The 481,993-nt window shown below is 51.7% G+C and overlaps 34 protein-coding genes, 6 long non-coding RNA genes and 2 other non-coding genes across 115 annotated transcripts; 21 read left to right on the top strand and 21 right to left on the bottom strand.

Annotated features, from left to right (window-relative positions):
• Positions 1 to 1,974: 1,974 nt before the first annotated feature.
• Positions 1,975 to 12,782, bottom strand: SLC12A9 (solute carrier family 12 member 9). The gene is made up of 13 exons (XM_031603504.2): positions 12,488 to 12,782; positions 10,629 to 10,763; positions 10,358 to 10,495; positions 9,917 to 10,216; positions 9,565 to 9,672; positions 9,365 to 9,476; positions 9,126 to 9,283; positions 8,630 to 8,712; positions 8,387 to 8,511; positions 6,791 to 6,983; positions 6,456 to 6,630; positions 5,534 to 5,680; positions 1,975 to 5,026 (listed from the first exon to the last, which is right to left on the bottom strand). Exons 1-13 carry the CDS (start codon positions 12,675 to 12,677, stop codon positions 4,194 to 4,196), a joined length of 2,697 nt encoding a protein of 898 aa, XP_031459364.2. The 5' UTR covers positions 12,678 to 12,782; the 3' UTR covers positions 1,975 to 4,193.
• Positions 12,783 to 14,209: 1,427 nt separating this feature from the next.
• Positions 14,210 to 19,912, top strand: PRSS56 (serine protease 56). 4 transcript variants are annotated; one of them, XM_090147464.1, is made up of 16 exons: positions 14,210 to 14,665; positions 14,982 to 15,143; positions 15,540 to 15,737; positions 16,411 to 16,458; positions 16,672 to 16,861; positions 16,948 to 17,056; positions 17,135 to 17,294; positions 17,420 to 17,562; positions 17,654 to 17,813; positions 17,888 to 18,076; positions 18,162 to 18,495; positions 18,697 to 18,847; positions 18,971 to 19,121; positions 19,259 to 19,336; positions 19,492 to 19,604; positions 19,680 to 19,912. In XM_090147464.1, the coding sequence occupies exons 1-16, from the start codon at positions 14,524 to 14,526 to the stop codon at positions 19,851 to 19,853; spliced, it is 2,502 nt and encodes an 833-aa protein (XP_090003590.1). In that variant the 5' UTR covers positions 14,210 to 14,523; the 3' UTR covers positions 19,854 to 19,912. The 4 variants fall into 4 exon arrangements, with proteins under 4 accessions (XP_090003590.1, XP_090003588.1, XP_090003587.1 ...); XM_090147462.1 differs by lacking the exon at positions 14,210 to 14,665 and having other exon boundaries at positions 14,843 to 15,143; positions 16,948 to 17,294; positions 18,162 to 18,323; positions 18,441 to 18,495; XM_090147461.1 differs by lacking the exon at positions 14,210 to 14,665 and having other exon boundaries at positions 14,843 to 15,143; positions 16,948 to 17,294.
• Positions 19,906 to 23,773, top strand: CHRND (cholinergic receptor nicotinic delta subunit). Of its 4 annotated transcripts, none has more exons than XM_090147466.1 (12): positions 19,906 to 20,584; positions 21,012 to 21,137; positions 21,259 to 21,303; positions 21,467 to 21,576; positions 21,694 to 21,849; positions 21,952 to 22,067; positions 22,159 to 22,359; positions 22,607 to 22,718; positions 22,828 to 22,942; positions 23,078 to 23,279; positions 23,365 to 23,477; positions 23,563 to 23,773. In XM_090147466.1, the coding sequence occupies exons 1-12, from the start codon at positions 20,315 to 20,317 to the stop codon at positions 23,743 to 23,745; spliced, it is 1,749 nt and encodes a 582-aa protein (XP_090003592.1). In that variant the 5' UTR covers positions 19,906 to 20,314; the 3' UTR covers positions 23,746 to 23,773. The 4 variants fall into 4 exon arrangements, with proteins under 4 accessions (XP_090003592.1, XP_090003591.1, XP_031459365.1 ...); XM_031603505.2 differs by having other exon boundaries at positions 20,458 to 20,584; positions 20,992 to 21,137; XM_090147465.1 differs by having other exon boundaries at positions 23,365 to 23,773.
• Positions 23,774 to 24,454: 681 nt separating this feature from the next.
• Positions 24,455 to 28,781, top strand: CHRNG (cholinergic receptor nicotinic gamma subunit). Its single transcript, XM_031603506.2, has 12 exons — positions 24,455 to 24,550; positions 24,847 to 24,986; positions 25,106 to 25,150; positions 25,300 to 25,409; positions 25,496 to 25,651; positions 25,988 to 26,085; positions 26,782 to 26,985; positions 27,263 to 27,377; positions 27,661 to 27,775; positions 28,002 to 28,206; positions 28,277 to 28,410; positions 28,490 to 28,781. The coding sequence occupies exons 1-12, from the start codon at positions 24,505 to 24,507 to the stop codon at positions 28,655 to 28,657; spliced, it is 1,536 nt and encodes a 511-aa protein (XP_031459366.2). The 5' UTR covers positions 24,455 to 24,504; the 3' UTR covers positions 28,658 to 28,781.
• On the bottom strand, positions 26,448 to 27,325 carry LOC149916632 (uncharacterized). The gene is made up of 3 exons (XR_016469690.1): positions 27,248 to 27,325; positions 26,883 to 26,972; positions 26,448 to 26,770 (listed from the first exon to the last, which is right to left on the bottom strand). It is a non-coding gene; the product is annotated as an uncharacterized LOC149916632 (long non-coding RNA).
• LOC149916633 (uncharacterized) lies at positions 27,717 to 28,318 on the bottom strand. The gene is made up of 3 exons (XR_016469691.1): positions 28,247 to 28,318; positions 27,966 to 28,097; positions 27,717 to 27,793 (listed from the first exon to the last, which is right to left on the bottom strand). It is a non-coding gene; the product is annotated as an uncharacterized LOC149916633 (long non-coding RNA).
• Positions 28,782 to 32,103: 3,322 nt separating the features above from the next.
• EIF4E2 (eukaryotic translation initiation factor 4E family member 2) lies at positions 32,104 to 50,520 on the bottom strand. Of its 3 annotated transcripts, none has more exons than XM_031603511.2 (8): positions 50,367 to 50,520; positions 49,713 to 49,827; positions 48,354 to 48,488; positions 46,402 to 46,506; positions 43,409 to 43,561; positions 43,180 to 43,316; positions 35,122 to 35,199; positions 32,104 to 32,589 (listed from the first exon to the last, which is right to left on the bottom strand). In XM_031603511.2, the coding sequence occupies exons 1-7, from the start codon at positions 50,384 to 50,386 to the stop codon at positions 35,154 to 35,156; spliced, it is 711 nt and encodes a 236-aa protein (XP_031459371.1). In that variant the 5' UTR covers positions 50,387 to 50,520; the 3' UTR covers positions 32,104 to 32,589; positions 35,122 to 35,153. The 3 variants fall into 3 exon arrangements, with proteins under 3 accessions (XP_031459371.1, XP_031459367.1, XP_031459368.1); XM_031603507.2 differs by lacking the exon at positions 50,367 to 50,520 and adding an exon at positions 50,108 to 50,321; XM_031603508.2 differs by lacking the exons at positions 35,122 to 35,199; positions 50,367 to 50,520 and adding an exon at positions 50,108 to 50,321.
• A 12,129-nt stretch (positions 50,521 to 62,649) lies between these two features.
• On the bottom strand, positions 62,650 to 71,575 carry LOC116235522 (cytochrome P450 2J2-like). Of its 2 annotated transcripts, none has more exons than XM_031603738.1 (9): positions 71,397 to 71,575; positions 70,085 to 70,247; positions 69,357 to 69,506; positions 68,344 to 68,504; positions 67,487 to 67,663; positions 66,296 to 66,437; positions 64,609 to 64,796; positions 64,106 to 64,247; positions 62,650 to 62,992 (listed from the first exon to the last, which is right to left on the bottom strand). In XM_031603738.1, exons 1-9 carry the CDS (start codon positions 71,565 to 71,567, stop codon positions 62,814 to 62,816), a joined length of 1,473 nt encoding a protein of 490 aa, XP_031459598.1. In that variant the 5' UTR covers positions 71,568 to 71,575; the 3' UTR covers positions 62,650 to 62,813. The 2 variants fall into 2 exon arrangements, with proteins under 2 accessions (XP_031459598.1, XP_090003055.1); XM_090146929.1 differs by having other exon boundaries at positions 66,296 to 66,448; positions 67,474 to 67,663.
• Positions 71,576 to 80,954: 9,379 nt separating this feature from the next.
• On the bottom strand, positions 80,955 to 89,599 carry LOC116235523 (cytochrome P450 2J6-like). 2 transcript variants are annotated; one of them, XM_031603739.2, is made up of 9 exons: positions 89,429 to 89,599; positions 88,547 to 88,709; positions 87,844 to 87,993; positions 86,644 to 86,804; positions 85,452 to 85,628; positions 84,422 to 84,563; positions 82,882 to 83,069; positions 82,082 to 82,223; positions 80,955 to 81,291 (listed from the first exon to the last, which is right to left on the bottom strand). In XM_031603739.2, exons 1-9 carry the CDS (start codon positions 89,597 to 89,599, stop codon positions 81,113 to 81,115), a joined length of 1,473 nt encoding a protein of 490 aa, XP_031459599.1. In that variant the 3' UTR covers positions 80,955 to 81,112. The 2 variants fall into 2 exon arrangements, with proteins under 2 accessions (XP_031459599.1, XP_090003056.1); XM_090146930.1 differs by having other exon boundaries at positions 84,422 to 84,580; positions 85,445 to 85,628.
• Positions 89,600 to 93,609: 4,010 nt separating this feature from the next.
• Positions 93,610 to 99,189, bottom strand: LOC116235525 (cytochrome P450 2J6-like). Its single transcript, XM_031603741.1, has 9 exons — positions 99,018 to 99,189; positions 98,512 to 98,674; positions 98,048 to 98,197; positions 97,457 to 97,617; positions 96,607 to 96,777; positions 95,924 to 96,065; positions 94,807 to 94,994; positions 94,306 to 94,447; positions 93,610 to 93,969 (listed from the first exon to the last, which is right to left on the bottom strand). Exons 1-9 carry the CDS (start codon positions 99,186 to 99,188, stop codon positions 93,791 to 93,793), a joined length of 1,467 nt encoding a protein of 488 aa, XP_031459601.1. The 5' UTR covers position 99,189; the 3' UTR covers positions 93,610 to 93,790.
• A 3,213-nt stretch (positions 99,190 to 102,402) lies between these two features.
• Positions 102,403 to 107,909, bottom strand: LOC116235524 (cytochrome P450 2J2-like). The gene is made up of 9 exons (XM_031603740.2): positions 107,745 to 107,909; positions 106,920 to 107,082; positions 105,929 to 106,078; positions 105,585 to 105,745; positions 104,778 to 104,954; positions 104,415 to 104,556; positions 103,683 to 103,870; positions 102,839 to 102,980; positions 102,403 to 102,684 (listed from the first exon to the last, which is right to left on the bottom strand). The coding sequence occupies exons 1-9, from the start codon at positions 107,907 to 107,909 to the stop codon at positions 102,506 to 102,508; spliced, it is 1,467 nt and encodes a 488-aa protein (XP_031459600.1). The 3' UTR covers positions 102,403 to 102,505.
• A 4,259-nt stretch (positions 107,910 to 112,168) lies between these two features.
• Positions 112,169 to 118,111, top strand: LOC116235511 (cytochrome P450 2J6-like). The gene is made up of 9 exons (XM_090147475.1): positions 112,169 to 112,478; positions 113,226 to 113,388; positions 113,519 to 113,668; positions 115,211 to 115,371; positions 115,538 to 115,711; positions 115,920 to 116,085; positions 116,616 to 116,803; positions 117,130 to 117,271; positions 117,494 to 118,111. The coding sequence occupies exons 1-9, from the start codon at positions 112,308 to 112,310 to the stop codon at positions 117,670 to 117,672; spliced, it is 1,494 nt and encodes a 497-aa protein (XP_090003601.1). The 5' UTR covers positions 112,169 to 112,307; the 3' UTR covers positions 117,673 to 118,111.
• A 652-nt stretch (positions 118,112 to 118,763) lies between these two features.
• On the bottom strand, positions 118,764 to 134,089 carry CAPN10 (calpain 10). Of its 4 annotated transcripts, none has more exons than XM_031603514.2 (14): positions 130,906 to 134,089; positions 130,739 to 130,806; positions 130,448 to 130,653; positions 128,522 to 128,653; positions 128,081 to 128,277; positions 127,230 to 127,447; positions 126,570 to 126,711; positions 125,956 to 126,122; positions 125,115 to 125,398; positions 124,454 to 124,656; positions 122,520 to 122,775; positions 122,008 to 122,207; positions 121,428 to 121,473; positions 118,764 to 119,661 (listed from the first exon to the last, which is right to left on the bottom strand). In XM_031603514.2, the coding sequence occupies exons 3-14, from the start codon at positions 130,589 to 130,591 to the stop codon at positions 119,632 to 119,634; spliced, it is 2,019 nt and encodes a 672-aa protein (XP_031459374.1). In that variant the 5' UTR covers positions 130,592 to 130,653; positions 130,739 to 130,806; positions 130,906 to 134,089; the 3' UTR covers positions 118,764 to 119,631. The 4 variants fall into 4 exon arrangements, with proteins under 4 accessions (XP_031459374.1, XP_031459373.1, XP_031459375.1 ...); XM_031603513.2 differs by having other exon boundaries at positions 130,730 to 130,806; XM_031603515.2 differs by lacking the exon at positions 130,739 to 130,806.
• A 115-nt stretch (positions 134,090 to 134,204) lies between these two features.
• RNPEPL1 (arginyl aminopeptidase like 1) lies at positions 134,205 to 148,074 on the bottom strand. Of its 3 annotated transcripts, none has more exons than XM_031603512.2 (11): positions 147,205 to 148,073; positions 143,298 to 143,438; positions 142,934 to 143,082; positions 142,659 to 142,775; positions 141,499 to 141,734; positions 139,699 to 139,812; positions 138,903 to 139,015; positions 138,540 to 138,648; positions 137,536 to 137,763; positions 137,219 to 137,361; positions 134,205 to 136,555 (listed from the first exon to the last, which is right to left on the bottom strand). In XM_031603512.2, the coding sequence occupies exons 1-11, from the start codon at positions 147,925 to 147,927 to the stop codon at positions 136,283 to 136,285; spliced, it is 2,346 nt and encodes a 781-aa protein (XP_031459372.1). In that variant the 5' UTR covers positions 147,928 to 148,073; the 3' UTR covers positions 134,205 to 136,282. The 3 variants fall into 3 exon arrangements, 2 of the variants coding, with proteins under 2 accessions (XP_031459372.1, XP_090003597.1); XR_016469692.1 differs by having other exon boundaries at positions 136,426 to 136,555; positions 137,107 to 137,361; positions 147,205 to 148,074; XM_090147471.1 differs by lacking the exon at positions 134,205 to 136,555 and adding an exon at positions 136,608 to 136,681 and having other exon boundaries at positions 147,205 to 148,074.
• A 192-nt stretch (positions 148,075 to 148,266) lies between these two features.
• ABCC5 (ATP binding cassette subfamily C member 5) lies at positions 148,267 to 188,725 on the bottom strand. Of its 5 annotated transcripts, none has more exons than XM_031603517.2 (31): positions 188,595 to 188,725; positions 187,659 to 187,833; positions 176,024 to 176,181; positions 175,512 to 175,667; positions 175,026 to 175,173; positions 170,240 to 170,473; positions 169,954 to 170,127; positions 169,328 to 169,475; positions 168,811 to 168,959; positions 168,070 to 168,177; positions 165,981 to 166,331; positions 164,523 to 164,594; positions 164,279 to 164,403; positions 163,595 to 163,667; positions 162,889 to 163,092; positions 162,515 to 162,658; positions 161,031 to 161,133; positions 160,180 to 160,364; positions 158,998 to 159,144; positions 158,493 to 158,622; positions 157,874 to 158,027; positions 157,613 to 157,741; positions 156,680 to 156,866; positions 156,164 to 156,253; positions 154,566 to 154,755; positions 153,793 to 153,952; positions 153,311 to 153,389; positions 152,744 to 152,857; positions 152,293 to 152,457; positions 151,500 to 151,583; positions 148,267 to 149,516 (listed from the first exon to the last, which is right to left on the bottom strand). In XM_031603517.2, exons 2-31 carry the CDS (start codon positions 187,785 to 187,787, stop codon positions 149,463 to 149,465), a joined length of 4,344 nt encoding a protein of 1,447 aa, XP_031459377.1. In that variant the 5' UTR covers positions 187,788 to 187,833; positions 188,595 to 188,725; the 3' UTR covers positions 148,267 to 149,462. The 5 variants fall into 5 exon arrangements, with proteins under 5 accessions (XP_031459377.1, XP_031459378.1, XP_090003594.1 ...); XM_031603518.2 differs by having other exon boundaries at positions 188,541 to 188,705; XM_090147468.1 differs by lacking the exon at positions 188,595 to 188,725 and adding an exon at positions 188,161 to 188,335.
• Positions 188,726 to 193,401: 4,676 nt separating this feature from the next.
• EIF2B5 (eukaryotic translation initiation factor 2B subunit epsilon) lies at positions 193,402 to 212,819 on the top strand. 3 transcript variants are annotated; one of them, XM_090147472.1, is made up of 19 exons: positions 193,402 to 193,876; positions 194,429 to 194,566; positions 195,043 to 195,427; positions 197,796 to 198,369; positions 199,333 to 199,457; positions 200,138 to 200,323; positions 200,416 to 200,593; positions 201,640 to 201,720; positions 202,444 to 202,521; positions 202,596 to 202,908; positions 203,550 to 203,695; positions 203,983 to 204,121; positions 204,586 to 204,684; positions 205,317 to 205,424; positions 205,630 to 205,720; positions 206,490 to 206,613; positions 208,780 to 208,905; positions 210,330 to 210,440; positions 211,390 to 212,819. In XM_090147472.1, exons 4-19 carry the CDS (start codon positions 198,088 to 198,090, stop codon positions 211,453 to 211,455), a joined length of 2,253 nt encoding a protein of 750 aa, XP_090003598.1. In that variant the 5' UTR covers positions 193,402 to 193,876; positions 194,429 to 194,566; positions 195,043 to 195,427; positions 197,796 to 198,087; the 3' UTR covers positions 211,456 to 212,819. The 3 variants fall into 3 exon arrangements, with proteins under 3 accessions (XP_090003598.1, XP_090003599.1, XP_090003600.1); XM_090147473.1 differs by having other exon boundaries at positions 195,043 to 195,160; XM_090147474.1 differs by having other exon boundaries at positions 193,855 to 193,876; positions 194,433 to 194,566.
• Positions 212,820 to 214,132: 1,313 nt separating this feature from the next.
• On the top strand, positions 214,133 to 240,058 carry DVL3 (dishevelled segment polarity protein 3). Of its 2 annotated transcripts, XM_031603526.2 has the most exons (16): positions 214,133 to 214,353; positions 229,493 to 229,562; positions 232,745 to 232,866; positions 233,267 to 233,373; positions 233,924 to 234,059; positions 234,332 to 234,425; positions 234,838 to 234,907; positions 235,192 to 235,331; positions 235,529 to 235,605; positions 236,056 to 236,123; positions 236,486 to 236,536; positions 236,655 to 236,804; positions 237,619 to 237,750; positions 237,991 to 238,158; positions 238,955 to 239,167; positions 239,448 to 240,058. In XM_031603526.2, exons 1-16 carry the CDS (start codon positions 214,187 to 214,189, stop codon positions 239,870 to 239,872), a joined length of 2,190 nt encoding a protein of 729 aa, XP_031459386.1. In that variant the 5' UTR covers positions 214,133 to 214,186; the 3' UTR covers positions 239,873 to 240,058. The 2 variants fall into 2 exon arrangements, with proteins under 2 accessions (XP_031459386.1, XP_031459387.1); XM_031603527.2 differs by lacking the exon at positions 236,486 to 236,536 and having other exon boundaries at positions 214,134 to 214,353.
• Positions 240,059 to 241,875: 1,817 nt separating this feature from the next.
• AP2M1 (adaptor related protein complex 2 subunit mu 1) lies at positions 241,876 to 264,448 on the top strand. 2 transcript variants are annotated; one of them, XM_031603532.2, is made up of 12 exons: positions 241,883 to 241,978; positions 247,759 to 247,835; positions 250,448 to 250,560; positions 255,449 to 255,714; positions 255,859 to 255,941; positions 259,087 to 259,222; positions 259,311 to 259,452; positions 261,883 to 262,002; positions 262,320 to 262,455; positions 262,648 to 262,745; positions 262,897 to 263,008; positions 263,334 to 264,448. In XM_031603532.2, the coding sequence occupies exons 3-12, from the start codon at positions 250,487 to 250,489 to the stop codon at positions 263,466 to 263,468; spliced, it is 1,302 nt and encodes a 433-aa protein (XP_031459392.1). In that variant the 5' UTR covers positions 241,883 to 241,978; positions 247,759 to 247,835; positions 250,448 to 250,486; the 3' UTR covers positions 263,469 to 264,448. The 2 variants fall into 2 exon arrangements, with proteins under 2 accessions (XP_090003602.1, XP_031459392.1); XM_090147476.1 differs by lacking the exon at positions 247,759 to 247,835 and having other exon boundaries at positions 241,876 to 241,978.
• A 641-nt stretch (positions 264,449 to 265,089) lies between these two features.
• ABCF3 (ATP binding cassette subfamily F member 3) lies at positions 265,090 to 272,954 on the top strand. The gene is made up of 21 exons (XM_031603528.2): positions 265,090 to 265,246; positions 265,367 to 265,514; positions 265,590 to 265,669; positions 265,973 to 266,025; positions 267,578 to 267,675; positions 267,779 to 267,901; positions 268,117 to 268,383; positions 268,533 to 268,613; positions 269,134 to 269,193; positions 269,287 to 269,343; positions 269,544 to 269,566; positions 269,845 to 269,900; positions 270,035 to 270,235; positions 270,423 to 270,499; positions 270,752 to 270,796; positions 270,897 to 271,029; positions 271,306 to 271,394; positions 271,530 to 271,621; positions 271,795 to 271,927; positions 272,162 to 272,249; positions 272,371 to 272,954. Exons 1-21 carry the CDS (start codon positions 265,174 to 265,176, stop codon positions 272,527 to 272,529), a joined length of 2,136 nt encoding a protein of 711 aa, XP_031459388.2. The 5' UTR covers positions 265,090 to 265,173; the 3' UTR covers positions 272,530 to 272,954.
• A 157-nt stretch (positions 272,955 to 273,111) lies between these two features.
• Positions 273,112 to 277,607, top strand: LOC116235394 (PHD finger protein 13-like). The gene is made up of 5 exons (XM_031603533.2): positions 273,112 to 273,315; positions 274,449 to 274,541; positions 274,686 to 275,289; positions 275,563 to 275,601; positions 275,729 to 277,607. Exons 1-5 carry the CDS (start codon positions 273,235 to 273,237, stop codon positions 275,953 to 275,955), a joined length of 1,044 nt encoding a protein of 347 aa, XP_031459393.2. The 5' UTR covers positions 273,112 to 273,234; the 3' UTR covers positions 275,956 to 277,607.
• Positions 277,608 to 277,747: 140 nt separating this feature from the next.
• Positions 277,748 to 279,637, bottom strand: LOC149916634 (uncharacterized). Its single transcript, XM_090147477.1, has one exon. The coding sequence runs from the start codon at positions 279,526 to 279,528 to the stop codon at positions 278,407 to 278,409; it is 1,122 nt and encodes a 373-aa protein (XP_090003603.1). The 5' UTR covers positions 279,529 to 279,637; the 3' UTR covers positions 277,748 to 278,406.
• A 297-nt stretch (positions 279,638 to 279,934) lies between these two features.
• On the top strand, positions 279,935 to 289,551 carry VWA5B2 (von Willebrand factor A domain containing 5B2). Of its 4 annotated transcripts, none has more exons than XM_031603536.2 (22): positions 279,935 to 280,622; positions 282,155 to 282,343; positions 282,454 to 282,615; positions 282,865 to 283,096; positions 283,201 to 283,355; positions 283,597 to 283,728; positions 283,807 to 283,931; positions 284,057 to 284,233; positions 284,304 to 284,414; positions 284,521 to 284,726; positions 284,803 to 284,917; positions 284,985 to 285,170; positions 285,264 to 285,402; positions 285,481 to 285,764; positions 286,934 to 287,159; positions 287,241 to 287,582; positions 287,648 to 287,785; positions 287,860 to 287,940; positions 288,175 to 288,252; positions 288,330 to 288,399; positions 288,607 to 288,715; positions 288,913 to 289,551. In XM_031603536.2, exons 2-22 carry the CDS (start codon positions 282,205 to 282,207, stop codon positions 289,510 to 289,512), a joined length of 3,807 nt encoding a protein of 1,268 aa, XP_031459396.1. In that variant the 5' UTR covers positions 279,935 to 280,622; positions 282,155 to 282,204; the 3' UTR covers positions 289,513 to 289,551. The 4 variants fall into 4 exon arrangements, with proteins under 4 accessions (XP_031459396.1, XP_090003604.1, XP_031459394.2 ...); XM_090147478.1 differs by having other exon boundaries at positions 282,182 to 282,343; XM_031603534.2 differs by having other exon boundaries at positions 279,935 to 282,343.
• Positions 289,552 to 289,696: 145 nt separating this feature from the next.
• On the bottom strand, positions 289,697 to 292,121 carry ALG3 (ALG3 alpha-1,3- mannosyltransferase). Of its 4 annotated transcripts, none has more exons than XM_090147482.1 (9): positions 291,986 to 292,121; positions 291,811 to 291,910; positions 291,595 to 291,742; positions 291,356 to 291,516; positions 291,100 to 291,278; positions 290,746 to 290,951; positions 290,529 to 290,609; positions 290,255 to 290,398; positions 289,697 to 290,164 (listed from the first exon to the last, which is right to left on the bottom strand). In XM_090147482.1, the coding sequence occupies exons 1-9, from the start codon at positions 292,110 to 292,112 to the stop codon at positions 289,772 to 289,774; spliced, it is 1,539 nt and encodes a 512-aa protein (XP_090003608.1). In that variant the 5' UTR covers positions 292,113 to 292,121; the 3' UTR covers positions 289,697 to 289,771. The 4 variants fall into 4 exon arrangements, with proteins under 4 accessions (XP_090003608.1, XP_090003609.1, XP_090003611.1 ...); XM_090147483.1 differs by having other exon boundaries at positions 289,701 to 290,164; positions 290,529 to 290,606; XM_090147485.1 differs by having other exon boundaries at positions 289,788 to 290,164; positions 290,529 to 290,606; positions 291,158 to 291,278.
• Positions 292,122 to 292,174: 53 nt separating this feature from the next.
• Positions 292,175 to 296,239, top strand: EEF1AKMT4 (EEF1A lysine methyltransferase 4). 2 transcript variants are annotated; one of them, XR_004168332.2, is made up of 4 exons: positions 292,175 to 292,465; positions 293,652 to 293,935; positions 295,333 to 295,918; positions 296,144 to 296,239. XR_004168332.2 is itself a non-coding variant. In XM_031603543.2 (3 exons), the coding sequence occupies exons 1-3, from the start codon at positions 292,291 to 292,293 to the stop codon at positions 295,618 to 295,620; spliced, it is 747 nt and encodes a 248-aa protein (XP_031459403.2). In that variant the 5' UTR covers positions 292,175 to 292,290; the 3' UTR covers positions 295,621 to 296,112. The 2 variants fall into 2 exon arrangements, 1 of the variants encoding a protein (XP_031459403.2); XM_031603543.2 differs by lacking the exon at positions 296,144 to 296,239 and having other exon boundaries at positions 295,333 to 296,112.
• Positions 296,101 to 299,409, bottom strand: CAMK2N2 (calcium/calmodulin dependent protein kinase II inhibitor 2). Its single transcript, XM_031603550.2, has 2 exons — positions 299,155 to 299,409; positions 296,101 to 297,662 (listed from the first exon to the last, which is right to left on the bottom strand). Exons 1-2 carry the CDS (start codon positions 299,321 to 299,323, stop codon positions 297,592 to 297,594), a joined length of 240 nt encoding a protein of 79 aa, XP_031459410.1. The 5' UTR covers positions 299,324 to 299,409; the 3' UTR covers positions 296,101 to 297,591.
• Positions 296,465 to 305,304, top strand: LOC149916635 (uncharacterized). The gene is made up of 2 exons (XR_016469694.1): positions 296,465 to 297,400; positions 304,504 to 305,304. It is a non-coding gene; the product is annotated as an uncharacterized LOC149916635 (long non-coding RNA).
• Positions 302,350 to 304,597, bottom strand: LOC116235401 (mitochondrial ubiquitin ligase activator of nfkb 1-A-like). The gene is made up of 4 exons (XM_090147486.1): positions 304,465 to 304,597; positions 304,167 to 304,254; positions 303,965 to 304,085; positions 302,350 to 303,788 (listed from the first exon to the last, which is right to left on the bottom strand). The coding sequence occupies exons 1-4, from the start codon at positions 304,579 to 304,581 to the stop codon at positions 303,107 to 303,109; spliced, it is 1,008 nt and encodes a 335-aa protein (XP_090003612.1). The 5' UTR covers positions 304,582 to 304,597; the 3' UTR covers positions 302,350 to 303,106.
• Positions 305,166 to 312,198, bottom strand: ECE2 (endothelin converting enzyme 2). 5 transcript variants are annotated; one of them, XM_031603546.2, is made up of 19 exons: positions 312,040 to 312,197; positions 310,651 to 310,737; positions 310,172 to 310,316; positions 309,822 to 310,037; positions 309,623 to 309,747; positions 309,398 to 309,544; positions 309,258 to 309,323; positions 308,917 to 309,105; positions 308,508 to 308,650; positions 308,305 to 308,419; positions 307,946 to 308,056; positions 307,671 to 307,769; positions 307,516 to 307,593; positions 307,313 to 307,416; positions 306,843 to 306,953; positions 306,659 to 306,726; positions 305,936 to 306,126; positions 305,766 to 305,861; positions 305,167 to 305,673 (listed from the first exon to the last, which is right to left on the bottom strand). In XM_031603546.2, the coding sequence occupies exons 1-19, from the start codon at positions 312,079 to 312,081 to the stop codon at positions 305,497 to 305,499; spliced, it is 2,310 nt and encodes a 769-aa protein (XP_031459406.2). In that variant the 5' UTR covers positions 312,082 to 312,197; the 3' UTR covers positions 305,167 to 305,496. The 5 variants fall into 5 exon arrangements, 4 of the variants coding, with proteins under 4 accessions (XP_031459407.2, XP_031459406.2, XP_090003605.1 ...); XM_090147479.1 differs by having other exon boundaries at positions 310,651 to 310,707; positions 312,040 to 312,167; XM_090147480.1 differs by lacking the exon at positions 312,040 to 312,197 and adding an exon at positions 310,788 to 310,964 and having other exon boundaries at positions 305,171 to 305,673; positions 310,651 to 310,707.
• Positions 311,037 to 318,635, top strand: PSMD2 (proteasome 26S subunit ubiquitin receptor, non-ATPase 2). 2 transcript variants are annotated; one of them, XM_031603545.2, is made up of 21 exons: positions 311,037 to 311,174; positions 313,398 to 313,454; positions 313,690 to 313,854; positions 313,990 to 314,111; positions 314,221 to 314,445; positions 314,541 to 314,699; positions 314,942 to 315,086; positions 315,296 to 315,356; positions 315,517 to 315,663; positions 315,797 to 315,903; positions 316,055 to 316,182; positions 316,259 to 316,346; positions 316,471 to 316,633; positions 316,712 to 316,813; positions 316,900 to 317,045; positions 317,221 to 317,304; positions 317,467 to 317,635; positions 317,719 to 317,813; positions 317,921 to 318,047; positions 318,125 to 318,243; positions 318,330 to 318,635. In XM_031603545.2, exons 1-21 carry the CDS (start codon positions 311,040 to 311,042, stop codon positions 318,510 to 318,512), a joined length of 2,727 nt encoding a protein of 908 aa, XP_031459405.2. In that variant the 5' UTR covers positions 311,037 to 311,039; the 3' UTR covers positions 318,513 to 318,635. The 2 variants fall into 2 exon arrangements, with proteins under 2 accessions (XP_031459405.2, XP_031459404.1); XM_031603544.2 differs by lacking the exon at positions 311,037 to 311,174 and adding an exon at positions 312,975 to 313,152.
• Positions 318,636 to 319,331: 696 nt separating this feature from the next.
• EIF4G1 (eukaryotic translation initiation factor 4 gamma 1) lies at positions 319,332 to 336,732 on the top strand. 10 transcript variants are annotated; one of them, XM_090147488.1, is made up of 35 exons: positions 319,332 to 319,429; positions 320,505 to 320,565; positions 321,490 to 321,598; positions 321,709 to 321,795; positions 322,081 to 322,113; positions 323,000 to 323,020; positions 323,653 to 323,826; positions 324,136 to 324,235; positions 325,965 to 326,077; positions 326,943 to 327,035; positions 327,114 to 327,180; positions 327,536 to 328,453; positions 329,436 to 329,524; positions 329,725 to 329,911; positions 330,231 to 330,364; positions 330,601 to 330,738; positions 330,951 to 331,124; positions 331,219 to 331,416; positions 331,683 to 331,829; positions 331,919 to 332,155; positions 332,231 to 332,335; positions 332,704 to 332,857; positions 332,949 to 333,049; positions 333,133 to 333,235; positions 333,354 to 333,456; positions 334,094 to 334,350; positions 334,443 to 334,558; positions 334,707 to 334,879; positions 335,010 to 335,135; positions 335,218 to 335,299; positions 335,487 to 335,585; positions 335,678 to 335,812; positions 335,892 to 335,973; positions 336,044 to 336,184; positions 336,303 to 336,732. In XM_090147488.1, the coding sequence occupies exons 3-35, from the start codon at positions 321,524 to 321,526 to the stop codon at positions 336,482 to 336,484; spliced, it is 4,944 nt and encodes a 1,647-aa protein (XP_090003614.1). In that variant the 5' UTR covers positions 319,332 to 319,429; positions 320,505 to 320,565; positions 321,490 to 321,523; the 3' UTR covers positions 336,485 to 336,732. The 10 variants fall into 10 exon arrangements, with proteins under 10 accessions (XP_090003614.1, XP_090003617.1, XP_090003618.1 ...); XM_090147491.1 differs by having other exon boundaries at positions 333,366 to 333,456; XM_090147492.1 differs by having other exon boundaries at positions 330,619 to 330,738.
• LOC116235555 (small nucleolar RNA SNORD66) lies at positions 329,569 to 329,645 on the top strand. The gene has a single exon (XR_004168392.1). It is a non-coding gene; the product is annotated as a small nucleolar RNA SNORD66 (small nucleolar RNA).
• Positions 330,789 to 330,861, top strand: LOC116235548 (small nucleolar RNA SNORD66). Its single transcript, XR_004168385.1, has one exon. It is a non-coding gene; the product is annotated as a small nucleolar RNA SNORD66 (small nucleolar RNA).
• Positions 336,733 to 338,458: 1,726 nt separating the features above from the next.
• On the top strand, positions 338,459 to 343,505 carry FAM131A (family with sequence similarity 131 member A). Its single transcript, XM_031603560.2, has 6 exons — positions 338,459 to 338,834; positions 340,233 to 340,363; positions 340,787 to 340,880; positions 340,965 to 341,147; positions 341,684 to 341,812; positions 341,936 to 343,505. The coding sequence occupies exons 1-6, from the start codon at positions 338,804 to 338,806 to the stop codon at positions 342,388 to 342,390; spliced, it is 1,023 nt and encodes a 340-aa protein (XP_031459420.2). The 5' UTR covers positions 338,459 to 338,803; the 3' UTR covers positions 342,391 to 343,505.
• Positions 343,506 to 343,679: 174 nt separating this feature from the next.
• On the top strand, positions 343,680 to 344,956 carry LOC116235518 (heat shock protein beta-7-like). Its single transcript, XM_031603734.2, has 3 exons — positions 343,680 to 343,863; positions 344,396 to 344,547; positions 344,660 to 344,956. The coding sequence occupies exons 1-3, from the start codon at positions 343,737 to 343,739 to the stop codon at positions 344,870 to 344,872; spliced, it is 492 nt and encodes a 163-aa protein (XP_031459594.2). The 5' UTR covers positions 343,680 to 343,736; the 3' UTR covers positions 344,873 to 344,956.
• CLCN2 (chloride voltage-gated channel 2) lies at positions 344,957 to 355,986 on the bottom strand. 4 transcript variants are annotated; one of them, XM_031603742.2, is made up of 24 exons: positions 355,507 to 355,986; positions 351,593 to 351,749; positions 351,145 to 351,276; positions 350,937 to 351,065; positions 350,499 to 350,632; positions 350,340 to 350,417; positions 350,189 to 350,267; positions 349,516 to 349,641; positions 349,355 to 349,439; positions 349,172 to 349,273; positions 348,985 to 349,069; positions 348,751 to 348,906; positions 348,395 to 348,464; positions 348,171 to 348,281; positions 347,755 to 347,968; positions 347,553 to 347,686; positions 347,310 to 347,467; positions 347,134 to 347,239; positions 346,993 to 347,066; positions 346,320 to 346,370; positions 345,904 to 345,942; positions 345,723 to 345,827; positions 345,564 to 345,650; positions 344,957 to 345,490 (listed from the first exon to the last, which is right to left on the bottom strand). In XM_031603742.2, the coding sequence occupies exons 1-24, from the start codon at positions 355,681 to 355,683 to the stop codon at positions 345,299 to 345,301; spliced, it is 2,781 nt and encodes a 926-aa protein (XP_031459602.2). In that variant the 5' UTR covers positions 355,684 to 355,986; the 3' UTR covers positions 344,957 to 345,298. The 4 variants fall into 4 exon arrangements, with proteins under 4 accessions (XP_031459602.2, XP_090003630.1, XP_090003632.1 ...); XM_090147505.1 differs by lacking the exon at positions 355,507 to 355,986 and adding an exon at positions 354,974 to 355,117 and having other exon boundaries at positions 344,961 to 345,490; XM_090147504.1 differs by lacking the exon at positions 346,320 to 346,370.
• A 619-nt stretch (positions 355,987 to 356,605) lies between these two features.
• Positions 356,606 to 365,267, bottom strand: CHRD (chordin). Of its 9 annotated transcripts, none has more exons than XM_090147498.1 (24): positions 364,762 to 365,267; positions 363,974 to 364,198; positions 363,059 to 363,326; positions 362,638 to 362,741; positions 362,035 to 362,161; positions 361,762 to 361,908; positions 361,573 to 361,690; positions 360,921 to 361,017; positions 360,698 to 360,839; positions 360,479 to 360,589; positions 360,091 to 360,197; positions 359,874 to 360,021; positions 359,682 to 359,788; positions 359,482 to 359,598; positions 359,240 to 359,396; positions 358,913 to 359,154; positions 358,712 to 358,825; positions 358,333 to 358,533; positions 358,159 to 358,252; positions 357,976 to 358,032; positions 357,798 to 357,901; positions 357,389 to 357,727; positions 357,173 to 357,266; positions 356,606 to 357,051 (listed from the first exon to the last, which is right to left on the bottom strand). In XM_090147498.1, the coding sequence occupies exons 1-24, from the start codon at positions 365,116 to 365,118 to the stop codon at positions 356,993 to 356,995; spliced, it is 3,636 nt and encodes a 1,211-aa protein (XP_090003624.1). In that variant the 5' UTR covers positions 365,119 to 365,267; the 3' UTR covers positions 356,606 to 356,992. The 9 variants fall into 9 exon arrangements, with proteins under 9 accessions (XP_090003624.1, XP_090003623.1, XP_090003622.1 ...); XM_090147497.1 differs by having other exon boundaries at positions 360,479 to 360,619; positions 362,035 to 362,158; positions 364,762 to 365,265; XM_090147496.1 differs by having other exon boundaries at positions 360,479 to 360,619; positions 364,762 to 365,263.
• Positions 365,268 to 367,603: 2,336 nt separating this feature from the next.
• THPO (thrombopoietin) lies at positions 367,604 to 371,050 on the top strand. 10 transcript variants are annotated; one of them, XM_090147516.1, is made up of 5 exons: positions 367,614 to 368,102; positions 368,559 to 369,944; positions 370,050 to 370,136; positions 370,374 to 370,538; positions 370,635 to 371,050. In XM_090147516.1, the coding sequence occupies exons 2-5, from the start codon at positions 369,567 to 369,569 to the stop codon at positions 370,773 to 370,775; spliced, it is 771 nt and encodes a 256-aa protein (XP_090003642.1). In that variant the 5' UTR covers positions 367,614 to 368,102; positions 368,559 to 369,566; the 3' UTR covers positions 370,776 to 371,050. The 10 variants fall into 10 exon arrangements, with proteins under 10 accessions (XP_090003635.1, XP_090003634.1, XP_090003639.1 ...); XM_090147517.1 differs by lacking the exon at positions 367,614 to 368,102 and having other exon boundaries at positions 368,955 to 368,994; positions 369,817 to 369,944; XM_090147513.1 differs by having other exon boundaries at positions 367,606 to 368,102; positions 368,559 to 368,994; positions 369,817 to 370,538.
• Positions 371,051 to 371,468: 418 nt separating this feature from the next.
• POLR2H (RNA polymerase II, I and III subunit H) lies at positions 371,469 to 373,418 on the bottom strand. 2 transcript variants are annotated; one of them, XM_031603570.2, is made up of 5 exons: positions 373,260 to 373,415; positions 373,033 to 373,116; positions 372,329 to 372,422; positions 372,101 to 372,184; positions 371,469 to 371,982 (listed from the first exon to the last, which is right to left on the bottom strand). In XM_031603570.2, exons 1-5 carry the CDS (start codon positions 373,330 to 373,332, stop codon positions 371,865 to 371,867), a joined length of 453 nt encoding a protein of 150 aa, XP_031459430.1. In that variant the 5' UTR covers positions 373,333 to 373,415; the 3' UTR covers positions 371,469 to 371,864. The 2 variants fall into 2 exon arrangements, with proteins under 2 accessions (XP_031459430.1, XP_031459431.1); XM_031603571.2 differs by lacking the exons at positions 372,101 to 372,184; positions 372,329 to 372,422 and having other exon boundaries at positions 373,260 to 373,418.
• Positions 373,419 to 386,895: 13,477 nt separating this feature from the next.
• EPHB3 (EPH receptor B3) lies at positions 386,896 to 409,009 on the bottom strand. 2 transcript variants are annotated; one of them, XM_031603573.2, is made up of 16 exons: positions 408,915 to 409,009; positions 398,403 to 398,467; positions 397,462 to 398,134; positions 392,120 to 392,275; positions 391,697 to 392,032; positions 390,910 to 391,034; positions 390,629 to 390,797; positions 390,429 to 390,534; positions 390,133 to 390,185; positions 389,856 to 389,978; positions 389,527 to 389,774; positions 389,110 to 389,325; positions 388,864 to 389,013; positions 388,581 to 388,774; positions 388,283 to 388,438; positions 386,896 to 388,049 (listed from the first exon to the last, which is right to left on the bottom strand). In XM_031603573.2, exons 2-16 carry the CDS (start codon positions 398,457 to 398,459, stop codon positions 387,941 to 387,943), a joined length of 2,871 nt encoding a protein of 956 aa, XP_031459433.1. In that variant the 5' UTR covers positions 398,460 to 398,467; positions 408,915 to 409,009; the 3' UTR covers positions 386,896 to 387,940. The 2 variants fall into 2 exon arrangements, with proteins under 2 accessions (XP_031459433.1, XP_031459432.1); XM_031603572.2 differs by having other exon boundaries at positions 390,133 to 390,230.
• Positions 409,010 to 411,677: 2,668 nt separating this feature from the next.
• Positions 411,678 to 413,588, top strand: LOC116235527 (uncharacterized). The gene is made up of 3 exons (XR_016469470.1): positions 411,678 to 411,881; positions 411,990 to 412,230; positions 413,067 to 413,588. It is a non-coding gene; the product is annotated as an uncharacterized LOC116235527 (long non-coding RNA).
• An 11,657-nt stretch (positions 413,589 to 425,245) lies between these two features.
• LOC116235412 (uncharacterized) lies at positions 425,246 to 437,675 on the bottom strand. Its single transcript, XR_004168338.2, has 3 exons — positions 437,572 to 437,675; positions 431,077 to 431,146; positions 425,246 to 425,524 (listed from the first exon to the last, which is right to left on the bottom strand). It is a non-coding gene; the product is annotated as an uncharacterized LOC116235412 (long non-coding RNA).
• A 19-nt stretch (positions 437,676 to 437,694) lies between these two features.
• On the top strand, positions 437,695 to 449,109 carry LOC116235411 (uncharacterized). 8 transcript variants are annotated; one of them, XR_016469696.1, is made up of 7 exons: positions 437,704 to 437,889; positions 438,739 to 438,858; positions 439,111 to 439,493; positions 442,494 to 442,661; positions 443,859 to 443,975; positions 444,739 to 444,879; positions 447,713 to 449,109. It is a non-coding gene; the product is annotated as an uncharacterized LOC116235411 (long non-coding RNA). The 8 variants fall into 8 exon arrangements; XR_016469699.1 differs by lacking the exons at positions 443,859 to 443,975; positions 444,739 to 444,879; positions 447,713 to 449,109 and adding an exon at positions 443,146 to 443,843 and having other exon boundaries at positions 437,711 to 437,889; XR_016469701.1 differs by lacking the exons at positions 442,494 to 442,661; positions 443,859 to 443,975; positions 444,739 to 444,879; positions 447,713 to 449,109 and adding an exon at positions 441,088 to 441,613 and having other exon boundaries at positions 437,695 to 437,889; positions 439,111 to 440,981.
• Positions 449,110 to 481,993: the final 32,884 nt, after the last annotated feature.

Consider the following 481,993-nt stretch of genomic DNA (forward strand, 5'->3'; position numbering starts at 1 on the left):
GCACAGGCAGGGGGGGTATGCTCACTCAGACACACGCACACACACACGCGAAGGTCCGGGAATATTAAACTGCATTGCAGATAAATCCCCAACATAAATATCGTGAGCTGCTCTGCCACTGGGGGGGGGGCAGCAGAGAGATTTATGGCCCATCCATTGCATGGCCCAAACAGCATCTGCAGACCCCCAACCCCACTCAACCATCCTTCTGGGTACTATGATACCCCCATCCCACACAGTTCTGGGTGCTTTGGGTGAGCAGTGGGTCTTCCAGTGCTGGGGTGGGTGCTGTGCCATGCGGTTAGGGGACACTGCTTGGCATGGTGGCTCGGCCATGGGACACACTCATGCACACTCACACCACCTCTCGGTGACGCTTTCCCTGGCCACATACCATGCCACACACCATGCTCCATGGATTCCATCAGATGCCTCCAACTGGGCATCACCAATCCCAACAGGGCACAGGAGCATCTGAACCTGGCACCCAGACCCATGGGTGGGCATGGGATGCCCAGCCCCACTGCTCACCAGGGGAGGATGAAGGGTCCCAGACCCGCTTGGCACCTTGGTGGGAGCATGACAGATGCATGCAGGAAAAGGGGGGGCTGATGTTATTAACAGCTGTGGGTATTGCTCCAACAGGGCCGTAAAAATTAAAGGCGTGTGGATATAAAAGAATGGATAAATCTGAGCTGGCCGCAGAGCACTGCGGCGTCCCCTGGGGGTGGCAGCTCAGAAAATGGGGTACAGCAAGCATGGGGTGGGCACTGCATGTATATAAATCCTGGGGATCAGGCAGCACCCATCCCTGCTGCAAAGTGTGACGCTCCAGCAAAAAACGCCGTGGGCAGTGCCAACCTGTGGAGCTGGTGCTGCAGAGCAATAGGCTGCTCCTAAAGCAGGGCTGAAGGAAAAAGGGGTTGCATTGGCTGCTGATGGGCATGGGGTGCCCACAGCCCACACACTCGGCCTGGTCCTAAGAATGGTAGCAGTGCCCCTGTGCCTTGCACCCTGGTTTGGCCCAACCTGGTGGGACTGGGAGTCCTGCAGCCCCCAGCTCTGACTCCCCCTCCCCACCAGCCCCCACGGGCCACCCCGCCAGCATCCTCATTTTCCCTGAGATTAGCTGCGGCGCGGGAGCCCCTGCGCACCGCCAGCAGGTGACAAATAAGATTTTTCCACTCTCCCGAGCACCCGGCATGGGTCTGTCATTGAAAATGCAAAGCAGCACAGTGCCAACCTCCGTCGCTCGCCCTCCCCTCTGCCCATCCCTCAGGGCCCACATGGTTGAAGCCACCGCTGCTGCTGCTGGGACCCCAAAATGCCATTCATTCTCAGCTGGGCGTGAGTGTGTGCCCTCATGACTGGTGCAGCAAGGTCCTTGAGGGGTCTTAGGAAGGGGATTGTTTGGAGGCGTCAGTTCGGGTGGGTGTTTAATCCCTTGGGTGGGAGAGTGACACGTGGGGGTGGCTGCTGGGTGTCTCTGTCAGCTGGGTCATTGCACCCTGACAGTGGTGGCAGGCTCTCATAAGTGATAGCAGCATGAGGGTTTGCCCCCCATAAGAAGCATGTGGCCCTCGGGGTGAGCATTGCCCCACATACCTATCCAAGTGACCCCTGTCCCAGCTCTGACTGGAGGACAATGGCAATGGACCCTCACCCCAGAGCTGAGCACATCTACCCAACGCTCATTACCCAAACCCCTCCATCTCAAAAACCCGTTTCCCTCCCCCAGACCCTTCTGTGCCCCCAGGCCCAGCCCTGGTCCCCATTATCCCACACCTCCCAGGTAGAACAAAGCCCCGCAGCCCCATCCCTGCGTCCCCCCCTCCGCTATTGTTACAGGGTTGCCTCTGCCTCTGTTTGTGAAATTAATTCGGAGGTGGAGAGGGAGAATTATGTAAAGTGTGGTTATTCTGGAGCGGCGGGGGAAGCGCGGCTGATGGCAAAGTGCCTTTTTGTGTGTTTAATATGCATTTTTTTTCCAGCGGTGCATTTTCAGGCGGGTAATTTGCTGTCTTTTCAGACCCCGATCAGTATCATTTCTCCAGCAATGACAGCTTTTATTTGCTCTGAAATGAATGCTGCGAAATTTCCAAGAAATAGCCGAGGCCCCGTTGCCTGCCCACCCCCACGGGCACCCCACAGCCACAGCCCCATCCAGTGCCAGCACCGTGCACACGCGTGTGCACACCCTATGTATGTGCTCACACATCCATGTGCACACCAATGCACATGCCTATACCATCACTTCTAGCCCCCCCCCCCTAGCTGCAGACATGGCTCCCATTGTGCAGTGGGGGGGTCCTGATAAGGGTCCCTCTGTGCATCCCCCCTCACTCGGCACAGCGCAGCTATTGGGGAAACTGAGGCACGGATGGGCGCTTTCACCCAACCCTTGCCATGGGGCAGCTGGGTGTCCCCCACCCCAGTGCTTGGTAGTGTCCTCATGGCCCAGTCAGCACTTGGGGAGCACCCAGGGTGAGCCAAGGGCTGCTGGTGCCAAGAGGGCGTTGGGACTGGGAACAGCCCTGGGCACCAGGAACATGGGCACGGGCAGCTGTGGGGATACAGAGGGTGCGTGTGTGAGGAGGGAGGAAAGGATGCTGTTTGTGTAGGTGTGCATTGAGTGGGCGTTGTGCTGGTTTTGCAGCAAGCTGCGTGTGCTGCGTGTGTGTGTGTGTGCACGTCTCGGTGTGTGCACGTGTGCGTCAGCCCCCCGGCCACATCCTGGTGCATGTGCAAGGTGTGCAGGGTCACACGTGGCCATGAGATGCACCCACGTGCCATGCTGGATATAGGGGTGCGTGCTCCCAGCACGTGTACACTGTCCCACAGGTGATGAACGCTGTTAGTGTTGTGTGGATAAGGCATAAACCCCAAACGCTGCACCCTAATACAAAGCCCACTGGGGGTCCCCACCTCCTTGGTGCCAGGGCCTGGCATGGCCAAGGTTAACTCTGCCAGAGCCCGGCGGCGTGGCACAGCGAAGCTTTAATTTAATGAAGTGTGAGGCTTTTTTATGGGCTTTTAATTACGTGGTGATAATTAACATTATAGGCTGCCGGGTCCCGCTGGTGCCCGGCTGCCCTGTGCCAGCTCCTGACTGTAAATAAATGCAGTGGGCAGCCAGAGCCGTGTGGTGCCCATGCTGAGAGACCAACCTCCCACCTCCAGCAGCAGAGCCAGCCCTAAGTCCTGCTGGGGGGAGGGGGGGCACAACCCCCTGCAAGAAGTGGGGAGCAATGCAGCCCCTCACTCTTGCCCCAGTGAGCACCCAGGTATACGGGGTTTTCCAGCCCTCAGGCTGATGGCACCTTGGTAGTGATGGGAGTGGGAGGCAGAGGCTGTGCTGTTAACCCCCCCCCACATGCACACACACACAGCCCCTGGCCCCAAGCAGCCTCCACACCCATTTGGGCTAATAGGAAGCAATTCATCAGGCAGCACCCGGGCACGCTGCCCACCTGCCAGGCACCCAATAGATTTATTGCCATCACCCAGGCAATTTCCTGCCCTCCCCCAGTCAATACAGTTGGGTAAGGGGATGGAAGGGGGAGCATCGTGAGGAGTTGGGGGTCAGGGCAATGCCACTCTGCCACTGCTCCCTGTAGGCATGGGGCTATAATGCCCCACATGGGCAACCCCTCATTTCCCCCTCTCTGGGGGCAGCAGGACCCTCACCCCACAGGGTCACACATGCACGAAGAGCTGCCTCCTCCTTCCCCAGCCTGAAGCAGGGAACTCAGTTGCACGGGCTCCCATCCCCCACCCCCTTCCCATTTAATTTTCCCTAATGAAAGGCACGGAGGATGGCAGGGAGCCGGGGCACCAAGGTCGAGGCTGCCTTTAATCAATCCCCACTGCTGGCTGGGTGCCCGGAGGAACCTGCAGAGGAGAGCACGGGGGAGAGGGCTGCAGGCAAAGGGCTCCCAGTAGCAAAATGGGACCCCCCCGAGGACCCCAGAGAAAAGGCACAGTGAATGCATTACGTGCCCGGATCCCGCCAGGGCAGCTTTAAATGCTGTGCCTCCCCCCAAAAACCAAAACCCCCTACTCTCCTCCTAGCACAGCCCCTAGAACAAGGCCTGCAAATAGGAATCACGGCCAGGGCCAGCTCCCCGCAAGCCGTACCCAGCCCGGAGCTGTAAGGCACTGACTGGAGGAGGGCTGGGGACACGGGGACAATCCTACAGCTGGGTGCTGGTGACAGCGCTCACCCCGTGCACCAGCACAGTAGGGCCAAGGTCGCGGGTGAGCAGCTCCAGCTGCCGCAGGTACAGGGGGTACAGCCCGGTGTCAGCCGGAGGCCGTGGCAGATAGAGGAAGCGGACAGCAGGTGCCGGGCCCTGCTCCAGCACCATCTTGTTGGCAGCACAGACGTACTCATCCGACACTTGGGTGGTGTTGGGTGGGAAGTTCACCGCTCCCTCTTCCTCCTCAGCGGGCGCCGGGCCGCCTGGGGGTCCCCGTGGGGCCTGCCAGTGCAGGCGGACCACCCCATCCCACGGCACCAGCTGGATCTGGGCCTGGATGCGCAGGTCCTTGAGGAGCTGGCGCAGCTTGTCCTCCTGCGCGTGGGGCATGGCGCCCGCCTCCACGCAAAGGAAGAGGCGCAGACGGGCCCGGCGCCAGGCCCGCGCCATGTTGAGCACGCAGGCCATCTGCAGCAGGAAGAGGCTGCACGTGTCGGCGTAGCGGGCGCTGTCGGGCCGCAGCAGGTTAACGGGCCAAACGTGGATGGAAGGCGGAGGGCTGGCGGCCCGGCGCAGCTCCCACACCTTGTCCAGGCTCTCCAGGTCTCGGACCAGCAGGACGTTGCGGAGCATCTTCAGGGCATCAGCCACGATGCCTACGTACTCACGTGGAGACAGCAGCTTGGGGGTGGCGGCAGCCCGCAGTGGGGGGAAGCCCAGGGGCAGCTCCTCGCGGGTGCTGGTGAAGGCAGGGTGCTGGGCCAGGCTGTCCTGTGGTGCTGCGTCGTCATAGAAGCCCAGCACCAGCGTGTTGGGGCGCATGCCGCCTGAGGAAAGACCATGAAGGTCTGGGGTAGGAGCAAAGCCACACCAGCCACACAGGCAGCCCCAAGCCCCAGCGAGGCTTTGACATTGCTCATCCAGGTACCACCATAGCCCACAGCAGTTATTTTCAACCTCCCTTTGGTTTACCCATCCAGTTGCCTTCAAACCCGCAGCATGACCCATCCTAGATGCCTCTAAGACCCAGTTTGGCTTTGGTACTGCCCATCCAAGTGCCTCCAAACCCTTCAGCATGACCCAGCCTAGATACCTCCGTGACCCAACTTAACTTTGGCATCACCAAGTGTGTTAAAAACACTTGGTGTGGACATCACCCACCCATGTTTTCAAGACCCAGCTTGGCTTTTGCACTGCATGCACACAGGTGCCTCCAAGCCCCAACCCAGCTTTGGGGGGGGGGGGGGGGGTTTGTCTCCACACCCATCAGCACCGCTCACTCTGCAGGGATGGTAGGGTAGGCCCCCATCAATGCCCAGACCAGTGACACTCACCAAGGCCAGAGGTGAAGAGGAGCTGCCGGACACCGTGCCGCACCGAGGGTGCGAGGGTGAGGCTGATGAAGGCCTTGACATTCAGCTTGTCCACCAAGCTCAGCCATGAGTCCTGCTGGGGCTGCAGCGGGTCTGAGGGCAGTGTGTCTGGATGGGAGGACAAAGACAGCATGAATCATGGGGTTCCCCATACTGAGGGTCTCCCTGATGTTCCCACAGCTCCCCAGCATGGCACCGAGCACTCCTAGCACCATTTTCCTCCTGAGCAGCCCCATCACCTCAGCACACATGAGCATAAGGAAGGCATAAGCAGGTGCTTCCATCCAGAGATAAGAAATTATACATAAATATATAAAAAATACTTAGCCCCATCCCCCTCCCCAATTTCAGGCCATTAGTCACCAAGGCAACCAAGGAGGGGGGAGGGGAGGAGCAGAGCCCATGCATCCGCTGGGGGCGGGGATGGCCACGGCAGGGTGAGTGCGTGTGCGAAGGAACACGTGCAAATGAATGAGGAAACACATCTGAACCATGTGGATGGACACAGGAGCACAGGTGTGCAAGGCTGTGCCAAAAGTGCACAAAATGCCCATGCTTGCTGGGTGTGCATAAGACCAGTGGAGTTGGGGTGGCACATGCCATGTTTACGTGCCTGTGCCAACATGCAGGAGCTCCGTGTAGATGTGCAAAGATGTGAGTAGGATACACATGTGCACACAAATTATGGGACAGAGATAAGTCACCTACATCCCTTACATTATGCCAAGCTGTGGGTATGTCCAAAATGCTGTTTTCTCCCTCCCTGGGTCCAACATGCCCAGCTGGGAAGTGGTGCCACCCCAGCCACGAAGCAATGCTGCGGGCCACAGCCATCACAGAAAGGGACAGAGGCCACCAGTGCTGGGACAGGGCAGATCCTCACCCAAGTCTTGTAGCTCCACGTGGCCCAGGACATAAAGGCCACTCTTTTTGAGGTCGTTGACAAAGTCAATGAGGCGGGCGCTGCCCCGCGGATTCTGTACCATCAGCAGCATCTGCGGGCGCCAGAACTTGACGTGGTCCTTCCGCACATCCAGCATCAGCAGATACTTCCGCACCTGGGTGGAGGGAGGGAGGCAGGTAAGGATTCCTTCAACGTGCCATCCCACGGGGACGCCAGCCCTGAGGACACGCAGTTGGGACAGGACTGCCGCAGGGGTGCCAGCCCCAGGGATGTCAGCTCTCCAGCCCACAATGGGTGAGAAGAATAGGACTCACCTGGTGGAAGATGAGAGCCTGGCTGATATAGCCCCAGGTGCTGCTGGGTGAGAGGTAGTGGAGGGCAAGGAGGAGGATGAGGAGGAAGCCCAGGCTTGCCGAGGCCGACACGGGGCTGATGAGGAACATCATGACACAGCAGCCAGCGATGCCCAGCAGACACGTGTGCCAGGTGAAGTAGCGAAATGTGGGCCTGGAGCAGGAAGAAAAGGACATTAAATTATTCAGTGTGGCTTAGGACTCCTTGCAGCAGGGAGGTCAGCTCAAATGTAGCTTGGCCTGTGGTTTTGTGCCACTCGCTTCATGTCAGGCATGTAAACTGGCTATGGGCAACCCACATCAGGCACAGGCAATTTGGCATTACCTCTGTCCTCATCAGTGACACCATATAGCCCCTGGCACTCAGCTGTACTCAGCTGACCCAGGAAAACCCCAATGAGAGGCAACAGTTAAGTGCCAGGCTGTCAAGGGGATCGTGAACTAATTACACTGGGGATAACCACGGCCCACATCAGGGCTGAGCATAGAAATGGCAATTTCCATCCCCATCAGCCCCTTTCAAGGCTTGAGGGAAGGACAGCCTGGAAATGACACCCAGGAAAAGCCACTCCAGACAACCATCTCCCCCTGTGACAGGTTTGGTGACACAAAGAGTAGTGGCACAGGAGGGGGACAGGGCACTCCTCTGTTGTAAGGCATATACTTCGTAAATGGAAGGGAGATGGCACCACGCAGGGTACTGGGCAGACCCACACTGCCTGCCCCTGGCAAACAGGGATGACCTGAGGCAGCAGGGATGGCCTGAGGGTGGGCAGAGCTGGGGGGCACACAGCAGCACCAACAAATGAATATAGCACCCACTCATCCCAGCACAGGGAGGCGGAGGCGGGAAGGCGAGATGCTGTTATTTTCTCTAATTGTTGTTTTTGCTGAAAGGTAATTAAAATCCTTTTCCGCTGCGCTTGATGGGAGACCTCAGTGAGGGAGGGGGGAGCACTGAAGCGTGGGATGGGCAAGGGACCCTTTGCCACCCAGCTCCACAGCCTCCCCACAGGCACCAGTCCATGCCAGTCTGTGCCCCACATCCTCACAGGCACAGGGAGGGGGAACGTGGGCCGAGCTGGGAGGCAGCTGTACCCAACCAGGTCCCCCAACCACCCTGCCTTGCTCCCCCCAGCTTAGGGCAGCCCCACACCCACCACTCCATGCTGCAGCTGCCTGTCACACACTGTCCTTCCTGGAAGATCTTCTCCTCCCCCCTTAGGTAGGATCCCCCCCTCCTCCCCCTTTCCTTGTTAGTTTAATTAGCACTAATGGAAAGTGGGCTCCATCACTGCTTGGCGAGCTGCCCGGGGGATGCCGGGCGGCACAGCCTATAAATTACCTCTGGAAAGTCTACAGAGAGGGGACCCAATGGTGCTGCATTTATCTGTGCCCACTCAGTAGCACAGTGCCACGGTAAGGGAATTGTCCCCTTCTACTTCCTGAGGGGTCTCTGCCTCCCTAATGCTCAAGATGGTCTCCTCTGTGCCCTGTAGGCAGATGGATGGACAGACAAGTGGGTGGACAGCCCATCATAGAGCAGGCAGCAGGTACCTGAAGTTGGGGGCCGATGCCCACTCCAGTGCCAGGCAGGCCAGGTTGACAGTGGCATAAACCAGAAGAAAGAAGGTAGTGACAACCCCTGCAATGGTGTTGAGCTTCCCAGAGAAGAGCACCAGCTGCAGGGAGAGCACACAGGTCACAGCGTGTAAACAAATCAGGGAAGTCCCATAAAGGGGCACACAACATGGGCACAAAGCCCAGGGACTGGAACAGGAGCATCACCAGCAAACTCACCTGCACCACCAGCCAGGAGAGGATGACTGCCATGACAGGGTTCCCGCTTGCAGATGTCTTCTTGGCAAGCGCCAGCGCCCGGCCTGCAGGCAGAGCAGGCAGGTTGGACAGGCACAAGGCAGGAGGCAGCCCAAAGGCCATCAACTAGTTTGGCAATGAGCCCTGCCCCCATCTTGAGTGCTGGGGTTGAGGCAAGTGCCAGGGCACAGTGGGGACACAAGTGCTGGCATCCCTACAGGCAAACTGGTGTGCAGGCATGTCCCTAGCTTGGCAGAACCACGGTATGCTCTACAGACCCCAGATCATCTGCAGGGGCATTGCCAACTCCAGGGTGGAGTGGCTATTGTTGGGTAGAACAGAAAAGGAGCCTTGACAGCCCAAGCCCACACTGATTCACAGAGCATCATCACCCCAATCACAAGGGGAGCTCATTTTGTGGGAACAGCCCCTGCACCATTTGGGTTCTGGCTGATGCCAGCACACTCCAAGCACTCACCAAAGAGATCATCCCGTGCCAGAGCATAGAGGATGCGGGATGCCCCGATGAGGTTGCTCATGGCTGCAGAGAGCGTGGCAGCATAGATGCCCACCGTCACCAGAGGTGGGAAGATACTGATGTCACGCAGGAAGCCATAATCTTTCTGCAGGAGGGTCCTGGAGAGGAACACACACACGGTGGCACTCACCTTGGCTCATGTCTACACCAATAATCCCAGAAAGGAGCGGTGGCTGTACCTGTTGCAGGTGGCACACATGAGGAAAGCCAGCAGGTTGTAGACGAGGTAGGTGAAGAGCACAGCAGAGATGGTGCCCCGCGGGATGGAGTAGCTCGGGCGCTTCAGGTCCCCTGCGGGCAGAACAGCAGTGTAACCAGCCTGTAGGTGCAGCACTCCCTGCACCATTCAGCTCCATCCCAGTGCCGCCCTGCTCCCTACCTGACATATTGGAGCCTGCCATGATGCCGGTGCAGCCATTGAACATCACTGCGAAAACAGTGCTGAAACTCATCATCTGCCCTGTGGTGTAGTCCACTCCGTACCCACCTGCAGGACACAGGGGCACAGGCTGTGACGGGCTGCTTGGGGTGGCACAGATCTGCCACGTGCCCTCTCCTTAACACCCCTGTCCCCAAAGGAAGACCACCACGGGACAAACCACCCCACGAGCCCACAAGCTCCCTACACCCTCCATTGAGCCCATGCTAATGCAGAGGCAGGTGTCGCCCCTCCCCATCCCAGCAGATATAGGACCATGATGGGGACCATGGGAAGCCCTCAGCGTCCTCACCGCCCAGGTTTTCTCGCAGAGTGGCGAGTGAGAAGCCCGTGAAGCTGCCGTTCTCAGTCTCCGAGCTGTTGAGGTGCGGCATGCGGATGGGCACACCGAGGGGCCGCGTGGCGAAGAAGCTGACGAGGATGGTGCCCAGCACACCTGCCACGATGAGGAAGATGAGGAAGGTGGCTTTGGCATAGATGGAGGCACCCACCAGGCACACGACGAGGCACAGGGCCAGCAGGATGGTGCCGTAGAGCAGCTCATACCAATAGCTCTGGGGGAGGACATGGATGCCTGAACCCACTTCCTGTCCTGGGCAGAGACACACGGGGATCAGTAGGGCTCAGTGCAGGCACCAGGGGTTGGCCAAGCCATGCCAGGCACAGTGCTAGGCACGTGCTAGGGCTGCTTGGGGAAGGGATGCTTGACATCCCCTGCTATGGGGTAACTTACCTGGCGGGATCCCGAAGCTGTCCACCACCGCCTCCACCAGCCCCAGCACATAGAGGGCACTGCCGCACACATTGGCCAGGAAAAACATGATCCCAATGCTGCCCCCAAACTCCGGGCCCAGGGCACGACTGATCATGTCTTGGTGGAGTCAAGGGAACGTGTCAGCAAAATGCCCAGCAGGCATGGATGCCCCATCACGCCCACAGCCCCATTGTGGCACCCAGGTGCCACTGAGCACCCCCCAGGATTTCCTGCACCCAGCAAAGGATACAATAGGCTCCTCCAGCATCCAGTGCACCGTTGGTGGCAATGGCACACACCGACAGCACCGTCATGCCAATGATGAAGTAGGCCACCGCAAACATGGCCAGAGCTTGGTACAAGCCAGCATGGCCCACCACGAACCCTGCCAAGGTCAACCTACAGTTAACTGGTCATGAACAACCCCACGGAGCTGTCCTATCCCCGTGCATGCCAGCCCAGCCACTGCCCCCAGCCTCAGGGCATCTTCCTGCTGTGCCCACAGAGCCACACACCCAGAGAGCAAATAAGCAGGGAGGGAGGAGACAGCAGGGTGGCCCACTGCAAACCAGGAAGCAAAAACAGTCCAGGGCAGGCATCCCTGTCAGCCAGGCACTAAGCCCAGCTCCAGCAGCCCCTTGGGGTTTAGTGGGACACTTGGACTCCCTCAAGTCCCTGCCCAGGGCACGGTCAGGCTGCAGACATTGAGAGGGACTGTGGGCAGGAAGGGGTTGCCCACAGCAGCAGTGGGAGATGCCCTATCTCAGCCACGAGATTGGCCACAGAGATGCCAAGGGGAGGGCTTGGGGAAGTGGGGGGAGAAGCAGGGAGCCCTCCTGAGTTTTCTCCCTCCATTCCAGTGTTAAAAGCTTGGAGTGGAGATAAGAAGTGACACGAGGACAAAGTGGGTGCAGCCAGGAGGGGCTGGGGGTCTTCAGGTCATGGAGACACAGAGGTATGTGCAGGAAAGGGGGAGGGTAGCTGCCTGGACCCCCCCAAAGCGGGACAGTTCCTCTTCCCGGCAGCTCCCCTCCCACCAGCCCCACACTTCCCCTATGCCCTCCCCATAGGTAACACCACCCCTGTGAGGGTCTGGGCTCAGTGTGGGGCTGAGAGTGCCTTAGAGGGCAAAGCTTGTGGGGTGGGAAGGGATGAGGGATGGGGCTGTGCCTCCCATCTCGCAGCTTGGAATATCCCATAGCCACAGGAAGGGGCTCAGAGCCCCCTCCAGGCCCTACGGCACGCAGTCAACTCCCGCCCAAGGTTTTCCGCAGGCAGAAAGCAAAAGAGGAAAAGCCTTCCCTGTTCCTGCTTGGGCCTCTGCCTGAGCTGGACCAGGGCATCCCAACACCGGGGTACCTCCAAAGGACTGCTGCCTGCCCCTGGTTGGGCCCAGCCTGCATGCCTCTCCAAGGTCCTCCATACTGCTCAGTACCAGGCTTATAGCTCAAACTGGGACCAGATTGGGAGTCAATCTGTGTCCTCACAACAGCGTGGGAGGGAGGCCCAACTCTGGGGCATGATAGAAGGGTGCAGCCCTGGGAACACCACAGGGAACACAGAGGGCACTGGGGTGCAGCACTGAGGGATGCTCAGAGCAGTGGGGTCCCAGTACTGTGGGGCGGGGGGACACAAAGACACTGGGATCTGACTTACGGAATGGATTTGGGGGGGCACAGGAATCCTGTCCCAGGGACAGGGGCCTTCAGACTAAGGGTGCTGGGTTCCTGCCCTGAAGGTACCACGAGAGCCCTGGGGCTGCAGACTGAAAGGGTATGTGGTTGGAGGGCATACAGCACTGGGACCCCAGACTGGGAGAGACCTGGATGGAGTACAGGAACTTCATCCTGGGGTTGGAGGATGTGGAAGGTGCTGGGAGCCCCTAAACGGGAGGGCGTGGGGGAGAGAACTGAGATTCCAGACTGGGATGCTCAGGGCAGGGCACTGGGAAGACACTGGGAGCAGAGTGGGGGAGCACAGGGCGGCACTGGGACCCAGAGCAGGAGGAGCAAAGGGTTCGCAGCCGGGGGAGCTGGGGGTGGGCTCTGAGGCTGCAGAGAGGGGATGCCCAAGGAGGACCCGGGACCGAGGAGTCCAGGCGATACTCACCGAGGCGCAGGAAGAGGACGACGCTGAACATGGAGAGCAGCGTGGGCACCACGACGCCCAGGAACGTGGGCAGCTTGCGGGGGGTGGCGGCGGCGGCGGCGGCCCGGCCGCGTTCCCGGCCCCGCTCGTCTTCGCCGGAGCCGCCGCACAGGCGGTACGTGAGCAGCGCGCTGCGCTCCGAGCTCGCCATGGCCCCTAACCTAACCCGGCCCGGCTACAGCAGGCCCGCAGCGGCCCCAAACGCGCCCGCTCCCCGGCCCGGGCCGCGCCGCCCCGCCCGCCGCCCCTGCACCGACCCCGCGCCCCGCCCCCTTCATGGCCACACCCCCCTTCTCGACCACGCCCACTCGACACCGCTTAAGCCACGCCCCCTGCCCACTCCATCGCAGGCCACGCCCCCGCCCCGCGCCAGGCTTTTGCTGGCGTTGCCCCAGCCCCAAATGTGACCCTCCAGCCCCAAATACCCCCCCTACAGCCACAGTCACCCCGAAGCTGCTCCCCTCAACCCGGACTCCACACCCTGGGCTTTCCCGTCGTCTCCCACCGCCTTGCCAGCCTACAAAGGACCCCCCATCGTTGCCACCCCCACATCCAGGTGGGCACCCCAGAGGACGTCCCGCGGTGTCCCCCCCCCGGCCAGGGCATGTCGCCAGGGTGGCGGCCGGGCTCGGCTGCCCACGCCAATTATCGGACAATTGGGGGCCTCGGGGGCAACGTCCCACCCGCTCTGGGGTCCCACTGCCACCGCCTGCGCCAATTAGGTTAATGGGGTTGGCACCGGCACCGAGGCTGGGCGGGGGGGGAGCACAGTGGTGCCGTGGGACCGGTGAGCAGCACCTCTGTGGGCACCAAATGCTGACCCCATTGCATGACCTCACATCACCCAGGGGCGAATGGGGACAATACGAGCATGGCCACGCAGGACGGGGGGTTGGGACGCTCCCAGTGGAGGGGTGACACTGTGTCCCCCCGGAGCGTGTCCCTGCGGTGTCCCCATGCCAGGCAGGCAGAGAGGGGGGCCGAGGTGGGAGCTTTCACGTGGGGCTGTCCCGGTGCCAGCGGTGCCCTCGCACGCCGCCAGTGCCGCTCCTTTGATGTGCCACTGAAGCGGCATTGTCAGCGCCCCGCTGGCACAATTAGGACCGGGGGTGAGGGGTGGGGAGTGGGAGGGGAGTGCAACACGGCTGTGGGCACGGGGGCACCCCTGTCCCTAATGGGGATGGGAATGGGTTGCGGGCAACCCTAAGTGGGCATGGGGACGTGGGCACCCCTTCTTCTAATTTGGATGGGGATGGGGGCACAGGGACGTGGACACCCCTTCCTCTAATGGGGACCGAGCGAGAGACGTGGGCAGAGATAGGGGTGTGGGTATTGCCAGACCCCAGTGGGTTTGGGGACACGGGCACCCCAAGTGGGTGATGTGGCCATGGGAACATGGGGAGGGTGGCAAAAGAGGTATCCAGAAAAAAGCTTGGGGCCACGGGCACTGGGGGGGAAGGGTCTGTCCGGCACCGTGGGCTGCGGGGACATAAAGCCACCCCCCGCCCTATGGGCCCCCCATCTCCTCATCTCGGTGCCCGCCGACCACCTTTGAAGCGCCCGCCACCGCCGCCACTGCAGTCGCGTTCCCACCCGCCCGCGGACCCCCCCGCCTCCTCCCCGCTCCCAGCTGCCCCTTCCCCGAGGCCCGGGGCCGAGTTCGGGGGGCACTGTTGGGGAGGAGGGAGGGTGGCGGGGCCGAGATTGGCGTGAAAATGATCAAGGGCCGCGGGCAGCGCCGGAGCGCAGCGCCCGTCTGATGCTGCCCGCCCAGAGGCCCCGTCGAACAAAGGCGGCATTGAGGCCCCGAGCTGCGTCCCCAAGCCCGGACCCCCCCTCTGGGCTGGCATCTTGGCGCGACATTAATGAACTCGCCTGTTTGTGCTCCCCTGGCCCCTCTCTCCTCCCACCACCCGGGGGGCACTGTATATATCCGCGCCTCCTCGCCCGCCTCGGGCACTTCAGGGCTCACACCCTAAAACCTTTGCCCGGCTGGGATGGAGCAAGGAGGGAAGAGGACGTGGGGTGCTGTCCCCGTGGTCCACCTGTCCTCCCCTGTGATGCTGCTGCTCCTACAGCTGGTTGGGGGTGCTCCCATGGGCCAGAGGCTGTACCCCATGCCAGCTAGCGTCTTGCAAGGTCAGTGCCAGCGGTGGGCACAGGGCATCATTTGGGCTGGGTTTTTAGGGGGGAGCTATAGGAGCTGGGATTCATTTATTTTATCTTTGGGGGTGGCACAAAGAGGATGCTCAGCTCCCCATCCCACCCATGCCACCTCCACCCACCCATGTGCCAACCTCATGGGGAGGTGACATCACCCCAAGCAATGCCAATGGGACTGCCAGAGCCTTTGCCCACCTAACGCCCATCATGGAGATACTGGGGCATCTCCAGGGGTGGTGGGCTGGGGGCTTTGTGGGTGGGGGTCACAGTGTTCTGAGTGAGCCCCCTGCAGCGCTGTCGAGCCGGGGGACGCTGGTGTTGGAAGCGGCACTGAGGAGCGCGCTGCTGGCACTGGAGCAGGCACTGGCTGAGCAACAGAAGCAACGGAGTGCCTGCGGGCTCTGTGCTCCCTGCCTCTTCCCTCCATGTGCCAACATCACCCAAAGCTGCCCACGTGAGTCTCATCTCCCCGCAGCCCTACCCCATTCCCTGTAGATCCTACCCAGACAATATCCCCATTAGTTGCCACCCCTAGAGGCTTTACCAAAACAGTGCCCTGTCTGCTAGAGACCCTGCTGAAACACTGCCCAGAGACCCTACCCAAGCAGATCCCCATCCTCTTGAGATCCTAACCAAACTGAAGCCCTACCCAAAACACTGCCAGACCCTTTCTTCCCACCCCAAATACTCCCCCAAAACATACCCTGAGACCCTACCCCACTCAGGAGACCCTCTCAAAACACAACAGCCCTACCGTGCCTCCTCCCCACCCACCCTGGCATGGCCCAGGCAGAGGTGGGCAGGGGGCAATAAGGATGTGAGGATGCCCACAACCTCACTGTCCCTGCAGCACCTGCCATGCCCCCTGCCATGCCCCCCAGCTGCCAGGCCCTGCTGGATGCCCAGGATCTGCCCGAGCTGCCCCAACGCCACTGGGCTCTGAGCCAGGCATGTGCCCCCTACCTGCGCCTGTGCCCCCCCCAGGGCACTCAGCCTGCCTGCACCCTGCTCAGTGCCCAGCGCTGCCAGCACCGCCTCCAGGAGTGCCGTGAGTGGGCACCTCCTGGAAAGGGGAGACCCTACAATAACAAATGAGGCATCAGATTGCCTGGAGGGGATATGGGGCAGTGAGGGTGTGATGGGATGGGAGGGGGAGGCTGGGGGGGGTGATGGAGTGAGAGGGGAGAGGGGTGTTGGAGGATGGAGCATTGTGTGGTGGAATGAGGGGAAGAAGAACTGGGGATGAGGGAGGAATGTGGAGTGAGATTTGAGGGCTGGAGGCATTGGGATGGGGAAATGGGAGTGGAGGCATTGAGGGGTGATTGGGAACATGAGTGGGATTAGGAGGAAAAGAACTGGGGATGAAGGAGGGATCTGGGGTCCAGATGAGAGTTGTGGGATGGAGGTTTTGGGAGGGATGGGGAAATGCGGATGGGGCATTGGAGATGATGTATGGGATGAGGTGGGATGAGAAATGGGGGTTCAGAAATGGGATGGAGCACTGGAAAGATCACAGAGGGATCGAAGTGGAATAGGGAGATACGGGGTGGAATTGAGAGATCGAGGGCACAGACAGACTGAGGGGTGGAGGATCTGGAATGAGACAGGACACTGGGGGTACAGACTGGGGACACAGAGCCATTGGGGACAACGAGGACATCGGGTGGCACTGAGGGCAGCGGGCACGTGGCCTCCACCCACCACACCAACTCATTCCACAGTGCTGGCGAAGGCAGCCCCGAATCCCAGCATAGCAGCAGAGATGCCAGGTGAGCCGGGGACAGCAGCCCCCGCCACCCCCACCGCCCCCAGCCCCACGCTGTGCCGGGGGGCAGAGGTTAGCGTCGGCAGCTGCCGGCCCGCAGGGTGCCCCCGGCCCACCGCCCGCTCGCCTCTGTGAGCACGATGAGGCGTGACAGCTTGTCCTACCCCTGCTGCCCCCTCCCTCCACGGCCACACTTCTCACAGCTTTATCCCCTCAGAGCGCTGCGGGGGCCGGGTGGACCCCTCCGCTAACAGCACAGCCCCAAGAGGACGCATCATGGGCGGCAGCGCGGCCCGGCGCGGGGCTTGGCCATGGCTGGTGTCGGTGCGGCTGCACGGGGAGCTGGTGTGCGGTGGGGTGTTGGTGAGCCACGCGTGGGCCCTCACTGCCGCCCACTGCTTCAACGGGTATGGTGTTGTGGTGTGGGGATGGGGGTGTGGGGCGGCACTGCTGTTCCCCCAGCCGAAATCGCTGCTCTGCATCCTTGTGCCAGGAACCAGAATGAGCTGGCGTGGACGGTGGTGGTGGGTGACCACGAACTGGGCAAGGCGGACCCCGGGGAGCGGGAGGTGCCTGTGCGACGCATCGTGCCTCACCCCAAGGTTGGTGGAGGTGGGCACTCCCAGGTCATTCCTATGCTCCCCATAACTCCTCACCTACACTCCCTTCACCTCCCTCAGTTCAACCCCAAGACGTTTCATGGGGACCTGGCGCTGCTGGAGCTGGCGGAGCCGCTGGCACCATCGGGCACCGTGAGCCCCGTGTGCCTGCCCAGTGGTACCACCGAGCCCAGCCCCGGCACCCCCTGCCACATTGCGGGGTGGGGGTCCCTGTATGAAGGTAGGTGCCACCCAGCACCCATGGGGTCTGTGCTTGGTGTTGAGCCACCAAGCCAAAGGAGCAAAAAGAAGAGGGTGTGGGCACCCCAAGCATGGGATACCCATAATGGGCACCTTGCCTGGCAGAGGGGCCATCGGCCGAGGTGGTGATGGAGGCACAGGTGCCCCTGCTCAGCCAGGAGACATGCCGGGCAGCTCTGGGCAGAGAGCTGCTCACCAGCGCCATGTTCTGTGCCGGGTATCTGTCTGGGGGCATCGATTCCTGCCAGGTAATGCCAACCCACAACATGGCAGTACCCTGGGCATGGGGTGAGCACACAGCCCTGTCTGCTTGGACTGATGTGCAGATGTCCCCCCCAGGGTGACTCGGGTGGTCCGCTGGTGTGCCAGGACCCCTCCTCGCACCGCTTTGTCCTCTATGGCATCACCTCTTGGGGTGATGGCTGTGGTGAGCGGGGCAAACCGGGTGTCTACACTCGCGTGGCTGCCTTTGCCGACTGGCTCAGCCTGCAGATGGACTGTGAGTGCCAGTGTGGGGCATGGGGTGAAACCCCAGGGGGCTCAGCATCTCACAGCAGCACTGTGCCCTCACAGCTGTTCCTGGCAGCCGGGAGCCAAGCTGCTTTGACCTGCTGGCCCTGTCCCAGCTGCCCCCTGAGCAGCAGCCCCTCGAGCACACCCGTCTCTGCTCCTTCTATGCGGGGTCCTGCCGGGCTGCCCCAGGCCGAGCCAGCTGCACCCACCTTGCCGATGAGACGTGCCGTGCCCGGATGAGGCGATGCGGTGAGATGAAGTGATGGCACGGGGCTGGGGGACTGAGCTGGGTTGGCATGGGGCTGGGGACACAGCTCTCTTGCTGAACCCACAGAGCTGCATTCCTATGCCCAGACCCTGGTGGGTCTCCTGCGCCGGGCTGGGGACTTCATCCGAAACCAGCTTGACTTCTCCTTCCTCACCCGCACTCTTCCCCAGCTCCTGGGCAAGATCTATGGTCATCTCTTCCCCGTCCGCATCCGTAGGGATGCCCCAGGTACCCACATGGGCTGTGGCTCCCTTTGGGGATGTGCCACCCCTGTGCTGATGGCTGGAGGACCAACACCCTGCCCTAGACTGCCCAACATTCTGTTCCTCCTGCTTGTCTCTGTAGACCAAGTGATGGTCGAGCACCCCACACCTGAGGGACCCCTGAGACCAACCCACAGGTAAAGGGGGATGTGCGGGCATCATGGGTTGCGGCAGAGGGGGGGTCAGGTTTTGAGGAGGTCAGCACTGATGTGGCTTCTTGCATTCATCAGCAGGGTCTTTCTCTTCCCAGGACCCACTAGGGGTGCATGCGAGGTGGCAGTGCCCAGGGGATGGGTGGCACCAGGCACCCACCTGAGCTCACCCTGCTGTGCTTGCAGGCAGCTGCCCACCTTCAGGGAGTTTTTTGGGACTATGGGGCCGCGGCTGCAGGACTGGGTGCAGGCTCTGAGGGCCACAGGGGAGGGCAGCACTCTGGCACCCACCCCAGAAGGGGAGCAGCTCCCTGAGGTGACATGGCTCTTCTTACAGGTACTTGGAGAGAAATGGGCTGAGAGGAGCACTACCTCTATGGTGGTGCCAGCAGGGACCATACCCCTGCAGCACCCCATGGGTGCCCCACTGTCTGCACTGTCCCCCTCCCCTTCCCTGTAGCAGGGTGAAGAGCTGGTGGAGGAGCTGGTGGGACAGGGCAGAGCCTTCCTCACTCAGCTCCAGGCAGAGATGGACCTTGACACACCATTGGAGGCCACGCAGGCACTCAGAGAGCCAACTGGAGAGCCAATTGGGAACCCTGTGCTGAACTGTGAGCCCTGGGGGGGAGGTTTGGTAGGGTATGGGGCTGATCAGGTATGGGACTGGTGGAGTGTGGGGGTATCCAGCACTGAGCTCCATGCCCAGGCAGTGCCCACTGAGAGTATCACCAATTACGTTTTCATGCAGGGACAGTGCACAGAGAGAAACGAGAGCTGGTGCCCACAATGCCGGGCCTGGAGGAAGAAGGGGAGGAGGCAGGCAGAGGTAAGCACCCTGCAGCACCTGTGCTATGTGATGCTATGGGGATGGTGACAAATCCAACCCCAGCATTGCTCACCAGCCTGAGGCTGGCTGCTGGGCATGGAGCCCCCACACAACCCCTGACACCCACCCTCCATCTCTCTCCTATTTCCCCCCAGTTGCAGCTTGCCCCGGCCTCAATGCTTCTGCACTGCGGGTTGGCGTGGTGCAGGAGCTCTACGCCTGGGTGCTGCAGGTGCCAGAGCCAGATCTGGCCATGACCTTTCAGGAGGTGCGAGCAGTGCTATTGGCAGCATGTAACTGTCTCCCCAGCTGTGGGGCTGACAGCGTTTTCCTCCTCCTGCAGATCCTGGTGGACCTGAGCTCCAAAAACACCAAGGGGCTGTACCGGGCACAGGTGCGGGCCACAGTGGGCGGCCGACCCACGGCTTTTGCTGGGCTGGTGGGGCTGGAGAGTGACTCACTGGCACGCAGCATGCCTGGCCTCGTGGCCTTGGCACTTGAGGCTCTGAAAACCTAGGGGTGCTGGCAGGGGATGAGGAATGACTCCTGTTCCCCATGGGCACCTCTTATTTATTTGTACAGAGAAAGGTTTATTTTTCAATAAAGAAAGGTTCTATTTTCTGGTAGCTGGTGAGGATGAAACAAGTGACGTGCCAAGCGGTGCCAGTGAGGTGGGCATCAGCAGGATGTGACGCCCCTGTGCATCTCCCCCCATCACTTCCCACCCCCAAGAAATGTCCCCCATCCTCAGGTCCTTCTCCTGGCATCGAGTTGGGGTTGGGTTCCCACTACCCACAGCACCCTTCACCCCAGAGTACAGCACCCTGTGCCACCCAAGTGGGGACCCTCACCAAAACTCACACCAGTGTCAGACCATATGTGCCATAGGCACTGATTAGGTGCCAACACCTCCACATCTCCCAGCAGCATCTGCTGAGCAGTGAAGGGACTGCTCCTCCAAGTGCTCAGGTGACGGAGATGGCACTGAGGGGTGGTGAGCCCAGCTGTTCCTGCCTGTCTCCCTTCTCTGGGCGTGGGGGTGCCGGAAGCAGGGGGGCCAGAGTGGGTATCCGGAGCCGGCAGCCTTCCCCCCAGCACCTGGCACCATCCATCTCTGCGGCCGGACATCCGCTCAGGCAGGCCAAGCAGGGAGGTGGTGAGGAGCTGGCACGGCACGAAGGCACCGCGGGCACCGCATGGGGGACATGGCAGTGCTGCTGGCCTTGTTTGGGGCACTGGTGCTGTCGGGTGAGCGGAGCCGTGGGGTTTGGGTACAAGGATGCTGGGGGTTCCTGTGTCACTGCAGTGAGGTTGGGGCTGGGGTGGTGGTGTCTGTGTCCCAGCTGAGCGCACGTGTATCCTTATGTGTCCTAGTCTATGTCCATGTGTGCACCTACCTCCGTGCCCAATGCCATGGCTTCTGCACTGGCATCTTCTACTAATTTGTCCCTACATGGCTCTATATTCATATGTTTGTATATCCCTGTGTTCCGTGTCCATGCATGCCTATGTGTTCCCATAAGCGTGCCATTCCTGTGCCCGTGCACCACATCTGGGTGCCCACCTCCCTGCCCTTGCATGGCATTGACATGCTGTGCACCCACACCCTCTGTCTGCCTCTGCCCACTCCCTCTGCCTGACCTCGAGCCCCCCAGGTGGGCTCTGCATTAACCAGGAGGAGCGGCTCATCCATTACCTCTTTGAGGAGAGAGGCTACAACAAGGAGGTGCGCCCCGTTGCCTCTGCCGATGAGGTTGTGGATGTCTACCTGGCCCTCACCCTCTCCAACCTCATCTCGCTGGTGAGCCCCAGTGGGCAGTACCTGGGGTCCTGTTGTACTCCAAGGGCTGCCTTGGGTTGAAGGTCTTGGTTTGGTCAGGGGGTATGGCCATGGCATCTCAGTGTCCTCCGTGTTATTGCAGAAAGAGGTGGACGAGACACTCACCACCAACGTATGGGTCGAACAAGTGAGTAAGGACAGGAGGGGTTGAGGGGACTGGGGCCATCACTGACAAACTCCTGCCCCGATCCCTCTTCCCTCTCAGTACTGTCATTCCCATGCCAAATCCATGGGCAAGGGGTGTTATTGGCCTGGTCATGGTGAGGTGACTCAGGGGTATCTCCCACCAGAGCTGGACTGATTACCGCCTGCAGTGGAACACATCTGAATTCGGGGGTGTCAACGTGCTCCGCCTGCTGCCAGAGATGCTGTGGCTGCCTGAGATAGTCCTGGAGAACAAGTGAGCAGAGCTTGGTTCACCTCCCCAATTTCCCTGGGCAAGCATCCTCAGCCAGAGCTGTGCTCAGTACCCAGGGTTCTCCCTTGCCTTGCCACCACTTCAGTTTCTCTCATGCAGCAATGACGGGCTCTTTGAAGTCGCCTACTACTGCAATGTGCTGGTCTACAACACTGGCTATGTCTACTGGCTGCCCCCCGCCATCTTCCGCAGTGCCTGCCCCATCAACGTCAACTTCTTCCCCTTTGATTGGCAGAATTGCTCCCTCAAATTCAGGTGTTGGGTCTGGCATGTTCCCAATTGTTGTGCCAGAGGATGGGGAGGAAGGACAAAGAGGTAGGCACAGATCCTCACCGCCTGTAACCTACCACATTTCAGCTCACTGGCATACAATGCACAGGAGATCAGCATGCACCTGAAGGAGGAGAGTGACCCAGAGACTGAAAAGTATTACCGGGTGGAGTGGATCATCATCGACCCCGAAGGCTTCACGGGTAGCGCTGGTGCTCCCTGCTGTGTCCTGGGTCAGTGGGACACCCTGTAAGGGGCTCAGGGTCCCCCATGCTGTCCCACGTGTCCCAACAGAAAATGGCGAATGGGAAATCATCCACCGCCCGGCTCGCAAGAACATCCACCCCAGCTACCCCACTGAGAGCAGCGAGCACCAGGACATCACCTTCTACCTCATCATCAAGCGCAAGCCACTCTTCTACGTCATCAACATCGTCACACCCTGTGTCCTCATTGCCTTCATGGCCATTCTTGTCTTCTACCTGCCTGCTGACAGTGAGTGGCACCTGCACTGGGCATGGGGACACCCATGTCCCACACCTATCGTGGAACATGTGGATACCCCAATGTCCAAAACAGCACTATGACAACCCTGTGCAGGACACCATCCAGCCACCCCTGAGCAGGGCATAGGATAACCCAAATGGGACCCTAGGCTACCCCTAGAGTATAAAGCTTTATCTGGAGCAGTACAGGGTGGGACACTGGGAGGGGACATGGGACGGCTCCCTCTGCTCTCCAGGTGGTGAGAAGATGACTCTGGTGATCTCGGTTCTCCTGGCCCAGTCTGTCTTCCTTCTGCTGATCTCCCAGCGCCTGCCTGCCACCTCCCACGCCATCCCCCTCATTGGCAAGTGAGTTTTGGGTACATCTCACAGTCCCAGGGTGGCACAGAATGGCTCTGCATCTCCCCAGACTCCTGCAACTATACCAGCCCCAGACCTGTGTCCCCCACCCCCACAGGTACCTTCTGTTCATCATGCTGCTGGTGACAGCCGTGGTGGTGATCTGCGTCGTGGTCCTCAACTTCCATTTCCGCACTCCCAGCACTCACATCATGTCCGATTGGGTCAAAGAGGTGAAGGGGTGATGGGCAAGGGAGGGCAGCCACTGTGCATCATGGCACCGGGGTGTCCAATCTGCGCCACCCCAGGCAGTTACATGCTTGGGTTGAGGACAGAAAGTGGGGACACGGTGGCATGTCCTATGCCAGGTGTTCCTGGAGATCCTGCCTCGCTTGCTGCACATGTCACACCCAGCTGAGAGCCCAGCAGGTGCCCCGTGCATCCGGCGCTGCAGCTCGGCTGGGTACATCGCCAAGGCAGAGGAGTACTACAGCGTCAAGTCCCGCAGCGAGCTCATGTTTGAGAAGCAGTCGGAGAGGCACGGGCTGTCCAGCCGTGTCACCCCTGCCCGTGAGCCTCAGCCCCCCTGTGGGAATTTGGGGACACGGGATGGGTGGCTGCTGTCCTTGGGAGCTCAGGGTCATCCCGTCCCCAGGCTTTGCACCAGCAGCCACAAGCGAGGAGCAGCTCTATGATCACCTGAAACCCACCCTAGATGAGGCCAATTTCATTGTCAAGCATATGCGGGAGAAAAACAGCTACAATGAGGTGGGGACGACGGGCACAGTGGGGAATGGTGGGGCAGAGTGGGATCCCTGGGCTCCCCATGCTCTGCTGCTGGCTCCCTCCCCAGGAGAAGGACAACTGGAACCGTGTGGCACGCACCCTGGACCGCCTCTGCCTGTTCCTCATCACCCCCATGCTGGTGGTGGGCACTCTCTGGATCTTCCTCATGGGCATCTACAACCACCCACCACCACTGCCCTTCTCTGGAGACCCCTTTGACTACCGGGAGGAGAACAAGCGCTACATATAGGGCAGCCCTGAGAGTGGGGGTGGGATCCTTTATGGCTAGGAGGTAGCCCCTCCACTCCTTCCTGCCTACCTTCTGCAGCTAGGAGAAATAAAGCTGAGTGCTTCACAATGTGGGGTGCAGAACTGGTGGTTAAATGGGACCCACAACCCCCATTCAGACCCACAAGTGTTGTCCCATCACTCAGTGCCCCACTGGCGCCCAGAGGGTGCCTCCTTCCCTGCACAGCTCCGGTTTCAAGGGACACAGCTGATGTCCCCACACCGGTGGGGGCCCAGGACAGCTGTCACATCCTCTCCGCTAAGCCAGGAATGCACTGACATGGGGCTGGATGGGACTCAAAGCCTTGGGATAAGCATTGCTCCCCAGACTGAGCTGGGGACTTCCCCACCCTGGGGACTACTAGTGGCCACTAAGGGGGACACAAAGCACCGTCTGGGGGGGTTGCAAGAGTGCACACATGGCTGCAGATTTCTACTACGGAGCTTCACACATCACTTCAGGGGGTATGGGGAAACTGAGGCATGGAGCTCCTTTGGTCCCTAACTCCAAATCCAGCTCTTCTTCCCAGCACATTGCCATCACCCCACCAGCACAGAAGGGGAGACGTGGGTTGTCACCCACCCCTCCCTTATCCCTCATTGCTGCTGAGAACAGCTGATGGGGTCAGGGACAGCTGTCCCATCCCAGTGGGCGCCAGGCCCAGAACGCTGGTGCGCAGGCGACTGAGCAGAGCCCCAGCCCTGCGCCTGCAGCTCCAACATGCGCTGCTCCGATCTCTTTCTCCTCACCCTCTGTGCCCTGCCAGGTAAGGTGTGCCCACCCCGGGGAGAGGGGCAGCTCCAGGGAGAGGGGAGGCTAAAGGGTCCCTGGTGTCCCCTTCCACCACCTTTTCCCTGGGGTTTTGTCGCCCGTGGGTGCACAGCATTGTGCACTGTCCCCATGGGGTGTCCCCATGTGCGCTGTCCCCATGCCCTGCTTGCACACCACAGAGGCTTTACGTGCAGCCCTTCCCCACACACGCCCCCCAGCCATATCAGTATTGCCCCAAGGGCAGCACTAAGCTTTCCGTCCCCTCCTGGGGTGTCCCCCCCCCCTCCCAAGGCATAAGCTGCAAGAATCAGGAGGAGAAGCTGCTCCAGGACCTGATGACCAACTACAACCGCCACCTACGCCCAGCGCTGCGTGGGGACCAGATCATTGACGTCACCCTCAAACTCACCCTCACCAACCTCATCTCCCTGGTGAGACCCCCTCGGCACTATGGATTTGGGGGTGCTGGGGTGATGCTGCTGGAGCTGGGTGGCCCCGGTGGGATGGGATGGTGGAGCTAAAGGTGCCTCCCCCCTTCCTTCCCTGTCAGAATGAGCGGGAAGAGACCCTCACCACCAATGTTTGGATCGAGATGGTGAGACCTCAGGCAGGACACCCCCTGATCACCCCTGCTGGCAATTTGTGGTGGGCTGGCACCACAACCTACACTTCTTGCTGTGGGTGCTCCTTTTGGGGCAGCCCCAGGGAGTACCATGACTCCTACATTTTGCTTCCCTTCTCCAGCAATGGTCTGACTATCGCCTGCGGTGGGACCCTGATAAATACGATGACATCCAGCAGCTGCGGGTGCCCTCCACCATGGTTTGGCTGCCTGACATTGTCTTGGAGAACAAGTGAGGCCACACTAGGGTACAGCAGGGACACTTTCCCACATGTGGTTGGCCTCACTTTGGGGCTGAACCTGCTCTTTTCCCCCCAGCATCGATGGGACGTTCGAGATCACACTCTACACCAATGTGCTGGTGTACCCAGATGGCAGCATCTACTGGCTGCCTCCCGCCATCTACCGCAGCTCCTGCTCCATCCACGTCACCTACTTCCCCTTTGACTGGCAGAACTGCACCATGGTCTTCCAGTGAGCACAGCTTGTGGTGTTGGGGGTGGCCCCATAGGGACAGATGTGAGATGTCCCACTTTGCTCCAGAGTGGGCATCTTTCAATGACTCCCAGAATGTGAGTGCCATTGACCTGGCACCTGGTTAACCACGGGTGACAAGAGACATGTTTGCCCAGTTAAACTCCCATACAGCAGGGACATGGGTGACTGGCATGACACAGTGTCACTTTCATAGAACTGCTTAGAAGAAAGTGGATCTCAAAGACTGTTGAGTACTAACACCTCTGCCGTGGGCGGGGTTGCCAACCTTCCCTGCTATTTTCCCACTGGTGCCATCCCTCTGCCCCTCCCCAGGTCCCAGACCTACAGCGCGAACGAAATCAACCTGCTGCTGACAGTGGAGGAAGGCCAGACAATAGAGTGGATCTTCATTGACCCTGAAGCCTTTACAGGTAACCCCATGACCCCCCAATAGCATCCCAAGGACAAACATTCCAAGGACAAGCACCCCACTCCATGATGCCCCACAGCCTGCAGCAATGCCGGTGACTGCTGAAATCAGGCAGTGTCAGGGGGCGGGGGCTGTTAGCAGCCCTTGCCATTACACGGGCACTTAAGTTATTAGTGGAAGAGGGAGCAGGGGGGGAGAGATTTGTTTTACCAGCCCCCCCGGCTCGCAGCACTCACCGCTTGGCAGTCCCTCCTGGAGAGCTGCTCCTGGCAGTTTGATTGATACTGGGAACGTATCTGTCACGGCCAAACGATGACGTTTTCCATCACATTTTAATTGCATATTGAAGGAACAAAATGCTTTTCGGGCAGCGAGATTTATTTTTTCATTACCGGCCCAAGCTGCGATCTTGATTGGGAAAAATCTATCGCTCCTGCAGACAGCGGGGGAAAACAACGTGCCTTAATAAAGCGTCTCGCTCGGCTTCCCCACGGCTGCCTGGTGGCAGGGAGATGGGGGACTCCGAGCCCCGCACATAACTCATCCCCAGAGGGCTGCAGGTATCCCCTCCAGTAGCTTCCAGGGGAACTTTGGAGCACCCCTCGGTGCTCAGCTCTCTATGGTGGCCATGGCCCTTTCCTCCCACCTGGTGCCACTTTGACGTGGGGACTCAAATGGTGGCATCGCTGCATGGCAGAGAATGGAGAATGGGCCATCAAGCACCGCCCTGCACGGAAGATCATCAACTCGGGGCGCTTCACCCCGGACGACATCCAGTACCAGCAGGTGATCTTTTACCTCATCATCCAACGCAAGCCGCTCTTCTACATCATCAACATCATCGTGCCCTGCGTCCTCATCTCTTCCATGGCTGTGCTGGTTTACTTTCTACCTGCCAAAGGTACTCTAGCTGGTGGGCACAAAGGTGCAGTAATAGGAACGTGGGTTAGTGGGCATGGTGGTGATGGGTCAACAGCTGAATTCAATGGTCTTTGTGCTCTTTTCCAGCCATAATGATTCTATTATATTTGGGATTTGAGGTGGATTTCTGGGCATCTTAGAGTTAAGCTCTCTTGTAGAACTTGGTTGGGTCAGCGCTGGGGCATGGCAGCCCCTTTGGAAAGCAGTGCCATGCCCACACCATTGCCCCCCGCCAACCTTACCCTTTGCTTTGTCAGCGGGGGGGCAGAAGTGCACCGTCTCCATCAACGTCCTTCTGGCCCAGACCGTCTTTCTCTTCCTCATTGCCCAGAAGGTGCCCGAGACCTCCCAGGCAGTGCCACTCATTGGGAAGTAAGTGATGCAAGGGGATGGGGAGCACCATGCCAGCAGGATCTCCAGGTGCCATGGGCAGGTGGAAACCACCTCCAGTCTGCCCATACTCTAGGTAGACAGGGGACAGGGAACCAGGGCTCACAGCCACATACCATCCCTCCATGTGCAGGGCTGGCATAGGGCTATCACATGCCTGTGTCCCACTGTTGATCCCCAGCTTCTTCTGGTATCAAAATGGACTTATCACAGCTTGTAACCCAGTGGTCGCACTGCCTGCTGAGGCTCCATGTTCCCTCCCCAGGTACCTGACCTTCCTCATGGTGGTGACAGTGGTGATCGTGGTGAATGCTGTCATCGTCCTCAACGTCTCACTGAGAACACCCAACACTCACTCCATGTCTCAGAGGGTGCGCCAGGTACCTGTCTCCATTCTCCTGCCCCATGGGAAATGGGGTCAGTATCTCTGGTCCCCCCTGCAGACTGGGTACCCCTAGATGTCCCCAGGGGACCACACAGTGCCACCAAGCTGCTGAACATTGGGGAGCAGTAGTTGCCCATGTGTACCCTAATGGGATGCTCCCCAATGGGGGGGGAACATAAACACACCTGGGCAACTTGGGTGGGTCGTGTCCATGTTCCCAGGTGTGGCTGCACCTCCTGCCCCACTACCTGGGCATGCACATGCCAGAGGAAGCCCCGGGGCCACCACCAGCCACCCGGCGACGCAGTTCCCTGGGGCTGATGGTGAAAGCCGATGAGTACATGCTATGGAAAGCCCGGACTGAGCTTCTCTTTGAGAAGCAGAAGGAGAGGGATGGACTGATGAAAACCGTGCTGGAAAAGATTGGTGAGCGAGTACCACCTGGGCAGGGATGTGGGGCACTCACCAATGCACTGAGTGATGCCGGGTCGTGCAGGACGTGGCCTGGAGAACAACTGTGCACAGGACTTCTGCCAGAGCCTGGAGGAGGCAAGCCCTGAGATCCGGGCGTGCGTTGAGGCCTGCAACCACATCGCCAACGCCACGCGGGAGCAGAACGACTTCAGCAGTGTGAGTTGGGGACACATGGCACCGAGGGGTTGGGGGCGGTGGGATGGGCCCTCATCATCACCTTGGTATGAGCCAACAGGAGAACGAGGAGTGGATCCTGGTGGGGAGAGTGATTGACCGCGTCTGCTTCTTCATCATGGCCTCGCTCTTTGTGTGTGGCACCATTGGCATCTTCCTCATGGCTCACTTCAACCAGGCGCCCGCTCTGCCCTTCCCTGGGGACCCCAAGACGTACCTGCCCCCATGACAGGTCCAAATGGCAGGGTCTGGGGGTCCCCAGACTTGGCTCCCAGTACCAAGAGTGGTGACGGGAGCATGGGGTGGCTGTGGTTGTGCTGAAAGCAGAAGTAAAGCCCGTGGTGGTTTCATGAGCTCCTGAACATTTTTGTACCCATTGGAGGTGTTACTCTCATTGGACAGCCCTGACACGACCCTGAGGATTGCACTTAGCTGGGGACAGGGACACTGCTACAGACCTTCAAGCCACACAGCACCTCATGGAGGCACTGAGGGGTGGGACAAGGGGGAACCAGAGCAGAGTTGGGCATCTGATGGGCCATGCACTGCAAGATGTACTAGCAGTGAGATTCACATTGCCTCCTGCAAATCCACAGCTTCAACACTGGGACAAATGCAGACCCTGGTATCCCCACAGCCATGGTGGCATTGGGGCAGCAATGGGGCCATAAGTGAGGACAGGCAATTCCTCATTCCACTTCTATTCTAGCCACAGCAATTCAACTGCTCCTGCTTCCTGGCAAGCTCCAGCAAGTGGCTTTGAGTGAAAAGAACAGAGCACCCAAATATTCTTTGGGGATGGTGCTGCTTGGCATCCACCATGTTACAAGCATCACCTCAGTGCCTCATCTCATATACTGAGCACAACCCTTTCCCTCTGCCCCCACGCGTCCCTCCCCTGCTCCTCCCTGACCCCTGGGACCTGCAGCTTTGTCCCTACTGGCAGGGGGGTGCGGGAGCCAGCTTGGGAATGCTGGCAGGCAATACATGTCGCCAGCAGACGCACAGCAATATGGCCTCATTTCGCCCCTGTGCCCCCATAGCCATACACATTGATGTCCCATCATCAGGCCCAGGGTGGCTAAAAGGATGGGAGAGCCCTGGCCAAACGCTCCCAGCCCTACGAGGGACAGGAGCTGATCTCAGTTCCCTAAGCTGTAGAACCAGCCACATCCCCAGCCCCTGGCCTTTCTCTCCCTAAGAAGGTGCAGCATTGATGAGCTCTGGTGGGGGAAACACTTTGCAGGTCACCCTGCCCAGAGCTTGCAGAGCATGTGCTGTAAAAGGGAAAGATCTCCTCCAGCCCAGCACCAACTCCAGGTGCATGTGCCCCATCAAGAAGCACTAATAAGAGCAACATCTCCCCCTGCCTACCAATACTCACCTTCTCCACCTCCAAAATTGGGGACTCCTTTCACCTCTTTTGAGTCAGGAAGCAGTTTTCCTCCTTGGTTCCAGATTGGAAACACCCCATAAGCTCCCACCATCATTCTCTGAACCCAAAGCCCAGCCATCAGCTGTACTCAGGCAGCCACAGTTCACAGCCTGGCACAGCCCAGCATCCCCTGCCCAGGGAAAGCAAAGACCTGGCAATGACTCCACAGCTTGAAGGAGTTCCAGGCACTGGTGGTTTACTCAAAGGCTGCTACACAGAGATCTGGGCAAGCTTAAGGGTGGACAAAGCCTTGAGGATGAGAGCAGGGAAGGTCATGACTCAGCACAGATCTGGGGCTCCTACACAAGCTTGCTTCCTGAATGAAGATGTGAAACCTATGCTTGAGCACGACAGGTTCCTTCCCCTCCCAAACAAATTATGATCATCTTTTCACCATTCATACTAGCAGGACTCAGTTCACTCCTCAACTAACAGGAACCAGTGCTGGCTTCCTCCAGACCTCCACCAACCTCCACCACAGTGACAGCAGGAAGCAAAGAACAGCCCCAGGGAAGGGCTCTTCCGCATTTCCCTTGCAATGATTACTTAAGGGCGAGCACAGCAGGACTGCAGCGTTTTCAGATTTAATAGCAAGCCTGCACTCATCAGCACCAGCTTAGACACAGGGTATCAGAGGCAAGAAGTGGGCGAGTACATGAAATAGCAGAGGTGGACATGACGCACAGCTGGGCAAAACAACAGGACTAAAGCCCTAAGTGATGTCATCTGCAAGGAGCTAAATGCACTGTGGATGAAAGGAGCCTGCAGCTAGTATTTCAGCCTTGCCTTGCAAGGCTATTTTTGCTTAGATTGCTAAAATGTAATTACAACTAAATCCCCATAACAAATACCAGAGAGCAGCAGGAGAGAGCTGTATTTAAAAGGAATTTTAAGTAGCAACTGTAGTAGTACCTGATCACAGTGGGGAAAACAAACTGCGCCTGGGAAAGATCATTTGGTTGAAAGCTGGTGGAAAACGAGTGGCAAGAACAGAAATAGGGCTGTGTTAAGAAACACGAAGAGCAATGCCACCGTCAGGGAAATGGCCTCTCCCACCTGCCCAGCCAGATGCCAGGAGGTACAAGCTGCATGGCCGTGGGGAGGTGGCCGCAGGTGGCAGTTTGTCATTGCTGTCACTGCGTTGAATGCTTCCAGAGACCACTTGGGACTGAAACCCTCAATGCGGAAAACAAGCCCTTCAGAAGATTGAATTATTTCAGGCTGTCTTCTCTGCTGGTTCTGGCTGCTTTCAGTCTAGACTTCAATAATAACATGGAATTTGCAATTTGGAGACATGAGGCTGAAGGTCTCCCGGGCCCCAAGGCCAGAATTTGTCCCAGACACAGGTTGCTGGTTCTGCAGTCACTACTGAATAGGTCCCAGCAGCCCCTTCTCCTGGGGGATTGTGCAGAGAGCATAGGGCAGGAGGTGTGCCCCAGCTCTGGCCGCAGCCTCCCCCTCAGGCCCATGCAAAGGCTCTATTAAAAATGAAAGGCAATTGTGCGATTCCCTAAGGAAGAGGGGAAAGGCTAAAGCTGTTAATGAGTACAATTAGTGTTGTAGTCAAGCAGAATCAGAGGAAATAATTAGCTCCTATTGTTTCTGTGGCATCTGAATTGCAGGCATGCTGGCTTTCCAAGCAGCAACCCATCAGTCCAGCCTTACCCAGAGCACAGGAGACAGGGGGTCACAGCTTCCATGCAGCTCCAAGCAGCAGTCCAGGCCATCACCCTCTTTCACTACAGCCACTGGGGTCCATTTCGCAGATGGCTGGAGACTCACAAACAACAGCACACCCCAGCTCAGCTGCCTACAGAAGCATGTACAGCCCCACACTCATCCTCTCCTGATGGTTCTCCAGTGAGATGGCTGGAGTATAGCAATTAAATGACACCAAATACCATTTTGTCCTAGTTTAAAGGCAGCTTGCAGCCCTCTCCCCAGCATGGAAGGCTGAGTGCAAGGCACTGCTAACCAGGGAATATGAAGAAGCAGCAAAGACCAAGTAATCATCTCATTCTTCAAATGAACTATTGCACTACTGTGTGTCCACATAACTCCCCCAGTACAATGAAGTTTGACCACCACTGGCACTTGGAGTGCTTTGCTGCTGCAGAGCTAAGGGTCATGGAGCTGGGTAGCTCAGGGAAAGATGGAGCTATCAGAAACAGCTCTAGGGCCTCACCACAGACTAGAGAAGTACCATGTCACTATTTTAGACAAAGCAGAAGAAAAAAGACTGAAAGAAACAAAGAGACCCAATAATTTATTGGCAGAGCTGAAAGTGGGCATTTGAAAACCATGGGGCTGACTCTCAACTGGGAAGCTCCTCCCAGCTGCAGAGAGATTTATAATACTGGTATCCCTCAGCGAAAGGCTCTGACATCAAGGCAGAATCCCAGAGATCCTGCATGCCATGTACAGAAAGAGAGGAAAGTGCTGCAAGATGCGGCCCCAAGGGCACACTGCTAATCGAAAGGTTGGCCTCCCGCCCCGTTGCTAAAAAAGTTTGTGTATGACAAAATCAGCCTCTATGATCACCACTGCTGGAGGGCTTCAGATGGATCCTTCCTCCGAGGAGGAGTGCGAGAGTGGCCCATGAGTCCCTTCAGAGGTCAGAGGGCACTGGTGGAGACCTCTCAGTGCTGTCAACACGGAGAGAGGAGCTTAGTGCCAACTCTTGTTCTCACAATGTGATTTTTGTGTTTCGAAAGCTTGAATTATCCCTGGAAAACAGAGGAAAGAAAGAGGTTAAATATGTGCATTGTTCAGATCCCAACACCCATGATTCCACCCACTACGGCTATCAGTGTTGCCAACCCAGCCTGTCACCCAAATCAACACTTGTTAAATCTCCTTAGCAGATCTGCTTCCTAACTAGAGACCTTCCACCTGAGCCAACCTGCTGCTCCAGAACACAAGGAGATCTTGCTTCATCATCACTCATTGGGAAGTAAAAGGTATAACCTGCGGTCAAAGCACACAATAGGCACTGCAAACCTCCCTGACAGATTCTGGGATTTAAACTGCAAGATCTTTTCCTTCTCAAATATTTGTCCTCATGGACACGTCTCCAGGTCCAGTATATTTTGTCCCATTATCAATAAGTTCACTTTTTTAAGTTAGGAGAGACCAAAGAACTATTTAATCTGAAAATGACAGTTCCCCTAAATTTAAATTAGGAGAGTTTCCTCAGCAGCTTTTACTCACATGAATGCAGCCATGGGGCTACCAACAAGGGAGTGCTGGTCCACCACCTTCATTTGTATAGTCTTGCAGGACGCAGCAGCGATTGAAAATGGGGCAGATTACAGAAACCTGTTACTGCTTACTGCTAGCCTGTGAGCAGCAGCAATAGGCAAAGCATATTTACTCATCAATAGAAAGGTACTGGTTTGTTTTAGTTTGTTTCCTTTCTTATCCAAATGGAATTAAAGGAGATGATGATTATTTTGGGAGGATGGGTTCGGCCTTTCCCTAACCAGGGCAGGACAGTAAGATGCCCAAATCGAACACCCAAGGATGCCCGAGCACACACTGCACCAAAGTGGGATAGCTTTGTTGAAGAGTGAAGGCAGCTCACAGCTTCAGAAGCAAGGTGTTTTGCATGACTGTAAAACCCTGTTTAAAGCCTTGAGCTAAGTTTGTGCACTGCTAAGAGCCACGTGGCAGCCGTAACATCACAGTGCATGCTGGAACAGCTCCAGGAGGCAAGCTGGAGGAGCAGAAGGAAGTCAAAAATACTCTTCAGGAGAGTTAACCAAGTTATTCTGCTATTACTTGACAGCAAAAAAACATGCTGGAGGCTATCTGTAGAAGACTGGGGTTCACCTTTGTACTTGCAAACAAAGCAGGCTGTGCTGCCATCTGGGAACATGATTCAGAATTCATTAACTGGATTCCAGTTAATTTGCAATAGCAGTATGACTTTTCATCCCATAGTGTACTTTCACCTGTGCCATCTACCCCAGGAGGATGGCACACTCTGGTCAGCTCTTGAACAGTTTTTCCATCTTTTGTTTTCTCACCATTATCACAATGCCCCCATCCCTCTGCTCACCACTGCTCTCCCTGGTTAGCATAGGTAACTCAATATAGTGGAGAACTAAATCAAATCTGTCACTGTCTTCCTATCCACTTGGCACACGTACTGCCTTCTGAGACTGGTATTTAATGAAGCGAGCTGGTTTTCTCTTCTGGAAGGTCACCTGAATGTCCTCTAACAATAAAAATACTGCTAAGTGCTTGTGAAATATTTTGTAAACACTGATCCTCACAAAAGCCCAGATCTGTGAGGAAGGAAGACTTCAGAGCAAACTATGAAAGCACTGCTTGTCCAAAGCTGTGGAAGGTGGTTTGGGAGCAGTGGGACTCCTAGCAGCTCTCCAGAGCTCAGCTGTGTTGGAGCAGGTATATTCCATCACAATGGGGGATTCAGACAATAGATTTGCTTCTCTGAGTGGGTTCCTCTGCCCTGGCACTTGGCAACACAGCAACCCCACTTGGCTACAACCAAACACAGCCCTCACCACAAGGCCTCATGCAAGCCCTTTTTAGAGAAAGTGCCTGCTGTCAGGAAAGTGGGCCCTAGGGGGGAAAAAAACAATCACAACAGCACTGAGCTCACCTTGCCTATTTTCTCTGCACATGGCTGGTTGCCATTACCAGAAGTAGCAGGTGGTTTCATCCCTTGGGCCACAGCATTATTCTTATTTCTAAATACAGTAGCTACCGTGTCCTTCCTGAACAAGCTTTTATTGACAGACTAATTTATTCTGCCCCAGCCCACTGACAAGAGCAAAGGCATGTATGCCAAGCTCCAGGCACCTCTCTTAGCATCCATTGCATGGATGTGCTCAGCACTCATTTACCACTCCTATAGCTGCTAACAGACAACCCTAGGCAGTAGACCCAAGCTGAAGACGTACCTCTCAGCCTCCTAGGACCAGGTCTGGGGTACAACTGGCTTGCACAGTGGAAAGACACATTAACAACACAGCACACAGCATTGCAACAGAAAGTGCTGAGTGAATGCAGACCACTGTGAATATTGGAGTCTTTGGTCAAAAAAAAAACAAACACACCACACCACCACAACAAACAACCACACCTTTTTGACCTTTGGGAAAAAGCCAGCAGTGGAACGGGCCCACCACCAGGCCTACAAGGCAAGAGGAAAACATGCCAGACCGTGGGAAGAGGGTTGGAAGCTGAGAGGTATGCCATGAAGTCACATAGGAAGAAAGATGAGGCCCTACCCTGGGTGTGACAGAGGGGGGGGAGCGTTCGATCAGCGGCCACTGCTGTTCACCAGGCCATGAAACTCCTCCCAGGCCCTGGCAAGCCAGAGGGAAAAAAAAAAAAAAAATGAAACAAAAAACAAAAAAATAGCACTTCAGATCAAAGGCTTCTTAACTTTTAACAAGAGCAGAAACATTCAATGGCGTTTGAAAGGCACTCGTCTTCAGAGAGCAAGGCAATATTCTCTGATAGCCCTAGTGGATAGAAGCATCCTTAAAACCCAGCCAAACATCTGACAGCGCAAGGCAGCTTTAACGTTCTGCACAGACATGAAGCTTTCCCACTGGCTGCTGGCGATATAGCCACATTAATACCCAGAGACAGGTATGACCTTCCCAGTCACAAATGGAATATCCATTTCCTATCGCTAATAAAATAGCCAGTGTTTTGTATTTCTAGAGGATTATCACATTCCTTGGCAGGTTGAACTCAGCCAGTTACTGGCCTCGTGCTTCACCACATATCTGCAGTAATCCCTACAATAGGGTCTTCTTTTAATGCCGTATGGCTCAGTTAATAGGCCAGTCCTCAATCAGGCAGCAGAATCCAATTGTTTATAGAAAATCTCACTTCCTATTGTAAACCTGCACTGTTAATAACAGCCCAGTAAAAACACCAGAGCTATCTGAAATGAAAACGTTTTCAAACAAGTTGGAGGGACAGGCCTAACGCCGCATTCCCTGGTGGAGAATGTTACTGACGTACAAAGTTAGCAGACTGAAAAATTGCTGTCTGTTTTACAAAGGCACCATTCTGAAAGCCCCTCTCAGGGAAATAAAGAAACGATGCTGAGGTTAATGTGAGCATGACTACTATCTTCCAGGATCAGAGACATCAAAGGACCTCATCGTTTTTCATACGCAGCTGAACAGTGCTGGAGGCTACAGCACATGCCAAGCCATTCACCAACCCAAAGTTCCACAGAGCCAGAGGGACCCTAAAGGGAACCCAGGTCAGCCATAAACCCAGGCGGTCTTGCTGAGTTTAGCTGCTAAGTGCCAGCCACACCTCACATCTTGTTTCCTGCACTGCCTCATCAGGCCACTGCAACATGACAGGAGAGTACAGAGACAGAAATTCCACAGCAGTTAGCACCTGTGCCTAAAATGGACCCTCAGCCGGCTGCTACCTGTGCCTCACAGTCAAACTCCTCATTAGCATTTGCAAAAGCAGCTCAGCTGTCACATGCTCTTTCCAGCAAAGGCCCAAATAAACAGAGAATATACCAGCAGAGTGAATGTCATGGGTACTGTGAAAGACTACATCACAAGCACGCAGGCTTGCTGGGAACACAGCAAACAGGGCATGAGCAAAAAGCCTGTTACCATTATATCTACCTTGGAATTTGTGACACTACCTTCCTGTAAAGCAGGATGGCAAATCCCTCTTTGAAAGGGATCAGAATTCACCTTTTGAGCATCCCCAGGAGCACAAAAATCTTCCTGATCATGACTAAGGTGGACAAGTAACAGTCATCTACAGGAGTCCCAGAGCCACATCTAATCTCTGAGCTGACACTCAGACATCTTAAAGCAAAGAAAACATGAAGAGAAAAAGCAGACAGCAAAGGTGCTGTAAATGCTGCAAGGACAGCTCACCAGACAGCTGGGGTTCACTAGCACATCAGTCTTCCCTCAGCACTCAGTTGGGAAAGTGCAGGGCAGAATAAAGAGTAAGTTAGCACAAGGTCTTGCTAAGGCCTTGATGATTGCTGAGGTCAGATCTGCAATCCAGTTTGCCATACAGCTTTGTCAGAGACAAACCCACAGGTAGCTCATTCTAAACAAGGCACCAGCACAGGCCCCTAAATGGGTGCATTTCCCTCAAGTCTCCCCTGATAAAGCCAACACAGATGCCCTGAAAGGCCACAGAAAATTGCCTGTTACCCAGCCAGTGCACAGTGCACAGATGCTGCAGGTACTCTCCAGAAGAAAGTTGTGGGAAGACAAACTTTTGCAGCCACAATCCTCCCAACTACTGAATACAAACTGGAAAGCTACCCACATCTCCAGCCTCATTCCAGTCGCTACCTTCATATCCTCCTTCTAATCTCCCATTCTTTCTATTCCTACCACTTTTCTACTACCAATAATTACATCTCTCTTTCCTCTCCTCCTCAAACCCAAAACTTCTGTCCTCTCCGCAGAAGGGACACGAGGGCAGATTATCTGTCTACATAATCAATAATGTACTACCCTTTCAAACCAAGGAGTTCTCTGTTCCAACATCTCATAACATCATGCACATAGACCTTCAGCTGCCAAACCCTTCTCACACACAGAGAAAAGGATCTTCCAGCCAAGAATTTTTAAGCGAAGACCCTCATACATATTATACTGCTAATTAATCCAACTATCTGCTGACTTGACTGAAAAAATCCACCAAGATGTGTCTGCTCTAATGTACCTAAACTGTGCTAGCGGAGCAAACTGCTCTCCATTTCGTACTGAACGAGGCTGCCAGTTAATTTTGTCTGGCAGAATCTTTATGACCTGTGATGTGCCAAGGGCACAGTGCCAGAGAGTCTAAGAGGTTATTTTTATGTATAGACATTTTTAGTACCTTAGTGCTATACTGTCTGTGTGACGATCAGATACTCAGTGAATTGATCCCCAACACTTAGGTTATTCCCACTGAACAGATGGGAAATGGAAACATTAGCAGCTAAATAAAGCCAGCCAGAGCTGCTCCTCCACACTCATTCCTGACCCACAACTGCTGAAGTTTCCCACTCTCTCCCTCACTCCCAGGGTCAGGATGCAAGCAGAGCTCCCTTTCAAGTTGAAGGAAAAAAAAAAAATGCAAAAAAAAGGAGCCACCATCACAGACTTCAACAAAAACAGGAAGAACAGCCACAGCTGCTTCAAGGGAGTTTCCGAATCTAAATTGTGAAAGCAGCACTAGTTGTTTTCTCAAAATCCCAGCAGTTCCCCTTCAATATTTTTCTACGTAGACCTGCTTCCCTACCATCTCCTTCCCCAGTTAAAAAAAAAAAAAAAAGAGAGAGCTCCCAGTATATGCTGCTCTCACAGCACTCACCGAGGTCTGTCCCTTCCATTAGTCTGCATGCAACCTGCCAGCACGTCCACCACTCACTGCACACATGGTGCCCAGAGCAGCACTGACTCTTCCTGGTGCTCCCCACACTCTAGAAAAGTGCTTAAAGGATTTGTCCAAAGCCATCCAGGAACTCTGTGATAAGCCCACAGGCCAACAGCTTTAAAAAAAATAAATATCTAGGATATTCTTGTAGCTCGAAATAATCCTTTCATTTAACAGGCAGTATCTGCAGCTAAGGCCAGCGGGGAAGCCATCACAACTTTGAAATCAACATATCTGAACTGACCTCCCTGAAAAGAAACATGAAGTGGATTACGGCAGCTTCTTTGCTAAGAGACAGGCCACCAAGATATGGGAGCCTTTTACAGAGTCACAGATACTTCTGAAGAATTGACAAAGAACAAGGCAGTGAATCCATCACTTCAAAGCCCGAGTCTACGGAAGTGCTCTTAACTTGCAGCACCAAGAAAGGTTACTGGAATTGGAGAATGGAGTGATAAATGGATTAAGCCAGCACTGCAGAGCCTCCAGAGAAGAGGACAGCTATCAGATCTGGAACCTCACTGCTCTTTTCTGTCTTTTATTCCTGTTCTTTGACTTGATGGAATGAGGGTGAAGCAACACAGCCCTCTAGAGCTGCCAAGATCCAAGACAACCCATTACTCCATTGAAAGGCATCAGTGTGCATGGGACCCATTTGCAAACTGAGCAACTTTAGACAAGGTACAAGCGAAGACAAAGATGACACAAATAGGACAGCACCACTGAAGAGTATCAATTCCTAATGTTCCTGGAAATTAGCAAGCAAATGGAAACTAGTGCTACAAAAACACCAAGTTTACATAATAAGGAGACTTCTCACCAGCACACCATCACCATCTTACTGCTTCAGAGACACTCATCTGGCCACATTTACCACTTCTCTGAGGATTTGTTCTGTCACATTTCCCTAGAATTCAAGACTGCACTGCCCACTCCACCCCCACTTTCTTTCCTTTTTTCTCTCTCTTTTTTTTTTAATTTAATCTTTAAAACACAACCTTGTTCCCGCATTCTTCTTACACTGCATACCCTTATTCCCTCCCTAGGATTATCTGTTTGCTTCCTAACTAAAATATTGTCCAAGGCCATTTCCTCCAACTGCCTGCAGTGAAATGAACCCAGTGCCAGCCCTATTAAGATCAACTATTCTTCTCATTTACTCGAGCCATCCCATTAGTTATCAGTAGTGACTTTGAAAGGAACAGAGAGTTTTATACCCTGCTCAGCTCTCACTGCAGCAGGCACTTACAAATAACTGAAGCTTTGTTTTCAGAAAAAAAAAAAAAAAAGTAGCCTTGCTTTTGAGCTGACAGGACGATCCATAAAGTCACAAAGCAACCAAAATATTTCCAGACCACTCAGCTCAGTGGAAGCTCACAGTACGGCTGCACAGTGAATGGCTTGTCTTTCCTGTCACATGAAGTAATGCTGTTCGATTCACGTGGGCATCCTGGATGGTGCTGCAGGTGGGAGCTCTCAGCACAGGAGATGGTCATTGACCACACACACGGGTATCAGCAAAGAAAAGTAAGGCTGAAAACCCCAGACAGGGCAAGGAGATATGCTTTCCAAAAACAAAAGAAAAAAACCGCACAAGAAAACACACTATAAACCACAGAATATACATTCTAAAACAGCAAAAAAGATTTGTTTTTCCTTAATTCTAAACCACAGAGAGTGCCCATAACCCAATGTCAGTGCTAAACCATGTCACTTTCAAGGTTAAGAACACTGATGACAGGCGAGTGCACCTCTGGGAAGGAACAAAGAGAAGCAATCTCTCTCCAGCTACTGAAAGAAGGCAGCCCACAAAATGTAGTGTTCTCAGGTACTGAGCACTGTAACATCCAAGGTACTATAAATCCTCTGGAATTAAGAAGAGTCCAAGAGAATGATCTAGTTCTTCCAGTAAGATTGGTAATTAATACAGACTAGGCTGACCCTTCCACTTGCAGGGATTCAGGCAGCTTGTCAATATAGCAAGCAAGAGAAAGGACGAACATGTGAATACTGCAATGAAAGATCTGCTTATCTAGCTAAACGCACAAGCCCCACCACTCTGAGCAGAAGGGACAGAATGCAGAAGAGCTCCTTGGAATAACTGTGAAGCAACAGATACTTTTCAAAAGCAGCCTGGCAGTACCACCACCTTCTGAAACAAAGGAAGCTGCAGCCTCACTGACAACTCATGAAAAATGGTGTCTAAAAACAAGTTAATATGGAGTGCAATATCACAAAAGGAATATATAAAACCTGAAACACAGTGCTCAGCTTCCACAGCGAGGGGCACGCTACCAATTTCTACCAAAGTGTTCATTTACAGTGTGTCAAAAGCTAATCCAGGTCAATTCACTACCTAAAAGTCAAGGTTTTGAGAAACGCCTGTTCTTTTCTTGCTAAGCATGCTCCCTTTCCTAAAGCACAATCAATGCCAATCAAACCCTGCACACGAGCAGAGCTCTAGTGGAGAGATGCAGCCCATACAAATGAAAAATGCCACAAGCTCCCCTAGAAAGGCAGTCCTGACAAAGCCTACAGCATGGCTCTTCCATTAGAGCCTTTCATAAAACACAGCCAGAGTGTGAATACTGAGCGCTGGCTAGAAAGCCCTCTCGAGCCATAAATCACATGGCACATGCACAGCATAAGTGGAGTTTATTCATGACGGACAGTATTTCAACAGGGCTTGATAGATGGCCGAGGAAAAGGAGCCAGACTTTATGGAGGATAGAACTAGTTACACAAGAGATTCTTCATTAGTGAGAAATCCTTAATGATATGAAGCTTAGCCAAGCGGAGTCAGCCTGAAAGCTGGGGCTGTCCTGCTCTTCTCTGTCAACAAAGCAGGCACCATTGCCTCCCTGCAGCTTGCTGCCTGCAACTCCTCCGTGCTAGCACTGATACTGAGCAAGAAAAGCACAATAAGTCAGTCCACGCACCGCTACACAGAAACTCCAATGACAAGCAGCTCTGGTCTGAATTTACACCAGCACCATTAGAAGAAAATGTTGGACTGCACTAAAACCAGAGTGCTGCAGCTCAAGCGAGGCGATGGAAAAAAAGTCTCATGACACCCTACATGATGGAAGGTTAATTGCTCAGACCTACTCCACTAGGACACCAAACCAACTTCTGACCACCACTCCTACCCACAGAAAGGTACGTGGGAGACAAGCCAGCCTGGTCCTATTTAACAACTGCTCCCAACAGTAATCTGAACCACTAAATTTGATTCCTCAAACACCTGTTATTCTTGGACAAGCTCCTCTTGCACCATACATCAGAAGAATAAAATGAAACCTATGCTACACAGAAAAAGAGGGCAGCCAACACGGTCTGATAGACTACTGTAGGAAAATAAGACCATGACACCGGATGCACCATTACTCAAGGACTGATGCCTGCCTGAGCAAAACCAGACACGAACATTGCAGCACTATGACCTAGGAAGTGCTGATGGGGACAGCTTATAAAGGAAAGGCCACATCACTTCCTGTCTAAATTTGCTACACAAACAAATATCACAGCTGCAAAACAGGCTAGGGATACAGCTTTCCTTACACAGTCTGGGAGAACAGAACAATCTCCTTCCTTACATCACAAAGCCGCAGTACCAGCTTGCAGTCTTCTACTGCAGAACAGAAGCAAAATATCCTGGAAAATGTCCACATGAGCACTTTGCTACCTCATAATACAGGTAGAGAGCTGATAGTGCCCTCTCCTGGCAATAAGCACATGAGAAATGTTACTGGCAAAAATCACAAGATTTCAACATAAGTAGGAACTTTCAGAAACACCAAAGCTTACTGGAAAAAGATAGGGTTTAAGAACAATAATTTCCCTTTTCCTTCTCCTTCCCACACACACAGGCAGGAGGGCCATGTGGAGCACTAGATGCCTAAAGGCAGTTTAAACACTCATGTATTATTGCTAGTGACTCACACCCCAAATCAGATGCTACTAGTAGCTACATTTCTGCTAAAAGCAGGACTGAGCTCACCGAACTCTCTGCCAGCACACCAAAGAGATGGTGTTTATGTAGAAAGGGCAAGCCAGCACAATGAAAATAAGTCATGAAAGGTATTTGGACCCTGATTAAGGTTTGGATTAGAAAAAAGCTCACTATCTTATTAATTTGTTTCACTTCTTCCAAGTGTTAATTTAATCAATATGACCTAATTGGTGTATTGGTTCATAATATATGTCAGAAAATAAAAAAGTTAAGTGATTCACTATAACGAATACTTGCACATGCAATTCTCTGTCACACTATGGGAAATAAAAGTCACCCTGAATGGCCTGGTATGGTAAGCTATAATAGGTTTATTTAAAAATACAGTTGTCCTCTCTGTGTACCATGATCTTCTAGTCTTGTTAAAGAGCCTCTGTCACCAGGGCCTGGAAGACTTAATATACGGCGTTTATTATGATTAGAAATCATTTGTACAGCACTGTAAATTCACACAGCTCTTTCCCAAGAACATTTATAAGTCTAATGGCACTATAAATCCCTGTTAGCTTCCGCACTTTATTCCCTTGAATCTCTATTTATTCAAATGATCTCACATATTCCCCCCCCCCACTGCAATCTTGTCTCTGAATATATGAAGCCACAGTCCCACATTGGGCAGCCATCTCCCAAGTGACAGGCTGGGTGGATTGCTAACAAAGCCCAGGACTATACACTTAAAAAAGAATACTATTAGAACAGAACGAACCTAATAACAGCACAATAATGACACAGACATTTAGCTTTCAAAGCACACTGGCAACAATCGCTGCTGTTTGCCTTACTGTTCGCAGCGAACAGCCCTGATACACATGAGCAGTTCTCTCTGTTCTTGTGATCTGCATTAAATTGCTCGAGCACGCATGCAACCTGCAGCAGGCCCTCCCCCTGCCACCATACGTACTTGATGCTATCGGTGTGTGTTTTATATTCCATGATGGTGTTGGGAGGTAGGTTGAGCACTCTTCGTAACGTGTCGCGTATCCGGGCTGTCGTGGCCTGGTCGCTGGCTGTCTTGTTCCATATCGAGATAATGTCCTCCTGCAGAATAGCAAGTAAGGAAGGGGTAAGCAGATGGCATTTTCTGTAGCCCTGCCAAATGGAAGCATATGCCAGCTCTCAGAACAGCTTACCTGGAATCGGACAGAGACGACTGCCCCACAGATTTCTTCGCCCACCATAAACTGTTCTCCAAGCATGGCCAGAATGAGATTCTCCCAACATCGTGATGCTAAGCCCTTTCGCAGACGGATAATCCATTTACCACCATTTTTGTTGGCATCATCCTAGGAAGATTGCAAGAAATCAATTTGTTTTCTTCTAGTAATTTTTCTGCTTCCCACAAGACAGCAAAGCCATAGATGGTAGGAGATATTGATTGGGTTGAACACCGGGATATTTGGTGGTATTTCAAAGCAAAAGCATTTCACTGCTCCCCCATACAAGTGGAGAAAGAGGAATGCCACTTACTTTGAATACAAAGTAATTGAAACAATGACTCTCAACATTCCAGAGAACACTACACACTGAAGGCTTGAGCTCTAGTATTTTGACCCCACTAGTAAAGACTACAACAGTCTATCCATCTGCACACAGAATCAGAGGCAAGAACCCTAAAATTATTCCAAACTCTAGCGTAATTCTACCTTTGTTTAATCCCCTATATACGTAGCTCTCCTTGTTAAAGGAGGAAAAATCCCTTATCGCAGAACATGGAAGGCAGGGAAACAGTCTGAAATATTCACATTTAAAAGTAAGGGGAAAGTTGGAACACACTTTCCTTCAGCATTTCCAGGAATGAGCTCACGTAACAAGTTAACACAGTATGCCCGTTCTCTGAAAGCCACTGTCATTATCACAGATACAGATGAACTGTACTGAGCCAAGGAAACACACAAAAATCGGGAGAAAGGAAAGGAAAAATTTATGCTAAGTGCCTAACCTGTCACCTCAAAATTGCCATTCTGTATGTTGAACTGAAAACTGCTACAGACTGCCCTGCTTCACAGAACACACAACCACATCAAACAGCAGTTCTTCCTTTGTGCAGAATTCTCACTGTGGCATTCCCTTGTAGATGGAAACTCTTAAAGGGGAACAAACTCCAACCATAGCCCACAACTGAGAAGTAGGAATAAATCTAAGAGGAGGCGGCAGTTAGGAAGGGAATGAACAGGGATCAAGGACAGAAACAGAGAATGAAAGAGAGCTCGTAGAGAAGTGTATTACACAGAACATCCCTGGCCAAATAATTAGCAATCCCCTTTGCCAACCTAAGTTACACTTCAAAGATGCTAGGCAAGACAGCCCAATCCATCTTAACGGAACAAAATTAACTTTATTTTAGCTATAAAGCTAAAGGAAGCTATAAAGCTTCCTTAGAACTTAGAAAAACTAAGCATTTGTGTGCTCTCAGAGAATGCAAATGCCACTGAAGCAATCCTGAGCAAACAGGAAAATGCCAGCATAAGACCAGCATTCACCAGACCCCCAGTCTTTGTATAAGTGTTAGAACCCATACTGCAAGGGGAAGCTCTGGACAAACCTCAAAGCATGAGAGCAGCCATGTGCAAGATGAAGAATCCAAATCAGCAGAAGTTCTAGGAATGTGGTACATTCCCATGAAATGCAAAGTGCTTTCTGATTAAGCATCCTTGTTTTCCAAGTTGTGGACACCCCACTCTGAGAATTAAGTCGCCCAGACTTCAGCCTTTGGATGTTAGATTTAACTCTTCAAACATTCCACACTGCCTTACAGCAGTAAGAAAATAAATTGGTATAGCTCAAAACACCTTAAACATTGTTTAGGAAGGTTCAAGGCTAGAAAGAGAATGGTCATTGGGAAGCAGATGCTGTATTGTGTGTTTTACGGTTATTGTTAGTTTTCTTTCAGGTTAAACAAGCTTTGGTTCAGTCAAGCATTTCATTTCCCTTTACCAGAATAATAATGATCCGCAGCCCAGAAAATCACATGGGAACATTATGCTTACTGCTATGACTTTACCCAGAAAAGGCACAGATGGATACTGAAAAAGATCAGAACTACATATATGCATACACGCTCACAAAAATTACTGTAATTAAGCTTACTTTCAAAGAGGAAGGAACATAAAGCCCTAAAAAGAGTAGCAAAGAGAAGGGAAGCAACAAGGGTCTTCTTCCACAAATACAAGAAGGCAACGTGACCAGAAATAAAAGAAAAAGAGCCTCTCCAACCTCATCTTAAAATGGCTACAGTGAGATTTTCTATAGAAATTCTGCTATCATTAATTTGTGGACTCTCTGGTGGATACATTATCAGAGCAGCTGATAGAGAGCTGATAGAGAGCTGACTAGAAGTCCAAAGAGGGTTAAGCGTTTTATATAAATTGTATTTGCAGTAACTGGCTATAAAACACCTTGCTTAAAATAATTGCCAACCAGGGTCACATATAAATTTCTCAGGACCAAGCAGCATAATTAGGTACTGCAAAGCAACACATAAAATTCTCATATTGCAAATGGTATTGGTCATTGCTGGAAGCCAGCCAGGAACTGGAAGAATGATTTGTTGGGCAAAGATTTTTTTTTTCCTTCTTTATACAGATTTGGACAGAAATGACCACATGCAAACCAAGTGCCTCGTAAAGAAAAAAAGTGAACAAAGGGCTAAGTATTCTTTCCATTTCCTGTTCTGTTACAGCTGTAGGCTTTTAAGCACGTGCATCTCCTTGCTTATTTTCTTATTTCTTCCCTTACTGAGAGGTTCAGTACCTTTTAGAGGAAAGCTCCATGCTGCTGTCATAGGACAAAGCAATAATAAGGGATAAAAGTTAGTATGTAGTGAGCACAGAGCTTATCTGGGCTACCCTTTTTACTGAGCTGCAGGCAACAGTGCCCAGAGGTATCTTCTGGACGCACAGCAAGCACAGCTAGCAACTCCCTTCATATGTACTCTCCTCTGCCAGAAGATCATAGAGCCACCAGGTTACACAAAACAGAGTTTTGAGAACAAGTTTACAGCAAATTCAGAAGAAAAGGCTGAAACTAAGAGTGCCATTAAGCAACAAGAGTCTCTTCACCGCAGAAGGTTTCATCCATCATTCTCTGAGGAAGTATCAAGGCAGACATGAGAGTTCCAACTCACCTCCCACATGGGCTTGATGCCCTCTTTGAAAAGATGGAAGTCACTATGGCCTGTCAGGTCCCCAGGACGTACCATGTGACTGTAAAACCGCCAGAACTGCTCCACCTGCAATGACACAAACCACACAGTGAGGCTGTTCTCAAACTGTTCAGAGCCCTTTCTACAACAGCTAGCCAGACTCACCTTCCCTCTCCTCTGTTTTATTTCTTGTCACAAGGGTGTTTATTAGGATAGCAATAGGATCAGAGATTGGGTGCCTACTTCTCATTGGCTCTATCAGCAAGTGACCACCTGAAATATTCAACAAGTGCCTGCAAAAATTACTTGGTGTTTGTCCAAAGCAGTCTGTGCTAAGACAGCTTCTGCTCTAAAGAACAGTTGCCAGATTCTAATGCTCAAACTTTAAATTAGTGGACATATATCAAGTGCAACAGCTACAGGCAAGCCTCCCTGCACTACAAAAGAATTCATTCCTGCACCAACCACTGTTCTCAGCACTAATGGAGACTGCAGAAGCCTCCAAATCTGACATACTTTGGATTGATTTTTACTGTATCCAGATTGTAAGACAACATTCTGATGCTGTTTTAAAATCTTTAGACACCACTCAGAGCTTTTGTTTAAATCCCTCTTATTTCCCTTTACAGCCTGCTATGACATTCTGGCCACTAGAAAAATACCATTTTCCATCATGCCACCCCCTGTGTCTACTTCAGATAGCAGGGCCAGAACTTTTAATTCTTAAAAATAAAACATCTATTCTTTTAGATTCTCTGGATGAAAAAGATTTTAGAGAGGCTGGATATCTAAAAGAAGGCATTGGAATTGATTATACTAATTTCCACATTTTAAGAGGATTCTGTTCAGTAAGACCACAGCTATTAATCAGATCACCAGTGAAGCTGGAGGGGTTAGACACTATCCCAAGTACTTTATCAGAGACCTCGATGACCTGGTCAGCATTTGGAATTCTGCTTCAAACTCTGATCTCTGCCATCCAAACGGGAATTTACTTTTATAGCCACTATAATTATGAATCAAGGCTGAGATGGGGTCAGAAACAATCTACTTCTGCAAGATAATTTTTACACTGCATTTGGATGTTAAGTTCTCACAATGAGTACACCTGCCCTCTAGTGGTTAGCATTTAAAAGCTTTGAGTTACAGCTTTCTACTGAAAAGCAAAGGACAAATGTGAACCCAGGCTTCAGATCACAGTCCTTCCTAGAGCTTATTCTCCCTCCTTCTTTAACAGAATTTGGAACCAAATCTTCTGACCAACCTCCTTCCATCTTACCTGAATTCTAACATTTCAAGCCTACAATATCAATCAATTTTTCTTGCGTACCTCGAGATCTTAACAATGGTTTTACATTACCAGTACCACAAAACAACCCAACTCTGCCCTTCTAGTGCTTACTTCATTCTAGGGATAAACAACCACAAACAGCAAAAGGGTAAAGGAAGAGCAATTTGCCTTCCAACCAACTTCGCTGCAACATCCAACTGCACCTCAGTTATCACTTCCACAGCAACAGCAGATACCAGGCCAACAGCTACTTACACACCAAGCATACCAGATAAATGTTCTTGAAACACTCTTTGTGGTGGAAATACTGGGATATAGGGGGAAATAGCTGTACAATCATTGCTTCACAGCTCTTCCTTTCTTCTCTTGCTCACCTGTCGAGTTATGTTGCACCTAGCAGGTTACAGTTATAAGAGCTCTCACCATTCTTCTATTATTATTCAAGCTGTCTAGCACAGGGCAGAGGAGAACTGCTTGGGACATGCCATCTGCTGTAGGTAGTCCAAGAACTCACCTGTAAGTCCGCTGCTCTCAACAGCAGAAGCACAGCATGCACATGCATACACTCAATGCACAGAAAGTAAGCCAGCCACAGTGACTACATCATGCCCAAATGATACAAGCACAACAGGGATATACTCACTGAGGCAAAGGTGCCAATCTGTTTGATGTTCTGTTCATAACTCTGCGAGCTGGTAGGCCTCCCAGGCGTTCGTCTGGAGTACCAAAAAGTGTAATTATACTGCAAGGGATGCTCAGCTGGTCCCGGGACAACTGCCTGCAGAACAAAAACCTCTGCTTATCTCTAATATGCTCCTCTACAGCAAGAATGGAAAAAAATATATTCACAGCATCAGAAATCCACATGTTCCCATTCTAACAGAGTGTAAAAAAAACAACAAGCCTTAATTTTCACTGAAAAATGCCATTGCTGTTAGTTGTCTGACATGAACCATTAGGCTAACAGCATTTCATTTCATGGTCATTTCAAAGAGTACTGGAAATTTGCTGTGTGGGGATGGTTAAGGAAATAATAACTTAAGCTCTAAGAAGTGTCACACAAAAACAAGCTTCATAACAATCAAAAACAGCATTATTAAGTTTACCTTTTAACTCCATACTGCGACTGTATCAAAAGAAAATGACAAACTAAAAATGGCAATATCTTTTTTCAAATGAAGAAAAAAAGTAATTCTTCCCTACGAAGAATAATCATTTATACTAAAACATGACTCAAAAGCAATTACAACTCATTGATGACTGCAGCTCTCTTATGCAACTGATACCCCCAACACTCTGGGAGGATTATTCTTCTAATGAGTGTGAAAAGAGGTTAACAAGAACTTATTATCCAGGAGTCAAAACTGACATGACATAAGATAAGGGCTTTGGGGCTTTTTTCCACTTGATATTGCTGCAGGAGTAAAAAGAGCTTAAATCTCCATTCTCTTCTTGTCTGTGGTAAATTTACAATGATTGTATTACTTCAGACACAGTATAAGTGCGAGATTAAAAAAAAAAAAACCTACAAATAAGCATAGAATCATAGAAACATAGAATCATATCCACTTTCTCAACACAGGAACACTGCACTCACTGAGATCTCATCTTTAGAGTAATGTCAGTAATGGGACAAACACAGCTTGTAAGCCAGCTGAAGGCCACCACTCCTCTGTCAATCACTCCTTTCCCCACATCCTCTTCCAAATTTTGTTTTCAGGGGTCAGGGAAATAAAGCTTCATTTTTTTCTAATTTAAGCAAAAGCCTGGCTGCACTTAGATGCAATTGTGAAGGAAGCATTCACTGTCCAGATTGTGCACCTTCAAGAATTTCAGACTGAAACTTCAAAAACAGAGTAACACAGTTCTTCTGTCATCGTCCCACAGTAACAAAATATAATGTGACCACAGTCCTCCAAGGTATTTTCCTTATCCTTAAACAGAGGGCTCTAGTACTCTCACCTCACGCCCTGGTGAGGAAAAGCAGCCACCAGCACCTTACCTTCCTCTTGGTGGTACTCTGTGGTTTCTCTCGATCGTTCTTTTCCTTCTCACTGTCTTTCTGTGTGTTATTCTCCTCGTTCTGGTCATGGTCTCCACTATCATCATCTTTCAATCTGGTAACGAAAAAGAACAGTGGTAGTGAGCATTATTTCTTGGACTCTGATTAGCTTCAAACCAAGCAGCAGCAGCAGCCTCTATTTACACACTCCTCCTGCTAGCAGTGCCACCGGTGGTTAGAAATCTACACTTGACAGCACACACAGCCCCCTCAGGGGCACGCAAAAAAATGAATTCAAGCACTCTGTACCGGACCACAGACCCACTGCAAAAAAAAAACTCCACCGCGTGGACCCCCAGTCAGCAGCCACAGAGACCCCACTGCAGCTTTCTGACCCTTTCCCTGGCTCTCCACAGCCTGGGCCAGGCGCGGCAGCCATCACCCCCTGCACGCCTCAGGGCTCCCGGCCTGCCCCACTCCCTGCCGAGGGCAGGAAAAGCCGAGCGAGAACCGTAGCCAGAAGGCCGGCCCGTCCCACGGCGATGCCTCCCGCCAGGGCGCGGGGCCGGGCATGGGGAAGGGGGCTGTGCGCGGCCCCGTGACTCATCGCGGATGGAAGCCGCGGACAGGGCCTGGGCCACGCTGCCGACTCACGCGTCGAATTTGTTGTTCATCGTCGCTCGCTGCCGCCACCCCCGTCCACCTCAGCGACTTCCGCTTCGCCGAGTCCGCTCTCCAAAGCCTTCCGCCACTTCCTGCGGAGACGCGACGCCATGCTCCCCGCCCCGGCATCGTGGGGGCGGAGCGCGGCGGAAGTGGAAGAACGACACTTCCGGCCGCCATCTTGATCTCTTCGTTCAATTGTGTGGGGTGTGCCAGTGGCGTCTCGCAGCTCTTCTTGGGCCAGTTCTGCGGCACAGAAATGAGTATTCAAGAAGGCGGATTACGTAGACTTTCATTTAGGAGCGCACAGTGCCCAAGACAGCTTGCCCTGCAGGACGGGGGCAGCTGAGTCAACTACATTTTGCCTATTACAGTGCCACGAGCAAGGACAGTGACACGTACAAGTACAGACGCGTGCATTTCTCACCCTGTACTTCCAGACACCCCGCCATGTGGAGGAGAAGCCATCATAAAGCGCTAGTTGTGGCATCTGAGCCACGATCTGTGGTCACTTGGAACATGTTGGTGTCTGAATACAGGTTGTGGGTCATCCTTTGCCTGTAGATATGAGAGGTGGTGAGCTTTAAGAATCTTTTAATACTGTAACATTTCCAGCAAGTGGGATTTATCCATATGTGCAAATCCACATAATCCACACTGAGTTGGTGAAGTTGGAAAGACAGCAGCTGTGTAGCTCTACTAGAAAAATAATATTACTGACTGAGGAACGTAGTGTACAATCAGTTTTGTTCCAGTCTAGGGTGGAACAACATTACTATGTCTGTGTGACTGTCAATGAACACCAATAAGTACTTAGCAAAGTACTGGGCTTTTGAAGTGCAATTAAAATAAATAAATAACAGTCTCTCAGAAGAAAGAGGAAGAGGATGTGGGAAGACAACTAGAAAATATCTGAACTACAAACATTTTAAATATGCTGCAGCTGCACAAGAGACAAATACTCATTACCTTTAATTTCCTGAGCGAAGTATGCATCATTGAGAATCCATGACTCTCCTGGCGCCTGGCTCTTCTGGTGGTTCCTGGTCTCACCCTTAATAAGTGTTTGCAGATCCTGCAAGTGTGTTAGTGCCAACAGCAGACTCATTAACACAGGCTGAAGCACTTCGATGGTAGTGGGAAAGTTTCTCAGAGCTGCATGTGGAAATACAAGCGCAAGGAGCACTATGACATCTTGGCTTCATACCTTCATTTAGAGCCTGAATTGTCACAGCTGAGCTATGTCTAACCATGTCTATAACCCAGTTGTGTTACTTATCTGACTATAGGAAATAAATGCCCACAAAATTTTTTATTTTTTATTTTTATTTATTTTGGAGGCAAGACCTGTGAAGGATTACCATTAGTATACAGGTATTTCTCAGATAACTTGCTCTCCTGTACTGACTTTGAAATTTGTGGCATTTAAATACCATTAGATACAATTCTTCTTGTTTTCTAAGTGAAGCCTTGCCCAAAATGACATTTTCTATATTGATGCAAATAACAAAATCATAAACATTGCTTTTATTACCTTCCTGTGCTTGTTTTCCAATTGCTCAGCTGCCTTTTTCAGCATATCATTACTCACACAAGGAACTGCCTTCATTGTTAAAATAGAAATTATAGTTGCAATTAACACTAGCAGCCATTAGATGGTAATGTTTGCTCACCATTACGCTGGGTATTATGCTTGCCAAGTCTCACTCAGTGAGGCAGTTGAGACAAAGAATAGGCACTGCCTGGGGTATCTCATTTGATGTGGGTAGAGCATCATGAGTGGGCTTCAAAGTACTCCCATACTACTGATAGCTGCTAGAGTTTGGGTTCTTCATAATTCTGCACCCATAAATCAGAGACCAGTTTTGAACTCTTCAACCCTAGGTAGTTGAGAAAGACTTAATTGCAAGGAGGGAGGGAAGAAAATGTGGTGTTGTCTTGCACAAAGGATTAGGATTTCAGATAGCAACAGCATCAGTTAGAGCTTGTGACTGTATGGAGTAGGAGATAAGAATTTATGAACATCTGTTCCAGGGACAAATAAAGATGATATTTGCATGTGGTTTTTGATCTTCTAAATGTATACTTAATACCAAAACTTATGTAACTATATACGTACACGTATGTAACTGTTTACATGGAATATGTGATCTTTTTTTTTTCTAAGCAGTTGTAGCACTTTGTATGATGAACTCTCAAAAGATGAAGAGGCATCTTTCTGCATTAGTGATTTCCAGGGAACTGGTGAAGACTGTCTATAAAGCTGTGAAGAGTTTGACTAGGCACAGTTTCCACATGTGCACTGGCTTCTGCAATTTGCTCTCAGGAATCCACTGTCAATGTTGCATTGCTGAACCCACATCTCAGGAACATCTGTAGGCAGGGCTGCGTCACTTTGGAAGTAGGTGCAGGCCTCCTCCTTTGCAATTGTTGGAAACAAAGATGTTCCCAGGGATTGTGAAATATGCTGACCATACTGACAACTCATGCTAATACAATCAGGTGCCTGGTTGCTGTCACTTGATTTGGCCAATGGCTGCTTTCTGTAGGCGAGAGTAATTTGAAGAATGGCTTTCACAGCATTTGGAGGTCCATGCTTTTACCTTAATTAATAGCCCAAATAAGGTGGAAAGGAAAACAAAAAAACAAAAAAAAAAAACATAAGTGCTTGAATCCATGAATTGGATTCTATCTAGTACCCAAAGAACTGCAGAATCTATGTTTTTTTCTGTACATGCAGGAAAATAGGGAGCCTTGATGATGATGATCTCACACTGTAGTACATGAAATGTCACCTAACCACAGTTCTGTGCAGCCTCTTACTTATATAGACCAACACATTTAGATTCTAAACTATCCACTTCATTGTTTTACAACGTGTATCAGCTTTGATAATAACTGACACTTGCAATGCTCTTCCCAGATCAGCAGAATTCTGTGGAAAAGGAACTGTTGTCTCAGCCCAGCCTTTAAAATCTTAATACCACTGGTAACAAAGCTTTTCTTTGTCCTTTCCACTAAAAGCAATGTAATGCATTCCTATCCCCAACAGCAAAGATGGGCCTGGAGCAGGAACAGCTCCAGTGTGTGCAGTTTCTCTCACTTTGCTGCACCTGCAATGGCCAGGCCTCTGAAACCTTCCAGAGCCTCAGTGTGCCAAGACATAATCAGCTGATGGCAATATCACCAAAATAAGGACTACAGCAAAGATTCAACCGTCAAGCAAATAAGCTTTGTTGCCTCTCTTTAATGAGTTTTGCTTATTCTCCCTGTTTCCTTCCCTTCCCCCTTGTAGCTTGTACTGTAGTAACAGGCTTCCCCAGGCACTCTCATTGACTGGGTGATTGTCCAGTGAATTGCAGCATTTGCTACTATTACTACAATCCCTTTCCATTCAATGCTAAACCTTTCTAAAGTCCCACTAGGATACATGTAGTTTGAAGTTCTAATTAGGAAGCTCAGTGTTCAAACTGAAGCTGGGGAAGAGCAGAAAGATATTTTTGCCTTTGAGGCAAGTATATATTAGGAACAATTCATAAAACTATTTAAAAAAAAATCAGTATCTCCAAGAATGTTTCATGGTGAGTTTAGAAGTCCATTGTCCACAGAATACCAGTGAAGGGGAGAGGTGTTGATCTTGGAGGCCATCTGGATGTTTAAAAATGTCAGAGAAAACCAGACAAAATGACAACACCCACAAAAATTCGACTTCCAGAAAACATTGCTGTTCTCATCTCCCTCCTCACCCAGCTGTGACCTGCTATCCCCACAGCCCTTTTCTCCCAGATCTGCTCCCTCAGCCCAGTTGGAGCACTTGGACAGCACAGGCAAGTGAACCACGTCTAGTTCCAAGCAAACACAGATGGACTGCAAGAGAATGCATTCTTTGGACAATGCACAGAGTGAGCAGGAAGAATGGAAAAAGTACCACAGTAAGGATAAGACTGATATCCTGCTCTGGACATTAGCTTAGACTTTAGAAAACTAGTTTAGTTCCCTGCTGAGCTACATACAAATCTCGTGTAATTCTGGGCAAGCTGCTTCATGTAGTTTCATTTTACAATCAATCTGCAATCTACCTAGAAGCAAGATGCCTTGAAAACAAATGGTCCCATCCCCATGTTTCTCTTTCACCAGGGTTGCATCTTGTGACCAGAGAGCCATAAAGTGGGTGACTTCATCCAGCTGATCTAAGGGAAAGCCTTTCATTATTGGTTGCAGGAATAGGTTTCTGCTAGTTCAGCAGTCTAAACACGCTCACCTCCTGGCTGCTGTCTCACTACTGCAGCAGAAGCAGAGTGAGAACACAGTCAAGGACAAAGTTAGCAGAACCACCCCTTTTGGCACACTTCTGTTGATGGTTTTAGCTGCAGCATGAATCTTTATTGGAATTCCTTACTCCTCACAGTCCCTCCTACTTGAATTTGTCTTATGAACACATTCTCAGTTAAATGCTCCGGTGACCAGAAACAGAGAACTACTCTGAACAAAAATTATATTAAGCACTCTGGTGACAGTTTCTCAGTAATGCACTGAAACATTCTCAGCTAATTGCCTAGTAAGACTTTCTCACTTAACTGCCCAGTAGCATAAGGATGGATGTAAGTTTGGTCAGTATCTCCATGATGGGTGGGAGTCATGGCTCGACCTTTGGGCACCAACGCTGTCATGCATTCCTAGCTCACTTTCTGCAGACACACCTTCAAATGGGAAATTAAAACTCCATCCTTTCTGTAGATTTAACCACTGACAAGCAACACCGTCCTGTGATCAACAGGAAGTTTTCTCTTGTGGGCTGTCCCTCACTAGCACCCACATGGGGCACTTTAGTCATGGATGGGAAAAATCCCTCCTCTTTTATAAGAGATGCATCTTTTTCCAATAATACTCAATAAAATAGACCACGCAGCAGTAGAGAAGGAGCTCTTAGGACAGCTTTTGGAAGCAGCATTTATGTCACTTTGACTGTATCTGAATGAAGTGAGAGTGTCTTCTCACAGTCCTGTTATGTGCCACCTTTCTTGGCCTTCCTTCTGACTCTCAGAGAATGGAAAAAAGAGTGAATACTTTGTGCAAGGGTACAGCGCAACAAGATGAAGCTAAGAAGCCTGGTTGCATCTGTGATTCTCAGCAAACCAAAGATGTGTTTGTCTACTCGCCAAGGGTACAAATTTCCATGTGGATGCAGTTTTACAAATGTTTACCTTTGCACTTCATTCGTAATATCTTTGTGCTGACCTTGGTGTGCTCTTTGAGAAAGCACCATCCAGATGGTTTTACATGGAACTCGTCACTTTCTCCTTTTCTCTTGGCTGAGACAAAATCTGGAGCAGTGCCCACTGCAAAGTAGCCAGTGTAGTTCATGTTGTTGCTGCCAAAAAGAGATTGTGGAGAACCCAAACCAGATTGTCTTCATCAAATCACAGAGGTGAGGTCTGAAAGATCTAACCTGAAAGACTGCAAAATAAAGAACCCTTTGAGTCTCTTGAATTTCTTGACCACTGGCAGGCTGTCTGTAGAGACTTTTGCTACAGTGCCATACAGTCAGCTGGGATCTAATTGCTGCTGTAGCTGGCTTGCAGCCTTTTCTGCTTTCATGTTTTGTCCTGTTGCTCATTCCTGGATTCTTTGTATTTTCTATTGATCATATTCCATTTGTGCTGTTCATATTTTTAATTTTCTTTCCCCTGTAGGATTCTTTTGTATTAGGCTTTTTACATCTGCAGGATACAATCTTCAAGCAGTTTCTTCATTGGTTCTCCTGCAAATAGCTGCATACAACCAAAGGTACTTACAGGAGACTGGGAAATAGTACCCAAATTAAGCACATCATTTACTCTTTCTCTGAATCATGTTCTCTACATGTTGCTCATTGGGAAACAACTGCTTTGAGGACAAGAAAAAGTCTGAGTAATCAGTATTTTCCAGACTCTGCTATGTAAGGCCATACCAGTGTTTCTTTTGAGGGTGATAACAGACAAAGAAACCCAAATCTAGTGAAAGCATGCAGAAATGGCAGTATGGGTGATAAGCAGATAGGTAATCCTCTGTCTGAGACACTAATCACAAAGAAATAGAAACAAAGCTTTCTAGAGCAGGGGTGAAACTGTGTCTTTTATCATTTATATTTTTTTAATAATCTTGCTGTATCATTTCAATCGGTATTTTCAAGAAGGTTTATTTCCTCATTCTTCTATAGTAGTATGATCAATTCTGCATGCTCTGCTACTCATCAGCATTTCAGAAGAAACTACCTACAACAGACCCCTCTGTGGGAATTCTGAGTGCTGATATATGACAGTATGGGCTGTTCCCTTGTTCACCAACACTAACCTATTCACACTTAACAACACTGGAGCAGGGTAAGCTTTTCAAGTCTTACTTGGCACTTGATCATAAAGCCTCTGAAAACTCCTTGCAAATTAGTGGGGCATCGTGGATGCCCAGATTGGCTTACTGGCATCCCATATTGCTGATATTTAACACTGGGACCCCTGAACTTGGCCTGCTGGCATCCCACAGGGCTTATACTTAATGTTACCTGGTGTGGATTTGTCCCTATAGAGACATCTCTGATTTACCTGAATACACAGCAGTTAACAAAGCTCAGAATTAAAAGAAGAATGCTGAATTCTGGTGATTGCAGTGTTAGAAATGACCACAGAAATCCTGAAGGTGGAGAAAACAAGTGAAATAGATCCCTTGTGTAGTCTGATTCCAGGTCTCCTCTGGGTCTTCTCTTCATTGTCTTATCTATAAGGCAAGAATGGCAGGTCCCACCTCAGACCAGACCCCATTCTGAGTCTCCATGGCTCTGATGACCATGCCTGACAGCCCCTTGAATCTCCTTAGGGCAGTACATCTCTGAATTCTCCATTCTGCTCCATATGTTTCACAGCATTTGTCCCCATTGCAGCTTGGATTTTAGTGGCAGGCATGGGCAAGAATACCAACGAATCATCCTCTCAGCTCATATGCTCATAGAATTCACTGAGTTAGAAGGGACCCACAAGGAGATCATCAAGTCCAACTCCTGTTTCCACACACTGCCTTCTTGTGCTCTCTGAACTCCTAGAGAATCATAAACTCATCCCTCACTGTTCTTTTGTAAGCCATTTCTGTGAACTGCATGTACTCACCTGAGCTAAAAAAAAAAAAAAGCAAGCAAAACCTGTTGCCTTTGTAAGATTTGATCTCAGAGAGGGCATCCTCATGATGCAGCTGATTAGGTGCATTTCACAGTGCATTGACCTCCTGTGCTGAGTTACCATTAAAAGGCAAAAAGGGCACAGTTGTGTAATTTACCTTAATAAATGAGAACAGCATCTAACAGTGTGATTTAAATCTAGAGAGACATCTCAGTGTTCTTGGTCATAAGGATGAGATGAAGCTCACTTACTCTACATCAGGAAAAGGTTAAAGAACTGATACTCCTTAGGTACAGTTTTGATCCACAAATCTGATCTCACAAAATGACTCACTGTCACAAATCATAGCACCCAAATCTCCAACCGTTTGGTTTGCTGTGTTGGTTGCAGTGCTTTGAGTTAATCTGGCAGAGCCATTCTTCAGACCCCACATTTGCCATCTCTTGTCCTCCAATCCCTACGTCATATGGCTTATCTGATCTGAACGATCTATAGTATGAGCTGTTACAGACACACAGAAGTAACATTCACTACACAGTCATACTCTCAAACAGGTGCCTTTGCTTTATTCCGCAGTGCATTTCTGCACATGCAGCTATAGACCTCTCTCCACCACGCATTTGAGCTCAGTGTGATTTTTGCAGGTATATTAACTGTATTTTTCCCAAGTTGAAAACTGAAATATTTTAATGCTTCACCTATCTCTAGCTCTCCATTAGCTAGTTCTTTAATGACACTGAAGCTGGTTGTTTCCTGAAATTTAAGTCAGCTGCAAATGGTATTAATGTGATATTTCACAATGGTAAAAAAAGAATGGGCATAGTGTAGAAAGAAGAGGCGGGCAAACAATGACATTTATAGCATATTAATTTTATGGAGAGGAATTTCCTCATCTCGGGTTACCTTCAGTTCCCAGTTCAGGCTGCTCTGACGGCATGAGCTTGAATGCAGATCTCACATCTGATGATTCGTGGCTTCTTAACAAAGCATTACAGGAAATGTGTGCAACCCTGATTCAATCAGCACATTATCTCTTGTTTTGACCAGAAATTTCACCGAAGAAAATCTGATTTGCCATTCACAATGTATTTTTATCACCCGAAGACATCTAGCAAATGAATAAATTAAGCTTTGAAAAGAGCCAGCAGCAAGACTTTTCCTCAGAGGGAAGTGGATAACATTAAGTGCCTTTCAGGGTTCCCAGTTGCTTGAATGACCATCTCTTTCCAGTCTCAGCTATGTTTCAGCAGGCACGTGGTCAAGGTTTTGCTTGAAAGTAAGATTTTCAAATGGAAAATAGAAGATTATGGCAATAGATGGAAGTATGATATATTGAACCATTTTAACGTGGAGTGAATGGCAGAAAGCACAAGCACAGCCATACTGTGTCAGGTGGTAGTTCCACTAGTCAGTGTTCCATTTTGACAGCACACAATGGGCATTAGGAAAGGTTGTTAGAACGGGACAAATGAGAAGAACTGCATTGGTGTGAAACAGCCCAAAGGGAATTTTCCTGCTGAAAATTCATCCGATTAAATTTGAACAGAAGCAAATGTTCAGAACCTTCAGCAGTGAGGAGTTAAATAACTTACCAACAAGACATGCTGTGCCACTCCTTCTGGTTCTTTTAAGCAATCTCCATCTGCATTGCATTTGATATCTTCCATTGGAGAGACGGTGAATGTTTCTTCTTCTGTTGGCTCCTGTGCACACAGAATTTTTTAGGCCTCAAAACTACAGAAAAAATTTCCCAAATGTGCTATGCTTGTACAATAGAAGGTTTTTTCAAAGTGGAATCCCATCAGTGTCAATTTCCCCCACTACAAGCAATCAATTCACAATTTCATACACAGGAGCATCAACAGGGACAGCATAGCCTGAGCCTTTGACACACACCATTTTCCTAAACAACTTGTTTGAACAGAAGAGAAGACATTTGGTTTTAATCTTCGGAGGGATGCAAACTCTACCAAACTTTTATACGAGGTTCTCTTTGTCTCTACTTGCTGCTTTCTCCTTTTGCCAGGATAAATAATTTGCCCTGAAGTTCGACACACCACCTGCCATGTGGTTGTTAGGCTAATCATAGAATCATTAAGGTTGGAAAGACCAATAAGATCATCTAATCCGAGCATCAACCCATGTATGTGACTGCTCCAGACCACATCCCTCAGTGCCACATGTCCATGTTTCTGGGTCACATCCAGAGACAGTGACCCCCCTCCCCTCCTCCCGGGCAGCCCGTGCCAATGCACCACCACTCTTTCTGAGAATAAAATTTTGCAAATATTTAGCCTGAAATATTGCTATCTTGGAAAACCCCACCATGAAACAAAAACACAAGGGAAAAAAAAAATTAGTAGAGGATGTCAGTATCAGACACCTTGGCAATGTTTTCCTTAACTGGAACCTTTGCAGTACTAGGCACCATATAAAGTTGGGCAGCTCTCTCCTCTCATGTCCAGCAATATAAATCCTGTAGGCTTCTGCTTTCAGACTCCCGCTGTGCTGCAAATGTTAAGCAGAGCAGCCACCTCCTCATGCCACGTTCTGTGACATGATCTGGCTTTTTCCCAAAGGAATTGCAGTGGCTTAAAAAGCAATAGATCCAGCTGGGGATCTTTCACTTGAATAAACGCCTGCAAACTGGTTTCAAACTCTTCTAAACCATATTATTAAGGATGACAAAGCTACCACAACTCAGAGACTTGGGGCTGTGGTTGACATTGATTATATTAAAAAATAGATGGGGTGGAGGGTTAGTCACTTCACTTAAATGTTACATCACCCCCAGTCATCTGCAGCAGGGTGTATGCCTTCCTACCTGGCAGATCTCTGATGGTGTAATGCAGATGTGTGCCTAGGGTCTGTAAGCAGTGGTGACAAGGGGATCAGGAAATAATGCAGCACTTGAAGAGGCAGTAGGGAAATGGGAAGGGCTGTGGGCAGGGGATGACGGAAGCCAATGGAGCCAACCCAGTTTTCTTCAGATTGGCTTTTTTTTGGTGCCAAGCACAGCCAGGCACAAAGCTCTCATGGCTCACTGTACTGGGGCATATGGAGCCACCAACAGAGTGCTAAAGGACAGTAGTAACCAGGAATGCCTGGAAATAACACTAATGGCTAAAAACCCTCAGCACAACATGGAAGCAGTGGTTTCTTCCATAGTCCCACTGCTCATTGCTGTCCTATCTCTCCAACACCTGACTTGGAATGACTTCAGCTCTGTCCCCATGTTCTGCACATCTCTCAGCCAGTCTAGGAGCTGGGTGTCTGCAACCCTGTACAGGGAAAATGATCTCTGGGAGGGAAAGCAGAGCTGTTCTCTAAGACAGAAAGTCTCAGAGGACATAATGTTCCAGTCCATGAGAACGTGTCTTCTCATTAAGCCTCTTCAGTGAGTAGCAAGATGACAAGAAGAGGGGGCAAAGGCAGCAAGAGATGTAATTGATATAGCATGTAGTCAGCAGGCTGGATTGTTCATATTGCTATTGTGAAACCCATTAGTATTCTGATTTCCTTTCCAGCCTGCTGATACTGGGTTGTTGTGGAGCAGTGCCAGGATCTGGTCCATCTCAGCATGATTTTCAGTAGCTATCACTTCTTTTTAGTAACATTATTCTCCATTTTAAACTTAGGAAGTTCATATGTACCGCAATGATTTAATTCCAAATAATTTGTACCCCAGTATAAAACCACCTGTGGTCCTCATAGAAGTTTAATCCTAAATTTATAGCAGGGATTATAACTTTACTGAACTCCAAGATTTGAATCTTTTTCAAAAGTGATTTGGACTCAAGAGCACTACAGCAATTTGCTTGTCATCGCTACAGATGAACTTGGCTGTCACCTCCAGCTGTATGCTTAATTGTCTGTCGTGAATGGGATCAGTGCCTGTAAGTAACTACATTAGAAAAAAGATCTTTCAGAACTCCTGCATCAAATCTTCATTTATATTTTCTTACTCTGAGCTTCCTCCAGTGCCTCTCTAGTTACTATAGTGTCCTTTTTACGGTGTAGAACCACAGGAAAGAAAAAAAGGATATCTTCCAAACGCCACCTATAACTCACTGGTTGTGGTTTTCAGCTCATCACTGATGTGTCTATAATACTTGTGCAGAAAAGCGTAAGAGGGGACAGAACCTTGGTCTGATGAAAGGATGTAAGTGGTGGGAAACCAAAAGAGAAGGCGAATCCTGAAATAGAGTTTATGTGGATAAGGAGTGGATGGGAGCAGGAACTGAAAATTGAGAGGGAGAGATTGCAGTAAGATTGAATGGAGGACTGGAAGTACAGTATGGGTTATAATGAAGAGAAGGGCCCAGAAAAGATGGGAAACATCTGTGTGCTCAGAAAGTCTCCAGATGTTGTCTTCCAAAGTCTCTGTATTCCTCTGCTGTGAACAGTTAGCTGTGAAATCCACTGGCAAAGTGAATATCTCACCCCACATCTATGCCCCTTCCAAGCAGGGTTGATAAAGTTCTTCTACTGCCAGTTACTGTGTTCATTCAATGAGCAGAAGGTCTGATTACAGAGTTGAAGGTCCCAATCTTGTAGTAACCCAAACAAAGTCAGCATGATTCTACATCATAAAAAACAAATTTTTAAAAAATGACAAAATAAACTGGCAATACATTATAACAATGATTACACAGCTGAGTTACACATTCACACTGTTAGTAACTGTGAAATTTAAGTTCACTTGAATTCACATTGACTCTTTTTGTCTTATCCATGGGAGATGCTTACCTCAAACTCAGACATTAATGCACTCATATTCCAATGTGTTTCCATTTTATTTTCTTTTATTTCCAGCCTGCCAACAAATTAAAGTGTGTCATGATAGGAAAACCAAAGTAGGCCTTAAAATGTGCACTTTCCAGAGTCAAATGCCTTGAGGTCAGACTGCTCACAGAAATGACACCTGCTCAGCTCTTGCTGAGGTCTTCTATTTAATCACACTGACGTTTGCTCAATAGTGAGCACCATGGCAATCCTACTTGGCTAGGACAGGTGGGCACAGAATGCAATCTTCACAACTGGGAGCCATAGTGTTTTTCTTTGGATGCTCTCCAAAAGGGAAAAAAAAAAAAAAATAATAGATCCTTGCAATAATGCCTGGGACCTTCACAAGGACCACACTGAAGTACTGGTGGTCTGGATGTTGGCTTGTCTCCACTTTCTGAATAGTGCTGCGATAGACTGATGTCGATATACTGGTTGATCAAAGAGTGTTTATACATCTGAGAGGAAGTTCACTGAGGTAAAAGTGGTCTGTGATGTCCGCAGCCTAGCGTGGGATGGCACACACCTTGTATGGGTGGGGCTGCAGTGTGCCCCCAAAAATGGGCTCAGTGTTGATCGTCGTCACTCCCTCAGGGAGCCGGAAGGTGAATGCCCGCAGCAGGTTGGCAAAGAAAATGAAGAGCTCAGTCCTTGCCAGATGCTCCCCCAAACACACCCGGTGCCCTGCAGGAGGAAGAGGGCGATGACAGTGAGTATCTAGGAACTTAGTTGACAATCATTTTTTTCATTCTTGCCATAAGCAGTGGGGACTCTTGTTCAGGGTCAGGTTCCTGAAAGCTACAGAACTAAACTTCCTGAATTCTTTCTCAAAAAGTTCCCTTCCAGTGTCAGGAGGCATCACTTGAAAAGCCCTGAGGTATCACCATTGTTTCTTTCTCAGTGTGGCTGAAAATGACTTTCATTTTATAGGACATTTTGAGCTTCATGGTCAGACCCAAAGAATCTGCCAGTAAATTGTACATGCTTTCTTAGTGACTTAAAGTCAGTGGGTCAAAATTACCTAGCAACAGCACTTGCAACTGAACAAAACTTGGTCATATGCAGGCAAAGCAAGAGGCCTACTGTTAATTGCCAAGTGTTCCTTCCTGGAACCAGTGGTATGGAATGGCACAGAAACCATACAAATTAAAGAAAACAAGTTAACAATACATTCACATTTTCAGATTAGCAGACAAACAGAGGAAAAACAAAAGCCAGCTATTCCATTTGCACTAAGAAACCACTCCTAGAAAGGCATTTAAGTGACTACCTTGCTATGTCAGCAGAGATACTAAAACCAAACTGTCAGAGTAAGAACTTAACTGCTGAATGTGATCCCAAACTGTGCTTTTATCTTGCTTCCCTTATTTTGCAACTGGATTTTTGGTTCTGTAACTAGAAACTTTGTATATGAGGATGGATTTCTGCTTTTCTTTCAGCTTGTTCCTTTAGAAAGGATTGCAAGCAATTCCAGCACAAAGGAGACACATTGCTTATCAGGGAAAAAAAAAACACGTATGAAGAATAATAGAGGAAAAACAAATCAGCACCAATGGATGACTGCAACATGCAACAAACCCAGGAAGTTCAGGTGTTCAAGTGGCATTCCCACTGCAGTGTCCTAAGAGCACTCTGGGGCCTGACAGCACAGAATTGTCTCCCTCAGCAGATAATGTGTCAGTGCCATCCTTAAAAGCAGCAAATAGTGAAGGTATGAGGTGCTGTCTGAAGCAATACTCACTCTTCTGTATCCTTCATCTAATCTATTGGGGCCGCTCAAATTGCTGGTGTACTTACCTACTGAGAATGGTAAGAAGGCTTCTCTATTTACAAAGCTCCCTTCTTTATCCAGGAAATGGCCAGGGTTGAACTGTCGAGGTGTCTCCCATTGCTCGGGATCATAGAGAACAGATGCTATGTTTGGAATAACGATGGTGCCCTGCAAGGGAGAGACTACTGATAAAGTTCTGTTGACTCACTTCACCTATCAGTTACTACTGCCTTGTTGCCATTTCTTTTCAATGAGCAGATATCATCTGGTTAGGGGATTATCCTCCTAGAAAATGGGAGCTGTTAGTCATTTTCTATTGTAAATTATCAGTTCCAGCCCTGCAGCCATGTCAGTGGGAATTAATAGTATTGATTTTGGTACAGCTGCATCATGGTGACCATTTCTACTGCAAGTTTTAATGACATTTCTAGTGATAACCCACAGCAAGTAACCCGGGGGCCATACTCCTGGGTTATGTGAAGAACAGTTTATAGGCAGAAGTGATGATATTAAATTGAAATATCCATACCTTTTTGACAGGGTAACCCAGCAATGTTGTGTTCCTCACACACACCCTGGGCAGACCAACAAAGACAATGTTGCTGAAGCGCTGGATCTCATGAATCACAGCATTCGTATAGGGCAGCTTTTTCCGATGCTCATAGCAGATGGTCTGAGAGGGATCCAGAACAGCATCCAGCTCCTGCTGCACTTTCTCTATGGAGAAATATTCAACATTTGAGATGGGAAAAATGCACCAAAAGTTTCAATTGCTCTCTTTTTTTTTTAGAGAAATAGGAAAATTCAGTATTTCAGCATAGTACATGAAGTCTTTAACATACAATATCTCAATTTAATATATGAAAGTAAAACTCAAGAGAAAAACAAAACAAAACAACAACAAAAAAACTGTGTGGCCCAGAATCATAAGCAAGGACCACACTGTACTTATCCCAGCTCTGATGTTTCCCTCTCTGCATCCTTGGTTAGTGTAGGCCATGTCACTCAGCTTCAGATTTTGAAGGCATTTAGGGATTGCTTGTTTCCTTTATCTCAAAATCTAAATCTTTCTTTCAAAACGTACATAAACGTCTTGGATACTCTCAGTGCATGAGAGGAGTTAAGCAGAGTTGGTCCAAGTATGGCAACGCTGAACAAACTCCACCAGAACCAGCCTCGAGCAAAGATGTGAGCAAATATGCACACAGTGACAGCCTTTTCTGCCTCCTGCAGAGGTTGGGGGAATATGGGTATCTCCCTCACTTTCAGTGCGTGAGCACAGCAGATGGAAGAACCACCGACCCCAGAAGTCCTTTTAAGCCCTGGCCATAGCCTTTCTCTTCCAAGCATAGGTGTAAGATGGAGGAGACTCAGCCTGGAACTACATTCATTCATGGAATTGGTGTTAATTAGATGAGCAATCTCTTTTGCAGTATAACAGATGCAGTCTGTGTGCACTGTCAGCCGTTTTTGCTTGAAAATGTCTCTACACATCAGGCAGCCAGACTCCTCCCCTTAAACTTTTTGTTCTGCATTTGCAATCTTTCTGTCTCTCGCAGATGTTTCACATTCATGCTTTGTTTTCTCCTAAATAATCTGTGACAAGCATTAGTGGTTATTTAAAGATGAGATGATTACACCATTGGCTGGTTACACATAGAATAGGCTTTACTAAAATCTTGAGGCCACCCATATTCCATGAATGCTCACTGCCTCAACGTGTGCTTTGCTGAAGCACCCAGCAGGGACAAGGATTCACTCTGCTCTTCAAAGAGGTGTATGGTTCTGCATTGTACCTATTACCTTGCACATCTCCACCTTTTTCCTGAGGGGAAAGATACAGGAAGAGGCAGCTGACTCTATCAGAATCCCAAGACTTCCTGAGGGAAGCTGGCAGCCCTTTAAAACTTGCCAAGTTTTGACCAACTAGTTTGGCCAGTAAGAGATCAAGCAATCTGGTGGCATGTTAGGAGTATTGGTGTGCTTAGCACTGTGCTGTGCCAGAAATGGAAGAGAACCATTCAGCCACCTGGTTTGCTCAGCTCAGAGGACAGGGCTCTGTTTTCTTCTGCTGCTGTAATTTTAGCAAGTTGGCTTTAGTGTTCTCAGAGGGTCAGAGCCAAGCTCATCTAATGGCTCTTGTGCATTCAACTCTTTACATTCCACCATTAACACTGGTTATACTCACAGTATTTCACAGCAAGAATCTCTCTCACCTTGGATATCTGGATAGACTACCATATAGAGCAGTCCCCAGTACAAGGTTGTGCTTGAGGTCTCTGATCCACCGAGGAAAAGATCATTTATAACATGCACCAAGTTGTCTTCATCATACTTGGGCTTGTCCTCATCTTTAGACTGTAGATTATGATAAAAAGTCGAAGTTAAACCATGAAAGTTAGATCATCCTTCTTGTCTTCTGCCTGAGAGTCATTATTTCCACAACTGGCACATGCACAAAGAATATTCAGAGTTACAGTTTTTGACAAGTACTAAGAGGTGAAATGTTTCTCAAATGTACATTGCAAGTCTGCATTGCTCTTTTTCATGAGATGAAATATTATTTCATTTTGAAAAGGAAAATAGAAAGAAACAGGCAGGTGTACGCCTGTTGACTTAGGGATGAGGTTTCGTGGGCAATATTGGTGGTAGGTGGATGGTGATCTTAGAGGTCTTTTCCAGACTTAGCAACTCTAGGATTCTATGAAAGAAGTAGCAGCAGCTTTTACAGATTGTCCAGAGTGTACTTCTAAACATGCGGCCCACAGTGCGTCACTCTCTGTGCCTTGGTCTCAACAGTAAGATATCAAACAGTGCAGTAAATAACAAAGAATAAAGCATCTGAATCTTAAGAGATCATGATGATCATGTCCATTCTCAGTTTAGGATAGATGTCAAGTGGTGGAAGAAAGGTATCCAAGTATCTTTTTCTTATGATGAGTAAAATAGAAAAACATTTAGAAAAATTCAGATAAAAAGGTGCATCTTTGCCTCTAAAGTGTTTATTTTAGGAGTCACTCATATTTATTGTAAAAAGGATGTATCACCTTCCTGAGCCCATGTGCCAACACTGAGAACATGGCATCCTGACTAGCTGAAAGGTGATGACCAGAGGTAGTAGCTACATATACATCATCACCTCCAGGAGATATTTCTTAAGTATCTCAAGTTGCTTCTTAGCATCCAAAAGTATTCCAAAATGACAAAGTTTGCATCAGAAAACTCTGTGTCCTTAACAGAGCTTTTTTAGCTCACGAGACACTTCCTGCTAGGGAAATGGATAACCTGGGCAGAGAGACTTAGCAGACTTATTATGGCATTGTTTGTGTAAACAGAATGGCTGATGTCCTTGTCTGTTAGGCCTTACGTACTCCATCAGTGTGCGACCAGGCAGAATGAACACTTACTTTCTCTATCTCAGCCAGATAAAAGTCAATGAAATCCCGCGGTTCATCTGGTGTCCCTCTCTCCACATGTCTTCTGACCTCCATCCTTGAAAAAGAACTCAGGACGTCATAGCAAGACAACACTCTCTTATGAGGACCAGGGAGACGGCACATCAGCCAGGGGAGGATTTCATACAGCTGCAGGAGTGACACACCAACAGAGGTTATACACCAGAACCCAGTGAGACACTTCTCTGGATCTAAGGGAAGGTATTGCTGGAAACACTCAAGGGTCCTGTCTGCCTTTTTCACCCTGTTATCTGTTAGTTTACACCAGTCTCTTTTCCCTAAACCTTTGGACTGGAATGTTATAAGCTTGTAGCAGACATTTGTCTCATTACTTCCTGACAGTTTATAAGCTGTCTTTGCACTGTGCAGTTTTAGAGGGTATCTTGAACCTTGTCTGAAGCCTTCCATATTACTGAGGCAGGACTAAAGAGACTTTCCTTCTGCCTGCTTAAATAGCAGCTTTACTACAGGTGACCTGAATAGTGTTACTATCACATGATAGATTTGTTGAAGGTTTACTACCTCATCAACATTTTGGTTTCCTTTTTCCTATAAAACTCAGATATCAGTGGAATTTGTCACGCCATTGAAAATCCCCATTACCCAGTTTATTCACAGATGCAAACATCAAAATGTAACTAATGGAGAAAATCTGGATGCAAAGTTGGCCTTCATTTTATCTTATGGGGGCTGTCTAACAAAAAATCTCAGACAAAACTTGAATCTTGGGACTTTCAGAGACCTGTTTCTGTAACTGCCCTTTCATTTTTGACCTAGTTCAGAAAAAAAACAACCTGTTATTTACGCACCTGATAAAAGAAGCTGCCCGCAAAACTAAATATCTTCTCTGTGGCACTGATCAGCTCGTGGAAGGTTTTGTCCTCATCAGAAAAGTGATATCCAAAAACCACAGCACAGATTACATTTGAAATAGAATGGAAAAGAGGAAAAGAAGGATCCATAGGTCTTCCTGCAAACACAGTAACTAGAATTCACTTTCAGTGTTTTCTTCAGCTGTTCCTTACACAAACAGAACAAGAGATTAATAGAGATTGCATAAAATTCTCCACTTATTGAGCTGGGGCATGAATGGGGACAGATGTGGCATAAATGTGTATTCACAAAAATAATACATAGTCTTTGAGCATAGCTCTAAAACAATCTCATAGCCCTTCCTATGCTAAAGAGGCAGAATAGATGGATAGAAACTGCAAAGTAACAAAATGTTTATATACTCTCTACATCTGAAACTGTAATTATTTCTGATGATTTTTTTAAAAGATATGAGACAGACATCTGTCAAAGTTTTTTTGGATGGAAGTGATCCTGGCTTGGATGCTACACCAAGCCAGATCATCTGCTGAAGTTCCCCTCTCACCTCCTACTTTTGGTTCTATTGCCAATAGTTATTTAGCCAGACAGACACTAAAATCCTCCCCAATTTATGTCATGGCACTTGGCATCGTTGGAATTTAGAAAAAGGACTCATCTCTGCAATACTCTTTAGTTACCTACTATGGAAAATCCATGATTGACTTTGCCACACAATTCAATGACACCACGTTATTGTTCATTCAGTAAATGATACATAAATGATAAACACAAGAAAGAGGGATTTCAGAAGTTTGGTACTTCAGTAAGGTTAGAAAGTGCTTTTTAAGAAATTCCCACTTGTAATAATAGACTGAGTCTGCTCTTCAGGCTTCACTGAGTTTGGATATCCCATTCCGTACCCCCTCCGACCCAAGAAAGAGGGTAAGCTTTCATACTGAAGGTATGGATCCAGGACTGAAAAGTGTCTAATTTCATAGCAGACAGATACCTTTCAGGTTCCTAAAGAGCTCCACCAGGTGAGCAGCCTCCTCTTGCACTCGGTACTCCAGGCCTTTTTTCCCCATTCCCAGGTTGCGTAGAGTCATTATACCAAAGCGTCTCTGCTGCTTCCACGAGCGACCACTTGCCAGTAAAATACCTGAGAGCATTCCCTGCCATATTAATATTTACCATAGACACAAATAATTCATTTAAAAATAGTATACTGTGGAATATATGGAGTAAACCAGGTACCGCACTGTGATAAAAGTATCTTTAGGAGGTCAAATGTCAGTAATCAGAAATCACAGCCCAGTATATCCAAACGACATGGAACGTGTTTGGCAGCCACATGTATTACATATAGTTGCCAAACCTACCAGGATGCTTTGTGTCCATGTAACGTGCAGCAAAATCCCTTGCAGCAGGATGGATTATTCCATGCAGAGAGCAAGATTGCTGAGTCCTGAGCTAGGATTGCACACATCTTGAACACAGAAAAAAAAAGCCACCTAGAAATAACCTGATTTGGAGTGTTTCCCAGGCTTGGGAAAGCTCAGGATAAAAGGCATCACGACGAATAGCAGGATATGCATGAGGCTAGTAGGGGATTTGGGCAGTATCCATTGGATGAGCATTCTGAATGGGAGGGTAGAGGGTTTGACAAGGCTGAGGCAGAAGTGTTTGCAAAGTCAACATTACTCTGCATTATTTATCCTCATGAAGGAAAAATCTCACCTTTTCCTTTGGCCATTGCTCTGAGGAAAGGAGATACCATTCTCCCAGCAACATCTTCAGGGTGTGTTGTCATGCCATCCTTCACTGCTTGAAATCCATTCAGTATGATCACCGGGGTCCACCCAAACCACAAGGTATATATGTTGCCATAAGTTTTTGCCAGCTGTAGATGGGAAAGTTGCCAGAAGAGAACACGTGAAGCTCCATACACCTCCAGTAGATACCACACTTGGTATTCACTGGCCAAATGGCCAGTTTCACGCTGTGAACATCATCCCTATGAACAGAATTACAGCTAGAAGCAGTCTTGCTTTTCTGAGAATGAGGCTTTCAGTAGCCAATTTTAATCACCCTGGGGAAGTGACTTTCCTTTCAAAGCACAGCCTGCACCAACACGGCACCAACACAAAGAAAACTTTGTATTTTAGGTTGTGTCATATCCAGTCCCAAAGTTTGTACTAGTTAATAGAACAGCCACACTGTGCACATCCCAGGGGTTCTGTGCCTCCAGGTATCCCTTCTGTTGCAAGAGGAAACCAACCGATTAAACCTGCTTCCTCTGTGTGCTCCAGGAGAGAAGGTGGAACCACAAATTAGTCAACAGCTCTGCAGTGTGTTGCAGCTAAGTCACAATACTGAGAGCACTGATCATTGGAGGCAGTAGAAACCCCTAAGCAGAGACAAGCGTATGACAGAAGAAATTCAGTTAATAATGGAAAAAGAGCTTCATACAAGAATGGGACTCTGCTCCCACAGCGATACAGAAAAGATGGGAGATTCCGTGTAAGGCACCTCCAGAATTACATCCACTTGGTCACAGCAGTCACTTATTTCTCCTCAAGAAACACATTTGGAGTTAGAATCATGGAATCATAGAATGGTTTGGATTGGAAGGCACATTTAAGATGGTCTGTATATTCCAGCTCCCCTGCTATAGGCAGTGACACCTCCCTGCTGAGTTAGCAGCAGTGGAGAAGCATCTTTTTAACTCGGTATTCTCCCAGCTAAATAATGAGTCAGAAACCCTATCCACAATTTGTTTGATTCTTAAGAATCACTGAGGACTGAGCTCATTGTGAAGCCAGCTCATTTCACATAACCTGAATATAGGAATCAAGTTCATCTTTATACATATATATAAAGATGAGTTGGAGTCAATGATCCCTATGGGGTCCCTTCCAACTCAAGATATTCTATGATTCAAACTTTGTCTGCCCCTCTCCTAAGAGTTAAAAATGTCATTTGGTTGCTAATTTATCAGCTTTAAGTTGTGACAAAAATTAACCAATCAGGAGTATCTGAAAATAAATACCTCCATCAGAAGATCCCGATGAAACTGAAAGTTCAAGTGCAACAAGTTTCCAAGCAATGGGAGAGGAGTTGGTCCAGGAGGGAATTGCTGGCGTGCCTTTTGCAGTTTGAGAAACTGAACACTTAATAAAAAAATTACCAAAATGACAAAAGCTTGGCTAATTGTCAGCATTTCAAAGCTGATTTTTCAGCTTAGAGTACTGGAGCTTGGGAAAGGTGATCTTCCTCCTCGTTACGCCAGTACTCTTTGCAGACTGAGTCCTGTAGAGTCCCAGTTCTTTCCCTCCCTCTGTCCCTCCCTCTTTATCACTGCCTACCCTTTCCTGGCACCCCATCTATTCCCATTACTGAGATAGATCAGACTGATCACTGACCAGAGGCATACCAAGCTCTTTGTAAGTAGCCAGAACCTGAAAACGTGGAATGACTTCTGCTGAAGCCTTGGGAACCTTAAAAACATACATAGTTGTTCATCTCCTAATTACTGAATTCAGATGATGAGAGTTACATGGCAGAATGTAAATAGTAGGTTAGACTTAACAGGTGTTTTAGTCTTAAATGTTATTTATCTTTACATGCAGTTGCAAATTCGCATTTGCCTGCCAGTACACGAATAGCATTTTCCTCAAGTGAGGATGAATGACACAAAGATAATGCTTACAAACATACATCACAATGTCAAAACATAAAAATTATGCTGTACCTAACAATTAAATATAAATTTCCAATTGCTATTAATTTCTATTTTTTAGTACATCACTTCTGTTAAGGGTTTTGTTATCCTTGGTTTATTTTCTACAGTTTCGATCACAGTTTCAGAGTCCTGGCTATGATGACCAGTTGTCAGTAAGTTTACAGAACACGTCAAAAATCCATCATCTGCCAACAAAGGGATTCACACCTACTGCACAACGCAGAAGGGGGAAAGCATAGTGTCAATTATCAGGAGATCTTATCTTGCATTGGAAAGAGAAAGCGTCTTCGTTTGAAAAATTAAGCGCAAGCCTGAACAAGAAACTGCCCTGTCCTCCCACATACATGCAGTATTTTGCAAACCTGGCAAATTAGGGAAATAAGTGACTCAGTGATATCATTCTGTCTCCTTCACTTTGCCCAACACTGCAGCTATCACACATACCTTTATGCCTGCACTATACAGCGAAGACAGAATAGAAAAGTCATTTTTTACGACCTTATCTATGCAAAGCTAATAAACAGACTCATGCCTCCTCTTCCAGACACACAATCAGCAACGTTTATTTGCAGGACCAGTGTGGCCCGGGTCCCATCACTACCTTTAAACAGTCTATGTGCTCAAAACCAGGATGTCCTGGAGTTTATAGAATCATTAAGGTTGGAAATGACCTCTGGGAGCATCTAGTCCAACCATCTACCTACCAACAGTGTAGCCCACATCCCTCAGTGCCACATCTCCATGGTTCTGGAACACCTCTGAGGACTCCATCACCTCCCTGGGCAGCCTGTGCCAGTGCACCACCATTCCTTCTGAGCAGTTTTTCCAAAAAAAAACCCCACACAAGACATAAGGATGGATCTATAACTTCAATTTACTTCACATAGCACTAACAATAAGGAATGATTTCATTTCTCTAGTTCCCCAATCTATCAAGCAGCTCAGGGTGGTTTATCATTATTAACCACACTTACGATATGTCAAAGAAAAGATATCTATTCCTATAACCCCTACAGGATTATTTATATTTAAAATTTGTAACGGAGCTGACTTGCTAATCAGACAAGTATTAATACCCCTACATTTACACAGCAGGAACTTAAATTATAGTCAGCTGTGAAACATGAAAGGCAGAATCAGCCCAACTCAGTAATATAATTACTACACTCCACTTGTAGCAATACATTATCCCAGATTAGTACAAGTGGAGCTGTACCAACTCCCACTGCCTATCTTCAGCTTACACCTCTCATTGTAAGTCCTTTGCAGTCAGGTATTTACAACTCCCCAGATTCGTTAATTAGTGTGTGGCAAACAAAAGAAAAGCAACAGGAGGTACAATACAGGGGAAGGCTGAGACAGAAGTGGCCAGGTGGGCATCGAAGAGGGTTGCAGATTGGCATGTAACTGTCAGAAGATATCACATCCTCCGACCAAACCTGAAGTGGTGACAGTTCTGAGCCTTCAATTAATTACACTGCCATTCCTGCTTCTCCCATTGCAGACTTTATCTCAGGCTGGGTTACTTTCTATGACATCCCAGGTTTTACAGCTTGACTCAGGATCATAAATAAGCCTCCCAAGTACTTTGGAGAAAGATTTAGTGAGATTTCTGTATTTAATTTTGTATATCTTAAAGGGAAAAAAAAAATGAGTCAATAGCACAGAAGCTCAAAAACCTCCCATCACATCCACACTCCTAAATCTCCAGCTTGATGGCAGCCAGCAGCCCTACGAAGTGAAGCACTAACCACATTAAGCTGCTAAAAGAAGAAATCTGTTTTGCTAAAGCAGCAATGTGACAGTGGGCCGTGTAAATGGCCAGAAGCTGACTCATGCCTTTCTTCCCTGCTCAGGGAGTTTTCTTTCTTGCTTCCAAGGATGACAGGGACTGTGAGGTGTTCATATGAAGAGAACAGGAGGGTTGCACACCGTGTGTGGCAAGAAATTGCCTTTAAAATTGATCTTACAGACAGAACTGTGCCCTGACAAGCCCTGCTAATCTGCCCTCCCTCCCAGCAGCTGCCGCCATGCTGGTTCTTTGCTGATTTCCTGCCAGTTCCCTGAAGGAGGGAGGGACACATTTAATCAATGACCTTGTTTATCTAAACCTCCTGTGGAAGAAAGCTCTCAGACAGTGTCACATATGGCTCTGCCATGCAGCTGCCTTCCAGCATCTACAGCACCTCTGCTCGTGCGACTTTCAAGAAGGATGGAAAGCACGCTCAGCAGCTTTCAGCATTTACCAATTACTTACAGATCAGAGGTAACGATGGGTGGCAGCCACAGATGCTAAAGAACAAACAAATGTGCAAGAGATTAGCAGTCAACACTGGCACAGAAAACGCAGTCCTTCGGCGCTAAGTTTCTCAACCGATTGCACATGAAGCAACTGCAGCACATGGACACATCCCCACACTTAAGCAAAGGAAAAAAAAAAGGAAACATGACCTAATTTTTATTTACTGTCCCAATAAAAAGGTAGCTAGAAATTTCCAGGCAAGATGATCTGACCTTTTCCTTTTGTAGGGCTTTCAAGAAATAGGAACAGTTCCCGCACATGGGAGCTTTGTGGGGCTGGCAGCCAGGTGACTCAGCTCAACCTTCAGCCATGGACACCTCTCCAAAGTGAGGCTGTTTCCCACGTTTACAACCAGTTTCACATCGATCAGTGCCCAGAGTGACTCCAGTTAGAAAAACATCCATGGGTAAATGGGAAGATTTCTTTGCTGGCCAATGGGCCTCGTATGCTTTGTTACTTCCCTTATCTCTCTTGTTAAATACTTATAAAAACAGTAGGATAATTTTGTTTTTCTTTATTCTTGGTATTTCCAGTACACCTTCAGAAGGAGAAAATTCTTCTAGACAAGGCGGTCACAATCATATGATAATAATTTCTTTAATGAATAGACTTTTTGTCCCCCAGAGGTCCTTGTGATGTTCAGTTTATGGATGCCAAAAAGAACGACATGACCAAATGGAACCACAAATGTACAGTGCACTTCAACCAGTGGCTGAGCAAATCACTCCCAGGACTGCAATAATAAGAGGATGCACATGAAAGGAGGTAACATCCCTGCATATTGTAATTGCAAGATAACTATGCCACGCAGTTCCACTTGAATCTCTTACTCAGATTGCTGTTCCCATGTCAGAGCTCTGTTCAGACCCTTGTGTGCATAAAGTCTTTAATGATGTGCCACATCCTATCGGCAGCATTGCGTCAGTGCCCTGCTCCGTGAACAAATTGAGATGACAGAAGGCTTTGTCTGTTGCTTCAGGCCTTCATCCCTCTGCTGCAGGATTCTGATGCTGTCATGAAGAGTCAGGGAAGAGCAAGAAAATCTGGCCACACCAACAGAAAACCACTTTTCAAGCTGGCTTCTCACCCTGAATGCCTGCGTAATGCTTGGCAAGTCGCAGTCCCTACCCTTCAGATGTAGCCAACTGCTAATTGTATGTTCACTTAATGGATGCCTATCTTCAGACAAGAAAGTTCAGGTCTGGAGAAGCACAGTTTACTCGCAACGTGTAGCAACTGCAGTTGTGATTTGAGAACAAATGCTTCCTTTTATATTATTTTAGTGTTTTGATATAGAATCATAGAATTACAGAATCACCAAGGTTGGAAAAGATCTCCAAAATCATCCTAACTGTCCACCTACCACCAATATAACCCCACTAAACCACCTTAGTGCCCTTAGTGTGTCCCTTAGTGCCACATCTAAACATGTCCTGAGTACCTCCAGGGACGGTGATTCCAATACCTCCCTGGGCAGCTTATTCCAGCACCTCACCTCTCTTTTGGAGAATTTTTTTTTCCAAATACCCAACCTGAACCTCCCTTTGCACAACCTGAGGCCATTCCTTCTTGTTCTGTTACTAGTTACATGGGAAAAGAGGCCAATCTCCACTTCATCACAACCTCCTTTCTGGTAGTTGTAGATGTTAATATGTGCTGGAAGACTCAGTGCCTGAGCTCATCTAATGAATCACACAAAGTTGTTTGACACTGTTGGCACTGGAGCTACAAGGACTGTTTCCCTGTTAGCAATAACAGAGTGATCATTTCTGGAGCTGTGAAGGTTTAATTGTCCTCTTTTACACAGCATTTAGACCCTGTGATGAAGATGTAACAGGAAATGCTGTGTATACATGCAGTATTAGCTTCAGTGCAAATGCTGAGGATGTGGTAAGGCAGAATGCACCCACTGGGTGATAAGGGTGTTGAGATACCAAATGTAACCTGTACCATTGGCAGCGTCCGTCCTGCCCCATGGGTACCTGTGAATAGCACAGTGTGTGATCAAACAGTGAAATTTTAGCATGCCTCATAATGAAGGCTTCAGAGGGAGCCACTTAAAACCATGTGGCAATGGTCTTTTTAACATCTGCACTTGCAGCATAACCCACCTCTCAGGACAGGAAGGCAGGCGGAAAGGAGAGTCCTCTAACCTTTGTTCACTGAGCATTTCAAGTTGAGCTGTGGAGATATTTCCTGCTGCTCAGACGCATGGAGTACAGAGATTTCTTTGATCCAATGACAGTGCTGTTCAAAGGGAATCATTTTGACCAGCTCTGTCTTCATCTTCTTGTCAAAGTCAGCCTAAAGGAGCCAGAAATTCTCAGTCCCAATTTCTCTCCTGCAGAAACATAACTGAATGAAATAATGAAAATGATGGAAAATAGCTAAAATTATTCTATTTAATAATTTCTGGTTTGCTTTTGTTTGTTTTGAATTATAGCAAAGTTTTTCTCTCTTGGCAATACTTAACAGCGAGGAAAGGATAATAGAAAGAACTTCTTCTCCAAAAGAGTGGTGATGCACTGGCATAGGATGCCAAGGTTGGTGGTGGAGTCACCATTCCTGGAGGTGTCCAGGAGCAGTGAAGATGCAGCACTGAAGGATGGTTAGAGGTGTGGTGGGGATGGGTTGGGGTTGGACTTGGTGATCTTAGAGGTCTTTTCCAGCCTCAATGATTTTATTCTGTGATTCTGTGAAAGGACAAAGACAGGGTGAAAGGAACGATGTTCTGCTTCTAAGCTTTGCTGTTGCAATTCCCACATTACAAATTGTATAATTACTTTGTTTTTCCAGCATCTGGGCCTGGTGTAATGCCACTGTCTCACCTAGGGAAAATGAGGGTATGCACAAGATATGTTTGTTTGGGAGCTTCCTCAGCGCGTTGCATTCCTGTATGTGGGAGACCATAAACACAGAGCGAATATGGACCTCTTATCTTGATCAGAGGAACGTGGTCACAGTGAATTACAGCACCGTAGCCAGTAATCAAGAAAGTGTGGTGATGCATTGGCACAGGCTGCCCAGGGAGGTGGGTCACCATCCCTGGAGGTGTTCCAGAACCATGGAGATGTGGCACGGAGGGGCACAGTTAGTGATATGGTGGGGATGGGTTGGGTTGGACTTGGTGATCTTAGTGGTCTTTTCTAACCTTAATGATTCTATGATTGTGTTCACCAGCGTTCTGTTATACCAAAATCTCCAAGAAACTTACTGAATGCATCATATCACAGCACTTGAATCTGTGTATTTGTGCACAGCAGCTCCTTCCCATCCTGAACCAGACTCATGCTGATGGCAGATGAACACAGAACGAACTGCAGTGCACCCCAGTGAAACTTGTTCCTTTACAGCTAGCTCTCGCCAAACTGGTTCCAGCAACGCAGGCACTGCTCTGTGCAAGAGACCTTTGCTGCCCTCTGCCTGGCTCCTCGGAGGATGCACTGTCAAAATACTAAAATCAGACATTTTTTTCAGAATTTCAAATAACACTTCAGGATTTTCTTAATGAAATATTTCTTGTTTTTTCCTGCTACATCTTTTATTCAAGAAAATCTAAATAAAATATTTTAGCTCTGGACATCAAACTGGATACTCTGGCTTTTCAGCAACTCCAAACACTGCAAGATGCTCCATAGATGAAAAAGCATTTCTCTGCTGCAATTTACTGATCTGTGAGAACTGTAATGCTCAAAAAGATCTCCGCAGAAACTCCCCAGAGAAAGCTGGCATTCCTGATGGAAAGGTGTTGGAATAGGGTCACCCTCACCTCTCCAACTATCTGACATTAGAACAAATAAGGAGAATAGCAGTGTTATCACAGCTTCCGTAGACGCATGAAAGTAATCAAACCAAATATAAAGGTGTTACTTTTAGGCTTCCATGAACCACACCAAGTTTGGGAATGTTTTTCACCTTGCTGCATACAACAATTTGGGATCTGATAGCTTCAAGGAATGGGGCTGCACAAGGCTTGGTGTTTGTGCTAACTACCAAGGTCTTTGATTAAATGCTGAATAGAGCTAGATATAAAAATAAATCCCACTCAGTTTATCCTTTCCGTTTGACAAGGTGCCATCCATGAGTATTCCCAGAGTTTTTCATTAAGTTTTGCAAAGCTTCAGTCACCTCACTTTTCCCTCGGTTCTTTCTGAGATTGTCAGAGCCACATTAGAGAGCAGTACATTACACGAATGCCTTTTCTCCCGAAACCAGACCTCTAGCCACACCATCAATGAAAACATTAAATAAACATTATATAACGTTAAGTCAACGTTATTTGGTGATTGCAGATTTTTCTGCTTACCTCCCAGTCTTACCACACGATTACTTTTGCCGGGACATTCTGAGGAGTTGCCATCAGGCTGATTTATACCTCTGCAACTTCCCCTACCTCCTGAAGACAAACAAACGTTTGACCTTTTCCCATCCTCCACAGGTTCTCACAGATAATTGCTAATTGCTCGGAGGTTGATACTGCTCCCTCAGTGCCCTGGGATGAATCAGCCTCGCCAGTGTGAAAACATCACATCAATCCAGTTATTTTCTAACCTCTTCTCCCTAATCTAGACAGAAATCTTCCGTGAACGTCCCTGACGTTAAATGTATTTGCCTCTGGATCAAGACCACCATTTTCACTGACAAATGAAGCAAAAAAAAAAAAAAAAAAAAGGGTATTAAACTGTCCATCTCCCAAAGCCTTCATGATATACTACAGTTTTAAGGGATCACCACTTTCTTTGGGCTTCATTCATTGTCACATTTTGCAGTTGATCCAGAAGGAAGCAAGCACTGCTCCGTGGCAAGTTTAGCAAGCAGACAACTAGAAAAGAAATAACTGCAGTTATTAAAAATATACTCACTCCTCCCATCTCCTTGCTGCTTTATCTGTCTTCCAACTGATAATGGAAAAAAAAATGATTGTACTAATTCTAATGCTCTCTTCCCAGAAAGGCTTTAATTTTTTTCCTCACCTTTCTCCTTTCCTTAGAATTCCTATTTTTTCATCCTCACTGGGTAAAAAGAGGACTGCAAAATCTCTGCACTGTGACCCATTTTTCTCAACCTCTTACCTCTGAGAAACTCTTTTGTCTGATGTTGAGTGCCCTCTCCTGGGCACCTGTGCACTAAGGAGCTGTAACGCCCAGTGAGCACCTCCTGCCACAGACAGATATCAGCACAGCCACGTGCAAATACCCCACTCACTCACTCTGGAATGCCCTGTGCCCAGCCAAGCATAGCTATGCCCATTGCTTTGGGCTGTGCCATTCCATTTCCATCTCAGCCTATTTCTGAAATTTCCCTTTCGAAAGCAGATTTGGGGGAGAACATGGCCATCAGCAGTGACAGCATCGCACAGCACTGACGTTAATGCTTGCAATGCTATTGCTGTTTTATGCTTCATTTTAAAGAAGCAATGACAGCCCCAGTGCCCCTAGATCACAGCGTTTTCTGCTTTGCCTTATCTATCCACGCAAACATGCAAATCCATAGAGACTTTGACATCAGTTTTTAACAGGGCACACAGACTTCGGTCAAATGAAATGTCAGAATGTGGTCTTCCATATTTCACCAGTGTTATTCTGCCACTTAATTTAATAACAGCTAAATATCAAGTGCTGTTATAAAGTGCCTTTCTATTTTGATGCGATGTCCTATCAGCAATTGAACAAGAAATAATGAGACAGATCTTAATTTGTGATGCAGGGTAGACTGCCTAAACTCATCTCCATCACGCAGTGGCCGACGTCTAGTGCTGACTGATTCAGCACATGGTCGTCTGTTCAGCTGCCCTGTCCTCCCACACTGAAGTAAGAATATTAAGAAAGGGTAGGTTCATTTACAAGTCTTTTTCAGACTATATAAACAAAACTGGGGTTTTCAAGGTAGGTAGAGTCGTGGCACTGAGGGCCATGGTTAGTAGGCATGGTGGGGTGGGTTGAGGATGGACTGGATGATCTTTTCCAACCTGTGAAATTTTTACTCAACAATTATTTTTCTCCTTTTCTGCTATTACGGACTCTTTATTTAGACTTGACTAGTATTTTGTGTCTATAGCAAGCCTTTGTAGCTTCAGGTACACCACTGAACTTCTGATTTTTATAAAGCACTTCTAATTTTTCCATATATTATTTACAAAGCACTTCTAATTTTTCCATATATTATTCTCGCCATCAGCTCTAATTTCTAAATCTAGAAATTCACAGCGAACTGTAAATAAACCATAAACTAAAAGAGTTGCTAATATTTCTCCTTCACGTCTTTTATTAATTATCATCAACAAAAAGTTGACTGAGACGTTATGAGTGATGACAATAATACAAAGAGGCAGAATTTCCCACTCATGGTTTTCCAAACTACATTGCTTTAGACAGTAGAACGGCTCGGCAGTAGTGACTTAAGTTTTGAAGACTGCAGTCAATGTTATCATTTGTTCAGCAGATATTGTCTTTTAATCTGCCAGGCTAGAAAGCATCTGCATGATGGCTGAGTACAGGGATGGGCTCCAGATCAAAAGAGTAAGTTCAAAAACTGAGATCACCTTCAAGAGCATGTAACAGGATTCGAAAAAAAAATCCTCTACTGTAGATAAAAGGGACTTTCTGAGCAGTAGGGGAAAAAGTAATATGGTCACGCGACCATGTAGTTGGTATATACGGTCTCGAGACCGTATGTTCACAAAAGTAAGACTGCTGTGCAGGTGGTCTGTGATGTCCGCAGCCTAGCGTGGGATGGCACACACCTTGTATGGGTGGGGCTGCAGTGTGCCCCCAAAAATGGGCTCAGTGTTGGTCGTCGTCACTCCCTCAGGGAGCCGGAAGGTGAATGCCCGCAGCAGGTTGGCAAAGAAAATGAAGAGCTCAGTCCTTGCCAGATGCTCCCCCAAACACACCCGGTGCCCTGCAGGAGGAAGAGGGTGACGATGGTGAGTTTATCACCCTGACCTCGGAAGCAGATAAATTCATTGTCGCGTAATTGAGCACAACCACTGTGGGACACTGTTAGCTGCATGGTGGGGATGGGCTGGTGGTTGGACTTGGTGATCTTTGTGGTTTTTTCCAACCTCAGTACTTCTATAAAGCCAGAGTATTTTTGCTAAATCTGGAATTCCTGTAGGACTGAAGGCAATCAATGACACAAAATGTTCTGTAATTCTGCCTTTATACAGAGCCCTCTCTCCAGTTGTAGACAACTGAGCACCCCTTCTGCTTTGAAATTTGTTTCAGTTACATCAAAATTCTTACTTTTATCTGACTGACAACTTGAAATGAATTTGTTTAATCGTATACGTGAAGAATAAAGAATTGTTCTTCCCAGAAGATATCATGCTCCAGTTTTCTATGCATTAAGCATCAGCATAAGTGTTTGAAACTGTTTTCCAAATATATGCCTGGAGTTGAAATGTTGCCACAAATGAACAACCATCATCATTAGCAGAGAATTTCCTTCTGAAAATAGGGCAAGCTGTATGTATGTATTTACCAGTACGCCTCTGATTTTCCATGCTATTAGTTGTTCAGTAGAACAGATGCTTACAATTGGATTGGGAAATGTTACCAGAAATAATTTTAATTTTCTCACTGTGTTTCACAAAGAGGATTAAAATAGATGACCAGTAGGTCTTTAATAGATGTCTTACTTCTACAGCCCCAGCCCAACCCACTGATGTTTGCGGCGTCAGTAAATTTACCTATTGAGAATGGCAAGAAGGCTTCTTGGCTCACAAAGTTTCCATCCTTATCCAAGAAATGACCAGGGTTGAACTGTCGAGGTGTTTCCCAGTGCTCTGGGTCATACAAAGAAGAAGCAATATTTGGAAGAACAATGCTGCCCTGAAAGGAGAGAAACGTTAATTCTGGCTGACCATCTTCTCTTAGCAGCCTGAAGCTGAGAGATGAACCAGTGTTAGACATCGCTTGATTTCAGTGTTCAGCATCATGGGTTGGTAAGTTTGTTTCCCCAGCAGGAAGTGAAGAACTGGGAGGAACGGATTGTGGCCTTGATTTAAAACATCAGAGAGATGGAAGCTGCTGTGTCAGTAGAAACTAACATTATTTGTACCATTTTCACTTCTCACATTAAAAGTTTCTGTGATCTAGTGTCTTTGACAAAGCAAGTTGCAAACCTTACTGCTTTTCCCTTGATATTTTTCAGGCTTCTTGTGGACAAAAATTCTGTTCAGAATAATCCTACTGCTGTACCAACATAAAATCAATCATGGTATGCTACAGGATCAATCTCCAAGATTTTGTCTTTGGCTAAAATCTCATCTTCCACCCTTTGGCATCTTCCACTACTGATGACCCTCTCCCAAGAGCTGCATCACTCATCACAACAATAGAAATGGTTCCTTGTCCTCTTTCTTATTGAAACTCTGACCCAGAGGTACCCAACCCCAGTTCTGTTGAGGAAAAAGCCTTGGTAGAAGTAGAATGCACAATTTGTTCTGCTGATAGAGGAAAGGCCTGTAGCAGCTGTGAGAAATGGTACCTTTTTGAGGGGAAATCCCAGCAATGTTGTGTTCCTCACACACACCCTGGGCATGCCAATAGAGATAATGTTGCTGAAGCGCTGGATCTCATGGATCACAGCATTCGTATAGGGCAGTTCTCTCCGATGCTCATAGCAGATGGTCTGGGAAGGACCCAAAACAGCATCCAGCTCCTTCTGCACTTTCTCTATGGAGAAATATTCATAATTTCAGGTGGGGAAATACATCACCATCTTCAAAGTCATTTTCCATTTAGAACTACTACGACAGCAACAAAACTAAAACAAAAATGTAGGCCAATTTTATAAAGGAAAGTCAGTGAGGTTCCAGCAGTTTAAACTTGGAGGAATTCTACTGGCTCTGACACTATTTGATGCTATATTAAGAAAAGACATTTGTTGCTCAGATTTTTAGATCTAAGCATAGCCTTATGCTTCAGTGCAAGCAAACTGATTTATCATTGTGTTTTCTTTTGGCGAGGTGCCTTGGGCACTTACAGCCATTTACAACCAATACGGTCATAGCTGTCTGGAATTCAAGCAAGGTGAATCTGTACATAATAAGCCTAATTCCTATTAAAAGAACATGGGTCTTATGCAGGACATGTTAAATGAAGCAATGCCAGCTTCTTCAAAAAAAAAAAGAAGACACCAATTGCTGGGGACAGACATACTGGTGTCTGTTCATTACAAGAGTCTGGATGAAACATATGACTCAAGAAGCTGGGCATGGATCATCCTGCACACGCCCTGCTTTCCCAAGTATGTGCAGGGTGTTATATTTAGATAAGAAAAATTATTTAGGTGAGTCAGCGCTTTCATAATCTTAATTACAGGGTGATAATAACCGTGCAGTAGCACGAGATTAAGTAGACCTTATTGTCTGACAGCTACATGTTAAGCAATTTTTTCTTATCTTCATCTCTTTCATCCATTTAAATTCCTCTTCTTCTCTGGGTATTTGCACATGTTCTGCTATCTAACAATGGCTCCTCTGTTATCCAGCATAAGAAAGGATTCTCTGTTTTTCATTTAGTGCTCTATGTCAGTGACTGATATTTAAAAGATAGACTTAAAAATAAACAACTAAAATGTACGTAGACGTAGCAGATAAACCATTAAATTCTCCTCCCAGCTGGAATAATGTCTGCTGCAAGAAACTCAAATGCATCATAGAGTTAATTTAACCTCAGACTAAATTGACACCCTGATACCTTGGGCTCAGAAATGGACCAACAGACAAAAAATAGAAGCTGCCAATTGCCCTTCAGCTGGTTAGCTTTACTCCTCTGACCACAGAGCACATAGAAAGGCAGCACTCCCTATAGCCCCCAACACTCCTACTGGATCAACACAAAACCAAACTGAAGTTCCCCAAAAGTGGCATCCCTGCTATCACACATCAGTTTATGGTTTATTATCTTCAGCCATCAGTCAGGTTTACTGCTCTCTAAGACAGAACCCAACTCAAGATCCATTAAAATGTTATGTCTGTACTGTTCTACTGCACCAGAGATACATGTGATCCTCTTCCTCTTACCTTGGACATCTGGATATGCCACCATATAGAGGAGGCCCCAGTTCAAAGTAGTGCTCGTTGTCTCCGATCCACCCAAGAAGAGGTCATTTATAGAATAAACCATGTTTTCTTCATTGTACGTAGACTTGGGTTCATCTCCAGACTGCAAAGAGTACGAAAAAAATAGAGGTTTGTTATGTATATGCCAAAATCATGAAGGAACATTGTTACATTTTTGGAGAATGCATTACCGACATCTGGGGAGGAAATACCTTCTTTTGCCAATGGAGCAGGATGGAAAGTGGGAAGGATATTTTTCTCTACTGTAATATCACATCTTTTTATATTTCCCCTACATGCCTACCACAGACAGCTCTATTTTTTTAATAAGCAAACTTGGATGATTTCCACCCAGCAGCATCCCAAAAGAGCTCACTAAAACAATTTCTGGTCCATCAATGCTCAGGTTTCATAAATCTTAAAACAGTACTGAAAGACTTAAGAAGTACTTAAATGTTTTGAAAGGCCAGATGTGTTAATATTGTGAAAATAAAGCAAAAGGATCCAAGGAACCAAATGTTAGGCTGACATCCATCCTGGACTATATATACGAATATACAGAACATTGCACTCTGACTCTCCAATCCCTTTCCAGCTCTCTTGTGGTCTTCTTCTAAATTCAGTGTTCTTTCACTTAGGCCACAAATAATTGAGAAAAATTGCAGTACATTAACTACCCTTTAATGAAAGAATTGCAGGACTGTGTGGCATATAAATAAGGTGTTCAGGAACTGTGGAGATGTGGCACTTGAGAACAGGGTTTGGTGAGCATGGCAGGGATGGGTTGGCGGTTGGACTTGGTGATCTTGGAGGCCTTTTCCAACCTTAACGTTCTAGGATTCTAGGATTTAGCAAGTCTCAGGTTACTGGATTCACAATGAGATGTCCGTGATGGGTAAGAAATGGTGATAAAAAGGCAAAAGAATGGATGATTTAACAGTCTTTCACCTAACAACCCATTAATGTATGACCAAGCAGAACACACACTTACTTTTTCAATGTGAGCTAGATAAAAGTCAATGAAATCCTGCGGTTCATCTGGTAGCTCTCTCTCCTTGTGCCTTCTGATCTCCCTCCTTGTAAAAGAGCTCAAAATGTCATAGCAAGACAATGCTTTCTTATGAGGACCAGGGAGATGGCACATCAGCCAGGGGAAGATTTCATACAGCTGCAGGAGTGATATACAAGAGGTACCACAAAGTCTCCATCACTATGAAATGCACTTAGACCTACTTTAAAAAGAAGTTAATATCAACATTAGCACATGGAGATTTTTTTGTAATTAATAAAATATTCTGAGGATGAGTGCATTTATGTTTTTGAGTTGTGAAACGGTATACAGCATAATTTCCAGCTGTGTTAATGATGAGACTCAGAGTTACACGGACCTTCAAGCTCAGTCGAAATCCAAATTAGAGCAATTATCATTAGAAAGAACTGAAGCCATTTATTCAGTCATTCAACCTGTCTTCAGCTAGAATGAACTGTACTTGGGCTTTTTAAAAGCGAGATCCTGCCCTCCAGTGGAGAATGCTAGGAAATGAGGAAGCAAAGGCATTGCAAACAGTCCTCACCAGGGGGTATAAAGGCAGTCGGTGAACCCCAAAAAAGGCCACCTAGCAAAGGCTGGTGTACAAACTGGGTCGTTCCTCAAAGCACTCTACACTGAAAGACCTCTGAAAGAATCCTCAATAAAACTTGAAACAACTTCTACACAGATTTCTCTGTCTTCCTCTTATTGAGCTCATCTTGTATTCTGCTAATTACCCCTGGTTAAATTAGAGAGACTACACTAAATTAGCAAGACTAAATTAGAGAGACTGTGTCTATATTTGGGGTGGTGAATCACATTTTCAGACCTGACATTCAGCATTTATCATGATGCCCTAGGCAGGCCATTTGGTGAGCAACTGAGTACCAAACACGACCCAGGAGCATTCCATCAGCTCATGTCTTGTTGCAAAGATCTAAGAGTAAACTACTTATTGCGAGACAATGAGCACAAGTGATGAAGACTGGTATGTAGTGCATTACCATCCCATCTGAAGACAGTGTGATGCCCAGTAGAGCTGCATGGGATGTTGCTCACCCATTTGAAACTGTTATGCCCAACAGCCACCTCTCAAATCTGCATTTCCCGCTTTCTGTGTTATTCAGCCAAAGACAACAGATCATTTACTTACATGGTGAAGAAGGCTGCCTCCAAATTTGAAGATATGCTCTGTGGCTCTAATCAGTTCATGGAAGGTTTCATCCCCTCTGGAGAAGCGGTGTCCATAAACAACGGCACAAATTACATTGGAGACGGAATGAATGAGAGGGTAATAAGGATCCAGAGGTTTCTCTGCAACCACAACAATAAACATCACTCTGAATGTCTCATGTTTTGCTTCATAGGTTACCTAAAGAACTTTCAAGCAAGCACTGCATTTCACAATTAGCAACCCTTTTACAAAATTGTAATAATCATCACCACTTGAGTTGGAAGAGACCTTAAAGGCCACCTGACCCAACTCCCTGCACTGAACAGGGACACCTACAGCTCCCTCAGGTGCTCAGAGCTCCATTCAGCCTGACCTTGGGTGTCTCCAGGGATACCACCTCTCTGGGCAACCTGTGTGCCTCACCAGCCTTACTGTAAAAAAATTCCTTATAGCCAGCCTAAAACTCTCCTCTTTTGGTTTGAAACCATTTCACTTTATCGTATCACAGCAGATCTTGCTAACGTGTCCATCCCCATCTTTCTCACAGCCCCTCTTAGATACTGAAAAGCTGCCACTGGTATTCTACTGATTTTTTACAGCCATGATGCAATCAATAAGAAGATTAATAAGAAAATAATTTCACAGCTTCGGAAAAAAAGAGTATAAATAAATGTATTTATGCCTGTACTGATGCAGCTCTCCAACATCCAAGGCACAAGGCTTAGTCATTTATTGTTCTGAACTTCAGGAGTCTTCTTCTTTTCCTGCACATGTGGCCACAACTCCATCTTCCCTAGTTCTTAAGTCAAGAGACTGGGTTGGATTTAATTACGTCTAATTGACACAATGCTAGCCAGAGCACGTCCTGGTTTACTGTGCTTTGCATAATGATCAGTATTGGGAAATTCAACACAAATGCTCCTAACTGGGTTGATCAGGATAAAATGTTGTAATGAAAACAGAATTGTACTCACTGCCTTGCAGAGTGCATGCAAGTAGTGCTGCAGTGTTTAATTCTGAGCCTCCCACTGAGTCTGAAAAAGCACAGGACTGGGTTCTTTGTGTTTCCAGTCCATTCTACATCAGTGCAGTATGACTCATGGAACAGAAGATTTAGTGTGATACACTAAAGACATCAGATCAATGACAGAAATGAATTGGTATTTGTCACAGAGGTACCTTTCAAACTTGCAAAGAATTCCAGCAGGTGCTGGGCCTCTTCTTGCACTCGTTGTTCCAGACCTCTCTTCCCCAGACCCAGGTTGCGTAGAGTCTTCAGTGCAAACCTCCTCTGCTGCTTCCATGTGTGACCAGTGGCCAACATAATCCCTGAGTCCATGAAAGACAGAATTCTTTATCATGCTAACATTTACTACAGACTAAGGCATTCTTTCACCTGAAAGAACACTCTCATTCCTAAATATCACAGTGTTGCTGCAAGTGGAGATGCAGAAGCCTGTCAGGAAACATTTTGCAAGACTCTGACAACTGCAGCTGCTTGGTGACCTCAATGTATTACGATTACAATAGGCAAAGTCCTAAACAAATTTACAGACATACACCTATAATGCATTTTTTGTGCCAAATAGGAAGAACTTAGAGCTGTGAAGTGGCTTAACCATGAACTTCATCAATGCTGAATCAAAGTCAGATTGCTTAGCCAGGCTAGGTACAGGCCTGAGATAATAATGATGGGAAGAAGAAAATCAGGAGCTTGGGAATTTCCATTGTGGTTGGGGAGTGTGGAACCTATAGTGAGGTTGGAGGGCGTCATCCCTTATAGACAAACCTGCCATTGTGGTGCTGTTAGGGGCGGGTACAAAAGAGCTACAAAAGAGTTGCAATTGTAAAGATAATATTTCTGAGCAAAAAATCACTGCACCTTTTCCTTTGGCCATAGCTCTGAAGAAAGGAGACACCAGCCTCCCAGACACATCTTCGGGATGTGTGGTCATACCATCCTTCACTGCTTGGAATCCATTCAGTACAATCACCGGGGCCCATCCAAACCACAAGGTGAACACATTGCCGTAAGTTTTTGCCAACTGTAGATGGGAGAGAAGCCAGCAAAGCACAGCTGAAATCCCACACACCACAAACAAACACAAGATGAACCTGTTCTTATGCTAATTACAGGACCAGCCCTAACCTGGAATGATGTTCCACATCTTCTCCATGAGACTACAATTATCAGTGAGAAGGTATGAATGTCTTTTCCAGCATTCACTGCTGGAAACAGCTGAGTCTGCCAGCTATTCAGAGCCACAGATTTATGCCAACAGACATCAAGTAGGTTCTATTCGTATACAAATCAAGGCTCAGTTCACAGGAGTCTCATCATCTGCTATTCACATGATAGAGGATATTTTCCATCCAAAAGATATTTTCCAGACTTTATATCAAGAGGGATTCCTCCATTAACAAAGGTTTTGTGGGTCTTTGTAGATCCCATCGATACCACGAGCACATACACACACAGCAGATCTTCAGTGTCTGCTCACCAATGAAGTTAGAGAACAATGCTCAGAAAGCTAAAAATTCGTGCTGTAAAGTCACTCTTTAAAGTGTTTCTTTTTTCTGACTTCAAATCTGATATGTTATCCCTAAAGGTGTTTATCCTAAAGGATATTAAGTTTCACACGAGTTTGTCAAACTCAGGGTTAAAAGGGGAGAGGTTGAAGCATTGGTTTTCACACACATACAACACGAGAAACAGCAAATTACAAAGACTTCTAAGCTGTTAGGATTATCTGAAAGTAAATACCTTCATGAGGCAGTCACGATTGATCTGGAAGTTCAGCTGCAGCAAGGTGCCAAGAACGGGGAGAGGGGTCGGTCCAGGAGGAAAGCGTCTCCGTGCTCGTTGCAACTTTAAAAACTGCATAACCAAAAGGAAGACAACCAGTGCTATCACAACTTGATTTATGGACAACATTGCTGCTGCTTTTACTGGATTCTCGTTATTGAAAACAGTCTATTGGAGCTGTGAAGGCTGGTTGCTCAACCAGTTGTTTTTTTTCGTAAGAGTTTAAATTTCACATAATAACTATTTATTCCACGCCCCTAACCCTCCCTCTTCATTATCAACCACTCTGTTCCTGACCCACCCATCACATTTTCATGATGAAGCGTGTTTAGGTGCACATCCCTCTCCTTTTTGTTCAGATTCCAGTTATCAAATATGGATCATGGGTTTTGTAGGAGCTTAGCCGTGTCCAAGATTCTTAACCCATGGCCAAGATTCTCCAGGCAATCTAAACACACATCCCCATATGCAAGCTCTCCAGCTAATTTTCTGAGGCAATTGTGGATGTGAGTGCTCCTACAAATACTTCATGAATGCTTTTAGAAAAGCAATAACCGTACATACAAATTAAGCATGCAGATGTAAATGGATACTAAATCTTGGAGTTTCTGAAATGTTTTGTACGTGTTTTATTTATACCTACATTCAGGAGAGCAACTGATTAAGGGTAATGGCAAGGCTGATAAAAGCTAAAAGCCCACGTTTGTCATAAAATAGAGATACCAGTGTACTGGTATCTAATGCTCAACATGCGTAATTAACCTATTAGGAATCTTGAGCTACAACCAGAGCTAAAAGCCTCTCTTTGAGAACCAGTTGGAACATGCATGTGCCATACTTGGCAAGTGGAGAATAAAGGCTGTGTGAAGCAGAGTTCTTTGCCAAGACTCAACATATGCAGGAAGTATAAAGCTGTTTCCAGGAGAGCTTTATATGCTCGCAATCCCACCATGAAACTGCAAGACTTGTGCTTCAGCTTGCTTCTTACAGCAGCACTTCCTTGGGATAAAATTGGCATATGGGATTTGTGGCTGTGGGACATGCAATGGGCGTACCCAGAACGAATGGCCCAGAGGCTGCCAGCCCACAGTTCCCAGACTTCTGCATCAGCTAGCTTCCAACCACATTGCTTCATTAGTGTTAAAGCATAATGTAGGAATGCATATTAACCAAGGAAGGGCTGTTTCTGTGCTTCTACAAAAGCTTTATTTGTCTGTAATAACAAGCTTATTTTTCAAGGCACTCATTTCTAATTTAACTCTCTCGGCAATACTTTTTACTCCAGGCTCAAGGACCATCTTTGTTTCAGCATCTTGGGATTTTCCACTGTGAATCTCTGGAACATTAGAAAATGTATTCCACTAGGATGGTCCAGCTCCTTAGGCTGTGGGCATCAAACAATAAAAATCATCAATAAAAACTACATGGTTTAGTGGACAATATTGGTGGTAGGTGGATGGTAGGACTAGGTGATCTTAGAGGTCTTTTCCAACCTTAACAATTTGTGATTCTGTGATTAGTGGTCACGGGTCAAGCGCTGCCCAGTCCAACTTTTAGAAGCCTTTCAGAGGAATCCAGGCATTGCAGCCAAAACCCTCCTGACACCACCGATCTCAATGCTCTCAGTGATGAAGCAATAGCTGTAGGGCCTTGATCCAACACCAGGGACATGGAAGATCCTGGGAATGTGGGTAGGAATTCAGGAAGGAATAAACAAGGGTTGTGTAATTTCTGCTTTGTGTGCAAGAATGGTGATGCTCTGATGCTGATTACATTCTCCAAAACTAAATGTATTTTCACAAGAAAGAATTTGGGAATGTTCGGACATAAACTCTATGGGTCACAAAAGGAGCCCCACATCCATCACCTCTTTCCTGCCAAGGCTTCGGCAAGCATAGGGAGAGAGAAAGGAAAAGCTGGCATTTACCCATGCTGATATCCACATTATCAGTTTGTTATTTGTTTTTTTTTTTTTCCTTTAGGCTTTTAGACAACCACACCTTTTTCAAAGTGGTATTGTTTTGCTGCTCCAAGACAAAGCCCCAAGCTGCTTTCTCCAACATTGTTATTATTCTTCTGTCACTTCTGCTTGTGGGAGCGAGGAGCTGCAATTCATGCTGCCATTATCTACTCTTTGGCTTAATGCAGACAAAGCTGTGTTGTTAGGGAACATAACCACAGCTACTCTGCAGGTAATTTAAGGAACTGTATAAGAATATGGTAAGACAAACAACTCCTTAATGTAGGAAAGCAGTAAAAGCAGAAGGAGGATATGGGACAAACAGAAAGTGGAAGACACCAAAAGGAGGAATATACAAAGACAAATATATCCATCCAACAGATGGGAGAGAGATAAGGGGAAAGATTTCAGTGAGGAGAGAATACCAGACAGCACAGGCTTGGAAGGCATCCAAAGAAAAACTTACAGGAGAAGGAGGGCAGTGTGTGTGAAAGAATATTAACGGAGGTGTGTGCGAGGGGGTTGAAAACATGGCTGTAAGAAAGCACATTGGATGGAAAAGGCCTGAATTAGTGGGCAGCTGCATTAGGAGACAGAAAAAAACAGGATTTCCTTTGCAGGCACAACACACAGCTTGCATAGGCAAGCATATTCAAAGCTGAATTTCACACTGAAATATTTTCCCTTAGAGAGCCATGGATTACTGCAGTGTAAGAGCATGCAGATATGTTTTCATTTCATATCAGGTGGCACTGCAGATTACCTTCCAGTTTACCTAGGAATATTTTGTAATCTACTTACATCCATAAGGTTCAAACATCCAAGGCACACTGAAGAGAATCTGAAAAGAAAACCTCATTAATTCTCATAGATTCACAGAACATCTGAAGTTGGAAGGAACACACAGGTTCATCGAGTCCCATTCTCTCATGACCCCTAACAGTTTATCTGGAGGCTGGGCTCAAGGGTATGCTTTTAATCATTTGTAGTAGCCCTTCTAGAATAGTGGGAGTGACCTTGTTCTTTCTACCTGCCCTTGAAATCAAGAGACAAGGTTGAAGAATAGTCAAGAGACAGCTTGACACTCAAGCACAAAAAAAAAGAGCAAAAAAAAAGGGGATAAATGAGAAACTGGGGAAAGTTGCATGGACTGCAAATGGCACTATCTGCTATCCTGCGTATAAAACTCACCCCTCATATGCTGGCATACAGTAACCACCTTCTATGTTCACTGGAAAAAACACTTCCACTCTCTAAAAAAATCCCTTGTTAAATGTCAATAACTGAGCAAAAATCTGAATATCCATATCTACCACGTACTTAAGTACTATGATCAGAAGGAGCTTCAAGAAATCTTAAGCAGTGGCAAATCTTCTTTTGGCAGTGATATGATAATTTATGCTGATAGATGTCAAGTCAGCTAACTGTAATAAAGAATCCATTACAGAACTGAAAAGAATAAATGAAGCTGAATAAATTATTGAAGGATCTGGAGTGAACAACACCAGATGACTACTGATCATGAAAAATACACGTTCTCATGTTGCTGTCAACCACTGTGTTCATAAAAGCAAAACAATTTGCCAACACTTAGTGTCTGCCCCTGTCCCTGATCCTTGCCAGCGATATGAAAAGTTTCCACACCTGGCTGATGAACCCATTACTCTATTTCTATCCCATTGGGCAAAATTACTCCTGCTTTAGCAAGTGAAATGCTCAACTCTCTTAACACCTGGTTGCACAACAGCAGACCTGATCAGTCTAATGAAATCATAGAATCATTAGCATGGAAAAGATCTCCAAGATCATCTATCACCAATACTGCCCACTAACCCATGTCCCTTTGTGCCACATCTCCATGGTTCTTGAACTCCATCACCTCCAACTACAGCAGTGTACTTGCTATCTCAGACACATCATCTGCCTCTTCAGAAAGTGTCCCCCAAGATCTTCTAACTCCTCCATTCACCTGTATCTGGGGACAGACTGAAAGACCTCTACACCCATCACCACAAGTGCAACTGTGGTTTATGAGAAAGAACACACAGATATTTGATCACAATACTTCTAATTTATAGACCTTGTTCAAGTTCTTTCTCTCTAGATGCTGTTCTAATAAATAAGGCCCAATTCTGATTCTTATTTCTGTATCTTTATTCACTACACAGTGGGACAAATATATCAAGTGTTGATAACAAGAACAAAGTATTGACTTTATAGGATGCAAAAAAAAAAGCATTTTTCAGTGTAATAATTGACCAAATCCAGAGGAAGGCAAAAATCTTAAGACACAGTAAGTGGAATCCACATGCAGAATCACGCAGAGCTAAGTCTTCCCTGAATCTGTATGACACCGTTTCCTACCGAGGAATGGCACAGAGCTGGTGTGGAGGTGGCTTCATTGTAGTTGAAAACACAAACTTGGTGTTGACTTCTTTCACTCCGTCTGGCAGGGTGAAGGTGAACGCCTGCATCAGGGTGCAGAAGATGATGAAAAGCTCCAGCGTTGCCAGCAGTTCCCCCATGCACACACGGTGCCCTGGGAAAAGAGAGAAAAGGCAAAGGATTTCTATCAAACCTACCTTTCTAGCTCTGGGCTTATTAGCATTATGAATTTTTCTAATACTGTTGTGATAACTGGGTCTCTGCTAGAAGAGAAGCCAGATCTTTTCCAAGAAAAAGGCCTCTGTACGTCATTTCTTCTCTTCCAATCTTTTCCACTTCCAATTGGGCTTTTCTCTTCCTGGAGTTCTTCAAGACATTGGAATGTATTTCTATACCTCTTTGTAGATGCCTCCTCAGTTCACACTGAGGAACGACTGGATCTTTGGTTACTATCACATGGAATAAGTCAGTCCCTGTTCAGTGCATTTACCTATTGAGAATGGTAAGAACGCTTCTCTGTGCACAAAGTTCCCATCTTTATCAAGGAAGTGTCCTGGGTTGAACTGATCAGGTGTTTCCCATTTTTCAGGATCTGACAGAACAGAGTCAATATTTGCCAGGACGATGGTGTCCTGAAAAAAAAAGAGTACATTTGTTAAAGTGCATTGGTTTTACTTTTCCTATTGCTATTGTATTTTTGTATTGCACTTTTCAGTAACATAATGAGTAACAGTTTAATTTTCCCCTGTTACTCTGTGATTTCTGCAGTGCTGTAGTTGCTTTGAGCAGATCCAGAAAGAAGGGATGAAAATGCAACTAAGGGAAAGGAACTGATGGGAGAACGTCTAGAACCAGCCCTAATGCAACTTGAAAACGTTTCAGATTCATTATGACACTTGCAAGATGCCACATTTAGAATCCTGCAGTGTGAAAATAATTTCTTATTTCCAAGGTTTTCAAGTAGAAAACATGCAGCGTGGTTGTTGAGTACCTTTGGAATAGGAAATCCCAGCAGCTCCGTGTCCTTCACAGTATATCTGGGAAGTGCAATTAAGACAATATTACTGTATCGTTGGATTTCATGAATTACAGCATTTGTGTACGGCAAGTTTTTTCTGTCTGTGTAGCAAATTAAACGGGAACTGCCCAGGACAGCATCCAGCTCCTTATGGACTTTCTCTGGAATGAAACAGTCAGCTTTAAATGCACAATAACCTGTAAACCCTACAGTCACCCTTTTTCCTATTTTTTTTTTTTTTTTTTTTTTATGATTATACCTATTGGTTTTTTTACAGTTATAATTATATCCAGTAAGATGAAAAACACATTAAAAAGAAAAAAAAAATCAACTTCCCACGTGGATGAGCTAAATGAAATAGTAATCCCTTATAAAGAGACTGCTTTAAAAACTAAGCAAGGTTCAGTCTTCACTCAAATCATACAGGAATGAATTAAAAAGGCAATCTCTGCTCTGAAATGACCTGATTAATACCACAGCCTTGATTATTGGAATTAGATTGATTCTGTGCATCAGGAAACTCAGAGAGGCTGACAGACCTTGTTGTGAGCATTCAGCACACGCACTCCAGTCTCAAATTTTAGGTCTTTTGAAGAGCCATTAGTTAACAACTATGGGAAATCCCTTCTCTTTATCACCTCTGTTTTCTCCTGCCAGTCTCCTTTTGCTGGAAAGTACTCAGGAGCAAATGGAACAGCAGGAGTCACAAGTCAAAGGCCCATCAAGTGCTCATGGAAAGTCTGACCAATCTTAAGTGGAGGGGCAGGGGGCAATAAATCTCATCCTAGAGTGCATCAGATGGATCACACCCTGAATTCTGAGAAGATCTCCTGGAAATGAAGCCTGAAAGGATTCTTTGTTAAAACTGTGGCACTGAGGGACATGGGCTAGTGGGCATGGTGGTGACAGTCAGCCTAGATGATCTTAGTAGTCTTTTCCAACCTTAATGATTGTGTGTATGAAGAAACAGATGTATGCAGTTCGCCTGATTCCCGCTCTGCACATCCATTTCTCTGCTGTTCTTTAAGTAGCTCTGCTACTATTTGAACGTGCATGATTTCTAAGCAGCAGCAAAACTGTGTGTGCTTACCTTGAACATCAGGGTAAGCCACCATGTAAAGCAATGCCCAACGCAAAGTGGTGGCTGTCGTTTCTGTGCCAGCCAGAAAAAGGTCAAAAACAGTCTGTGTCAAATTGGCCTTGTCATATGTAGCATCAGCATCTTCTTTAGTCTGCATACGTGAATGGCAAACAGCAAGTTAAGACACAAAAAGAGAAGCAAAGCACCTTCTTGTATCACAGAAATGTTCACTCGTACGACCCAAAGTGGAAAAAAATAAAACAAAACCCTGAAGGGCAGAAAAAAACCTTATTGAATAACATGAAGACATTTTCTAATATTCCTCAGTGTATTTGCAAATTTATCCTGCCTGTGTGCTCATGTTGTTTCCAGCCATGACGAATTTATGCGGTCACTCCTGCTGCACATCCCACTACAGTTTGTGTTCTTAGATGTATCTTAACCATATGCAGATCTATTACTGTGCTTACAAGAAATGTACCTGCAAACCTACTCATATTACTACTTCACCCTCCTCCTCCCATCCCACAGTTTCAGCTTTTGGTTTTTTTTTCTCTAATTCATCCAACTATAAGCTTTTCTAGGGAGAGATTTTATATTCCCTTAACTGCTATTAAACACCATAATAATTAAAGGAATACTTAAAATCCCCATTTGTCAGTGGTGCCTAAGAGAAGCTGGTAGACACTCACTTTAGCCATCTGATCCAAATAGTAACCAATAAAATCTTCATTTCCATCTATTTTTCCTTTGTGGCTTTCAATTTCCTCTTCTAACAGAGCCCTCATAGCACGTATACTGGCCAAAGCCTTCTTACACCGTGTCAGAAAACAGGCTGCAATCCAGGGAAGTCGATCGTGGACCTGTAAAAGAGGTAATTCAGATATGTGGTATTACTGACATCAGCATGCTAAATTTGAATCCTAATATAGGACTGTAGGTAGTGGAAGAAGGGAATGAAAGACTCCATGACTGTATTTTCACTGCTACCTCCAAAGGATATTGCCTACCTGGTAATGTATTAAAGGTTTTTTTTAGTCCTTATTTTGGGATAAAAAAAACGTAAGGATTTTTAATTTCTTATTTATTTTTAACCAAAAGTTTCAAATTGACCCTCAGATTAGCTAAGAACTCAGTTAGTGAGAGATGGTGAAAAATCATGCAAGGTGCAAAGCCTGCCAAGTTCCAGCCATGTACATTGGTATTCTTGCCTATATACAGCGCTGCAGGTCCCATCTGTAAATGGTTAATAGTATAACTACCCTGGTTTCAGGCTGTCTGCCCAACTGCTTTCACAGCTGCAGTCACAACTTCACGCAGAACCACAACAGCAAATTGTTCTGTCCATTGAACCAGAGGTTACAGTGGGAGCTGCTGCCATCAGTGGGGCAAACATCAGTTTTGAACGGGTCATCTGGAAGTACCATTCCAATGTGTGCTTCAGTACCTCTAGGTGCACCAGCATTCGTTTTTGCTATAAAACCAGCCAGATGCCTTTACAGTATCTGTGTGTAAGATAATATAAAAAATCATTATCCTCACATAAAATGAGATGCTGTTTGTAAATGCTGATATATCGTCCACAGCTTCAATCAAGCGGAGAAGTCTTTTATCTTCTATGGAGAAGCGGCGTCCCAAAATCAGAGCACAAATTACATTGGAGACAGCATGAGTAACAGGCACGGTGGGGTCCACAGGTTTTCCTGTAAACACAGCAAGCAGTTTCACCATTAACACCAAATCTGCTCTTTCCCACTGAGCAGAAAGCTGGAGAAATAGAATCATTGAATCATTAGGGTTGGAAAAGACCTCCAGGATCACCAAGTCCAACCCCAACCCATCCCCACCATGCCCTCAGTGCCACATCTCCACGGTTCTTGAACTCCAAATAACATTTTACCAAATTCCCTTCATGCTACTACATTATAAGATGGAAAGTTGCGATTTGTCAGCAAAATATATGAGTAAAAATAACTTCAGACAGCCAAAACGTTGTTGTTGATTAAATAAAACAGCAAGACAGACAGAGGAAATGGAATTCATAGTGGTAATAAGGAAAACATAACCCCTTTCAGAGAACCTTGGCATTCTGTTTGGCAATAATTGGTAGTAAAAAAGGGTAGAGGCAGATACCTTTGGTGTTCCGCAGGTACTGAACCAGGTGACAGGCTTCCTCCTGGATTCGACGCTCCTGGCTTTGTTTCCCTACTCCTAATTTCCTCATTGTTAGGAGCCCAAAGCGCCGCTGTTGCTTCCAGAGATGACCATTAGAGAACATAACACCTAGGATCATAATGAATTAATGCTTTATGAATGAGTGAATTGAAACTATTAACGTTTCAAAGATGTTTCTCCGCCATGCTAATCTTTCTCAGTTTTTGCCAGCAGATGTGTAGCATTCCTCTTTCCCTTTCCTTCCTCCTTCCTTCTAGTTTTGCCATTTATATCCCATATAGAAACTTGCCATAGCCGTATTCTGCCATTATTGTTACAAGAGAACCCAAAAAGAGACGTTTCATAAAACCTCGTGAAAATATCAACCTATATTCCACTATACATTCAACACTGTTTCCAAAACCACAGAAAATAACAGTTACCATTTCCATTAGTCAAAAACCTGAAAGCTCTTCTTAATGGCCTTCCGGCAACCTCTTCAGCATGGGCAGTCATCCCCTCCTTCACTGCCTGGTACCCTTGTAGAACAACTACAGGTATGCTCGAAAGCCATAAGGTGAAAATATTGCCATAGGTGCTGGCCATCTGTAGAACAAAAGAGCATCACAACAACACAAGTGAGAACTGGCACTTTAAAATCCAGCAAGGTCAGGCTGGATGGGGCCCTGATCACCTGGTGGAGCTGTGGGTGTCCCTGTTCATTGCAGGGAGTTGGACAGATGGACATTAAGCATCCTTCCAACTCAAACGGTTCTATGACTCCGTGATTCTACATTTAACTGATCCCCACTGATTTTCACATTCATACAGATGAATACAGTTCTGAATGCTCCCTCCAGCATTCAGAAGAAAACTACGTGAACAAAAACTTGCCTTCATTCTTCAGCCAGCTGATGAGTCCACCAGTGAATTGCCTGCAAATACATACCTTTCTAAGGATGTCGTGGTGAATCTGGAACTTCATCTGCAGCAGATTCCCAACGAGGGGGAGTGGAGCTGGACCAGGAGGAAGCTGTCTTCGCTTCCATTGCATTCCCAGGAACTGCATGAGCAGCAGAGAGGCTGCCAAACATACAAGCACTACACTCACTGTTAACATTTCCCTTCTGCCTCACACGGCGAGCTTGTCTCTGAAAAACTGCTACATAAAGAGAGGGCAGATCCATTTATCTTGTTCTGCTGGTACCTCCCCAAGAAGAAAATGTGCAGACTTCTATTCTTCCTTCTTTATCACTTTCCTTTACCTTCTGATCCCAGAGAATTACACGTTGCTTTCATGCACATGGCATTGCTCCATTATATTACAGCCACAAATCCAGCAAGTGTTGGTCCTTCAAGGGATACCAAAAGCAGTTAATTACACCCTGAGACCACGGTGACAAAAATCCCTGCTAAAGGTGCTGGTTTCATCAGGGGCCTCTTGCAAGAGCAGAGAAAACCAGCAGAGCTTTCTGGGGGTGCTGCACAGGTAGGTGAGGCTGTGAGGTGGTGGTGACCAAGCAGAACGAGGAATTTCTTCAGCCACTGCCTGCAGCAGAAATAAAGATGACAGCTTCGTGAGCCTCTTTCACAAGTGCCCTCAAGCAGCTCCACTGGGGAGCTGTGCTCTGCTGCTCCTTTATGCAGAGGAGGCCACAAGGACAGTGCAGCTCCGGTGCCGCTTTGGCATTCTCCCAGGAGCAGCAGCAGCTTAAAGCCAGGCTCACCTGGCTCCAACTGGGGCATGCGGCACTCTGGGAGGTCACCCAGATGGCTTAGCTGCACGCTCACCAACCTTATCCACTTCAGAGACCACTTGGAATTCCTTTCTTGTGGCACTGTCATTTTCTCTGTCTCAAATCACTCCCACCTCTAAAAGCAGATTACCCAAAGTCTTCTCATGAGGAGGAAGTCGTGATGGAAGCAGCTGTGCTGGGAGGACGCCCCAAACAGAACTGCTGTCCTTCAGCAGTTTTCTCTGCAAGGAACACAGCGTGCAATTTCCTGGCTGTCGCTGACTCTGCATTGCTCCGGCCTTTGGGCAGAGCTGGACGCAGGGCTCCAGGCATGGCCTCACCAGTGCTGAGCAGTAGGGAAGGATCACTTACCATGACCTGCTGGCAACACTGTGACCCCTGGCACTTTGCTAGTGGCTGGCCCCCACCCAGACTTCACATCACTGAGCACTGCCCCCTGAGCCCAGTCATTAAACCAGTTCTCTGTTCACCCCTCTGTCTGCCCATCCAACCTGTAGCTCGGCAGTTTATCAATGGCAATCTTATGTGGGACAGCATCAGCGTCCTTACTGAGGTGCCACATTCACTGCTCTCTCCCCATCCATCCTGCTGATCGTTTCACTGCAGAGATTCATCCCGTTGGCCAAACACAACTTTCCTTTGGAAGCATTAGTCTTCACAAACAAACAAAATTAAGAAATTCAAATTGGTAAATTGAGAAATATCATAATAATATAGTAAGAATACAAGCAAAATAAAAATGCCAAACTAGTCATTATTAAAGATTACGGCGTTACTGAAGATACCAGGGTGGGTGGGTAGAGCATACATAAAAAAATAAATTTGTTTGCTGACCGGCTCAAAGCTACCTGTAAGCCTTTTTGAAACACTGAGATTAAATGTTTATGAAAGCCATTCGCTACTTGCCACAATGTACTTTCACAAAGTTAAGACTGTTCCCATGTGCTTCGGGTTGCCACAATTGTTTGGACATTGATTTGCACAAATCAAGCACACGCTTAAAATTTTTGGCTTTGTTCTGTTAGCTTAGGGTGTGAAAGACTTTTGCTTCCATGCTGACCTTGCTGCATTGTTGCAATCACCTCTGTAGACAGAATCATGCTGACTGAGATCCATTTGTTTATGAGTTTGGGGGATGTGGTACCATCATGTTGGCAGAAAGGCTCTAGAAGAGCACACGGTGGAGGAAGATCCTGAACAGGACAGAAGCAGCAGAAAGATTTGTTATGAGCTCTCACAATGGAATCAAACTGCAGTGCTGACCTGCTTCTGCAATAAGAATGACAGGTGTTATAGCCACAATTTGGGAACCACAAGTCTGGATAACAGTGGAGAAAAATACTGGGTATTTTAACAATGATATGAAACCTCCATAGCACTTGGGATGGAAATTAGAAACAAACTGCCTAATATATCACATGCAGCAGCTGACAAACATGCAAGCACAAAGTATTCCTTACTGAAGTTTGTCCCGCTATGACTGCAGAACAGCAGCCACCACAGGTTCAGGATCTATTTAAAAACACAAAGTTAAATTGCACAGATTACTTCTGAATGAAAGATGACTCCAGTGCCAGCAAGCTTACTGCTTTACCTAGCACATTTCCTTTTGCCCACTGGAGTTTTTACTTTCTCCTTTTCACAGAATAGTTGGGTCATCCAGTCCCAAGCCTTTTCTGCAGGCTGGTTGCTGCCCACCACATCAAGCTGTCTGAACTGACCTTCAACACCTCCACAGCTTCTCTGGGCTGCCTGTGCAGAGCCTCACCACCCTCTGAGTAAACAATTTCTTCCTAACATCCAACCTAAATCTCCCCTCTTCTGGTTTATAGCCATTAGCTCAGCTACTAGAAAGCTGTGTGCTGAGGTCTGCACTGAGGCCCCGTGCTCATGGAAGGAAATTTGCCCTTGAGAAACTACAGCAATATTTCCTGCCCTGTGTAGACACACCAGCTGGCGCACAGCTCATTCAGAGATCCCTGAACAACTCTTTTCCTCCTTGAAACCATCCTAGGGGCTCAGAGCCACCACCTTTGGGAAGTGCATTTCTATATCCCACTCTAGAATTGAGAATCAGAGGACCATTTGAGTTGGAAGAGACCCTTACATGCCACGTGGTCCAACCCCCTGCACTGAACAGGGGCCCCTACAGCTCCATCAAGTGCTCAGAGCCCCATCCAGCCTGACCATGGGCAGCCCCAGGGATGGGGCATCCACCACCTCTCTGGGCAACCTGTGCCAGTGCCTCATCAACCTCACTTCATTTTTTTTTCTTCTATCCAGTCTAAATCTCCTCTCTTTTAATTTGAAAATATGCATGAATGCATAGAAATGCATGGGAATGATGGGAAGCATCCCTCAGGACCTAGCTTTAACATTTGTTTTCCCCCATTGGGATTCCTATTGAGCCTTGAAGTAAGACCAGACACTCTAATAATTTTCTGTGTTTATTTCATTTCTAATATATGAGAAAAAATGTACATAGATTTTTCCATATGCTAAGAAAAGGAAAACCAGAGTATTTTTCAGGTCCAGCTTCTTAAAAACGTAACACAACAGTACAGATTCACGCTGAACTTGATCTAGAAATGGGGAATATAAAAGGTACAGAAAAGAAAAGATCAGTGTACTTGCAAACCCCTGGGAGTGCCTCTTCCCCAAATCTACCACGCGCTGCAACCTAGCGAAGAACTGCACAGAGCTTATAGGGGTGAGGTTTCATTGTGCTCCCAAAGACAAAGCTCAGATTGATCTCCTTATCTCCTTCTGGTGGGGTGAACTTGAATGTCTGCAGCAGGCTGCAGAAGATGATGAAAAGCTCCATCTTGGCCATCACCTCTCCCAGACACACACGATGACCTGCAGGGGAAGGGGAAATGCAGTCAGTCCCCATCCCAGGCTGGAGCCTTGCACTTTCTGAGATTACACTCCCTTTGTTTTGCTTTTTTTCCACAAGGAAAATATTACTGCTTCACACTCAGAGTCTAACTCTGTTAGTTATTAGCACGCCTACCTGCTGAGAAGGCTAGGAATGCCTCTCGGATCACAAAGTTCCCATCCTTGTCCAAGAAATGACCAGGGTTGAACTGGTGAGGGGTCTCCCAATACTCAGGGTCAAAAAGAGTTGAGTCTATGTTTGCCATGATGATGGTACCCTGCAAGGAAGTTGCTGTTGGCTCAATTCTGCCTCTCAAACATTGAGAACAAAAGGACACAAATGAATTCCACATAGAATCTGGGGCACTGCTGAGCACATGGTTAGAATAGAACAAGTTTTTTATTGGGAAAAAATGCTTAATCATAAACTGTCCTATTTTGTTGAGGTTTTTATAGTGTTTTTGTGTGTTTGTTTCTTCAAAAAATGAAGAAAAGAAACCTCTGTATCTCAGCTTCAGACATTTCCCTGCTTTATTCCCTTTATGCCTCCTTTTCCATTCTGTTAGCAAATGCAACAGGGTATGAGGTCATTCACCTTCTTATCCTAAACCTAGTAAAATGATTTTCCCAATTCTGACAAGCTTTGATAGATTTACAAATGAAAAATAGTGCACCCTGCAAATGAAATAGTACATTTTAACTTATAATTGCCAAGGCAAAGGGAGAGCACAGAGCGATGCTGTGCAGGAAGATCACAGAATCACAGAATTGCCAGGGTTGGAAGGGACCTCAAGGATCATGAATCTCCAACCCCCTGCCACACGCAGGGCCACCAACCTCCTCATTTAATACTAGACCAGGCTGCTCAGGGCCCCATCCAATCTGGCCTTGAACACCTCCAGGGATGGGGCATCCACAGCCTCTCTGGGCAGCCTGTTCCAGTAATGTGGCCAAAGATCACACTGGAACAGACAGGATACCTTTGGAACCTGATAACCCAGCACGGTTGTATCCTTCACTGCTTGTCTGGGAATGGTGATTAAAATAATGCTGCTAAAGCGGATGATCTCATGAATCACAGCATTTGTGTAAGGCAGTTTCTTTCGATCCTCATAGTCGATTTGGTGGGAAGAGCCCAGAACAGCATCGAGCTCCTTTTGGACTTTCTCTAGGGAGGAAAAAAAAAAAGAACTTTATATGTAGAATAACACTATGACACTATGTTTTGTATGAAATGGCTGTCTTTTCAGTTTCAGATTACTAGTAGTAACAGAAAAAAAATAAAATATGTAAATAAATTATACTTCTTATATCCTAAAATGTAAATACAATTATTGAGGTACTACTTGACTAGAATCTGATATTTCCCAAACTTTAAGTCCTGTGGTTAGATGATTAAGCTCAATGGATTTATTGATCTTCATAGTTAAAGGAAGGGGAGCAAATTAATTAAACAAGAATTTCTGAGCAATAGGTTAAACTCAAGCTACTGGTTTTACTCTAGCTTGAAAAGGTGATCTTAAAGAAAATAAATAAAATAAATATGTGGAACAGACAATTGATCTACTTGAAAGATAGAATCATAGAATCACCAAGGTAGGAAAAGGCCTCCAAGATCATCCATCCAACCATCCACCTCTCACCAGTATTTCCCACTAAACCATGTCCCTCAGTACAACAGCTAAACACCTTCATGTCTGTCTCTGACTCACCTTGGATGTCTGGATAAGCCACCATGTAGAGTAGTGCCCAACGCAGAGTGGTAGCAGTGGTCTCTGAGCCACCCAGGAAGAGATCAAAAACAGAATGCAACATGTTTTCTTCATCATAAGTAGAATTTGGGACATTTTTAGTCTACAGGTGTCAATGAGAAAGGTGAAGTAAGAGCACAGAATCCATCTAAATATCAGCATCTTTAAAATCACCCGTTGCCCACCCTGCCCTCAGGATCCCAGAGTATAAAAATAAACGAAGGTACTATTTTTTACTTCTGAAACAGGTAATTGGCTATTCAAGGTTCATATTTGAATTTGGTAGGGATAGCATCTGTGCCAGCTCCAGCACAAATTACTCACTTTCTCCATCTGATCCAGGTAAAAGTCAATGAAATCTTTGTGTTCTTCCACTGTGCGTCTCTCCCTATGACTTTTGATCTCCTGCCTTATGAAAGAATGAATAAAATTACAGCAAGATTCTACTTTTCGTATGGATCCTGGGAGGTACCCTAAAGGCCATGGGAGAACTTCAAATATCTGTGGAGCAAGCATTCAACACAGCTGCTGTAAGTTATACAACACAAGCAAGGCCACACAGAAATACATGCAGACATTTTTGGTGATGAGTTACTGAGTTAATTTCAACCTTGGGTTCCTACCTTTGCTGCATAACTCAACTAGTATCTGCCCTGCTAATTCATCAACAAAAGAATCCAGTTTTGCAGATAGATCTGTTTTGTGTGCATCAACAGTGATACAGTTAATATTAATATATATTACCTTGATATATAGGAAAAAAAATCTCTTTTATTCCAGTATAATGAACATTACTTTTCAACTTAACAATAGTCATGTTTCCAGTTCAGAAATGGAATTCAGAAATTTCAACGCCCCCAGCACTTTCCTTTCCTGGGAAATTCTAATAAAAATTATTAATATAATGGTTGGACAACATCACATCCAAAGCGCTTCAAATCCAGTTCATAGTCATGGTAGGTATTTTTTGTAAAATCAGCATTTAATGTGTACTAAATACTGCAATAACTATGACAATATATAATGCTATAATTATTATGGCATGAAAATTGTCTAATTACTATCACCCAATAGTGCGATATCATGTTCAGTAATTAAATAATTTGCATGTTAAACGAGCCATTTTCTCACATAGTAAAGGTAGCTGTTCCCAAAAGCCACAATCTCACTGTATGCTTCCATCAGCTGGCGGAAAGTTTCATCCTGCAGGGAGAAACGATGCCCGAACACCACAGCACAGATCACATTGGAGACTGCATGAACAATGGGGAAGGAAGGGTCAACAGCTCTTCCTGCAAACAGAGAGAAGCGCTGGTCACAAAAACACCATCTTCTTTGCTATTTTGAAAGCAAGATCACAATGATGTTTTGCCACAGATATCCCCTGTGCAAAAATTATCTTTCCCCTCTGTGTTACACAAACTACACGCTGTGTCAAAACCACGACCATGCTCCCAGCCACTTCGGTGCCATACCGTCTTTGCTCCTGAAGAACTCCACCAAGTGCCGGGCCTCGGTTTGTATCCCACGTTCCATTCCTTTATTCCCCATTCCCAGTTTCCGGAGAGTCGCAATTCCAAAACGTCTCTGATCTTTCCAGATGAGACCATTTGAAACCAGGATACCTTCAGCCATCAAGAATCAATTGGATGCCGTGTTAATATTCATGTAACGTCGATACTTGCTTGCAAGCTACGTTTGCCAACATCCCCACACGGGTATTGTGTCCCTACAGATGTTGTGTCACCACTGCAGGAGTGGCAGAGAGCTTTCCTCAGACAGTACGTTCAGGTTTCTACCACCTGGAGATACGATGGCCTCTCACTTTAGGCTGCTCAAGGCCTAGAGACCTTTCTGAGGAGCCCATTGGAGAGGTCCGCAGGTTTCCTGCTCTTGTTCCCCTATGTTTGGATGGATACGAAGCTGGTGGGAACCAGTGTAACCACTCCTGTTTCAAATACAGAACTCTATCCTCCATCCACCAAGATTCATCAGTGCCTGATGTAAACAATAGCACAATAAGAACTTCTAAACAAGGACATATTGCACCTACAGTCCCACTAATGCATCTAAAACTCCAGTGCCGTGGGACAGCCCCAAGGGCCACTTCTTGTTCAATAGCTCAGTGCATGCTTTCTCCATAGCAGCCATTGTGTAAACAAGCTTCAAGAATTACTTCAGCCTCTACTCTCAAGCTTCAGATGAAGGATTGAAAGCCATCAGATGGATTACTTCAAAGCAAGGCACAAACTCAGACACCAATAATGGATAAATTAGATTAGCAAGTACAAACGCTGCTGCTTTGGTAAGATTCTGGAACACTTGTGTGATAGTGGGACATAGCAGACAACTGAGGAATGCTGCAGAATTGCTGTATTTTGTTTCTCCTGGACAAATGGAATGGGTGAACAGGGAACTAAGAGCTTGTCAGCAGACAAAGTCCTTCAGCAGATATATGCATCTCACCTTTTCCAGAAGAAAATCTGTTGAACAAGTGGGTCTGTAGCCGCCCAGAAACATCCTCTGAGTTGGTGGTGAGGCCATCCTTCACCGCTTTGAAGCCATACAGCACCACTACAGGTTTGTGGCCCAGCCATAGGGTGCAGATGTTCCCATAGGTTTTTGCTAGCTGCACATTAGTCGATGCAAAACAAAAACAAACAAACCGAAAAGCTGTTGGAGAAACATCAACCAAAATGCACACACAATGGGATCTGCTCTTCCAACATGACGTTACCCCAGGGTTCAGGAAATGAAGAGGGGGAAATGGTTTTGTTCTGTGATGGGAACATTTATGGCAGTAAAGCTGTGGCATTGCTCTGGAATCCCACTATTCAGAGTAATGTGAATGGTCAAAAGCACAGCTGCTCTTGCTCTTTTTAACACATAGCGTGGGTTGTCTTTGGGATAATAACAATTATGGAAATGCTCCTGGCTGGGTATTTACAGCTCACATTAGGTTTCATATGAATGTTCAGCTGCCCAATTTCAGTTACATTTATCAACTCCTCATTTTGCTTCCTCGGCCAAAAAAACTAGAACTTCTTGAAATTACACATTTACATACAGAACACTGGAAAAACAGGTTCAAAAATGCTGAAATCCTCCATTTGTCTTTAACCCGAGGACATCACTATCCCAATATTCATTTTATTTGACTCCTTTAGGCATTACATTTATCTTTCCATCTTTCCTCCAACTGAAGTTCTCCTAACCAACACATCAGCCTATCGACAACCATCGTCATTGGTTACAGCTTTTGCTCCTTCACTCCCATCCACAAACACATACCTTTTTCAGGCTCCCATGATCAGCTCTAAAATTTATCCACCACAAGCTTCCAATGATGGGAAATGGGATCGGGCCAGGAGGAAACCGGCGACTTCTCCATCGCAGTCTCAGGAACTGCAAACCCAGCAGAAACAAAACTAGGGATAATATCATCACAGTCACCATTTCACACCTCCAAACTAGTCTGTCACTGAGAAAGCTGTTATTAATCTGTTAAACTGACTCTGTTCTACTTAACTCTTCCCAAAGAGGATCCAGACTGACACATCCAAGCTTTCTTTCCTACCACATTTCTCTAACCAACAAAATGAAGAGCGTTTCCACCTCTGAGCATACTTAATACATTGCTATGCTGCAATATGCTAATAGCTGCCATCACATTGAGATCCAACCAAGGCCAGAAGGCGGGCACTTCATTCTGACTCGCATCTGATATTCAGAAACGTCCCCTTGAGCAATTAGTTTGGTTGGAAGTGTCACTCACAGCACTGGCTATGTGCAAGCTGAGAGCTGGGATACTAAACTGGAGATTTTGGTGTGCCTGCCTGTGTGTGGGTTGTTGCTTTTGTTTGTTTTTCCGTATTTGTGCATGTTTTTTAAAGAAAAAAAAAAAAGACATTTGGTTGTTGATAGCTTATAGATTTCCCCACTGTCGATTATCAGAAGTAGTTCTGAAAATATCTATGGTCTGTTTCATCCTTTCTCAGTACAAAGCCTCTGTGACATCCACAACTTTCCAAACACACAACTTTCAGAAAAATAATTTTCTCTTCCACAGCCCTCCTCAAGTCCTTCTGAACAGGAGACAGGTGAAAACATACTGTTTTCCAGAATAAATCTGTATCATGAGTGAGTGCGCTGGGGATGGGTTTATGGTTGGTTGGACTAGATGATCTCGGAGGTCTTTTCCAACCTTAATGATCCTAATCCTGCTTAAAAAATGTACTCTATCACAGAATCACCAAGGTTGGAAGAGACCTCTCAGATCACTCAGTCCAACTGTCCTCATATTACTACTATTTCCCACTAACTGTGTCCCTTAGTGCAACATCTAAATGCCTCTTGAACGCCTGCATGGACAGTGACTCCACCACCTCCTCGGGCATCCTGTGCCAGTGCATCACCACTCTTTCAGAGAAGAACTTCCATCTGTGTCTGTTCATTCTGATCTGCATCAGATTTCTCACCTATCCTACAATTCCAATGTTACAGTGGTGTTACTCATTGACAAATGAATTGTCTCACAACACAAACGTAGAACTCTTAAGATTTCTTGATCACTCTGAAGTTTATATGCCAGATGCTTCTGATCACGAAAGGTAGGACTGATCCCAGAGGAAGAGTTAGAAAAGAAACAGGAACAGAGTGTGACTTCTTGTCAGAACGCCACTGGTACTTCACAAGCCCACACTGCCTCTGGGAAAAAAATTAAGAGTAAAAAGAGACGCTTGATTTCTACTGATTTAGTATATCACAAAAACATACATTTAGTTAAAAACCTGTTCAGATGTTGTGTATGCCTGGTTATATAGGACACAACTGTATTTTACAATGGTCATGTCCTCATCTGGAAAATTTTTAATACACATCTTGTCTGAAATCACTCCCAGCTTTCTATCGAATCGCTTCTTGTTCTGTTCAGGTTTCCACCTCTGTAAACACAGCTATGGCTTTGCATACTTTGGCCCCATAGTTCAGTTCATGGAACTTTCATAGGCATTTCCTACACCCGTGCTTTCGTATGGTGGTTACTTCCCCAGAGTAACCTTCCTTTCTCCCCAGAGACAGACAGAGAACATAGGACCATTCAGGTTGGAAAGGACCACTAAGATCATCGTGTCCGTCCATCAACCCACCCCCACCCTGCCCACTCATGTCACTGTGACATGAGTGAGTTTTAAGGGCTTTTATTTGGTTGCTTGTTGTAACTGAAGGATTCCTGGACACTCCTTCCTACAAACCCAGAGAGGAATGGGACAACTGAGTTACTTCTTCTCAATACATTGCCAGCATCAGTCCTTAGGTCAATCAAGAAATGGGACAAGCAGCCAGTGTCATGAAAATTAATTTTCAGGATTAAAAAAGTTTTAAAGCAAAACTTTCTTCTTTAAAAAAGATGAGTATTTTCTAATGACTCTGAAATATTGACTCATGTTTCAGTTTGTGATCTGCTACAAAGCCCAGATCCTCATCTGCTTACTCCCACTCCATCTTCGCCGTACAAGGAAGAATAACGCGCAGTTACATCATCCCCTACCTTAGCAAGTGGCAGCTGAATTTTTCAGGTTATCTGCCCAAATGATAAGAGAAACTGATGGAAAAAGAACAAAAAAAGCTGAGAACTGGGAGACAACAATGGATATCATCTGGATCCAAGAAGCGTGGTGGTGACATGTCCCCACCCGATAGCTGTGCTAAGCAAACACTCATGCGGTGTCTCAAGAACAGCAGCAAGCATTAAGTAGCAGGTTGACCATTGCTTGCTGCTGTGTTGGGCAACAGGTAATTGCTTTGTGCATTTCAACTGCATACATTCTGCTGGCAGAGCTGATGTAAAAGGTACTCTGCACAGAGGTGATGCAGTCAGGGTAGGCTGCAATGTAAGTAGTCACATAGAAGGGGGAAAAAGAATTAAGATATTCAATTTGTTTCATTTTTATAAGGTTTGAATAGGATATTTGCAAGACAACTGTTCCAAATAATTGTAATCTTTCTGTATTTTTTTGTCCACATTGAGGCTTGTCATTCAGTAGGTTTCTGCTGCAGCTTCTTCAGAATTTCTGCAGCTATTGCTGACCACACACTGCACCCAGTAATGGACAAAAGAAAGGTGGGAGAAAAAACATTAAGCACAAAGCACGTCCTAAGATAAAAATAAAAACAAATGAATGCACATCATTGGCCTTTTCCTTTGAGTCACTCCTAGATGAACTCACAGAATCACAGAATGGCTGGGGTTGGAAGGGACCTCAAGGATCATGAATCTCCAACCCCCCCTGCCACAGGCAGGGCCACTTAATACCTCTGCATAAAAATCCATCCGCCTGCTGGTTTCTCTGGGTGTTGCCACACTGCTGAAAAATAGATTCTACCTTTCTCAATCCTGAGCAATCCAAAACCCTTCAGTGTTTCAGCTCATGTTCTTTTCTGAAAGAGAATGGCATCAAATGTATTTATGTTCTTCCCAGTCCCAAAAGCTACATGTGCAACAGCTGAGCATTTCTCAGCTACCATGGTAGAACTCAGAGTTCTTCTCAGGGAGAAACAGAATGTTAATAGCCATTTCAGCTTTCTCTTATCTGAAACGTTCTGTTCTGACCGTGACTATTAGCATTCCAAGTGCAATATTTAGGCTACTAAATACATCAAAAATGCTGAAGCAAATACTCAAACCCTAGGAAATGCCAAAACTAAGACTGTCCACACAATAGGGATTGCTTCTTAGCGATACCTTACTGAGAGCAGTACCAGATGTACTGTGGCTGAATCTAAGGCATTCAGCATCTCTTCCATTCCATTAAATAAACCAATGTGCATCAGAGGACCAAGAAACCAATAATGGTGGGACTGAGCAGGTAGAAGAGGACCTCGCAGAGAGGATTTTGGAAAGAGGCTGTTCTGAGGGCAATCCGTTTTCATTGTTCAATGTCTCCACTCTGTGTGAACAGCACCTTCCCATGCAAGCCCTGCATACACTGCTGTGCCAAGCACTACCTGCACAGCACAGAAACAGCACACTAAATCCACCTTTGCAACCCGCAACTCAACACCTAAGCCCTGGTATTATAACATACAATATATACAACATACAATATATATAATATAACTTACAATAATTATATAATTATTATAATTATTTTATATTATAACAATTACAACACCATCCCAACAGAAATAGTTAAGGTGGGAGATGCTTTTCAGTTGTGGAGATTCCAGACACTTTTAAGGCAATCTACTTCAGAGAAAGTCAATGAATAGCAACTAAGAAAAGAAAGGCACTTGAAACTTCAGTTTAGCCTTCTGTTGCTTGAATTCAATTGTTTTTCTGCTCAGACTGTATCCTATTGTGCACACATTTCCACTTCCACAAAAGAAACCGCATAAAAACGGCAGTGTTTCAGAAAGGTAATAAGTAACACACCCTCAGCATTTAACTATAAGAAACTTCAGGAGGTGTTACCATTATGCAAGACATTTGGTATTCTTGGATTACTGCTTGACAGTGACTGCAAAACCCAATATCAACACACCACACACCAAAAAAAAGAAAGAAAATTCTGGATGCGTCAAAAAATTGTGACAGATCACAATTACAGATCATAAAAGAGAGTAGGTGTGGCTTGGCTGACTGCGAGGGATCACATATTTCCAAGTTTTCTGAAGACTTCAGCTTAGGCAAACTGTAGATCGAGAGGGAGGGACAGACAGACAGACAGAGGGTCAAAGGAGGCATAGGTTCCCTAGAGAGAGCTGGTCTTCAGTAGAAGCACTCATCCATCTGCACAGCACCATATTTGCAGAGGAAGCCACATACAAGAGCAGTGAGCAGCAGAGATTTCCATAATGTTGGGGATTGTTGAGCTGTTTGTAGCCCTGGTATCCTCCCTCCTGATCTTGCAGTTCCTGAAGCTGCAGTGGATGCGTAGCCAGCTCCCTCCAGGACCAGTTCCTCTCCCCATCATTGGGAACTTGTGGCTGCTGGACTTCAAACTTCGCCGAGAAACTCTCGCTAAGGTATTTAGTTATGTCTTATCTCTTGTACGTGGGTAGTGGGGAAATATTGGTGGTAGGTGGGCAGTTGGACTGAATGATCTTGGAGATCTTTTCCAACCTCGGTGATTCTGTGATCTCTGGCTGAAAATCTGTCTGAATCTATTTTAACTTAAATTTAAATATCAATAAGCATCATGTTTCATTACTGGATTTGTTCTCTGTCCTTGCATTGATAACTCTCACCTTGTAAATCATCTTTAGTTGAATTTCCTTTGGCTGACACTAATGTCACTGGAACACCTCCAGGCTGTGATGGTCCAATCTCCATTAGCAGATCAAACATACACTCTAAATGGACCCTTCTTTTCATATTTGTATAACCAAAAGTCAGCAAGGCACATTTTATTACTAAAATGAAGCGGGGAAAAAAATGAATTCTTGTTCTGCTCACAGCACAAGTTCTTAATAAGCCAATTAAAACTCAAGATTTGCATCAGATTAAGGAAAAATACAAGCATTATCTGAGGAAAGACAATAAAAGCAAATATGAACAATAGTGGGAAAGCAACAGGAAAAAACGCAAAAGCATTTCTTTTCTTTTTTTGGAAGTTGGAGGAAAAAAAGATCATTGTCAATTTTCATTTGTGAAAGAAAACAGAAAATCTTTGCCATTTTGCATGCATTCCTTTTTTTCTTTGATTCTTAAAATGAATACTCATGTGAATGCATTGTTTCCTATTCACTGACGCACTGTTATTAACTCTTCAGTTAACCACCATCTATGGCAACATCTACACAGTGTGGATGGGACAGACTCCCGTGGTTGTACTGAATGGCTACAAAGCAGTAAAAGATGGCATCGTCACCCATTCAGAGGAGACTTCTGGAAGACCTCTCACACCATTCTACAGGGACATGATGGGCGAAAAAGGTGTTCCAATACCAAAATATGCATATCTTTTTTTGCTAGTGCAATATAACCCAATCCAAACCCAATTTTGCCTTCTGCAGCAAAAGGCTTTCCCTACCCAGCACCAAAATCAATGTTTCTTGTTCTTCAGGCATTTTTCTGACAAGTGGGCACACCTGGAAGCAACAGAGACGCTTTGGGATGACCATCATACGGAGCCTAGGATTTGGGAAGAACAACTTGGAGCATCAAATTCAAACAGAGGCCTCTCATCTTCTGGCTATCTTCGCAAACACAAAAGGTAAATTCAATAGGAAAATAAGACTTGGAGTGCTTTCTGAAATATAGTGGGTTAGGGGAACTGAAGTTTCACAACACATTTTTTACAAGCTATATTTTTCCTTTTAGTGGGGCTTCTACTGGCTTCTTAATTGCATTCTTGAAAAAAATGTTTTGTCTGCACAGCTGGCAATATGAAGCTTTTTTTTTTTTTTTTTTTTTTTAATAAAGATACTAGAAAATATTTATTATCAACCTTTTCTCAGGGACAGCTGGTAACAATTTTTACATTCAAGGAGGATAGAAAGCCTGTATGTTTTCCTCCATAAAGAACAGAATTTGTGACCTGCTGGGCAGCAAACCTCTACAATTTGGCAGGGAAAAAAGCCCAGCACAAAGAGCACATCATTCTGTTGTCCAACAAAATTCCTTTGTGGGGAATAGAAACTGGTAAAATTTTAAGAATATGCCAAAACAAAACACCCAAATGTAAACGTTCTGAACAGCCAAATCCCTCACCCACATCATATTTCATAGTGACATGAAAGCACAGAGAGGTCTCCCAAGGCCTGTCACCAACTCATTTAGCCTTAGAAATACAGCAAAATGGTCCTATTGACTTCTGAGAGCAACGTTTCTAAGGTCAGTGGATACAAAAGATAGGAGCACACCAGGTGGTATGAAGCCTTGGTACAGCCCAAATCTTTACTTGCATGCAATTCTTCCCCATATTAAACTCAGTAGTTTCATTTACTGCTTCAGAGAAACAGAACAAGTATTGGACTGAAGTCACAAATGCATAGGGGACTGTTTTACTCTGGCCAGTTTGAAGGTTGTCCTCACCTTCAGCACATGTACTCAATTATTTTTCTAGATTTCACCTTTCTGTTTACTTCAACCCTTTCTAACAAGAGCTGTGTTCCATCCTCTAAAATAAGGAACGTGGGTTGGTGGGCATGGTGGTGATGGTGGTGATGGGTCGATGGTTGGCCTAGATGATCTTAAGGGTCTTTTCCAACCTTCAAGATTCTATGATAAGAATTACAGAAGTTTTGCCCTCACAGTCTAAGGAGAAAAATATATATATACATATATTATATATAGTTGAATGTTATGCTGCACTTGAAAACAAAACAGAGAGAAGACAATTCAACGTGACTAAAAAATTAAGACTTCAAAATCTTTCCTTTCTGTTTTGTTATCCTCACCCCCCCCCCCCCGCCCTGAGTTAAAATATCTGCCTGCAGATCCGAAGGCGTGTAATCCATCCAGACCACCCAGATCACAGCTCAGAGAGGTGGGGGAAGAGAGACCTAGCATCCATCTTCTCAAAGGCAAAAATTACCCTATTTTACAAGAATTAAAAGCAGATTGAAAATAAAGATTCCCTGCCATTACAGAGATTTGCATGAGTTCACCTGCAGAAGATCAGACTCCTTTTAGACCAAGTTTCACACACCTTGAACTACTATTATTTTTGCTTTTAAAAGAAGTGTTCCTCTTCCTTAATTTTTCTCACTGCCACCTGTTCAGAAATACTCACCAGTAGCTCCTGTACCTGCAGGTGAGCCTTTCAACCCCCGCACTTCCATCGTCCATGCCATTGCCAATATAATCTGTGCTGTTGTTTTTGGCCATCGCTTCTCCAGCGAGGATGAATCTTTCAGCAAGCTTATCAAAGCAGTTTATTTTGTGATCTACTTTCAAGCTACTATCTGGGGCAGGGTAAGAACCTGTACATTTAATCAGAATTTCCCATGTTCCAACTTGTGCACTGCCTCCCATCGTGACTGAAACGACTCTTGCAGTGCTTTTACAGTTATCAGGAAATCGGAATTGGGCTCTCCATTGAAAAATGCTCATATTTCTTCTTATTCATTTACAATCACAGATGTACGATGCTTTCCCATGGCTTATGCACCACTTCCCAGGTCCACATCAGAAGGTGTTCGCCTACAATGACTTCATGCACAGTTTAGTTATGAATGAGGTCCAGATGCATGAGAGAGAGAAGACAAGTGATCCACAGGATCTCATTGACTTCTACCTAACCCAAATAGCAAAAGTAAGTATCTATTTATCACCACTGCCCCTCCTTGGCCTCAGTGTTCACTACAAATACTTGCTCTTCAAGTGACAATAATAGAATTTTAATACACACACTTTGTTTGGCATTGAAGAGTTTTGCACTGATGGATTGCTCACCATTTACCACAAAAGTTATGCCCATTGCTACCTCAGGAATTGTACTTATGAAACAATCCATTTCATAGCCTTCATGTGAATGTATCCTACAGACCAAAGATGACCCCACCTCTACGTTTAATAAAGACAATATGGTTCAGACCGTGGTTGATCTCTTGCTAGGAGGGACTGAAACAACAAGCACCACCCTCCTCTGGGCACTGCTCTATATGGTACAGTATCCAGAAATACAAGGTGAGTAAAAGCCTTAGCAGAGAACTGCACTCAACATTACATTGTAATGAACGCCATTACAATGTAAGCACTCACTCAATCACGTGCAACAGATCAAAATAAACATTAACAATGAATACAAGAGGCAGATCTCAATAATTGAGATCTAAAAATGAAAGCTTAACAACCAAAACAAAAAACTTGTGCTTTCTCCACCAGCTCATTAAGATCATTTTAATTAATAGAAAGCACTGCCACCCCCTTCCAGTGAGATAAAATAAGAAATACGTTGCTAAGCTCATGACTACATATGCAGCCAGAACTTTTAAAACCTTCAAAACAGGAAAACTTTAAGAACACAGAACCACATTACCCTCGTAGACATCATCCTGTGCTTTGGGAATGTGCATTTTCTCAATCACCTGAAACCAACACAGATGCCAAAACACATGCCAAGGCATTTCAAAGTAGCACAGTCTTTTCCCCCCTATCTTGGGGCTGGAAACAAAGAGAGAAAAAAAAAAAGTTAAAACATTGTTATTACTATGCAGAAAGAGTTCAAAGAGAGATAGAGGCTGTTCTGGAACCTTCCCACGTCATCAGCTATGAAGACCGCAAAAGACTGCCCTATACAAATGCTGTGATTCACGAGACTTTGCGGTACAGCAACATCACTTCTGTGGGGGTCCCTCGACTGTGTGTGAGGAATACGACTTTGCTGGGCTTTCACATTAAAAAGGTATGGAGTACGTATGTCTCCAAGCTTTGGATAGTTAATATTTACTATGCTGAGCACATCAGCTCCTACAATTCCTGGCTTGGCGCAGAGAATACATGGCAGCATGTCATAGACATGAAACAAAGCTGAGTGCTCCAAATCAGAGCCCATATGTAACACCTTATGACAAAAAAGAAGATAGAAGGGTTTATTATGCCTAGAAGCACGCAGGGTAAGGGCAAGCTGAGGCCAAGCACCTGGCTGTAGACATAGGATAGCACAGTATCTACTAGAGAGAAGAGCCTGAGAAGAATCAATACATAGAAAATATCATCTCTTTCTTGCAGGGCACACTTGTGCTGCCAAATCTGCACTCTGTGGTGTATGACAGTGACCACTGGGCAACCCCTTGGAAGTTCAACCCAAACCATTTCCTCGATTTGGATGGCAACTTTGTGCACAAAGAGGCATTTTTACCCTTCTCAGCAGGTAATGCCCCAACATTTCAGCATCTCTCTTCATTTTGTCTTGCAGCACAACAACAAACATTCTAAATTCTAAAACATTAAGAAACGTTTTGATAAAAATATATTTGGCACAAAGATTCAAAGTCACATATTTTACTGTAAAGCCCACAAATTTTGTCTTGCTCTGTTTGTTTTTCGTAGAATTTAGCTTCACACTGCTAACTTCTTTCTCTTTTCCCTGCAGGGCACCGTGTGTGTTTGGGGGAACAGATGGCACGAGTCGAACTGTTCATCTTTTTCACTAATCTGCTTCGGGCATTCACATTCCAGCTCCCTGAAGGAGTAAAGGAAATCAACCCGGAGTACATTTTGGGTGCAATACTGCAACCACATCCATATGAAATCTGTGCTGTTCCACGTTAATCTGCAACACACCATAAAGCAGAGGGACCCATCAATAACTGCAGAACAAATATCACTATCTTATCTGTATTCAAATTCACATAGCTCATATCTCTCATAGAGAATTAACATAGAAGTATTTCTATTCAGGAAGGCTGACCTCGTGCAGATGAGCTGAAACTAGAAAACTGCATTCAACAAAGCTCGTATAATCACACCGTAGGTATATACAATTACTCAAGGTGTTACCAAAAACATATTTACACACACAGTAACAATTAATCAGATGTACTATTTTAGAGAAGTGATCTGTAACAACAGCTTCCTGAATGTGCACTCAGTAACTTATCACATGTGAAATGGCACAACTGTTCCAACACAGTAAGGATGCCTGAAAACACCATTTGCTTCAGCACAGTTACTGCTTTCTGTTCACAGGTGTTTCCTTGCTTCCTCCTGCAGAAAGTTCCAGGGCACACAACCCCTGTTTTGACTTCTCTTCCTTTCCCACTCCCTGAAAACACTTCATATAGCAGTGTCAGCTTCACATATGCATCAATGTTGGCAAAATATGGTCTCTTATAATCACATTCCACTTGGAAATACCCACACCCTTTTTTCTTTACTACTTCCTATATCTGTTCTCTATTTTATCACTGCTCTCAGATCCATGTATTATCAAGAACTTTCCTTCTGCTTAATATCACCATTACAGCATCCAATAATTTACTCTTTGAAGACAAATAACAGCCTTTCAAGAAAAGAAGATGCCAGTATTCGTCAAAGCAAGCACAGTAGAGATCTATTACATATAGCCTTCTCTTGTTGTCCTGTACTTCCACAACAAACGTGGAAAGTCTGGACCACTTAAAATTCAACTGTGATCACCCTACATGCTCAGTTTTCCAAGTTCAACAGGGACAAACATAAGTTTTGCTTTTAATAACATCCTAGCGTAAGTGGAAAGTTACTTATTTCACAGACATAAAACTGAAGGAAATCTTCATTCTCCTCTCTAACATTTCCAATTACCACCACCCACGTGCTGAGAATCCCATGGCTTTACCACGCTGTAAAGTTTGCTACTGCAGAACAAATAAAGACTTGACATCCACAGATAAATTTCTACCTTTTTAATAAAAGACATTTTAAAACTTTTAAACATTACTCCAATTTTATTGAGGAAAATATAACATCTAAAAAAATCCTCCTTGATTTAGAAATATTTTCTAACAGAAATCAAGAAAAAAAAAAATCTCTCAACCTTCAGATCTCTTGCAGTGAGGGCAGAAGGTACCTGGCATAAAACACATTCTCACAGATTTATGAAAGCAGTCTGATGTGGCAGTTCATAAAAGTTTTCAAGTCTTATCTCCACCTTTTGTGGGATTCATTAAAGGAAAACTCACAAAAAAAATCTCTTTTCACCCTACCACTCACACGGTGCAGCCAAGGGCCCACGGTAAAGTGCTCTGCAGTATGACTGGCAGTGTAGGATACAAGCTTGGACTTGCTCTATTCCAGTTTATTCTGATGGTTCTTGAGGTATGTCCTACGTGAGAAAAAGATTTCCAGTTTACTTCTGCTGTGTTCACCCTTTGGTCTCCTGATTGATTTTTTTTCCCCTAAAATATTATTCCATTATGCACTAGAATTTCCTGGTTTTCTTCTAAAAATGCATCTTGAGTGAAAACATGCACATATTCTTCACCTGTATTTGTGAGGAACTGAGGTACATGATGAAGATCCGTTGTATAATGCTGGTTCTAAAACACGTGGGAAGAACATATGCTTACAGTGTACACGATAAAGGAGGTATTTTTACAGAAAAGTTGCTGTAGACCTGACAGTTGTTACCAGTGGAAAAACAACCGGGCTATAAATTTCTTCTCTTTGTCTCATTCCAAACCAAAACCAGCAAGAAATGTGCATTCCTCAGCTTTCCCATGATTCTCAAAATGTCAGCGTGAGAGTTCCAGATCACTTTTTCATCACAGTTGTAAATGAAACCTACAAGAAAATGATCAGGGCAGAAAAAAAAAAAAAGTTATTAAATGAGAGAAAGAAATTCATAAGGAATTGAAGTAAAACAGAAAACAAAGATTTAAAAACCAGGACTAAGAGCTAATTCTGTCCGTGAAGCATTTTAATAAACTAAGAACTTGTAAATCCTGTAGTGTCAGTAATGAGAAATCACATAAACACAAAAAATACACCAACATTCAGCTCTATTCTGATGCACGACAGAAATCAGCAGCCCAAGTTCTCAGTAAGGCAGATTGCCACCTCCTCCAGAGATTACAGCTCTGAAAAAAACAAGTGATTTAAAATCCAGGCTTTAGAAAAACCTCTTGGAGGGTCCTGGATTCAGACATTAACTTCTATCACTGCTAAGGAAACTACAATTGCCACTTATTTCCAATTTTTTCATGTCTTGAAGCCCTGAAGAATCTAAACTCTTAGTTCCCTTGGTGTTGGGAGCACTCTTTGCCTAAGTCCCTCCATTTTCAAGGAACATCCAAGAAACACATCTTGAAATATAACCCCTCTGTAACAATGGCCTTGCAATCTTGTTTTCCCAAAACAACAGTAATGAAGAACTTCAATACATACTTCACCTCCTAGATACTAGCTTAGCAATTGCCAAGAGGAAATTGCCAAGAGGACATGCTGATCTTTACCCACTGCAGTGAAGCACACAAAATCCATACTGTTTGTGTGGTTTTAAGGACAAAATGTAACCACTGGTCACCATGACCTAATTCCAGAAAACTAGCAAGCCAAGAGTTTTTCCTAAGACTTCTTTTTAATGAAAGTTTCACAGAGAAATAGACAAGTATTTAGATGGTTGTGATCTCAAGTAATAAGCAGAGTATTGTCCAGAGCATCCTCTGATCCAGCAAACACATCAGATAAATTAAAGAGTTGTTTAAAAAACACACTCAAAGTTCTTCTCTCCACACTCAGTTAAAACTCTGTATGCAGTAGGAAGTCAGCACTTGCATCCACCCCTTCAAGAATAATATATACATACCTAATTAAGCAAAATACAGTCATCAAAATGTTAAATATGTGGTATTAGTTCTTAATAGATAAGTCTGTATGCCAAGAATTATGAAAGGATATGCAGGCTGTGAGGAAACCAGTAAGAAATTAAACTACTGTGGCACAAGGTAATCTCTGGGTTGCCCCTTCTATTCTTTTTGCTGTATTTTCTCTATTTTTTTTCAATAATATGCTATCATTAGAATTTCTAAATTGGGCATCCAAGATATTAGTATTAGTATCAAAGCCAACAAGGTGGAGGAAGATTATGATATTTAATTAAATCTAGTAGACCTATGGTAACTCAAAGAAACAAATTACATCAAAATGCATTACAAGTGTTAACACTTTTGAAAGCAAATGCAAAGGTCAAATCCAACCAGTTATTCCTCACTGACAGCCCCGTTTCCCATAGACACTTTGGCACAGATACACACTGGGGAAGGCCTTCAAGGAGTAAATAATGGCTTTATAAAACAGTCATACATAAACTTCCACGTATCTGACCAGACTGGAAAGATAAATGTTCTTAGTTGCTAACTACTGCTACTCTGCTGGTAGAGAAACAAATAGAAGATTAACTGCTTGATTTGATTACCGGTTTGCAGCAAGTAAATGAGAATATTCAAAGTCCAGTCCACTGATGTGTGACTCTCAAATATTATCTAATACATAAACTTTGATTATTCCTCTGTGTCACCATTAGGACAAATTAAAGTTGTATCACTTACTTCTTGCAATACTTGTCCAAGTGTCTCTCTGCTGTGAATGCGTTTCCTGTTGAAAACCAAAAGTACATTTACACTTCTGCACAAAGCACTGAGGGATCTTGCAAACATTAACTGTTACTCTAGGCATGGTTCCACATCCTTATCCACATGGAATCTTTACACAATCTTATCAAATCTACAAACTTTGAGTCAGACCTGCTATCACTCAGTGAGGCGTAAGAACTCACTGCAGCTTCTCATACACAAACAAATGTTGTTTGTTAAAAAGCTTACTAAGCTTTCAGCATAAATCCAAGTAACTGCATATAGGTGACAACGAGTCATGTCAGCACATATTCTCTGAACCTAGACATCTGTTGTTCAGCAACTGATGCAAGAAGATCAACCACACTGCTACTTCAGTCATTCTTCCAACATAGTCAAAGATGGTAGGAGTGCTTGCTACAAAGACTTGAAAAGGAAAAATGAAGATTCTTCATTCTTCAGAAGTGACAGTAACTATAGTTACAGTTTCTGAACATCCTGCAATACACGTACTAAAAATTACTGTAGATCCAAACAGAAAGCAGCGAATTTTTACCTGTCTATTTTGGTTGCTATGATCACTGTAAAACTGCCTTCTGTGTTGGGCAGGTACGTAGATGGTATAATTACATAACTTCCAGCAGGAAGCCTGCACAGTCGGCTTACTTCCTGTGAATAGCAGTGAGGTACACAGCTCACCAGTGGCTCCAAGTGCAGAAAAGAGGAAGTATTTGGCTTCCAACTGCTGTTAGGTACCTGCAAAAAAAAAGAATGAAAACATGCTTATCTTTTCAACACAGGTATACCTGTACCAGATGTACCACAGTAAGATGTGTTCTGCATGTATTCTGCTCTGAATTCTGCTCAACCTTATGCACAGAACTATAGAGTAAACATTCTCTGAAAATAAAGTCAGCTGGGTGCTGTAGAAAAAAATAAATAAAAGAGCACACTTTATCTGTTTCACACACAGATTTTCATATTTGTCAATGTTTGTAAAAGCCTTGTGTCACTGACTCACTCTGAGTTCACACTCTACTAAGCCTACATCTGGCAAACAAGTCTTACCTGGAAGATATGAAAACCTATTGGACGACACTTGCTGTCTTGGCAGTGCTGACGGAGAGTGATTTTCACACTGCTTTTTCCTGGTCCTGCAGGAACGGAGAGAGGAAAGCAGGGATTGATATAGAAGGAGGGGAAGTTCCTGCTGCCTCCAGCACTTTGTCCATTTTTCCAGCATCCTTCCAGCTGCAGCGTTTCCCATTCACCAACTGGGAGTTCTTCAGTAAGAGCAGCATCTGTGGGTGGTGGTTTTATCTCACTATCAAACACAAGAAAAAAAACAAAATGCAACAGAACATGTATGATTTCACAAAGCTAAAAAACCAGCTCACAGAAATAAATCAGTATTACATAAACTTACAGGAACACAGTCCAAAGCATACACTGCATTGTTTGTTTGTACATCTACCACATCTTCAGTCAGAAACTACCATTTACCTGCTGACCTGATCACTGCAACATTAATACCTATTTCAATCTTGCCCAGCATCACTTGGCATTTATTATCAACACCAGTCCCACAGCATCCAAAACAACATTTCAGCATAAGGACAGATGGTATACTTGAAGTTATTCCCAATCCTCCATTCACTTAAGAACATAACAGCTGTTCTGATATCCTATGATTGTCATTTTAACTCACATCCAACACCTGTTTCAGACTTAGCAGTGTTACACTTAACAGCAGTAGATGAGAGGACATTTGTATTGAAGTGCTCTGCAGATGCTGTACATTCAGAAAAATACATTGCCAACACAAGCCCATGTCTTATACCCCAAAATTAGCAAAATTAGCCTCATTGTTTTGCAGACCTTTATTCAGCCTAACGCTTGATAATATTTTGCCTCTAAATTCTACAGAGTAAATGATCTGACTTTATAGTGTGACTTGCCAGCTTCTGTCCATGAGCATATGAGTTGTTAGTGCACTATCAGAAGTATCAAAAAAAATATGAATAGCTTTTAAACACCTTGTCAGTGGTACATTTTGCCTCCATGCTTATCAGGCACAAGCAATTGACACGTCCATATTTTTTCAGGTTTACTGCACGAAGATACAACTTCACCACACAATGACTCAATCATCATGTCTCCATATGCATTTATTTGAGGTGTGTGGTCACCAAGGCAGACTTGCTCATGAGTAACTGACTTTGAAGTGTTGAGATATCTGCTACAGTTAAGAAAAAAGTATGTAAGTGATCTGAAGCTACTGGACTGACATTGCTGATGTCTCACATTGGATCAGCAAGCATTGTTACACAGAAAAAAACGCTTTTTAAAGTTCATTATAAAAGACTTAATTTCTATCACAAGCTACAAGGGAATATCAAATAGGACACAACATGGAGTGATGCTTACAAGTATTTTTGCAAACTCCACCATCTGGGTTGAATGCTTTAACTCAAGACACAACCCTTCATTCAACTAAGCAAGACAGCACTGAGGTCAGTGCTATTTTTCACACCTGTCCTCGCAAAGATGAGCTACAAGTATGATATCACCCGAGTCCACTGCAGACTCTGCATCTGCATTTGAAACTGTACTGCTCACCCTGAAAAGTGCTGTACACCTGGCAATGTCAGTATGTGTGCCAACATTTTTTCCACTACACATGATAACATACAGCTCTTTTCCATCATCCACTGTGGTAAGATAATTTCTGTGGTACACCTGCATTTTTCCTAACACTAAGAAATCTCATTACTTCTGATGTGTGATACTTTAAACACTTTGTCATTACACGTAAGAGCTGTTTCATCCAAAAAACAAGGAGATGGAAGAATGCCTCCATAAAAACAAAGAGAAAACTATACTATAATTTGCTATTGTGCACAACTGTTCAGAAACACTTTGAACATTTTCATACTGTGCAAATGTATCTTCATGCATCTGTTCGTGCCCACAAGAAGTTTTCTGCTTCTTTTTAAACATACCTGAGAGAGATTCTTCCTGTAGAAAATACACGAAGCAAGAAATGCCCTACAGCATCTTTCAGGAAAGTGCTGGGAACAACAAGATAGTACCCAGGAGAAAGGTCACAGCATACATGCACTTCTCTGTCATAGGAATGGCAGACGGTACCTACAACTGGAGGAGCAGAGAGGGTCTTTGGAAGGTTAAATCGTTTCTTCTCCACCTAGAACAGATGCATAATGATGCACAATGGTTTAGGAAAAATGAGCAGTTTGTAATAAAAGCAATCAAATACTGTTTAAACACACCTACATTTACAAAATGAAACAAGAAAGAGAGTATCAGCAGCATGCTGATTATCAAAGAGGAACAGAAAGCATTAATATTCAGAAGCAAAATTTGGAATAGCCATTAAGTGATCAGCCTGAACTGTCATTCACTAGTTTGGAATAATCCCAAACATTCCACTATATGGCACTCACAGAGTAAAATCAAGTGCTGGTTCATACCTAGGCTGTACAGACTGTAACTTTGTGACATATTCAGAACGTAAATCAGATGTGGAAAATGTTTAAATAGTGGAATAGTTTCTCACTGTTGTAAGAAATGAATTATTTTAGTCAGATGTTTCAATAGTGCCTTAAAACTACTTGCAAGAGAAATATGTCGCTTCCAAATTACCTTCCAGACATGCAATCCCACAGCCTGATATTTCTTCCCCTGTATGCCTTCAGTCAAAGACAGATTTTCATCTACTAAGCGAGTCAGGTTTTTAATTCTTCCAGCCCAGTCAGCACTGTATTTTCTGTGTTTCTGCAGCAGAGCAATGCACACCTCGCTCTTCTCACAGACTCTCAGCCAGAACTTAGGGTTGGTAGGGAAGCTGCTGTTGTTACGGCAGCCACCTGCAGACTGGCCTCTCACCCAGGATCCAAACAGATTCCGAGAGTGATACAGGACTTTCTCTAACAAAAGAAGAAAAACACGGTGCAAACTTCAGACACCAGAGGTCATTTATTTTATCCAGCAAATATATGGCAGAGATTTCCCAGCCCCAAAAAACACGGTGTGGTAGCCTTGATGCTTTCTCTCAGTAAACACTCATGAACAAGATTTTGAGAAAATTGAAAATGAATGTCATGACTGGTAATGGCAGACTGACATGACTTTTACAAGTAACAAAAAATTGGTTTCAGAAATCTGACGTTTGTATCTTACTAAGAAAAAAAGAATCTCAAAGCTCTGCAGAACAATAGCCATCTAGAGAACGCTCATCTCTCAACAAACTAGCAAGTATCTAGAACTCAGAAGAGTATCAAAGGCTCTTCTAAACACCTTCAATTTCCTCTCACCCCTCTATTTTTCCCAGCAATAGAGACAGAAAAGGCCTACAGGTATAGAAGAGAGGGAAAGACTGATACAGAGAAATTACAGTCTACTTGACAGCTATTTGCAATTCAAATCACTTTATCCCATTGATTTAATATTATCCATACAAGAAAGATGTTTTTTCATACCACACCTGTATACAGGCTCTGCAGTTGTCCTTCCTCATTCACTGGAAAGCCCACAGTAATCTCATCAAATTCTCTGAAAAATTCCTCTTCATCAACCCAGAATTCTCCATCTTGGATCTGTGAGAGGAGTTCGGAGGCAACCATCGGATCCAGCTGGCTCCATCCTTCACCACTACACATAAGACAAGAGTTAAAACACTGTTCTTTACACAATAAAAATTCCATAACAATCTTTCGTTCTTTATAGCAGATTTGCATAGCAGGACAATACAAGGAGGTTTCTTCATTTTAGTGTCACAGACTTGCCAAGAATGCTTCCTGGATACAACGTGCTGGTCAGTGAGATGCATCATCTAAAGTACGAATCATAACATTTCAAAGAAAACTTGGAAACAAACAGCAATCTAAATATTCTAACACTTCTCAAGATAAGCTCCTAGGGCCTGTCCTTTCCTTCTAACTACCTGCAAACTATTTTGCCATCTGAATTATTAACAACAATTCTGCATTTCTTTTAAAACATCTCTCTTTATATCTACTTGGCATCAATTCTAGTTTCTCCTATTCGTGTTAACCTACATAAATATAAAAAACAGACAAGCAGAACAAACTTACTCACCCCTCACACCAGGGACCTCTCCAGCACCGCCTTCCCCAGGGATTTCGTATTCGTAGGAGGATGATTTCCTTGCCTGACACTTCAGAAAGATTCAACATATCTGTCACTATAAAAGCATGAAATTCTCCTAGCTCACTTGCACCTGAATAGAAGAGATAACAACAACCTAGAATTAGAATGTATATAAAAGAATCCAGACCATCATTTCACAAAGACAGACTTTAAATCATTCTGTGAAAGAGAGCAAAACAAAGAAATTGTTTATTGGATCAGTATTAAAACAGCATTAAAAAAAATTTACAACTATATAGAAATAAGACAAATAAAAACTTTAAAGCATATTAACTCCCTGTTGATCTCAAGTATATATAAACCCTCAGTGATTTTTTCTAACTATTTTTGGGGTTGGCTTTGGGTGATTTTTCTGTTATCTGCTCTGAGAATGAACCTTAACAACTTCCCACAAATCTAACATAAAAAGCACCTCCCAAAAAACCCCTCTATCCTGAACCTAACAACATCTTTAAATCCTTCTTTATCCAAGGTTACACAAAATCACACCATGCAGCTCACACAATACAACAGTCAGCAGTGTGCAATGGCTGGCTGTCTTGTGCTCAGAGCAACATCAAATTTATTTTAGATTAACTTCACTGTTACCTTGTCTGGAATCGAGGACTGAGCAGCTTATCACACATTGCTCTTTCAAAACCATTAGTCTCCTAAACACTTCTTTCTTCAAAACCATGCCAGACTTCTCTTTCCCTGTGTTTCTTGCAGGCTCTTTCAAGGCCCATCTTTCAGCAATGCCTCCAGTCAGATCCACCAAAGCATCTGCCACCTGTCCTGCCCACAGCTGCTCATAAGATCCATGCACTCTACAGGAAAACACACACACACAGAAAATGTTTCTACAAACAGCAGAACTAAGGAAACAAAGTTCCTGTGTCCTTCCTACCCTGCCCATCCCCAAGTAAGCAAGAGAAAATCCACAATTTACTTTACAGAACAAATAATCTAAAGAACACCTAACAAACCCATCAACCAGTGAGATGTCTGATGGGTTACAATTCATTTCTTCCTATATAGAAACTGCTTCAGCCTTGATGTTTGTACCTTATTTGCACATCAGCTTTCACAATATAATAACTGCTTACTGCATATAATATTTGTTCCTCCTCCTCCTCTAGGAAGAGGATTAAAATGATTTAATTTTGTTCACTCTGCACAAGGTGTGAAGAAACCACTTTAAGTATGAAGGCTTTTTCTGCCCTCTGCTGGCAGCCACACCATCCTCTCTGCAGGTTCTTTTGTACATTTGATGTCAGTGCATTTTTCTACATTTCCCCATGGATAGCAAAAACTGGCAACCATTATCCTTTACATCGAATTACATAGAGACCTAAGCCCAAAACTATGACTATGCCAAGTCAGATGTCGAAGCAAGCAGAAGGTAAAACAGACAAGTATTCTACCTCCCTTCATTCCCCTCAATTACGGGGCTCACATACTTTGCATAAGCTTTTTCCAGTAGTGGAAGCCAAAACAAATCTTCTGTCTGACACTGGGAAAAACAGAGTTTACCACCAAGGCAAGGCAAACGATCATCAATGGTTACTTCCACCCAGTGTCCAAACTGCCAGACATGGCAGGTGAAACGGCCTTGATACAACTCATCTGTCCAGCTGGGCTGACCTGGAGGGAATACCTAGAGGACAAAAAGCTCAAATCAAGACAAATAATGAATGGTTGTTGTTTCAATAAAGAAAATTAGTTTAAATTAGGCTGAATATCAACCCCTTGTAAAAAATGCAAAAAGAAAGACACAATGCAGTAAAACTAAGTGTAACAAAAGTGATATTTACATAGTGGCTTAGGAATAAAAAAATAAGCAAAATATAAATGTAAATCAGGAAAAAAAAAATCTGGAATATGAAACAAGCTCTCTATACCTTATTCAGCAGGTATTTACTCTTTTGCAAAGCTACACAGGCACAAAGGAACCAACAGTCTCCCAGGATTCCTTGCTTCACCTGTACATCCTGCAGATTGTTTGAAAATAACCGAGGAGTAGAGCAAATGTCCTGCAATTAAAAGAAGGGAAACTGAAGTTGAACCCTGCACAACAGTCTAAGGAAGCCTATGATTTGGAGAACTGGAGGGCACAGAGGCCTCTCTCAAAATAATGGAGCTTTTACCTTTTACATTTCTTCTCCAGACTCAGCCCAACCAGGCAATTACAATGACCATCTTGTGGCTTTTTACAGGTACTTTATGTGAGGAAAAACTTGTTCTCATATAGATTTTATGGCACAAATACCATCACAAGTGCAACCACATCAGAAGGACCAAGAAGTAAAAGACAACTGAAATCACGATTTCCTTGCAAGAGATATGACCAACTGGGATAGAACAGATGCCATTCACTTTGCACTGCACTCCTCAGTTTCCAAGAATCTCCAAACTTGTATGATAGAAAAACCTTTTCTAGGGCAAATAAATATGGATTGCTTGCTAATGAAAGAGATTACTACAAATCTAGGGTCTTGAAGTACTCAATCTGATCTGAAAGTGAGCTTTTAAAATGGTTCTTCTCTCACCTGCAAGCACTGGCAATTAACTGATCAGCCCTCAGTAGTAACGTAGGTACAACGTACAAAACAAAGCTGCTCACTGGGCTTGAAAAATCTTTTCTTTGTTAGTTGTATCTGATAACAATAGCTCCATCTCTGTTCTACAACCACCCCGGATGTAGGGCAGCAAATTCACTTCATTATGTTTTTATAGCTTTATTCTTTTCCATACTCAGAACCATTTGGATGCTGGATGGGATCCTTAAAGGTCCAACCTCCTCCACTGAACAGGGACACCTACAGCTCCATCAGGTGCTCAGAGCCCCATCCAGCCTGACCTTGAGTGTCTCCAGGGGTGAAGCACCACCAGCCCTGTGCAATCTGTGCCAGTGCCTCATCACCCTTAACATAAACAACTTTTTTCTTATTCCCAACATAAATGTCCCCTTTTTTAGTTTCAGACCACTTCCCCTTGTCCTGTCACAACAGATGCTGCTAAAGAGACCATTCCTCTTCTTTTATTATAGCCACCCTTCAGGTACTGAAAGGGGATCATAAATATTTTATTTATATTGAAGGTATTATGGAAATGTATCCTACACTTTTTAGCTTGCATATGGCTTACTCCAAAATCCAGATATTAGTTTAAAGGCAATATGACAAGAACAGCCTAAAAATAAAAACAATAATAATTAAAACTGTTTTTTGTTGTCATTTCATTTTCATTCTCATTATCAAAGCACAATTTTTCCTCAGCAACAGCAAAGGGATCAATACAAACACTACAACCTGGTTCTCTTCAAGACAATTAGACAACATTTTGAAGAAACGAAAATGACATGGATATGCAACTTGATACGTGCGTAATTTGTATAAGGAAATGTATTTCATAGAATCATAGAATGGCCTAGGTTGAAAAGGACCCCAATGATTATCTAGTTTCAATCCCCCTGCTATGTGCAGGGTCACCAACCAGCAGACCAGGCTGCCCAGAGACACATCCAGCCTGGCCTTCAATGCTTGCAGGGATGGGGCATCCACAACCTCTTTGAGCAACCTGTTCCAGTGCCTCACCACCCTCTGTGTGAAAAACTTTCTCCTAATATCCAACCTAAACCTCCTCTGTCTTAGTTTAAAACCATTCCCCCTTGTCCTATCAATATCCATCCTTGTAAACAGCCATTCCCCCCTCCTCTTACAGTAGAATACTCCAAATTCTACCGGTACCACGGAATGCTGAAGTTGTAGCAGGAATTTGGAATCACAACTACACAAAAGCACAGGCTTTTCTATCTCAGAACTCACCTGAGGTCTCAACCACGATATCTCACCCCTGAACCGGGTGAGCGGGGTGCAGGAATCAAAGAATATGGAGGTGTCGCTGGCAGGGAAGGCAGGGTCCGTGTACAGCTCTCTCCTCACCGTCAGCTGCTTTGTCTCTCCCAGCATTTTCAACGCAATCCCAGGCGGCTCTGCCGGCTGTTCCCAAGACTCTGTTTCCGAGCATCACCCTAGAACGCAAACGAGCGTTGTAACTGAGAAACCACGAAGAAGCGCTGGTGCCCAGGAAGGGAAAGGCTCTCTTACTCTTCCCACCGAGCTCCCCGAGCCACGCCATCACCGCTTTCTTTCAGCGCCGGCTGCCACTCCCGGGGCTCCCCGACCTGACAGGAAACAAGAGGAGGCCTCAGCTCCCCCGCGCAGACACCCCTCACCCCGGCTCCCCCAACCCCTCCCCCGGCGGCCCTCCCCGCCCCCCTCACCGCAGGGCAGGCCCCGCCGCCATGCCCGGAGCGCCGTTCCCTGGGCAACGCCGGACACCTCCGCCCTCTCCCCTCAGCCCAGAGGTAACGGATTGAGGCGACGACCAATGGGAAGGCGGAAAGCGGGCACGTGATGCGGGCTCCGCCAATCCGCGGCCTCCTGCCCCTGAGGGACAGGGTGGTACCCAGCGGGCCTCGCGGCGCTGCGGGGAGCGAGGCGGGAAGAGGTGAGGGCGGGCTGTGCTGCCCGTCACCTCAGGGCATGGGCGGGTCCTCCTGCCGCCTGTGGTCACGTTCGGGCTTTCCATCCTTATGTGACCCGAAAAAGACGTGCAAACAGGCTGCTGAGCCAGCGCGGGGATGCTGCGCTGACCAAAGAGCAGCGCTATGCCAGTCCGCTGGTGACACCAGCCTACCTGAGGGCACAGAGGCGGCTGGAGAGCCGCAAAGCACGCTGCTGTGGCTCGCTTCTGTCAGAAATGAGCGCAAGTCGTCACTCAGCCCCACGGGCAGCGCTGCCCGGGGATGGGCTGACCCAGAAACGCTCTAGCTGCACACACAGGGCTGTAAGAATGTCATCCACAAAGGCTTCCCACAGCTGAGCTGTGTCCCTTCGGGCACCAACACGACGGCAGGCAATAAGGGCCCCTTGTCTGCAGCTCACAGCTGCAAGGCACAGACACAGACGGGGCTCTAATGGGGAAAATGGGCCTCTGTTTGAGGAACAGAGAGAATCTCATCCCTGCGACTTCACCCTCCCTGCTTTCTTTAGGCTACAGCGATCACAGAACAGCGTAAATGTAATTAAATTACAGCTAGCACCGCTTTCTGTAACGGTGCGAATGCTACCTGGAACAGATCTAAACACAGATCTGTATTTATCATGCTGTTATCTTTGTCTTCTAGAAGTTATGTTGGTCTGCAAAACATCTGACGTGCTTCCCTTGCCCTGGCTGCAGTGTTGGCAGCAGGCAGTCAAATGGATCCATTATACAGCTGGCAGTGTGATGCCCTATTGACCCAAAGCTCTCTGGGAGAAAAGCAGCCATTTTCTGTGTTGCCTCTTGGCAATCCTGCTGGATTAAACTATTCCTGAAGGCAGAAAAGGGCTTATCTAGATAACAATCTTAGAATGCTGTAAGACAACACGACACTTACCTTTTTGTCAGCCTGCTTCTCAGAGTACTTGATGCAGGTGCTTTATATTTCCTCCAGAAAAGCAGATGCCAATAGGCCAAGTCCAGTTGCTATGGAAATTCAGAGTTAAGAGGGATTTGCATCCAGTGAAACAGCCAGTTCGTTTCCATGCAGAGAAAGCCTATCCTTTGACATGGTATTTTCATGATTTTTTTTCCCCTCAGTTTTGGAATCGAATCAATTTCTTGTTCGCCTCTGTCATTCATTTTCCATTTCAGGCAGTTCAAGGTCAGGAAGACCACTAAAAGGGACCTGAATGTATGTGCGGTTTGGAAACTGAGACACACATAAGTCCTCTAAATTACAGAGGGGAACTCTTCCAGTTCTTTGAATCCTGATAGCAGGCTTAGAAAGGGACAGGCTTAGTCACCACAACGCTGCCAAGCTGACAGTGGCTGCTGCTGTGTCAGAGCCATGGTGCAGGATGTCCTACTGCTGCTTAAGGGAGATTTTGGAGAGAAGATTTGAGTTTTATACTCAGAGCCTTCTTCCATACCACACAAGACTGGTAGCACACTGCTCTCTTCAGCTACTGGGAAGACAAGCTCAGTCTCTTTCCATAAAGACAGCAGGGCAGAGGAGACAGAGCACAGCTCCAAACTTCCCTGCTGGCTACCATACAGCAGGGCAGCACAAGGTGCCTGAATTAAAGCAAGAAGACGATGCTTCTCTATGCACCATTATAAGTGCATATACTTAAAATCTAGGACAATCTTCCTGGATTTTCAACAATTCAGTGTCTTTTAAATTGAGTCTTCCCAAGAGAAAAACAAATCTTGTATCAGAAGGTTGTGGTTTGATAAATCTCATACTGTGGTTTTAGTACCCCAAGTCTGATGTTTTGGTCATTATGACTTGAAGTTGTTATCAGTCTGTAACAAAATGTGTGAAAATAAATGTCACTGATTACTATTGAATGTATGACATTCTTTCTAGACAGATCCAAGCAGGGAGAACAGACTGAACATGTGTACTTGATCAAAAGCGAATTGTGAAGTGAGCTTAGAATAGGCAAACAAAGCCCTGTGCTATCCAGACAGGGCAATGGCCAAGGTCACTTTGTGTGAGACCATGAGAAAACTGGTTAAATGAGAATATTTGACATGTTGTTCTTGGTTAATGGAGTGCACAGCTGGGATCCTGTAATAATCCATGGCAACAAAATGATTGATATAAGCTTAACAGAGTAATATGTGTTGCTAACAGGAATTATACTTACATTAATCCATGTGGCAATGAAATGCTAAAAAAAAAGTTAGCAATAACCCATTTTATTAAAGTGTTTGGTTATTCAGAGTTTTTCCACACCTGATACTGCCAGACCACACTTCACTCTGCTCAAGGCTGCAAGGAAATGAAATAATAGCTTTCATTTTTAAAAATAAGGAGAATAACCCTATCTCTTGGCATCTGCTTAAACAGAACAGTTTTGCTGTATTAATTTTACTTTAAGAGATAAGAAATGAGCCCAGCATAGATAAGGCAATAAAAGTTTCTATTTAATCTCAGCCTAATTTGCCATTCAACGTCAAGTGTATTACACATCAAAATAAAAAGTTGTTTGAAGCATTAATTTATTTTATGTCAACAAAAGGAAGGCTTATCTCCAAAAACTTGCTTCCAATTTTTTTCCTCTTCCAAATAAAAATACACTCCCAGTTCATGGGAGGAGCAAAAGTACCTGAAGTAAGACAAACAGAATATTTAATACTCAACAAATCCTGCATTTCTCTGTGTTTCAGAGAACAAGTTGTATGAAAATAGCCCTCTGATGTGTTCTCACACGGATGGGAGCAGAAATGCTAACTTAAATCTTATATTCTTCAGTCACAAAACAGCCAGTTAGGTCCAGACAGCATTTCCCTGCTCTGATGCATGCATACACAAACACACAGCTGATCTGATGCCAGCTGCAGTAACAACAGGTAATATTCCCTTTTATTTTTGCCACCTCTCCAGCTTTATGCCGTGCAGCTTTTAAATAGCTTCCCAACCCCCTAAACGCTGTACTCCAGAACAGGACAAAACAAAGACAACATACCAAGTCAGTTCTTCCATGTGTCTGTAACAGTGACACTGAAAAACAGCCCAAAAAGGCTAAATTTGTCACAAAGCGTAGTTTAATTTGACAATCATCATAAGGCATCCATGTAAATTAAAAATTCCCACCAGGGTCACATACATTCTCCCACAAAATAAAACGTGCTAAAACGGAGGCCTGGGATTCCAAAGGATGCTTGTGGTCACTGCCTGGGCCAGGCTGCCACTACCCACAGGGGGTCCAGGAAACACAGCACCAGCAGTGCAACTCAGGAACTGGAAAGTCAGCTCACACAAATTTCTATCAAGAGAGCAACAAACAAAAAGAGGAAAGAGATCTGTACAAAAAACGTCATTCTCTGTCCCTTCTGGGAAAACAAGACAGAACAAAAAAGGTAAGCCATTTACCAAGCACAGAGTAGAGCTTGGAGTTCAGAAGCCCAGCGATGCTGATGCCCCGTTCTGAAAACTAATGAAGCACTAAGGAGGCCTGAGTTCATTATTGCTTCGTCCCAGTTCAGCCCAGGCTAAGGCTATGGTGAAGTCCAAATTAATTTAAAGCCAGAAAACGCAGATCCAGTAACAGCACCTAAGTCCCCATCCACACATGGGTGTAAACAGATTCTTTTGGTGAAAAGAAATCTCCCAAATTTCCCCTCTCCCTGTGCTATGCAGATCCCCATAGCAGTGCTAGAATTTATATAACAGCTTCTCTGTCACACCTCCTTTAGCTGAGCATCTGCAAAGTGTTTCATTTTGCATTCACACTCATCCACTACCCTGCTGATACATCAGCTCAGAGAAGTTCACTGGGAGCTCACCAAGAGGCACGCAGTTGGCCGCATCTAAAAGAACGTGGCACAGAGTCTAAGAATCATCACCTGCACTGTGTGATAGTAATACCAGCCATGCTCTGCCTTCAGCGCTTCGGAGACCAAACGGCACAGACAAGAGCTCCTCTCCATCCTGAGTGCCTGGCCAGCGATCAAGAGAAAAAGCACGCTGTGTAAACAAAATGGCATCTTGCCACCACCACGAGTCAGAAAACAGACTCAAATCAAGTGGGGCTTCATATCAAGAAAGAGTGCTTCCCTTGGATTTCCATATGATGGGGCAACTTTTAGAGGCAAATATTATTCAAGGCAGTAGAATTTGAGTGTGGGTATCTCCGGGGCTGACTTACAGGCCCACCATATGCTAGGGATCTAAAACAATTAAAGGTCCTGTTAATTTTTCCGAAAAGGACAGAACAGAGAAAACACAGTGTGTCTGATGAACACACACGCTAAGACACTACCAAAGCTTGCAGTTAGACTTGTCAAAACAGTTAAAAAGGTTTAGGCATCCAGTTTGTACCAGAATGGATGGCATTTGGGCACCTAACTTAACTTTGTGAAAATTCGAGCCTAAACATTTCTTTATTGCTTGTCCCATTGAGTGCAAAGGGAAAAGCGAGGGGTTAACCACAGAAGGATTTCAAATCCATCATAAGGTTTCCCTGCTCTTCTTTACATGTATAAAAGCATATCTATATGTGAAGCATTATCATTCTTTAGCCACCTGGAGTAGGGGGATGAGGGAAACAGGAGCTATTTCATTTCTTAGTTATCTGAGCATCAGACCCTGCTTCCCACATGATGATACCTCTGTCACAGTAAGAGCATGACATGAAAACGTATCTACTGCCGCTGAGAATTCCCAAGTCTGCAAAATTTCAGCCCAACTATCAGGATAACGGCAGATTGACACCCATACACTCCTCAGCAACGTACACACAGCAAGTAGGACATGCCTCGGTGACCTCAGATGGAAAAAACAAACAAACAAACAACCAACCTCGGAGAAACCAACCAGAAGAGCCTCAGGAAAAAGAACTACCCATATTCCCCGCAAAGGCAACTGCCCAGGAGTCCATGTGCAGCACAAACCGAATCCAAATATCCATCCCACAGCTGAAGATCTCCGAAGCCTGGCAGCGTCACACACTGGATACTTGAAGGCACATTTCCTACGTGTTTTGGAAGAGAAATCCAGTTACAACAACACACTGCAGCTGCAGGGCTGAGGGAAAGGAGGCGACACTTGGCATCTCTGATCCTGTCCCCACGTTCAGGCTCTGTGGCTGATGTGAGCTGGTGATCTAAGCAGACACATTAACATCCCTGAGTGAAATGGCACCGTTTGTGGCCTCTGAGACTTTGTCCTCGAGCACCATTGCTGGTGTGTCTGCAGTGCCTGCTGTAGTGTCTATGGCAGGAAGTGGATTTAAGCCCTGTGATAAAATCTGTTGGATGGTTTTCCGCAAGTTGGGGTGCAGCTGGTTTTGGGTCTGGTAAAAAATTTCTAAGGCAAAAGACTTGAGCGTGCCAGTGCAAAGGTCCTCATAAAGTGGAATTGTGTACATCCGAGACATCTGCAAAAAAGGAAAACTGGATAATATCACTCCAGTAAAAGCCAAGAGGTTCAGCTCTCCTACAAGCGTATTCCAAGAGACCTCAGTGAATCCAAGCAACACATTTCTTCAAAAGATGAAAAGTCCCTAGAGAAGTTTAATGCAAAGTTTGATGTAAATGATAATCAAAACCCACTTACTCTCTATGACTGAGCTACTTCCCCACAAAGAACAGAGCTATTTACAAGGCCAAGGAGAAGAGGCCACAGAGAACACATGCATTAACCTTTTGCTCCTGCATAATAAAAAACACTGAAAGGAATCTCTTGAGCACTAGCTTTGTCTGAAGGGTACATATTCCAACAATCACATGATTTAGTATTGTAAAAAACTCTTCTCTGGAAACGCTGGGGCTGCCATAACGCAATGCAAAAACGCACTGGGCAGAGCTGGGACAAGGACATTGAGTTAGGCTGGAAAAGCACAGACTATCTGTAGGCATTTCAAATTCCATCTGCCCATTCCTCCCCACCACTAGCAGGTGAGCCGTGCTCGGCCCCTTCGCTACACACCTGGTCTACACTTGGCCAGGAAGCAGAAGTTCCAAGGTCTTTCACGTCGCATGTCTCATGCACATGTCTCATGCACTGAGAGGTGCAGTGATTTTAATCCAGCAGTTAGTACCTGGTTTTCCAAGAAGCGACGGACTTTGTAAAGGTCTGGGTAATAGTCATTGCGGACTACAATCTGCAACCAGCGAATGCGGATTTCTGCGTTCATGGAGTCCAGCTGAGAGGAGTAACATTCCGAAAGCCTTTTTATCACCTCTGAAAAGAACATACACAGAGAGAAAAAAAAAAAACAAAAAACAACGATGACCTGTTTTGTCAAGTTTGGAGGTCATCAGAAAGTGAGCGATAGCACCAAGGCAGAGTAGGGCTATTTAGAATACAATCTGTCATTCCAGGAATACGTTTCCACTGTCCTTACAGAGTACTCACCATGGCGCAGAGGTGACCCATCCAGCAACCTGTCCAAGAAGAGCACAGTTTGGAACGTTTTCCATTTAGTGAGGTCAGCACTGCTTGCAGCAGCATCAAAATCCAGAGGCTCAGTGGTCCAGAGTTTGAAGAGCGTCTCCACTGGTCTGGTCAGGCTGGATCCCTGAGATAAATCTGGCTCAGCTAACGGAGGTCCTGTAGCATTGAGCCAACGTTCAAACTCCAGTCCTGGAATGAGGAGCACCAAAAATGTCGAGCAGGAGTCTCTGCAGATGGCTTGGCTGTCTCAAGGTTCGGGACTGCTTCTAGCACAGTTAAGAGAGGTTCTAACAGTAGCATATCAGACCAACCCATAGTTACAGTGATATAACAGTGTTAGGTTCATCAAGCCTGTGCTCCATCTGGAACAGAGACAGCAACATCTCTACCAAATTTAACCATGATTCTTCTAGAGCTCAGCATTACAGTGAGTAAATAAAAGAAAAACACATGTGTTCATTGGGCAGAACGGCTAAAAAGTATCTGTGATCAAATCATGTTCTAATAGCAGATTTGGCACATTTCTCTTTTGTTGAATTTTGAGGAACACTGGAAAACGTGAAGCATGTTTCCCCCAATAAAAATAAAAAAGAGATGAGAGGACTGCCTAAACTCATCCTCATCCACGTGTTTATAGAATCGGTAACTAAATCCAAAACAAGCTTTAGCAGGATTTGGTTTCCAGACACACTGATCACTCTGCAGTGTGAAAGGTGAGCTAATGAAAGTTAACCAAGGGCCACTCAGATGATCAGTGCCAAAATGGTCAGCAACTTACAACGTTCTCATTCCTCACGACAGAGAGGGTAACAGTAACACAAGACAACCATTTGTACCATAGATGAATGGCTGTTGCCAACGTGTTTTGTTTCCCTCGACCTTAGGATTTGCTTCTGCAGCCAAGTACAAAATTTATCATCCAGACTTCTTAGTTTTGATATCTAACTAAGTAAACTGCATCCTACCTGCTTTGTTCTCAACACATTGCTCTTTCAAATCTGGAAAAAAATTCAGGAAGGAATCCAGAAGATCTTGAGCCACAACACTGGTAAATTTGTACTTCTCAATGTAGGCCTGAAACAGTGAAAGGGATAAATGACAGTTAGGAGGAAGGTAGCTTCTTTTCAACGAAGAACCACACATACCATTAAAAAAATAGAGACGAAAAAGTGAGGAGAAGCACTCAGAAAGGTGAATGACAGTTCAAAAAAATTATATATTTATATATAAAAAACAATAAATCAAAAAAAATATTCTCCTTCTCCCTCTCAAATAAGAAAAGTGACAACTCTCAATCTCCAGAGGAACGTATGTGCATGCACACTAACTCTGAGGAAGGAGTCAAAGCGTCCTGGGTCACCACACAGCTGGGACAGGTAGTAAACAAAGCAGTAGCCTTTCTCATAGGTGAAGAGGTTCATTAAATTACTAGGATTTACACCTGGAAGGAAAAGATAGTGTTATAAGAATGTGCAACAAGAACACTGATGTCCAACCAGTCATAATGCAAAGACACCCTAGAGATCTCAGAGTCAAGATGCAGTGACTTACAAACAGAACAAGCCTGTGTCAGTACATGTAATTTACTGCAGTAAAATAACAGAAGCAGTTTACTGCAGTAAAATAACAGAAGCAATCTAAGAGTCAAACTTACACTGTATGTTTTCAAATATAACGATATAAAGCAAACAATACTATGCTCCATTTCTGAGACCTCCAACAGTCTTCCATTCAGATTCAGTATCCCCACATGCATTTGGGGTTTATATATCATCTAGACTGAAGACTGCTTCACACCTCCAGTGATGATGACAAAACTAGAGAACCATCAATCCTGCACTCCATATCTTGCTCAAGGGACAATCAAGCAGCCTTCACCAGCACACAGCTCACTCAAGGGGAGACCAAGTATACATCTGTATATGTACTTATAAAGATGAGTTAGACCATTTTGAAGAAAAATTCAATGCAAGTTTCCTTGCTTCCTATTAGACTAGTTTACACACAAGTATTTTGTTTTTCTTTATTTTCTAAAGGGCATTTTAAATAACATAATTTTGGTCTGCAATCCAACAGTGCAGATGTGCAGACATTTTGTACAATGCTTTCAGCCAAAAGAAATACCTGGCTCCAGTTTAACCTGAAGCTTGCTGACCGGGTTGTCTTCTCCAAGGAGCTTCATCTGTCTGTGGAGAGCATCGAGGCGGAACGCAGTCTCCAAGCACGTGAAAGCAGCTCCTGCCCAAGAAACAACACGGTAGTCATGGGACAGTGGCTGAAGAACTAGAACAGGTACAAAATAAAGATGACTGAGACAGCAACAGCAAGAGAGAATCTCAGTAATGTACAATCATCAGAATTTGAGTGCAAGTTCCTTTCAACTCCTTGCAGTTCGTAACAGTGCATCATACAGGTTTCACCTTCCACTCAGTAGGACCTCTCTTACAGGTGCAGCTGGGGATGCTGCTCTTCTAACTACAATGCAGAACTTTCTATGCTTCATGCCCCACTAGCTGCACTACACTGGCAAGTCAAGTCATCTTTCCTACGCCTTGCAGATGTGTTACACTGTGGAAAAGACATTTCCAGATGCAGCAGGTAAGTATCTAGGACCACTAACGTTTTGGTTTTCTTCAGCAAGTCTTCAAGAATAGTGCTTATTACATAGATACAAGCACAGAGTCTCACTGTATACAGAGAAATCTGATACAAACTGAATGAGAAGTAAGGACCAGGACATATCTGGAAGGTAGAAGAATCTGTACTGGCAGAAAAATGGGTAGATGAAACAAAAAGAAAACAAGAACACTGCAGAATAACTAGTGCTTAGGGCAATTACTTCAAGCTGTAAGCAGGGAGGAGGATTAAGCAAGATCCAAGAGGTGCAGTGGTCACTGGGCTCCAGTTTCTGTAAACAATGTCATTACAAAAATGCCTTTTTATTAACTGCAGAAGATATGCCAGAAATGATGTCAGAAATGGCAAGATTTAGATCAGAAGTTTGTACTTGAAACAAAATTGAATGCAAAAAGAGCTTGTTACAGAGTGGCATGGAGAAAAGCACTGCTTAGTTTCCTGAAGTGAAACAGCCAGCCCTGAATTCCAAGAGGACACAAATGAGGACCTTGCCTTATGTCAGACATACGGCCTGAGATGGGACAGAAAACAGTTCAGAATCTTCTGAACTGTTCATATTGTTCCCATATAGAATACAATGTGAGGTATGAAAAAGTCCTGACCACTGAGAATTACTCAACATAAAGCAGCTCACATAAAACACAGAGTAACATCTCCATAGCTGCTACAAGCACTTCTTTCTCTAAATTTCATTATCATCATCTCCAAAAACAATATACATGACTAAAAGCTAATATACTCTCCTAAGCGCACTTGCTGCCAACATTTCCAGGAAGGTGAAGTAGAACAAAATCATTTACATAGGACACATGAAAATACACACAGTACAAGCTTTTAAGAACATAATGGGACAAACTAGTGAAACATACATTTCTATCATTTCATTTCAAATTAAAAAAACAAAAAGCAATAGGAATGATTTACTACTTACAGTTGCTATAGATGGTACCCCATGCAGTTGACCTATTAATTTCATTGATACAAGCAGCTAAAGTAGAGCTCTGCAATCCTACAAGCAGCCCCTGGTAGCTCAGCAGACAGCTACTAGTTGTGTGTATTGCATTTACTGGCTACTACCATCACTCCTTCCCACATTAACTACCAACTGACCAGGTGGAGACAAACTGTAAGCATCCCTGATGTTCAAAGCAGAGTTTGGGACCGCTAACGTTCCAGAAAAACAACGACAACAAAAAAAAAAAAACAGCTTCCAACATATTTTTGAGCTCCCAAGGAAGCAGCTCTCAATTGTTGGTTGCACACATCAGAAGGAAAATCCTCTCCTACCATAGGTCTCAGTGGTGATCCGGCGCTGCGCGTACGTGGCCAGCCCTTCGCTCAGCCACATCTCCTCCCATGTAGCATTGGTGACCGCGTTTCCAAACCAGCTGTGGGCAACTTCATGAATGACATCGATGATTAAAAACTCATCGCTCTCCAGAATGGAAGAAATGATGAAAGTCAGGCATGGGTTTTCCATGGCAACAATAGGAAAGGATGGAGGAAGAAAAACAATGTCGTATCTAAAATTAAAGGGAGAGAAACAGTACAGCGGTAAATTACACCTACTTCAAAAGACTTACATAGAAATATACGTGTATATTTTTCCCCCTTACAGAAAGCTCTTCTTAGAGGTCTTGAAACTTCAGGAACAACTTTCTAGACCACTGGTTCTTCTAAACTGGGAACCACAGGTTTGTTCCCTAGGCCAAATTGCTGCTCATGCTTGGACATAAGGCTGGAAGCCTTCAGCTCTAGCATGTCCTGCCCTTCCCAGAAGCACCACACTCTGTTCACACATGCAAACTCACCACAAGTTGTGTATCTGACCGCCAGAACCACGAACTTTACATACACTGCCCACATACAGATGCAGATCTTCATGACTCCCCAGAGGCCCCCAGGAAACAGAGGCTGGGAAGCATGGAGGCAATGAACTGATTCCTGCATTGCCAGCAAAACGGCACTGGAACATAACAATACTATTTCTTTGGTTTTCTGAGTTCCTCCACCAATGATCAGCACTGGCACTTCATACCAGGCCTTGTTCTCAGACCATTTCAAACAAAATTAAAAGAGTAACAACCACACCTATTCTTGCTTACCTTTAGCAAATAAGTGTGGGAAGCCTTTGCAAACATTTGCTCCAATTTGAAGAATGAAAATACTCTCAAGAGCATTCTCTTTTAAGACATAATCAAGCTTAACTACAGAAACTATTAGTGTTGGAGCTAAGATTCTAAGTCCATAATGAATCATTTCAGCATTTTCAGGCACAATGCAATAGATATAAAACAAGACAGCACCTTTGACTCTCAGGGAAGGCCAACTGTTCAGAACCCCCCAGTGCTGCTCACCATACCAGCAAAATACCTCCATGCTCCCATGGTCCTCGTTCTTATTATTTTGTTCCCATCACACGTTCCTAGGAGACTTATGAAACTCACCTTCCCCAAATATATGGGCCATACAGGCTCTCTGCAGCAGTCAACCAGCGCTCGACCATGCCAGAAAGCTTGCTGATGGCAGTTGGCAGCAGGCAAGGCTCTGCCCACACTCTGCTCCTGTCAGAAAGCAGAAAACATCAGGTGATACTTCAACAAACGGAGTTATCTCTCAGAAATAATAGCCTGCTTCCTCAGCGCGTGGCCGCAAATGGTCATAGTTCTAAAAGGTCTGGCATCAGGCTTCAGCCTTCTTTAGGCCAAGCTGCAAACCTTACCTTGGACCTATGTCTGCATGTATAAGGTCTCCTGCCACCAGGGCCACGAGGTAGGCAGGAACTGGATGTTCCATGTAGAACTGATACACTCCGTCTTCTAAGAAGGTGCTTTGAGTGGCGCTCATCAACACCTGCATGCCTGCTGGAGCCTGGAAGAGCGACATGGTAACACCAGCTGATGGGAGACCAAGGCTGAAGGACTACAGCACAGATCTCTCTGTTTCTGATGTATGGTAACGCATGTAGTTTTTTTTATACCATTAAATATCGTAAGGAACGTTTTATATTAAACAGACATACACACATACAATCTAACTATGCTTTCACAATTAAGCTCTCATAGCTACACCAATTTGTCACTGACCTTGACGGTGGCAGAATAGGTGCATTTCACTGCTGGTGTGTCAAAGCAGGGGAAGAAGGAGCGGTTACACACCGAGTGGCCCTGCGTGAAGACAAACGGCTTGGCGTTGCCGTACGTCAGTTCTGGGTCCAGCCACCAGATCTGTTGAAGCATTGAGAGAAGAAGTGAGGGAAAAGGATCGAGTCTGAACCGTCAGAGAGCAAAACCCCAAAATCAAGAGGATCCAACACGAACAGGAATAGCAGGGGTCACGTAGTGCAAGCAAAAACCAACACAACCGGAGGCTGAACAGTGTACACACTGTTATCTCTGACCCTGACACTGCCCTCCCAGCTGCAGCACCAGCGATTCTGACACTGCACAAAATGAGTCAGCGTGCATCAGGAATATCTCTGCTCAGTAGCACCACAGGCTGCTTCATACAGAGCGATGAGGTTCTGAGTGGTCACAAAAAACCCCACAGCACTGAGTGTGTCAACTTTCAGTATCAAACAGTAAATAAATCATAAGTCAGAGCCTCAGCAGATCATCAGAACTCACTAAGAATCATACGAAGAAGGGCAGTTATTTGCCTGTTGGGTTTTCCCGTTCTGAGTGCCATGTTTATGCTTTCACATGCTCCCTGCCTCTAACTTTGAAGCACAGAAACAATCTCAAATCACAGAAACAATTTCAAGTAAGTATTTTCTTGTAATCCTAGAGCTCTGGAGCTGAACTTTTATGGAAAATAACAAACATTGTGAAATTTGCAATAAAGTCAGAACTGCCTGAAGTCCTGGGAACAGTCGGGCACAAGGAATAAAGCTTCTGAGTCTACTCATTCTCAGATCAAAGCGGCCAATAAATCTGAACTTGGGGAATAGCAGTTAGTGCCAACACTCCTTTGGCTCTTGTTTTCAAAAGAAAGACATGAAGAGCTTACAGAGAGAAGCCAGGGTACTATCTCAGCTCTCATTTTAATGGCATATTACAGTTTTGCTTCCTACTAATCTGTGTTCTGGAAGGCAAAGCTTCCCCTTTCTCCCTCTGCCCTATAAAGTTACTCTTTAACTTTTTCCCTTGCCTTCAGACCCTTCCCCTCTGATGCCAATGTGTTCCTCTCCCAAATCACCCACTTCAGCACAACCCCTGGGGATGGGTGCAAGGGACAGAAAGGAAACATACAGCTGTTTCTGAAGGGAATTAGGGACAAATACCTCATTAAAACTTAGTTTGAAGACAAAGCTTCTCACCAGAACACACGTTCACATACATACACAAGTGCTGTGCTTTAACCCAGGTAACAGCATTCTAATGACCCAGGAAGGAGGCTCAGGAAGTGACTTCTTCAGGATGTGCCCCAGTGTCAACACTGAAAAGCACTCTTCCCAGCAGCACTCTGTGCTGGTAGCACAGGTGGGACCAGCAGCCTGTCACATCAGCCTTGGAGCAGAGACTCACCTTCAGAAAGCCCCATGCCCTTCATTTTCTGAGCAACATTAAGGCCAACAAAGTGCAGAGAGAGATAAGACACCGCCAGAACTAAGCACAACCCCAGAATAGGATAGAAAAAAGGTTGACAGCAACGTCTGCAGAGCAGAGAGATAAGGGGAAGCGCCCTGACCAGCACAGGAAGAAAACATAAGCAGGAAGCAAAGGGGAGCTAAGAAATTAATGCCTGTTTACAAGAAGCTCCAAGAATTTACAACACTTTCCCTTCAATGTGCTTCCCTTTCTATGACATTTGGTTGAGGTTAAATGAAGCAGAAGCCCCACGGGCCAAAAGGAAAAAGTCTGCAGAGAATGAAGTATTTTTTTCCCCTGTTTCCCAATGCCTGCAGCTATGCTGCAATCCTCCGCCTCTCTTTCCAGATGCACTTGGAACAATGATTAAAGTTATCCTGAAACAATATAAATAGATCTGCAATATAAATAGAGCGGCCGTGCTGCTGGACAGGGCTGGGGATGAGGAGCAGAGGCTGCAGCCCAGAAAGGAGTGCGATCAGCAGCCTGTGGGGGCAGGGAGCTGGGCCACTGTGGGGCAGAGCAGCACATGGGTGCATCACCAAATCCCAACCGTGCTCCGCTGAGGAAACGCGTATGACAGCATCGCGATCTGGCAAGCGACAAAAGTAAACAGCTGAACCTCTTCCAAGTTTAAAGTCTTTCCATGTTTCCACCTGCATTATTGATGGAGGAGAGCGGCGGTGCCACAGTGGCCAGCAGTGACTGCCTACAGAGCGTCCTGTGCAGCTGGGACATGGGGGATGCGATGGGACCCAGACAGCAAGTCACGAGAGACTGGGAAAACTCAAATGGATTGCCAAGGAAGTTCCCAGCACTGCCCTTTTTGCTAAATCATAGTGACAAGGAAGCGCACTCACTTTTACAGCAGCACAGAGCAGGGTTTGCACTGAAGGTTGTCATGGAAAGAAAACAGCACCGTGTTGAGATGAGCGCTGCCAAATAGGAGGTGCAGCAAAGCAGGTCAGAGATGGGTGTGTATTTTTCCCTCCAGGACAGGAGAGCAAAAATACTGTGAAAGAGTCTCCGCAGGGCCAGGAGGTCAGCACAAGGAGGAGCTGCTGCTTTCCCTACACACCTGCACCATGGGATGCACGGTGCTCAGCAAAGCCTCGCTCCTGAACAGAGGACGTGATGCATGGTTCCCTGCACGTGGGCAGCCCAAACCCTCTACAGAAGTCAGGTTTAAGCTCCCCTCTGTCTCCCAGGATCCATCACACAACCAAAACCATCAGCTCCTCACTCCATAGGAACGAGGAACAGAAGTTTTATGAGAGGCGTGATGCCGTGAAGTTGCTTCACCCACAGGAGAGAAAAGGGACCGCACAGAAACACGTAGGTCAGGCGTGTGCATGAGGTGACTGTTCCACATTTGGTGTTACTCATCGCTGTTAACACAGCGCGAGGCTGGAAAGGCGCTGACAGACAGCATGACAATAGCAGCGCATGACTCTGGAGCTAAAAAGATAACCCAGCGAGCCCCGAGCAGCATGAAGGGCTGGAGCAGGTGCTGCTTGGGGACAAGTATTTTGCCAGCCAAAACCTGCAGTCCTGGGCAGGCTGTGAGATGCAGCACTATGTCGGAGCGTGCCTGCTCCTGCTTCCCAGCACCACTCAGAAAGGGCAGCGTGTGGCCCTGCTCCATAACCAGCAACAATTCCAACACCAGGCCTCGGAGCTTCGTTTCAGCCAAGCACTATTAGCTACTAGCACTATATGCTATTAAAGCCACAGTAAAGATGCAAAAAAGAACGAAGATTAGCTCACAGCGGATCAAAGAGCAGCGGGGTGAGCTGTAGGAATGGAAAAAGGGCTCAGCTCCCAGCATCCTCACATACACGTGGATAGGACGGGTGGTGAGGCAGTGGCAGGACTCCCTCTGCACACAGCAGGGCAGGCTGCCCCTTGGCATCAGTGCTGGGGAATCCCAGCAGAAGCCCAAAATAAAGCTACTCGCTCAAGAGGGGCAAAGTGCGTTATCGTGCACTGAGGGAGCTGCGGCTCAGCCAGGCTGAGAGCGATTACAGAGCACGGCAACAGCCAATGAGCTTCAGAGCCTTCCTGCCATAAATAAAGCGCCGAGCAGACAAAACACACCGGTTCCTTCATGAAACTTTCAGGGTTTCAAAGACCATCGACCCATCCCCACTGACCACGGCCCTCAGTGCCGCATCTCCACCGCCCCTACAACAGAGACAGTGACCCCCCTCCGCCTCCCTGGGCAGCCGCTGCCAGCGCAGCGCCGCTCTTACGGAGAAGAAATTGTTGCTGACAGCCAAGCCGAACCCGCCCTGGCACAACCTGAGCCCGTCTGCCCCAGGCTGCAGGGCTCTCCCAAACCACTCCTTTCGCCCTGACCGGAGCACCCCCTCCCCGCCTCCCCGCCGTTGATCCCCGTACTCACGGCGGGGCCGTCGGCCGTGGTGTAGCGGACGATGACCTGGAAGGGCTGGTGCGGCTGCAGGGCGGCGGGCAGCGACAGCGTCAGGGCCGAGCCGTAGTCGGTGAAGGGATCCACGCGGAAGCCCAGCGGGCAGGCGGCGGCGGGCGGCCGGGCGAACAGCGGCAGCGGCGGCTCCGCCAGCGGCGGGGGCCCGGCGGGCGGCTCCGCGGGCGGCGCGGCGATGCAGGGGGCCGAGAGGAAGGTGGCGGTGGAGGGCGCGGCGGCGGCGGAGCACGGAGGCGGCGGAGGAGCGCAGGGCGGCGGCGGGGGCGGAGGGGGCGGCGGGGCCGGGGCGGCAGGAGAGGAGGAGGAGGCGGCGGCGGCGGCTTCGGCGGGGGAGAAGGCGAAGGAGCAGGGGGCTTCCCCCGGCGGGGCGCGGCGGTAGGCGGCCGAGAGGACGCGCAGAGCCGGGTGCACGTCCAGCACCAACGCGCAGGGCTGCGGGCGCAGCGCGCACAGTTCCAGCACCAGGCAGCCCGCCAGCGCCCGCGCCTCGGGCCGCAGCTCCAGCCCCAGGTGCAGGTGGCGGAGGGCGAAGAGCTGCGAGCTGGAGGCCGACGCCACGTCCGGAGGCGGCGGTGGATCGGGAGGAGGAGGCGGAGGGGCCGGCGGAGCCTCCGGGCCGCCCGCGGAGCCCTTGCGGCAGCAGCACAGGCCGGGCGGCCGCGGGGCCGGAGCCGCCATGGAGCGGCGGAGGAGGAGAGGAGGCGGCCGCTATGTGAAATCCATGGGCGGGCGGGGAGGAGGGAGGCCCCGGCGGCCGGAGCGGCCGGGGCGGGGAGGAGAAGGGGCCGAAGGGAGCGCAGGGCCCGGCCCGGAACAGGCCGGGGGGGGGGGGGGGGGGGAAGGGGCTGCGTGGGCTGGGCCGCCCCGCCCCGCTCTGCGCCGCCCGCCGCCTGCGCGCGCACAGCCACCGCGCCCGTGCGCCGCCGTTCCGTCGGGTGCGCGCAGCGACAGTCGGGCAGCGCGCGTCCGAGTCCCGGCGCAGCCGCCGTGCCAGCCGATGAACCGCCAAGGCAGCTCTTAAGTGACACGGGAACGTTTATTATGTGGTTGCGGGTTTGGCGAATCCACAGCGTGCGTTCCCAAGGGCCCCCCAAGCCTCACACCGTGACAGCGGAGTCGCATCGTTTCCCATCGCACCGACGCGCCCGGGCGGCACGGCGCGGCACGGCACGGCTGGCTCAGCTGCAGGCAGCGCCGAGCGGCCCGCAGTGTGAGCCCGGCCCGACGCTGCGGCCGTCCGCAGCACCTTTGGGTGACGGCTCGTAGCCAAACGCACTGTAGCCGCAGTACAAAAACAACGTGCTTGCCTGGCATAGGCACTACAGCTACCCGGCATCTTCTCATCGTATTCTTTGGACGCATCTTCAGGAAGCAATTCTGTCCTCATTCCATTCTAACTCAGAGGAACTTTTTGTCCTCCCCTCATTTTTCTCTACACACTCTTCTTGTAAACCGCATTTTCTGCACTCATCCTTTCCTCCCAGTGCCTTTCCCCGTGTCTCAGTCATCCCATTCACCTCTAGGAATAAATGTCCTTTCTCAGTTTTTGTTCCTAGCAATGTTCTAAGGCCGCCCGCTCTCCCTGTGGGTTTCCTCGAGGGCTGAGCAGCAGAGCACAGCCCCAGAACTCCGCATCTGTCCACATATCAATCAATCTTCACCAGAGGTAACAGCCATGTCCCCAGAGGCACTCAGACTGGCACAGCTTCAGGGCCTGACCTCAGATGTAATTACGCCCATCACACCGCAGAGCAATGCCACTGGGCGGTTTTAGAAGCCTCCAACATCCATTTTGTTTGATGTCCCAAGCGAGTGGTAATGCTGCACTAACCAGACAAGATCAAACAAGCAGGAACGTGTTCTAAGAGTTTCTAACCTTAGGACAATGAATCACGACCTGTTGCACTCAGTGCCCAGAATGGATGAAATTCCCAAGGCCCATATAGCAAACCTGAAAGCTATCTTAGGTATGTTCCTCTCAAATTGTACATCTGTTGCTCTTGGACCACGTTCACCACCAACGCAGAAGAGCATGACTGGCAAGCTTAGTGTAATTAATCCTGAGCGCAGCTCCCTCTCACAGCTATGCCAGTGTTAACATCTACTGAAAAGAGCAGTCTCACTTTGCCTCCCCTCCAGGTGTGCCTTCCTGTCTCCTTTGGACAGCATTCCTGATTTTGGAGGGTGAACTTTCTGCAAGTTAGCTTTCTGGGTCACTGCTGGCAAGAGCCAGGGCTGGCATCGGGAAAGCTGAAGGAACTCCCAGCCTGGAAGAAGAAGGAGGACAAGGTCAGTGGCAGCCTCAGGCCACTTCGTGTTCTCTCTCTCCCTTAAAAAGTGTTCGATTTCAACCAATGACATTTTATGTGCTGCTGCCTTCAGGTCACAATCTAAGCCCTGTGAACGGTATGATTTACCTGCTATAGTGGTAGGTAGGAATGCTGCAGTCGTGTCACATTATAAACAGTAACACACGTAGGTAAAGTACATGAAAATATCTCAGCTTAAAAGATTTTCTGTATTCCAGCTGGCCTCCCCATTGCTAAGTGACTTGACAACTAGCATTATAAATGGTTACTCTCTGTCCTGCTCAACACAGACAAACATTGCAAGCCTCCTCCGCACTGGAGGGCACAAGTTACCCACTGCATTTTCTTGAAGAAAAAAGCCCCACTCTGAAGGAAAACAAATGAGGCCATGGTGCAGAAAGGAGAAGAAAGCCAGCCTGCAACAACTGAGACAGGGCTCAGAAAGGGGAGAAGTGATTTACACGCTCAGAACAAACCACTTAAGCCAATAAAATTTACAAAACCCAAAATAGTTTTATTTACTTTTCAGATTTTTGCCTCGGCGAGACATTCTGCAAACATGCTAAGGCTACAAAATGCCCAAGTTGACAAAGACATGCAACGCTGACCATTCAATAAGTCACGGCTATTATAGGAGCGACCGTGCCCACCTGGGCCGCAGGTCCCATAGGACAGGGATGGTGTACAGTGATCATGGCAACGCACTACACAGGACCTAGTAACCTGAGGTAGGTCTCTTCACAGTAAGAAAACAACATCCTACACCAGTGTTACATCCTGATCAGCAGGAACCCGTCTGAAGTTCCCGAAGATGTGGAGTGGGGGCTGTTTCCTTAACAAGTGTGCAATAAAGAAACAGGAAATATTGATGTTGTTTAACCTTAGTATACGTGAGCGGAACAAAGAGTTAGTGTTACTCGTGCCAGAGAAAGCCAACCTAAACCTCTGAGGAGTGTTAGCAGCTTCAAGATAAAGGAGTCAGTCAGCTGGAGCAACTTGGAAAAGGCTTTCCTGTCAGCATACAGGGTAATGGTTTGAACCTTACGATTAATTTGTTACAGATCATTCCATAAACAGTTACATTCTGGTTGTGTTAGATCAGCGAAGCAGAAAGAGCATAAACCCTGCTGATACAGTCAGAAATACTGCATCAAGACACTGAGAAAATATGAGGCCTTATAATGTGACCCAGAAGTGGTTCTCCACTCAGGAGATCACTAAAAACCCTGCTTTGGGAAAGCATTATGGCAAGCAGCAGCCGCTGCTGTGGTGAACATTAGCGATGCTCCAAATAGCTTTGATAAATTACAATGCAATAGAGTTACACCACAGTGCTCTTCTTCCCTGTGCTAGACAACAATGATGTGACAATAAAGGACACTATTGCAAAGCTTCACTTCCACTCAGACACGCAGAAAATCTGGCACTAGGAAAAGACAACTGTAAGAGACAAAACGGTGTCTGATACAGCCTGATAACAAAGCCAGATCTCTGGTACCATAAACTGTACAAAAATGATAGAAAAGAATATGCACTGTTATTAATACAGTGCTTATTTTAATATAAAATAAACAGCTTACATTTCCACTGTAAATATAGGCTATATACAGAATTATGTATAGATATAGCTACATGTATAAAGCTTCATTATAGGCCTCTGATACATTTATAACTATGGCTCCCTGAGCCATTCGTAGAGTGCATTTAATAACCAAAAAATTAGTAATATGATTATGGAATAAATACAATAATAAAAACATGAAGAATTCTCCTGACACGGTTTTAAAAACTCTCTGGCTTGACATACTGTGCTAAAAAATAAAAGATGAAAAGGCAATAATCTGCTTGGAGGAGGAGGGAGAGCTGGCCTGCCACAGGCAGGGAGTGTAGCTCTCCAAAATTAAAGTGACTTTGCCCTGAATTTTAGCCCTTGACAGCGACCTTGTTCTCTGCAGCAGCAAACATAGCATAGAAGCGCGAGTTCTCATTGGCCAGAAGGGCAGACGGCGTGTCGAATTCCACTACCTAAAAACAAACAAGGCAGGTAAAGCATGTTAGGAGAAGCCAGCAGAAGATGGATTCCCATTCACACCCCCTTGGACTTGTAACGTGGCAGTAAAGAAGCCAAAACTTGGCAGTCTTTAGACAAGACAATAGACAGTGAAAGCATCTGCCTTTATGCACACATGCTATAACCAGGGATGCTTTAAACTACATTACACAGATGTTGGGAGAACCCAGCAGGCAGCAACCCCTGGTGGCTCTGGCAAACAAACTGAGGCAGATGCTATGGGTTTTTACTTTCTCTATATTCAAGAGTGTTTCCAAATGTTCCTACATTTGACTTTAAGTGTTTATAGCTTCCAGGTGGAAGCCTGAAAAGTGGTTATCTGTCACATGGCAGTTCGGTATCAGAATGCTTTGCAAACTGCTGCTGAGCCCCAGAGGTGCTTACATTATTACCCATATCAAAATTAAATCTACAAAGGACAATTAAAAACACTTTAGGAAGTTTGTTACCCTGTGGTATTTTCTTGGAATGTAAAAGAAATTTTCCCATCTTTGATCTTGTCATGTTGAGGCAATTACTGATGTTGTTAGAGAATTACAACCAAGGACATGAAGGAACACAGGATTTTCTACAGCAATGCCAGTTGTTCCTTCAGTTTAGCCTATACACATGGCACCACCAGACTGCAACAGGAACTGAAGCCACAAAAGTCTTTCTGCTTACCTGTCCCTGTGTTAGCACCATGATCCGATCGGAACCCAGTACAGTATGCAGGCGATGAGCAATTGTTAACATAGTACAGTCTGCAAATGCCTCTCTGATGGTCTCCTGAATCAGCAAGTCAGTCTCTGTGTCCATAGCAGCTGTTGCTTCATCCAGTATCAAAATCTGAAAGTAGTGCATAATCCTGGCTGTTACTTCACAGTAACTCTATCCCTTTCTGAATATCGAAATACACAGAATGGGCTGAATTGCCATCTGTGGTAACTCCTGGTCACAGCAATCTTTACAGAGTTGTGGTCACAAAGGTAGTCTTGACAAGCACCATTTCACCCTACACCAGGAGTATCCGTTGGTGCAACCCCTATGCCAGTTTGAATAAATCTGACTGAAAGCCATTTCTCAATGCTACCAGTTTGATATCACCAGCTATTTCTCCCATCGATGAGCTCACCTTGCAGCGACGTAGGAGAGCTCGAGCTATGCACAGTAACTGCCTCTCTCCAACTGAAAAGTTTTCCCCATTTTCCATTACTTCTGAGTCAAGTTTCATAGGCAGCTGGGCAACCTGCGTGGGAAAGAAGAGAGAAAAAAGCCTCAGAGTTGAACAGGCCTTTTGTGTCTCCATGGCACGAGTGTCACAGCAGGGAGACTTGCTGCACAAAGCCTCACAAAGGACAGATTTTAACTTCTGTATGAATATGCATGTATGACATTTACACTTAAAAATGTAAATGCAGAATGCACGTCTACCTAAGGCACACAGAAAAGCATTACTTTTGAAATTCTGTAGATCCTGAAGAGTCTCTGTGATGAAGCAATGCTCTGCTGTGCTACATACTCAAGAGTACACTTTTGAAAGGTGGCATTCTCCAAACATTCCATCTCATCTTTAGAAATGAAGGGAAAAAATTCCAGAGAAATGCCTTTACTGGAGGGTCTCTGAATTAGCCACTAGTGGAATGTGTAGCTTGGAAAGCCAAAACACAAACAGATATCCCATAGACATCATAATACTTACACACTCCTTCATGTGAGTCCTTTCCAAAGCAACCCAGATTTGCTCCTCACTGTATTGATTGAAAGGATCCAAGTTTGATCTGGAGGGGGAAGCAGAAAGTGTAATCAGAATTTGTTTTTCAGCAATGAATGGCAAAGAAGCAGTGCACTAATTTGTCCAGATGGACAATTCCCATCTAAGGTTCCACTGAGAGAATTTCCTTGCCAAGGAAATGAGATGTTCCCACTATAATAGTAGCCAAGAAATTATAGAGTAAAAACAGAAGACAAAGATGCAAAAATTTCAAGCAAATCTAAAGGAAAAGCAAGAGTTCCACAAAGGATGATCACTGAGATGATTCTACCATTTACCTGTGCTTTTTGCTCTGTTGTAAGAACAGAACAGAAGCCAGGCTGCCTTTGTTCTAGTCACAAAGTCTCATATGACTTCAGTATGAGCTGGCAGCTGCCTTTTTCCTTCCTGACTAATTATGGTGCACTAACCTTACAGTGCCACTGAACAGCACAGGTTCCTGAGGGATTATTGAGAGTTTGCTGCGAAGATCTGCCAAACCAATGTCGTTTATTTTCACTCCATCAATTTTAATGCAGCCTCCAGACAGTTCAACCAAACGAAAGAGTGCCATTCCAAGGGAAGACTTCCCTAAAAATGAGACAGAAAAACATACCAGTGTAGAAACTAGTATAAGAATCATAGCAGACATTTGAGACGAGACAGCATTTCTAAACTTGTCCTTTAGTAGAAGTAGTGTTTTAAAGTAACCTGAAGTCCTGGTAAACAATGGTGGTAAGTGCTGAGGTTCAGCATTTAAACTTGTAAGCAATAATAACTGCATATTTAAAAATTCCATTTTGGAGCTGGTGTAAAACATCTTGCAATCAAACTCTTCACGTGACAAACTCCTGAGATAGCTTAGAGCCAAATCTAGCTGCAGCACCAGTACAGAAATCTTTCATGGCAGTCAAATAAGCTACAACAAGCATTTATAGGCAGCATTCTGTGCTGGTAAGTGGTTTGGGGTGTTAAACATTATAAGCATATTGGGGCTCAGGTACAGATACATTTCTGTTTTAAAAGGAAGCTTGTTTTTATTGTTTACAGGGATCCCACTTCTGTATGCACATGAACAGAATCCACCATTGACAGGTTACTGGACCACTCTTAGGCAATTAACTTATTCAAACACAGAAACCAGAAGAGCCAATATGACTGTCCTGTAACTGTAGTATGTTAACTCTGCTTGGTTTTTCCTTACCTGAGCCTGTCCTTCCCACAATGCCAATCTTTTCCTTCGGTTTGATGGTAAAGGACACTTTTTTAAGTACGAGAGGCAGATTTTCTCGGTACCGCATCTCCGCATTTTCAAAAACAACTTCACCTTCCTGTGGCCAGTCCAGAGGGGGAGTTTTATTCTTAATTCGAGCAGGAGCTTCCAGGGAAAGAGTCTTTAAAAAGAAAAGAAAAGTTCAGTTTCCAGTAAACAAAGCACCAAAAAGGAAAGCTGCAGCTTTCAGTAGTTCTCTGCAGACTCAGCCCACATCAGTTTGCAGCACTTTTAAGATGAGCAGTGTGGCTGGATACAGGATCAGGGTTTCAGAAGCAGTTTCTCAGTCTCTTACTGCCACACTAGTATTCCCTGCTGCTGCCTCAATAATGATATTGGACCTTCTTCCCAACAGTGTTTTTCATCAATAGGATTAAAAATGTATTTTAGGCCTATTTTTTATGTCCACAATCCTATTGAGTTTTCTGGTCTTCCAAAGATTAGATGTGACATCTGCTGTATTTCTGTGTCTCTTTGGCTATGCTGTGCCAGGGTCTCCTCTGTTGATTCTGACACAGAAGAAAACATCTACATGAAATACTGTACAAATATTATTTTCCTATTCCTCATTTTCCCCTGTTTTGTTAAATCATTGAGCCAGTTAGGCCCCTTCCAGCTCACTTTCACTGTTATACCCCTCAGCAGTAGGTCCCTCATTTAGGCAGTTCACAAATTATACAGAAAATTATACAGAAAAGCAGAACTTCAAAAAATCAAATTGATATTTAACATGTTTAAAATGAAGATCACTTTCTCATAGTTGGCGCAACCAGCCTTGGAGAATGGCAGAAATCCTGCCATGAGATAAATATCACATAGCTTTAAGCACCTAAATGCAAATATCTCCACTGAATCACATCCCATCAACTCCTTTATAGTAACTACAAAGAAGTTGATGTTTCTATAGTGTGATTTCTCTGCATTTTAATAAAAACATTTAGAATGGTTAATAATTGGCCTCAGGAGATACCCTTTTTCTACACTGCCTATAGAGAGATCCCACAGGGACTATGTCAGTTGTGGACATCTGCAGTAATGTAAGTCAGAGGCAGATTAATTGCACCCTGAAGGGTTTGAGAAAAACAATGGTCTTCTACAAAAGAACTGGCATTCTTTGAGTTTGGTGCTCAAAAAGCAACCTCAGTGCTTACACTGAAAGAAGCCAAGCCTCAAACTTGGTAAGACACCCAACCTTCCACTTTAGCTTCATAGTAGTTTCAGAGTTGCATAATAAAATGTCTGTCTGGAGAGATGAGTAGGACAAAAATAATTTCAAAAAGCATAACTTATTTGGGATCTCAAATGATAGCTGGTAACTTATAAAACTTATAACTGTAGCCTACGACTACAGGCTTTGCCACTGACGGCCTAGCAGTGATAAACCATCTTAATCCAGTGAGAGGTATCAGGCAGTATTTGGCACACAGTTGTGTGGTACACATTTCATACTAAGGTGGACCATAGCTGGCTTCCTCTTCCTTTACCCTAGTGATAAACAAGAAATTCAGCTGAATGTGTTATTGCCCTACCTTGATGTAGTGATCAATCCTCTCCACTGATGTGAAGCGAGCTTCTGTTTCTGAAGCAAGTCTGACTGTAAACTGGAATAACCCTGTTAACTGGATGATGGGAGGAAACAGAGAGAAATATATATTTTTAGTTGATTTAAATGACTAAGCTAAAGGATACTTGACACATGTACTCTTGTCTTGGACCCCTTATATTTATCTTCAAGATACCCTTCATTTATGAATTGCTTGAAAAGCCAGCAGCTTAGAAAGGTTTCCCACAAGCAAAAGCTTTAAGTGTTAGCCATTTAAATTCTGTAATTTTACGTTATTACCACCAGGAGGCAGAAAAGGGCAAACAACAGGACCAATAACCATTCTGAGCCATGATGCTGACTCTGAATTGACATCCTCCCCATTACCAAAGGGGCATCTTTTCCCATTCTTGTATATTTAGAAGTATTCACTGGTCTGTTACTCTCACTTGTTACTGTGAGGTACATTCAATAAGAGAGTAAGTTATGCAGACACACTCACTTGCACAGCATATGAAATAGCCAGTCCAGCATAGGCTGGAGGAATCTGGCCATGCATCAGAACAATCATAAGGCCAGTGGTTGTGATAAGAGCAATGCTGATAATGTCCAGCCGTACAGCCAGCCAGCGCATTGCACAGCTGAACAGGTAAAATGGTGCCTGATTGTCATCAAGGAGCTCCTGATACCTGAAATACATAAATAAAACGTCAGTACACCTTCCTGAGCTTGCAGTGCTACAAAAAACCTAGCATTCTGCTATCTGATCTTGCAATTCAGTTTCACACCGATCACAGTCGCACAGCAGAGTGTTTTCCTGCTCTATTTAATGTAAGCTGCTATCTAAGCAGTATCTTCCCAAAACCTCTGTGAAAATTTTATCTTGCTCCCATGCTGCTGGTCTCATGACACCTTGCACCTGCAAAATCTGACACTGTTATAGCAGGTTCTCATGGGAAGCAAATACCACTCAGAGAAGAGAGGTCTCACTTTCCCTCACTATCAGTTATTTTGCAGTTTTAGTTTATACCAGAGAAAACCAAACATAGTCCATGACGAAGCGGATAATAGTCACTTAAATACTTGATAATTGCTGTCTAAGTATACAGGTGCACAGCTCATCAATACGCACACAGGGGATTAGTTAACATGCCAAAAAATTGCCCTCATCATTATCACTGCCACCTGCTGCAGAGAAGCCCAGAAGAGTACACTCATCTGGGACTCCAGCACTACTCTTCCCAGTTGGCTACCAGACTCTTTTTCCTTCGCATTCTCTTTCTTGCCCTTGCTCATTTTTTCCCCAAAAAAGTAATTTACACTGTTAGACCCAATGTATGTCACCAGCTACAGACAACACTGAAGTCTTCCTGAATGTTAAGCTGTCACACTCTACTTTTTGCTCCATCACTTTCAGCTATGTATTCAGACTGACCTGTGCAGGAATTCCTGTCCTTTGTGGTATGCATGGATCGTGGAGAGACCCTGTATGCTAGATGTAATGTGAGACAGGAACGGAGACTGTGTGATGTTATCCAGACGCTTAAGCTCTCGAATAAAGACTCTGGAAAGAAAGAAACACTTTTAAGTGCCATGTACAACCACTGTACTGATGCATATATATTTTAAGAATCCTGTTTCCCTACTAACAGGTCAAAGTATCTCTACTTCTAGTCACAGCAGCTGAAGAACTTACCTAGACACAGCATGCAGAACCATGAACAGGACAATGAGGGGACCCACTGCCACCAGGAACCAAGGGAATACCCCAGAAATCACCCCCACACAGAAGAACACAAGAATAACGTTCTGGATGAACATTTCTGCTTGAAATGGCAAACGAACATCCACTGGAAAAGATGAAGGGAAAAGATTTTGAGTACAGGAGGTTAAAACAACACATATAAAGCAATTCAGTCCAGCTGTACACCATCACTGGCAGGAACAGTGATTTCTCATGGTTTTTTTCAAATGCAAGATGTACATCATCACTAGAAGCACTTTTATTTTCTTAAATGCCAGTTGTTTTTCCAATTATTCCCATTAAATAATACTGATGCAGCTCTGACCTAATTACCACCTTTTCTGCACATGAACTTCACTCTGATACTCCAGGTTCCCCTGCATTAACTGTTAAGAGTTCACGTGCATACTGTAGGTGCAAAAGCAGCTATGCATTTTCTTATTCATAAGTGGACAGACCTGAGATATCAGCTGCCTCCTACAAGCAGAACCCCGGTATGTCCCAATTCCTGCTGAGTCTATTGCAAGTACACACTTGACAAGAGAGACGGGTGGAATCAACACTGTCATACCTTCATCCATGTCTTTGGAAAACCTGTTGAGAATCCGGCCAGTAGGTGTAGTGTCAAAGAACTTCATTGGGCTACGTAGAATCCGCCTGAAGAGCTCATCATGGAGCCTTGAGGATGCTCTGAGTGTTCCCTGACAATGTAGCAAATGTTAGAGCATTATGAAAAGATGCCTGTCTGTTACTGCCACCGATCCCTCCCTACAAGCATGAAAAAAAAAATTCTGCCAATTTACCCTCTTCAATTTTAAGTATAGATTTTTTTCATACACTTTGCACTTTGAATCAGTGGAAGGAAGCTATTAATTCAAGCAAAAGTTTAAGGGAAAGCATGATACAGCTCCAAGAGATGACACGATAGAAATTTTATGATCCATGATCTGACCTTATCTAGCTTCAAAGTGCCTCTGGGGAAGTCACCAAAAAACCCACAGAGACAGCAACGTGCCAAAGCAGGGAGGGAGGGGTAGGGATGCATGAGAAAAGCATCAGGCAGCACTGACACTTACCTTTACAAAAACAACACCACGAACAGCTTTCAGAATCAACATCACTGCCATAGACAGTGCATAGATGCCAGCGTAGTAATGCATGTGGGGGTTATCTTTCATGCTGTTACTTATGACAGTGTCATTTCCCAAAGTCACAGTGGTGTTCTGTGGGAAATTCAAGGTTTGAGTGAATAGTTAAGATAAGGATTAAGCACATACTTATTTCACATGGTAGAATTTAACTGACCCCCACCACTGACTGTTTTTGACACTTCTATTCTCAAGAAAGTACTTCAGTAATCTTTGAATACTTCAGAAAGTGGTAGGTGATATGTGCTATTTCTGTAGCATCAGAAACTCCCTAAAAGGTTACTTCATTTGATTCCTAATCTCCCATTTCATACCTATTGTTTCTATACCTATTGTTTCTTGTGCTCTGTAGAACATCAGATACTTGTACATCACCAGTGCTATTACACAGAACTATTCACCTTGGATGTGCGTTCATTGTCTCCTTATTAAACACAGTTATTTTCTGCCAGGATGCAGAATTTCTTTAATAATATACTGTCATAATTTTTTTTTTTTTATTTAAAGTATATGTAAGGATCTCATTACTTATTTTAATATTGCTGGCAATGTGCACTTCAGGATCTATTCTCAGAGGCTAGGTTGTTAAAGCACAAGCAAAAAAAAAAATCACAAACCCAGCAGTCATATTTGAATTTTTAAAGGCAACAAGACTTGCAATCAAAGCCCCCAGAGTGGAAAAACCCCAAACAGTCTTCAGTCATTATATTCTTCAAAGCAGCTCCCAAGAGTCATTTGACTTAAAGCCATAAACCATAACAAGACTATCCTGCTCAATGTAAGGACACATTCAAACAAAAAGTAGCACTAAAACTAGCAATTCTTCCTGCAGCTTGTTGGGGCCGCTTTCACATTTTCACTTCCTTTTCTTTGACAAACCAAGACAAGGAACAAGAGGGCAGTATAAAACCCCATGAGCTATTACATCTTTTTCATTACTGGAGTTCTTAGTCTTGAGACGAACTCTCTAGCAAGATCACCTCTTGGGGAGCCTTACAACTTACTTAAGTTAGGAAGCCCCATTTGGTCTCCTGTGACTGCTTGGGATTAGTCTGAGAGCAATTCCCCTACTCATTAAGTAAAAGAGAATAGAAATGCTATTTATCTTACTCCGCTGCCTTGCTTGATCCAGAAACTCAGCCACCAGTTGCTAAAAGCCGTACTGCCCACATTCAGCACAAATAGTGCCATTATCACAAGGAATGCAAAGGGGCCTCCAGCTGCCTGAATGTAGATGCCATAAACAGACCAGGGGACAGAGCCTTTGCCTTTCTCTTCCAACTGAACCAGTTGGCCTATGAAACAAGAGGAAGAAGGAGGAGTGAGGAAAGTTGCTCTTTTTGTGAACATACACAAAACAGAAGCTGCTTCCACACTGTACAGAATGCTTTCAGAAACAGTCATTATTTAATATGTGGAAGATAATGGTTCGGTTTTTCAAAAAGTCACAACTCTTCTACAGAATCATTCAAGTCTGAAAAAGCTTCATCAGCACACTTAAATACTACGAGTCTCACTAAGGCTTTTAAAATCCTGCTAAAGGTCAAAGTTAACATTAAACAGATAACCTCACAACAAAGGTCAGACCTTCAGACTCTTCATACATAAACATCATGTCCTGCCTAGGAATGTGCAAGTGCCAAGCTACACACACTGCTCTCTTCAGATAAGAGGAGAGGTGGTGCTGGAGACAGTACTGTGAACTCCTTCGCACCAATGGCAAATGATCCATGGCAGACTGATTAAACTTCTAATCACTGTGCTGGCACCAACACTAAATGAATTAATGAATGCTCTCTGCCCACTGCCTGAGTCCCATCAACGACAATGAACCACCAGGACTTGAGACAGCTTTCAAAAACTTAAGAGGCACATTCATAATATAGTTTGAAAGCAAACACTTTGAGCTTATTAGTGTATGAAATAACTAACTGCAGTACAAAACTTAACTACGTAGTTACCCTCTTCCTTCTTCACAACCTTCTCCTTCTTCACAGAGCCTGCTTTGGTACCTTTATCCTGGGGTCTTTTCAGTGAACTGTTTGTGTTCTTCTTTATGTTAATCTGTAGGAAAACATTGACACAAAACATACACAAATAATTTTCCTTTACATTTTCACAGCTGAACAAAAAGTTCTTAATAAGCTGCCTCCTAAACATAAAGGCTTTCAATAGCATAGCACTGATTTCAGGGGAGATGTAAATTTTGCTGTTATAATGGATGATTGCCAACTCTGATGGATTCAATTCTTCTCCATTGACCTCAACTGCTACAGATCTGTACTGGTGGTGTGCAAGGGTTAGTTTTAAACAATTTTGGAAATATATGCATACATAGTAGAAGAACTATACTTCTACTACAGAGAGATACAATCCCCCACATCCCTTGGAAAAATAACTCTCAATGTTATTAGGAGGCTTTCTTTTCCCCAAATGCTCTCTCTACTCTTTCTCTCAGGAGAGCTCTCATGAAACATCTCTAAGGACTAAGTCGGGCTTCCAGAAATCAGATGTCCAAACACCTAACTGCTCACACAACTGCTGTTCTAAACCTGGCCATACTCCCACAAAATGAAAATGACTATCTGTTCAGAGGCAGCTCAGTTTAACTGAAACCCCCTACACATCTTCAGGAACATCAGCCATCTCCCTACACCGTACGTGACAAGAGACACCTGGCACATATCAAACCACAGAGAATCCAACTCCACAATCCCTTTCCTCTTATCCTGCAAGGAATGCAAATCAATGCTCTCTCTGTGAGCTAGTGTTTATAGAGAGACACTGAAGGTCAGCCAAGCATGCAGGCTGGAGAATCTCATGTTAACTGTCATTACATTAATCTTAAAATGGCAGTACTATAATCTTCAAGTTTCACAATGGATATGCAGAGTAGTATGTGACATTCCTTTGCTTCTTTCACTAACATCTCACAGGAGAAAATTCCACTGAGCACCTTCTATCTGTACACTTACTACAATGCTAACTTCTCATAGAACTGCAGGGGTTGGAAGGGACCTCAAAGATTGAGTCAGTAATTCCTCTTTTTTTCTTTAATGCCTGAAACTTTTGAGTAAGGATTCTTTCATCAATTAAAAAAATAGGCTGCTGATACACTTGTGTTTCTTACTCCAAAGAATAACTTCAAGAAACAAACAGGACAAAAGTGGGAAAAATTAAATAACTGAAAATTTAAATGTGTATCTACTGAATGGAGACGAGAGCACCACCAGACAAAACAATTTCTTTCATCTTCAACGAGCTCTCTGGCAGAGTCCTTTCTATTATGCATTTCTCTAACTAAGAACTGTGATTGCAAATACAATGTGATAAAGCACAGATGATTCCACCAGAAGCATACTAGTCAGAGCAACATGTGAAGCTATTTTTCACTTTTTCATTTCATTGGAAAAATCAGAGTGCTTTAAAATGGAAAAACAAGTACCTCGATATGTGGTGTTTCTCCCAGCTGTAGGTTATTAAAAATGGTTGCATAGTCCCCACTTAAATTCATTAATTCCTCGTGACTTCCTCGTTCAGTAATGCAACCTTCTTTCATGAAGATCACTTCATCACAGTCAACAAGATACTGCAGAGAACAACAGCAAGAACAAGTCTTTATCACTGTGTATAATAAAGAATTAGATCATGCTCTGTGCATGCACAGAAAACTAGTTTAGAAAGCTAAACTACACATTCTATAGAGACAGAGTTTTGCTGTAACAAGTTGGGGCATAGCAATCTCCAGTATAAAGGTAACTGACTAGACAGCATTACAGGGGAGTCCAAGAAAGCAAGCATGAGAGATGTAGTTAGTACCTGAAGCTGATGAGTGATGAAAAGGACAGTCTTTGACTTCAAGTGCTTCCTTATTGCACTGTTAAAAATGTGATTTCCAACATGAGCATCTAAGGCACTAAGGGGATCATCAAGGATGTAGATGTCCCTATCACTGTACAGGGCTCGAGCCAGACTGATTCTCTGACGCTGTCCTCCACTCAGATTAGCTCCTCGTTCACCGATCTGTACAGACACAAGCTTGTTATTTTATTTCTATGGCACTGTGATGCAGATATTCAGAACTCAAGAGATGACCAGAATGAAGCAGACCACAATATTCTGTCTTTATATAAACCACATACACATATACACTATAGTATTACACATACATTCTATAGTTTAGGTATCTACACCTTTCTGAAATGCATTACACAGTCTAACTCAATGTTAACGTGCTTGAAGTGATGCAGCACTTTTTTGCTTAGCTATATTAAATCAAGTTCAAATAGGTCCTGTTTAGGCAGCAAAATTTACAACACAGTGAAAAACTCCCATAATGGTAACTTCTCAGCCAAAAACATGGCACTACTCTCAATAGCTTTGGTGCTCAAGGTGTATCCAGCAGTGTGGCTTATATGCATACCATTATTATGGTGTTCCCCCTCACTCCATTTCACCAAAATAAAATTCTACTTTTTTTTTTTTTTCCAACTACTAAGTAGTTTATTATAAGCAAAGTTTATACCTCTGTCAGGTCCCCATTTGGAAGGATGGCTAGGTCAGGTCTTAGACAGCAACCATTCAACACAGTATTATATCTAAAGAACATGGATTAGATAAGTAATAAGAACACTTTTCTTTTCCCCGAAGTATCTAACTAGCACAGCATTATTTCACTTTCTACACTAATAGCAGAAATTCCACCAGCCTTAAGCAAATGATCTGCCTTGGATTCTCAAGAGAAAACTTTGGATAATAATTTGTTATCAACTTCTCATGTCCTGGAAAGGTAAGGAGGCAATTTATTTTCAAGGATTGCTAGCATAGGTCCCAGGGGTGGCCTCCACTAGAAGAAGGTCACGTAATGTGCCCAAACATAGCAAATGGGAGTTATTGTACTTAGAGGGCAAGGCCAGGACAGCAAGAGCAAGTGTCATTTCAGTGCCACTCCACAGCAGCTGCTACAAGCAGAGGTCAGATGGTACTTAAGCATGAGGTACAGCCCTCACTGCAGATGAGCAGTGACAGCCATCAGCCACAGCGACCACACACAAGAGATTCAGGTTCTAAAATGAATCTTAAAGGAGTCCGAAAGACAGATCTCTAAAAGCAGAGGTTTTAACTGCAGCACACTCTGTATTAAGTTTTCCTTTACTTGGGCCAAGAATTCCTAAGCTTTCATGAATATCAGCAAACATTTCTGACAAACCTTTCTTCATCGTACTCTTTGCCAAAAAGGATGTTGTCCCGAAGCGTGGCATTGAGAATCCAGGCCTGCTGGGCCACATATGCAAACGTTCCACTTACTGCAATGCTACCCTCCAAAAGGGTCATCTGGAATTCAAAACCATGAAATTATTGCAGGCCATATCTATAGACAGTCTCCTACACAGTGTAAATAAGCAAAATGGGAGATAAGAAAGAAGAGCAGAAGTCAAAAGAGAGCATCTCACCTGTCCTAAAATTGCTGAAATAAGTGAAGTTTTTCCACTCCCCACACTGCCACAAATTCCAACAAGTTTTCCCTAGAGAGAAAAACAACATATGTATGGTAGTCATTATGCTCGTTATTTACATTCTCCATCCTTTTCAGGACTACCCTTTTATCTCAGAGATTAAAGTCAGACAGTAATGACAACTGAAAAAGGACAAAATAGAAATGCAAGTGAGTCAATGTTTTAATTCTCCAAAAATAAACATTGAATACTATTCCACTGTGGACTAAAACCAGAGAAACTCCACAGGTGAAAAGGAATGTATCTTAAGATCAGTTTCCTTCTGATTGAGCCTGATAGATGCCCAAGCCCAGAGAATACTGCGCTCAGCCAAAAGTTCCAATGCCTGCCTGAACACCAAAAATACACCAAGATGCTCCTGAAAGCCTGGTTTCCAAAGTCCTTTCACTGTCTTCAGTGAGTGACAGATCAGATTAAAAAAATAAATAAATCTGTATCTTAGTCAGAAAATAAAAAAGGACATGACTGCAGTGAAAAGAAAAAAAAATCACAGATATATGAAGGGTTTCATACAACTGATTAACTGATTTACAACACCTGGTCAGTGTGATAAGAAAAAACAAAGAGGGGAGGACTGAACAAAAAGCAGATTTTAGGAAATACACATCCTCAGACTATAGGATACAATTTGCTAAGAACCACAGACCAAGAAAAAGCTGGAATCCAGTCACTTTGAAGCACTTATCTGCAATAAAATGGGTGGGCTGATATCCACATCAAACAAGCAATAAATTCAGAAAAACTATTTTTCTTCCTTCCATTAAAAAAAAAGTTAAAGTGGACAAAAAGGGTACATAGCTGCTTTTATATTTGTAAAAGATAGCATGTATTATTTGGAAGATTTTCTTTGAGTTTGTACATGCTTTTACCTGTCTTGGAATGAGAAGTCCAATTGTTTCTTGAAAATCTTTCTTTGTCCTTCTACTGCATAAAAATTCTCAGTCAATTAATTGCACATTCTTCAATTAAAATCCACCATTATGTTCTATTAGAACACTTAATCAACTAAAATGTTTACTCAGAATATAGCTGAAATCCTATGAAATTGTCAGATGGCTGCAGGAATTAACCATCCACCAATACCTCACCTACACTTCTCTGCTGATTCTCTAAGCTCAGTAGCTCAGATATGGTAGTGAAAGCTACAGGTAGCAAAACCACAATATGAAGACTATATATCCTGCAGTGTTTCATAGGCTGTTTGCAAAGATCTAGTTTGCTAAAATGGTACAGCTGTTTATATCTAGATCAGACACTGCATCCTAGATACTACAGTTGCCATGGATTTAAAAGGAGTGCACAAAAGCAATATGCTTCATTTCATATTCTTTATTCCATAGGACAGCTAAATATGAAGCCTTTTGAAAGCTCACATATTCTCCTTTCTTCTCTTACCTTTTCTATCTCCAAGTCAATGTTGTACAGAGTCCTCTGAAGCCGAAGGTTAACCAAGTGGATGATTCTGTTCTCCTCTTCGGGGCTAGGATGGTCGTCACTGTCCACTAGAAGATGGCCCTTCTGTTCTGCCAGCACAGCTTGCTGTCCCTCATTCTGCAGCTTCATTTTCTCTTTCTTGCCCTTGGTTACTTTCTTGTCTTTTTTCACTTTGGGGGTCAACTTTGGTGAGCTCTGGACGCTGGCGTGGGAGAAGTCCCAAGCCAAGGTAGCATTTTTCACCTCTATCGCGGTGTGAGGATTGGCTGGTTTTTTCTTTATCATATGAACCTCTTCCATTAGAAATAAACTCTGATAGGAGTTGTGAGAGAGGTGTAAAGATGAGACACCTGATCAAGACTGGGAGACAAGCCTATGGCACACTCACGCAGCAAAACACATCAGGCTATATAGTGGGAGAAAGCTGAAGAGCAAAAGGTAGCTCATTAGTGTAAACTAACTCCAGGCGTGCTAAGTGGCTGGGGCATTCCTGGATGTGGTGGAAGTGCTGAGATACACTAGGACTTTCAGAGAATTGCAATGATCTGGGTGCTTTATGAGAAGTCCAATTCTACTCAGATTGCTTACAACTGCAGCTTTGTAATTTCCAGATACAAAACACAAATAGAATGCATAGGTTGAAGAGGAGACGTCACCATGACAGAAAGTGACTGACTTGTCCTGAACACCAGCTCATGACAGAAGGAGATGGAATTACTTTTATCTTTGGCCTTTATCCTTCACCTCTTCTGCTGGGAGAATGTAATCACTCACAAATTTAGCTGATCTATGCTGGAATGCTTGACAGTAATTAAGTCCACTGCATCATGTCTTCCACCACATCCATCAGTACTTACAATCAACACAGATGAAAAAGATTTTTTTTACACAGTTTAGTTAAAAATGAAAATCATTTTCTCTTATATGACTTCTATTCTGAACTAAGAAGCCCTAGTGATTAGATTTCTCAACTGTCACCACTTCTTTACTTTTGAAATTGCTCTGCCCAAATCATATGTTCATAAGAAAGCCCGTACCATTTACAGAGCCCAAACATCACTTACATTTTCAACGTGCTATTAGAGTATCCCTACCTTGTGTTACACTCCTTATACAAGTTAAGCTTCCTCTCTTCTCCTCTTCCCCCAAAAATTCCCTTCAGTATAACTGTACTCAGGAAAATTGATTTGGGATAAATCAATTAGAAGATTAAACAAAAATGCTCAGAAGTAACGGGATCTCTCAGCCATTCTGTGGATTCCACTCTTTCATGACTATAATTTTCACATCTAAATTTGTTCCATGAATCCATTACACAGAATCTATATATCATCTTTTAATATTTTTGGAAGCCTGTATGGAAATTTCTGCAATGTGCAATATTACTGTGCACCAATCTCTACAAGAAGGCATAATAAAGACTTGTCCTCTGAGCTCATACTGAACTACATGCTGTATTCACAGGTGTTGAAGGACGAGATCGGATTGTTTCTGTTCTCTGGGTTTAATTTTCTGCCATAGATTTTTTTTAGTCAGGTCACAATTACATTTATTCATATAATGGAACTGTTTTTTCAGTCACAATTTGCTCTGGAAATACAAAATCTTTGTTTTTCATGACTACAAATAAAACTCTAATCACTTGTGCGGTGTGCTGATGTACCACACGACATTTCCAAAAAGTTTTCACTGTAGACAAGTTGCACTGCCTTTTCATGTAGATGGTCTTAAAAGAGACTGCAAGAATTATTATCCTGTGAACTACCTATCTCCATATCCCATCTTCAATGGTGACCAACATCAAAATCCTGAAATCATTAAATAAGTCTATTTTGCTTCCCACAACAGTACTATCTTTAGATTCTATTACTCCCTGACTGGGTTTCTATCCCTTCTGCAGAATAATAATAACCTGAAGTGCTAAGTATACAGAAAAAAACTCCTCATATAGCAAACCAGCATTGTCTTCAAAAAGTTCTCTTAGCATCTACTGTACACATACAACACTCCACACTTACAGTTAAAACTGCAAAGCTAAAGGCCTGCTTACCTTAAATCTGTCAACAGAAACAGATGCCTCAGATAGAGACTTCACTGAGAAGGGTGTTACTTTCAGAGCAAAAGTCATCGAATTAAAGACAGTGACCACTGTGAATGCCTAAAAACAAAACAAGTAAGAATCACATTTGGATGTAATACACTCAACAAACAATTGCAACCCTCTAAAGGTTGAACTGCCATAGCAGAAAGTTAAAGCCATAGGAATCACCCACAGACCAAGAATAACCCTTTAAAGATTCAACATGCTCTGGACTGGTAGAAAACAGAGCTTTGTAACAAATCAAGACATCAATGTTTGTAGGTCCACAGAACAAAGCAGATGACAAATTCTGCATTAGCCTATTACTTGTGAAGAGCAATGTTCAAATTCTGTCTTAAGTCACAAGGGAGGACAGATCTGTGCTGGCTGCATACAAGCACACTGTGAAATGGAAACATCCAGTCATCCCAAGGTTGTATCCGAATAGTGGAAAGGAGTGTTGATTCACACCCATCTTAACACCAGCCCTGAGGAAGGTCAGGGCTGAAACAGCATGGAACATTTTCTCTGCAAAATACAAGACTACATCTGCTGCTGCTGCATTCATCAGATGTTCACTTCTGTCAGCCTGGCCCCAGTCTGGCCACATCGGCACAGAGCAAAGAACAGGCTGAAGAGAAATGGTTTAACAGAAAAGTTACTGTAGCAATACAATAAGGAATTCAACACTGCAATTAACTAACCACTTACCTGAGCTGCTGTAAGATCATAGCCAAGTATCATATGGACAGAAAAGGTCACTACACTGGCTATGACTACAACTATGGGAGCCACTCCCACAGTGATGCTCTGGAAGTAGCCCGCACGCTCCAAGATTTTACGTTCTTCCTCACGAATTTCTAGAAATATAAATAAGGGAACTAAGTTTGGAGTATTTTTCAGAGGAGTACATACACAACACACACTATCACAGTATTATTTAAAAATGGAGATGCCAGTAAATTTATTAAATAATTACAAATCAGAACAAAATTTTAAAATTTAGGATAACAGCACAATTACAAATATAATTAAGAAAGTGAAACTTCAGAAGCAGGACTGTTTGTCCAACCCACCAGGCATATGATGGATGGAAATGTTATTACAATGGAAGTGTTAATACAAGTGTATATCATCACCTATGCATCTATGCTAGGATGATACACCGAGCTACTAAGCAATGGGACATCAGCACAACAGGACGCATATATAAGTTGTGTGAACTCACTTTGAACATTCTGAGAAAATGGTTTGACCCAGGCATACATTTTAATGAACTTTATGTAATTAAGAACTTCGTTCATCTTCTGCACACGTTCATCTGTTGTTGATACACATTTTCTTCTGAAATAAGCAGTGAGGCGTGATACAAACATCTGAAACAAAAAGTAACGTTGTACACTATTAGTAGAACATAGAAAGAACTTATTTTACAGCTGAGCAGAAATGGAAGCAGGAACAACTAAGGAAGAGCACACTCCTCCTAGATGCAGCACTTCTTAACACCTTTCACTGAATCAACAGTGATACAGTCTTGGCTGAAGCACGTAAAGTTCAGTCTCCATACATAAGATGTCCAACCTCTGCCTGAACACTGCAGTTTAATTTAGCTATAAGTATTTACCTGGAAGTCCAATCTATTAGCTTTCCTATTTTCATGGTGTTTTTTTTTCTACCATTTTGAGTTTCCTGTTTCCAAATTTCTGTTTCTCACATTATCTTTAGGAACACCTTCAGTAACATGCAGTGCCAAAAACAGCCTTAACTTAGCACATTTCAACACTTTCTATTCAGAACCATGCATATGTCTGGCCTAGGAAAAAATGAAGCGGGTCTTAACTCATTTCAACTTACCATTGCTGGGTAGAAAAGGATGAAGACAGCAGAGCCCAAGAAGCCTGTCGGGCCCAGAATAATGACATTGTAAACCATTCCTAAGATGGCCACGATAGGGCCCCCAGCCAACAAACTGCCAACTGCTGCAGCTTCAAACATCCTTTGACCGTCATTGGAACACACATTTATGAGCTGAAAAATACACGTGACAGATGATGCAGATTTAAGGCACAGTTCATTCTCAAAGGAATACATTGCCTACCCTTTTCTGCCCAGCTATTTCTCAAACGATACTGCAGCCTACCTCGCCAAGAGACTTCTCCTTGATGTTCTTCAGCTTGAGGATTTTCTTAAACGCCATTGTCAGGACAGCTCCACGCAGTCTAACCCCCGTGCGGTAGTTCAAGGCCCACGTTAGTGCAAGGGACCAAGACCGCACTATTTCCGTCATAAAGATGCCAAAAACTAAAAACAAGCTGTACTGCAGGTTGGACTCACTCTGTTGGGTGTACTCCAAAAGATGTTTCACAACGAACGCCTACAGGAAGAAATGCAAGCTTGCGTGAACACCCCATCATCCCAGAGGACCATGCAACAACTTTATGTTAAGTTAGAAATAAGTAGGCTACTTTGCTTTTAAAAGAGCCATTTGAAACAGAAGGCGTCTTCTTTCGAGAACTAAAAGATGACAACACAAGGAGCACTGTAACAAAGCCCTGCTGAGAGCCGAGTGCTGAGCCAAATTTATCAAGAGAGTTCAATTGGAACCACATTCCTTGCAGCACGCTTCTAATCCCGTGTCTTCTAACTTAACATAAATCTGTCAGTTAGCTGAAAGCAATGCATTGTCATGTAGAAGAGTTTTAAAATATAGTCACTACTTATACATCTGAGCACATTAATAAAAACATTCCTTTACGTGACATTAAGACCTTTTTACTTTATCTTTGGTTTGCTTCAAACGTGCTTATTTGATAAAAAGGAACAATGTACCTACAGTTGTGGAGGGGAAGAGTGAGAAGGACATTTGCAAAACATTCCTGGAAATAAACATCAGCAGTTTAATCGTAAAGAAAAAAACAAGCAGAAAGCACAAGGTACGCAACGCCACAAATCATTGGGGCAGGGAAAATAAAAAAGGAAAAGAAAAATTAACCACTCAATCCCTCCCCGTACCCCTTCCCCCCAAAACATGAACACTTTACCTCAGGAATCACATTGCAAATATGACCTGCAGAAAGAACGCAGCCCCCAGAACCACCAATTCCCACCTCGAGCTCTCTGTGGTCCAATGGCACAATATAACATCATACAACTCACAATCATCAGCAATATTAAATACTATTGACTGAGAAGCAACAGGTTTTTATTTGAAATAAAGTGTCATCTCAAACGGTAACATCTCACAAACACGGTACAACAGGTAGAGAATTGTAAAAATATACAATCTGCACATACAAGATAATTATGAAGGGTTAATATTTAACAGTTTTAGCCTCTAACATAAACTATAATTGAAACTATACACAATTATAAAATACAAGAACAGAACAGTGTGTTTTCATGAAGTCCAAAGGAAGTCAAATTTGCAGGTGCCAACAGGGGAGGCTTCCGAGGCTGCACAAATTCTGAAATCTGCTTTAAAATGTATGCTATTGTAAGGCTTCGTAGGTAACAAAATGAGCTTTCCTAGACAGCTTTTCAACAAGATGCTTTAAGATACTGGTGCTTTTGATATGCTACTACAGAGCAGAATTACCTTTGCCCACAATGGAAATCAACCAAAAAAAATTTTAGACCAAAGAAAATATGTAAGAAGCCTTTTTCATCACAGTCCTTTGAAGTCCTCTTGACTAAACCACGTTTTGTAAATAAGAGTTCTGCATAGTTTTATAGTGTGAAGAGAGATGGAAAAAAACAAAACCCCACTATTTCAGCAAAGGTATTGAAAGCTATAGCCCAGCACCAAATAACAGGAAAAAAATGGAGATCGAACTCATCTGTTCTGAGGAAAATAATTCTGCATGTCAGAACCAAGGAAACATGCTGTAAATAATTTTGCTCTTTCATTTTCACAGGTGTGAATTAAAGCCAGATGTCCATTGGTTTCTAGAATGGCAACTGAGAAAATTTACATATCGATCCCTGAACAAATGTGAGGAGCTCACATTCACAGATCTATTGCACTCCAACTTTCTCCTTACTCGGACTTAGTTTTACATCCACTGTTTGGACGACTACTGCACACAGTTGGTTTGCAGTTACTAAGAAGATTACTGATTTCTTTTTTTCCAGTATTCAATCCAACATATGCAACCGAGTCACTGAGCACTGGGGTGAAAATCCCCCTTTTTCCTCACGAGTTGTAACTCAGCATGGTCGCAGACTGCAAGCCTTTCCTCGCACACCACAGCATTGCTGAAGGTCTCCAAGAGAGGATGTATAAAGATAGCAGATGTTTCCTGGGGTCTCATTCCTCCCAAAACTTTTTAGTGCATTTTTTTTCAGCACTGTTTTATAGAATCAGCATCTCCCATGATGAAATAGAGACCAGACATTAAACCCCATTTTTTTTTTTTTTTCCAGAAGAAAGAAAGAGGAAAGAGCAGATTAAAGAATTTTGAAAAGGGAACGGAAAGAAGTCACACAGAATTAACATTTACATATAAGCACATACTACTTGAATTCAAACTAATTTAATGAAAAGAATCCAGCACAAAGTTATTTACAAAACAAGAAAGCTGTAGTACAAACTTAAAACGATCTAATGGAAAAAAAGGAATTCCTGTGACTATTACTGTAGTAGATGGTACTAGCTGCTTGGCTGTCTAAGCATTCTCATTGAATAAACATTACCTTACCTTCGCTCTTGGCGTTGGCTCTGCCCAGCAGGACTGCCTCATTCTGACGCAGAAAACAGCCATCCTGAAAATTCTAAAGAACAGCTTCTGTCACTGGTCCCACTGCAGCGCGGCATCCCCACCGCAGCCAGCGTGCAACGGGGTGGGCTGCAACTGGAGCCAACTGGGAAATGGGAAACTTACCTCCACCAGCTTACCACTCCCCCCTCCAATAACTGACCAAACTGTCAAGCTGTACTCCACTAAGATGGCAAGTTTCCCCATCTCCCAGACAGGAAGAATAGCTCTGAACAGTTGCAAATGGGTACAATGTTCAGACCTGGAGTTAAACTACGTTCAGTCATAAACAAAACTTCTCTGCTCCCTCATCTCAATGTGAAGTTCTGGTAGCTGATTAAATGGTAGCAAATATTTCTGGGAGATAAAAAAATCTCACCCATACTCATACATTCTGATGGTTATGACAAGGCAGTCTGACACATGCAGCTATCTGACCATTTTACAGATTTAGGTACTGTGTTGGATGAACGAAATAAAATAAAAGCAAGACCCTTGAAGGATCTGGTATCAACTGAAAAAGAAGACAGCGGCCTTTCTGGTTATAACCATCACAATGTTCATTAGCGAAGCCACAGCTGTTGGCTGGCATTTCAAGGTCACAGACACCCCAAGTTTTTGAAGTTTAATATAATTGTTTAACTCCATTTTGCCAGTTTTCACTAATATACGAAGTCAAGTGCTTTTCCTGATCTCCCTTTTCACCTTCTGGTGACTGAAAGGGCATAACAACACAAGAAAGCACTAATGTACCAGAGGAGACAGCACAGGCATATCCATGAGGCATGCCACTAAAAAAAAACAGGGAGGAGGGATGGTAAAGACTCATTTTTCATGCCAAATGTTAGAAGTAAGAGGATATTGCTCCTTATTCAGACAAATGAATAAGGTTGTCTGCAAACAGGCAATGTCCACAGATGATTTTAAGTTATCCAAACTGAACATCAATTGCAGTCATAGCTCCCAGCCTTGTCAAGTTGGTTTGTTTTTTCTTTTCCCTTCCCACTTTCATTCAGCAGTTTGGCTGAGAGAAATTGAGATGACACTACAGAAATTAGGGAACACCCTGCTGCAAGTTTGTTACTAAACATAAAAGCAGCTGCAAAAGCCCTGCAGTGAAACAATGACAGAAGCTCTTCTTGGGGAAAGCTAGTGCTGTGAAAATCTTAATCATGATATATTGTTAATTACCACAGTATGTTTGTACATTTTATAACTAATGTGAGACAAATTATTACCATGAAAACAATACCACAGAAACATTTGTTATTCATTTTACATAAGAGAAAGCAAACATTAAAAAGGGATAAAAAGCAGAAGAACATTTTGATAAGACATTAAAAGCCGGAAAACATTTTAAAAAAGACATTCCACCTAACAGTGCACCCAGGTGTACTTACCCCAGAAATGAACCTTCAGCTTACCAGCACACTGAAACGTGTACTACTAGCAGTAATACTGCTCCTACTCCTCAAGGGAAATGTGTAGAGAATAAATTTAGTCAAAATTTCAACTGCAAATCTGCACAGCACGTGCAACAAACAGGTGACAAAGATGTTGTGAATGCCAAGTCCCATATGTTGTTATCTTCATTACGACCCATATCAACAAACTGCAGCAGTTCCTAGAGGCAATAACATACTCTAACGTGAACTCTACATGAAACCTGTCTGACCAGACCTGCTTAATTATTTTTTAAGTAGTGCTCTAATAAAATTGCTTGGTTCCACTTCTTGAAGACTGTGCTATTAATGCCAATAATCTAAAATTAGTGTTTCATTGCAAGATAAATTTACAGAATTTCAAAACAAAAGGAAAAAGCAACACAACACAAAAGACCTGCACATAAGAATTTTATGCAAAGAGATCGTGTATCAGTTAAGGAATAACTTTAAACTACTCTGAAAAAAAAAGAAAAAACAGGTGCGCATTTCCTCCAAGGTATCTAAAAGTCCCCTCCCTTTTCCAAGAACTTGGCCTCGGTATTCAGCAACTGATCCACCAGCTGTAGGAAACCTATCTTGGATTATCATAATACTCTGGAATTTCACCCCGAAATTTCTAGCTAGTCAAAACATTTAAATGACTCCGCAATGAAACCTTCATATTTTGCACTTGGCCATGAGATGGAGCCCTCCGGGGTTGTTAAAATAAAGGATGGATATTACTTACTGGTCCACTGAAACCCGCGAGCTGCGTGATCATCAGACACACGATGGAAATGATGAGTCTGGTACGGCAGAAAATCCACACAACCCTCCGGAGAGAAGCATCGTCAGGCCCACTTTCTTTCAGTTCTTCCTGCCACAATCTCTCCAGCCTAATAAAAACAGGTGTCTTATGCTACAAATCTTTTGCCATGAAAGAAGGTTCAAGCTCACAGGTACTTTTCTGTGAAAACTCCAAGTGCTTTCTAGCTCAGAGCAGCAATAATTCAATAATAATTTCAAGATATATAAATGCCTCGTATATTCTGTGAGGTAAAGAGAAATCTCTGCATCTTGAGATACCTATATTTAGTACAAACAGTACTAAAGAGAGGGACAAAAAGTAATGCATCAACGCCTTTTTTTTTTTGCTAACACAATTTTTTTCATTGCCTGTAAACTTATAAAAAAAAACGAAAAACAAAAAGAAAACCAGAGAAGATGTTTCTACCTTCTACAGTTGACATCTGAAGACTCGTGCCTTGACAAAGACCATACATCATCCATGAACAACTCCCCTTTCTTGTATGCTCTGCGGGCCAAAGGAGTGAGCCAGGAGAAGGTCATGCAGGAGAAAAGCCCAGCATTATCAACAGGGTGCTGGTGTCTAGAAGAAAAAAAAAAAAAATCAGAAACAAATGAAAAGGCTCTGGGCAACCTGATCTAGTCGTGGATATCCCTGTTCACTGCAGAGGAGTTGGACTAGATGACCTTTAAATGTCCCTTCCAACTCTAAGGATTCTATGATTCTACAAAAAGGAAAAAGAATTGTAAAGCCCTGAGAAAAACAAAACCTTCTCCTATTCAAAGCACTCAGGGTTCCAAATGGTCCATGCAGGTCATTCTGGCTGAACACAATCTAACGTTCTCAGTACCAGTCAGCAGACTATAGCTGCAATCCTACTCTGTACAAGGTCTGAAAAGCAAATGCTGCATCAGTTCTCCTGCAGCCTACAGACTTACTTGGAAGTGGTCCGTATGGGTTTCAGCGCATTCAGGCCATGGTGGTATTTGCCCTTGTGATGCTCTTCATCCAGCATTCTCAGCTGGGAATGCACGGAGGTATCCAGTGGAAGCCCCTCTGCGCGAGCAGCTGCTTCCAAGGCATCCTGGCATTCAATCTGCTCTTACAAGAAAGACAAGAGTCAGAGTTCAAAGCTGTGTTTGAAGTCCACAACTCCTGAATCCAGCAACCGTGCACCTCTTCCTTCTGTAAGTCACTGCAACATCCCCCACTGCTATTGAAATGTTGTAGAAGACAGATTTCAAAGTCACGGAAGGCACATACATCCTAGATCTGCAATAGACTGTTGCATTTGTATAATAAATTAGCACCAGTTCATGTCTGTGTATTCAAAGGATAAATGGAGAGATTAATCTTGAATACTGTCACAGGACCAAAAGTTTCAGGGAAAGAAAATATGATGGAAGAAATTGCAGAATCAGTTATTACATCAGTTCTCTGTAAATTCAAGGAATCAATGACTTCTGCAGTGAGATTAAGACATACATTCTTAATGAACTTGCACCCTCTTAGTACAATTTAGATATTTCATCCTCAGAAAAGTCAGACTACTTTCAGAATCCTATTAAACTCTCCTCAAAAACACCTTACGTTAGATCAAAGAAAAAATACATATTATGCAAAATAGTACATACTTTATCACATGCCCATTTTTTCTCATTCTCTCTGAACTAAAGGGAACAAAAACAGTAATTCTATCTGCTCCCAACCATACTTCTCCATGGCTCAGCAACTTGATTAACAAGCATTTATAACATAAGATTTATCTCAGGAAAGGCTTCCCACAGCCTCAGAAAAATGCAGCCTCTAAAATCTAATCTAACAGGAGAAAGTAAGCAGCAGAGATATGGAGAAGTCAAAACTTTGCAGAGTTCAAACAAATATTTTGAAGTTACATGTGGCAAAAGCAGAAGATAAGCTTGCTATCTTCGCTTGCAAAGAGCTCACTACTGGATCTGATGACTTAACGGACCATTTATTGCAGAGCCATGTCATCTGTTTGCTTTCTGGTTCTTTGAAATTTAGATACTTTGTGGATTCTGGTAGAAATCTTCCTGTCTTGCAAACACAGATACCAGAAAATCGTTACATTCAGGTCGGAAAGGACCTTTAAAGACCAGCTAGTCCAGCCCTCTGAAGGTACCATGTTTACCCTCATCAGTTGCCTTGCCAGGGCAAAGTTATTTTATTCCTTTGAAACTGCCTTGCAGCCTCCTAAAAACACAATACCCCCGAAGCCTTAAATGGCCATCATTAGCAAGCATTTGATTCCTAACCTTGTGTTATATAATTTGTGCTAGAAGTGCTATCTCACTCTGTGTTATATTAACACCTAAGCATATAACAAATTAACACAATTAGCTCCCATTCGCGTGAAGGACGAGAACAGGAAATTGATAATGACAGCATAAATCTGCCCTTTATTTATTTAACCAAGTACTTAAATGCTGCCTAAGCATGGTGTCAGCAGCCTATGGTCCTGATCTCAAAAAACAATCCAAATCTAGAGCTGTGATTACAAAAACAAACAACAGAATGAGAAAACAAAAGAACGTTACAACATCCTGACACACGGAATAATCCAAAATATATAACACTTGAGATTGAAAGGCTTCTCAATTCCTATCAAATTACCACCTCACCTTCTTACCAACTCTACCCTAGTCAGCATTAATATGGGATCTGCCACAGACATCTCCAAGGACTCTGCAGCAGAGGGAAGTTCTGCACCAATACCTGCAGATACTGCAGAGAAATTCACAGCCAGTTTGCCACAGCACCCATTTGCAAAAGCCCCAGGCAGACCTGCCCAAGCATCCTATTTTGCTGACTGTATGCTATGCTGCAGCTATTTGTACCATCACTGTTTTTCACAACACAAGGGCCTGAGTCCAAAACAAGACTCCCAAAATCAAAACCGTACTATTTGTCAGGATAAATGTAATGTTTTTCAGCACTTAGAAGCAAGAACAGCTTTTAATAGGAAAGTACAGTTGCAAGACACTGTGTTTTTTTTTAGTATTCTTAAACACTCACTAAAAAATAATTATGCACTCTGAAGCTGCTCAACAGAACTGTCTCAGCAAAAGCAGGAAAAATAAACTAACAGAAGACCAGGGCACTGCCTCACAAAGGCCTGTAGAATCAGGTATATGAGAGGTCCATAAAGTCATGAATGGCACAAAGAGAGAACTATGGAACAGCCACAGATTGCTCCTACTACAGAAGAGCCAGGACACCTGGAGGAAGTAAAGCTTTTCACACAAGGCATGTGTATAAATGGACTACAGATGGGAGAATTAAACTCACAGAAGTACATCATGGCTCTCTAAATACATGACAACAGAGGGCAACAGAGAACTTTACCCAATACCTTATTAACAGTTTGTGGTCTGCAAATAAAATCCCTGAAAGCAAAGGCAGCTTCTAACAGAAGGAAATGGCTCTGTGCTTGGCATTTGGTGAAGCTGTGCCACACCTGGGGGCAGGCTAATACAATTCAAGATACAGTGAAGATAATCAAATGAGGAACCCAGTTCAACTTATAATCCCTCTGCTGTATGCTGCTGTGAATACACTGGGGCAGCATCGCTACACACCTGCCCCTCTCTGACTGCAGGGAACAAAACCCTACCAGCAGATGTAATCATCATTTCCTTGTACAAGGTCAACTAACTGCTCACAGTGATGGTAAGCACATACAGTGATGCAAGCCAGAGCCAGAAATAGCAGCTTTTATAGACATTTCCTCCTAAGCAGGGAACAAGGGCATTTATTTTGGCAGGGCTGATGAAGCAGGTGAAGAAAAAGGAGGCAGCTGTGCTGCAGATATGAAAAAAACAGCAAGGTCACAGCCTTTCATACAGGCAATCTCACATTTAGCAGAGACTGGCAATTTATTGGTTTGTAAATTGTAGCATCAGATGACAACAGCAAAACCAGACAAGTTTAAAGGCCAAAGAAAGCAGATTTTCCATCCATTTCTTTTCTTGCAGAGAACTGGATTTGTTTGCAGTCCACATGCAAATCAAATCCCACCAGTCAAACAATCACCATCTTATCTTCTGCAAGGCAGACCTTCCAGGGCTCAGATCAGTACGGAGAAGGAAGAAAATTTCTTCTTTTACCTAGAGATCTTCTAGCAAACTAGAGGAGACACAAAGTTTTATTCATTAGTGCTTGCAGCTGACACTGAATATTAAAGCTACTGTGGCTAATTTAACATTACAGTTAAAATTGGTTTATTCAAGCAGTAAAGAACCAAGTTGGCAATACAGCAGAATAGGAACTCCCACCTCTCCTATTTACAAGGCAAAACTCAGCAGGCCTCCTCACTCCTACATTCAAATTCCCAGTAAGATGAGGCAAGTGGGAAGCTAAGCACAGTATAGCTCAGGACTAGGCCAGCACACTGAGAAGTGCTGAATCCAGTGATTACCAGCCCTGTTCAGTCATGCTTAGAACATTCTCTATTAGGACTCTGGGCTGAACAAAAACTTCATGTTTAAGAGATCGCATTAAAGGACTGCTGTTTCAAAGCAAGATTAGTCACTAGTTTCCATGGGACTGGGAAGAATAGGGCCAACTGATCCCAGTTAGCTTAAGAAGAACTGAAGTAAGAGTCTAGGAAACAACACTCTGAAGCATGTCCTTCCCAGCAGTTTTTCTGACTCTCTCCAAGCACGTCACAGAATAACAGAATGGTTTGGGTTGGAATGGATCATCCAGTCCCAACCCCCTGCCGTGGGCAGGGATGCCACCCACTAAATGAGGTTTTAACATCCCAGGGAGGAAAGCTCTGTAAGGTTTTAATACACCACTTTTACAGGCTGCACAAGCTATTGCTCAAGTACTGTTGCCTTCATCACCAGAACTAAGAGCATTTGAAAGTGAAGTATTAGTGTCAGTGCGTGGGACTGCAAAACATTCGCTATTGTCTGGTAAAGCAGCAAGTGCTCTTTTGACTTTGTATTCCATTACAGCAATTGCCCTTTCTCCTTTCACTGGATCTGATGCAGTATATGATCTACAGAATTAAGAGGATTTGCAGCATTAGATTCCCAGCCTACTCTAAGTATAATGCTATATAATATCCTGCCTGATTAGAACATGAGCTTTTCAAGACTAGTTTGGTGCATCACTCATCCATGACATCTCCTGGGAGAAGCAGCAAGAAATAGGCAATGGGCGTGAGAAAAGAGCCACTGATCCTTCAGGCATCTGCATGCACTGATCACAAAGTACAGGCAGCAGCAGAATTCACACAGCACCAACAGGAGGGAGCCAGAGAGCTCCCAGCATCTAGAAGGTCTAGTTACTGCTTCCAAGATTGCTGCAGTGAACCAAGGCAAGAAATGAGGGTCTCTATTCTTCTACCTCATGACAAGCAGAGGTCTCTGCCAGCTTCTCAGCTTCTGCCATAAGGAAGAACAGCTTCACATAGCACTAGCCATATATCCACACCTAGAAGAGCAGCTGTGCTGTCTTTTTCTTAAGAAAAAAAACTGTTATGTTCTGACTTCCTACAAAAAGTACAGGGATTCAAAAGCTTAAAATCCAGTCATACACTCTAACACACATTGCAATGTGACAGTACACAAGAGCTTCTTAGCTGTTTTTTTTTTTTATGAGCAGAAGTTGTATTAGTACTTCAGTCAGGATTTCAAAGTCAGTCTTGAGCTTGCTAATGAATCTCCAGTGAGAGCAGCAGTCTCTCAGTATCTAGACTATAGCCAGACAAGACCATGGTAGGCACGCTTGTGATGAGTCTGAATACTATTTTCCTGCAGAGTCCTCGCTGAGGACAAATATATCAGTTTATTCCAAGAGCATTATTTATTTGACCTTGCCCTTGAATTCTAGGGAACATTAACATTGAGGCAAGACACTTTAACCTCTGCCCTAGAAAACCCACTTAGTCTAACAGTCCGAGAAATACATGGTTGGTCATATCACATTCATTTCGGTTTTTTTTAAACAGCAGCTGCTGTGCATGCATCTGATTAGCAGCTGTGCCCCTGTTCAGGTTTCTAGTGTACATGTGTTGTTTTCTATTCAGAAGAGCACTCATGATCCTGTAAACAAATGACATGGAATCCACTTGGATCTGAGCTTATATACTTCTTATCCAGCACTGGAGATGCATACATCAACAGCAGAGCAACAGCAGATCCCTGTTGAAGGAAAAATATTGATCAGCCTGAACTGTAAGTTGCCTTACAGAACTAGCACCTCATGTGTGCTGAGCACAAAGCTGGGGAGCCAACTCCTCAATAAGCAATCATACCAGCACTACCTGAACATTTGGCTCCTGACTTAGATGCTGAGACGTTGTTAGACTAATACCTTCAGTCAGACACCCCTGAGCTAGGTCACAACAGAAGATACGCATATCAGGTCAGGAACAGTCATTGAGTCTTAAACTCAATGTGCTGTGCAGTGAAACCAGCAGGGAACGACAGCACAAGCCCTCACACCAGGGCACTTACCAGGCCTGATACAGCCATTTACTCAACAATCCTTTCTGTACCAATACATGCTTCCAAGTGCAAGGGCACCCTGCTCAACTGGCAAATGAACCAGTAAGCTCAGAAATACCTCAGGTCTCCTAACATAAGTTGACTCTGACATACTTTAATCTTAGTTTTCAAATCAGACTGAAATACAGACTGCTTGTGAAACAGGCGTGCAGTCCAGACCTCAACTCACCTTAACCCCAGGATTGAGCATTGACAAACTAACAACCACCTCAGCATCTGAAAGTATCAGAACTCCTTGCAGAAGAGTTTCAACTCAAATAAGGTTCTCCAGGTCCATTAGATCATCCTGACGATGCTCACAGATCTGTATTAATGAGTTTCCATGACAGCCACAGGGCTGTGCCTAGCACCCCACCACCATTTTAGAGACCTATTAATGGAATGTTTCCACACACCATACTGCATTTGGTCAGATATCACATAAACATACTGCAGAACTCCAGTGTACAGGAGTTACATACTCTGCACCACACCTTATTGACAGTGTACACCCTAGACTCTTCATTTAAAACTTCACCCTTGCTGGGTTTACAGCTGTCTGGCACTTCCTACAGGCACTGTCTACAAAACTCATCTATTCAAAGCCACCTAAATTCCCATGCTACATCAGCTGCTCAGCTACAGCATTACTGAGAAGACTGTATCAGATCTGGTGCATCTCCTAGTTAGTCATTAGGAATCACTTCATCAGTGCCTCAGACTGCCTCATTATACATCTGTACCTGTCTCAGGTTTATTTCTTTAAATGCTTTGTGGCAACAACTCAGTTTTATCACCTTCTACATAGTTATGATCTGAGAAAATAAGGTATCTAATACTGCACTTGTGTGGGGGCTGTTATTAACTGTTAGGAGATCTTCAAGTATACAGACAGTATAATGGCAGCTATTATAAGTTTCAGAAATAAGCACATCCAGATCTGCTCTGCTTTTATATGTGCCTTTCAGCACAACCAAATACCAGTGACATGGACAAGTCCAACATTTTGCCAGACAGCTTGATTCAGTAGTCAAATAGCTTCACCTTTTCATGCAGTGAATCTGGAATCAGCTCAAGCTGCTGCAGCTTTTAACTGCAACCTGTGAGTCAGTCATATAGCAATACCTTCTTGCGCAGAGACTATGAGAGCTTCAGCCCACAAAAGCCTACTCAGGCAGCAATTCTTAGTTGTGTGTTTATTTTGTCATGAAAATACAAAGTCCTCCAAAAAACTGTAGCCCTAGCTGTTGAAGGTCTCTGCATCTAAAAGTTTACAATTAAGCTGCCCAGGCCTTCTCCAAGCATGGAGAATCAAGGCACAAGGACCCAGGCTACATTCACAGCCCAATTTCTGAACATGTTCAGAGCTGTTCAAACACTCCAGATGTTGCAGAGGTTTAAAGTTAGAGATATTTGACTATTGCACAGCTCAGTGATAAATTACTTCAAGGCTATTAGTGCCTGAAGAATTTGCATCAACTCCAGCAAGCTCTGATCACATTCTGTTGTCTGGAAAAGCTATCAAGGACAAACCTGAAAAACAAGAGACCAAGATGAGGACAGGAATATTAGTATGGTTTCTCAAAGTTAAAATTGCAACATGCTTTTTTTCCCTCTGCATGTTTCAAGCATCTCTACAGTACAACACTATTCAGTCCTATCAAATGTAGGAATATGAATTTTAGGCTTGCCACAGAAGCTCTAGATGAAGTTATTATGCTTCAGCAGCAAAAGCTAATCCTGAACACAGTCAAATTCAGTATCAGCTTTGAGCACACTTTTTAAATTGGTGTCCTAGGATTAACACAGACTAGAGCTTCACGAATTGAGTTCTCAAGCACTGTGCATCGTGAGAACTTATTTCTCATCCTCTTCTGTTGTTCCAGATGTAATGGGTAGGGGAACAAAGTACTCACTTGCCTGCTATTCCATCAAAAACATGCACAGAAGCCTCCATTTGAAACTAGCTACTCCAAAACTACTCTCAGAAGAAATTCCCTTTCCTTATCTGTCATTTTATACTGCATTTTATGGATGTAATGAGGTCTCGTCCTGCTCCTCAGGGCACACTACTTCTGTTAGAACAGCTACAATTATTTCAGATACAACTGAAGAGCACAAAAGTGTTTGGGAACAAGGAGTCCTAAAGGTATAAGAAGAAATCATTATTTAAAAGCATCCCTTGATTTTCACTCACTGGTAGCATAATAGCATCTTACAAGTGATGTCTACTGATTACAGTGCTAGGCAGCAAGTGCACCCAGAAGTTATCTTCACTCCAAAGAAGAATGCCCCAAAAATAAAATAAACCCAATTAGTATGGTATTATGAATTGGGAACATGTAGTTAACACCCCATTTTATAAGCTACATTGAAGTCTCCAACAAAGACCTAAAAATCAATTGTTAAGAGCATACTGCAGATGCTTATTCATGAATAAGAACTGGGTTTTTTGAATTTCAGTTCCAGAGTGCCTATTTCAGAGGCCCAAATTTCTATAGCAACATCCTCATTAAGCACCAGGAAATGGGAGATCTACTTATACTGCAGCATAATTTCAATTATTCCAGGAAGCCTGCTTGAAAAGCTCCTGCCTTTCAAAGAAGTGATTTTTGAAGTTGTGACTGAACAGCAGTTGAGCTTCTAAGAAGTGAATTAGAAGTTCTCTTCCATTACAGTCATGAACACCCACTGACAGCCTTCTTCCAGCAGGAAACCTGAACACCACATGTGTCAAGACAGAAAGAACGTACGTAAGTTGTCTTCAGCTTTACTAAGTAAGATAAAGAGCAAGATACCTGAAGAGGCCTCAGGACCTTGGCTTGGTAGTCAAATCAGCCTTTCACCTACCGAAGTCTTTTAGAGAATCAATACATCTTGTCCATTTGTAGTCAAGTCTGTATGAAAATGCTGCAATACTGGCAACAACAGGAAAGTGAAGTCATGTTATCCTTCTTGAACCCCATGAGAAACAGGGCTACTTCCAGTAGCCACTAACCAGTGCTCCTTGAGCATGTCCCTGTATCTACTTCACAGGGTATTATGCAGTTCTACCTTCTGCTATGAGATACATATGCAACGTGTTAGTAAGAACTCTACCTTATGCACTATGATGGTGCAAAGTAGTTCCCAAACCTTCATATCAGATTTTAAGTTCGTGGTGAAATAAAATAACAGCCTTAGACTTCTTGCAGCATCAGCTTGTTATTGCTGAACAGGTCAAGCTTCTGGTTTGTCATCTTCTGGCCAAGCTTGTTAAAAAAACTACTCTAGAATTTCTACAAAAAAATTAAGAGTACTAAGAGCTCTTTACATGGTGCGCTGGACTCAGCTGCCCAGACAACGAAGTCCCACCACAGCTTAAGCCCTCCATCTGCACTGCTGTGGCCCTACCACTCCTTCTCATGTCAGCTCTCCACTGGGTTCTGAGAACAGCATGTACCTACACGTGCCCAATAAACCAGCTTAAGCTGACCCAGCCCCAGGGCTCACAAAGGATCAAGTACTGAAAGACACTCATTTTCCCCTTGAAGCACTGGTTTTCTTATTAAGAGCTGCACCATGTACATGTTTGCTGCCCTCTTTTTTTAATGTCTCAAAATAAACAGAAGCTGTTACTTACATACATTATACAGTTTATGTGGCCCAAGACAATTCCTCTTCACTCAATGCAGCCCATGCAAGCCAAAAGGTTGGACACTGACAAGCTACAGCATGTACCCGTTGTTACAAACCTGTGCTGACTGCACAGGCAAAGGTCAATCTCACAAAAAAATTAAGTTAGGAAACTATGAAGCATCCTAAAAAGTGATAAGGCTAAGAATGCAAGAACTAGAACTTATTTCAATTTGAAAAGAAACTTGGTACATGCTAATGCAAACACGTGATTTTGATACTGTGTTATGACAACAGTTCCTCACCCTTAACCTCAGTATTTTGCAAGCAAGCAGGATTTAATCTCGCTGACATTCAGCAACAAATTCAGTGCTGTTTGTGTTTATTGACTATAAACATCCAAGCTACAAAGCTAGCAGAAGAGAACAAAAGTTTGAGCTCAAAGTTAATTCAACGCTTGACAACACTGAACAAGACAAATAACAAGTGAAATAGCAGACCTAAGAACTTACCATTAGTAAGATAACTATGTTCATTCTTCTACTCCAGAAAAAAAAAAGAAGGTCCAGGTAAGAACTGTAATCAGCTATTTTCTTGCATCAGTAATCACAAATGGTACAGATTCCTTGTTTTACAATCAGTTACCTGAAGCTGTCACCCTAAAATTATAGGCACCAGTCTAGTAGAGGTAAAAAAAAAGCTAACAAAACCACAGCAATTGAGTTAAGGTGGTTAGAAGGCATGTCCAAATCAGAAATTTTAATGCCACGCTGTGCATGTAGGCAGGACTTGCTCTTTCTCAACCCTCAAAAAATAAAAATGCTGATTTTATTTCACTCATCTAAAAGATTAATTCAAACATTTGCCAGCTCTCAGGATTTTGTCTGCAGAAGTTAAACCAGAAAACAATCAGATGGTGCAAACCAACAGGGAAAACACCACACCACAATTACTGCTTAACCCTCCTCCCACTGCCTGGGAAACAAAGCTGCCACCAATGGCATCACCGTTGTCATCATTAATTTGACAGAGCAGATTTGCTACTGGATGATGTACACTGGATGGCAAGCCAGTGACATTAACATAATGAACGCAGTTAAGCAGCAGCACTGTGACTCCAGAGGGCTCCCAATTCTGCATCACTGCCTGCTTTAATGCAATCACTCTACCTTCCTCTGTACATCAGCAGCAAGAGTCTGCTGAGTCATAGAGCCTGTAGGGACACCAGGAGCTGCAGGGCCTGCGACTACAAACAGCCGCGCTCTGCTTTGCTGCAGAGCAAATCACTCCCATCTCAACAGCAGCAGTGCAGCACTATTAGCCTGCATTCAAAACACACCTGCCCAAAACCTTTAAGCCTCGACAAAACAAGGGAAATCTAATCTGAAGCAGATTGCATCTCAGTGTCCTGTACAATGCAGCAAAATTTCAGCCTCTAAAAAAATAACAACCTTCATGTATTGGTATGGAAGAACTATGAAGTCTTCCATTTCCAACCCTTGCAGACTAGGACAGTCACAGGTAGCCCGTACAAAATGCCTAGGAACACATTTACATCCTATCATTGTGAAAATCTAGACATAGATTTTCATATCGTATATTTCATACAATATTAACCTCAGCTTCAGTCAAATACACATTAGCATTGTAGTGGTTTTTGAAAGGTTAAGAGCAGCATATGCAAGAAAATATTTCTTTATTTAGACCAGTTAATATCAATAACTTTCAAGTGGCATCAGTTAATTAGTTCCAGACCATGTCTTCCACCAACGTGGGGGTTTTCATTTCAATGGACATTTATCTGCCCTTCAGCACTCAGGTAGCTGTACATACCCTCATCAAGCTCCACATTACATGTTTAAAACACCAACACACAAGCTTTAAGCCAGTGTGTATTTCAAGACTCAGTTCTCAATTTAAATTAGAAGTAATTATCACTGCACCACATTAAGTGTACAGATGCATAAGAAACAGTTTTCCATCTGGGTGGAAGTAATCCATACTGAGTAAGAAGGAACCATGTTATTAAAGCTTGACATCTGCTTCAGAAAAGTAATCCTTGAGGAAAACATGCCATGATTAAGATTTTTTTCTTCCACTGCCAGCAGTAAATGGTACATGATTTAAGCTGAGCTCTTCACTGTTCTTACTTGGTTGTGATGATTCTCTTAAGTACAAAAGCTTGGATTCACATCAAGATCTCAATGCTAGAAAAAAAATGTATTCTGTTTATAGTCAGTGACATTTAAGTTAAAAATGCTTACTAAGTACTCACATTTCTTACAAAGATAACTACAGTACTCCTTGAAATGACCTCTTCCACACAAAAGAGAAGATTCATTGACCTTCAAGATAGTAATCCTATGCAGAGCTGGCCCAGCAGAAAGGTTGTTGCGTGTCATTTAATAAGCAAAACAAACAAGGAAGGAAATAAACTGACCTGGTGTTTAGCATGCTGAAATCTCGACCCCTCTTGCTCATCATGCTGCACTGAGTCAGCCCTCTCCCTCACACTCCTGTACCCAGGACTGGGTATGATGTACTCTTTTCCGATGTCGATGTCTTTCATCTTCTGTAAACGCCAGGGTTTACAGCTGTGTTTGCACCTCGGCAGTCTGGAAAGAATCAAAGCGCACTTTGCTCGATTACACCCAGCACCTTAGAAACAGTTGAGTCGAAATAATTAATACAAGTAAAGAAAGCAACTATAGAGGAGTTTTGTTACGATAAGGCTGCAATAACTGCCTGCAGAGTCCCATTAACACCAGCTTCTTCTGAACTAGTTCAAACACACCCTGAGGTGCCTATAAATGGCACAGAGGCTCTCGGTGCACTGGAATACAGCCACAGCCCCCCCAGATCTACGACTACGCAGTCTGACAGGTTAAATAACGGCAGCATGGAGTCAAAACCTTGAGAAACTACGCTCAGCTCAAACCTACCCCCAAGTCCTTCATTAACACCGATAACGGCTCAATCCCCACAGCTCGCAGTCCCGAATAACGCATCTCCCTACGCACACACATTGCACGTTAAGATGAGTCACCCTGGAGAAAACACTCCTTCTCTATGAAACCACTTGCTCGCTCCAGAGGCCTGAGCCAGCATTCTGCACAGGGCCACCCCCGAGCGCTGCCTCAGCGCACGGGCCGCGCCGCGAGGCCACAAGAGGATCAGAGCCCCGCGCCAACAAAGCGCCCCTCCCGCAGCGCCGCGCTCAGCCCCCCGCCACGGGCACGGCCCGCACTGCGGGCGCCGCGGCTCCCCTCACAGGGACGAGGGGCCCGACCCCCTCCTCACAGGGCGGGGAGCGGCTCCTCACCCGCACCGAGAGCCCCGTCCCGCCGCCGGTAACGGGCGGGGCGCTCCCGCTCACCTCCGCCCGCCGACTGCCCCCACTGCGGCTTTTCCACTCAGCGGCCGCACAGCCAAACAACATCCCTTATAGCGGTTCCGGCGCCCCCACGGCGCACGCGCGGAGAGGAGGGCGGGGCCGCGGCGGCCGCTCCCGCGCGGCGCCTCACGGGAAATGTAGTCCTCCCGACGCGAGCTTCCGCCAGGTGAGCCGCGCGCTAGGAACTACATTTCCCAGAATCCCTCGAGAGCGCGTCGGCCATCTCGCTCCCCCCTTCCCGCGCCCCGCCCTGGTCCTGCCGCAGCGTGGGGGGTCTGGAACGTTCGCCGCGGGCCGGGGAGAGCGCGCGTGGGGGGCGCGCGCCGCGGGGCTGCAGCGGGCGCGGGGCGATGCGGTGCGGTGCGGTGCGAGGCGGGGCGATGCGATGCAGGGCGGCACCCCGCACGATGCCGAGCCCGGTGCCGCTGAACAGCCCTGCCTCGCTCTTGGCTTTGCCAGCTGCTGCTGGTTCGGGGGTGATTTACAGCCTTTCAGCCGCGCAAAGGGGAAGTTCCCCGCCGAAAGGCTGTAAATCAGCCCCGCGGCAGCAGCGCTGGCTGCGTGCTGACATCCCCTGTCCTCGTGTGACACCGCCCCGCCTGCAGCCGCGCTGCGCCGCCTGCCTGAAGGGCTTTATGTAACCGCGCCCGGGGCTCGGCCCCTCCTCATGCGCCGTGCTTTTCCACCCCCACCGCTCCGAGCTCTCAGAAATGAATTGGACGGAGGCTGCAGAGCGCCGGTTCGGCCTCTCAGGGCCGTATTTCTCTCCCGAGAGCCGCCAACAGCCCATCGCGGCGCGGTGCTGGGCGGCCGCAGGCCGTGCGCTGCCCCCAGCGATTGCAGACAGCGGTGAGCTGGGTTTGTCTCCTGGAAAGCACAGTCCGGCCTCCTGCGGACAAAGGCGAGGATAATCAGCAATAATGTCGTTGCATAATTAGCGATTGGCTGATTTTAAGAATAAATGGGTTTGGTCGGGTTCCACGTAAGAGGAGTTACGGATCTGATGGGCTCGGCCAGAAGTCACAAAGGTTTCCTGCAGGCTCAGCACTGCCGTTCTCCGCAGTGAGAGCAGATGTGATGGGCTCGGACCAAAGGAAAGATTAATCCTCCCCTCTCCTGACCTGCTTGAGGCAGGAGTTCATAAATCACGGAATCATTGAGTCATAGAATTGATTTAGAGGGGATCTTTAAAGGCCATCTAATTCAGCTCCCCTGCCACGCACAGGGACACACAGCTCGATCAGATTGTCCTGAGCCTGGTCCAGCCTGACCTTGAGTCAGGGACTGGCAGTGACCCATCCTGGCTTGATGTTACTGTTGCTGGCGTTGCTGTGGCAGCGTTTGGGAGAAAAAGCTGTGCCACTCCTCCCCTTCCCTGCAGCCCAGCTTGGCGCTGAGCCTTCACAGCCCAGCTGACACCGCTTCCCTCATCTCAACACCTTCTCCAAATAGCCGTGCCTCTGCAACAAATGGCTTTCGGTGTTGCACTTTGTAGGTGTTGATCATCCTGCCTTATTTTTGCAGCATTTCTGCTTGTCAGCGTGCAGGAGAGGTGCGATGCTGCGCCACGTGGATTAAATTTGGGCTGTAATTCATCATTTGGGTCAGGAGAGAGCACAGAAAAAGTTCACCTTCTTGTTCCGTACGCTGCTTATTTTGGGCTTTAGGAGAGTAAAATAGAAATAATGCTCAGCAGCAACCAACATAAACCTGCTTTTTTTCTTACAGGGAGAAGCGTTCAAAGCTGTTGCAACATTTAAAGCATAATCCAGCACAGAAAACCAGTTCAAGGCAGTTCACAATTACCCTGACAGTTCGATCTTTCTTCCACAAACCTGATGATTCAGAGGGCAAGATCAATCCAAGGGCAAAGCATTGCCCAGAGAGCAGAAGTTGAAGCAGACCTATGCATGCTAGCAAGTTGTGTGGCTCCTACAGCTTGCTCCACACCCACAGTTAATGAGTAATCGATGGAAATCAGCAGCATGGGTTGCAGCATAGGTTGAGGCAGAGCCTGTGTGCTCTTGCTGGTGTGGTGAGGAAAAGTCAGGCTCGAGCCTAGGCTGGTTATGTGGCTGCTTACTTGACAAAGTCAGTGGAAAGGCCAAACAGCTCAACAGTAAAAGGCCGGAGCAGAGTCTGGATGAACATTGGAGGCTGGGACTCCAGCACTTGGCTTTGGGATCTGTACCCATAATCTGGCTGTTAGCCATCCATGGTCTGCAGATGTGGAGCAGCAGCTTTGGTTGCTCCGCAGCAGTAAGAATGGGAACTCCTCTTATCCGAGAGGTGCAGCATTTGTCCCAGAGGGGAGGGCACAGCCCCTCAGAACACTGCTCGGATCCGAATGTTGATTCTGGAGATGCCAGGGCTCTGCAGCAGTGGTGGTGACCAGGACATGGCCAGTGTGACCTTCCCTTTGGCTCCCAGGATGCGGTCACAGTATGTCACCAATTGCAGGCAGAACTCGCCTTCTGTGCCAGGCAGGCACCACCACTTCCACCACTGGGAAAATGAAGAGTCCACCATCAGCTGGGCTGTGGGACACCCAGAGGTTTGGAATAAAGCCTGGGCCCCAGCATGGGTCAGGCAAGGTGAGGCTTGCAGTGAAGAACCCCTGAGCGGTCTGAAACCTTTGGGCTGTTTGCTAAAGCTACAGAAATCCCAGAATGGGGAAACATATGTCTGGAGCAGGTTTGCTTTGCCAAATGGAGCAGTGTCACATGCCCATCCCACGTTCTGCATACAGGCAGTCCCCAGGCGTTTTGCAGCCTCCAATAGGAAAATTGCTGCATGTGATCAGGGCTTCGTCAGGTCAGCTGGAAACAAAGCACTGTGCTGCCACATGCTGCAGGACAGAGATTGGGATGGTGCTCGAGGAGTGGCAATGCTCAGGATAATAAGCCCAGTCTAATGCTGACAACCAGAGACTGGCCCTGCTGTGGTCCCAGGACTGAGAGCACAGCGCTGTGGGACGTAAGAATGAGAAGCACCAGCACCACGTCCTCCAGTGCATTGTTCCTGAATAGGATGGTGCTCAGCCACCAGCTTGCTCCATCATCCCATGTGTATCACACTTTAATCCCGTGGCTCCTTTTCTCATCTATAAAACACATGACTGCTGGAAACCATGTGGGAGAGGCGAAGGAGAGTTGCTGCATATAAAAAGTAGAGCAAGGTCCCAAACCACTGCTGTGAAGAAAAACCTTCCCCATCAGTGAGCAGCACCAGGCTTCCTCTTAAAGGCAGAAGACTGAACCAATGGAAAACTGAAATAAAGGAAAATAACCTGCTGGCATTTTCAAGCAATCAGACCTCATTGTCTGAGGGAGGTAACATCAGCCACCATCTGATCCTGCTCTGAAATAACAGCAGCTCTTCCTGAAAGGGGAAGAACAACCCCAAGTGCTGCCTTGTGAATCCTGGTGCTTCTGTCTGTACAAAAAGCCAAGGCCTGCTCTATTTCCTCGTGCAGCATTTTGCACAGAGGAAAGCAGAGTTGGTTTAAAGCACATTTTGCTTGTGAGCAGACACACAGGGATGAGACAGTTCAGACTAAGTTTCTGGCTGAACTCCAGCCTCACATGTGGGTAAGATGCTCTGTCTGCTACCAGCTGTAGGGGATCTGAGTTGTGCCTGTGCGTGCAGGGATCCAGGATCCAGGCTCTTCTTGCATCAGACTTGAGTCAGCTCAGCTGCAATGCCTTTGGGCTCATCTTCTTTCCATACCTACAGCACTTGCTGTGGCCAAGCATGCAGCATCGTGTTCCTGCCCTGTGGAGCTCATCTCCTCTCAGGTGACAGCGTCAAGCCGGAAGCAAGTTTGATAATTTCCAGGCATAGGAATCAAATGTTATGAATGGTGACCAGTGCTTCACTCCATGTTCAAAGGGTGAAAAGACATAGAAATTGTACATCTTTCTAGGGAATCAAAGCCAGCATGTGAAGTAGTGCTGTAGCTGTGGAGATGGAGAAGCTGCTCCCAGGGACAATCCAAGAGATTTGAGTTCTGTCTGGTTTCCATATATTCTGTTTTCTTTGGTAGTACTGCAACTTGAGCCAGCACTTCTGCACTACCAGGAAAAGGTCATCAATCTGCTGCTTCCTTCTGCTTTTCTGCAATGTTGTATTTTGAAATATATCTCTGACAAACTAAAAGAAGTGCTGGAGCGATTCCATGGGAAACATCAGTACAGTAACCAAATCTGTAGTGTACAACATCTGTCAAGATAATGTGACCTCTGGCTGGCTTTGATGTGATGGAAGCAGGCTGCAGAGCTCTCCCTGAGAAAGTTCCCCTTCGCCTTCACTAGATCTTAAGGCAGCCCCAACACAAAGCTTTTCTAAAACAAAATGAGCAGCGGAGTGGAAACATGAAGCCCTTGGATGAGGGGCTCTGATACACACGCCTTTCCTGCAGAGAACCAGCTGTGCAGGGAAGGAAGGGTTACAGGAAATGTGGGCTCTGCTCTGAGCAGCACACAGGGAGCTATGCCTTGATCAAAGGCTTCTGGCAGAGGGCTGCCTGGGAAGTGGGGCTGCCTCCTTCCCAAAGCGATGCATCTGGGGCTGCAGCAGGCAGCAGAGGGGTTCCTTCTCCCCTGGCATCCCCTCCAAGTAGGGCCAGGGCTGAACTCCAGGAGGATGCTTCAGGAGCCCTTTTCCTCCGCTGGCAGAGGTGAGAGATGAGGAAAAACCTTGCCCTCTGCACAGGAGATGGGGAGCAGCCCCAGCTGAGCAAAACAGCAAGAACAGAGCAACATCTGCACACAGCATAGGGTGGGAGAGAGCTGGAGCCAGCCGAGCAGATCTTCAAATGAAGTCCTGTGTTATCCTTCTCAGCCATCTTGGCTCTTTAAATCCAGGGGATTCCCTCCGTGTCTCTGCAGCTCTGACTTAGCACCAAAAATTCCCCTCTCGTGATGCAAGTGACACCAGGCCCTGTTCCCATAACACTGACATTTCCCTTTCAATCCCTCCAGTCCCAAGACTATGGTTGCCAAGCTCCGTGTCTTGCTCAGCCCTTTGGTTTTCCAAATGCATGGTAACTGTTGAGTCACAGCCTGAACCACTGATTGAGCACCTGGGGAAAGGACCCAGTCAGCACAGGTGAAGGCAATTCATCTGTGCAACCTGAAGGGGTGGAGTCTGGCTGCACCTCTCTTAGACCTCATTTAAGGGCTGACTGCCACTGGGGAAAGATCTCTGATTGAAGATCTTTCATTTGTGGAGTCTTTCCTGTGAACCTAGATCTTTGGAGATGGGTGAGTGCTTTTCCTTTGTAACACCATTCCATTTGTGCCAGTTCTTTTGTTGTTACGCTCTTGTACTGTACTTCCACCGTGTTAATCTTTCCTACTGTAACACCAAAGAAAACGCCTTTTTTCTCCCTGGCTCAGCCTGCAGGTTGCTTCCTACCAGCCATTGCTTTAATTCCAAAGGGTGACCCTCTCTGAGCTGACTTCACACAGTTGCTTGGGAAGGGCTATTCTGCTTTAGAAATCTGCACAGCTCAGAACTAGAGAAGGGTTATTTGAGAAAACAGAAGGCAGCTCTGCCTCAGTGCCCCATAAAACTTGGAGGAAACCCTTCAACTCATGTGGTCTGATTACTTCCCCATGTGATCTCCTGGTGTTGTGCAAAGGAAGTCCTCTTCCCCGTGACTGGGAGCACTGGTTCCCATGATGGTTCCAGCTGTGTTCTCTGATGGGAAACCCATCTCACTCTTCAGCCTTCAGTAGCCTCTGGGGTCACACAGGGTGGCTGCTTCCAGGAGCATGTGCCAAGCCAGATGGCTGCTGACTCATTTTCTCCAGACAGGGTGTTCTTGCTGAGAAGTGAGGAGGAGCCTGTGCCTTCTATGCCTGGAGTCCTGTCGGTCTCTGAGTGACCAGCAAGGTGAATCAGTAAAGGATGGAGCCAAAGCACAAGCAGCAGTACCAGAAGAACACCAGGTAGAGCATGAGTCTGTCAGCTGGATATGAGCACTGTCACCCAAAGCTGGTGCTTCTTGGGAAAGCAACTGGTGAGGGTTGATGGAAGCGACATCCTATGGGATGGGGCAGGGCATCCCATCACATGCTCTTTGCTCAAGAGCCACATTAGGAGTTTGTTGTCAGCTGAGAGGCTATGTGGAGAAAGCAAGAATGCTGTGAGGTTTGGGGCAATGCTTGTAAAGGGTTGGAAACTCAGCTAAACTATGCAGATTTGCTGGGCAGTGTACCCTACAGCCCAGTCAAGGTGAGGGCAACTGAGGTGCAGGGAGCTGTGGCAGCAGTAGTGCATCTTGCCCATTGACAGGTGAATGATGCCCAGCACCTTGCTAGTGAAAAAAGCTACCAAGCAGTTCTGCAAGCAGCATCCTATGACATGTGATAACCCCAGGAGGTGCTGACTGGGTGGGTTGTTGTCTTTTTCTCCCCTTTTCAAGGCTGTCAACAAAGGAGCAGCAGGATACTAAGAGTGGATGAAGCCCAGCAGTTCATCTGGCAGAAACCTGCTTCTGAGAAACAGAGGGGGACAAAAGAGCAAAGAACAAGGCACAGCCTGTGAGTCAACGCTTACTGCTGCCAGCCTGGCTGGAGCCCAGGATGTGGGAGGATTGGGACGCAGAGCAGAGTCAGTCTGGGCTTCACCTCTGCTGACCTACTTGTGGTCTGCAGGTCTCTTTTTACCTGCAAGACTCTGTTTGGTGCTCATGCAAATCCTGAGACAGGAACAGAGCTGTTCCAGCATGCAGGAGGGCTGGATGCTGTGAGCATGTTCCATCATCTGCTCATTATTGAAGGGGTAGGAGCAGCTCTGGGGCAGCTCAGGTAGGTGGACCCCTCTCTTTACCTGGCAAGCAAGCATCAGCCATTGTGAGTAAGCCCAGGTTGGCCCTGGTGTCAGACACCTGTACCAGGTGCCCCATATCACCTCTGACATGCATTGGCCACCAGGCAGAATGTGCCATCTAGCGAGGGGAAACTTATCCTGTGCTATGTACATGGTTCCTCCATGCAGACCTCCTGTCATCCTCCTCACTGTGAGCCTCACTATCCTTGGGAACCCCTGACACAGCTCTGGTTGTGGAGGCTCTAAGATGTCTAAAATAAGACCAGATCTGGAGCTGCCTGACAAGGCTTAGCAATACATTGTAGAGCATTTTCTATGCAGAGAGAGAAGCCAGGGAGATGCCAAGTGATCGGGAGGGGGGGGGGGGAGAGTTACTCATGTAGGGGCAGAGGCTGGAAGGAGGATCTCTGGAAAGCAGAGCATCCCCACAGTTTATCATTCCCAGAGCTGCTGGATGTTCTTTCATGATGCTCTAAGGGGTGAAGGAGTAGGAAAAAGCCCTACAGTTCATGGCTTCTTCCACCTCCTGCCCAACTATTGCAGCATATTGGGCTTGGTGGACATTCAGTTTAACCCAGTACAGCCTCATCTCAGATTCCATGAGCTATTTTCAATTTTAAAAGCTCCCCTGCAGTTATATTGCTTTCAAAAAGTGTTTGATGTGAGTGCTACTGGCCTGCAGGTCCTCACTGAAACCAACGTGAAATGTTTCTGCAAAGCCTGAGGAATATTTATCAGGCTGATTTTCTTGAGTTCAATTCATTAGCAATTACACTGATTTGCCTTCCTTTGCTCCTGCCAATTTACCAGGGCAATGTCTTGGAAATTCTCCTCATTTGTGGAGAACAGGATGCAATTATACAGATAATCTGCTCAGTGTCCCATCAAGTTCTGTGTGTCCAGTCTTGACATCGGCAGTGGCTGTGCAGGCTGGATCAGACCTGATTTCTGGTGCTGTTTATATCTTTAATGCTACAAAGCCAGGAAGGAAGATGCTGTCCTGCCTTCAGGCAATGACAAATCCACATCTTGGTTACCACCTCAAGTTGTAACAATTAGAGTTGTTTTTTTTTTTTTTTAGGGGTTAGCTTCTTTGCTGTGGCAACAGAATTTCCAAGGGGATGCAGACACCTATTTTTGAACAGAATGGGAACAATTTATTTCTCCAGGACAGATCATTTTTATTTTATTGCTGTGTCCATCCTTGCTGCTTTATTTTAAACCATTGTCTAAGGTCAAGCAGCTCAGTCACAAGGTACATAAAGCACAGCATGGGCTCAGTCACAAGTATCCGGGGGCAGATGGCACCATATCTTAACAGCTAAGGAAAATGCAGGGAATATCCAATACCACAGAGTCCTTTGTGAGATAGAGAAGAGTTGTTTTCTATTAAATCAGTCCATGATATGCAGTTCAACTGGTGAAAAGAGATGCTGTATTTATTACTATCTTTTCCCATTCACAGCTCAATGAAGACTGCTCAGACACAGGTGTTGCTCAGGCTGATGATAACACTGGGACAGCACTGTCACTCTGAGTTATGACTCCATTACTTTCTCAGCAGCAGAATGGGCAGAGCACACTGTGCGTGGGCTGATAAGTGTGTGCTGTGTTTCACCCTGGGGAAGAGCCCTATCTCAGAGGGAGTGGGTGCAAGTGTCCTGAGCAGATTGGTCTCTGCTGGTCAGTAAGTAGGTGGGTGCAGAGATGCTGGCAGATAAGAGCAGCAAGAAGCAGAGCAGGCAGAGTGGGTTATAGCAAGTGAGAGAACCAGAAGCCAAGAGAGGCCAGCAAGGAAGCATGGCAGGAGCTGAGTGCCCACCCTGTGAGGGAGGCAGAAGTGTAGGGTGCAGGACAGCAAGCACAAGGTCCTGCAGCATTCAGTGCTGGCAAGAGGGACAGCAGTGCTGTTAGTGGGCAGCAGACAGACATGGAAGAGGACGGATTCAACTGAGGGTGTGCCTTCTACTCTAAGTACTGCATGCAGCAATTCACTTCTGAGCATGAGGCTGATGCTGAAGCACTTTAGAAGGGACTTCATAGAACTGTAGATCCACTAGAGTTGGAAGGGACCCTTAAAGGCATCTAATCCAACTCCCTGCACTGAACGGGGACATCTGCAGCTCCATCAGATGCTCAGAGCCCTGTGCAGACTGACCTTGGGTGTTCCCAGGGATGGGGAATCCACCACCCCTCTGGGCAACTCAAGTGTGGTGAGGCACTGGCATATTTTAATTTTGTTCTTTTATATCCAGTTTAAATCTCTCCTCCTGTAGTTTGAGCCCATTTCCCCCTGTCCTACCACAACGGTCCCTGCTAAAGTGTCTGCCCCCAACTTTCCTATAGCCTCTCCATTAGACACTGAAAGGCTGCTCTCAGATCTCCCCGGAGCCTTCCCTTCTCCATGCTGAACAGCCCAGCCCTCTCGGCCTGACCCCGTGGAGGTGTTCCATCCCTCGGATCATTTTTGTGGCCCTCCTCTGCACGTGCTCCATGCCTCTCCTGCACCGAGGACTCCACATCCGGACGTGATACTGCCGTTGAGGTCTCACCAGCACAGGCAGGGTCGCGCCCCTCGACCTGCTGGCCACCTGCGAAGTGACCGCATGGAGCAAATACACGCCCACCATTTCCTGCCATGCTGAGATGCGAGCACTGCGCGTGCGCCGCCCGCCCACACCTCTCGCGTTCTGAGCCCGCCGAGCTCCCGTCGCTACTTCCGGCGCAGAGCCGGAAGCGGAAGGCGGAGCTGTGGCAGCGTGAGGAGATGGCGGCCCGCGGCTCCGCGAAGCGTGGTGCAGGTGCTGGTGGGGCCCGCGGCTCCGAGCCGCAGGAGGAGCCGCCGCCGCCGCTCCAGGCCGTGCTGGTCGCCGACAGCTTCAACCGCCGTTTCTTCCCCATCTCCAAAGACCGTCCGCGGGTGAGGAAACCCTCTCCTTTCCGCCCGCTGCCCTGCCGGGAGGGTGCGCGGTACCCGGTGGGGCTCGGGCTGCTGTCGGGCCCAGATGCTTCCGGCAGTTCTCTTCTTTCTGAAGGGGCAGTGGCCACATTCGGGAGGCTGCGCTGCGCTGGTGGTGATGGCTTTGCCGTATGTCAGGGAGAGGCGGGTCGCGCAGTGTTGTTAAAGAAATAAGTGAAGTCTTCGTTGTGGGTGGAATAATACGGACGGCAAAATGGATGGGGAAAGCACTTTAGTTACCTGGATCAGAAAGCCGTGTGTTGAAGGAAAGGGTGCTTCCAGGGAGCTCAGGTCTGAACTAGTACCCTTAGCTCAGTACCCTTAATTTGCTAATTAAATGTTTGTGGTTGTCATAATTATCCTCATAGCATCAAGCCTTGAACAAAACATCACAAAAAGAGTTAAAATGTAGTAAGACAGCATTCAGCTGTAAACCAGTGACTTGGTTTAAAGGCATGAACTGAGTATCAAGACAAGGGAATACTTACCCTGCATCACATTGGGTCTTTTTTCTTTTTCCTACTGTTTTGTATTCTGCACACGCATATTCCTGAGGCTTCATCACTCACATCTGACAGGTTTTTCTTGTAACAGTTGAAGCCTGAGTCAGGGAATTGGTATGCTGGGATTTTTTCTATTTCTAGTCTCATTTAAATCCTCTTAAAGAGCTTTGTATGTGATAACTTTACCTTGTTCATGCCTTTCATTGTGAAGTGAGGATCTGACCCAACAGAACATCAAAAACCAGTTCTCACTGTTTAGGCCCACTCTGAATATTTTGGTTGAAAGGAGGTAATGCAGTTATTCATGGATTTTTTTTTTTTTTTTTTTTGAAACTGCTGGTAGTCTTATGTCCTGAAGTTGGGAGGGACTTTCTTCTGCTGAGGTACAGTGTTCAGTTCTCTGTCTCTCTCTTTTTATCAGGCTCTTTTACCTATGGCAAATGTGGCCATGATTGATTATACCTTGGAGTTCTTAACAGCAACTGGAGTAGAAGAAACCTTTGTTTTCTGCTGTTGGAAGTCAGCTGAGATAAAAGAGCATTTACAGTAAGAATCTCTTTTTCCTTTTTAGCTTTATTGTGGAATATATTCTTATCCTCCAACAAATCTCAAAGGCTTTATATTACACTGATCCTTCTGCTAAAAACCATGTGCTATAGATTGCCTTTCAAGGAGTGCCTCCTAACACATTTCAAAAAAGACCATTCTTGGTGTGGTGGTTCAGTGTTTTAAAAAGGTTGAGTGTTTGGGGACCGCATTTAAATGTAGGAGTTGCCTGGCTGGCTGTGTAAATTGCAGTAGCAGCCCTTTCATTACATCCTGTCTTGATGTGTAATGAAGTTTATGGAGGCAGGTGTGTCCGACAGCACCTTTGTCTGCTTTCTGCAGCTTTGCATGCTAAAGGGAAGCATACGGTCTTTCCTGTACTGTTTTCAGAGATAAAACATTGGGCTGTGTGTAACGTTCTTCATTTCTCCATTGTCAAACTTGGCTTTTAGCAAAGTCCAGTTTCTTAAATTCCCATAAGCTTCAGTCTTGGTCTAATGTTCTTCAGTTCATCTGCTGCACATAAATGGACGTGCCTAAGCGTGTGGATGGAGGGCTCACTGTAATGGAATTCTCTGTGCATTCACTTACAGATGTGCCATGTTCTGGAACTGTGTCCTACTGTGTTGTCTATAGGAAATAACCTTTTAATGACTTTTTGATGTATTTCTGTCCTTTAGAAGATCCAAGTGGTGCCGCCACACCTCTCCCAACACAGTGCGCTTTGTGACTTCAGACCTGTACCGCTCCCTCGGTGATGTGCTGCGAGATGTTGATGCCAAGTCCCTTGTTCGTTCTGACTTCATTCTCGTCACTGGGGATGTGGTATCCAACCTCAATGTATCCAGAGCCTTGGAAGAGCACAAGTAGGTGCTGAAAGCAGCTCATGCTTGTCTGGGCTCTAACTGTCTGAAGAGTGATTTTAAAATTGTCCTCTTTTTTTTTTTTTTTTTTCCAGGTTGCGTCGTAAGATGGAAAAGAATGTTTCTGTGATGACGATGATTTTCAAGGAGTCCTCACCTGGTCACCATGCCAGGTGCAAAGAGGATGACATTGTTATTGCTATGGATAGTGCCACAAACCGTGTCCTTCACTATCAGAGAACCCAGGGACTGAAACGCTTCCGCTTTCCCATGGTGCGTCTGGAAGCTGAAGGGTGGAAAAGGGCTGCATTAGTGAAGCAGCCCACCCCAAGGAAATCCTCCTTGAGTGAGGGCTGGGAAACTGTTCTTGCTGCTTCTTTTGGAGGAGCAGATGATAGGAAGTAACTCTTGGTAAACTGGCTTTTTTTCCTTTAACTTTATTTAAGGCTTGGTGAAATAGTGCTGGGACTCATTTTAGCATTTGAAGATGGGGCAGACATTTCTCAAAATTCAGTTAGAATCCTTTCTGCTTTGTGAGACGAGGGAGGTGGATGATCTGCATTGACAGATGATTTGTTTATGACAGTAGTATATAGATCTCCTATGCTACTGCCATACACAATCCATTTTAAGCAACACTGAGCCTGACACAGAGTGGAATTAGAGGAGATGCAAGTTGTAGTACTACTCACCTCTTCTATCTGTACTGTTTCCTTATAAAGCTATGGGCTCTGCTAATAATGTAGCTAAGTGCTCAGTTAACATCTCAGTTAACATCAAAATACCAGTGGAGGTATTTTCTCCAGTGAGATAAATAGATGTTTTTCAGCTCAGAATTAAGACTATGAATATATGGCACTTCCATCCTCAAGTCAGTGATCAGTAGACTTTTTTTTTACCTTCAAATGAACAAATCATTGCCTGAAATCAAAAAGGGGAAAAAAAGCTGTGAAAATCCACAGGAGGTATGAAAGCTATGAATACTGCATTTTGATTTATTTCTTTGTACATTTATAGTTTTTAGCAACTGAAGATAAGGAGCCTCCTGAAAGAAAAGGGGTTGTTTAATGTGCAAGCTGTTTTTTGCAGAACTGCATTGTGTAAGGATGAGGGCAGTCCCTGCTGACTGATGCACAGCTGTGTGCACCAGGCTGTGCCTGCTAAGCTTGTGTCTCAGTGTTGATTGTAGACTACTTTGATCCCCAGAACAGCACCTTGTTTACGAATTCAATCAATATGATACTTCTGGCCTGTAAAAGCCTTTTGGGGTTCAGTACTGAGTGAGACACTCAGATCATCTGAATTTTTTCCCCTTACAGAGTCTGTTTCAGAACTCTATTGAAAATGTTGAGGTGCGCCATGATTTGCTGGATTGTCACATCAGCATCTGTTCTCCACAGGTGAGTTCTGCCCATCAGAGAATCCTAAATTCAATTGGCGTTGCTTCCTTGGCACTGCTGATAGGTAGAGGGTGCCTTTGTTGTACTGAGTTTGGAAACCAGAACTCCCAGCCATGCTCAGTGGCTGAGCTAGGATCTTGTAGAACTGCTGTGCTGACTGCAAGAGCTCAGTGTGCCATTCCATGCTCAAGCCCAGGCAGAGCTAAACAGTACGTGCATCAGTAGATTGGATAACTGCACAAAATGAAACCATGCTGGAAAGTAAGCAATTTCACTTGGAGTGAAGTCAAAGTATGGAGCAGAGTTGATGGCTATGCTGTGAAAGTGTTTATACGTGAAAGTTGGTACCATGTTAGGCTAAGAGTCAGGGTTATTCCAGATTAGGCTTGGTAGTATTTCCTCCAAATCTTAAAAGGCTGGTCTCAAGCCTTGCTTTAGAAGTAAAACTACAAATCAAGGCTAGGTGGACAGCTTGGAGGTGCTAAATATATTTTTTGCATATTCTGAAAACCAGAATTTGCTCATATCCTAAGAAGGGAGGAAGAGATGGGAAGGTCAGCACTCCTACCAGCAGGAATCAAAGCTTTATTCAGGGCAAGAGCATTACTATCCTATAACACATAGGTCATCTCTCTGAGAACCATTGAGTAGCCATCAATTAACTGACTTCCCTGGCCACTTTTTCTGTAGTTACATTACTTCTTTACATTTTATTCCTGACAGGTGGCTGAGCTTTTCACAGACAATTTTGACTACCAGACACGGGATGACTTTGTGCGTGGTCTGTTAGTGAATGAGGAGGTAAGGAGAGGAATGTTACAAGGGAGATCCTGTTACCTTGGACTAGAGAATCCTCTGACATATCCTGTTTCCAGATCCTGGGGAACCAAATCCATATGCATGTAACGACAGAAGAGTATGGTGCTCACATATGCAACCTACTAATGTATGAAGCTGTGTGCTCTGACATCATCAGGCGCTGGGTTTATCCTTTGACTCCGGAGATGAACTTCACTGATGACAAGAATCAGAGTTATACCCATTCTAAACACAACATTTACCGGGGAGTGGATGTTAGCCTTGGTCATGGCAGCATGCTGAAAGAGAACGTTCTCATTGGGCAGGGAACAGTCATTGGCAGCAACTGCTCAATAATGAACAGTGTTATTGGACAGAACTGTAGGATAGGTGAGTACGAGAATGGGGAGTGTGCATGGCATGCCAGATAAGGGCACAAGTTGTTGGGATTTTATTTTTCGAGTGCATGTGGCTCTGGGGAAGGATGCTGGATACTTCAAGGACTTCCAGTGGGAAGAAAGGAGAAAAGCTTTGTTTCCTCATGGAGGACAAATTTTCAGGGTATGGTAGTGATGCTGAAAAGTGAAAGGTGCTGCGTGTGAATAGACTTTTTAGCAGTAGAGAATGTTTAATGCAGTAGAGAGTGTTTAATAATCTAGAATTATTACCTGCCCAAATCCTACAAATAAAGGATATCTGCCCCTGTTTTTGTAAGCTACATGGTAGTCCGCTTTCATGTTCTGGATCTGTTTTTCTGTTTGTGAGTTGGCTGTGATTGTACGAAACAAAGATGTCAGTTGGTATTGTCAACTTGTTTGTTCTCCACAGAGATCTAACTGATCTTTTAGCTTTGGGTAAGAAGTGGATGTAGGCCTGTAAGGCTGCTTTTTTTTGTTTTGTTTTCATCTAACATTCATTATGCATCAAGGGCATTTAGTCCTAGATTCAGTAAGATGCTTACTAGTGAACTCAGTACTGTAGGAGAGTAGCAGTCTGCCTTGCTCAAAGTATTTGTACTTGTTGTGTAATAGGTAATGAAGTCATGTTGGATGGAGCTTTTCTTTGGGATGGAGTACACATAGCAGATAATGTGCAGATCCAGCATTCTGTTATCTGTGATGAAGTTGAAGTGAAGGAGAAAGTAAAGCTAAAACCTCACTGTGTCCTCTCCTCACAGGTAAGCTATGTTTCTATTTTGCTTTCTACTTTCCTTGACCATACCAGAATACAGGGCTATTCCAGGCATTTTCTGAGAGGTGGTGGAATGTTGCTGCTCCCACTTCTTCCTTCAAGCATATTGGCTAGAGTAGCTTGATATGTGGTCTAGCAGTGCTGTCTTCATTTCTGTTTGTCTGACCCTCCATTGGAATAGCCTTTCTGGAGCTGCTACCCTCCCTTCTGATGGAGGGATAAAGGAGCAGTCAGGGTATTACTTCACTGAGATAGGTTGCGTGTATTTTTCAGGTGGTTGTTGGTCCTGACATCACTCTTTCAGAGGGCACGGTGATCTCTCTACACCCACCAGATGAGGAGGAGGAGGATGACGACCAGTTCAGTGATGATTCTGGTGTGAATAAGGAGGAGAGCAAAGTGAAGCTGAAAGGTACGAGTATTTCTGGCTCCATGCTCTTGGGACGTATAAAGGACTTTACCCTTCATCTTCTGGGAGTCTTTTCCTTGTTCTATACTCTGCAGTTGCAGGCAGGAACTTAACACTGCATTCAACTTGGAACATGTGCTTTCAGTAAGTCAAGCAAGGATATTTGGTGGAAGGGGGACTGTGGGGTGTTCTGCCTTGTATCCCAGCACTAAAATCTGTGTGGACTCAGCTGTTTTCCATTTTTCCTGGAGTTAAGCTGAAGTTGAAAAAGATGTTCCATTCAAGGAAGGTGTGAGATGTATGTCCTTGTACCTGGACTGTGTGCAAGGACTTGACTCTACATCAAGTCTCTTGACGTAGAGTGTTTAGGAGCAGTAGAATGCAAATTTTACTAGTGTATTTTGAATTAACTGGTATTGGACCTGCTTTTGGGTAAAACTACCTTTTAATTGCTTTTTCTTTTTCAGGCTACAACAAAAAGGATGTAGGCTCAGAAGGCAGAGGCTATCTCTGGAAAGCAGATGACAAAAATGAAGATGATGAAGAGCAGAGACAGAGCCTGTGGGGTGAGAAGGAGTTTATTGTGGTTAACCTGGGGATGGACAGACAGACTTTCAGTGTCAAGCAAACTTGCTGAGTGAAACACTGATTATAGTTCCCAGAATAACGCTTGGGCTTCATGAAGCAGTCAGGCTTCCAGATAATGGATTTGTGTGTGGATATGAGAGGTTACATAGAAAGTGATGAGCTGGGTTCTCTCTTCCTGTGCTCTGCGACAGATAGCTCACCTGCATAAATGCACACAGCTGTCTGTTCTCTGAAGGGCGCACTATGGGCTACCAGATCTTCCTGTAGAGGGGATGGGCTTTCTCTGTCCTGGGTTCTGGTTTTCTTCCAGCTAGTGACAGAGTGCTGACACTGCTCTATAATGAGTCAGCAGTCTGCATGAGATGCATTTGCTTCTGTCCCTGTCCTTTGCTGTCTGTCTGCAGACTCTTAAATAAAGTCCCCTTGTCCCAGTGCCAGTTATAGTGTTTCCTCTGCAGCAATTCTAGCCATCTGGACCTGTAAGTAAAATATTCCATGCAAGGACAGATAGTTGCTGACTCAATTATGAATTCTCTGCAACACCTGTTTTTTTACACGTGTGACAACTACAGCTTTTGAGCACTGAATACCGTCTTCTCTTCTTCATCAGGCCCAGCTATGCTTTCGGAAGAAGAGAGTGAGTCAGACAGCGACCTCAGCATGGGCTCTGAGGAGCCAGACAGTCGGGCAGCATCCCCTCAGCTAGACGACATCAAAGGTGAGAGATGGGGCTGTTGAGAACAAGCTTACTGCACTCAATAACTTTCTTGTAGTAGCTGCCTCTTTTGGCAGAGATGCTTTATTTTTTTTGTTTTGTGAAGTTAATGTGGGTTTGAAATGGATTCAGACAAAATGGGGAAAGAAGAACTCACCTTTTTCCTTCTTCCTTGACCTGTTGAACTACCTGTCCTTTCTTTTATTAGTTTTCCAGAATGAGGTTCTGGGTACATTACAGAGGGGTGAAGAAGAAAACATTTCCTGCGACAACCTGGTCCTGGAAATCAACTCTCTCAAGTGAGTGTCCCCTTGTGAAGATACTGTATGTTATCCTGAGCAGTTGTGTTTTGCAGCAGATTGAGAAGTCGCACAGATACCTGTATTTGATTGTTACATATTAATATTGCCGGTGTTGCAGAAGGAGAAATGTAGATCAGAGATTATGACTGAATGTTGATAGGTGGTAATGCATCTATAGCTTCCTCAATCATTGAGCTTTACTAGCCCTAATTCTGTAACAGGAGGTGGAATTATTAAGTAACTATAGACCAAAAGAGAGTAAGCCAATTCTTAGCACCAATTTCATGTAAGTTCATGCAGGAACTGCAGCTCTTTGCACTGGAGAGCTCAACCAGCTGCCTGCAGCTGAAACCGTGCTGCGGTGTGCTTGTCTACTGTCTTTATACAGCAGCAAGTCTGGAACATGTAATCAGAGTGCCTTTTACCTAATGTTTCTTAAATACAAACCTGTTTTCCTTCTTTTGCGCAACAGTATTCATGCAGCACTCTAGTAAACATGAGGGTGCTGTCCCTGCAACAGCTTGTTTCTCTGTGATAGCAGATTTTCAGGACTTTTGGTCTTACACCAGGTTAATGCAAGGTGTAGGTTTTTTGTTTTTGGGGGAGAGGGGATGCAGGAGGGAGAGTAACAACCTGGGGGAAAAGAAAAAAAAAGAGCAGAAGATTTGACTTACGTTTTCCACTGTATCTCTGTGAGGAACCACCATCTGCAAAGATGAGATTCTGTGAAACGTTTGTTTAATTTTTTGTGCCTTTTTCCTTGCAGGTATGCATATAACATCAGTCTGAGTGAGATGATGCAGGTGCTCAGTAAAGTGATTCTGGAGTTCCCATTACAGCAGCTGGATGCAAACCTGGACTCCCAGAACTATTTCTCAGCATTACTTCCTGTGAGTGCTGCTCCATTTGACTCTACTTGGGGCTTGTCTTCTGGTGTGTAGGAGTCTGCCTGAGGTACTTCCTGGTTGCTAAGTCTTTTTTCTTAAGCCTGAAGCCACTTGAACTCCTCAAGTTTGTGAGCCTTTTTGTCTTCTAAAGAAGTAAAAATGAGCTGAAATTTTTGTACCTGCTTGATGGAACTCTACTTGGACTGCAAATGTGGGGAGCTCTACTTCAGTACCTCTGATTATTGCCTGTTTTCTATGTGGTAGTTGAATGTATAACTTGTAGAAGAGATCAGAGAGGGACTAATAGAGTTGTCTTTATGGGCCCGCATTCCAGGAACCTGATTCCAGTCTATCATAAGTCCTATCCTTGGGGCAGCAGGGAGCTCTCCTCTCCCAGTGGGATCTTTTCCAAGGCGTCGGAAAAATTAGAAATAAGGAAGTAGTGTGGAACCATGTGAAAGGCCTTGCATAAATCCAAATATATGACATCAGTTGCCCTTCCTTTGTCCATTGATGCCATCACTCCATCATGAGAGGCCACCAGACTGGTCAGACATGATCAGTCCTTGGTGAAGCTGTGCCGGGTGTCTCTGATCACCTCCACATCTCACATGCTCCTTAATCTCTTCCTCGAGGATCTGCTGCATAATCTTCCTAGGCGTAGACATGAGGCTCGGTCTCCAAATGCTTCTGTTTAAAAAATAGCCACCAAGTTTCTTAGAGTAGTGAACAACTTGTAGTTGCCTAGTCAGAAAATTGCAGTCCTTTAAGTTACTAATATTTACATCCTAAGAATTCCAAGCACTGCTTGGTATAGGTTTGTGCATAATGAAAATGTAGCTGAAGTTTGTAGCTATGCAGCTATAATGGCTTCAGTCAAAGTTGTATCAGGCTGAGATCTGCTTATAACAGCTTACATACAGCAAAGTTATTTTGTATGAGATGGGAATACTTGACTTGTGAGAGTCTTGAATATTGGAAGCCTACTAGACTTTGGAGATCTGTATCACATTTCTTAATCTCCTTGTAGCTCAGTTCTGGTGAGGAGATGCTGAAGGAAGGTGGATTGTTTGTGCAAGAGCAATGGTGGAGCAGTCTCAGACAGCTCAGATGGGGAAATTGTGGAAATGCCATAGTTATGATGTATGATTTGACTTGAAACCACAGTATGTGCTCTGAAGTGCTGGCTCCTGAATATGAAGCTCCTAAGTGTTGCAACAATTTAAGAAATGACCATCTGTAAAGGGATATGCCTGTGGGTATTTTTCAGATGAGATGTAGAGGTCTGAGAAATAGTTATCCAGTTTGAAGTGTACCAGTTGTCTTGTTTGGCTCTTGTACAAGTTGTAAAGCAGAGATGGTACAGAAAATATGACCCTTCCCAGACTGTAGGCACACCTTGGGTGAATGTGGCTGCAGTTGCTGTGTTGCTATTGTTACTGGTGCAGTATCAAACAAAGTTATGTAGGTGAGGGTGTCTAAAAAGATCTCAGGGAGGCAGTTTTAGCAGTTCATCAAGCTAGTGCGTGGGCTTCTCAAATCGAAGTATTAGTAATTGCTGAGTGTTTGCACTACTGCCCAGAAGCTAGCATCTATGGTGCATCTCTTCAGGTTTCTGGTAGGGATCCTTCCTCTCTGTAATATCACGCAAGAGTATACAATGTGGGATTGTGCATTCAGGGAACAAAGGGATCTTTGCTTACGTGGAAACTGGTAATTTTCTTGGCACTCTTTTTTTTAATCTTTGTTGTTATTTGCTCTTCTGCTTCAAAAGGAAGTTCCACTAAAATGTTAGCTGCTTTTGGGTGGAAAGTTTGAGAGCATGTACATACCCCTGTGCATCAGTCTGCCTTGAAGTGATTTGAAGGCTCTGTTAAACATGTTTATTGCGATAATCCAGTATTCCAGTCAGGGAATCAAAACCAAGAACGCTAACATGTTCTCAAGGTTATTTGGTAAAACTAGGTCTTGTTATTATATTTCATGTGTGCAGACATCTGTTTAATGGACAGAGGAGGGCAAGTACATTAACTGGTCAGCTGAAGAGTTTTGTAAAATGCTGTTCTGGGTCAGTTTCTCAGTGCAACACAGCTGAGAAGCTGGGCTGAGCACACACACCTATCTCACAGCTCAGGAACCCTTGAACACTTCTGTATCTTCTCCCTGCAGCTGTTGAAGAACTGGACCCCATTGTTTAAGAACTACATAAAACGTTCATCAGATCACTTGAATGCCTTATTTGCCATTGAGGAATTCTTCCTGGAACACGACAGTCTTTGCACATCAATAGCTAAAGTGAGTATCTGCTCCCAGCTCTGAGGACTTGTTTTTGCTGCAGTTGTGATGAAATGCATCTTGTTCACATCATCAGCTTGTCTGCTTCAGAGGGGAGGGAACTGGGGTCTCAACTGGAGAGTGTGTATAGAAAATCTAGCTGTAACAATTGTTTTTTTTTTTTTTGTCTGCATATGACTGAGCACAGCTGAGGGTAATTATTAAATACTGGCATGAAGCCTGAAGTGAGCTGTTACTTTGCAGCTTCTAACCTACGTGCCCTTGTGTGGTGTTGTGTGGAGAGTTGAGGCCATACACCTCTGTCTATTTGTGATGCCTGAGATCTAACTGCAGATGATTTATGCTACTTTAGAGTACAAAATAAGCAATGCTGGGAATAAGAAAATAATTTATTGTGACCAACCTAGTTGTGAAACTGGAAATAAAGAAAAGCTGACATGTGGCTTATTACCTATCTTCCTGCTTCTTAGAATGTTCAGTATATCCCTACCTACAAATATTTTGTCCACACATTCTTTCTGCCCTTTCAAACTGAGAGTATTTGATTTAGATTGAAAGTTTTTTCCCATACCAGTGTCTCAGGGTAGCCCCTGCCTATTCCAGAGGAGCTCTCATAAGGTTTGCTTAACTCCTGGTTTCCCAAAAAAAAAAGTAATCCTAACTTCAACTACCAGAGTTTCTGGCAAACGGCAAAGCACTTAGCATGGATCAGAGCCAAAACCCTGAGGTTTGGTGAGGCAAAATGTCATTGAATTATAGCAATTATTTGGCATGTGTCCATTGTTGTAGGAGCCTGGGTTTCCCTGGAGGCTGAGAATTGAAGTGACACTTTATGTTTGGAGCTGGCAGCCAGCTTTGTCAGTGCTCTGCCACAAGGAGATCAACTGCAAAGTGCCTGCTTTGCCACAGCACAAAGGCACCCTGAGAAAGAATGATTGCATCTTACCCTCACTGCACTGGGCAGGAGTTTGAGCTGTCAAACGACCAATTGCTTTGACACCTGCCATAAGGCACTTTTAAGAGAGAACCCTCAGAAAGAGGGAGCCTGGGGCAGGTCTGATCTACTTCATTGGATGGGTTTTTCGGTGCTTTAAAAAGAGAACCAAAGCAACATCTTGAACTGATGACACCCTCTGTGGCCTCTTGTTGCAGGGTATGCTTGAGAGCTGTGGGCAACCACAGAACTGAAGCTGATGGGGTTTGAGCTTTGACTCATCACGTGTCATAGCATCCAGCTATCAGGAGCATAAAGCTTAATAGGGAAAAACAGTTATTTTTAACATCAAAATCAAAATGAAACAAAGGGATTGTTTTCTGTTAAAGATGGAGCTAGGAGCCATAAATTATATGTAGACTTGGAGCTTGGATGTGAGCTCATCCCAAAAGAGTTTATAAAGAGCCTTGTTCTTTTCTAATCAATGCAGGTGTTGATGACATTTTACCAGCTGGAAATTCTGGAAGAAGATGTAATTCTCAACTGGTTCTCTCTGCGGGACACATCTGACAAGGGAAAGCAGCTTCGTAAAAACCAGAGGGTAAGTCCCAGAAGTGTGGAGTTTACTGTGTGTGTGTGTGTTGTAACAGCTTCTAGAAGGAACTGCTGAATTGAGTTCAGTGCCACTGTCACCTTCTGTGGAGCAGCTGCCGTTGCATGGTAGGCCAGTAATTCACCAGTGTATTAAATGCTGAACAGTGCAGCTTTGCTGTCCAAAAAGGGTATTTCTGTGCATTCTGCTGTAATCATCCTGTTTTGATGAAGAATGGAGGTAGGAGGAGAGAAGCATTGTTTTTAGTGGGTTCTGTAGTATGAAGCCTGTGCTTTCTGGACTAGCAGCACAGTTTCTCTAAGTCAACACCCATTTGAAATGGGCCTTAGGCCAATGCCCTGTTTGCTGGCCCCATGCAATTCCTTTGAAGCTTTCATTCCTGGCTCACCAGCCCCTTTGCATATATTTCTAAGCATTTACAGTAGTGAGTGGTTTCATTTGGCTTACGTTGCAAAGGAGTATATAACTTCCCCCCTCCATCAGACAGAATTTTATGCTGCAGTTTGGCTGAGCCTTGTTCCAGTCCTCCTCCATGGATGGTAAGAGGAGGAAGGGAAGAAAGATATCTCTGAGAAACTGCAGCTTTGTTTAAAGTCTTTGCAAAGTTAACTTGTAGCATAGGTCAGCAATGCTTTCAGCTGCTTATTCAAGGTAAAAACAGGCTGCCTTTTTTTAGCAATATATGAGGGAGTAGGTTTCTTCTGGCAGAGCTTCCAATGTCTTAGCTAAGGGATTGCTGTCATCTCTCCTCCCTTGAGCTCTGGAAAACTCTCACACTTTTGTCATCTGACAGAATGTTGTGGGAACTGATTGGAGGAATCCAGTGAATCTGTTCTTACATGCAGTAGTAGTACTTACAACAGCACAGTATAGTTTTTGAGTGTTTCCAGCACCTGTTTGTCACTTGTGACCCAGTTACATTTCATTCTGTCTGCAGCTTCAGAAGTTCATCCAGTGGCTGGAGGAGGCAGAAGAAGAGTCGTCTGATGGCGACCAAGACTGATGTGGTGACTTGGCGTGAGAAGAGGCACACTCACTGCCTTTCTGGGCTGAGTGGGCAGGGCAAGATCAGTGCCAGTGCATGGTGTGTAGTTGTGGGGCCTGACATCAAAGTGACTGACAATCCCATCACTAATTGTGTTGTGCATTCCCAACTTTGCCACTTCCCTCCCCCCTGCCTCCCTTGCTTGCCTAGTGGCACATTATGTTGGATGGTTGCAGCACAGTGTAAAAACAATATGGGAAAAGCAGGAGGCAATGGCATCTAGAATCCCTGTGGAGCCTGGATACGGTATACTGTAAGCTATCTTTTGGGAACTCCTTGTTACTAATACAAAAGGAGCAAATAAATGCAAATGCATATACCATCCTTGTAAATCAAACCATTCGGGTCGTGGAAGAGTGGTCGTACAGCTAAGTTATTGGGAGTCATTGCTTCTGGAGCTAAGAGAACTCCTGCTGAAGAGACACTGGCAAGGTTGGTAAGTAGAAGCATGTGAATTAGGATCTGGAGTGCAGGACTCCAGAGTTCCTGTGCCTTGAGAAGATACAGTTAGTTGTTTCAGGATGCCCAAGGCACTTTGCAGTCCAGAAGGTGTTTGTGATCTTTACAAAAGGGAGAACCTCTTGCCATCTGCTGTGCTAGGATCTGAAGAAAGGTTGCACAGCAGGGTTGGTTATAACATGTGTTTCCTCTTTCTTTAGAATAGGGGATGGTGTAAACTCAGCTCCCCTAACAGGAGTTGGCTAATAGCAGATGCACACTGCTCGGTGAAATGCTGTACAGTTTACTACATCTTAGGTGCGATCTGCCTTCTGTGCATCCCCGGCTTAGCAGACACATTGTTTTAGAAGTGTCTGTTTCTTTGTTTGTTGGTTAATTTTTTAATAAAACAGGAGAGAGATGTCTAGCTCCTCCTGCTGCACAGCTACGCCTGTGTTTTGCTCTGTGGGCACTGACTGAACCAGCTGCTTTCAGGAGCAGCTTCTGTTCATAGGTGGATTATAAGTTGGGTATTCTGACCTTGCCTCTGCCCCTTCAGGAGGAGTGTGGAATAAACCCCATGAGAGGGAGGGGAAATAAGCACTGGAGCTGCCCACTCAGGATCTTTACTTGGCCGTTCCATGGTGCCACAAATGTCAGTGAGGGGACAGCAGTGGATGCTGGAGGCTGGGGGTTCTGCCTCTTCCAAACTGATGCTGCAGGGCCATCTTGTGCACTCACACTACCAGTTGCCAGGATTGTGCATAACTGCTTGTTTTCTACAGTGCAAACTCAGCCTTGTAAATGTTGGGGAAATGGTATCTGAGTTTTCTGTATCTGCCATTATTTAATTCAGGGAGCAAATAAAAACTATCCTGGTGATACTGGCCTGCTTGGTTTGTTTATGTGTGTCTTTGTTGTATAGTTAAGCAGGGCTTACAGGTAAGCTAGGTAACACACAGCTACTTTTTGCTCAACAGATTTCAAGCACATGTTAAGCAGGTGAGATGTCAGCATTCTGAATTGGTATAAATGCTCAATGATTGCTCGTGACCTCGTTATTTGAAAGTAGAGAACAGTTTGTCACAACTGATGAACTTAGGTTCATTCATGAATGAGGTTTAATTTTGTGCGGGCTTACGGAAATCCTCTGAAATCTGCTTTTTCTTTGCTATGATGAGAACTAGTGTGAATATTGGTTATGTACTGTGCCGTGCCCTCCTGATAGTGGAGTGTAGTGGGTTGCATTGGAGGTGCCAAGAATAGAACAACAAAAAGGACTCGAGGTTCTCCAGCGTGGAGTTCTGGCATAATTCAGCATCCCTATGGGCAGGTGAGTGCATACTTTTTTACAGAAGCATTAATTGCTTTGCTTAATCAAGGGGGCAGCTTGATGGTTTCTATTGCTTTCTGTCAAAGCTTTTGTGTTTGGTTGGAAGGCTGGAACTGCCTTTGAGACCAGCCTTGACTGCAGAGTTGCTGTGTTTCTTTGAGCTGCGTAAGCATTAGGGCCAGAGCACTATCTTGTCTGATGGATACGTGTTTCTCCTGGTGTTTCAGCTAACCATAGCACACATCTTAGAACGAGAAAATGCTGCTTAGAGGCACAGTGGAGAATAGGGCTGATGCTGTGACCTGTGCATGGCCGTCAGGGAGGCTGTGAGGCGCAGAGGGGATCAGCACAGCTGCCGTACGCTGTGGGGACAGCAGAGATACGGGGAACGTGCAGTTCCAAAAGGCCTGGAGCTGCAGCATCACGAAGAGCAGAATCGGTCCTGCAAGGTGCAGGCAGGGGTGCGCGAAACACCGCCGTGCGGGCAAGGGGGAACAAAGCCGAAGGGGGGTGGTGGGAGGCCGCGCCTGGGGTGCGCGCGGAGCGCCGATCCTCCGCCGGGCGCCGCGGGACGGGGCCGCGCCGGGAGGCAGCCGGGGCTTCGCGGGGTCCCGGCCCGCAGCGCGGCCCCGTGGGGCGCCGGTTCCGGTTCCGGTGGGGCCGGGGCGGCGGGCGGGGGGCGGGGCCGCGGGATCGGAGCGTGCGCGGTGCGTCCGGGCGGCGCTGGGACCCGCAGAACAAGGGGCGAGGGGGGAGCGGCGCGGGCAGGCCGCGGGCGGGCCGGGCCGAAGCGGGAGGGGGCCGGGCCGGGCCGGGCCGAGCGAGACCGCGGCGGGAGGCGGCCGGGAGGCGGCCGGGGGTCTCGGGCCGGGCCGGGGGGCGGAGGAGCGGCGGGCCCGGCGGCCGGGCAGGGGCGCCATGGCGGCGGCCGAGACGAAGATCATCTACCACCTGGACGAGCAGGAGACGCCGTACCTGGTGAAGCTGCCGATCCCGGCCGAGCGCGTCACCCTCGGCGACTTCAAGGGCCTCCTCAACCGCCCCAACTACAAGTTCTACTTCAAGTCCATGGACGACGACTTCGGGTGAGCGCGGCCCCGGGCCGGGCCCTCCGCGGGGCCGGGGCTCGGCGGGCTCCGCCGCGCCCCGCAGCGTTGGGGCGGGACGGGGGGGGCGGCGGGACGGGGCGCCGGGGTCCCCGCCGTGCGCGTCCCCGCTCGCGGCGCGTGGCGGCGGTACCCCGCAGCCCCCCGGCCTCGGCGGTTCCCGGCTGGCCGCCGCGGCCCCGCGCGGGGCGCCGACAGCGGTGGTGGTGGCCCCCGAACGTCGCCGTTCCTTTCCCCGAAGGCCGGGCGCCTTCCTTTGTGTGCACCCGGGGAGGGTGCGAGGGCACTGCTCTCTGCGCGGCCCCTGCCCGGGACGGCGTGGCTCTCCTCCCATCCATTTTGGGGAGCACCGTCCATTTTGGCAGTCCCTTCTCCCCTCCCCGGCTCTGGGATGGGGAAGGGGACCGGCCGTCTCCTGCTTTCTCGCAGGGGGATTGAGAGCTCTCCCTGTGCTGCCCAGCTCTGGGCAAAGCAGTCGAGATGCCCCCTGCTCCATCCCCACTCTGTGGTGACTCCAGTGGACACGCAGAGTCCAGGGTCTGTGTGGAAGCAGGGAGCAGCCCTGCCTTGTGTTTCGTCCCCTGTTGGGCCAGCTCTCCTCCAGCACCTGTGTTTTTGTGGTTTCTTCTTTGCTTTTTCCATCACGTGTGGTTGTTTGGGTGCGAGGCAGTCAGTCCTGCTCCTACCGTGGACAGTTGTGTTGACTGATCTGCTCTGGAGCTGCTGCCTCGTATCTCCCTGAGGTCACTGACTGTCCTGGGGAGCCCCATGAGGTCAGATTTCAGTGAGACCCTTTGTTTGGTCCTCAATTCTTGGTGACACCCTTTGTTTTGCCTGGGTTCTTCCCACCTCTGGCTCTCCTCTGGCTTTGTTGTGGAGCTCCCTTCCCTTCACAGCTTCTTTTGGCCTCCACAGCACGTGACCCGTCACCATTCCTAGCGCTTTGCTGTTTGAAAGAGTTGCGTGATCTCCTTCCCTTTGCATTTTTTCCTCCTCTGAAGACTGAGTGTTTACAGTAGGTCTTGCGGATGGAGGCTAGGACTGCAGAGAGCTTTCAGTTTTATAGCCTTCCCAGTGTCTTCGTGCCGTGCCAAAATGCCTCCCTGGGCTGCGATTTTGGCTCCTGCCGTAAGTTACACAGGGCTGGGCCTGTTTGGGGCTTGGATGGAAAGCCATGTGGCTGCCTCAGCAGGGGGTGCTCTCCTCTCTGCAGCCAAGCCATCCCGGTGCCCAGGTTCCCGCTAGCTCGGGAGGTGCCAGCTTTCAGATGAGGCTTGGAAGTTGGAGTCACTCCTATGACCGCAGTCTGGGACGCTTCACCTCCCTGCATTCTTCCAGGCCCAGCAGAGAGCTGCAGCCCTCAACAGCTTCCCCCTTCCCTCCAGCCAAATAGAAGTCCTCAGCCCTCATTTTCCATAAATCTCCCCTGTGCTATCAGTTGTTGGCCGATGGTTTCCTGTCCCTCAGCTGTTGGGTGCTACAGAACAGCTGCCTCTCCTCGGCTCTGAGGGGACCGTGTCTCAGTGGTGGGAGAAGTGAATTCTCCATTCTCAGCGCACGCTGTTTGTAAACAAATGCTTTGGGATCCTTTGAAATGTTCTTGAAGTGAATTCAAACTTGTCTTGAATGAAATACTGCCATGTGGGTGGGAGAGCGTCTGCACAACTATAAACAAATTTTAGTAATAAATAGCAGTGTCTTGAATTGGGAAGAGGGGTCTGGTGCAACGTTCTGCCTTGTGCCTTTTCATCCTCCTCTGTGTCTTTAAGGCTCTGTGAGAGGAGGCAGATGGTGCATTAATGAAAGTTGAAGATAAAGCACAGAGGGTACGAGGAGGGAGAAGGAAGAACGGCTTGGGAAGACCCGGTGAGGTCAGATGCACAGGAATGTGGGAGATGAGGATGATTTCAGCTAGCTCCTCTGGGAAGAAGTGACATTGGGAAGGGAAGGTTCTGCAGCTGGAAGAGGTCCATTGGGATTTGGGTAAGGTCCTGCCCCATTGTGCTGAAGCACTGCATGGAATGGAGGGCAGAAGCCTCTCCTGGTGACACCGGGGCTGCCCCATCAGGGTAGAGCTGTTTGGGTCTTTCCTCCTTTCCAGAGATCCGAAGGAAGCCAGGGAAGGGTTGGAGCAGTTCAGCTGCAGCATTGTGTCCAAGATGCTGCGGAGCTCCAGGCAGCATTGGAAATGTTTTGGGATCCCTGCTAATCGGTGTCCGGGAGAAAGCAATCAGTTGGTCTGCAGGGACAGGCAGGACGGAAGGGCAGGAGGAACGTCAGCTGCTCCATATAAGCCTGTAAATATTGGAGCCATTAGTGAAAACCAGTAAGAGATGAATGCTGGCTGTGCTCAGCAGCTGTGTGCCAAAGAAAGGCATTGCAGGGCTGTGCGTTCATCCCTCAACCCCTTTCATAGAATCACAGCGTGGCTGCTTCGTTGGAATGGACCTTGCAAGGCTTAATCCAATGTTTCCTCTCACCTCTGGTGAATAGGTTTCTCCCTCTTCCTTCTCTTTGGAGGCTGTGCATCTCCAGCCCAGTGTTCCCTGCAGCTTGCCCATCCCCAGGGCAGCGTTTCAGCTGCAGTCTTGGTGTGTGGGATTTTTCATTCTTTTGTTTATCTTGTTAATATTTGTTTGCCCTGAGAATCAGGGCAGTGATGGAGCAGCTTCAGTGTTTACATCTCCTTGGAAATGGGAACCGAGGGTTCTAGGGTGGCTGTGTGGCTGTGCCAGGGGCTCATCCTGGTCAGTGCTCAGCCCCAAATTAAGAATGGTGCCATGCCCAGGTGGGAAGGAGGAGAAACAAGAATTCATCTGATTGAGGGGAGAGCAGTAGGAAGGCTGCAGTGCTTCTTTGCCTCAGCACAGAGAACACAGCCTGAGCGCGGAGCACTGATTTCAGGTGTGGACACTTGTACCCATGCTGACTTCATGTTTTGCTAATCCAAGAACTGGAGACAGCAGGAAGAGCTGAGCACCGATGGTGGAAGCTCAGCAGCGTGTAGATGTGGTGTATTCTTCTTGGACCTGAGCTACTTTGTGTGCATGTGCTTTGCTGTGAAATATGAGAGTGTCCTTTGCCCTGCTCAGACAAGGAAGGTTTTGTCTCTCTGGCTTAAGTCTTTTCATCCTGTGCTTTCCACGTAAGATCTGTGTGCTGGTCAGCAGGAGAGAGGGCAGTGCCATGCTCTGCCCACTGGTGAGCTCTGTCTTCTCCACCCACAGCCTTTCAGGAACGTCTGAAGAAGCTGTTCGATTTCTTTGTTCCTGATCCGTGCTGCAGATGTTCTTGCAGTGCTTGTGTGGCTGACACTGAGAGTTCTGTGAGCACAAGATTGTTTGTATGGATCTCAGAGTGTTGGCTGCTACAGCTGAAGATATTCTTATGCTGATTGAATGGTGATATTCCATTGTTTTTTTTCTGTAACTGATGCTACTCAGTGCTGTCAATAAAGGGGTTCCCATAGGGGCATGCTGGAGTTAAACTTTTCAAAGCAGTTTCAGTTAAAGGAGTGTGATTTATGCATCCAGGTAAGTTCTCAGTATGTGGCTTCAAATTCTGTCTCCTTGTCCATAAATGTCAGAGTGTCTGAAAGCCTGACTTTCTCCACTGTGTGGAGGAAGCGCTTGGGCAAAGCGTCCTTTGTGATGGCTTTGCTTTTCTCTGCCTGGTCAGGGTGAGCTGAAGGGCCACTCCTCTTGCATGGGGATCTCAGCCATGTGTTGCTGGCAGGACCTGGAGCTTTGGGGCGCAGTGTGGGGCGGTGCTGCTCTGCTGCTGCCTTCTCCCTCTTCTCTGCAGGATTCAATTGCAATTTGAGCTTCAGAGCTGCCGTGATTCTGAGGTCTCAGCTGTCAAGTGGAAATTGGTATTGAACTAATCTCTAGCCCGGTATCTAATCCAGACCTGCTTAATTATCACCTGCCCTGCGAAGCCGGGTACGAAGCAGTGATTAGGGCAGCGTTCTGGAGGCAGAACAAAGCGGGCGCTGCTGGAATTCCCAGCACAGGGGTCAGATGCCGTTGGTATTTGGCGACCTCACCCCCTGCACATGTGCATGGGGAAACGCACTGACGCTCACTGAAAGGCTGAGTGATTTATTTTTATTGCAGGATCTTTTTTTGAGATCGATGCCAGGAGTGACTGTCCTTCTGGCTAGAAGTGTTCGGAGCTGGGGAAGGGATCCTGAGCTTAATAAGCTGTGTCAGTCCCGAAGCCTGCTGGCACGGTGCCCCTGCCTTCCTGCCAGGTCTTTGTAGTGCAAGCCTGGGGGAGTTGCTTCATTTTTGCTTTGTTTTTTGAATTGGAAACTTTACTGTCTGCAGAAGACCTTTGCCTGTCCCATGCTCCCATGGTGATTCCATGTCAGTGTGGGTATCACGCAGGGAGGGGTTGGCAAGAAGTCTGTGCTGAGATTGTAAGTGAGCTGAAGCTCCTCCAGAACTGTGTGTGACTCTTCTGTGTGCTCAGTGCTTCTGTCAGCAGCAGCACTGCCCCACTGCGCTGTGGCTGTTGCATCTCAGCACCTGGCCAGTCCTCAGTTCTGTGCGTGGTGGGACAGCAATTTGAACCTGAGCCCTTTGAAGGACTTAAAACTGCATCAAAACACCTATGTTCTCCTGGATCTGGATCTGTTGCCTGGAGATCAGACCAGTGAAGCTGCTGTAGAGCAGCACTAAGGCATATGAGCAGCCACAGCACTTCTCCTCTTCTCTGCTCCAGAGGAACATGGTTCCCTGCCTGCTCATAGGAGGTGCCTGACCCCATAAGCAAGGCTCTTCTGGAGATGGTTTGGGGCCATTTGTGTGCATGTTAATGCAACCCATGCTTCTGTCTCCTGGGCTGGTAAGCGGAACTTACAAGGATGAGGAGGATGGACTGTTTGCATGGTCTGCACAGATTCATACGGTCTGAAAAGAAGGGAGATTTAGGTGAGACACTAGGAAAAAATTACTCAGAGGGTGGTGAGGCACAGGCTGCCCAGAGCTGTGGGTGCCCCATCCCTGGCAGTGCCCCAGGCCAGGTTGGATGGGCATCCTGAGCTCCTGGGGGCAACCAGCCCATAGCAGGGGGTGGGGATGGGTGGGCTCTAAGGCCCCTTCCAGCCCAACCATTCTGCCATTCAGTGATTCTATGATCTGTTCTTTCTGTCCCTGCTCAGACCCAGCTGGGCTCTGGAGGTGGAGGTGCCCAGCTCCGTCTGTTGTGGTTGGAGCTGTGCTCGTGAAGGCCACGTTGGATGGCAGTCACAGCCTGGTTTCTCTGCCCAGGGGTGGTGTTCTGAAAGCCAAGTTAGCCAAATTGGGCTGCGGACCAATTTCCCTAAGGCTTTGTCTGTACTACGCAAACAATGAAGCTTTACAGCAGCTATTGAACTTATTTGCAGGCAGAGCTGGTCAGGATTTTTTTTTTTTTTTTTAATTGAATGCATTTCTACCAAAATATGGTGTCATGTTGAACAAGCATTTTGCTTGGAGAGGTATTGTTTTCAGATATGTTTTTGATTGAAATGTTTCTTAATTTTGTTCTTGGCCCATTTGGGGATGCACGGGGAAAAGAGAACTGAATATTGACAGAAAAAATTGGATTCTGAGGGTCTCTGCTATAATGAACTGCTGCTCCTCCACCCTTGGCTGCATCCAAGTAGATACAACAGTGTTGTGGTTTGGGTTATTTGTGTAAAAGCCCACGGAGAGCTGTGCCTGCAGGAAATCGCCTTCATGTTGTCACACAGTTTTGCATCACACCGCACAGCTGATGAGGCAGCAGTGAGGGCTGTGTTTCTCTGGTGTTTCCTATGGATTTCCTCCTCCAGCCATCCCTTGTTTGTTGTTTGGAGCCTGCCCTGTGACCCCAGTGGTTTTCCAGGAGGGGATGTGGCACCACGTGGCTGTGTCACTGTTTGTCCCCAGCTGTTACACAGCAGAGTGAGCCTTAACTTTGTCTGTATCCCCTAGGAGTGCATGTGAGCTTTTGTGCAGTATTGCTGTCTGCAAAGAGCTGCACTAGAAATCTCATTCAGCTGCCGTGCTAATATCTCCCAGAGCCTCTGATCTGAAGCTCTCGGTATCACTTGTTTCCATCACTGTTTTTTGTTTGTTTTTTTTTTTGGTAGCAATAACATTGAGCCCATCTGGCAATGGTCGAAATTCTCTGGAGGGTTTGGCAGACAGAGATGCCTGATGCTGACCTTCCTGTTGTGTAGTCCTGTATCACAGGGCGGGATTGGGCTGTCATTGCTGTATTGGTTGTTTACTGAAGATGTGCCAGAGGCATTGTTTCCCCAGGCTGACTACTGAAGGCAGCAGAAGCAGTGGTTGGTACCCTGCCCTACTGAGTATTCTGTTGGTTATCTCCTGGCTTGTCTGCACATGGCTCTCTCAATAGAACTGGAGGACAAGAAGATGCAGCAAGCAGTGACCAAATCACTGCAGTGGGAGCCCAGTCCTGGCTGAGGTCAGGAGCTGTGAGAGAAGCAGAGGTTTGCTTCTGAAGGACTGGCACCAGCTGCTGTGCTGAAAGGCTTTTCTCTGTTTTGTGACCTGCCCTCAGTGTCTGGAGAGGACCTGGTGTGCTGCGTGGACCCTCTGGTGGTTGGCAGCTGTTTCTGTGATAGCCTTGGAGCTCAGGGTTTGGCTAAAGGAGGCTGGGGTGCTCCTCATTTCCTGGTGGCAGGATGGGCAGGGTGAAGGCTGCTGTACTGATGGTTGGTTGCTGTATTGGCCTCGGGGTGCAGCAGCTTCTTACATTGAAGCTTTTTTTTTTTTTTTTTTTCCAGAAGCTGTGATGGAAATGCAAACTCCATCCTGCTGTTTGCATGCAGCTAACAAGTTGTCCCAGTTCATTCAGTCTTGCCCAGCCCAGCCAGTATTTTTGTGCCATTCATACAGACTTGCCCATGGGCCTGGCTGGGGCTGTGCTGTGCTGGGAACCTGTGCAGGAAGCTTTGCCGCTGCACTGCATTGGGTCATTTGAATGTGTTCTTAATGACTCCTGTGGCTCTGAGGAGCTGCACGGCCCTGTGGCAGGCCTCCCTGTTGTCTTAGGGAGCTGGTAAATGCACCTGAAGGGGCTCGTGTGAGATAATTTTCCTTCCAGAGTGAGCTGTGGAATGACATGAAACTCTTTAGGTTACATAAATCCAGTTATTCCCTGCCCAGGGATCCTGGAAGGGACAGAGGAAGTTCAGGAGGCAGCACCTGCTTCAGCCTAAGGTACGCTCTGGCTGGGTTTCCTTGGGGCAGCTCAGGTACGTACTGCACAGGTATGTAGTATCCATATGGGGCTGCACGCTGAGTCCCGTGTGCCAGGCTGGCTCAGAACCATTGCATGTTCCCCATGCGTGAGTCTGGGGTCCTGCTGCAGTGGTCTTCTTGGATGGGCTGGTATTGCCAGCCTGGGATTGCTTCCAAATCTTTTGGTCTCTTCTTTCAGCATTGCCTTTGGTGCAGTCGGTGCCTGTGCTCTGGTGCAGGGAGCTGTGTGTAGGTGTGTTGTCTGGAGGTGGGGACTGCTGGTGTCACCTGCAGGCCATGCGAGCTCCCTGTTGGCTGACACAGAGTGCTTGTGTGACTTCACATGTGAGTGAAGGAGAAGTGTTTTGTGGAAATCTGATATCGATATCACAGAAATTAGTAAGCTCAAAACCAAGGTCTTGTAACTTGATTTATCAGCAGATCCACTAACCCAGGAAATGGCCCTATTTGCAGTAATGACACTGTGTACAGTGACCAGTGAATGGCTGCTACTGAGCTCACAGGATATTTGTAACTGCAAACAGATTGTGCTACGCTTCTCCGTCCTTGCAGGACCTAGTTGCTGGCAGCCTTGGCTCTGAGATTCTCTGCAAGAGCAGCATTTTGCATCACGTGTGGCAGTGACTCCTGGAGGCCGCTGGCCACTCTCCAGCCTGCAGTGCAGCTGTTGGGGTGGCAGGTGGGAAGGTTTGCAGCGGTGTGCAGCAGGGTCAGGTCAGGCTCGGGAATGTGCAGTCAGAGAAAAGCAGCTCTGAGCTGGGTTTTTTCCCTCGGAGGTGGGGTACGTTGCTTCTAAATTGCAGGGAAACTTTTCCTCCTGTTGAAGAGGCTGCTTGGTGGGGAGGCAAGTCCCAGCAGGCTCCAGGCTGACTTCTGTCCATGACACCTTGCTCTGACTACTGACTAATGCCAGTCATCACTTAGACAGGCAGCTGAATGGCACAAGCTGTGCTGCTCGCAGGAACGCCTTCCTTCCAGATTGTCCCTGCATCCTGTGCCAGGAATGCTCTGCAGCTCCTTTGGAGGAGTCCTTGGCAAACAGTCATCTCCTGGCTGCCTGGAGAGAACTTTATCCAGCAGAACATCCATCCAATGTTAAGAGGAGTCCTCTGGGCTTTCATAAAGACTAGAAAGAGAAGTGGGAATTTCCACTGCGGAGAATAAACCAGCAGCAGGGTGGAGACAGCACGCATTTTCCCTGCTTCTTGGCTAATCAGATTCCTTTCAATTTACAGTAATTGATTGGCTCCTGCTTTACAACTAGCTGTCACCCGATTTCTGGATCTTGAGCTGAGGATTGTGTGCCAGCACACGCTTGGTTAGTTTGGGACGGGAGCATCTCATCTTTTCCTTCCAGCAGTTGAACAGAATGTGCCTGTTTGCTGGGTGCTGACTGCAGGACGAGCTTGGCTGGCTGGGGAAATGGAGCTTGGTAGGAGATTGCTCTGCTCGGTGTGTTGCTCATCCCTGTATTTTCAGGGGAAGATGGTTGGTATTAGCTAAAAGAAGTGATATGTGTGGAAGGCTGCTTAAATACTCTCCAGTTGCTGTCTGGTTGTACAGGGAATACTTGTACCATTCCTTCTATCAAAGGCAGGTCAGGTGAAGCAGCCAGCCTTCCTCTGCCTTGAAATGGTGTTGTCTACCAGTAGGCTGAGCCTTCAAAGTGTGATTTTTATGTTTTGCTTTCCTCCAAGTTCTTTCTGGCTTGCTGATGACTTCCTGAGAGTGAATATTTTATGTTTTGCCAAAGTTATTCAAGTTCTGGAGGTGAAAGAAAAGGATGCGTGTCCCTGACCTAGTGATGGTCAGAAGTGGTTCTGACCATTTAGGTTCCTTCACACTCTCTCCTTCCTTCAGCATTTCATGACCATGGGGATGTAGTATCACCACTTGCCCTTTCTTCATGGTGCTGCAATAGCCTGTGATCAGCGGCAACATTCTGTCTTTGCTACTGTGCAGCTGCCACAGCTTTGAAAGGCTCTTTGCATGAATCCTTCTCATTGTCTTTGGCAAAAGCTTTGTGGTAGGACATCAAGTTTGGAGCTTTAACTCACTGTTGTTTTTATAGGGGTTGTTCATATGGTAGACCCAGTCAGCAGAGCTGTTGCTGCTTGTAGCCCAGATGGGTAGGGAGAGTAGGAGCAGTCATTATCCATTCTCCTTCTCGTGCCTTCTCGCCACCAGGTGGGAAGTTGGGGAGGTCTCTTTGGGACATCCCAAAGCTATTTGTGCCAGGAGAGGGTAAGTGTGGGGAGGGATGTGAATAGAGGCTGATTTGTCACCTCCTAGGGGAAGTGCGTTATTAAATACAAAAAATTGTTAGCGCAACAGGAGAAATGAACCTCGCTCTTCCCCACGGAGGTCTGCTGAGGTCTGTGCCTTCCCAGCCCAACTCTGGCCAGCAGAAAGGTGCTCCAGGAGCAGAGGCAGGTGCTGGGCAGGGCTGCTGTGTGAGACCTGGGACCAGGAGTGCTGGCAAGTGGATTGTCATGGGGCAGCTCCCAGCCTTCCAGGTGTGGTGGTCTGGGTGTTCAGACTTTGTTTCCCACCCTCCCCCTCTTCCCTTTTTTCCCCTCTTCTCCTCTCCTTGCTCTCCCACTGAGTTGATGCTTTTCCAGGAATGAGCTGTACTGCTAGCCCAGCACATTCCACAGCGGCAGCACTTTTTTGGCAGGAGCTTTGCCTGCTGTTAAGAAAAAGCAGGACTGACTTGGCGTCCCTCCGCCGAGGGCCAGGATAGGAAGGAAGGCCCAGGCCCACCTTCCTTGCGGTGCGGGCTGAGTTTCCCCTGTCCCATTCCCTGCCCCAGCACCCAGCCTGGGGCTCCTGTTCTCTGCAAGGAAGGTGAGCAACAGCCCACCCAACATTTGAGAGCAAAGCAAGGGGTGTAGGTGACCCTCGTGCTGGACTGTGCAGACAGCTCTTGGAGTTCTTGAGGAGCTGAAATCAGAGGGAAGAGTCTGGCTGGGCTTCTGCAGGCAGGTCCGTTTGTCCTGATTTCCAATTCAAAGGGCTGAGAGTGTCACCCAACCTTCAGGGCCCTGCAGAATGCTTCCTTTGATGGTGGCTCCCAGCGTCCTTCTGGGATTGAGAGCTCGCTGGGCAGGATGAATTAGTGGAGGTGCGTCCTGCAGCCCCACACAGCTTCCCCCAGGTCAGTGAAGGCTGTCCTGTCAGCCTTGTTGCAGCCAGATGGGCACTGCAGAGCAGGAAGGGCTTGTTGGCTCGCTTTGAAATCCAAGGCTTTAACTTTGCTTTGATAAGGAGTGCTCCAGGGCAGGCCTGCAAGGTCAGGCAGCTTGTTCCCAAATGCCATTCCTTTTCCAGTCTTTGGGCTAGGTGAGCACTAAGCCTGTCATCTCCCATCTGGTGAGTGAGTGCAAGTCCTGCTGGAGCCAAGCATCTCCTGGTGTATGTCCAGTGGAGTGACTGGTAGGAGTTCTTGGGGAAAACAGTTGCCATTTCAGATGTCACTGGGGCAGGGACTGCTCAGACTATCAAGGGGATAGCACGGCAAACATGGATGCTTTGGGAGTGTGGCTGAGGGAGGCTGGAGAGGTGTCAGGCTGAAAATGGAAGAAGTTGTTCTCGTGTTTTTGCTCTTAGGCACCGTGTCCCTGCTCCTGAGTGCAGGCAGTAGCTTGAAATGTGGTGATGTGCTCTCTGAGGAATCCTTGTAAACTGCCCTGGGTTTACAAGGAGAGCAGAGATGGCTTCTCCTGCTCCATGCAGAGCCATGTGTTGTGTTTTTGAATAGGAGCCCACGTTCAGACAGTGCTGTGAGGGGATTTGCCCTGGCACAAGGGACAGGGGCTGTTAAGTGACAGGAAGAAAACAGCAGCTCCCTGGGAGGGGGTCTGATGGAGCTCAAACACCCACCGGTCTGCACTCCCTTTTTACCCTCTGCTACTATGACATAGAGGCACAGTGGAAGATACCGTGTCTGGGGGTTTGAAATGGGGAACGATGGTCTTTGTTTACAGAGAAAGACCTTCTCACCCCAGTGTACTGCACGGTTTGTATCCCACTTCTCTTCCTCCCCTGCATGAGAGATAAAAATACAGTGAGGAAGACCCAAAGAATTCCCCAGCTTCTGGAGACAGACGCCTCCAATCCTCTAATCCTGTTTGATGCACGCTGCTTGCTGTGAAGCCCAAGGTCTCACTGCTCCACTTGTGTATTCCTGGGTAGGACCTGCAGCCCTGGAGGGGATTGTATCCCTGCAGGAAGCACATGTGCTCTGTCTGGGCTCGACCTAACAGGCGAAGAGTTCCCATCCGACATTTCAACTTGCTTGGAGAATTGCCCTGTCCAATTTTCTCTTCTGGCAGTAAGACTGCAGAGCTCATCCTCATGGCCCCAGTGCTTGATCCTGGAGAAGGGAGGAGGATTTTGCTCCAGAGCTCAGCAATGCTTGCATTTGGATGCTAACACATGAAGGTGTTTCCTTGTGCTGTTCAGCATCATTAATCTATACAATCGTTTGGAGACAAGACATCCCTGCCCTAAGGCGTGTGTGTACTACAGGAGTTGAAAATGAGATCACATTTTTTGGTGTGCAAATGCCTGAAGCTTAGATAGGAACGTCTCCTGACTTAATTTTTTTTCCTGTGGTTCTGCAGGAGATGGGGGCTGGTAAGGTCAGAGGTGCAATCTGCCTAGACTGCATTTGTGGGGAGTTATAAGATGAGGTAAATGTCAACATTTAATTTCTTGTCTTCATGATCTTGGAAGAAATGTCACTGTTCTGTGAAGGGCTTTCAATAATTGAACTAAACAAAGGAACAGATCTTTTTTCATCTGCTCTACTGGTTTAACATCTTCTTTTTAACGTGCAGTTGTCAACACTTAATTGTATTCTCAATGCCTGCACCTCCCTAGTGACAAAACTCCTTTTCATCCTCACCATCGAGCTGTCTGACACGGTGAGGGGCTCCATTCTCTCACTTCTCTTCTTGGTGCTGACCGAAATGCAGCTTTTCTGATCACTGCTGGGTCCTGTGATTGCTGTTATCTGAGCATCCTGCCCTTAGGTAGGCAAACTGGGGGACAGAGCTGCTCGAGAGGAGCAGTGACTGCTGCTGAGCCTGCTGAGCATCCAAGGCTGAGGCTCAAACCCTCCTGGCCGTGCCTTGGTTTGTGCCTCCGGGCTTCCTTCCCTCCCCAGGCAGTCAGCTGGTGCTGCTCCATCTTAGCTCTCCGTCAGACCCGCTGTGGTTGGCGGGCCCTGCTCAGGAGAGACCTGCGCTGGCTGCAGCTAGAAACTGCCTTGTATCCGCAGCCTGGGCTGGGCTGGAGGCCACCGAAGGGAGGGGAGAGAGGGAGGTGGAAGGCTGGATGGAGCTCAGCAGCTGTGTGCTGGTAACCTCAGCATGGCTTCTAGCGCAGCGCTCTGCGAGACGGCTTTTACTGCCTCCTCCTCTCCTGTGCACACTCTCGCTCTTTCCCCACCTTCCCTTCATTCCTAGGACATGACTGCGTGGTATAAAATACCCTCTAATTTCCTGAGCTGCTCTGGGACTCCCCAGAGAAGGCAGCGTCTGCCCGCCCGTCCCTGCGTCCTCATTGCCGGCTGCCAGCAGAGCAGGAGGGAAGCTGGGAGCATGGCACCTTCCCAGCCAGCAGAGAGACGATCTGCTGGCTTTATACAGAGCGTGGGGATGGGGTGAGGGCCGTAGCTGGGCTTTCTCCCCTCCCTTTCCACCCTTCCCCCAGCTGCATGGGAGCAGATGTGCTGCTTGTGTCAGCCTTGGCAGGCTCCACTCTCCTCTGCAAAACCCGAGCCCAACTCCTGCAGCAACCAGAGCCTCGTCCCCTCCTCCCCCTCGGCCTGGCCCCGCACAGCCGCCCCCGTGTCGCTGGGGATGGAGGCTGAATCATCCGCCCACTCCGCCTGCCTCCCGTCACCCTGCCTCCTTCTGTCCCTCCTTCTTTCCCTCCCTCCCTCCTGCAGGTCTCTTTGTTGGAAAATTCAATGCAGATGAGCACTTGGGAACGCTGGGCCGGGCGCCCAGTGCGTGGCTTGTCCACAGCACGTTGGTGTGGAGCGAAGCTTTTGTCGCCCAGGGGAGGTCAGACACGGGCTCGCCTGGGCTGCAGCTCTCCAGCAGGGAGCTTTCGCCATCCCTCACTCCCTGCCGTGTTGCACACATCCCCAGCAGGGCTGCAAACCTTGGAAAATCCCAAATTGGGCTGTCCTGATGGTAAAAATAAAACAAGCCCTCCGCCATCAGCGTGGAGCAGATGTTTTCCCCAGGCTGCTAAATGAAAGAACTGGAACTCCACCCGGGTTTGCCCTTTGGGGATTCCCAAAAGGCCCTGCAGTTCAGGGCCCATCCGTGGGGAGGTTTCCCCGCATGGCCGCCAAGGAGAGACGTGGCACCGCACACAGCTCCCCCAGAGGCTGCTTGGCCTGCTGTGGTGCTCAGAACGCAGGCAGAAGTACAGCTGTGCAGCTCAGGGCTTTGGAGTACTGCATCCCAATAGCTGGGGTTGGTGGTTGGTTGTGAAGACTGACAGACAGGAGCAGAGCTGCAGGGAGATCCCGTTGCCCAGCCTTCCGCCGTCAGCTTTTGCTCTGCAGAGTCTAAGTATATAATTCACCCTGCTCTGGTAGGAGAGGCAATAAGGAATGGGACTGGGAGAGGGGTGCTCTGTGGAGGTGGGCAGGGAGTGCTGACCCCAGGGTGTCTGGGACTGGAGCGAGGTGACGAAGCGCTGAGAGCTCAGACAGAGGCTGCTTGTTCTGCCCTGCTGAAAGAGGAACAGTTCGTTTGCGCCCAGCGGTTGGTCACCTTGACCCTGCAAATATATCACCCCGTCCCTGCAGCCACAGACCAGACTCTGTGTCCCCGAGCATGCGGCGTGCAGCACTGGAAGTTGGCTCTGCCTGGAGCTCTCTCTAGGAATTGGATGGGCTCCAGGCTACTGGCGACAGCATGAATGGATGTGAGCGTGGCCAGGCCGGGTGCGTGCGCACCAGGAGCAGGGAGAGGCAGCTCGCCTGGGCTAGGAAGGGTTGGTCTGCGTGCCCAGGGGGCCATCCCACACTTGTATCCTCATTGTCACTGAGCATAGAGGGAAATGAGCTTGTTGAAGACTGTTTTGCCGTTAAATCATAGAATCATTTGAGTTAGAAAGGACATTTAAAGGCTATCTAGTCCAACTCCCCTGCAATGAGCGGGAACGTCTACACCTCAGTGTATCTATCAAAGGTAGATTTGCTGTGTTTAACTAACACTACAAGTTGGTTTGGACTGGAGAAAAAGTCTTCAGGTGCCCGGAGATACTTAACGCAGAAGAAAAAGGATGTTTGTACTGTTGGGGGGAAAAGAAATCAGTGATAGCGGTGCAGCTGCTTGTGTAATGCAGGAAGATGACATCGCGGCACAGCTACAAAGCTTGATGCCATGTTGAAATATTATGTATGTAATTAAAAAGCAACAGTAACATTTGGGAGGCAGCGTGTTTCATGTATTTCCCTTTCATCTGTTAGATGATTCTGGCATGGGCTGTGATGATTTCAGATCTTTTTAAAAGAGGTTTAAATTATGCATTTCTTGAGAAGTAAGCGGAAATATGTATCTGGGGTTTTTTGGTTAGTTTGTTTTATTTTACTTTTTTTTTTTAACTGAATCCAGAGTAAGACAGCTGGATGCACCCAAAGGGAGTCTGTTCTGCCCTGGTTTTCTCCCCTCCAGCCTGGCCGTGGTGACAGTGACACAGGGGGGGTCACACAGCCCCTCTCTGCCCCCTCCCAAAGCCTGGGCTGCGTGTGGGTGCACGCTCTCCACAAGGAAGGTTGCCTTTTCCCTGAGGTTCTGGGTCCCATTTTAACAGTCTGCTCTCCTTCACAGGGTGGTGAAAGAGGAAATCTCGGATGACAATGCCAGGCTTCCCTGTTTCAATGGCCGGGTTGTGTCGTGGGTAAGCATGTCCCTTCGTTATCTTGCTGCTGCCTTCTCTCTCTGAAAGCCACCATTTGATTGCATAGCACCAGCTAAAGCACGGGGACTGCTCTGTACTGTCAAAGTGCTAACTAATGAAGCTGATGAACTGGATTACCATGCTCCAGACTCTTTGCTGGAGGCTGCGCTGTGTGGTGCTGGGTCTCCTTTGCCAGGCAAGATGTGGGATACCTCTGCCAAGAGCTGGCTGTAAGGGCTGCTTGGCAGAGGTGGTGGTCCCAGCCTGTAACCCATGTGCCCCTATGGCAGGGTCAGCTTTCCAAGGAAAGTCCTGCTCCGGTGACAAAGGGCTTAAGTGACTCTAGTGCTGGTGAAGCCGACTGGATTGGGCTGCCCTGAAGACTAAAGGTACTGCCTGGGCAGCTGCAGAACAAGCTTCTCGTGCCGTGCCATGCACATGCTCTGCCCCCTGTCCGCATGCCTGCCTGTGCCCCACAGGGGACCCTCTGTTTGCAGGGGGGAAGAGGGTATTTGGTATCCACAGGTCATCATCCCTTTTTCCCCTCTGCTGAGCTGCAGTTTGTGCTGATCAGGTTGTGTGAATCTACCCCAGAAATAGAACCAAGACACAGGTGCTAACAAATAGTCTATAAACAGTGGAAGATATCCAGGCTCTTGCAAATCAGACTGGATAAGACTTAAATTCTTATACTTTCATCAACCAGTGAGGCAGAGTGGTGGCACCAAGGAGTGCTGAGCTGCCTGCAAGCAGCAGGACAGGGGGCTCAGGCTCCCACACAGGCAGCTAGGCTGTGCTGCCCTCCCTCTAGTGGCTGCCCAAGCCCCAGACATCTCCCCACTCCTCCATTTCCAGCAGCCTTTTGTTTTCACATGTCCTGCCAGGGTATCCCAGAGGCTCTGAGCCCTTTCCATTGCTTATGTTTGTTTTTTTTTTAACCCGTTGTGCTTTTTGTTCTGCTTCATATCTCTGTGCAGCCGCTGGCTTTCCTTGCAGTGGCTCTCAAGGGACTGATGGGTCTCAGCTGCCCATGGAGCGTTAGCATGAGCTCTCATCCTGCCAGAATGCTGTGCTGCTGCAGCCTCTGATATGTTGGCTGTTCGTAGGCACGGTGCCCGGGGTCAGCACCTCCACCAGCATTCCTGCACAGAGGGTAACAGTGATCTTGGAGACCTCTGTGCACATCTGATGAAGCCGTTTTCTCTCCTTATTGAGTCTCACTATCTGTGAGTGGTTTGGGACTGGGAGAGCATTTGCTTCACTGCTTGTGCCAGACAGGCTGGAATGAGGCTATTTTAGGAACTTGGTACTAATTTTAGCATGAAGAAAAGATGGGGGTTGGGATCTGAGTGAATATTTCCTGACAGCGAAGGAGGCAGGAAAAGTGTAGGGTAGTTTTCAGTACCTTCCCTGCAGGAAATCCCAGCTTCAGGAGTAAGGAAGCAGCGTTCCCCCTGCTCCCAAACACCCCCTCCCCTCAGTGCTGTTTGACAGCTGCCTGCAGCTGGCTCCTTCTGTCTGCATTTATTTGCCTGGTCTTGACTTGAGGCCTTCAAGCACAGAACACTGTCAGTTTTCCCTAGGCAGTGTTGACCACTTGAAGCATCTCTTCTCCCATGTGCTTCCAGGTGGTGGCAGAAGGGGCAGGGATGCAACCCTCTGGCCGTGGGATGTGTCCTGGGAAGATAAGAAGGGGCCAGGAGCGGAGCTGGGCTCTGGGCGTGTGGCTGGGGCATGCTGGAGGCAGGGAGGGCTGAGCTGGGTGTGAGAGAAGAGCTGGTTAGACACTTGTGAGGGCAGGAGCTGTTGGGCTTGTCCCGGGGCCTGTAGGACGGGCTCGGCAGCTTCTGGCACCCCAGGGTGTTCTCTGCCATGTCTGCTCCCTTGACTGAGGATTTCTCGGGGTGCTCTGTCTTGGCATCCTTTTCTTTGTTCCCAGTGCCTCCCTGGAAGCAGACTGTTCTCTCCCTACCCTGATGATGTGCTGTGGGGTCTTTGTCATGACATCCCCAGTCCTCAGAGGGATGATTTGCACTGAGTGTTACAGTTCAGGTAGCAGCTGTCAGTTCCTTTCCAGCCCATTTGGTGATCCTTCTATCCTGACCCAGACAGGAGCAGATCAGAATGCAGGGCCCTCCTGCACCCCCCCCCCCAGTGCTGGTAGAGAATCACCCCACTGCTTGCCTCTGCTATGCAGGGAACAGCATGGTGCACACAAATACAAGAAAGAAGAGGTGTTGGAAAGCTCTTAAAGGTAGAAATTGATCTTCCCTTGCTGGCAACTTTAGCCTTTCCCCAGGAACTCATTCCCTGGATCCTCTCTCATCTCTGCTTTGAAGGTCCCAGAATGTATCTTGTAAGGAAAAGGCTATTTGTTGCTTTACTGCCCAGTTGGAATTAACCCAGCACAGTGCAGCTCAGGGGTGGGGAGAGGGCAACTGGATTGGGAATGATTTTGAGGAAACCACTTTCCTTTGAGCTCAGCTGGGCTCACTGATTTCATTTGATTTCTCACCCATTGGTGATATCATTCCCCAGGAGAAGCTCCATCTCATTCCCTGCGCCCTGAATTCGGTGATATCTTAGATCCAGAGGCACAGCTACTGCTTGGACTGCCTCAAAGCATAGCTAGTATAAATAGTTCCTGGGTTTTGAGCTAGGGAAAGTGCAGAAATTTTGACGCCTCATCCCTGAGCTCTGTTACCCCCACCTCCCATTGATGGGGGATGTGAAACTCCTGCTGGGTCCCACAGCCTGAAGGCCAAGCTGTAGAGGCTGGTTAAAACAGAGGGAAGGAGTGACTGGTAGCTGCCTTCTTCTGATGTATGAATAACTAAGGGGAATCTACTCCTTGCCACATGTGTTAAAGTTACCTGAGCTTAAAAACTGTGCAGTGTGAGCGTGGAGGTGATGTCAATCTCTAAGCAGGATTGCTGGCCATTCAGGCTACCCTGCTGGATCAGGAATTCCTGAGACACAAATAGCCACTGTCTGAGAGGGTGTTGAGGGGAATGTTGCTACATGCTTGGCCTGTTCCATACCCGTTCCTGGGCATCTACTGTTGTCTGCTATCAGAGATGAGATCCTGGGCCAGACAGGCTTTTAGCCAACTTGTTTGGCTGCTCTTGCAAGTGTTCTCCTGCTCCCCCAGCCATTTCATCTTCTGTCTCTCATCCCTCCAGCTGGTATCTGCAGAGGGCTCCCATTCAGATGCTGGGTCAGTCTGTGCCGATAACCAAACAGAGCTGCCACCCTCCATGGAACGCACGGGAGGAATCGGAGACTCCAGGCCCCCCTCTTTCCAGTAAGTTATCTGGACACCTGGCCTGGTTTCTGAGGGACCTGTTGTGCCTTTGCTGTAAGTCAAGGTGGGAAGAGCAAGGTTGGGACGCTCCTATCCAAATGGGCAAGAATCACAGCCAGCCATAGGGAAGGATGGTGGGACTGGGAGCAGGTTCAAAATGGGGGTGTGTTATTGAATAAGCAAAGGCAGGCTGAAAGTAGTGCAGGGAAGTTGGCAAAGAGCTGACATTCTCCCACAGTCCCTTGCCCTGTACTCCTAGATGTGCTGTGATTGCTCTTCACTATCTCTGCTCCCATCCCTCTGAGAAGGGAGAAGCTGATGAGTACGGGCTCATACTGAGTGGTAGAGAGAGCCTTCTTGGGCCATTTGTGGACCTATTTGTCCCTTTATTTCGTTGCAGCCCTAATACTGGGGGGAGTCGGGAAAACTTGGACAATGAGACAGAGACAGACTCAGTGGTGTCGTCACAAAGGGAACGACCTCGCCGAAAAGATGGACCCGAGCATGGTGAGTGCTAACAATATGGCAAGAGCTTTGCTGGGCATAGCTGGGGGCACCAGCTGCATATATGGGGTGGCTCTGCCTGTTATTTAGGACCTTCTCAGCACAGAAGGGCTGTTCAGTGGTCTGAAGCAATAGCCGTGTTGTATCAGGGCTTGATGATAAAATCTTTTGAGTAAGAGAGACATCTCCTGTAGGAAGTGCTCCAGGAGCAAGAGAGGGACAGCAGTACCTCACTCTTGAGTTGAAAAGCAGACCATGCTGTAGCCTTGTCACTCTGTGCTGGTCCATAGTCTACCAGCATAGTCTACCAAAGAACCAGCTGCAACAGTCTTATGCGGTTTTAGTAGCCTTGTTCTTAGTGGCCCATCAGCTTTTTCCCCATTTTCTAGTGTAGTGGAAGAGGTGTCCCACAGAGAATGAACCTGATCCTTGTGTGGGCTCAAAGCTGGCCTGTACTAGATGGGATTTTGAGGAGGATTAATTTTGAGAATATTGCCATGAGCCCTGCTTCCTTGTTCCTGTCTTAAGCATGCTGAGTCTTGTTGTTTCATAGCACCCAGAGTGAACGGGACAGTGAAGGGAGAGCGGCGCCGAGACCTGGGCGGGTACGAAAGCTCCTCCACGCTCATGAGCAGTGAGCTGGAGACCACCAGCTTCTTCGATTCAGATGAAGATGACTCCACCAGCAGGTACGAGAAATTAGGTTCTAGCAGAACACAGGCTTCCCATCACCTCTCAGCACTGAGATGCCATTGCAGGGCATAGTAATCCTGGGTGCCAGTGTTCTTTCACAGACCTGCTGCTGTCTTGACTCACCCAGCAAATCCCTGTGCTATTGTCTTCTCCCACAATACATGCTCTTCTCCTGCAATCTTCTATTTCACGTACCCTTTTCTGTCACTCTTGCTGCCAGTGCCATCATCCCAGCAACAGAAGAGCTGACTCATACTTTTGCCTCTAGGTTTAGCAGTTCGACAGAGCAAAGCAGTGCTTCCCGTCTAATGAGGAGGCACAAGCGACGCAGGCGGAAACAGAAGGCTCCACGCATTGAGCGGGTACCAAGGGGCTGGGTGTCCTGGGGAAGGCAGTGCAGGGCAAAGTGGGCTGCCTAGTGGATCTCTCCACTTAGTTCTTTGGGGCTGATCAGGGATTCAGCTGCATTTGATGTGGGCACTGCCTTGAGCAGGTTGAATCCAAGCGGTGAGATTTCATACAGTGCTGTAAACCCTTCAGTGGAGCCAGTATAGCACAAAGAGATGGGACCACAGACCTTCTCCTGGCAGTGGAGTGGTCATAAAGGCTGTTGCTGATGCACTCTGGCTCTACAAAGCTATCAGCATGAGGCTGGATTTGTGGGTTGTGATTGTGGTGCCATGGGGGGGATGAAAGGAGTACAGGTGAATGGAGTTGGGTCTGGGAATGGTACTAAGGCACCGGGTGACATCTCGTATTCTCTTTATGTTGCAGTCATCATCCTTCAGCAGCATCACAGACTCTACCATGTCCCTGAACATCATCACTGTCACACTAAACATGGGTGAGTAGGAGGTGTGCCTGGAGCTTGCAGTCTTTCCAGCACAGGATGGGTGGTGGAGAGGGAACTGGGGAGGGGGCAAAGAGAACACTCATGAGTGTGAGGGGATGGATTCCTTAGGAAAACAGCACGTCTTGGAGCATTTGGGTATCTCAGGGGTTTTTCTGCATTCCAGGATTTTAGGAGAAGGGTAGAAGTGACTATTAGCACATGGTTTGTCCAAAGTTAGGACTGCTCATGCCTGCTACTTCATGGTGTTTTACTTCTTTCTTTTTCCATCTTTGCAGAGAAATATAACTTTCTGGGCATTTCCATTGTGGGACAGAGCAATGAGCGTGGTGATGGAGGCATTTACATTGGCTCCATCATGAAGGGTGGTGCTGTGGCAGCTGATGGCAGGATTGAGCCAGGAGACATGCTCTTGCAGGTACTTCACACCCACGTATCTCTATCTTTGAGACTAGAATAGTAGTAAGAAAAGACCCAGAAGCCTCCCTCTGCACTTAAGCAAGCTAAACTCAGGAAGCTGCTCTTGGAAGAGGAAAGCTGAGTCACTGCTGAGCAGAGTGACAAGCTCAGCCTCTGGTCACATCTCTGAGATTCACCCCTTTGTGTTGTTTGCAGGTGAACGACATCAACTTTGAGAACATGAGCAATGATGATGCTGTGCGGGTGCTGAGGGAAATTGTGCACAAGCCGGGGTAGGTACTCAGGTTGCTCCTTACATCCATGAGTGGACGCACAGTGTTTGCTTGGGGTGTGTGAATCACGTTTTCCAGCCACGTCTGCCAGCAGATCTGCAGGAACTCAGAACTTAAGATTTGGGTATTGCTTTGCTTCCTGGGTTTTCACGCCCAAAGCAGGAATTGGAGCCATCATGGTGGGGGTGAATTGGGGTGTATGTCCCTTTTTCTGAATATACTGTGTCATCTTTTTGCTGTGGCTGGCTAGCAGTAGGATTACTGCAACCACGTTGTTCTGTCCATGCTGTTACGGAAATCGATAGCCAAAGTGGAGGGAGAAGGAGGGGGGAGCTAGGGCACCGAGCTGGCAGTTTCTCTCTGTCAGCCAGCATACAGCAAATGCTATGGATCACACAGAGATTTGTGCCACCAGGCTCTTGTTCTAACTTTTGCCTTTTTTTGCTGCAGGCCCATCACCCTGACGGTGGCCAAGTGCTGGGACCCCAGCCCCCGGGGCTGCTTCTCGTTACCCAGGAGTAAGTGGATAGCTGACTCACCCTTAACGCTGGTGCCCAGCTCATGTGAGAGCCCTGCCTTAAGCACTTGCTTGGTTGTTGTCTTGTTCCTCCTGTGTGTGTGTGTGTGGCTCCATATGGCACTGAATTGGGTTTTGATGGGGTTTCAGCTCTCCTGTAGGGAGGCTGCTATGCATTTCCCAGTCCAAAATGCCCATAGGCCCAGCCCTCATTCCCACATCACGCTGGGGACGCGTTTCACTGGGTCAGGGAGGTCACTTGCTTGGAGCGCCAGAGGAAAGAGAAACCCCTCCCTGAGCCATAGGGGGATCTCTCCCTCTGCACCTCTCCTGCTGACCCTCCCTCTCTTCTTTCTCTCCCAGTTGCTCCCCAGCGGATCTGGGCTGGGCCAGACTCTCCATGCTCCGATCCGGGTGAGTCCCGGCAGATACTGGGGATAGAATGGGCTGTGCTGAGTCCCTGTCCCTCCCATGAGGTTGAATGGATAAGGAGATAATTTCTTATAGTTGCTAACTGACTTCTTCACTGCAGGTGAGCCTATCCGGCCCATTGACCCAGCAGCCTGGGTGTCTCACACGGCAGCGATGACTGGCACCTACCCAGCGTACGGTATGAGTCCATCCATGAGCACAATCACTTCCACCAGCTCCTCCATCACCAGCTCCATCCCAGAGACCGAACGTAAGTCCTTGTGCCTCCGTGCTCCTCCCGCTGCACGGCTTCCACACCTTCACTGTGCTCTAAGGGGAGCAATACATCTGCTTGGGGGCAGCTGGGCTGGGCAAGGTCTGCTCTGCCAAGGAAGTGGGTGGGAGATGGCTCTCAACAGGGAGATGCTTGGATCGATGGGAGATCTGGCTGGGTGAATTTAAACCACATTTTTCAGTCTTCTACTTTAGGAGAGTAGAAGATCATGGATGCAATCCAGGAGCTGTGACAAATGCACAGAAAAGGCTCAGGGAGCAGTTGGGGGCTACCACCTGGCAGTGTGACGTCTGAGGGATTGAGCTTGTCACTGGAGCAAGGCCCTCCCACAGGGCAGATAGGGCAGGACAGAGTCTTGTAGTGTGGGAGGGTCGTGCAGAATACAGGGCTGTTTTTGTTGCTTTCTCAAGATTTGGGGTAATTCTAGTCTGCAGAGCCCTGAAGCAAGGGTCTAAAGAACTCAACTGGGCCATAAAGCTAGAAGTTTAAGTTTATGAGTAGCAGTGAATTCCCATGCTGGGCTCTGTTGGCAGTTGCTTGGGATCTTAGCTGATTTTAGCTGCTTGGGACTGGCTGGAAGGAAGGAGACTTTATTGCACGTTAAGAAATGACTGATTTGTGAAGGATAACATGTGAAGGCTGGAAGGGGGTTATGTCAGCATGCACCGCAGGGCTGTCTACGATGTATTGTTCCCTGGCCCATTCCTCCCATGTGTGTGATTCTTCCATTTGGCACTTGTCTTTTCTGTCTTTTCTCATCTCTGCTTCCCTTCCCTTCCCTTTGTCACAGGCCTCGATGACTTTCACCTGTCCATCCACAGTGACATGGCCACCATTGTCAAAGCCATGGCTTCACCAGAGTCAGGCTTGGAGGTGCGTGATCGCATGTGGCTGAAGATCACCATCCCCAATGCCTTCATTGGTAAGAGACTGTGCTGCTTCCAACAGAGGCAGGGAGATGGGGGGTGGTTGGTCTGTCTCCCAAGAAAACATTAATGAAGGGAGCATCTCTTCAGTGTAAACAGACTTAACAAAGCCATTGTCAGGGGGAACCGTTGGCTGTGAAGTCCCTTTTTTATGCTTTTAACCAACTTTGTGGCCCACTGCTTCAAGGGCCACTGTCTTTCTCTTGCTCGTATTTAACTCTGACATTTGGTGGCAGGTTCGGATGTGGTGGACTGGCTGTATCACCATGTGGAGGGCTTTACGGACCGCCGTGAATCCCGCAAATACGCCAGCAATCTGCTGAAGGCTGGCTACATCCGACACACCGTGAACAAGATCACCTTCTCTGAACAGTGCTATTACATCTTCGGGGACCTCTGTGGAAGTATGACACTTGACTTTTGGCCTGGTGGGAGGGAAAAGATGAAGGGAGACAAAGTCCTGCAGAGCTATGAAAATCAAGATCAAGCGAGCTTTTGCCCTTCTGCTCCACGGGAGGTTTCTGGCCTCCCTAGAATGACCTGCCCAGGGAGGTGGTGGAGTCGCCATTCCTGGCAGTGTTCATTAGGCATCTGGACGAGGAGCTGCAAGATATGGTTTAGTGCTCGTGATGGCAGTGGTGATGGCAGGGCAGTTGGACTAGATGATCTTGCAGGTTGTTTCCAACCTTGTGATTCTATGATTTCTATGATTCTGCTAACACCATGAGGGCACACCTAGTTATTACCACCAGACTGAGCTCCTTGTTCTGCAGACTCTGGTAGGGTGGGATGAAGAATAGCCCAGTTTGTGAAGTTGGAAGCAACATTGACAGTGTCACATGTTCTGTGATCATTTCACCTGCATAATCTTAGTCTTTTCCTACTGTTTCAAGGCCCTGGGTTGGAAAGGGCTGGTGCTCAGGCAGCTGAGTTCTGCTTAAATGAGGGGGCTAGGGAGAGTTAATTGGTGAGGTAAAAGATAGCTGTGATGTGGTCCTTTCTGATGTGACAATTCTGTTTTGCCCTAACGGATGCCAGCCAGGAAGCGTAAATGCTTGTATTTCATGGCAGGGAGAGTGCCAAGTCCTTTAATCTCCTTGCATGCCCCATCGTTATCCCTGTGAGGGTGGACATAGAGCTTCAGCATCAATGTGGCTGTCTTTCCATTTGGCTTAGTCCCTCTTCTCTGCTTTCTTGCAGACATGGCTAATCTGTCCCTTCACGATCATGATGGCTCCAGCGGTGCTTCAGATCAGGACACTTTGGCTCCACTCCCACACCCTGGAGCTGCACCCTGGCCCATGGCTTTCCCATATCAGTATCCACCGCCTCACCCATACAACCCCCATCCCGGCTTCCCTGACCCAAGCTACAGCTACGGAGGGGGCAGTGCAGGCAGCCAGCACAGTGAAGGTGAGTGGAAAATATCAAAACGTGCCTGTGTGGGCAGATGCAGCAGGAGAAGGCTGCTCCTTTAGGCAACACCTTATGTTTGGGGGAAGCAAGTGTAAAAGCCTTAATTTTGGTGCATTCCAGAAGGGTTATGTGACTCAGCATTGAGAGACTGAGAGCATGGACTGTGCAGACAGATGGCAGTGCTGCAGTATGCTCAAGTCCTCTCTTGGATAGAGGAGCATCGTTTCTTCCTGGCTTGTCCCCGCTGATTCCTAATGTCGCCATGTGTACTTTGCAGGGAGCCGGAGCAGTGGTTCCAATCGCAGTGGCAGCGAGAGGAGGAAGGAGAGAGAGAAGACTGGGGAGTCCAAGTCCGGCGGCAGCGGGAGCGAGTCAGACCACACCACGAGGAGCAGCATGCGGCGTGAGCGTGCGGCCAGCGAGCGCTCGGTGCCTGCCAGCCAACACAGCCAGCGTAGCCAGCACTCTCTGGCTCACAGCATCCGCAGCCACCACAGCCAGCAGTCGTACGGGCCACCCGGCCTCCCCCCTCTCTTCAGCCCCCCCATGTTGCTGATGCCTCCACCGCCGTCAGCCATGGGGCCCCCTGGGGCGCCACCGGGCCGTGACCTGGCCTCTGTGCCCCCCGAACTGACAGCCAGTAGACAGTCCTTCCGAATGGCCATGGGCAACCCCAGTGAGTTCTTTGTGGATGTAATGTGAAGCGCCCGTCCTCTGTCTGTCTGCTGCCCTTCCTTTCCCCCTCCATCCCCATCGTTTGTCTCCTAGGACCAGCCTTGGCTTCACCCCTTGTTTTTTGGGATTTTTTTTTTTTTTTTTTTTTTTTTTGTCTTGATAACTAAAAGAGAAAAAAAAAAGGGAAAAAAAATAAATGGAACTAAACCTTGATTCTAATCCCTCCTTAAGTGGGGTGGACGGTCCTGGCAGGCCTGCTGCGTACCACCAGCCCATCCTGCCACCAGACTCATGTATTGCTGATGGTTATTCCCTCCTGATGGTAACTCCCTCCTGCCATCCTCTCTAACCCCATTAATCCGCATCCATCCCAGCACCCTGTGCTGCTTGCCCGTGTGTCGCTGCTGCCTCACTCCTTTCGCCCTAAACATCTCTTCTTTCTTTTCACCCTTTTGTGTTTCTTCTATCAAGCAGCAAAGAATTACGGGGTGTTTGACTTTCTCTGAGCCTGCCGCCCACAGGGGGGAGAGCTGGAGCGTGGCGTGGCCCGACAGGAGGACACGGAGCTCCAAGGGCGCTGGGCGCGCATGGCGCTGAAGATGGCTGCTTTTCTCCCCCTAGCGGAAGACGCCCTGAGAGGGGAGCCGGGCCCAGCCTTACATGAATTTTAAATCCCTTTGTAGTTGCCTTTCAGCTAACGCTTGAATGTTCCAGGGCTTCAGTGCCTCTGGAGAATGGGGAGATGCTGCCATTTGCATCCCCTTTGTGCCCCGGCCTTGGGCCAGACTTGCCTGGGGCAGAGCCCTTTTTCCCCCTGCCCTGTCCTTGGCACTGGGGCCGTGCCCCCTGCCTTATGGGACTCGTGGAACATAGGGCCATGGGGCAAGTGCTCACTTGGCCTGAAGAAGCCTACAGGGGGCCTCTGCCCTGCCCTTTGCCCACAGTCACTTGCAGGGGCGGGCCTTGGGGCAGCTGTGGCCCTGCCATCGCCTTGCCACTGAGCAGTTAGACCTCTTTGAGAGCTGAGAATGCAGCCAGTGAGTGAGGGAAGGCACACCTGGGGGAACACAGATGTCCCCCGTGTTTGTCTGCAGAGAGGGACAGCACTGGCCTTACCCTGCTCCATTCCCTGTGTATGATGCCTGGGAGGGACGTGAGTTTTGTGGGCAGGGGCTGCAGCTCTGCTGGGCCACACAGAGATGTGGGTCACTTGCTCCAACCCTCCTCATCCTTCTTCCTTCTCTCATGGGTGCTCAGAGCCGCTCCTTTCTGTTCCTGCTGGGCTGTGGGAAGGAGGCGTGTGGCCATGGCTGCCTGCACCCTCAGTGCCCTCCTGTCATCTCCTTCACTCTTTCTGTTTGCGGTTCTTTTATACTCCAGAGACGAAATGTATTTTGCTCCTGGGCTCTGCCTTGTGCCCTCCTGCCCCATGTCCCCCCCCGCTCCCTCACGCCTGTCCCCGTGCCCCTGGGACGCAGTATGGTGGCACTGCCCCACTGCCCCACTGCCCCCTGCACCCCCCGCCCCGCTCGCTGCCTCGCCTCCCCCTGCCCTGCCCGCTGGGTTTTATAAAAACAGAACCAATCTCCTTGTTTTTATTTATAAACATAGTTTTATTGGACTGCTGCCTCGTGTTTTGTTTTGTACCAGCTTCCTCCTTCCTGCTCTTCTTTCTGCCCCTCGCTCTGCAGCCACGTCCCTCTGGGTAGGGGTGCTCAGGCCGTTCTCCGTTGGGCTGGAAGCAGGCCTTGGTCTGGCGGTCTGTGGGTGCCCTATGGAGGGCAGTGAGAACCAGCGGGGCTTCAGGCCCGCGGGGCGGAGGGCGGCCTCTCCTTCGCCGTCCTACAGGCCTAACGGCTCTCTGCCAGCCCCCCTCCCTCCCCCGAACTACAACTCCCAGCGGCTCCCCGCGCCGCAGGACTACGGCTCCCAGCATGCATCGCGCGTCTCAGCCCTTCCCGCGCCCCAGCCGCCAAGCCCCGCCTCCACGCTTGACGCATGCGCACTGCCAGCGGGGCGCGGGCGGGGCATGCGCGGCGGCGGCTCTGCAGTGATAGGGGGGGCGCTGAGGGAAGGGGGGGCGGCAGCCGCCATCTTGGGCGCTGGGCGGCGAGCGGCGGCGGGCGGCGGCAGGTGAGGCGTTCCGCGCCAGGGCCGGGCGGCCCGCTTGTCCTCCCCGCGCGGCGGTGGGGCTCCGTCCCCGCGTCGGGTTGGGGGCCGGCCGGGGCTCGGCGGGCGGAGGACGGCGGCCGCGGCCGTTCCCTCAGCGCTCGGGGCCGGGGGTCCGCGGCCCTCCGCGGTGCGGCTGTGACAGCGCCGGGCCGCCTCCCCTCAGCGCTCGGGGTGACGGCGGGCCGCGCCTCGCGGAGCGGCAGGACTGTGAGCGGGCTGTGCGGCAGGGCTCTCCTCGGCCCTGGGGACGGGCTGCGATGCGCGCCGGGCTCGGTCGTTTGTTTTAGCGGCGGGGCCGAAGTGGCGGCCGCGGGGACTCGGGTGGGATCGTTATGGCACGCGGCGTGTGGGAAAGGGCTCCGGCTACGTGCCGGGTCAGCCCGAGCAAAGGTCCTCTAATCGGATCAGCGGGAACTTCCCCGGGAATCGTTCGTCCGCACCGCTGCTGGGACGTGAGTTAGCTCGTTCGCGGCTTGTCAGCTCCAGCTTCCTCTGTGGGAAACCCGCTGAGGCGCAGAGCGGCTCTGCTGATGCTGTGCTGAAGCGTAAAGTGGGCCCCTATCCAGCAGCTCCCATAGATGCGTTTCCTCTTCCTTCCTTCCCCGGGCCGGGCTTTGGATCCTGCAGAGCTGCAGGAAACGCAGCCTTGTTTGTCGCCCGGTGCAGCTGACTGCTGTCCCCCCTGGGAAACGATTCTCCCCATCGGCTGCCTGATCTCAAGATCTGCTTTCTCCTCACTCCAGGATGACGAAGCTACCGTGAAGTTTTAGCCTAAGGCTTCCAGAATCTGAGCCTGGAACTTTCCCAGATAGGCACATCTGAGTGGTTTCGGTGGCTCGGAGCTCTAGTTGTGTTACATTTGTATCCATGCTTGGGCTTATACTGGTGTGTGAGTCCTGTTGGCCAGCATTAGTGTGAATGCCTTCAGAACTGCAGTTACTGCTTTTTTTTCTTACAGTAAAAGCTAGACTTGTTCCAGTGAGTCTTGCTTGCAGGGACAATCTCCAGTCTGATGAGATGCTGCCAAGCTGCCTACTTCCATATTTTCCCTGTCAGAGCGGGGGCATCGTTCCTTTTCTGTAGGCAGTGCCATGTTGCTGACATCTAGTGACAAAGATACCCAGCGTTCCTTGGGCTGCAGATGGGCCGTATTTTCTTCCAGCCGTTTGTGATGTCTCTGAAGGATATTGTGGCTGGCTTCTCCCCTCTCTTGAGACAGCGCATTCCTAGTCTTTGAACAGTTGAGTCTTGAGTGTTCAAAGGGTTATATCTGCAGTTTTTTGAAGCAGGGAGAACAGAAGATTCTTTTTGATAGTATTTCAGGGTTTGTGTGGTTTTTTTTTGTTGTTGTTTTCTTTTTTGATGAAGTGGGAATGCTCATCAAACAAAGCCTTTATTTGTCCCTTCACATGACCCTGGTTAAACTTTTCTTGGCTTCGTTGCTTCTTGGTGCAGAGGTGAGATGAAGCTATCTAGTGTAGCATGGTGTCTTGCATCAGTTTTCTGAGCTTGTACAGCTAAAGGCTGTGAATGTGTTTTAAGGTGGAGGGGTGCGTGGTGCTTTAATAATGGAGCCTGTCGTGTTTCCCTGTGTCAGGACTTCTCTCGTTCCCCCCTAGGCTGGTGGCGTGCAGCACGGCACGCAGAGGCAGGCTGTAGGAGGGGAGCCTGCTAAGAGTTCAACGTGCTTCTCTTCCTGCCCACTGGTTGTGGGGATTTATGGGATTGGGTTTAAAATAGGAACGGTTCCTCTGAAACCGATGGGCTTATCTCTGTAGCTCTTTAGCTCACAATATGTGTCTTAATTAAATTATGCAGCCTGTCTTCCCCAGGATTGCAGCTACTCTTCTTTAAAACCAGGTGTGGCCCATGGCCTCCTGGACAGTGGTTAATGCATCACTCTAAGCAAAGCTTAGGTCCTCAGATTAACTGGTGCGTGATGACATCGAGGTAAGCCTTAAGCCTGTAGGTTTGATAACAGCTAGTGCTAGCTTGAAAAGACTAGTTTCCTAAATAGCTTGTTTGCAAGAGCAGCCTGACTAATCCACCTCCTGCTTCTACTGCTGTCATTTGTCCAAGATCATAGCGACTGCTGGAATGCAGAAACCGTTACAGTGGGTTTGCCCTTGGTCCTGTGAGAGCTGCAGTACCTCTCCTGGATGAGAGCTCCAGCAGCTAATGTACCTCCAACTGCTTAGCTGGATAAGCTCATTAATGCACAGAAGTCTTACTTACTGTTAAGTCAGAACCCAAACTTTCTTTTAATAGACTACTAAATGGGTTGATTGCTCTCTGCCAGCTTATTGACTGATTTGTGGTTGCTGCTTCCAAGATGGACTCTGTACGTAATAAACACTCCTCTTTTCATTCAAGGTGATGTCAGTGCTGCAAGGAAACTCCTAGCCCTTTAATGGCAGTAATGATTCCAGAGTAGCTGGTTCCTGAGCTTGCTGCTGATCATTTCACACTATTCATCCACTGTCCTTGATGACACGGGAACCTCCGTGATGCTCACAGCTTGTCAGCCACAGCTCTGCTCCAAGACGTGGGCTTGTGTGCAGAAGTCCACTTGGGTCTGTTGGTCAGGCTTCAGTGGTTTGCTCTGTCAGTGGCTGACTGGAAGGTAATTAGCAGGCCACATAGCAAGCTCATTTTCACACCTGTAGTGCCAAGCCTCTTTTTCTGGAGAGATCTCACTGTAGTAAGAGTGGCAAATTCACAGCTGACTTAGTGAAATACAGCAGTTCCTAAAGTTGCCTTTTAAAATCAGTGGATGAACACGCTTGCATGATCACAAAGCTACCAGCACTTTCCAGATTCTGAGGCTGCTGGTGCTTGGGTGGTAATGAGAAACTGTAGCTGCAGTGTAAGAGCTGTCCCTGTTGTCAGGCTGCTCCTGAGCACTTATTCATTGGCTGCAGATTTACCTCTGTGCCTTTTAAGAGGGCACTTAAGGGTTTTACTGCACAGACCTATACTGCAGTGGGCAGACTGCTGACTGTGCTGGGGGGGCTCTAAGGAGCTGTTTTGGAAGGTTATAGACAACCACACTTTTTTCTGAATGAAAATTGCTAATATATTCTCAGTTCTTATGTTTGCTCCACCACTCATAAGCTATGCTGTTGGCACATTGCTATTGATCTGTTTCTTCCAGGCAGTGCCTTGTTCTTTTAGGGCTAGAACAAGCACCTCTTACCTGGTAATAATATACCTCTGTAGAAAACTGAGTAGCAGTTTGTTATTTTTCCTGAGCAATGAATTTGAGCAGGTCAGCTTTTTTGTGCTCAGTTCTGTGTGTGCATTTTCAGAAGTCAGGCAACAATGTTGTGAAGTCTGTCCTGTTGGTTGAAGCTGTTCCTGTTCTAAATGGTGTTGCTTGGAAGACTTCAGGTTATGGGACATTAGTATTGGAGAAAATCACTCATCTGAATGTCTGTGTGAATCCAGGGTTTAGGCTAACATTCAGCTTTGTCTTTCATTTCCTAAAGAACAGGCAACTGCAAAAGGTGTTTTTCTTCTGGTGTGGATGCTGCAGTTTAGTGCCTTGTGTCCATGGGCAGCTCCCAGGCCAGCCACGTGTTGCACCTCAGAGTTGAAGCTACTGACAGCCTGGCATCAGGACACTGCTGCATGGAGCTGCATTCCAAGTGTGTGGCACAGTGTAGGTGTGAAAGGGCAAAGTCTGGCTTTTAAAGGAACACCTGCCGATAGTCGGACATGCATTCAAATCCATATCCCAGCGGTCTGCTTTTGTACTTACTCCTTTTGGTAGCAGGCTTTTAAGATGGTAACTTTGCTACTAAGGTTACCTTAAGGCATTTCCACACAGCCTTGACTCCCGTGGGCTTGTAAGTATGTGGCCCATCTCTGATGCTCTTCAGGATGCTTTGGCGTTCTATTTATGGTCTGGAATAGAAGTGTATTGGAATGTGAGCACTTAGCAGCAGGGCAGGAAGCAAACTGGCCGTAGGTATTTGTAGGAAAGGCATTCTGTCAGATCTCCAGCCCCAGCAGTTAGCTGCTTGGAGAAACAGGGCTCTGGTAGGAGAGGACTGTTGTTCTAAATCGATCTGATTAGTCACCAGCTGGTGCAAATTCAGTGTTCAGATGGATCTTCTCTGCACCTTAACCAAAATAAACCCGTCTATGTTATAACCAGAAAAACAACGTGGTAACTAACAGTGTGGAGTGGGTTGCCATATGCTCAAGCTTGTGAAACAGAAGGAACGTAGCTCTGAAAATGCGGTTGACAGGCCGTTAAGCCAGAGGCTTCAGCTAGTCGCCTTGGCTTGCGGGCACTTAGAAGCAGTCAAAGAAGTGCTGGGCATTGCTCTTCAGCTGTCTTGCAATGAGCTATTAGCCCGAGGAAACTCAAAAACAATGCAGGGCAATCTCCCTCCAACGGGCTGACTGTGGAGAGGGGCAGAATGAGTCACTGGAGCTGATTGAGCAATGCAGTTACTGGGAGCTTTCTGAGTCACATTGCCAAGCACTGCGAGCCGATGAACCCATCTCCAGTGGTGGATTTCTTATTCTGGGGCATTCTGATTCCAACAGCCGTGAGTCACCGAATGTCAGTTACAAATTAATCTGAGTGCTGTTCCCTGCAGTTCTTAACCATGGCAGGCTGCTGCTTTTCAGATCAGCTTTGGAAATGAAACCTGTTCATTATTTAAAAAGGTGTGGAAGATCTTAGCGGGTCAGAAGTGCAGCACTAACTCCTTCGTTACAGTAACCTTGAAACAGTTGAAACAAGTATCTCAGAAGCTTGTTCTGAAGCACAAAGGAGAGGATCAAAACAAAGCAAGCTTATTTTCACTGCAACTGCTTCAAGGAGGGCCATTGTCTTCTTTAAGAGCCGTTCTCTTTGTTAAGCTTTAAGCAACTTCTCTTGCATGGTACTCTTTGTATTGCTTGCTTCTCATCTGTTCATATATCCTTGGGCCAGTCATTCCACCTCTTGAGTTTCCCAGCTGTGCAGACCCGCTCTGATGAGCTGATGGAAGTCATTGTAGTGGGGAGGGAATATGAACACCAATCTGATCAGGAAAAGTGGTGGTGCTGGGGTGTTGTCAGTGCTTCTGAGCTTCCACCACGAGCACACTGTGAAGGAACGGCTCCATTGCACCAAAATGAAGGAAAAACATTATCAAGCCAACTGGTAGAGCAGTCCTGATTCTTTGGCTGCACCTGTAGTAAGTGAAACTGCCACCTCTGGCATTAGCCAGGGATTCACAGCACAGAATTCTTCAACGCCTGGTCCTGTTACCTGTATAGCAGAGCTAACGTGCATCAGCTGATTGGAAACAAATCTCTCTGCTTGCTCCTCTTTGTTTGCAAGTGAGGATTTGCAGTAAGAGTGATCCTGGTGAATCGTCCTGTTTCCTTTTAAAAATTACAGTATGCAGATGTGAAGTTATTTGGAGAAGTAGGTGAGAATGACAGGCAGTGGTGGGACTTGTACCTTGAATTTAGTGTTCCACTCTATAAAAGGTATAATGATACATATAGGAAGTAGGCAGGTTAGGGTCTTAAGGTACTTCTAGCTTCACCTGCAGTATGATCAACCATCCTGAAGACTGATTTCAGTGTGATCTGCTGGGTGGTTGCTTTTTGTTTGTTTTAGGAAGCTAAGCACTATGAACCACCAAGAAAACAGATCAAAGTAGAGTGATTATATTGTCTGTGCCATGGTTTGCTTACATCCTGAATAACTTGTGTGGTTTTGAGTTTCCTTCCAGAAGGAAAACATTCAGAGGGAAGCACTGAGAAAGACCAAAGCATGGAGCAGCTTCCTTCTCAAGAGGAACTGAGTTAGGTAGGAAAATGCCTTTCTGGGAAAGAGTTGATTGAAGGCAGTGGAGAAGGTCTACATGTCATGAATGGCTTGGAGGGATTTTTAAAGACTAAAAATGTTTGTGTAACACTGTATCTGCTCATCATCTAACATGCTTATTCGAAGTATAGGCAAGCAGGTGACTCTGCTGCCTGGAACTGTGATGCAGTTAAAAATGCTGATGTTTTTCTTCATAACTTAAGTGAAGCTATTGCAGAGTGTGTTCTCACCTAAGTATGAGAAAGGATGGCCTCATTATCTCAGTCAACATCTAAAATACCTAGATTTTCCAAAGAGAAGGCTTCTAGTTTCCATCAGGAAGCTTCATCAGCAATCTTCTGTGTGTTTTTAGCACAGTAGTAAACATTCTAAGACTTTTTCAGAAAGTGGTTGGCTTGCCATGCTAGCAAGATGCATTGTCTTGTATATGCTGTGTGTCTGATCCTGTTGCTCATCAAAGCAGATGTTTCCTTTGTGCTAAAAATAGTGGAACAAATAACTTAAGCAGCATTAGAGCCCAAGAGGGAGATTATATTTAAGACTAGGATGTGCTTTCTAGGAATCTTCTGGAAAGGGTTTGTAGGATTCATATGATCCAGCTTTGACCAGTTGCATAAGCTTCTAGGAGACTCTTCTCTACAGGTCTGAAAGAGGATGAGAGATCTCTGCATCGCTTTTAATAGGAATGATGCATACCCAGATGTGGAAGTCAGTGCTGCAGCAGCCTGAAAAGACATCATTGTCTCTTGTCTGGAATGAATGTTGTTGTCAGTGCCTCGTGAAGCCACTGACAAGTGGCAGGAGGCAGTCTGCTAGTAGCCAGGGATGCAGCCAGCAGAATGTGTTGAGTAAAAGCCATGTGTGAGCTTTGAGAACTCTTCTGTCTTTCTCACTGTTTTGATTTGAGAGGTAATTTTTAAAATATTTTCTTTCCTTGTGACGAGCTGAAGACCAATAGTGGAAAAGTACATGTAGCATGGCTCTCTGAGAACTCATTGGGGTAGCTAAAAATGTTGGTGTAAAGGCTTATGAAGTTTAAGTTTTTCTTTCTGAAAGTAGAAGTAGTTATTCACTATTTTATTTATATCTTGTTTTAGGACAAAAGTCACATCTACAGTCCCATCAAGCAGCTCCTTTATTTTCTTAAATGTAAGAGTTAGAAGATTCTCTTAATGCTGCAGGCTTCTGCATTGGAGGCCCTTCTAGTTCTGATACGTTCATTGCTTTTGTGTTCTATTTCTCTGACTTTTGAGACGATCTGAGACAAGGTCATTTTGACTTCATTTCTGCTGTTCCTGAACAAACAATATCAGTTTGCCCTCAGCATCTGTTTCTAGGCTCACCCTCCCTATCCTTTCCACCCACCCCAGACAAGTGGGTGTAGGCTAATCTCCCAAACAGCAGTGTGGGGATGGTTGGTTATCTCGTTCTAGGTGATCGTCCCAAGACCTGGTTACATGACCTGCCCTATCATGTGTGTAGTGCTCTTCCCTGGGCTAAGCAAACCAGCCACACGTGTGAGTGGGCATTGTGACTGGGGCTGAGGTGAAGTAAGCGTGTGTATGACTACAGGAATGGGGTCTGGTAAAGTAACTATGCTTTGGAGAGGAAGAAAAATAGGCTGTTTGCCTTTGTGGGATGTACTGGCTATGCAGATCTCCTTAAAGCAATATTTACAGAAAGAGAAGGTTAGCAGTTTGAGGGGGTAACTTCAGACATCCCCCCCCCCCGCTTGAAGTGTCTCATGCTGAGATCTGCTCTTATGGCTTGTTGTGCAGACTAGTCTGTTTTGACTCCAAAGCAAAGCTCACAGATGTTATTCAGTACTGCTGCTAAGGTACAGGAGCAGCTGTAACAGTGCTAAATAATAGTATTCTAGTAGCTTAGTTTGAGTAACTCCTCTCCTCTGCTCATCATAGTTTCTGCTGTTTCTGTCTATCTTGACGGCAAGTTGTTGATGCTTCTAGAAATTAGGTCCAAGAACCCAAGCTCAAGATACCAATTCTAAGCTGTGAAAGCAGTTAGAACAACACACAGACTCCACTTGCATTGTGACAGTTCCCTATCACCTTTTGCTTTATTGAAATAGCATACTCTTATGGTCTTGATGTGCAGTGTTGCTAGCTTATGGATAAGCAAGAGTCTGAACAGGCCATTGTCATTAGCCAGGCAAGCTTTTTAGACAACTGCTAGCTTTTTGTAGATACTAAGACAGCCTATCCTATGAGGCAGCTGTGATCCCAAGCAGGTGTGTGTGGAACTTGGTCAGGATGCTGCTTAAATAATCTGCAAAACTGAATGGTTAGAAAAATCTTTTTAGGAGCTTGGTTGCATTTTGTCCAACAACTGGAACAACTAGATCAATGGCTGCTGCTGTGGAATCTGTTATCTCTTCAAAGTTAAGCAGTCTTCCTAGGCAAGCAATGATAAACCAATGTGTACTTGCTGTGAAGATCTCCCTGCTGTACAGTGATGTAATTTGTATCTCCGTCACTGCAGGGATGCATGCTTTGTAGTAGAATAAAGAGTCTGATTAGTACCAGGCCCTGCTGTTTGTCACCGTGCAACCTGACACATGTGCTCTCTTGCTCCAGGTCTTAACCAACATGGGAAGAGAAGATTAAAGTTCCATCATGATTGGAGGCTTATTCATCTATAATCACAAAGGAGAGGTTTTAATCTCTCGAGTCTACCGGGATGACATTGGGTAAGTGCTTCCATTGCATCCTTGATCTTTGCACTTCTGTCTAACTTTGGTGCAGACAACAACCTAGAGCTGCTTTGTTCTGCATTAGCTGTGCATGCATGTAAGACTGCAATTCAACTTGCTGCTCTAGGCCTAGTTCTGAAATAGCTGAGCTTACTAAGCCCAGATCACCTACCAAAAGTAGTAAAGAATAACCCGCAGGCAAAGCTAGGACTTCTTTCTGTATTTAGAGACATGGCTGTTAGTCCAAGTGCTTCAACAACATAGGCTGCCATTGCAGGAGTCTGCCACCCTCACTGTAGTTGTTAAAACATTACAGGAGGAGAGATGTGGGAATTGTCTGCCATGCACTGTAACCAGGGTTCAGAGTGAGTTTCCAGCTCAGGTGTCTAGTACTGAGTGCAGGCAGAAGACTGCCTCTGGTCTTTGGCACTTTGATATTAGCAGCAGTTTCATAGAAGCCACCCTTGTACTCTGATGTTCTGTGCCCCAACTGTATGCCAGCCTTGTGTGTGTATTAGGTAACTAAAGCTGTGGGAAACTCTGAAACACTTCAGTAAGTGTAGATATGTCATTGCGCTTCACATAAGGGCTAACATTGCTCACTTAAGTTCCTTTCTGGGTATGAATTGTCTAGTGGAGGTTAAAGCTGAGTAAAAGTAGCAGCTCCTGAAGGGTTCTGTAGTTTCATTAATGGGATAGTAGTTGTCAGTGGTATCTGTAATAAGGCTTCACCTAGTGAGCTTTAAGCATCTCTTGACTCATTCTAAGCTGACTATAGCAGAGCAAAGTAGCAGTTCAAAGTATGGCCAAACTACCTCAAATCTTCCACAAAAAGCTGAGCCAAGGAACATTTGTACTTCTGAAGCAGAGAACTGCTGGCTGTGGAGTTTCTGTCTCTGCTGTGCTGTTTCAGTCTTTTGCAAGTCTGTTAGTTGAAGCTCCTCGGAGCAATTCCACAAGATCTGGCTTGTGAAGTTCCCCTAATTAATAGGTATTATGGTGACTGAATGAAGGCAGGCTGGATTATTGATGAATTTTGAGAATGTGCTGTATGTGGGGTTAGAGGCACTGTTGCTGCAGTTTCTGGCAGTGAGGTCTTGGGTTTTTTGTGGCTTGCAGACTTAAAGCACTTAGATTGCTTTGTACTTGAACTGACGGTTTTGATTTTAAAAGGCATTCTGACCCTCTAAGTATAAGCTGAAAAGTTAAATATTTTAATGTAATGATCTTCTACAACTTTTTCTTGGCTCATTCTCCCTCTGGAGTGACTTAAGATGTACTTTATTACATATTGAACATCTGGTGGGGCAAAACTAGAAAATTGGATTTCCTACCTGACCCAGTCTTACCTTTTTCTTTCAGTTATAGCTGCCCAGAAGATCCAAATGTTCTCTAGAACTTTAGGAGTTAGTGTTGCTTTCAGTGAAATCCTTCATTCAATTTTTGTGAAAGTGTCTTAGTGTCAGTCTTGTGACTTAGGTGGAGCAGGTGCTGGCTGTTAACTGAGCTTATTCCTTAAGGTGTTGGATTCCTTCTGAAACAGGCCTTCAAACTCAGTTTGTGACTTTTAGGTATGTAACCTTATGAAAGCAGTTATCTTAGAACAATTATGACTTGTCTTACTTTGATATCAAGTAACAGTATCTTCAGCTCTACAGCGAGCAAGTGAAGTTGGATATCCCCTATTTCCTCTTCTGAATGTGAACATCAATACCAGGCATACTCGAAAGCTTTTAAGTGCCCTACCTCGCCTTCAGAAGGAAAGCTTATGCTCTCCTCTGTGGAAGTTTGTCTCTAAGGCAAGCATCTGAGATTTCTACAATACTTGGAGTCTTTTAATTCTTAATTGATAGATCTGAAGTGCACGGAGTTGACCCATCTGGCTTGCTGGGAGGTAGGTTGAATGGAACATAGGCATAGCTGCTGTCATCTTCATAGGGGTACAGAGTGAGACCCTGGTCTTGGCACTTGCCTTTGATGTTCTGAAGCCTCAGCCTGTGTATTGGGAGAGATTAAAAGCTATCCATAGTAATGAGAACATCTTCCATTGCGTAGTTAAAGGGTCTAAATAAGCACATTCTAGCTCAAATGAGCAAAGTGGCAGTTGAAGAAGTCCTTCCCTTGACTTTGATATAGGCAGAAAACAGTCCCCACAGAATTTGGGCTTTCTTTGCTTGCAGCTTAGGAGAATGGCTTCAGTGCATGTAGTGCATCTATCTGTGCAGCAGCTAGTTGCATGCATGAACAGCCTCTTAAAAATATAAACAAAGTACTATGCATTTAATTCAGGATACCATGGAGGGCTCTATTGTGACCATAAACATCTTGATTCTCAGTGACGTTGTCTCTGGGAGAACCCACCTGCTTTTAAAAATGCAGCTATTTGATTTTTTTTTTAAAAAAAAAAAAAAAGCTTTTTGAAATTGAGCAGCTTACATGACAAACTGCATGCACTTTAAATAGGAATTTGGTTTCTGAGCTTCTAATACATCATTTCTGCTTCATGGCTCTTGATCCTTAAGGAAAAAGTGCAAGCTGGATAGAGCAGTGTCTGAATCTGAAAAATGTGCCATATCTCTTCAGGTGTGCTCCAAGCTCTATCTAACCTGCTGTGTTTCCTGGTGGCTGGACCAGCCCAGGAGGCATCAACCCAAACAGCTTCCAGTGAGAGTACTGCCATAGCAATGCCCGCTCAGACTTGCAGCTATGAGTACGCTATGAGGCGTACCAGAAAAAGGAAACCTGGGACTCTGTGATCTCTAGGCTGTGCCTTGGACTGAGGGTTCACTTCTTTTTTTTTTTTTTCTTCCTACCAAGGCCTGCCACATGTGTTAGCAGAGCAGCCTAGATATCTGAGATGTGAAATGAATACAGCTCATCTGAACTAAACACCCAATTAGTCCTGAAATTCAACCAAACGCAAGTCTGTGACACTGGCAGTCTGACCATGGCATGTCTGTGTTGTGCCATGCGAGGGCTTTGTTGCTGCCACAGCTTGTTACTTCCCAGCCAGTACTTCCTAGGCCTTTTGTGCCCAGGGGGAGGGGGTGCTGTTTGGTCTCTCCTTATCTCTTTGGATTCATTGTGCCTTGTGTGTGTGTTTCTAACCCTTTCTCTTGTTGCTGTCACTCCTCCTTTCTCCGCTGGCGCCATTTCTGTCCATCCCATCTCATTGGCTGCTGTAGCAATAGGTAAGAGACGCGTGGTAGGCCATGACTGGCATTGCAGTGGGCAGTCAGTGTGCTAGAAAAGCTTCACTGACCTGAGGCTTCTCCTGTAGCACACACCAGTCCGACTGCTGGTTCTGGCACTAGTCCTAGTGGGTTAGGACTTGAGGCTGGGAGGGCTGCCGCTCAGAGAAAGCAGAACTTTTCTTGAAAAGCTTACTGGAGGGGAGGAATGGGACTTCTAGATTTTGTTTTACAGTAGGCTAACTACTTTCTTTTGGGGGAGGGGGGGAAAGCAGATACTAATTTAAATCAAATTTACAAGCCTTCTGGAGCTGTAAAGCCTGGGAGATATTTGAACATGAGAATTTTGCTTACGAGGGAGGGTGTTTACTGAAGAGGCTTCTGCTAGGAAAGAATACCTTCTATGATAACATATGTTCTTCTGAATATCCTTTGTTTTCAAAGTTGGAACTGTCTGCTGGACTGTTATGAGCATTTGCACGTATCCTTGCTTGCAAGGGTGTTACTGCTATCTGCTCTCAAACATGGTGTGCATAATTGGTACCATGCCCTTGACACTGCAATGAGGAGAGCCCCTGTTGTACTACGTAGTCTCAAGGAAGGGTATGAGTAATAAAGCACTAGATGTGTCTTGGCTACTGTTTTTAAGTCTGTCCTGTTATATGAAGCCCTCAGACTTCCTTCCAGTGTTCTTAAAATTAGTGGATTTTGACTTAATTTGAGGAGCTTATCCTGACTTGTAGCTACAGGATGAAAGAACTCTATAGTGTGGGAAAGCTGACATCCAGAATATCATGCAGATATATATGTTTAGCTAGGACTTATATGTTCCCTGTTGGTGGTGTATAGTGAAACTAGCTTGGATTAACAATGTTAGTAACTGGGGAAACTTGCACAGCACCTTTTCTGCACTGTGCTGGGCTCCCTTCCCATCATAAGTGGTACCGGATCTTCCAGTGCACATAATGCACTGCTGCTACTGTCTGCAAGAGACCTGCTCTGAAGCACAGCAGGCTAAAAAGGACACATAACTGGAAAGTCAGAAATGTTCCTAATCCTGCTTGCTGCTTTCAAGCCTGCCCTCCATGGTACCTGGGATGTGGAGGTGAGATGAATCTGAAAATTAAAATTGCCCTTTGTGGTGTGCGCAGGCACTGACATCTATCAGGTGACCTGGGCAGATATCCTGTTTTTTTTTTTTAAACTCAGAGGTATATCCAGGGGAACTGTCATATCAGGGGAGACTACAGCTTTGTTTTGGGGCAAGAATATGAAGGCCTGGGCATGCAGATTAGATACTAAATAGCCCAGTCAAAACCAGACTCTTCTCAGAGTCACAACCTTTTTTAGTGTTCATTCCTGGCTGTGGTAATGGATCAGCAAAATAAGCAGAAGGAAGGTTTACTCTGCCATCTGGCTCCAGATGGGGGTTAGCTTCTCTTTCTGCCTGCAATTAGAATTGTCATACAAAACTGCAGAGACCAGTAGCTTTATTTCCTTGAGTCTGTACAGGGTTTTAATGTCCAGCTCTGCTCGGAGCCTTCATTTGTCCCTCTTGGCTGTGACATCCCCAGGCGCTTATCCTAAGTAAGCTGGGTATGTGTAGCTCAATGTCTGACTGTAATCACGTAAGCAGGACTGTGCAGCCAACCTGTTTTTGTACACGTGGTGGTAACTTATCTTTGGTCTTGTAGGCGGAATGCCGTGGACGCCTTCCGCGTCAATGTCATCCACGCACGGCAGCAGGTCCGCTCACCTGTCACCAACATCGCCCGCACGAGTTTCTTCCATGTCAAACGTTCCAACATCTGGCTGGCTGCTGTCACCAAGCAGAATGTCAACGCTGCCATGGTGTTTGAGTTTCTTTACAAGATGTGTGACGTGATGACTGCTTACTTCGGAAAGATCAGTGAGGAAAACATAAAGAACAACTTTGTGCTGATCTATGAGCTGCTGGATGGTGAGATGTTTCCCTTCAGCCTGCTGTATGATTTTGCATTTGGTTGATCTGTAACTCTTTCCTTACCGTTGCTGTTAACACAGCATGTCTCTGTTGCACTTCTGGCTTATGGTTCTGAGCTAACTGTCTTTTACTCTCTTGTAGAAATCCTGGATTTTGGCTATCCTCAGAACTCTGAAACAGGGGCCCTGAAGACCTTCATCACTCAGCAAGGCATCAAGAGTCAGGTAACCAGAGGGATTTTGGGGTACAGCATTGCTCTGCTGGCTAATTTTCTGTAAGCTTGTTCAAGAAAGTGCAGTTAACTACCCAACTAACTGTTTGACCTGTACTGGGTGGAGGTGCCAGAGTAGCTTGAGAACACCCTGGCAGGAACGTAGCTCACTGGCATCTTATTCCAGCAGTCTGTGTTTATGTGACTTCGCACTCCCTAACTCCTGATGAGATATGAGAGGAAGGGGCCCTGTTAGGATAGTGACAGTCCCTTGCTTGTAAATGACTACTGTTTTCAGGTACTGATCTGTGTCACCTTCTGACACAGAATAAACACATCTGCCTGCTGAACCAGAAATAGCTGTCCTGTGCATGGCTCTCACTGAGCAGGTCTGTTCTCTGCAAGTCTTTGCTGCTTTTAGCTATCAGGCTTTCGTTCCTGTCTTTGAAATGAAGTATTCTTCAGCCTTCTGGATCTTGCTGGCAGTCAGGAAAGTGATGTTACTCTGTTGCTGCAGATGCATCCTTACAGTCTGGGATCTCATGTTAGAGGTGAGATTCTCCACATCTGGCACAGTAGTAACTCTTGCAACAAAGTTTACGTGGGATTAGAGGATAAATTGCTCCTGAGGAGAAAAAGACAGAAGTTGGACTGTTTGGGGGAATGTTTTTCAGTCTAGCTCTATCTTATTGCTGCAGGTTACTCCTCAAAACTAGGTTTCTCATCCTAATTCATGTTCAACCTCTGTGAAACAAAACATCTGCTGTAGTTACTGTTTCTTGTGTTCCTGGCGCATATTACTTATTTGTTCTTCTAACAAAGCTATGCAACTCATAATGAGGACTTAGCTCAGTTCTATCATCTATTTAGTAAGTGAGTCAAGGAGAAGCTGGAAATCAGTCTACACTGAAGCTGTCTGCAAAGTAGATCTGTATGAAATTTCAGACCCAAGGTGTAAGCAGAAATGAAGTGTTCAACAAGAGGCTGCCTGGTGACTAAGGATAAGCAGAGGTCAAAGACTCCGTAGGCTCTGTTTTAGCTTATTTCATTAGCACTGACTTCCTAAGAACTCCTTTTAATCTTCTAGTAGCAAGACTCAGTATCTCAGGAAACTGAGGAAGAGAGAGAGAGAAGCTGCCTCTGAGCAGCATATATTCTGCTAGAACAGCAGTGTTTTGCAAGAGGGCACGTGTGTATCAGTAGCCAGATGTGAGTGCATCCGGCCTCAATCTTGTATTCAGAACCCTAGTATAAATCTGTTTGGCCTTTTGCAGTCTGATATTTTGGACAGTCAGCACTCAAGGCAGCTGAGTCAGCTCCTGTTCCTAGGAAAGCTCTACCACCCTCACTTCCTTCCCTCTTTATTTTGCTTTTGTCTGTTTTTGTCTTATGCCTTTTGTGTGCACAGTACTGCCACGGCATCTTACCTTGTTCAACAATAGGCTTAGCATTTTCCCTTTAAAGAGGAATTCTGATCTACAGCTTTAGATAAATAACAGCCCACAGCTATCTGCTCTGTTGGAGTTTTATGCATCCCAGTTCAAAAAGAGCAGAAGCAATCCTTGCCAGACCTAGTATTTCAGGGGAGCAATGGAAATGGAATTTTCCATGTTTCCATGTCTGATATTTACTCTGGCACACTGAGCCTCAAATTCCTCTTTCACATGCAACAAATATCTGACAGATAGGTTGGGCTGAAATCTGGGACTGGATCATCTGTTATCTGTGTTCTCTTATCTCTTAGTTCATGATGATTTTTTCCTTGGGCTGCTGACTTAAAGGAACAAAATCTGCATTTATGGCAGGATTTCTAAACTCAGCTTTTTTTCCTTTTCAGTGAAGAATTGAGTACTTCACCTTTTGTGGTTACAGTAGTCTTTCTGGGGAGAAATATTTTGTGCTGCGTTGAATACATTACCTAAGCAGTTCCCAGTGGAGTATAAAACGCTCTCCCTTGTCAGTGTTCTGATAATGGCTCTGTTTGCTTAAGGAGTGACCAACCCTGGCAAGAACAAAGCCACCACTGGTTTCGAACTGTGGTCATGTACTGCCACCCTGTGGGCCCAGTGCAAGGCTGCTGGAGAAGGACCCACCTTGCCGTTCTACTCCACTCTGGTGGAAGAGGCAGGATCGACAAGGACACAGCTGCTTACAGAACTGGGTTTTATTAAGATGCCCGCAGCCCTGGGTACCACGTCCTTAGATTAGGCATCTGTGCCATGGTAAACATCCACAGCTTGCTTTAGGAATGGAGTCCACTACTGGGAGTGGTATTTGGCTTGTTTCCTCTGTCCTACTTTGCATTGGGGTGGTGTATCATGGGCCATGCCTGAAAAGACTTTTCACTGCTAGGAAGGTGTGCTGTGCTTTCTGAGCTAGCGGTTAAAGCTCCTTGTCTTGTTTGTGCTGACTTGCTACCTAATTAGCAATGAGCTGGCCTGCTTTGTTCCTGTCCTGAAGTAGCCTTAAGCCTAACCTGCCTCTTTCTCCCTTCCTCCTTTTTCTTGCTATTGACCTGCTTGCCTGTCTAACCCTGTGTACACCACACTTGCTGCTCTACATCTACTTCTTCGCTTTCTGCGTGTGATTGGACCCCACCTATAGCATCAGGTAGGAAACCTGCTGGTGCCTCTCAGCACAGTCCTTAATGCTCATAGGAAGCTTGGAGCACAGATACTGTTAGGTGTGTGTTAGGTTAGTGCTGGAGTACAACTGTTGTCCCAGACGGCACGGTAATGACTGCCGTCATTAAAAAGCAGTCACTGTTACCAGCTGCTTCATGGCCCTGGGGTTTTATGTTAGATAAGGGTACAAACTGCCCTGTTTCCTCTTACATATAGATTGATGTGTCAGATGTGATTTGAATATCATCAGGTTAGCCCAGTACTCCTCACACCAAAATGTGGCCTAACATGCAACTAACAAAATGGAAGCAGCTTTCCTGCTGTCTCTCACTAATGTTTAGTTTGGAGTAGGATTTCCTGTGCTGAGGAAGGAATGCTTTTGTGACACTATCAGGTGTGTGACAACACTTAAAATCTTAATTATTAAAAGTATTTGTGTACTGTAAATGTCAAGTGCTTTCTTTTTGGTTTAAAGTAAGCTTTCTTAGTCCTTCCTTTTATCTAGAGGCTTAAGGTGTGATTCTTTCCCTTCAGACTAAGGAAGAGCAGTCCCAGATCACCAGCCAGGTGACTGGACAGATTGGGTGGAGACGTGAAGGGATCAAATATCGTCGCAATGAACTCTTCCTTGATGTGCTGGAGAGCGTGAATCTCTTGATGTCCCCCCAAGGTAAGTGGGAGCTATTAAGCTGTTGTCTTTTTTTCCTGGTAATAGTTGAGTGCTTAAGTATTCTCAACTGTGCTCTTCTCTACTCCAGGTCAGGTTTTGAGTGCCCATGTGTCTGGCAGAGTGGTGATGAAGAGTTATCTGAGTGGAATGCCAGAGTGCAAGTTTGGCATGAATGACAAGATTGTCATTGAAAAACAGGGCAAAGGGACTGCGGATGAAACGGGGAAAAGGTAAGAGGCATAAGGTAAAAAGTATTTGCCACCTGGCACTCTCAAAAGAGGGCAATGCTTGGTAGCATTTCTGATCTGACAGAAGCAACTTCCTTTTTTCCCTTCAGCTATCACTGCTAATTTTTCTCTGGGTAGGTCTGTTGCTATGTGAGCTACTAAGCTTAGGGCCTCAGATTAGAAGGTTTTTGTATAGCAGGACTCGTGTGAGCAAGTGGAATGACTTCCATGTCTTGGGTGACTGACTTCATTTCTGTACAACAACAGGTGTCCAGAGCAGTGGGAGCTCTGGGCTGTCATCTTTGAAATTCAAGCAAAGTGATAAGTGTGGGGTCTTTGTACCTGGAAATGTTTTCTCAAGGTAGATTCTCCCAGAACTTGTCTTTAGCAGTTGTAGTCAGTACAGAATCTCTTACAGGTTGTAGTCAGCCTTTCAAAGGAACAGCGAAGGAACCCCTCTGACAATAGCCTCTTCCACCCAGATTGTTTTTATAGATCAGAATGGTGGACAAACTAATATGCAAGCACCTGCTGCTGTCACACAGGTGGCTGTATGGTCTGGAGACTCATCCCTTCTGGGAGCCCAGCTGCTTTCCTTCCAAATATGCCTCAGTCAGTATTCACCTTAGAGCTGAAGATGGGTTCTATGCATTCTTCTCAACAGGAGAAGGCAGGAAAAGAGGGGGAAGCAAAGGGACTGTCACTTTTCTCCCACTAACCATTTTTGACTGAGCTGTTTCTTTTGTTGTTGTTTTTTGTTTGTTTGTTTGTTTGTTTGCTGACCCCCCAGTGAATTGGGAAGGTAGATAATCTGCTTCAGCTGTGTGCACTCTGCTCTTTACCCTGTCTTTTGCTTTGTGTGACTTGTGCATGTAATTCAGACCTCAGACACTTTCCTAGATGGTTCCCACAAACAGAGCTGAGCTGCTATTTGCCTTTTATCTCAGAACCAAGCCAAGAGCTATCACTTCACTGTCACTTCTAAGCTGTCTTTCTTGTAACCAAATCTAGCTAATAAAATGAATGAGCCTCAAGTGGGTGGGGGAATATCCCAGATAAAATATCTGTAGGCCTCTGAAGAGTCAGCAACACTGCCCAGAGTTCCTGTGCTGTGAGCATTTTCACCTGTAAGTGTGCTATTTTCTTCAGTTACAGAAGCAGAACAGACAGGGATTCTTGCTGGGTGGTTCTGCCCAGTCATGGTCCTCCAGCAGGCAACAGGCAGGAGATGTCACTGTCTAGAAGCATTTAGCAGAGGTGACCCAAAGGAGCAGCTGTTGCCAGTTGCTTTTTGGCTTCTGGTATGTGGCAGTGTCAGATCCCAAGTAATGCTGCCTGAGACCTGGGCACTAGCTAGGCAGCGTGGCTTTCCCTACAGTATTCTGTGGAAACCAAAGAACTTGTCTGCTAATGTTGACTGTCATCTGGGCAACAGATCAGGAACGACTAACTCCCACTCCTGAGGCACAAGCTACAACAATGGCTTGTGTAAACTGAACAGACAGTCAGCCTGGGATAAGTCTGCTTTCCCATTTGTGCAGGTAGTGGTGGCTCTTAGGACAGCTGAACCTGGCTGTTACGTATACTGTCTGCACACTGGCATGGTCACCCCATTGCTTGTAGCAGTTGAGGCAGCCTAGATATCACAGCACTATGTTGCAGCACTTCTTCTGTACTTCTACCTCTTTTGCTGCCAGCTGAACTCTCATTTTTATGGTCCCTTTTACTAGATGAAATGAGTTCTTAGCTAATTGTAGGACCTAGCCCTGAGAATATCTTCCTAGCTACTGGAATTCAACACAAGCTGAGTGCTGTCAGGCTAGGCTAGCGAACCTAAATGCATAGATGATAGCTGGGTAGATTTTTGTGAAGCAAAAGATATAATACCACCAGTTATAGTCCTCAGCAAGTTGATTACTGTGCTGGCATGAGAACAAGGGCTTCTCTCTGGAATCATATCACTTGCTAGTAGTGTAGAAATCAATCTGAAGAGGTTTCTAAACAAGAAGAGTCTAAACCTTACATCTCCTAACTTGTGGCAGTGGGATAGCTTTGTGGACAGGAAAGTGTTTTCTTATTACTGTGCTGCAAGAAGACTTGGGCTAGCAGAGTTGCCCTTGCAGCACTGACGTGCTGCTGGCAGGCAGACCTGAGCATTGTGTTCCTCTGGCTGCAACAGAAGTGTCTCAGCTTTGGGGAGAGGAGGGAGAGAATTGTTTCAAGCAATTGTCTTGAAATATGACTTTAGTGGTAAAGCAAGGGAAGTCTGAGCCAGGAGGCTGCTGTCCCCTAAATCTCTCCCTGCCTCCCCATTTCCTGGACACCTGCAATGGCAACATGCTCTGTAGAATAGTTTCTGCCTGAGCAAACTTCAGCTGTGCCAAGGTACTGGGGCTGTAGCTTGCAGCTGTTTAACTCTGTTTTGTGTTTTAGCGGCAAACAGTCAATCGCCATCGATGACTGCACTTTCCACCAGTGTGTGAGGCTCAGCAAGTTTGATTCTGAGAGGAGCATCAGCTTCATTCCACCAGATGGAGAGTTTGAGCTCATGAGGTACGGTGTGGGGGGATGACCAGGTTGGTATTGGCAGCTTGCTGCTGCAGTGGTGCTGCTGGTCTTGGACAGACTTGCAGTCCTTGAGTACTAGAACATGCTACACTTGCCTTCTTTCTTTTCAAAGTGCAATCTGTAGATTGTTCTGTAAGTCCTTATTTTACAGATGTGGTAGAAACATAGTTGCGTGGTTTTCTTTCTTTGCTTGTTAGCATGCTCAGCATGCAGATGCTGTCTTTTTGGGAAGCTGGTATAATTTGAGAGCTTGAAGGAGCTCAACTCCTTCTCAGAGTTTCCTGTTGTTTTTGTACCTGCAGATACCGAACCACTAAGGACATCATCCTTCCTTTCCGTGTGATCCCCCTGGTGCGGGAGGTGGGTCGGACCAAACTGGAAGTGAAGGTGGTGATCAAATCAAATTTCAAACCTTCGTTGTTGGCCCAGAAGATAGAGGTAAGCTGTGGGCCTATTCTGTCTCTCTGCTTGTTGTCCCCTGCTCTGTTGTCCTCATAGAAGAGTTTTCAAACTTGCACAGGACTGAAGTGAACTGAGTGCTTACAGATGTGTGGTGGTGCTGCTGTGCTGTGGAAGAAGAGAGTGCCCCTGCTACAGTATAATTTCTGTTCTCTATCCTTTGCCTTTCAGGTCCGGATCCCAACACCCCTCAATACCAGTGGAGTGCAGGTTATCTGCATGAAAGGGAAGGCAAAGTACAAAGCTAGTGAGAATGCCATTGTGTGGAAGTAAGTGAGCATGCTCATCAGGGTGCTGTGTGGGTAGGGTCTGGGAAGGCAGTCTGTTCAGTCTGTTCAGTCTCCATCTGCACCGAGCATGTGTAGTGAAGAGGAGAACTAACTTGGACACCTTGTCACTCTTCTGTGCTTTCTCTGATAGGATAAAACGAATGGCTGGAATGAAGGAATCCCAGATCAGCGCAGAGATTGAGCTGCTGCCCACCAATGACAAGAAGAAGTGGGCTCGGCCCCCGATCTCCATGAACTTTGAGGTGAGTCCCTGTTTCCCTTCCGAGGTGCTGCTGACCTTAGAGAGGCTTTGTCAGTCCAGCTCCTTCTGGCCTCCTTGGAACTGCACAGCTCTGAGTGCTCCCTGTCCCCAGCTGTTGTGCAATTCTACCGATCAGCCAGGTATCAAAGCTAATGGAAGAATATTGTCCTTACAGCCGCTGGGGTCTGTCACCGTGCATGTGGGGAGGGGCGGCTCTTTGAGTCTGTTCCTGGATGCTTAGCCTAGAGGTCCTCAGGTTGTTGTGTGTGGAGAGTATCTTATCACCATGTTCCAACTTGATTTGCTGCTTTTCCTTTGTTCAACAGGTCCCATTTGCGCCCTCTGGGCTGAAGGTGCGTTATCTGAAAGTCTTTGAGCCAAAGCTGAACTACAGTGACCACGATGTGATAAAATGGGTGAGGTACATTGGCAGGAGTGGGATCTATGAGACCAGGTGCTAGCCCCAGCGGGCTGGCAGGCTCCCTCTTCTCCAAGCCATCCTCCACGTCTCCTCAGTCTTCAAGTACATTCAGAGAACATCTGCCTGGCCCCTCTACGCAGATCGACAGACCCTGCTCACCTGGGAGCAGACTCTCCTGCCTGTGCTCAGTTACCACCCATGCTGCAACTGAAGTTCAGAATCAGGTTGTGTGCAGGGTTGCAGTCAGCCTCCTGCTCCCTGTCCCAGGGTGGGGAAGGGCTAGTCTAACTCCCATCCTCTCGTGATCTTTCTAGGGAACGTCCACCATTAAACTACTCTTCTGTTGGTGTCTCACTACTTGCATCATATCCTAGTATTTTTGAAGTTCTTGTGCATATGTACTCGTAGAATAGACCTAAACATAGACTGGACAAATCTGAGTTGAAGTTACCCTGGCTTCTGTACTAGCTATTGCTGTTGTGGTAGATGTTGCTGGCCAGTCTGGGATGCCTGAGGTGGTGAGTTTGTTGGGCTTCTGCCAGAGGAGGTGGTGGGCTCCTTGGATCTTGCCACCTTCTTATTTCTTGCAAAGTCTTCAGTATAGAGTCCTGCTTTGGGAAGGTTTGTGACCAAACAAGGATGAGGGTTTAGACTCTTGCTGGTGTGTATGTGGGTGGCACAGCATTTCAGGTCCATAGAGCACTTACCCCAACCCACTGCTGGCTTGAGCCAGTGATTCCTTTCCAAATGAATTGGAAATAAGGCCACCTCCATCCCAGGGGGTGTGGGTCAGCTGAGCTCTGTCAGGATGTGAACAGGGTCTGTCCTCTGGAATCTAAAATGCAACTGGCACTAAGAGCCCCCTGCCCCAGCCTGCCCTCTCCGCACTTCTACCAAATGCTTCTGGGCCATAGGAATGCTGCTGCTACCCACAATCCTGCTTCTGGTAGTGTGGTCTCCATTTTGTACACTTTGTGATTTGTCCAGCTCTGAATCTAATAAAGTATGTAGAACGGAGAAGGCTGCCCGTGCTGCTCTGTGGGAGTGGTGGTACAAGAGGTGGGCTGTGCTCTGGGGCCATGCTTTTGTTGCTTGCCCAGCTCTGGGCTGCTGTAGGGGTAGGTAAGTGAAAAGAAGGAGGAGTGCTTGTATTCCTAGCTTGCCCAGGGCTTATTTCCAACTGTGCTGGTGCTCAGTTCCAGCTGTAGCTTCCACAGCTGCCTGGTATACGCTGAGAGGCTCCTAGTCCTGAAAGCTACAGTGGGGCTGAACCTGCACTTCCTACTGCCTGCTCAATGTGCATTCAGCTGCCTGCGTGTATGAGCAGCTGGAAAAATCCAAGCTTTTGCTTTTTCCCCCGTGCTTTTTGGCAGCTGTGGGGAAGTGCTGTGCTTGGGGTGCCTGAGCACGGACACAGCCCCGCAGAGCGAGGAGGGCAGCTCCTTTTCTGTGAGCCTGCTCTCGGAGCACGTCTGTAAAAACGAAAGCAACAACAAAAATACCAGTGGCCGCGCAGCAAAACTCCACCGGCGCTCCGTGCCCAGCGCCCCACGTGGCAGCGCGCCCCCGTGTCCCGCACTGCGCACGCGCACTCCTAGGACTCCATTTCCCAGCACCCCCCGCGCTCATGGCGCCGCTCTCCCGGCAGCCCCCGCGCGCCGCCGCCGCCGCCGCTCCTTCCGCCTGTGCCGCGGGGCCGGGCTCCGTGCGGCAGCACTGGGGCCGGGCCCCGCTCCGGCCGCGCCATGGCGTCGTGTTCCGACATCCTCCGCAGCGAGTTCCCGGAGCTGGACGGCGAGGTGTTCGCTTACGTGACGGGTGAGCGCCGCCCCGCCTCGGAGGAGTCGCGACAGAGCCGCTCGGGGGAGGGGGGGCCGCCCGTGGGTTGTGTCGCGATAGGCATAGTGTCGCGATAGGCATAGCGCCGCGTGCCCGCAGGGATCCTGCACAGCAGCGGCGCGGACTTCGAGTCGGTGGACGAGCTGGTGGAGGCGGTGGGCGAACTGCTGCAGGAGGTGTCGCGGGACGGCAAGGACGAGCGGGCCATCCGCGAGGTGTGCCAGCGCCTCTTCAACTGCCTCCAGCTGTAAGCAGCGCCCGGCCGCCCCCCGCCCCGCCCGGCCGCGGCTCCGGGGCCTCCCGACCCTCCTCTCTCCCGCAGGGACGAAGCCCGGGCGCAGCGCTGCAGCCAGGTGCTGCTGGACGCCCCCATCCAGCTCTCCCAGATCACCGACGGATACGGTGAGCGGCGGCGGGCTGAGGCTCCTCCGCAGGGCCGGGGGGGGTCGGTGGGGCAGCTCAGCCCCAGCCCTGCGTCCCGAACCCCGCACCCCTCTGCCTTGTCCTGGGACTGAACTGCTGGGATGTGTGGAAGCTGTCCTCCTGTCCCTTCATCTTCGGGTTCTCCTGTCCTTCGGTCCCCCATCATTCAATCCTCTGTCCTTCAGTCCTCCGTATCTCACACCCTTCATTCCCCCCATCCTTTAACCGCCCCCATCCCCTAGGAGAGGGGACCCCACCACTCACCCCCCTATCCTCTGACAGATGCCAGCACGGACCTGCTGCCAGGGCTGCTGCTGAAGAGAGGACAGACATCGGTAAGCAGAGGCTGCATCCTGTGGGTGGGCTGCTGGGATAACCCTTGCATGGGGCTGCAGCTCTGGGGCCCGCTTTGGTCCCCTCACCTGCTGGGTTTGGCCAGGACCAAAGGTAGCAGTGGAACAGGGGGGTACAGGGGAGCCGTGCCTTTGCATCATTGGTAAAGCTCTTGGCTTTGATTGTGGAAAGGTTCAGAGGGAGCTAACAGGTCATTAACTCGATGAGCTCTATTTTCCTTTATCTTAATGAGCACGGTCAGTCAAGCAGTAATGCTCAGAGTGCAGCGTCTCTAACTTCAGGAAGGACTTTGGCTTCTACAGTACAGCTTTGATTGAGCGGTTACGACGTACGTGGGTGCTTCTTGTCCTGCTCAGTGAGAGCTGAGCCCCGTGCAGCGGTTAGATGTGGGGCAGGTTGTGCTCCGCATTGGGTGTCTCCAGGCTTAACTCTGGAGACAGTTGTGCAGATACAAAGCCAGGACAGCGGCAGCTGTGTGCTGTGGGCAGGACCTGTTGTGGTGCTCTCCTTCCCTGGGGTACACGTGGAGCTCCTCATGTGGAGGCTGAGATCTAACGCGATATCCGTGCATGTGAACGGGAGCCTTCAGGGAGAGCTGGCGGCTGCTGCTGGTGTTGGCACTGGGACTGCTGTCTGGTTCTCGTGTCTTCAACTCAAAGATAATCTTCAGAGAAATTGGGAAAGATTCAGAGGAGGTCTTGGGAGGCCTCCCAAGTCTTGGAGGACACCTCCTGCTGGGAGATTTGAGGAGCTCTGTATTGCTTACAGAGTGACTCAATGTGTCTCTAGGTACTGGGCTACAGCCGCAGTAACAAGATGCTCTCAGCCTAGCGTGCAGGTCTGTAGTGTGCTCCTGTGGCTGAGAGCTGCCTAGAAATACCTGGGAGTGCTCTCGGTCAGCCACAGGTATGTGACTTGATGCAGGAGTGAGCTGAGAGCCTGGCCAAGATCGGAGGCCAGGTTAAAACACTGAGCTGCTTCTTGCCTCCGGGCTTAATTAAATGTTTTTTGGCTCTGCCACGATTGATCCTCTGCATAACCTGAGTTAATTTCAAACTGGCTAAAGTTTAACAGGGGGAGGAGAAACGCTTAGTGGTGCTGGCTGGGCTAGGTGTATGGTGAGTGAAGAAGGTGCTGGGATCACTCAGGATCACAGAATCGTAGGGGTTGGAAATGAACTCTGGAGATCATCCAGTCCAACCCCCAGGCACGTTGGTGTTGAAGTGCCTTGGCTGACTCAGGTCCCTGAAATCAGAGAAATGGGTCATGGGGAAGAGCCATACAGGTTGGGGTCAGCCAAACTCTGCTTGCTGAGGTTGGACCGTGTCATACAAGCTGTTGGTTTAGGACTGCATTCCTGAAGTTCTGTACTGGCCCCATTAGCTACCTTGAGTCTGTCCCATTCCCCAGTCCTAACTCCCTTCTGCCTTCCGTTCCTTCCAGGCACGAGGGACTGACAGATCTCTTTTCTCTTGGAGTTGGGGTTTTGGGGCTTTTGGTGAAGATGTGCTCTCACACTTCCTTTTGCCCCAGATGGTGAACGCCAAGAAACTGGAGAAGGCAGAAGCCAAGCTGAAAGCCAAGCAGGACAAGAGGATGGAGCGGGATTCTGTGAAGTCATCTGGTCCTCCGTGAGTACAGCGGTGCCTCCAGCACACCCAGACTGCTCTGGCTGGGATGTGAGCACACAGAGCTTTCCCATTGAGCCCCATCTCTGCATTCTGCCTACTGCAGAGTCCTTGAGGAGGCGACTGCCAGCCAAGCTGCCAGCAAGAAGGAGACCCGCATGGAGTCATCGGGCAAGAACAAGTCGTACGACGTACGCATCGAGAACTTCGATGTCTCCTTTGGTGAGCGGTGAGTGCAGGTGGGGAGGTGGGACTGATCCTGGCTGGGCCTTCAGACCACATGTGAGGTCCACATTTGAGAGTGGTGGGGAATGATGGGAAAGATCAGGAGGCCATGTGGCCCACCTCAGCACAGCCTGAAAGGTGCTGGTGGGCAGGTGGCTGCTGGTTGCCTCTCTGTCCATGGGGCAGTCTGAGCAGGTACCTGCCTGTTCCCTCCTTTAGGGTCCTGCTGGCAGGAGCAGACCTGAACCTGGCGTTTGGACGGCGCTATGGGCTTGTGGGCAGGAATGGGCTGGGGAAGACCACACTGCTGAAGATGATTGCCAGTCGGAGCCTGCGCATTCCCTCACACATCAGCATCCTCCACGTGGAGCAAGAGGTGGCAGGTGATGAGACGCCGGCCCTGCAGAGCGTGCTGGAGTGTGACACCACTCGTGAGAGCCTGCTGAGGGAGGAAAAGGAGCTGACTGCCAAAGTGAATGCTGGCAGGTGAGATGCTCATCGCTAGGTTTCCAGCCGTTCTGCAGCCTTTTATCTATAAGATCTTGCTTGCCTTAGTCCTGCTCGGGGTGATCAGCCTCCCCCAGCGCTCAGATCCTGACCTCTTCTTGTCTCGTCTCTGCTCTGCTCTGCTCCAGGGGAGAAGGGACGGAAGGCACCAGGCTATCGGAGATCTATGCCAAGCTGGAGGAGATTGAGGCAGACAAGGCCCCGGCGAGGTGAGACAGCCCTGTGGCACTGCTGTCTGCTGGCATGGCTAGACGTGGTTTGGAGCACAGAAGGGCCATACTGTGGCCCTGCAATCCTGTGTGTGGGGACGGGGACTCCTCCCTGCTTCTGTTCCCTATGTCTGTCGTAGTTCTGCGTTAGAGATAGTTGAGCTTCCCCAGAAGCTGGAGGTTTTGTTGTTGCTTTTTTTCCTCCCAAATGGCATTGTTACTGCTGCTCCACTCAGACCTCCCCAGATTCCTGCTGTCTAGGGAGTAGCTCTGGAATACTGGTGATAGTGAGCTGAAAGCTTCTTGTCAGTCTCCTGGGACTGCATGTGGATGCTGTGTCTTCCTGAGCTGCGTTTTGCAGCCAAATGCTGCTCTTGGGCCTGCAGGGAAGTTTTCCTGCACCACGGTGGCCTTAAGCTATGTAGCAGAGTGCCTGTGGTGACCATGGGTCCAGGAGCTCAGACTGAGCTCTGCAGACAGATGGTGTATCTGTGTTCCAGTTCTCTCTGCTTTTCCCCAGGGCGTCTGTCATTCTCGCTGGGCTGGGCTTTAACGCAAAGATGCAGCAACAGACAACCAAGTAAGTCTCCAGGCTCTGGGCATCAAAATTTGAATGGACTTGAGTTATTCTGATTAAATTGTAACCCTTCTCTGCAATCTCTGCTCTTCTCAGAGAGTTTTCTGGAGGCTGGAGAATGAGACTGGCCTTAGCCAGAGCCCTGTTTGCCAGGTTGGTGTCTAGGCTTTCATTCTGTTGGTTCATCTTCCTTGCTGTCTGTGCTGCAGGGGGCTGGGGGACTGCCAGGGGGTCTTCTCAGACTGTCAGGGTGGGGAGCTTTTGAGGCATTGCAGCTCTGTGTGTGGTGAAACGTTCTCTGCCTTCACTCTGTGCTCTTTTTGCTTCTGATGCCCATGTCTTGGTTTCCCTAGGCCAGACCTCCTTCTGCTGGACGGTAAGTTGATACCACAGGTCCCTCTAACCCTGCTGCTGGGCCTGCCCATGCCCTTGCTGGGCTGGGAAGGCAGCGTGGCCTTTAGCTGCCTGCTCAAAATAGCTTGGCTGACAGGGCTGTCAGTGCTCTCCAGCAGTGGCGTAGAGCCATCCTCACCCGGGAAACATGCTTGGGCAGCCACTTGGGCTGGTCACTGGTCTTTCCCATGTAAAAAAGCATCATCCAGCCATCCCAGTCCCTCCTGACCTGATCTTGGTGCCTTTTTTCTCTTCCCTCAGAGCCGACGAACATGCTGGACGTGAGGGCCATCCTGTGGCTCGAGAACTACCTGCAGGTAGGGGTGGGAACAGGGCAGAGGTGTGCTGGACGTGCATCAGGGGACGGGGACATCCTCCCAGGCTGGTGTCCTGCCTTGCTGGGTGGTGGCACTCGGGCTCCCTCAGATCTCCCTCTCGCTGTCTCCTCCAGACCTGGCAGTCGACCATCCTCGTGGTGTCCCACGACAGGAACTTCTTGAACACGGTGGCCACGGACATCATCCACCTGCACTCGCAGCGCCTGGACACGTACCGTGGGGACTTTGAGAACTTCATGAAGACCAAAGAGGAGCGGCTGAAGAACCAGCAGCGGGAGTACGAGGCGCAGCAGCAGTACCGTGAGCATATCCAGGTATGGGAGAAACCAGTAGGACTGGGACACTTCTCCCAGCCTCGCCCCTTGCTCCTAGCAAGCATCCCAAGCTTCCCGTATTCGTTGCTGCTTAGTCCTGCAGTGATCTGTGGCTGTGGCTCTGTTGTTGCAGAAGGCTTAGCGGCGCTGGGGTGGCTGTGGCTGAATGAGATTTTGTCACTTGTAGGTTTTCATCGACCGCTTCCGCTACAATGCAAACCGGGCATCCCAAGTGCAGAGCAAGCTCAAGTTGCTTGAGAAACTGTGAGTGCCCATCCTGCTGCTCTGCAGAGGTGGGGAGGGGGCAGTGCTGATGGGAAGAAAACAATGTTCCCAGGCGAATCTGAAGGACACTGTGTCTGCAGGGATGGGATGGTTTGGGCTTTGGGTGCTGTGTCTCTGGTCTGGAGGCTTTGGCCAGGATGAGGCTCTGCAGAGCTGAAGTCTGTATGTGGGCTTCTGGTGTGGGGTTCAGAGCAAGGCACCTTAGTTACACCGTGGCGTTCCTATTTGCAGGCCAGAGCTGAAACCCGTGGACAAGGAGTCTGAGGTGATGATGAAGTAAGTGTCGCCTGAGCCCTTGCTTGGATGGGACCCAGCTTCCCTTCTGAGCAGAGTTCTGAAGTTCCTGGCCGTCTCTCACCTCCTCCTGCCTTCCCAGGTTCCCCGATGGCTTTGAGAAGTTCTCCCCTCCTATCCTGCAGCTGGATGAAGTAGACTTCTGCTACGACCCAAGTCACTACATATTCCGTTCCCTGTCTGTCTCCGCTGACCTGGAGTCCCGCATCTGTGTGGTACGTGGGACTGCAGAGTGACAGTGACCCCTGGGCTCTCCTCTCCAAGTCCCTGCTCAGAGCAAGGCCAACTTCAATGTCAGGGGTCCTCATCCTGAAGCTGTGTGCTTGCAAATGGGGAGCTGGGCCGGCTAGTCCTTAAGGTCAGGGATTGGGGAACATGTTCCAGCAGTGCTGTGTGATCATCCAAGAGGGCTGAAATTCCCTAAGCACTGCCCCATCCCCGAGGTAGCTCTGTGGGTTTCGTGCTCTCCAATGCTGCTGCTGCTTCTGTAGGTTGGTGAAAATGGAGCTGGCAAGTCGACCATGCTAAAGATCTTAATGGGGGAGCTGGCACCAGTCAGAGGGATCAGACATGCACACAGGTACCTGATAGGAAGGGCTGGGGGGGAAGGAGTGGTGGCTGCTCACCCACTCTTGTGGCTCTTCCTGCAGATGGGGCTGGGAGCGCTGTGGTTACAGGGCCAGGTGCCACTTCCCCATTTCTTCTCATTCTGCAGAAACCTAAAAATTGGCTATTTCAGCCAGCACCACGTGGATCAGCTGGACTTGAACATCAGTGCTGTAGAGTTGCTGGCTAGGAAGTTCCCAGGTAGGTTCTGGAGATGTGGAGAGATCTGGGCCCTCTCCTCAGCTCCTGCCCTCAATGTTCCAGTCAGGTTTTCCCACTCAAAACTTCCTCTTGGGCACTGCCTCCATGCAGCCGCCGCATCCCGAGGCACTGGGTGCTCATGTGCTATAGCCACGTTGTGCTGTGCTCTGCAGGGAAGACAGAGGAGGAGTACCGGCACCAGCTGGGGAGCTACGGTGTGTCAGGGGAGCTGGCTGTGCGCCCTGTGGCCAGCCTGTCCGGGGGCCAGAAGAGCCGGGTGGCCTTTGCCCAGATGACCATGTCCTGGTAATTCTCTCTTAGATGCTCTTAGTTTTTGTATGGCTGCATCCCTAGAGCTTGCTTCACCGTGAGGAAGGCGGGCAGCTGGAGACCTGCTGCTGCCCTGCAGATGAAGCCTCACTTTTGGGCCTTTGTGGAGACGAGGTGGAAGGAAGCAGTGGCTCTCTGCTGCTGCTATGAGCTCGTGGGGTGCATCCCATGCTCCCAGCGTAGCACTCCCAGCGCTGCCCTCTCTTCCAGCCCCAACTTCTACATCCTGGATGAGCCGACCAACCACCTGGACATGGAGACCATCGAGGCGCTGGCGAAGGCGCTGAATAAGTTCCGGGTAAGGCGACATCCCCTTCGTTTTCCTAAAGCTCCCTGCGGCCTCCAGCTGGGGTGTCTCAGCCAGAGCCCCCCTAATGCCAGCTGTGCTCATTCCCTTCTCCATCGTGGCGTGTTGGCAGGGCGGCATCATCCTGGTGTCCCACGACGAGTGCTTCATCCGCCTGGTGTGCCACGAGCTGTGGGTCTGCGAGAATGCCACCGTCACCCGCATCGAGGGCGGCTTCGACCAGTACAGGGACATCCTGAAGGAGCAGTTCCGCAAAGAGGGATTCCTATAGGGCCGGGAGGGAGGGGGGGGCGCGGTGGCCCCCGGCTGCGCTGCTCTCTGTGCCCTCAGCCCGTGCGGTGCGAGGCCGGCGTGGGGCTGCGGGTGCTGCTCTGTGCTGGGACGAGGGAAGGCAGCGTGCCCCTCCACCGCTGTGCCCCACGCTGGGGGGCGGTTAGGGGGCAGCCCTACTCCTCTGCTCACCCCCCTTCCCCATCAGTGGTGTTCCTCTCCCCGCCCCCCGGCACAAAGCGAGGCCTTTTGCTGCTACAAGTGCCCCCACCTCCCCCCACCCCTGGACGCGCGGGGGTTGGGGCGCGCTTTGCCTTTCCCCCTACCCGTCCCTGGGGCTCTGTACCCCCGGGGGGGCCCTCGGGGTGCCCGCGGGCACGGAGGAGCCCGCGGTGTAAATAAAACCGGAACGCTACGGGCGCGCTGCTCTCGTGTCTGTGAGGGCTTTACGTGGGGGGGGGGTCACCAAGCACCAAGCTTGGGGCACCGCGGGGCTCGGGGATGGGTCTGGGCTGCCGGGGGGTCCCGGGGGCGTGGGGGGGGGGGGGGCTCGGCCCGCACCAGGCACCGCCCCGCCGCCCTCCCCGCCACCAGGTGGGCCCGCCCCTGCGGCCGGGGCGGTGCTGGCGGCCGCGCTCCGACCGGCGGCGGACACCGACGGACCGACCGCACCGCGCCGCTGCTGCTGCTGCAGAGCCGGGCGGCGATGAGCACCGGTGGGGAAGGAGGGCCGCGATCGGCGGGGAGCAGCCCCGTGCCCAGCCCCGGCTCCCCGGGGGGCGAGGAGGTGAGCGGGGTCCGGGGGGGGGGGAGGGGTCCTGGTTGCGGGGGGGAGGGGGGGGGCTGTGTGCGGGGTGAGAGTGGTTGGGGGGGGTGGGGGGCTGAGCGGCAGTTCTTGGGGCGGGGGGAGCGTGTGCGTGTGCGCGGCTCCGGCGTGGCCGGGAGGGGGGGGGCTGTGTGTGAGTGCGAGTGTGAGTGTGAGTGTGTGTGTGTGTGCGGGGCCCTGGGGGAGGGGGCTGTGTGTGTGCGTGTGCGTGTGAGGGGGTCTCTTGGTGGGGGGGGTCTCGGGCTCTGTGTGTATCGAGGTTCTATGTGAGTGTTGGGGGGGCTTAGGGGGGGGTTGTGCGTGTATGGGAGCTCTGTGTGAGTTGGGGGGACTCTGAGTGTTTGTATGGGGGTCTTTATGAGTTGGGAGGGGGGGGGGCTGTGTGTGTGCGTGTGTGAGCGCGAGGCCCTGGAGGGAGGTGGGGGTTGGGAGGGCTCTGTGCTGGGGGAGTGGGTTCAGTTGCGCGGCGGTGCCGTGCTGGGATGGGGGGCTGTTGGCTGCGGTGTCCCCGGGGGTGGGAAGATCGCCATCCCCCCCCAACCGCCCACCCACGCGTGCCCGTGTCCCGCGGCTCTGCGTGCGCCTCCGGTGCGGGGGGAGCGGAGCCCCGCGGGGGGAGGAGGGCTGGGGGGGCCGGGGGCAGCCCGGGAGCGCGGGCGCCATCTTGGGAGCGATCAGGTGTCGGCGGGGACCGGGCGGGCCGGGGCGGTGCGGGGGGTTGGGGTTGGGGGCTCCGGTGGGTGCCGTCCCCGCTGCCGTCCGCCCGCGCCGCTCCCAGCCCTGTGCCGTAAGGGGGGGTGGGGGCCCTTCTCCCGGAGCGCCGTCCCCCAGACTTTGTTCCCCGGGTCCCTGCCCGCCCCCGGGATCCCGGGGCTCCCCAGGCACTGACTCACGGTTCCTGCGCTGCTGGGCGTGCCCCGCGCTGGGGGGCGAAGGGACCGGGCTGCGTGTGTCACACGGCGGGGAGAGGGGTGGGGCGGCCACTCGGGGACCCCATCCGTCCGTCCGCCTGTCTGTCTGTCTGTCCGTCCATCTGCCGGCGCTGGGACCGGGTGTGTGGGCAGGGTCTGACCCGCACGTGCCGTTCGTTGCAGCCCTTACAGAAGCGGCAGAGAACCGTGGAGGATTTCAACCAGTTCTGCACCTTCGTGTTGGCCTACGCCGGATACATCCCCTACCCCGACGAGGTGAGCCCCTCACCGAAGGCTCCTTCTGTTTGCATCCCCTGGAGACTTACTTGGTGTCCGTGCTGTGGTCTCACGCTGTCCCTGCGATTCCCCCAGCATCCCTGCTGCGATCTCACACCATTGCTGTGTTTTCCCCTCTTGCAGAACGAGCTCTGGAGCCACGGCGGCAGCATGAGCCCCCAGAACAGCACGGGGAGCACGCAGGACAGCGATAGCTGGGCCTCCTCCCACTCCTCTGATATCCATCTCCTGGCAGACGACAGGAGCAGCCGGAACGTGGCCAGGGGGGCTGCAGATAGCAACCTGCTTCTGGGCTGCCCTGCCTTCCCCACTAGCTTCTATGACGTCCGGCCCCAGCAGATGAAGCGAAAGAAGCCACCGGTGAAGAAACTCATCTTGGAGCAGGAGGTGGAGAAGCTGAGTGCTGGGAAAAGCTTTGGGCTAGAGCAGGAGCGGGGGACAGAGCTGGCTGCAATGGAGGGACGGGTGCCACTTGGGAAAGAAGAGTTCTTGGAGTCTCCCCTCAACCTGGCCGGGGAGCCACAGCCTCACGCCCTCCTGGAGGAGCTGATGAAGGACGAGAAGGACTGGGTGCACGGAGCACAGGGAGCAGGGAAGCCGGCAGAAGATGATCCGCAGCTAAAGGAGCAGGAGCAGTGCTCTGGAGGGAGGAAAAGCCCCGGTTCTTGTAGTACCTTGGACCAAAGCGAAGGGGAGGATGCAAGCAGAGGGAGCTCTCAGCTCAGTGGTGAGTGCCTGAAAGAACAGAGCCATGCTATGATTGGTGCCAAACACCGACCCTCCCCCAGCCAGGGCCACCTGTACTTGCACATGGTCCTGGCTTCTCCCCATGACGTTCTTGGGAGAAGTGGAAAGCAGAGGCCCAGGAGCTGACCCACTCTTTAGAGATTTTCCTCTGTAGAGAGCACAGTGCAGTCTGGAAAGGTGTCAGGGAGGGGGCTGTAAGGGTGCCTTGCTGATCTGGTCTTTACTTTTTCTCTTTCCCCTCTTGCAACTCCAGCGGATGAATTTGCAGCAGTTCCTAACACCAAAGCAGAAGGTGAGTGGGGGGGGTGCTCTCCCAGTGGGACTGGCTGTGGCTTCAGAGGTGGTGCTGTGCCCCATGGCGGGGGACAGACCACAGCTGTGGAGTAATTTCTGACCCATGTCCGTCTCTCCCTGACCAGACGATGACGCCTGGGATCTGATCACCTGCTTCTGCCTGAAGCCCTTCGCAGGGAGGCCCATGATTGAATGTAATGAGTGTGCTACCTGGATCCACCTCTCTTGTGCCAAGATCCGCAAATCCAACGTGCCTGAGATTTTCATCTGCCAGCGGTGTCGTGATGCCAAGCAAGAGATTCGTCGCTCCAACAGAGCGCGGACGGTGCCCCGCAAACGCTTCTGTGACTGAGCAGGGGTCTGGGGGGGCCCTCTTTACACCTCAGGCTGTAGCCCAGTCTGGCTAGACAATCAATGCAGTAACGGCAGGGGAGGGGCTGGGCTGTGGTGCTGGGCTGTCCCCCTTGCTCCTCGTCTCCTGGAAGTTGCCATGCGTCCTCCCTGGGCGTCGTGTTGACCACGGAGCTCGGTTACCCCAGAGGTGTTGGGGGAGAGGAGCCGTGCGTTGGGTCACTCAGAACCATCTCTGTCCTTGCACAAAGCTGGCTCAGTGCCTTCCCCCCAGGCCAGTTGAGGAGAATCTAGTCCAAATGGTTTCCATGTAGTGTGGTGGAAGCTTACACTTACTTCAAGATGTGACTCCCATCCTCCTTTATCCTCACCATTGTCATTTCCTGAGACCTTCAGGTAGGCTGCAATGGCAAAGCCCCAGTGACCCAAGTTATCTTCCAGGACGTAGATAGAGCCCAGGCAAGCTTCCTCTGTGTAGTGTGCTGCTCTCTAGGATGAGAGAAAGGAATGAATATTGGCCCTGCCCACCCCTGGAGCAGACCAGGCTGCTTTGTGTTGGGCATCAGGTGTCCATCTCCCCTTAGGCTGCACAGGGGAGGCCCTGTCCCTGTCATGTGGTGCTCCTGTTTCAGCTGCCGTGCCTGAGACCTCAGGGTAGTCCTGTTGGGTTAAGAACAGCGTGCAGCAAGGGCATCCTATGGTAGATTGTTAGAAAAACTGTTCTTTGAGTCCTCTTGGTTCAGATACTCCGGTTGCACTAAAGTCTCTTGTCTGGAAAAGATGTGAGGTTGGTGGTAGGAAACCCAGCTACCCTGAGTGAGTAGGGTGTGGGACAAGCAGTGGGAAGCATTTTGGTTGGTGTTCTGTGTTTCTACTTTCAAACATTTGAGCCTTGAACCCTGCGGCCATCTCCTGCCTGCAGGTGGAGCATCTGTGATGCTGAGACCTGAGCTCGGACAGAGCTGGGTGCTGGAAGGGCTTTGCTTCTGAGTGTGCCCTCCAGCAGAGAAATTGTTTTGTTGGCTTTATTTTTTTTTTCTTTCTTTTTCCTTGACATGTAGAGTGAAGTTTGATGTCAGGAACGGGCCCTAAGCCCCTTCTCCTATGCAACTGCTGCTCTGGAGGTACAGGACCTACCTTTCAGTTCAAAGTGGAAGGCTTTTCCCCATTGCTCTTTGTTGTGAGCGGTGTGTACGCTCTGGGGCCCCACGTGCACTGACTGTCCAAATCCCACTTTACAGCCCCTCCAAAGAGCCTGGCCTGGTGCCTTCTGCACTTTCTGGGTGGGGAACACAGATCCTGCTGCTGTCCCGGTGCCACCTGGCCTGGTTCTGGCACGCTGCTGCTGGAGCAGGGCGTGGGACAGCCCCAACTCACCCATCCCATCACTAGTTCTCTTAGCTGGGTTCTCTCCTACTTGCACATCTGGTTACTATGGGACCACAGCTGGGGGAAGTGGGGGGCAGTCCCCCACCACCCAGCAATCCCCAGGCTCATCCCTGTGCCTCTCCTCCTGTGGAAAGCCTGGGCCCCAAAAGTGCTTTATGTTTTTTATAGTTACTTTGTATTGATATGTAAAATAGTAAATTCTGGTCCTTGCCCTGTGGAGTGTGGCTGGAGTCGTATGTACATAATAAAGTACTTTTGCCATAACTGTGGTGGCTTCAGCCTGTTTCTCCCTTTCCTCCCAGGTGGGAGCTGGCCGAGCTGCTGAGCATCTCTGCATGCAAACCCCCCAGCCCAGAACCCCCCATCCAGGTACCCGCCGGGCTGCACACACAACAGCCAAGGAGTGGTTCAACAGATGTTTTATTTGACAGTGAATCACGCAGCAAAGGGATGATGCCCACCTCCCCGGTGCGTTGCAGGAACCTGGAGCTTCGCCTCCTGGGCGGGCAGCATCTGCCCTGTGCTGCTCTGGTCCCGTTTCTTAGCATGGTGGGAGGGCTCAGGAGGAGGGCTGTCCCTGCACCTTGCTGTGGCTGCTAAGGCACATCATGGTTTAGCTCTAAAGTTGTGTTTTGCTCTTGGGTTCAGATAAATCTGTCCTGATCGGTTTCCACTCAAGTGGAATTGAAGTTTAGTCCTGTCAAGTGTTTTGGTGCTGAAGGATCCAGTTTTCCCCACAGAGTTCCAGTGCAGATGGGTGTGACGTGCTGGCTTCCATCACACAGTGCCAAGGGCTCGGACCGGACGGCTGCAAGGAGCACGGGGTGGCAGCAGGGGCGAGGCTGGGCTGGCTCCAGGACGCTTCTCCCTCATCGGGCAGAACAAAATCATTCTTTGCAGGGCCCTGCTGGTGTGACTTCTTTCATCCTGATCGGAGCAGAAGCCGCAAGCGGAACAGGAACAGCAGAAAATTCAGGTGCAGCTTCTAAGCTAGGGGTTTGCTAGCAGGGTTTGCGGAGCCAACTCAAATCAAGTGAGCATCCAGGAGAGCAGCGAGCGGGCTCTACTCCTCCTTGGCCCAGGCTGAGCTGCCGGCCTGCTGCTCCAGGTGGGGAACGACCGCCTCGGTGTAGAACTTCTCCAGCTTGGGGACCGTCTCACCCCAGAACTTGGCATCAAACTCCACAGGTGCCATGGCCGTCTCCTTGTTGGTGTGCACCACGAAGTCGGCGTGCTGCAAGCCGGCGGCCGCCAGCTGGCACTGCACCTGGGTGAAGTAGGGGTGATCCCGCTTCAGCGCGTAGGAATCCCCGCTCAGCTCCAGGCAGAAATCCCTGTCCTTGCAGGCCTCCCGCACCGTCCTGTTGCGGTGCTTGTAGGGACACTTCACCTCCAGCAGCCCCAGCCGCTTCCCCGTGCCGGCCTCGGTGACGATGCCGTCGGGGCTGGCGGCGATCCACGTCTTCTCCTTATGGATGAACAGCCCGCACTCGTCCACCTGCACGGGCCGGCCCATCTCCCGCGACTTGAGCCGCTCGTAGGCCCGCACGGCCTCCTTCTCGTTGCGGATACCCCACGACATGGCCGGCGTTTGCACGGAGGGGCCGGCGCTCAGCACCGCCTTCAGGTAGGACTGCGGCACCTCGTCCGTCTTCCCGTTGGCAAACCTGCTGTTGGCGATGCGCGGGGCCAGCGAGGCCGTGATGCGGTTCTCCCGCCACGCGTACCACTGGGGGTTGGCGCGTTGGCCGCGCGTCTGCTCCTCCACCCAGGGGATGTCGTGGCTCCGCAGGGCGAGCGGACAGCGCGGCGAGGCCCCGGACGGGCCGGCCTCGGCCTCGGCCTTGGCGTCGTCCTGGGCTGGAGCTCCCTCGGCGCCTCCGGGGAGGCGCGGGCCGGCGCTGCCCTCGGCCGGGCCGGGCGCCGCTTTGCTTCTCGCTGCCTTCTTCTGGCTCCCGGCGGCGGCCGCGCGCCGCTCCCCGCCGTCGCCCCGAGCGCCGCGGGACGCCGCCGCCGCTCGAGGCCGATCCCCGCCGCCCTTCGCCTCCCGGCCCCGCCCCGCTGTCGGAGCGCTCCGAGCCGCCCGGCTGCCCGTGGCGGACGGCGGCGGCGCGGCGGGCGGCGCTTTGGAGGTCGCGGGCTGCGCGGACGAGGGGCCGGCCGGCTCCTTCCTGGGCCTCCCCATGGCGCGAGCAGAGGACAACGAGCGGAGCGATCCCCGCGACCTCGCTTCCTCTTCCCCCTCTCCGCGCTGCCGCAAGCCCGGACTCGCCTCGCCTCGTCTCGCCCCGCCGGGGCCGCGCTTCCCGGCAGCGCCCGCCCCCGCGCCGTCCGCGTCCCGCCCGACTGCCTGCTAGGGGGCAGCGCCGCGCCGCCGCGCCCCGCGCCGCCCGCGCTCCGCGGAGCCCCGCGCCGCGTTAGGGCAGCTCCGCTCCCGGCCCTGCGGCACCGTCGCCGTGCGGCCGCGGCGCTGCCGGAGGGAAGCGGCGACTGCGCAGAGCTGGGAGCGGATGGCTGCGCCCGGTCGGGAGGCGCCGCCGCAGCGCCGCGCGTCCGCCGAGCCGCGCGGGCAGCGCCCGGCTCCGGGCTGAGGGCCCGCAGTGTCTGCGGAGCGCTCGGCTCCGCTCGGTGCTCGGCGCGGGTTTGGCGGAGCGCGGCAGGACGGTGGCGGTGCCTCCCCCGTGCGCGCTCTATAAAAAGTGCAGCGGCAGCGCGGCCCTATCTATAGCGCGGGGAGGGAGCTGACTAGATTAGCCCTGCATCTGCTGGGTTTTTGCCCGGCCCTGCTCAGGCTGAGGGATTCCCGGGTCGGGCTCGCCGGGATCTCCCTCCCAGCGGAGCCGTTCCGGCTGTGCCGCCGTTCCCTGTCCGCCTGCCCCCTCCCCAGCCACGCGCTTCGCCCGAAGGCTCGGCTCCCCCCAGCCCCCCTGCTTTCTCCTGCCCTTCTTCGGGGCTTTCCCCGTACGCCGGGCTGCGGCGGGTCCCGCGGCGGGTGGGCTTGGGACGGATGCTCGGCCTCACCGCAGCCTGACCCCCGCCCTGGGGCTGCCGTAGCAGGGGCCGTGTCCCTTTAACGAGGCAGGGCTTGGAGCTTGTGCCGCTGGCACAGGGATGGAGCGGCGGTGAGGAGCCGGTGCCAGAGCGGCAGCCTGCAGCGGGAGGGGCGGTGGCATCGGTGAGCGCAGACCCCGATCAGAGCAGAGGGAATCGCTCCGGGCAGAAGCTCGGTGCGGCTCTTGTGGGTGCTGAGCCCCCAATCCCTGTGTCATCGTTCTCCAGGTAAGGCCCGGGGCACGATGGGGGGGTTGGGGTGCCCAAGGTTTGTGTGATTGTGAGGTGAGGCGGTGGGGGCCGTGCAAGTGCTGCGGTCACCGCCCCAGCGGGACCTGCACTGCTGGGATCTGCCCCAGGGCATCAGTCCTTGGGCTGTGCCGTAAATGCCCGCTGGCCACCGGTGGGACCCTTTGTCAGAGCTGCTTGCTAGGATTGTTCCCATGCTGGGCGATCCGCGGGGTTGGGATGCTTTTATTTTTGGGGTTGCACTGAAGGGAAGTTCCCTGGCGTGGGGCTGTGGTTTTCCAGGGGTTTAGTGGGAGGGAGTGTGAGGCAGAGCTGGAGGGAGCTCTGAGCTGAGCCAGCTGCAGGGACCCCACAGTGTGCTCGTTTGGGGCTGTGATGGGGCATCATCTCTGTGGAGCTGCCATTTCCCATGCCCAGACTGAGCTCTCCCAGGTGCAGTTCTGACAACTTTACAGCTGCTCATAGCAGAGAGGGTGAGGAGGGGGCAGCAAAGTGCTGGAGGTGGGGAGGGGTCTTGGTGGTGATTCTGCACTGGGCACCATTTGCTGCTCCAGGGGCTGAGGTCGGGGTGAGGAGCAGCTCTGCTTTTATTCATCACCTCGGGGCTTAGAGCAGCACACGGAGCCAGATGGGCCCTGTTTACCCTGCGAGTGTAAATGCAAAGAGAAGTGATAAAAAGCAGCTGGAACAGCTTCTGCTGGCAGCCCCAGTAAACAAGGCAGCAAATAGCGAGCACGTTGCTGAGCACTGAGCCAGGCGCCTTGGGAACTGATGGGAAGGCTTTGGGGTGACCCCAGCCCTAATGGCTCCAGGCAGCGGGGCTGGGGCTGTCCCTGTCTGAGTGCTGCTCCCACTGCTGACCCAGAGTGGGTGCTCCCCTCTTCCCATGTTGGGGTTAGAATGGGGTTACTGTTAGGGTTAGGGTTACGGAAAGGGTTTGTGTTGGGGTTAGGGTTAAGTTTAGTGTTAGGATGTGGTCAGTCTTAAGGTTAGAGTTAGGATTAGTCTTAGGGTCAGTTATAGGGTTAGGATCAGTTATCCTGTTAGGGTTAGGGGTATAGGGTTAGGTATAGGGTTAGGAGTAGCCACATGCGTGCATCCCTCTGCTGCCCCCTCCCCTCTGTGCCGCTCATCAGTGCAGCACTGACCTTGTTGTTAATTATTAAACCCGCAGCAAACACCGCACTCTGTTGTGCCCTAGTTACGCGTGGGCTTCTTGTGCATCTTTTTTTTTTTTTTTCCCCAAGCAAATTACCCTGGTAACCTCTGTGGGTGGATGGAGATAGGAGTGGCAGATGCTTCTCTCCCCACCAGCACAGGCGATGGGCTGCAGAGGCCCTGGGGCTACTGAGCTGCTTTGTGTGGCCAGGAGACAGAGATGTGTGGCTGTCTGCTTCTGGCCGTGTGGGCTCTCATGGCTCCACAGTGCTGAGGTTCGGCTCCAGAGCAGGGATTTGAGATCAGGTCTGTGTGTGTCCCTCTGTTGGTGCGCATGAGCCCCTTCTTCACAGACCTCCTCCCAGCACCTCATCTTGCAGCTGTGCCGAGGAACCAAGGGACCATGCCAGGTCTGTACGTGCTCTCCTCCTGGGAGGCTCTGCCCCTGAAGAGCTCCAGGGTGAAGGCATGCGCCAATGGGTACGTGCTGAGCATCACTGCCCAGCTCCTGTACACCAACCCATGTGAAGAGCCCGTGGAAGGTAAGGATGGTTATTGGGGTGCAGGGACCATATAGACACCATGCTGGGATATCCTGTTCCGATCCCATTGCCACTCTGGACTCTGCCTCTGGGCTCTGTCCCATCTGCAGGTGTCTTCATTTACCCGCTGGAGGAGTCAGAGCTGGTGGCTGGCTTTGAGGCAGTGGTGGGCAGCCGGCGGGTCACCTTCCAGGTGCAGAGCCGGCACCGGGCGCAGGATTGCTGCCTGCAGTGTGGCAGCAGCTCAGGGCGGCCGCGCCGCTGTGCCAGCGGTGAGTGCATGGGGCAAAGCACAGGGGCACGAGGGGCTGACGAGGTCCCTTTGTTACTCTGGGGGAGCTGGAGGGATGCTCCTCTTCCTTATTTCGGCTTTCTCTAATGACTCCCCAGCTTTCTGCCATTTCAGTCCCATCCTCTTCCTATCTGTCCATCTTTCCCGTTCCTTTGTGCTCCCCTCTGTTGTCCCCTTGGTGAGTAATTAGTTCAATTACCGATGCCCACATGGTCCCCCCCTCACCCAGGTCACCTCGTCCTGGATGAGGACACCGAGCGTTCCACCTTCGTCATCATCACAGGCTCTGTGGGGCCGGCAGAGAGCTTGGCTGTGACCCTGAACACAGTGCAGGAGCTGCCCACGCTGCCGGGGGGGGCCCTGCGCCTCGTCCTGCCCCCTGTCCTTGTGCCACGTGTCACCACCGCCCCCGAGCGTGAGAGCGAGCCGGGAAGCTTGTGTGACGACAGGTTGGCCCTATGGTGATTTTCACGGCTTTCTGAGTCTCTGCCGTCCTGGGGCTGGGGGGGGATGCTGGGTGTGCAGGGGAGGTGTGAGAGCTGCCCTCACCCTATTTCCCTTGCAGCCCCACCAGCTGTTTCGGGGGACCCGGGGCAAGGAGCCAGCCTGCGCCCGCAGCACCTGTGGAGAGCACAGACGTCTTCAGGGGACAGCCCTACAACCCTTTTCCTTATGAGTTTGCTTTTGAGCTGCTGGTGAAGGGCCCGTGCCTGCTGGCAGGTAGGGCTGAGGGCTGGGGGGTGCTCCCAAAATTGCTCTGCATGTGGCGTTACTGCTGTTTGAGCAGTGCCACCGGGCTCTGAGTCAGCAGCCTGCATCCTCGGCGGTGGTGTGATGGATGGAGGCTGCAGGGGCACATCAGGCAGCCAGGGTGCTGCTGGCTGCCATCAGCACGAATCCCATCAGCGTTGGCTGGTGGCTTCCTCGGGACCAGGTCCAAGTGGGTCTGTGCCCCCTCCAGGCCTGGAGAGCCCAACCCATGCACTGCGTGCCGATGCCGACCCCTGGGCCAGCTCTGCCGCCACCACCTGCGTCACCCTGGCCGAGTGTCACCGCTATGACAGGGACGTGGAGATCATCCTCTACCCCTGTGGTAAGGGCTGCGGGTGCGGCAGGTCCAGGGCTGGATGGGCTCGCCCCCAAAGCGTGGGGCAAATGTGAGCGCTTGCAGAGCCGCACCAGCCCCACCTGGTGATGGAGGAAGGCACCATGACGTACCCCGAGTATGAGGCACACATCCGGAGCCGCCGGGACTACGTGCGGATAGCCAGGAGGGATGGCAGTGGGGAGAGACAGGTGAGCCGGCATGGCTGTGGCTGGGAGGAAGAAGAGGGCGGTGATGGGGGTGGTGGTGAGGAAGGCCCCCGTGTGGGTTGCATTGTGAGGCCAAGGAATGCGAGGAAGCCCCCCACCCCTTGCAGGTGGCTTTTGTGCAGAAGCGTTTCCACAAGGACATCTTCCACAACCCTGTGCTGATGCTCAACTTCTGCCCGGAGGTGGAGGCTGCCCCAGGAGCCCTGCAGAGCGTCACCCGTGAGGTCCTCTTCCTCATAGATCGCAGTGGAGCCGTGAGCGGCCCTGATGTCGACAGGGTCAAGGTGAGGTAGGGCGGTGAGCACAGGGACCCCGCACCGAGCTGTGAGTCCTGATGGCTGTCCCCATCCCCAGGATGCGCTGCTGGTGGCCCTGAAGAGCCTCCCGCCAGGAACTCTGCTCAACATGGCAACCTTCGGCACCGACCTGCAGCCGCTCTTCCCCTCCAGCCGCCTCTGCAGCAATGTGAGTGCTGTGGGGGGCCCTCTGTCCCCCTCCATCCTCCCCACCCGACCCTGCTGCGGATGGCTGCCCGGTGCCATCCCCACAAGCCGGCTGTCCTGGCGGGCAGGAGACGCTGCAGCGGGCCTGCTGCCACCTGGGTGAGCTGCGGCTGGCCGCGGGCAGCCCTGACCTCCTGGCAGCGCTGAGTTGGGCTCTGGCACAGCCCCTGCACCATGGGTACCCCCGGCAGCTCTTCCTGTTCACCGCGGCGGCAGCAGTGGGTGACGTGGGCCGCATCCTGCAGCTGGTGCGCAGGCAGGCCAGCACCGTCAGGTACGGCATCAGGCATGGAATCCAGAGGCTTGTCCCTGAAATCAGAGGTGTTTTAGTGCGTGGGTCCCTCCTGCAGGTGCTTTAGCTTTGGGATGGGCCCACGGGCATGCCGGCGGCTGCTGACAGCCATAGCCAAGCTGAGCCGTGGCCGCGCCGAGTTCTTGGACCTGGCCGAGAGGCTGCAGCCTAAGGTAACGGTGGAGTGGGGGGCATGTGGGTTAAGGTGGGGCTGGACACCAACTCGTGTCCCTGCCCCAGCTCATCAAGGCCCTGAAGAAGGCGATGGAGCCGGCCGTCAGCGACATCACCATTGACTGGTATGTGCCTGACAGCACTGAGGCTCTGCTCTCCCCCACTGAGATCGCAGCGCTCTACCCCGGGGACCGGCTCATCAGCTACTGCACCCTGTACAGCATCGCCCGGTTCCGGGACCAGCGCCCAGTGGTGAGGCCAGGGGGACACTGCCATTGTGGATCCTCATGACCACCTTTATAGCCCCCTCCGGTGCTGCCACAGGGGCTGACACTCTCTCTGCAGGGCCGAGATGGAGCTCGCCGGGGCTCAGCTGTCCCGTTGCAGGAGGAGGTGCCCACCCCAGGGGGCACACGGCTGTCCCGAAGCTCCAGAGAGACCTCCGTGGAGATTTCAGCCATTGGCACAGAGGAGTCGGAGCGCAGTGAGTAGAATGGGCACGGAGAGGAGCTGAGAGGTGGCACAGGGGCTGTGAGCTGACAGCTGTGTGCTCTCCCTGCAGGTGCTGACCTCACTTCGGGGGGAGACATCTGGAAGCGTATTTACCAGCCCTCCTACATCCAGGAGCAGTACGTCCTGACGCACTGCTCGGTCAGCACGGAGCGCAGCCAGGGGCTGCTGTCCCGCAGCTCCACCAGCAGTGAGTCCACTGGCTCCCGTGATGTGGCCCCCGACAGCGGCTCTGCAGCCCCTGACACTACCTCCCAGCAAGGCCAGAAGAGCCTATCCCTCTGTGAGTCCTCCACCAAATCTGCCCCGCTGCCCTCAGCCCCTGCTGCCATCAAGGTAAGGAACGCACCAGGGCTTCTCCCCACCTGGCTGGGGCCTTGTCACACCACTGAGCCTGGATATGGGGATGTTAGTTTGGAAGCTGGAGGGCCATGGCCTGCATTTAGCCGGGGTCAGCTCTGGTTGTTTCCAGCAAGCTCCTCAGATGGGTTTGTCTTGCTGGACCCAGAGAGCTGGGCACCAAAGAGCCAGTCCACCCCAGGTGCCAGTACCCCTAGGCCAGTAGGCAACGGTGTGGCTAAGGAGAGCCTCAGCCAGCTCACGTCCTCACTGATGCTGCAGAAATGAAGTGGAAACAATCATGCGGCCGTCAGGCACTGAACCTGCCAAGGCAGGGAGGGGGTGGTCTGGCTCCTGCCCGGCTGCCGCAGCCCTCTGCCAAAGCTGCAGGATGCTCTGTTAGCGATAGGTTCGTCCCTGCTGCTTCATGTCTGGGTTTGGATCCAGCCTGGTCGCTGTGCCAGGGGAGGCTGCTCCCTGCTAAGCACAGTGCCGTGTCCCCGAGGCCAGGTGAGGCCAGCTGTCACCCAGCCCAGCACCGCCTGTTGCTCCCTCCCGACGTGTTAGGTAACCTGCTGCACAATAGCACACACAGCTGGTGGCCTTTGCAGCTGAAATGTCAAGCGTAAGTGATTTCCCCAGTGTAAACCATCCCTGTGCTCCAGCTGCTGGCTGTGGGTGCTGCAGCCGTGCCCCATTATGGGGTTTTTAGCACCCACCTGCCTGGAGCAGCTGAGCTCGGCCCCCACAAATGCAAACATCACCAGAACCACATAGAATCATAGAACCGTTTGAGTTGGAATGGCCCCTTAAAGGCCATCTGGTCCCTGCACTGAACAGGGACACCTACAGCTCCATCAGGTGCTCAGAGCGCCATCCAGCCCGACCTTGGGCGTTTCCAAGGATGGGGCATCCCTCCTGTCTCCACGTCAGCCCTAGACAGATGTTTGCAAACTCACGTCTTGGTGCTGTCATTCCTTCCCGTGTGCATTAAGCACTGTATGAGCACAGCCTGCTGTGAGGGAGGTGATGGATTTTTGGGTGCCAGCTCACACTGCAGCAGGGCAGGGTGCCAGATAGAACTGCGGGGGCCCTGTTGCGTGTTGGCACAGCCCCACCTGCACTCCGTGCCGCTGAGCCCTGGGCTCGTCGTGAGCTCCTCGCAGGTGCCGGTGTCTCTGAGCAATGAGGAGCTGGCACGGCGGCAGAAGGCGCTGGCACGAGCTGCCCTGGCTGGCCGCAGCTTCTCCTCACCACACGGGGAGCTGGATGCACGCCGGCTCTGCCGTGCCCTGGAGAAGGTGTCCCAGAAGAGGAACCAGTCTGTGGAGGGGCAGCTGGACCAGCTGAGCCCCAGGACACCGCGGCTGCAGCGCAGCATTGGGGAGTCAAGTGAGTGCTGGCCCCGGGAATAACGGTCATCCCAGTGTCACATGGAGTCACTGTGCTGACCCTGTGTCCTGGGCCACGCAGATAACCTCCTGTCACCGACCCACCTGGACTGGGACATGCTGGTGGAGCCCTCTTACCTCTTCAGTGCAGTGGTTCCCGAGGCGAAGGAGCCCGGCCAGGGTGATCCCTGCCTGCCCCTACGCTGCCACGTGGTGATCCACGGACTGCATGCAGGCCAGCCTGTGTCCTGGGAGGTGACGGCCTCACTGGAGGCCCTGCTGCAGCCACGAGATGGGGTGGGCAGTGAGGAGCCCCCGCGGCGGGCAGCCATAGCAGGGGAGAAACCATTACATGGCTTGGCAGCACGCTCCATCATCCAGGATAGCGAAAAGGCGGCACAGCGTGAAGCTGAGCTGGAGCAGGGTGAGTGCTGGTCCCTGTCCTGGTCACCATCACCATCACTGCTGCTGACACCTCGCTCTGTGCAGGTTTCGCCCGCCGCTTCCGCCTGAAAGCCATGCAAACCAGCAAAGCCTGCAACGTGCCTTCCCTCTACACGTGCGTGGTGCCTGTGGATGGGGCCACACGGGTGGTGCTGCCCGCGGCCCCGCAGGTGTGGAGCACAGGTAGAGTCGGGGGGACAGGATGGGGATGGGAAATTGAGCATGGCATGTGCCAAGCTGGCATTGGTGCCTTGCAGCCACACGCAGCACAGGCATGGCAGGGAGCCGGCATCGCCGGCAACGGGATACGGAGGAGCGGGAGGCTCTCATTGGTGCAGGTATGGACCCAAACCCTTACATCCCACCCCAAGCTCTCAGGGACCTTGATGACCCTGAGCATAGCGGGGTGTCCCCCGAACATCAGGTGCCCAGCCAAAGTTGGTGGTAATGAGGCTGCAGGAGGAATTGATCTCTGCTCCATGCTGGGCATGGGGTCAGCAGCAATGTGTCACGAGGACTGGGCTGTGCAGGTCCCCAGGCCTCAGTGACCTCAGTGCTTTGCTGTTCTGCAGAGAGGGATGAGGTCCCTGGGTCTCCAGTCAGTGCCTCCTCTGCCACCTCTGGCTGGGAAAAGCAGAACGGCTCTCACGGTATGGCCACAGCCCTGGGGATGAACCCATCTCTGTGCACCGTGGTTCCTCTGCACTGCCTGCTTCTCCCATTGCAGGGCTTCCAACCAGCCCCTCCAGCTCCTCCATGGCCTCACGGAAATCCACAGAGAGCATTGCTGGCTCCAGGTGGGGCTGCCCTGCATGGGTTCTGAGGTGGGGGGATGAAGTACCTCAATGGGAGGAGTTGGGCAGTGTCACCTCTTGAGTGCTGCAAGTGTGGGTGGGATGGGAGGGTGAGTGGTCCAGCCCCATCTTTGCAGCAGTGTGCAGGGGTCCCGCTGCCCCTCATTAAGGGACAGGTGTCACCGTGCCCTGTTCATTCACCGTTGTCAGGTTCAGCCTGACCCGGCGCAGGGGGCCCAGCCTAACACTGCGACCACAGTGCCTCAGCCCCGAGAGCGAGTGCTCCAGCACGGCTGCCAGCCACGACTACCTCCCACTGGTAAGGACCCTTCCAAGCTGTGCTCGGTATCACCAGCTGCAGAGGATGCATCTCCAGTGGCTGTGAGGAGCGCTGCTGCATCCACAGCATTGGGCAGCCCCTGCAGCTCAGGTCCCCTCCTGCAGTGCTGAGTATTGGGACTGCAGACAATCTGGGTCCCTGCTTGCTCACCTCGCAGTCTCCTAACCCCTTTGCAGGTGCAGTTACAGCAAGCACGGGGGCTGTTCCAGCTCACCGAGACCTTCTCTGAAGTGGTGCAGATCCCCCTAGATCGCCTGCGCCGTGCCTCGCCCTATGCCTCCCACCGTGCCAGCCTCAGCCCCACATCCCCCGTAGCCAAGAGCAGCCCCGGGGCAGGGCCGTGCACCGAGGACAAGGAGCCAGTTGCAGCCCCAGAGACTGGCTCCCCCCAGTCCCACAGCACTTGCTCTGAGGTGCCCAGTGCAGCCGTGTGGGCGCAGGCAGACAGCGGGCATGGCTCTGAGTCTGACACCGCTCCCCATTCAGCCGCCCCATCGGAAGCAGGCTGGCAGGATGTGGGGCTGGAGGACCTCGAGAGTGCCAGCTGGGCCACGGCGGTGGCCCTGGCATGGCTGGAGCACCGCTGTGCTGGCTTCTTCGATGAATGGGAGCTGGTGGCAGCCAAGGCAGATGCGTGGCTGCAGGCACAGCAGCTGCCCGAGGGCCTAGATGTGAGCTGCCTCAAAGGGGCGGCCCGGCACTTGTTCCTGCTGCTGCGGCACTGGGACGAGAACATCACTCTGAACATGCTGTGCTACAACCCCAACAATGTGTGATGGCCGCAGGGGCCATCAATAAAGGTGCCTGGCTCCGTGCTGCATGTGTACTTCCATTCAGCCCAGAGACCTGGAGAGCATCAACCCTTCCCCCGGGGGGAGGGAGCAGACAGGAGGTCAGGAAACAGCCAGGCTGCAGGAGGGGCATCAAAGCCACTTGAGCCTTGAAGCAAAGATTTTTGCAGATGCTCTAACTTAACCTTGTTCCACACGCTGGCCCCAGGCACCACTCTCCAAAAGGAGAGCACTCTGGGCGTTATCACAGCACAAGGACATCGCGGCCAGGGAAGGGCCCCCAGAGCCCCTTTATTAGAGAAGTCCTGCCTAGCATGGGCTTCCACATTGCCCCCTTTGTAGTTCCAGGGCTCGTGGCCCTCCTCAGGTGGCCAGGGGCAACCTGGAAACAAGGCAGGCAGAAGAACAAGCAGAGGAGCAGACCTGGAGTCCCTTTCCATTGTCCAGCCAGTGCTCTTACTGTGCCTTCCTGGAGAGGGGATCGGACTTCTTGCTGGGCTGTGGGGCTGGTGGCAGGGCTGTGCCGTACCACAGCTGGAGCAGGACAAGTCCGTGACAGATGTGCAGGGAGAGGGAGCTGCAGACAGTGGAGGGGTAGGTGTTCCAGCAGAGCTCGATCACACCCAGCAACAGCACCCTGTGGGAGGAGCCAGAGGTTAGTAGGGGGGCACAACAGCCTCCTCAAAACCTCAGCAGCCACATAACACCGAGCCCTACCAGCACATACTTGGGCATGTGAGTGAGCTTGGAGGTTGGGGTGCACCACAGCAGGTAGGGCAGTGTGTGGAAGTACCAGACGTAGAACTGGTAGTGCAGGGAGCGGCTGCAGCAAATGCCCAGAAAGTTGGAGGAGAAGAGGATGAAGATGATCTGTGAACAGGCATTGAGGTAACAAACCCAAGAAACTGGAAGTGCAACCCCCCTGTGGCTCCCCAGGAGCAGCCTTTCAGTGCTTGCCCTGCCCTCCCCACTCTCCTTGCTCCCCACCCTGCCAAAGGATATTGTTGACACTCAAGGGAGTGGACGGGTGCTTCCTCTCGGCTGGATCCTTCAGCAGAGATAGGATGCTTTCTTTGGACCTGCTGGGAAAGCACAAACATCAGTCTCAGCTTCTCAAAGCCTTTCCCACCCCAATTTCCCCTCATGAGCCACAACCATGGGGGCTGGCAGGGTATGGTTGATGGGGGATCAGTCCCCATGCGAAAACCCAGGTCTCACCTGTGCCATCGGTGCAGTGCAAAGAGCACCAAGCCAGCCAGGTGGGCCAGGAGCAGCCCGGCATGGAAAGCCCGGTGCTGGAACACCTCCTCTGGGAGGAAGCGCCAATTCACTGTCCACTTGAACTGGAACTGACGGCCCAGGTCGAAGGAGCGTGTCAGGTACCCCACGGGATTCTCCAGCAGGAAAGGCAGCCCTAGGGCCACCTGCAAGATACAGCAGCCAATAATTAGGGCTCCATCACCCCCACTGCATGCTGAGACGTGTATTGGGGACAGCCAAAATTGGGAGCCCTGGCGGTCTGTTGTTAGCTATGCAGGGCCAACACAGGTGCTGGAGCTGCAGCGCACCCACCCAGGGGTCTACAGGATGCTCTGGTGACAGCAGGCAACGGTGAGTGGCAGGGACCAACCTGGAGCATGGCACAGATGCAGAGCTTGGGGATGCAGCCCAAGAGACCGAAGCGCTGTAGGAGGAGAAAGAGCAGCCCGGGTGCGAAGAGGAGGATATTCATCTTCACTGACACGGCCAGGCTGGGTGGGAAGTGGAGTTATGGCACGGCCTACACGAGGAGAGCCTCACGCTGAGGCCAGCCTCGGCGGCCCCACACCTGAACAGCAGGCAGCCCCAGGACCAGCGGTCCTCCAGAAAGAAGTTGATAGCGAGGAAGAGGATGGCCATGGCCACGGGGTCGTTGAACAGCCGCAAGACGAAGATGGAGTGGATGCGGTAGGAGGCGCAGCACATGAAGAAGAAGACGTACGGGGGGACCTGGCGGGACAGAGGCGCAGTGGCGGGGCCTGGCACACGTGGGGCGGCACACAGGGCCACTCGGTGCGGCAGCCCTACCTTGCAGGTGCGGCAGTAGATGCGGAAGACGAGCAGCAGGTTGAGCAGGTAGAGCCCGGCGAAGATGTGCTGCGCCAGGCGGATGTCGGCCCCGCGGCCCGTGGCGTAGTACAGCCCCAGGAAGAGGTACACAAAGCCGGCGGGGTAACTGCGGGCACACACCGCGTTGCCCCCCATCCCGCCCCACACCGCCCACCCCGCGGGCCCCGTACTCACACCAGCGGCCCGGTGTCGCCCCGCAGCTGCGTGTAGTCGCGGGTGCCGTTGGCGAAGCCCTCCACCTCCTGCATGTACGCCTGCCAGTCGATCTCGGTGTCTGCGGGGCGGGTGGGCGGCTGAGGAGGGCGGCTCGGGGCTCCCCGCACCCCGCCCCGCACCGCCCGCTACTCACAGGGCACCCTGCGGATCACCCACAGGTTGACGCCGCCCTCCGCCAGGCACAGGCAGGCGGCCACCAGCGGCGTGTAGCGGGGCTCCAGCAGCACCTCCCGACAGACCCGGCGCAACCTCACCGCCATGCCGCCTCCCCAGACGGAACTCTTTATTGGTGAAGACGCGTTTCCAGCCAGAAGGCCTGAGCGGTAGGACCGGAAGTCCTTAGCGAGGAGACCGGAAATCTGTTGGCAGCGCAGCGCTCCCAGCCGGAAGCCCTTAGCAGACGCACACCGGAAGCTGCACGTGTTCGCCGCCGTCGCCATGGAGCGGCGCCCCCCGCCCGCCGCCGCCAATCGGTGCTACGCGCAGCGCCGCTTCTGGGAGGAGCGGTATCGCCGGGCGGGCGCTGAGCCCCAGGAGTGGTTGGGCGGCTTCGAGCGATTCCGCGCGTTGTTGGAGCCCGAGCTGCGTCCCGACGACCGCATCCTCGTGCTCGGTAGGGGCGCGGTGTCAGGGCGGGCGGTGGCCCCGGGGTCGGGGGGTGCGGGTGTAGCGGTGCGGGACGGGGCGGGGCGGGGGGGCGGCGGGGCGGTGTCAGTGCGCACTAATCCCACCTGAGCCGCGCGGCTTAGCGGGCTGAGCTGAGCCGGGCAGGTGTCGTCAGGCGGTGTCATCGCCGATCCCCTTAGCGGCTCAGCGGCTCTGGACAGCGACCCCCGGGGCTGAGCGTGCCCCTCCGTGCCCGGCTCGGAACCGTGCTGCCATCCGTTGGAGTCCGGGGGAGATTCGGCGGGAGCCCGCTTGGGCGTCCCATTGGAGTCACCCCCCAGATGAGCATCCCCGGGACACTGCTCGGCTCATGGATTGCACGGACTGGGTTGGGGGATGCGAGGTTATCGGGGTCTCATTGGGGTGAGGATACAAGATCTTGGGGGTCCCATTGCTGTAGGGAGCACAAGGTCTTGGTAGTCTCATTAGGATCAGCCCCTGGCTGGGCATTCCCAGGACATTTCTGCTGGGGTCCCTGGGGGTGTGGGCAGGGTTGAAAGGCACAGGGGCCCCTTTGGGGTCCCAAGGGGCATAAGGCTGGGCCCCACTTAGGGGTCCCATTGAGATTATCCCCACCTGAATGTTCCTGAGACAGCACTTGGGTCCCGAGGTGCATTGGCAGGCTTAGGGGATACAGGCAGGATCAGGTGGCACACGGTCTTTTGGGTGTCACTGGGGACATACTCCAGCTTGAGCATCCCCCGGACATCCCTGCTCAGGTCACAGAGGATGTGGACAGGGTTGGGGGGCATGGGCATGGTGGCAGGATTATGGGACACAGTATCTTGGGGTTCTCACTGGCATGCCACTAGGGTTTCCAGAGGGCCGAAGGCAGGATCTTGCTTGGGGGTCCTATTGGACTGAGGGACACAAGGCGGGATTCCACCTGGAGGTCACACAGTGTCAGTCCCCAGCCACGCATCCCTGGGACAGCACTTGGGTCTTGCGGAGCATGGATAGGGTTGGGGAGCACAAGCATTTGGGGTTCCCGTTATGCTCCTATTGGGTTTGGGAGCTCAGGTTCTTGGGATTGTCCTGTCAGAGTCCCATCGGAACTGGTGGTGCAATGCTGGGCCCTGCCTGAGAGTCCTATTGGGACCAACCCCCAACTGAGCATCCCCATCCCGGCACAGGCTGTGGGACCAGTGCCCTGAGCTACGAGCTGCATGAGCTGGGCTACCCTGACGTCACCAGCATCGACTTCTCGCCCGCCTGCGTGGAGGCCATGCGCTCCCACTATGCCCACTGCCCCCAGCTGCGCTGGGCCGTCATGGACATGCGCTCCCTGACCTTCCCTGATGCTTCCTTTGACGTGGTGCTGGAGAAGGGCACGCTGGACGTGCTGTTGGTGGAGGAGGCTGACCCCTGGCATGTGTCCTCCCGCGGTGCTGCTGCGATGCACCGGGTGCTGGCAGAGGTATGGAGGGATGGGGCAGTGCCCCCCCCCCCCCCCATGGTCCCTGAGTGATAAGTGATGGGGCTGGAGGGGCACAGGGAGATAATCCCCCAACCCCTTTTGGTGCCTCCCCCAGACTCTTGTAGCCCAAATCCCCAGGAGTGTCACAAATATTGAGCCCCATCCCCACAGCTATGGGTACACAGGGGGCAGTGTGGCCTTGCCAGCCCCAGGCAAGGTGACAGCAGTGGGGCAGTGACAGCTCATCTACCCCCCCCATACCAGCTCAGCTTCGATCTCCTTAGCGGGGTCCCTGTCCTGCAGTCCCCACCTCAGTGTTGCCATGGAAACCCCCGTCAGCATCGACAGGGCTGTGGCGTTGCCACGGGGACGGGTGATGCCTCGGGGCCCCCATTAATTGGCAGCAGAACGGAGCTGCCTCGGTGCAGCAGGGGGGGCAGTGGGGTGCCGGCAACCCCCGGCCCTCCTCCCCAGGGGCTGACATCAGAACCACAGCCCCCACATGGCTGGGGCTGCTCCCCATCCCCTCATGCCCCATAGCATCCCAGCTGAGTGGGGCACCCTGCACACTGCCTGCAACAAGCCCAACCCTGGCATCCCATCCCTGCCAGTCCTTGTCACTGGGCCAAGCAGTAAGGATTTAGGGCTTTTTTTTTCTCCCATTTTTAATCCTGCATTCAATCTCTGCCCTCCCCCAGCACCGCCGGGCACAGCACCATCCTTTGGTCCCCGCTGTCCTCACAGAGGGCTCAGCCCTCTCCTTGGTGGGCACCCACTGCTTTTCCCACCCCCTTTGCTGCATTGGGCCCCCCTTACGGATTCCACTGCTGCCTCTGACCTGGAAACCTCCATTATGCCGCCACTGTCCCAGGGGGGGCCGAGCAGCCCCCGCCCCATAATCCTCTTAGGGAGCCCCCTAACGGGATCACTGCTGCGTGGTGACGGGGGGGGGATGACTTAGGGACGCCCCTGGGGACATTCCCGTCCCTATGCCCAGCACTGGGTGGGGGCCTGTCCCAGTATGGGGTGGTCCTTGGCCAATAATGTTATGGGGATTTTTGGGATGGAGCCCCGGTGCTGTGCCGGGATCCCATTGCCGCAGCCACCCCGGCACTCCTTGGCATGCAGAGCACGCGGGCGCCGGCCGCGAGAGCCTTTTGACATTGTATAAAGCCAAGCAAGAAAATTGATGTTCTTTTCCATCCTATTAGCGGGGGCTTAGCTCCAGCCAGGAGAAAATGGTGATTAAAGGGCCGAGTCCTTCCCCATTCCAATCGCACCTGGGAGGGGGGGGGGGGGCAGAGGGTGAGGGGGACAGAGGGGTCTCGGGGGGGGTGGGGGGGGCTGGGGCTGATGAATGGGACAAACTGACAGCATTTTCTCCCCCCCACACACAGGTGAGCCGCGTGCTGCGCCCGGGGGGCCGCTTCCTCTCCATCACCTTCGCGCAGCCCCATTTCCGCGCCCCGCACTACGCACAGGAGGCCTTTGGCTGGTCCCTGCAGCACGCCGCCTGCGGGGACACCTTCCACTACTTCGTCTACATCATGTGCAAGGGGCAGCCCCTGGCCCCCTCCGACCTGGCCCTGGGCAGGCAGCTGGGACGACCCCCCCCGGCCCCACCGCCCCCAATCACCCTGGCAGAGGATGAGGATGAGGATTTCCTCCGCGCCATCGAACTGTGACCCCGCGGCGTCACCTCTGTGCCTTTCTTTTTGGGTGTGGGAATCCAACTCCCCATCCCATTGTATGGGAAGGGGGGGCAGCTGGGCCGTGTGCTGCCCAATGCTTTGTGCCCCCCCTCTCGGATTGCAGCCAGAGTGCTGGAAATGAGACTGCGGCGGGTTTAATTCCAACCCCCCCAGTGCTGCTGTGACACAGTGCCAGGCCTGGGGGGGGGGGAGGAGGAGATGTGACCCTGCCGTGCTGTCCCCTGCGGTCTGGGGACACCCCTGTGCCAGGGGAGGTGACACACAGAGCAGGGTAGGTGACACTTGTGATCAGGCACGGGGCTCCTGCCACACACAGCAGGCAGGTGACACAGTGGTTGAAAGGGGTGTCCCATGCCCAGGGCTCTGCCGTCGCAGCGTAAGTGGGTCAGCAGGGCCCCCCCGGAACCATAGGGTGTTGTGAAGGGGGGGGGAGGAAGGATCAGACGGCAGCAATACATGGATGTATTTTATTCATCGCGTTTTGTTCACCGTACAGTGACAAATGGCGTTGGACGTTACAATGGACCGTTGGTAGAACACGATGGCGCACGGATCGCTCCTCTTCCTCATTTATTTTGTGATTGTGTCTGTGTGGTTTCCTTTTTTTTTTTTTTTTTCTTTTTTTTTTCTTTTTCCTTTTTTTTTGTTTTTTGTTTGCGTTGTTGTCCCCATAAACGCGACCGAAAAAAGGATGACGGCTTTTCTCATGCACACCCTCCTCCCCCCCCCCCCCCGACCCTCCCCAAAGAAGCTTCTTACAAAACAAAATTAAATTAAAGTACAAAATTAAAAACGACAACTGAGGAGCGGACCCCCATTCCCCCACAGCCCCCCACAAACCCACATCCCTCCGGGCAGAGGCGGCCGCGGGGCAATGGATGATGGCGGTGCGGTTCCCCCCCCCACGCTGCGTTTTTCCTCTCTTTTTTCCCTTTCTCTCTCTTTTTTTTTTCTCCTACCCCCCCCCCCCGTTTTTTTCTTCCCCCCCCTTTTTCTCTCTTTTTTCCCTTTTCTGTTTTATCCTCCTTTCTTTTCTCCTTTTCCCCTCTTTTTTTACTTTTCCCCCTTTTCCCCCGTTTTCTTTTCTCCTTTCTTCCCTTTCCCCATGTTCTCTATTTTTTCCCCCATTTCCCCCCTCTCTCTCTTTTCAATATTTTTTTCCCCTTTTCACTCTTTTTTGTTCTCCCCCATTCACTTTTTTTCCCCTTTTCACTAATTTTATTTTCTCCCTTTCACTTTTTCCCCCTTTTCACTCTTTTTTTGTTTCCCCCTTTTCATTCTCTTTTTGTTATTTCCCATTTTCACTCATTTTCCCCCCTTTTCACTCTTAATTGCCCCCTTTCTCTCTTTTTATCCCCCCTTTTCACTCCTTTCTCTCTTTCCCCCCTTTTCTCTCTTTTTCTCCTTTTTTCTCTCTTTCTCTCTCCATCTCCCCCCCTTATTTATATTTTTTTTCTCTCTTTTTGTTGTTTTCTTATGGAAAAAAATATGACCCCTTTTACACTGCAGACTCCAACAGCGGACCGACGTCGGCGGATCGATCGTTTTTAACAAAGATTCGGATCGATAGATATAAAAATACAAATATGAGGATTTTTCCTGTTAAAAAGAAGCGTGCCGGAGTGGGGCTGACCCTCGACACCAGGACACGGCGCTCGGGCCACCAAAGCTCATGCAGAAAACGATGGAGCAAAGAATATCTCCGGGCAGCAGCAGCGCTCCGAGTCCGCTCCGACCCCCCCACACCTTAAAGGTATGTATTTTTTGGGGGGGGGTCCCTCTGCCCAGGGGAAGGGGGGGGTAAAGTGCATGGCCCGAGGGGGCGGCCCCGAAGGCGGGGATGGAGCGGGGGCCCCCGGCGTGCGGTACCCCCTCCCCGGGGTGTGGGGGGGGGCGTGGGCATGGCCCCCCCCCTCCGTGGGTCCTGGTGGTGGTTCTCCGGGTTTATACCCCCGATGGCGACTTCTCCGTCATGCCCTTGAGCACCTCGTCTATCCGGTCATCCTCGATCACCACTGCGGGGACACGTTGTGGGGGGGGGGGAACGCGGGTGGGTGTGGGGACGCGAGCGGGGGTGGCTGCATACCCTCCCTCTCCCCCTCCCTGCAGCCCCATCGTTGCCCCATTCCGAGCGCTTGGGTATGAGACCCTCGCCCTATGGGATGTGGGTTGGGGTGCCCCCCCCCCCCCCCGGCAGCCAGGTGTGGGTGGTTGGATGGGGAAATGGGGGTGGGAAGGACCCCCCCCCCTCCGCGCTGCGGCACCGCTGATGAGAGCAACAGGAGCAGAATGGGTAATGACCCAGTGGGGGGGGCATCATCGGGCCCCCACGGCATCGCTCGCTGCAGTGTGGTGTTATGGGGGGAGCTCTGAGGACCCCACCACCACCACCCTGGTGATCAGCATCATCAGACACCCCCCCCCCCCACCCAATCATCTCTCTTCGGACAGACCCCCCACAAACAGCAATAGGCGTCAGCAGAGCACCACCGGACAGAGCCCTCCATCAGCATCATCACTGTGCAGGACCCCCCAGCATCCCCCACTGGGCCTCCCCCAGCCCCACTGAGAGGGTCCGCTTCTCCCCATCCATCAGCACTGCAAAATGAGTTGGGGGGGCACGGGCAGCGGTGCATCATCTCTCAGGGGTGTGAGTGTGGGTGCTGGGGGGAGGTGGGGGGGGGCTGTGTGCCCCCTTTTTGCTCAAGAGGAGGGTTGGCTGTGCCCCCTCCGAGCAGGTGGGGAGAGAGCTGTTATCAGGGTTCCCCGAGGATGGATGGATGGGGATTTAGCCGGGGGTGGGGGGAGTATTTATTTGGGTTCGGATTGAGCTGCTATAGGGTCTCTGCGGCATGAAGGGAAGCAGGGGGGGGAGGGAGGGGGGAAGGAACATACACACAGCCTTACGGAGCCCCGGGGGGGCACAAAGCGGGGGTGATGCTGCTAAGCATCGCTGCTGTGGGCTCTCTGCAGCAGGCGGGGATGTGGCAGGGACGGTGCTATGGGGCCGGGGGGCTGCCTATGGAGCCGGGGGGGGCATCCCGGGGGGGGTGCGGCAACCGCTAAGAGCAGCTCCGGGGAAAGCGGGGGGGGGGGCAGCCCCAGGGATGCCCGGCGTACTCCGGGGCCAGCGGTGGGGTCCATCCTGCGGCTTTGGGGCTGCGCCGCAGAGTGTGATTCCTGGAGCTGCCCATTGCCAGGGAACAGAGCCGGGGATGGTGCGGGGCAGAGGCGGGGATGCGGCGCTGGGGATGCTATGGGGCACAGCTGCAGCCCGGGGACGCCGGGGGGGGGGAGAAGGGGGTCACAGCCGACGATGCTATAGGGCAGCGCTAAGGATGCTATAGGGCACAGCCGGGGTTCCCGGCTCTGCTATAGAGCACAGCCGCAGGTGCAGCGGCAGAGCGATGCCGGGGGCAGCACCGGGGGTATCGGGGATGCTGCGGGGCGCAACCGGGGGTCGGGGGGGAAGCGAGGGGTCGCGGTGCCGGGTCGGGGGGTCCGTACCTCTCTTGGCGCGGCCGATCTGTCCCAACTTGGGGGGCCGCTTGCCCTGGTTGCCCCCGAAGAAGGCGTTGGTGTCCTGCAGGCGGCAGCTGAAGGGCAGCTCCCCCGCCTCGGGCTCGGCGCCGTAGCGACCCACCTTGTCCTCGCCGTAGGGCAGCACCTGCGACATGGCGGGGCCGAGCGGGCCGAGCCGCGCCGCGCCGAGCCGGGAGCCAGTCTGCGGCGGCGGCGGCGGCGGCGGGGAGGAAAGCCGGGCGGAAGGATGAAGTCATGCATCCGGGGGGAGCGGGGACCCCCCCCACCCCGGCGGGGCGGGAGGGGGCGGCTCCGAGCTCCGCGGACGGGACGGGACGCGTGGGGGGACCGGGGGGGGCTGCCCGTCCCCGTGTCCCGGGGTCCGTCCGGTCTCGGTGCGCCCATCCCCAGCGCAGCACCGCATGCGTGGGTCCCCCCCTCCCCACTGAGCCCGTGGCCCAGGCAGAGATCCCCGTGTCAGTTCCCAGCACGGCGCTGCATCCCCATCGCTGACAGCCTCTCCTGTAGCCCCCATGCAGGGCTTCCCTTTCTGTGGGTCCGTGTGGGTCACCGCACACGCGTGCATCCAAATGGTTGCGCGCTGGGTGTATCTGTGGGGCTGTGGTTTGGGCACAGACCCGTGGGTACCCATGAGGATACTGCTGCCCCCCGGCTCAGCCGTTGCCTCAGGACAGAGCCATGGGGCAGGAAGGACAAGAAGGGACAAAGCCATCCCCACAGGGATGTGACATAGGTCGGTTGCTGTTAGCCCCCAAAGACCATCATGCCTCCCCCAAAGAGCACAGCTGCACCATGTTGGCATCAGTGGCCCTGAGAAAGCCCCACCTGGGACCCCTCCCCATCACCAGGGTGTTATTTAGGCTCAGGTTTGTGGGAAGGAGGGATGGGCTCCATTTCTCAATGCCACCATCCTCCTGTGCTTTGAGATCACACATGAAAGCTGCTGTAGAAAAGCATCAGTGGGGCCGGTCCACGCGAGAGGGCAGGTGCTGCTATTTCGGGAAGGCTTGGCTGTGCTGTTCTCTTTGTGCTGGGCTCTGCAGAGCCTGCTCCCTTCTGAGAGCAGCGCTGGGGCAGCAGTGCTTCCTCCCCACCAGAGAGGCAATCCTTTATCACTGCCTTTGCTGGGGAACCGGCTCCAGCCCCTTCATCTGGCAGCTTCTGCTCCCACAAAAAGAAGCGCCTGGGAAAATAGGCGAGAGGCCCACGCTGAGATGTGCCCTGCTTTCCCCATCGCCAGGCCCACGTGCCTCTGCCCATGGGCAGGGAGCGGTGAGCCACAGGGCTGGGGAGCAGATGGGCTGCGGGGGGGATGGCAGCGAGGTGTTGTGCACGGGGGCTGGGTCAGGGTGGGGGCACCATGCTGGTGATGGGTGAGCAGGGATAGGGCTTTGGTTTGCCCTTATAGCTGGGCTCTTGGTGTTTGGGATGTAGGTGGGCAAGTGGCCTATGTGGGTGGGTGTCACAGCGGGGGCTGGCTCTCCCCCCAGGCAGCAGGTCGGGTGCTGGCGGTGCAGAGCTGTGCCTGCAGCCTGCTCCTGGTGCCTCCATCTGCTTGCTGCCAGCCCTGCCAAGAAACGTGAAATGGCACTTCTGCTTGCCGGGTGCCATCTCCCTGCTGCCACCACCCTGAGCACCTGTCCCCAGCGTGCTGTGTGGGGTCAGTGAGGGTCACCTGCAAGTGCTACCTGCGTCCTCATATGGGGCAGTAAGGTAGAGCTCTGAGCTGTGCCAGGTGCTTTGTGGGAAAAGCCTTTTGTCCCATGGGGTCCCAGGACAGGGGAGATCAACCCCGTTATGCAGACAGCATTCCCGCAGGGGTGACGAGCTCCATCCCTCATCTGTCACCATATCTCTGTCACCATGACAACAGACAAGGAGGCAGGTGGCAGCGAGCTGGCAGCCCTGGGGGGCAAGGTGGGGGCAGCAGGCACCCACAGGGCACTGGGTGGGGCTGGCAGCAGTGGGGACACCCTGGTCCTCTCGAGTGCTGTGGGAGGGGAATGTAGCTCAGCACCATGTTCTCTGAATGTGTCCCCAAAATAAATGTCCCCAGGGTGATGGTGGGGATGTGCAGTGGGTTCACCCAGGGGCACGGGCACGGCAGCTCCACGCAGGGCAGTTGGCATTGCTGGGCTCTGGCTGGTGCTGAGAGGTTGAATCATGGTGCTGCCCGGCACCGCTCCGGGCTGCACTGCAGGGTTTGTGTGGCTGGGTTACCATGTGGCTGGTTGCTTTTCTGGGGGCACAAGGTGGCAGGAGGGGTGCCTGCACCTCTCTGTGTGCCTGCAGGGACAGGGTGCAGTGGGACAGATCCCCTTCCTTCTGTACCCTCAGTGCTATGGGGCTTCAGCCAGGGGTGGCCGTGGACCCCTCTGCCCATCCCTGGCTCAGCCCCAGGAGCGAGGAGAGCAGTCTCCGGGTGCGCAGACACCTCCCAGCCCACGCACCCACTCGCGCCAGCAGCTCTTGGCACGCGGGGAACGCGTTCCTGGCAGCCCAGCCCTCTCCCATCTGGTATTTATCTCCTTCCCGAAATCCCTCCTGCTGCGGGGGAAACGACCGGCTGGTGCAGGGGACTCGGTCCCCACTGCTCACTCTGCAGCGCGGCCATACTGGTGAGGGGGAGAGACTGGGGTGAGAGAATGTGGGGAAAGGTGGGGAAACTCCCTCACTTCAATGACGCGTGCGGGTCCCTGGTGGTTCAGCTGGGTGTTTTGGGGGCATCACAGCTGGCAGTGGGCCCTGGGGACAACGCCTCTGCCCCAAGTGAGTGCCTGACCCCAAATCAGGAGTGATGGGATAGCTGCACCGGGGAAGGGGGCACAGAACCCCATACCCATACACTGCTGTCAGGTTGCCAGCATCACTCCCACCCCAAATCCCGGGTGCCCCAAAGCTGCAGGAGCTGGGAGAGCCCATGGGTTGCCTGGCAACAGCAGGCAGTGATGGGGAGCAGTCCAGGGGAGCAGTTGCTATGGAGACCGGAAGAGCACAGTTGCCTTGGTAACAGCAACCCCCCCCTTTTTCATCCCCATCCTTGCACTTTTTGGGGCTGTCCCAAAGGATGTACCCACAGTCAGGGGTCCCCTGCCCAGCTGGGTAGGGATGGTGGCATTTCCCAGCCCTACTGTAACGACGCAAAAGAAAACGCGAGCCTGTGCTTGGCTCCTCAGCTTTATCAATGACAAACAACCGCGCGTCACTCCTGCGCTGGCTCCAGGGCGGGTGCATGGGGCTCAGCGGGTGCTGGAGGCTGCCTCAGGGCTGTCCTTCAGCTCTGGGAAGGCTGTGGTGTGGGACGGCAGGATGCCGCAGCACACACTGTCCCCATTTCCCTGCCCAGGTGCCAGAGAAGCAAGGGAATTTTTCAGCCCTCACGGGGTCTGCTTAGTGGGTGTAGGCACACGGTAGGGGAATGCTGGTGCCAGGGTGTGACACAGTGGTGGCTCTGGGTGGTTTCTGTACCCCACCTTCCCCAGCTGTGTCTCACTAGCCCTGGGATCTCCCTCCAGTCCTATGATTTACCCACAGGCAAAACCACACATCAGAAAAGCAAAATAAGGGAAAAAAAGCCACGCTGCAGGCAGCAGAGGGAAGGGGGGGAGTGTTCAGGACTCAGACAATAGACCCAGAATGGCACAGGGCATCCTCTCCTCGTGTCAGGCACCAGGAGTACACTGACCCTATGCTCTCATATTAGAGGTGGAGGTGTGACTTGGGCAGACAAAGGGGCAAATAAGATGACTGGGCTGTATATCCCCTCAGCCCTACCCTGGAATAGACAGGGGTAAGCCAGGACCCCTCCCTCCACAGCAGGAACCACCCAGCTGCACGCCAGGGGACAGCTGAGATTTCTACAAGCTTCACACCAGGCTTGGTTGGCACAGCTCTGCTGTCCTCCCCCCCAATGCTCTCAGGCCTGGTACAGGGGCACAACGCGGTCAATGGGCCCCCGGCAGATGGGGCAGAGACGAGTGGGCAAGGCCTGGAAGCAGCGGAAGCAGCAGCAGATGTGGCCACAGCCCAGGAGGACGCACTCACGGGGCCGGGAAAGGCAAACCACACAGGAGTCCTCCAGCCCCTCGTCGCTGTCCTCCTCCACCTCTGGCTCCTTGTCCTGGTGCTTGTGGCGGATGGCACGGCACAGGGTGTGCAGGAGGACAGCCAGCCCCACCATGGCACACAACATAGCTGCCCCCTTCCAAAACCCTCTGGCTGACTCCAACTCGGCCAGCACCGTCTGCCAGTCCCCCAGGCACAAGAAATACTCGCCCTCCTGTGCCGGTGGCTGGAGGTGCAGGGAGCCGTCAGGGTGCAGGGCCAGCTCCCCAATGCCTGTCAGCCCAGCCCCCACCCGCAGCATCTCCTCTGTCTCGAGAATGCCTTTGGGTTTCTCCCCACTCAGGTAGTGGCCCAGCAGGTCGCGGAAGCCGTGGGCTGGCTGCTGGAAGCGCTCGTACACCATCTCCAGAGGCAGGCAGACGGCTCGCAGTGGGCTCTCCACGCTCACCTGCGTCACTGCCTCGGCATCCGGGGAGGCCAGCAAGAAGGGGACAGTGTAGACCTGCTCTGAGAGCACCCGCTCGCTCTCAGTCCTGCAAGTGGAGAGCACAGCACTGAGATGTGGAGAACGTGAAAGAAACCTGAGCTGCTAGGGCTGAACTGGGGGTAAGGACTGGAGTCTCTGCCTTTCTGCCTCTCATGTGTCCCCAGAGGCTGGGGTCTGGACCGCCGGTGCAAGCCTGGCCCCGATGTCCCTTCTGTTGCTCACCAGCTCCGTGCCAAGCTGTTCCAGATCAGCCGATGCTCTTTCAGAAGCAGCTTCTGGATCACACCCTGCATCCCCCCGTGGTAATGGCTGGACAGCGCAGCCTTGGCTGGCAGCACAATGCCTGAGGACAAATGGATGTATCACAGCCAAAGGAGAAGAGCTTGCTCCCCGTCCTCAGCATGTGGCCATGGGGACACCTTACCTTCCAGGGCAACATAAGGCAGGCATCTCCCATCGGCTGCAGACACCAGTGCTGTTAAACTGTCATCAACCTGGAGCTTTGGGGCCTCCTGGAAGAGTAGGGCTGAGCATGAACACAGGCACAGGCAGATGGGCTGGCAGTGCAGGGTTTGTGCATGGCATTTGGCAGGACGTGACCTGCCTGGTGCAAGGCATCATGACACTGATGGAGAGCATAGACATCAGCAGGGTGCACCGGCTCTGGACTGGACAATGGGGCAGGGACAGCAGGCGGGGAAGGGCACAGTGAGACAGGCTACCTGTATGCGTGCCACAACTCGGGCTTTCTTCCTGTACAGGTAGTAGAAGAGGCCGGAGAAGGCGAGGCTGGAGCCCAGGCACAGCAGCTCCACCGGAGTGATGGGCGGCGCATCCATGGCACGGGCTGGGGCAGCAGCTCTGCAAGGCGAGCACGTGGCTGGGGCGGCGCTGGGGACGTCCCACCACCTGTGACCCCGCGGGGGTCAGCTCAGCACCCGCAGTGCTGGGGCCCGAGCCCCGCACCCGGCCCGCGGCCTGCACTCCTTCCTCATCCTGCACCCGGCCCGGGCCCCGCACCCAGGACCTCACCGGTGCCCGGCGCTCCCCGGCAGACCCGGAGCTCCCAGCCCAGCCCCCCGGCTCGGCCTCAGCCCCCCGGTCCGGCCCCGCCGCCGCCGCTCACCCCGGCCCGGCCCGGCCCGGCCCCGCCGCCCCTCGAGGAGCCTAAGCCCGGACCCAGGCCCTGCCGCGCTGCCTGCTGGGAGATGTAGTGCAGCCTGCGCAGGGCGGCGGCGGGGCCCGCGGGAGCCGGAACTACGTCTCCCATCATCCCTCGCGTCGAACTACAGTTCCCGTAGTGCCCCGCGAGAGCCAGCGCCGCTCGCTGCGAGGCCTGCGAGTGCCTACGAGTCCCGGCGGGCGTTGCGCGTCGCGATGCCGCCCGTGCGGGTGCTCAGCGCCGCGGCCGCCATTTTCCCTCCCGTCGCGGCCGAGGCGGTCCGCGCATCCCGTTAGCGGCGCGGTTCCTCGCATCGCGGTCCCCACGAAGGACCCGGAGATGTTGGCGTTGGTGGAAACTGCGTTTAATCGTTCAATAAAGTCAGCGATTGCCACCCGCAGCGGAAGGCACCAGTGCCCGCGGCCGGGCCCGGCGGGCAGGGATGGGGGAGCCAAGCCGGGGCGGGAGGGAGCGCGGGGTCGGCGGGGCCGGGCGGCTCCCGGCCTCCATCCGCACAGCCCGGGGACGCGTCCCTGGCACGAGCGGGGCGGGGGGCAGAGCTGGGGCGCCTCCGGAGCGGGGGTCCCCGTCCCTACCACACCTCACAGTGCTTGCCGGGGTTCATGGGCGAGCCCAGCGGGCAGCCGAAGTGCTGCACGAAGTCCCGCGAGTTGCTGAGGGTGCCGATGACGCGGTACTTGTCGGGGCTGTGCGGGTCGGTCACCAGCCCTTCGTGGGAGCTCTCGGGCGTCCGCACCGAGCACCACACCTGGGGGAGGGGAGTGGCCGTAGGGACGGGGAAACCCCCGCGGTGGGCACAGAAGTGGCACCCGGGGGGCCGCGAAGGGCGCAGAGCCGTACTTGCGCAAAGCCCACGAAGAACAGCTGGTGGTTGGTGAGCGCCAGGGCCGGGAGCTGCTTCTCCTCTCCGTTCTTCTGCAGCCAAGATTTGTACGCCTGTGGGATGGATGCCGTGAAACCGTGGCAGGGGGTTAAGGGCTGAGCCCCCCCGCCCCGGCGGTCCCGCTCACGTTGTAGGCCGCCTTCAGCCCGCCGTTGTCGGCGATGTTCTCTCCCAGCGTCTGGCGGCCGTTGACGTTCTCGCGGTGCACGGTGTAGCGGCCGTACTGCTCCGTCATGCAGGCCGTGCGGTTCTTGAAGGCCTCCAGCGAGGAGTTCTGCCACCAGGGCCGCAGGTTGCCTTCCTTGTCGTACTCGCGGCCTGCGGGACCGAGCCGTGGGGCGGCGACCCCAAACTTGTTGCAGGGTTCCCCAAAACCGAGCGCCGTGGGGACTTGGGTTCGTGTGCTCTGGGGGCACGGTGTCCCCCAGCCCCTGCAGTGTGTTTATCCACCTCCAGAGCCCCCCGCTATTCCCCGTGACCACAAATTCCCCCATGACCCCTGCTCATCCCCGCTGGCTCTGGTGAAGGTGCAAAGCAGAGCGGATGTGAGAGGGACTCATCCCAAAAGCAGGATGAGGCTGGGGGGCCACGGGCCGGCCCGAGCTGCAGACACCGTGTCCTCACCAAGCGGATGGAGTGAAAGCTGCACAGAGAAGCCGGGGGGAGGTATCGGCAGGTGCCACCTGGGGAGACAGGACATAGAAGGGGAAGCCAGCCAGCTGGGTTGGGGAGTGGCCAGGGCCACAAGCATGCATAATGCAATGGATGGCAAAGCGGCACCCCCTCCCCACAACCAGGGGATGAGTCTGGGAGGGGGATGGGAAGGCGACAGAGGCTCCTGTTGTCTCACCTTGGTCATCGAAGGCGTGGGTCAGCTCGTGCCCCATCACCACACCGATACCACCGAAATTGAGGGCTCTATGGGGCCGCAGGAAAGAGATGAGTGAGTACAAAAGGGGTGCAGCTGGGCAGCCCCTCCAGCTCATGAGTGCCTCCCAGCCGGGAGCTGCCCCTCAGCTCCATATCGGGCTCACTTGGGGTGGTTGCGAGCATAGAACGGTGCCTGCAAGATGCCAGCGGGGAAGACGATGCCGTTCTTGGTGGGCAGGTAGTAGGCATTGACAGTCTGTGGGGTCATGCTCCACCTGGGGAATGGGAGACAGGGACATGTCCGCTCTGCCCAGCCTCCCCAGGGCCCTCCCCTGCCATCTCCCTCCTTGGGTCCTCCCTGCAAGGGGCTAGCACCCACCCCATGGCCAAAGGACCCTGCATCCATCCTGGGGAAAAGCCAGAGTCCCCGCAATTATCTGTGCCACCTCATCTCTTGAAGTGCTCTAACACTTGTTCCCATCCCGGTGGGGTCAACCTGTGGGAAAGGGGTGCCTAAGTGACCCAGGACCCCTAAGCCACCTCTAGGTGACTTGCTGCCACCATGACACCATGAAGGTGCCAGCCCTGCTCTCTGCTCACATCCTCCACCCCCATAGCCCTCCATCCCACTTACTGATCACGGTTGGGAGGTTTCCGCAGCTGGTCAGCCATCACTTTGGCAGAGAAGTTGTAGAAGTTGAGCATGTTCTGGAAGAAGGAGTCCTCTGAGACCTCGTACTGGTGAGGAAGAGGATGGGTGAGGAAGGACTGTCTCTTGCTGCATCGTCCTACCATAGGTTGTGTGAATGTGTCTGACCCCTCCCCATGAGCCCCTACCCCATCGTAGACATCATCCAGCTCTTTGTTGTCCAGGATGAAGTCTGGGAAGCCAATCATGTCATAGATGGCATCTGCCTGCATGAAGAGAAGCCCTGGTGGTTAGCCCTGGTGGGGCTGGGGAATACTGGAGGAGTCTCCTGGGGATCTCCCACCTTCTCCTTGGCAGCCTGCCTGGTCTTCTCATCCATCCAATCTAGCTGTTCCAAGGATACCTCAAAAGCTGTCCGGATCTCGCTGATCATCTCCTCTGCCTGGGGACAGGAGGAGATGCTGTGTTCCCCATGCCACTCATGCGGGGATGGGTTGGGCATGTGGTCATGGTTAAGCCCCACACCCCGTCCCCAATACTGGGGGTCCCATTTCACCACTCCCCAGGATCTGGGGGAAAACAGGAGATCTCATGGATGGGGAGGGGATGTGTCCTCACAATGGCCTTGCTGTCCCGGTCAAAGGTGGCTTTGACGAAGAGGGAGCCCAGGGCGAAGCCCAGTGTGTCATCAGTGTTCGAGATACAGGTCTGCCAGCGAGGCGTGCAGGACTGTGGGAGTGAGACCAGAGCCCTGGAGATGCCAGGGTAGCCACAGACATCCCTCCCTGCCCACTGCTTCCTTCCCAGCTGTGGGGAGATGCTCCACAGTAAAACCCTGCACCCCAAAAGTTGTTACCCAAATCCTTCTTCAGCATCTGGGGCTTAATATCCCAAGGGGTGCCCAAGGGCAGAAGCGATCCCAACTATCCCTGCACTGCTGCGGATAGAGAAGAGTGGCCTCAACCCCCTCCCGTTACCTTCCTGGTGCCATAGAGTGTCTCCAGCAGCCTCTCCTGGGCTGTTTCAAAGCGCTGGTCCAGGCTGGAGGCTGTTTTCTGCACCAGGTTCCAGATCAGGTAGTTGTTCAGGACACTGTGGGGCAGAGGGATGTTTCATGTGGCCACGAGACCAGTGCATGCAGGATGTCCTATGCCCAAATGGGGTCCCTGGGAATGCTCACCTCCTGTCGGTGCTGTTGATGAGCTCAGACACCTGCTGGAGATAGGCGTCCCCATACACCACCACAGGCTCCGTCTCAGCTAGCTCCAGTGGGGCCAGTGCATAGGAAAGGTAATCCAGCCAGTCGATGGCAGGGGCAAGGACCTGCAGGGACATGGGGACATGGTTCTGCACCTCTCCTCCTGGGAGTTCCAAGGTCCCCCACCACTCCAAATCTGTTTTCTGTCCCGAACTGCTGCTCCCACAGCTGCAGGATAAAGGATGCCCACAGAGCTCCCCAAATCCCATTGATGATGGGTGAGCACCGCACTGCAGCACCTCTGCATGCTGGGCTGCCCAGGGTGTGCTGAGTATGGCCCCACACTGGACAGCCTCCCTTTGTGTCCCAGACCCAGGGAATGCATGCCCACCTGCAGCTCAGCGATGCTCATCTTGTGGTAGATTTTCTCATCATCCCGCCGCTCAGCCTGTGGCACGGTGATGTTGGCCAGCAGTGTCTCAAAGTCCAGTACCTGCTGCATCTGCAGGCGGGTGGGCTCCTTGGACCCCCCCAGCAGCATGCCCAGCTCCACCATGTAGTCCAGGTATGCAGTAAGGACCTGGTGAGATCCCAAGACACATCTGCAGCTCTTCTCTGCCCATGCATTCCTGGTTTGGCCACCTCATGCCACCTCTGAGGGGCTCAGACCTGCTGCCCCACTGGACCCGCTGTCTCTGAACCCCCAGCTCCATGCAGTGCTCCTGGACTCACCTTCTCATTGGCAGTCTTGTTCAGGTAGTAATCCCGAGATGGAAGGAAAAGCCCTGACTGGTCCACCTTGGGGACAGAGGGGCAGCATGGGCATCCCATACGTCCCAGTGCCCCCAGTGCCTGCTTCCTCCAGTGCCCACCTGGATGATGTTGCTGTTGGAGCTCTTGGAGTCTGCACCCACATAGACGGTGAAGAACGGGGTTGCTCGGTAGGTGCCTGATACCGTCTTCAGCACCTCCATGAAGCTGCTCTGGTTCCAGGAGCCGGTGATGTTCCATCCGCCGATCTGCCACCAAATGGTACCAGGAAGTGTTTGCCACCCAGTGCTGTGGCTCCAGGACTGTCCCCAGGGCTGAGCCCTCACCTTGTCAATGAGATCTATGAGGGGCTGGGAGCCCAGCTCCTCGATTCTTTGCTCCTTGAGGCAGGACAGGTAGTAGCGCTGCGTCTTCCTCTCTGCCTCGCTGCTGGAGTTGAAGCTGGAGTTCTCTGCGGGATACTACAGCTCAGCCAAACCCCTTCTGCTGGCACCCTCAGACAGCCCCCAACCCCTCCATGCCCACCAAGGAGGTGCTTCATGATGGCCTGGTTCTGGTCCCAGATGCTGTTGAAGGTGCTCCACTTGGAGCGCCCATTGGGCAGTGGGTTCCTCTTGATCCAGCCTCCGCACGAGTACTGGTAGAAGTCCTGGCAGGGGTCAGTGTCTGTGTCCAGGGCCTCCAGGATCTTGCTGGCCACCCGGACGCAGGCTTCTGTCAGGCACATGGTGTGGGAGGGATCTGCAGGGAAAGGTGTGCTGGGGGGAAACTGAGGAACAGAGTGGGACTGCTCCTCGGGATGGGTACAGCACCTGGCAACCTGCTGTCCCCACGAGGGGCGATGCCATTTCTACCCCAGCGTGGCAGTCTCCTACCTCTGCTGTACTGGATGGCCAGAGCCACAATGGTGATGCCGAGCAGCAGAGCCAGCGTGACGGTGACGGTGCAGAGCACCAGCTCCAGCTGGGAGCGCGAGGCCAGGTGGCTCAGCAGCGGCCCCGTCCCCTTCCGAAACCCCACCTGGGTAGGAGACAGGGGCTGACATCACATCGAGTCCCCAGACTGCTCCCAGGTGCCCTGGCTTGGCTGTGGGGCATGGGGACCAGATGGGGACTAAGCTTGTAATCAGGCACCCTGAAACCAGTGCATCCCTTGCGGATGAGCCATTTGTGGATGCTGGTGCACCCCCCCTCGAGCTGCAGGGAAGGGGAACACTCTCTGCTGCATTTTGGCTGCCTCCCAGCACATCATCTAGGGGCAGCCAAGGCTGGCTGGGCTCCCGGCCCCACTCCTGCTGCAGGCTGGGGCTGCAGGAAAGGGGTCCCAAGCAAAATAGGACTGGGGCATAGCTCACCTCCACGCTGTCAGGGGAAGCGCTGCCATCCCCTGCTGGCTCCGGCCCCTCATCCTCCTGCAGAGTGGCATGCTTGTAGTCAGGCATCTGAGGGGGGAAAGCAGGGTGGGGGGGCTGCACCCCACTGCCCCCTCTACCTCCTACAGCAGGTGCATGGGGGGGACAGGACCTCCCCCAGAAGCTGGCCCCATCCCCGGTTCACCCTGGGGAGCGCAATGCGGGATGCTGGTGGGGGCCTTGGGGGCCCAAGCATCCCTGCGTGTCACCATGGCAACAGCAGCATCACCCCGCTGACAGGTGCCACATCGCCACGGAGATGCACTCCCTATCTCCTGGCAACCGTTGCTTAGTGCTGCTGCCTCGCCCCTCCCCCCCACCTGGAACTTTCCATGCAGATGTGCACTGGTCTGAAACATCTGGAAGCCCTCTCCCCTTCCTCCACCCATGCAGGGCAGGGTGCAGGGATGCAGGGGAACAGGGATACCATGGGGGCATCAGCTGGTTGCAAAGGACCAGTGACACTGGTGAGACAGGGACCCTTTTGCACCAGAGTGGGGGGATAGCCCTACTGCTTGCACTCTCCCAACCACAGAGGCTGCAAAGGGCTCAGCTAAGAGGGAGGGATGGGGGGGATTGAATTGGAGGAAGAAGCAGGGTGCTTTGGCATAGAGTTTCTGGGTATGCACTATCCTTAGGCTTCAGAGTTAACGCCTGGGTGGGCTGCGGCTCAGCCTCCATCTGCGCATCTCTGCAGTGCTCAGGGGCATGAAGTTGCTGGGGTGTGTGTGGGGGGGGAAGGATAAGCGCTCTGCTCCCCGCTCCCAGTTTTCCTGCCCATCACTGGAACCCAAGGAGGTTGCTAAGCAGGGGGGGTTCCATCACTGTGGGATGGTGGCATTGGACAGCCTGGTATGTGGGATTGGGGCCGGCTGGGTGCCCCAGTCTGCCGCGGTGCCCCATGTCACCTCCAGCCCCACTTCTCCTGGCACCCTGAGGCTGAGGCAGGACGCAGCCTATGGGCTTTTCCTTCCCCATCCATGGGGGGGAGGAGGAAATGGGCCCCTCCAGTCCCCAGGCTTGCTGTAGGGCAGCAACTAGAAGCTCCAGGTGTGCACCCCGCTCTGGCGCAGCGAGGGGCTGTGGGTTCATCCCGAGCTGCCTCATTTCTCCCAGCGGGGAGGTCCCTTTGCCCCTCTCCCCCTGCCGCCGTGGGGAGCCTCCCCAGCCCCCCCCTTCCCACAGGCTCTCAATCCCCTTTCTCCCCCCGGCTCCTTCCCCCCGCATCCCCCCGCAGCCCTCCCCATCTCCCGCAGCTCTCCAGCCCCAACACGCGGGCTGTCCCCGCGCCCCCCCATCCTGTCCCCTGTGTCCCTCCCTGCCGACACTCACGGCGTGTCCGAGCTCCTGCAGGGCCACGTTCATCCTGGCCATCCCGCCTAGCTCCGCTCCCCGCCCGGCCCGCGCCGGGCCCCCGCCGCCGCCGCAGCGCCGCCTGCCTCCGCCATGGCCCGGCACCGGCACCGGGAATAGGTCCGGGAGTTGGAGCGGCGCCGGGCAGGGATGGATGGAGCCGCCGCAGAGGGAAGGGGCCGGGGTTTGGGGACCAGCGGGGTGCGGCTCGTTGGCACCGGGGGGTGGGGACGGTTGAGACCGGCGCCCCCAGGGGTGGCTGGAGCCGGGGCACCGCTCCGCCCGGCCCCGCCGCCGAGGTGACCGCGAGGGGCAGCGCCCTCCGCGCGCACGGGCGGAGCCCCGGCACCGGCACCGCACCGGGCTCGGGTGCGGTCACAGCGATGCGCACAGCGGGACTGGCACAGGGTTCATCACCGGGGACACGCACAGCCGCACCGCTCCCGTGCCGCACGGCACGGCCGCCCACACGGTGTCACGCGCGGTGTCACGTACAGCCACAGCCGCCCACGGCAGTGGTGGCTCGGCAGCACCGTACGGGGTGGGAAAGCGGTGCGTCCCGGCGATGCCACCGCCGGGTTCCAGCGGGCGGGTGGCTGTACCGGCGGGCACAGCGCTACGCGCCCGTGTGTGTGTCGTGCGCGTCCGGCAGCGGTTCCACGCGTGTCACTGCGTCGGGGGCAGTGATCCCCGCTAGGCTCCCCGTCCCCGTGTCCCCAAGTCCCCATCCCGTCCCATCCCCGCCACTGCCGCGCCCCACGCAGCGCCCGTCAGCGCCCGGCGCTGCACCACACGGGGAGCGCCCGCTCAGCCCCGCCCGTCGCCCCGCCCACTCCAACCCTCGGCAACGCCCGGCGGGCGCGAGGTGATGACGCCACGAAGACGACGGGCTGCGATTGGCTGCGGGCGCGGGCCGGGCGCAGGCGCAGAGCGTGGCCGGTGTGCGGCGGAGCGGCCATGGACGCGGGCGGCGGCGGCGGGCAGAGCCGGGTGCAGGGCGGGCCGGGGTCGGGTGGTGACGAGAAGCCCACGCCGCTGTGGGGCCGGGACCGTCGGGATCCGCCCACAGGGCCCGAGAAGGAGCAGGAACTGGTGAGCGTCGCCCGGGGAGCTGAGTCACGGGGGGGCGGTGGCGTCATCGGGGCTCCCTCCGGCCGCGTGACGTCACCGGGGCGAGGGGCTCCCGCCGTGACGTCATGTGGTGACACGGCCTGGGGGTTCCGGCGTTCACTGTCATCGTGGTAGGGGCCCCGCAGGTGGCTCTCTGCTATTATGAAGAGGAACACCGGTGTCCGTGCACTGGGGTGCCCCTAACCGAATTTTTCCCCCCCCGGCAGTCGGAGGAGGACAAACAGCTGCAGGATGAGCTGGAGATGCTGGTGGAGCGCCTCGGGGTGAGTGCGTGCCTCTCAAACTGCAGAACTGTGGGGGGGAGAAATCTACTGTGCCACAGCCTTGTGGGTACTCAGGGCTGTGCTCGGTGTGTGACTTTCTGTTCACTGTGCCACAGCCCTGTGGATCTGACTTTAGCCCTGCAGGGTGGAGGGCTGCCCTGCTCTGTGTTTGGGAGGGCACTGAGCCCAGAAGTACCACCTCATGTACTTCCTGATGGGTCTCTTCCCTGTGCAGGAGAAGGACACGTCTCTCTACCGCCCGGCACTGGAGGAGCTGCGCAGGCAGATCCGTTCCTCCACCACCTCTATGACCTCTGTCCCCAAGCCCCTCAAGTTCCTCCGACCACACTATGGCAAGCTGAAGGAGATCTATGAGAATATGGCTCCTGGGGAGAACAAGGTGAGCGCTGCCATCCTGTGTGGGCTGTGACTTGCCAGGTCCCTGCCTTTCCCCCCTGTGGGCACTGGGAGGGTGCTGTTTCCTGGGATGCACTCAATCCCCTGTGAGTCTGAAGTTCCGGCTCTCTGTCCCCAGCGCTTTGCAGCAGACATAATTTCTGTCCTGGCTATGACCATGAGTGGAGAGCGTGAGTGTCTGAAGTACCGCCTAGTGGGCTCTCAGGAGGAGCTGGCATCGTGGGGGCATGAATATGTCAGGTGAGCCTGGCTGGGAATGGGGCTTGGGGTGGACAAGGACAGCTGCCTCACATCCCTGGGGCTGGGCGAGGCTGGTTTCTGTGGTGGTAATGTCCCCTTCTCCCTGCAGGCACCTGGCAGGGGAGGTGGCCAAGGAGTGGCAGGAGATTGATGAAGCCGACAAGGCGCAGAGGGACACGCTCCTCACTCTGGTCAAGGAGATCGTCCCTTACAACATGGCTCACAATGCAGAGCACGAGGCTTGTGACCTGCTCATGGAGATCGAGCAGATGGACATGCTGGAGAAGTACATCGACGACAATGCCTACTCGAAAGTGTGCCTCTACCTGACCAGGTGAGGGACTGGTGCATCTGTCTGGCCCCTGGTGGGCTGAGGCTGCCCGGCTTCATTATCTGACACTCATCCTCACATGCATCTCCTCCTCAAAGCTGCGTAAGCTATGTCCCAGAGCCTGAGAACTCTGCTCTCCTACGCTGTGCCCTGGGCATTTTCCGCAAGTTCAACCGTTACCCTGAAGCCCTGCGCCTGGCTCTGATGCTCAACGACGTGGAGCTGGTGGAGGACATCTTCACCTCCTGCAAAGATGTGTAAGTAGAGACTGTCCCAGCACTTTGGGGGGGCTCAACTGAGTAGGATCCTGACACTCAGATGCGGGTGGGGGCTTGGGCAGAGACTCTTGTCCCCAAAATAAAGATAAGCAGGAGCCAATCATCTCTGGGCTGCTCCTGTATGCTTCTTGAGCAGGGTGGGCTGAGGTATATGTCTGCTGTTTGGCTAGCATTAGGGCTGCTTGGGGGCTGGGTGCTTTCAAAGCCTCTTCCCTCTGCAGAGTTGTCCAGAAGCAGATGGCCTTTATGCTGGGCCGCCATGGGGTCTTCCTGGAGCTGAATGAAGATGTGGAGGAGTACGAGGACCTGACTGAGATCATGTCCAACGTCCAGCTCAACAGCAACTTCCTGGCCTTGGCCAGAGAGGTGAGCACTGTGCTGGAGAAAGATCCCTGTGCTGCTCCAGGATGGGATTTGCTCTGGTTGCCAGGCTTTGTGCTCTTTGGCAAGACCTAGGGAGAGAGATCCCTTATCCCTATGAGCTTGGCCAGATCCCAGTGGAGAAGCTGTCTTTATAGACCAGCTGCTGTGGTGTGTTTGTGGGGAGATAACCCCTTTTTCCCTTGTCTCTGCAGCTGGACATCATGGAGCCTAAAGTACCAGATGATATTTACAAAACCCATCTGGAAAATAACCGTAAGAGCTGATGTTTTGACCTTGGCTGTCTGTGGATAGAGCAGACCCCGTTGCCTGTGGTGGGCTTTGGCTGCTCCTTCCCAGTGGCCTCATCCCAGCCTGGTATGGGACAACTGTGCAGTGGAGGGCTGGCCTGCCTCACTCTGATCTTGCTCCCCAGGGTTTGGGGGCAGTGGTTCCCAAGTGGACTCAGCCCGGATGAATTTGGCCTCCTCCTTTGTGAATGGCTTTGTGAATGCTGCATTTGGCCAAGACAAGCTGCTGACGGATGATGGCAATAAATGGTTATACAAGAACAAGGACCACGGTGAGGGCTGCAGGTGTCTGTGGGCTTGGGGGTTGGGCCCTGCTGAAAGCGAGGCAGTTGGGTACAGTTCTGCTGTGTCCCCAGCCAGCAGGCCAGTCACACTGACTTGGGCTTTTCTCTCTGGGAACCACAGGGATGTTGAGTGCCGCAGCTTCATTGGGCACTATACTGCTGTGGGACGTGGATGGGGGCCTCACACAGATCGACAAATACCTCTATTCGTCAGAAGATTACATTAAGGTGAGTGGCACTGATCTCAGCCCCATGCTTACTTGATGACAACCAGCATGTCCTGGGCAGCAGGTGTAACCCACGGGGTGACGTGAGTCGCTTGCTGGAAGGGAACTCTGTGTGGTGGTGGCTGGTGCATAATGGTGCCTCTGTCTCGTAGTCGGGTGCCCTCCTGGCCTGTGGCATCGTCAACTCAGGAGTGAGGAATGAGTGTGACCCTGCCCTGGCCCTGCTATCTGACTACGTTCTCCACAACAGCAACACCATGCGGATTGGAGCCATTTTTGGGTAAGGGTCTGCCCTGGCCTCCCTGGCTGTGTGGGGTGGTGCAGCCATCCCTGACATTCCTCTGGGCTCTCCATAGGCTGGGGCTGGCCTATGCGGGCTCCAACCGTGAGGATGTACTGACTTTGCTGCTGCCAGTGATGGGGGACTCCAAGTCCAGCATGGAGGTAGGGAGCAGAGCAGGGTGTGCCACACAAGTCTCTGACAGCTCCTGGAGATGCTGGGGCTGGTTTGGGCTCTGCATGTCCGTGTGTGATGTGCTGTGCCCTAAGAGCATGGCTCCCTCCCAAGGTGGCTGGTGTGACCGCCCTGGCCTGTGGTATGATATCTGTGGGCTCTTGCAATGGGGATGTCACCTCCACCATCCTCCAGACCATCATGGAGAAATCAGAGACAGAGCTGAAGGACACCTATGCCCGGTGGCTGCCGCTTGGCCTGGGCTTGAACCACTTGGGTAAGGAAGGTTCTGGTGGTCCTGTGAGCTGGACTGCGAGCATCCCTTGGGTGCCCTGAGCTCTGTGCCTCTCTACAGGCAAGGGAGAGGCCATCGAGGCCATCCTGGCAGCCCTGGAGGTGGTGTCGGAGCCGTTCCGCAGCTTTGCCAACACGTTGGTGGACATCTGTGCCTACGCTGGTGCGTTGAGCTGACCAAGGCTGAGGGAGGTGGGAGCAGGACCTGGCCTTCCTTCTGCTCATTCTTGCCCACTGCTGACCCCACAGGTTCAGGGAATGTCCTGAAGGTACAGCAGCTCTTGCACATCTGCAGCGAGCACTTTGACTCCAAGGAGAAAGAGGAGGACAAGGATAAGAAGGACAAAAAGGAGAAAGAGAAGAAAGAAAGCTCAGCTGACATGGGGGCGCACCAGGTACGGAAACAGGCTGGAACCTGCAGCCAGGATGTAGGAACTGCCCTATGTGGGGACAGACCCAGAGGAAGCAGCCCTAGCAGTATCCTCTGCTCTCACTGTCCAGCTGGGCTGTAAGAGGTTGGGTTTGGGGTTGGTGGTCCCTGCCTTGCACTCAGTACTGGTGTCCCTGCAGGGTGTAGCAGTGTTGGGCATCGCACTTATTGCCATGGGTGAGGAGATTGGTGCTGAGATGGCCCTGCGCACGTTTGGTCACCTGGTGAGTGACAGTGGGGGGACAGTGTGGGGCTGGGAAGGGACCTGGATGAAGAGGGCAGATTTTCTCTCACACCTTGACCTTGGTAAGCTGGGTTGTGGATGACCCACCGTGCCCTTGCCCCCGCCTGGGGTTTAATTCCCTCTCTACCCCCGTTCCATGCAGCTGCGGTATGGGGAGCCCACCCTGCGCCGTGCTGTGCCCCTGGCCCTGGCGCTCATCTCTGTCTCTAACCCCCGACTCAACATCCTCGACACCCTCAGCAAGTTCTCCCATGATGCTGACCCCGAAGTCTCCTACAACTCCATCTTTGCCATGGGCATGGTGGGCAGTGGTAAGCCTGGGTGGCAGCTTATCTGTCAAGGGGGTGGTGCCCCAATTTCTGAAGGCTTGTGTCCCAATCCTTGCCTTTTCCAGGTACCAATAACGCCCGGCTGGCTGCTATGCTGCGGCAGCTCGCCCAGTACCACGCCAAGGACCCCAACAATCTCTTCATGGTGCGGTTAGCCCAGGTGATGATCCCACACTTGTGGTTGGGAAGAGGCAGGGGAGCAGTGGGACGGAGGAGCTACCATGTGCTGCCCCACTATGTGCTCACGTGCTTTCTGTGCCACACCAGGGCCTGACCCACTTGGGCAAGGGGACGCTCACCCTGTGTCCCTACCACAGCGATCGTCAGCTCATGAGCCAGGTGGCTGTAGCTGGACTGTTGACCGTCCTTGTGTCCTTCCTGGATGTGCGCAACAGTGAGTAATGCGTGCTTAGCCACTGCCCCAGCACCCCTTCATCCCACACCCACGCTCTTGCTTTCATCCCCTTCCAGTTATACTGGGCAAGTCCCACTACGTCCTCTACGGACTGGTTGCGGCCATGCAGCCTCGCATGTTGGTTACCTTTGATGAGGAGCTTCGGCCTCTGCCCGTGTCGGTTCGGGTCGGACAGGTGAGGGGGCAGCTGGAGCCCGGTGTGGGTGGCTGGGGGTTCTACCCCCATATCTCCTCCTCTTTCACTTTGCTTTTCCCCTGCAGGCTGTGGATGTGGTGGGCCAAGCAGGCAAGCCCAAAACCATCACTGGCTTCCAAACCCATACCACACCCGTGCTGCTGGCACACGGTGAGCGGGCAGAGCTGGCCACTGAAGAGCATGTGCCTGTGACACCCATCTTGGAGGGATTCGTCATCCTGCGCAAGAACCCCAACTATGATGTTTGAGCTGGGGGAACTGGGGCTTGGGAGCTGGGGAGAGGCAGTGTGGGTCGGGGGGAAGGATGATTGGTTTTGTTTTTTTTTTTATTTGTTACTGGGAGATGAGGAAATAAAGTATACATATACCTATGGTGCTGTGCTATCCTTGCATTCTCATCCTCGTGGAGGACTCAATACCCCTGTAAGTGCCCTGGGGGTTTGGTAGCTTCACAGTTGCTCCAAATAGAATTGCTCTGCGGTAGGGAGGGGGGCACCGGAGGAAGATTTGGGGGAAGAAGAAAACCCCGTCCTGCTTCCAAACCAGCAGGGTTGGTGTCCTGAGCGGGGCCCTAGTTCTGGAGAACTACCCTGGCCTGGGTACCCCGCGGTGGGGTGGGTACCTGTGGCTCGCGAGGATGGCAGGACGCCGCTGGCGGTCCCAGCAGGCCCTGGCCGCGTCCCAGCCCTCGCTGTCCCCGCGTCCCCCGGTGCCTGATGCCAGCCGGGCACCATGCCAGGGCCTGGGGTGCCGCGAGGCCACTGGAGGACACGGGAGGAGGGGGGGATTGGCTGGGGCGGGAGGTACTCCGCGCCAGGCTGGGGGCGGTACCGAGAGCGGCGTGCCGGTTCCGGGGAAGGTCCGAGGATCGCGGCGCGGGCGGGCACCGGGACCGCGTGCTCCCGCAGGGGGCGGAGCTCCCGCGCAGAGCGGGCGTGCCCAGCGAGCCCCGCCCCTTTGCTCCCGTCCGTCACGTGACATAGGAGTCACGTGCCGCGGGCGGTTCCCGAGGCGGCTTCAGGCGCGGCGGACGTCGCCCCGCCCCCCCGCCCCTCCCCCCGGCGGCGCGCCCGGCCCCGCCCCTGCGCGCGGCGCGGCTCCGGAAATGGTCGTGCTGCGCTGCGCTGCGGCTGCGTCGGGCCGCGCGCGCTGAAGGAGACTGAAGGTAACGGGCGGGGGCGGGGCGGGCGCGCGCCGCGGGGGGGGGGAGCCGGGTGAGGGGGGGGGACACCGGCCCCAGGGGGACGGCAGCGGTGCGAAGCCCGGGGCCTCGCGGTGCCGCCGGGCCCCGCCGTCGCGCTGCCACCGCTACTCCCACCACCACCACCACGTGGGCGCCGCCGGTCTTTCCGCCGGTCTTTCCGCCGTTATCCGCTTTCCGCGCCGCCGCCGGGCCCTGCGCTCCGGCGGAGCCGCGCTGAGCGCCGTTCCGTCCCCACGTGCCGCCGCCGCGCACGTGCTCCGCCGCCGGGCCCCGCCGCCGCCGCCGCACGTGGCGCGCCCCAGCGCCCCGCCCGGGCCCGGTGTAGGGCCGCGGGGCCATGGCGGCGGGCGGCAGTGACACGTGTCCTTGGCAGAGGCCGCGCCGCCGCGGGGGGGAGCGGAGCGCCGGGTGCCGCCCTGGGCCCTGCGCCGTGCCCCGCTCCGCTCCTTCCTCCTGCCGGGGCCGCCAAGATGGAGCCGGCCCCCCCGGCTTTCTCCCCCTTCCTCCCCCCCTCCTCCAGCCCGCCCCGGGGTGAGTCACCGCCGCCCCGCTCTGCCCCCCGCTCGCAGCCGGTCGGGCCGGTCCGGAGCCGCGTCAGGCGGCGGTGCCGGGGCCCGGCAGACGCCGCGGCGGCTCGACCCGGCCCGGGGGAACGGCCCCGTCATCGCCCCGCGGCGGGGGAGGAGGGCACGGCGGGACGCGGGCGGCCGCACGGACGCGGGGAGGGCCGGGCGGAGGCGGCCGGACCCGGTAGGCGGCAGCAGGAGGGGCTCCGCGGGGCCTGCGCTGCCCCCGTGGGCTGCGGGCCCCGGATCCCTTCGGGCGGCGCTTCGGGCCTGTAGGGCCGGGCCTCCGCCGCCTGCAGTGCGGCCCGAGCCCGCGGCTCAGCCCCGCGCCGGAGGGGGGTGGCGGGGCAGCCCTGGGCCCGAGTGGGTCTGGGGGCCCGGCGGCTGGACCCGCGGCCTGAGCCGGCCTCTCGCAGGGCCTCGGGCTGACTGTGTCTCTCCCCCCCCTCTCTCCCCTCCTGCTGTCCCAGTCAGTCGGATGAAAGGTCTCTGCAGGCCCGCTCAGTCGGCCCAGGTTTTTCCCGCGGGGGGGTGAGTATGGGCTGCTGTGCAGGCACTGGGGGGCCGGGTTGCGGTGTTCCTCCCTCTGGGCCCAGGTTTGTGGTGGTGGCGGGCAGCCCGGTGTGGCTTTGTGGGCCTGGTGGCGTGGCTGTCCCCGAGAGCTGCTGTCCCTGCTGTGCCTTAAATCCCTTTGGTTCTCCGTTAACTGGGGCTGTCGGTGCCTTGAGTATGGGATCGGGCCTTATCCAAGCACCTGAATGGTATCAGGGCTGATGGCTGTGTTTGGTGCTGGGGGTCCTTCTGAAGCTTGCCATCTCCACGCCTGGGGGTGACGGGAAAGTGAGGGGTGATAGCCTGTGCCTGGCTCACCATGGGGCAGGGGGGCCAGCAAAGGGGCTGGGGGGCCAGCGGGGCCACGAATGCTGACGCAGCCAGGCGTCAGGTTACAGGCACTGCTCATGGGGCGGCCAGGCTGGCAGTGAGCCCCCCCTACCCTAATGCTGCCATGGGACACAGGGACCCCTCCCGGGGTACAGCTCAGGGGGCACCTCCTCTCTCCTGCCCGGGTGCCCTTTGCTCCAGGGCAGGGAGTATGTAACAGGGTGCCAAGTCCCTCCTGGGACCCAGCTGTGTCCCCAAAGGCAGGAGTGGTGGTGGCGGCGGTGTGGTGGCAGGGGGGGGATGTGGGAGCTGCTCCCTGCCCTCCCCGGTAGGCGTTTGCGGCATGAGTTGGGCTCCCGGCACCACCGGCAGGAACAGGTTTGGCCGGCCAGGGGAAGCGCTTAGTAGGTCAGCCGGGGTGGAGCCAGGGCACCCCGGCGTCAGCTTCTGTCCAACTCCACCCCAGCTTCTGGAGCTTCAGAGGGGCTGCATTGCCCCGTTTCAGGATAGGAGGATACTGCAGGCTGCGACGCAGAGAATACGATGCCATCCAGCTTATGCCTGTCCCCGCAGATAGCAAGGGGATCCTTATGCACAACCACATGAAATGAACAAAGCTCCACAGCCCACAGGAGGAGCCCCGACAGCCCCGCACCCTGCCCCTTCTCCTGGACTTCCACAGGTAACAAACAGCCCCTCCGATGGCTTTTGGGGTGGGATGTGCCCAACTGCCTCTCTGATTTGGGATGAGGCTTCTAGAGGCCGTGGTGCCCACTGGTTCCCTCCATGCAGTCAGCGTTTCCACCTGGTCAGACGGCACCTGTGATTTTTAACCCGACACCGACCTCACAAATGAATACGCCTTCTCAGCCGCGACAGGTAAGGGGTTTGTTGTGGGAAGAGGAGGATTTGGGGAGCTGGTTAGGGTCTGCAGCCTCCTGACTGAGCAGCCCACGCTCTTCCTGGTTGGCCACAGCAGTGCTGGGGGCGCAAGGAGCCTGATCCTGCCCTATAGGGCTGGCGTGCACCTACCCCAAATCTCCATCGTGATGTCCCTTCTCCCCAGCTCTGGGGTGAGGGCAGACAGCTCCTGCGGGGCACCCACCAAGTGACCGCTCTTCTCTCCTTCCTCCCCTTTCCAAACCTTGCTCTCTCCTCTCTCAGTTTCCAGCAGGGCCTCGTGCTATTCACCAGCAGGTACTAACCAGTCCCTACCCTGCATGCTGAGCGCCCGGGGCAGCCCCAGCACCTGGCACTGCACAGAAATACTTGGGGAGCACGTGGGGAGCTGCACCGAGCCCTAGGGGAAGCAGGCTGGAGGAATAAGGGACGCCTGCTCAGTGGGATCAGCTGGAGGGGTTTCACTGCAGTGTCCCCAAGTTCCTTGGCTGCTCTTGCATGAAGTCTAGTGCATGTGGCTGTGCCTGTGCTAGTCTCGGCCCAGGCCGCTGCTTTTGCCTTGTGCCCTTCTCATCCTTTTCCTCCTCCTCTCTCTGGGGTGGGGTCTCCTGAGGCAGCAGCTGTGCCATGCTGCTGGTCCGTCCCTGACTGATGCAGGGCCCTGGGAGTGATAGTGACTTTCTGCAGTGTGCTCACTATGTCCCTTAGGCTGCTGGAGGCTGCAGCCACGGAGGGCTGGGACCTGACAGCTCCAGGAGGTGACAAGGCCTTGGTGCCCTGCAAGCTGGATGTATCCCCCTGCATCCTGCCTGCAACACTGTGGCTGTCCCTCCTGCCTTTCGTGGCCCCTGGGAATGTGAGCAAAGGCTCTGTGCCTTGATCAGCTCAGAGGGACAGCTGGGGACAAACATAGTGACATCCACAGTGTGCCGGGTCCTTCTGGCTCCCTAGGGACCTTCAGAGGGGCAGGCAGCTCCCTGCGTCCCCCAGCATGGGAGGATCTGGGATGTGGCCATCATGCTGGGAGCTCGGCTGCTGCTCCTCCATCCCACAACACCAAGCTTGCACTACCACCCCTGTCCACCCTCCTACCACCCATACCCATGTCCCATCTCAGCGCGGCAGCAGTAACTCCTGTCTCTCTCTTTCCCCTCTCCCTCTGTATGCGTGCACTTGCTATCAGGGAGGATTCAGGTCTCTCCAGGTAACGCTTTCTCCTTGCTCCAGCCTTGCCCTGCGCACCGGGCGTGCAGACACCTCCTTGCTTGCTGCCTCTGTTCCCCAGCTCTGGGGTGCTGCCACCCAGCAAAGCAGCGGGCAGGGAGGCAAGGGCTGGAGGGAGCTGCTGGCTCTGTGTCCCAGCTGTCCGGCACGGTGCAGCATGGCACAGTGGGACTACAGATCCCAGCATTCAGTGCGAGTGCCAGCCCCTGTTGCAAGGCACGCTGGGACCTGCCGCTGAGCTGCGTGCAGCCGTGGCCGGCTCCGGGCGCTGGCACTGCCGGCCCTGTTGGGCTGGGAGTGGGCTGTGCTGGGCATGAGCTGGGTCGGATGGAGCCAGGTGGCCCCCCCGCAGGTGCGTGGGGCAATGTGGGGTGCCTGGAAGGGGGGTGTGGGGGAACTGCATCCCAGTGGGGGGGGGAGGGGTGGCTCCCCTCTTTAAATCTCCACCCAGGGGTGCACTCTGTGCCTAGGATGAGTTTTGGGGTGATGGGTGCTGTGAACCTCCTGCCCCCCAAATTCTGGGGTAGGGAGGGAAGCTGGCTTGGTTGCCTTGGCACTTTGGCAGGGGGGTACTGGTGCTCTGGCCTCACTGCATCCCTGTCTCTCCCAAAGCATTTCTACCAGAACAGGGCCCAGCCTCCTGCCAGCGCATCCCGCGTGCAGAGCAACACGACGGCCCGGCCTGGCCCTCCTGCCCATGTGTATCCAGCTGCTTCCCAGGTGATGATGATACCCTCCCAGATATCCTACACACCTTCCCAAGGAGCCTATTACATTCCCGGACAGGTGAGGGCTGTGCCCCGGGCTCCGCGGGAGGGGGCTGGGGTGGGCCTGAGGTTGGAGCCCAAGTTTGTTCTGGGGAGTGGAAGGGGTTATCCTGGTTCTCTGAGCTGTCCCTGACTCCATCAGGGTGTTGTCTGGCTTTGCAAAAGGGGCAGCACCCACAGGGTTCTGTGTACTGACCCTGGATACGTGATGCTTGGACTTGTGTCCTGTGCCCTGCCCTAATGGCACACTGGTTTGGGGCATGCACAGGTTTGGGGTGTGCCTGTGCCCTGCTGGGCATATAACCAGCTTTCTTCTCCCCCATTTCAGGGTCGTTCCACGTACGTTGTCCCAACACAGCAGTACCCGGTCCAGCCCGGTGCCCCTAGTTTTTACCCTGGAGCCAGCCCCACAGAGTTCGGAACTTACGGTACAGATTGGGGGGATTACTCTGCTTGCCATTGCTCTTCCATCCATTGCACTTTGTCACTTTTGTTCCCCGGATTCTGGCCTCCCTGCCACCCCACAAATTGATGGGCTGAGCACAAAATCCCTCCGTCTCTGAGTTTGGTGAGGTGCCTTCTGTGACTGCTGACACCACTACATGCTGTTTTGGGATTTTGGAGGTGCTTTGTGTCTCCCAGTGCAACCCTGAAGGCCATGCATTGTGTCCCATCTGTCCACTCGCCTCCTTCTTTTCCAAATCGGGACGGATTAATGTTTAACTGCCCAGGCAGAGGGACAGGGCAGACTTTATCCCCTCTCCCCCTTGGCTTGCAAGCTGGCAGTGAGCAGTTGTTTAGTGCTGCCTCCCCTCCCTGAGCCAGCTGCACGTCCTGGATGAGCAGGGTCTGGGCAGTGGCTGCTCCACGCCTGCCCTCTCCAGGAGCTGGGGAGCGATGGTATAAGCAGCCCCCCCTCCTTCCCCCAGCTTGTATGCGGCCACCCGGGCTGTGACTATATTTAGGCTTGTTCCGTCCGGGAGGCCTGGCAGACACAGAAATGTGAGCTGAGGCCTCCGTCCCGTCCCCGGTATGGCAGCAAAGCAAACCGGGGCGGAGAGGGGTTTCTCCTGAGCCAGGTACGTGTTTGTCCTCCCTCCCTTTTGTCCCATCAGCCCCTCGGAGGGAGGAGGTGGCCCCAAGCAGTGGCCAGCTGGGCCCAGTCCCAGCACTCAGCCCAGTGCCTTACTCCTCCATAGGGCCTGGAGCCCTGCCTCCCTGGGTGTTTTTGTCCCCTGGCCTGCAGTCTTAGGGTCTCCTCCTTCCCCATCTGCTTAGCTACTGGTGGGGTTTGAGGCCCTTCTGGTGCTCCCCCAGCCCATCACTGGGATCCTCTTTTGTGGCTTCATTGCTTCCCCAACATTTGGCCCCAACCACGTGCTGCTTCCCTGGGTAGCCAGGCTGGCTTTGCTTCTCGTGTGTGTCATCCGAATGGGGACAAGGTGGCCATCAGTGTGTTGCTGAGTGAGTTCTGTGCTCAGTGTGTGGCTGGGAAATGCTAGAGCTGGGAGGAGGCCAGGGTGCAGCTGCCCCTGTCCCTCCCTGTGCTGGTGTTGCAGTCACTCCCTGCCTGGGGCACAATGCAGCCCTGCCTGATGCTAGCCCTCTCTAAGATGCTCGTTGCATGGATGACTTGGGAGAAGCACAGCACCTTTTGGGGGTTGGATCAGGGCCTGTTGCTGCCTCCAGCTCTCAGCATCGCTCAGTGCTATGAGCTCAATTCACAGGGGTCTGAGCAGGGAGCCCAAGCGTGTGAATGAATGGAGGGCGTGGATGGGGCTGTGTGGAACCGCCCTTAGACTGCTGCTGGCCCAGGAGAGATAAGGGAGCTGGCAGGAAGGCAGCACCCATGGAGTGAAGGCTCCTGCGCCCAAGCATGGCTCAGTGTCCCAGAGGGGCTGGCAGTGTCCTGGAGCCGGTGGGCATGGCTGGGTGTGGGGATGGCGCAGGGACGCCACGTGTCATGGGGAAGGAATTTGGTCAGGCCTGTCGGGTGGGTTGGGGTGATGCAGGCCAGATGCAACTAGGGTTCTCTGTAGCGTGGTGTGGGCTTCCCCAGCTCCTGGCAGTCCCCCTGCATTTGTGGGAGTGGGAGACTGGACTCGGTGGATGCGCACTGGACACCTGCTGCCTCTCACGCTCTCTCCTCTCCTCCAGCGGGTGCTTATTACCCGGCCCAGGGGGTGCAGCAGTTCCCGGCGGGGGTCCCTACTGCTCAGGTGATTGTGAGCCAGCAGCCACCGATCCCCCCAAAACGAGAGCGCAAGACGGTAAGGAGCTGCGCGCCTCTGGCGTGGGGGAGATGCGTGCTGGAGATGGGGATGGTGCCGTGCCTAGCATGGGGCATGCTGCCTGTGCCGGCTTTTTCTTGGCTGCCTGTCATGCTTGGTGTGCAGCACACCAGCTGAGGGTGGTATGGGGCTGTGCACCTGGTTGGGGGGCTTGGTGGGTGCTGATGACCTTGGCTGTCCCAGCGGGCAGCGTTGTGCTGAGTCATGGCTCCAGGGGGGCGGGTGTGCCGCGGCTGCCAACTGCTGTCTGCTCCCGGAGATGCCGGTGCTCAGAGGCCTTGTGTAGGGCCTATTTATAGCGGGGAGCTGAGCAGCTGCTGGCCCCGCACTGCACTGCAAGCTGGGGGGCTGGGGGTGCTGCTGGGTTGGGGATTTTTCCAGGAGTACTGATGGAGAGGCATTGGTGCTGCTTAGGCTGTGCTTTTGTTAGTACTTGGCAGCTGGTTCTGTTTGCAGATGAGTGAGCAAGAGCCGTGCCTCCTCTGTGTACTGGACCCACACATTCCACCATGGTGCACTGCAGCTTGTGCTGCACCTACGCTGACTGTAGGAATGTGGGGTGCCCGCAGCCCCTTTACCACCGTGGTGCTGCCTGTGGTCCACCAAGCCTGGAGGCAGGCACTGTTCTGAGCGCTGGGAGCACCCTGCTGGCTCTGGCTGCTTGGTGGCATCTGAGATGCACCCTGCTCTGCACCATCTCTTCTGGCCAGGAGTGGGATAGCACCCTCTCTGTGAGGCTCTGTGCCCTGTAGGGAGGGGACATGCCACTGGCTGGGTGGCCCTTGGGTGCTGTGTTCCCCACCCCACTGACAGTCCCCCTCTCTCTGCTCTGGCCCACGGACAGATCCGGATACGAGACCCCAACCAAGGTGGCAAAGACATCACTGAAGAAATAATGTCTGGAGCAAGGACCTCATCTACCCCTACCCCTCCCCAGGTTGGTGGCCCTCATTTTCTCAGCTGGAGTGCTGCGAGATGCACGGTGTCCTGCTTAACTCCCTTTTTGTCCTCTTAGGCTGGAAGCGGTTTGGAACCCCAGGCCAATGGAGAAACCCCTCATGTAGCAGTTATTGTCCGGCCAGGTACATGCACACACTGGGGGCTGGCTGTGCCACATTGCTCCCTGGCACAGCTGGTGCCAGGCCCCATGCCAGCCCCACAAATCACTTGGGGCTTGTGGGGATGGACATGTTCCCTGTGTACCTGGAGACCAGTGTTTCCACTGTTGGTTCCAGGAGAGTTTATGGGGACTGTCTTTGCTTGGCCTGGCTGTACCCTGGGCACTGGAGGACCCCCATCATCCCTGTTCCCCGTTTGTCCGCTTAATGTGGGTTGGCACATCTGTCCCTTCCCCTACTGTTGATGGAGATCTGGGATTTAGGGGGATCAGGGCACAGCAGGGGTCAGAGCCCCCCACTAACACCTCCTCTCTTGCAGATGACCGCCCAAAGCCTGCGCTGGTGGTGAGCAAGCCCGTCTCCCTGGAGCCCAGCAAGTCAGCGTCCCCATCGCCTCCCCCTCCCCTCATCCCTGAGGTGGAGCCCGTGGTGATGTCAACTGTGACGCTGGTGCCAATGGAGCCCCCCGTGGAAGCGGACACTAAAGTGGAGCTGGGCGAGGCGCCGCCCGACCTGCACCAGACGTTTAGCGCTATCACTACAGTGCCAGGGGCTGGGGAGCTGCCCCTCGTGCCCCCACCTGACATGGACACGGCAGCTGTGGTGGAGGAGGAGGTGGCAGAGGAGGAGGAAGAGGTTGCCATTCCTCTCCTGGAGCCCACCTTGCAGGCGCCCACCCTGCCTGAGGTGCCATCGGTGCCTGCTGCCCCCCTCATGCCAGCCGTGCCCCCGGTGCCAGCTGCGCCATCGCCGCCGCTCGTTGTCCCACCGGTCCCTGAAGCACTCGCCAAACCCGCCTCTCCCAGCCCCCCGCCACCCCAGGAAGAGCCCTGCTCTGAGCCTGTCGCCGAGCCTGCTGCTGAGGCCAATGGGGTCTTAGAGGAGGTGCCCGAGCCGCTTCCCGAGGCACCCGTGTGCCAGCCGGTGCCCGTGCCCGTATCGGAGCCTGCCCTGGTGCCTGCACCAGCTGCCACCCTGGATTCCCCCATTGCGCAGCCTGAAGAGCTGCCCTTGCCCAATGGGATGGAGGGCTCCAGCAAAGCGGAGCCAAGCGAGGAGCAGCCTGAGTCGGACATCAGCCCTATCTCGGAGCCTGAGGAGCCAGCACAGCCTGGCACCCCCACCTCCCCCCCAGCAGAGGAGGAAGAGGAAGAGAGCGAAGGCCCTGCTGAGGCCCAGGAGCGGAGCTCAAGTCCGGCCCCTGCCCCATCGCAGACCTTGGAGGCGACTGTGCAAGGTTTGGGGTGCTGTGGGGGTTATTTGGATGGGGTGCTTGGTATAGGGATGTGGGGAAGGTGTAGAACAGGGGGATGGGGCGTATCACCATGGGATGTGATGTGGGCATGGTTCGATTTGAGATGTGTGGGAGTGCCCTGGCTCACAGGGCTATGGGACACTGGGACATGTGGATGTGTATTGGGTGCCTTAAGCATTGGTGTGAGGAGGATGTACTGGGGTTGTATTTGATGCTGTCCTGAGACTTCAGGGGTGTGTGCTGGGGATGGGTGGATGGATGGAGGTGTGCTTCTGAAAGAGTGTAAAATTACAAGGATTGGAAAGTATATGTGAACCCTTGAGAGGAAAATGGGGTGCCTTGGGGTTGTGGTGGGGGAAGATGCTCTATATTCTTGTTTTTTTGAGGCACTCCAGGCAGATGTGTGGAAATTAAATAAGGGGGCTAAAGGAGGATTGTACGCCCTTGGGTTGGGTGGGGGAGATGGGGCGTATTCATAAAATTATGGGTTGTAGAAGCACATGTTTCCTTAGGAAGGTATGGGGTGGATGTATTTTTGGAGAAGCATGTCTGTGTGAGGTAGGACATAGGACTGCTTGGGGGGGGATCATGCATCCTGGGGACAATGTATATGGGAGGAGAGGAATGCATGGCAGTGTCTCTGTAAGGGAGATGGGATATCTCTGTGCACAACCCTGCACAGGGGCAGGAGTGCTGTGAGGATGGGGGGCCCCTGAGGCTAGGGAAGGGTGTGGATGTGGTGCTGCATTGTAGCACAAGGTGAGCAGAGGTGTGCATAGGGAAAGGTATGGAGTTCCTGTGTGGTGCTGTGTGCGTGAGCAATCAGTGCGTCGGTACTGTGGTTGGAATGGGCTGTGTCCTCATGTTGCCCAGTGCTACTGGGTCCTCACCAGTGACCCCAGAGCCAGGGGTCATGTGGACGCTGTGTCGGTGCCCAGCTCTCACATCCTTGCCTCTTCGCTAGTTGCTGTGTCAGTGCCAAAGAAAAAGCGAAGGATGAAGGATCTGAACAAGAAGGAGGCAGTAGGCGATTTGCTGGATGCCTTTAAAGAGGTGAGTGTCCCAAGGCACCTGAGGATCTCTTTGTGTCCCCTCCCTTCTTGTGATGAATTCTACTTTGTGCCATCGTGTCTGGGCCACTGATACTCTGTGATGGTAAAGAGGATCTGAGGGAGCAGGACACCTGGTGTAGGGCAGAAGGGTAAGGCTGGACTCGCAGTGTGACCGTTTTCCCCATCCCTCTCCTGGTGCAGTCTCAGATCAGCGACAGTGCCTCAGAAGTGGAAAACAAGCCTCCCCCTCCCACCCCTGCCCGTGAAACAGAGGACGCAGCCCCCGCCCGTCCCCAGGAGGAGTCGGAGGAGACGTGGGAGGAGAAGGAGGACAAGCTGGCCCCAGAGAAGGGCAAGGCTGGGGACCAGAAGTACCGCTACAAGGAAGGTGAGCTCTGCCTGGGCCTGTGAGGCCTCTGGTGGGAAACACCAACTCTGGCTCCAGACATGGGGAGGCTCTGGGTGGCATGGGCCAGCTGTCCTAAGCATCATGTGCTCCTCCTGTCTTGTCCTCAGACTTTGCATAGTGTTGGGGACAGAGGCTCTGGCGCATGTGTCTTGAGCAGGAAGCTGGTGGCATCAGGCTCTCTAAGCGAGCAGGGTTGTGCCTGTGAGGTGTCAGGCCAGGGCAGAGCAGCTCTGTGGTTGTCTCGGCCCCGTCTTGCTGCTCCCCAGCATCGCAGTCCCTTTTTTCTCTCCCACTGCAGAGCAGTGGAAGCCATTGAATCCTGAGGAAAAGAAGCGGTATGACCGGGAGTTTCTGCTGGGCTTCCAGTTCATCTTTGCCAGCATGCAGAAACCTGAGGGGCTGCCCCAGATCACAGATGTGGTGCTGGACAAGGTTGGTGCGGTCCTGGAAATTGGGGTTTGGGGGTTGGACACCTCTGCTCTGCACCATGGCGGGGCTGGGCAGGGACCCATCTGCTGTGCTCTGGGTCCTGCTGCAGCACTTGTGATGTGAGCAAAGCATAGGGGGAGGCATGGGGAGCTCTCTGGGGCCATTTTTCCAGTTCGTTGTCCCGGCGCTGAGGCTGGGGGATGGATCCATTCCTCCTCTGCCCCCCCGGGCATCCTCAGCCCTGTGTACCTTCGCAGGCCAACAAGACCCCATTGCGGGCACTTGACCCTATCCGCCTCAGCGGCATGAACTGCAGCCCTGATTTCACCCCCTCCTTCGCCAACCTTGGACGGCCTGTCATGGGCAACCGGGGCCTGGTAAGTATCTGCCTGCTCCTCCTTTTGCCATGCTGAACCCCCCTGCCTCTCTGTGATGATCAAGCTTTTGAGCCACTGTGTCTGGGCCACTGATGTCAGTGATGGAACTGAGGATCTGAGCAGGCGGATGGGGATGTCACAGGAGCTTGCTGGCCTGGCCTATCCACCAGAAGGGCTGGAGCAAAGAGTTGAATTCCTTCTTCCTGTGTTAGCCCTCAGGGTTGGGTCCTCGCCGCTCGCAGCAGACTCAGAGGAAGGAGCCCCGCAAAATCATTGCCACTGTGTCCCTCAATGAGGATGTCAAGCTGAACAAGGCTGAGAAGGCCTGGAAACCCAGCAGCAAGCGTGCCTCTGAGGAGGAGGATCCTGAGAACATCAAGACGCAGGTAGGAGTCGGAGGCAGGCGGGCGACGCACCTGGTGCCCACTGAGGAGGGCAGGTAGATGTACCTGACTCTTGTTGACCCCATTATCCTTATAGGAACTGCTTCGCCGCGTCCGCAGCATCCTCAACAAGCTGACACCCCAGATGTTCCAGCAATTGATGAAGCAGGTGATGGAGTTGTCCATCGACACGGAGGAGAGACTCAAGGGTGTCATTGACCTTGTCTTCGAGAAAGCCATCTCGGAGCCAAACTTCTCTGTTGCCTACGCTAACATGTGCCGTTGCCTTATGGGGGTGAGCAGGGGCTGGGGGCCTGGGATTTGTTCAGGACTTTTGGCCAAGCTCTGTAGGGTGCCAATGCCTGTGCATGGGGTGGGCAATTAACCTCTAATATGAGGAAAAATGGGGTGTATAGCTGGCAGGCTGGGCAAAGAATTGTGGCACAGCATCATTTTACAAAGAGGTAAAATGGTTTTTCTCTGCTTTAAGCAGTAACCAGGTGTTGGGGCTTTTGTGGGAGGCACAACTCACACTCCTCTGGGCTGTACCTCTCCCTGCAGCTCAAAGTGCCCACGACAGACAAGCCCACAGTGACTGTGAACTTCCGCAAGCTGCTGCTCAACCGCTGCCAGAAGGAGTTTGAGAAGGACAAGGATGACGACGAGATCTTTGAGAAGCGGCAGAAAGAAATGGACGATGCCAGTGCTGTGAGTTGGGCTGGAAGCTGCAGCTGGGGGCTGGCACCATGCCCTCAGGTGGCTCAGAGCTCTGACCTGCCCTGGTGTGACCCTTGCAGCCTGAAGAGAAGGCACGCATGAAGGATGAGCTGGAGGAGGCACGGGACAAGGCCCGAAGGCGGTCCCTAGGTAACATCAAGTTCATTGGAGAACTCTTCAAGCTGAAGATGCTGACAGAGGCCATCATGCATGACTGTGTGGTGAAGCTGCTCAAAAACCATGATGAGGAGTCTCTTGAGTGCCTTTGCCGCCTGCTTACAACCATTGGCAAGGACTTAGACTTTGAGAAAGCCAAGGTACTCCTTGCCCTGCCCCATCTAGCTCTGCCCTGCTTTTAGGAGGAGTGTGACCGTGATTCTGTGCCCCTACAGCCCAGAATGGACCAGTACTTCAACCAGATGGAGAAAATCATCAAGGAGAAGAAGACATCATCCCGAATCCGTTTTATGCTGCAGGATGTGATTGATCTCAGGCGGGTAAGGCCTTTTCCCTGTTTTGTTTCGTGGAGCTGCTGGTCTGTCCTCTTGAGTGCCAGCAGTCTGTGTATCCTTGAGAGTAGAGACGTGGGTATGTAAGCTGTGGCCAGCCCCAGAGACACCATGCTAGCTCCCAGCCCTTAGTTAGCATGGCAGCAGTAGTGGGCACACAGTAACTGGCGGCTATTTAATGCAGGGAGCTCCTGAAACGGAGCCCTTTTGTGCCAAAAGCTGCCACAGCATGCAGGGAGCTGTGGTGGCTGAGGTGGGTGGGCTTCGGGGACTGGACAGATAGGAAGGGGGAATGTTTCTGCCTCTGTCCTCTAGCTGTCTGAGTTTCCCCTGCCCTGCTCCTCTGCCCTCTGCAGAATAGCTGGGTGCCACGACGAGGAGATCAGGGACCCAAAACCATCGATCAGATCCACAAAGAGGCAGAGATGGAGGAGCATCGGGAACACATCAAAGTGCAGCAGCTCATGTCAAAAGACAAAAGGAGAGGACCTCCTGGACCATCTATCAGCGGTGAGTGACTTAGGGCCACCAGAGACAGGTTGCTCTTTCTGCTCACTGCTTGAGGTAGGGCTGTGCCTGACTTCTGTCCTCCTGTGCTCAGGTGGACGCAGTAGCCTGGTTGCAGATGATGGCTGGAACACTGTGCCCATCAGCAAGGGCAATCGGCCTATCGACACCTCCCGGCTAACGAAAATCACCAAGGTGAGGCTGGGGAGAATGTTGTTGGGCTGCCTGGCCCCACGGTCTTGGTGCAGGGCCCAGAGCTGACTGTTCTCTGCCTTCAGCCTGGATTGATCGACTCCAACAACCAGCTCTTTGCGCCAGGAGGGCGGCTGAGCTGGGGCAAAGGCAGTAGTGGAGGGTCTGGCGCAAAGCCTGCAGATTCAGGTAGGTGGTGTGGGGCCAGCTTAGTGGTGCCATTGAGTGGGAATGGGAACCCTTTCTCCCAGTGGTTCCTGTGCCGGGGATATGCCGAACTCTGAGGCTCCCCTCTTTTCACGCCCAGCATCTGATTCAGGGCGACCGGCCACAAGCACCTTGAACCGCTTCTCAGCACTCCAGCAGTCCACCCCTGCCGAGAGCCCGGAGTCCCGTCGCGTGGTGCAGAGGTGAGTGTGCTGCTCTGGTGGACTGGGGAAAATTCCCCAGATTGGATAGTGGTCAGTTGGGTAGACGGAATCTGATGCCTAGACTGGAGTTGTTCTCTGTGGCAGGATGGGGCTGTGGGCATGGGCTTGGTATGGGGTCACTGCATTCTTGGGGGAAAGGCAGACCCCGTCCTAAGCTGCACAAGCCCAGGTGCCACCAGAAATGGGAAGGCAGATCTTTCTGCTGTAGCTTGGCACTCAGAGGATTGCGTCTGGGTGCTGTGTGCAGCCTCGAGCTACCAGGAGTAGACATTCAGGGATGGGCTGGAAGGATTCTTACAAAGACCATTGGGGATAGTTGGAGCTGAAGAGATCTCTGAGAGATCCCAGAGACTTGGATTTGTTAGTCAGGAGAAGGAAAAGCCTATTGCAGCAAGGGAAGGTATGGGGAGGATGGAGACAGACTGCTCTCAGCATTGCTGAGGGTCAGAGCAAAGGATGGCAATGGGCCTGTGTTGGGACAGGGAGTCTCTTCCCATGAGGGTTTTCAAGTAGTAGTGGGATAGTGTTGCTTTGCATAGCTCTGGCATAGCAGAATTTGGGGTTAGAGGAGCGTGGCAATGGGCTTCTTCACACTGTCCTTTCTCCTCCCACCCAGGAGCAGCTCTAGCCGCGACAGGTCAGAAAAGGCTGGGGACAGAGGGGACCGGGAGTCACGTTCAGAGAAGAGCAGTGACCGTCTGGAGCGTCCTGATCGGGGAGAGCGGGGAGAGAGGAACAGGTCTGCTGTCACCAAGAGGAGCTTCAGCAAAGAGACAGAGGACAGGAGCAGAGAACGGGAAAAGCAGAGTGGCCCTGAGGCTGTGCGCAAGACTGCTAGCATGTCAGAGGAACGGGACAGGAGCCGAGAGACGAGTGAGTTGGGGAGGAGAGGTGTCCTTGGAATCTGGCTGCGGGCTGAGGCTCTGCTGGTCCCAAGCAGTGCCTGATCCTTTTACTTTCCTCAGTTAAACAAGAGCCAGCACCTCCTGCGGCATCACCCAAACCCATGCTGTCAGAGGAGGAGCTGGAGAAGAAATCTAAGGCGATCATAGAGGAATATCTGCACATCAATGATATGAAGGTGAGAAGAGGAGGTGGCCAGGCACCCACAGGATGTCATCTGCTTCTCCAGGCAGCACTGCTGTTGGACAGGTTGCTGGCAGTGCCAGGATGAGGAGCGGGAAGCAGGGGCTGGCTGTGGGGCAGCGCTGACCCCTGTGTCCCCACAGGAAGCCCTGCAGTGTGTACAGGAGCTGGGCAGCCCCTCCTTGCTCTATGTCTTCGTGCGGAATGGCATTGAGTCCACGCTTGAGCGGAGCACGATCTCCCGCGAGCACATGGGGGTCCTGCTGTGCCACCTGGTGAAGGCTGGCACACTCTCCAAGGAGCAGTACTATAAAGGGTGAGGGACTGAGGCAGCTTGTTCCCAAAGCGCTATTCGACCTGCCTTTGAATTCAACCCTCCCAAAGTCCCTCCCAGCTGAGTGCACAGGGACTACTGGATCTCAATGCCCCCCATCTCTGCCCTCTAGGCTGCGGGAGATCCTGGAGATTGCGGAAGACATGGAGATTGACATCCCACATATCTGGCTGTATCTCGCCGAGCTCATAACACCTATCCTGCAAGAGGAAGGTATCCCCATGGAGGAGCTTTTCAGGTGAGGGCTGTGCCTCTTTGCAGGGCTGCTGTGGGATCCTGGTGGGGGCATGCATAACAACCATGTTGCTTATGCTCTACAGGGAGATAACAAAGCCCCTGGTGCCTCTTGGGAAGGCCACCACACTGCTCGTTGAGGTGCTGGGCTTATTGTGCAAGGGCATGGTAAGTGCATGCTGCTCACATAGTTGCCAGCTTGGTGTTGGGGCTGGCATACAGAAGGGATCAAAACCCTTTTGGACATGGAGAGAATGGCGGTGGGCAATGCCCCTTGCTGTATCTGGGAACCGAGGCAGCTGTCTGCAGTATAGGGAGCAGTGGCACTGGGGGCTGACCTGAGGTTTTCTTGCAGAGCCAGAAGACCGCAGGCAAGCTGTGGCGGGACGGGGGCCTGAGCTGGAAGGAATTCCTGCCTGAGGACCAGGATGTCAACAAATTCGTCACAGAGCAGGTGAGAGCTGGATGGTGGCTCCCAGATCCTGCTGCTGGGAGCAGCTTTCCCCTGTATTGCACCTAACAGCTTGTCTCTCTTGCGTCCCCCAGAAATTGGAGTACACAATGGGGGACAACTCAGACACGCCAAGCTGCAAGGAGCTGACCTCAGAGGAGCTGTGCAAACAAATGGACAAACTGCTGAAGGAGAACTCGAACAACCAAAGAATATATGACTGGATTGAGGTGAGGATGAGGGCAGAATGCCTGCAAGGCATCCTCCTGGCTCAATTAACGTCACACAGCCCCTCTTTCTTTCCTCTAGGCCAACCTAAGTGAGCAGCAGGTCTCATCCAACACATTTATCAGGGCCCTGATGACATCTGTGTGCCATTCAGCCATCATCTGTGAGTACTGGGGGGAGGTCGGGGCCTCATGTGCCCTTGCAGCCCCCCTCTCACACCTCGTCTCCCGCAGTTGAGAACCCATACCGTGTGGATGCCCTGGTCATCCGCAACCGGGCCAAGCTGCTGCAGAAGTACATGCGGGATGAGCAGAAGGAGCTTCAGGCACTATATGCCTTGCAAGCTTTGGTGGTGAAATTGGACCAGCCTCCAAGTGAGTGTCATGCACAGGGATGGACGGTGTAGGGAGAGGGAGTGGCAGGTGTGTCCTTGCCATCAGAGAATGGCTGTTGGCTGGGAAATAGCAGGGTTTTCTCTTCTGTCCCATGCAGACCTGCTGCGGATGTTCTTCGATGCTCTCTATGATGAGGATGTCATCAAGGAGGAGGCCTTCTACAAGTGGGAGTCCAGCAAGGACCCAGCTGAGCAGCAGGGCAAAGGGGTGGCCCTGAAATCAGTGACAGCATTTTTCACCTGGCTCCGGGAAGCAGAGGACGAGTCGGACAACAACTGAGCAGTTGTGAGGAAGAGGAGGAGGAGGAGGAGGAATGGGGGAGAGCATGGGGGCACCGTGGGGTGTGACTCCATCCCTTCCCAGCCCTGGCCCCTTGGACTTGCTCATGCCGGGGCGGAGGGACCTGCTGTGCCCCCAACAGCATCCCTCTCTCTTCTTATTTCTCCTCTCCCTCCTCCCCCCGCCCCTGTTCTGTTGGCCAGGCCTGTACTAGTTTGTCACGATGATAATAAATGGATGCTGATGGAGGTGGCTGTCGCTGTGGGTCTACTCCAGGCCCCTTCTGTCCCCCCCTCCCAGCACAGCACCCTGTGTCACCGGGAGCAGGGGCTGAGCCCCCCAGGCTTATGTCATGGGGAGGGGGGGGGCGAGATGGGGGGGATGTCTCCCCTCCTCTCCCCCCTCTCCTTCCTCCTCCCGCCTCCTTGCTGAAATATAGAGAGATTATATATATATAAACTTATTAAATTTGGGTTGGGGACAGGAGTGTGATTTCTCCCCCTCCCCTGTCCTCTCTCTATTCCCCCATCACTGCCTGGAGTCCTCCCTATGGTTTTTTATTTTAAATATAAATCATTCCCCCCAGCTCCTGCTATGACACCTGGGGAGGGTGCCGGGGGGGGGAGGGCGGGAGGGGAAATGTGTGACCCTTTCTCTCTGGGCCAGGCTGAGTCCCCGTCCTCCCCCTAAAGCCCCCATCCTTCCCACCCCAAACGTTTAAGGCCACAATTGGGCAAAGCGACGGGGCGGCCCCGCATCCGCGTCCCCTGTATTTATAGAGCACCGGATGTGACGAGCCGCACGTGTAATTATTAAAACAAGGATTCAATAACTGGTCACGTGAATTTGTAAATAATTTTTTTTTTTGCTTTTTTTTTTTTTCTTTATGGAGTATTTAATTGAAGATTTAAAGGCATCTTTTCACCTTAAAACTGGAAATAAAAGAACATTGCTAAATAATGCCCCGTGTGCCGCTGTTGCCGCCTGGCCCTATGCCCCTTGTCCCTTGCCCCCTGAACTGGCATGGGGGTGCCCCAGGGAGAGCCACCCCAAGGCAGATGGTAGGTACCTCCCTCCTGGGGCTGGGAGGGAGGCAGGGAGTGCTCAGCACTCCAGGGTTGGATGTTCCTCCATGTCTCCAGACCCTGTTATTCATGGGGCACAGGGTGGAATGGGCCTTAGCACCAACGGACTGGGGGCAATTTCCCCATTCCAGAGCACCATGTATCCCTCTTGCTGTGGGCATGGAGGTGGCAGGAGCTGAGGGGTCTGTTTGGGGCAATTCTGTGGCAGGAGGGGAAGGGATATGCTAGGCTGATCCTATGCTTTCCGTCTTCGGAGATTTTCTCTCTGCACCCTTTGCAGTCTTGCAGCGGACATGGAGGCAAGGCTGGGATGTAGGTCACTGTGGGGTGTCCTGGGGTCGATGTGGCCCCTGGTGTGGGGTTGGCTCTATCTGGGGCTGGTGTTGGCTATGTTGGGCTGCTGCTTGCTGAGTCACCCTGGCCATAGCCTGGAGGGCCCAGAATAATTAACCAGAGGCTGTTCCCCAGATTAGAGGCTGATCTGGCTGAGCTGCAGCCCTGGCAGCGCTTAATGCTGGGAAGCATTCTGCAGGGAACGGCTGAGCAGAGCTCCTGGGAGCCGTGGTCATAGGGCTCCTCCTGCCCAGGAGCCGGCGAGAGCCGGGGTCCCTTGGGCCGGGGCGGCACCCGGCAGTGCTGTCAGTAGGTTCCAGGGTGAGCAGCCCTCTGCCTGCGGCGGGCTGCTCGAGGTTTGGGGCGTATAGTGCGGCCTCCAGCTTAGCTTTTGGGGGGCGGTGATGACAGAGGGTCCCCTGCTCTGTGCCTCTCTGGGGGGTGCCCGGGCTGCTCTTTGGGGCGGGCGCTGTCCGCGGTGCTGGCACGGCGCTCTCCGCGGTGTCCGGCCTTCTTCCCATCCTCCTCCTCCTCGTCTTCCTCCCTCCCCCTCATCCTCTTCCTCCGCCCCCCCCTTCCTCCATCCTCCATCTGCCTTCATCCCTCCGCTCCTCTCTCCTTCTCCTCAGCTTTCCTCTCCCTCCCTTCCTCCTCCTCCCTCTCCTCCTCTTCCTCCCCGTCTCTCCGCCTCCCCTCTCTCCCTCCTCTTCCTCCCCCAGCAGTGACGTCTCTGGACGTGCCCGGTACCGGCCCGGCTCACGGCATCGTTCGGGGCTCCGGGCCCGGTATCACCGTCCCGGAGGGGCTGCGGGCACCGCCTGGGGCCGCCCATGCGGTCGGGGGGCGATGCGGACGGCACGGAGCCGGCGGTAGTGCCCGCACCGGGGCCCCCCCCGGGAGCATGGGCTGCATCGGCTCCAAAACCACCATCGGTGGGTGAGCGTCGCCGGGATGGGGCTGCGGGGGGGGGCGTGTTTGGAGCCGAGGGAGGATATAGGGAAAGCATAGGGTCTTGGAGGCGTGGGGGGGTTGCGTGGGTTATGGGGAAGCTGCTTCTGGAGATCCTGGAACCTTTGGGGGTGGGGCTGATGCAGTGAGGATAGTGTGGGGTGGTTGTGGGGTGTGGAGAGTTGTGGGGGCTGTAGGGTCTGGGGAGGGGGTGCAGAGAGTTATAGGTACACAGTACGGGGGGTATATGGGGAACTCAGGATTGCTGGGAGGCTTGGGAATTTATAGAGGAGTGGGGGTGACTGGAGGGGATATGGAGAATCTGGGGGTACCAGAGGACTTGGAATATATAGGGGGATGAGGGGGCATAGAGGACTTAGGGATGCCGCTTGAGAGGAGTCAAGGGGCTCAGGGAGTGAGGAGAGAGAAGGAATTATGGGTAGGTGGGGGGCTGTGCAGGGGCTGTAGGGGAGTCATGGGCTGTTTGGGGGTTCAGGGGTTAGGCAAGAGTTATGGGGTAGGGTATTTCTCGGGGGCCTGTGGGGGTGTGGGAAGCTGTGAGAGTTGGTGGGGTTTACTTGGGGTCTGGGGGGCTATGGGGGCTGACAGAGGTGAAGGCAATGGGTGAATGGCAGTTGTGGGGCTGAATGGTGAACCCTGGGCTGAGGCTGGTACAGGCATGGTGGGGCTGTCCTGGGGGTGGCTATGCTGCGGGGATCACCCAGGGGTGCCTCTGCCCATAGCTGATGGGGGGGTGATGCCATCAGCAGCTTCCCCTGAAGCCAGACTGGGGCTGAGGAGCACTCTTTGCCCCCCCATATCCCACTCCACGGCCATATCACATCAGCCCAATACACCTCAGAGCAAGGAAATGAGGCTCTTCCCCAGCCCCTGGGGGTCCACTGCCTGGTTAGGAGCTGCGGTGCATTGGGAAACCCCCCCAACACTGACACTGGGGCTGTCAGTGCTGGAGGGGATGGGTACCCCCCTGTTTAGGGCCGTAGAGCTGGTGCAGAAGCACCCTCTCCCCCCCCCTTTCCCCCCTCCCAGAGCAGCCCGTCCCAAGCTTCCCAAGCCCTAAACTCTATCCCAACCGCATTGGCATCCTCCCTGCCTTGGCCCCATCCCAGCAACACCCAGCTGAGTGCCACCACCCATGCTGTTCCCACCCCGTCCCCGTTCCTGGGCGCGTGCATCCTGAGCTCCCACAACCCGGGCCAAGGCAGGCCGTGTTCCCACTCCCAGTGCCAGCCTGGTGCCGCTGACACAGGCGGAAGAGCTGCCCGGCCGTGAGTCACCCAGTGCCGCAGCGCCGGTGCTCCGTGCAATGAGATGCACCCGGCCTCAGCTGGGCAGATGGAGGCACTGAGCTCTCCCCGCAGTGGCTGTGGACACGACCCTGTGTGTGGAGTGGAAGGAGGTGAAAGCACTGTCCCCGCTGCGAGCCGCCCGACCGTCCCCATTGCCCCGCCTGTTGCGCCAGGCCTCCTTCGACAGCCAGGACTTCCTCGAGGTACCGCCGCACCGGGGCCCCGCTGCCCGCCCTGCCCGGCCCCACAACCGGCTCACAGCCGGCTCTGACGTCAGCCCTGAGCTGGGCTGTATCCTGGGAGAAATCAGTCCACGGCGCCGCGTTACCATGGCAATACGAGTTGTTGCGCGCCTCCAAATCCCACATCGCTTCCCCATGGCCGTGGGCACGGGGATTGGGAAGGGATGCCCCAGCACAGCAGGTGCACCAGCAACCTTGCACATGTGTGTGTGTATGCATGAGCCACGCTCAGCCGTACCGACTTCAGAGAGCAGAGCACGTGTGCATATATGCAAGTGTACAGGCACAACAGCTGCATGTGCATCAGTGCAAGTGTGTATCACCATAGCGATGGGAGCGGGCACTTAGTGCATGCACAGCGTGACACCCCTGCCCACACCACAGGTCAATGTTGAAGACACTGTCGAGATGCTGCCCAAGTCGCGGCGTGCGCTGACCATCCAGGAGATCGCCGCCCTGGCCCGCTCCTCACTGCATGGTAACTGCCCTGGGAATGGGGGCACTAGGGAGGGCGGTGGGGTCCCTGCATTGTCCCTGTGGTACTGATATGGTGTTGCTCCAGGCATCTCACAGGTGGTGAAGGAGCATGTGACGAAGCCAACGGCCATGGCGCAGGGCCGCGTCGCACACCTCATCGAGTGGAAGGGCTGGTGCAAGCCCGTGGAGCCGCCTGCTGCGCTAGAGAGCGCCTTCAACTCCTACTGCCACCTGAGCGAGGGCGAGCAGGAGGCACGCTTCGCTGCAGGTAGGCACTGCGTGGAGTCTCCATGTCTCCATCCATCCACCCATCTACTCATCCATCCATCACCACGTTCCCACTCATCCATTCATCCCCATGCCCCTTCTCATCCATTTTCTATCCATCCTCCACCTGTGCACCCATCCATCCATCCCTCCCATGTCCCCACCTACCCGCTCATCCGTACCTCCATCCCCATGTCTTCACTCACCCACTCATCCAATCTTCCTTCCATCCACTGTGCCCCGTCCACCCACTACCCATCCATCCATCCATCCATAATTCTTCTTGTCCCCACTCATCCATTCTTTCTTCTGTCCATCCCTCCATCTATCCCCATGTCTCCATCCACCTGTCCCCATGTTCCCATCCATCTGCCATCCACCTCCATGTCCCTATCCATCCATCCGTCCTACCCATGGGATGAGGTGCCCTATCCTAGGCATGCTGTCCCTGCTGTGCTGATGTCCCCCCCTGTACTCGCTGCTGGCTGTGTGGGGGTTTGTGCCACCTCCCACTGTGACCACAGTATCCTGTGCCAGGTGTGGCAGAGCAGTTTGCCATCGCTGAGGCCAAGCTGCGTGCCTGGTCCTCAGTGGATGGGGATGACTCCAATGACGAGTCCTACGATGAGGACTTCATGACATCCTCGGAGAGCTCCCTGCCAGCCGGTGAGCACCCTGGGGACTTGTGGATTGGGGACAGTGTCCTGCTGCCAGGACTTCCCATGGTGCCACCATGGGGCTGGCAGTCATTGGGATTCCTGGCTGTGGGGCTGACCACTGTTCCCACAGAGCATCATCCCGGCGCGGCGCTGCTGCGGGACCTGCTGCGGGGCCACTTGTGCCAGCTGGGAGCACGGCACGGCTCCTGTGAGCCTGAGAGTGACTCGTCGCGCACGCTGTCCCCTGAAACCCTCTGCTCCAGCCTCTGCAGCCTGGAGATGGTGTCCCCCTCCGAACTCACTGCCAAACTGCTGGGCTCCCTGGGGGGTGAGCTGCCCCCCCCGAGCAGCCAAAGTGCCTTGCGGGGTCTGGTATGGCCCCGCTGCCAGGACTCGCTGTCCCCCATGCCCTATGCTGAGGCCTGCCTCTCGCCTGCCGAGGACGAGGTGGTGCTGAGCAAGGACTTCACGCTCCGCCGCAAAATCTCTGACGTTGCCTCCTCCGGGGTGGTGTCACTGGAGGAGGAAGAGGAGGAAGAAGAGGAGGAGGAGGTGGAGGAGGAGGATGAGGCTGAAGAGCCGTGATGCCCTGCAAGGACCCTGCCTCTCCCCAGCACCGTGCCCCCCAGGACTGACGGGACCCGAAGCTGTGGGGCTGGCTGTCCGCATGCATCCCCTCGCCACCCCTTCTTGGGCACTGAGTCCCCCACCCTGTTGGCACAGCTGAACCTTTCTGGGCTAAGCCCACGGTGCCCCCACTCTGGACCAGGGCTGGGGTGGGAGTTGGGGCACAGAGGCTCTTCTCCTTGCTCCCCGATGAATTTTATACTGTGAACTGCTGCCTTTGGACATGGGGTTCAGGAGGGGGCCAGGGGGGTGCCAATGTGCCACGGTGATGGAGGTTTCTATGCTTTTGTATGCATGTGGGGGCTGGCATGGGGAGGCTGCGGGTGGGAGTGGGACGGGCATGACACCCCCTTTATGGGAGTATCCCCAACCAGCCCTATGGTGGGGGCCACCAGGTCTGCTGTGGGCCAACCCGGGATGTGTGACAGGTCCCGTGACTGATGTCCCTGTCCCCAAGTTGCTCACCCCTAGCAGGGAACCAAGTGCCTACATGGAGGTGATCGCCCCCCCTCGTTGTATCTGGAGGGGTGACACCCCAGTACAGGACCCCCAGCTGTCCGGGCACACCGTTTGGGGGAAGGAATGCCAATTTTCATTGATGCTTGCCCTCCCTTCCTGCATGGCACTTGTTCTTGTGGGGCTACTTGCCCACTGCATGCCACCCCTTGCCTCCCCCCCATCCCTGCACCTCCCTGTGCCCTTTGCTCCCACGCTGCCACACACCCCCAACTCTGCCTTGTGCCACTCAGTTCCTGTCGTGGGACCCCCACCTCTGCATGACCAAGCTGCCAGGGGGGGGCTGATGCCACGGTGAGGGGCTCCCTGCCCCCTGACCCCTGTGCCACCACCGCGTACAGGGACATCGGCAACCCAGAGCAGGACACAGGGATCCTGGCCCCAAAACCCACAGTGGGATGGGGAGAAAGGAGTATTTGTGTGCATGCACCTCTGAGGGGGTATGTGCACATGGGTACATCTCCATGGGGTGCCGGGATCTACCCCATGCCAGGGTGCCCCTGCCCCTGCCTCCATCCCACCTGCCCTCCAATAAAATCAGTGGTGTGAGTGCTGCACAGCTGTGTCTCCTTGCAGGAGAGGGGCCCTGGTGGGGTGGCAGGATGGCGGTGACAGCAGCGTCTCCTGCATGTCCCCCCATAGGGTGATAGAGAGGCCTCGGCTGTTATCTTGCATTCCTGGCCAGGCTACCAGGCTAATTATGGGCATGTGGCAGCAGGCGCCCGGCCATCCCCCTGCCCTGTGTGGGGTACTGGGGACAGGTTGGGCGGTGGCAGTGGCACGGTGACATGGCATCGCTCAGCTCAGCTGCTACATACCGTGCTGAGCACATCAGCACCTACAGCCAGGGACTGGGTGCCGGCGAGCCCCACTTTGAGGGGGAGCGGTATCACTACGACACCTTCGGGTATCCAGGTATGGGGTTTGGGATGGGGGACCCCAAAATGCAGCCTGCTGCCCTGTGCCTCAGGCACTGCCAACCTGAGTGCCCCATGGACTGTCCTGCATGTCCCCTCCCACCCCCCCAGGTGAGTCCCTTCAAGGGCTTCCCAGGGTCGCCGGGCTCACGGTGTCCTCCCCTGTTCTCCTCTCCCTAAATCTTACAGAGCCTCCCAGTGCCCCCAGACACCCCCATGCCTCTTTCCCCCCCAACCCCAATCTTCCTGGATGCCCTTATGGCCCCCCAGCCCATGTGCACCTCAAGGTGACCCAGATGCTCCCATTTGCCCTTCCAGAGCCCTCACTGTAACACCGCCCCCCCCCAGCCTTCTTTCCCCAGACTTTTCTGGCCATCCCCTATGTGTCCCCCTGTCCTCAGGCCACCCCATTCTCCCTTCCCATACCTCACTTCTCCCTGAAGTTCCCCCAGTGATCTCAACCCCCAGTTCCCCCTCACCCCCCACTCCCTGCATGTTGTGCTCCACAGCCCTATTCCTGATCCCTGCAGGTTCCCCAGGTACCGTGTGCCCCTACACCCTGGGCACATGGGTGCAGGTGCAGGGTGACACCTACCAGGTGGTGGCTGACGTCAGCCAGTTCGATCCTCCTGACATTGTGGTGACCACCTCCAACGGCCACGTTGCCATCTGGGCTGAGAAGGTGAGGACCCCTTCCTCCCTCCCCAAATACCATCACTTGTACCAGGCTAACTGGGAAGCAGGCTGCTGCCTGCCCACCACACATGACCATTTTATGCCACTGTGCCATGCAGGTGGCAGAGGACGGCACGGTGTGCGACACTTTCACCCACAAGTGCCGGCTGCCTGAGGACACGGACCCGCTGTCGGTGAGCTGTGTCCTGACCGATGCTGGCATGCTGCTCATCACCGCCCGGCGCCGTGCCGGTGCCCGTCCCGGTGAGATGTCGCAGCCGCTGTACCGCAGTGAGGCAACACTGAGTGCAGGGACAGCACGGGGACAGTAATGGTGATGGTGCCCCGGGGCTCAGTGTCCCCTGCACACCTCCATGCTCTGGCAAGGTGGCTGTTTATAAAGTCCTTTAATTAAATTAATATAAAAATCTCTGTATTTACACAGGGGAATGCACAGGGGAGGGGTTGCAGGGTCCCCATTTTTGGCACCGAGGCACTGGGGAGGCGGCAATGACCTCTCTTGTCCCCATGTCCCTCGACCCAATGCTTAGGGACACCGGGGTGCCCACAGGGGCTGTGGCTGTGCTGGGAGGCAATGAGGCTGGGAGGGGGCAGAGGTAGCAACAGGGGGAGCCCCAGGGCATGGGCAGGTTGGGGAGGCACCTGGCCACCCCATGGCACTGAAAGGAGGATGCCCATGTCCCCCATAGGGTGCCCCCGCAGCACCCCTGACACAGGGTAGGGGTCTGGTGTCACCGTCACTTGCTGGTGTCCCCATCATCAGGGCCGGCCTCGCGGGGCATGGGGTGGTGCTGGTGGCGGTCCCAGAGCTGGCGCAGGTCGGTGGTGTCCAGCTCACCCGCACTGGTGCTGCTGCGGCGGAAGCTGGCGAGCGGTGGCAACACCTTCACCCCCTTGGCAGTCAGTGAGCCTTCGATGGCTTTGCGCAGCTGTGGGGAACCCCAGTGTCATCAGTGGGCAAACAGGGTGTCCCTATCCCTGTGCTCTGCCCTCCATCCTCACCTCCTTGAGGGACACCATGCCCACCAGGCGCCCGATGCTGGTGACGTATGCATGGTCCAAGCCCAGTAGTGAGAAGATGGTGTGGGTCTGTAGGAAAACAGGGGGCTCGGTGGGGTACGCAGTGGGGAACTGGGGTGGGGGGACGCAGCAGGGGCCCACCTTGTGCAGAGAGGTGCGCTCCACCAGCTGGAAGGGTGCGGGGTCAATCTGGGCGCTGCTGAAGTCCACATTCTGCTCCAGCTGCTGCTCTTCCCAGTCCAGGATCTGGGGCACAGGGAGCATGCTGTGGGATTCATATCCATGGCACAGCCCCAAAGGCAATCCCCCGGCCTGGGCTCACCTCTGCCGGCGTCATCCTGTCCCCCAGGTCCAGGTCCTCCTGTGGGAGAGTTGGGGTGACACCATGCCAGGTGTGCGCAATGGGGTTATATGGGATAATGTGACTGGGCATTGTGATTGGTGGAGAGAATGAAGCCTGGGTTGTGATTGGTGGAAGAAAGTGGGGGAAATTCGATTGCTGCAATTGGCTGAGAGAATCCATGCTAAGATTGGCCGAGCAGATTTGGGATTGAAAGTTCCCACACCCTGATTGGCCAAGCGGGAATCGGGACGCATCTGAGATTGTCTACGCAAACACAGACCAAACGTGGTTGGCCAAGTGGAATCGTGCCAGGCCGTGATTGGTTGAGAGGATTCAGGCTGGCCTCCAATTGGCTGAGAGCAGCTTTGCCCAGGCTGCCATTTGCTGCAGCTTACCGTGACGGAAATGCGGACGTGCTTGGCCTTGCGAGGGGCCTGGCCCTGCGCCTGGCACCATGCGGGAGAGATGGTGTTAGGGGGCATGGCATGGCGGGGGGCCGGGCTGGGACAAGCAGAGACAGGATGGGATGGGATGGGATGGGATGGGATGGGATGGGATGGGATGGGATGGGATAGGGCAAATAGGGATGGGATGGGGTTGGGATGGATATGGGATGGGAAGGGAAGGGTCAAGTAGGAATGGGATGGAGTTGGATGCGATGGGATGAGAAAAGTTAAATAGGGATGGGATGGGATGGGCAGGGGCAAACAGAGACAGGCAGGGTCAACTGGGGATGAGACTGGGACAGAAAGGATCAAGTAGGGATGGGATGGGATGGGATGGGATGGGATGGGATGGGATGGGATGGGATGGGATGGGATGGGAATGGGATGGGATGGGATGGGATGGGATGGGATGGAATGGGATGGGAATGGGAATGGGAATGGGAATGGGAATGGGATGGAAAGGGTCAATTATGGGTGGAAAGGGACAGGCAGGGTCAGGCAGGGGAGAGAGATGGTGGGCAGGATGGGAGGGGTTAAATAGGGACAGGAAGGGCCTGGAGAAGGGATGGAGAAGGATGGGAAGGGATGGAGTAGTGAGGGACAAGCAGGGATGGGTGCTCACCTCAGCAGGCTCTGCAGCACTGTTGGCACAGAAGAGGCTCTTGAGGGCAATGCTGGAGCTGTCGGTGGCACTGGCTGCAGGAAGCAGAGAGGTCAGCGTGGGGCAGGGGGCTCCCAAGGGGGCTGTGGGGTGCTAAGTCACCTGGGGGGCTGTCAGCAGGGACGCTGGGCACCCGCTTCAATGCTGGCTTTAGGGGCTTGCGGGATCCGCTGCGTGTGGGAGTGAAGGAGGAAGCTTCAGTGCTGATCTGTGGGAGGGAAGGGATGGGGTCAGGGAGAAAAGATCCTTGAAGGGGGGTTCCGGGGGCCGTCCCTCACCTGGAAGCAGACGCTGGCTTCGGAAAACCGGCGCCCATCATCGGCGCTCGCCCACGCCTTCTGCCGCAGGGCCTGGAGCCGGCGCTGGGGATGGAGCTGATGGCCCAGCAGGGCCCCCACCTGTGCCCTTTCAATGGAACCCAGCAGGATCATGGACTCTGTGACCAAGAGGGGACACGTTGGAGGGGACAGCGCTGCAGGGACATTGCGGACAAGATGGAGAAGCTTCCATGTGCCTCTTACCTGCTGAATCCACCAGCGCCAAGCTCTTCATCTTGGTGCTCTGCAGCACGTGCTGCAGGTCCCGGTACTTGCAGTTGAGAGAGACGTAGGGGACATCCCGCACCATGATGTCCTCCACCCGCATGTTGTACTTCCTGCCCGGGGAAATGCCCTCAGCACGTTGCCACACAGCACTTGTGGTTGGGGATGTGGGGACACTCACTCGTGGTGCCCCCAGCCCAGCTCGGGGAGGTAGGGCAGCTTCTTGATGCGGATGATGCTGTCGTAGAGGGAGGGCTGGAGGCTCTGGGCCACCGCGTTGGCCAGGATGACAGCAATCATGACGGGCAGGATGTGAGAGATTTGCCCCGTCAGCTCAAAGACGATGACGGCAGTGGACACAGTGTGGGTAACAGCACCCGACAGCGCGGCCGCCCCTGCCAGCCCAAGGAGACATGGGCAGCTGTCCCATGGGGCTGTGTCCCACACCCTAGGGGCATCCTCAGGACAACCCCATTGATGGGAGTCACCCGGGGACACCAGCAGCTCTCAGGGAGTGGGATGGGAAGGATCAAGTAGGGATGGAAATAGATGGGATGGGACGGGATGGGATGGGGATGGGAAGGGTGCAGTGCTTACCCACCACGGCGTAGCCCCCTGGCACAATGCGGTAGGTGTTGCTGTCGGTGTGGATGCCATCAGGGAACCAGGCTGCCATGCTCTCCCCGACCAGCCGCCCAAAGGCTGCTCCTATCCGCAGAGGGAGACTGTAGAGGCCATGGGCCTCTTCCAGGTCCCAACCCCATTCCTACCCCTGCACCATGTCCCTCCACCAGGAGACATCAGGTGACCCTGTCCCTCACCAATGACGAAGACCGGCATGAAAGCCCCGCAGGGTACTGGGATGGTGGTAGCCAGGGCTGACATCCAGAACTGCATGGGGGATATGAGCACATGTTAATTGCCATCCCCTTGGGCTGGCTCTCCTCCAGCACCAGCCCTAGAGCAGGAAGCTGGCATGGCACCATGCCAGGGGCACCCCGCCAGCACTCTCTGGTGGCACCCCAACGGCTCTCTGCCAAGATCTCCTTGACAACATATTCGTGGCACCCAGCCACCACCTTGGTGGCCGCAGGAGCAGCCACCCACTGTCTCCCAGGAGCACCTTGGTGGCTCCTATCCAGCACCTCGCTGGTGGCGCACAAGAGGATGTACCCACCTTCATGAGGATGAAGACAACGAGGGTGATGAAGACGTTGGAGCGGGGATGTCGCCAGGCCTCCAGGATGCCCATGTACTCAAATTCATCACTGGGCTCCTGCTTGGCCCACGTCCGGTTGTCGAACAACGTCACCAGCGTGTCCTTCTGGGTGAGCTGGGGACACATGAGGCTGAGCTGGGTGCTGGTGACCCAAGGGACGAATGCACTGCCCCATAACCACACCATAGCTACCTGTCCAGCCATGAACTGCCCAAAGCCAGGTGGGAAGGTCAACGTGGAGATGAGAAGTGTCACCAGGGCAGGGAACAGCAAGCGCCTGGCAGGGTGGCATGGAGTTGGTGACACCGGTGCAATCCCATCCCTGCCATCCCAGAGGGGACAGTTGCTCCCATGATGGTAAGGACCACTGGGCACCTACTTCTTCATCAAGAAGCGATTGATGGTCTTCTGTCGGCGCATGCACTGCACAATCTTGCGATTGAGGTAAACAAAGAGAGCACCACCGAAACCGCTGGCGATCCTGGGCAGAGGTCGAGGCTGAGTGCTCATGTCCACCACATGGATGTGGGATGGGGACGTGGAATGGGGCAGACACACTCACCCGATGACAGCAAAGGCAGGCAGTTCCTGCAGGTCAAAGGGGAAGTCGAGACGGAAGCGGGTTTTGAAGAGCGCTGTGATGGTCTCTGGGGGCACAGTGGGTGTGAGCGGAGCTGGGTGTGGGGACCCTGGTGTTCCCAGCCTCCCACCCCACGGGGGTACCTTCATCTTTGATCCAGACAGCCAGCACGCGGAAGATGAAGGCGCTGAAGGTGGCAGCGAAGAAACCACGCCAATAGTTGCGGACAGCAAAGAAGGTGGAGGTGACCTCGATGCTGAACAGCACGCCTGACAGTGGCAGGAAGGACGAGAGGGGAGAGAGGAGAAAGGTAGGCAGAGCCCAGGTGCCTGGCATGCTGCCCACCCAGAGCCCCATGGCCATGCTGCAATTCGGGGCTTCTTCAGCAAAGTGCACAGCTGTCTGTGCGAGCGAGAGGGCAGTGCAGGGATGTGGGAAGTCATAGGGTAAGGGGAGACAGATGGCGCTGGGTCACACAGACATGGATGGACAGATGGATGGATGGGGCAGCTCAGCACACACAGGACAAGGAAAAAGTCAGACAGCACAAACCTATGGGCAGGGCTCAGCAGGGCCAGAGCGGGGAGCTCCCTGGAGTGCAGCGCAGTGCAGTGGGGGAGAGGACGAGATGAGATGTTACACCTCTAGGAGGATGGTGCCTGCTTCTCCCTTTATCCTCTGCCCTGTGGGCACCCCAACTAGTGGTGCTGCCTCTGCTGTACCCACCCAGGTGGGTCCCTGTCCTCTGCCTGGTACTCTGGGTGGGATCCTGCTGGCCTCTCTGAGAGCAAGGGTTATGGGCTGGGGGGTCCCTACCTCCAATGGGGGCAGCGAAGCAGCAGCCGACACCGACAGCACAGGCAGCTGCAAGCATTTCGGTGTTCCTCGCCTCGTTCTGCAGGTGAGCACAGGCTGAATCAGTCCCAGCACTGCTGGAGCTCCCCAGGTGCTATCCATACCAACTCACCTCATAGATACCCCCAAAGAAGGAGAGGAAGCGGCTGAGCAGAGCTGCACACATGCTGGCAATATGGACAAAGGGACCCTGTGGGGACAGCAGTGGAGGCTGAGGTCGGTGCTCCCCACCCAGCCTGCTGCCTGCTCCAGCCATGGGAAGTGCCCTCACCTCCTTGCCCAGGGGCATGCCGCTACCCAGGGCACACGTCAGCCCAATCACCTTGGCCACGAAGGTCTTCAAGGTAAGATACTCCTTCAGGACAACACCCCACAGGATAGTCTTCATCTCAGGGATCCCTGAGCCTGGCAGCATGGAGATAGTCCTGACCCACAGCCATGGAGGAAGCCCCCATTCTGTAGTCTTGGGGTGCTTCCTAATACACTGTCATAGGGACCCATGTGAAGCCTTTCTCACAGTGCAGGTGGGACCCCTGGGAACATCCCCAGACCATGATGGGACACCCCAACCCACAGCCCTGCAGGGACCTCAGTCCCACACCCCCATGAGACCTTATAAAGACCCCAGCCTCATTGTCTAGGTCACCCAGATTGTTCACAACCCACAGCCCAAGGGAGGGGAGACCCCACTTGGGCGTATGCAACTTACCTACAGCCTGTGGAGCAAGGATCTGGGTGAAGCCAGCTGAGAAGGTGATGAGCACAGTAGGGTAGGTGACCCAGGCCAGATACTGCAGCATCACATTGGTGTCCAGGCCCCCATACATCCACTTCTGAGCTATGGGCACAGCGAGTTGCGGGCAGCAGGGGATGTGCCATTGCCCTGGGATGCCCATCACCCACCACTGCCCACTCACCTTGGAGGCAGGTGGCGATGGCAAAGTCCATGGCCCAGCTCACCAGTGCCATGACCAACCCCAGGAGGATGAGGAAAACCCAGTCCTCGCCCACCCTGGCGATGAAGAACCTCTGGCACCGCACGGCACAGCCTGCAGGCACAGCACAGCCTTAGTGCTGGGGATGGGCAGAGCAGCACAGCACAACACGCCCGAGTGCTGCCCCTTGGCACGGCCCCAAGCGGAGCTGCCAGAGGGCCCCGTCCCTACTGCTGCCGTCCGGTTATTTTGGGCCATTGTGTCCCCGCAGGTGGCATTGTCCTCGGCGCCAGTGTCCCATGACAGCAGGAGAAACCCTACCCGCAGTGGCGGCAGCTGGGCGGGCAGTGGTGCCCAGAAGAGCATGTAGCTGCCTGGCCACAGTGCCAGGGGGTCGGTGTCCCCCCCGATACGTCCCCATCACCCTTACCACAGCAGGGGGCACAGCGTCCCTGGCTGTACTCCAGCAGCTCAGAGGGGCGGCGTGGCCGTGGGGTGCCACTGTCCTCGTGCTCCTGTTTCAGCCGCAGCCGGGCTGCCTCATCCTTGGCGAAAGTGCCCAGGTCCTGTGTGTAGCGGCCATACATCTGGGGGAGAAAGGAGTGGGAAGGGGAATCAGGGGGGTGGCACAGGCCTCTGGGCTGCAGGTGGGGAAACTGAGGCAGAGAAGCAGTGGACACGGTGCCAGCGCCGGGGTGGGGATCAATAGCAATTGTTTCGCCCACGCACCCAGCACAGTGCCTGGCCCCACTGGTACCAGTCCCCAGCCCTGCCCAGGTGCTCCAGCCATGGGTTGGGCTGCGGTGGGTGGGTGAGGGCATCCGGTGTCAGGAACACAGCCAGGCTGGCAGGGAGCTTCTCTGAGGCCCAATATTGGGGATTGTGCCTCCTTTTGGTGCTGTTACATGGGCTGGGATCCCCCCAGAGTGGGCACATATGTTCCAAGCCGAGCCCATGAGAGCAGCATAGGGCAGGGTGCACTCTCAGCCCCACAAAAAAGGGGGTATGGAGATTTAGGGTGCGAGGCACATAGGGACACTGTGCCCACTCGGGTGGCATACGGCACGTGTCCTGGCCCCTGGCACTGCCCCCTGTGCTCATTGTGTCCATCCTCCCTGCTGAGCTGGGGGCACTGGTCCCGCACTGCGGGCACTGCCAAGGGCTTGGTTGCTTGGTTTCCGCCTCGCTCCCCCCGCCATGACCTGAATGCCAAGCGCCAGAGGTTGGCTGGGCACAAAGGGAGGCTTCAGGGCCATAGGGGCCCTTGCCAAGCTCCCACGTTGGGGCGACGTGAGCCCCATGCTGATGCATGCCCGCCCGCTGAGCTGCACGTGGCCGCCCCACAGCCCCTATCCCGGCACAGTGCCCGGCGGAGGGGCCATGGCACGGGTGGGCACTGTGCTTGGCACGTGCCGACTCAAGCGGGGATGGCATAAAGGTGAATTTCTCGTGGGGCATTGCCCAGATCCCTCTGGCCAGGAGCAGAATGCAGCCAGTGTGGCGCCGGGTGGATTCTCTGCTGTCTGATACCTGAGTTAGGTTTGGCCCTGGGAGGGGCGGGCACAGCCATGTCCATCAGCAACCCCAAAACTTGGGCACAGCCCTATGGAAATGTGCTGTGGGCTACAGCTCAGCCTCCTCGGGGGCTGCATTCAGCATCGCGTGCCAGAGGAGGACCCCAGCCCTGCACGGCGTTTGGCGTTCAAAGGCTCCCTTCGGGCAAAGCTTGTTTCCTCTGGAAGAACAAACGGCTCCGCACCCCAGGAGTTCTGCTGCTCTGCCAAGTCCTTGCCTTCCCCCAGCCCTATAGCTCCCCTTGTTCAGGATGGGGGCACCCCAGGCTGAGAGTCCCCTGTACCCCCTGCCTTGGGGGCTGGCATGCTGCCCATGGGTCCCCAGCAGGATGCCCCTATAGCTGGAAGGGGTCCAACCTGGTGGGGGGGGGTTATAACCCCATTAGCCCCCAAACGCACCAACCCTGCTTAAATGAGGAAAGGGGCTGTGCCACACCATGCTGCAAACCAACAGACCGGGAATGAGGCGCCCCATAGCAGAGCCCAGCTGTCAGTGAGGGCCAGCAGTCCATTCTGCCTTCCTCCTCCTCCTCCTCCTCCTCCTCCCTCTCGGGTTATTTTTCCACAAAGGCCTTTTGAAACACAAACAGCCCCGGGACTCCGGCCTCTGCCGCGAAGCAGCTGAACAATCACAGTGCCGGGCAGGCAGGGAGCGGGCACGGGGCGGGGGGGCTGGTGGGGGGCAAGCAGGGACATGGGCACGGGGCAAGGTCTGTATTTTGGGACTGGTCTCCCGTGCCGTGTCCCTGGGCTGTGCCAGGCAGTGGTGCCTGCTGTGCCTGGCTGATGTGGTGTGTGGGGTGGCTGCTGGCATCGGCACTGCAGTGTCCCCAAGCCACCCTATCCCACAGTAGATGGGGCACTGAGCACCGTGGCAGCAGTGCTCGCAGCTTTGGCTCACGGTGCCAGTTGACATCTGCCCAGAATGTGCTCATGGGGAGTTTTAAAGGTGGGGAACATGGGGAGCAGGGACCCCAGCTCTTGGGCAGATGGAGAGGCCGGGGGGGTCTGTGTCACGCTGCCCGTCTTAGCTGGGATCTAATCGGCTCCACGGTGAACAAGGGCAGTTTGTCAAGCTTAATCTTCCTCACTGGAGGCCCTTTGGTCCCCAGGCACATGGGTGGCACAGGGGGTAGCAGGGACCCCAGGCACCCTTAGCACCAGGTGGTTCCCACGGGCACCTGCCCCATGCAGACCGTGGCTGGAGTCCGAGCCTGGCAGGAGCTGGTGGCACTGGGGAGGGCACCCGCCCTCCTGCTTGGCACGGGGGTGGCTTTTGGAAGCCAAGCACGAGGCTGCGGGATGGGTGCCCATACCCAGCCTCGCCCACGTGGGCGGCTTCAGGAGCCCCGAGGCCACGGGGATGGGCACCCCGAGGTGTGGGTACCTCCCTGCCCGCAGGTGGGGAGGGCAAAGTCTGCTGGCACCACAGGGCTGCCCCAGTGCCAACCTTGTGCCTCTGCCCTCCTGCAGTAAGTGCTTGGGAAGAAGATGCAGAGGGCACCTGGCACACAGGGCCATGGTGCCATGTGCTGGCTGGGCATGCCCTGCTCAAGGCTACGCAAACCCTACAGCCGCGGGTGCCCAGCAGTGCTCAGCCCCTTCCCTGCCCTGCCTGAAGGCCTTTGCCAGGGCAAAGTACCCGTTTACTGAGCTGCACCGGGCACCGGCCCAAACAGAGACCATGGAGAAGTACCTTTGCCCACAGTGTCAGAGGGCTGTGGGCAACGGAGGGGCTGTGGGCACAGCAGGGAGGGAGGACACCCCGAGATGCCAGCAGGGAGGCCCTGAAGGTGACAGTTGTAAACATGGGGCTAAGGTTGCAGGCGGGGGAGATATGCTATCTTGGGGACAGAAAGCTGGGGCCGGGCATAGCATGGAGGGTAAAGGGTGCCTGGGTGGTGTGGGATACTTGTGGGGGTCATGCCGCTCTGAGCTGAGGGCATGCTGCTGGGGAGAGGTGTGCCCGAGGGTCCCACCTCGGGGCTGGGGGCTCTGATGGATTTCCCTGTTGCTGTGGGGCTGTGGGGCTCCCCCAGAGGTCCCCACATGGAGACAGCCCCCAAGGCTCGGAGGACACGGTGGGATGGAGCAGGCGTCACGGGCGCTGCCCCTTCACAGAGCTCCTGGAGGGGGAGTATCACCCCAAAACCGCCCCTCTCCCCGAGACGTGCTGCAGTCCCCGGTGCCCCCCGCTGTGCCCCGTGCTCCCGGTGCCCAGTCCCGACGGCACTCACCAGGGTCTGCTCGTATTGTAGCGCCCGCTGCTCCGCGCTCTCGGCGGAGGCCATGGCGCTCCCGGTGCTCCCGGTACTCCTGGCCGTGCCGGTGCCGGTGCCCGCGGCGGCAGCAGCTCCGCCCGGGGCCGTGCGGGGCGGACCCGGGGCACTGCCCGGGGGAGGGTCTGGCCGCGCTCCGCCTCCGCCGCTCCGACGGCGGCACCCGGCACCGGCACCGGCACCGGGCAGCCGGGCACGGACCGAAGGGACGGGGGGCGGGGATGGCTCACAGCCCTCTGGCCGCGGTGGCCCTGGGGAAACGTGTTTCCGTCCACGGGCACCTGGTGGGGTCTGGCAGCAGCCTTGTTTTAGGGTTTGGGGTTTGAGCAGAGAGCACCGTGCCCACGCCCAGCCGTAGGGTCAGGGTTGGGGAGAGGAGCGCCCAATGTCTTGGCACCGCCATCAAGAAAACGGAAACCGGGGGTGCACACAGGTTGTGGACACCCCAGCACCGTGAGGACCCATCGGAGGTGCCTGAAGAACGCCCTTACCGTGGCACTGTCAGCATCAGAATGGGTGCCCAGACCACACTCTTCACTGCCGGGTAGCAGAGACTCAGTCCTCTCGGCCAGGACGCAGGAGCACAGCTTGGCACCGGTACTCCTGGGGCGAAGCACTCCAGCATGGCACAGCGGCTGCTCTCCCTCCGGGGCTGCTGGCATCTCCATCTCACCACCTCAAAGGGCTCAGGAGCAACTGGGGCAGTTGGAAGGACTGAGCTTGTCCTCTCCCTGCTGGCACAGCATGGCACGCTCGGTGAAGATTGAACTGTGGCACTGCTGGGCTGATGGTGTGGGACCAGGAACCAGCTGGTTTGCGCTGCCCAGGTGCCACCCTCCGCTTTGACGTTGGCACCCCCAAGGGTGGGTGACAATGGCCAGGGACAAGGCTGGGGTTTGCCCTGCACCAGCCTGGGAGGGTTCATCGCCGGCCGTGAACCAGTTTGCGGCGGGCAGGCGATACATGAACTCCCCACTTATTGTTTCCCTGGGCACTGAGTCCCCTCCTCATGCGTCAGCTCCTGGCACTGCCCCACGCATCCGGAAGGAGCCCTGTGCCAGGACACAAGTGTTGCTGCCAGTGGGCCACTGGCCGCAAGGTCACCACCAGCGCTGCCACCCTGCTGGCCATGGCACGAAATGGGCACATGCACAGGGGCTGGGACTTCAGCAACTGTCAAGCTTCATGCCCACCCTAAATGTCACCATGCCATCCTCCTAATGCTCTGGTGCCAGTCCCTGGTGTCAAGACAAGAACCAGTACAACCCAGTGTCCCAGTATATACTAATGCTGCCTAGCATCATTGTGCCAATACATCCAGTGCCATCCCAGCAGAGCCCAGCGTTACTTTCCCTGGCTTAGGTCCCAACCCTGGCACCTCTGCCATAATGGGGGTGCTGGGCTCAGAGCACTGTACCCACTCTGGCATCACATCTTCAACCATGGGCACTGATTAGGGCCACCCCAGCCCTGCTCTGGTGCCATCCTACAGCCCTCCATTCCATGTAGAATCCCCATGCCTCCAAGACCCCATGTCCCCAGCCACATGACCTGCATGTCTCCAAACCCAGCAGCACCAGCACCCATGAATGTGTGATACAGAGGAGAGCAGTGGGCAATATCTTTGTCTTTAATAAATACACTTGGGACCCCCGTCCCTATAAATTACACACCAAGTCCAAACGAGCTGGGGTGGGCACAGTGAGACGGGGGTGAGAGGGATTTTACAATATGTACAAAGCGGGCACGATGCCTGCTGCACCCACCAGCCAGGAGCTCGTGAGTGGGAGTGCAGAGTGCCCTGGTTCCCCCAGCCCTGCTGCTGGCTACTAGGGTGGCTCAGCACTGCAGCTGTGCCCAGAGGGGGTGCCTTCCCCATCCCTGCTCCTCTGTGCCCCGTGCCCAGCCCTAGGGGGAGGGCGATGGGGCTCTGTAGGGCCATCCGGCATCACTGCGCTCTCAAGTTGCGCTCACTGCTCAGTGGCTCCATGACTCTGCTGTGGCTTCGTGCATCTTTTCTGGGGGTGTATCCAGGGCTGCGGGAGGGAAATGGGGTGAAATGAAGGCATGGAGGGTGTGCAGGTGTGTCCCTGTCCCCGAAGGGGTGCAGAAATGCAGTGTGCTGATGGGTGCCCGAGTTCAGCAGCACCCACTCACCGCGACACTTGGCACAGCAGGGGTTGTCCCTCCTGCTGGGGCTGGCACAGGCATCTGGCGGACACTCCTGGCGCTGGCAGTGTGTCTCTCCTGACTGTAGGGCACAAGCAGGGCTGGGACACAGGGGCACCTGCACTGCCAGCCCAGCTCTTTGCCCACCTGTCCCCAGAGCACTTGAGGTGGCAAAGGGCATCTCCGCATTCCCAGCACACTCACCACACACCAGCACAGGATGCACTTCATCTCCCCAAAGGGTGGCACCGAGGGGTGCCAGCTCTCATTGTTGAGGTACCAGCGGCGCCCAAAGCGGCATGCACGAGGTCCGTCTGCCTGCATGCCATCGGTCAGCTCAGGGACGCTTTTCTCAGGGGCTGTGGAGAGGGCACAGGGAGACTGCATGCCCAAAGGGTGTGGGAGGAACAGTAGACAAGGGGGGAGCAGGGTGTACGTACCTGGGCACTGCTTGCAGCAGTCAGAGGGGCTGACGCGCACAGGGTTGGCACAGGTGAGGCGTGGGCACTGCACCTTCTCGCAGTGCACTTCCCCCGTGGTGCCCTGTGGGGAGCATGCACAGGGCTTGGGGGGGGCACTGGAGCTCCCCTGCTTTGAGACCCCCAAAACTCACCTTGCAGGTGCAGATGGCACATTTGATGAGGCCAAAGGGTGGCACGACGGGGTGCCAGCGGGTGCCAGAGCCTCGCCATGTCTTGTCCCCATCAAAGTAGCAGCCTGAAAGTGGAGGAGGTGGGCACAGCATCCATGTGACAGCTGTGGTGCCCTCAGCCTGTGCCCAGGGGACTCACCCTCACTGCTGTCCCGTGCCCGTTCCAGCTTCAGCTCCTCCTGCTCCATCTTCTTCTCTACAGGGATCAGGGAGGGCATGCTCAGGGTACCAGAGTGGGACCCCCACCTTGTACCCATAGAGATGCTGCCCACACCCCTCTTTCTGCCCCACACTCCCCCAGGAGCTCCTTGTGCCCCCACACCTTCACAGACGGGGCAGCACAGCTCCTCAGGGTGCACCTGGCGGGTACAGTTGAGGGGCTGGCACAGGATGGGATCGCAGATCACTGTGCGCTTCTGGGAACAGCAGGCACATTGCTCATTGAAGGATCCATCATCAGTGGATCCACCCCCAGATCACCCCTATAACCCCATACCTGGCAGCTGCAGATGGAGCACTTCTTGTCGTAGTCAGGTGCCCAGCGGGTGCCGTGTGCACGGTGCTGCCCCTCGAAGAAGCAGGAGTTGGGGTCCTTTTTCAGCTGTTCTACATCCCTGCTTTTGGGGCCCTCTGAGAGCTCAGCCCCCCCGGTGGACAGGCGGGCCCCTCCTGCCAGGCAGCGGTTGGGGATGTGCACCTGGAAGGCAGCAGTGGGTTGGCACCATGGGCACCCCACTGGGCATCCTGCTTGGGTGTGCTCATGGCTGGTGGCACCATGGCACCATGGTGGGTGGAGCACATAGCTATGGGCACATGTGTCCCCATACTGTGCCCTTCCCACTGCCAAGCCCTGGGGATGTGTCAGGACCACATACCCATCCCCGCATCTCCCCACGTGGGTGTGCTTTGGTGCTGACTTGCAGGAACGCAGTGCCCTGTGCTAGGTGCTGCAGCAGCTCAGCGTCCAGGTCCTTCACCACCCCCTGAGCCTGCAGGGTGAGGGGGACAAGGGGATGTGGGGACTGTCCCAAGACCTATGGCGACACTGTGGTGTAGCTGCTGTGCGCTCTCCTCACCTCAGTGCCATAGAACCCCTTGAGCATCCGCTTGTGCAGGTGAGGCCGAGAGCCCATCTCGCCCAGCTCAGCCACACCGTGCAGCTGGGCGCTGACTGTGCCATCAGCTGGGCGGCCCAGCCCTGCCACCACAATCTCGTAGTGCAGGTGGCAGTGCTCATCCAGCGACAGCCATGCGTGGCCCCCAGCCCCGCTGCTCACTGAGGGTGACACCAGCTGCCCCGCCAATGGCACCGGCATCTCTGCACACAGAGAGGGGCGGTGGGAGGTGATGGGTGAAAGACTGCACCACTGCTCCCTGCCACCTCCCCCCTTCCCCCCATGTACCTGTGTAGCGGGCCAAGAGCCCACTATAGGGCAGGGAGATGACCTGGCCCCTCAGCTCGCCCTCTACCCAGTCCTTGGTGGCCACGTTGAGGAAAAGCTCATTCTGCAGCAGCATGTGTGCATCGCGGGCGCTGGGGCTGTGCCACACTCCCTGAGCCTGGCATGGAGGGGGGGAGAACACACATATGGGATTTTGCCCACTTGTGCCTGTGCCAACCTTGTGCCGTGTCACCAGCACTCACCAGCCCGTCCCTATAGCTGGGTGTCATGTCAAAGAGGACGTTCCTCTTGTTCTTCCGCCGCGGTTTGGTCTCCAGTGTGACCCCCACCACCTCGCTGGCTGTGCCCACCACCCGCACCTGCAGGCAGGGCATGGACAGGCAGCAATAGAGTGACCAGCAGGGTGCAGTTCTGTGCCCGGTGCCATGCCTGTCCCCATTACCTGGTACTCCAGCGTGCCGTTCTCATGCAGCGCCAGCTTGGCTGAGCCCACCGCCCCTGTCTTGGTGGGCTGCAATGCATCTGCACCGCACAGCACACTTTGGATGGCTGCACTCAGGCACAGAGAGCAGAGAAAAGGGTGAGGACAGGGTGGGGGCAATGCCACTCCCACACCCCGCTGTGCCCTGCTCACTGTCACAGCTGCGGCGGGCAGTAATGGTGCCCTCCAGCTGGCGCGGGTGCTGGCCCTCGGTGTCAGCCATGATGCGGAGCTGCCCCTGTGCCAACCACTGCAGCTCATGGGTGGACAGGTCACTCAGCACTTCTGCGAAGTCGGGATCCTGGGGGTACAGGCACTGGTGAGGGAGATGCTGGAATACTCAGGGCAATGGGGATGGGGATGGCTGTACCTCCATAGTGATGTTGGCATGGACCTCACGCAGCGTCTGGCCCTGGTGCAGGATGCGGACCCGCAGCGGTACCCAGGGGGACTCTGAGCATGGCAGAGGAGTTGAGGCTGCAAGGGGTGGCTGGGCATGGGGCTGTGCCCACTGCTCCCCAAACCCACCTCTCTGCAGTCCCAAATCCTTGCACAACCCCCCACCACAACCTCCCACCCACCCCCATGCAGTCCCAGCCCACTGTACCCCCACACACACTGCGCCCCAAATACACAACCCAAACCCCCCTGCACACACCCATCCTGACCCCATGCATCCTAAGCCAATTGCACACCACGCATCCCCTGAGCCTCCCCCGGTGATGCCATGCCCTGCAGCAGCCCATGCCTGCCCTCACCCCCAGCACTCGGCTCCAGCAGCCCACGGGCCATGAGGATGAAGTGTAGGTTGTTCTCAGTATCACTCAGTGTCAGCATGGCCATGCCCCCGGCCCCGAGATGTGCAGGGTCTGATGAGGTCAGGATAGCACCAAATGTCTCTGTGCAGGGAGAGGGACATGAGGGGCACCCCAAAGGGAATCCCCCTCAGGCTGGGGAGTACTTGGGGGGGATCTTACCTGCAAAGAGCGCGCGGTGCTTGAGGATGTGCCCATGCACCTCTCCAGAGGGCTGTGCACGGGTGATGAGGGACACGCGGAGCTGCTCCGCACGCAGCAGCTGTATGTTGGCTTTGGACACCGTCCTCCACATCCCACAGAGCTGTGGGTACAGCAGGGCTGGGCATGGGGTGCCGACACTGGTGTGCCGTGCCCCTCACCCTGCCCTCCCCAATCCTCTCACCATGCCTTCCTCAGGGGCTGCACTCTTCTGTACTGGATGCTCAAACAGCACGGTGCCCTCGGGGTCGCTGAAACGCACCCGGCTCGGCCGTCCCAGCCTGCGGGCACCGGAGGGTTGAACAGGGATCCCCTCCCCTGGCACCGGCCCCATGCAGTGCCCGGGGAATGAGGGACACGGAGCAGGGTGCCAGCTGGCATTTGTGCCCAGGGGTCCCCAGGTTGGCACCGTGTGTGGGGGGGTGCACATTTGGGAAGGACGGCAGGGAGCTGAGCGCTCAGCCTGGCTGTAAATTAGGAGCATTTTCAGCTCTGTTTGGCTCCCCCTGGTTGGAGCTGGAAATTAGTCACCACTTTACTATGCAAAGGGGCCTGGAAGTGAGGAAGAGCAGAAGCAACCCGTGCGGGAAGGAGAGAGGGAGAGAGAGACGGACAGTGGGCACCCGGGGAGGGCATGGATGTAGAGTCCCATGGTGGTGCCCATGAGCTGGGCCATTGGGTGGCACAGAGCCTGTATCCCACCGCACCCACAGCCCCCCTCCTAAAATCACACCCCACCCACACAATGCTGTGATAGCACCGAAGGCATGTAGAGGAGAAACTGAGGCACGAGCAGCATCACATCACCAGGTTTTAGGGTTTCAGGCTGTGCTCACCGCTCGTAGCTGATGGAGAAGAGCAGGTAGGAGCGCAGCAAGGTGAAGCGAGCCTTGGCCACCGCACTGGATGTGGGGTGCCATGGCTCAGGGCCGCTCGTCAGCAGGGCCACGAATTCTATGGGGGGTGACAGTGATTACTATAGGAGCATGGGGATGCCCTGTGCTGCTCTCCCTGCCTGAGCTCACCTGTGCGGGCATCGTCGCGTGCCAAACCCTCGGAGCTGAGGTAGGAGCGGTCGTTGTACGGCTTGTCCAGCTCATCCTCCTTGTCCTGGAAGTACTCAAAGGTGTCGAAAGGTGGCTCGGAGCTCTTCTCCAGGGGTTCTGGCAAGGCTGGCATGGGGAGCACAGCGGGGAGATGGTTGTGCCACAGGTAACCCTGACACTAAGGCACCCCTCCACGGGGGTGCCCAGTGTCCCCAGGCTGATCCCAGCAGTGGGTGATAGCACCATGCTCACATTTGGGACAGGTGTGGCAGCAGTGCCCGGGCAACAGTGTAGCACGAGGGCAGGTGGGAACAGGGCAGTCCTGCTTCATGTTCTTGCAGTTCACTTTCCCCACTGGTTTCCCTCGTCGATTCCTCTGCTGAGGTGGTGAGTGCCAAACTGTGCCACAGATATGGCTATTCCCAAACCCAGCCCCAGCAGATGGCACAGCGGTGGGTACCAGTGCTCCCCTGGCACAGCCCTGATCCCCTCAGCCCATCTGCACAACCCTTGGGCCCCACACACCTTGCACAGCCCCCAGCTGTTTGTATGGCAGCCAAATCCCGGCCCCCACTCCCCTGCCCAGCTGTGCGTGGCCCCTCCAGCCCCGGCCTGGCCTCCGGGGGCTGCTGGAGGGAGAGGGCTGTCCCGAGGAGGGGAGGAAGGAGAATGAAGCACGAGCCTTTAACCCTCCGCTGCTGGAGGGCACTCAGGTGTAGGGCCGGCTGGAGGAATCTCCGCTGCCCTTTCCCTCGGGGTGGGGGTACTGAATGAAGGGGTGATCCCCGTCCCCAGCAGGGCCTCATGTGGGGGGGGTCCCCTCTCCTGGCGGAGGGGAGGGAGGAGGGCACTCACCGTCTCGCAATGGCAGATCACGCAGCGCATCACCCCGAAGGGCTCCCCCAGGTCGGGGTGCCACGTCTCCTCCAGCGCATAGAAATGCCCCCCGAAGGCACAACCTGCAGATGAACCCCCACCCCATCATCGGAACACCCCCCAAGAAAAAAGTCACCTCCGGGCCGCGGGCACCCCCCTGCCGCAGCCCCGATGGAGCGGACAGCGTCCGGCACCGCCCCGTCGGGTACGGACCCGGTTATTGGGACTGAACGGCGGCACGGGCAGGCGAGGGGGGGGCACGGAGTTGGGGGCATGAAAGGGCTGCACAGCGGGGATGCAGGAAAAGAGGGTGCACGGGTTGGAAGAAAAAGGGTTGCATGCAGCGGGGGTGCACGGAAAGGGGGATCGAAGGGAAAGGGGTGCAGAGAGGGGGTCCTACCTGCCGCCCCCCCGGGGGGCAGCGGCTCGCTGTCGGGCCGGATGGGCAGGGCGAGCTTGGGGCGGGCGGTGCGGGCGGGCAGGGCGAGCAGGGCGAGCAGCAGCAGGGCGGTGCGCATGGTGCCGGGGAACCGGGGGAACCGGGCGGCCGGGGGCGGGGAGGGGGGGCCGGGCGCTGCCTGCCGCCTCCGCTGCCACCGCCTCTGCCCGGCCGCCGGCCCCGGCCCCGCTTTATAGGCGGCGGCATGGGCAAGCGGGAGCTGCGAGTCCTGTGCAAACAAAGGGCCGCTAATGAGGCGCAGGCAGCGGTCGGCCGGGGGGACGCGCCCCCGCCGCGATCCGAGTTCCCCCCCCCTCCAACGGGTCCCGGCCCACCGGGCATAGGGACCCCCCCAGCCACTGAGCCCCTGCTCTGGGAGAATAGGGTACCTCCGCCCATGGGTATGCTAGGGAGACCCCCATCTGTGAAGCACCATGGGGACCCCTTGGCATGGAGCATCCCTGGGACCCCTCCTGAACCCATCCTTGGTCCCCTCCCAGACATGGGGTACCTCGGGTATGAAGCTCCCACTCACATGGCAACCCTGGACGCTTTCACCCACATGGCCCTGGTCAAGGTGTGGGGCACCCTCATGAGCTTGGCATGCAGGGGACACCCTCACATCCACAGAACACTCACTGGGGCAATGAAGAACCCACAACCACACCCCCCTCTGTGGGGCTTAGGGTATTCCAGGGCACTGGACACCATGAGTACACCCCAATCCACATCCCTCCCCACACTCCCCCAGGACATAAGGCTCGTGCAAGTCCTCATTTCCCCCACACCATAGGGTCACACTTGGGACAAAGGGCACATCTCCCCTCAGCGTCCCCCCAAATCTGTGCTGCACCCTGTGATATCAGACTCACGCACCCCACAACATGTGCCTTTGGCATCCCCAAATCCCAGTGCAGAGTGCAATCCCAGACCACAGGACCATTCCCACAAGCATGGGAACAAGATCTGGGGTCCCAGGGAGGTGCCGTGGCTGAGGGTATGGGAGCAGCACCCAGCACGGATCCTGGTCTTCACCCACATGTGCCCAGACTGTTGAGGGCAGCAGTGGTGGTGGGCAGGGAGCAGACACCATGGGAAGGCCTGGGGAGAGCACGGTCCAGCTGTGGAAACTGAGGCACGGGGCACAAGAAGGGGGGAGCGGTGTGTACCACCCGTGTCTCCCCCACCAGCAGGGAGGGAAGGAGGTGCCGGGTCCCCCCCACCAGTGAGAAGGCAGGCGGGTGTGCAGGGGAGGAGGGGGAAGCGCTGGGCTGCCAAAATCAACTCCGGGCGGTGCAAACAGCCGGCCAGCTGCACGGTGTAACTAGGGAAACACGGCGCAGCTGGAGCACAACAGGCCCTTACCTCCCCAGAAGGCTCCTCCTGGGCCTCTCCACGGCACAGCGAGTGGCTGGGGGGGCTGCAACCCCAGACGCCGTGTCCCTGCTGCCAGGGTGCCCCATCCCTGTGCCCTCCCCCCACCCCACTTGGCATGAGCAAGCCCCGGCAAGGGGTAGCCAGGTTTCCCCATAGGGACAACCCCTTGGCACCTCCAGGGCTGGGACACCACGGACATTCCATGCGCGACACCCAACTGCTCGCAATGGGCTGTGCCCACCAGTGTGGCACCCCATTCCCATGCCCACCCCGTCAGTGCCACCGACCTGTCCCTGCTCCTCTCTCCCGTTGTCCCTGTTGGCCTGGGATCCGGTGACAGAGGAGGGCTGGGGGCTGCGGAGCCGTGCCAGCGTCACCGCCTGGTGCCCACCACCGTGGTGCTGCCTGGGGGGAACGGCAGGGAGCGAGCAGGGCTGAGCGGGGAGGAGGAGGCGGGCGATGGCTGCCGGCCGCCCCGCCGGTGCCAGGAATCTGCCGCTGGCTCCGCGCACCCGGAGCTCGTCACAGTCTCCTGGCTCAGCTGCGGGGATGTGGGGAAGCAACAGGGGAAGCTCCCTCCCCTTTCCCGGGAAGGAAGGAAAGCTGGGAGAGCCATGGCCTTGGCATAGGGGACACTGAGGCATGGGGAGGGCATGGGGGTACCGAGGTGTCACTGCTACAACAGGAGCACATGGGTTGGGAGGAAATGGGCATGGGATGAGATAGGATGCACATGGGCATCCCTACCCCACAGTCCCACACGGCCCTGAAAGTCTTGGAAGTGCCCCCCAGGGGTCTCTGTGCTTTTGGGGTGGGAAGGGGTCCCGGTGCCGGCCAGCTGGTTCCCGGCGCCCGCACATGCACTGGGAGCTCCCGGCACAAAGGCGGCTCTGAGGCTCCCTGCAGCCGGGCCTGGCGCCGGCACAGCCCCAGCGGGACAGGGCTGCCGGCTGTGGGCAGCTGGAGCTGCATGGGGACAGAGCCAGGCAGCCACGGCCGCTCTGTACCACCCCATAAGCTGAAGCAGGTGCCCGGCCCCACGGCATGGGGGTGCCGGGAGCACAACAGGGTGGGCACACTGATGATGCTGCTCCACTGTGGACTCTGCGTGGGCTCTGTGGGCTCTGCGGCCATGTGGCCACAAGGGGTCACTCGGAGGGGCCACCATACCATCCCTCTCTGCCCAGTGGTGCCGTGCCTGGCTTCGGGGTGCCTGTGCCAGCATTGCTGCCCCACGCAGCTCCCTATTGTCTATCCCTATTAGCTGCTGTTTGCTTCAGGCTTTGAACATGAGCCGGGCTCGGGGCGGCAGGAAGGAGCCTCTTCTCCCCAGGGATGGGGTCGAAGCGAAACCGCACGCCCTAACCCCTTCCCACTGCCTCCATCCTCCTTCAGGCACGTTGGCACCCCGTGCCATGAGTAATGGGGGCTGGACCCAACCAGAGCTGGGGAGCCACAGGGACACCCCCCTCTCCAAAAAGAGCCCCCCTCACCTCACTCACTACAGCCTCCCCAAAGCTCTGTGCAGAACGAAGCCATGCCCCGTGACTAATCCCCCCCCCGGCCTCGCACATACACGGCGGGGAGGGGGGTGCTGTCGTAATGGGTGGAAATATCTCATAATTCACGTTGGACATGGGGATTGCAGCCGTTCCGGCAATATTTGCACAACTGGCAGGCGGCTCGCAGGGCTGGGCCGCCCCAGACGAAGGCAAGGGGGGCCTGGGGGTGGAGGGTGTTTGGGGGTGGCAGGTATGGGATGAGGGGGTGCAGCTGGGGGAGCGGCTGCTTTTCGTCTCCAGACACATGGAGTTTATTAGGGACTGCGTGTTCTCAGCGTGGTGGGGATGGATGGGGCTCTCTGTCCCTTCATGCCTTGTGACGGAGGGGGGGCAGGATGTGGGCAGAGACCCCAAAGCATCCTCATGTGCTATGCTCGGGGCACTGTGCCCACTCCCAGTGACCCATCACAGGGCACCTAAAGACCACAGAGATCCCCTTCATGCCTATGGGAAGAAGGCAAGGGGCACATGGGCCATGGGGGGGCCCTGTTTGGCATGGGAATTAGCACGCTCCCAGAGCGATCGATGGTGGTCTCCACCCCTCCCCACCGGACATGCAGGCAAATATTTGTGCCCAGACTTCGCGGGACGGCGAGAAGGAATTTCATTCTTGCGCCCACCTGCGGCTCGACTGCCTGGCATTAACCCCTTCACCACCCCAGGGGATGGAGGAAGGTGCCCTCCTGGTGCCCCCATGCGGGCAGCAGGGTGGGCAAGGAGTGTGATGGGGCAGCATTTGGTGCAGATGGTTGGCCACGGCTCTGGGCATGCCCATGGCAGTGCTGATGCTCATTGTGGGCACAGCACAGTTTATCCTGGCAATCCCCTACTAGACAAACCCTGTGCAGGGCCTGTGGAATATGGGGAATGGGCAAACCACGCCAGCCCCCCACCCAGGTGCCCTATGCAGCACAACCACCTCCCTGGGCTGCTACTGGGAGTGGGATGGTGGGGCACAGAGAGCTCTGTTTGCCCACGGATGTTTATTGACAATTTGCAAATGTAAAACAGGACCGGAGGGGGTTGAGATCTTTGCCTGTAGTGGGGTGAGGGGAGCACAGGGCCTGCTCACAGCATCCTGCTGGCACCCCCAGCTCTGTCCCTTGTTCCCCAGCCTCTTTGTGCCCAGCTGGGCCCTGAGCAAACGGGGCTGTTTGCTCACTCCGGGATTAGCTGCTCTTTGTTCCTTTGACTTTCTCTTCCCTTTATGCCAGACCCTTTTATGGGGGCTTCAAAGGGGGCTCGGAACCCCCACCCCCACCTCCACCCCCCCACTGCCTGCAAAGCTCACGTTGGTTTCCCGTGTCCCACTGCTTTGCAGCAACATCCTGGGGGTGCCTACTAGGGACACCTGGGTGGCCCTTGGGGACAGCAGCTGTGTCACCTGCCCAGTCCTCCCCCGCCGCCTGGCACCTCCGGCTGCCCTTGGCACTTGTTGGAGTGGGTGTGAACGGCTGCTCGCCACAGCAGGATTCCAGGCACTTTGCACCCTGTAAGCAGAGGTGGGAAACACAGCACTGGGATCCGGCCAGCTGCACAGCTCTGTGCCCCCCCAGGACAGCACATCCTGGCAGTGCGATTCCCAGCAGGAAAACAGCAAGCTGCCTGCTGGCGTTGCTGGAAGGAACATTTTAGGGTGAAAGGCACCTTGCGGTGCTCTGGTGCCTGCTGGCATCCAGCAAGCATCCTGCCACGTACCAGCTGCCCCATTTCCCTGATGAGTTTTTTGCCTAATTATGAAGGCTATGGGGTACTGCAGAACTCCAGCCCGGCACTGTGAGGGGCTATATGCCCAGAGAGGGACGGGGACCAGGGCATAATGCTGGGGACCATGAGAAGGGATCAGGGTTGGGAGTGAGGACAGAGCTGTCCCAGGGTGCCAGCGGGGCGTGTTTGCAGCCCGTCACGTCCGCAGAGCCGGGACACGGCCATACAGGGAAGCCCAGCGGTGTTTGACCCCAGTGCTCACAGCTGCCGCCAAACCGTGCTGCACTGCGTCACCAGCGCTGTCCCCATAGTCAGAATGGGGCTGCCAGAATCCACCAGGATCCCCCACTACTTGCAAGGTGGGTTGATGGCTGTGGGGCCAGGGGAACATGGGATGGGCACAGTGGGGCCGAGGTGTTTACTCCGGTTGCTGTTACCTGGCCAGGGGCTGCCGGGAACTGCTGGCCACGGGGACAGGATGGGAGCGCGTGAGAGCATGCTGTGTGTAGTGTGCAGGAGGATGAGGTCTGAGAGCTCCTGAGTGGGTGTGGGTGTGAATGCAGGGGGCTGCAGAATGGTGGGGTGCATAGGGGCCACGTGAGCATGCAATCCACAGTGCGCATGCGTGGGGCTATGGTGCAAGTGGGGGTGTGGGTGTGCACGTGAGTACAGATGTGCACATGGGCATGTGTGCACTCCTGCCCCTGGGGGTCTCTCCAAGCTCTCTACCAAAAAAACCCGCTTCCTGACCCCCACACCCCATTACTCTCTCTCAGCTCAGAGCACCACCAACACCATCTATCCTGCCGTTCCAGGACCACCATTGTGCCACAGATAGGCACGGCCACCATTCCAAGCACCAATATCCCACTTGCAGATCACTCACGCCCAGGGCGAGGGGCAGGTGAGTGCCCGAGGACGCCCTTCCCGATCCCGGAGCCAAGGGAGGAAGCGGCTGGAGGCAGGAAGCCACCCCCAGGGCCCCCGGAGCACTTTTGCTCGAAGGTCAGCAGCAACACAACAGGAAATCACGCTGCCTCGGCACGGCGGCCGGGCCAGAGTGCTGCGCCGTGCTGTGCTGCCCGAGGGGTGTTCCCAGCCCCCAGTCCTCCATCCCGGCCGGTGGCTTGCGGGGGGGGGCCCGCGCCACAGCTGCCCTCCATGGAAGGGGGACGGGAGCCGGGGAGCAGCCGCCGGCCCCAGGGCAGAGGATGCAGGGCTGAAGCCCCCAGCAGAGCATGGAGCTGAACAGTGAGTGCGGGGTAAAGGGGACGGGCACGAGTGGGAAGGGGCATTGCTGTGGCAGTGGAAAACCAAATCACAGCCCCAGCCTTCTTGGCATGAGCACAGCCCTCACCCCACACATTAGAAGTGAACGCCACGGGTGCCTCTGGTTTGGTTGGAGCTGCCCACTGCCAGTTTGGCATCTCACTGTGTCCAGCCTTGGGCAGCAGGTTCTGCCCAATCCTTTTGGGGACAAGTGCAATGCCGAGGTGGTAGCAAGAAGGGACACAGGTGGATGGATAAAGGTCTCTCAGAGGTGGCAGTCACTAGCATGGAGCTCAGAAGCCAGCTGAGAGGCACCTGGGGCAGCAGCACACCCATGCTGCCGGCTGACACCAGGCACAGGCGAGCCCTTGGCTGCTGCAGTGGCGAGGAGCCGACGTGCACGACGGGAGGCTGCAGGCAGGGATTCCCCGAAATGCACGTGACAGTCAGAGCGGCTCCTGGCACGAACTCCCAAAAGGAGGGCCTGCACAGGGAACACAGCTCAGCTCCCTGCCTGCTTCCCGGGTTGGAGCTGAGCCTAAAACCCAGCACTGATGCTTGTCACTTTCCCCCAGCCCTTCTGCAATGCTGGGAAATCCCAGCTCTGCCCAGACAGAATAATGTCCCCAGGAACAGGAGGGAGACAAGATCCTTCTCAGCTCCCAAAACCTCCTCGTGCCCTACTACAAAGCAATCCCAGACACCACCAGACCAGGCAGAGCAGTTGCTGCTGTAGGCATTACCTGAGCTGGGGCTCTCTGAGGAGGGTGGCCAGGTGCCCACGGGTATCCCCTTCTTTCCCAGGACTACTGCTCTTCACATCTTTCCTCCTGCACGTCAAAGAGTGTCACGCCAGGCCAATGGGGCCAGTCTGTGACAAGAGACTGATCCAGAAGTACATCGGGGAGGCCAAAGACATGGAGAAGAGAGTGGTGAGGAAGCAATGCCTCCCAAAACCCAGTATCAGGCTGGGCTGGCAAGACAGAGCTGGAAACAACTCCTGGCATCTCACTACAGCAACTCTTCTCCCCCAACAGAGCGAGTGCCAGGCACTACCCGCACTCAGCTGCCCTGTGGTTCTGCCTTTGGTGGACTTCAACATGCGACAGTGGAAAAGCAAATCGGTGAGAGGGGCTGGGAGGATGGTGCTGGGGTGCCCATGGGACTTGCGAAGGAGCCCCTGGGTAAGCAGAGGGATACGGTCACCAAACAAGCTGAACAAGCAGCTTGTAGGAACAGTTGGTGGCACAGGAACATTGTGTGGAGATGAGGTGGAGGATCCATCCATATCAAGGGTGGGCATGGGAACGATGGGCCTGCAGCCCTGTGCCAGTGGAGTCAGCACACACACTGCTTCACAGGACGAGATCAAGTGGCGTGAGATCCTGTGCAACCTGGTGCTGCTGGTGGGTGCTGTGACAGAGGCTCAGGGCCAGGTGAGCCAGGAATGCGGAGCAGGGCAGCTGAGCCAGCTCTATCGACATGCCAACTCCTTTCTCCTGCTCCTGCAGACCTTTGGCTGGGAGGTGAGGCCTCATCACGTGAGCAAGGACACCTTCAGGGCAGGTGTCAGCTGGGCATGATGGCATTTGTGACCCCCTCATCTCACTCTTGCCCCTCAGGAAGGGCCCTGTGAGCCAGGCTGCTCCCCACGCTCCATTGAGCAGACTCAAGTCACTGAGATCTTCCTCACCTACCGACAGTTGGTGCAGGGCAAGCTGCGCTTCTTCTTTCACAACCTGGCTAAGGACTCATGTGACTGAGATTGGGGCAAGCAGAGACCTCCAGCCCATGGCCTGATGAAGCTGTACACAGGATTCAACACTGATAAGAGGTCAGAGCAATCCTATAGGACAGTGAGCTGTGCTCTGGGTGCCCAGGAAGGTGCCACAGGGAAAGGGTTGGCTCCTTTTCCACAAGCCTTTGGCTATCACGTGGCTCACAGAGGCCAAAAGCAGTGATGCCTGTGAGCACGAGGCACATGCCCTGCTCCTGTCAGACTGTGAATGCTTTAAAATTAAAGACCTATTTTTCTAAAGGATTGTTTGTGTCTTCCTATTCCCCCTGCTGTGGCACTGGCCTGAGGAGCATACACCAGCCTCTGGGAGAGGCAGCAGCTGGGGGATATGCTCCTGTTCTCCCCACAACATCCAGCTCCCTCCTGCGGTGGCTGCCATCTCTGCAGGGCAGCTGGGCTCTGCTAAGGGATATGAGATCATAATGTCCCCTGCTTTCTTGTATCCACCTGCCAATCTCACTGTGCTGAGTTCTGGGGTCATACAGCACCATTCAGGCTAGGCCAAGCCCCTCTGGGAGACACAGCCTGCAAGCCAGTGCCCCTGATGTGGTAGCTTTGCTGTCTGCTACCACAACACCCCCCCATGAGCATTCCATCTTCATCTACCAGCCTGCCTTCTGAGAAGCCAGCCTCATCTCTCAGCCACAACAGCCACATCTAGAAAACACATAGCAATTTAATTAAGGAGCCACACCTGTTTCAGACCAGCTCCTTAGAAAATGGTGCCCAGCCCTAGCACAGACAGGTGGATGTCCAAGTCCAGCTGCCCCTATCCGGAGCTGGGGCTAAGCCTGCCTTTGAAGTGCAGGAAGGTGAGAAGAGATCAGCAGACAGGGCCACATAGCACCCATGGTCTCCACTGAAAATGAGGGACCAGCCCCTACATGGAAGGGAAACAGTCAGAAAAGACCAGGATGACAAAGGGGGAACGCCCCCTCCTACACCACCACTGGAGGAGCTGGGCAGCAAAGGAGTGGGATTTGGGGTGACCGTGTCCTGTTTGCTCGCCAGCAGAATGTCTCTGGGGCAGGCAGCCCACTAGGTGCATCATCTCCTAGAAGGCCAGCTTCTTCATCAGCAGGTAAACTCTGGAGTCCACTTCAAACCCATGCAGATTGTTTGCGTCTCCCTGAAGGCGCATGAGCAGCCCCCCGTAGGACACGTAAGCAGAGCTAGGGCAGGAGGAGAGGAGCAGTGAGAGCAGGGAAACCCATTGGAGACCGAATCAAGACACTGCTGCCTCCCCACCACCCTCAGGCAATGCGTCCCCTTCTAGCAACAGACACTCACAGGCGTGTGGCTGCTTCTGTGGACGTCTCATCCCCCTCAATCCTGTACACTTTGCCATACATCACATACTCGAACTGGTCTGCCCTGAAATGAGATGAGGGGAGCTCAGAGAAGTGCCAGAACCGTCACCCCTCTCCTTCCCACAACCCCTAGCAGAGCATCCTCTGGAAGAAGGCACTTCACAGCCTTTCAGCATCCCAACTCCTCCACCACTGTGAGCCACAGTACCTGGAGGGCCTGTCATCTGTAGGGTTGTACTCCCCATCGTCCAATGTGCCATCCTCATACAGGGTGCTGGCAATGACCAAACGGAATTTGTCACCTGGGAGGAGATAGCAAAGGAGTGGTGAGAAGGCACAGACAGAGCACTGGCAGTCACAGTGGCAGCTGCAGCACATCTGCAGCAAGGAATTGCCCTAGTGAGTTTATTATAAACCTGGTTCCTGTGCATTCTCCAATAGGATAGCAGATATTGAGGGAGACGTACTCTTATCTCTCTCTACAGATATTTATCAGCACTGCAGAGCCACCAGATCAGCACAACCAACGTTTTCATGGCACACAGCAAGAGAACTGCATGGAGAGCCTTGGAAAATTGAGCTTGCCCTGGGCAGGTATGCAAGACCAGCCCCTTCCTCATCTTATGGAAAACTTATAAGTTAATGTATTTAGCCACTGAAACCCATTTCAAATGCTCTCCGTAAGGCCACGTTGCCATTAGCTAACATAGATTTGCTAAGGAGCATCTCTAGGGGATGAGCAGAACTGATTCTCAACAAACCCCACAGTGCAATGAGCCCGAATGGAGCCCAGCCCCAACAGCGCTGGCACCACGCACCCCTGCGACAAAGGACAGCCCAGTACCACGCACACTCCTCCAGGCCAGGCCTCCCTCCTCCCCAGCCTCCCTCCTCCCCATCCCGGCGGCGTACCGAGGTCCACGGGGTAGATCTGGATGTTGACGTCCAGGATGAGGTCCATCTTGAAGGACTCGCTCTCGCAGTGCAGGCGAGACACTGGGCAGAGCGGGGCGGTGGGCACAAAGGAAGGCCCAGCCGCACCCGTCCCCTCCCACGGGGGCACCGGGGCCGCTCGGAGGCCCGAGTGAGAGTTAAGGGCTCAGGGAAGAGGGGTTGGGAGCGGGGGGGTTCCAGCTCACCACGGTCGAACTTCTTGCCCTCGGGGTCGATATCTTTCACATCGAAGATGTCCTCGAAGAGTATCCCAGCCATGGCGGAACCGCCTCGCTCCCGCGCCTGCTCCCGCAACGGCGCACGGCGATGACGTATTTCCGCATCCGACACGCACCACGCTGCGGGCAGCGGGGCGGAAGTAGCTTCGTGGTGGGCGGGGCTAGGCCTACGCCTGCGCAGTGCGGCCGGCAGAGCAGCCCACGCGATCCTAGTGCCGTCAGCAGCGCCCCCTGCAGGCTGGGAGGGGGGGGGTGCACTGCGGTGCGGGGGAGCGGCAGGGGGCGCTGCGCGGCCGCGGATCGCACCGCGTGGGCCGGGCACGGCGGCGGGGAGCGCGGGCCGGCGGGCGGCCCCCAGCGGGACCCGGCTCTGAGCGGGGCGTGGGGGCGGCGCCCGGGGACGGAGCGCGAGGGCAGCCCCCCAGGAGCAGCCGGAGGCGGTGCGGCTCTGGCTGCCGGGACGGTGTGGGCAGCAGCGCACCGAGCACCGGGAGGCGCACAGCGTCACGCCTCTCCCCTCGCGTGTCACCGCCCGCACTGCCGTTTTCACACCCTCGCAGTGTCGCCTTCTCTCCGTGCCACCCGTCCCAGTGCCACCCAGCCCCCGGTGTCGGCCCCTCTCCATGGGTGACACGAACGGCTCGCTGCGGCCGCGCTGCGCCGCGTGGGTGGGCGGAGGGATGCGCAGGTACGGAGGGACACGGAAGGACAGAATGACACAAAGGACAGAGGGACGCGGGTTGCCGGCCCCGCACCGCTGGGGACGAGGACTCGAGGCTGGGGGTGGCCGCCGCTCGGTGCCCCTGCCCCGTGGCACCTGCCTGGTGCCCGCCGTCGCCTCCTTATCTGGAGCCAAACAAACCCTTCCGGCACCTGGTGCCGCTCTGTGCCCGCAGCACCAGCCCTCACCCCCCTCCCATGGGTCCCCGGGCTGTGGAGACCCCACAGACTGACTCCACGTGCTCTGCAGTCCCTGGTGCACTGGGATGGTGGGGGCAGATATATGGGGGGGCGTGGAGAACAGCTCTGTCCCTACCTTGGTGCACCAAAACACCCCAGCACACAGTGGGACTCGCTGGGGGTCCCTCCATGTGGGTTCTCCCCAGGCTGAGTCACAGTGCTCACAGTGCTGGGCTCTGTGTGTGGGGGGAGGAAGGGGGGTTAGCCGTGAGGCTGTTATCTTCCACTGATAAATTATACAACATGAGCGTGGCTTTGAACAGCGGCCAGGCCTCCATCCGGCGGGGTGACGTTGGGGGGCCAACACAGCCTCCAGTGATCTCCAGTGGGGGGGATGGTGATGGAGATGGGGACGGGGCTTTGGAGTGAGGGGCTGATGGGGATGGGGAGCGCATACTGTGCACCTCCTGAGGTGCTCAGTGGTCCTCAGAAGCAAAGCAGAGAGGCACAGTGTGTAGCAGGGCCACAGTGGCACCTTGGTGGTTGGTCAGCCCCAAATCCCTGCCTGCACCCTAAATCCCTGCCCTCTCCCCAGAGCCTGCCTGGCTCGGGGTGGGAGCGGTGCTTCAGAGCCGGCTGCGGCCCCTCTTATCTGTGGGCACAAAGCAACCGCAGCACCGCAGTTATGGAGCAAATAAAAGTGGGGAGAGGCTGGGAGGGCCCGTTGGCATTGTGCATTGAGGTGGCACCGTCCCCATGCTGCGGTGCTATGGGGTGCAGTGGTGACATCCCCCCACTGAGCGGCCCCCCTAAGACTGGGGTCGGGCAGGAAGAGACCGAGCCGAAATTAAGCTGTTAATGAGTCTGTCTGTCACCAGGCTGCCAATTACCCATGTGGGTAAGGAGGAGATGATGGAGGTGGCATGGGGCAACCTCACAGCCCACCTGATCATCCCCTCATTAGCACTGCATCACCCCGAGTGAGGGACAAGGCCCTGGGCAGGGATTAGCCCCTTCCCTTCCCTGCTGAGGCCGTGATGGGCGATGAAGGAAGGAAAAGATGAGCTTTGGGGGAAAAATATGTGATAAGTGGCGGTCCTCTGCCCCTGGTGTGCAGGGTCTGGGGAAAGGCCCGTGCCCCACAGCTCTGTCCCTGTCCCCGAATTCCTGCGGGTTGATGCTGACGTCTGTTTTTCCGTGACACCTCGGCCAGTGCTGCAGGGGGGACAGGGCCATCTCCCCACAGCTGTCATCGCGCTGGGCTGTGCCTGTGATGGGCCTTATCAGCGGGTGGCCCTGGGCTGCAGGCTGCGGCCCCCGATCCCTTGGTGGCAGGGGGCTGCGTGCCCTTTCCTGCCACCCTCTGTGCCCCACATGGGGTATTGGGGGTCTCTGGGGTGCTGGGTCCCATGAGGTCTCCTCTTCCCCCAGAACTCACTCCCCCAGTACCGATGCTGCTCCAATCCCCCCCCCACCAACCAAACCCAGCCGAGCTGGGTTGGGATGAGAGCTGAGGGATTTTGGAGGGCTCCAAATTAGCTTAATGGCTTTGGAAGACAAACAGATTAGAGAGCTGCAGCGGTCAGGGCAGGGATCAGCTAAATTGGAAGCAGAGGCAGCGCCCCAGTCCCTCCGGTCAGCCCCAGGCCACAATCCTGCAACACCCACCGGCCTGTCCCCATCACCCCCATCTCTCCCTGCAGTGCTGGGTCACAGCAGTCCCTTCCCTCTGCCCTGGGTTTTGGCCACGCATCAGCGGACTCCGGGCGTTGCTGCGCTTCCCCTTCCCTTTCCCTTCCTGTCCCTTTCCCGTTCCCTGTGCCCCTTTTCCCTGCCACGTCCCTTTGCACCACTCCTCCCATGCCATGCAGGCAACAGGGCCACCAGTGCCACCAGGTGAGGGGGCACAGGAGGTGCCGGGCATTAGAGGTGCAGGGGGGCATGGGGCTGCCACCAGGGCTCTGCTGGTTTTGGGGTGCCATCTCCCAGCATCACTGGTGAGCTGAGCGTGGCAGGTCTCAGCAGAGCAGCAGCAGGAGGAGGAGGAGGGGAGGAAGGCCGGGTGTGGGGGACAGCCTCCTGCTGCCGTGTCCCCCCCAGCCTCGTCCCCCTCCCAGCACCGCTTCCTGCGCGGGCGGCCCAGGGCTGGTGATGAAAGCCGCCCCAGCAGATGTTTCTGGCTTGTTTTCATCTCATTAACCGTTTCCTCTTTTATTATGGGATAAATTATTAATTGTTCGAAGCGAGGAAGAAAGAAAAGAGAAATCCTGACTGAGATCCCGGGAGGGAGGCGGGCATGAAATGGCACAGCATGGGGAGGGCAGGGGGACGGGGTCTGTAGGCTACAGGCAGCCCCCAGCAGTGCCCCCAGCCCCAAAAAGAGGCCGGGGGTGTGCAGGGGGCTGCCAGCACCTGGCCTCCATCAGCAGCCACTGGAAGTAACCTGGGCAGACAGGGGCCGGGGGGGCTGAGCCGCCTGGCACCCGGCACAGACCTCTCCTGCCGTGGCTGAGGATGGACACACTCATTGCACATCCCTTCCAGAGCTGTGAAAAGGGGCTCAGCTCCACTTCTGCCCTGTGAAATATTCATGGCCCGCATCGACAAGTTAATTTAATTGCCCTGATGAGGAGCTGAATAATTTACAGTCTTTGCGAGTGGGTCGGGAGACATCATTAGTGGCTGAGCTGGGAGCAGGGGGATGTGTCCCCGGGGCAGAAGCACCGAGACCCCATGCAGCCCTGCAGCGCTGTGTCTGCAGCCTCCCTCCAACCCCATCCCGACACGTTGGTCTGCAGCCAGCAGGATGAAATATGGCTCTGAGAAGGGGCTGGGGCTGTGCCGGCGCGCTCCGGATTCCTGAGATAACGGGGACAGGCAGGACAGGGACCTCTATTTACATTTTTTTCCCTTGAAATGGACGGAGCCCTTTCTTGGAGGGACCCCATCTGGCTGCCATGACATCAAGAGGGGCTGTCTGGGGATGGCCGTGATTTGGGATTCATTCCCCTGAACCCTGATGCTCATCCTCTCTCCAGGCACCCCATGCAGAGTGGGGAAAACTCCCAATTTTCCCATCCTCCAGCAGAATGTGGCCCATTCCATGCCCTCCCTTCTTGCCCAGCCCCATAGCTCAGCGGGAAGCTAACATCCCATGCCTGTTTGGTGGCCTGGGTGAAGCTCACAGCAGTGCTGCTTTATGGCCATGCCAGGAAATCTGGGGCCAGAGGCCGTGGCCGAGGCAGGGCTGGAGCCAGCGGGGCGATAACACCCGCGTTTCCTCCCGGCTGTGCCGCATCCGGCAGCCCCATGCTGCGGGGTAAAACAGAGCTGGGGGGCACAGCCCATCCTCATAGCAGGGCTGGGATCCTGCAGGTGCGCCCCACACTGAGTGCAGCTGTGGCAGGGGGAAGCTTTGCATGGGATGACCCCAAAATGCCCTCTTGCAGGGACTAGGCTCTGTGCCATGCCCCTCTCCTGGCATCCCTGCTCGGAGGGGCCACGGTGATCAGGGTGTAATTAAAAACGCAATTAAGCGCTGCCACTTAGCAGAAAAGTCATACAGTTTGGGGATAATTATCTGACAATATAACAAGTTGCCCAACATTAATCAGGCACTGATCTGCTCCTGCAGCTGTGCTCCCCGCTTCGGCCCCACTTGCTTAATGGCATCGTTTAGGAGACAGCCATAAATCAGCTCCTTATGGGGGGCACTGGGGGGGGCAGTGTGTTGTCCCCTTGCAGTGGGACCCTGCTACCTCTGTGCCCTTGTTTGGGGGTTTTTGAGTGGGTATCGCCCATGGGTTTGGGTGGGGTATCCTGATGGGGCATCCCAATGGGATGGCTGTGCTCTGGGGGCACGCTCCCCTCTTCTCCCCCCATGGGAACCCCAGCGGCCCCATGGGAACCCAAGGGATGGGGGTCCTGTGGGGCTGGGAGCTGAATTAGCAGCTCTGAAGGCCATCAGCGAGTGGGGAATTAATGAGTATTTACAGCTTGTGTTTGCCGGCGTTAATGAAGTCCTTGTGCTGGAACAATATTAACTCAGGAGCAGACGGGTCCTCCCCCAGCATCCCTCAGCATCGCCCCTATTCTGGGCAGCCCCAACCTGGATTCAGCCTCCCAGTGTCTCCATCTTCACACAGCTGCCCCCACGGGCAGCCCCCAAACCCTGCCTATCCCCGTGCTCTCAGGATGGGGACACAGCCCAGTATTGCCCCCACTTCTAAGGGCCGCGGATAAAAGCGGGGATTGTCCCCTTTGTGCCCATGGGCTGGGGAGGGGGAACCCAGAGGGAACGTGGCAGCTTAAGGCATTCACTTCTCCCCTCATTCGCTGCTTCTGCCGCAAAATCCCATTACAAAGGGCTTAGCGGCCGCGCCGAGGAAGAGGTCACTTGTGGGGGCCCTCGAGAAGATTTCCCGGCCATAAAAAGCGCGAGAAAAGAGCAACCCTGGCGGCTGCGGTGCCCCGCGAGCCATGAGCGTGGCCACCAGGAATGGGAGCACCGAGCTGGGTCTGTTCCTGCTGTGCCTTCCAGGCTGTGCCCGGTAGGACGGTTATAGCACCCAGCTGGGCTAATTCACCTTTATCACCCCAAAAGCAAATAAAATCGGGATGTGCGTTGATCTACCGGCTTTACTCACAGCCATAAAGCAGCGGTGCGAGCGGAAGGGCGCTGCCAAGTGCCAGCTGTGCCACCCCACTCCTTGTGTCCTGCTTTGTCTCCACAGTGCCACCGGCACCAGGGGACCCTGTATCCAGGCATACGGGGGGCTGCTGGGACCCCATGTTGTGTGTGGGGCGCTGGGTTTGTAATGTGAGATGGGTGCCTGTGGGGACACGTGGTGGGTTTTGGACATGGAACACAATGTGTTGGGTTGCAGCGTGCTATGGGAGAGGCATGAGGATGGGGACAGGGACACGGCACAGCTGTGGGGTTGGCACCGCTTTTGTCTGCAGCCAGAGCAAGGCGCAGGCGGTCTCTGAAAGGATCAGGGCGAGCGCCCGGGCGGGATGGAAATGAGCCCCCAGGGGTCCACCCGACACAAAGGCACCCGCTGGGGTGGGCCGAGACCTTCCCAGCCCCTCGCCACAATGTTTGCAAATAGCAGAGGCCACTTCTTGCAGGGCCGCCAGCAGGGAGGGCCAATGGGGCTCCCACACCCCAGCCCGGCTGTGGGTCCCGCTCTGCCCTATAGTCCTCCATATAGGTACAGGACTGCCCCGGTGGCTTTGTTGGCAGCGTGGGCTGCGGAGCCAGGGAAGCGGGGAGGAATGTCCCCACTCAATGCCCACCACGCCGGGGCTGACAGCCCTGAAATCGTGCTGTCACTTCCCGTCTGGACAGCCCTTCACCTCCATTCGCCGTGCCTTGTTAGGATCCCGCCGCATTCAGCCAAGACAAACACTGCACTTAACCCTCCGGATCCCGACGGCCCCTCCAGAGGCTGCGGGACTCCGAGCAACGCAGTGGGCACGGGGATGTGCCACCACCATCGGGACCTCAATGGGATGGGACATCCCAGCAGGACGGGATCTCTGGACACGGTGCTTTAGGGTCACCCCAAGGTCCCCTCAGCCCACCCCGAATCCTCCCTCCAGACCCCACGACCACCCCGAGCCCACATCCCCTTCCCACAGCCCCCCCAGTGGGACACCCACCCCGCAGCATCCCTGGCTCCGATGAAAGGGAGCGCGGAGCTTTTCCTTTGACACAATTAAGGAGCGTAGGGTCCCAGCGCCTCGGCCCGCCGCAGTGTGTTAAATTAATGTAGCAGAAAAAATCATTATGCGGGGACACAGATGGAAGTGACCAAGCAGAAAATGCGATGTGCAGAGGCAGAGGACCCCTGTTACCCATGTAAACACAGAGGGGAAGGACGGGTTTCCCAGCACTGGGGCGAGGAGGTGACCGGGGTGCCCCTGTGCTGGGGCTGGGGCAGGACCCGGACTGGTAGGGCTGATGTGAGGCACTGGGGTGGGAAAAGGGAGAAGAGGTTATGGCTAACCTGGGTGTGGGGCACAGGGCCCTGCGTGTGGCCGGACCCGGCTTGCAATTACCATGTCATTATGTGCCGGCACAGCCGTGGCTAACGGAGCAGAAAAGCAGCACCCGCGGGGAATGGGGTGGTGGGGGGTGTTCCATAGGGACACCTGGCCCCACGTGTGCATGTACCCTCCTGAGTACATGGATCCCCTGGGCACCCCTGCATCAGGGTCACCCCCACGTACGCTGCTTTGGGGCTGTGGGGACCCGCACCCAGACCAGCAGGGAGTGGGTCCATGGGAGTTCTGCTCTTTGGGTGGGTAAATCCTAAGGTCATACAAAGACTGGGGGTGGCACGAAGCTTCTCAGCAAACACAGGGGGCCCTGGGGCTGTGCCTTGGGCAGAAGTCCTGAATATCAGGCAAAGCTGGGCAGGGGAATACAGGACCTGATGTCACCTCCCTTCTCCCACCACCAGGTCCAACCTACTGCCAAGACACAAGCTGAAACCTCTTGTTTTGACCCCATAGTATATTAAGATTCCAGGTCTGACTTTACACAGAGCACCCTGGCAGAGCCATAATACCCCACACAGCCTAATGCAGCCCTCATTAGCCCCCAGCTGCCCCTGATGGTGAGAAGCTGACCCACGGCTGCACCCCAGCACTAATTAGTGACACATTGGTTCTTGGTCACCTGAGCTCCCAGTGCTGGCATTGGGGTGCTCCCTCTTGGGGTGACACTGGGGGCTGCCCTCTGCCCCAGGGCTGTTAGGGTTATCGCTGTGGGGCTGTGTGGGATGATAACCAGAGCTCCCTGCTGTCAGCATGGCGCGGTGTGAGAGCACATGGGGATGCTCCCTGCACCCATCCCTGCCTTGGGGACACCCTGGGGACAGTGGATTCTCCCCACCGCTCCCCCTTCAGCTTTGTCTCTCCACATTCCCACCCACCAAATATTCATGCGGGCCCCTTTGCTCCCCGGGGGGCTGCTAATCCCCCCGAAACGGGCCCGGGGATTGTTGACCGAGCTGCCATATCCCTTGAACAAGCAAGCGTGGGCCCCACAGCTGCTGGAGGATTAGCAGCCACCCTTTCACTGCCGTGGGCCCCGTGCCCCTGCTATGGAGCACCTATGGGGCTGCACATGTGCATGCATCTGTGCAAAGCCATCAGCACGCATGTGCATGCATGCAAAGGTACTGACGTGTATTCACAAATGCAAAGCTACCAGCACACGTGCATGCATCTGTGCAAAGCCATCAGCATGCATGTGCATGCATGCAAAGGTACTGACGTGTATTCACAAATGCAAAGCTACCAGCACACGTGCATGCATGCAAGAGACCCCCCCCCCCCCATCTGCATCATACACACATGCAAATGTGCAGCATGAGGGCACCCATGGGGCAAAACCCCATGTGAAGGTTCTGGGAGCTGCTGGCTGTGGGCAGAGGCATTGCGAGGAGCAGCTCCCACGCTCCGGAATTGTGGGTCACCGGAATTACATTAATTAGCTGATGCTAATGGTGGCTAATTAGCAGGCGGCTGTGCTGATGCAGAGCCTGCATGGCTGAGCCATGGAGCCACGCTTTACTCAAGGGTGAGACATGTGCCATCACAGGGGACAGTGCAGCATGCAGTAATGTCACCAGCTGAGCTATGGGGATGAGGGCTATCGGGCAGCCCTAAGAGCCCCTGCTGGACTGCCCCCAGCTCTTCTGCTATCTTGAGAGCTCCCTCGGGTCAGGGTGGATGTCTGCACAGACAAGTGGGTGTCACTGGATGCCCAAACCGCTGCCACCTTCATCCTCCCTTATGGAGACCCCTGAGTGCTGGCTGGGTACCCAAGGGTAGTGGGGTGGGAAGGGAAAAAGACCCTTTGTTGTGTCTGTCCCCATCGTGGCTGGATGCTCCAAGTGACACGTGGTGTTGCTGGGGACTGCAGTGGTTGCCACCACAGGGACATCCTGCACCACCCCAAGTGGCAGCCAAGGGGCTGTGGTCAATGCCTCATCCCCATTCCGTGGGGCAGGCATCCCCACCTGCCCCTGCCCTCGCATTTGGTGGCATTTAAGAGCGTCTGAGGGCACTGGGGAGGCACTGGGGCAAACGTCAGCCTGGCAATGGGGCGATATGCAGTGGGCATGCGTTCTTCCGAAATCGCCAGCGCTGGCACAAGCCACCGTGCCTCTGGTGCGAGCGGAGAGTGTGAAGTTAGGAGATAAAGAAGGAATTAGGAGATAAAGTCTGCCTAATCCCGGCTGCTCCATGCAATTAAAATGAGCTTCACCCTGCTGTAATTGGATGGAAGCTGCCCGCCAGCAGCACCGCGGCCGGGAGGATGCACCGCGCCGAGCACAGGGACTTATCTCCGCCGCAGAGAAGCGCGAGGGCAGCGGCACCGGGCGCGGGAGTTAATGGGATGAAAGCGGAAAGGCTGACACAAAGGATTAGCACCCGAAATCCCAGTGTTTGCTGGGAAGGTTTCCTTGCATGGCACTGTGGATCTATACTGGGGAGGGGACTGCCCTGGCCCCCAGCCCCTCTGTAGCGTCCTAACAATACGTCCAGCTGCTGGCATTAAACAGGAATAGAAAAACCCAAGTGCAGATTAAAAGGACGCTGATGAAATGCCAGGAGATGAGTTACGGCCCTAATAAACTACCTCCTCCTGACGGGGGTGGGTGTGGGGGGCGGTTTATGAGGCCATTTAGATGGCGCTGGCAGAAAGGTGTAGGAAAGCCATAAAGGCTCCATCGCCTCTCCTGGCCCCTGAACACCAGAGCACGGCTGTGTCATAAATCCACGGCAGGGCTGGGGGCCCTCAGCCCCACCGCTGCCCCAGGAGTAGCTGGGTGAGGCCAGGGTCTGGGTGGGTGGCAGCAGCTGTAGGGTGAGAGAAGGGATGGGGTCATCCAGGCACAGGGGCTGGGATGTGCCCTGACCATTGGCCACTGGTTGCTGCTCAGATGGGGACGGGGACAGAGATGGGGATGGAGATTGAGAGAGGGATGGGGCTGGGGATGGGGACAGGAGCGTGGACAGGGATGTAGACACAAATGGGGACGGGGATGGAGATGGGGATAGGGATGGAGACAGGGATGGGGATGGTACTGGCTAGTGCTTTCCAGCTCAGGCTGCCTCAGTCAGCCTGACTCACCACATCCGGGTTGGGTCATGGTTTCAGCTTTGTCCTCCTGGGGCACAGCCTCAACCCCACACCTGGGTGATGCTGGGGACAGTATGATAGATACACTTGTGGCTACGGAGCCTGAGCCCTCTGAGAGCCAGTGTGATGCTCTTGGGGAATGGTCTGGGGGCAGCAGGGATCTGTTAGGGGCAGGGGGCAGCTGGGGATCCCGAGGAGCAGACAAGACCCCACAGTCCCCATGTAGGACAAGGGTGGGGGCCCCTCTCCCCCTACCACATCCTGACCCAATTTTGGGTCCCACACCTCCCACCGCTTCCCACGCTGCCTCATTAGCGAGGAAAGCCGGGAACGGCACGGAGCATCGGCAGGCTGCGAGCGGGGAGCCGAGCCCAAACCCTCACGCAGAGGGGGAACTGTGGGTTTCTCCCGTCCCTTTGAACTCCGGCAGCAGCCTGGAGCTGCGGTTCCCTGAGCACGGAGCAGGGAACTGGGGCCTGTCCTGGGGTATTGCTTATGGGCACCCACTCATATGCTGTGGTGGGCCATGGGACATCGGGTTTCTGATGCCATCCCAGGAGAAGAGAAGGTGGCAGAGGGGTGGCAGAGTGGGGACGCGGGGCCGGGAGGTGCCCCATGACTCAGCCCTACGAGAGGCAGAGGTGGGGTAGCGATACCAGTGCTAAAATAAACCAGCGAAGCGCAGGGAGAGGAAATTTCTCATTAGGCAGCAATGTGTCGCAGAACCTGTCTGACATAGGGACTGCCCCACGGCCCCCGGATGGGCACGGAGAGATACCGCGAGATCAAAGCAGAATGAGGGCAATAAAAGGGGATCAGAACCCTTTGGGCTTCCGGCTGCGGAAGGAGGAGTGGTGCAGGGGGCTGGAAAGCCCTTCTGGGGAAGGTTCCCCATCCTGGTGCTGGGATGCTGGCAGCACTTTGTCCCCATTGTCACTGTTTTGGGGATGCTCAACCCTGCTTAAGGAGGGGACAGGATTGTGGTGTGACAGTGGGGAGGATGGGCAGAATGGACACCATGCCACGTGGCAGAACCAAAGGGGATGGGAAGGAAAGAGTGGGAATAAAATGATTAAGCCAATCTTTTTTTTTTTTTTTTTAAATAAATAAATTAAAAAAAAAAAAAAGCCCTGGGAAAAAAAGGCTGTGTAGGGTCCTGGCACATGAACAGAGCCTGTAAGTGGTCTTAAAAATTACCAATAAATAATCTTAACGGGAAACAGAAGGAGCAGAGCCGGGGCGCTCGTGGGTGTCTTGATGCTCCCTGTGAGCATGGGAAAGCGGCCGGGTTCCGTCCCTCTGTGCTTTGTCCCCCCTGGGCGGGCTGCGATGCTGCCCTGGCTTCGTCCACGGGGCAACGACCCGCCTGGATGGCGTCCTGCCATGTTCCATCCCATCCCATCAGATGGAAGTGGGTTTCCATAGGGCAGCCATGGGGCCGAGGTGTGATGGGGACAGTCAGGGCGCTTGGGCACCCACGGCCCCATCCCGCTGGCTGTTGGCTGCCATGGGCTGAGCGGTGCCGAGCCGTGATCCCTTCCAGCTGCTCCGGCCCCAGGCAGCTGACGGGGCTGCTGGAGCGTCTCCCTGCCAAGTCACTGAGGTGTCAGCCAAGAGTTAGCAGCGACAACGCCAAGCAGCCGGGTGAGCCGGCCAAGCCGTCCGCAACCTTCCTCCTCCTCCTCCTCTTTCTCCTCCTCCTCCTCCATCTCCTCCTTCTCCTCCCCCTCCTTGCAGGGAGAAGCTCAGTGCTCCCACCCTGGTTGGGTGCCCCCGTAGCTGTTCCCCATGGCCAGAGGAAGGGTCCCACTCATGGGGCAGCCTGCATCCCATCCGCAGTGGCATTGGTTTCCATCCAGTGGAACCCAACCCTGGTGCCACCCCGGTGTTCCCCCCCCAGCCAAACCCCTCCACCTGGGCTGTGTGTCCCCCCTTCCACCAGTGCATCTTGAAAGAGACGGTTCCCCCCTCTTGGAACTTTCCAGATCTCCACAGAGTGGGAAACAATCGGAGCCTTTGTCTTCCCTTAATCTCCTGGTTAGGAATTAAAAGGAGGGAGGGGAGGCGGGGGGGAAAGACCCCAGCAGCACAAAAGGCTCTTTGGAAGGGCTGGGAGAAGGAAGAGCTGAATGTGGGGAGGGCACAAGCAGGGCTCACCCCCCATATATCCCTCCAGGGACACCCCATCCCCATCACTGCCCCCACTCTCCCATAGTGCACCCATAGTGGCACTGCGGAGCATCCCCACGGGGTGGTCACAGACTCACAACCCACTACCCCAGTCCCACAAGAACCACGCGGGCACCACAGAGCTCCATAAAATTCCTTAAATAATTTAATTGAAAAAAAAAAAAAAAAAAGTCTTTTTTTTTTGTTGTTGTTGTTTTAACCTTTTGTTAAAAAATGTTTGTACAAACGCACGCTCGCATTGATCCGCACTGCTGCCGGTGGTCGCCTTTGCTTTCTTTTCCTGTTAAACGCACCTTTCTTTCTCTCTGTACACGTTTGTATGAAGGGAAGCGGCAGGCACAGCATGGGATGCAACACCTCGGGAGCAAACCCCATGAGCTGAACCCCCCCCAAAGCAGCAAAGCCAAGCGAGGAGCAAGCAGCAGGGGCTGCTATGGGGAGCAGGGCATTGGGATCCCCTCTGCAGGGATGGAGTGGGCACGTGGAGCTCCAGGGGCGGGGGCAGGTGGTGCAGAGCCCTTCAGCCGTTGCTGCGCTGCGCAGTGCCGTGCTGCCCTCCTGCTGTTTGCTGTTCCCTGCGGAGGAGGACGGGGTTAATGAGAAACCCAAGGGCAGGTGAGCGTTGAGGAAAGGGGAAAAACAGCACCTGCTGTGCGGCGCCTGGCAGGAAGGGGGGCACCCCGTGGGGAGCACCTCCTCAGCCCGCTGCACTGCTGGTGGAGAAAGCGGGGTCTGGCACACGGAGGGGGATCAGAGCCGTGGGGAAGGGTGCTTGAGGGGCCGAGGGCACGGAGACCACATGTCAGCAGCCCCGGATCCTTCCCTTGCCATGCACTTTGCATGGTGAGTTTGCACCCGGCTCAGCAGCTCCCGTTTGGCATCTGTGACTCACGGAGGCAGTTGCAACACTCCCATGCATGGTGGGAAAAGCAGGCTGTGGCCGAGCCCTGCGGCGTGCTGTGCTCCCCATGTGCTGTGGGTCTGGGCTGGCCTCGCTCAGTTTGCTCTCATGGGGCTGCAGTCCCACAGGTCAAGTACAGCACAAGGAGGGAATGGGAAAAAGCACTATCTGCAGCTCTAGATTGAGTTTTGGGGCTGACTGTGCCCTGAGACTCATCCCCTCCAACCCTGAGTGTCCCACGGAAAAGCACAGGGCTGGCACCCATCTGCTTGGCACCTCCCTGCTGGCACACATCAGTGCCCATAGGCATCCATGGGGACCCTGTGAGAGCGTCTGTGTTACAGCAGGAGTTATGGGCACACAGGGACATGGGAACCTGCAGCCATGGGCAGTGATGGAGGCAGCAGCCCCGTGCCGGTGCAGCGAGAGCGATCGAGCAAAGGAAACGCTGATAAAATTCTTATTGCCTTTATTCTGCCCATTGCCTCGCACAGTCCTGCCGGCCAGCACTCACGCACACACGCACACACTCACGCACACTCACGCACGCTGGGAGTCTCGCCCTCAGCACGGAGGAAGCGGGCTGCAGTGAAGTCAGAGGAAGGTGAGTGAGTCTTTTGGCAGCAATCACAGCGTGTGGCAGGAGCGGCACCCGCTCCTTCTGCATAAAACAGGAGGCTGGGGGAGGCCAGGCCTCCGTGTGGCCCCGGCCCCGCTCCCAGCCCCACTTCGGGGGCTGGAGGGTCCCTGTGCAAACGTGCTGATGGCCTCACTCTGCAGTCCAGAGCCGGCCACGAGAACCAAGAGGGTCCCCTTTCTGCACCCTCTTTTTTTTTTTTTTTTAATATATCTCTCTCTATTATTATTATTATTTTTTTTTTTGCCTAACTCCCTGCATAGTAAATCTCACGGGGTTCGGGTTCTGGCGTGCAAAGCCAAAAAGGGAGCAGAGCCTTTCCCCTTCAGACACGTCCCAGTGAGGACCCTTGTGCGGAGGGGTGGAGTGATTGTCTGGGGCCGTAGCCCTGTCCCTTGCGCCGTCTCCACGAGGGTACCGGGCTCGGTGAAGGCTTCGGAGCATCTGACGGACTCAGTGGACGGGTCAACAGTCTGTGGCCTCAGGGATAGGGGAAAGTGAGGACTCGAGGGGGAAAAACTGGGGTGTAAAGAAATCCAAGAAGCAGAACATCTCTTCAAACTGATGAGCACTGAGACAGGGCGGGAAGCGGGATGCGCCATCTCCGTCCCATAATCCATCTTCAATATGAAGACTGCGTCACTGCCTCGCCGCTGCGGGACACGGGACGAAAAGCTGGGCTCCCTCTTGGCACAAGTGCCTCCGATCCAGGGAAGGGTGGCCCGGCCCAGCCTGTCCCCGGCGAGCGTCCGAGGCAGAGGAGCGCCACGGGAAGGGGAAATCGGGAAGCCGGGCTGCACCGCAAACAGAACCTGGTTGGCAGGTTCCCTCAGTCCGTTCCAATGCAGAGTCCCCTGTGGTCAAACCTGAACCGGCAGCGTCTGGTTCATCTGCAGTCTCATGTCCTGAATGCTGCTCAGGATCTTCTTCTGGTGCCCTGCTAGCGTCACTCCTATCCTCAGCAGGTCCCTGCAAGGAGAGGAAGATGGATTTGGTCATCTGCCCACTTCAGTACCAAATGGCACATGGCCCCGCCCCATCTAGGTGCCACCAAGGGATCCCATCTTCACTGCAGCTCTCTGGCATCCCTCTCACATCACCTTTACCACCAGATCCTCACTCCCAGACCTTAACCCCATAGGACAACCCCACACGCAATCCACCCAAGACCACTTGCCCCGGTCCCACAAGCAGGGACTCACTCTGCTGTCATCTGCGCCACCAAGTCAAAGGAGGCGAAGCCGGCGTTGACGAAGTTTTCCTTGTACCGTCCCATTTTGATGGCATCCAGCCAGTCTCCCACCGTGGTGAAGGTGGTGTAATCGGGCACGGTGCGGTCCAGGAGTGGCTGGGAGACACTGCAAGGCAAGAAAGCCACAGGTCACAGGGAGTAGAGTGTGCAGAGGTGCACATGGAAGCAGGGAGATGCCTTATCCCTGCTATCTCATGTCTTCACCCCTAAATGCCTCTGCACTCCCAAGGATTGGGGATGCCACTGACCCAGACTGGACGCTGGCAATGACCTTCAGGCTGGCAGCATTGCGGATCAGCTTGTCCAGCGTGTTGACGATCTGTGCAAACTTGGGCCGCAGGTTGCGGTCCCGCACCCAGCAGTCCAGCATCAGCTGGTGCAGCGCTGTGGGGCAGTCCATGGGGGGTGGCAGGCGGTAATCCTGCTCCACCGCGTTGATCACCTGCATACAGAGGCGTACAGAAGCAGGCTGTGAGTGTGCTAGGTCCCTGCTGGTGACCCCAAGCTTCTCACTCTTAGGTGAACACTTACATCCTGGTTGGACATGTCCCAGTAGGGTCGCTCCCCATAGGACATCACTTCCCACATGACAATGCCGTAGCTCCACACATCGCTGGCTGACGTGAATTTGCGGTAGGCGATGGCCTCAGGAGCCGTCCACCTGATGGGGATCTTGCCTCCCTGCAGGGATACACAGATACACCCCTCTGTTATTAAGAACACACCTGCTCTGTCCTCCCGTCCCCAGATCTGCAGATTCCCATGAGCATCTCATACCAGGGAGCTGGTGTAGGTGGGGTCAGCTGGATCATCCTCCAAAAAGCGGGAGAGCCCAAAGTCAGACACTTTGCAGACCAAGTTGCTGTTGACCAGGATGTTGCGGGCAGCCAGGTCCCGGTGCACGTAGTTCATCTCTGAGAGGTACTTCATGCCGGCAGCGATGCCTCGCAGCATCCCCACCAGCTGGATGACTGTGAACTGCCCATCATTCAGCTGCCAGGGGAGAGATCAGAGGGGTTTTAACACCCTGAATGGACTAGGAAGAGATCTCTGTGTGCTACCACCATCCCTTCTTCCTCCCTAGGGCTATCCTGGTTCCTCCACCCAGAGATGTCTATGCACATCTTAGCCCTAGGGATGTCAGTGTGACCATACAGAGGGATGGAGAAGCTCGAGGTGGGACTGGTTGCTCACCCGGAGGAAGGAGTCGAGAGCGCAGTTCTCCATGAACTCTGTGATGATCATGACAGGGCGGCTCTTGGTCACCACACCCTCCAGGTGGATGATGTTGGGGTGGTCGAACTGGCCCATGATGCTGGCCTCGCTCAGGAAGTCCCGCCGCTGCCGCTCTGTGTAGCCCACCTTCAGTGTCTTGATGGCCACAAAGATCTCGCGGCGGCCAGGCAGCTTCAGGCGCCCACGGCACACCTCACCAAACTCTCCTGTGGGTGAAAAGGGGGTGAGCAGGCAGCTGGGGACAGGCTGTGTTCTCAGCAGTCGCTGTGCCCAGCCCTGGGACTTGCCTGCTCCAATGACCTCCTCAATTTTGACGCAGGAGATATCAATCTCTTTGGCGAATTCCCGGACAGCTTCATTGGGGTCTTCATAGGTGAAGGGGTCAATGTAGACCTTCATCCCAGGGGTGACTGCAAGGGCAGAGGAATCATCACCAGGGGGGATACAGCGTGGATGGCATGCCACACCAGCCTGGCATGGTCATCAAGTAGCAAAGGCTGCACCTTCGCTTGTGTGTGTGGGGCAGGACACAAGAGAAAGCGCATGTGCTGGCCTCACACTCACCATATTGCTGCAGCTTCTCTGTGTACTCGGGATCTGTGCTGTTGCGCTGCTTCCTGCCCAAAGGAGACGAGAGGAGTTGTTCAGTAACCATCCCTTTCCTGATGGGGCAAAGACATTCACTGCCAGCTTCCAAATCCCAGTACAGGCAGCCAAAGCCAGAGTTCCTCGTCCGGGAGCAGGACCCCAGTGCAGCAGGTCCAGCCCTCTGCTCTCAGACTGGAGCTGCTGGAACTCTGCCCACCAGCATAAGCGACCCCCACCTCACTCCAAGCCACCACTCCCTGTAAAGCCACTACCTGAAGCAGACGATAGCGATGATGACCACCACGATAACAAACAGCAGTCCCGCGGTGGCCGAACCCACGATGAGAGGCAGCTCCTGAAAAGTCTTGCCGGTGGAGCCTGGTGCAGGGAAAAGTAGGAATGAAAGTCAGGCTGGAGAGGAGGCATGTGTAGGAGGGCTGGGGGATGGAGGCAGCCCCATCCTGGTACCTACCATCCTCTGCAGTCGTCTGGAACTCGGTGGGAAGGCTGTAGCGGCCGTATCCTGCCACTGTGCGCGCCCGGACCTGCACCATGTACCGGGCGTTGGCCTTCAGCCCGTCCAGCCGCACCGAGTTCTTCTGGCTGGTGACAGTGTTGGCAATGCCATCACCCTGGCCTTGCTGTAAGGGAGACATGCAGATGTCACCTCTGTGACATGTCACCCTGTCACTGTGGGGCTTGATGGCTCCTGGCCAGAAAGGCCAGGGAGAGGGAAGGGAGTCTCTGCTTTACCTTCTCAGAGTACTTGATTTCGTAGTCGAGAATGATGCCGTTGGGCCTCTCTGGGGGAGTCCATGAGAGTGTCATGCTGTTCCCAGTGCTGCTGTGCAGGTGCATGGTGGGCACGGCAGATGGGGCTGGTAGAGGGAAAGAGGGGAAATATGGCTGTGCTAGCACTGGCAGCCAGCCAGGCTGGACCCCTGAGGAACCCAGGACCTGCTCAGATAACCACAGTAAAAAAGCTGAAAAGCTTTGGGACTGCTTCTGCAGGAGATGCAGTCTTGCAGACAAGATGACAAGGGACAAAAAATTGCTCAGACTGAGCACTGAGCTGACACTTCATACTGTGCACAGCTGCAAACTGGTCCAAGGAAGGACCCGGTGGACCCAAAGCAGAGCTCCCTTTGCTCTTCCCCTTGCAGGGAGCTCCGCACTCCACCCCACCGGCGAGACCTGTGAAATCAGATCGCTGTGGTGGCTGGAGATTACCAGCACACTGGAGCTGGGCCAGGTGGGGAGGAAGGAGAGAACGGCCCAGCACTCAGCTGGCTGAGAAGGTTTGGGCTGGTGCTGAGCCTTCCCAGGCCCACGGGAGGAGAAATCTCATCGCCTTCCTCCTCCCTTTGCAGCAGGCACAGCATTTCTCTGCGGTGGGTCTACGAGCTCACCAGATCATCTGCCAAGCCTGCCCTTCCCTGCCTGCATGCATTCAGACCACATGCCTTCCAGGGACGTGTGTTTAAATGGACAGGAGAATTCACCCGGGGGATTAGAGACAGTGGTGTGGGACAGCACTGACCTGCCTGGTTGGTCGTGATGTTGACGGAGGCGAAATGGGGAGGGTAGGGGCTCTTGCTGGAGATGCCGTTCACCGCCTGGATCTCGAAGGTGTACTGGGTGTGGGCCATCAGGTTGCTGATGTAGATGCGTCGCTCAGTGAGGCCCAGCTGGCGCGGCACGAACTCCACGTTGTCGTCGCAGCGCGTGCACAGCCGCCGCTCCACGCTGCACTTCTTGCAGATGACGTTGTAGAGCAGGTCATCCCGCCCGCCCGCGTCCTGCGGCTCGCTCCACTCCAGCACCAACGACGTCTCATTCACGTTGGAGATGACGCTGCGTGGGGCTGAGGGCACACCTGGAGAGGCACGGGGGGATGTCAGGGATGGCTGCCCCATGGCGTTCCTCCCACTCCCGGCTCCCATCCCGCCCGCATGGCACTCACTGGTGCAGGCGCTGTCTGCGGGGTCTGTGTCTGCTCGGAAGAAGCCGCTGCGACATATGCAGACCGTGGCTGCTCCCGAGGTGGTGCGGCTGTTGGGAGGGCAGGGGGAGCAGGGGCCCTCGCCCTGCTTGGATTTGAACGTTCCCGGGCCGCATGCTGGAGGAAGGGAGAATGAACCTGCATTAATGAAGGGCTCTTGACAGTGCTCCATCAGCTCTCCCCTGCCCACACCCAGCCCTGTGCTCCATTCCTGGAGGCACAGGTCAGGGAAGGATGTGTTCAGTCCGTCCCCTACGGGAGGCCCCTGTCGCCCTGAAGTGCCCACCCCACCCCAAATCTCCCACCCTGGCCACTTGAACCACTTCTCAGCCTGTGGCGGCGGCACCTCCGCACTGGCTCCAGCACTGTGTGCTGAACCAGATTACAACATTCCTGCCCCCGCTTCCGATGCACACTGGAGGAGCCCTGGAGCTGGCCCCGCTCGCACCTCGGGCGCTCGGCCCTAACGAGGGGCACGTGAAGGGATTAACAGCACTCAGGCCGAGGAGCAGAACGGCATCAGGAAACCACCCTGTGCCTTCAAATAGCCTCATTTAGTGCAGCCCTGTGACAACTGAGGTGTGGAATCTTCCCAGCACGGAACCCACAATATCTCCTGCCCCATACCCACATCAGTGAGACCCCCACAGCTCTATCTGCCTGGTCCTGAGGCATGCGGCTGTCCCAGCAGTCCCTGAAGTGGAAACTCCTGCCCCGTGCCTTCCTGATGACATCACCCTAAACACAAGGAGCTTCAACTTGCTTCACAGAGCTGTGGCAAGCGGAAGTTTCCTGCTGTGAACCATCTCCTGACACCCTGCATGGAAACCTTCCGGCACCGGGGTGCTGTGGGTCACTGCACGTGGGCACTGCAGGGACCAGAGCCACCCTAACTTCATGGCCAGAGCTCTTCAGAGAGAACAGGACAGGCCCTACAGCCTGGCTCACTGGCCTGAGCTACCCTTTGGACCTCTGCATCCACCCTTTAGAAATTCAAGTTTAGCCCATTCTGGGCAGCCCAAAAGGAATCATCCTAAAGGAAGGGATGAAAGCAGTGCTCCATCCCTCTGAGATATGGAGGGAGCAGCCCAAGGTGCTGGAGCAGCCCCGGCACGCACGGGCCCAGCCCAGCCGCAGTTGAAGGCAGTTAAAACTGGGTGGATGCAGCTTCACACATCAGGAACCAGATTGCTGAGGAATGAGAGATGACTGAAACCTCCTGGACAGGAACACTCTGGGCTCCGAGAGCTGCCAAACATGCTTTGGTTATGGACAAGAGCCCAGATCTGTCGGGGACAAACCCCCCTGAAATAATAGAGGGGTGAAACTGGAGCAGTGCTTGCGTGGAGCCTAAGAGGCCAGGCATGAGCTGGGAGAGCACCAGCACACAGCCAGGCCCTGAGTTGATAAGCCCACAGCCACCCCTCTCCTCTCAGAGACCTTCCTCCTTGCCTCCTCCTCCTCCTCTTTGCAGTGCAGGCCTCGTTGCCACCCATTCGGGAAGGGGAAAAGCAGGCTGGGAGGCGAGGCCCAGCTGCACCGCCGTGCCTCTGACTCTGTTTAATAAATCAGAGCATAAGGACCTCGGTGGCAGCGTGACAGCTCTCAGCCACGTTTGAAGCCGTAACTGAGCTGAAAGCTGATCCCAGGTCCCCGTGGATCTGTGTCATCTCCTCCTGCACGAAGCCGCTAGGCTGAGCTCCTCACTTCCACCCGCAGCTCTGCATCTGCCCTTTTTTCCCTGCTGAAGCATCCTCAAATCAAATAGCAGCCCATAACCTCTGCACACAGATCACATCTCCCAGTGCTGGGCTGCGGTCACCTCCGGGGAGAACATGACAGCTGCTGACAGCCACGGGATAACAGGTTAGGAAAGCGAGCAGAGCTCTGCAGAGGGTCTACTGGATGGCAGGAGAGAGCTGCAGCCCAGCAATGGTGGGGAATTGTACAGGATGTTGCTCCTCTTGGTGCACATCAGCCCCACAGCCGAATCCTGCACCGCTGCTCCTGCACTCTTCCCCTGTGTTGTCCCCACCCCGTGAGCAAAATCCAAGGGAGGGAGCCGAAAAACACCGAAACAAAACCACCATCGAGAGCACGGTGACTCACCCCAGTGATGACTGCATGGAATGGGGGAACCACACATGGAGCATCCCCCGAAACCTGTGGTCCCCTCCCATGGAGTGGCTCCGAATTGCCCCAACTTAACCCCTCAGCTGCTTCCCCATCCCACTGCTTTCCCATCCTGGCTATTTCCCTTCCTGCAGGACTGAAGCAGAAAGCCTTGAGTGCAGATGAATGGTACCACTTGCATCCCTCTGCCCAGCAGCCCTGTCCTTCCCCCACAGGCAGCTATCAGCTCCTCCCAGGACCATGTGTGCTTCATGGACCTATGCTGATCATTGCCTTTGCTCTTCTGTAAGCAGCTGCAAATGGATGGGAGCCGTGCAAGCAGCCCAGCCCCTGGCAAGGCGGTGGCTTGCCTTTTAAGTCTCTCTTAAAAGGCACTTGATTTTTCTTTTAAAACACCCTTTAGGTAGAAATATTTTACACCCGTGCAGCCCAGATATGAATGGAATAAACTCAAAGGGCAGAGGAAGGGAAGACTCCTTTGGGGTTTGAGCAGTGGCATCTGAGTAAGAGGTGGGAAAATGAAATTTTGTATTAAAAAAAGGAGGAATTTTCAATGAGCAAAGTGCCCCCGGAGCCACAGTGGGTCACAGGCAGGACGGCAGATCTCCGTGCTGTGGTACAAGCAGCCCATTGTGGAGCTGCCCAGCTCTGCACGCCAGCGCTGCTCTGCCTGCACTGCCTTTGATCTGTAATCCCGGCCAATTAATAGAAGGCAGTTTCACTTCCTGGTTTTCATGCAGCAACCCCGTGTTGCAATGCAAAGCTGCAAACAGTTGGTGAATGCAATGCTGGCTTGGCGTTTTTTGTTGTTTTTTTTTTTTTTTTTAATTCATGGTGATGTTCCCATTAGTCACTGATCGCGAGGAAAACGCACTTTGACAAACCCCACATTTTGGCCGTGGCCTGACCTGCTATCACCTGCTGACAGCACCCAAATAGGCAGCAGCACCGCCGTGCACACCCTGTATGACAGGAGGGGACTCGAAGGAAAGGGTTGGAGCTCTGCTGGCAGTGCTCTCATGAAGCTCTGAGATCTGACTGCTCCCTGGGAAATCCCACTGCCGGCCTGTGAGCACCATGTGCAAAGCCCCAAAGTGATGTGGGGCACTGCAGAGTGAGAGGGGATGAGGACACGTCCCCATGGTCCCACCCCGGCCACGGGCTCCGCTCCCGTGAGCGCTGCCTCCGCGCATCTCTGCAAGGAGTGTGTGGGAAGCGGCACAACCCCCAGAAGGGCCGTGTGCTAATTAAATAAAGATAATGAGGCTGAGAATGAGATGCCAAATCAATGCTGTGGCAACTCCTGAGCAGAGCGGCAGATCCCAGCCTCGCAGCTCGCATGACAAAGCGTGCCCAAGGAGCTGCCTTCAGCCGGGCTCATCCCGCGGGACTGGGATCCAAGGAGTATTGTCACAGGTCTGAATGAGGAGCCTAATCCCAGCGCTGGATGCAGATAAAGAGGAGGAGGAGGAGAGCTTCAAAGGGCACGGAAAGGCTGGGGAACGGGGGAGATTTACAACAGGGCTTATCCCATCTAAGCATTAACGCAGTATTGTTATTTATTAAAATGCCATCTGGCACCTCACGGCACTCCAAGCTCCGCAGTCCAGGCAGCGGTGCTGGGACATGGTACAACATGGCATGGGGGGCTCCGTCCTGCTCCCTCCATGCACCAGCTACCCGCAGGGGTATTGCCAGAGTGAGCTGTGAGCTGCAGAACGGTGGAATAAAGGCTGAAATGCAGCTATGAAGCAGCCAACAAAGAGCAGAAAATGGAGCTGGGTTATGCGAGCCCTTCCTCAGCTGTTTCCACTTAAAACACACGGTCATATGGTGGAAAATGTGATCGTACGAATGTGGTGCCGAGTTTCCCAGAGAAACGTGCGGACGCCATTTCCACCCAGCGAAGGGCAGGGGATGGGCGCTGGATGGGGTCATGCCTGCAAGCTTCCCTGTGCGAGGAAAACCCAAAAGTGCTGCCCATGGGCTGCAGGATGGGGGAAGGATGAGGCTCCTCTCCCTGCCCCTCCTGGGGGGATGTTGTATGTAGCACTCCCTCTGCTGCCTCTTCAAATGGGGAGCCATGAGGGCTGGTGTGAAGTGGTACCCCATGCCCCTCTCATTGCTGAGGAACAGCGAACACCCCATAGGTGCTGTAAGGATCTCTCAGCTCAAGCAACATGGAACCAGCTCGCCAGGAGCAGGGACCTCAAAACAAACCAAACAGTGGGTGCCTGGTGCTGGTGGATGCTCTGGGACCAACGGTGCTCAGAGGCTGAGCTCCCTGCAAGCAGTTGCTACGGTCACATATACATCCCAAATCCCACTGCCCCTGCCAAGAGCGAAGGCTCGGTGCCAAGCAGCCCGTCATCTGTGAGCATGAGGCACCCAGCCCTGGCGCCCTGTTGTCCGTGCCTCCATCCAAGGGGAGCAGCAGGGTCCTGCTCCAGGGTAGGGTCCTCGGTGCTGGAGGCAGCTCCCTAAGGCAATATAACCCCAAAAAGCAAGCATTACACTCATCCACACTGATCTTTCCAAATCAGCATTCCCTCCCTGGGGTGAAACAACAACACCAACCCTCCAGTGCCACTCATCTGCAGGCAGGATGCTTTCTCCTTCCCTCCAAGGAAGGAAGGCTCGCTGCAAGCCTGCGGCTCTGGCAGGGGGCCTCCCACAGCCAGCTCAGTGGGGCCCCGCTCGCCATCGGCGTTCTGAATGCCTCCACACAGGCAGCGTGAAATCTCACTCGCCGGGAGCCGGCACTCACCCCGACCGCCTGCACCTTTGCACACTGCAGGAGGGAGGGCAGAGACATCGGTCACGGCAGTGGGGGTGAGAGGAAAGTGTTGGAGACACACGAGGGCTTGCTATGTCCTCTAAGCCACATGGCACTGCAGACCACGCCATGCAGACACATCCCATATCTCAGCACTCAGCAGATGCTCCTCAGCTTGGAACCAGTAAGCTATGCTGGTATGGACCACAAAAGCTTTAAAGCTTCCAGATATCAGAAGCACAGACCAGTCCTGAGACAGCATGCATGCTCCATCTTTACGGAGCCACCTAAGCTCCTGAGCCTCCAAAATGAGACCTAGCTCAACACCTCCTTTGCATGAGTGCACACATGCAGTGCAGTAGGTGAACCAGGAGAGACCGTACCAAGCCCTTACCTTGGCACTGGGTGTCCTTCATGGCTGGCTCGTACCCCGCAGCGCACGTGCACGCTCCCACAGGCACCATCCACTCGCCGTCACCGTTGCAGTACAGCTTCAGGGGCACAGACACCTCCACTGCGTTGGGGATGCAGGTGCCTGGCGCAATGACCAGCGACGTGGGCTCAGCCCCCGTTAGGGTCTCCGGGAAGATAGCAAAGCCAGCGATGGTGTTGGAACATTTCTTGTAGAAAGCCCGGACGGAGATGAGGGACATACAGGCCCCCAGGTCCTGGAAAGCCAAGTAAAAGCCATTCTTGGAGAGCGGCCCAAAGCTGCGCACCTTGGTGTTCACACGGCCGGACTCCAGTTTGGAGAAGCTCTCATCCGGAGCAATTGTATCCACTTTGATATAGGGGTTCTCCATCCAGAAAGGGCTATTGGCAGATGCAGAATCCGTATCCGACTCATAATAGAAGAGGTTGAAGGTCTCTTTGCAGGAACCAGGGATGTTGGGGATGCTGTTGCAGTCCCGCACGGTGAATTTCAGCTCCACGTAGACACGTTGAACGTCCTGGCGCTGAATGAACTTGGTGCGAAGCCAGTTGTTCTGGTTGGCCTCCCGCACGTTGCACACCTGGTACGTGCGGATGGGGTTCATAGCCTCGTCGTAACCACTGACCTCTTCCCACTGTAATAGAGAAGCAGCACATCAGACCCTGGCTCCAGATAGGACAGCAGATAAATGGGAAGCATATCCGCCTGCCCCAGCCCTACAGGGTGACCAGGGGACCCTCATAGTGACCAAGGGACCACTGCTTCACTGGCTGGGAGTCAGCAGGGAGCTATGGGATTTAGAAATCAAGGGAAGGAAGGGGAGGGCAAAGGAAAGTGTGGGCAAGGGACCGTGACCCCAAGGACCCCGTAGCGGTTGGGGGCGGGACCGGCTTCAGACTTACCCCTGTCTCTGGATGGGTTGTCCATGCCAGCTCCGAGGTCACCCACTTCGTGTCCATCAGGGTCTCTAGAGAGAGAGGGAGGAAGGAGAGAAGTAATTGGAGATGAAGGCCAAGATTCAAGGGAAAAAAACAGGAGGAGTGGGGGAGAAAAGAGCTTAGGCTGACATTTCTGTGGAAAACAGCAACTTGGGGGGTGAGACGCGGTGGGAGGAGGGGGAGCGGCGCAGACAGACTCCAGATTTCTGCTCTGCTGTCAGAACAGGAAGAGCGAGGCGTCCCCGTGGAGCAGCCGGCCAGGTGGCATGGGGACGCGCTGCCACCCCCAGCCCGGCCGCCAGCCCCCCGCCTCCCGGCCCCTTGTGCACCTCCCCCTGTGCTTTGGCAGGGCACGTATTTACTGTGGCTGAGGTTGAAAGGGCCCGTTCCCATGGCAGGGCGGTGCGGGCCAGGCAGGTTTATCCAGAGAAGGAGGGACTGGCAGGCTGCTCTCCCAGAGACGCCCCACATCACTCATTTTACAAGAGGGGAGAAGAATTTGACCGTCTGGCCAACATTCCTGGAGCAGACTACAAGACAAACCACCCCGACAGCATTCCCCAAACAGCCCCAGCCCCAGCCTTGGGGGAGCGAGACGCTTGTCTGGGAAGAGCTGCAATTGCAGGCAGCTGTCGCTAATCCCAGGCAGAGCTGCAGCTCCGAAGTGAGCACTGCTGCACACAAAAACCAGGAGAGAAATGCAACGATGGGGAATGACACTATTCCCTCCATGTCCCACCACATCTAGGCTGGGATAGTGGCGGGACGCTGGAGACTTGGGTTCCTCCTGCCCAGGGGAGCCAGGAGGCAAAGGGCTGCAAACATGAAGTAAAACCCCAGAGCTGGGCAACACAATCCAGTGTGCTCGCAGGTTCCTGCCAGCAGCCCCAAAGAACGTTCCCCCCATCCAGCTGCAGGCATGAGCCCTGCTGCCCTCCTCACAGCTCCCCAAGGGCCATCCGTCCAACCCTCGTAGAGATGAAGGGCACAGATAGAGCTGTTGCTTGCTCAGAGGGTGCTCATCCCCAGCACGGCAACTCAGCCCTAGGAGCAAGGGACAATTCCACCTTCTCTTCCACTTCAGGAAAAGCACCGGCTGACCCAGCCGAGGAGGAAGCACAGAGGAGGAAGGAAGTGTTCACACGTTATGGGGATGAATCCTGGCTGGAGGATTGCTTCCTCCTGCGTCCCACCCTAGGGGCAGCAGCCAGCAACACAGTGTGGCATCCACAGCCGCGCCAGCAGCCAGCACACAACCCCAAGGCAGTGGGACAGGGGACAGGGCAGCACGCTCAGTGTGAAGGATGAGACATCCCATCCTAGGCACCCTGGAGCCCCTGTGCTGCACTGGGGATGGTGAGCAGAGCCACCCGCACTGCTCCCAGGGCTGGCCCCGGGCGCCAGCTGCCCTAATAAGGGCACAGTAGTGCTGTGGGGGCCGGGAACGCAGCGCCGGCGGCGGAGCAGAGCCAAGCGCGTGCTGACAGCGCAGGGCTGCCAAGTCCTGGAGAGGAGACCCAGGCTGTAACGGGGTGTGGGATGCATTCAGCCAAGGGCTCCACGATAGGATGGGGACATGGCACGGGGGTCCTGTGGGCACTCTGGTTCTCAAATATACCCACAGTGCGTGGGAAACCCCTGCACAGCCTCCACACCCCATGGCACCAAAGGTCCCCTTCGGCACTGCTCTTCCCTGCGTGGCTGGGACACGCTGTATCCTCATTTGGCAGCATCTGCCCTTGGAACAGCAAGGAGGGGAAAGAAAACAACAGGGCTGAGCCGGCCCCACTGGCACGGGAGCCACATAAAACACACGGTGAGAACAGGGAGGGAAAATAATAGGAATAAAACAACTGGGCAACGCAACCAAAGGAAACGGGGACAAGCATGGAGGGCAGCAGGGTTTCCTGCAGCCATGGAGCTGGACGGGGTCAGCAGTCCCCCCCTGGCCTCTCCTTGCAGCCCCACAGCACATGAAGATTGCAGCGGATGGCCCCAGGGCTGCATGCTGAGCCCAGTCAGAACTGCACTGTATCCTTAAAGCTGCTACAATGATTTCTCTGCACAGCAGAACTGAACTGGTGGCCTCCCTGCAGCAAGTACTGGGATGTGCTGAGTACCCACCCCTCACCTAGTGGGCATACACTGCCACACAGATCTAGGGTACCCGGGGAGATTTGGACACCGTGACATGGTGCTGGAGTGCTCCTGGCAGGAGTGCAGGTGCTTTGGAGAGATGTGAATGGCATCAGGGCCCACTGAGCTGTGAGTCAAAGCCTTCCAAATCCTGCATGCTGAGGAGTGCCTGGTTCCATTAGTCAGTGGGAAATTGCTTCCCAGTTTCTGCAGCTTTGGGAAGCCTCCCCCAGGCCCACTTTATCACTGCTGGGGAGTTGTCCTCTGCTTACCTCCAGCCAGGCCAAGGAGCTCAGGAGAGCACAATCCCTGCTAGGATTTGGCAAGCACAGCAATCCACAGCCACCCCCACACCAAAGCAGGATTTCTATGGCAGAGACAGATCCAAGGGCAGGGAAAGAGCCTCACTTCTCGGATGGGGCTGTGCACTAAGCTCTGGCTGCCTCCTCCCTGCCCTGCCAAATCTCCTTTGTGAACCTCAAGCTGCAAAGAACATAGTTCCCATGTCCCCCCCATCCCTTTTGCAGAGTCCTCAGCTTGCAGGGCACATGAAGGGCTGATGTGAGCCCACCTGGACCCCAGGACCTCTTATGAAGCAGGGGCTGAAGAATGCACGCTCCATGGCCAGCAAAATGTTCTGGCTCTCCTGAAGAGGCCCTGAGAGCCCCCGGCTTGCGCTGCTGCAGCGGCAGACATGCACAGCAGTGATGGCAAGCTTTGCGCTTAGCACTGCCTGAGCCAGAAGGGAAAATTCTTTCAAGATGAAGCCGCTGGGGAAGACTCAATGGTCTCCACCAACCGGCTCTGATTTAAGTGCTCTCGCCTTTGAACGTGGGGACTGCCGCCTTTATCAGGATGTGCTAGCAGGGTACGACGCCAGCTCCTTGCCCCAACGGGGAGAAGGCAGCCAGCATTCTACAGAGCATCCTGGAAGGAGGCAAGGGAAGAAAGTTACTAAAGACACCCATGTAGCCCTGCTGCAAACATGGGAACCTGTTCTGCAACACCCTGGGAGCCACGCGCGCCATCACACCCAGGAGCCGAACCCCAGCAGCCATCCCATCCCACCTGCAGTGGCTCCATCAGGGCGCTGGGAGCAGAGGTGCTGGCTGGGGACAGCAGGATCTGCGTGCAGCTCTTGTTGTTGCCTGCTAGTCAGAAAGCCACCAAAAGGGGCATCTCTCGTACATTTTAATTTCCTCCTCAGTTTTGAGATAATGAAGGCAGGAGCGGGCGGCCTTGTGCACTCCCCATTCAAGCACCTATCGGCACAATTAATCCCGGCACCGTTCTAAGCAGCGGCACAAAGGGCCTTTGGTGCAGGGCCCTTTATCTGGGAACAAAGAGCTGCCTGTGGGAGAGAACCTGAGGTTGCACTTTTCCCGCTGACGAGCGTTTCGTGTACACAAAAGTGGAGCCACACAGGGCGCCAGGCATGGGGTCAGACCCTCGATGCCTTTCCCAGGGCATGCTGCTCTCCCCTCCTCAAGGTTTCAGCCAACCCCACAGACCTCCTCTTCCTCCTGGGCAAGGGACAGCCCTGGGTGCATCCATAGCAGAAGCTTTGGGCACAGGGGGTGTGGAGAAGGTGCCTGCAGCACTGACAGGACACTGCACAGCCCACAGAGAAAACCCCAGCTCCCCCAGTTTCCACCACTCTGCATGCCTGCATGCTTGGGGTCTCGGACATGCAGCTCTGCACAGAGTCCCACCCACAGCTCTGGGGCCAGGGCAGCTCGCTCAGCCCCAGGGAAGGGCTGGAGCACTCCCTATCACCACCCACGCTGGGAACAAGCCTTGCGCTGAGCCGGCTCCCAGCAGTGGGGGAAACCGGGAGTGCTGCAGTGACCCTCTCCCTGTGCCCCAACCTGCTGCTGGGGGATGGAGGGCTGCATCCACCCACACCCACCAATGCGCGCTCACCCCAGGTCCAGGGTGAGCCAACGAGCTGGGAACAAAGCGAAGAGAGGGGAAAAAAAAAAAGTGGGGCCTGTATCACAGCTGTGGCCCTTTGTGCCAAGGGCGTTTGGCCCATCATCAAAGGGGATTGGATTTGCTGAGGCAAATGATGACACATCCACTTCAAGCGGGGCAGGTTCTCCCTGCTGCTGGAGGCGAGCCACCAGAGTGAAGAAGTACTGTGGGCACTTAATAATAGACTCATTATTTCTGCATTATGACAGGGCCCAGAGGCCCCAACTGAGATTAAGGCCCCTTTGTACACACCACACACACACACACACACACGCAGCAGTCCTTGCCCCACTGAGGAAGGGCAGCCTGGTCCCAGCCCCATGGTTAGCTCCCAGCAGAGCCCAAGGATGCTCCAAACAAGGATGTATCCTCCCCCTCCATTTCTCAACCCCACACCTGTGAGGGCAGCCTGCACCAGGGTGCAATAACTCACCCGGGAAGACAGCCTCGTGGCTCTGAGCCATCATCCGGCTGTGTCTCCCCCTGCCCTGACCCCAGTACCTGGCACCTACTCCATGGGCAGAGCCAGTACTGGGGTGACTGTGAGCACAATGGACAGAGGGGCTGCCTCCATCCAGCCCTGCCCAGCGCCCACCTGCTGACTGCCTGAAGAGGGTTTTCCGGCCGCGTGCTCCTCACCAGGAGCTGTTTCCTGATGGCCGCGAGACAGACTGAAGCATGTGAGAGAGGACAGGTGCCAGCTCTGCAACTGTGAAAAGCAGATCAAGTGGCAGCACCCGGCATGTGGGGAGGGACAGGCATCCATGCAGCGGGTCGAGCCAGTCACAGCAGATTTCTGCCACTGCAAAGCACAGCCATGCCAAGCTGGGCTGCAGCACTGTGTGGCACATGCACTGTGTGCAAACCCTGCAAATCACAATACCTGGAGCACAGGGTTTTTGCAGCAGGACGGCGGTCCCTGCCCTACAGCCGCACGCTGAGTGCTCCGCTGTGCCCTGGACACGTGCAACCCGTGCTCTGCCAGGTCCCGCTGCCAGCCCCTGGTCCTGCTGAACGGCCGTGCTGACGCTGGGAGAGGCCACGAGCCAGCTGCCCGAGTCCAGCCCTGTGCTGCAATTACTGTTCTATTAATACCACGGGGATTTCGGATGTCAGAGCCCGATGCACCATGCCGGGGTCAGCTTTGCCAGGGCGAGCTGCCTTCCCTGCCCACATGGTGCACGTGCCCCAGTGCTCACTGCTTTTCCTCTCCTTTGGGAAAAGCCATCTTCCCTCTGCTGAGGGACTCCACGGAGAAGCCCCAAACTCTGTCAGAGGCCCCACCAGCCTTCCAACTTCAGACCTGCTCAGGATGGGCACATCCCTGCCATCAGCTCCCATAGAACAATGTCAGCAGTGTGGCACCAGGCGGTACCCATGTGGACCTGCATGCAGGAGAGATTTATAGGTTGCTGTCCCCAGCAGGAGCAGCCATGCTGCCACAGAAATAACTCATCTGATCCAGAGATGCCAGACCTGTTCAAGGCACAAATACCATTAGCCAGGACATAGGCAGCAAACCAGCCTGCGTTTCCAGGCCCTGGGATGAGGGAAGCACGGTCATGGCTCTGTGGGGCAGTGTCCCTACGGGGCCACTGGGCTGGTGCAGAACTCCAAAATCCCATAGGGTTTGTGCAGGCAGCACAGCCCTGCCATGGCTCTGCCTCTATCGGTTGGAGCAGGCTGCAATCTGAAATACCTCTCTCTTCCTCCCCCCCCCCCCCCCCAACTCTGTTTTTTTTCCAGGTTGTACCTCTGGAAAGAGGCCAGGGAAAGAGTAATGATATTTAAAAAACACCCCCTCCCCAAAAAAGGTTACTCATTGCACACACAAAGGTTCGCCCCACAGACGGGGCGGCTCGGCTGCCAAGCTGCATCCCATCCAGGCAGCGCGGAGCAGGGGTTCCTGCCAAGATTTCCCTCCTCTCTCCTGCCTGGGGCAGTTACCCAAATCTCCACGCTGCTCTCCGCTCGCTTCCTTGAGCACCGAGCCCATCTGGAACTGCTTAAACCCAAATATCCTCCCCCCCGCCTCCCCCACCCCGAAGTCAGATTCTTCCAGAGTTAAAACAAGCACAGAGTCAGGAGGGGGTGCCGGGCCGGGCTGACTCGCTCCTTCATTTCAGTTTAATTTCTGGGGAACTAGAATAAATCTGTTCCTGGCGATCGTTCAAGCCCTGCACATTTTTCTCATTAATAAAAAAGGCCTTGGATCGCACGCCGTGTGTGCGTGCATGCCGCGAGCCCCCTCCCCGCTCCCCGGCCCGTGGGGTCCCTCCTGCTCCCCAGTCCTCACTGGGCACCCCGGGGAAGAAGGGGAGGAGCACATCCCCTCCCCAGGACACAGTTTGTCCTGAGGAGGCCCCCGAGCCCCGCCTTGGAGAGGGACAGGGAGGCCCAAATCCCCCCCACAGCTGATGCTGGTGGGAAAATCCCTCATGGGATGGCCCTGTGGGACGGGGGGACAGCAGGGACGGTGCCCCCCCAGAGGCACCGCAACCCCCGCAGGGCCCCCACGACTGGAGCATTCCTGGGGAGGGGGCTGGGAAACAGGTGTTTGTCAACAGGGTGAGAAACGCCAGGCCTAGGCCGTGCAGAGCTTAGCGACGTGCAAAAATAAAATAAAATAAAAAATACAACAAAATTCCCACAGCAACCCCCTGCCCGGACCCCCAGCTGCCACACGTGTGGGGAGCGGGGCTGCGGTGCGCAGCTCCGGCCTCTTCCCAAGATGGCTCCCCTTCTTCCTCAGAGGGGCGGCCATGCGGAGCCGCGCTCCATCCCGCCTCGCCAAGGGGAAAGCAGGCTCCCGGGGAAGCAGGCTCCGGGCCCTTCAGCTCTGTGGATGGGGAGAGGATGAAGGCCCCGCGCTCAGCCCCACAAGGCCCCCACGAGGGTGGGCAATGCTGGAAGCCAAAGGAGGGAGCACGAGGCCTCGAGGCCTACAAAATGGCTCCCATCCTGCCCCGCGCTGCTGGCGGGCTCTGTGGGGCTCTGTGGATGAGAGAGGACGGCCCACACCCGACACCAGCTCTGACGGGCTGGCACCGCCACGGGGCGAGCCCAGCCCCAGCCCGGGCCTGGATTTTGTGCAACAGTAATGACGGTGATATACATAAAACAACAACAACAAAAGGCAAAGCAAGAACTCGAATGGGACCAACCCGCCAGGGTGGGAACGGCACTACAGCAAGAAGCCTCCGAGATGGCAGCCCATCCCCAGGGCCACAGCCAGCTCCTGCACGGGGCCTGACCCCCAGGTTGTGGTCACCTCACGGATGCTCCCCTCTTCCCAAAGCGCTCTGCTTGGGAACACGCCTGCTCCACAGTGACACCAGCTCCCCGTGGGTCCCACGCTGGGGAAGCGGGGAGCCATGGCAGCCACCAGCTCCAGCACAACCCTCGGGGACAGGGACGGGTCCCTGTGACCCACGTTGCACCCACCCCGCCGCTTGCTCATGCACAGAGGGGGGATCCCGGCTGGCAGCCCCACACCCTCCCCCAGCACAGCTCCCAGGCGGAGACGCTGGATCCCGACAAACCAGTTTGACTCAGCACAACAGGAACAGCTACAATTTTAAAAACATGCGAGTCTGTGATTCAGGTTGCTGGGGCTGTTTTAATTAAACACCAAGCTCCCCTGCTCCTGGAGCAGGCAGCAGCAAACGGCTCACGGAAAGAAAATGCAACCAACTGGTTTCCCCGAATATCTCTGGCAGTAAGTCATCACAACAAAACAAGGAGTTTCGGTTCATTCCTTAAAAACCAGAGGCCGCTATTCCCCGTCGCCAAGCCTGGGTGGATGGACACAGCTCCGGAGTGCAGCCGGGTGCTGGCCCACGGCAGAGCTGCAGACAATGCGGGGTTGCGGAGTTCCCTCTCTCCCGACTGGCCGCATGCTCTGCTTGACACAAAGAAGAGCCCTTCTCCTCCCCGACTCGGAGCACAGCTCCCACAAACAGAGCTTTTTGTGAGGAATGGGGGATTGAATTAATCCAGCAAGTGTGACGGAGCCCTGCGACCTGCTTTTCTCGCAGCCTTACCCCAAGCATCAATAAAACAGCGGGGCTGGCTTCCCTGGATCACCCCACCGATAAAGTAATTAAAGGAAAAGCTAACGTCCCTGCCAAGAAAATACTTGGTGGTTCCAGCTCCCGATGCGTGGTCAGCCTGTGAGGTGCCTGGGAGCAAGGCAGGGATGGGGTCAGAGGAGGAAAAGCCCATAAATCCTCCTGGTTTGGGTGTTCTGCTAGAACCCGTGGGCTGCATATAGCCTCAGTGCTAGGGCTGGTGGAAGAGCATACAGAAACCCCTCAGTGAACATGGAGCTCTGTGACCAGAGAGGCGGCTCATGCAGGAGGAGTACGTTCCTCCAAAAGTGGTCCCAGTCCACCCACATCCCAATGGAGGTGGGCAGAGCTCCCCCAATGGCTCCCAGCTCCCTCCGGCCAGGGCTTTAACCCATATAGGTGGTGATGGCCTCAATCATCCCGCAGCCCTGCCGAAAGAACTCAGCTCCAGACCCCGCACGGGAGAAAGGATCCGCTGTTGCCCCCGGACAGAGCATTCCTTCTGCAGCCGGCCTGGGGACTGCTGAACCGGAGAAGAAAAACACATTGTGACTTCAAACAAACCCAGCGCACTTACGGGATCTGGAGAGAAACCATTTTCTCCTCAGCAGCACAAAGCCCTCACTGAGCCACAGCCGAGCACCGCTCCCCCCACCCCCATGGGGCCTTGTAAAGAAACCCAATGCCATGCTGTGCCCCCGAGGATGGAGCAGATCCAGCCCTGTACCGCTGGGACCATGCCCTCCTGGCCAGGCAGCGGCCCGTCACCTCTTGGGGGGGGGAACGGCCAGGACCTGGGGGCTGCCATTGCCTGGAAGACATGAGTGCGGATTTATGGCCACGCCAGATTTATGGTCAGCACTAAAATATCCGACTGAACGTGCACGCTCCAGAGCTCTGTGTCCGTCAGGAAGCAGTGTTGTGAGCGGCCGGGAACGCCCCATTGCAGCCAAAGTGCTGGAGCTGGCTGACCCAGAGATGAGCAGCGAGGATGGGAACTGCAGCAACTTTCCCTATAGCTCAGACAACAGCAAAAAGGAGGGGGAAAATACAGGGGGGGGGGAAGTCCCAAGGAGCTCAAGGCCAGCCCCAAAAATGCTGTGCAGTACCAGCCAGGCCCCAAAGCAGTCCACCTGGGACAGGCCGTGACCTCCTGGGGCAGTGTGTTTGCTCCCTGACCCTTCTGCACACTTGGGAAGCAGAGAAGACTCATGAGCCCATTGGCATGAGTTGGTTGGTCGCCCTCCATCCGGCTCTTCTCCCCTGGGCAGCAGGACAGAGCCTGAGCCCCAGTGGGTCAGACGGCACTGGGAGATGCTCGCATCATGCCGCTGCTTCCTTCCCAATTCTCAAACCGTCAATACGAAATGGGGTCCGAGGGGCTGGGGGCATGGAGATGCCCATTTGCCTGCAGCCCCCGTGCCAGGCAAGCTGGGCACAGACTCGTTTCTCTTCGCCCCGACTTCTGCTTCCCAGCCTGAGCAGGCCACGAATCCCAGCTCGCCTTCCCACAGCCTACAAAGGAGGATGTTTTTTTTTTTTTTCCTTTTTCCCCACCCTTTTGCCAAAATAAAGAAGAAGAAGAAAAAAAATCCACTGGGTAGAGAGAGAGGGAGGGGGAGAGGCAACACCGCGAACAGCCGCCCCCAAAACTTTGTCGAAAGCACAAACGTGGGGGAAATGCTCCCTTCAGAATCGCGCTGCGAAGGGCTCCGGCTCCAGCAGCCCCAACACCGCGCCGGGGGCAGCGGAGCCTCCGAACGAGCAGAAACGCGCCCGAACAAACAAAAGCGGCGGCCCCTCCGGCCGGGCAGCGATCGCCGCGCACTCCCGGGGCGCTGAGGAACGCTCCTTCCCGGGGGTTTCCCTCTGCCTCCACTCCTCCGGGAGCGGGGCCGTTTATCGGACGCCGCGCACACTTCGTGCCGAGACAAAACCCAGCCGGGCCCCCTCTTCCTACGCCCCGGAGCGGGGCCGCAAAGCCGCGAGGAGCGGGATACGAGCCCCCGAAAAGAAGAAAACCGAATCGAGCAGGCACGAGGGGGGATCCCTCCTCCTTCCGCGAGGCTGCGGCACGCATGGCCCCACGCCGGGACCGGGGGGGGTTAAACCACCGGGGAAGGGATGGAGCCGGACACCGCGCACGGACACTCCTCCGGCGGCCCCGCAGCGCCGGCTCCCCCTGAGAGCGATACGAATGCCGCAGCTCTCCCGAACTCGGAGCACGCAGCACCCGTGGGCGTGTGTGCGCCCGTACCCGGGCTCCGGTGCGGCGGCACGCCCGGCCGGTACTCACCCTCGAGGGCGCGGCGGCCGCCGGGCAGCAGCAGGAGCAGCAGGAGGGGGAGCAGCGGCGGCGGCGGCGGGGCGGCCCCCGGGCGGGCCGCGGCCATGGCGGGGGGCGGTGCGGGCGGCCCCGCCGGGCAGTCCCGAGCTCGGCGCCACGCGCGGCTCCTCTCGCCGCCGCGCCACGCTCGCGCTCTGGCGCCGCCGCCGCCGCCGCCGCCGCTCAGCCGCGCGGGGCGGGGCCCGGCAGCCAATCAGCTCCTCCCCCTGGCAACCCGGCGCCCCTGGCGACGGAGAGCGCGGCGCTCATTGGACGGCAATATGGAAAGGGGCGGGACCTCGGCGGAAAGATGAATTGGAAGGGGCGGGCGCTGTGAGCCGCGTCCCACCCAGGGTCCCGCCCCTCAGAGCGGGAGGTGCAGGGCGGGGAGCGCGCCCCACCCAGCGGTCACCCGCGGAATTGGGCTCTTAAAGGGGAAGCGGCCCCGGACAGCCGTGAGGGAGCGCGGCAACGGGCCCTGCCCCCACCCCAGTGGGGGTCGGTGTACAAGGGTGGGCATGCAAGTCACGCTGTGCGTCACACAGGATGGCCAGTGTCTTCCATCCCATCTTCTACAGTCCCATCTTGTCTCATTCCATTCCATTCTCTACAGTCCCATCCCATTTCATTATTCCATTCAATACCACCCAGTCCTATACCATCCCATCCTCTACATTCCAATTGCATCCCATTCCATTCCATCCAATCCAATCTCATTCCATTCAATTCCTTTCTATCCCGTTCTTTACGGTCCCATCCCATCTTCTGCACTCCCATTCCATTCCATCCCATTCCATCCCACAGTCCTGTCTCACTCCATCCCACTCCATTCCATCCTGTTCCATTCCTTCCATTACATTCCATCTTATCCATTACAGTTCCATCCCATCCTCTGTACTACCATCCCATTCCCTTCCATTCCATTCCGCTTCCTACAGCCTTGTCCCATTCCATTCCATTCCATTCCATTCCATTCCATCCCACCCCCGACAGTCCTGTCCCATCCCATTGCATTCCACCTGCTCCATCTTGCCTCATGTACTTCCATCCCATTCCACTATGCATCCCATCACTCCCCATCCCACCCTCTGATCCACTTCAATCCTTTCCGTCCCCACTCTGTCCCATCCTCATCACACTATGATTCCCATCCCAGTGTCAGGTCTGAGCCTGGGATCCCAACCTGAGTTGCACACACACACAGAGCCCTACAGGGATCCCCAAATTCCCACTCCTACCTTCCATGTGAGTGATGATGCCAGCTCCCCTGCATGCAGTCCTGGCCCCCAGCCTGTGGGTACCAGAATCCCCTTGCTTTCCCCATGGCTGGAGCTGGCACACCCCTGCAGTGATGGATATAGGACATGCAAAATCCCCTAAATCCCTGATGTGGGAGCATTTTGATGCTCCCAGTCCCCAGGATGGTATGGAGCTACTGGATGCAGGGTGTCAGCTGGATGTATCCCCTCCAAGCTGCCTTGTCCCTGTGGCACAGCCATCTGGGCTGCTTGGCACCATCTGCAAGCAGCACCACCCCACTCTCTGCCCCAGAAACCTGCCCCAGAAACACCTGCAACCCCATCCTCACGCCACTGAAACTCAAACACGGAGCTGATATTGGCCTCCCTGCAAAGCTGCTCCTGGGAAATGCTTGCATCCGCACCATCCCATTCAGAAACCTCTCTTGTTCTGGGACACAGAGGTCTGAGTTATCCAAGCACAGGACTTCTGAGAGGAAAACAAATTGCTTATTCACATCTGAGTAACGTAAAAATGGCTGAATCCATTTGACTTCAACTTTCCTCAAGAATTCCCCTTGGAGCCAAGCCATGCCTGGTACATTTCAGCCCATGAGGAATTTACTTTGGAAAAAGATGAAAAACTGGAACAGGGATTTGGGGGCATGGGCTGAGGGAGGATGCTCATTGAACCCCCTGCATGGGGTGGCTGGCAGTGCCCTATAAGGAAGCTGTCTCCTGGTACTCTTCATCCCCATTCCCAAACCCTCTCCCATCCCACCCACATCCACCGCCCCGCACCTCTGGCAAGCTGCAGGATGCAGTTAAACACTTCAGCACTTAAAATTTCAGGTGCTAATTGCTTAGTAATGAAAACTTTAATCACAGGGCAATTAAAACCTTAAGTAGCTGTGGGAGATCCATTCCATGTCAACAAAGAGGAGTGCACTCACTCCCCAACATCCAGCTCTGTGCCCCCACCCCATATCCAGCACCCCAAGATGCCACCACCCCATACCAAGCAGAGGATGGATGAGGAACTTCCCCCCCCCGCCACAAAATCTTAATATCCAGCTAATTTCAGAGCAAGTGCTGTATATGAAAGGGTTTTGTTATTTTAAATCTCCTCCTTTCCAAATTCCCAGGATTAAAATTCTCTGCATTTATTTTAACCGCATAACATTTGCAGACAAATCACTTCTCTCCCAGCGCAAAGTTTGAAGCAGGCTCAGGATATAAAGCCTGGCCGCAATCTGCGGGGTGGAATTGCTCTCCGTTTGCTGGCACCTGCTCACAGCCACATTTTCTGCACGGGGAAAAGGCCAATCCATGCTGTGCTAGTGCCCCAGGGTGGGAACCTCGAGGGGAGGAGGTTAAGCTAAGGTGTTGCCCCCACAGCCCCTTGAGACCCCAATCCTGCTCCCACCCCACCTGGAGCATCCCTCACCCAAAGCCGGCTCAGGATGCTGTGCCTCCCGTCTCCATGGCAACCCCCATCCTTGCCGGGTTGCCATGGCTCCCCGGCCCCCAGCCGCAGCGCATCCTCAGCACAGGGAGGACCCGACGTTTGGGGTCCCCAAGGGGATACCACCACCGAGGGATGAGCGGCGTGGCTGGGAGCTGAGGGGTGAGCTGGGGACAGGCTGAGGGCATGCTGGTGTTTTGCTGACACCTCGGGAGGAAGGAGCTTTGTGACCACGTGAGTGCCTGGAGGGCTGGTGGGGTTGGGGTCCCCCAGGAGCATCAGGGTGGCGGCATCACACTTTGGTCACCCTCACACTTTTCCAACTTCTCTCCTTCCTCCAAGGGCTTCTCTACTCAGTGCAGAGTCCCCATCGGCAAGTGACAAGGCCCTCGGGTGTAGGTGCACGCTGGCAATATGCACAGAGCATGGACGGACACTGCCTTGTGTGCTGCTGTCCCCAGCCCAACATCCTTCTGAAATACTGTCCACCCCACGAAGTCACAGTGTGGGGAAATCTCGGTGCGGCACTGCACCGGGGTTAGGGCTGCATTTGTCATCAGCGCGAGGACCCAGAGGGCTGCAGGCGAGTGGCACTAAATAAACACAGCAACCGTGAGAAAAAGGCAGCCAGGAATAAATAGTTGAACCAAATAATAAGGCAAAGGAATAAACAAAGCCGAGACGTGCCCGGGCACGGCAAGAGCCTCCGACTTCGCACTTCCAAGCTGGGCTCTGGCCCAGCCCCGGCGCCCCGCGGGCGATGGAGGCTGTCCCGCTGGCAGCACATGGATGGGCACACCCCTGGCTGCAGGGATCCCCCTCCCACCGCATCCCTATAGAGATCCCTATAGATCCCCTGCTGTCCGGGATCAGGGCAGCTGCAGGGAACAAAGGGACACGGGTTAAAACCGGCAGCTATTTTAAGAGCTGCACTGGTGCTAATGGGAAAAAAAAATAGAAAGGAAAGCAGAATGAGCAACACAAGAGCATTTCCCCCAGACACACTCTCTCAGCAGTGCCCTAGTGCAGTCAGGCAGTTGGGGGAAAAAAATTGGATAAAAGGAAAATAATGCAAATTGAACCTGGTGCATTGGTCCTCCATACACTGGGAGCAGTACTATGGATTCTCAGTTGCTGAGCAGGACTTTTTCCCAATAGGAGGCTGTTGGGATGGGACTTGGTGCGTAGAGCCCCAAAACAATGCTCTGGAGGTGAACACTGGGCTGGAGGGGACGGTATGCAGACATGCAGCACTCACTTGGGGTATATGGGACAGGACCCCGCGGTGCAGCAGGTGCCCTGTATCCCCTCCAGCCTCCAGCAGAGCATTCAGGAGGGGAGGTCAACCGTGTTCTCCTTTCTCCACCCCTCCCTTTCTAAGATGAAGAATTTAATTTTAGTTTTTACAACTCCTTGTAGGTGGATAAATCCCTTCCTGGCGAGTCCGAGCCCTGGAAAATCTTGTGAATCTAACGCTGGCCCTTCTGGCAGTTACCGGAGCAATTCCTGTTTCTCTCCAGCCGCACTCTGTAAAGTTTTATAGTTTCCTGGTTGGGGCTGCGAGGCCCCAGCCGTGCCGAGGAGGGTGGCGGGGGGAATGCAGGAAGCAAGGGGCCAGGTGGGGCAGCCCCGCTATGCTCAGCCGTGGGCACCATGTCCCCACGTCCCCTGCTCCAGTAGCAATGGGGCTGTGCCAACCCACCCACCATCCCAGCTGGTGGAGATGCCACAAAGCCAGCAGCCTCCCAGTCACTGGGTTTTCCATTCTGGCTTTGCTGGCGTAGGTGCTGCTGATGGAATATGGCACCCACCTGTTGGGTTTGCGTTAGGGACAGTGGGGAGCTGCTTTGTGCAACGCTGTGGTTAAAAAGCCCAGTGGATTTTAGGTGGTTGTTGGGTGAGCGGTGCGAAAAATGAATGAATGAATGAATAAATGACATTAGCTCCATTCATACCTATGGTCTGCCTCTGAGTGCTGAAGTCACCACGCTCAGCTCTGGGTGATGTGTCTGCAAAAGGAATGTGAGTATGACTTGGGGACAAAGCTGCTGCCACACAGGGAACTACCTCCTTGCTGTCCCACAGCAGCACCATGGGATGTCCCCATCCTTCCAGCATCACATCACTGGGACACTGTGGGTCATCAGGACGTGGCTCACCCCTTGCACCCTACCCACAACCAGGCAGGGGTGAGGGTGTGTGTGGGGGCCATAAACTCTGCATTACCGCTAATTAAGCACTTGGCTGTCACCGAGGCTTCCCCACACGCCCGCTGCTCTGACACTTTTACTATTTGGGGAAATGGCGTCCCAGGCCTTTGATGAACTTGCTGCGAAGTTGAAAGGAGTTTGTGGCGCGGTGCCAGGGCCCTTAGCAATTGTCTGTGGGACGTGGATGGGAAATGGCCCATTTATTAAAAAAGCGATAAATCAGATCTGGGAAGTGGGAAAAGCTGACCCATGGCTGTAAGGCAGCATGGGCTGGTCCCACACCCACAGGCACCCCTTCCCAACAGGCACAAGCTGCGGTCCCTCAGGGCAGCCTGCCTGTGCCCACTCCATAGGAGCCAGCACCTCCATCCCAGCCCCTATAGCCCCCACACATGGCACAGGCAGCGCCGTGCCCCTGCTCCGTGCCATCTCCACTGTTCTGCAGCATCCTCTGAACGCTGTGCCTTAGTTCTTCCTGACGCTATTTGTGTGTGTTTGTGTGTGCATACATAGATATGTATTCATTTTTCCTCCCCGCATTGTGTTCCTCATCAATTATTCACATCTCATGAAATAGGAATGAAAACAGATTGCATGATGCTGGCCGCAGCCTTGTGGGAGGGAGATCAGCCCGAAGATTTCCCACCACAACCCTTGGGCTTGGAGTGAGATGTGTCACATTGAACACGGCACCCAGAGCTGCACTGCGGGACAGGATCCTGACCTGAGGCCTGAACCCCCCAGGAGGACAGGGCCAGGCCAGGACCTACTGGCTCTCAGCCTCTCCCTGCCATGTGCCCACCTTCCTAACACTCCACGTGCTGCGGTGCTGCACTGATTTGAGCACTGCCACAGCCCCACTGCTTTGTTCCCAACTCAGCCCACAGTAATCTTCCCTTTGCTCTTTTGACCATCCGCATACATTGAATAAGAGCACTTAATTGAGCTGTCTGCACTGACACGCTGGGCTTGTACTGAGTGCCTATAATTAATTTAGAACAATATCTGTGAATTATGTTGATTAGTCCGTCCAAGATGCATCATCTCACACGGGCCATGGTGAATGCCATATACCTCCGTGTGATCCATCCCCACAGCAGCAAGGTCTTCCAGCCTTCCCCATCCCAAACATGTCACAGTTTTGCTAACATGCTACCTTATCCACATCATTAATGAGCATAATGAACCACACTGATGCCAAACCCAGACACGAATGGGAGGACCAAGGCAGTCTGCATGCAGATATCTGGGTGCACAGCCACATCTCCATGTCCTTAATGCCATTTTTTATGGGATCTTCCTACAGCCTAGGGAATGCTTGCTTGTTGGGTCTGCGCCAGCCCCACACTGAGTGCATCCCAGCAGCCTCTGCTCCATCCCTGGGATCCTGTTTGGGGCAGCCCCAGCAGCATGGGAGAGATGTTTAGGCTACAGCCGTGCTCTTCAGCCGTAGGAATTTAACCTCGCTGGTTCTGATTATGGCACAAGAAGTTCAGTTTCCAGCCCAGACCACCGTTTTCGCCTACTTAAGAGTGCTTGCACTCACCTCTGACCCCCCGGTGAGGTTTATGGCTGCATTGGCTGTCTCGTAAACCCCCAGGGCTGGGCCCAACACACAAAACCTACAGATGCCCTCAGCCTCTGTGTGCTCCCCAAGGTCCCCCAGGGCCACCCAGTGTCACCCTCTCCACTGCAGGGCCTCCCCTGGGGCACCTGGGGCAGTGCCACTTGGTGATGCAAAGCTGATGTGACCATGGGGATAAAGTGTCCCTAATCACTTGTGTGGGACCAGGGTGACATTTCTTAAGACAGATTTCATTCAGAAAAAGTTAGTTCAGTGTCATTCCCTGCTCCCCATTGCAGCCATGGAAAAGATCTCTACTGGTAATGCTGCAGTCCTCCTTTCAACCCCGTAGATACCGAAGGGGCAAGAGTCTTCCCAATTTAGATGTCCCCCACCCAGCCCTACACTGCTGGGGGCAAATGAGAGGAGCAGCCCCGTCATCTACCTGGCACTCTGTCCCTATTGCCTGGGGACAAGGACAGCATGTCCTTGCCAAGGGATGGCATGGTGCCCTACATCACCTGCTTCCTCCAGTACAGCTGAAACTCACTGTGCACAGCCAGAATCCAAGCCTCCCCTCCTTGCTTACTGCCCCCCATCAATGCTATGGGCATGGGATGCTCTGGGGACACGGGTGGCCCTGGGGACGCTGACGCTCGGACACTTCAAACAAAGCAGACTGCCTGCAAGCTGCTGGCGCCGTCCCCAGACGCACTCCTGGGTCCGAGGAGGGCTGTGAATGCTCTCCTCTCTATTTACATTACCAGGAATGCACAGAGAAAGGGGTGGGGGCTGTGGGAGGGGGGGTATCGGCTGATTGTTCCCAGGATCCCCCTGTCAGAAAGCCTCCCCGCTCCCTTAGTGTCTCTTGATATATGGCTTGCATTAGGGGATGAAAGTGAGGCATAGCTTGGGGTTTTGGCACGACAAACCCCATTAAACTCTCTCTGGGAAAACGAGTCCAAAAAGTGTTTTGGGGGGTTGAGTCACTAAGGGATCTGTGAGCAGTATTTATACACATGGGGCCCAAAACCCAGTTGGGGGAGGGCATGGGGACAGCACCCCTGGCCCTGCTGTGGCCCTTAATGTAGGGCACAGCCCCCCATCCTGCTTGGAGGCTGACCCCAAATGCCTTCCACCATGTGGGTATTTAGGACAGGGTGTTCCCAGCTGGTCAGAGCCCTGGGCCAGAGCATCCCGTGGCAGATGGCACAGAGGCACTGTGGGAGACATTCAAGACACCACTGTGTGGATGAGCCCTGGTCCCCCTGCTCTGCCATCCCTTATGACCAAGGCATTTGGGGCACACCACCTGGTGCCCAGTGACACGGCACAGTGACATGGCACAGTCCTGGAAGGGAGGGGACCATCAGCCCTGGAAGATGTCCAGCACTCTTTTAATTAACCTGAACGAATCAGAGCTGAAGTTTCTGAGCCAAGCTGAAGTCTCCCTGTTAGGAGAAGCCCACAGTACCTGGCAGTAATTTAATAACTCCTATTCCGAGCTCTTTAATGGCAGTGCCATGGAATGGCTCCAAGCCCTCCGGTCTCCCTGCAATCAAGTTACCTTTACTGCTTCATGGCAATAGGAACAGAGGTTCAATGTGAATGCCTCACCCTGATCTTACGGTGGTGCTCCACGTCCCGTGCTGCACATCTCCCCTCTTTGCAGGAGGCTCTCCCCAAACGCAGAGCTCTGTGTGCTCACTGCCACACTAATACCTTCTTTGCTATTTTTAGTTCAGCAGCCCTGTGCTGTTGGTTGCAGTGTATTTTCTTTCTTTTTTTCTTTCTTTCTCTTTCTGTCTTTCTTTCTTTTTCCCCCAGTAAATTCCAAATCTTTTTCCTTTCTGCCTTCTATTCCGGGATTCTGCCTGCACCATTCCTCTTTGATCTGTGACGATGCCAAGAGTGTTTTGAAACTCTAAGTATAGCACATCCCTTGAATTTCTCTTATCTAGCAAAGCAGCAATATCCTCAAAGAGCTGCGATGTGCTGCCTGTGCACCTGACACTGCGCTGCGCCCAGCCTGGTCCGGGCACCTCCATACCCTACGCTCTGCTGCCAGCACTGAGATGCTGCTGTCCATCTCATTTTTCACACCGCACCAAAATCCCCACCTCTTTTTTTTCCTTTTCCCCAAAGATGTTTGAGTGCAGCCTCTAAATCTGCAGCCCTGAAATGATGGCACGTAGAAATGATAGTATTTAGGACTCAAAAATAAGTGATTTTCCAACACGGGCAGGTAAGCAGAAGGCTGCGTTCTATCACTTGCAGCTCGCAAGGGCAAAGATCTGAAGGCTGCTCTTCCATTTGTCCCCAAAACGTCTAGCGCTCTGCACACAAATACCGTAACAAATTAATGTCAGATGCTTCCCTCGGTATAATTAGATGGGATTTAGAGTGGCAGAGCCAGCAAATTGCTACGATTTACATCAAGCCTCTACCCAGCATCCTGCACCGACCACTGGGTCGTCGCCACTAACAACTAATTAATTTCTTGGAGGCTGCCCTGGGCTCAGTCCTTGGGGAGGACCTTGTTGCTCCTGGGTGGCAATGGGGCACTTGGCACTGCTTGGCCCTAAATTTTGTTCCCAAAGGTGCAGGGAGTGTTCTGGGGTTGGGGCTGTGCCAGCTCCTTGGGGTAACCATGGGGCCACAGGCTGTGTCGTGTTGGGTAGCACATACTGTGCTTCCCTTCCCAAACACACAGAGTGAATTAAAGACAAAAGGAAAAAGCCCTCATTTTCAGGTTCTTCTTAAAGGATAAAATCCATCCAGGCTATCTAAGCTGTCACGGTGCTGGGCAATGTGGGTCTGCTGCAAAATGGAACTGATGCACGGTCCTGCATCTCAGGAAATGTTCCATCCAACTAACCGCGTGTTTTTCCCACAAACTCCCCTCAAGCTGTAAAGCACATCTGGAGGATTTTAGGCAGAAAGGGATTTTCCCATAAAGTTGGAGGCGAGGGCAGCAGAGGAGAGGGGCTGCCTGCATTTGGAAAAGCACAGGGACTCTGTTGCAGGGTGATGCTGAGTGGTGCAGCCCCACAGCAAGAATGAATGAGGAACAATGTGTTGAGTAAGAGCAATCCTGGCACAGTGCTTCCCCCAGGGGTAGGCAGGTAATTGAGAGGAACCAAGCTTTAGTGACTGTTTTAGTGACATTGCTCAGTCTGCCTAATCCCTTGCCTCCAGAGAGGGCCATCCTCACGGAACCAGACAGGAAGGGAGAATGGAGGGGATGGCATGAAGGATGGCACAGCCCAAATGGAGGAGAGCAGATGGCAGGAGAGCCTGACAGCCATTTCTTGATGGTTCACCATAGCAAGAGCAGTGCTCAAGGTTGGTCACCTGGGTATCACTGGTAGAGAATGGGCCCAAGTTCGGTCCAATGGAGCATCCTTCCCCTTCCTCTGCAGCATCCTTCCTTGCCATCAAGCCAATAGGAGCAGTGGGCACCAAATGGGACTTTAGGGCAACAAATTCAATAAGGAAGCTTAAAAAAATGCTTAAAGAATGGAAAGCACCTTGGGTTTTGGGTCTGCAGGCTGCTCTTCCAGGCAGACGGGATTCCCTATACCTCTGCCCCAGCTATGCTAAGGTTCAGCGCCTGCTCTTCCAGCTGATTTAAAGCAACGCTCAAGTTTATAGAGAATTAGTGAGATGAAGGAACATTATTTTTCTTTATTAGGTTAAAGGGTAAGTAAATACAATCAATCTCACCATGTATCACATGGTGTCGGCAGCTTCCCACCTCGGCCAGAAAATTGCCGGCTCCTGAGTGGATTGGGGAATGACATTCATAACTGCAAAAAACACAAACCTACACACGTATATTTAAATAATGAAGTGTTACTGCATCACATCACCAATTGGTAAATTCTGAGCCCACTGAACTGACAACCAAACCCAGGCTTTGGGGAGGAAGTTGTCCCCTAGGAGGGCAGGACATCCTCCTCCTGATTTTGGACATTGCAACCCCAATACCCTTCAAACAACCCCAGTTCCGTGGCAGCAGGGTGTGAGCTCACAGCACCCTCGCACTGCCCCTGTGCAATGATCTCTCTTCCCTCCGAATTGTGAATGAACCAACTTTCTCCCAGAATAAATAACCATCGCATGAAAGTTATTTTAGGGCCGGTCTCTGCCGGTGGAGTTTCCGCGCCTGCCGAGGCCCATCACATTGTTTTCTGCTGCTTTCCTTGGCACGGCCCCAGCGCCAGGGTTCAGAAGTAATTGCTATAAAAGTCACATTGCTTTGAAGGGGGAGGCAGGGCCGGGGAGGAGCTGGGCTGTCAGAAAGGCTGAGGACAGTCCCAGTGGCAACAGTGTTCCTATGGTGTAGAGATAAGGGCAGATACCATAGGGATCCCTGGAGGGTACCACTGGGATATCCTATAGATACCGTAGGGGCGATCCAGAGATACCATGGGGATATCCCACTGGTACAACCAGGATGCCCCACAGGTACTGCAAAGCCCTTGCAGGCTCTATTACACCCGGGATGGAGTGGAGTAAAGAAGAAATGAGAGTCACAGCAATCAGATTATGAACAGAGTAGTATTACACGCAGAAGAGCCCGCGGGGAATGGGCTTCCAGGGCTATTTTTGCCCAGCAAAAGTTGCAATTAATTTGCAAAGGAAGTGGCTTAGCATTAGGAAACCCTGCGGGCAGACCCCGCACCCGGGGACGAACATCGCATTATTTTCTCATTTAAAACCAATCGTGGCCGGGAGGGGAAGGTCTCGGGCTGCTCCCCCCGGGCTGGCGCTAACGGGGAGCGGGGGGGCAGGCGCATTTGGAGGGAGAGGGAGCAGAAATTAACCTTGGAAAGCGTTCAAATTAGGCAGTGTAATAAGAGAACCACTTCTCTGGGTAAATTTGTTAGGATTAGGGCTCACTGAGCTGTTGAGGAGAATTCAGCGTGGCTTGGAGCCAGCGCGAAATGAAGCTCCTGGCTGGGGCGGCTGCGGGAAAGTCCGGGCTAATGGGCTTTGGTTCAAACTCTGATAGGAAAAAAATCCAGGAACAAAGGCACTAATTCTTCCCAAAGCCCCCAAAATCTCAGTTTATACATTTCTGTTTATATTCGTTCATAATAGATATACACAGCTGTTCTTATCATTCATATTCAAATTCCGAGCGCATCTTTAGCATTTATTACTCCTGCCTCAAAATGATTTTAAAAAATGGCAGACAAAACCCAACCTGCCTGGAGTGTGACGTCGCTGTGTCCTGGTTTTCCTATCAGAACCTGTCCTCAGGGGCTGGAAAGGACCCATTGCCATGGCTGCACTCCCCAGCAGCTCAGTGGGGATGGGGGCTTTGAGGAAAGCACTCAGAACTCCTGTGGGAATATAACACATCATTATCCCCTTTGCATCTTTAAACACTTACCTCTCGATCCTCCAAAGTTGCTCTTAAGAACAAATCTTGCACCGTTGAGCAAAGCTCATTAGCAAAATGGGGATGAGCAGGAGGGACACGGACACTGCAGAAACGTCAGGTGTTGTCATCAGGTTTCAGAGTTAATCCCAACTGGAGCTGTAAATCCCAGGATGAGGCACCATGGAGGAGCTCTATGCCCCTGTTCTGCTGGGCTGATGGGGGTGTGCTGTCACCTCTTCCCCGCCAGAAGAGGATGAGGAGGGTGACTTCAGGCAGCCTTCCTCCAGGAGTGCATACTTAGATACTTAGTGCTGCAGGGAGACAAGATGGGACCAGGCAACGTGTGAACTCCTGGCTTGAAATTAGCTAATAGCACCAGATGATGCCAATAGACTGCAGGGGAGGGTAGGAATGATTTATGGGGGAAGATTAAGTGGAATTATTAGGGCCGCCTTGCTGCTTAGGATCTTCTCAGCCACAAAAATGGGATGGTTTTCTGCAGGCACAGAGGGTGCGAGGTCAACAGCATTCTACCGTGGCTCTTCCATATCCCAGCTGTGTGCACGGCAGTGCTCACCGACCTCACCACTTCCACATGTAACGAGTTGCTGTGGTCTCAGGCAGGAGAGCTTTTCATTGTGCTATGGGGAAGCACTCACGGTTCCCTGTTCCAGGAGCCCTGGATGTAATAAAAAGGCCTCCTCAGGCTTCAAAGCAGGAGGATTTTCATTGCTTCCTGGGCTGAGAACAAAGCACCATTGAGCGTGGCCAACGGTTGTCTCTGCCCTGCGATGTGCATCAGCCACCGCGCCCTGGGGGCTCCGCAGTGGGGTGTGTGGGGGGAGATGGGGTCACCCAGAGCTGCGGCACTTCAGGATGGGTTTGCCAGCCCTGATCACCCAGCTGGGACCTGGGAAAGTGAGCGGCTCTGTAGGTCGCTCTCTGCCTGAGCCTGGTTGGGTGCCACTGCTCAGCCTGGGGGACGGTGTCACCTCCAGGCGATACCTGCAGACAAAGGGCTGCTGAAGCAATGAGTAATGCGATTTTCAGCAGGGATTGTGTGCATGACTGTGTAAATAACACAGTCAGAGGTACCATGAAACCAGCTGTTTTCACGTCAAAATGGAAATTTAATAGAGTAACAAGCAGGGCTTGCTGGGGATGCACCAGCAGCAGTTCAGCACTGGGGCACAAGCTTCCGTCCCCATTGCACCCAAAGCTCAGTGCTCACCTGGAACCATGGAGGGGCTTCACCCCCAGCCTCACCTGCCCCCTGCCCTGCAGTACACCAGGGATGGACAAGTAGATGGGGACACATCAGCAAAACAGAAGTCCCTTGTCACATGTGTGAGTACAGGGCTCCTGTAGGGTCAGGCTGAGGGGCTGATCCCACTGCCCTGGTGGAAAGCAAAAGAGCAGGGTTGAAACCCATGTTCCCAGCCCCTCTGCCCCCCATGCTGTCACCCCACAGTCATTTCCAGGTAACAGGAGGCCTCCACATTGCATGAAGCCTGAGGCAGGAAAGTTGACATGGAAAGGGAAAAAAAAAAAGAAAAATAAACTATATCAAAGGAAATGATCTGCACAGCTCACTGCCAAATCTGCCCGGCAGTGCTTCTGCTCCCAACCCCTTCCAGGTGGCAGTGGTGCAGTTTTGTGCACAGGAAGCTGCCGCTGCCCTGTTCAGGAGCCAGAGCTTTTTTTCTGGAGATGATGATCACCTGCTCCAGCCCCCCTGCCTCCCCCCTTGCGCAGCTTCAGTGCAACGTGCTCCAGGCACCTGGCTGAGGCCAAAACCTCAAAGAGAGCAGTGCTGATTTGCAGTGCACAAAGGAGATCTGTGTCTGGAACGAAGCAGAGGAGTAAGGCATGGTAAACCTGGCTATCTGCTCATGAGCACTGCAATGGGATATCTGTTACACCAAACCAAGCACTAGTGACCCAGTGCTGCCATGTCCCCATGTGCATGGAAGCTGTCTGGGAACACAGAGCCAAAATTCCCATTAAAGGTTGGGAAGCCCCGTTCCCATCTCCACCTTTCCCGTGGGCTTCGCAGGTTGCTAGTGTGAAGGAAACCCTGGCCCTGCAGAATGACGGAGGAGGCCCTGAGCTTTTGGCTCATCTGTAAAACCTCCACTCCATTCTCCTCCTTGTGTTCTCACACCAAGTTTACAGCCTTCATCTCCAAACCATCTCTGGGCTCATCTTGGCTGGAGACCAGGATGTACGGGGTAGGAGAAGCCCCAGCGGCTTTCAGGGCCCCCACACTGCTCACCCTGACTCTTGCATCCTCTGCATGGCTGCAATGACCAATGTGGGGCAGGATGCTGCAGCACTGCTTTCCTGTTGCCTCCAACAGTGACCTGACAATTCCCCTTGCACAGCACCATGAGGAGCTTCTCCACCTCTACAACGTTTCCAAACCCCAAATAACTCTTAAAACCTGGTGCTGTAGGGTTTAATCCAGCCTGTCCATCTCACAGCATCCCCAGAGCTTCCAGCCACCTGGTATCCAGCTGTCCCCATCCCAGTGAGGACATGATGTTCTGAGATAGGTTTGCCTCTCCAGGGGCTTTTCTTGGTGTTCCCCCCTGAGCAGCCCAACGGAAGCAACATGCAGGGACTGGTGGGGATGCGTGGCCATACCTCAGCACACAGCACACCGCCGTGCCTGCAGGAAACATATGTCACTGGTTAAACAGATTGTGAAAGCTTCAATCGCTTCCTTATGGCACACCAGCAGCTCTGGCCCTGCACTCCTCTCCTGCACTGGTGTGGGATGTTGGTGTCCTGAGGAGATAGGATGGCCCCAGCAGGAGCTGGGAAAAGTCATCTGGGAGGAGTGCCCTCAAAGCCTTTTGGGGCCAGCACCATCCCCCCCTTGTCTCCTGCTCCCAACTCCCATCCCCAAAATTTACCAACACTTGAAAATATTTGATGCTTCCCTGTAAAAACATACACGTTAAAAACCCGTTGGAGCCTGAATTATGTTTTTAAGATGTTGCTCAATTTGTAAGCATCATAAAAATCTGAAATAAGTTATCTTGGAAATAACCACAGGGAAATTACAGACCCGAGCCCAGTGTAGCACACAGCTTGCCCTGCATCTAACCCAGCCAGCAACCCATGGGGCTTTTGGGGACAGTATTTTGGCCATTGAATGGGCCATAACCTTAGGCAGCTTTATGGCCATAATTACGCATCTCAGCGGGTTCCCAGCCCAGAAAGGTGTTAACGAAGGCCAACCCAGCCGGCTTTGGTGGAGCCGCTGGCAAGGAATCAGAGAGCCCAGGTCTGTTCTGTTGCCAGGTTATCAGTGGATCCATCAAGTGGTGCCTGCAAGACGCCAAATCTCTCAGCTCCCCCATATGGATGCCATCCACGCTGAGCCATTTCCTGCCTAATCACTATCAGCCCCTTACCTCCCTCCCCATTCTTCGTAGAGTAACTCCACAAATGTTTTACAACAGGTAGAAATGCACCAAGCACACACCCCATGTCACAAAGCCTCCCAAGGATTGAGCAACAAATGGGACACGCGGGTTGGTGACCTCGAGATCCTTCACACCCTGCATCCCTGACCCTGCACACTGCCCTGGGGGTGAGGGAGATCTCATGGGCACCCACACAAGGGGGACAGGACCCAAACAACCCCCCCGGCCAAGGTGTGCCTTATTTACCCCAGTGCATGCAGAGAGGAGGTTACCTTGTGAAGGTTTCTGTGTCTGATAGCCTGGGATTGTTTTGGCTTTCATGTGGTCTTTAATGAAAGGGAGTCTGGAACAGATGCAGATTTGAAAGAAAAGAGGAGGAGGAGGAAATTTCTTAGCATAGGGTTTCGGTTCCCCTGCCTATAAACAGTGCTGACAGCGAGAGGCGGCAGTGATAAACGCTGAGATAAGATCCCAGCTAGACAGGTAATTCGGTGCCAGAACTCTGCCTGGAAGTCGCCAGCAAGGCTCCAACCTGGGCAGGGCACAGTGCGGAGCTCTCCGGGGTGCTGGGGCCAGGGACCCCACGATGGACATGGGGACCCCAATGGGAGACAGTGCCTTTGGGCCCATTGCCCTGCCTGGGCTCCTCGAGTGCCGGCTGCTTCCTCCATATCCTAAAACCCATTTTGCTTCCTCTTCTGATGAGCTGTCACATATTCTTAGACTTAAATGTCTTCACAAGTGCTTGCTGGTTGGGGAAACACTTTCTTCTCTTTAAAGATTCATGGGTATTGGTGTTGGAGATAACGCAGCGTTTTCCCCCTTTTTTTTTTTGTGGTCAGAAGTCACCACGTGGTGGGATTGTTTCTGATAACAATAAATAGTGCCACGGCCCCGGGATCATTCCATCAGCAGTGCAATTTCCCCGGGCTGCGGCAAGGGGAGAGTAAATCCCAGTGCCTCGAAGAAGGAGCATGAATGGCTCGACGCAGGAGTGGTGCATATAAATTGTGCAGAACTTTATAAGGGCCGCAGAAATACAGCATAAACCTTACACAACCATGAGCATGATTCACGGGCAGGGAGCAGCATCCATCACCCGGCGGGTGGAGCAGGTTCTGTGCAGCATGGCTGTGTTGGATCTTATCGCGTGGCGTGACGTGACCTGCCCACACTACAGCAGGCTATAGGAGCACTGAGGATGCTTTCCAACTGGCTGCAGCTCTCAGGGACAGCAGAGAGCCCCATTGTTTCCAGGTGATAACAACAAAGCATTTCTATAAAGGAAAATGCCAAAAAAAAAAAAAAAAGAGTAAAAATGGCAGCAGGCTGCCCAGCACAAAGCTGCCGGAGTTCAAAGGGAAACACCCAAAGCTCCGGCAGCCCTCGACCCGGTTGCTAACAAAGAGCTGGCGGTGGAAATTGCTTTCACTCTAGCAGATGCATGGACGTGGCTCTTTTTGAGGCTGCCAGGATGGGATCGGCAGTTGGAGATGAAGGTTTTCGTGAGAAGCTGGATTCTAAAATGCGTAAATTAACCGAGATGTGCCCCAGTTCCTGAAAGGAGCTACATGCCTCTGATCTACCAGGACGCTTTCTCCCATCGTTAGAACAGTGAAGTAAGGGGAACTACTTGACATAATGTGTTTGGGGTTTCAAAACCCTTTGACAAGGTCCCTTACGAGAGGCTATTAAGGAAATTAAACATTTGTAGAGCAAATGGAGAAAAGTAACTCGAAGGGTTGGAGACAAAGAGAGAAAACAACTTGTGTTAATAACGACCGCCTTCCAGTGGGTTGCGGTACTAAAGGGAGCCTCCCCGAGTTTTTGTGCTCAAACCACTGGTTAAAGGGATGCATTAATGATTTGGAAAAGGAGAATGAAAAATGTCATGAGAAAATCTGGCAGAGGATCCAAATTACATGGAGGATTCAGAACAAGAGAAGACTACAGGGAACTTCAAAAGGACCGAGGAGAGCTTGATGAATGGGCCAGTCAATGGCAGATGAAATCCAAAGTAGACAAATGCAGAGCCATGCACGCTGCGAGGAACAATCCCAACTAATTCAAACAAAATGTGAAAACGCATAAGGAGCAGGATAGATAAGCAGTGGGAATGCTGCAGTGCCAATACCTCGACTGACATTCTGCCACCACCAGCACTGCGCCCAGCCCAGCTCCTTTGCCTTGAGCCTCCGCTTGTATGGCACTGCACTGAGCCCTGCTGTGCCCAGCAGGAACATGGGGAAAGAACCCAGCATGGGGAGTTATGAAGACTGAGAAAGTCCCCAAGACCAAGCATCTCCTCCAGTGGAACTGCAGAGCAAAACAGATTTGATGTCTGAAATCACCCTCAGAGGGAAGTTTGTAAGAAGGAGCCTAGGCAGGTATTTACGCAGCCTAACGCGGCTCAGACAGGTGAATTCCACATCTCCCTCTGGGGATTCACCATCCCTGGGCTGCTGGCTGGGAAGCCCCAGGCAGTGCCAACTCCCAATGGGGCACACCGGTTCGTGCTGTGGGTCACCTCTTCTGGGATGGCTGCTCATAGAGGGATTGCTTTGCTCCCCAGATCCTTGCACAAGATGGGGAGAGCTGGGCTGCACTCTGTCAGCATTAACAGATGCTTTGGAAACTATCAGCATCCTCAGTGCCTTCCTGGAGGATGCAGATATTGGGGGCAGTGGTGTGCAGGGTGTGCCCTGAGGCAAATGCCAGCAGCCCCATGGGGTTCTTCTGGCTTTGATTCTTGAAAGAATTGAGATACGAAGGGGAAGTCTCTGCTACAGACAGGGGACAGAGGCCATAATGCCAAACCAAGCATGGCACAGCCAGGAGACAAAGGTAGCAGTGCCAAGGAGGCAGAACTTGGGAAAGGACCCATTGGTGCACAGGAACATGAGAAGAGTTACCTAAAGAGCCCAGCTGGGCTCCCCCTGGCCACTCCTGGCTCTGCTGTTTCCCAGTTTTCTGCATACAAATCCAATATTTATTTCCAACAAGTGGCTGGCGGGGGGTAGAGGAAGGAAAGACACTTATTGAATAATTGCACAACCCTCAAGAAAAGCCATAAATTACCCTGCTCTACCTGTCACTATAATTTCCAGCCAAAGTCCTAATGAATCTTTCCCAACAATAGTGTAAGGACAGGTCTGAAAATGTATTGAACCAGCTAAGTACTTGGGTAAGCAAAGCAGAGGCATTAATAACAGCCACGAGACACCACACACCGCAGTGGGGACCGAGCATCCCAGGCCACCTCTGCTCAGAGCGGAGCTGCTGGGGAGGTCACTGCCCTGCTGTTATCCGAAGCCTTAACTGTTCCAAATTTCTCAGTAATTATAGGGAGGAAAACCCAGCAGCAGAAAGCCATTGCTAATGGAAACTCCGGAGGTACCGCTCTGTATGGGCAGAAGAGAGGCAACAGCTTTGCTGGAGGCTGTCCCATAGTTTCGGTCCATAAAGCAAGAGCAGGAGAGGTTTGTTGAGAAGTGAACCACGTCTCACCTCTAGGTTTCAGTCCAGCATGGAGTAGATAAAAGCACAGGCAATTTTTCACAATAACAAAACACTGTACAAAAAGAACTTCTGCAGACTGTTTCTCCAAGAGGCGTTTCTGTTCTCAGTTCAAACGCATTTTTTGCCTTTTTCCCCACAAATACCTCCATCAGTCAGCATAACAGAAGGTCAGTCACCACCTAGGAGGTGGCAGTGGGGTGTCCAAGTCCCAGCTCTAGCTGGGTTTCCCATGGATTGTGCTCTACACCGAGACATTTCTCCTACACCTTTCCCCCAAGCAACCACAGAACTTCAGTAAACAATAACATGTTCACCTAACCCTAACTTTATGCAAGATTTGGGAGCCCCAAAGTTTCACTCAGTAGGGTACAGGCATGACCCTGAGGGTGCCCAGGAGGCTGCTCCAGATCAGGCCCACAGCCCCAACACACCACATGTTTTCACTCCTTATTTCACTCTGTGCTTCAGATGTTGTTCCCACCGTGAGGATTTACTGCTGCACCATCTGCACTCAGCCCTCTGCTGCGTATCACGAGATGCCATCTACAAACAGGCAGAGAGGCTCTCGCTGGGTCTTGCAGAGCTCCCACTACCCCGACATCCGAGCACTCCACAAACCTTAATGGATTTAAGCCCACAAACGCTGGTTGAGGCAGGGAAGAACTATTCCTCCTGCTTACAGAGGGTGAATGTGGGGCAGCAGTTAAGTGGTTTGCCTAAATTCACAGCATGTTCCGTAGCATCGCACGCATGGGGAGGTGGGTTCCCACCTTCTGGATTAGCGTCCTAATGCTGAACACTCTGTGCCCTCCCAGTTCCCACGAGCTGCCTTTCTATGAGGAGATTCCTGAGGCTGTGCCCACTCAGTGCCACCAACAGGGCCATCCCCACCAGCAGCATCACACCACCCCGGAACCAGAAAATTAACGCTTCACCCAGGCTTGGTGTGACAGTTCCATTTGGTTTGACAAACTAAACGTTTGACTTCACAAATGTCAAAGTATTTCCATCAAAAAAGTCGACAGCAGAGCCTGATATTTCTTAATCTTTTTTTTTTTGTTGTTGTTGTTGCCATTCAGTGAACATCTATATTTCAACTTAGTCTTGATTTGAGAGGGAAAGCACACTGCAATTTTTGACTGGTGTGAACAATTATGTGTTTTTAACCAGTTTGGGGAGCTGGTCCTGCTGGGAGGTCGCAACCCCACACAGCCCTCCCATGAACCCTCTGATCCATGTTGCTTCCCAAGGCCATATATCCCACATGGTGCCAGAGCTCAGCACCACACTCAGCCCATGGGGTCATGCTGGACTGTATCACCTCCCACACACCAGTGAGAGAAGTGGATGACAATAGCACGTAGCACGTGGAAATCTATAGTCAGCCACATTTTGATACAGTCCCCAAAGTACCTAATTATGCAGCTCAGATTTCTCCCTGCTCCTCACTCCAGTGATAGCTCACCCTGAATCTTTATCAGGCCTTCAGGCTGTGCAGACATAAAGGAGACATTTGCTTCTCCCATTTTCCCAACAGGACATGAGAGCAGGGGCAGAATGTAATGTTAGGGGCAAGGTCCATGCACGTCTGGCCCTGGTGGGTGGGTGGGTGGAGGGGGAACAAGCAGCTGTAACAGCACAGGAACATGCTCTGAGAGGGTCTTAGAGGGATTTGGGAAAGGGAGAGCTTGCTTGAAAATTGCAGCAGAGCAAGAGCTAATTGCAAAGGTGAACAGGCTCCAACAAGTGAAGCCCATATAGGCTGATGCAGAGAGGGGCTGAGCATTTGGGGTAGGAGCCCCATGGAGCATCACAACCATATGAGCAGATGCAAGGGAAGCACCAGCACCAGTGGTTTGCCCACAGTGAGTCCAGGATGTGTGATAGAGCAGTAGCTCCACATGGAATCACTTGGGTAGGAAAATGCAACTAAGATCCCCCAGTCCAACCACTGACCTATCACCACCATCCTCTCCAAATCCCTGATGGAGAACCCCAGCAAGGAGCCCTGTCCTGTGCCAAGGGCAGCCACAGCTCAGCCTGTTGGTTCCTACCTCTCACATTGCCTTGCCCGTAGTATGTCCAAATCCTTGAGGTGCTGGTTGTGGTTAGGAACTGGCCACATACCCAGAGGGGCAGCCAAAGGCTGCTCTGAGGCAGCAGGCGCAGGTGGATATCTGCTTGGAAAACCAGGGCCAGCTGCGAGGAAATAAATAAAAGCAGCCAGCTCTGAAACTCAGCCAGCCCAGGGACACATTAACCGCACAGCCAGGAGAGTTGTGAAGTGGCTGTGCGGATCGGACAGCTTAGGAGATGGATGAACACCGCGGCTGGGAGAATTTGTCAGTGTTTAAATTAAATGAGGATGGACGCGGAGGCACTCCAGCTTCGGCAGGAACACCTGGGACCATACCCATCATGGGGCTGAGGATGGCAGAGCCCGCTGCTCCCTGAGGGCACATCCCCCAGTGGGGCAGTCATGGCTCACGGAAGAGCGGGAGAAAAACTTCTAACAATTATTATTTGCAAACATATCATTCAGCCGGCCCCGTTTCTAGGTTACACAGCTGACAATTTTGTAATGCAGAAAGGAAAAGATCAAAACCAGCCGACATGTCAAGCAACATAAGACACAGAAGACAAAACACAGGGAAAAAAGGCTGTTTTTCAAAGGGGAAGGAGAAGGAAGACATTAAACCGTGGGGCGCCCTGAGATCTCCACCAGACCCAGAGCTGTTTCCCTCTCTGCTGGGTTCAGTGACAGTGATTTGGAAGGGATTTGGAATGCTCTTCTTGTGGTCGAGTGAGTGTCTGCTGTGCGGGGCAACAGCGGGAGGAGTGGGGGCAATAAACCCCAAAACACAAAGATTAAATTGGCATTTTTTAGCATGGGTTGCAAGGAGAGCCCCAACAGACTGCCAGGACCAATGGCAGCTGAAGGGTAGGAATGGAGAGCTGATGAAACATTTTGGGGAATATGTATGGCTTATAGGCATGAGGGAAAAGAAATGCTAGTGAGACAGAAGGATGATAATAAATGAGAAAGGGGCTGGGAGGGATGAAGAGCTCTGGAATGGCTGTTGCTGAATTGCTTTTTTAAATTGCTCTTTAAGGCGATAACTAAAGAGAAGAGGCATGGTCAATTAGGAAGTAATGAAGACCTTGTAAATACACTTACTGATAAAAAGCACGTAGGGGAGCGCTCGGCAAACCCAGCGCACGCAAAGCAGCCGGGCAGAGCAGCATACGCTGCGGGTTATTAAGGGAATTCACTAACGAACTTGTGAGACACCACCACTTAAAAACTCACCACCAACAGAATGAAATCGCAGTTGGATTGATTCAGCGCTGGCAGAACAAATCAGCGGGGGCTCAGGGGGCTGCAAGAGAGGAAATAAATACAAAGCAAAATTAACATGACATGTGGTAACCAGGAAATTCTTCTCCTCCATCAGGCAAGGAATGGCACAAGAATTGAAGATTAAGGGAAAGGTGGAACAACTGGCACAGGTCACCCAGAGAGGTGGTGGATGCCCCATCCCTGGAGAAGCTCAAGGTCAGTTTGGACAGGGCTCTCAGCAGCTGATGGAGCTATAGGTGTCCCTGTTCATCTTCCCAAATAAACCCAAATTATTTTAATTTTTAAATCCAAACAACTCCAATTATACCCTTTTGCCCAAGCAGAGCTGGGGATGCTCTCCTCTGCTCCCTTAGCAGGGCAGTACCGGGGGCTGAGAGCACCAAGCCCAGAGAGGGGGGTGAGGGTTTAAAAACTGAGAGCCACCATCTTCATTTTACACTATACCATATATAATCAGGCCATGCAAAGAAATCAGCATCCACCAGGTGATCACCTCCCCTCAGCAGAGATTTGTTACCAGCCTCTTTGGCTTCGTGCAGAGCAGCCCCTGCTCAGACACACACTGCGCATCCATTTAGGGTAGGATTTTGCTTTAAGGATGAGCAGCAACTGAGCTGATGGTTACAGAAATAGAGGGGGAAAAAAAAAAAAGCCAGTTGAAGAAACATTTCCTAAAGAGTCTCAATTAACTAATTAACTGAGTGTCTTCTTATACCAGCCCTTCCCTCGCAACTTCAGAGCCACCCATTTGCAGAGGGTACACGCACTAACTCTTAACGTATCATAGTGGTAATTATATACCTACAGCTGCTGTCAGTGGATTGCCCTCCAATAAGCAGCCCTCCTCCTTTCCTCTGGGGCTGTCAGTGCTGCTTTCTTACTGTTCGGAATCACATTACCCACAGTCAGGCTTGGGGAGGGAGAGCAGAGCAAGCACAGGCCCATCCACCATCCCCTTTCCTTTGCTACCTGTTGCTTGGTTTCCCCTTCTGCCTTTTTTATAGGCTCACCTTTCCCAGCCCACCTGCTCTGATGGGGACCAGCTGTCCCACGTGGGCTGGGATGCTGACCCGGATGCCATCACCTTTTCACTCCTCCCACCCTAACCCAGTGGCATCTGGCTCAGCTCTCTGCTGGGCACACCTGGGATATATTCTCCTTGCTCCCACCTCCAGCTATAGGCATTGCAGCTATCCAGCACTGCTCCCTCCTAGGATTCATGGCCATGAGATGTGCTCCTGCACCCAAAATGCCCTCACAGAACCCTCAGTTGCTGGTTTAAATTCCCAGCCCCTTATCGTATTACAAAGTAACTACGGTGCTCCTGCGCTCCTCTAAGCTTAAACACCTTTTATTCTCATTAAAGGGGTCCGTGCCTCTCTCCCGCTTCTCTATCTCCCAGTTAAAAGCTAATTAATGACTGTTGACTTTCCTAGCAGATGTTCTCGCTTCAGCGCCGGTAGGAACTGCTGTGATTTGTGACCCGTGGGGTTGGGATGGGGCGGAGGAGGGAGCCGTGCCCAGCCGGCCCTGCACCGCACCGGAGAGAACGCGGCTGCTTGTGAGAGCGGCACTGCTTGTTTTTCTTGGAAAGAAGCAAAATCCTCAGATAGGGGTAAAATCCTGATTCCACAGAAAATTAAGCAGTGTGGATTTCAGACGGGTCTGGTCAGAGGTTTATTTCCCCTCGTACAAGAAACCTCTCATAAATCACTGCTCTCTCCAAGGGTTTTTCAAAGCGGTGATGCAAAACAGAACTGCACTGTCCACAGAAGGCTCGCTGGCCCTGAAGTGTGCTGGGGAAGTGGGAAGAGGCAGGCAGCCATCTCCACAGCACAACCTCCCTGTGCTGCCTCTGCTGCCCCTGCTGCATGGGATATGCCAGCAAAGGGCGAGTGGGGGTGAGGAAGGGTGCTGGGGAAGACAGGTGACAGTGAGGGGTTGGCATGCCGTGTGCCCGATGGCACAGATGTGACAGCTGTGCTCACTGACTGGGTGCCATCTCCATGGCACTACCAGGTGGCAAGTGTTGGGTACAGGCATCCTAGTGGGCATGAGTGTGCTGGTGGGTGTGGGCATCCCAATGGGCTTGGGTATTGTGATGCGTGTGGGCATCCCAATGCGTATGGGTGGCCTGGTGGCCATGGGTAACCCAATGGCTTTGGTTATCTCAATGGGTATAGGAATCCTGGTGGACATGGGCATCCTAATGGGTACAGGTGGTCTGGTGGCCAAAGGAATCCTGATGATCATGAGCATCCCAATGACTATGGGGATCCTGGTGGACACAGACAGCTCCTGGGTGGGGCTGATGTCTTCCACTGCTGCCTTTGCTCCACCAGAACCATGTTGAAGTGCCCTGGGGACACAGAGGTACAAAGTCTCTGCCATCAGGATGTGTGTTGAAGATAGTTGTACAAAAATGCTTCCAAAATCACTACCAAGTAGCGATGCTCCCGGCCTAACAGCCATGCAAATCCCTCTGATGATTACAGTGACTTCCTAATATCGACAGAAACCTCTGTGCTAATGAAATGCACTGAAGTTAAGCAGCCGTGGAAATGCTGATGTAAAGGAGAAAGGGACTAATGGAAACTCAAATCCCCAGAACTAAAGGGCCGTGCTGGGAGGGCAGGAATGGGTCTCCCTGTGCCCCCATCCCAGGGTGCTGGTGGGACCTTCCCAGCTTTCCACCAGGGAAGAAATGGGGTTTCGGCCTTTGATTCCAGCGCTGCTGAGATGCTGTTCTGTCCCAGGGCTGGAGGACAATGCTACTGATGGGCTGCAGTGTGTTGTCACAGGCACAGCTGCCTGTGTTCCTGCCTGGCCCTGATGGAGCATTTCCCATCAAGCTGCAGTAGAAAATGGGATTTCAGCTTTTACTTTTCATGGTAAATGTTTCTGATTCTGCCGGCTGATGTGCTCACCTCTCAAGTTAATAGACAATAAGCAAAGAGGTGTCACTCTTGTTAAGGAGACAGAGAAGGCTCCATTGAAATGCAATGCACAGGACGATGGAAGTCGGGCTGCTGTGCCATCCATCTCCTCTGCGGGATGCAAGAGGCATCACTGCATCCCCAAAATACAGCGCTGGAGGGGCTTAAAACCCACAGACCTGCCAGCTCAGACTGCTTTGGCATTTTGTCTTTGGATTGAAAGACAGAATTCGCAGGGAGGGAGCAGCAGCTGGATGCATCCTAATGAACCCATAGGATCCAATTCCTAGCAAAGCCTTCAATAGTGCGTCCGTCTGGTGGTATGGCGCTTGAAAAGTTCATTCAGATCCGTTCGGCTATGAGCCTTGTCACAGAAGGCATTGGGAAGGGTTCTTCTAACACCTCCAATTAATTATCTCAGAGAGGGAATGACCAGCATCCAAATTAAGGCTTCAGGTGTGAATAAGTGCCTCTTGGCTGCACACATTTGGGAGGGGTTTGGACAGGCCACTTTGTGGTGGGTTTGTTTGAGACCTGGAAATCTTTGTGTCCTCAAAGCAGACTGATGAATACTACTGTGCCTCCAGATCCCTGTCTGATGGGGAAAGCCAGGCAGTGCCCGCTGCTCTGTCCTGCTGCAGCCTCTCTGAAATCCCCATGCCGAGCACCGCTGGGGCTGCACCACAATATTAATGGGATATTAACAAGGGAACCAAGCGCAGAAACGTCTGGACACAAAGTTAATTAACTAAAAAGTGAAGTTTCCAGAGGAAGTTACATAAACATCTGGGGAAAAGGATAAACACACAGAATATTTCCAAGAGAATTAGAAAGAACCATAACTACTTCAGCCTGGAAATGGGAAGTTAATATTGCAAACATAAAGATTTACGTTCCTTTGCAGCTCATACGTTTTACAACAGAGACACAGACATCGCAAAACAAAAATAAATCTCTCCAACAACAACCATGGCTCTGAATCTCTCTCTTTCTTCTTTCCTGGCATTAGTTCAGTGTGCCCAAAAGGTGGATTCTGCCTGCCCAGTTTCCTGTTCCTGGTGGAGCAGAGCACAGATGGGGCTGCAGCGCTCAGAACCTATGGGCCAATGGGCATGGCCAGCCCTTTGGTGCCATCTTCTCCCAGGGCTGCTGCTGCTCAGGGTCCATGTTTTCATGGAATCATAGAATGGTTAAGGATGGAAAGAACCTCTAGGATCACCAAGTCCAACCCCAACCCATCCCCACCATGCCCACTGACCACGTTCCTCAGTGCCACATCTCCATGGTTCTTGAATGGCGATGGTGCCAGTGCACCACCACTCTTTCTGAGAAGACATTTTTCCTAACATCTAACTTGTGACTGTGCATCTCGCAGGAGGTTTTTGGTGCTTCGCGGCTAATAAAACAGCAGCTGCCAGTTCCCACTTCCCTGCCTTTTTAGTGCTGGAGCTATCATTCCCCTTTCACATCCTGTGTGTTTATTTTTCCCTACTGTTTAGATTAGCTTTAACCTGAGGTGGACGCCAGGCTTTTGTCAAGGAAGAAAGCAATCCTGTGAGCGGTTGGATCTAACAGCCTCTTGCAACGGCCTCTGAATATTTCACTGTGTGAGGCTGCTCCGCTCACAGGGCAGAGGCTCAGCCCTGCATTTATCCCCATTGCCTCCACTAGCAGCCAACACCCGACCCTTCTTTTGCTGCAAACATAAGGATGCTCCTCATAAGGACAAATGCTGGCTCTCAGTGGTTCCCTGTCCTGCCTGGCCCTCGGAGGGGGAACGGAGCACGAGGAGAACTGCTGCCTCCAATTAATCAAGGAGCAAAGGCTGGCGCAGCCAAGGAGCACTCAGATTTATCTCCCGCCTGACTGACTTGGCTCCGCTCCCCCAGCTTTTGGCAGCAGCAGCTGAGACGCGGCGGCTGGCGGAAACCCGCAGCGTGTCCGGTGGGGCTGGGGCCGGGCTGAGGAACCTGCTGGGGGTCCCCAATGGGATGGGGACATCAGGCAGCCTGAGGCTTGGAGGTCCCTTCCCTGCTGCCATGCGTCAGTGACGCACCATGGGTATGGGTACCCAAGTGTGTGCTGGTGGGTGCTGTTCCCCCTCTGCCACCGCTGCCTGCACCGGGGCACGGGGAGCCCACGGGGAACCAGAGCTGCCCCGGCCCCACCACTTCAAAGCCGCGAGGGGAACATAATGATGTGCGAAACGCCGGGCTGCCAGCACCCCGCGTCCGGCCCCAGCCTTCTTTTTAAGTAAATAACTCCATCTAATTGTGTCACTCTCATTCCACGTGAAAGGAGGCAAGATTGAGCACGTGTGCAGTCACCGCGGGTGCAGGACATCAACTCGCTGTGCGTCCCCCGCTCTGCGGTGGCCCGGTCACATCTGGGACACCCCAGCACTGGGACGCACAGCCACGGCCCCATGGTGGCAGAATGCCCTACACCCGGCCCCAAGGCTGAGCATCCCTCCTTGCAGCTGACAGCCAAGCTGCTTTCATCCCTTCTGTTCCTTCAACTGGATTAAAAGAAAAAAGCATGAAGAGCAGGAGCACGTCCTTGTGAGCAGCTCTCAGAGGAGCTGCTGAGCTTTTCTTGTTTCAGAAAGAGTCGGGTGAGCAAGGTGATGGTGAGGCTGATGATACTCTCTGTCCTTTCACAGGATGCAGCCCCCAAGCCAAGCTGTGCAAATGGGCAGCCTCTCCCAGTACCAAAAATGTACCACTGCTGCTTTGGCTACATGTCCCCTAAGCTGCCCTCTAGATGTGCCTGGGCTGGAGAGTGGCATTGCTGGTCCACAGTTACAGTTCCAGTACAGAATACCCAAGGGGGAACATGAGAAGTCCCCTATGAGCCCATGGCAGGACACTTTGCCATGGCAGCCCCCCATTCCCACTCCTACTGATCCCAGCACACACTCAGCCCTCCCTTACAGGCTATGCTATGCTGCTGGGTGGCTGCAGCTTGGATTATTTCTGTGAATGAGCCTCTGGCTGCTGTCTGCAGGCTGCCTGACCCCACTTCTCGCCTCCTGTCCCATAGCCTCCAGGCATGACATCAGCTATCCACCACAGGACATGGAGCAAACACCTGCACTCACGGGGTAGCCTCCTTCCAGCTCATCAACCCTTTGCTTTTTGGGCTTTTTGCTCACCGGGCAGATGAAATAAAGCAATGATTAAAAGAAAAAATAGGAAAATAAATGGCACCATGTGCAGCCGTTTGGACACCCCAGATGGCTTGTCAGCGGGGTTTGACTCGCAGGTCTCCAGCACAGATGGTTGGGGAAGAACCACTGTCCTCTGCAGGGGGCAGCCCCGGCCCCTCACCATGCTGATGCAGAGGGGTTGGGGCCATGCTGCAGCCCTGGGGTTCATATTTCCCACTGCAGTGCGTCGAGCACTGCACCCCTGCAGCATGCTGCATCCTTGGGCAGCTTGGTTTGCACCCAGCAATGCTGAAACATTGTTCTCCTGGGAAGGCTGGGGGGTTCGGTGGCTACACTCACCCCTTGCTCACCCCCATCCTTCCTCCTTCTCCTCTCCTCTATGGCCTAATTTGGAGCAAAACCTCCTCAGAGCAGGGCATGCATCTGTCTTTGCCCACAACCGTCACTCACTTGGGTGTGGTGGCATCGGCACTAGAAAGGAGTAATAATCACTAGCACTGGAACCAAGGGCAGTCCATAGTGATGTAGCATTTCCATTAGGAACCCCACACCGCCCTATTACCATGGCATTAGCACCTGCAACAATGGGAGCAAGAGAGGATGCTCCCCACCAACTGGTCCACAGCTGGGAGTTGGTGTCACCCCATCACACAGAGGGTCTGTCCCAGCATCTCAGCATTTGTGTTTGTTTTCTCGTTATTTTTGTCCAGAGATCTCTGGTTTTCATTGTAAAGCTCCAAACTTTCCCCTCCGCTTCCCTGTGTGCAACAACATCTCCAACCCTCCTCTGTTCAGAGACTCCCAAAGGCTCCAGGAAGAGGGAGGTTTGTGATAAACAGATGGGAAATGGGGAAAATAGTCAAACAAAGAGAGGAATGAGAAGGAGAAGAGAACAAGGTGCGGATTCCTGGCCAGTCAGGCGGGAGGGGGAAGCGAGAGGATTATTACGTTAGGAGCAGCTTCAAACTCCCAATTCTCAGGGCATGAAACCTGCACAATTTAAAGTAGTCAAAACAAACCCTTTGCCGCTATTTATACTTTAGCTGCCTGCAGGCGGCAAAACCTTGACTCCATCTTCCAGCCCTAATAGATTCCAGGTGTTTTCCAATAAACTCCCCTCCTCCAGCGAGGAGCCCCAACCAGCTCCCAGCACCTCTCACTCTGCATGGAGGGACCCAGCAGCTGTGTCAGTATCTTCATCCTGCTCCTCATGTACCCCATCCCCAACTGCTTTGGTTTTATCCATTGCTCAGAGTAGAGATAAGCTTTAGGCATCAGCAGCACTGCTTTCTGCAGGGTGGAGGATGCTCACCTCCATCAGCCACAGGGAATTAGAGCTCAGCATCCAAGCAACACCTGTAGAATCAGGGGCCCATCCCTCAAGGAACCCATCCTCAGAGGACCCCATCCTCAGACCTACAGCATTTCATTGCTGCAGTGGTTAACTCCTCTCCCAACCACATATTTGAGTCTGAATTCATTTTTTCTCCCCTTTGAAACCTCCAGCTGTGGCATCCTGCTTTACCTGCTGAGCTGGAGGAGCCTCTGCTATCAGATATCTTCCCCCGGTGCAGCTCAGGTCTCCTCCCCTTTGATCGGCCGATGGGGATCCTTCCATTTCTCACGGTAAGCAGTTCTGGCAGCTCGGCCCCGTGCACCTCAGCTCGCTCCCGATCCTATTACTGCTTTCCAATATCCTCTGCAGGAATGGGGTCACCAGCACTAGGGCTGGTGCTTTCCGTGAGGGAAGGATGGAGCCCTTTAGAGTCACATTGAGTGAAATAAATAAAACGCAGCAGCAAAGACAAATAGTTTCCAGGCACTGTGTTGGCATTTTGGCCTAATGACTGATTAATCTGAACCGGAGTCTCATTACAGATTCACGGATCGATGGGACCGGATCGTTAGCTCCGGCACCCCCTCCTGCAATCAGCACTGCAGGCGGCAGCGCTGCTGGGGATGGATTAAAGGCTCAGCCTGAGTGGGGAAGCCGGCAGCAGGAGAAAAAGCAGTGAGAGCAGGGTTAGGAAAGGCACCATCGCCGTGCCGAGGGCCAACAGAACGGCCGTGCTGCAGTCCGGTCCCAGCATGGATTTGCTCTGCAGATACAGGAAAGCATCTTTCAGCTGTGAGGGACAGCCAGCAGGGACAGCCCTGGGGAATGGCATCTGTATCCTGGCCATGCTGAGCGAAAAACCCCAATGGCAGTATAGGCGGAAACGCTGCCCACCACCCTGCAGAACTCCAGGAGGAGACCCCCGGTAAGTGCCAGGTACTGCCTGGATGAGATCCTGTGTCACACTTCTCCCATGCGCTGTACAAGGAGGGTGTGATGGGTGTGGAAAGGGTAGGCTAAGCCTCATGCCCCATTCATGGCACCAACTGGGGCCGTTCTGATGCACTGGAGCCATCTCACTGTCACCTTTGCTAGGGACTTAGCCCATCACAACAGTCCTTTCATTTTGCTTCTGTGCAAGGTGGGGGGGGTGGGGGGAGGCTCCTGGGACCTGCTGCCATGCAGAGGGAGCAGAAAGCAGTCCTGGTGTGGACAGCCCTAGTGCCGTGCCCCAGGGCCAGCCCTGGCTGCAGCCCTGATGCCCTCCGGCCGCTCCCCAGCTGTCGGATGTCAGCTGATTAATTTTGCCTGGGATTAATTAAGGAGCAAACAGTGTGTGCTGTGCTGGCAGAGGGGCTGGGTGACTTGCTGGGGTCGGTGACCTCTGTGGCCATGGCCACCACCAGCTGGGTTGTGATCTGGTGGCTGCTGAGGATCATGGTCGGTGCCATGGAACACTGCTGTGCCTTTCCCCAAGCACTGCTGTGGGGATGTCTGGCACCAAGCAGGCACAGTGCCGTGGGCTGCAAGGAATCAACTGTGCCAAAAAGGAATGAGGCTGGGGAATATAAGAGGAGATGGAGGCAGAGTCAGTAGGAATGCCAAATAGAGGAGGCGAGAAGTGGCTGGATAAGCAGAAACACAGCAAGATGTGCTTCACTGGCAGTGTCAGCATGGGAGACACACAGGTGAAGCCCTGCACACTCGATGTGCTGCCACTCACCTGGTGGGGCTCAGTCTTTCCCCATGTCTGTGCAGCCACCAGCACCTAGGTGCTAAAGGACCAGTAGTAGTGTAGCATCCCCGCAAGCATCTGGCAACACGCAGTGCAAGTGGTCACAAAGCATGTGTGCATCCACACAACAGCAAACGGCTCCCCATGGCTGTGCACGGTGCATCCCCCCTTGTCCCATTTTGCAGTGGTTGGGACTTGGTTCCTGGGGCTGCTTTGCTGGTGGTCCCACGCAGGGCAGCAGTGGGAGGTATCACTTACAGTGGTCAGCGTCTGGCTCTGGGCTCCCCGCTTGGAAGGGAAAAAGGAAAAGAGGGGGGAAAAGAAAAATCCCCACCAAAGGGAACATTTGCTCCAACTCCCCAGCTGGGGCATTATTACTGCTATGGCAAGAGATCCATGTCAGAGTTTTACAAAGAAAAACTACCAGGAGAAATACATAACCTTTTCTTAACATCAGCAGCTCAATTAGCTAATGACAGCAAAGCATTCTCCAGTGTCACCAATCCCGCTCGCCAGGAGGAGGCAGGGCGCGGGGCAGCCGCGTGTTTGTACAGCTGCGCGCGGCGCTGCGCCGGGGTCGGCTCCTTGCGCCTTATCTCGGGAAGGATCTCTCCCTGCCTTCCACACGCGTGCGCGCACACATGCTTTGGAGAAGAAAGCTCCACTCTGCATGAGAAGGTTAACAAATACCAGACTGCCTCTAAAAATACCTCTCCAATCGATGCCTAGCATAAGCCATCCCAGAATGCTGAAAGCTGCAAGAAAAGCAATTTGTTTCCCATAGGATTGCTCCTCCCAGTGCTCAGAGCTCATCTCATACATCCACCCATCCAGTCATCTGTCCGTACATCCTATCTATCCAGCCATCCACCCAACCATCCACCCAACGTCCCATCTATCCAACCACCCATCCACCCATCAAACCATCCACCCAACCATTTACCCAATGACCCATCCTATCCAGCCACCCATCCATCCACCCGTCCACCCACTGTCCCATCTATACAATCACTCAACCATCCACCTGTCCTTTCATCCACCCAACCATCCACCCAACATCCCATCCATCCATCCACCTGTCCATCCATCCACTCGTCCATCCAATCACCCACCGAACTACCCACCTGCCCTTTCATCCACCCATACATCCAACCATCCACCTGTCCCTCTACCCATCTGCCCATCCACCCCACCTGGCAGTCTCTAAAAGGCTGCTCCCTCTCCTTCCCCTCAAACAAATGTCTCAGTATTAAGCCATTTGTCTGTGCCAATTGATTCAATATTGAGACGCGACTTGTAGCCACTTGTATCTAAATAGAATCTAAATTGTTATTATGGCTCCATGGTTGCAGCTTCTTCAGCGTCACCCCTCATCTTGCCAGCTCTCCGCTCTGCCCTAATTGCTTTCAGCGCGCTGAAAACATGAGCGCGTACAATTTGCAGGGAAGAAATTATCATCACATCTCCTTTCAGATCTCGCTAAATGCCGTTGTGTTTATTCATTCATTCACCCTGAGATGGCTCCCAGGGCAGTGAGCAGCAGGCGGGCTAATAGCCGGCAGCACTGCTGGTCCCAGGCCAGGAAGAAGGAGTGGGGAGGGCAACCCAGTGCTGAAGTGATGTATGAGTGCGCCCCATCCCCACGCCCTGCCCACAGCCCCGAGCATCAGTTTTTGAGGTCGGGATCCCTGGGACACAGGGCTGCCCAACATGCTGTTCACTCTTTCAATATTGTTGCACTGGAAAATGAAGAATAAATATGAATGAATTCAGTGTTAACCGTGCGAGATAGGATGCCGTATACTCACGCGGTTAAGTAAAAGAGAGTAAATGGAAATCTTTATCGCTGTAGACTGCTGAATATTAATAGTTATTGTTTGAGTCGCTGCAGCGTGGAAAAGTCAATTATAACCTAAGTGTAAAAATGTCCTGAATTATAGATAAACTAGGCAGGGAGGGAGACAGATCTCCCCCACACATTGCAAAAACCTCGGTATAAGGAGAAATAGATGTGATAAGAACTTTAAAACAGTAACTGACAAAATGCAAAGGATGATTCTATACATTATTTAATGCTATATATGGACGCTCCAAAGGGTTAAGTGTCTGTGTGTGGAACATTTGCAGTATTTCCGCAGCCTACACGGAGGCACAGGCAATGGAGGGGAACTAACGTGTTTGCATCTCCAGCAGGAAACCAGAATTTTCCGAGCAGCCCCACCCCCGGCAGCACTGGGGTTTCCTAACGCATTTGAGGACCCAGAAGAGCAGTCGGGCTCCTGCATGCTCCTGGGAGCTGAGAGCAGGAGGCACGAAGGTGACATGAGGATGAGCCTTCCATCAGCCTCACAGCACAGGGTGAGGGTATAAATCAGGGCTCTGCAGCCCTCCCCCCAAGGGCAGCACCCCTTCCTGCCCCAAGCGGAGCTTTCCATACCACATTAACCCCAAACACGATTGCTCCCAAGCGGTGCCAAGTGACCCATCCCTGGGTGAGAGCAGCAATAACAAGAGCAGGTTTCCAGAGCAAGGTCTGACCTGACCCCGAAGGCAATGTGCTTCCCATGCAGCAGTTAATCCCCCTCCCGCTCCCACCACTGCCTAACGCCAGGCCAGTTCTTGCATACCCGCATGGTTTAAACTGGCATCGCTGGGCTGGGGGTCACGGCATTGTTCTCCCACATCCCCAGCTGCTCACCAGCCCCACTGCTGAGCCTGCGTAACTCCTTCCATTAGAAGCCATAATTAAGGTCAAAAACTATTTCTATTACAGCCTTCCTTTCCTCACTTAGAGCTTCCGGAAAAATTCTCTTTTTTGCTCTAATTTTTTCCATACTCTGAGCCTGGAGACAAATTGGGAGTTAATGGATAAATGAAGCCCATCGTGGAGCATCGCAGGCCGCACGCTGTCCTGCTTCCAGCGTTGTTCCATGGAAGCGCGTCCCGCTCCGGAGCTCCCTTACATCCGAGCAGTGCAGAAAGCTGATTAACATTAAGCTGATTAACGTGGGACCATTGTTTAGGGCTATCCTGTGGAGCCGTCCTATTCATTCCGCTGTGACACCGCACGCTGCGCCTGCGTGCAGATGTTGGCGTAGGCACTTGGGAGAGCCCAAATACTAAAACCGGTTCAAAATAATAATAATAATAATAGTAATAATAACAGTGAAGCAGTGCCCATAGCCACAGTCTGACTGCTGTGGTCAAGGGCACATGTCCCAGCTATGCCACGAGCTCAGGGCTCTGCTCAGCCTCATTTGCTGCCCATAGCCATGCCATGAGACAGTGCACTGATGGTTCGGTCTTGCAGCAGCACAAAGGCTTGAGTCTGCTGGATCCCCACGGTGCCAGGGACAAGCCCTGGGGACATCCTATTGCATCTGCACCCTGCAGAGACCTGAGGCTCGATGCAATTAGTGTAATTTCCTTGAGGAATCCAAGAAAACACTGGTTCCCCAATTCTGTTGGAATTCCTACACTTCCAGACATGCAGGTTAGCCACCCGGCACCACCAAAGCATTTCTGCTCACAGACAGAACTTGTGACTCATTACAGCAACAAATACAGACAAGATCGATATCACCTTCCCAAGTTACCCCAAGCACTGCTGGCCTGGAGAAAAACATCTGATCCAAGCTGGGAAAGAGGGGAAACAAGAACAGGACCCCACAGGTACTGTGCCTGCACAGAGCTAATGCGAGCTTGTGCGGAGGTACAAGGGCACTTTAGGAGGGGTCTCTACCGCAGCAGCAGTTTCTCTCCGGGGTCTCGGGCTGTGCACAAGGACCGGAGCGGGGCAGCCCTTGTGTGCGCTAATCGCCTCCGTCTGCTCACCATACGGGCGGCCGCTGCGGCCCCGGAGCAGAGAGGAATGCTTTTGTTTGCCGAGCACACTTGGCAGCCGGAAGGGATCTCTGGAAAGCAAAGCGGGCACTTAACAAGCCGCGGCCTTCCAGGGTCATTAAAGGGAGCCAGAAAGTGAGGCTGCGTCCTGAGTGCTCGCTCAGTGCCGGCCACGGGAACTCCATCAGGCGGATTCCACGCGGGGCTGCCCGTGGGCTCACCTTCAGGTGGGAGGAAAGCTGTGGTTTTGGCAGCACTCGCTCTGCTCAGGGCATCCCCTCTACGTGGGGCCGGCTCTCCTCGCTTGGGATCAGCATCTCATCAGCACGCAGAGGGGAGCGGCCACGTCGGGGACAGAGGGGTGAAAGGGCAATGGCTGATCCTCAAACCACCCAGCCACCAGAACAAAATTCCCCTTCTAACAAGGCATGGAGCAAACAAATTATCTTTGTTGTTAGGAAATCTGTAAGCACTTATCGTTATAATTACCATCTGTGGTTTTGCAACTCAGGTAGAGTAGCAGCAGCAGCGCTGATACGGGCTCAGCTCGGCCCCGCGGGCTGCTAATCAAAACCAAGCCGTTTGCCTTCAGGTTGGAGATGATGTCAAACTTGATTGAGCGTCCACCTTTGATGGCTTTACCTGAGACCCAACAACATCTGCGTCTCGCTCACAGTAGCTCTGAAAGGTGATACGTGTGCAGGAGCAAAGCGCTGCCACCGCGCCTGGAGAGGTGAGCTCTGAGCAAAGCATCTGAGCTTCAGAAATCAATAAGTGCTTCTTTAAAACAAAAATGTGTAAACAACAGAGAGTGAAGCCTAAAGAGCCGGTCAGAAGATTTATACGCAGCTTAGTTCAAATTTCTGTAATCTATTTAAATTAATAGCCACGTCCCGTGCTAAATTGCTTCCAGAGGCCAACAGCTCCCAAGGTACTGCATTCCCTGCAGGGGAAGTATGGAGGGGACCTCACCATGGGGATGTGGTGCAGCCGGGGCACATGAGGATCCTGTGCACTGCAGCAAAGTGGAAAACGAATGCAATGAATTGAAACGCAATGCAATGCAATGTGAGGCAACACAATGCTTGAGATGCTGCAGAGGAACCCATGGGAAGAGGGCTGGGGTGCCTGCACCCCTCTGTTTGCTGTGCTCAGATATAGGAGCATTCTCCCATCTCCAACAAGGAGGGGGGCACTCCTCACCATGCTGCACGCTCGCACAAAATTTGGGCTTGCCCAATGTTTTCCATGTTAAAATCCTTCCTTTGGTTCCTAATAGCTGTGCCAACGTAAAACTAAAATCCCCTGGAGCAGTGGGGGCACAACTCAGGCAGGGCAGATTTCAGCCAATTCGCAGAAACTGAAGGCAGCCAAACAGAGAAACTCTCGCAGACGTTTTGAGGAGCAGCTCAGATGCCTCTGTTTGTGGCAGTGCGCTGCATTTCCCTGGGGTGCCGCAGCAATTTTCCCACCGGTAATTCTTCCAAGTTGTGCAATATTTTGAGCTTCTGAGAAATCTGTGCTGAGCTTGTGTTTGTTCAGTGGGGTCTCAGAGGATACGGGGAGTGGGTTGTTCCTCAAAATGGGCGCATGCCTGAGGTTGTGCCCTCCCGTCCTGGGTAAAAGGTGAAGGAAAAGGAAAATCGTATGGGAGCACAGAGAATGGGAGGAAGGAGCAGGACCTCGAGCAGAAAGCACAGCCCAGCAATGCAGCCCCGCAAGCTGGAAGCACCATTGCACAATGCAGCACTGTTGTGACATGCCCCCGGTCTAGCAAACAAGGTGCTCAGCATGCCAGCAATACCACTGCTCTGCCCCATGCGGGACACAGCTCTCAGTTGTCCCCAAACATCCCACAAAGCTCATTCTTCTCCTGGCCCCATCTCCACGGAGCCTCCCACCCTGGTCCAGCACTGGCCATCACCAATTTGCTGCATTTTGGGAACCTCCAGGGAGCACAAAGGTGGGTGTGCTCCCAAAGTCCCTTTTTTTTAGCAACTTCCATAGGGCTTGGGGGGCAGAACAGCAGGTTGGGGGGCCCAGGGCTGTGTTTGCAGTGTATGGGGTTAGTCCTGCAGACAAACGCTCGCTCCTCGTGCAGCACAGCCGCCGAAAGCAGCTCTTCCTGCATCATCTCACACCTGCCTCGCAAAGCTGCTCTCCATCCAACACACGCAGCCTGGTTGCGAGCTCGGCATATGTTTGCATAACCTCGGGTTTTTGGCCGGAAACCAGGCTTCAGGAGGATTTCTCAGGCTTTCAAAACCTCTCGCGGTGTCGGGGCCGCGGGTACGTGCGCGCTCACCGCACAACGTGATGGGAAGGAGTCTTGGCCAGCGGCAAGGGGGGACGGCTCCGGCCGAGTTTTTGGGATCACACCTCGCTTTTTCCTCCCAGGAGATGCTTTCTTTCAGCCATCATAAAAAGGTATTGGATATTCACTCAAAGATGCCCAGGAGAGCGAGCAGAAGGGAGGCAGGCTGCACCGCGGCGCTGTGGATAACTGATTGCTTTGCTCATTTTGGTCTGACCCAGAACAAATATGTTTCATTTTTCCAATGAGCTGGTAAAAAAATACAGTCCCCTTATTTCTAGTTTACTTAGAGCCTGTTGTTTTTTTGTTTTTTTTTTTTTCCTCTTCTTTCATTCCCTTTTTAATACAGAGCAATTTCAGAACAAAAAGCCAAAAGAGCAACTTGAAAACCAGTTTTTAGTGTTTCCTTATTCCTGTCAATACAATTTGCCCCGCTCAGCCTGATGGCACCAATCACTGCAGTCACCTCGGGAGACTTTTTGGCCCCTTCCCTGCTGGCTGTGGCCACTCTGCCTGGCTGTGCCTTGGCTGGATGGATGCAGTGGCACCAGGGTGGCACTTCTTGTGCAGGATGCAGCTGGCAGCAAGATACCTTCTATCCCATCCCATTCCATCTCATCCCACATCATCCCAATACTACCCCAACTCATCTCATGCCGTTCACCTCAGCCATATTCAGCCTAACTGTCCATCTCATCCCAACCAAATCCAACCCAACTCTCCATCCCATCCCACCCCCAGTACCATGCCAATCCATTTCATCCCATCCCATTCCAACCAAGTCCAAGCCAACCGCCTATCCCATCCAATTGTGCTCTCCTCCCAGCTCTGCTCACTGCTCGCCTCAGCGCGGTTTCCCTAGCGAAAGGCACTTTCAGACTGAAGCAGAGATGCAGTTTGCCAAAATATTTGACAACACGAAGAGCAGCTTGGCAGGGCGCCAGGAGCCCCATTTGAAAAGTGAAATTCGGCATGCTCCGGCCCTGGGAGCGGTTCCCATGCAGGGAGGGAGGGTGACGGCAGCACCCGGGGCTGTGGCAGAGCCGGGGGCCCATTGCCTGCTTGCCACGACCCGTGCTGAGGGTGGGCAGCCCCAGGGCAGGGATGCAGGAGCTGAGCATGGCAGGTTGCCTGGATTTAGGGTCAGGGTGCTGCCAGAAACCAGCCATCCACCAGCAGGGCATGGAAAAACGAACCATGCTGGGGCACAGTTGAGGGGCACCCACCACCAATGTTTTCCCTTTGCTCACAGGTGGTTGAACCTGTGCAGCTCAGCAGTCTGCATCTAGGAGCTATGTGCTTTATACCCTCCTCACCACCACCTGCGACACAGCCACGGAGCTGCAGTGTGCGCTCTGCCAGCACAGGAGGATGCACAGGACCACATCTCCCACGGAGAGGACAGGGTCCTGCCACCAGTTTCCCCAGTAAATTGTCAGGATTTAACACAGGGCACATTCAGCCACGTGGATCTCATCCTTCTCCCTGTGTCATAAATTGCTGAGCACACACCGGTGTGCTGTAAAACTGACCCAGAATGAAAAATGAGGTCTTGCAAGACCAATGCCTCATGGTCAGAGGTGCGGTGGTGAATTAGAGAGGATGGGGCTGCTCTCTGCCCCCCAAATTATTCACCCTTCATTGCATTACCAGCGCTAAGCCTTACTGCCAAAGAGGCAGAACAACAAAATGAAAGAGCAGAACGCTGCAGTGAACACAGTGAGCAGAGCAGCGGGCAGCATCCCCAGCAGCAGCACCGTGTGTCCAACAGCCCCAAATCCCAGCACAGAAAGACGGCGCTTCTGGAAGGAGGGAGCGGAAAGGAGGAAAGTCTTTGCTGAGATCCCCAAAGCATTAATCCCAGATTTGAGCTATGAAGTAGAGCGCTGAGATGGAAAAGAGCCCAGCCTTTTGCCAGGATGCTGATGTTCATGAAAAGAATAAATATCTGGAAGGAGGCTGCCTGTTATTACTGGAATAACACAATCACAAAGGAGCACACCACAAACAATTACACTGGAACTAAGAGGGATGGACGCCGGCTCTGTACACAATTAGGCACAGCTATGAGTCAGGGAAACGAGCGTTTTCTAGAAACACTGCTCTTCTTAGCACAGAAACCGCCTCCTGGATGGCAGGATAAAGTTAAGAGAGAAAAAAAGAAAAAAGGGAGTAGGAATCTGCAGTATCATAACAGAAATCACAGATCAATGTGTTTGCCCTAGGAAATGAACAGATACACATCAGGACTTGGCAGCCGAAGGAGTCTCCCAAATGAAGCAGAAACAGCTCAAAAGGAAAGGAACAAAACAGAAAGAGAAGGAGGGAGGGAGGGAGAGGGAAGACGGCGCGGGCTCCGGAGCAGACACCATCAATCTGCGTGGAGCGGAGCGGCCGTACCTGCCTCCTGCCGGCCGGGGCCGTGCACCAGGACGGGGACATCAGGTCTGAGAAAATACAGATGATTGGCTTCCAAGTGCCTTTCCTTGCCAAAATTTACAGGCCTGCAGTTCTTGGTTAATAGATGGTGCTCCCCTTAGAGCTTCTAATGGAAGAGGCTGAAATGAAAACCACCCGCTCCCCACGGGAGGGGGGGTCCAATCGCACAGCCGGAGCGAATGTGTTCTGCATCATCTCTGCCGGGATGGAGCCCGGACACCTCATCACACGGCCTGAGATAACGAGCTATGTGGAAGTGGGAATGCAGATTTTTAAATTAAAAAAGAAAGAGAAACCGCCCAGCACAAAGGGATTGTCACTGGGAGAGCATGAAGGAAACTTTACTACGGGATGCCACAGGAATGGGCCAGCCACTCATGGACAGCACACAGCAGGCTGCCCACCCGGAGCTGCCACCTGGACATGCACCATGGCCACCCCAGTGCTGCAGAACCCCTGGCTCTGCCCCAGCAGAGCCCATTCCCAGGGGCCAACAGGAAGCAATCAGTGCGACGCTGCAACAGCCATTAAGAACAACAGGCAGCAAACTCCTCCATCAATATTCTGGATGCACGACCTAACCCTTGCTATAAATCATCCTTGATCACGTGCAGAATGCAATCCTGGTGGCGTTGGTGAGGTGTCGTGCAGCTCCACAGGCAGCACTCAATGCAAAGTGTCGAATTAACAGGTGACATGTTGACAGCCTGACCATGCATACCCCCTGCTGCCACCCCGCAGCCCTCAGTCCTGCACTGAGCACAGGGAGCAATGGAGCAGCCCCGTGCTCGGCTCTCAGGGACAAGGTGGCCATAAAAATGATTTTTCTGCTAAGCCTAAGGCAGATGAGGGAGCTCCCATTCAAACAGCACAGTGCCTGCAGGGAGCATGCGGAGAGAGGAGCGCGCAGCCCACCGTACAGCGCGGTGCGTGCATATTTAATGCATTTGCTTGGCAGATGGAATAACTTTGTTAACAGACTATTTAAATTCCTGAGGGGGTACCTGTAACTATTAGAAATTGATTTTATGAGCCTGTTATACAAACATCACTCTTCAAGGTCTAAAGCATATTGAAATTCTTCCTGTTCTCTCTCAAACAGATGGCGCTAAGAATTTTTCTGAACCGACTCGTATTCATAAATACTGCCCTCCAATCCCTCTTGCAAGACAGAACCAATCCTAATTAGAACGGTGAGCCCTCACCATCTTTTCCTCATCATGCAGTTCCCATAAAACTGCTCCAGAAGAGGAAGGGTTTGGCCAACCCTCCCCCAGCAAGCAACAGGGAGTGTTCCCAAATGTCTGTCACAATCAGAATAAAGAGAAACTCCATTGGATTATAGGGCTCAGGGGCTGATTTCCAAGAAAAGGCCAAGGTGCTCAGAATCAAGCAGTTGGCACGGGGTCCTCGGGCACCTCCAGGGACTGGGAGCATGGCTGGGCGCTGCTGTACAGTCAATGGCCCAGGGCCAACCATGGATTCCTTTCTTCACATTTATGGAATGATTAAATGAGTTTGGTTCCAGGTGGAAGTGGATGTGGTTGAGGTCTTCCACTGAGGGCAGAGAACCAATGCACAGTGCTATGAGGTGCCCAGCTTTGTGCTGCAGTTCACAGAACTGTAGAGCCATTAAGTTAGATGGAACACTTAAAGGCCATCTGATCCAACTCCTCACACTGAACAGGGACACCCACAGCTCCATCAGGTGCTCAGAGCCCCATACAAAACTAACCTTGAGCGTCTCCAGGGTTGGGGCATCCACCACATCTCTAGGCATTGAGGCTCCACAGCTCAAATACTTCACTGGATATTTTCTTTACTGTGCTGCCATTCATGAACAACCCTGAGCTTAGCTACAGTCATAAAGAGCATTCACTGAATGGAAAAAAATCATTAAAAATTGTGGTCTCTTCCTGGACAACTCAGCAACAGCAAGTGCCAGCTACATTTGTCGAATAAATTGCTTGCAGGGAGTAGTTTTACTAGCTCTAAATGGGATGAAATTAAGCAAAGGGAAATGAATGCCAAGTGCATACACAAAAGCATTGCTGGGCGTGAGAGGTGCGAGGTAGGGAGGAGCCTTATGGGGCCACACAGGCCCCACAACGGCTGAACCTCAGTGCCTGGCACATCTCCGTGTGCACCCCACGATTTGGGGCTGCTCAACCTCGGCTTGGAATTCCAGCTCTCAGCAGCAGAGGGCAGGGGCTGGCCACAGCCAGTGAGTGGGGCCATCAGGCAGGCAGGGTGGAAGAAGTGGGGGTCGGTTGGGGGAGGGGGGGGTAAACAGCAGCTTGTGCAAAGGATCACCCACCAGTGTTATGGGGACACTTGGATTTTGGAAGCTGGGGCATCATGCACATGTAGAGGAAAGGAGCTTGCAGAAGTGAGCTAGCCCTACATATCTGGGCTGCCTGAGCACATCCTGGGAATGTCCCCCCAGCTCCCACCCCAACCCCTCTGACTGGGGCTGCTCCAGGGTTAAGCAGAGCAGCACCGGGTGCGGAGGCAGCTCTGGCACCTGGCCGAGCTTCCCAGGCTGTTCTCTCCCAGAGCTCCGGGGAAGGGAAGAAGAGAAAAGGGTCTCATTAAAACAGAGAAAAAGCAAAAACCCTCAGATGATTCGCTCGTTCCATCTGCTCTCCTATTTGGTCAGCTCATGCAGCATGAGCTATCACAGGCTGAGGGCTGCTCCCTGCTAAGTGGATGCTGTAAGGACATTTTATAGGCTCCATCCTCTGCAGAGACACCCAGCAGGGCATGGGAAACAACCAGGGACATGAGATTTCCAGATCCCTTTCTAAAGGGCCAGCAGCAGCCTTGAGGCTCCCCAGTGTGCTCCAACCCCATCAGCACCCCCAGGGCTTCTCTGTGTTGCCCCTTGGGTGGAAGGCATCTCTGCAGCTCCAAAGAAGAAACCCAGCGAGCAGAGCAGCCCGCTGTGCCCCCAGGGCGATGGCGCATAGCAAATTGCTGCAGACAGGAGGCTGTAATGCAATCCAGCAGCAGCAAGGAATTCAGCATCATCCCCGGCTGAGCGCACACTGCGCCATGCCACAGAGCGGGGAGGTGACAACCCTTGTGCAGAGCAGAGGGGATGCAGATCCCAGCACCTCCCTATGGGAAGGAAGGTGTCCCCTTGCCTGCTGTCCCAGCTGGTAGCCATGACCCAAAGTGTCGTGGGAAGCAACAGAGGGGCTGGGAAAGAGAAGAGGCCATGGCGCACTGGGCTCACTTGAGGCACACTGAGCAAACACAGGCACTGGCCGCTATGGGGTTGAGCTGCATGGAGGACCCACAAGGGCCCCCCAACTAAGAGAACAACGAGACAGCAGCAGAACTTGGAAGAGCTTCATAGGCACCACATAGCAAAGCATTTTGGTGGGTTCCCATCCGAGAAACACCTCCCTTTCCAAAATAACCTATCACAGAATATCCCAGGGGACCCATGCAGATCACTGAGTCCAACTCCTGGCTCCACACAGGACCACTCAAAATAATCAGGCCATATGTCTGAGAGACTTGTCCACGTGCTTCCTGAGCTTTGGCAAGGTCAGTGCCATGACGTCAGCACCCTGCTCACCACCACCAACAGTGGGCAAAATGCTCTCACCCAAGATCTCCAAGTGAGACAGAACCCCAGACCATCACCACACACCTCGAGCACAAAGCCAGGTGAAAGAACAGCTCTGCCAGCCCAGGACTGGTGGCAGAGGATGCGCCATGCAGGATGACACCAAGTGAGGAAGAGCATCCAGGTGCTCCTAAGTCAGCCCTGTGGCAGAGAGAGGTGAGTATCGAGCGCTTCCATCACACTGGCACAGCAATTACAGCACCAGCCAAATGGTTACAGAGGCTGGAGGGCTTGATTTAAATAAATAATAATAATTTAGCTTCCAAATTGCTCCCACATTGAGGTGCTCCAGGCTTTGCGCAGCGCAATGAAAGCCATCTCGAAAAGAAACAACAACAAAAAGCACAGTAAAATGTTATCAGAAAAACGCTACTCATTAAAATTAACAATTAAAACAAATTAGAAAGGCTCTACTGACACAGAGGGGGAGGAAGAGCATCCAAACAAGGAGAAACGCCGGGTAATTTTTAGTTACTGATAAGTAAAATAATGGTCTCATTTAGTACTGATTACCTAGAATTATTTAATTTTATTTCAAATTATTCAATTTTTGGTTGAGGTTAACTAGTAATTTTTAATTACCGTTACATAATGCAATGACGAATGGCTCTTATTTCCCCTTGCCCGCTTGGAGGAGTGGAGGAAATCAATAGGCATTCCTGGCAAATTATCCGGCGACTGGATGAAATGATAGCAGCCTTCCCCATTAGAGGGAAGCGCCGAGCCGTGGCCGGGTGTGAGCTCTGGGGCACGGCACTGGGAAGGAGGAGGATGCCAGTGGAGCTGCAGGGCAGGCTGGGTGCCCACAGCACCAGCTCCAGGAGGGGGATTTTGGGGTGGCTTTGGGGAGCATTGGGTTGGGAGCAGGCGGAGCTGCATTTAGGGAAGCGGTGCTCTGTCTGTTTTTAGAGACACAGCTCTGTGGCTGTCTCATTGATTTTTCTCACTAATGGAAACAACCAGCAGGACTGAAAATATTTGTAAACTGCTCAGGTCAAAAGAGGGAACAGCAACAATAGCACCCGGGGGGAGGGGAGGGGTGCAGAGCCACACCGTGCTGCGCCGCTCCCCTCCCCCCCCCCGACTCTCAGGGATGTTTTCATTGCCCTGGGCATGCTGGCGACCCTGTTTGTTTGGTTTTTATCCTCAAGCAGCGGCACTCCCTGGGCATTCGCCTCAAGTGGAACAGCCTCAATTTGTTAAGGACTGAGGATGGGAAGCGTCAGAGGAAGGGGCAGTGGGACAAGTGTCCTGGCTCCATCCATAATCTGTGCACAGCTCCAAATGGTCACAATTCACCTCCCCACCTGCGAGAGAGCTGCCGTCGCTCCACCACTGCATGGGAAGGCAGGATCAGAGCTCAAAGCGGCCCTGATAATGCAGAGATGGAGCCAGGAAAAACAGGAGGGCGTTCAACAGAGTGAGCACGAGGTTCAAGCCAGTGAACGCTGGGGGTGATGGGGAAATGCCTAAACAAATGCAGGGAGAGCTGGCAAGGCGGCTGTCTGCAGACCAGGGCTGGGGGCTGTAATGGAAGCAGGAGCACTGCACTGCAGCAGAAAAAAAAAAAAATAATGAATGATTAAAAAAGGAGCATTGTTCTGAGCTACAAAAACAGCATCTCGCCTCCAGCACCCTCCCCAGCGCTGGTCTCAGCGGGGAACATGCCCTGATTTGGTCACCGCCACGTAGAGGAGGTGGGAAATAAACAGCAAGAGCATGGCCAAGGGTGGGGAGAAGTGCCAGGGTTCTGGCAAACCCCCATCCATCTGCAGAGGCCATCCAGCCCACAGAGGGGGGGCTGCTGCAGAAGGAACTGCACTGAGCAAAATCCCAGTTCTGGTGCGAAGAACCCTGAAGCCCCCAAGCCAGAGGGGGAGGAGGTCCAGCAGAGCCCCACCAGGAGCAGCTGGGGCCGGGCTGAAGCCATCTTTGCGTGGAGCTGGGAGGGGATGGGGAGCAACCCCCCCCCCCCAAGCACACACACACTATGCTCACGTCAGCTCCAGCCCATCACATCCAGAGCTTGGCCATGGGGCAGAGGCACAGAGCTGGAGTCCTGTTAGCGGCTGCTCCTTTCTATTTAAATGAAAGGAATAACTGTGAAGCATGATAAAAATCTCTATCTTTCCCCTCTGGCTTGCAGATAGGAGCCCCACAACTGTTCCTATTGGAAATTCAATTCCAATCAGCGCGTTGGCAGGAAAGGATTAGGGCTGGTGCCAAAACACATTCATCCCAGCCAACTCTTTCCAGAGCCTCCCCAGGGCCACCCCAGTGCCCACCAAGGGCCGGTTGCAGGACACCAGCTCCTCCCACCTCCTCAGTTTGTCCTGCGGGGGTATGGGTCACCCCAACGAGGTGTCACCACACACCTCTCCATGCTCAGTATGGGCACAGGGCGCTCGATGCCGGGAGCCCTGACACAGCAAAGCACATCCCGTGGGGTTTGGTTGCCTTGCTGCATGTGGGATGCTGGAGACAGAGCCAGGAGCAGAGGACTTTGAGCCATCGGAATTTTTAGGAGATAAAACTGGATAAAAAGGAGGAAGGTAGAGGCATTACCCACAGCATCTTATCTGATCTGGCACTCAAGCCTACTATTGCCTCCACTTCCCTGTCTTGAGGAGGTTTTTAAACGCGTGCAGCTACAAATCACCCCTTCCAGTTGAAGTGTCAGATTAAATCAAGACAAACGCTCCCCTGTTCCACACCCCCCCTCAGCTGGGCCCAGTTCCCAAACCCCCACCTCTCCCCGCCTGGCACCACCCCAAGCTTTGCCCTGGGAGACCGCTTCAGCCCCAGTGCCGCCAGCAAGGAAGTTTTTGCAACAGGCAGATTGCCGGCAGGCTGCCCCGGTCCCCCCTTTAAGCTCATTACCGGAGAGCTGGAGCTCATCCTGGCACCCAGACGGCCCCGCATCCCGCAGGGGTGGGCACCTCCTGTCTCCACTTCGGGGCTGAGGCTGAATCCAAAGACAGAAAACCGGTGAGAAATTCACTTTTACGCAACTGTGTGAGGGATGTATGGAACCTGCTGCCCTAAGATACAGCAGGGCAGAGATTTTTGTGAGATTTATGAAGAAGAACCGAGATTTCTGCAGCTAATAAAAGTTCCTGCAGCTCGGTGAGTCAAGGCAGGTAAAGAGAAGGTGCCTGGAGGGGAGGTGAGGCCATGTGCTCTGGAGCATGAGCTAATGACTAATAGCAGAAGACAAAGAAGAAAGCACTCCTGGGAGGCTGGGTTTTTCCTGTGTACCAGGTGTTTGCTCGTACCTTCTCTGAAGGTCCTGGCACATGTTACTGCACGACAGGCTCTGTGATGAGCCACATCCCAGCCTCGCCTCGGGACAACAACTCCCCCCCTCCTAAATTTCCACGTGTTGTTTTGGTTTTAAATGAGAGCCAGATCTCCTAAAGCCTTTATCATTAATCCTGCTGACACACAGCCTGACCACAGGCACTGGGAAGCACCGCGTGGGGCTGGCGGGGCCCCAGGAGCCGGGGGTCCTCATGGGTGACGGCACTGAGGACACCAGGTTAACGTGGGCCCACATGCCAGGAGAGTGGGAGGGGGTTGGGGGGAGAGTCAGGCCAGAGCACAGCTGTGGGCACAGCCCTTCCCAAGCATCCATCCCTGTGCCCAAGCACACACAGAGCCCTGAGCCCATCCTCCTGCTGCTTACCAGCACTTGTGGTGTGTCTCCCACTGACATCCATCACCTTCAGCCTCCCCAGGAGATCTGCAGGGAAGGAACGCTTGTTCTGGAGGCTGAATGTTTATCGACAGGGCTGCAGTGCACAGCTGGAAGCTAAGCATCCAAAACTGGAAGTCTCTGCTCAAGAATCTCCATGCAGTCAGCTGAGCAGCACTGAGACTGAAAGCTGCTAGCACAAAAAGCTCAAGACCCCCTATTGCTCCTCCGTTTCACACTGCCACTGAGGAAAGCCAACCTGCCCAGCCCTGATCCTTAAAAAGGCACAGCTGGGGCTGGGTGGGGGGACACAGCTGTGGGCTGCGGGGCCCATCACACGGGGCTGCCTGTTAGAAAGTGAGTTTTGCACTGAGCGAGAGCAGTTTTGCTCCATCCTGATACAGCAAAAATCTCCACCCACGGGGAGCACTTTGGGGTTCATTATGAAGATGCTCTCCTCTCCTTGCTCATTTTAAAAAATAAACCAATCAGCAAAGGAAACCCATGGAGTTTTGCTTTCCAGACCCAATTTGGGACCTCTGGGCACCGCTCTGTGTCCTCTGTGGGCGGCCCCTCCTGCAAATCACAAAGGCAAGGGAAGTGATCCAGGCAGCAACCTCAGGGGGCAAGGGAAGGGGTCCAGGGAGGGCTTCCTGCAGCACCATCCAAGAATTAAAAAAGATTTTATATATTAAGACTACAACCCTTGAGTGAAACATTAAAGCCCACTGACTGAAGAGGCTGCGGATGTTACACTGGGAAGTTTGCCCTTCCACGATGCTACACTCGGATGGGCCATGGGACCACCCCGGTGTTCCCGGTGTGCTGGTGGGATGTTGGTGATGCTGGTGTGGCATCGCCCGACCCATCCCCTCCCACTGCTTCCCTTCTGCAAGTGACCCCGAGGGAAGTCGGAGGAATTAGGGATTAACAGAGAAAAATACATTGCCTAATTAAAAAGCGATATAATCAGGTGTGAGCCCGGGAACTGATGGGTTTTAAATCCTTGCATTGAGCTGCCGGCTGAGGGAAGAAGTTCCTGCTGGGAACCCAACCCCACGGTGCTCCCTGACTGCAGTTCTTTCACCTCCCAGCAGCACTCCCAGCCCCCAGACTGGCCGTCTTCATCGGGATGAACTGGAAAACCCCAACCCCCGTCCCACGTGCAGCAGTGAGGTGTGCGCCATGGGGCCCTGCTCACGCCGCACTGACATCTCCCGTGGTTTCCAAGTTACCACCATCTGAAATTGTGTTTAGATGAGAATAGCGGCTTTCATTAATGTGTAACATGTCCCCCGTGTGCCTAGAAAGCTCAGAAAGCGGCAGAAAAATTAAAAGTCATAATGTATTTTTTATTCTTATTGATTTTTAAGCCTATCTCATTTTAGGGACCTGGCTCGTAATTTCTGAGCGCTTGTGGGATGGCGTAAAGTTCCCGAGGCCTCATGATAGGATTTTACAAAGGCTTTTCCGCATGTTTTATTTTTTAGTAACCTTGATAGCTAAACCCAGCCTCGTGGAGAAACGATTTTAATATTCAAGCTGACAAAAATAATTACTTCCCAGCGTCGTGGGGCAAACCATCCGCACTGGGCTGCGCAGAGCTCCCCGTTGCCGGGGCAGTGGGGCAGCTCTCAGCTCAGCTCTCTGCCCAACCCCGGGGCTTTTCCTTTTCCCAGCGCCCCATCCCCTATGGAGCATCCCCAGGTGAGGAGGCCCCAGGATGCCTGGGCACCTCCGGCAGTGGTGCTGTCTCGGCCATCTGCGTGGGCTCCACGTGCGGCCGTGCTTTAATCAGGGCTTCGGGATCCTTCCTGCGGCCGCCCGGGGCAGGGGATATTTTAACTCTAAACACATTAGCGTGCGAGATTGAAAGGTAACGCGTCCTCCCCGGGCCGCTGAACAATGGAAAGGAACCTGGCTTTCATTTGCACAAAGCACGCAGTGGGAATTTCCCTAATCAAATAAAAAGAAAATGAAAAACTCTCTCTCTCCCTCTCTCCAAAAGTTTAATTCTCTTAATTACATTAATTGGAGAAATGCAGGATCCTCCTTTATGCGTGGTTCTTCTCTGTGGAGGAAAGAAGGCTGCGGGAAGGGGCTTTTTTGGGGTCACCCCACACCTACCAGCGGCAGTGCAGAGATTGGATGGAGTCTGGCAGTGAGGTGCAGCGGTGATGCCCCATGCTCATCTTTGGAACCAAAGCACTGCAACTGGGGCTGACACCATGCCTGGACAACGTGACTGGATGTTCCTACCCCACTGTCTGCTTCAGGTTCCAATCAGGTGTCAGAAGGGAGAAGCAAAGCAGATGCTGGCTGCAGAGAAATTCAGGAGTAGTTCATGGCTGGGGGTGGCACAAAATTTGGTAAAATGGAAGTTGCACCTACACTGAACTGAATCCAAATAGCATCCAGCCCACTCTACTGCTCCACTTTGGCTAAGAAAACAACTAGTAAAGGAAAAATGCTGATTGCTCTGCATTTGGGAAAGTTGTCTTGCTTGGGAGATTGCAGTCTGTGCCCTGGACAAGATTGCTGGTCAGCACTGGGGAAGCTGAGCTGGGTGGGAGCAGAGCATCTCCATCCCCATTCTCATTCTCACCCCAACCCCATCTCCATCTTCATCCCCATCCCCACCCCCTGCCCTGCCAGCTCTGTGGCACTCAGCCAGGAGCCCTCTCCCCAGCCAGGAAAGGTGACGCTCTCTCTATATTTAATATGTAATGGGAAAAATCTGTGTTCGCTGTGTACTCTCTAAAAAAAAAGGAAAAACATAGAAGAAAGAAAATGGACACAGCCAGACCATTTGGCTGAATGCTTTCATTTGGTTAAAAAAAAAAAAAAGAAAAGGAAAGAGTCACCTTTGCAGGGAGCTCATGTCTGGAAAATTCCAGCCCTAATGACTTAAGTTACGAAGAATTGAAAATTGGGATCAGAGAGGAACTGAGCACGGAACCCCAGCACCCTGCTCAGCACTTGGGTGGAGGTCGCAAAAGGGGCTCCTACAGCTTCGGGGCTCTGAATGATGGGTCTAGGTGGCAGAAGAGGGCCAGGGCTCCTCCAGAGCATCCTCTGCTTTGGGAACAGTTGCTGAAAGGAGTTGCAGATTACATGCAGCATCCTTTACCTCAACACCTCCTTTTCTGCTGTCCTGGCTCAGGCAGGGCTGAAGGCATGGCTCAGCCTGGGGCTGCACGCAGAGCCAAGCGCACGGATCTCTTTGTTTCACTCTGGTTGTGCTCAGCTGGGGCAGCTTTGTGCCAGAAGCCTCCTAAGTGAGTTTACTCCTGGCTTGCAGTGGGCCGCCTGGTGCCAAGAAACGCACAGGTGCAAATTAAATCAATATACCTGGCTCTTGGTGGCGGGGAGGGTCTCGGTGGAAGGGTTTGCACTGCACTCACTGGGTCGGCTTTCAACTGGCTGGGGCCATATAGCTTCCGCTCCCTCACCAGCACAGCTGTGGCTGCCCCTAATTAGGGCTGGTGGGATTCAGGGCAATGCGGGGTGCCCAACTCTTGGACGGGGTTTTGGGTTTGGGGTGCCCCAACCTGCCCAGGGGAGATGCCAGGCAGGAACCAGAGCGCAGACTGGAAGAAAGGAGCCCAGCCTCATCTCCCTCTGATTTATTTTGTTGCTCTGCACTGTTTACGGGTACCCAGGCATGGTCCTGGTGGCATCAGGATGTGCCCAAAGCATCCCAGTGTCATCCCGGAGCAGACAGAGAGGAGGGCAGCACCAGAAACCCACCTCCCACCCTTCCCACTAGGATGGAGAGCAGGGCGGGATCAGTGGTGTTATTTTACTTAATTTACGACTAAATGCCCCCAGAAGAGTTTAGCCCTTATTACAGAGCTATAATGGCCTATTAAGGGAGCAGCGTTCCCTGGAAAGCAGCCCGGTGTCAGTGACTCCTTCTGGAGATAAGAGCCCAATAGTCACACGCCGAGCGGTCGAGGCAAGGACTCGGGGATGCTGCCTGCCCACCCCAGAGTGCTCCCAGAGATGGAAGCTCTGTGATGGAGGAGGAATCCCCCGCACTCATAAATCCCCAGATCCTCACTAAGCACTTCGTAAAGGCAGCAAATGGGAAGTGCTGTCAGAAAATCCTCATTTTCTTTTGTGGCAAGTCACATCCTGAACCTGAAGAAAGAAACGACAACAGTAATATTGCTCAATCGCTGCTTAAAACTCCCATTTTGGGTATGGTTGCAGGCTCTTGCACTGCGTGGTCCTTGGAGCAGGGCAGTGCCCTCGAGCCCGGCTGCCTCCCACTGCTGAGATCAATTAATTAATTTCGTATGGTGCTTTCAGAAAAGGGATCCCCCTCCCACCCTCAGCGCATCATTCCTGAGTGCGATCGGCCCTTGGCTCCTGAGTTTGTTATTGAGCAGGGAACATTTTCTCAGCAAAAAGTAAGGCTGAGCGATAAGGGCTGTGCAGGAACTGATAGAGACTTTGCAGATCGAATATGATGTTGTTTATTTGACTATGATGTATATTTAAAGGTCTCAGTTACAACTGGCCCCGGGCAATCTCTAATGAGCTGCAGCTGCCTGGACTCTCATTAGCTTTAATGACATCTTCTCAGTACATTTTTCTTGGGGTAAGACCTTGTCCTTTCTATGGTTGCGCACACACTAAAACCAAGAGACATCTCACCCTAAAAGGGCAGCCAACTCAAAACAGTGGAGCAATGATAAATGATGCAAGTGCCCAGAAGAGACAAACCTTTCCTGGAAGAGTCATTGTTTATTTAAGGCAAACTAAATGTAATTTACTTTGGCACGCCTTCGAATTAGTCTGGGAGGTATTTGCGTGGAGGCTCAAGAAATAGGTAACAAAGTCGCCGTGTGTGTTAGGCAAAGATCAATTTGCAATTTCCCTGATTTTCTGCCATTCGTCTCATTCAATGGGCAATCACCCGTGCTCTGCTGGCCTCCGGGCACAGAGGGCGCAGGGGGATCTCCGTGGGGAGAGCCGGGATCAGGATGGGGCCCGGAGGCAGGAGCGGCAGCGCGCCCTTGGGGCTGTGCCCCGCTGTGCCCAGCGCCCGCCGGGGCCGTGAGGGGCGGATATCCTCTGGTGACGGCCCCTCCTGAAGCAGAGCCCTTATCCTGCCTCCATCTCTACTTTGAGCATCAGGGGAGCAGTCATTAATCATCCGCCCCGTCCCTCCATGGGTGCACAATGGACTTCTTTATCCCGCGCTTCAGCAGCGCTGACATGTACAATAACAATCAGCCTTGACGTATCTGTACTGCACCAAAGAGCCTCACTCAAAAGGTTCCTTTGCAACATCGCGGGTCAGAGTTAAAATATATTGGTTTATTGTGAGGCAGAGCGGTGCAGATCATATCGGAGATGCGTGCTGGTTCCTAGGGAGCGGCGTGGCGTCGCAAAAGCATCTTTCGGGCTGCGGGGCAGGAAGGTGACACCAGCTTTGAGGGGTGGGTTTCCATTGCGACCGCTTTCTCATGGACTCTTTCCAGTGGGGAACTTTGGCTCTTTCTCCCTTTCCAAAAGAAGAGCTGCTGGCAGTGCGCAATGGGCACTGAGGCACCATCTGAAGGGCACGACAGAAATTGGGTTGAACTCTATCTCCCAGCTGGCGGCTTCCCCCCAGTCCTGCAGCCACACGCAGCCATGGCTTCACCTCTCCCAGCTGCACAGCCCTCCAGCACGAGGGGGCTTTGTGCAGGAGCAGCCGCAGGTGTGCGCCAAATGGGAGAGGGAGAGCCCGGGGCAGCATCCCCTGGTGGGAGTGGGGATGGGGGCACCGCATAGTGCATGGGTTTAAAGCTGGGTTAGGAATTTTTAGGCCCTCCTTAAATTCCTGGGCTCCCAAAGGCCACTGAGCCAGCAGAGGTATTTCTGGACAAGTTGCAGGAGCTACCAAATAACTGGGGAATGCTAAAAAAATAAAGCAAGGCAGGGGGTGGGGGAAATAAAAACAGGAAACAGGTGGGCTTTGCTTTTCCTTTTTTTTTTTTCTTTTTTCCCCTCGTTGTTTCACTGCTTTTTGCAGGGAAAGCTGGCTCCCCAAAGCTCAGATTGAACAGTTCGCAGGGAAATAAAACACAACTCAATAATGACAGAGCGCTTTGCAGCACAGTGCTGTGCCCATGTGCACACTCCTGGCACTCCGCAGGTTACGTGTCCCCAGGTGGAGGGAAGAAGGGAGCTGGGGCAGAGCCCACCAGCACCATCCTGGGGCTGTGAGCCCCTTCCCTTTGTCCTATTCCCACCGGTGGGGCCGTGTGTGTCCATGTGCCCATTCTCCAGGTTGTGGGCCCCAGTCCTTTCCTCGGTTCCAAGGTCATTCACTCTGCAGCAGGGCAGAAAGCAGACTTTCATTCCCTGGCTGTGTCTTCCAGAGCCACGCTGCTTGCTTTTGCATTTGGATCTGTTTTCTGTGCTGTCCTGAGAGAAAGGAGCAAAGCAATTTTCTATTTACTCCAAAATTCCAAGCGAGCAATTTTGAGGATCTGGAGACTGTCAGGGAGAGGTTACTGCTCTGTGTTCACGGGGAGGAGGAGAGCAGAAGTGATGGGCGCTGTGCACGGAGCGGGAGCGCCGGCGGCTGAGCCATGCGCTGCCTCCAGAAACCCTTCCCTGAGCACCCAGACTGGTAACTATTACGGGATGTGTGAGTAATTCCTAGATAATTTTTTAAGCATTTGGAAAAAAAACAATGCATAATGAAAACATTACGCTATTGTCGTGATGCTGACACTGTTGGCCAGATCCTCAGCTGCTGTGAATCACGGTCTCTCCTTTGACTGGAGCAGAATTATGCCTCATTTATCCCAGCTGGGGATGAAACGTGGCGGCCCCGCTTGTATCACCATCACCCAGTGGCTCGGAGCCCTGCCGTGGGTGGCTCCCATGGGCATGGTGGTGGTAGTGGGCCAACGGTTGGACAAGACCATCGTTAAGGTTGGTCTTTTCCAATCTCAGTGATTCTACCTTCCTACAGCCATCAGAGCCCATGGGGCCAGGCAGCACCTGGTTGGCACAGAGGGGTAAACAACAGCCGGGTGGCTCTTAGTGCTCATGGACTAATTCCTACATATATGTTCGTAAGAACTTAGAATAATTCATTGTAATTGCTGTTGGCTGAGTTCTGTTTGAAGAAGGCAGTGCCGTTTGAAAGGATTTTTGAAAGGCATTGAATCGGGAGGCAATTATTATTATTTTTTAAAATATGTTTAAGGATTATAAAAGTAATTACTGCCCTCAAGCCAGGATGTCTAATTATATTAAACTATGGCTTAAGACAGTGCAACTTCCAGCCTCATCCTCAGGTGGTGCACACGTGGCAGGGATGGGGCTGCCCCGCATTCCTTCAATGGGGAAATGATGGCAAAAAGGGAGAAATGGGAAAATCAGGAGGGCAATGGACACAAGGGACCACCGGGTGCCCACTGGGTATCCCCATCCCTGCAGCCATGGGCATGAGCATGCCTGCAGGGAGCAGCTGCTTGGGGAAAAGGGCACACCGACCCCTCGGGGGCCTCTTCCTGCCCTGGTTCTCGCTGTTTTCCTATGGGAGCCCTTCACAAGCAGCAAGAGAGAAGTATGCGTTTATTTTTCGAACTCGCCTTTTGACTCCGACTCCCCTCTGTTCTTCTGCCAACGTGCGAGAAACAAGTTCAGGTTTTAAAAGGCAACCTGAAATGTGCGTGCACGCACAGAGCTGCTTTATTTTTACAATGCTGTGATTTATGGGCCAGCTTGGGGCGGGGAGGGGGGGTGCTTGTGAGTTGGGATCCTTTGAAGGCTGTCCATCGTGGGACAGAGCCACGTCCTCCATGATGGGGCGGGGGCTGTGGGTGTGCAGGAATGGGACGAGGAGGAGGAGAGGAGGAGCATCTCCCTGTGCCACGGGGGTGAGAGGCAGAGCTGCGTGTTGGAGGTGTGCGAGGAGATGTTTAGACACAATGTGGGGTGGAGATGGATGGCAGCCAGGCAGCTGTGCCATGCTCCTATAAGAGATCAGGCTCCATCCTCAGCCCCCTCCCAGCATCAGGGGCTGCAGCGCAGATGTTGGGTTGCTGCACCCCGCGTCCCCTTCTCCCCCAGGCAGGTGGGATTCCTCCAGCACATCTCCACCCAACCTCACCCCAACCAACCCACCCTTCCAACGTCAACACTACGCTCAGCCAAGCTGGAGAGGGCAGGAGCGAATACAGCAAACTGTTTTTCCAAGCATTTTTAAGCATTTTCAATTGTTTATCGTTACGATTGCTAGCACAACTCTCATCATTTCTCAGCCCAGCTTCCCGCCACCTTTGGGCGATTCTCCCATCAGCAGGAGGTGCAGAGGGCTGCTTGGCTTTGTCCCCCAAGGCACACATGGAAGCAGTTCTTGGTGGTTTGGGTCTTTTGTACGCTGCGGATTACAACAGGTCTCTCCTGTAAGAAGTCTGGAAAAGGAAGAGCACTAATTGTTATTAACTCTGCCAAAGCCAATAATATCCTCGGGTAATTATCAGTTTACCTAATTTTCCTGCGAGCCTACTGTGTAAATACTCCATTGTGAAGAGGGCATTCATTACTCCCTCCCCGTTCCACCTCGCCGTATCCCTGGCAGTGCGCTCTGGCTGCTCAGTGCCCATTGCCATCGGGGCATCTCATGGCAGTGGCAACGCCAGCTGTGACCAGGAGATCTGCGCCCAGCTCAGCCCTGCCCCCTGCCCCATGCTCCATGCCCTGTGCTCCATGCTGCACACATCGGTCCCATTGTCTCCAGGACCAACAAGGAGTGCTGGTGGTGGGGCCGCGTGCCGCGCAGTCAGGGAGCCTGGCCGCGCTCCTTTCATCACCGCTCGTTTGTTTGGATTAGAGTCGGCTCTCTCCTGGATCCTTTGTTCGCTGTTTGTTATTCCACATGCACCCGGTGCTGCGCGTTCATCTTTATTAGCTCTAATTGCTTCCCCATTCTAATGGGATCTCGCTATTCGCGCACAATTGAAAGGAAATGTATTCATTAAAATAATTCTCTTCTAACTGTTGTTCAGTGTCAGTGCTGTCGGTGTGGCTGCTCTCAGCCCCCCCCGCCCACCGCTGGGCCCTTGTTAGGACAGACGGAGCAGCATTTCATTAAGGATTTGGGGTTAATATGAACAGCAGGCTGCGGGCTGGGCTGGGTGCAGGTGAGGGTGCAGCACGGGGGGACCCCTCAGCAACATCACTGGGGCAGGGATGGGAAGCTGTCAGTTTTAGAGCTTGCAGAGCACTTTTACTGTTGTTGGGTGGTACGGGAGCACATCCTTCCTATGAGCAATGCCGATGTGCGGGAGCTGCTCCTGCAGCCGGGGTCCTGCTGGGTCACTGCATGGTGCCAGCACCATTGTGGTGCAGCATCTGCACCCCCGGGCCACCCCATGCACACCTCACACATCGCCCACAGCTGACTCCGGTCCGGGAGCTTCGTTTAAAATGCAAATGACTCAGCGTTGCCTAACAGCGATGGCACTAATGGGATGTGAGTTTGTGCCCACTAATAGCATCCTGCCGTACTTCTGAAGAAAGTGTCTGCTTTGTCTCTGCATTTGTCTGAGACAGAAGAACATTACCCAGGCCCGGGCTCCTATTCTATTAATACATTTGCTTAATTACGCTGTACAGAGAGTGCCAGGCTGGCAGACAGACTGCAGAACCTCTGCTATCACTGGAAGTGCTCCGGTGAAGAAGACAGCGGTGACATCACAGGCAGTGACATCACCCCATGAGTCGCTCCCCATGCTCTGCAGCCCCTCTGACCCTGCACAGCACTGGCACAGCGCAGATGGGGGCCGCCCCCAGCAAAGGGCACGCGCTCAGACACTGCGTCCCTATGGCACGGCCCTGGCATCCCGCTGCTGAGCGCTCCTCCTGCCCCCACCACGGGCTCTCTGTCTATCTGCATTTCAGCAGCGCCTATCAGCCCCTGCAGACAGCGCGTTGGATGGACAGGAACCATCTGCCTCCAGGTCAAGTGGCCGTGACAGCCGTCCGCTGGCCGCCAAGGCTTTGCCACCGTCTTCCCAGAGCCTCCGGCTGATTGCGGGTGTCGCTCCCCGCTCCGTCACTTTTTATTCATCCTTGGGATGTACTTGAGAGCTGTCAGCTCCTGGAGGCCTGCATGAAACCTGCACTTGGGATCGATGTGCAGTGGGAGCACTGTGCCAGGCTGGGGTGTTCCTCCCAGCACAGGCACCTTGCTTGCACACATGGGAACGGGGAGCCCAGGGGTATCCAGCAACAGGGGATGGCTGCAGGCTCTGTGAATTCGTTGTGGGACGCCTCCTTCTCTGCTCCAGCTGAGGGGGCAGAGGGCAGGAGAAGCAGGAGGAGATCATTCATGCTTTAAAGAGAGTGAAATGAGATTATTCATTTTCGCCCCGTTCTGCACATAAAGCTAGCACTTCCTTTGAGGCAGCCCTCGAGGCCTTCCAACACCCTGGCTTCATCTAATTGGAGAACACTTGAAAACTGAAGCCATTCCAGTAGGGCTGGGCTCCTGAAGCTTTTAACTGCCAGAGAGGTGGGAGCAGGGTGGGGGGGAAGTGAAAGCGGGTTGTTCTGCACCCCACAACCCTCCCTGCCCCCGCTGCCCGTGGAGCATTGCCCCTGTCCTGACCACAGCACAAACGTGGCAGCGCTGAGCCTCCTTCCTTCAGTGCCTCTGCGAATGGTGCTGGATCACAGTCTCAGTGTGTATTTTCTATTTTAGCTGCTAACACATCTCCCTTCTAAGCCTCACTCCAGCTGAAAAGCTGCGTAGGTTTCTGCCTGTCTTGCTTTACTACACTTTACGAGTTGTCTTTTCCCTCCCTTGTCTAGCACCCCTGTTCCCTCCCAGGTTTCCCCCATTGCCTTGCCTTGATTGATCAACACCATCAACAGTGCTGCCATACCTGCAGGTGGGGCTGCAAACAGCTCTGGAGCTGCTGAACGGGCTCAAGTTTGTTTGCTCTCCTGAAATCCATACAGCCACTGAGGAATGGAGCAGGGAGAGCTTCCAAAAGCCCCGTTTCCCAGTTACCAATTCTGTTCTCTCCATTGAGCTTGACAATAACATTTGTGGGAAATTTAATAGAGGGCAGTGCTCTTCCCTGCTCACAGGAGGAATGAAAGCCTCACTGCCATTGGCTTGCAGATGTCATTTTATATTTTCCATAAAAGTTTACAGAGACCTCGGCTGGCCCTGGAGACACTATCCGAGGAGCAAGCAGGGAATGCCACTTGCACTTGCATGAGCTGGTGTGGGGCTGCAGCCAAAGTCATCTCTGCCATGTGCTGGGCTGCATGGGCTGGGCACAGCTTTCTGGGGTCAGCTTTTTGGGAGCAGAGCAGGCTGTGGGGAGCATCTGAAGAAGAACTCCCCGAGCCTTCAGTCTGCTCATGGGTTTTATGCACTTCTCCCCTTGGATCCCACACTCCCAGCGTAGCACACCAGGTAGGAGCGGAGCAGGGAGCAGGATGGGCCCTTCTCGCCTTTTGTTTTGTATCTTCAGGAACACAAGTTGCCATAGGAACCACAGCCCGGGCTCCTCATTAGCAGCCCTGGGTCTGGATGTCAGATGAAAGGAGATGCTCCCTCTCCAACCCCGGTGTCCTCCTGCCCCGCTGGAGGCGGGGAGAGCCGTGCCCGGGGTAGCAGAGTTATCCCCGGCTGCCCCAGGGACGTGGATGGGTGTTACAGTGTGAAGCGAGCTGTAGGAATGCGCCCGCCTTCACATTCCCTGCCTTCAGCAGTGCCTTTGAAAGCACAAAATGCATCCACTGTTGGCAGCACTGCAGAGCGCGGTGCCCACCCGCCTTCTGACCCTCTCTCCAAGGAGGAGCTATTTAAAGCACTGCATCGAACCACTCTGTCTGCCTGGAGAGGCATTTTGAGCACTTCCCATAGGTTCCAGGGATTGCTGCAGGCGGGGAAGGGCTCCTTGTAGGGCACCGGTGAGGGGAGGACCCGCTCACAGCTGCACATCTAGAATGACATCAGCACATCCACCATTACCCAGAGATGTAATGGCATCAGCTAATCTCCAGTGTCAAGTAATCTGCTGCCACTGGGATGACATGAAGGAAGGCAGAGCTGGACCCATCCCTGCTCATTTGCCCAGCCCTAATCCCAGAGAAGCAAGCTAATAAGGCACGGAGCTCAATACCTGCTCGCCTTTATTAAATTCCCTGCATCACTCCTACATTATATCCATCCTTGCCAACTGGATCTGTCCTGCTTCAGAGACAGCAAGAGAGGACACATTTCCAACAAACCCCAGGCTAAAACCTATTTATTTGCTTGCACTATCTGATGAATTTTTATGAATCGTGAAAACATTTAAAGCAAAAGGAGAACCCAGGGCTGATGCAGCATCGCTCACATCGACCACGCTGGGACCAGCTGGCCCCCAGCCCTCACCCTGCCTGCACCATCCTGCTTTGTCTCCCACACCCACAGCTCCTCCAGGAGCGGGAGCCCTGTGGTACGGAGCTGTTCTGTTCACAACAGAATTCCTCCTTGCTGAGCTGGGGATCCACTGACACAGGAGCACAGCCCCACGCAGACCATAAATAAACAGCGACAAGTGTGCGCGCTCCTTTCTTCTGCATGCCTGAAAGCTAGGAATAACGTCTGACGCTCAGAAGAAAGGAAATATTTAGTTAGGAGAAGGGGAGTGTGTAAGAAGGCAAGGCAAACACTATATATTTATTTTTTATGGTGTAAATGGAAAGCCCAAGCGTTTGGCTTCGCTGCATTATTTCACAGCATATCTCTGGCAGAACTCGAGAGCTCCGCTCGCATCCAGCCTTGCAATTACTGCACCGTGCTGCCAAAATGACATCCTAAGAAGAGGCAGAAAGCTTCACCCCGTGCACGGGAGGGCCACTTTGAGGTGTCAGCAGGGTTTGCAGCTCGGGTCGGAGCACACTAATAAAGTGGTTGAATCTCCATATGGTATTTTGGCACTGAAATGTCAGCTGCTTTTCAGACACTGTACTTTAATCATTTCAGACAGACCCCTTTTAAATGGTTTGTTTAGTTTGCTTGGAGAATAATATTTGTTATTTGGTTTTCAGAATGACTAATAAATGAACTGTCTTTGCTCGGGGAGAATAATGCCACTTAAGCAAAACCTAGTGCCGCCGTTCAGAGCTATTTAATAAGAAATACCTGTCAGTGTCAGAATATATTTACTCTGCATTAGCTTTGAAGAATTGCAGAATTAGTTTTCCCCTTGCTAAGTTTACTTTATGTAAAATGTAACACATGAACTGTGAATATGTGGACAGCAAACAGACTGTATGGATGCATTCATCCTCCTCCGGAAAATGCTGACAGCAGCGAGAGGAACACCTCCGAACAGCAGCGCTGACACCATCAAACACAGAACGTGACAGCTGCCAGGGATCCTCCGCCTGGTTCAGAGACAAAATCAAACCCAAGGAAACACGCTGTACTCTATTTATCCTCTTGTTTAATCCAGGGGGGAAAGCATCAGCATAATTAGACGCTTTTAACCTTTCGGTTTGAACTCATGGTGGAAGAGAGCGGCGCTGCGCAGGAGCTGAGCCTCACCCTGTGCCTCCATCACAGCCTCACCCCGTGCCTCCATCACTTGCTGAGGGGCTGTCCTGTTGCCATTATCCGTGCAGCTCTGTGTGCGTCCCCACCTGGCGCAGGCACTGCAGCCATTGGAGAGGCCGATGGTCGGCTGTGCAAAGAAGTTATTTACTTCCCAGCTGTCTCAGTGGCATCTTGACCATCTGGAAAGAATATGGAAATGAGACTTTTAGCGACTTGGAGTCTCTCTGCTGATAAATTAACCAGGCAGCTCCAGAAGTAGGCACAGCTGATAAAAGCTGGCATTTCTGAGCACGTAGCAGCGTGTGTGCGCAAATGTAGGTGTGAGCGGATGCAATTCCCCATCTCCCCATGTGTCTGGGTGCCCAGCTCACACTGCTGTGAAGCTGCCTGGGTTTCCAGGCAAAGAGAGCCCAGCATTCAGCCACAAAATTGATGAGCAGCAGAATGAGGGTCACACGGGGCTGGGTTATGAAGGAGTGGGGCTGAGTCCAGCCCTATGGGGAGAGCAAGGCTGGGAGCAGCCCCCACCTCATCCCATCCCAGGCAGAGTGCAAGCGTGCCCCCAGCACTGTGTGTTCACTTCACCCCTAGGCAATGGCAGCAAGCAGGAGTGCGGTGCAGCAGACAAACAGAGCGTGCAGCCTGGCACAGGCACAGGGACCTCTCATCTCCCGTGCCAGACTCTTACCAGTCCAAATATGCTGCTGGGCTGAAGTGGGGCTGGCTTCCTTCAGCATGACTCACAGAGATTGCTGCCTGCCTGCCTGCCTGCCACAAGAGTCCCCAGGAACCAGGGACAGTGGGACAGGAATTGCAGCTGTCTGCCCAGCACTGCAGTTTGAGCCGGGTCTCACCAAAGCACATCAGGCTGGATACAGGTTGCTGAGATCAGAGCATGGAGCCCCAAATTCAACGTGGAGAAGAGGGAGCCAGCAAAAGGAGTACCCCAGGAGATCAGCGTACAACAGTGCCAGCACTCCACCGCTGTCTCCCTGAGGTTGGACTGACCCCATGGTTGGACTGACAGCCAGCAATCCCATTATAACCCAAACTTTGTGTACATAAAGCACCAGAGATCTAGAAAAAGTAACAGCCTACCTTGCCAGTTTTCACTCTGGGAACTAAGTTCCAAAATGATTTGAGCCCCACGCAGTCCAGCTTCATCCAGTGGGTTCATTGCCAGCCAGCTCTTCTCCCCAGCACAGCACAGAACCTTCTTGCCATCACCCACAGCCTTTTAACTGGGAATTATGGGCACTGTGGAGCTGGAGGTTGGACCTGATGGAGCCTGCCAGCATGAGGCTGGGGGCTCTCATGGTACATTCCTGCTGTGCCCCAGCAGACATGTGAGGTCATTTAAGGCTCAGTGAAGGCTGAAGGCCCCTTCACACTGGTGTCAGTGATTTTTGGGTGCCAAGAGAAAGCAGAATTGCAGCAGCCAAGCACCCACCTCCTGAGACCATGGTGCAGCCTGGTGAAATGTTAATGCTTTTCTTCCAATTTTGTTTTGCCTCTACCCATAGGAATGCTTTGAGCTCAGATGTGCCCAGATGGCTCAGGGGAACCCGTGGGACCAGAGAGTGGGATTTACTGGCCACAATATCATGTAAACATTTGTATACCTTCAAACCCATCATTGTTTTCTTTTAATTGACTGAAAAAAGCAAAGCGTGAAAGCATAAAACCTGGGAAATCATCACAGGGTCTCGAGTGCCCACGGTGCCAGCAGTGCTCAATGCAGATGCAGACAGGAGCCAAGGCTCCCTGCCTGTGCTCATGCTAACGCACACAGCAGCCGAGCAAGACGTGGGGACAAAGCCCCACTCTCCACACTCTCAGCCCTGCAGCAGGAAGCCCCTCTGTGCTCCATGCTGTACCCCAGTGCTGACCCGGGGCTGCCTCTCTGCCTCCCAGCACTTGAGTGCTTCCAGCAGCGGGGAGGGCTGAGGTGAGACCATCTCCTTTCATCCCAGGATCACAGGCAGCAGCACTCACTCACTGAGGAATGAGGTCCTTTCTTTAGTTTTAACTCCCAAAGCATTTGGAGACTCTGCAAAGGCGGGAATTAACCTGGGTTTCTAGACAGAGAGCAAAGCAGTCGATGCTTTAAAGTGGCATTTTAGAGGCAGAGATGATCTTCAAAATGTTCTGACTTCCAGTTTTAAGAGAAACATTTCTCCTTTGAAATTAGCTTAATGAAAGGATCACAAAATTAATTAAAACTCAAAATGAAACGCAACGCTTCGCATCAGGTCGAATGAAACGTTTTAGCGTGCTTTAAAAGGAAATCAGAGATGGTTTTCATTTCGATTAAAGAAACCCTGCTCTCTTTCCCCCAGCTCTGGAAAGCATTTGGATTACACTGATCTGGGAAAAAAGAAGCCCAGCCCTCCTCCTCCTCCTCCTTCTCCTCCTCCTCCTCCATTTCTGCCCATCACAGCCCATGGAGGGGAATGGCTCTGCCTCCCAGCCCCAAAATGTCTCCCTCTTCCCCCACAGAACAAAAAAGGCATTCTGGCAGTGCAAAGCGGTGTTTATTTTGGTTTGGGTTGTGTTGCTACACCGATTCCCTTGGCTGCTGGGGCCGGACAGTGGCACTGTTTGTGATGGAACACACCACAGCTCTTTGCCATGCCAGAGCTGCCCAGGAGCACTTTGTACCCCTGGCTTCAGAGGGCTGCAAGTGGGGCCCAGCGCCCAGCCTGCCCCGTGCCCCACAGCCCAGCCTGCCCCGTGCCCCACAGCCTGCAGCTGGTTTGCATCACCGCGTTCTTCCCATTGCACCGCACAAGGCAGTGCCTGAAGATCTGCCTTTCTCTTTGGCTGAAATGTGACTCTAATTAGATGATAACAAGGCTCTGACTTTCCCTAATTGTAATCCTATCCGTGCGAGGGGACGTTATTAAAATGATTAAAATTATTGATAAAGGGGAGGAAGGACGTTGGGTCAGAAAACGCAGTATTTGGCCCATGGTGCAGAACAATGCAGGTCCAGATCTGTCCCTGGGGGACACCTGAGGGTGGGCCTGACCCACACCGGGCAGAGGACCCCAATGGTTTCCCACAGCTGGTGGTGACTGCAGGCCGTGCATCTAATAGGGAGACATTTCCTCACAAAGCCCCCAGGGCTGGGGCTGCTTCAAAATGGGGGATGAGCTAAAGCAGCACAGGGAATTCACCCCACACTTGGGTGGCTGCAGGCTGCAGGCAGGTCCATGGGGCACACAGGACACAATACCTCCAGAATTGGAGTCTTCGTGACAAAGACCTAAAGGAAAGGTGGTTTGGGTGGCAAGAATTGGATCCAGCCTTCAGGTAGAACAAATGAAGCACAGCTTCATCAGACCTGAGGTTGCTAAGCTGATCGCTGGGCCCAGCTTTTTCCACATCTGCATGTGCTAATGTATGAGTCCCAGTGCAAACATTACCACTTCACGTGATGTGGCTTTCAGACACTCTTTCTGGAAGGTTTTAGTTCCTGAAAGATGGGAAGCAGCATCTGGGGATGAGCAATCAAGCTTTTGTCTGCTCAAGTGAAACCAAAGGGAACCATGCCCCGTTCACAAGAGGAGCAGGTATTCTACAAGCCAGGCACCTGTAGGCACAAGCTAGAAACAGATAGAGCAAGTCTTGAGGGCCTCAAGTTTCCACAAAGTAATGCTGAAGAGGGCAAGCCTTCATCCTTATTGCTTCAGAAATCCTGCGAGGCATTGCACAGCTATGCTGCATCTCTGCACAGGAGTGGGCATGCAGTGCCCCACAGCCCTGCCATCAACCCGGCCATCAGGCAGTGACAAGCGAGGACCTACCTGGCAGTTTCTGAGCACTGAGCCCATCACTGCTCCCGGTATTCCCAATAGCATCATTCCTGCTGGACCCCGTGGTTCTGTCTGCGGGAGACTGTGCTCTGGAAACCTCAGGGATCTCCCCTGGTGTTTCCCAGAACAGCCCCATGGCTCCTCTAATTTCCTACAGCTGCTGCACACCAGCACGGCAGCACCCGCAGTGTCACCAACCCAGCCTGAGAGACAGTGCGGATGTCCCTGGCACAGCCCCATGCCACAGCCCGAGGGATGGGGAAAAGGCTCGTGTTGTGATGCTGAAAGATGGCAGTACTGACAGAAATGGGACAGAGAGACACAGGCAAAGCCCTCAGTGTGGGGGCCAGCAGTCAGCATGTGCTGGAAGAAAGACACTTGGGACAGCTCTCCCCAGCGCCCATTTGCAGACAGGAGCTGAGCACCAGCACACAGAGAAAAGAAAGCAGTGCTTCTCAAAAAGTCCTCCTGAGCTCGCAAACCATTTGCAGAGAACAATCTATTCATCCCATTCACACCTTATTTCTGTTCACAAGCAGACCACAGCCTCCATGAAATTTCTCCTTGCTAGAAATTATGCAGCGAATATTTCAGCAGACGTATCCCCAGCAAACTGCCTGCTGCCAGCGCTGCTCCCCCTTCACAGCTGGAAATCGGAGCTGCTCTGCTAGGACACTCCCTGACACAGAGGCACCACCAGGCACTGCTGCTCAGCTTATAAATAAAAGCTCACAACAGAATCAGCCTTCCCGTGCAAATATTCACGATCATGAATTTGAAAGTGGCTTCCTATGAATAAGCCGGCACCGTTTGCATTAAAACATGCTGCTTCAGCATCGCTCCTGCCAGTGTACATGTTTGCTGGAGCAGCCACAGAAAAGAAACCCAAAGAGGTCATGGATGGAAAGCGAACAAATGTACGGAGAAACTGAAACACGGTGGTGGCTCGAGACAGCGGTGCTGCAGAAACACAGGCGATGCCTCCATCACTCCCAGGGGCTGCAGCATGCAGGGCTCACCACACAGCGCTCACCGTGATACCAATTACTGCCATACCCCCCAACTTGCACGTTTTGAAGGTTTTAATTTCTCCTCAAAAAAAAAAAAAGTCGAAGATTTCATTATTCTTTTTTCCCAGCACAATTCACATTGGGAAGCCAAGGAAGAGTTTTTAAGTCTCTACCTTTGTGTTTTAATAAAACATAGTTTGGAGAGGGTTTTTTTTTTTTTTTAATGCTGGAAATATCTTCATTAAATACAGGAGGAACTAAAGGGCACGTTAATATAATTCACAGACGATACTAAATTAGGATATATTGTACACGGCAGTGCGGACTGCGAAATAATACAAAGGGCCCCAGAGAGATTGGAAACCTGGGTAGAAAATAAATGAGATTCAATTTGGAAAAATGCCGCCGATGCCTCTGGGGAAAATAATTTGAAACACACGGAAACCTGGGAAGCGGGAACGGCTAACGGGGAGTTTGAAACAATAACAGAGAGAAAACCGGTCTGCAAAGCATTACGGACCCCCTCGAACGCCCGCTGCAGCCCGCGGAGGTTCCTGCTGCGGCAGCCAGGCCTGGAGGTGCCTCCTGTCCTGCTGCTGGCACACCGATGGCCCCAGGATGGCTCTGTAACCCACACAGCGCAGGGCTGCACCTGCATGGCGGGGCAGAGGGTCAGGCATGGCTCTGAGAGCACCAACAGCACGGCTGCACACAGCACTGGCAGGAAGCTGCACCGCAGACAGGATTCCCAACCCAAGCGAGGAACTGACAGAACTGAAGGCCGAATGCAAACGCGCTGCGAGGCAGCCCTGCGGCGCTCGGGCATTCTGTAGGATGGACCCTCCCATTTTTGAGAAAGCAACACGGGGAAAAGATGAAGCACGAGGTTTGCCATTGGAATGGGAGGTTGCCCAGCCTTCAGTTTACAAAGCAGGAAGGCAAAAGCGCTGCTGTCAGGAGGAGACAGTGCGTTAGGAGCCAGGGCAGCCCCTCTGCAGTACGCAGGGCTGTGGGCAGGACCCGGCCCCAGGCAGCATCCCAAAGCCACAGCACACCTCGTGCTCCTCTGCTACAAGAAGCCATCAAAGCCTGTATGTATATATGTATCAGATTATAAACTCTACCCAGCAATTTTCTCCTTTTCATTAGCATTATTTACAACACAAGGTCCTCGAACAACAAAAAACAATTTTGGAAGAAAGGAGGAGGAGCAGCCCAAGGATTCCTGCTTCCTACTGCTGCTTCTCCACTTCCAACGGCATGCTCTTTGTTCAGCAACCTGAGCGTTGCACACGTATTTCAGTGCAAACACTTGTTACAGCACCCATCGTTGATTCATGACCTCAGCTCATCAGGCAGCAGCATTTGTGACACTGAAGTCATTTTTCTTCCACCTTTGAAACAGGAATAAAAATCTTTAAATATTTTGTTGAATGAGCTTTGAGAAGCATGGCTTCAGAGACACCTCACCGAAGGCAATGTTTTTGTTTAGCTAAGGTTGGAATTATGTAAGAGTACCCAATGACCCAAAAAGCTCTAATGGAAGAGTTATCGTTCCCTCAAAGCGCTCCAAATTAAATGCAATTGTTCTCTTCCCCCAGATGAGAGCTGCGGCACCGGGGCGGCGGCGAGGGCGGTTGGATGGGGCTCCCCAGGGCCCCGCAAGACATTCATCTCAGATCAGAGGGAACTTGTTTACTCTTTTCCAGGACTATTGATTTTTAGACACATCTCTCCAACAGCTTATATCTAGCGCTCACAAGAGGGGTCCTCAGGAATTAAAGATACGGACATGAGACTCGCTCTTGAAGTCCCTGGGAAACACCAGAGGTTTGAAAAGGCATTTTCCTGCACTCGAGGACTGCCACAACACGCTGACTTGCTAATCAGCATCGAGCTTCAGCCAGCAAATATTTAAGGCAGAAGCAAAGAGACCTCCGAAATTGTGCCATGCGCAGCACAACAGCAGCGGCTCGCAGCCTTCTCTCGGGTCACCACCAACCAGATAGTTCTTTTAAAGAACAAAAGGCTAATGAGCTGATTCGAATCCAACATCCACATGTCATTTTTTTTTTTTTATAACTTGCTTCTAACTATGAGTGCAACTGAACGCACTGAAGCAAAATCCTAGGTGTAATCTATTACCTACACAAACTGAGATATGCTGCCTTCACGGTGTCAGGGATGTGGGGTTTTTAATGGGCTGCATAATCAGAAAGCAAGCAAGCATCCTTAACTTTAACATACAGCTTGCAGTCACTGCCAGCCTCTGGACTGGAACAAAAGATGAAGGTTTATACTTTACTGGAAGTATTTGCACACTTTGTCATGCAGGAAGCTCATCTCCTTACACCACCACTCCCCATGTACCAAACCAGTAAATGCACACCTCTGGTCTCCCAAGAGATTTTTTGGAAACCCTCTTCACAGCTCCGGAGTCCCCGGACAGCCGACAAAACGCGCCCTGCTGAGAGCAGGACCTGTCACACTCATCACCTTCTCCTCAATCACTTAGAAATGCAGAACACGCTTTGACAAGCTTCATCTCCGTATTTAGACAGATTCAAAAGTATTCTCTATATTTTAATTGCATGCCAATCTTCATCCAACTGCCACTCAACAAAATTCAGGTTAAAGAACATCTCAATGCTACATTCGCTTTTTTGAAAGTGAAAGAGCGGAGGTTTTGAATTAAAAAATGGAGCTATGTAATTGTTTAAATGAGCATTCCTTTACCGTATCATCCTCCCCAGTACGAAGCAGTGCCATATTTAATGCAAGCAGCTATATTTGGTTACAAATCATATTTTAGCAATTATACTACACAGCAAGAATGAACAACTCTGTAGTTTTTAATAAAATACACATGAGAAACAGGATCTTCAATTTACATTTATTTTTATCTTGCTCATTCATGAGAAGTCATGTTCCAAACCTACTTTGTCTCATCTTTCCATCAGAACAGAGCAGAGCAGAGCAATATCTGAGCATCAGTATCTCAGGCTAAGAAGCACCCGGTAAGGCCGGGTGGAAGGTATGGAGCTGGCATCCCCGCCCTGCAGAGGCCATGCTGTCTTCCCTTGTGATGTGTTCTATGGGCAGACCAAGTATTCCTGGTACTAAAATGGGCCCCTGAAGCCAAAATTCCTCTCCTTGCTTTAAAGCCTACCAAAAGCTCCAATTAATTCCCGCTGGCAACAGATAGGCATCTTGAATCCACTGTGCTTCAGTCCTTAATTGACTGATGTATCATTAAGGCAAGAGGAGGGAGAGAAAGGAGCAGGGAAGGGCTGAAGAATGCAGAACAACAGGGCTACCTGGGAAACACGCGGCCAACCCAGCAGCCCTGAGCCCAGCTCTCCTGCTGCCCTCAGTTGGCCAAGTGTTGGAAAGGGTCCCCATGCCAACACCTGCCTGAGCACAGCAGGGCTTCCCCTCTCTGCAGCCACCCCACAGCGAGTTCTCTCAGGCTTTGTAGTGAAGAATACTAACCTATGTGTTTGGGACCACAGAGCAGAGCTAGCTATGGACAGCAAGGTCAGAGCATGCTGCATCATCCCAACGTGCTACTGAAATCTTCCAAGCCAAAGCCTTCCCCAGACCCAGAACTCCCACAGCTGGGGTGAGAATGCTGCAGACCTCTGTCAACCTGAGAAATCCCATTGGCGAAGGAGATGGGATAAAAAGGATCCAAGGGCAAAGCCGTCGCAGTGCAGTTCACTTTTTGTCCACTGCGTGGATTAGCATAATTAATGAAGTATTGAAGTATTTGGAAACTTTTAGACTAGGAAGCAATGCCACCTAGTGAAGAGGAGCAGGACGGCACGTGCCAGGCAGGAGACATCCCGGAGGGCCACTGACACTGGGGTGAGGAGTACAGCCAGGTCCCACTGCTGTCCTGGGCTCTGGCACCAGCACAAACCCAACCAACACAAGCCATCCATGCTCCTACTCTCGTCAGCTGCAGAAACACACATTCAAAGTCTTTTTTGCTGATAAATAATTTAAAGAAAAATGCGTTTTCAGTAGGCCTTGAATTTAAATTTTCCTTCAGCAGGATCTTTTAAAGCTAGCAACTATACGGCTCAGAAATGACAGATGGCTTTAAAATTAGAGATCAGATTATACAGGAATTTATAAAGGTATTATAGAGAAAAAGCAGCCCTGAACGTTACTAAATTTAGGCTAAAGCCCAAGCAGACACTGGCAATTAAATCAGAACTCCAAAAAATTCATGGCCCGGGGGCTGTCACAGCGTTCAGCAGCGGCCGACAGCCACAGCGCAGCCTCAAGGAGGGCAACTGCTTCCCATTCCTGCTCAGAACCATTTTCCATTAAAAGATCCAAACCGTGAGCAAGTCAGACTCTCCACACAAGATATTTGATGCAGCAGTTTTGGGGGCACTTTTCCCCCTTTTTTCCCCCCTAAACGAATTCCTGGTTTTGTTTAGTTATTTGCAAAACCATGTCAAGTTGCGAGCGTGCGACCACAAATCAGACAGAAGTAGCTACTGATGTGGTTTCTCCCCCCTCCACCACCAGCATTTGCCATGGTAATACAGAGCTATAAAAATAACAGTCATGATCTATAGCAAGGCAGCAGTTTGATCAGACTAAAGACTTCTGGTATGCAAGACTTCTCTACCAAAAAATGTTTCGGTCAATTTGTAAAATTGATGGGACTCCGGAGTAATCGTGCCGGAGCCAAACACTTACATGTTTGATACAGGAGGATTTTCAGCGGATTTGATGGAGGGTGGATGGAAGGGCGGCGTTTGGTTTAACGCACACATTCCTTTTGCGAGTGCGGTGCAGATTTTGCTGGGAAACGTGCGAGAGCACAACCAACGTGGCAGGGGACAGGCAGCCAGAGACACAGCGCCTGGGTCGGGGAGCTGGGACGGTGCGTGCGTGACATCTGGCGGCCGCGCAGCAGCCGGGGCAAGCAGAGGGCTCAGCCCGCAGCCAGGCACCCTCCGGGCTGCAGGAAAAGGCAGCAGCCCCGCCAGGAGCCTCAGCAGGATCCGTGTGCTCTGATGTAAAACGATCTGTTAAAGTAATCAAACGGCGGCGGCCTGGGGAGCTGACGGGGTGTGCTCCCTGGTTTCTAAAGAGCGGCGATCCTCTCCAAGTACGTCCCTCTAAAAATGGAGGCATCCTGCCTAGGGACAACGGGGCGTCTCAAAGAATGCTAGGTGGCCATAAATCCAAGGCGTTGCGTTTCATTAGCCCAAAGCTTTTAAAAAACTTTTGAGCTACATTTAGGCTCTAAAGTGGGAAAAAAACATTCATCTGAAGTGCGATCCAGCAGAGGACAAAACCCCAAACTCTGCCAAAAACGAAGCCCTGAAGCCTGCTCCCTGCCCTTTCACAGCAGCATTTAAAGATTGCCTTCTTATACTAATTGCGTGAGAAGCAGCAGCATTTGAGCATGCAAAACTGAAAGCACATCTACAAAGTCAGGGCTCCCAAACAAGACAGGAATATGCTCATTGAAGGTACGCTTTGAAACTTCTCTGCAGCCCAGACTTCTTTGTTTCACAACAAACAAAACAGAAAAGCCAAGGAAGCCAGCAGCTGAAAGGTGAGCTGGAATCAGCACCGTCTGTACGAGCCTGCAGGCAGTGCTGGCAGCGGAGCAGGAGCACGCCTGTCTGCTTCTCAATAGGCTGGAGCTGTCAGAGATGCTGAGGATAAATCGTCAAGCCACAACAGTCCTGAACAAACGTGATGCTCAGCTGAATGCTGTGCTGGGAGCTTCCTCTTTAGCTGCAGTTGCTGCCTGCATCTGTTGACCTAAAATGCATGGACTTGAAGCAAGACACCATCCCTGTGTGCAGAGCATGGCAGTGGGCCCTGCAGAAGGCATCTCTTCCCCAGGTTTCACTCTATGCTAATCCCAAAGGTTTCCATAAACAAGGCAGCTGCATGTCTGTATCAAGCTCATATACCATAAACATGACCTGACCTACATTATCCAGTTAAACACATCTTATTTAAAGCTCAATTTCCCTCCTGCCCTTCACTCCGTGACACATTTAACACAACACAGTGCTGGTCCTCGATCCCCTTTCCTCCCAGCCTCTTCCCAAAGCTGCCTGGAAGGAAGCATTAGGTAAGGTTTGGAGCCTCAGGAAAGCACTGTTAGGGAGACGAGTTACCAGCAAAGCGGAAGTCAAACACAACAACTAAGAACTCCCCAGATGTCAGGCAGGAGCTGCTTCGCACACATTCCGCTTACTTGTGTGCAGAGAAAACAAATCAGTTTATTTCAAGATATTTTACTCAGCTTGCAACAGATTCAGTTCTGTGGTTTGTCACATTACATGCTCTGAAAACTAAATTCAATCCCCAAATCCTTCTAGTTGGTTACTTGTAAAATCCATTAGGTTCAGGCTCAAGCAAACCAGACCCATCTCTTTCCCTCCAGATGCCTATTACACATAAATAGTAATTATTGTTCCTGGCAAGGTTCTAGCACTCTTATGATTTTGTACTTTAACAGTCTGATTTCTTAGCACTTTCCAGTGAAATAATATATTTAACAAGCATCCATGTTTCCTCCTCCATGATAGGATTTTTAAATTATGAATGTAATAAAGACAATGATGTTGCCAGTCTCATGATTAATAGCTTAAAGAGTCATTCACCAAGCCTTCATTCCTCCCATTATCACAAATTCACAAGCTGTATGGCTTTGTAAAGTTCAGCAGAGACAAGATTTAACTCTGGTTACACAGCTACATCAACAAGCACTATCAGAAGGACATTAATTTAGTTTGATCTAGTGAAGCAATTTAAGTCCTACCTGTTCTGTTGACAGATCTGTGTTTTTTTAAATGCCACCTTAGTACAAAGTGTCTAACACAAGATTTCCGCCCTTATTTATGCAATATGTGACACCTCCAATCTTGTATGCTGTCACGGCTTAAACCACAGCGAGCTCTATCCTGGCAATGCTACGGAACAGAGAGCATCATTAGTGTACAGTTCAGAGTTATTGAACTCATCAGCTGGGGAGGCTTCTCCTAATAACACGGGCTCCAGAACAAGCTGCTACAACACTCCCTCTACCATCACATCAGTTGCTTTTAAAATTAAAATGAAACCAAACCGCTGAAAGAAAATAGGGTTTATGGTGAAACTTCGTTTTATTACTTCACAGGAACATGAGCTTCATTCGATGCAAGAACACACCCACAAAACACTGTTACTGCTCAGTGGAGTTAGATCTACATCACTTCCCAGGGTTTAAATCTTCATGTTAACTTGAACAAACGTTACAGCACATAATGCCAATCAAAACTCTGAGAAAGTGAGGGCAGGTTAAACACCACACTGCAGAAGCTGTAAGCC

The sequence above is a fragment of the Phasianus colchicus genome, chromosome 10 (genome assembly GCF_987193195.1).
Source record: "Phasianus colchicus chromosome 10, bPhaCol1.hap1.1, whole genome shotgun sequence".
Classification (NCBI taxonomy): Eukaryota; Metazoa; Chordata; class Aves; order Galliformes; family Phasianidae; genus Phasianus; species Phasianus colchicus.

Bases quoted from the DNA above. Each gene is read 5' to 3' on its own strand.
- LOC116235394 (XM_031603533.2), top strand. From the start codon at position 273,235: ATGAGCACCGGTGGGGAAGGAGGGCCGCGATCGGCGGGGAGCAGCCCC. The intron at 275,290-275,562 runs GTGAGTGCCTGA...TTGCAACTCCAG, and splicing joins AGGGAGCTCTCAGCTCAGTG to CGGATGAATTTGCAGCAGTT. The intron at 275,602-275,728 runs GTGAGTGGGGGG...CTCCCTGACCAG, and splicing joins TCCTAACACCAAAGCAGAAG to ACGATGACGCCTGGGATCTG.
- CLCN2 (XM_031603742.2), bottom strand. From the start codon at position 355,683: ATGGAGATGCCAGCAGCCCCGGAGGGAGAGCAGCCGCTGTGCCATGCT. The intron at 350,418-350,498 runs GTGAGGGCACTT...CTGTCCCCACAG, and splicing joins GCATGCCCCTGGGCAAGGAG to GGTCCCTTTGTCCATATTGC. The intron at 350,268-350,339 runs GTGAGTTGGTAT...GCTCACCTGCAG, and splicing joins TCTTTGGGGGTATCTATGAG to AACGAGGCGAGGAACACCGA.
- AP2M1 (XM_090147476.1), top strand. From the start codon at position 250,487: ATGATTGGAGGCTTATTCATCTATAATCACAAAGGAGAGGTTTTAATC. The intron at 250,561-255,448 runs GTAAGTGCTTCC...TTGGTCTTGTAG, and splicing joins GTCTACCGGGATGACATTGG to GCGGAATGCCGTGGACGCCT. The intron at 263,009-263,333 runs GTGAGTCCCTGT...TTTGTTCAACAG, and splicing joins CGATCTCCATGAACTTTGAG to GTCCCATTTGCGCCCTCTGG.
- DVL3 (XM_031603526.2), top strand. From the start codon at position 214,187: ATGGCGGCGGCCGAGACGAAGATCATCTACCACCTGGACGAGCAGGAG. The intron at 214,354-229,492 runs GTGAGCGCGGCC...TCTCCTTCACAG, and splicing joins TCCATGGACGACGACTTCGG to GGTGGTGAAAGAGGAAATCT. The intron at 234,426-234,837 runs GTACCAAGGGGC...TTTATGTTGCAG, and splicing joins AGGCTCCACGCATTGAGCGG to TCATCATCCTTCAGCAGCAT.
- VWA5B2 (XM_031603534.2), top strand. From the start codon at position 282,136: ATGAGCCCCTTCTTCACAGACCTCCTCCCAGCACCTCATCTTGCAGCT. The intron at 283,097-283,200 runs GTGATTTTCACG...TTTCCCTTGCAG, and splicing joins GACGACAGGTTGGCCCTATG to CCCCACCAGCTGTTTCGGGG. The intron at 287,786-287,859 runs GTAGAGTCGGGG...GGTGCCTTGCAG, and splicing joins CCCGCAGGTGTGGAGCACAG to CCACACGCAGCACAGGCATG.
- PSMD2 (XM_031603545.2), top strand. From the start codon at position 311,040: ATGCAGATGTGCACTGGTCTGAAACATCTGGAAGCCCTCTCCCCTTCC. The intron at 314,700-314,941 runs GTAAGTAGAGAC...TTCCCTCTGCAG, and splicing joins TTCACCTCCTGCAAAGATGT to AGTTGTCCAGAAGCAGATGG. The intron at 318,244-318,329 runs GTGAGGGGGCAG...TTTCCCCTGCAG, and splicing joins TGTCGGTTCGGGTCGGACAG to GCTGTGGATGTGGTGGGCCA.
- EEF1AKMT4 (XM_031603543.2), top strand. From the start codon at position 292,291: ATGGAGCGGCGCCCCCCGCCCGCCGCCGCCAATCGGTGCTACGCGCAG. The intron at 292,466-293,651 runs GTAGGGGCGCGG...ATCCCGGCACAG, and splicing joins CGACCGCATCCTCGTGCTCG to GCTGTGGGACCAGTGCCCTG. The intron at 293,936-295,332 runs GTATGGAGGGAT...CCCCACACACAG, and splicing joins TGCACCGGGTGCTGGCAGAG to GTGAGCCGCGTGCTGCGCCC.
- EPHB3 (XM_031603572.2), bottom strand. From the start codon at position 398,459: ATGGACACGAAGTGGGTGACCTCGGAGCTGGCATGGACAACCCATCCA. The intron at 392,033-392,119 runs GTGAGTGCCATG...GTGCCTCTCCAG, and splicing joins CGCAGACAGCGCCTGCACCA to GTGTGCCCTCAGCCCCACGC. The intron at 389,775-389,855 runs GCAAGTCCCAGG...TTTCACCCACAG, and splicing joins TGAGGAGGTCATTGGAGCAG to GAGAGTTTGGTGAGGTGTGC.
- EIF2B5 (XM_090147472.1), top strand. From the start codon at position 198,088: ATGCTGAGATGCGAGCACTGCGCGTGCGCCGCCCGCCCACACCTCTCG. The intron at 204,685-205,316 runs GTGAGAAGGAGT...CTTCTTCATCAG, and splicing joins GCAGAGACAGAGCCTGTGGG to GCCCAGCTATGCTTTCGGAA. The intron at 208,906-210,329 runs GTGAGTATCTGC...TAATCAATGCAG, and splicing joins TTTGCACATCAATAGCTAAA to GTGTTGATGACATTTTACCA.
- LOC116235525 (XM_031603741.1), bottom strand. From the start codon at position 99,188: ATGTTAACAGTGAGTGTAGTGCTTGTATGTTTGGCAGCCTCTCTGCTG. The intron at 98,675-99,017 runs GTATGTATTTGC...TTTGTTCTACAG, and splicing joins ACCACGACATCCTTAGAAAG to ATGGCCAGCACCTATGGCAA. The intron at 96,066-96,606 runs GTGAGTGTCTAC...TCACGTATGCAG, and splicing joins ATTTGGATCAGATGGCTAAA to ACTAAAGAAGATGCTGATGC.
- CAPN10 (XM_031603515.2), bottom strand. From the start codon at position 130,591: ATGCTGGGAGAGACAAAGCAGCTGACGGTGAGGAGAGAGCTGTACACG. The intron at 125,399-125,955 runs GTGTGGTATGAA...TTCTTTTGTTAG, and splicing joins ACTGCAGAGCCTGTATACAG to AGAAAGTCCTGTATCACTCT. The intron at 124,657-125,114 runs GTAATTTGGAAG...CATCTGTTCTAG, and splicing joins TGGGATTGCATGTCTGGAAG to GTGGAGAAGAAACGATTTAA.
- POLR2H (XM_031603570.2), bottom strand. From the start codon at position 373,332: ATGGCTGGGATACTCTTCGAGGACATCTTCGATGTGAAAGATATCGAC. The intron at 373,117-373,259 runs GTGAGCTGGAAC...CGCTCTGCCCAG, and splicing joins GGGCAAGAAGTTCGACCGTG to TGTCTCGCCTGCACTGCGAG. The intron at 372,423-373,032 runs GTACGCCGCCGG...ATCTCCTCCCAG, and splicing joins GATCTACCCCGTGGACCTCG to GTGACAAATTCCGTTTGGTC.
- LOC116235524 (XM_031603740.2), bottom strand. From the start codon at position 107,909: ATGGTGACTGTGATGATATTATCCCTAGTTTTGTTTCTGCTGGGTTTG. The intron at 105,746-105,928 runs GTATGGCACCGA...CTCTGTTTGCAG, and splicing joins GTTCTTCAGGAGCAAAGACG to GAAGAGCTGTTGACCCTTCC. The intron at 103,871-104,414 runs GTGAGTCAGAGA...TTTCCTCCCTAG, and splicing joins GGCTTATCCAGACATCCAAG to AGAAAGTCCAAAAGGAGCTC.
- THPO (XM_090147509.1), top strand. From the start codon at position 369,567: ATGCTTGTCACTTTCCCCCAGCCCTTCTGCAATGCTGGGAAATCCCAG. The intron at 370,539-370,634 runs GTGAGGCCTCAT...CTTGCCCCTCAG, and splicing joins TGCAGACCTTTGGCTGGGAG to GAAGGGCCCTGTGAGCCAGG.
- RNPEPL1 (XM_031603512.2), bottom strand. From the start codon at position 147,927: ATGGCGGCTCCGGCCCCGCGGCCGCCCGGCCTGTGCTGCTGCCGCAAG. The intron at 142,776-142,933 runs GTAAGGTTTGCA...GCTTTCTGACAG, and splicing joins CATGCAGACATAGGTCCAAG to GAGCAGAGTGTGGGCAGAGC. The intron at 139,016-139,698 runs GTATTTCTTTTG...TTTTCCTTCCAG, and splicing joins TCAGGTTAAACTGGAGCCAG to GTGTAAATCCTAGTAATTTA.
- SLC12A9 (XM_031603504.2), bottom strand. From the start codon at position 12,677: ATGGCGAGCTCGGAGCGCAGCGCGCTGCTCACGTACCGCCTGTGCGGC. The intron at 10,217-10,357 runs GTAAGTTACCCC...GTCTCTGCCCAG, and splicing joins CAGCTTCGGGATCCCGCCAG to GACAGGAAGTGGGTTCAGGC. The intron at 8,512-8,629 runs GTGAGTTTGCTG...CTCTCCCTGCAG, and splicing joins TCTCCTGGCTGGTGGTGCAG to CTGGTGCTCTTCTCTGGGAA.
- ECE2 (XM_031603546.2), bottom strand. From the start codon at position 312,081: ATGGCCAGGATGAACGTGGCCCTGCAGGAGCTCGGACACGCC. The intron at 307,417-307,515 runs GTAGGGGCTCAT...CTTCCTCACCAG, and splicing joins TGGATGATGTCTACGATGGG to TACGAGGTCTCAGAGGACTC. The intron at 306,954-307,312 runs GTAAGTGGGATG...CCCATTCCCCAG, and splicing joins AAACCTCCCAACCGTGATCA to GTGGAGCATGACCCCACAGA.
- LOC116235401 (XM_090147486.1), bottom strand. From the start codon at position 304,581: ATGGATGCGCCGCCCATCACTCCGGTGGAGCTGCTGTGCCTGGGCTCC. The intron at 304,086-304,166 runs GTAAGGTGTCCC...ATTTGTCCTCAG, and splicing joins GCCTTATGTTGCCCTGGAAG to GCATTGTGCTGCCAGCCAAG. The intron at 303,789-303,964 runs GTGAGCAACAGA...CTCCACTTGCAG, and splicing joins AACAGCTTGGCACGGAGCTG to GACTGAGAGCGAGCGGGTGC.
- ALG3 (XM_090147482.1), bottom strand. From the start codon at position 292,112: ATGGCGGTGAGGTTGCGCCGGGTCTGTCGGGAGGTGCTGCTGGAGCCC. The intron at 291,279-291,355 runs GTGTGGGGCCGC...CTTCCCACCCAG, and splicing joins TGGGGCTGCCTGCTGTTCAG to CCTGGCCGTGTCAGTGAAGA. The intron at 290,952-291,099 runs GTGGGTGCGCTG...TGTATCTTGCAG, and splicing joins AGCATCCTGTAGACCCCTGG to GTGGCCCTAGGGCTGCCTTT.
- LOC116235511 (XM_090147475.1), top strand. From the start codon at position 112,308: ATGTTGGGGATTGTTGAGCTGTTTGTAGCCCTGGTATCCTCCCTCCTG. The intron at 116,086-116,615 runs GTGAGTAAAAGC...ATTACTATGCAG, and splicing joins ACAGTATCCAGAAATACAAG to AAAGAGTTCAAAGAGAGATA. The intron at 116,804-117,129 runs GTATGGAGTACG...TCTTTCTTGCAG, and splicing joins TGGGCTTTCACATTAAAAAG to GGCACACTTGTGCTGCCAAA.
- LOC116235523 (XM_090146930.1), bottom strand. From the start codon at position 89,599: ATGTTGTCCATAAATCAAGTTGTGATAGCACTGGTTGTCTTCCTTTTG. The intron at 86,805-87,843 runs GTACCTCTGTGA...TTGTGGTTGCAG, and splicing joins ATTCTTTGCAAGTTTGAAAG to AGAAACCTCTGGATCCTTAT. The intron at 81,292-82,081 runs GTAAATTTACTG...TTCCTCCTGCAG, and splicing joins CTTCTTGCCATTCTCAATAG to GGCACCGGGTGTGTTTGGGG.
- FAM131A (XM_031603560.2), top strand. From the start codon at position 338,804: ATGGGCTGCATCGGCTCCAAAACCACCATCG. The intron at 340,881-340,964 runs GTAACTGCCCTG...GTGTTGCTCCAG, and splicing joins GGCCCGCTCCTCACTGCATG to GCATCTCACAGGTGGTGAAG. The intron at 341,148-341,683 runs GTAGGCACTGCG...ATCCTGTGCCAG, and splicing joins GGAGGCACGCTTCGCTGCAG to GTGTGGCAGAGCAGTTTGCC.
- EIF4G1 (XM_090147488.1), top strand. From the start codon at position 321,524: ATGAACAAAGCTCCACAGCCCACAGGAGGAGCCCCGACAGCCCCGCAC. The intron at 332,336-332,703 runs GTAAGGCCTTTT...TGCCCTCTGCAG, and splicing joins ATGTGATTGATCTCAGGCGG to AATAGCTGGGTGCCACGACG. The intron at 336,185-336,302 runs GTGAGTGTCATG...TGTCCCATGCAG, and splicing joins GAAATTGGACCAGCCTCCAA to ACCTGCTGCGGATGTTCTTC.
- CHRND (XM_090147465.1), top strand. From the start codon at position 20,315: ATGGCACTGAGGGGTGGTGAGCCCAGCTGTTCCTGCCTGTCTCCCTTC. The intron at 22,943-23,077 runs GTGAAGGGGTGA...GTCCTATGCCAG, and splicing joins TGTCCGATTGGGTCAAAGAG to GTGTTCCTGGAGATCCTGCC. The intron at 23,280-23,364 runs GTGAGCCTCAGC...TCCCGTCCCCAG, and splicing joins CAGCCGTGTCACCCCTGCCC to GCTTTGCACCAGCAGCCACA.
- LOC149916634 (XM_090147477.1), bottom strand. From the start codon at position 279,528: ATGGGGAGGCCCAGGAAGGAGCCGGCCGGCCCCTCGTCCGCGCAGCCC.
- ABCF3 (XM_031603528.2), top strand. From the start codon at position 265,174: ATGGCGTCGTGTTCCGACATCCTCCGCAGCGAGTTCCCGGAGCTGGAC. The intron at 269,194-269,286 runs GTAAGTCTCCAG...TGCTCTTCTCAG, and splicing joins ATGCAGCAACAGACAACCAA to AGAGTTTTCTGGAGGCTGGA. The intron at 270,236-270,422 runs GTATGGGAGAAA...TGTCACTTGTAG, and splicing joins AGTACCGTGAGCATATCCAG to GTTTTCATCGACCGCTTCCG.
- EIF4E2 (XM_031603507.2), bottom strand. From the start codon at position 50,151: ATGGCTGCCGCGCCTGGCCCAGGCTGTGGAGAGCCAGGGAAAGG. The intron at 49,828-50,107 runs GTCAGAAAGCTG...TTTCGTTACCAG, and splicing joins TGTGGAGAGCCAGGGAAAGG to ATTGAAAGATGATGATAGTG. The intron at 43,317-43,408 runs GTAAGCTGTTCT...GCTATTCTGCAG, and splicing joins TCGTCTCTGTCCGATTCCAG to GAGGACATTATCTCGATATG.
- LOC116235522 (XM_090146929.1), bottom strand. From the start codon at position 71,567: ATGCTGACAATTAGCCAAGCTTTTGTCATTTTGGTAATTTTTTTATTA. The intron at 64,797-66,295 runs GTGAGAGAGATT...ATTTCTCCATAG, and splicing joins AGTCTATCCAGATATCCAAG to AGAAAGTGCAGCAGGAGCTG. The intron at 62,993-64,105 runs GTAAGTACACCA...TTCCTCCTGCAG, and splicing joins CTTCTTACCATTCTCAGTAG to GGCACCGGGTGTGTTTGGGG.
- LOC116235518 (XM_031603734.2), top strand. From the start codon at position 343,737: ATGGCATCGCTCAGCTCAGCTGCTACATACCGTGCTGAGCACATCAGC. The intron at 343,864-344,395 runs GTATGGGGTTTG...TGATCCCTGCAG, and splicing joins CGACACCTTCGGGTATCCAG to GTTCCCCAGGTACCGTGTGC. The intron at 344,548-344,659 runs GTGAGGACCCCT...TGTGCCATGCAG, and splicing joins TTGCCATCTGGGCTGAGAAG to GTGGCAGAGGACGGCACGGT.
- PRSS56 (XM_090147461.1), top strand. From the start codon at position 14,897: ATGGAGATACTGGGGCATCTCCAGGGGTGGTGGGCTGGGGGCTTTGTG. The intron at 18,077-18,161 runs GTGAGATGAAGT...CTGAACCCACAG, and splicing joins TGCCCGGATGAGGCGATGCG to AGCTGCATTCCTATGCCCAG. The intron at 18,496-18,696 runs GTAAAGGGGGAT...CTGTGCTTGCAG, and splicing joins CCCCTGAGACCAACCCACAG to GCAGCTGCCCACCTTCAGGG.
- CHRNG (XM_031603506.2), top strand. From the start codon at position 24,505: ATGCGCTGCTCCGATCTCTTTCTCCTCACCCTCTGTGCCCTGCCAG. The intron at 26,986-27,262 runs GTACTCTAGCTG...TTGCTTTGTCAG, and splicing joins TTACTTTCTACCTGCCAAAG to CGGGGGGGCAGAAGTGCACC. The intron at 28,411-28,489 runs GTGAGTTGGGGA...ATGAGCCAACAG, and splicing joins AGCAGAACGACTTCAGCAGT to GAGAACGAGGAGTGGATCCT.
- ABCC5 (XM_031603517.2), bottom strand. From the start codon at position 187,787: ATGAAAGACATCGACATCGGAAAAGAGTACATCATACCCAGTCCTGGG. The intron at 163,093-163,594 runs GTATAAACTTTG...GTGTCTGTACAG, and splicing joins CAAATGGGGACCTGACAGAG to ATCGGTGAACGAGGAGCTAA. The intron at 149,517-151,499 runs GTCGCTGTCAAG...TTCTTCTTCCAG, and splicing joins TTGCTGCTGCAGAGAACAAG to GCTGGGAGTTCCTTCAGCTT.
- CHRD (XM_090147496.1), bottom strand. From the start codon at position 365,118: ATGCCTCAGTGTCCCCTATGCCAAGGCCATGGCTCTCCCAGCTTTCCT. The intron at 362,162-362,637 runs GTGAGTGCCCTC...TCACCACCTCAG, and splicing joins TGATCTGCCATTGCGAGACG to CAGAGGAATCGACGAGGGAA. The intron at 360,198-360,478 runs GTGAGGGCAGGC...CACCCCTTGCAG, and splicing joins GCTGGAGCCGAGTGCTGGGG to CCTCAACTCCTCTGCCATGC.
- CAMK2N2 (XM_031603550.2), bottom strand. From the start codon at position 299,323: ATGTCGCAGGTGCTGCCCTACGGCGAGGACAAGGTGGGTCGCTACGGC. The intron at 297,663-299,154 runs GTACGGACCCCC...GTGTCCCCGCAG, and splicing joins GATCGGCCGCGCCAAGAGAG to TGGTGATCGAGGATGACCGG.